Raw genomic sequence first — 576,716 nt, 5'->3', positions numbered from 1 at the left:
AGCTGCAAACAGGAACAGAGTAATCTTCCCAAATAATCCCCTTCCAAGAACGAGACGAGGCTACGTTTTGAAGGGTCAAGATGAACTGCGGACTGGAACATCCAGCCTGCTTTTTATTAGGAACAGATACATACAGGACACTCCCAGGGGGAGGATGAAAACAACCAATAATACATATGGTAACACCCCCACGTCTCCTCCCCTCAGATAACTACTTAACATAATTAAAATGTCCACATTTTGACACAAGTTCTGGATGTACCACAAAAACAGGGGGTACAGCTTTTAGCTCTCCTTCAGGGGAACAATATATCCAAAAATCAGCCCATTCGGATATATAGTTCGGGAGATACCGTGTTCCAAAGTTTTGACCGACCGCACAGACCAACTAGCCGAAATTAGTTCCATGAGTTTTGGCCTTGCGGTCGGTCTCCGTTCGCACGGTAAAAAGACCCGAAAACCTGGTCATCCATACGAATCTCGGTGGTCGCTGAAATCCCCATAGATGGTGAAGTAGAACTACCGAATGGTGGGACGTTCGGTAGTTCCCATACGAATTTATGGAGGTCTGGAGGACTCAGCGGTGTTCGCCTGTTTGTGTATCCATTTTCAGTTCCATGCGGTTACAGGCAAACACCGCTGTTCGTGCACAAGATGGCCGCGAACACGTGTAAAAGTCCCGAAATGGCGGCCACCTATATTTTACACACAGAATTCGTACGGAACCATGCAAACAGGAGACAATGGAATGAATGGAGGTTTAAACTGTAATTCCCTTGTTTGCTTCAAAGTTACTAGGGACTTGTAAGGATCCGTTACACCTCTGGTAAGAAATATATTCTTACCGTAGTAGACTATGCTACCCACTACCCGGAAGCTGTCGCTCTGACGAATATCCAGGCAGACACTGTTGCCAGTGCTCTCGTTGGGATATTCACCAGAGTGGGATTCCCTCAGGAAATCCTATCCGACAGAGGGACTCAGTTTACCGCAGACCTAACCCAACAGCTATGGAAGGTCTGCGGTATTAAGACCCTGTTTAGTTCACCGTACCACCCTCAGACTAACGGTCTCTGTGAACGCTTTAATGGTAGCCTAAAGCAATTGCTGCAGACTTTTACGGCGGAATACAGAGACTGGGAGCGATTCTTGCCGCACCTCTTGTTTGCCTATCTAGAGGTACCGCAGGAATCCACAGGGTTCTCTCCATTCGAGCTGCTCTATGGACAGAGAGTGCGAGGCCCTCTCGACCTCATCCGAGAGCACTGGGAGGGAGAGATAGAACATGAGGGTGTCCCCATTGTACCATATGTGCTGGAGATGCGTTACCGCATGGGGCACCTAGAACCTAGGCCCGAGAACACCTCCAGGCGGCCCAGAGTCGTCAGAAACATTGGTACGATCAGGGCGCCCGTCAGAGAACGTTTCAAGTGGGCCAGAAGGTTCTGGTGCTTAGACCTGTTAAAGGAAATAAGCTCCAGACCTCCTGGCAGGGCCCTTACAAAGTAGTAGCACAAGTCTGCGATACTACATATGTAATTGCCAGCAGCAAAGACGAGAGGATCCAGAAATCCTTTCATGTAAACTTATTAAAAGAGTACCAAGAAAGACCAGAGGATGTAGCAGCCATATGTATCCCAGCCACTGAAGACCCTGACAGCTTACCTATCCCAGATCTGTTAGACTGGGAGCGATTCTTGCCGCACCTCTTGTTTGCCTATCGAGAGGTACCGCAGGAATCCACAGGGTTCTCTCCATTCGAGCTGCTCTATGGACTGAGAGTGCGAGGCCCCCTCGACCTCATCCGAGAGCACTGGGAGGGAGAGATAGAACATGAGGGTGTCCCCATTGTACCATATGTACTGGAGATGCGGGACCGCATGGGGCACCTAGCCAGGATGGCCCGAGAACACCTCCAGGCGGCCCAGAGTCGTCAGAAACATTGGTACGATCAGGGCGCCCATCAGAGAACGTTTCAAGTGGGCCAGAAGGTTCTGGTGCTTAGACCTGTTAAAGGAAATAAGCTCCAGACCTCCTGGCAGGGCCCTTACAAAGTAGTAGCACAGGTCTGCGATACTACATATGTAATTGCCAGCAGCAAAGACGAGAGGATCCAGAAATCCTTTCATGTAAACTTATTAAAAGAGTACCAAGGGGGGGCGTGGCCAACAACCGCATGGAGTAGTCGCAAGCCGTGAGAGCTCCGTGTACCGCCGAGCCTACAGCAACAAATAATGAGCCCAACGAACACGAAACTTACCACAAACGGGGGCAACCACCACCTTCACCCTCATGGCACCCTCCAAGCAGCTTAAACTGGCGGAATCGATCCGCTCCGGCAAAAAAGACCGCCCGCGGCAAAAACAAGATGGCGACGATACAGCCGCGCAATCCCCAGACCCGAGCAGCCTCACGGACGAGGAGACTTTGCAAATCCCACAGGGAGATGCTTTAGTAACCAACCAAAGCCTGCATACCATGCTGCAAGTCCTAAAGGAATCTCTAAGATCGGATTTCAAACAAATAACTAAAGAACTCCGAAAATACATACAAGATCTAGGTGAGCGCACCAGTCGTTAGGAAACTAAAACAGACGACATCTGCTTGGCTCACAACGATATGGTAGACCAATTAGAAGAGGAACAGGCCGCCCTAAAACTAAAAATGGCGGATATGGAAGATAGGTCCTGCAGAAACAATCTGCGCTTCCGAGGCATCCTAGATTCAGTATCCGCGGAGGCCCTCCCACAGTACCTACAGGACGTATGCACCATTTTGGTACCACACCTCGAGGCTGCCTCTTGGACGATGGACAGAGTACACAGGCTGCCCAGACCAGCTAGACTCTCGGCCGACACGCCACGTGATGTGATCGTGCGCTTCCACTACTACAAAGCTAAGGAAGCATTATTGACCGCGACAAGGAAACTGGACCAACTGCCGGACCCATACCAAAATATCAGCGTATATGCTGACCTGTCTGCAGCGACCATGGCGAGAAGGAGGGAGTTTATCAATGTAACCAAGACCCTGCGCAACCATCAGATATCCTACAGATGGGGTTACCCGACCAAACTTTTGATCTGGCACAAAGGAAAATCAGTAACAATCCTAGAACCAGAAGTGGGGATGGCGAAACTCAAAGAATGGGGTTTGCATCACAACATGGGGCACAACTCCCCGCAGAAAGTACACCCTAAGAAAATGAGAGCAGACTGGACTATGGCGGGATCGCCTTCCAGAACGTTGGCGCAACATGAGGACTGATAATCGGACATTATTTTGCAGTACCAGAGTGGCTTTGAGCACTTAAGTATCAATAGGGCTGTAAATGTATTGTTGTAATGTACCCAGCTGGCTAACCGTGTAATATTGAGGCAAGGCACAACCGCCACCTCATTCCCTTGATTTAGATATCAACTGAACACTTAACTTAAGGTACAGGATGTGACAAGCTCTGGCAACAGAGCAATGATGGCTGCTAAGCCACCTTTGGGCAATCATTGTGATAACATGATACTCATTCAATTATCGAATTCACACGCATGTGACCTTACTTGTATCGGCAACACTAGCTAAACCTATCAACAATAAGTTTGGCCCACCAAGGTAAACTGATATTTGCTCAACGTTCATAAGGACGTACTGTGATACTATGTGAGAGTAACCAATTTAGCCGAACTATCACTCTATGCAGAGGTACATCCTCTTTCACTAAGCAGCTAGCACTGTCAGGGATACTGGCCTTACAATAATTGATTGTCTGCCACTGCTAATAGGCACCCAGATACCTGGGCATCCCTACAGGCACTGGGAAACCCTTCTTGGTCACCACATACAACGCACTAGCGCTCCGTTTCACTTGGAAGCTCGAAAGGCTACTCTGCCATTAGAGGCTAAATATCGGCGGGGAATCCCACCCCCCACTGCCCAATCCAGAGAGATGACAGTCTCCTACATGTGGCAGATTCTGTCCCTGCGCATTAGGCAGGTAAATTTTACCCCCTTCCCCCCAAGTTCAACTGTAATGTTGCAGTTTGCACTGATATGTTTTATATGTTATATGTTGTTGTTTGAAGGTATACACGCCCTCAGTCTGCAATCACATGAGGCTAACTTGTCCCGTGTTTCCCCTGACTTCTCGCCTATCCGACACTCGAGAGAACATGATCATCGCCAACTTGCACACCGATTGCCAAGACGGTACTATGTGTCAATCCCAGATAAGTACATACCCACCCACACTCTTATTACAAGACTCAACTACGACACCCCTACCTTGCCATGCGTGTCCATTGGACACAAACTACATGAGCAACATTCCTCACATATAACAATATGGCGGTAGCCACATTCAAAATGTATTCCCTCAACGTAAAAGGCCTCAACAGCCCGCACAAAAGGCGCCTGGTTGTCCAAGCTATGCATAAGTCCAAAGCCGCTATCATATGTCTCCAGGAGACGCACTTTTGCAGCCGCAATCCCCCACAAATACGCTCCAATCATTACCCCCAGGTATTCCATGCATACTCGCCCCACAAGTCTAAGGGAGTAGCCATCCTGTTTCACAAGGACTGGGTGTTTCAAGAAACAAAGAGACATACGGACACAACAGGTAGACTGCTAATTCTCACAGGCAATCTTAACGGTATGCTAGTCACAATCGCCTCGCTCTACGCCAGGGGAGGGCTGGCAGCCTTAGGCCTGGGGGGCAAAACCAGTCAAGTGGCCCATTGCGCCACCAAATCAGTTCACCATCCATGCCCACCTTTTTCTGGTTTTATAACGGATATTGATGTTATGCTAATCAGTAGCTCTTTGCCATACCCGCTCTTTCACGGCTCTGACTTTCAATGTTGTCAGAGCACAGGCTGAGAATCTCTGAGCCTGTGCTCTGACTCACTAACTGAGCGCCGGAACCACGAGGGAGAGGATATGATCTGACTGCACCTACTGCTGGTGAGCACCAGTGGACCACCAGCGAATCGTTTAAATTAAATATGCTGGTGTACCCAACTTGTGAGCTGTGTTGGCCGCCGGGCGCCTCTGTTGTCATGGCACCCTGCGTGACCGCACAGCTTGCCCACCCCAACGGCTGGCCCTGCTGACACATACTGATGTTACTACTTAGACATCCCTCAATATTAATACAGAGATGAGAGTAAACACCAATAAACTGTGGAAACAGAGCTGATCCCCCCCAAATTTATAAAGGTTTGCTTAGAGGATTTATTCAAGATTAAATCATGCCTCCTCCTCTCTCCCCCATGCGCTGCTCTGTAGGCTGGGAGGAAGTGAAGAGTAATCACAGTCCCCCAGCACAACGCCACCTGTGGCTGCATGGGGAACAGCTGTTTAATGTAATGCTTGCAGGACGGCCAGCTGCCGCAGAACCTCTTTGTTTCCGTCTCTGCAAAGGGCTCTAGGCACTGCTTGTTGTGAGTGTGAGCCACTGTAAATTAGGGGCAGAGGGCACTTGCACTGCGGTCAAGACGGGTCTGGGCAGGAGGAGAGTGCAGTGCAATCAGTGCACTCCCCTCATGTGGGTCACCAGTAGACTGGTGCACCTGCCCAGGATCAGAGCCGGTGCAAGGATTTTTGCCTCCCTAGACAAAATATAAATTTGCCGCCCCCCCCCATGTGACATCACAATGCCCCACCCATATGATCTGCCATATGAACTAACGCCAGTGCTGCACACAGTGTGTGTTTACATTAAAAAGCCTGCAGGGACCAGCTATAGACACCAGAACCACTTCATTAAGCTATAGTGTCCCTTTAATGTGAGGTAAATTATAGATTAGTGTCACTAATAATATACTAGATTGCCTACTTACAATTAGATGAGGATGATGATGGGCTGCAGTTTGGCTCCACTGGTCTGGTGTTGAACAGGACCTCTGGAGGCTGTTTGCAACTGTGGTCACAAAATTCAACGTTCTGGTAGAATTGGAAGCAGCTCCATTTTTTGGGGGCCTCTTACACAGCTCCAGGTCTGGGCCCCAGTGCCTGACGGTGAGTATGCCCATAAGGCCCACTCATAAGTCCACTTATATGTTCCACCCACCCATGAGCTCGCTCACACGGAGTGGAGTGTGTAGGGGATGTGTTATGTGTTATCTAATATGTGTGCTTATGGTATGTAGTGTATAGGGATACCAGTTTGTGCAGGTGATGCAGTGTGTTTGTGTGTAGTGGAAGCAGTGTGTATTTGTGTATAAGGGATGTATTATGTGTTTCTGGTTGTGTGTGAGGGATGCATTGTGTGAATCTGTGTTTGTATGCATAAGGGATGCAAGGTGTGTGTGTGTCTGTATGTGTGTGCATTGAGTGCAAGAAATGCATTGTGTTTCTGTGTGTATGTAAGAAAAAACAGTGTGTGTGTTTGCATGTGTGTGTAAGGGTTTGCATTGTATGTTTCTGTGTATGTGTGCAAATGATGCATTGTCTTTGTGTGTAAGGGTTGCATTGTGTGTGTGTAATGGATGCATTATGTGTGTGTGTAATGGATGCATTGTGTGTTTCTCTGTGTGTAAGGGAAGCATGTTCAGTTTCTGTGTATGTATAGGGATGCATTGTGTGTTTCTGTGTATGTATAGGGATGCATTGTGTGTTTCTGTGTATGTATAGGGGTGCATTGTGTGTTTCTGTGTATGTATAGGGATGCATTGTGTGTGTGTGTGTGTGTGCGCGTAGTGTCAAAGAGCTCCCTGTCTTGCCCCCTGTCCTATAGAGCTCTCCCCTGCCCCTTAGTGGTCTCTCCTCTCCCCACCCTCCCCTAGCGGTCTCTTCTCACACTCACCCACCCTCCCTGTGCTCTTCTCATCCCCCCTCCACCCTCCCTGTGTTCTTCTCACTCCTCCCTCTGTGTGTTCTCACCCCCCCTGTGTTCTTCTTACCCCCCTCCTCCCTGTGTTCTTCTTACTCCCCCCCCTTGTTCTTCTTACCCCTTCTTCTTATTACTCCCCCCTTCTTCTTCTTAACCCTCCTACTTCTTCTTACCCCCTCTTCTTCTTCTTACCCCCTCCTTCTTCTTCTTACCCCTTCCTTCTTCTTCTTACCCCTTCCTTCTTCTTCTTACCCCCCTTCTTCTTCTTACTCCCCCCTCTTCTTCTTACCCCCCTCTTATTCTTACCCCCTTCTTCTAATTACTCCCCACTCTTGTTCTTACTCCCCCCTTCTTCTTCTTACCCCCCTCTTTTTCTTATCTCCCCTCATTCTTACTCCCCCCTATTATTATCCCCCCTCCCCTCTTCTTACTCCCTCTCTTCCCTCTTCTTACTCCCCCTCCCCTCTTCTTACTCTCCACCCCCCCCTCTTCTTACTCTCCACCCCCCTCCCCTCTTCTTACTCTCCACCCCCCCTCTTCTTACTCTCCCCCCTCCCCTCTTCTTACTCTCCACCCCCCTCCCCTCTTCTTACTCTCCACCTCCCCCTCTTCTTACTCTCCACCCCCCTCCCCTCTTCTTACTCTCCACCCCCCCCTCCCCTCTTCTTACTCTCCCCCCTCCCCTCTTTTTACTCTCCCCCCTCCCCTCTTCTTACTCTCCCCCCTCCCCTCTTCTTACTCTCCCCCCTCCCCTCTTCTTACTCCCCCCTCCCCTCTTTTTACTCTCCCCCCCTCCCCTCTTCTTACTCTCCCCCCTCTTCTTACTCTCCACCCCCCCTCTTCTTACTCTCCACCCCCTCCCCTCTTCTTACTCTCCACCCCCCCCTCTTCTTACTCTCCCCCCCTCCCCTCTTCTTACTCTCCACCCCCCTCCCCTCTTCTTACTCTCCACCCCCCTCCCCTCTTCTTACTCTCCCCCCTCCCCTCTTCTTACTCTCCCCCCTCCCCTCTTCTTACTCCCCCCTCCCCTCTTCTTACTCCCCCCTCCCCTCTTTTTACTCTCCCCCCCTCCCCTCTTCTTACTCTCCCCCCCTCTTCTTACTCTCCACCCCCCCCTCTTCTTACTCTCCACCCCCTCCCCTCTTCTTACTCTCCACCCCCCCTCTTCTTACTCTCCCCCCCTCCCCTCTTCTTACTCTCCACCCCCCTCCCCTCTTCTTACTCTCCACCCCCCTCCCCTCTTCTTACTCTCCCCCCTCCCCTCTTCTTACTCTCCCCCCTCCCCTCTTTTTACTCTCCCCCCTCCCCTCTTTTTACTCTCCCCCCCTCCCCTCTTCTTACTCTCCCCCCCTCCCCTCTTCTTACTCTCCCCCCTCCCCTCTTCTTACTCTCCCCCCTCCCCTCTTCTTACTCTCCCCCTCCCCTCTTTTTACTCTCCCCCCCTCCCCTCTTCTTACTCTCCCCCCCTCCCCTGTTCTTACTCTCCCCCCTCCCCTCTTCTTACTCTCCCCCCCTCCCCTCTTCTTACTCTCCCCCCTCCCCTCTTTTTACTCTCCCCCCCTCCCCTCTTCTTACTCTCCCCCTCCCCTCTTTTTACTCTCCCCCCTCTTCTTACTCTCCCCCCTCCCCTCTTTTTTACTCCCCCCTCCCCTCTTTTTTACTCTCCCCCCTCCCTCTTTTTACTCTCCCCCTCCCCTCTTTTTACTCCCCCCCCTATTTTTACTCCCCCCCCCCCCTCCCCTCCCCTCTTCTTACCCCCTCCCCTGTAGGTGGCCGAGCTGGTCTCCGGTCCGCGGTCCCGGCCGGAGTGATAGGAAGGTGCTCAGTGTGCACCTTCCTGTCAGTCCGGCCGGGTACAGGAAACAGAAACTCCTGTTCCGCGCGGAACAGGAGTTTCTGTTTCCTGTACCCGGCCGGACTGACAGGAAGTGCACACTCAGTGTGCACCTTCCCATCACTCCGGCCGGGACCGCAGACCAGAGTGCAGCTCGGCCACCTACAGGGGAGGGGAGGGAGGGAAAAGCAGCTGCAGCCGCCGAGCGCTCTTTACAGAGCGCTCGGCGGCTGCAGCATTTAAAGGGCCGGCCCGCCGCGGCCGGTCCTAAAATAATTTCGGGCGGCCTGGGGGGCAATTGCCTCCCTGCCCCCCGGCCCAGCCCGCCCCTGCTCTACGCCCCAAACGAGGCCCAAATCGCATTCATACGCAAATCCTTAAAATTAATAGACAAAAAATCCGGACAGGCCACATAATCATCTGCGGTGACTTCAATAGCACCCTAGACCCGACCCTGGACATACAAAGGGAACAAAACAAACCCCCAACCTCACACGCAGTCTCCACCTGCAGCGAATTAAGCAAAACAATCCTCACTAACAACCTTTATGATGCTTGGAGATCTACATATCCGCGAGAGAGAGACTATACTTATTTCTCGCAGGTACATAGAACGTACTCCAGAATTGACCTATGTCTGGTAGACAAGGCCACACTAATGAACATCGAAGAAGCACACATAGGCCAGAGGACCTGGTCAGATCACGCCCCATTGACAATCACATTCCGCTCCCTACACCAAGCCAGAGGCAGAGGGATGTGGAGACTAAATGAGAGCCTCTTAGACGACCCACAAGTGCTTGCTAACGTAACCAAAGAGGCATCCGAATACTACACACATAACGTGACTGACTCCATCCCAATTCAAACAGTATGGGTCGCACACAAGGCAGTAATGAGAGGCATATTCATTAGGGAAGGCTCAAAACACAAAAAATACACAAATGATACCCATAGAGCCCTACACCAAGAACAAATCCAAACCTCGCAAATCTTTAACTGCGCGCATCACCGAGGTACAGAGAAAACTACACGCACTCGAACTTATCACCACCGAAAGGTGGATGAGATCACTCAAACTTAAATACTACACGCAGGGAAACAAAGCGGGTAAACTGCTAGCCAACAAACTAAAAAACAAATACAATCCAAAATTCCCTACATCGTATCTCCCACAAAAGGCAAGCTATACAACCCACTAGAAATAGTCAATGAGTTAGCGGGGTACTATGACCGACTATACAATTTACAAAACGGCCACCAGACACCACAACCGACCTCCAAAAATGTGTCTGACTACTTGGACAATATATCTCTACCACAATTGTCACCTCAAGCTAGGGCACTACTAGACGCCCCATTTACAACTGATGAAATTCGTAGGGCCATCCTTTCCCTTCCCAAACATAAAGCCCCAGGCCCAGACTGACTATCTAATTACTACTACCACAAACTGGAACCGATTCTCACACCACATCTCACCAGCCTGTTTAACGACATAAAAATGTCCAGCACCCTTCCTACGGAAATGCTGGAAGCGAACGTAGTCACCCTTCCCAAACCGGGCAAACCACCCACATACTGTGAAAACTTACGCCCTATATCGTTACTAAATGCAGACATCTAGCTATATGCAAAACTCTGGGCGGTGAGACTAAAAACCCATCTCAAATACTTAGTATCAATAGAACAAGCGGGATTCGTCCCCGGGAGGCAGGCAGGTGACAACACCAGACACTTTATAAACTTAATTAACTGGGCGAAAACAAGCCAACAAGCAGGGATCGTTCTGGCGCTCGATGCTGAGAAGGCTTTTGATCGCCTGAACTGGACGTACATGGAAGCTACACTGACCAAAATGGGTCTCTCAACACAAACCCTAAGGGGCATTATGGCCTTGTACCAGTCCCCATCAGCGAGAATCTTTAACTCAGGTTTCATTTCAAACAAATTCCACATCAGCAACGGCACACGCCAAGGCTGCCCGCTTTCCCCGCTCCTGTTTATACTCTGTCTGGAACCACTTATATTGCACATTAAAAAACATCAGGGCATAGCTGGCTTATCCACTCCTGCAGGCACCCACAAAATAGCTCTGTTCGCGGACGACATCCTTCTCTACCTCACTAAACCTGCCTCCTCAATCCCACACCTGATGACACTTCTCCTACAATACGGGCAAGCATCATACTATAAAAACAATCTAAAAAAAACTCAAGCACTTCCCATAAATATTACCTCAACAGAGCTACAATCACTCAAGATACACCACCCCTTTGATTGGAGGAAAACCTCCTTAAAATACTTGTAACGGCTACCCAGGTAGAGAGAGGGTATCTGCCGTTGGAGACGTCCTTTTCCCTGCAAGCTGCTGTGGAGAAGTAGAGCTGGTATAATCCCATCCACGATATCCAGAGAGAGAGTCAGGTTCAGCTGAAACAGAGCAATATTCCCAAATAATCCCCTTCCAAGAACGAGACGAGGCTACGTTTTGAAGGGTCAAGAAGAACTGAGGACTGGGACACCCAGCCTGCTTTTTATTAGGAAAAGGTACACACAGGACACTCCCAGGGGGAGGATGAAAATAACCAATCATATGCATGGTAACACCCCCACGTCTCCTCCCCTCAGATAAACACATAACATAATTATAACGTACAATATTTTACCCCAGTTCTGGATGTACCCCAAAAACAGGGGGTACACCTTTAAGTCCAGCACCGCTTGATAGGTCTTGGTTAGGGGAACAATATGTCCAAATTTCAGCTCATTCAGTTGCGGGGTTCGGGAGTTATGGATGTTTGAAGTTTTGACCGACCGCACGGATTTTCTAGCCGAAAAGAGTTCCACAAGTTTTGGCCCTGCGGTCGGTCTCCGTTCGCCAGTTAAAACTCCACGAAATCTCTGTCATCCACAACTATCTCGGCGTTCGCTGAACTCCCCATAGAAGATTGAGTGTAACTACCGAACGGCCAGTTGTTCGGTAGTTTCAGCACGAAGTTCTGGGCGCATGGAGGTCTCAGCGGTGTTCGCCTGTTTGTGTATCCGTTTTTAGTTCCATGCGTTCACAGACAAACACCACTGTTCGTGCGCAAGATGGCCGCGAACACGTGGAAGTCCCGAAATGGCGGCCACCTTTATTTTAACCACGGAGTTCGGGCGGAATGATGCGAACGGCTGGGAACAAGCTGGGAGGTAAAATATGCTTTTGTTATACTTCAAGGCAGTCCGGTGTTCGGTAGAAATATACTGATAAAACGAATCCAACTACCGAACGGATGCTTTATCATGCAATTCACTGTCTTATTCCACAGGGCTTAGGAGATGATGAAGTTCTGTTACACTGCTCCCCTTTTGTGGAACACCCCGGCAGACCCGGATTGATCCTTTTTGGGTCAACTTGGGGCTGTCCGGTCAATTGTTAGGGCAAAAGTTCCGTTTGTCTGGACAGACCATCGGCATTTCCATTAAACTTGCCAGGGCGGTATTGAATGGAGAAATTATATGGCTGCAGTGCTAGGCTCCATCTCAATAAACGTCCATTATCTCCAGCTACTCTGTTCAGCCATACCAGGGGATTATGGTCGGTGATTAGAGTAAATTCTTGTCCGTACAAATATGGGGTGAGTTTCTTTAGTGCCCAGACCAGGGCCAAACATTCCTTTTCCACTGCCGCGTAACTCACTTCTCTAGGTAACAGTTTTCTACTGAGATACGCGACAGGGTGTTCGCCCCCATCTTCTCCGACCTGGCTTAGAACTGCCCCCAGTCCATACATGGATGCATCTGTATGAACGACAAATCTTTTGTTAGGGACGGGGGCAGACAGGACAGGTGCATGAATTAGAGCATTCTTTAGAGCCTGAAAGGCGGTTTCACAGGCGGGAGACCACAGGACTATCCTAGGCAAGTTCTTTTTAGTTAAGTCTGCCAGGGGTTTTGCGATGGCGCTATAGTCAGGGACAAACTTCCTATAATATCCTGCCATCCCTAAAAATGCTAAGACCTGAGTCTTGGTGTGGGGTGTGGGCCAGTTAGCTACAGCTTCAACTTTAGCGGGTTCTGGGCGCTGCTTCCCACATCCCACCCGGTGTCCCAGGTACTGGACTTCGGCCATGCCGAAGTTACACTTCTCTGGTTTCAGAGTCAAGCCTGCGGCCCGAATCTGATCCAGTACAGCCTCTACATGCCTCAAGTGTTCTCCCCAAGTTTCGCTATAGATCGCAATGTCATCCAGGTACGCGCAAGCGAAATCCTGGAAGCCATCAAGGAGGCGGTCCACTAAGCGCTGAAATGTAGCTGGGGCTTTTTTCATCCCAAATGGCATGACCTTGAACTGGTATAGGCCAAATGGGGTGACAAAGGCCGACTTAGGGATAGCCTCCTTGGCCAGGGGAATCTGCCAATACCCTTTGCACAAATCGATGGTGGTCAGATAACGTCCCCTGGCAATACGATCTAATAGCTCATCTACTCGGGGCATGGGATATGCATCTGTCACGGTTCTGTCATTGAGACGTCGATAATCGTCACAGAACCGGGTGGTTCCGTCCTTTTTGGGAACTAGGACCACGGGTGAGGCCCACGGACTGTCAGATGGCTCTATCACCCCCAGTCTTAACATCTCTTGGATTTCCTTCCTCATTTCCTCTTTTACTGCCTCAGGGATCCTATAGGCAGTTTGTCGGAGAGGGGTCTGTCCTGGGGTTTCTACATAGTGAGTTGCTAAGGGGATGTACCCGGGCTCCTGGGAAAATGTCAGTCCTTTCTCCGTCAGTAACTGTCGAATCTGCCCCTTTTCTGCGGGAGTTAACCGCTCCCCTAGCTGTATGGTATTGAGCAGGGTTTTAGGCAGTCCGGTGTTCGGTAGAAATATACTGATAAAACGAATCCAACTACCGAACGGATGCTTTATCATGCAATTCACTGTCTTATTCCACAGGGCTTAGGAGATGATGAAGTTCTGTTACAATACTTAGGAATCAATCTCACCAAATCACACAATCAATTGCCCCAAGAAAACCATATCCCTTTAACCTACAAACTCCAAGCACAATTAGACGCATGGCAAAACCTTGAATTATCATGGTTAGGGAGAGTTAACACTGTTAAAATGATGGCACTACCCCATATCCTTTACTTATTTCGCACCATACCTATACCACTAGGCGACAAGATAATCCAAAGATTCCAGAACATGTTTAACGCATACATTTGGAAAAAGAAACCCCCAAGAATAGCCAGACGCCTCACGTGGTTATCCCCGAATAAGGGAGGCCTAGGTACTCCAAACGTGAAAGCTTATTACAGGGCGGCAGCTCTAGCACAAGGGTTAGACGCACTGTCACGCATCACCCCCCATATTTGGACCCCCCTAGAAAATGCATGCATAAGGCCGTACACGGTACATTCTATGTTAAGATCATACCATGCATGGGATCCACATGACCATAAGCCCCTGGCCAGTACGAAGTTCTTAATAGACAGTTGGAGAAAATGGGCTCCCTCGCTCACAGGTGCGGACAACATTCTGTACTTTGCCCCGATAAACACTATCTCAGAATTGACAGAAGATATCAATGTAGACCCGTGGAAGCAACAGGGAATTAATTTGATATCCCAACTACTTTCGAAAGACGGTATCAAGCCATTCCCAGTCCTTCAGAGGGAATTTGAACTCCCCCATAGGGACTTTTTCACATACCTTAGGACCAAACATCTTCTCCAATCCCTTCACACGCGCCACAGCGACGAGTCCCAACTAACAACTTTTGGGTTATATTGCATAGGGAAAAAACCTCAACTAAAACCGCTATCCTTATGCTACACAGCATTAAACGATGCAGACCCTTTCCATAAACACAAATACATGGAACAATGGGAATCAGAACTAAACACCATTATCCCTACTCCACTATGGTTGCAGGCGATTCAAACTACCAGAAAGGTGTCCCATAGTCTGACTCTTTGGGAAGCATACTATAAGATACTGATGAGGTGGTACTTCGTGCCTGCCAAATTAGCAAACATATACCCTTCTGTACCTGACATGTGTTGGAGATGCCATCTCCATAAGGGAAACATGAGACACGTATTCTGGGACTGCCCCTTATTAAGGGGACTATGGCAAGCGATAGCCCAAGCTGTTAAATTGTTAACATCTCGTAAAATACCGTTCACACCGGAATGTTATTTGCTCCATCTTTCACCTGAATTGCTTGTAGATAACAATAGGTGGGTGATTATACACCTACTGACAGCAACTAAGACCAGCATAGCCAGTCACTGGAAAAGTACACAGGTTCCTTCCCTTCTAGAAGTGTGGAACAGAATTGACGCTATCGCTGACTATGAAAGCATGGCATACAGGTTGAAAGGCCAAACAGAGTTACACGCTAAAAGGTGGGCAAACTGGCAGATGCACCGAACACAAGTGAAAAATCTCAAATACACAACGTTACATTAGATCCACCCACAGACCATAGGATAACTACGACACACCAAATTACTAGATGATATATTTACCTCAGTAAACACTCTCGAGCAACACCATTATTTATGCCGGGATACGACTGAGCTATTAGTATTCAGGGACGAAACCTAAGTATACCATTCCCCCTTCCTCCCGTATTCTTCACTCCCACCCCCTGTGTCACCCCCTTTCCTGTTACCGTGGTACATCTGCTTTCCATCTGAAATATAGAAATAAGCGTGAATAACGACTAAGGAAGGCGTCAATATTCTAGACATCACCAGCTACACCACTGTTAGCATTTCAGATGCTCACCCTATCATAAAATACGAATGTTAGATTTGACAACTGCATAAATTAAGCGTTTATACTGTTTATTATGTTTGTATAAATCTACTGCTCTGGTCGAACATGTATTGCTATTACACTGAACGGTACCTTTTACCCTCCCCATTTTCCTTTCTGTACCCCATGTTACTACTTTTTTTTCGTTGTGAAAACAATAAACACAAACATTGAAAAAAAAAAAAAAAAGAGTACCAAGAAAGACCAGAGGATGTAGCAGCCATATGTATCCCAGCCACTGAAGACCCTGACAGCTTACCTATCCCAGATCTGTTAGCCGACTCAGAACCTAAAATTCTGCTCAATGCAATACAGCTAGGGGAGCGGTTAACTCCCGCAGAAAAGGGGCAGATCCGACAATTACTAACTAAGAAAGGGTTGACGTTTTCCCAGGAGCCAGGGTACACTTCCTTAGCGACTCACTACGTAGAGACCCCAGGGCAAAACCCTCTCAGACAGACTCCCTACAGAATCCCTGAAGCAGTAAAAGAGGAGATGAGGAAGGAAATACAAGAGATGTTAAGACTGGGGGTTATAGAGCCGTCCGACAGTCCCTGGGCCTCGCCCGTTGTCCTAGTCCCCAAAAAGGACAGAACGACCCGATTCTGTGTCGATTATCGACGCCTCAATGACAGAACCGTGACAGATGCATACCCCATGCCCCGAGTGGACGAGCTATTAGATCGTATTGCCAGGGGACGCTATCTGACCACCATCGATCTGTGCAAAGGGTATTGGCAGATTCCCCTGGCCAAGGAGGCTATCCCTAAGTCGGCGTTTGTCACCCCATTTGGCTTATACCAGTTCAAGGTCATGCCATTTGGGATGAAAAATGCCCCAGCTACATTTCAGCGCTTAGTGGACCGCCTCCTTGATGGCTTCCAGGATTTCGCTTGCGCGTACCTGGATGACATTGCGAACTATAGTGAGACTTGGGGGGAACACCTGAGACATGTTGAGGCTGTACTGGATCAGATTAGGGCCGCAGGCCTAACCCTGAAACCAGAGAAATGTAATTTCGGGATGGCCGAAGTCCAGTACTTGGGACACAGAGTGGGGTGTGGGAAACAATGACCAGAACCCGCTAAGGTTGGCCAACACCCCACACTAAGACCCAGGTATTGGCATTCTTAGGGACAGCAGGATATTACAGGAAATTTGTCCCTGACTATAGTACCATCGCTAAACCTCTGACAGATTTGACAAAAAAGAATTTGCCTAGGGTAGTCCTGTGGTCTCCCGCCTGTGAAACAGCATTCCAAACCTTGAAACAAGCATTGATCAACGCACCTGTTCTATCTGCCCCCGTCCCTAACAAAAGATTTGTCGTTCATACAGATGCATCCATGTACGAACTGGGGGCAGTTCTAAGCCAGATCGTGGAGGATGGAGGGGAACACCCTGTTGCGTACCTGAGTAGAAAGTTATTACCCAGGGAAGTGAGTTACGCAGCAGTGGAAAAATAATGTTTAGCCCTGGTTTGGACTTTAAAGAAACTCACACCCTACCTGTATGGTCAGGAATTCACCCTGATCACGGACCATAACCCACTAGTATGGCTGAACCGAGTAGCTGGGGATAATGGGCGCTTGCTGAGATGGAGCTTGGCCCTGCAACCATACAATTTTTCCATCCAATACCGCCCTGGCAGATTTAATTGGAATGCAGACGGACTGTCCAGGCAAACAGAACTTTTACCCTAACAGCAGACCGGACAGCCCCAAGTTGACCCGAAAAAGATCAATCCGGGTCAGGAATTCACCCTGATCACGGACCATAACCCACTAGTATGGCTGAACCGAGTCGCTGGGGATAATGGGCGCTTGCTGAGATGGAGCTTGGCCCTGCAACCATACAATTTTTCCATCCAATACCGCCCTGGCAGATTTAATGGGAATGCAGACGGACTGTCCAGGCAAACAGAACTTTTACCCTAACAGCAGACCGGACAGCCCCAAGTTGACCCGAAAAACATCAATCCGGGTCAGGAATTCACCCTGATCACGGACCATAACCCACTAGTATGGCTGAACCGAGTAGCTGGGGATAATGGGCGCTTGCTGAGATGGAGCTTGGCCCTGCAACCATATAATTTTTCCATCCAATACCGCCCTGGCAGATTTAATGGGAATGCAGACGCACTGTCCAGGCAAACAGAACCTTTACCCTAACAGCAGACCGGACAGCCCCAAGTTGACCCGAAAAAGATCAATCCGGGTCTGCCGGAGTGTTCCACAAAAGGGGAGCAGTGTGACGGAACTATGTATTCTGCCTGGATACCCTTAATAATAATGCAGCTGGACATACAAAGGACCGAATTGCTTGTTACATGTGAATCCAAAATACCGAACACCGGACCACCTTGGTGTACAATTAAGTGATATTTTACCTCCCAGCTCTATTTCAGCCGTTCGTATGGTTCAGCACGAATCCTTTGTGTTAAGCACAGGTGGCCGCCATTTCGGGACTTTGCACGTGTTCGTGGCCATCTTACGCACGAACAGCGGTGTTTGCCAGCAATCGCCTGGAACTGAAAACGGATACGCAAACAGGCGAACACCGCTGAGACCTCCAGGATAACGTAGGTTCGTGCTGGAACTACCGACCGACCGGCCGTTCGGTAGGAAGACTACACCTTACATGGGGATTCCAGCGAACACCGAGATAACTGTGGACGGCAAGGATTTCGTGGGGTTTTTATGCAGAGACCGACCGCAAGGCCAAAACTTGTGGAACTATTTTCGGCCAGAAAGTCTGTGCGGTCGGTCAAAACTTCAAAGATCCATAACTCCCGAACCCTTTAACCGAATGAACTGGATTTTGGATATGTGGTTCCCCTGAACTAGGGCTATCTGGGGATACCGGAATTAAAGATGTACCCCCTGTTTTTGGGGTACATCCAGAACTTGGGTAAAATTATGTGTGTGTTAATTATGTTAAAGGTTTATCTAAGGGGAGGAGACGTGGGGGTTGTACCATGTATGTGATTGGTTATTTTATACCTTCCCGTGGGTGTGTTCTGTATGTACACAACTGTAATAAAAACCAGGCTGGGTGTACCAGCACTAAGTTCTTCTTGACCCTTCAAAACATAGCCTTGTCTCGTTCTTGAAAGGGGATTTTATTGGATTATTACCCTGCCTTTGTTACAGCTGAACCTGACTCTCCCCCTGGATCTTGTGGTAGGGATTAAGAGCTCCATTACTACACAGCAGCTTGCCAGGAAAAGGACAGCACCAACGGCTGATACCCTCTCACTACCTGGGTAGCCGTTACAGATATTCCAAGCTGTGTTAGTTGTATTAAGACTACAAAAACAGGTAACCAAATATCCCAAACTCTTATTTGGCACTCACAATATGAATGTGAGATATCTGTGCCTAGGTGTAGGTACTTAGATACTGATTATAGTGTGTGTCATCCGACATCAGGTGAGCCTAAGTGTTTCGATCCCCAATTCCAACCCTGTACAATTTGTTTGGTAGAAAACCTTAGAATGTATGCGGTAATCTTAAATGGGAACAGACTTATGGGTTTGACGATAAGTATTTATGCCCTAGCAAAAGATCTACTGATCCTGACTGCCCAAATAGAGACTTTAACTGCTGCCCATATTGGTCATGTGTAGGGTGGGCGACCTGGGGAAAGATAGTAGATCAAGACATGATTATCCAAAGGTTGCCCACTGTATTGTAAAACTATGGAATTTATCCCCGTTCACATGACCATTTCCATTTTTATTCGCAAGTTTGGGAATCTCTTTGGGTTTCAGATACATGGTACAGGAACAGATCCAGGAGCCATAATATATGTAGGTCTTGAAACCGAGACAACAGCTGCTTAAACTCATCAGGTTTTTCATTCCTTCTATGAGGAGATGAGTGTTGAGGATAAAATTCCCCATAATGTTAAGAACCTATTTATTGATTTGGCTGAGAGTATTGCAGGTAGTCTTAATATAACTAACTGCTTTGTATGTGGAGGTACTAATATGGGAGACCAATGGCCATGGAAGACAAAAGAGATTTGGTACCCTGGTTCTGAGACAGATGAACAACAGATGCCTTCCCAAACTGGCCATCAAGTAAATGTAAGGGAAAAATCAGAATGGCTTTTAAAGACATCTATAATAGGTCATGTATGTTTAGCCAGGAAAGGGCCACTGTATAATACACTAGTTGGCGAGTTAACATGTTTGGGACAGAAGGCCTATAATGCTGATACAAAAGATACTACTTGGTGGTCAGCTTCAAATGTCTTGGAACCTACTAATCCTTTTGCCAATTACACCAATTTGAAAGAGGTATGGTTTGACTTATCTGTTAGATCCAATTGGAAAGCCCAAGCAAATTTGTACTGGATCTGTGGTAAAAAAGCATACTCAGAGTTACCACATCCTTCTTGTTGCCAATTGAAACAGGAGAGACCTTGGGAGTTAAGGTTTATGATGTGAATCATAGAAAGAAGCAAGCATCATTAAATGTAGGTAGCTGGGAAGATGATGAGTGGCCTCCCCAACGTATCATTAATTATTATGGACCTGCTACTTGGGCAGAAGATGGTACATACGGATATAGAAACCCAATATATATGCTCAACTGCATTATAATATTACAGGCGGTGGATGAAATTATCACCAATGAGACAGCGCAAGCACTCAACCTCTTAGCAAAGCAGAATACCCGGATGCGATCAGCCATTTACCAGAATAGGCTAGCCCTTGATTACTTACTGGCAGTAGAGGGAGGTGTATGCGGAAAGTTTAACCTCAGTAATTGTTGTCTGCACATAGATGATGAGGGGCAGGCAGTGGTTGACCTTACCAGCCACATGGTTAAACTGACGCATGTACCAACTCAGATCTGGAACGGGTATAATCCGAGCGGTTGGTTTGGAAGCTGGTATAAGCAGCCTGGTGGGTTTAAAGCATTCGTAGGAGGAGTAGTGTTTATTATATTATTATGCCTCCTCCTGCCCTGCCTAGTCCCACTAGTGGTCAGGTCTATACGTAGTGTTATAGAGAGCACTATAGAAAGAAAGACAGCTGCCCATGTAATGGCTGTCTGAAAGTATGAACCCCTAGCCCAGAGAGAGAATAATCAGGATGAGAAATGTTGAGAGAGCACGAAGTTAAGAGCCCGCGCTCTTCTCTTCCGGCCCAACCGGAAGTGATGTCACAGCGTGCGCACGCCGGAGGAAAACGTCAGGACGCAAGGCGCGTACGTGACGGCATCGCGTAGGAGAGCGCGGCCGTCACAGGCCTTGTGTTCCACCGTGCGTTCCACGGGAATTACGCCGGTTTTGGAGCTGGCTAGCAGCAGTGGCAGTCTCCGAAGAGGGCGGTCGGGCCAGGAGGCTGACCGTGGGTCCCCCCATTCCTCGGCAGGTTCCAGTTCCGGATCGGAGGAGGAGGCATCCCAGCATCCTCAGGCAGCAATTGGTGAGTGTTGCGCCAGCGCTTGGGATGCGCTGGCGGTAGATAGGAATAGGGGGTTTGGGGGGGAAGAGGTGCTGGGGTTGCTAAGGGCAGTTTTAGATAGGCTCCCAGGCCCAGCTGCTAGCGCGCTCCCTTCCCAGTCAGGGGATACGAGTCGCCAAGTGGGTCGCTCTGGGGGAGTGCGGGGGTGCTTGCCGGGTTGCGAATTGTCCCCCCTAGGTATGCATGTGGCGTTAGAGGTTAAGGAGAAAATCATAAAAGGTGAGTACGTAGATGTCCTGTCCCTGGTCCCTCCGGACCGGGAGTCAGTGGATAGACCGCGACGGGGGGAGTCGGCAGACGGCGAGAAGGGTAAGCAGCTGCCGCGTACTTTTGGCAATTGGCTTCAAGGGTTCTCCATATTTGCGAGCGTGTTGACGCGGGCCTTCCCTGAGAAGGCACCGGCGTTGTTTGGGTACTTAGATTTGATATGGGGGGCATACAAGGTTTATGGGGGTCAATGTTGGTTCCGCTATGACCAACAATTTCGCCAGAAGTTGGCGGTGTGTCCGGGTATGGACTTTGGGGTACAGGACGGGAGCCTTTGGCTCTTGTTGATGACCCCCAGTCGTCCGTCCCCCTTTCCTGGTGCAGCCGGCGCACTGTCCAGTGCGCCGGCTGGGCAGCGCAAGGGCGTCTGTTGGCTCTACAATGAGAGCCAGTGCAAGTGGTTTGGATCGTGTCGATTCAGACACGAGTGTTCGCATTGTGGAGGGTCCCACCCGGCCCTGTGCTGCTTTATGAAGGGTAGGCAAGGAGGGAGGCCCACTAGGGAGGATCTCCCTAGAGGGGAGGACTCCGGTGAGCGCCCTAAGGATGCGCCCTTGGCTCGCCAAGTACCCCAAGCGTAAGGACGCAGAGGTCCTACTGGAGGGGTTTTCGGTGGGGTTTTGGATTCCGTTTGTTCATTCGGATTCCCCTTCATTAGCGGACAATCTGCGTCCGGTCGTGGGTAAATAAGAGATCTTAGAGGGGAAGTTGCTGAAAGAAATTCAGTTGGGCAGGATGGCCGGCCCATTTGAGGCGCCGCCATTTCCCAATTTGCGGGTCTCCCCGTTGGGATTAGTCCCTAAGAAGGAGCCTGGATCCTTTCGTCTCATTCACCACCTGTCCTACCCGTCAGGCGGATCGGTGAATGATGACATTGACAGGGAGGTGTCGCACATTCGCTATGCCTCCTTTGATCGGGCTCTGGAGTTGGTCCGGGAGGCAGGGAGAGGTGCTCAGTTGGCTAAGTCGGACATCGAGTCCGCTTTTCGACTGCTCCCGGTCCACCCGGACTGCTTTCACCTGTTGGGTTGCCGGTTTCAGGGTTCCTTCTTCATAGATATGTGTTTGCCAATGGGCTGTGCCATCTCCTGTTCTTATTTTGAGATGTTCGCGTCCTTTTTGGAATGGGTGGTTGCTCAGGTATCCGGGTTGGCGTCGCTGACGCACTATTTGGACGATTTTTGAACTTTGCCTTCGGGTGCTGCCGATGGGTACAGCTTTTAGCCGGCGCCTTTCCTTAGCGACGGTCGGAGTCAAACAGCCGTTTCACTTTATTCGGATCACCCACAGACATCGGGAGGATCTGCAAGTGTGGAGCTCATTCTTTGGTAGGTACAACGGTCAATCTTGCTGGTTGCGCCCGACGGCTTCCAACATGGATTTGGAGTTGTACACCGACGCGTCAGGGGCAGTAGGCTTTGGGGCCTACTTTCAAGGACGATGGTGCGCGGAGGCTTGGCCCCGCCACTGGTTGGAGACCGAATTGGCAGGCAACCTAACGTTCCTGGAGCTCTTTCCAATAGTCGTGGCAGTGGAACTATGGGGTTCAGAACTGGCAAATCGGAAGGTGGTGGTGCACACGGACAATATGAGTGTTGTCCATGTGATCAACCGGTCGTCATCTTCATCCCCTCCGGTCTTGTCGCTGCTTCGGCGCCTAGTCTTGCTTAGCTTAGAGTGTAATTTGTGGTTGGTTGCGCGGCACGTGCCTGGGGAGCGGAACGTTATAGCCGACTCTCTCTCTCGGTTTCAGTGGGACCGGTTTCGAGAGGCGGCTCCCGAGGCGGACCGGACTGGAAACTCGTGCCCGGCGGGCGTCTGGGACATGGTTTCCACAATCTGAGCCGGTTGGTGAGCGGGTTGTTGGCTGCGTCCACTTGGAGATCGTACTCGGCAGTGTGGCGGAGATGGTCGGATGTTTGCAAGGGTAGGGAAGTGTCCTCGGAGGAAGGTAGGTTGTCGGCTACGCTGGCTTTGTTGGAGTTGCTATGTGAGGAGGGTAAGTCGGCTGCGGCAGCCGAGAAGACGTTGTCGGCCTTGTCCTTCCTGTTCCATTGGTGTGGGTGGCAGGATGCTACTAAGGCGTTCTGCGTGGCGCGGGTCATGAAGGGATGGAAGAGAGATCGCAGGTCGGACGTGCGGCGTCCTATCTCTTATGAGATCCTGTGCAAACTATTGGAGCGGTTACCGCAGATCTGCGTGTTGCACTATGAGGTGCTCCTGTTTCGGGCCGCGTTTGCTATTTGTTTTTTTGCCGCCCTGCGGGTCGGTGATTTGGTGGCCCCAAGTACCAGGGCGCCAGCCGCCTTACAAATGGCGGATATTCAGGTTTCTACGGGGGACGTTGTGTTGTGCATCCGGAGGTTGGCGCTTCGGTTCGGATTCAGGCTACTGGTCAGCTGTTTTGCCCGGTCAGGTTGCTGCGGGAGTTCTTGGAGGTACGTGGGAGGACAGCAGGGTCGTTGTTTAGGCACCAGGATGGGTCCGCGCTCAGTCGATTTCAATTCGCCAGAGTGCTTCGGACGAGCGTGCTAAACATTAGCTTGTCTCCCGGATGTTACACTACGCACTCCTTCAGGATTGGGGCGGCTACTCAGGCTAGTATACTGGGTCTTCCATCAGATGCTCTCAAGCGGTTGGGCCGATGGCAATCGGGCCGGTTTCAGCTCTATGTGCGCCCTCACTTGCTTTAGGCCAGCGGCGCAGCGTAGTTATTGTTTTGTTGTTTCGTTGTAGGTTCTTCCCCGTGTTTCGTATGGATCATTGGACATTCTTTTGTGTATTGGGCAGCTAGACGGGCAGAGAATAGACCCTATGGCCGGAACCTTGGTTTTCCATACGAAATAGCGAGGGTACGTTGGAGGGGTATTCGGGGGCTGTCCTGGGACGGGTTATATGCTGAGCTGGTTCAGCTCAGGCGCTACGTGTCAGGGCCGATTACCCTGGTTGTTCACGTAGGCGGGAACGATGTCGGGCGGCGACGGTCGGTGGACCTGGTGCACGCGATGCGGCATGACGTGGGCCGCTGTGTCGCGTTGTTCAGGGACCTGACTCTCGTCTGGTCCGAGATTGTGCCCCGCCCGGACTGGCGAAGCGAGGGAAAGGGCAAGGCCTTGGAGCGCTATAGGCGGAAGGTCAATATGACCATGGCCCTGTTCGTACGCCGCCTGGGTGGGTTTGTAGTGAGGCACGTTGAATTGGAGGGGGACAATGATGCACTCATGAGGTTGGATGGGGTGCACCTGTCCCCCATTGGGCTGGACATTTTTAACACGGGCCTGCAAGCAGGAATTGAGGAGGCGCTGTCGGCGGGGGGGCCCGATGCCCGCGCAGTGTAGTGCGCGAGGAGGGGCATCGCGGTGGCGGTTTTCCTGGACAGCGCAGTGGAAGAAAGGACATTGGGGAGACGACAGCCGGCACGGAGCTGATGGCGAGGAGCTGGCTGTCGAGGCTCATGGTATCGAAGGTGTGAGAACTGCCTGTTGGGCAAACACCCAACAGCTGGCAGGTTTTGGACTGAGCAAATTGTTAAGTGAAATAAAGCTGTGGCCGTTGCCCTTATCCACAAGAACCAGGTGTCACGTGTGTTATTGGGGGGCAACGGGTTGATGGTTGGGTATGGTTGGGTCAGCAGTCAAGCAGTTAAGGCTGGCTTGGAGCACTGGGAGTGCAGAAGGAAAGCAGTCAAGGCTGGCTTGGAGCACTGGGAGTGCAGTAGGAAAGCAGTCAAGGCTGGCTTGGAGCACTGGGAGTGCAGAAGGAAAGCAGTTAAGGCTGGCTTGGAGCTCTGGGAGTGCAGAAGGAAAGCAGTCAAGGCTGTCTTGGAGCACTGGGAGTGCAGAAGGAAAGCAGTTAAGGCTGGCTTGGAGCACTGGGAGTGCAGTAGGAAAGCACTGAAGGCTGGCTTGGAGCACTGGGAGTGCAGAAGGAAGCAGTCAAGGCTGGCTTGGAGCACTGGGAGTGCAGAAGGAAAGGAGTTAAGGCTGGCTTGGAGCACTGGGAGTGCAGAAGGAAAGCAGTCAAGGCTGGCTTGGAGCACTGGGGGTGCAGAAGGAAAGCAGTTACGGCTGGCTTGGAGCACTGGGAGTGCAGTAGGAAAGCAGTGAAGGCTGGCTTGGAGCACTGGGAGTGCAGAAGGAAGCAGTCAAGGCTGGCTTGGAGCACTGGGAGTGCAGAAGGAAGCAGTCAAGGCTGGCTTGGAGCACTGGGAGTGCAGAAGGTAAGCAGTTATGTCTGGATTGGAGCACTGGGAGTGCAGAAAGGAAATCAGCAGGCTACCTCAGAGCACTGGGAGTGCAGAAAGGAAAGCAGCAGGCTATCTGAGAGCACTGGGAGTGCAGAAGGAAGCAATCAAGGCTGGCTTGAAGCACTGGGAGTGCAGAAAGGAGAGCAGAGTGTTGCTATCTAATAAGGTTGGTGCAACCCAACGATATGTTTTGCTAGTTTAACCCTGATAGAGAGGGATATTGAAAGTGAGTCAGTGCTCAGACGAGCTAGGTTTTTGTTTAACCCCTTATGGACACATGATATGTGTGACATGTCATGATTCCCTTTTATTCCAGAAGTTTGGTCCTTAAGGGGTTAAAGGGAAACCTGTTATATTATTGATTTTTTAGTTGTGTTGCTGTCTCCTGTGTGGACTTACCAATAAAGTGCCTGGATTATGTGAAAACCAAAGGACTGCATGTTTGTACCCTAGAGGACCGTGATAACTACGAACAAGGATCACCATATGGTGGAGAATGCGGGCACAGTAGCACATTGAGGGTTTGTGGGTGTGCCAGTCATCCTTTAGTGTGCTTATTGAGGACTTTTATTTTGGCAGACCTGTTAAACAGACAAGTAGCACTGTACCTTTATGACTGTTACCTGCTTGGTGCTATAATGGAGGACCTGCTGAAGGCTCTGGTGCAGGCAGCTGCTGTACAACAAGACACCAACCGTTTACTGGCTGCTCAGGTTAGGAACCTGAAGGACGCTCAGCAGGAGAATAGAGCTGCCCTTACTGAGGTTTTGCAGATTGCCCCCTGCAGGGAGCGTGGGAACAAGGGACCCTGTAACCAAGCTACTGACATCCTGCATAAGACAGAGGCAGTAGGAAAGCAGTCAAGGCTGGCTTGGAGCACTGGGAGTGCAGAAGGAAAGCAGTTAAGGCTGGCTTGGAGCTCTGGGAGTGCATCTGGTATTGCTACAAAGACTTTGAATGATTGTCCGGTAGCCGTAGAACTGGATCTGCTGGCAAAGACTACATCTACAATGCCTGGGCGCACTGACGACCTGGAACCGCTGCCAGATTCTGGGAAAATGGTAATGGAATTAAAGGTGGGACTCTGACTGCCTGACCGGCTGTTTGATACTGGGGATGTCATGACCCAGCGAGAGGCCATGACTGCGTCTCTGGACACCCCTGAGGGAGCAGGGAGACCGCCAGACAGCCCAGAGGAAAGCATTGCTGACAGTGAGAGGTGCAAGTGGAGGATACCTCTGGGAGGAAACCAGGCAAAGGAAAAGGCAAAGGAAAGATGAGCTAAGTCGGGAGTCTGGGCCTCCGGCAGAAGAACAGCGCTACATACAAGGCCAGGCTAAGCATGATGGGATGGAGCTGGGATCAAAGACTGCATTCATGCAGGAGGAGGGTTCTCTAGACAGGCTCCCTGGCCAACCCCCTGAGGATATAGAGATGAGACCTGTATCATTACCCGAAGGGAACAAGGAAGGTGACAGAACCAGGTCTTGAAGAAGTCGAGCACCCGGAAAATTCAGCTCATGAATGAATTCGACGTATAGGTGATATAAAAAGGCTAGTTACACGCAAAGCCTGTGACAAACTACCATTTGCCACTGGGCATTGGAGAGGACTGATTGCTAGCCTCCTGCCCTGCGACTATGGCCCTGGGATGGATTGCCCTTTAACCCCTTAAGGACCAAACTTCTGGAATAAAAGGGAATCATGACATGTCACACATGTCATGTGTCCTTAAGGGGTTAAGGAACTGAGTTGGGGCTAATGGATTTATATTATGCTGTTTCTGGCCCTTTAATTGTTTTGTACAAAGGATTGGTACTTCGATATGGCACTTCGGATACAGCCAAAGTGCCGAAGTAGTCGAAGTGGCCGCCATTAGACAGTCGAACACGTGGCGGCGGCCATTTTAATGCAGTCGAACGCGGTCAGCGGTGTGTGCCGTCAAATCCCTGGAACGGAAAACGGCCACACATTTGAACGAACACCGCTGACCTGTACCTTCCCCTGCACTTCGACACTGCGTCTGGAGACTAAATCCCGTTCGAAGATTCGAACACACGTTTGAACGGGACTTTGTCATTTAGGGTGTAAAATAGACCTCCAGTAGACAATTGAACACCACGGAAACTCAACCTCGTTTTACTTCGACACTTCGACAGAAGTCGAAGTGTGTTCGACTATTCGAACGCCGCCTTCGAATGGGGCTTTGGTATTTTTCAAGGCAGAACCAGACCGAGCTATTATCCCCATATACCCCGAATATAGCATGAAGCGGCTCAGTGAAGGTGGCAGTGAAGGTGTGTAAGTGTCTGATGGGGTCACACAGCTCATAAAAGGACAGCCTCCCGGCCTCGTAGTCCAGGAATATCCGCAATCTCCGGCTGGAAGGGGGGAGGGGTAACTGGATATCATTACTGTCATGTCTCACATAATACTGACTATCCCACCTCTCCAAACCCCAGGACTTGTTATTACATCCAATCTCTGACTGATCTCCTTCCCTGTCTATACTGCGATAGGCCATCCCTACCATCCATCCCCCTGATTCACTGCCCTCCACTTCCCAGCAATGTCGCCCTGAGGAGAAACTCCTGTAGCCCCATGTAGCTAGAGCGCAGCTAAGCGGAAAAAGGCCTTGACAGGGGTTAGGAGGCGGGCTTAGGAGGAAGTAAGCAAGGGTTGGATTATGGGTAAGTAGGATTGGCTATTTAAATGAGCAGCCATTTTAGGTGAGTCATTCTAACTTTCTACCTGGTTGAGTTTGTGTTCACCTCGGTGTGCGCGGACTTTGCTTGGTTGGATTTTCTTTGTCTCCTCTGCAGGACCCATGGACGACGTGGAGCGTTTGCTGGAGGGGATCAGGTCGGCTGCACGGCATCAGGGTGTGGACTGGCTACGGGCACAGCTCGGCCCTGCCCTGGCGGAGGCGGCGGATCGAGACGGCGATGGCGGGAGACCGGTCAGGGCCCGGAGGCCCCCGAGGAGGCTAAGCCCGGGCACGGGGCCCGGTGAAGTTGTCCCCGGAAGCAGTGGGGTTCCGGTTGCGACCGGCAGCAGGCCCGGGAGCCGCGTGGTCGAGGCCTTGCCTCCCCGCGTGCGGACGGAGCCTCGGACGAGCACTCGGAGGCAGAAGGATGTCGTGGACGGGGGCGCTGCTGCTGTCGGGTCGGAAGTGGCCGGGCGGCCCCCTGGCGTTGCAAGACCCACGGAGGGGAGGCCTGGGCGGGCTTCCCCCCCATCGGAGAGTACCGAGGATGACGAGGCCGGATCCGGGAGACCGCATGGCCGGCCTGGGAGGCAGCAGGCAAGTGCAGGGGGCTCCGGCCGGGGCCCTCTTGGCGGGAAGGTTGTTAGGGGGAGCTCTGCCACGGAGAGAGGCGGGAGTAGGCCAGTGGGGGGTGCCCAGGCCATAGTCCTAAGGGGGGAGGGTCCCGGGGCCCCTAAGCGTAAACGTAGATCGAAAGGTGTGAGTTCCAGGGGCGGGGGGGGGTCTCGAGAGGTGGCCAGGTCAGAAAGCGGGTCCCCCGTAGGGGTGGTGGGTAGGTCCGGGCTGTCGGGGTCTAGTCAGAAGGGGGGTAAGGGTAAAGGGGCGGTGGGGATAGGCGCAGGAAAAGGGGTTCCGGAGGCGATCAGTCGGAAGAATGCAGGGGGTCGGGGACCGGGATCCTCGGTAGTGGTCGGGCGGCGGGGGGGCCCGGATTCTGGGAGTGGTAGCGTCAGTCCATCGCCCGTTAGATCGCAGGGGTCCCGGGAGGCGCGGGGGAGGTCGGGTCGGCACTGCTCCCCCTCGGACAGCTCGGCAGGGGAATGTGCGGCAGCCCCTAGGTATGGTCGGCAGGGGCGGCCTACTAGTAGAGACGGGAGGAGTCGTAGCCCCAGGGGTTCCAGGGTGCCACGTGGTGGTAGAGGTCAGCGGGAGGCTTCGGTACAGAGCAGGCGCTCCCGGGGTCGTGACGGGAGGGGTATTGATGTCCGTTACACCCTACCCAGGACTTCTTCTCCTTGTCCTAGGTCTCGGAGCCGTTCCGCCTCCTCGCAGGCTGGTCACCGGGTGGGCTCCCCAGTCGGCGTGACAGCAGCGGAAGTTCCTCTTCCTGGATGTCGGGCGATCTGCACTGCAGCCCCCACCGTCCCGGTTTCGGGGGGCTTGGCCGGTGAGTCCAGTGGGTCACTACACTCTAACGCTTTAATTACCACACTTCAGGCACTACTCCACTCATTGGGGGCGGGGGGTGACACTAGCGGCATTGGTCAGGTGTGGGCTCCGGGCGGTGTGGCTACAGGCTCTCGGGTTGGGAACTCCACAGGGCCTAGTTCAGGCGGGGACATGGTGTTGCCGCAGGACGTAGGGGAGATTGGGAGCGAGAGGGCTGAGTTGACAGGGGGCATTCCCGACGCGGCTAGACAGCATGCGTATGTGTCGTTTGCGGGCCCGTTGGGGGTCCATTTGAAGCAGGAAGTGAAGGATAAGATATGGAAGGGGGAGTTTTGTGAGATCTTCTCTCTCCTCCCCTTGGAGGACTTTATAGACCTCAAGGAGGAGGATAAGAAGGACGAGAAGAAGGAGGAGGAGGAGAAGAGGAAGCGGTATCGCAAGATTCCAAAATCCTTTGGGAATTGGCTGAGGGCCTTTTGCGTGCTGGCTAGCGTGCTCAGCGAGAAATCGCCGGGGTTATGCTCCTCGCTGTTTTGTTATTTGGATGGCATTTGGGAAGCGTACCGGACTTACGGAGGGTTGGCGTGGTGGCGGTATGATGAGCAGTTTAGGCAGCGGCTGGCGGCTAACCCGGGTATGCGGTGGGACCAAATGGACCTGCCGCTCTGGATGAAGTTAATGATGGCGCAAAAGGCGCAGCCCTTTCAGAACTCGGCCGGCGCTAGGGGGCAGTCCGCCTCGTCGGCCGCCTTACCAAAGGGCTTATGTTGGCTCTATAATGAGGGCCAATGCAAATGGGGGACCACCTGTCGCTTCAAGCACGAGTGCTCCGGCTGCGGAGGCGCTCATGGGCTCAACCGCTGCTTCAAGAAAGGGAAGTCCGGTGGCGCCGGTGCTGCGGCCGCGGCAGGGGGAGGGGGAGCATCCGCTTCCCCTGGGCTTAACCCCAGTGAGGCTAAGCGCGATGGAGCCATGGCTAAGCCGCTACGATAACAGGGCGGATGCCGCTGGCAGGTTTTGCGAAGGGGTTTTTCATTCCGTTTCAGGAGCGGGAGGGGGGATCGGGAAGGCTGCGCAACCTGAAGTCTGTGGCTGACTTCCCGGACGTGGTTAGGGAGAAGCTGGGCAAGGAAGTCGGGCTAGGCCGCATGGCGGGCCCATTCGCAGTGCCTCCGCTGGAAGGCCTGCGGATTTCCCCACTCGGGGTGGTTCCCAAGAAGGAGCCGGGTAAATTTAGGCTCATTCACCATCTCTCGTACCCGAAAGGAGAGTCGGTGAATGACGGTATTCATAAGGACTTGTGCTCGGTGTCTTATGCGTCTTTCGACCGGGCGGTCGATTTGGTCCGGCGGGCCGGGCGTGGGGCTCTGATGGCGAAGGTGGATATTGAGGCCGCGTTTCGGCTGCTGCCGGTCCACCGGGACTGTCATCACCTGCTGGGGTGTTTCTTCGAAGGGGACTACTTCGTGGACTTGTGCCTGCCCATGGGTTGTTCCATTTCGTGCTCCTATTTTGAGAAATTTAGCACTTTTCTCGAATGGGTGGTACGGGGGGAAGCAGGGAATCGTTTTATTGTACATTATTTAGATGATTTTCTGTGCGTGGGGCCGGCTGATTCCTTGGACTGCCTGCGCCTGCTGCGGACGGTTGAGTGGGTGGCGGGCCACTTCGGGGTTCCGCTGGCGGCGGATAAAACTGAAGGCCCGACCACGTGTCTGAGTTTCCTGGGTCTGGAGATTGACTCTGGGTTGGGTGAATGCCGGCTGCCTCGGGATAAGCTGGACAGGCTTCGAGGGGCGGTGGCTGCTGTGGCGGGGGCGCGCAAGGTTACTCTGCGGCAGCTCCAGTCTTTGATTGGGCTGCTCAATTTTGCGTGTCGGGTAATCCCGATGGGAAGGGCCTTCAGTCGCAGCCTGTCGGCTGCTACTGCGGGGGTTCGGTTTCCGCACCATTTCATCCGGGTGTCGGCGGCCATGAAGGAGGATTTGGGCATTTGGGATGCCTTCTTGCGGGATTTTAATGGGACAGTGTTGTTCAGGCAGGAGGGCCAGTCATCGGCCGAGCTTGAGCTTTTCACGGATGCTTCGGGCAGCGTGGGTTTTGGGGCATACTTTGGTGGCTGCTGGTGTGCGGAGAGGTGGCCGGACTCTTGGGGTTCGAGCCCTCTTATGCGCAACTTGGCTTTCCTTGAGTTATTCCCGTTAGTGGTTGCGATGGCACTATGGGGCGACAGGCTGCGTGATCGGAAAGTGGTCTTTTTCTCGGATAACATGGCGGTGGTTCACGCGGTGAATCGTCAGTCTGCGGCATCAAGGCCGGTGGTTAGGCTGCTTAGGCGACTGGTATTGCTGTGTATGTCTCGGAATGTTGTTTTTCGCGCGCGGCATGTTCCCGGTTATTTGAATGAGGTGGCTGATGCTCTGTCTCGTTTTCAGTGGTCCCGATTCTGGCTGGTGGCGCCGGGGGCTTCGAAGGACGGGCAGGCTTGCCCGGACGAGATTTGGCAGCTGGGAACATCCTGCTTGGAGGACTTGTGAAGGCTTCCCTGGCACCGGCCACTTGGGCCTCGTACAGTAAGGTTTGGGGCCTGTGGGAGCGGTCGCTGGACGGGCTGGCCATGGACAGCGGGGAGGCCCTGCGGGATGCTTTCCTGTGGTACACTTGTCAGTTGCTGGCAAAAAGGGCGTCGCCTGCCATGGTGGACAGGTCCATGGCGGCGATGGCGTTTTGGTTCAGATGGCATGGGAAGGAGGACTTCATTATCAGGCAGGCCCTGAAGGGCTATCGCAAGGGACGCAGGTCGCCGGATACCAGGCGCCCGGTGTCGGTTCGACTACTGGGGGATTTGGTGGGTTTGTTGCCCAAAATCAGTTTCGATGGGTTCGAGGCTTCACTGTTCAAGGTGGCGTTTATTTTGGCGTTTTTTGGGGCATTCCGAATTGGGGAACTGGTGAGCGCTAATAAGAGGGTGCAGGGGGGCCTGCAATTTTCGGGGGTTCGTGTCTTGGATGGGAAGGTGGTGGTGCACCTTGGCAGATCCAAAACGGCCTTGCCGGGCTCGGCTTTGTGCCCGTTGGCTGCTACGGCAGAGTACCTGGCGCGGAGGCCAGTGATGGGGGGTTCCTTGTTGGTGCATGCCGACGGATCCTCCCTCTCTCGGTTTCAGTTCACGAAAGTTTTTCGGTTGGGCTTGGGCAAGTTAGGGCTTCATGCTGAACGATTTGGAACGCACTCTTTCCGTATTGGGGCTGCCACGGAGGCGGCTCGGTTGGGATTGGGGGACGAGGTGGTGAAGCGGATCGGGAGGTGGGAATCAGTAAGATTCCGTTCCTATGTCCGATTGGGTCTGTTGGAATAATGAGTTTGGGGACCGTTTTATGCAAAAAAAAAAAAAAAATGTATATATGTTGGGGATGAGAGACTTGTAACTGGCTGTACTGTAACGGTTCACTGTGTTATTTGGGCTGGGGTGGGGGTCTCTGTCGGACTTCCCTCATCATTTGTTTTTCCCCCCAGGGCGTGAGGCATGGATCGTGGGCCATTCGTTTGTCTTCTGGGCCGAGAGGAGGGCCGCAGCTCGAGCGCAAGGCCAGCAGCTGGGTTTTCCGAGGGGCCAGTTGGCAGTTCGCTGGTTTGGGTATCGGGGTTTCTGCTGGGGGGGATGTTTGTGGTAAACTGTTTGGGATGCTGGCGGCGGGATACACGCCAGACTTACTGGTCCTGCATATTGGGGGTAATGACCTGGGCCTTACGCCGCAACGACGGCTGGTGAAGTGGATGAAGCAGGACATCAATAAGTTGAGGGGCCTGCTTCCGGGGGTCATGTTGGTGTGGTCGGAGATTGTCCCGAGGCGCCGGTGGCGGCACGCTCGGGATCCGTTAGCTATGGATAGGTGCAGGAAGAAGGTGAATAGCTTGATGGCAAGCTTTGTGCGGAAGGTAGGGGGTGTGGTAGTAAGGCACCTTGAGCTGGAGGAAGGGTTGCCAGGATACTACCGCTCGGATGGTGTTCACCTCTCGGAGGTGGGTTTGGACCTGCTCAACTTGGGTTGGCAGGATGGTATCCGGATGGCTCTGTTTCTTCGGGGTGGCGGAGCTCAGACAGCTTAAGGGGTCAAGGTCTGAGCTTGTGGCGGGACGGGGAGCCGAAGGAGAGGAAATAGGCTCCCCTGGATGAACGTGAGGTGGAATAACAGATTGTGGTCATCGGTGGTTAAGAGGTTTCGAGTCCTGGAGGTGACTCAGAACCTGGTGGGGCAGGGGTATCCGGGTATACCCCTGCCGTGGTTAATGGTTGGTTGGCACTTTGGAATGTTGGTGTATGTTATAAATATGTTATAAATATGTATAGGTGTTATTATATGGGGGTCATTGCCTTTTGTATGGTAGCCGAAGGAACAGGATGCGAGGGGGCGGAGTATGGGGGGCAATGACCCATGTTAAAATATGTTAATTTATTATGGTTATTGTTATTATTATTATTATTATTATTATTGGTTAATAAAGCTGTGGACAAATTTCCCCATAATACTTAGTGTCCGTGTGTTATTGGGTTAGGTTATGGGGGTGGTTTGTCCTGGATTCCGACTGCCCAAATGGCGACTATACACCTGTCATGGAGCTTAAAACCTGATTATACTGAAATCTCTCTGGTGTTTCTGGGCGACTCTGCTTTATTCGTGACCAGGATACAGTTTTCATGTCACCCGATACAGTTACATCATTAGCAGCCGTATTTACATCCAGTAACATGTCTGAAGCCGTGTTTACACCCAGTAACATGTCTGAAGCCGTGTTTACACCCAGTAACATGTCTGAAGCCGTGTTTACCCCCAGTAACATGTCTGAAGCCGTGTTTACACCCAGTAACATGTCTGAAGCCGTGTTTACACCCAGTAACATGTCTGAAGCCGTGTTTACCCCCAGTAATATATTAGCCGGTACATGGCTCTGTCTCTTTACTCCGGTCACAATCCCAGCTAAGCCTGAGTGTAAGGTCACTGAGATCAGACCCACATCCAGATCCCCTACAGCACGGACCTTGTTATCATCTCTCTCTCTGTCCTCATTATCTCCCTCCTCAGGATAACAATAGTCAGCGCTGTCTGATTCCCGTCCTTGTAAGACAGTTAATGGGTCCGTCATGTTACACAGCTCCTCAATGTGACCCATCTTCCTGGACAGATCCTCCTTCTTTATTTCCAGCTGCCGGATTAGATCTGAGACTCGGAGTGAGACCTGCTCTTCCTGCCTGGAGATCTCACTCAGGACTCGCTGCTCTAGAGCTTCCAGCTGTTCCTTGATGCCCCTAATCAGGGCAGTAACTTCCTCTGTTACCCCAGCTGCTTTTTCTTGCACTTCTATCCTGAGCTTCTGTAGGTTCTGGACTCTTTTCTCAGTCTCCTCTCTCTTTAAGGTCAGTTTCTGCAGAATATTTCTCAGTTTGTCCTTCTTCTTCTCAGAGGCCTCATTCAGAGTCTCCACCGCGTGTCCCCTGTGCTCTCCGGTCAGACTGCAGGACACACAGATACAGGCAGCATCCTCAGAGCAGTAATATTTCAGGATTTCCTTGTGGACGGAGCATTTTCTGTCTCCCAGTGAAGTGGTGGGTTCAGTTAGGACATGTTCTGCTGACTGGCTGTGTTTCTTTAAGTGTTTATTACACAGAGAAGCTTCACAGTGCAGACATGTTTTAGCAGCAGGTACAGGAGAGTCACAGTAAGTACAGGCGATCCCAACCTCCTCCTGCTCTGGGTGAGTAGATAGGAAGCTCTCCACTATGTTACGCAGTGTTAGAGCTCTTTGCAGGTCTGGTCTTGTGTTAAATAATTGTCTGCATTCAGGACAGGAATATCCTCTCACCCCCTGCGTGTCCAGCACATTGTCAATGCAGACCCGGCAGTAGCTATGTCTGATACCGGAGAAACTGACGGAAGCGAAGCACAGAGAGATGGACACAGGTTTCTTCAGGAAGGAAGAGATTCTTTATTGGATCACCGATCGGGACTCAGAGGGACTAACGTCACCAAAATACAGCAAGTTCTGAGCCCCGGACAATAGTGCAGGCTCCTTATATAGGCACATAACTCCTCCCATATTAAGCTCCACCCGCACATTCTCTTAACCAATTAACTTCCTGTTTGACCGCATGGCCTGTCCAGCACAATGGAGGAGGGGAATACTATATCCTGTATTCTTGCACATGCTCCGTACACTACTGATCGTATCTTGCCTTGTGCAACCAACTGATCGATACGTCAGCATATGCACGTACACATGCCACGTGGTAATCTCGGCCTACTAAATTTATTTTTACCGAGATTCCACCACATTCCCCCCTTTGATGCCTCTTGATATTTCACAATTACTTGAGGCATCACTTAACCTTAGTTTGCATACACCGCAAGTTACCTTGAACCAGACCAGACTTATCTTATGATGTGAATCTTCAACACTCATCTTCCTGCATTAGTTCTCCCTGATCTAGAGCCTCATATTTATAAATTGCCATTATCTGTGCAGCAGCCTTCCTCTCTGCTATATTTTCTATCGGGCTTTGCACAGACCTAACTACTAAGGGTATAAGACACGGCAGGAGTAGACACAACATTAAAATCAGTAGGACTCCACCTACCACTGCCTTAAGCCCTCCAAACCACTCATACCAGCTACCAAACCAACTACTTGGATTGTACCCTTTCCATACCTGAGTAGGCACATGCGCTAGTTTAACCATATGGCTAGTAAGCTCAGCTATCGCTTGCCCTTCGTCATCTATTTGAAGACAGCAATTGCTCAGGTTAAACTTCCCACATACACCTCCCTCTACTGCCAAAAGGTAATCCAAGGCTAATCTATTCTGGTAGACTGCTGTCCTCATCCTGGTATTATGCTTCGCTAGAAGATTGAGCGCTTGTGATGTCTCGTTAGTAATGATCTCAACCACCGCCTGTAATCGTATAATACGGTTGAGCATATAAATAGGGGTTCTATAACCAAAGGTACCATCTTCTGCCCACGTGGCTGGCCCATAATAATCTATAATACGCTGGGGAGGCCATTCATTATCTTCCCAGGCGCCTATCTCTATGGGTCCCCTTTTCTTCCTATGATTCACATCATACACTTTAACACCTAAAGTCTCACCTGTTTCAATAGGTAACAAGAAGAAGGATGGTTTGAGCATATCCAACACACATGCCCCTTCCCAGTCCTGTGGCAACTCCGAATAGGCTTTCTTACCACAGATCCAGTACAAATTTGCTGGGGCTCTCCAGGTAGATGTGATGGATAGATCAAACCACACATCCTTTAAATTGGCGTATCTAGCAAACGGGTTAGATGGTTCTGAGACATTTGAAGCCGACCACCAAGTTGTATTCTTTGTATCATCATCATAAGCTTTTTGCCCTAGACAAGTTAATTCTCCTACAGAAGTATTATACATCATTCCTTTCCTTGCTATGCAAACATAACCTATGATGGAGGTCTTTAATCTCCACTCAGATTTACCTCTAACACTCATATGATAATCGGCTTGTGTAGATATTAATTGGTCAACTGCCTCAGAACCGGACATTACCTCCTTTGCTTCCCAAGGCCATTGGTCTCCCATGTTAGTACCTCCACACACATAGCAGTTGGTAACATTAAGACTACCGGCAATACTTTCAGCTAAATCAATGAACAGGTTTTTAGCATTATGGGGGATCTTATTATCTATACTCATCTCTTCATAAAAGGAATGGTATACTTGATGAGTTTGGAAGGATACCGTATCAGTCTCTATCCCTATAAACAATACTGTCCCAGGATCTAAACCCGTCCCATATATTTGAAACCCAAATAAATTACCATACTTGTCTAAGAACTTGTCGGGGTTATTTATAAGTATATGGACTGGGTTGCATTCCATAGACTTACAATATGGGCTGGTAGGCAACTTAGTCACTATCATGTCCTTGTCTACTGTCTGTCCCCAAGTTGCCCACCCCACACAAGACCAATATGGGCAAAAGTTATAATCTCTATTTGGGCATCTAGGACTCACATATTTATTTTTACTACTGGGACAAATATATTTATCATTAGACCCATACGTCCTCTCCCATCTAAGATCCCCACATACATTCCACGGCTTTCTACCACTTGATATCGCCTTACATGCATCAAATAGCAGAACACCCGAAGAATGTACGGATTCTAACACCGTCTTGTTAATTAGGGTCCCCTGAGGATCTCCATTCCTGAGAGTCAACCAAATTGTACGAGGTTGATACTCCGGACTGAAGCACTTAGGTTCTCCTACTCCTAAATGGCACACACTATATTCTATATTAAGGTATCTACATCTTGATACATCTCCTTTACACTCGTATTGTGAATGCCAAATTAGGGTTTGGGAAATATGATTACCTGTTCTCGTAGTCTTAATGCATAACTCACAGCTAGGAGTGTCGGTAACTCTACCTTCCTGAATATAAAAACACACATAAACATTATCAAAAACACATCTTTCGCCGTCATCCTCAGTCTTCGTCCGTGCGAAGGCACCTCAGCTTCCAGGATGTAAGGGCTGCAAGGAAGTTCTGCTCGTCTTCACAGGAGTCCCTTCGAGACTTTCCTGGCTTATACACTATATGTCGGTGAGCGGACAGGCTTTATTATGGCCGTCTAAACACTCACTTCACCAAATCTCTGTAACAATAAAATTTGTAATCCACAAAGTTCCTCGTTACTCCGACTGAGTCGTGCGTTTTAACCGGATCTTGCAGGGATTCTCTGGATCTGCTGTAACTTGCCAAGAATCGACTGCTGCTGGCTTAACCCTGGAGTGATGTATCCACGGAGTCACTTCGGCTACTTTTATCGCTGTAGGGGTAGACAAAAGAACAACATAAGGACCTCTCCACTTGGGCCCTAACGGTACATTATTCCACTCTTTAATCCACACTTGATCTCCTGGGTGATAACTATGAACTGGGGGATAAATATTCACAGGTAATCTATCTTGTACCCATTTCTGTACCTCCTCCATAGTCTTACCCAACTCTACAACCTGCTGCCGGGTAATTCCTTCTCCCAACTGACTCAAATCCCCCCTTAAGTTACCAAGTACGGGAGGTGGTCGCTGTAACGGACCGTTTCACTTACAAGAGGGTAAAACCCAGTTTAGGCGATAATCCCCTTTCTAGATGCACAGGCAGCTACTGCAAACACCATTCTCCCGACTGGAACCACACGAACACTGGGACAGCTGAACAAGAAAAGCAGACATCGGCTTACACTCCTGGCAGTCAGCAAACAATCCCATTCCCCCAAAGAACGAGACGACACATCGCTTTGAGGGTTAAGCAAGAACTCTAGACTGGGACACCCAGTCTGGCTTTTATTTCCAACTCACACATACAGGCCACACCCAGGGGGAGGCATAAAAGAACCAATGACATAGATGTTACCTCCCACACATCCCCTCCCCTTAGTGTGACACATAATCCCATTATGCATACAGTTTAAAATATACTTTTACACAACTTCCATAACTTTAAAACCATACATCACATTCACATAAAAATACATATCCACAATCAATCCATTCAGAAGGAACAACATATTAAAAAATGGGATGAATCCGACCAGGAGTTTAAAAGTTACTAAAAAGTATCTTTTGGGCCTGGGCTTGCAGCATGGCACAATCTGGCTCAAACAGAAGTAAAACATCCCCCACAATGCATCCCGGCTTCCTCCCTTCTGCCCTGGAGATAATTGGAGAAGTAATTCAATTATCTAGGACTAGAGTCAGACTCCATTAACCACATGGTTGCAAAAAGACAGTAAAAGACATAAAATTACATACTGATACATTTAACACATAAAACACACATTTCTACATATCCCCAGTTTAACTGAACACATAAATACCTACATAATATTTAAGACAGTATTACTGTGATATGTTACAAAGTCTTAAAGGGACATTAGTCCCAAAAGTCCCAATATGTCCATCGCTGCTTTTAAAGGGCCAGCAGCAGCAATACAAATTATTACCTGCCCAAATATAGTTTCTAAAGTGCAACACGTCCAGGGGCCATAGTCAGCGGGCAGGAGGCCAGCAGCCAGGCCTCTCCAGTTCACAGTGGCGAAGCTGGTTTCGCCACATTTCTCCCCTTTGCCAATTAGACTAACAGGGTACCTGACTTTCTGCCGGTCAGTGCCCTGGTTAGTCCAGCAACCCACCCACAAAATAGAAATAACAGAGCAGCCCACCCACACTAACCGGTTACTACATCTGGGTGAGGAAGAATTTTGTCCAGGTTCTGGTGTTTCACCACTGCTGGGTGGGAGACTGGTAGGCTGCCTTGGTGGGTTGCTGAGGGGCCAGAGACCAGCGGTACTCTGTCCGGTTGCCAGCACTACCACGGGAGTAGTCTGGTGGGCGTCTGGTTGCTGGAGACTGACTGTCTCCCCTTTAGGTGCACAGCTCGACTGCCGGAGGGGGAGACCGACTGTCTCCCCTTTGGATCCATCACCCTGAGGCTGGGGAACAGGACCGACCGTCCCTATCCCTTGTGCTGTAAGTGCAGAGACTACGGTCCCATCTGCACAGTTGTGGGGCTTAACATCTCCCCTTGGTGGGTTAGGCTGCCGCTGGAGAGAGGGTGTAACAAGCTCCTCTCTCTGGACGGTAAACTGCCGCTGGGGAGGGGGGTTAGCAGGCTCCTCTCCTTGCCACTCTCTCTGCTGGTGGAAAGGGGGACCAGCTGTCTCCCCTTTCATTCTCTTGTCCGGCTGCTGGGGTGCGAGACTGACTGTCTCTGCTCCCTGCAGGACACACTGCCGCTGGGGAGGATGGACGACACCATCAGCTCCCTGGGGTACACACTGCCGCTGGGGAGGAAGGACGCGGCTCTCCTCTCCCTTTGCTTCACACTGCCTTCTTGGCATATCACGTTGCTGCTGGGGGGCAGGAACAACAACCTCTGCCCCCTGTAACTCAGCCTGCCGCTGGGGAGGATGGACAACACCATCAGCTCCCGGAGACACACACTGCCGCTGGGGAGGGAGGACGCTGCTCTCCTCTCCCTTTACTTCACACTGCCTTCCTGGCATATCACTTTTCTGCTGGGGGGCAGGAACAACAACCTCTGCCCCCTGTAACTCAGCCTGCCGCTGGGGAGGAAGGACGACACCTTCATCTCCCTGGGACACACACTGCCGCTGGGGAGGAAGGACGGCACCTTCAGCTCCCTGAGATACAATCTGCCGCTGGGGAGGAAGGACGACACCTTTAGCTCCCTGGGACTTACTCTGCCGCTGGGGAGGATGGACGACACCATCAGCTCCCTGGGTTACACACTGCCGCTGGGGATCTGGGCCGACTGCCCAGCATCCCTGTAGGGCCGGTAGAGAGACCTCGGTCCCATCTCCACCTGCCTGTTGTGGTTCCTCACAGGACCAATCTATGAGGACCCCTACTTCGGGTTCTTCCTGCCGCCTCGGGGGGGGGCGGCTAACCTCCTCGGATGCAGCCTCTACTCTGCTGCTGTACCACTCTTCCTGCTCATCATACTCTTCGTCCATCTTTGAGTTTTGCTCAGCCATGACCTGGTTCCAGATCCCCTGGAATGTGTCCATGGATATATAACCCCCATACTGGGCCACTTGCTGCCTCACCTTGGCCATAAAATCATCTTCAGCGTCAGAGCCTTCCATACTTGTCTGCTCCAAGTCGCTGGATACCTCTGCTGCCAGGGGCGCTGCACGAATGCTAACGTTGCCCTCAATTTGTAACTCCAAGGAATTGGTGTTCTGTAGCTGTCCTTCTGGCTGTAGGAACGATCCCGCAGCTTGTTGGTTTCTCTGCGTCGTTCGCAGCATGAGGTACGCCTGTACATCGTTGTAGACCCGGTCTGCCATCTGCTCCGCTCGGGCTGGTGAGAATAGAGCCATCCTGCTCCTATATTCCCTGGCAAACTCGGATTCCTCCTCCTCCCTCGGAGGTGCTGCAGCAGCTGCGACTCTGTCTCCTTCCATTTTCCTGATTTCCTTTGTAGATAGGGTCGCTGTACGGATACTAGCGTTGCCCTCAATTTGTAATCCAGAAATGGTGTTGTCTGTAGCTGTCCCTCTGGTTGTAGGAACGATCCCGCCGCTTGCCACCAATTGTAACGGACCGTTTCACTTACAAGAGGGTAAAACCCAGTTTAGGCGATAATCCCCTTTCTAGATGCACAGGCAGCTACTGCAAACACCATTCTCCCGACTGGAACCACACGAACACTGGGACAGCTGAACAAGAAAAGCAGACATCGGCTTACACTCCTGGCAGTCAGCAAACAATCCCATTCCCCCAAAGAACGAGACGACACATCGCTTTGAGGGTTAAGCAAGAACTCTAGACTGGGACACCCAGTCTGGCTTTTATTTCCAACTCACACATACAGGCCACACCCAGGGGGAGGCATAAAAGAACCAATGACATAGATGTTACCTCCCACACATCCCCTCCCCTTAGTGTGACACATAATCCCATTATGCATACAGTTTAAAATATACTTTTACACAACTTCCATAACTTTAAAACCATACATCACATTCACATAAAAATACATATCCACAATCAATCCATTCAGAAGGAACAACATATTAAAAAATGGGATGAATCCGACCAGGAGTTTAAAAGTTACTAAAAAGTATCTTTTGGGCCTGGGCTTGCAGCATGGCACAATCTGGCTCAAACAGAAGTAAAACATCCCCCACAATGCATCCCGGCTTCCTCCCTTCTGCCCTGGAGATAATTGGAGAAGTAATTCAATTATCTAGGACTAGAGTCAGACTCCATTAACCACATGGTTGCAAAAAGACAGTAAAAGACATAAAATTACATACTGATACATTTAACACATAAAACACACATTTCTACATATCCCCAGTTTAACTGAACACATAAATACCTACATAATATTTAAGACAGTATTACTGTGATATGTTACAAAGTCTTAAAGGGACATTAGTCCCAAAAGTCCCAATATGTCCATCGCTGCTTTTGAAGGGCCAGCAGCAGCAATACAAATTATTACCTGCCCAAATATAGTTTCTAAAGTGCAACACGTCCAGGGGCCATAGTCAGCGGGCAGGAGGCCAGCAGCCAGGCCTCTCCAGTTCACAGTGGCGAAGCTGGTTTCGCCACAGTCGCCCATACATGATTTCAAAAGGAGAGAGGCCCATCCTTCTGGTAGGGGTACTGCGGATTCGCAATAGAGCTATGGGTAAGAGAACGTTCCACTTAAGTTGGGTTTCCTGACACATTTTAGCCAACTGATTCTTAATAGTTCTATTCATTCTCTCTACCTTACCAGAACTCTGGGGTCTATATGCAGTATGAAGCCTCCACTTTATACCAAGCATATGAGTCAGTTGTTGTAGGCACTGATGAACAAAAGCTGGACCATTGTCCGATCCTATAGAACAGGGTAGTCCATATCGGGGTATTATTTCTCGTAGCAGGAATCTCACAACTTCTCCTGCTTTCTCTGTACGAGTAGGACATGCTTCTACCCAGCCTGAATAGGTGCACACAATTACCAGCAGGTAACGATGTCCACCCGATTTAGGCATCACTGTATAGTCTATTTGTAGATCGGACATGGGGAGTCCCCCCATAAACTGGACTCCTGGTGGCTTTACTGGTCCTTGTCTTGCATTATTTTTAGCACACGTTACACATCTTCGTACAATGGCCTGAGTCAAGTTGGACAATCTTGGTATGTAGAAATGTTTTCTGAGAGATTCTTCTGTGCTGTCTCTCCCAGAATGTGTCCCGTTGTGATAATTTTGGACAATTTCTACCGCTAGTGATGCTGGAATGACTATTCTTCCATCTTCTAACTGATACCATTTGTTCTCCAAGTACTTTCCAGGTTCAGTCTTTAACCACTCCTCTTCTTGAGCTGTATAAACTGGAGTCCATTGAGACAGTGGAGTTGGTATTAGAGCAGCTATATGCCCCACATATTCCTGTCTTCCCGATTCAGCGGCACGCTTAGCTGTACTGTCTGCCATCCGATTTACCTTGGTTACATCACCATCTCCTCTCAGATGCGCTCGACAATGTATGATACCGACTTCTTTCGGCTCCCACACTGCTTCCAATAGTTGTAGGATTTCAGCTGCATACTTGATTTCTTTGCCTTCTGAATTCAATAGTCCTCTTTCTTTATACAAAGCTCCGTGGGCATGAGTGGTTAAAAACGCATACTTGGAGTCCATGTAGATGTTCACTCTTAAACCTTCAGCCAATTGTAACGCTCGTGTTAGTGCTATCAATTCTGCCTTTTGTGCTGATGTTCCTTTCGCCAGTGGCCGAGCTTCTATCACCTTGTCTATTGTTGTTACTGCATATCCTGCATAGCGGATCCCTTCTTTCACATAACTACTGCCGTCGGTGTAATATTGAACATCGGGGTTCTGGATGGGAAAATCACGAAGATCTGGTCTACTTGAGAACACTTCATCCATTACTTCCAAACAATCATGTTGACTTTCAGTAGGTTGTGGCAAAAGGGTAGCTGGATTTAAGGTGTTTACAGTCTCTAAATGCACTCTTGGGTTTTCACACAACATTGCTTGATACTTGGTCATACGGCTATTACTAAACCAATGATTTCCTTTGTAATCCAACAACGTCTGTACTGCATGTGGGACTCGTACATAAAGTTCTTGACCCAGAGTGAGTTTATCGGCTTCAGCTACTAGCAGGGCGGCTGCAGCTACGGCTCTTAGACAAGGTGGAAGTCCGCTGGCCACTGCATCCAGTTGCTTAGACATGTAGGCAACAGGTCTTTGCCATGATCCCAAGTACTGTGTCAATACTCCCACAGCCATTCTTCTTTGCTCATGTACATACAGGTAGAATGGTCGTGTGTGATCAGGTAGACCTAATGCTGGGGCACTCATCAAAGCCTTCTTCACATCTTCAAATGCCGTTTGCTGTTCTTGAGTCCATAAGAAGGGGTCGTGCTCTGTACCTTTGATAGCTGCATACAGAGGTTTTGCCAGTATCGCGTAGCTGGGAATCCATATCCTACAGAAGCCTGCTGCCCCCAAGAATTCTCGCACTTGTCTTCTATTCTTGGGTATCGGTATTTGGCACACAGCTTCTTTTCTCTCTGGCCCCATAATTCTTTGACCTTCAGAGATATGGAATCCCAGATATTTGACAGTTGGCAAACACAACTGAGCCTTCTTTCTAGACACCTTGTATCCTGCCTTCCAGAGAATGTGTAGTAGATCGTGCGTTGCTTGCTGACATATTTCCTTTGTAACTGCTGCTATCAACAAATCATCTACATATTGTAACAATACACACTCTCCTGGGATGGACTCGAAATCCAGTAGATCTTGACTTAGAGCTGAACCAAATAGGGTAGGTGAATTTTTAAACCCTTGGGGCAGTCTTGTCCAGGTCATTTGGCGTTTTGAGCCCGTTACAGCGTTTTCCCATTGAAAAGCGAAGATACATTGACTTTCTGCGGCAATTCGGAGGCAAAAGAAGGCATCTTTGAGATCTAAGACTGTAAAGTAAGTAGCCCCGCCCGGAATTAAAGCAAGCAGGTTATATGGATTGGGTACAACTGGATGTATACTAACAACCGCATCATTGACTGCTCTCAAGTCCTGTACGGGTCGATACTCATCTGTACCGGGCTTTTGAACAGGCAGCAATGGGGTGTTCCAGGGGGAAGTACAGAATTTTAGGATACCATACCGTATGAACTTATCTAGATAAGATTGGATGTTCTTCTTAGCCTTCTGCGGGATGTGGTATTGTCTTAGGCTCACTGGATAAACCCCAAGTTTTAGTTCGATTTTAATAGGTGGAATATTGCGGGCCAGTCCTGGTGGGCCTGTAACTTAGATAGCATATCACGTCCCAGCAATTGGACTGGACATTCAGGCATATAAAGGAATTGATGTTTTACTACGTGGCCTCCCAATGTACAGAGTCGACTTTTAAGAACCGTTTTTTCAGCACTTCTTCCAGTTGCTCCTATCACAGTAATAGTCCTTCCAGATGGAGGAGCAACTAGATTAGTCACCACTGAATGTTCAGCACCAGTGTCGATCATGAACGCACTCCTTTTTCCCTCTATTGATACATCGACCATAGGCTCCGCTCGACCAAGGGGGATGGAGCCCGGTCGGTATCAATAGTCCTCCATGACCGTGTCAGCCAATCCTACAAAGTCCCTACCTTCTCTATCGCGGGACCTTTGCGCTGCTGGGAAATACCTGTCTTCCCTAACACTTCCTCTATTCCCATTGCTCCCTCTATTACCATTACTCCCTCCGGGGCCTCCTCTACCTCTCGCTCTGCCTCTAAAGTTTCCGTAACCTGCCCTGGGTTGGTCTCTCTCGTACTGCTCTCTTTGCGGACACTCATTCCTCCAATGCCCTTCTTCCTTGCAATACGCGCACTGATTCCTACTCAAAGGCTCCCTATTCCATCTACTATCGCCTCTATCTGGGCCCCGTCTATCTACGCCTGCAATCGCTACCGCTAACATATCTGCCTTTTTACGCATCTTGCGCTCTTCCTCTTTCTTACTTTCTGTTTCCCTGTTCATATATACTTTATTCGCTACCTCCATTAGTTGGGTGATGGACATACCTGCAAACCCTTCTAACTTTTGTAGCTTGCGCTTAATATCTCCGTAAGCTTGGCTGACAAAGGCGGAGTTCACCATTCGGGAATTATCTGCGTCTTCCGGATTAAAGGGGGTATACAAGCGGTATGCCTCCAATAATCGGTCATAAAAGACACTGGGCGCTTCATCACTTTTCTGAATCACTTCAACTGTCTTCGACATATTAATGGCTTTCTTTCCTCCGGCTTTCATGCCAGCAATTATAGCGTCTCTATAGGCTCTGAGTTGAACCATATCAGCACCGTTTACATTCCAGTCGGGATCGGTGTTAGGATAATGTGTTGCGGCCCATGCTGATGGATTGGCTTGATTCAAAGCACGGGCTTTATCCTCTAGCGCTTTAATGGCCGCTTGATTAATTCTTGTCCTTTCCTCATTGTTAAACAAAGTCATTAATAACTGCTGGCAATCAGCCCATGTCGGGTTATGTGTCTGAACTATTGAGGTGAACAGATCGGTCATAGCTTGTGGTTTCTCAGTATACGAGGAATTGTGGGTCTTCCAGTTTAAGAGATCGGTTGTCGTGAATGGGACATATACGAAGACTGGGTCAGCATGTGCCATTTGACCTGCGGCATCGATATAGGCTGACCCGGGATTCAGACGAAGAGGCATCTGATAATGTTTTAATTGTTGGGTACCGGTCAGTTGTCGGGTTTGTATGGGGCTACGTGGAGGGGCGTCAGTCATGGGTTCCAGTCGGGGAGAAATAGGGCATGAGGATGTGGGAGCTTGGTTTTGGGAAAAGGTAGTGAATAAAACACTTCGAGCCGAGCTAGAAGAAGCTTGACCGGAAGTCTGAAGTGGCGCCAAATCAGGATATTCAGATCTAGTGGGGGTTGGCTCTGATTCCGGAAGGGGAGATTTAGTACGAGGGGGGGGTGGATTCTGTACTGGAGGAGGAAGCGGAAGTGGATGAGGGCAATGAGGGGAGGGGTGCAGGACTTCCTGCATTTGCGTCACTTCCTCTTAAAGGAAAGTAAGGGGGCGGCAAAGGAATCTCGGACTCAGGGGGCATGTCCAAAATGGGCCTAACACCAGTCCTAGTGGACAAACAAGTCCTAGCCACCATGAGGCGACACTGCTCCTCGTGGCACGTCTGGATCCATTTTGGCGAGTCATTTACGGCCTGTCTCCAACAATCAATATAAGGAAACTGCCCGTAAAGTTCTGGCCTACCCGATACAGCCACGTGTAAGCGCTGTACCAGAGTTGGATCCAAACTGCCACGTGGCGGCCATGCCGCAACCAAAGTAGGCCACTCCCTAGTACACAAAGTGACCAAACGTACAGGAGACATTTTAACCCTAAAATCACAAGTTTTGAATCCCTTTTTAAAATTCTTCACCATACAACCTAAGGGATCCGGAATCGTTGACTGCGACGCGCCCATACTTATCAATGGAACGTCGTTGACAACGAATACTATACACGCGTACTATTCAACAGTCACACCCGTTTCCTCTGGCAACAGCACCACGTGATACGGTTACCAAGTGAAACGTACACAATAATACAATAAACACTCAGGGAATTCCCGTACACACACAGCTGTTACACCAGTCACTATATAATCAATATTATGCCCTTTGGCGAAACTATACAGTCACCCACGCTATAATTCTCTATATATGAATTACCCGTCTATAACACACCCCAGTAACATCGTCTTTTACAAATAGCGGTTACAGTACGGTTAGCATAGGTCAAAGCACAATTTAAGGTCACAATACAATTATTAGTGGTTATGGTGTTAAACATGCAATGGACGACAGTGATTAGTACTTATATACAGTGTCAGTAAATATACAGGGTTATGGTACCGTGCACTATAATACAGCAACACACTATTAACACTCTCGCTAGACGGCTGAGCTCGCGCTATCTAACAAGATATACACTTTACTAAACAATCTTTAACACATTTACAATTCCCAACTAAACTATTGGCCAGTACCTTGAATGGACTACCTAAAACTATGTACACCCTTTTGGTTAGCCACACTGCCCAAGCACCACATATAGCGAGCTAGAGGACCGAATTTACACAGGCGCCTCTTAGTCGATAACTATCAAAAATCTAGTGGGTTCCAAATTTACACGCCTTCCCACTTAGCCAAGATAGGTTGAGAGCTAGCGAACCGAATTTACACAGGCGCCGCTTAGTCTCCCGGTCCCTCCGACCTAGCGAACGTAATATACACCCTAGAACGCTAGTCTAGACAAGACACCGGTGTCCGGCTAGGGCTATTTACACCAGGACCCCGCCTGACTAACCAAATCAAACGGTCTGACTAAAGAGCGTTCGATTGAGCGGTGCGCCTTCGCTCCTTCCCTCCGACAGAGGGGGCAGATTCCATACACAAATAACCCCTTATGGGCCTACCGCACAATCGGTATACCCCTAGTGGGTCTGCCGTCTAAAACAGCAGTTGTCTTACCTCCTCGTTCCTGAACCTGAGTTCACACTCATCGACGGGGACACCCCAGCACTTCTTACGTAGAGGCCGATGATCTCCTGGACAACAGACCAGTGGCGCCGAGACGAAGGGAGGTCCACGCAGAAGTTCAGGGGTGCAGCCGTAGAGAACGTGGGCAAAGATAGACCGTCTCACGCCTCTGCCTCTCAGCTACCGTTGAACGATGAGTTTCCCGGCCAATGCACCAAATGATACCGGAGAAACTGACGGAAGCGAAGCACAGAGAGATGGACACAGGTTTCTTCAGGAAGGAAGAGATTCTTTATTGGATCACCGATCGGGACTCAGAGGGACTAACGTCACCAAAATACAGCAAGTTCTGAGCCCCGGACAATAGTGCAGGCTCCTTATATAGGCACATAACTCCTCCCATATTAAGCTTCACCCGCACATTCTCATAGAGGGGAATACTATATCCTGTATTCTTGCACATGCTCCGTACACTACTGATCGTATCTTGCCTCGTGCAACCAACTGATCGATACGTCAGCATATGCACGTACACATGCCACGTGGTAATCTCGGCCTACTAAATTTATTTTTACAGAGATTCCACCACATGTCCACATGTCAGGGTTACAGGATCTGTATAAATGTTCAGACAGATGGAGCAGGTCAGCTCGTCTCTCAGATCAGCAGACGCCATCACTGGAAGCAGGAACAAGAACCGAAACTTAATGTTTGTCATTTCTCAGAAATCAGTGAGTCATTGCATACTATATTCCACACCCAGGGGGCGGACAGTTTGTATCAGAGGATTTAACTTCCTGGCTGTTAACCCTGAGAGTTCCTGATGGTCTGTCTTTTCTATAACACAATATTCAGAGCGTATAAACTGTAATGAATTGTTGTTCCTTATTGTAAGTTTTTCTATAGAAAGCTCTAAGTAACGTGTTACAGTGACAGTAACGGCTGCAGGTCATTTTAATGGATTCTAACCAGAGTCTGCAATGCTCTAACCGTCGTTAGTCTCCAAACAGTTCTGATTACGGTGGGACTCTCCCTATTTGGTTCATTGGTGTCCTGCATCTGGGGGCTCTAGGGAACTTTCCCCAGCCAGCACTGAGTGAGCCATTATTGGACACATTCACCCACTGTATTGAGGGCACCAGGACCATGGAGAGAAAGCTTCAGCTCTAATAATACAATGAGCTATAATAACTGTAATAATACAATAAGCTGTAATAATACAATGAGCTGTACTAAAACAATACGTTATAATAACTGTAATAATACAATAAGCTGTAATAATACAATGAGCTGTAATAATACAGTAAGCTGTAATAATACAATAAGTTATAATAACTGTAATAATACAATAAGCTGTAATAATACAATAAGTTATAATAACTGTACTAATACAATAAGTTATAATAATACAATGAGCTATAATAACTGTAATAATACAATAAGCTGTAACAATACAATGAGCTGTACTAAAACAATACGTTATAATAACTGTAATAATACAATAAGCTGTAATAATACAATGAGCTGTAATAATACAGTAAGCTGTAATAATACAATAAGTTATAATAACTGTAATAATACAATAAGCTGTAATAATACAATAAGTTATAATAACTGTAATAATACAATAAGTTATAATAATACAATGAGCTATAATAACTGTAATAATACAATAAGCTGTAATAATACAATGAGCTGTACTAAAACAATACGTTATAATAACTGTAATAATACAATAAGCTGTAATAATACAATGAGCTATAATAACTGTAATAATACAATAAGCTGTAATAACACAATGAGCTGTACTAAAACAATACGTTATAATAACTGTAATAATACAATAAGCTGTAATAATACAATGGGCTGTAATAATACAGTAAGCTGTAATAATACAATAAGTTATAACTAATACAACGAGCTGTAAGAACACACTGTGCTGTAATGAGAGAATAAGCTGCAATATTTTAATAAACTGTAATAAAAATATGAGTCGTAGTAATATAATATACTGTGATTCTACACTGAGAAGTAATAATATAATAAACTGTAATAATACAATAAGCTGTAATACACTGAGCCGTAATATTACAATTGTCCCTCTGTCACATGCTTTCACTGTCTGACTACACATGTATGTACGTAGTGGGGAATTACAATACCACATAACATAGATAACCCCAATAAAAAAAAAAACAGTACCGACAGACAACTTAGTATGGATGAACAGGCCACAGCATTTATTAAAACATAAATAAATTACTGCATAACACATCCATAACTTTATTTATTAAACTCTTCTTTCTGTTAGAAATAAATAATCATAAATTAACATATATACATATAATAACAAAAACGTGCTATGCAGAGACCCAACCGTCCTTGCCAATAAACATCCAGTGGTTCCTAATCACCACTTCCTCTCACCTCCCCCATCGTCATAAAAAATCTTTCCAATGCCCGCCATCAGCCGACCTTATCCACGCTCGATGGGCACGATACCTCAGGCAACCTAATGTTTAACATTTTAAGCAGGGGAGGTTGAGACCTGAAAAACATAAAAACTTAGTCCATCCTTAGACATAACCCCTCAAACTTGATTGGCAAGGACATACCCCCGCCTAGCTGTGACTGACTGAAACTAAAGAAAAAGGGGGTGGGTGGGCGGGAAGCTGTTTGCTGGCCCGTAACCCAAGTGGCACTGAGGTAAGACCTCCCCTTCACTAACTTACATTAAGCCTAACCCCTCCCATGCACACTTCCCAAGTCCCTCCCCTGTATCTATCCCCACACTCCTACATGTGCCCTTGTCCGCTTAGCTGCGCTCTCCCCAGGGCCTTGTATGTACGTAGTGGGGAATTACGATACCACATAACATCGATGTTACGGTTACCCTTAGTCTTGCTGAGAGCTGGACCGCTTAGTAGTCTGGATTCCTATTGCTGAAGAGGGGAGAAGCTGCTTTCCATAGTATTCCATACGAGTCCTGTAAATGTAGAATAATCCCACTAGCTATAGCACAGCTAGGATACCCTTCTGCCCACAAAACGAGTCAAGGCTGCGATTTGAGGGTCAAACAAGAACTGAGGACTGGGATGCCCAGCCTGCTTTTTATTGTGGTTACATGCAAACAGGACACTCCCAGGGGGAGGCATAAAATCACCAATCACACATTTGGTACCTCCCACACATCTCCTCCCCTCAGATAAACAGTTAAACCAATTATACAGTACATATTTTTAACCAAGTTCTGGATGTACCCCAAAACCAGGGGGTACCCCTTTAAATCCTACACCGCTGTACAGATCTTGTTCAGGGGAGCAACATATCCGAAAACCAACCCGTTCGGATGAACGGTTCGGGAGTTAGGGGTTTCCAAAGTTTTGACCGACCGCATAGACTTTCTAGCCGAAAATAGTTCCACACGTTTAGGCCTTGCGGTCGGTCTCTGTTCGTACGGTAAAACTCCACGAACCCATTGCCATCCATAGTTATCCTGGGGGTCGCTGTACTCCCCATGCGAAGAGTAATCGTCCTACCGAACGGTGGGCCGTTCGGTAGGTCCAGCACGAAGTTATGCTATCCTGGAGGTCTCAGCGGTGTTCGCCTGTTTGCGTCTACGTTTTTAGTTCCAGACGATTGCTGGCAAACACCGCTGTTCGTACGTAAGATGGCCGCGAACACGTGCAAAGTCCCGAAATGGCGGCCACCTATACGTTTACACAAAGGATTCGTGCTGAACCATACCAACGGCTGCAAATAAGTCAGAAAGGCGAAAATAGCATTTAAAGGCACACAGTGAAATAAGGTTTTTAGAACAGTGCTCCCTTTTTGTGGAACACTCTGGCAGACACCGTCTGACCCCTTTTCGGGGCAGACTAAGGCTGTCCAGACCGCTGGTTATGCTGGGCTGAGGTCTGTTTGTCTGGACAACCCGTCGGCGTTGCCATTCTGTTTTCCAGGTCTGTAGGTGATGGTGAAATTGAAGGGTTGCAACGATAAACTTCAACGTAATAGTCTGCTGTTATCGCCTGAGACCCGGTTTAGCCACACCAACGGGTTATGGTCGATGACCAGAGTGAACTCTTGTCCATATAAATAGGGGGTCAATTTCTTTAATGCCCACACCAAAGCCATGCACTCCTTTTCGACCGCTGCATAACTGACTTCGCGGGGCAGGAGCTTCCGGCTGATGTAGGCAACTGGATGCTCCCCTCCGTCTTCGCCTACTTGACTGAGGACGGCTCCCAGCCCGAACATGGAAGCGTCTGTATGGACGATAAAACGTTTGTTAAGGGCTGGGGCCGCCAAGACAGGAGCGTTAATAAGAGCATTTTTGAGCGCCTGGAAGGCCGTTTCACAGTGGGGAGACCACAGGACCTGTCGAGGTAAGTTTTTCTTTGTCAGGTCAGTCAGGGGTTTGGCGAGTGTGCTGTAGTCTGGTACAAACTGTCTGTAGTACCCTGCCGTGCCCAAGAAGGCTAGGACCTGAGTCTTAGTGATGGGGGTAGGCCAATTGGCGACGGCTTCTATCTTGGCCGGCTCTGGTCGCTGTTTCCCACACCCCACCCGGTGACCCAAGTACTGTACCTCAGCCATCCCAAAGTGGCATTTTTCTGGCTTCAGAGTCAGGCCAGCAGCCCTGATCTGATCCAGAACCATTCCTACGTGAGCTAAGTGGTCCTCCCAGGACTCACTGTGGATCGCTATGTCGTCCAGGTATGCGCAAGCAAAACTCTGGAAGCCATCCAGGAGTCTATCAACCAAGCGCTGGAATGTAGCTGGGGCATTCTTCATCCCAAACGGCATCACCTTAAACTGGTATAAGCCGAATGGGGTGACGAATGCCGACTTGGGGATAGCCTCCGGGGCCAGGGGAATCTGCCAGTAACCTTTGCAGAGGTCAATAGTGGTCAGGTAATTTCCCCTGGCTATACGATCGAGTACCTCGTCTACCCTAGGCATAGGGTAAGCGTCCGTCACTGTCTTTTCATTGAGCCTCCGATAGTCTACGCAGAACCGGGTTGTCCCGTCTTTCTTGGGTACCAGGACAACCGGGGAGGCCCAGGGACTATCGGAGGGCTCAATTACCCTGAGTTGGAGCATCTCATCGATCTCCTTCTTCATTCCTGTCCTAACTGCCTTGGGGATTCGGTACGGGGCCTGGCGTAAGGGAGCTTGTCCGGGGGTATCTACCTGGTGTGTGGTTAAGGTAGTGTACCCTGGCTTCTGGGAGAAAGTGAGGTTTTTAGACTGTAGGAGTTGGTTAAGCTGCTCCCTTTCAGTGGGGCTAAGTCGGTCTCCTATCTGAACCTGGGCTACTAGATCTGTGGGGGGGCTCTTTTCCAATAGGTCGGGAATGGGTAGACTGTCGGGGTCTTCCTGAGGGGGACAACATACGGCCATCACGTTCTCGGGTCACTCCAAATATTCTTTGAGCATGTTTACATGGAACGTCTTCCTAAGATTGTTGTCATGGCAGCTGGCTATTACATAAGTGGTGTCTCCCCGTTTCTCTACGATCTGGTAGGGGCCCTGCCAGGATGCCTGCAATTTGTCTGTCTTCACAGGCTTAAGTACTAACACCTTTTGTCCTATGGTGAAGATTCTCCTTTGGGCCCCCCGATCGTACCATACCCTCTGTCTTCTCTGGGCCGACTGGAGGTTAGCCTGCACTGATTTGGCCAATTGCTCCATACGGTCTCTGAGCTCCAGCACGTATGGCACAATGGGGACACCGTCAGCTTCTATCTCTCCCTCCCAGTGCTCCCGGATCAGGTTTAGGGGTCCCCGTACCTTTCTTCCGTAGAGCAACTCGAAGGGAGAGAACCCTGTCGTTTCCTGGGGCACCTCCCGATACGCAAATAGGAGGTGCGGCAGGAAGCGTTCCCAGTCTCGGTATTCCTGAGTGAACGTCTTGAGCATTTGTTTGAGGGTCCCATTGAACCTCTCACAAAGTCTGTTCGTCTGGGGGTGGTATGGGGAGCTCAGGAGGGACTTAATTTTGCACACCTGCCAGATTTATTGGGTCAATTCGGCCGGAAATTGGGTGCCTCGGTCGGACAGGATTTCTTTTGGGAATCCTACCCGAGAGAACACTTGTACTAGTGCATTTGCTACCGTATCCGCTTGGATGTTGGATAGGACGACAGCCTCTGGGTATCGGGTAGCGTAGTCCACTACGGTAAGGATGTAGCGCTTACCGGAGGGACTAGGGGTGGCCAGTGGTCCTACTAGGTCAATAGCAACCCTGCTGAAGGGTTCCTCTATATTGGGCATATTGACTAGATGGGCTTTAGGGTGATCGCCTCGCCTTCCTACTCGGTGACACACATCGCAAGTATTACAGTGAGTCCTAATGTCAGCGTGTACCCCTGGCCAGAAGAACGTGTGGGTAATGCGGTGTAGTGTACGGGTTACAGCTAGGTGGCCTGCCAAGGGGATGTCGTGTCCTATCTTGAGGATTTCTCAACGGTATTTGTGGGGCACTACCAGCTGTCGTCTACGTTGTCCCTTTTTCTCTGTCAAGCGGTATAGTTTCCCTTTTTCCCACAAAAATGTTTCGTTATCTGCCCCGCCCCCTCCGGTCTCTGCTCGTTCTCGGTACTTTTGTAAGGTCGGGTCAGTCTTAGACTCTGTCTCGAAAGCATCGGGGGTATCCCAGGGTATGGGGCCTAACATGTCAGGCAAGGTCGGGGTAGGTCTTACCTGTGTCTCCCGCACTGGTGAGAGTTCTCGCTCTGTCCGGGCTTGGGCTCGGGTAGTCACTGGGTTCGCCTCGTTGTTGCATACTGGAGCATAGGCAGAAGTCATGGGGCCCAAATCGTTGCCCAGTAAATCCTTCCAATGCCCGCCATCAGCCGACCTTATCCACGCTCGATGGGCACGATACCTCAGGCAACCTAATGTTTAACCTTTTAAGCAGGGGAGGTTGAAAAACATAAAAACTTAGTCCATCCTTAGACATAACCCTTCAAACTTGATTGGCAAGGACATACCCCCGCCACCAGACCCGCTGCTTTACCCCTAAATCAGCGGGGAACCCCACCAAAAACCCCCATGGCCTGTTCCACAGCTTCTTGAAGGGCGAGATTGAAAAGGTCGAGCCCGACCTCCGTTAGGTGCACCCCGTCCCCCCGAAAAAAATGAGCCGCCTCCCGCTCAAAAACCCTGTATGCGTGACGGGGATCCCCCGAAACCCCAAAACAAACTGAGAAACCCGCCTGTTGAGCTTGTGTCTGCAACACTCCATCGCACTCTGGCTCCTGGCGCCATGCCAGTAGTTACGGGCAATGACTTCAGACCACACCAAGCGCACCCCGGGGAACAAATTCAGAATGCGGGCTAGGTCCCGCTTCACCGACGAAATCAAGTCCCAAATGGGCACCACGCCCAGATCATTCCCCCCTAGGTGGATCACCAGGACACTCGGCACCCCCAGGAGATGGGCCAACTGCGCTAACTCGGGTAGGAGCCGGGACCATCTCATACCCCTTGCCCCGAGCCATCGTACCTCTGCTTCGGAAGGCGTGAAACCCAACCTTTCACCTCCAGGCCGCATCGCCGCACGCTGCCCAGCCCAGTAAACATAGGAGTGCCCGATGATCCAGATCCTGGGGGGGAAACGAAACTGCGGAGAGAAATCATGTCAATAAACCGGCCGGCCGAACATAGGAAACATAACGTCTCGAGTCCCACCTACCAATCCTTTGAACTACCTGCGCCGGCATGCCAAGCCTAGAGGCCTCAGTGGCCGCCCCAATACGGAACGAATGGCCCCCAAACTCCCTGCTATCCAAACCCACAGCCTCCAGCCCCAAATGAAAAACTCTAATAAACTGGAAATGGGAAAGGAAACTACCATCCCCGTGCACCAGTAGTGGCAACGCGGGGGAAGGGCGCAGAGCACAAAATTCCCCAAAGGACCAAACAGGACAGATGCCGGAACCCGGCACGGACCCCAACCGGACCCACTTACCCCTCCCCAAGACATCCGTCTTAGAGCGGCGAATCCTGAACGAGATCTGGTCGGCGGTACATGAAACGTCCCCGAACAGCACCGCCCCCACTTGCCGTCGGCTGGGGCACACCAGCTCCCCAATCCGCATAGCCCCAAAAAATGCCAAGGAAAAGGCTAGGCGAAAGAGCTGAACCTCAAAATCCGAATGGCACACCCTGTGCAACGCCTCACACAAAGTAGTTAGGAGCGTGCCCGAGACAGGACGCCTCGAGTCTCGCGTAGACACCCGCCTCAAACCTTTCAGCGCCTGGCGTATGAGGAACGCTTTGGTAGCATTGTCCCAACCCCGCAACTTAAACAGGAAGCTGAGTCCCACTAAGCGCGCTGAAACGGCCGAGGGAGACAACCCCGCAGACTCCCAATCCCTAAAGAGAAGAACCAAACCCTGCAGGCGAGCGGAGGAGTCCCCGAAACCCCCCTGGGACCTCTCCCACCCGTCCCATTCCCTCCAGACCTTGTTATAGTGGTCCCACGTGGCCGCAGCCACCGACCAACGGACCAGCTCCATTAGTCGGTCAGACCCAAGGACCACATCTCCGTCGGACACGGGACACCCACCAATTCGGCCTGCGGAGCCACTGCCCGAAACACGTCCCACTGTGAACGAGAGAGAGCATTGGCCATCACATTACGAACACCCGGGATATGCACCGCCCTACAACATACATTCAGCTCTAGACAGCACAGAACTAGGCGCCGCAGCAAGCGAACCACGGGGGGAAGGGCAGCAGACAGCTGGTTGATCGCCTGCACCACTCCTAAGTTATCACAATGGAAGACCACCCGTCTGTCCACCAGCACAGAACCCCACACTTCCAGAGCCACCACAATAGGAAAGAGCTCCAGAAACGCCAAGTTTTGAATGAGCCCCGTTCCTTGCCAGGCCTCCGGCCAAGAGTCAGCGTACCATTTTGCGCCCAGAATGGCCCCAAAGCCAACTGAGCCCGCCGCATCGGTGAACAAATGGAGGTCCGCGTTAGAGACCTCCGGGGCCTGCCAGTAGGACCTCCCATTATAGGATGCCAAAAAGGAATCCCAAACGGCTAAGTTAGCCCGCAAGGGCCGGGTAAGCCGGATAAAATGCCGCGGGTGAACGACCCCTGACGTTGCAGCCGCCAGGCGCCAATTAAAGACGCGCCCCATAGGCAGGATTCGACAGGCGAAATTGAACTTCCCCAGCAGAGACTGCAGGCAGCGCAGCTGTATCTTACGCCGCCCCAAGGCCCGGGACACCGCCAGTCGCAGGTCCACCACCTTATCCTGCGGCAGCCGACATTCCCCGGCCATCGAATCAATCTCGATGCCCAGGAAGCTCAGACACGTGTCCGGACCCACCGTCTTGTCGTGAGCCAATGGGACTCCAAAGCGCTGAAACACTTCCCCGAGAACCCGCAGCAGGAGGGCACAGATGTGTGATCCCGCTGGACCCACACACAGGAAATCGTCGAGGTAGTGCAGGAGGGAGGAGACCCCAGCTTCTCTCCGTACCACCCATTCCAGAAAAGTGCTAAAGCACTCAAAATAGAAACAGGACAGCGAGCAACCCATAGGGAGGCACATGTCCACAAAAAACTGACCCTCAAAGGCGCACCCCAAAAGATGATGGCACTCCGGATGCACCGGGAGCAGCCAGAAAGCGGATTCCACATCCGCCTTAGCCAGCAACGCCCCCGGGCCCGCCGCCCTAACCATGCGAACCGCCGCATCGAAGGAAGCATAGGAGACCCTACAAAGTTCAGCGGAAATGTTGTCATTCACCAAACCCCCTCGAGGGTACGACAAATGTTGAATCAAACGATACTTCCCCGGATCCTTCTTAGGCACCACACCCAAAGGAGAAACCCGCAGATTAGCCATCGGTGGGGAGGAGAAAGGGCCGGCCATCCACCCCAATGAAACCTCCTTATCCAATTTCTCCCGTACCACCTGAGGGAAAGCCTGCACCGATTTGAGGTTGCATACTGAGAGCAGCGGAGGGCGCTCAGAGAACGGGATCCAAAACCCTTGCTCAAAACCCTCCACCAGGATCCGCGCCGCAGCCCGATTCCTATAAAGGTCGAGCCATGGGCGCATCGCGTTTACGAGGACCGGAGTCATCGCCCTTAGCCCCCATGTCCCCTTTCTCACCCGCTTTTCCCCGCTTGAAACAGCGAGAGGCGGAATGGGCTCCGCCGCAGCCGGAGCACTCGTGCTTAAACCGGCAGGAAGACCCCCATTTACAGTGACTGTCGTTAAACCTCCAACAACAGCCAGACCTGGGACCTGAGGCCGATGAGGAGGAAGGCACGCCCCCACCGCCCCCCCCCAAGAAAGGACGAAAAGGCGCCTTGCTGAGGGGCTGGCCGAGTCATAATGGAAAGCCAGAGGCCGATATCCATCTGATCCCATGACAGCGAGGGACGCACTGCCAGCCGCTGTCGAAACTGCTCGTCGTATCTCCACCAACCCAGCCCCCCATAGGTGTGACAAGCGTTCCAGATCGTGTCCTGATAACAGAACAGTGCGGAGCACTTGTGGGGAAACTTTTCCCCAACCACGCTGGCTAAAATAGAGAACGCCCGAATCCAGTTCCCAAAGGTCTTGGGAATCTTGCGGAAACGGTACGTCTCCCTATCCTTTTCCGACTCCTTACTGTCCTTGTCCGCCACGGGAGGAGCTTCCTCCAGTGGCAGGAGAGAAAATATCTCCACAAATTCCCCTTTCCAAAGTTTCTCCTTCGTTTCCTGCTTCAAGTGCAAGCCCAGACCAGCACATGTAAGCCGCACCCCGCGCCACGTCCGGGACCCGCCCTTCGAGACCAGCATCAACCGAGGCAGCGCCCACACTGGCCACCGCGGGTGCCGGGGAACCCAGGGGCACCGTACCGCCCCCCATCCCGAGGAGAGGCCCAGGAGGGGGAGAAGCCTGAGCAGTAGGAGGGAGCAGGGCCGGGGACCAAGCCGACCGGAGTTGACTGTCCACCGAAGCGCCCACACTAACCACCATCCCCCCCTCCCACTGATCCAAAAAAAACCTAAGACCCGAGAGGAACCCCCCCCCCCCACCCAGGACTCGCAGCGCCAGAAGCAGAGGGAACAAAGTACTTACCGGTCACAGACTGGCGATCCAAGCCTGGCGCTGCGCTCACAGAAGGCAAAGAATCAGCATTTCCAGCAGCCGCAGAAGACATCAGCAGTGTTCCAGGCGCCACCTGCTGGACGGATACATGAACTGAAGCAGCACCCTGTGAAGAAAGCAGCAGAGCAGACGTGAGCCCATGCCCCTGAGGAGATGGCCGAGGTAAGTGACCTGCAGGGGGGGGAGGGGGCCCAGACAAGGCAGAGGGGGGGGCAATAGAGAGGAGGAAGCCAAAGGGGGAAGAAAGAGGATGGGGGGAAAGAAACAGAGGGAGGGGGGAAGGTAGGAATAGCAGGGGCAGACCCACCAGCAGGGGGGGGGGGGCAGAGGACACTGGGAAGGCGGACCAGGGGGCCCAGCCAAGGCTAAGCTGGGCCTCCTGGAGCGAGAAATAGAAGAAACAGGGGAAGGAGGGGGGACAGGAGAGACTGAGCCCTGGGAGCTCTCCTCGCTGTCAGAGGAGGCTCCCGATGGGCAAGGGGACACCCCCCTGACCCTCAACGGCGGTACCACGGTACCCCGCGAGGGCCCACTCACCGCCCTATCCCCCCGCCGGCCGCGGGGGGACCTGGACCGCTGCCGGGCGGCCGCCCGCCACCCAGAGGACTTGATCCGCCGCCCACCGCCCCCGGCCCGCGATCCTCCAACGGCGGCCGGGGCGGATGGTGAAGATGGGGGAGAAAAAGTAGGCCGCGCGGCAGCCACATCAGCACAATAGCAGCCGCGGTATATGAATAAGCAGCACCATAGCAGCCACGGAATTTGAATAAGCAGCACCATAGCAGCCACGGAATTTTAATAAGCAGCACCATAGCACAATAGCAGCCGCGGTATATGAATAAGCAGCACCATAGCAGCCGGGGAATTTGAATAAGCAGCACCATAGCAGCCGCGGTATTTGAATAAGCAGCACCATTGCAGCCGCAGTATTTGAATAAGCAGCACCATAGCAGCCGCGGTATTTGAATAAGCGGCACCATTGCAGCCGCGGTATTTGAATAAGCGGCACCATTGCAGCCGCGGTATTTGAATAAGCAGCACCATTGCAGCCGCGGTATTTGAATAAGCAGCACCATAGCAGCCGCGGTATTTGAATAAGCAGCACCATAGCAGCCGCGGTATTTGAATAAGCAGCACCATGTCAGCCGCGGTATTTGAATAAGCAGCCGCGGTATTTGAATAAGCAGCACCATGTCAGCCGCAGTATTTGAATAAGCAGCACCATAGCAGCCGCGGTATTTGAATAAGCAGCACCATAGCAGCCGTGGTATTTGAATAAGCAGAATCATAGCAGCCTCAGTATTTGAATAAGCAGCAGCATAGCAGCCGGGGAATTTGAATAAGCAGCACCATAGCAGCCGCGGTATTTGAATAAGCAGCACCATAGCAGCCGCGGTATTTGAATAAGCAGCGCCATAGCAGCCAAGGTATTTGAATAAGCAGCACCATAGCTGCCGAGGTATTTGAATAAGCAGCACCATAGCAGCCGCGGTATTAGAATAAGCAGCACCATAGCAGCCGCGGTATTTGAATAAGCAGCGCCATAGCAGCCAAGGTATTTGAATAAGCAGCACCATAGCAGCCGCGGTATTAGAATAAGCAGCACCCTAGCAGCCGCGGTATTAGAATAAGCAGCACCATAGCAGCCGCGGTATTTGAATAAGCAGCACCATAGCAGCCGCGGTATTTGAATAAGCAGCGCCATAGCTGCCGAGGTATTTGAATAAGCAGCACCATAGCAGCCGCGGTATTAGAATAAGCAGCACCCTAGCAGCCGCGGTATTAGAATAAGCAGCACCATAGCAGCCGCGGTATTTGAATAAGCAGCACCATAGCAGCCGCGGTATTTGAATAAGCAGCACCATAGCAGCCGCGGTATTTGAATAAGCAGCACCATAGCAGCCGCGGTATTTGAATAAGCAGCAGCGGTATTTAAATAAGTAGCACCCTAGCAGCCGGGGAATTTGAATAAGCAACACCATAGCAGCCGGGGAATTTGAAAAAGCAGCAGCATAGCAGCCTCAGCATTTGAATAAGCAGCACCATAGTAGCCGCGGTATTTGAATAAGCAGCACCATAACAGCCGCGGTATTTGAAGAAGCAGCACCATAGCAGCCGCGGAATTTGAATAAGCAGCACCATAGCAGCCGCTGTATTTGAATAAGCAGCACCATAGCAGCCACGGTATTTGAATAAGCAGCAGCGGTATTTAAATAAGTAGCACCCTAGCAGCCGGGGAATTTGAATAAGCAACACCATAGCAGCCGCGGTATTTGAATAAGCAGCACCATAGCAGCCGCGGTATTTGAATAAGCAGCACCATAGCAGCCGCGTTATTAGAATAAGCAGCACCCTAGCAGCCGCGGTATTAGAATAAGCAGCACCATAGCAGCCGCGGTATTTGAATAAGCAGCACCATAGCAGCCACGGTATTTGAATAAGCAGCACCATAGCAGCCGCGGTATTTGAATAAGCAGCACCATAGCAGCCGCGGTATTTGAATAAGCAGCACCATAGCAGCCGCGGTATTAGAATAAGCAGCACCCTAGCAGCCGCGGTATTTGAATAAGCAGCACCATAGCAGCCGCGGTATTTGAATAAGCAGCACCATAGCAGCCGCGGTATTTGAATAAGCAGCACCATAGCAGCCGCGGTATTTGAATAAGCAGCACCATAGCAGCCGCGGTATTTGAATAAGCAGCACCATAGCAGCCACGGTATTTGAATAAGCAGCAGCGGTATTTAAATAAGTAGCACCCTAGCAGCCGGGGAATTTGAATAAGCAACACCATAGCAGCCGGGGAATTTGAAAAAGCAGCAGCATAGCAGCCTCAGCATTTGAATAAGCAGCACCATAGCAGCCGCGGAATTTGAATAAGCAGCACCATAGCAGCCGCTGTATTTGAATAAGCAGCACCATAGCAGCCGAGGTATTTGAATAAGCAGCACCATAGCAGCCGCGGTATTAGAATAAGCAGCACCCTAGCAGCCGCGGTATTTGAATAAGCAGCACCATAGCAGCCGCGGTATTTGAATAAGCAGCGCCATAGCAGCCAAGGTATTTGAATAAGCAGCACCATAGCAGCCACGGTATTTGAATAAGCAGCAGCGGTATTTAAATAAGTAGCACCCTAGCAGCCGGGGAATTTGAAAAAGCAGCAGCATAGCAGCCTCAGCATTTGAATAAGCAGCACCATAGCAGCCGCGGTATTTGAATAAGCAGCACCATAGCTGCCGAGGTATTTGAATAAGCAGCACCATAGCAGCCACGGTATTTGAATAAGCAGCGCCATAGCAGCCAAGGTATTTGAATAAGCAGCACCATAGCTGCCGAGGTATTTGAATAAGCAGCACCATAGCAGCCACGGTATTTGAATAAGCAGCGCCATAGCAGCCGCGGTATTAGAATAAGCAGCACCCTAGCAGCCGCGGTATTAGAATAAGCAGCACCATAGCAGCCGCGGTATTTGAATAAGCAGCGCCATAGCAGCCAAGGTATTTGAATAAGCAGCACCATAGCAGCCAAGGTATTTGAATAAGCAGCACCATAGTAGCCGCGGTATTAGAATAAGCAGCACCCTAGCAGCCGCGGTATTAGAATAAGCAGCACCATAGCAGCCGCGGTATTTGAATAAGCAGCACCATAGCAGCCGCGGTATTAGAATAAGCAGCACCCTAGCAGCCGCGGTATTTGAATAAGCAGCACCATAGCAGCCGCGGTATTTGAATAAGCAGCGCCATAGCAGCCAAGGTATTTGAATAAGCAGCACCATAGCAGCCACGGTATTTGAATAAGCAGCAGCGGTATTTAAATAAGTAGCACCCTAGCAGCCGGGGAATTTGAAAAAGCAGCAGCATAGCAGCCTCAGCATTTGAATAAGCAGCACCATAGCAGCCGCGGTATTTGAATAAGCAGCGCCATAGCAGCCAAGGTATTTGAATAAGCAGCACCATAGCTGCCGAGGTATTTGAATAAGCAGCACCATAGCAGCCATGGTATTTGAATAAGCAGCGCCATAGCAGCCGCGGTATTAGAATAAGCAGCACCCTAGCAGCCGCGGTATTAGAATAAGCAGCACCATAGCAGCCGCGGTATTTGAATAAGCAGCGCCATAGCAGCCAAGGTATTTGAATAAGCAGCGCCATAGCAGCCAAGGTATTTGAATAAGCAGCACCATAGTAGCCGCGGTATTAGAATAAGCAGCACCCTAGCAGCCGCGGTATTAGAATAAGCAGCACCATAGCAGCCGCGGTATTTGAATAAGCAGCACCATAGCAGCCGCGGTATTAGAATAAGCAGCACCCTAGCAGCCGCGGTATTTGAATAAGCAGCACCATAGCAGCCGCGGTATTTGAATAAGCAGCGCCATAGCAGCCAAGGTATTTGAATAAGCAGCACCATAGCAGCCACGGTATTTGAATAAGCAGCAGCGGTATTTAAATAAGTAGCACCCTAGCAGCCGGGGAATTTGAAAAAGCAGCAGCATAGCAGCCTCAGCATTTGAATAAGCAGCACCATAGCAGCCGCGGTATTTGAATAAGCAGCACCATAGCAGCCAAGGTATTTGAATAAGCAGCACCATAGCTGCCGAGGTATTTGAATAAGCAGCACCATAGCAGCCACGGTATTTGAATAAGCAGCGCCATAGCAGCCGCGGTATTAGAATAAGCAGCACCCTAGCAGCCGCGGTATTAGAATAAGCAGCACCATAGCAGCCGCGGTATTTGAATAAGCAGCGCCATAGCAGCCAAGGTATTTGAATAAGCAGCACCATAGTAGCCGCGGTATTTGAATAAGCAGCACCATAGCAGCCGCGGTATTTGAATAAGCAGCACCATAGCAGCCGCGGTATTTAAATAAGTAGCACCCTAGCAGCCGGGGAATTTGAATAAGCAACACCATAGCAGCCGGGGAATTTGAAAAAGCAGCAGCATAGCAGCCTCAGCATTTGAATAAGCAGCACCATAGCAGCCGCGGTATTTGAAGAAGCAGCACCATAGCAGCCAAGGTATTTGAATAAGCAGCACCATAGCAGCCGCTGTATTTGAATAAGCAGCACCATAGCAGCCACGGTATTAGAATAAGCAGCACCATAGCAGCCGCGGAATTTGAATAAGCAGCACCATAGCAGCCGCTGTATTTGAATAAGCAGCACCATAGCAGCCGAGGTATTTGAATAAGCAGCACCATAGCAGCCCACGGTATTTGAATAAGCAGCAGCATTTAAATAAGTAGCACCCTAGCAGCCGCGGTTTTTAAATAAGCAGCACCATAGCAGCCGCGGTATTTGAATAAGCAGCACCAGAGCAGCCGCGGAATTTGAATAAGCAGCACCATAGAAGCCACGGTATTTGAATAAGCAGCACCATAGCAGCCGCGGAATTTGAATAAGCAGCACCAGAGTAGCCACGGTATTTGAATAAGGAACCCCATAGCAGCCGCGGTATTTGAATAAGCAGCACCATAGCAGCCGCGGAATTTGAATAAGCAGCACCATAGCAGCCACGGTATTTGAATAAGCAGCACCATAGCAGCCGCGGAATTTGAATAAGCAACACCATAGCAGCCGCTGTATTTGAATAAGCAGAACCATAGCAGCCGCGGAATTTGAATAAGCAGCACCACAGCAGCCGGAGAATTTGAATAAGCAGCACCATAGCAGCCCACGGTATTTGAATAAGCAGCAGCGGTATTTAAATTAGCAGCACCCGAGCAGGGCATAACCTGTCACCAAACCTAGTTTTTTTTTTTATTCTTTATTTTTGTTTTTCAGGTGGGTACAGAGCATAGTCATACGCCACAACAGCGTGCACTGATATTTAGACAAAGATAGGCAAAACAGTGGCATAGAGAATTTGCACATTTTTGTTTTGAAAAACATAATGAAAAGCTAGGAGGTATAGTCACGTGAGATTAGTTATAGCGTTTGCCTCAACATATCTAAGTGTCGCTTGTCTCAGAATATTAGTAATTGCGAGTTTTAGTAGCATGAATTGAGGTTACAAAATGTTGATTAAACATGTCTGGCTTAGAGTAGTATCATGTTAAATGGTACATCATTCCAACCGACCAGATAGTTGTGGGGGTCTATAGCTAGGCATGTAATTAGTACAAATATATGAAAAACAAGCACGTGTATAGATGTGTTTATAATGCAATTATCTTAGCTAGGGTGAGTTTCCACACGACTGCTTAGTTGACAGGGTAGCATATTTAAGAGGAAGCATTGATTTAGCATAAGCAGTCAACTAGACAATTATGCAGTATGTGTGGAATCAATAAGGCTCAGCTAATCTAATGTGGGATCAATAACATAACATTGTTAACTTGCAATCATATTCTTTGGCGTTGGGGGGGCTGTAGAAAAATAATCGTCAGAGTCCAGTAAGGTGCTGTACCGTGGCATACCAGGGGTGCATTCCAGACATACCCAGATCAGCGGTATTTTCATCAGACGCCATGGATGTGCTTCAGGAGATAGTCTGTTAGGTATCTCAGTTTGGTGTCTCCGTTCATCCTCTGGCTGTTCTGCACCCGGTGCCGGTCCTCATGATGGGCTCCCCCGCCTAGTGAGTGTGTGCGGGTCCGTGATGTGCGGTCGTTTGCTGCACTTGCCCGGTGGTGTCGTTGTGCTTCCTGTCGTTGGTAGTTGGCTGCCTCCGAGCTCCGTGTCAGGTGTCCGTCGCCTTGGCTCCCACACGTGTTTGCAGGTGAGTGAGGCCTCGTGGGCCGCCTGTCATGTGGCCGCTTTTTATGGTTACGGGTTCTCCGCCAACGAGGAGGTACTTTTTCGTTTGCTGCGGGCTTCTGACTTGTCGGGCCGGGCTTGAGGATCCCGGTAGCCTGTAAGGTTGGTCGGCTCCGAGGTGGTCTAGGCCTTCTGCGGGTCGCCGCATCGCTTTCGCTCGTTTGGTGTTGCGCCTGCAACGCCTGCATCCAACCCGACAGCCTTCGCCAAAACCGCCTGAACGCTCTGTCTATGCGGTGTTGCATGTGGTTTGGCGAGCTCAGGTGTGCCGGCTCCGGTCCGTGTAGTTCGCACCTCCGCATGGAGAAGTCGTCCGCCATCTTGGGCTCCTCTGCCGGGAGAGCCTCGTGGGTTGCCGGGTGAGTTTACCGGTTGGGTCTGGCGGGACCGGGATTTCCCCCACCGGTCCACAGGGGGGGGGGGTTGCAGGGCAACAGACTTTCCCACGATCACAGCAGGCCCTGCGCTAGGGGATCGGCCGTCTCCCCCAGGTGCTAGGCCGCCATGTCCGCTAGGCCGCATGTTTGGACGGTGGATTGCTGCGGTGCTGAGACTTGAAAGGGACACCTGCGGGTGCCCACACGCTGTGCTTTTCATCCACTATATGCTCTTCTCTGAGTTTTAGTCGTTTAGAGTGTGATATTCTGTAGTTTAGGCTCAGATGTGCAGGAGCTGTTAACAAACACGTCCAGCCATCTTGGCTGTCAGGCCCCGCCCCCCACCAAACCTAGTTTTAATTGTTTCGCCTTTTGGCTTTAGCTACTATGCCAGCACTCACACACACACACACACACACACACACACACTGGGTCTCGTGAGCCCCGTGGGCTTTACACCTACACGTACTCTACCTATTGCGGGGCATGCTCCTTTCGGCCTGACCGCCTGGACTCTGTGACGTGCTTACTCTGCTTTTTGGTTACGGGCGGCCCTGCTGTACTTCCTCGTTCACCCTAACGTTCTTTCGATACACGTTCATCAAATCCGTCCTCTTTCATGCTACCTTCCCTCCCCTCTTAGTTAGCTGTGGCTGGCTGTCAGGGTCCTAGGTGTCCACTAGTTGTAATTCCCCCTGGCTTCTTCGCCTTAGGTTAGTGGTCCCGCGAGGCCAACACCCATCCTCATACTCCGAGGTACTACGCCCCTCGGGCCAAATCATAGTTAGTCGCCTCGCATCATGGCATAGAGAGGGCCTCACCTGTCACTCCCATTCTATCTTATGTTTAACTGTCACCGAGAGGCCAACACCCTGCCACAACGTTCAGTGGCCACGTTATCCCCTCGCGCCAACTCATAGATAGAGCCTCTCATGCCGCTCGGCATCTAGCAGGGCCTCACCTGTCACCACACCTAGTTTTTAATTGTTTCGCCTTTTGGCATTAGCTAGTATGCCAGCATGCACACATACGCTCTTTCACGCTCACGCGCATGTTGGGTCGCTTATGCGCGGTTTCTTCGTCTCTTTTTCTAGCAGGTCTCTGCTGCTAGGCGTGGTGTTTTTTCCGGACCGGGCTCTCTGGCTGCGTCTGGTTCTCATCACTCTGTGGAGTTTCGGCTACGCCTACCTTCTTTTCAGGTCCTGGGCGCTTCCTCGCTTCGCTGCGGTTCTCACGAGTCGGCTTATTCCCCCCCCCCCACGGAAGCCTTCTGGTCAGCTGTTCTCTCAGTGTTTGTCCACCTTCTCGGGTAACGCTGCTGTCGGCTATGGGTCGGTTTGGGGTAACTGGCATCTGCTGCTTTGGCTAGTTCCGATCCAGACTTCCTGCACCTTTTTGTACGTTCTGTCCTGTGCCTCCTTTACGCCTTCCACATGGTTCTGCCTACGGCCTCTCCCGTAGACGCTGCCGTTCCCTGCGTTTTCATGGCCTGATCGCGGGCTGCCAGCCTTGTTAGCTCGTGGTCATCATCTTTCACATCTGCTCTTTTTCTAACACTTGCGGTACATGTGTTAGGGCCTTCTTCCCCTTTGAGGCTCGTTGTTACTGTCTCTGTTGCTATGTTGTCTGCGATTGGTTTTCGCTTCCTTTTGCCACCACCATCACTCTAACTATCTGGCTTACAATTCACATGTTGTACAGTTTTACCATTCATACGCAGTGTCATGTCCTCATACCAGATTATTACCACTCGAGTTGGTTCAGGTTCTGGAAATGTCAAATTTACAGTTCTCTCATCAACATCCAAGTATTCTATCACTATCAGACCTATTAAAGGCCGGTCATTACGAACCGGGCATCAACCTTAAATGTAGGGCAATTACTGCTTGATCCAAGGATAAAATCTGACTGCCATTCTGGGGTCAAGAAGGATTTTTTTCCCTAGCTTGTTGCAAATTGGAAGCGCATCAAACAGGGTTTTTCGCCTTCTTTTGGATCAACCATTTTAACACAAATGTGCGGAAGGCTAAACTAGGTGGCACTTAGCCTACCCTAGATGGCCAACACATTTAATATTCCTTACTTCCCCTTGCACAATTAAGAATGCCGGTTAAAGTACCGAGCAACGATTTACTCACTCGGCATTTACCATACAGCTTGGCAATTAAGGTCTTTGTTGATTGTTTTACATTTCTGGCAGGTATCTATTTTTGCCCACTTTACAGGCCTACCACGACGTCGGTTCCGGCACACCTCAACCGACTTATTTCCCCCTTTACTTCCTATATGGCCTTATTTGCCCCTCACACAAATGTAAAGGCTTGGCCTGCAGTTGTGGGAGGGGCATGTTACCCTACTATACCCCCCTACTCACCTTCCTCCATCCCGTACGTTTTTTAGCGATTTACATGTCCCCACCCTCCACTCCCTCTATCTATACCTTTCATTACACCTCATGGGTGGGCCCTCTTTTATTACAGGCCTACTACGACGTTGGTTCCGGCATACCTCAACCGACTTATTTCCCCCTTTACTTCCTATACGGCCTTATGTGCCCCTCACACAACCTGAGGATCTTTTTAGGGTGATCCAAATCCCTCTGTGGATGGTCTGGATATCCAGTCTGGATGCTTGATCTGGATACCTGTAGCATGGAAAGTTCATCCCAGTAGTAAACAGCAGAGAATCCAGATAGATGTAACATGAAAAATTTATTGAATACAGATTAAAAAAAAAAAAAAAATGTAGATATAATCTATTTAAATAAACAAAATACTGCCAAAACGCACTTCGCCTGACGTGGCTTCCTCATTTGGCTAGATTAATGTTTGTGAGTCCATACAGTTCTTTATATGCTGTGGATAATTGAAATTTGCGGTGTTTTTCAGTTTGCGTTCCATTCATCCGTCGGCGTTATACTTCGTGGTTCCGGGCATCGTGCGCACATCTCTTTCCATCATATGTGCACTCTGTATGTGTGGAACGCACTTTGCTTCCACCAAATGTAATATCATTTACATGAGTCTCTCAATGGGTGTAGCAGAAAGTAGTTGTGTATATTGCTTAGTCCCTCAGGGTGATACAGCCCCATTATATGGAAAGTGACAGAGCAAGCTTAGTGTATAATGATATAATATATGTATAGCGATATAATGGTGATATAATATATATGTATAGCGATATAATGGGGATATAATATATATGTATAGCGATATAATGGTGATATAATATATATGTATAGCGATATAATGGTGATATAATATATATGTATAGCGATATAATGGGGATATAATATATATGTATAGCGATATAATGGGGATATAATATATATGTATAGCGATATAATGGTGATATAATATATATGTATAGTGATATAATGGTGATATAATATATATGTATAGTGATATAATGGTGATATAATATATATGTATAGCGATATAATGGTGATATAATATATATGTATAGCGATATAATATATATGTATAGCGATATAATGGGGATATAATATATATGTATAGCGATATAATGGGGATATAATATATATGTATAGCGATATAATGGGGATATAATATATATGTATAGCGATATAATGGGGATATAATATATATGTATAGCGATATAATGGGGATATAATATATACGTATAGTGATATAATGGTGATATAATATATATGTATAGCGATATAATGGTGATATAATATATATGTATAGCGATATAATATATATGTATAGCGATATAATATATATGTATAGCGATATAATGGGGATATAATATATATGTATAGCGATATAATGGGGATATAATATATATGTATAGCGATATAATGGGGATATAATATATATGTATAGCGATATAATGGTGATATAATATATATGTATAGCGATATAATGGGGATATAATATATATGTAAAGCGATATAATGGTGATATAATATATATGTATAGCGATATAATGGGGATATAATATATATGTATAGCGATATAATGGGGATATAATATATATGTATAGCGATATAATGGGGATATAATATATATGTATAGCGATATAATGGTGATATAATATATATGTATAGCGATATAATGGTGATATAATATATATGTATAGTGATATAATATATATGTATAGCGATATAATGGGGATATAATATATATGTATAGCGATATAATGGGGATATAATATATATGTATAGCGATATAATGGGGATATAATATATATGTAAAGCGATATAATGGTGATATAATATATATGTATAGCGATATAATGGGGATATAATATATATGTATAGCGATATAATGGGGATATAATATATACGTATAGTGATATAATGGTGATATAATATATATGTATAGCGATATAATGGTGATATAATATATATGTATAGCGATATAATATATATGTATAGCGATATAATATATATGTATAGCGATATAATGGGGATATAATATATATGTATAGCGATATAATGGGGATATAATATATATGTATAGCGATATAATGGGGATATAATATATATGTATAGCGATATAATGGTGATATAATATATATGTATAGCGATATAATGGGGATATAATATATATGTAAAGCGATATAATGGTGATATAATATATATGTATAGCGATATAATGGGGATATAATATATATGTATAGCGATATAATGGGGATATAATATATATGTATAGCGATATAATGGGGATATAATATATATGTATAGCGATATAATGGTGATATAATATATATGTATAGCGATATAATGGTGATATAATATATATGTATAGTGATATAATATATATGTATAGCGATATAATGGGGATATAATATATATGTATAGCGATATAATGGGGATATAATATATATGTATAGCGATATAATGGGGATATAATATATATGTATAGCGATATAATGGTGATATAATATATATGTATAGCGATATAATGGTGATATAATATATATGTATAGTGATATAATGGTGATATAATATATGTATAGGGATATAATGGTGATATAATATATATGTATAGCGATATAATATATATGTATAGCGATATAATGGTGATATAATATATATGTATAGTGATATAATGGTGATATAATATATATGTATAGCGATATAATGGTGATATAATATATATGTATAGTGATATAATGGTGATATAATATATGTATAGGGATATAATGGTGATATAATATATATGTATAGCGATATAATATATATGTATAGCGATATAATGGTGATATAATATATATGTATAGCGATATAATGGTGATATAATATATATGTATAGCGATATAATGGGGATATAATATATATGTATAGCGATATAATGGGGATATAATATATATGTATAGCGATATAATGGTGATATAATATATATGTATAGCGATATAATGGTGATATAATATATATGTATAGGGATATAATGGGGATATAATATATATGTATAGGGATATAATGGGGATATAATATATATGTATAGCGATATAATGGGGATATAATATATATGTATAGCAATATAATGGGGATATAATATATACGTATAGCGATATAATGGGGATATAATATATATGTATAGGGATATAATGGTGATATAATATATATGTATAGCAATATAATGGGGATATAATATATACGTATAGCGATATAATGGGGATATAATATATATGTATAGCGATATAATGGTGATATAATATATATGTATAGCGATATAATGGTGATATAATATATATGTATAGCGATATAATGGTGATATAATATATATGTATAGCGATATAATATATATGTATAGTGATATAATGGTGATATAATATATGTATAGTGATATAATGGTGATATAATATATATGTATAGCGATATAATGGTGATATAATATATATGTATAGTGATATAATGGTGATATAATATATATGTATAGCGATATAATGGTGATATAATATATATGTATAGCGATATAATGGGGATATAATATATATGTATAGCGATATAATGATGATATAATATATATGTATAGCGATATAATGGGGATATAATATATATGTATAGTGATATAATATATATGTATAGTGATATAATGGTGATATAATATATATGTATAGCGATATAATGGGGATATAATATATATGTATAGCGATATAATATATATGTATAGCGATATAATGGGGATATAATATATATGTATAGCGATATAATGGGGATATAATATATATGTATAGTGATATAATGGTGATATAATATATATGTATAGCGATATAATGGTGATATAATATATATGTATAGCGATATAATGGTGATATAATATATATGTATAGCGATATAATGGGGATATAATATATGTATAGCGATATAATGGTGATATAATATATATGTATAGCGATATAATGGGGATATAATATATATGTATAGCGATATAATGGTGATATAATATATATGTATAGTGATATAATGGTGATATAATATATATGTATAGTGATATAATGGTGATATAATATATATGTATAGCGATATAATGGGGATATAATATATATGTATAGCGATATAATGATGATATAATATATATGTATAGCGATATAATGGGGATATAATATATATGTATAGTGATATAATATAGATGTATAGCGATATAATGGTGATATAATATATATGTATAGCGATATAATGGGGATATAATATATATGTATAGCGATATAATGGGGATATAATATATATGTATAGCGATATAATGGGGATATAATATATATGTATAGCGATATAATGGGGATATAATATATATGTATAGCGATATAATGGGGATATAATATATATGTATAGCGATATAATATATATGTATAGCGATATAATGGTGATATAATATATATGTATAGCGATATAATGGGGATATAATATATATGTATAGCGATATAATGGGGATATAATATATATGTATAGCGATATAATGGTGATATAATATATATATGTATAGCGATATAATGGGGATATAATATATATATGTATAGCGATATAATGGGGATATAATATATATGTATAGCGATATAATGGGGATATAATATATATGTATAGCGATATAATGGGGATATAATATATATGTATAGCGATATAATGGGGATATAATATATATGTATAGCGATATAATGGGGATATAATATATATGTATAGCGATATAATATATATGTATAGCGATATAATGGTGATATAATATATATGTATAGCGATATAATGGGGATATAATATATATGTATAGCGATATAATGGGGATATAATATATATGTATAGCGATATAATGTCGATATAATATATATGTATAGCGATATAATGGGGATATAATATATATATGTATAGCGATATAATGGTGATATAATATATATGTATAGCGATATAATGGTGATAAAATATATATGTATAGCGATATAATGGTGATATAATATATATGTATAGCGATATAATGGTGATATAATATATATGTATAGCGATATAATGGGGATATAATATATATGTATAGCGATATAATGGGGATATAATATATATGTATAGCGATATAATGGGGATATAATATATATGTATAGCGATATAATATATATGTATAGCGATATAATGGTGATATAATATATATGTATAGCGATATAATGGGGATATAATATATATGTATAGCGATATAATGGGGATATAATATATATGTATAGCGATATAATGGGGATATAATATATATGTATAGCGATATAATGTCGATATAATATATATGTATAGCGATATAATGGGGATATAATATATATATGTATAGCGATATAATGGTGATATAATATATATATGTATAGCGATATAATGGTGATAAAATATATATGTATAGCGATATAATGGTGATATAATATATATGTATAGCGATATAATGGTGATATAATATATATGTATAGCGATATAATGGGGATATAATATATATGTATAGCGATATAATGGGGATATAATATATATGTATAGCGATATAATATATATGTATAGCAATATAATGGGGATATAATATATATGTATAGCGATATAATGGGGATATAATATATATGTATAGTGATATAATGGTGATATAATATATATGTATAGCGATATAATGGTGATATAATATATATGTATAGCGATATAATGGTGATATAATATATATGTATAGCGATATAATGGGGATATAATATATATGTATAGCGATATAATGGTGATATAATATATATGTATAGCGATATAATGGTGATATAATATATATGTATAGCGATATAATGGGGATATAATATATATGTATAGCGATATAATGGGGATATAATATATATGTATAGCGATATAATGGTGATATAATATATATGTATAGCGATATAATGGGGATATAATATATATGTATAGCGATATAATGGGGATATAATATATATGTATAGCGATATAATGGGGATATAATATATATGTATAGCGATATAATGGGGATATAATATATATGTATAGCGATATAATATATATGTATAGCGATATAATGGTGATATAATATATATGTATAGCGATATAATGGGGATATAATATATATGTATAGCGATATAATGGGGATATAATATATATGTATAGCGATATAATGTCGATATAATATATATGTATAGCGATATAATGGGGATATAATATATATATGTATAGCGATATAATGGTGATATAATATATATGTATAGCGATATAATGGTGATAAAATATATATGTATAGCGATATAATGGTGATATAATATATATGTATAGCGATATAATGGTCATATAATATATATGTATAGCGATATAATGGGGATATAATATATATGTATAGCGATATAATGGGGATATAATATATATGTGATGTGGAATTATTAAAAATTACTATTGTACTTGTATTGAATTATTGTACTAACTCCATTTTAACCTTATACTGTGACTTCCTCCTCCATTTTGTCCCCCTAACCTGACTTCTTCAATCCTCCATTTTGTCCTCATGACTTAACTTGTTCATTTTAAAACTACATTACGTGACTGAACTTCTCAACCCAATTAGTACAGTAGACAAAGACTGTGTTTTCCTACAAGGACAAATACCAGGAGGTGCTGGTTACTCCTTAAGACTTGCCGGCTACTCCTTAGAATTTGTAAGATAGTATAGTTTGAAGGCCACAGAACACAGTAGTAATGAAATGTTCTATTCATAAGAGACCTTGCACCTGGACATGAAGCCTGATATCATTGACCGTGTAAAATGACGCTTAGGACCCCCTTATCCCCACCCGTGTCCAGAATAATCCCACCTCTGGTGGGTGGACACGGGACTAACCTCTTAATTTTTTTGAACCAATAGGTAAGACACTAACACCGACACTTAACTATTAATCCAATTGATGATGTTTATTTGCTGATATTCTAATAATCAATGATGACGCAAAATGCCTCTTAAAAGGGCCTGCGCGCCCGCTTTTTCTTCACTTGCCAATAAACTTTCTCGAAGTTATTTTAACCTGAACCTTGCGTGTCAGACTTAATTACTTCAGCGTATATACGCAATTTAATTTTATTGATTTGGACAGGAACAGATAGACTTTGAACATTTTGGTTTACTTTCAAAAAGTACCATAACAACTTGGCGCCCAACGTGGGGCATCGGGCTATGTCCGGCCGGTGAGCCGTCCTAAGGAAGACAAGGGTGGACGGAGGAATCCAGGGGGAAGGAAGGGAGATTGATCACCTCCAGATACACGGTAGAGACTTCTGCAGAGCCACCGGTACGTTCCGGCCCCTTTGATTGACCCGTCCACGTGTCTGTGACTGCTTCCCGGGAGGACATCAAAGACAGGTAATATCTTGCCCGGTGTCTCGTTACTCACTTGTTTACCTGCATTTTAGTCTATCTGTTGCCTGGGTGTGTTTGAATTGTGTTTGAATTGTTTGCCTGTTTCCCCATTTTGAGATAAAGGGGGGGTGGACCTGCAGGGGATTTGCCTGGGGTTCTGTCTTGCTTGTTTTCCCCTTTTTGGGATAAAGGGGGGTGGACCTGTGGGGATTTGCCTGGGTCTTCGGTTTGTCTGCTTATCTGTTTGTATTTTGCCCCTTTTTTGGGATAAAGGGGGGTGGACCTGTGGATGTGTTCCTGGGGGTCTTCTGTTGCCTGTTTTACAGTCTAGCTAGCGTTTTGGTAACCCACAGCTTCGGCTGAGGGGAGTCCGGTTTTGGTAACCCACAGCTTCGGCTGAGGGGAGTCCGGTTTTGGTAACCCACAGCTTCGGCTGAGGGGAGTCCGGTTTTGGTAACCCACAGCTTCGGCTGAGGGGAGTCCGGTTTTGGTAACCCACAGCTTCGGCTGAGGGGAGTCCGGTTTTGGTAACCCACAGCTTCGGCTGAGGGGAGTCCGGTTTTGGTAACCCACAGCTTCGGCTGGGGGGGAGTCCGGTTTTCTTTGGTAACCACAACCCTGAGCGCTGGGGCTTGTGGAATTCCAGTTTTCTGTTTTATTTGTGAGGGAGGCATATGGATTTCGGACCGGTGTTAGTTGTTATCCTTGGCCGTTGGTAGTAAGATACTACGGGATTGAGGGAGGTGACTTTGGAGTAAGCACACGAGTAAAGGAAAGGAATTACTGTTGATTTCATTTGAACTGTGATGCATGCACTGTATTTCAACTGTATTGTTGTCTTGTCTGTTTAATTAGGAGTCTCATGAACTCCTGTGTCTGTCTCTAAGGATTTTCCTTGTCTTTCACCTTTTCTATACTTCCTATATTATTATACTATCCACTCCCATTCCTCTTAAAAGAGAAGTGATTGGTCACACACTTCTCACCTCGCTCCAATCCGTGTCTACCACCCCGGGTAGGCGGATTCAGTGACTAGTCTACGTTTTGGGAAGACGCACCTGAGAAAGTCCCACGGTCCTCGGGTGGCAGTCGAGCATTGTAGACGTTCTTGTTCAGTCTCTCTCTCTCTCTCTCTACATCCAGGACGCTGGTATAGGGGTAAAGGGATTATGGGACAGGATTTAAGCAAGCCCAGTAAGGGCTGGTTAGCATGTGATTTGGTAGAAAACAGAGAGGGTGAGGAGATGGTTAAAGGTGTTGAAAAGATTGCAAAAGTATGTAAAATTACTGTACCAACGGGTGGAAGATTGCAACCAGAAAGTTGGCGCAAGTTACTGGCAGAAATGAAAGGCAAGCTTACAGATAATGGTTTATTAAAGACTGCTGAAGCATGGTACAGAGTAGCGAAGGCTATTCAGCTAGAAGGTTGGGTTGAGGAAGAGATAAATCACAAAGGTGTGAAATTGTTTGTGTATCATAATAACTGTGTTGCTGGGGTTTACCCTCAGCCAGCGCCCCAAAGTGGCGCCCAGGGGACGTCTATCCCCAAGGTTCAGTCAGCAGTAGGTGATAGCCAGCTGACTATGTTCCCCACTCCCAATCCTCCTAACACCCATCCCGTCACCTCCCCTGTCTGCCCGGTCCTGAATTCTGATGGATCTTTCTTTTCCCCCTCCCCGCCTCTAACATTCCCATCATCCTCATCCATCCCTACGCTACCTGCTGTACCTCCCCCTAAAATCTCACCTGCCATTCCTTCCCTACACTCTCTCTCCGTTAATGATCCCCTCCCCTCTTCCTCCGCCCAACTAACCGCCTCCTCCACCCTTGTCCCGGCTCCTCCCTCTACACCCACCCCTACCAATCCCTCTCCGTTCCCTCCCATCTCCACCCCAGCTCAATACCCCACCTCCTTCCCCTCCCCAGCCTGGCCCAACCCCTTCCCATATCCCATGGCCCTGCCCTATCCCGGATATCCACTCCCCACCCCCCAAGCCACTCCCCAGGTTCCGGTCATGCCCAGTCCGACACAGTCTGCCCCGGATGTGCCCTCTTCCAACATGGCCGCTGCTTCTTCCCTTAACCCTAATGTAGTACCTTCTCCGGCCACCAATATGGCGGCCCCCAGTTCGGCCCTGATGCCGGTAATCCCCGGTGACTACCTATCCCCAGGTTATGACTCACTAGCCACCCCTGCATCTGGGGCTCGTTCCCAACCACCGATCCTTTCACCTCATTCGGGCCCTGCACCACGCAAAAGAGCCAATATTATAGAATTCGATGATGACGAGATGGACAGGGTGTCCCATGTCTCATCGGAGCTTGCCGCGGGAGCCCCAACTCATCGTTCTATCGATGACCCCTTTGGCCACAAGGGTCGGGGAGAACAGGCCCCTCCTAAATATGTTGCTTTCAATCCCACTCAAGCTAGTGCTCTAATGAAATCACTCCCCGACCCAGAAAAACAGCCTATGCCCTTCTACCGAGGGGTAGTTCAAATTCAAAAGACTTATTCCGCCGCATGGCGTGATCTACTGAGTATTTGTGCTATTAAAGCAGGGGATGCATATTGGCCGAGCATGGCCCGACACCTCAGTACTGATCTACTCAGCAGTGATGTTGATTACCCCTCTGGAGTAACTTTTTGCACTCAACTAAGAGAATGGGCTAAGGACAAACTTGCGGATCAGGCTGCTGGCCTTACTGATGTCATTCAAGAAAAAGGAGAATCAGTGGAAAGGTTTCATGCAAGACTGTACCAAATGTTCACAGATTTGGGGTTTGATCTCACTGACAAGATTCATTCACAAATGTTGTCCGGTGCGTTTGTCCAAGGTGTTAAAGACCCAATACGAAAGGGAATCATTGCCGCACGCCCCGAATATAAGGTTGTTCCCCTAGATACTTTACTCCTAGTTGCTAGGGGCCTAGAGTCTGCCCAGACCCTTAGAAGGCCAAATTCTGCTCCCCTCATGGTGGCACGCACTACCCCTATTCCCAAGGGTACCAGACCAGAGGAAGGTGTTTGTTTTAATTGCAAGGTCAAAGGGCATTTTAAAAGTGATTGCCCGGAACCCAAGAGAGAGCCAAGAAAGCCACACAGGCCTGCCCCGGCCCCTAAGGCCGAGAAGGAGGTTCCAATAATTGAGGAACCAGATGACTAGGAAATTGGCAAGCCTGTGTCATTAACCCCTGTTATGGCAGTGTCTACAGGGGATAAGGGGGGGCCACTTGCTACAGTAACTTTGCCTATTGAAGGCCACCCTACCACATTTCTTGTTGACACAGGTGCAGCCCGTAGTGTTCTAAGAGAACAAGACCTGCCAGACCCATCTTTCCTGTCCAATATTGATGTCTCTTGTGTTGGAGTGGATGGCCAGCCAAGACACAGCCCTTTAACAACTCCACTACGAGTTGGCTCTAGCCTGCTTGCTCGTTTTGTGGTATCCTCCACTTGCCCAATTAACCTGTTAGGTGCTGATGTTCTCTCCCGCCTGCAGGCATCCATCACCTTCACCCCAGATGGGCAAATAGAAATGACTACACCCCTATCTGAACCAGACACCTCAGCCTTGTGCTCCTTGCCTCTGATGCTACATTTGGAAAAGCCCCGTGAGAAGGCAGCAGAATTAAAGTCCAATTTCCCAGAGGTATTAAAAACACAGGTGCCCGCCAAGTTATGGTCCTCAGGCCCAGAGGACATAGGTCACCTGAATGTTCCCCCTGTGGTGGTTAAGCTTATTTTAGGAGCTAAGTTACCGAGAAAACCACAATATCCATTGAAACCAGCACAGGCTGTTGCCATTTCTACCCACATCAAGGCACTCTTGGAGAAGGGTGCTCTAGTGAAATGTAAATCTGAATGTAACACCCCATTATTCCCTGTGAAAAAGAAAACTCCAAAAGGTGAGCCAGAGAAGTACAGGATGGTTCAGGATCTCCGTGCTGTCAATGAAGCTACCGTCCTGGACACCCCTCTTGTACCAAATCCCCATACTCTGCTCTCTGGAGTCCCACCATCTGCAAAATTTTTCACAGTCATTGACCTAGCAAATGCCTTTTTCAGTGTCCCACTGGACCCATCCTGCCAATACCTGTTTGCTTTCACTCATGAAATGCAACAGTATACCTGGACTGTTATGCCCCAAGGGGCACAAAATTCACCAAGTCAATTTGCAAAGGCCATGGCCACCATCCTTGACCCATGGCAAGCTGAGCACCCAGAAGTTGTTCTGCTTCAGTATGTGGATGATTTGCTGCTCTGTGGAGATGACATACCCACTACTGAAGAATGCTCAATTAGTCTGCTTTGTTATTTGGCAGAACAAGGATGCAAAGCTTCGCTCACCAAGCTACAGTTCTGCCAACCTTCAGTAATTTTCCTTGGACATTGCCTATCTCAAGGTACCAGACATCTTACTCGGGACCGGGTAAGAGCTGTGCTGGATATTCCGCCTCCAAGGACTTCTAAGTCTCTTCATGCCTTCCTAGGCCTCATTTCCTACTGCAGAGCATGGATCCCAGAGGCCTCCCTGCTCATGCAACCTCTCTATGACGCACTTAAGTCTGACCCTTTCTGCTTAACTAATGAAGCTCTGGACAATTTCAATGCTCTCAAACGTGCCATTGCTTCTGCTCCTGCCTTGGGCCTACCTGACTACTCCAAACCTTTCAAATTATTTGTCTCTGAAAGACAGGGCCATGCAACAGGAGTTCTCACCCAAACTAATGACTTAAGAGGCCGCCAGAGGCCTATTGGATATTTCTCATGTCAACTGGACATTGTGGCCAGAGGGACTCCCTCCTGTCTCAGGGCTGTTTTTGCTGCAAGAGAACTAATTGAAAGAACCTCAGACCTGGTCCTTGGCCACCCTTTGGTTGTTTTGGCCCCTCATGACATCTCTGCCATCATCAACCAAGTCCAGCTTAAGCACGTGTCTCCGGCCAGACACCTGCGCCTACAGTGTCATCTTCTCTTGCCTGACAACATTTCCATCCAAAGATGTCAAGTGCTTAATCCGTCCACTCTTCTTCCACTCCCTGAGGGGGGTATCTATTATGGATTTATCACAGATGAAACCTACATCTACCTGCTCTGTGGATGTATCAAGAAAGTCATGCATCCACATTTGTCATTTTATGAAGATGAGACACCTCTTTGTGAAGGCCCGGATTACGCCTTCTGCACCATGTGGTACAAGCCGAACATTACTCCTGAACCTTGCTATGAAGATGAGCTTTACCACTGGACCGATGTAAAGCTCACTGCACAAGACTTCTATTGTGACTCTGAAGGCAATAGCATGGTCTTGATCCAGCTACCTCAACAACTTAACTACCTTTACCGTCATTGGGATACTGCTATCCCACATATTCCTGTTACCAAGTTGAAGACAAGGTCATGGAATGATCTTGGGCCCATGGCAAAACTATGGGCCACCATGAATGAAGAACAGCTACAGGAAAATGGTATTGTCAAATACCCAACAACTGACCTTCTAGAAGCATGGCCGCGCCATTTCCTGGAAAAGGAATTTCAAGATCTGGTCATAAAGAATGATTATGACCCAGAAACACCTCATGACTGTTTTGAACAGATGAAAATGGAAACAGTGCACTTACCAACTGTGCATGAGAACCCATTACCAGATCCGGATTTTACCCTGTTTGTGGACGGATCAAGATATGCCGATGAAGGAGGAACATATCACACAGGATATGCCGTAACCACAACAGATGAAGTTATCAAATCATCATCCTTACCGCCAGCAATGTCTGCGCAAGAAGCTGAATTACAGGCTCTGACTTCAGCATGCAAAATTTCTAAAGGAAAACGTGCCAACATCTATACAGACTCAAGATACGCTCTGGGTGTGGCACATGACTTCGGCCTAATTTGGAAGACAAGAGGATTTCTTACCACCGCCGGTACACCAGTCAAACACAGCACTGCAATCAAGGAGCTAATGGATGCCCTCCTACTCCCCAAGGAAGTGGCCGTTTTGAAAGTCAAGGCCCATGGGAAATTGGATACAGAAGAAGCAAAGGGCAACCATTTGGCTGATCAGGCTGCTAAGTTAGCGGCCAGGGATCTACAGGAAGTGGATGAAGAAGTGTCCGGACAAGAAGAAGAAGAAGTCCCTATTTTTGCTCTGCAAACTCTTCCTACTGATTTGCGAATTTTACAAGAACAGCAAGCTGCAGTCACTCCTGAAGAAATCCAGAAATGGAAAAAGAAAGGAGCTGTCCAAAAGGACGGAATATATTACAACAACTTCAAATTTTGTCTTCCCAGAAATTTATACCCAGCAGTGGTCCAATGGGCACATGGGCCTGCACACCTGTCAAAAGAACTGATGGCCGCCCTCATACAGAAGTATTATGAAGCACCTGGAATCACAACATTGATCAATAGCTTTTGCAAGGCCTGTGTCATTTGTGCAAAATGCAATCCAGGAAGACCAATTAAGGTGCCTGCGAAACACCTGGCAAAGCCCATGTACCCCTTCCAGCGAATTTAAATTGACCACATCCAAATGCCCAAGAGTGGGCCCCATGAATATGCACTAGTAATAGTGGACATGTTCTCAGGCTGGCCAGAAGCCTACCCAGTGGCCAATATCACTGCAAAAACAACCGCAAAGCGCCTACTTACAGATATTGTATGTAGATTCGGACTCCCAGAAGTTATTGAGAGTGATCAAGGCCCAGCCTTTACAGCAACTGTGACTAAAGAAATTTGGACTGCTCTAGGGGTGACTCTAGCCTTCCATACCCCTTACCACCCACAAAGTAGTGGTAAAGTGGAGCGCATGAATGGCACTCTAAAAACTAGAATGTTAAAAATGTCACAAGAAACAAAGATGCCCTGGCCAGAAAGCCTACCAATAGCTCTATTTAGTGTTAGGCACACACCTAGAGGGAAGCATTCACTGTCCCCATATGAGGTTCTATTTGGGACAGCACCCAGACTAGGTTGTTATTATCCGCAGCAGTTGCAACTCCAATCAGATGTTTTAGTAGACTATGTAACTGAACTTGCAAATGTCCTAAACAAAATACATGCCCAAGTTTTCTCTTCAATTCCAGATCCCGAATTGGATACAGGTTCCCATAACCTACTTCCCGGAGATTGGATCCTGGTCAAGAAGTTTGTGCGGAAAAATACCCTGGAACCAAGATTTGACGGTCCATTCCAAGTTCTCCTGATTACCGCAACCTCCGTCAAATTGGCCGGTAGGCCAAATTGGACCCACGCTTCCCACTGCAAGAAATCTCCTGCCCCAGAGGAAGCAAATATCGCACAAACATGTATCTCTGGTACATCTTCTCCTTAATTAGCCTTATGAAGGCCCAGCAAGTAGCCATTACCAAAGACATTAGTGGGTACACCTTCTGGTATAATTCATCATGTACCCAGGTGGCTACTTATACCTTTGACTACTGTGATATTGTAGAATGCCCATTTCCCACACCACAAATCCAGAGCATCTATAGAGATATCCCTCATTCGAAAGACCCATATGTTTGTGTAGTTGACAAACAATGGGGGCACAATTGTGATCACTGGGGGGCGGCGGGATGGAATGCCGGGCCTGCCTGGGGTTACAAACCAAAAAGTGCCGTATCTAAAGTAGATGATCATGGTAGATCCCTCCTCCAGAGGATGACTTTGAGAAAGCCTGGGGGGAGTACACCAATGAAATTAATTCTTAATATTGAGCATCCAAGCCCAACAGATGCAGACCAGTATGTGATGGGGATGTATTGGAAAAAGGGTTCCTATAAAAAGGTTTCTACCTTAAAGATATGTGCAACTCTTCTGAGTGGCAAGGGGCCACCCATATGGTCCCTAACCCATTAAAACCTCATATCCAGACCTTTCAAGACATGATGGCCATTGCTAACCCCACTTTTGAAGATACCATGGCCGCTGAAACAGGTTTTAATGATGTAAATTTATGGTTAGAATGGATGAAATATAATGCCAATAAGCATAATAGAACCGCATGTTATGTGTGTGGCGGTGCCCGGCCTCACCTGGGTACCATGCCTTTAATCCTACCAGTAGATATAGAAGAATGTGTTTTAAGCCTTTTTGCTTATCACTATAATTTTAACAGGTCCATATGTATTGCATGGACAAAGGAGTATCCTCTCCTAACCCAGGATGTCAAACCCCCTGATGGTATTACCGTATATAAAGGTAATTACACTTGCTATGCCATGTACGATGGTATTGGTAAATTTGTAGGTAACTTTTCCAAAGGTTATTGTGCTACATACAGAACTGTCCCTGTACGTTTACTGCAGCATCACACTAGGTCATTAGGAGATATTTACTGGTTGTGTGGGGATTTACAGTTAAGATCCAGAATGGACACAGCGTGGTGGGGGGAGTGTACGTTGACTAAGGCCATTATGCCTATACACATTATCTCTGACACACACCTCAACACCCATGGGCCCAGCCACACTAAGATTAAACGTGAAGCCCCAGTAAAAGGAAGTTTTGACCCTCACATTTACATTGATGCCATTGGGGTGCCTAGGGGGGTACCCAATGAGTTTAAAGCAAGAGATGAGGTTGCTGCAGGATTTGAATCAATATTTACCATAGTTACTGCAAACAAGAATTTAAACTGGATAAATTATATTTATTACAACCAACAGCGTTTCGTTAATTACACCAGAGACGCCCTCCAGGGGTTGGCCGAACAGCTGCAGGCCACATCCCAAATGACTTTTCAGAATAGAATGGCCCTAGATATGATCTTAGCAGAGAAAGGAGGGGTTTGTAAAATTTTGCCCGACACTATGACATGTTGTACATATATCCCAGAAAATACAGGCCCTAATGGTAAAGTTACATTAGCCATAGAAAAATTAAATGATCTGTCTGAAGAGTTAAAAAGGAATTCTGGGATAAAAGATCCTTGGGAAAGATGGTTTGGTTGGATGACAGGATGGCAAAAGGCTTTAATGCAGATTGGTATGGCTATACTAATTTTTCTTTTTCTTTTTGCTCTTCTCTTTTGTTGTGTCCTCCCATGTCTGAGAAAATCCCTCATGAAGACTGTTGACCAAACGGCACCCACTTTCACCCATCTCGAAGTTGATGACCACGACTTCCAAGACATCAACTCACCCTGTCTACCGCTGCAAACAATCCCTTTCGTTGATAAAGTGCAGGAATTCTAGGAAGGGACTAGCTTAGGGACAGCATCTGTCAGTGAATGGTAAAGGCCCCGTGTTGGAGAAGTGGTGGATTAGCTGCCATGGGATACCCATGGGTGTGAAGTGTTCGAGAGCCATACTGATGGATGAGTTAGCCTATTAGGGTCAGCTCTAGGGACAGACTTGCACTTTGCATTAACATCTAGCCAGCGGCCACGGGGTTTCTGTGCCTTTGGGTTAACACGTCTTCTGATACTAACATAATAAAGTTTTTATCTCTTAGAATCTAACATTTCATAGGGGGGACTGATGTGGAATTATTAAAAATTACTATTGTACTTGTATTGAATTATTGTACTAACTCCATTTTAACCTTATACTGTGACTTCCTCCTCCATTTTGTCCCCCTAACCTGACTTCTTCAATCCTCCATTTTGTCCTCATGACTTACCTTGTTCATTTTAAAACTACATTACGTGACTGAACTTCTCAACCCAATTAGTACAGTAGACAAAGACTGTGTTTTCCTACAAGGACAAATACCAGGAGGTGCTGGTTACTCCTTAAGACTTGCCGGCTACTCCTTAGAATTTGTAAGATAGTATAGTTTGAAGGCCACAGAACACAGTAGTAATGAAATGTTCTATTCATAAGAGACCTTGCACCTGGACATGAAGCCTGATATCATTGACCGTGTAAAATGACGCTTAGGACCCCCTTATCCCCACCCGTGTCCAGAATAATCCCACCTCTGGTGGGTGGACACGGGACTAACCTCTTAATTTTTTTGAACCAATAGGTAAGACACTAACACCGACACTTAACTATTAATCCAATTGATGATGTTTATTTGCTGATATTCTAATAATCAATGATGACGCAAAATGCCTCTTAAAAGGGCCTGCGCGCCCGCTTTTTCTTCACTTGCCAATAAACTTTCTCGAAGTTATTTTAACCTGAACCTTGCGTGTCAGACTTAATTACTTCAGCGTATATACGCAATTTAATTTTATTGATTTGGACAGGAACAGATAGACTTTGAACATTTTGGTTTACTTTCAAAAAGTACCATAACATATGTATAGCGATATAATGGGGATATAATATATATGTATAGCGATATAATATATATGTATAGCGATATAATGGTGATATAATATATATGTATAGCGATATAATGGGGATATAATATATATGTATAGCGATATAATGGGGATATAATATATATGTATAGCGATATAATGGGGATATAATATATATGTATAGCGATATAATGTCGATATAATATATATGTATAGCGATATAATGGGGATATAATATATATATGTATAGCGATATAATGGTGATATAATATATATGTATAGCGATATAATGGTGATAAAATATATATGTATAGCGATATAATGGTGATATAATATATATGTATAGCGATATAATGGTGATATAATATATATGTATAGCGATATAATGGGGATATAATATATATGTATAGCGATATAATGGGGATATAATATATATGTATAGCGATATAATATATATGTATAGCGATATAATGGGGATATAATATATATGTATAGCGATATAATGGGGATATAATATATATGTATAGTGATATAATGGTGATATAATATATATGTATAGCGATATAATGGTGATATAATATATATGTATAGCGATATAATGGTGATATAATATATATGTATAGCGATATAATGGGGATATAATATATATGTATAGCGATATAATGGTGATATAATATATATGTATAGCGATATAATGGGGATATAATATATATGTATAGCGATATAATGGTGATATAATATATATGTATAGCGATATAATGGTGATATAATATATATGTATAGTGATATAATGGTGATATAATATATATGTATAGTGATATAATGGTGATATAATATATATGTATAGCGATATAATGGGGATATAATATATATGTATAGCGATATAATGATGATATAATATATATGTATAGCGATATAATGGGGATATAATATATATGTATAGTGATATAATATATATGTATAGCGATATAATGGTGATATAATATATATGTATAGCGATATAATGGGGATATAATATATATGTATAGCGATATAATGGTGATATAATATATATATGTATAGCGATATAATGGGGATATAATATATATATGTATAGCGATATAATGGGGATATAATATATATGTATAGCGATATAATGGGGATATAATATATATGTATAGTGATATAATATATATGTATAGTGATATAATATATATGTATAGCGATATAATATATATGTATAGCGATATAATATATATGTATAGCGATATAATGGGGATATAATATATATGTATAGCGATATAATATATATGTATAGCGATATAATGGGGATATAATATATATGTATAGTGATATAATGGTGATATAATATATATGTATAGCGATATAATGGTGATATAATATATATGTATAGCGATATAATGGTGATATAATATATATGTATAGCGATATAATGGGGATATAATATATATGTATAGCGATATAATGGGGATATAATATATATGTATAGCGATATAATGGGGATATAATATATATGTATAGCGATATAATGGGGATATAATATATATGTATAGCGATATAATGGGGATATAATATATATGTATAGCGATATAATATATATGTATAGCGATATAATGGTGATATAATATATATGTATAGCGATATAATGGGGATATAATATATATGTATAGCGATATAATGGGGATATAATATATATGTATAGCGATATAATGGGGATATAATATATATGTATAGCGATATAATGTTGATATAATATATATGTATAGCGATATAATGGGGATATAATATATATATGTATAGCGATATAATGGTGATATAATATATATGTATAGCGATATAATGGGGATATAATATATATATGTATAGCGATATAATGGTGATATAATATATATGTATTGCGATATAATGGTGATAAAATATATATGTATAGCGATATAATGGTGATATAATATATATGTATAGCGATATAATGGGGATATAATATATATGTATAGCGATATAATATATATATATGTATAGCGATATAATATATATATATGTATAGCGATATAATATATTTGTTTTAAGGGCTCATGACAGTACAGAAGATACAAACACTGATAAGTGTAGGATGGTATTAAAAGAGCAAGTCGGTTGTGGTGTGCCGGAACCGACGATGAGGTAGGCCTGTAAATAAAGAGGGCAAAAGTAGAAAATCAAATTTTTTACATACCAGCAATATACATACTTTAACCAGACATGTCTTGAAAGGCATTTCTTACTTCTTGTACCGGGTTAGGTATGTATCTAGAGTAAGCCGATGATTTCCAGCGCCCTAGTGACTTGATAACATGAACTGGAATGTTTGCACTGGATGCTGTGGAGGCCGCTCCTATGCGGAAGGAGTGGCCCGAATAGTTAGCTGATTTGAGGCCCAGCTGTGTAAGTAAAGACCTGACGTGTGTCATAAAGGTGGTGGTAGTGAGTACCGAACCTTGTAGACTGAAAGTGGTTGAGATGGTGGTTCGTTGTTATGCTGGGTATATGAGTCCAGTAGTTTGACGGGGCTCCACCTGTTGTGAGTAGGATAGTACTTAACCTCTACTGAAAGTGCATGTTGACTGGTTTTGGAGTGAGGCAGAGTCAAGATATAATAGTCCATGTGTTTTGTTAAGTGTGAATGAAGTAGGATGTGAGTGGACTGTGTTGTGCTGATGGCGGTAAATTCTCTTGGTCTCCAGAAACCATAAACAAGGCTACGTATATGGCGGTTTTAACGATGAGGTTTGTGTTGTTGGCAAAGGGTTTAAATCTAGTGAATTGTATAAGTCTTTAAAAATATGGAAATCTATGGGTAGCCTCTGGGCCGTACGTGGGGGTTCGGATCTCTGAATACCCCTAAGGATGTTCTTAATTGGTAGGAGGACACTTGATTTGTCTGGTTGTAAAGTTAGCATGTGATGTTGGATGCCTGTCAGATATGGTTTGATTGTGTTGTATGATAGTTTGAGTTTGAGGTGGCAAAAAGAAGCAAAGCCCAACCAGGATGTCACGATGAAAGGTTGTAAGATGTTGTGTTCAGAAAGGAATCTTTAAATCAAATGAAAGCTCTATCGTAAGTTTCCCGGGTATTAGTAGACAGTGCTAATTGGGACAATGTTCTGCTATGTTGCATAATAGCATCTAGTCCATTACTAGATGGTGGAATAGTGGGGTGTTCGTGGCTGTGAGTGCGGCTGACGGGAGTATTTGGCGAAAAGCCTGGAAAAAGCGAGACAAATTGTCAGCAGCAGTGTTACATACACCTGGAACATGAATACAAAACAAGAGAAAATTATGACATGCAGCCAGCCAAGTGAGTTTCCTCAAGAATCTCATAATAGTCAGTGATGTGGATCGGCCTTGTTTATAATGTGACAAGTTACTTGGTTGTCTGAGTAGCAACGTACAGACGAACCTGCCCATAAATGCACCCATGCCACGGCAACCGTCACGATGGGATATATCTCAAACAGAGCTGAGGTAGTGGAAAAACCCTCCAGGTCCTGAACTTCTGAAGGCCAGCTGCCCCAAAGCTATTCGTTCCTGAAAAATTGCTGCAAAACCTGTGGTAGACGCCGCGTCTGACCCAATGGTAGGTGAGGAGTCAGACAATTTTGGAAGGAACATGCTTTTACCATTCAAGGTGGTTAAAAATTTTCTCCACATAATTACGCCTGCCGTGGCTTGGGTATCCAGGGGTGACCTGTGTCCATCATGTCTAAAAGTGGGAAACATGTAAAGGAGTTGTGAGATGAAAGCCCGGCCTTGAGGTATGATGCGAATGGTAAAATTCAGTGACCCAAGCAGAGACTGTAATTCTTACGGTTGCAAGTACCGAGTTGTATGTAGAGATTATGTTGATCAGAATGTTTTCTACCTTGGGCGTGGCAGGCTAGCTTGCATGGTGGCTGAGTCTAGTATGATACCCAGGAATGTGATGAAGGTATCTGGTCCTTCAGTCTTGGTGGAGGAGACTGGGACACCCACCTGTTCGAATAGACTGATGGTTTCTTTTAGGCTACTGGGAGGGGAAATATTCTCCTCGACCAGTAAGAAATCATCCAGACAATGTATAACTGTAGGGCATCTGGCTATATTCAATAAAACCAGCATAGGGTTTCGGCGAATACGTCGAAAATGGCCGGACTACTTTGGAACCTAAATGTTAAACGTGAGCAAAATAGTAGTTCCCTGCCCACTTGATACCATGCAGGTGACACAGTGTAGGGTGGATAGGCAGTAACTTGAAAGCATTGTGATATCAGTCTTACTGAGCCATGCTCCGGCCCCTGCCTGCATGATAGCCGTAATGGCGTGATCTATGGTGGAATATTGCAGTGAAAATTCCTCAGAGGGTATGAGGGAGTTCAGACTAGGAGTGGCAGAGGTGTGAGGTGTTGATAGATCAATGATAAGTCTGTTTGTGAGAAGATTTCCCCGTGACAATACCGATGGGGTTTGTCTGCCATGTGGTGAACGGAGGGGACTGGAAAGGCCCCCATAGGAAGTCCTCTGCCACTTCCTGGCTATGAGTGTCTCCACCGCTGTAGGGTTTGTTGTGCGGATTGTAAATTAGGACATTCCAGGATTCCGGAAGGCATGTGTATGAGGCCTGTGTGAATCCTTCTGATAGACCAGAGATAATGAATTCCACCAAATGTCTAGATGGATGATGTGGCAGTAATGTCGTAAGTACAGAAATGTTTATTGATGTTAAGTATAGTTTTGGGATACATTTTATTTGGACACAGATTTAGCATGTGCCCTGAAACAGATGGCTGGAGAAAGTGATTGCAACTCAACCAGTGCTGGAGGGGTCGCAGTGGCCGACCCAGCCATGGTAAGGGGTGTAGTGACCGATTCCCCAGGGGTGATACTGGCAGGCTAACTAGGCCTGAAAGGCGAAAAATTAATCTTGTTTTGTGACAGGTGAGGCCCTGCTAGTTGCCAAGTGGCTATGAGAGGCTCTGTCTATGAGTTGGCGCGAGGGGTTATTGAGGCCACCCGTCGTAGTGGCAGGAATCGTAGGCCTCTCGGTGATAGTAAAAGAAAACAGGGGGAGGGAGTGACAGGTGAGGCCCTCTCTATAATATTGCGAGGCGGCTAACTCACGTGTGGCCCGATGGCGTTTGCCTCCGAAACGTTGAGGCGGGGTGTTGGCCTCGCGGACCACTAAACGATAGGCAGAAATGCCAAGAAGGGAGGTACCTATTTGGGCCTATACCCCTAACTTGCCAGTACTCTATGTCCTAGAAGAATGAAACGTAAGTGAACTACAACGTGAGCAGGCTTACATACCTGCTAGTATGTATGAAGTTTTGAGATTCGACAGGTATGAAAACCTGGATAAACCTAAAAAGGGATAGAGTGAGAATGGATCCTGTGAGACCTGTGTAATATAGGCTGGGATTAGGGCTTCTAGCAGTATGTGTGGGAGGTGTAAAATCTATGAGTATGATAGTGACATGACTGCCCATGCTTGGTGACAAGCGTTACGCTGAGTCCGATACCTGGCAGCAGGGGATTGGCCGTGTAATGTGTATATATGGAAGGTGATCAGATGATATGCATGTCACTAAACTGATCTGGGAATGAAAGGGACTTTTTAATGTGAAGTGACAATATGCAGAATCCTAAATGTTGCTGTAAAGTGACGTATGAATGTATGAACCAGAAACGTGTGATTCAAAAACCGAAAGTCTTGTGAGACGTATATGCCGTGTTCTTGAATACTCGTGTTACGTCGTCTGAGTGTGTCAAGAAAAGGCCTGAGTTTGTAAATGCCATGTGAAATGACAATCTATGCAGAAAATGTAACGTGACGTATGAGTGGTTGAACCAATGCGTGTGATTCAACCCGAAACCCTCTGTGGAAGGTAGGACCGTGTTCTTATATACTCGTGGTATATCGTATGATTATGATAAGAAATGGCCTGAATAGTTAGTGCCATGTAATCGTAATGTACATGGTTGTAATAACATCATATCTCCATTATACTCTTTGAAAATAGGACCATGTCCTTGAACTCGTGGTATGTCGTACGAGCATGACAGAAAAAGGAGCCGTAATGTAGGCTAACCATAACAGTAATATACATGTAATCTCTGCATTGTAAAATAAAATAACTATTATTATTAAAACCATATATATATATAATAAGCAAACTGAAACAAAATAGACAACCTAAGATCGTGTAAAATAAGTATTTGAAAGTTTAACCGATTACTGTGCAGGAAACGTATGATTGGTTGGATCAGTACGTGTGATTCAACCCGAGTATGCATGAAAAGGAATTAAATCCTTGTGTCATGGTTAACAACAAAGAAATGAGGCCTGTAACGTAGGCTGATTTAATTGTAATGAAATGGATAATTATAAAAAAAAAAAAACTGCAGTAAGCGTGGGAGTCTAATGTCTATACAGAAATGTTAGCTGGTTTTATACCCTTGATGTAATAAGTGATACCTTAAAAATAGCATGAAAATGGTCTGTCTATTTAACCAAGCAACTTTTTAACCAAATGTAAATACATGAAATGAAAATGTAACTCACGAAAAAGATCTATGTGAATACATAGCAGAATAACCGAATCTTAGTATGAAGGGAAACAGAAGTTAGCATGAATAGCTTAACCGTATGCATTTTAATGCGAACAGCAATCGTGCATAGAATATACTATGAATAAGTGCCGACCAGAAAACACAAACCGAAATGACAATCCTTTAAATGAAAGCAAGGTTGTTTTTTACATGAAATGCAATAATGTCTGAGAAGCTTGTAGTACACTGAATGACTGGTAGGGGTCAGTGTGTAGGCGAAAATGCAGTGGTTCGATGGTTTGTACATGAAATGCAATAATGTCTGAGAAGCCTGTAGTACACCGAATGACCGGTAGGGGTCAGTGTGTAGGCGAAAATGCAGTGGTTCGTTGGTTTGTACATGAAATGCGATAATGTCTAAGAAGCCTGTAGTACACCCAAAGACCGGTAGGGGGTTTAAACGAATGATATGCATGAACATGCAATGGTTTTAGAACAGACTTAGACAAAATGCAGCCGTAAAGTGAGGACCTGACCCGTGCATGGTGCCATGGGACTGATGCCTGGCATAACGGGTAGGTTGACTTACAGTTTGTGAGTCACTTGGACACCATCCATGGCGATGGATTGAAGAAAGAAGGTGGTAGGCCGGAAAAGCCTGACACAGCTCTGCTTAAAAAACCTCATGGAGTAATCAGGTAAAATGGCGTCTGGATGACCTGGAAGTGGAAATGATGCAGCGCTGACCTCGAACGATATGGAGCCAGGTAAGGGGTGTCCCTTAAGTAGGGAAGAGGTGTGTCATACGCCCCTCCCCAGGGGCGTATTAGCCGCGAGGCAAACAAGGCATTTGCCTTGGGCGGCATTTTTCAGGGGGCGGCAAAAAAAGCCGCCCCCAAATGCCCAGGGCAAATGCCTTGTTAGCCTTGCGGCTAACAAGGCATGCTGGGCGGCCGGCGGGCTGCTGGGCAGTGCGGGTAGGTAGGCGGCCGGCGAGGGAGCACTTCCTCTGAGCGGTCTGCTCAGCTCCCTCGCGTGCCGCAGAGTAAAGCTGGGAGCCGGAATATGACGTAATATTCCGGCTCCGCCTCCCAGCCTCACTCTGCGGCGCGCGAGGGAGCTGAGCAGACCGCTCAGAGGAAGTGCTCCCTCGCCGGCCGCCCACCTACCCGCACTGCCCAGCAGCCACTGGGCCACCAGGGAGACAGATACCCCCCCCAGCATTCCCAAAGGTAAGGAGGCTGGGGGGGTTAAATGTAAAAAAAATAATGTATTAAATATGTGAGTGAGTGAGTGTGTTTGTATGTCTGTTAGTGTGTGTGTATGTCTGTTAGTGTGTCTGTGTGTGTGTGTCTGTTAGTGTGTGTATGTCTGTAAGTGTGTGTCTGTTAGTGTGTGTGTGTATGTCTGTTATTGTGTGGGTATGTCTGTTATTGTGTGGGTCTGTGTGTGTCTGTTAGTGTGTGTGTGTTTGTGTGTGTGTGTGTATATGTCAGTGTGTGTGTGTGTGTATGTCTGTTAGTGTGTGTGTGTGTGTGTCAGTGTGTGTGTGTGTATGTCTGTTAGTGTGTGTGTATGTCTGTATGTGTGTGTCTGTTAGTGTGTGTGTGTGTGTGTTTGTAAGTGTGTGTCTGTTAGTGTGTGTTTTAGTGTGTGTGTATGTAAGTGTGTGTGTGTATGTTAGTGTGTGTGTATCTGCTAGTGAGTGTGTGTGTCTGTTAGTGAGTGTGTGCGTATTTGTCAGTGAATGTGTGTGTGAGGCGGGACGGGGGAAGGGTTGGGTGGGGGTGGCGCGGGTGGGGGGAGGGTTGGGTGGGGGTGGCGCGGGCGGGGGGGGAGGGTTGGGTGGGGGTGGCGCGGGCGGGGGGGGAGGGTTGGGTGGGGGTGGCGTGGGCGGGAGGGGGGCGCCTGAGTTTTGTCCTGCCTAGGGCAGCACAAAACCAGGATACACCACTGCCCCTCCCACAATTACAGGCCAAAAGGCCTTAATACATGTATAGCGATATAATGGTGATATAATATATATGTATAGTGATATAATGGTGATATAATATATATGTATAGCGATATAATGGTGATATAATATATATGTATAGCGATATAATGGTGATATAATATATATGTATAGCGATATAATGGTGATATAATATATATGTATAGCGATATAATGGTGATATAATATATATGTATAGCGATATAATGGGGATATACTATATATATGTATAGTGATATAATGGTGATATAATATATATGTATAGTGATATAATATATATGTATAGCGATATAATGGTGATATAATATATATGTATAGCGATATAATGGTGATATAATATATATATGTATAGCGATATAATGGTGATATAATATATATGTATAGCGATATAATGGGGATATAATATATATGTATAGCGATATAATGGTGATATAATATATATGTATAGCGATATAATGGGGATATAATATATATGTATAGCGATATATTGGTGATATAATATATATGTATAGCGATATAATGGTGATATAATATATATGTATAGCGATATAATGGGGATATAATATATATGTATAGCGATATAATGGTGATATAATATATATGTATAGCGATATAATGGTGATATAATATATATGTATAGCGATATAATGGGGATATAATATATATGTATAGCGATATAATGGTGATATAATATATATGTATAGCGATATAATGGTGATATAATATATATGTATAGTGATATAATGGTGATATAATATATATGTATAGCGATATAATGGTGATATAATATATATGTATAGCGATATAATGGTGATATAATATATATGTATAGCGATATAATGGGGATATAATATATATGTATAGCGATATAATGGGGATATAATATATATGTATAGCGATATAATGGTGATATAATATATATGTATAGCGATATAATGGGGATATAATATATATGTATAGCGATATATTGGTGATATAATATATATGTATAGCGATATAATGGTGATATAATATATATGTATAGCGATATAATGGGGATATAATATATATGTATAGCGATATAATGGTGATATAATATATATGTATAGCGATATAATGGTGATATAATATATATGTATAGCGATATAATGGGGATATAATATATATGTATAGCGATATAATGGTGATATAATATATATGTATAGCGATATAATGGTGATATAATATATATGCATAGTGATATAATGGTGATATAATATATATGTATAGCGATATAATGGTGATATAATATATATGTATAGCGATATAATGGTCATATAATATATATGTATAGCGATATAATGGTGATATAATATATATGTATAGTGATATAATGGTGATATAATATATATGTATAGCGATATAATGGTGATGTAATATATATGTATAGTTATATAATGGTGATATAATATATATGTATAGTGATATAATGGTGATATAATATATATATGTATAGCGATATAATGGGGATATAATATATATGTATAGCGATATAATGGTGATATAATATATATGTATAGCGATATAATGGTGATATAATATATATGTATAGTGATATAATGGGGATATAATATATATGTATAGCGATATAATGGTGATATAATATATATGTATAGCGATATAATGGTGATATAATATATATGTATAGCGATATAATGGTGATATAATATATATGTATAGCGATATAATGGTGATATAATATATATGTATAGCGATATAATGGGGATATACTATATATATGTATAGTGATATAATGGTGATATAATATATATGTATAGTGATATAATGGTGATATAATATATATGTATAGCGATATAATGGTGATATAATATATATGTATAGTGATATAATGGGGATATAATATATATGTATAGCGATATAATGGTGATATAATATATATGTATAGCGATATAATGGTGATATAATATATATGTATAGCGATATAATGGGGATATAATATATATGTATAGCGATATAATGGTCATATAATATATATGTATAGCGATATAATGGTGATATAATATATATGTATAGCGATATAATGGGGATATAATATATATGTATAGCGATATAATGGTGATATAATATATATGTATAGCAATATAATGGGGATATAATATATATGTATAGCGATATAATGGGGATATAATATATATGTATAGCGATATAATGGTGATATAATATATATGTATAGCGATATAATGGTCATATAATATATATGTATAGTGATATAATGGTGATATAATATATATGTATAGCGATATAATGGTGATATAATATATATGTATAGCGATATAATGGTGATATAATATATATGTATAGCGATATAATGGTGATATAATATATATGTATAGCGATATAATGGTGATAAAATATATATGTATAGCGATATAATGGTGATATAATATATATGTATAGCAATATAATGGGGATATAATATATATGTATAGCGATATAATGGGGATATAATATATATGTATAGCGATATAATGGTGATATAATATATATGTATAGCGATATAATGGGGATATAATATATATGTATAGCGATATAATGGGGATATAATATATATGTATAGCGATATAATGGGGATATAATATATATGTATAGCGATATAATGGTGATATAATATATATGTATAGCGATATAATGGGGATATAATATATATGTATAGCGATATAATGGTGATATAATATATATGTATAGCGATATAATGGGGATATAATATATATGTATAGCGATATAATGGTGATAAAATATATATGTATAGCGATATAATGGTGATATAATATATATGTATAGCGATATAATGGTGATATAATATATATGTATAGCGATATAATGGGGATATAATATATATGTATAGCGATATAATGGGGATATAATATATATGTATAGCGATATAATGGTGATATAATATATATGTATAGCGATATAATGGGGATATAATATATATGTATAGCGATATAATGGTCATATAATATATATGTATAGTGATATAATGGTGATAAAATATATATGTATAGCGATATAATGGTGATATAATATATATGTATAGCGATATAATGGTGATATAATATATATGTATAGCGATATAATGGTGATATAATATATATGTATAGCGATATTATTATTAGTCCTCCTCCCAGCTCCGCCCTCTCTCCAGCTCCGCAAGTGTTTTGTGCGTCCCGCGCGGAGCGTTGCCATGATAACCCGTGGCAACGCTCTGACGGCCGGGCGTCTCGCGAGATTTACACCGGAACCGGAAGCAGCTGCTGGGAAGGTAAATAACAGCTCGTACCCCCCCCCGCCCACCCCAGGAGCCTGCTTGTAATGCCCCCACCCGGTCCTGGAGGGGGAGGGGGAAGGGGGGTGCATGAACGTTTAGGTGCTATGGGAAGTAAGAGAACATTAGCAGCTGATAAAATCCTCCCTGTGCAGCCTGTAAGCCGGTCTCTCTGCCAGTAAAGCGCTGGGAGAAAGATTGGCCATTTCTGATAATGACCTGAATGTCAGGGTGGGGTTAATGTCGGACAGTGGTTATGGTGCTCTGATTCTGTGCTAGCCCACCTATAGTGTAGACCATTACAGGCTGAGAGCCAAGGTTCTAACAGGGTACCAGGGTTCCATTCCATAGCCCTTCACAGAGATAGTCTAGGACAGGGGTAGGCAACCTACGGCACTAGTGCCATACACGGCACTCGAGGTGTCTTTGCACGGCACTCAAGGCTGCTAGAGCCAAACAGGCTCTGGCCTATCAGGTAAAACTTCAGATATCGGCTAATCCAAAAAGGTGGTGAAGGACAATCCTCAATTTATGCATTGCAGCACGTAGAAGAAGTGATCTCAGATCACTTCGTCCCAGCACTAGTGAATGGGAAACCACACAGTAGTAGAGCAGCACGCAGTTGCAGCTCCTGTCTTTGACATGTACCTGGCCGGCCTGGTCCCCACTGGAACCCAAGGAAGTCACCCACACTGCTAGATATACACAGAAATGCAGAATAACCCTTCCCACCATACAAATAATACAGACAGCCCACACACAAACATACACACAAACGCAACACCACTAACAATCCACATACATGCACACAACCCCACATGCAATACCCCAAACAGCCCCCACACACTACCAAACACACAATGTGACATATCCATACACACACACACAATTCCACAAGCAGCCCCCATACACAGCTTACATTCATATGTATCATACACAATACCATAAATTACTCATGAACATATACAATATAATAGCTCATATACGAAAGGGCCGTCTTTAACACGGGGCAAACGGGGCAGCTGCACCGTGAGCCCTGCTGGCCTCAACTATTTCTCACCCCCCAGCCGCTAATCCGCACACTAAGGAGGCCCACCGGCTGGCCCATGCACAAAGGGCCACCCGGTGGGCTTCTGTCAGCAGAGGTCTGGTTGCGCGCTGAGGCGCTTTAACAGCGCGAGTGGGCCCCTTGCTTTTCGGCAGCAGGCTGGGAGGAAGGGACGGCCGTGCATCACTTCCTCCCACAAAGAGAGGAGCGCGCGGGAAAGAAGAGTAGGCAGAGTGGAGGGGGGCTGGCCGAGAGAGCCAGACCCCAACTCCCAACACCTTCAGCCACCAGCAGGAAAGGTAGGAAACTGGAGGGTGGGTTTAAAAGTGTAAATTCTGAGTGTGTTAGTATGCTTGTGTGTGTGTGTGTGTCATTCTGTGTGTGTCAGTATGCTTGTGTGTGTGTGTGTGTGTGTGTGTGTCATTCTGTTTGTGTCAGTATGTCTGTGTGTGTCAGTATGTCTGTCAGTGTGTGTGTCAGCATATCTGTGTGTGAGTGTCAGCATACCTGTGTGTGTGTCAGCATATCTGTGTGTGAGTGTCAGCATACCTGTGTGTGTGTCAGCGTATCTGTGTGTGAGTGTCAGCATACCTGTGTGTGTGAGTGTCAGCGTGTCTGTGTGTGTGAGTGTCAGCGTGTGTCAGCGTGTCTGTGTGTGTCAGCGTGTCTGTGTGTGTCAGCGTTGGGGTGGAGGACGTGATTGCACACCTGGGAGGGGGGACTGGGTCCAGGGGGCCTCAAGCAAATGCTTTTCCCAGGGTTCAGTCAATATTAAAGACGGCCCTGCATATATGCACATATACAACGATACAGAGCAATTACAGTAAAAATAACACAAGCTGAATACGGCAACATACACACCTCAATTTAAAAAAAAAAAAAGAAATAAGACCGCGCGCTACGGGACATCACAATCCTATATCGGCACAGTGCTGCTAAAAGGTTGCCTACCCCTGGTCTAGGACTCTAAAGGCTTTAGGGATTAGCTGGTAAACTGAGAGCCAAGGTTCTAACAGGGTACCAGGGTTCCATTCCATAGCCCTTCACAGAGATACTCTAGGACTCTAAAGGCTTTAGGGATTAGCTGCATGGCCTTCTCTGTTTATCTTATAATAGTCATTAAAAACTACCAGAGTGCATTTTTTTAATGCAAAAATGGGTGAGGGCTAAATTTTCAATAAACACTTTGACGTTGTTATGGTACTTTTTAGCAGTAAACCAAAATGTTTAAATGTCTATCTGTTCCTGTCCAAATTAATAAAATAAATTGCGTATATACGCTGAAGTAATTAAGTCTGACACACAAGGTTCAGGTTAAAATAACTTCGAGAAAATTTATTGGCAAGTGATTAAAAAGCGGACGCGCAGGTCCTTTTAAGAGACATTTTACGTCATCATTGATTATTAGAATATCAGCAAATAAACATCATTAATTGGATTAATTGTTAAGTGTCGGGATTAGTGTCCTCCTATCAATATTATTAATTGGTTCACACAACTAAGTGGTTAGTCCCGTGTCCACCCACCAAGAGGTGGGATTGTTCTGGACACGGGTGGGGGACAAGGGGTCTTGAGCGTCATTTTACACGGTCGGTGATCTCAGGCCTCGTGGCCAGGTGCAAGGTCTCTTATGAATAGAACATTTCATTACTACTGTGTTCTCATGGCCTTCAAACTATACTATGTTGCAAATCCAAGGAAAAGTCAGCAATTCCTGTGTTAATCATGTCTTTATAGAAAATACAGTCTTTGTTCTATTGTATTAGATGTGCTGGGAAATTCTGTCATGTAAGGTAGTTTTAAAATGAACAAGTCAGGTTATGAGGACAAAATGGAGGATTGAAGAAGTCAGGTTAGGAGGACAAAATGGAGGATTGTCACAGTATAAACTTAAAATGGAGTTAGTGCAATAATTGAATACAAGTGCAATAAGGTTTTTTAAATAATCCCACATCAGTCCCCCCTATGAAATGTTAGATTCTAAGAGATAAAACTTTATTAAGTTAGTACCAGGAAGACGTGTTAACCCAAAGGCACAGAAACCCCGTGGCCGCTAGCTAGGTGTTAATGCAAAGTGCAAGGCTGTCCCTAGTTCTGACCCTGATAGGCTAATTCATCCGTCAGTATGGCTCTCGAACACTTCACACCCATGGGTATCCCATGGCAGCTAACCCACCACTTCTCCAACACGGGGCCTTTACCATTCACTGACAGATGCTGTCCCTAAGTTAGTCCCTTCCTAGAATTCCTGCACTTTATCAACAAAAGGGATTGTTTGCAGCGGCAGACAGGGTGAGTTGATGTCTTGGAGCTCTTGGTCATCAACTTCGAGATGGGTGAAAGTGGGTGCCGCTTGGTCAACAGTCTTCAGGAGGGATTTTCTCAGACATGGGAGGATACAACAAAAGAGAAGAGCAAAGATAAAAAGAAAAATTAGTATAGCCATACCAATATGCATTAAAGCCTTTTGCCATCCTGTCATCCAACCAAACCATCTTTCTGTAGCGGTACTTACCTTATCCGGGGGCCGGACGCGGTCCTCTCTTCAAGCCGCGCGCGGTCCTGCGGCTGCACGAGCCGCGCGCGGCTCGTCCGACTGTTCAGACAGGAGGGCGGGCAGTGACCGCGAGAAGCGGTCACGTGTCCCGCCTGCAGCTAAGAGCGCGCCGCGAATCTCGGGCGCGCTCTTAAAGAGACAGTGGGAGCCTAAATTGCAAAAAGGCTCCCATTGGCTCCTGTCATGCCAATCACCCCATACACTTACCTGTTGGGGGAGTGGAAGTGACAGGAGCCAATCACATTAGTTTGAAGGCTACTTATACTTACCCTTTTCCCTTAGTTCCTTGCCCTATCGTGGTTTCTGCTACAGTTCCCTTTAGTGCTTGTTGTGTTCAGTTGTGTTTCTCCGTATTTGACCTTGGCTTTGTATTCTGACTTCGTTTTCGCTTTATCCTATTCTGTACTGTTTGCCGGCTTGCTGATTCCTGTGTACCAGTCCCCGGCTAGTTTTCGTTTACGCTGTCTCTTTGTGCCCTTGACCTCGGATCGTTCCTGACTCTGTCTTATCCTATTACGTCGAGTCCGGCCACTCTAAGGTCCGGTAGACGTATCTCTCCTCTGTACTGTCTTCTGTTAGGCTGGATCCTGCGTGTAGGGGTATATACTCGTTACATTACGATAGGGCCATGGACCCCGCAGATTTAGCTCAACAGATGGCGACCCATGAGGCTAGATTTGTAGAGCAGGATCACCGTATGGATCAAATAGCTCAGGCTCTCCAGACGCTCTTAGCTAGAACCATTCCAGCAACCGCACCTAACCCTCCTGCACCCCTGCTTCCTGAAGTATCGACTATGCCTAACGCTACAGCACATTTAACGCCTCCTCCTAGGTATGGAGGGGATTCTAAGACATGCAGAGGGTTCATTAACCAAATAGAGTTTCATTTTGAAATGTATCCATGTTCATTTCCCACAGAGAGGTCTAAAGTTGGGTTCTTTATGCACCAACTTACCGACAAAGCACTTGAATGGGCAAACCCTATTTGGGAGGCTAATGGACCTATGGTGCATAACTTTCACAGTTTCCTAACAGCTTTTCGCAGAACTTTTGATACTATGAAAAGGTCTAAGAATGCCGCTAGAGCATTAATGAGGGTTAAACAGGGTTCTAGGTCTGTGGCTGATTACGCTATACAGTTTCGTACCCTTGCCTCACAGGTCGATTGGACCAATAATGGGTTAACTACGGCCTTCATGGAAGGTTTATCAGACTCTATATTGGATGAGGTAGCAGCTAAGGAGCTTCCTATTGCCTTAGAGGACCTTATTGACTACCTCATCGATATAGATAATAGGATTCGTGACAGGCTCTATACTAAGAACAGGAATAGACGTTTTGTTACACCTATTCAACCCAGAGTTAATATACCGGAGAGTGTTAAAGTATCTGAAGAGGAACCTATGCAATTAGGGGTTGCCAAACTCTCAGATACTGAGAAATTACATAGGAGAAGGGAGGGACTCTGCCTATATTGTGGTAAGAGAGACCATATGGTAAAGGAGTGTCCTCTGCTCCCGGAAAACTCTCGCACCTAAGACCTTATAGGGGACTGGCCTTGGGTGTGATTTCTAAGTCTCCTACATTGCCTCCTAACCGACTGCTTCTCCCTGTTTCTTTACATATGGGAGAGAGTTGTATAGTTGAAAACATAGACGCCCTGGTTGATTCTGGGGCAGCCGAGAACTTTATAGACTCTGGTTTTGTAAAGAGAAACAATATTCCCATCAGAGAGAAGGAGATACCCTTGGCCGTTGAGGCCATAGATGGTAGACCATTGATATCTCCTGTTGTTACTCACGAGACTACACCGCTACACATGTACACAGGGGTTCTACACTATGAAACCATTCGGTTCCAGGTCATCACCTCTCCCTCTTCACAGTTGGTGTTAGGGTATCCATGGTTACGTGCCCACAATCCCATTTTTGACTGGGAGACAGGGCAGATAAAATCATGGAGTGAAGCCTGCCATGAGTCATGTACTATTGAAGTCACGCCTGTGAATTCTATTAACGTTCCTACTGTTCCTCCTTTATCTACGACAATACCCTCTCAGTATTTAACTTTAAAGACTGTCTTTGATAAAAGAGAGGCTGACAAATTACCGCCTCACAGACCCTACGATTGTGCTATTGATTTGTTGCCTGGTACTATACCTCCTAAGGGCAGGGTGTACCCCCTATCGGTTCAAGAAAACCGTGTCATGGAGGAGTACATTAAAGAGTCATTAGACAAGGGATTTATTAGAAGATCCTCTTCTCCGGCTGGAGCGGGGTTCTTCTTTGTATCAAAGAAAGAAGGTGATTTAAGACCTTGCATTGATTATAGAGGTCTTAACAAGATCACCATCAAAAATGCTTACCCTATACCTCTAATAACAGAATTGTTTGACAGGCTCAAACATGCTACGGTATTCACCAAATTAGATCTTAGAGGAGCATACAATTTGATACGTATTAAAAAGGACCACGAATGGAAGACAGCCTTTAACACTCGGTCAGGTCATTATGAGTATACCGTCATGCCATTTGGGCTTTGCAATGCCCCAGCAGTGTTCCAAGAATTTATTAATGATGTCTTAAGGGACTTTATTCACTCATTTGTTATTGTGTACTTGGATGACATTTTAATATATTCTACTGACATTCACGCTCATCACAGACATGTTACAACAGTTCTGAAGACCCTTCTTGCTAATGGTCTTTATTGCAAATTAGAAAAATGTCTATTCGACCAGTCCGAGGTCCAGTTTCTAGGGTATTTGATTTCCGCCGAGGGTTTTCGGATGGATCCCCAGAAGCTCGCTGCAGTCATAGAATGGCCTCTGCCGCAAGGTCTGAAAGCCATCCAGCGTTTTCTGGGTTTCTCTAATTATTATAGACGTTTTATCAAAGGTTTTTCGTCTATAGTAGCGCCTATTACTCGTATGACTAAAAAGGATGGCAATACACGTGTCTGGTCTACTGAGGCACTTCAGGCTTTTGACTTTCTTAAAACTACGTTCGCCTCTGCCCCTATTTTACAGCATCCTGTCCCCTCATTGCCATATATACTTGAGGTTGATGCTTCCGATATAGGGGTAGGTGCTGTCTTATCCCAAAGAGAGTCTCCTGACAAGCCATTGCATCCTTGTGGCTTCTTTTCTAAACAAATGTCCAAGGCAGAGAGGAATTATGATGTGGGTAATCGCGAACTCCTTGCTATCATTTTAGCACTCAAAGAATGGAGACATTTGCTAGAAGGAACTAAGGATCCTATTCTCATATTTACAGATCATAAGAACCTATCCTACCTTAGCGAAGCTAAAAGATTGTCTTCAAGGCAGGCTAGGTGGTCACTGTTCTTGTCTCATTTTAATTATATAATCACCTATAGGCCAGGTGACCGGAACACCAAAGCGGACGCTCTGTCCAGACAATTCGAGACTATTGACAAACAGGAGATTGATGTCACTCCTGTCATTCCCCCAGACAGGATAATAGCAACTACTATATTGTCTATTTCCTCGTCCCTCTTGCAGGCCATACAAGCGAAACAAGGCATGGCACCCAGCGAGAGGCCTAATGATAAATTGTTCGTTGACATTCCCGAGAGACGGGATATTCTGTCACTTTATCACGATACTAAGACTGCTGGACATCCTGGTATTTCCAAAACAGTGTCAGCCGTTTCTCGGTATTTCTGGTGGGATACCTTACGTAAGGATGTTACTGACTATATAAGTGCTTGTACTACTTGTGCATGTATGAAAACTTCTCGTAGAGTTCCTTGTGGGCTGTTGCATCCGTTGCCCGTTCCCGAGAGACCTTGGTCTAATCTATCAATGGATTTTATTGTTGAATTACCCCCTTCGAATGGTAACACAGTCATCCTAATGATAGTAGATCGGTTTTCCAAAATGGCTCACTTTGTGTCTCTTCGCAAGTTGCCCACTTCCAAGGAATTGGCTCTTATCTTCGCTAGAGAAGTGTTTCGATTACATGGTATTCCCTTATCTATTGTATCCGATAGGGGTAGCCAATTTGTTTCCAGGTTCTGGAAAGCCTTTTGTTCGGAGATGGGTATTTCCCTCTCATTTTCTTCCGCTTACCATCCCCAGTCTAATGGAGCTGCTGAACGTGCCAACCAGTCTCTTGAGCAGTACCTCCGTTGTTTTGTGTCTCACCATCAGGACAATTGGTCTGACCTGCTTCCTTGGGCTGAATTTGCTCGGAATAATGCCACTCATGATTCTTCCGGCAAAAGCCCTTTTTACGTTGTCTATGGCCAGCATCCCGTTGTTCTTCCGGCTGCATTCTCCTCACAGGGCATGCCAGTTCTGGATGAGCATTTGGCTGGTTTGCGTAATACTTGGGAACAGGTTCAGCGTTCTTTGGTGGACTCTGCTGCCCGCCAGAAGGCTCAGGCTGACAAGCATCGCAGAGCGGCTCCTTCCTATGTTGTGGGGGACAGGGTTTTGCTTTCCACACGGAATATTCGCCTCCGGGTGCCTTCTATGAAATTGGCTCCCCGCTTCATTGGTCCTTATCGCATTATACATAAGGTTAATCCAGTTTCTTATGCCTAGGGTCTGCCTAAGAATCTGCGTATACCCAATGTATTTCACACCTCTTTGTTGAAGCCTTACGTACGCAACCGCTATACCCGGCATACTCCCCCTCCCCCTCCTGTCTCTGTGGAGGGTCATGAGGAGTTCGAAGTATCTGCTGTTATTGACTCTCGTTTTCTTAGGGGTCGGCTTCAGTACTTGGTACATTGGAAGGGTTATGGGCCTGAGGAGCGCAGTTGGATTTCTGCGGATGCTGTTCATGCTCCCCGCCTTGTACGTTCTTTCCATTCGCGTTTTCCTGCCAGGCCTGGTCCTGCCCGCCCGGAGGGCGTGTCCTCAGGGGGGGGTACTGTAGCGGTACTTACCTTATCCGGGGGCCGGACGCGGTCCTCTCTTCAAGCCGCGCGCGGTCCTGCGGCTGCACGAGCCGCGCGCGGCTCGTCCGACTGTTCAGACAGGAGGGCGGGCAGTGACCGCGAGAAGCGGTCACGTGTCCCGCCTGCAGCTAAGAGCGCGCCGCGAATCTCGGGCGCGCTCTTAAAGAGACAGTGGGAGCCTAAATTGCAAAAAGGCTCCCATTGGCTCCTGTCATGCCAATCACCCCATACACTTACCTGTTGGGGGAGTGGAAGTGACAGGAGCCAATCACATTAGTTTGAAGGCTACTTATACTTACCCTTTTCCCTTAGTTCCTTGCCCTATCGTGGTTTCTGCTACAGTTCCCTTTAGTGCTTGTTGTGTTCAGTTGTGTTTCTCTGTATTTGACCTTGGCTTTGTATTCTGACTTCGTTTTCGCTTTATCCTATTCTGTACTGTTTGCCGGCTTGCTGATTCCTGTGTACCAGTCCCCGGCTAGTTTTCGTTTACGCTGTCTCTTTGTGCCCTTGACCTCGGATCGTTCCTGACTCTGTCTTATCCTATTACGTCGAGTCCGGCCACTCTAAGGTCCGGTAGACGTATCTCTCCTCTGTACTGTCTTCTGTTAGGCTGGATCCTGCGTGTAGGGGTATATACTCGTTACACTTTCCCAGGGATCTTGTATCCCAGAATTCCTTTTTAACTCTATAGACAGGTCATTTAATTTTTCTATGGCTAATGTAACTTTACCATTAGGGCCTGTGTTTTCTGGGATGTAGGTACAACAGGTCAAGGTGTCAGGTAAAATTTTACAAACCCCTCCTTTTTCGGCTAAGATCATGTCTAGGGCCATTCTATTCTGGAAAGCCATTTGGGATGTGGCCTGCAACTGTTCGGCCAACCCCTGGAGGGCGTCTCTGGTATAATTAACAAAACGCTGTTGATTATAATAAATGTAATTGATCCAATTTAAATTCTTGTTTGTGGTAACTATGGCAAAAAGTGATTCAAATCCTGCAGCAACTTCATCTCTTGCTTTAAATTCATTGGGCACCCCCCTAGGCACCCCAATAGCATCAATATAAACATGAGGATCAAAACTTCCTTTCACTGGGGCGTCACGCTTAACCTTAGTGTGCCTGGACTCATGGGTGACGAGGTGTGTGTCAGAGATGATATGTATAGGCATAATAGCTTTAGCCAAAGTACACTCCCCCCACCACTCCTTGTCCATTCTGGATCTCAGCTGTAAATCCCCACACAACCAGTAGATATCCCCTAATGACCTGGTGTGAAACTGCAACAAGTCCATAGAGACACTCCTGTAGGTAGCACAATACCCCTTAGAGAAGTTACCCAAGAATCTACCAATTCCATCATAATTAGCATAACAAGTGTAATTACCTTTATACACGGTAATACCGTCTGGGGGTTTGACATCCTTGGTTAGGAGAGGATACTCCTTTGTCCATGCACTACATATGGACCTGTTAAAATCATAGTGATAGGCAAAAAGGCTTAAAACACATTCCTCTATATCTACTGGCAGGATTAGAGGTACAGTACCCAGGTGAGGCCGGGCACCACCACACACATAGCATGCAGTCTTATTATGCTTATTAGCATTATATTTCATCCATTCTAACCATAAATTTACATCATTAAAACCTGTTTCAGCGGCCATGGTATCTTCAAAGGTGGGGTTAGCAATGGCCATCATGTCTTGAAAGGTCTGGATATGAGGTTTTAATGGGTTAGGGACCATATGGGTGGCCCCTTGCCACTCGGAAGAGTTGCACATATCTTTTAGGAAGAAATGCCCTAATTTACGGTAGGAACCCTTTTTCCAATACATTCCCATCACATACTGGTCTGCATCCGTTGGGCTTGGATGCTCAATGTTAAGGATTAATTTCATTGGTGTACCTCCCCCAGGCTTTCTCAAAGTCATTCTCTGGAGAAGGGATCTACCTTGTTCATCTACTTTAGATAAGGCACTTTTTGGTTTGTAACCCCAGGCAGGCCCGGCATTCCATCCCGCCGCCCCCCAATGATTACAATTGTGCCCCCATTGTTTGTCAACTACACAAACATATGGGTCTTTTGAATGAGGGATATCTCTGTAAATACTCTGGATTTGTGATGTGGGGAACGGGCATTCTACAATGTCACAATAGTCAAAGGTGTAAGTAGCCACATGGGTGCATGATGAATTGTACCAGAAGGTATACCCACTAATATCTTTGGTGATGGCTACTTGCTGGGCCTTTATAAGGCTGATTAAGGAGAAGGTGTACCAGAGGTACATGCTTGTGCGGTATCTGCTTCCTCAGGGGCTGGAGATTTCTTGCAGTGGGAAGCGTGGATCCAATTTGGCCTGCCGGCCAGTTTGACGGAGGTTGCGGTAATCAGGAGAACTTGGAATGGACCGTCAAATCTTGGTTCCAGGGTATTTTTCCGCACAAACTTCTTGACCAGAACCCAATCTCCGGGAAGCAGGTTATGGGTACCTGTGTCCAAATCGGGATCTGGAATTGAAGAGAAAACTTGGGCATGTATTTTGTTCAAGGCACTTGCAAGTTCAGTTACATAATCTACTAAAACATCTGATTGGAGCTGTAACTGCTGCGGATAATAACAACCTAGTCTGGGTGCTGTCCCAAATAGAATTTCATATGGGGACAGTGAATGCTTCCCTCTAGGTGTGTGCCTAACACTAAATAAAGCTATTGACAGGCTTTCTGGCCAGGGCATCTTTGTTTCTTATTTATTATTATTTATTTATTATTGCCATTTATATAGCGCCAACAGATTCCGTAGCGCTTTACAATATTATGAGAGGGGGATTTAACTATAAATAGGACAGTTACAAATAAACTTACAGGAACAATAGGTTGAAGAGGACCCTGCTCAAACGAGCTTACATTCTATAGGAGGTGGGGTGTAAAACACATTAGGACAGGAATTTACAATCAAATAAGGTGGGCTGCCCTTTTGGAGAGGGCAAGAGACAGGTATGTGAGGTAAGGGTTAGTCTTGGAGGCCATAAGCTTTCCTAAAGAGATGGGTTTTAAGGCACTTCTTAAAAGATGCAAGACTAGGGGAGAGTCTGATGGCGGTAGGCAGGCTATTCCATAGGAAGGGAGCCGCCCGCGAGAAGTCCTGCAAGCGCGAGTTGGCCGTACGAGTGCGGACAACGGACAGGAGGTGGTCACGGGCAGAACGGAGAGACCGAGAAGGGACATACCTATGGATCTGTGAGGAGATATAAGAGGGGCTAGAGTTGTTCAGTGCTTTATAGGTGTGAGTTAGTACCTTGAATTGACTCCTATAGCATACAGGAAGCCAATGTAAGGACTGGCAGAGGGGCGAGGTGTGAGAGAAACGACTAGAGAGGAAAATCAATCTAGCAGCAGCATTCATTACGGACTGTAAGGGTGCAGTACGGCTATTGGGGAGACCAATCAGGAGAGGGTTACAATAATCCATGCGGGAAATTACTAGAGCATGGACAAGCTCCTTGGTAGTATCTGGTGCAAGAAAGGGGCGGATGCGGGCTATGTTTTTAAGATGGAATCTACAGGATTTGGCAACATGCTGGATGTGAGGCTCAAAGGTGAGACCAGAGTCAAGTATGACGCCAAGACAGCGCGCTTGCAAGGATGGACTGATGTTGGTACCACAAACTTGGAGGGAGAGCGAAAGAGGAGGATCAGTATTAGGAGGAGGAAAGACAAGGAGCTCAGTTTTTGAGAGATTGAGTTTCAGAAAGCGGGAGGACATCCAGTCAGAGATGGAAGAAAGGCAAGCAGTGACACGTTGCAGGACGGCAGGGGAGAGGTCCGGGGAGGAGAGATATAGCTGGGTGTCATCAGCGTACAGGTGGTAGTGAAATCCAAAAGAGGTAATAAGTTTGCCAAGAGAGGCAGTATAAAGAGAAAATAGAAGGGGACCAAGGACGGAGCCTTGGGGAACTCCAACTGAGACAGGGCAAGGGGAGGAGGTATCATTAGAAAAGGAGACACTGAATGAGCGTTGGGAGAGATAAGAGGAAAACCATGAGAGGACAGAGTTACAGAGACCAAGCGATTGAAGAGTTTGAAGAAGGAGAGCATGATCAACGGTGTCAAAGGCCGCTGAGAGGTCAAGAAGAATTAGTATGGAGTAGTGGCCTTTGGATTTAGCTGCGATTAGGTCGTTAGTAACTTTGATAAGGGCAGTCTCTGTAGAGTGGAGAGGGCGGAAGCCAGATTGAAGAGGGTCAAGGAGAGAGTTGGAATTGAGGAAATGAGACACACGGGTGAAGACAAGTCTTTCCAGAAGCTTTGAGGAAAAAGGGAGCAGGGATATGGGACGGTAGTTAGAGGGGGTGGATGGGTCGAGGGATGGTTTTTTTAGTATAGGTACTACAGTGGCATGTTTAAGGTCAGCAGGGACGATGCCAGAGGAGAGCGAGCAGTTGAAGATGTGTGTTAGAGAAGGCACGAGACAAGTGGAGAGAGATCTAATAAGGTGAGATGGGACAGGATCGAGCGGGCAAGTGGTGGGGCGAGAGGAGCAAAGAAGAGCAGCCACCTCTTGGTCAGTAGCTGGGGAGAATGTCTGAAGGGTAGGAAAGGCATGATCTATGTGTGATTGAGAAACAGAAAGGCAAGGAGGGGAGAATTCTTTCCTTAGCTGTTCAATCTTGTCAGTGAAGTAACATGCGAAGTTATCAGCAGTAAGGTTAGTTTTGGGGGTGGCCACAGCAGGGCGAAGAAGAGAATTAAAGGTGTGAAAGAGACGCCTGGGGTTGCGGGAACATGAACTAATGAGAGTGGAAAAATAGGACTGTTTGGCAAGGGCAAGGGCTGCACTGTATGAACACAATATGAATCTATAATGGAGAAAGTCTGATTGTGTACGAGACTTCCTCCAGGAGCGTTCAGCACAACGGGAGCATCTTTGCAGGTAGCGCGTTGATTTAGTATGCCATGGTTGGGGGCGGGTCCTCCTCGAGGTGCTTGTTTGGAGTGGCGCTGCAGTGTTCAAGGCAGATGTAAGAGTAGAGTTATATATGGAGATGGCCTGTGAAGGACAGGAGAGGGAAGGGATGGACAGCAGTTGTGAATCAATGTCAGCTGACAACTGTTGGAGATCAAGAGAATTAAGGTCCCTCCTGAGTTGAGGGGGGTTAGGCTGAGGTTTTTGGGTGAGGGGGTATGTGAGAGCAAATGATAAGAGGTGGTGATCAGAGAGTGGATATGGAGTGTTGCAGATATTAGATACTGTACATGCATAAGTGAAGATTAGGTCAAGGGTATTGCCAGCTACATGGGTGGGAGAATCTGCCCACTGCGATAGCCCGAGGGAGGAAGTCATGGAAAGTAGTTTGGTGGCTGCAGAGGTCAAAGGTGGGTTTATAGGAATATTGAAGTCCCCGAGAATTAGGGATGGAATGTTAGAAGAGAGGAAATAGGGTAGCCAGGCAGCAAAGTGGTCAAGGAAGAGAAGAGGGGAACCAGGGGGGCGGTAAATAACAGCAATGTTAGCAGAGAAGGGTTTGAAAAGGCGAATTGAGTGTATTTCAAATGATGGGAAAGAGAGAGAAGGGGGGGTGGGAAGAGGTTTAAAAGAGCAGTGAGGGGAGAGGAGAAACCCAACACCACCACCTTTACATTCAGAGTTTCTTGGGTTGTGGGTAAGTTGGAGACCACCGAAGGACAAAGATGCAGGGGTGGCAGTGTCAGAGGGGGAGAGCCAGGTTTCTGTTATGGCTAGTAAATCTATAGAACGAGAGATGAAGAAGTCATGGACAGCAGTGGATTTAGTTATATTGCAAACAGAGCGTGCGTTCCAGAGGGCAGTATTGAAGGAGGATTTAGAGGAACATGAGATGGGTATGAGATTAGTGTGGATCCTTGCGACGATTCTTGCGACATTTTTAACATTCTGGCTTTTAGAGTGCCATTCATGCGCTCTACTTTACCACTACTTTGTGGGTGGTAAGGGGTGTGGAAGGCTAGGGTCACCCCTAGAGCAGTCCAAATTTCTTTAGTCACTGTTGCTGTGAAGGCTGGGCCTTGATCACTTTCAATGACTTCTGGGAGTCCAAACCTACATACTATCTCTGTAAGTAGGCGTCTTGCGGTTGTTTTTGCAGTGATATTGGCCACTGGGTAGGCCTCTGGCCATCCTGAGAACATGTCCACTATGACTAGTGCATATTCATGGGGCCCACTCTTGGGCATTTGGATGTGGTCAATTTGAATTCGCTGGAAGGGGTACATGGGCTTTGCCAGGTGTTTTGCAGGCACCTTGATTGGTCTTCCTGGATTGCATTTTGCACAAATAACACAGGCCTTACAGAAGCTGCTGATCAATGTTGTGATTCCGGGTGCTTCATAATACTTCTGTATGAGGGCGGCCATCAATTCCTTTGACAGGTGTGCAGGCCCATGTGCCCATTGGACAACTGCTGGATATAAATTTTTTGGAAGACAAAATTTGAAGTTGTTGTAATATACTCCGTCCTTTTGGACAGCTCCTTTATTTTTCCATTTTTGGGTTTCTTCAGGAGTGACTGCAGCTTGCTGTTCTCGCAAAATTCGCAAATCAGTAGGAAGAGTTTGCAGAGCAAAAATAGGGACTTCTTCTTCTTCTTCTTCTTGTCCGGACACTTCTTCATCCACTTCCTGCAGATCCCTGGCTGCTAGCTTAGCAGCCTGATCAGCCAAATGGTTGCCCTTTGCTTCATCTGTATCCAATTTCCCATGGGCCTTTACCTTCAAAACGGCCACTTCTTCAGGGAGTAGGAGGGCATCCATTAGCTCCTTGATTGCAGTACTATGTTTGACTGGTGTACCGGCGGTGGTAAGAAATCCTCTTGTCTTCCAAATTAGGCCGAAGTCATGTGCCACACCCAGAGCATATCTTGAATCTGTATAGATGTTGGCACGTTTTCCTTCGGAAATTTTGCATGCTGAAGTCAGAGCCTGTAATTCAGCTTCTTGCGCAGACATTGCTGGCGGTAAGGATGATGATTTGATAACTTCGTCTGTTGTGGTTACGGCATATCCTGTATGATATCTTCCTTCTTCATCAGCATATCTTGAGCCGTCCACAAACAGGGTAAAATCTGGATCTTGTAATGGATTCTCATGCACAGTTGGTAGGTGTACTGTCTCCATTTTCATCTGTTCAAAACAGTCATGAGGTGTTTCGGGGTCATAATCATTCACTATGACCAGATCTTGAAATTCCTTTTCTAGGAAGTGGCGTGGCCATGCTTCCAGAAGGTCAGTTGTTGGGTATTTGACAATACCATTTTCCTGTAGCTGTTCTTCATCCATGGTGGCCCATAGCTTTGCCATGGGCCCAAGGTCATTCCATGACCTTGTCTTCAATTTGGTAACAGGAATATGTGGGATAGCAGTATCCCAATGGCGGTAGAGGTAGTTAAGTTGTTGAGGTAGTTGGATCAAGACCATGCTATTGCCTTCAGAGTCACAATAGAAATCTTGAGCAGTGAGCTTCACATCAGTCCAGTGGTAAAGCTCATCTTCATAGCAAGGTTCGGGAGTAATGTCTGGTTTGTACCACATGGTACAGAAGGCGTAATCTGGGCCTTCACAGAGAGGCTTCTCATCTTCATAAAATGTCAAATGTGGATGCATGACTTTCTTGATACATCCACAAAGCAGGTAAATGTAGGTTTCATCTGTGATAAATCCATAATAGATACCCCCCTCAGGGAGTGGAAGAAGAGTGGATGGGTTAAGAACTTGACATCTTTGGATGGAAATATTGTCAGGTAGAAGAAGATGGCACTGGAGGCGTAGGTGTCTGGCTGGAGACACGTGCTTGAGCTGGACTTGGTTGATGATGGCAGAAATGTCATGAGGGGCCAAAACAACCAGAGGGTGGCCAAGGACCAGGTCTGAGGTTCTTTCTATGAGCTCTCTTGCAGCAAAGACAGCCCTGAGACAGGAAGGAGTCCCTCTGGCCACAATGTCCAGTTGACATGAGAAATATCCAATAGGCCTTTGGCGGCCTCTTAAGTCATTAGTTTGGGTGAGAACTCCTGTTGCGTGGCCTTGTCTTTCAGAGACAAATAATTTGAAAGGTTTTGAGTAGTCAGGTAGGCCCAAGGCAGGAGCAGAAGCAATGGCACGTTTGAGAGCATTGAAATTGTCCAGAGCTTCATTAGGCAAACAGAAAGGGTCAGACTTAAGTGCGTCATAGAGAGGCTGCATGAGCAGGGAGGCTTCTGGGATCCATGCTCTGCAGTAGGAAATGAGGCCTAGGAAGGCATGGAGGGATTTCGAAGTCCTTGGAGTTGGAATATCCAGTACAGCTCTCACCCGGTCCCGGGTAAGATGTCTGGTACCTTGAGATAGGCAATGTCCAAGGAAAATTACTGAGGGTTGGCAGAACTGTAGCTTGATGAGCGAAGCTTTGCATCCTTGTTCTGCCAAATAACAAAGCAGACTGATTGAGCACTTTTCAGTAGTGGGTATATCATCTCCACAGAGCAGTAAATCATCCACATACTGGAGCAGGACAACTTCTGGGTGCTCAGCTTGCCATGGGTCAAGGATGGTGGCCATGGCCTTTGCAAATTGACTTGGTGAATTTTGTGCCCCTTGGGGCATGACAGTCCAGGTATACTGTTGCATCTCATGGGTGAAAGCAAACAGGTATTGGCAGGATGGGTCCAGTGGGACACTGAAGAAAGCATTTGCTAGGTCAATGACTGTGAAAAATTTTGCAGATGGTGGGACTCCAGAGAGCAGAGTATGGGGGTTTGGTACAAGAGGGGTGTCCAGGACGGTAGCTTCATTGACAGCACGGAGATCCTGAACCATCCTGTACTTCTCTGGCTCACCTTTGGGAGTTTTCTTTTTCACAGGGAATAATGGGGTGTTGCATTCAGATTTACATTTCACCAGGGCACCCTTCTCCAAGAGTGCCTTGATGTGGGTAGAAATGGCAGCGGCCTGTGCTGGTTTTAATGGATATTGTGGTTTTCTTGGTAATTTAGCTCCTGGAATGAGCTTTACCACCACAGGGGGAACATTTAGGTGACCTATGTCCTCTGGGCCTGAGGACCATAACTTGGCGGGCACCTGTATTTTTAATGCCTCTGGGAAATTGGACCTTAATTCTGCTGCTTTCTCACGGGGCTTTTCTAAATGCAGCATTAGAGGCAAGGAGCACAAGGCTGAGGTGTCTGATTCAGATAGAGGTGTGGACATTTCCACCTGCCCATCCGGGGTAAAGGTGATGGATGCTTGCAGGCGTGAGAGAACATCAGCACCTAATAGGTTAATTGGACATGTGGAGGATACTACAAAGCGGGCAAGCAGGCTAGAGCCAACTCGCAATGGAGTTGTTAAAGGGCTATGTCTTGGTTGGCCATCTACTCCAACGCAAGAGACATCAATATTTGACAGAAAGGATGGGTCTGGCAGGTCTTGTTCTCGCAGAACACTACGGGCTGCACCTGTGTCAACTAGAAATGTGGTAGGGTGGCCTTCAATGGGCAAAGTCACTGTGGCAAGTGGCCCCCCCTTATCCCCTGTAGACACTGCCATTACAGGGGTTACAGACACAGGCTTGCCAATTTCCTAATCATCCGGTTCCTCAACTATCGGAACCTGTTTGGTGGCTTTGGGAGCCGGGGCAGGTTTGGAGGGCTTTCTGGGCTCCCTTGGCTCCTTTTTAGGTTCCGGACAGTCACTTCTAAAGTGCCCCTTGGCTCCACAATTAAAACAATGTCCCCCCTCCTCCGGTCTAGTACCTTTTGGGACTGGGGTGGAGCGAGATACCATAAGAGGAGCTGAAGTGGATCTTCTTGGGGTCTGAGCCAGTGGCGTACATACCAGGGTCGCAGGGGTCGCGGCTGCGATCGGGCCCGGCCCACCAGGGGGCCCGGCCGCCCTGCGACCCAGGTATGTACCCACAGGGCCAGCCTCTTCTGCTGGGGGGCCCAGGAGCCGGCCACCTCCGGGCCCCCGAGGCTGGCCCTGCTGTCACCCGGCTGCCTGGCGGGCGCGCGAGGGAGCACTGTCCCCTGGGTGCTCCCTCTTCAGCTCCCTCGCGCATCGCACTGAAACCGGAGCCGGAAGATGACGTCATCTTCCGGCTCCGGCATCAGTACGCGGCGCGCGAGGGAGCTGAAGAGGGAGCACCCAGGGGACAGTGCTCCCTCACGCGCCCGCCAGCCAGCCGGGTGACAGCAGGGCCAGCAACACCACTGGACCCCAGGGACTCCCCCCAGCTCTCCCACAGGTAAGGAGGCTGGGGGGATTAAATAAAAAAAAAAAGTTTGAATGTGTTAGTGTTAGTGAGTGTGTGTGTTAGTGTTAGTGAGTGTGTGTGTTAGTGAGTGCGTGTGTTAGTGAGTGTGTGTGTTAGTGTTAGTGAGTGTGTGTTAGTGAGTGCGTGTGTTAGTGAGTGCGTGTGTTAGTGAGTGTGTGTGTTAGTGTTAGTGAGTGTGTGTTAGTGTTAGTGAGTGCGTGTGTTAGTGAGTGTGTGTGTTAGTGAGTGTGTTAGTGTTAGTGAGTGTGTTAGTGAGTGTGTTAGTGAGTGTGTGTGTGTTAGTGAGTGTGTGTGTGTTAGTGTTAGTGAGTGTGTGTGTTAGTGTTAGTGAGTGTTAGTGAGTGTGTGTGTTAGTGTTAGTGAGTGTGTGTGTTAGTGTTAGTGAGTGTGTGTGTTAGTGTGTGTGTCTGTTACTGAGTATGTTTGTGTGCGTCTGTCATTGAGTGTGTGTCTGTCAGTAAATGTGTGCGTCTGTTCATGAGAGTGTGTGTGTGTGTCTTAAGCACTTACCTTTCTCCAGCGCCGGACTCCCTTAACGCTGGGGATCTCTCCGTCCCCATCCGCCTCTCAGCTCCGAATGCACATGCGTGGCAAGAGCCACGCGCGCATTCAAACCGCCCATAGGAAAGCATTACTCAATCCTTTCCTATGGACGTTCAGCGTCTTCTCACTGTGATTTTCACAGTGAGAATCGCAGAAAATCCTCTAGCGGCTGTCAATGAGACAGCCACTAGAGGCTGGATTAACCCTCAGTGAAACATAGCAGTTTTTCTGAAACTGCTATGTTTTCAGCTGCAGGGTTAAAACTAGAGAGACCTGGCACCCAGACCACTTCCTTGAGCTGATGTGATCTGGGTGTCTGTAGTGGTCCTTTAAGTGTATGTGTTTATGCATGCACTGGCATACATACCGCGGTCGCACGGGTCGCAGCCCTGCGACCAGGTGCCCGCCGCCATGTGTTGCGGCCCCAGCCTGCGCAGAGTAAGCGCTCGCGCAGGGGGAGGGGAGGGGCCCCGGATCAGTTTTCGCACCGGGGCCCCATGGGTTGTGTGTACGCCACTGGTCTGAGCGGATTCCAAACCTCTAGCAACTAAAAGTAGGGTGTCCAGGGGAACAACCTTATATTCAGGGCGTGCAGCAATGATTCCCTTGCGTATAGAGTCCTTAACACCTTGGACAAACGCACCTGACAGCATTTGTGAATGAATCTTGTCAGTAAGATCAAACCCCAAATCTGTAAACATTTGATACAGTCTTGCATGAAACCTTTCCACTGATTCTCCTTTGTCTTGAATAACATCAGTAAGGCCAGCAGCCTGATCTGCAAGTTTGTCCTTAGCCCATTCTCTTAATTGGGTGCAAAAAGTTACTCCAGAGGGGTAATCAACATCACTGTTGAGTTGATCTGTACTGAGGTGTCGGGCCATACTTGGCCAATATGCATCCCCTGCTTTAATAGCACAAATGCTCAATAGATCACGCCATGCGGCTGAATAAGTCTTTTGAATTTGAACTATCCCTCGGTAGAAGGGCATAGGCTGCTTTTCTGGGTCAGGGAGTGATTTCATTAGAGCGCTAGCTTGAGTGGGGTTAAAAGCAACATACTTAGGAGGGGCCTGTTCTCCCCGACCCTTGTGGCCGAAGGGATCATCGATAGAACGATGAGTTGGGGCTCCCGCAGCAAGTTCCGATGAGACATGGGACACCCTGTCCACCTCGTCATCATCGAATTCTATGATATTGACTCTTCTACGCGGTGCAGGTCCCGCGTGAGGTGAAAGGATCGGTGGTTGGGAATGAGCCCCAGATGCAGGGGTGGCTAGCGAGTCGTAACCTGGGGACAGGTAGTCACCGGGGATTACTGGCATCAGGGCTGAACTGGGGGCCGCCATATTGGAGGCGGGGAAAGGAGTTGCTTCAGGATTAAGGGAAGAAGCGGCGGCCATATTTGATATGGGCACTTCCGGGGCAGATTGGGCCGGACTGGGCATGACCGGAACCTGGGGAGTGGCTTGGGGAAAGGGAGGGTAACCGGGGTAGGGCAAGGCCATGGGATATGGGAAGGGGTAGGGCCAGGCAGGGGAGGGCAAAAGAGTAGGGTGGGCAGGTACGGTTAAGGAGGTAGGATATTGGACTGGGGCGGAGCTGGTTATCGGAGGAGACAGGACGGGATTAGTAGGGATGGATGCAGAAAGAGGAGTCGTAGCATGGGAGGGAGGGGTAGTTAGCTGGGCGGGTGCTGATGGAAGGGGATTAACCATAGAGAGGGATTGCAGGGAGGAGGCGGCAGATGAGATGTTAGGATTAGGCATGGAAGGGAGCGTGGGGATGGCTGAGGATGATGGGACCGTTAGAGAAAGGGAAGGGGTAAAGAAAGATCCATCAGAATTCAGGACCGGGCAGACAGGGGAGGTGATGGGATGGGATTCGGGAGGATCGGGAGTGGGGAACATAGTCAGCTGGCTATCACCTATGGCTGACTGAACCTTGGGGACGGACATCCCCTGGGCGCCATTTTGGGGCGCTGGCTGAGGGAAAACCCCAGCAACACAATTTTTATGATACACAAACAATTTCACACCTTTGTGATTTACTTCTTCCTCAACCCAACCTTCTAACTGAATAGCCTTCGCTACTCTGTACCATGCTTCAGCAGTCTTTAATAAACCATTGTCTGTAAGCTTGCCTTTCATTTCTGCTAGTAACTTGCGCCAACTTTCTGGTTGTAATCTCCCACATGTCGGTACAGCAATTTTACATACTTTTGCAATCTTTTCAACACCTTTAACCATCTCTTCACCCTCTCTGTTCTCCACCAAATCACATGCTAACCAGCCCTTGCTGGGCTTATCTAAATCCTGTCCCATAGTCTCTTTACCCCTATACCAGCGTCCTAGATATAGAGAGAGAGAAGGAAAATTTGAACAGGAACGTCTACAATGCTCGACTGCCACCCGAGAATCGTGGGACTTTCTCAGGTGCGTCTTCCCAAAACGTAGACTAGTCACTGAATCCGCCTACCCGGGGTGGTAGACACGGATTGGAGCGAGGTGAGAAGTGTGTGACCAATCACTTCTCTTTTAAGAGGAATGGGAGTGGATAGTATAATAATATAGAGAGTGTAGAAAAGATGAAAGGCAAGGAAAAATCCTTAGAGACAGACACAGGAGTACATGAGACTCCTCATTAAACAAACAAGACAACAATACAGTTGAAATACAGTGTATGCATCACAGTTCAAATGAAATCAACAGTAATTCCTTTCCTTTACTCATGTGCTTACTCCAAAGTCACCTCCCTCAACCCCGTAGTGCCCCTATAAAACCCACTTATAAGTCTCACTACCACAAATAAACAGAAAAACTGGAATTCCACCAGCCCCAGCGCTCAGGGCTGTGGTTACCAAAAGAAAACTGGAATCCCCCCAGCCGAAGCTGAGGTTTACCAAAACTGGAATCCCCCCAGCCTCGTTACTCGGGACAGTGGTTACCAAATTTGGAATTCCACTAGCCCCAGTACTCGAAACTGTGGGTTACCACGTGCACAATGAGGCTAGCTGAGCTCTCAGAGTGTCACCAGAAGGATCACAGGAAATTATGAGTCTACACAAAATCCACAGTTCCAACAATCCCCTTTTTCCCTACAGCCACAGCCACGAGGCTCCTAAAAGAGGTAAACAGGCAAAGAAGACCCCCAGGAACGCATCCACAGGTCAACCCCCCTTTTTCCCTACAACCACAGCACCGTGGTTCCTAAAAGGAGTAAAACAGGTAACAGAGGACCCCCAGGAACGCATCCACAGGTCCACCCCCCTTAATCCCAAAAGGGGCAAAATACAAACAGATAAACAGACAAACCGAAGACCCAGGCAAATCCCCTCAGGTCCACCCCCCTTTATCCCAAAAAGGGGAAAACAAGCAAGACAGAACCCCAGGCAAGTCCCCTGCAGGTCCACCCCCCCTTTATCTCAAAATGGGGAAACAGGCAAACAATTCAAACACAATTCAAACACACCCAGGCAACAGATAGACTAAAATGCAGGTAAACAAATGAGTAACGAGACACCGGGCAAGATATTACCTGTCTTTGATGTCCTCCCGGGAAGCAGTCACAGACACGTGGACGGGTCAATCAAAGGGGCCGGAACATACCGGTGGCTCTGCAGAAGTCTCTACCGTGTACCTGGAGGTGATCAATCTCCTTTCCTTCCCCCTGGATTCCTCCGTCCAACAGCGTCTTCCTTAGGACGGCTCACCGGCCAGACATAGCCCGGTGCCCCACGTTGGGCGCCAAGTTGTTATGGTACTTTTTAGCAGTAAACCAAAATGTTTAAATGTCTATCTGTTCCTGTCCAAATTAATAAAATAAATTGCGTATATACGCTGAAGTAATTAAGTCTGACACACAAGGTTCAGGTTAAAATAACTTCGAGAAAATTTATTTGGCAAGTGATTAAAAAGCGGACGCGCAGGTCCTTTTAAGAGACATTTTACGTCATCATTGATTATTAGAATATCAGCAAATAAACATCATTAATTGGATTAATTGTTAAGTGTCGGGATTAGTGTCCTCCTATCAATATTATTAATTGGTTCACACAACTAAGTGGTTAGTCCCGTGTCCACCCACCAAGAGGTGGGATTGTTCTGGACACGGGTGGGGGACAAGGGGTCTTGAGCGTCATTTTACACGGTCGGTGATCTCAGGCCTCGTGGCCAGGTGCAAGGTCTCTTATGAATAGAACATTTCATTACTACTGTGTTCTCATGGCCTTCAAATTATACTATGTTGCAAATCCAAGGAAAAGTCAGCAATTCCTGTGTTAATCATGTCTTTATAGAAAATACAGTCTTTGTTCTATTGTATTAGATGTGCTGGGAAATTCTGTCATGTAAGGTGATTTTAAAATGAACGAGTTAGGTTATGAGGACAAAATGGAGGATTGAAGAAGTCAGGTTAGGAGGACAAAATGGAGGATTGTCACAGTATAAACTTAAAATGGAGTTAGTGCAATAATTGAATACAAGTGCAATAAGGTTTTTTAAATAATCCCACATCAACGTTAGGGGTGTTCCTTTTGCAGTGCTGCACTATATTAATCTCAATGATGACTCCCAAGCCGTGTTATGTGTACCTCTGATCCCACAACCAACGAAAAACACATTTAAGGCGTTTCATTAAAAGTTAAAGAGACAGTTTAGACACCATAACAACTTAACCTAAATGAAGTTATGATGGTGCCTTAGTGTGACGATAGTCACCACCGCCTGGGGTTTTTATATGGACACTTTTTGTAGGACCCTGGACTAGGTCTATGTCACCCTGTGTCCATTAGAGGTGCACGGTGTGTATTGTTGTTTTATTGTTGGATGTTTTGTCTGCTCTCCTGTCCTGCTGAACTAGATGGATTTGGCTGTGGAGCCTGTACAGCGCCGCCTTTTGGGTGCATCGGCAATATACACTACCTGAATAGCAAGGCTTTTTAATTTAAAGGGACACTCCAGGCACACAGGCCACTTCTGCCCATTGGAGTGGTCTGGGTGCCAACTCCCACTACTCTTAACCCTGCAAGTGTAATTATTGCAGTTTTTCATAAAGGGCAATAATTACCTTGCAGGGTTAACTCCACCTCTGGTGACTGTCTACTAGACAGCCCCTAGAGGGCACTTCCTGGTTCCTAGCACAGGAAACCTGTGCTAGACCGTCGCTGGACGTCCTCACGCTGTGTGAGGACCTCCAGCGTCGCTCATTTCCCCATAAGAAAGCATTGAAATTAATTTTCAATGCTTTCCTATGGGGAGCACTAATGCGCATGCGCGGCATTGCTGCGCATGCGCATTAGGTCTCCTCGGCCGGTGGGCGGGATCAGTCTCACCCACCGGCCGACTGGGACAGTAGGAGGAGCAGCGCGGAGGAGGAAGCAGCGACAAGGGACATCGTCGCTGCCTCAGGTAAGTCACTGAAGGGGTTTTAACCCCTTCAGCAACTGGGGATTGGGGTGTGTGAGGGAGTGTTTTACGGATTGTTTTACTGGCACTGGAGTTTCCCTTTAACTAAAATAAAACTAAATAGTATAAAATCAATCAATGAAGTTAAATACTTTTCTGATTTCCTTTTTGAAAATTCATGGTCTAAGGGACAATTAAATCTGTTGTATTGAAAATATTGTTCATTGAGAGACTATGTCTGACTATTCCATTATTGTTCTTATTCTATTAGATTATTAAGCATTATATCACATTATATCACTTATAGTTAATAGTGACCTTCTAGTATTCACATAATACATGATTATGGTTCTCTGGTGCGTGACACACACTAGGGGACATTATATCACTAATAGTTAATAGTGACCTTCTAGTATTCACATGATACATGATTATGGTTCTCTGGTGCGTGACACACACTAGGGGACATTATATCACTAATAGTTAATAGTGACCTTCTAGTATTCACATGATACATGATTATGGTTCTCTGGTGCGTGACACACACTAGGGGACATTATATCACTAATAGTTAATAGTGACCTTCTAGTATTCACATGATACATGATTATGGTTCTCTGGTGCGTGACACACACTAGGGGACATTATATCACTAATAGTTAATAGTGACCTTCTAGTATTCACATGATACATGATTATGGTTCTCTGGTGCGTGACACACACTAGGGGACATTATATCACTAATAGTTAATAGTGACCTTCTAGTATTCACATGATACATGATTATGGTTCTCTGGTGCGTGACACACACTAGGGGACATTATATCACTAATAGTTAATAGTGACCTTCTAGTATTCACATGATACATGATTATGGTTCTCTGGTGCGTGACACACACTAGGGGACATTATATCACTAATAGTTAATAGTGACCTTCTAGTATTCACATGATACATGATTATGGTTCTCTGGTGCATGACACACACTAGGGGACATTATATCACTAATAGTTAATAGTGACCTTCTAGTATTCACATGATACATGATTATGGTTCTCTGGTGCGTGACACACACTAGGGGACATTATATCACTTATAGTTAATAGTGACCTTCTAGTATTCACATGATACATGATTATGGTTCTCTGGTGCGTGACACACACTAGGGGACATTATATCACTAATAGTTAATAGTGACCTTCTAGTATTCACATGATACATGATTATGGTTCTCTGGTGCGTGACACACACTAGGGGACATTATATCACTAATAGTTAATAGTGACCTTCTAGTATTCACATGATACATGATTATGGTTCTCTGGTGCGTGACACACACTAGGGGACATTATATCACTAATAGTTAATAGTGACCTTCTAGTATTCACATGATACATGATTATGGTTCTCTGGTGCGTGACACACACTAGGGGACATTATATCACTAATAGTTAATAGTGACCTTCTAGTATTCACATGATACATGATTATGGTTCTCTGGTGCATGACACACACTAGGGGACATTATATCACTAATAGTTAATAGTGACCTTCTAGTATTCACATGATACATGATTATGGTTCTCTGGTGCGTGACACACACTAGGGGACATTATATCACTTATAGTTAATAGTGACCTTCTAGTATTCACATGATACATGATTATGGTTCTCTGGTGCGTGACACACACTAGGGGACATTATATCACTAATAGTTAATAGTGACCTTCTAGTATTCACATGATACATGATTATGGTTCTCTGGTGCGTGACACACACTAGGGGACATTATATCACTAATAGTTAATAGTGACCTTCTAGTATTCACATGATACATGATTATGGTTCTCTGGTGCGTGACACACACTAGGGGACATTATATCACTAATAGTTAATAGTGACCTTCTAGTATTCACATGATACATGATTATGGTTCTCTGGTGCGTGACACACACTAGGGGACATTATATCACTAATAGTTAATAGTGACCTTCTAGTATTCACATGATACATGATTATGGTTCTCTGGTGCATGACACACACTAGGGAACATTATATCACTAATAGTTAATAGTGACCTTCTAGTATTCACATGATACATGATTATGGTTCTCTGGTGCGTGACACACACTAGGGGACATTATATCACTAATAGGGTTACATTAAATATCAAATATTAAATATAATTTTTGCATATATTTTTTGTATATATTTTTTATGATCAATTTATTTTTCACTGTATGTTTTATTGTATTATTCACTATATTATTTTCACTTAATTATGTTAAGAATATCAATAGGACAATTACCGGTACATTATGGAAGTATACTTATTATATAATCTATGGATTGACACTAATATGCCATTATATCTTAGCAATAAGTGTACTACTTACAACTATTTTTGATGAACTTCATATTTTATAAATTATTCACTATTGGGGTTGTCATTTGAAAACAGAAGTTAAATCAGCCACTTTGTAATGTGTTTAACATTTATATTAGTGTCTATTATATGACATTGAGTAATATATGGCTAATTAGGACTTAAACTGGCTTAGCATATAGTTTATTGTTACTATTACACATTTAACAGTAACTTACAAGTATTGTCTCTTTATGAGACGTTGGGTGTATATTTACATAACATCTTTCTTGTTTTAATCTATATGCCGTGACATATATGCATTATTTAAGTTTTTTTTGCGTTAGGATGTGCCGTATTGCGCGTGCGCGATATGGCGCGTGCGCACTATGGCTGTATCTTGTTGAATTTTCTTTCGATATTTTTTTTTAATGTGGGGTATTGCTCATGCGCGATTCGGCGCATGCACGGTACGGATACATCTTCTTGCACAAAAGCATTTGTGCGTTATCGTGATTCGGCTTTACCGGATCATGTGATCGTCATTAGTAGTTGCGTTTGGTTGGTTGGAGATGGTCACATGATTTAATCCATGTGACTGGACCCGGAAATGTAAGTACCTAGCGTCTCTCTGGTGCTCCTAATAGAGGCTAAATTATTTTATTTTATTAGAAGTCATTTGATACAACTTGTTCATTATTAAATAATTAAACTTAATGACTAATAAACTTAAGTTTTATTGACTGAGTTATTCTGTGTTTCTTGACACCCCTAATGTGAGATGACTATTGGAGAGACAATTTTTGTTTATGTGTTTATTATTACTGATTGATGATGGGAGTAATTAATTATTATATCACATGTTTGTTCACTTGTTAAATTGTTACATGCACCTATATATTGTGTACTGTGTATGTGCTTTAGTAGCTTGACAAAGGCCCTAAGGGGTCGAAACATTGCTTTGTAGTTCCTGGTTCTAATAAAATTGCCTTTACTTGGGAATTCGTTGGAGTGCCTGGATTATTTTCTACATTTAATAATTTTACATTTGGTCCATTTTGGTACTAGGACTTGTCCATTGGAGCACCCTGGATTCCATGACGAAGGGTTGAGTGCACTTCCATTATCCTTATATGTTAGACAGAATATGACAGACAGTGTGAGAGCGCCAGACCATGTGTGACAGACAGTGTGAGTGTGAGTATTAGAATATGACAGACAGTGTGAGAGTGGCAGACAATGTGTGACAGACAGTGTGAGTGTCAGACAGTGTGACAGCACCCCAGGTAAGAGAAGGGGTTAACGCCGCTGTGACAAAGTCCCCTTTGCCACTTGGGCCTGGAGAGGACTACTTGCCAGTCTCCTGCCATGTGACTATGGCCTTAGGGTGTATAGCCCTTTAAAAACAGTATTTGGGCATAATGGATTTTTATTGTGCTGCGGCTGGCCCTTTAAGAACCGTCTGGGGACAGATTGAGACTTTGTGTGACAATGCCCCTTTAGGACTATGTCCCCAGACCTTAAAAATCATGTTTTCCTGGGGGCGTGGCTAGCCGAGCAACAGAGCGGTCGAGGTTTTACTGAGCTCCCGCTTTACGAGTTTAAAACTGCCTATTTTGCCACAAACAGAGAAAATTACAACATCGTTAATACCTGAGAGACCCCCACAAGAGAGATGGGGCGCAAGCATCGAAGACTGGCCCAAGCTGAGAGCAACAGTCAAGCAGACATCCGACTGTCCTTCGCCAGACCACCGCCGCAGGCCCGACTAAACATGGCGCCTGTGGAAGCACGCAGCTCCAGCGACTCGGAGCGATCACTGGAGGAAGAGATACCCCAAACCAGCAGTGGGATCTACCAGAGATCTGAATCAGACTCAGACAAATCCCCCTCCACCAAGGGTGATATTAAAAACCTCTTGCGGGACCTGAGGGAGGTGTGGAAGGCCGACCTCGCTGGAGTACAGGTGGAGGTAGGAGGCCTGAACCGCCGCATGAGCGACGTAGAGTCCAGGGAAGCGGAGAGGGGCAGGATGCTGGACGATACCAGCACTCGCCTAAACACACTTACCCAACAAGTGCAGCGCCTCTCCCGTACAGTTACCTCCCTAGAGACACAGCATCGCCGGAAAAACATAAGGATCCGTGGGGCCCCAGAGTCCATAGGCCAAGAAGCCCTGATAAGCTTTACCCACGAGGTCCTGAGAGAACTCGGAGTGCAGACAGCAGGAGAGAGACCACCACTCGTGACGGCCTTCAGGGTCCGGAAGGCCCCCACGGCACCCGCGGACGCTCCCCGGGACATTATAGCCGTCACCAGATACGCCAACGTGAAGTCCGCTATAATGGCGCGGTCAAGACAAAGACCGAGTCTACTAATTGCCAACACGAAAATCACAATATACGACGACCTACCCTTTGCAGTCTTACTTGAACGGCGTAGGTTTGCGCCCACCACCCGGATTCTGCGAGACAAAGGTATTAAATACCGATGGGGACTGTCGGGTACATTAGTGGTGCCACGCGGGGACGCAGTTCATGTACTATCGGCCTCCGAGGATCATGCAGCGTTCCTGAGGGTCCTTGATCTGCCAGCACCGCTCCCAGAAGAACAACAGCCGGCAGTAACCCAGTCGACCGTGAACCCCACATGGAAGAAGAAACTCGGACCTAGACCAACCAGGGACGTGCAAACAATAGCCCGACAAGACCCTCCATAAGACACTCAAACCAGGAGGAACCCAGCAGGGAAGATAAGGAGGGACAGACAACTAACACTCACGATAGCACACCTGGGACTGGTTTTAGGGACTTACATAAGGAGAAATGTTACCCGCATTAACCCCTCAGAGTGCTCCCAATAGTTGATGTACTCTAAGCCTAATTGATATTTTACTTTTAATTGATGTCTTTTTTTATTTTATTTTATTTCCTCTTATCTTAACGTTACTCTGAACCTAAGGCCGTAACTACCGGTACGCATGTTTTTATTCAGTAGGCTTTTACCACACCGACCCTTAACATGGCTGAACCTTACGGACTAGCAGGGCACATGGGGACCAGATGGGCTCCACCAACCTACCTACGACAAGGGGGATCAGGGACTGATACAGACCACACCCTCTAGGTCACACACGTAGACCCACCCAGACTCTTATGGCACCGACACTTAACTCTCTAGGGCCTCTTTGAACCTAACGGTTCAAATCAACAACAGATCTTGTATACCAGGGAGGAGGAGGAGGTCAGATGAAGCAACTGTCCCACCCATGGCACCCACATAACCCCATACCTACAGGCCACTTAACATGATAACGAGCAAACTGGTACAGTACACCAAGAGAATAACTTACCAATCTGATTTTGTTGATTTGTTTATGTATTTTATGCCTGTTTATTTCTCACTGTACACCAATGTTCAGAGGAATATTGTTCCCTCATTATTATACCACAATGACTTGTATATATGACATCTATAGATGGCTATAAGTTATTGCATGTAAAGATCTGTCTTCGGACAGGACAAATGTAACTCAGTTGAATAACACCCCTAATGGCGCAACATAAAACTACATGACTATGTACCACACTACGCCCGAAATCGCTGTTGTGGCGAGGCGGGAATGTAAGAGTTCATTATATGCGCTATGAAAAGGAAAAATAAAGAATTAAAAAAAAATAAAAAATAAATAAATAAAAAAATACTGTGTTCCTGGCTCTCTCCTACTTGGTTCAGTAAATGGGGCTTACTGAACCAAGTACTGTACAGGCGGACCACCCAGAAGTGGAAGCGTACGGCTAATTTACCTCCCAGGCTGGGAGGTTGCTGTAGGTAAATGGGGCTTACTGAACCAAGTACTGTACAGGTAAATTGCTGACCGCTGGGTGCCCGCTGTTCGTACAAACAAACACGTGGTGGCGGCTATCTTTATTCAGCCAAACGCGGTCAGCGGTGTGGAACTGAAATCGGCTACACAGTTGCACGAACACTGCTACCCCTTACCTTCTCCTCCACTCAGTTTTCAGCCGCAGCGTCTAAGTTCCGTTCGGCGATTTGAACACACAGTGAGACTAAGCTTTTTGCACGAACGGTGCCCCATTCGTGCATGCGAATAGGATTTAGACATTTTTCAATGTAAAATAGACCGACTGCACAGCCCAAATCTATGGAACTCTTTTGGGCATGAAAATGTGCTTGTCGGTCAGAAAGGACTTCCACTTAACGTTTTAACTCCTGAACCGATTGCTCTGAATTTTGAGTATGTTTATATTTCAAATATGCTGATTCTGAAAAGTTTTATGCAAATGTGATGTATAATCTTAAAGTTTTTAATATTGTGTAAAAACTGTATATTTTCTGCCTGTGATAATTAAGTTAGTCTATTGTGTTGAGATAATTGTATCACAGGGGAGGATTTCTGCTGGAATGAATGGGAGTGTTTAGCTGTGTTGTAATGTTTTGATTGGTTGTTCTACAAAAACCTGCGGGCGGTACTGTGTGTAAAATGTGCATAAAAGCAGAGTGTTTCATTAAAACTTCAGTTCTACTTCACCCTCAATTTGGAGTGCTGTCTCTTATTGGGGGAATCTGCTACAAGGGATTGCTATGCATACTCTCTTGCTATATCACTCATAAGAGCTTGTTCCTGTTTTGTTCTTTGAAGAAGTCCATGGTGGTTATGGTGTCGGCTGGAGTGCTGGGAGTCCTCAGGAAGCGCTAGGAGCATCCTTCAACGGAGGTATCCAGTTGGGGTGCCAGGTGATCCGTTACAGCCGCCAAGGTTGTTCTTTTCCCCGAATGTGAAGTCAGCTACCGAACACTCCTAAGTGCCGAACAGGAATCATACGAAATATCCCCCCAAGCACGAGACAAGGCTCTGTATCGAAGGTCAAGCAGGATCTATTTAATGGTGGCCACATATCGGCCTTTTATGCAGGTCTTCCAGCAAGGGACACTCCCATAGGGACCTTGTGGAAGACTGAGACATTTTTACAGTATCCAATCATGTACATTTACAGTATGAAAACACTCCCACACAAAAAGTGCAACTCCTCCTCTCTATCCTGGAGATAATTGGGTTAAGTGCCGGAAGTAACTCAATTGCCTCCAGGTATAGAGAATATTCCCATTTTCCAATAACAGTAAAAACACATAAAAATACATAATTCCTGTTTCACCGAACGGAACCCCCATGTTTGACATAAACAGCGCTCAAATCCCATACATACAGTCAAATCGCCATGGAGCTAAAGTGTGTTCATTGTGCGTTCAGGAGAAAGAATGAGTTCCATGGGTTTAGCTATCTGGGACCGTTCCGTTCGTGGATTGTCAATATACCGAACGGCACGGCATTCATATGAACTGGGATGAAGAGATGGATGGTTGGTGATTTTATATGGCTATGTTATGCATAAAGTATGTTTCTAATAACTGTGAAAATTTTAACTTTTCTGGCCACTAGATAATTGAGTTTAAAAGTTGCTCAAACCCAATTATCTAGGCTGGCCCAGAGGAGGAGTTATGTACTGTGTAACGGAACCGCTGGCACCCCGACCGGGTACCCTCCGCTGACGGATGCTCCTAGTGCTTTCCGAGGTCTCCAGGCACTCCACCAGACACCATAACCACTGTAGACTCCCACGAACCGCCGCAGCTTGGTTGGGGTCTCGCCACGCTACCCACTCTGGACCCAAGACCAGGGACTAGCTTCCAGTAGATGGACCTCTCCGAATTCCAGAGAGCAGGAACAGGAACCAGCTCTTAGCAGAGCTCAGCGATAATACCCTGGGGAGTATAGTGATTATAGCAATCCCCAGAGTGTAGTTCTCCAATCCCCCAAACATGAGCCGAAACTTCATGAAGGTACAAGATGATCTGAGGTGCTAGCACACCCAGTCTGCTTTTATTTCCATCTTACACATAAAAGACCGCCCACAGGGGCGGGGTAAAACAGCCAATAGCATAACGGTTACAACCCACAAGTTCCCTCCCCTCAGATAAACATATAACATAATTATTACAGCCAGGGAAAATACAATTTTTATACATGTGCTATAACTTTAAATCCATACATCCAATCTTCCCAAAAACCACATATTTGGAATCAGCCCACTTTAAACATACACCCTTCCAAAAATCAGCCAAATCCCCCCAGTTGATCAAGAGTTAGGTGGAAGTCCTTTATGACCGACCGCAAGCACAATTTCCTGCCCAAAACAGTTCCATAGATTTGGGCTGTGCGGTCGGTCAATTTCATGCCGAAAAACATTTTGAACGGGACTTAGTCTCTGGAGCTGCAAGTTCCGTATGGGAGAAGGTAAGGGTCAGCGGTGTTCGGCAGAATGTGTAGCCGATTTTAGTTCCACAGAATCTTTAGCATACACCACTGACCGCATTCGAATGACCAAAATGGCCGCCGCCACGTGTTCGGCTGCCGAATGGCGGCCACCCAGCGCTCGGCAATTAACCTGCAGTAACCTCACAGCCTGGGAGGTAAATTGCCTGCACACTTTAACTTCTGGGTGGTCTGCCTGTGTGGTACTTGGTTCAGTAAGCCCTATTTACTGAACCAAGTGGGGGAAAGCCAGGAACAAGTTATTTTACAGGTCTGGGGACATAGTCTTAAAGGGGCATTGTTCACCAAAGTTACAAGATGTCCCCAGACGGTTCTTAAAGGGCCATACACACCGAATAAAAGTCCATTCGTTTTCAGGGGCCATAGTCTTAAAGGGTATTGTTACCCAAAGTCTCAATATGTCCCCAGACAGTTCTTAAAGGGCCAGCAGCAGTACAATAAAATACCATTCACTGTGCTTAAAGGGCCAGCAGTCGCACAATAAAATACAATTCACTGTGTTTAAAGGGCCAGCAGTCGCACAATAAAATACAATATGCCCAAATATAGCTCTCTAAACGTACCAATTTTCAAGGGGCCATAGTCAGCAGGTAGGAGGCGGGCAAACAGGCTTCTCCAATGCCCAGTGGCGAGGTTGGTTTCGTCACATACTGTATAAATTGTGTGCCCTGATCTCAGTAAATCAGTCTTGTTCCAGCATTAAGCTTTGGCTCGTGTGTGGATTATTCGGCGATACCAGCGATTTATTACTCTGTTGTAACGGAGCTCCCCGTACTCCGACCGAGTACCCTCCGTTGATGGACGCTTCCTAGCTTGCGCCGAGAACCACAAGCACCGCACCGGACACCACAGCCACCGCAGACTCCACAACCGCTGTAGCTTAACCGGAGCCTCGCCGTCTTCCGTCCACCCTGGATCGGCTTCTGTCCTCCAGGACAGTGTGGGGAAGACCTCTCCTCCAGGAGAGGTCCAGAACAAGCTCCTAAAAGAGCTGAGTGATTAAAGCCCAAGGGAGTATGTAGAACATAGCAATCCCCAGTGTGATATAGCAGTTACCTCCAATAACGAGACAAGGCTACGTATTGAGGGTCAAAAAAAACTGAACCTAGATTTATTCACACACTGTCTTATAAAGGATTCTCCCATGCAAGGGAGGGATTTACAATACACCAATCACACAATGGTTACATCCCACAGATTCCCTCCCCTTAGCCTGAGGGGTAATCCAATTATACATACAGTTTAAAACATACTTTTTAACTAACATTCATAACTCTAAAACCATACATCCAATATTAATAAAAGTTACATATTATTACTCAGCACATTCCACATACAAACATACTCAAAAATAGGTATAAGTCCTTTATGACCGTGCAGGCACATTTTCATGCCCAAAACAGTTCCATGGATTTGGGCTGTGCGGTCGGTCTATTTTACACCGAGAAAATGACTAAGTCCCATTCGAACGAGCATTCGAATCTTCGAACAGACTTAGTCTCCAGCCGCAGTGTTGAAGAAGGTACAGTGTTCGTGCAATTGGGTAGCCGCAAACAGTTCCATAGATTTGGCTGCACACACCGCTGACCGCGTTTGAATAAGTCGAAATGGCCGCCGCCACGTGTTCGTTTGTCAAATGGCGGCCACTTCGACTACTTCGGCACTTCGACTGTATCCGAAGTGCCAATTTAAAGTTGCAACACTGCTCCAAAGTAATTAAAGGGCCAGGAACATCATAATAAAAATCCATTATGCCCAATTACAGTTCTTAAAAGGGCAATACATCCCAGGGCCATAGTCGCAGGGCAGGAGGCTAGCAATCAGTCCTCTCCAATGCCCAGTGGCAAATGGCAGTTTGTCACATCTGTGTATTACTTGGCTATTTTAGTTTATGGGAAAAAGGGAATGCTTGACGGGTCACAGGATTATACCATCACAACCTCTTCACCTGAATTGGCTACTGTGTTCACTAAAGAAATATTTTGCATTCATGGTGTACCTAAAGAGATAACCTCTGACAGAGGTTCACAGTTCATATCACTTTTTTGGAGGGCCTTTTGTTCTCAAATGGGTATCACTCTTAACTTCTCATTGGCTTATTATCTACAATCCAATGGGGCAGCAGAGAGAACCAATCAGAGGATTGAACATACTTGAGATGTTTTGTTTCCACGCATCAGGATGATTGGGTTGGTCTAATCCTGTGGGCTGAGTTTACCTTGAACAATGTGGTTTCTGATGCTACTCAACAAAGTCCTTTCTTCATGAGTTATGTTTTCCATCCTGTTGTTCTCCCGTCTGAGGTTCCTTCACATGGACTTCCGATGGTTGACGAACACACTGAAAACCTGAAGAAGATATGTGAGGAGACTCAACATCTTCTGATCCATAAAACATCACTTGATAAAAAATTAGCAGATGCTCATAGGCTTGCTACTCCTGTCTAGCATCCGGGTGATAAAGTCTGGCTCACTACCAAACATATTCATCTTAAAATTCCGTCCATGAAGTTTGCACCCAGGTTTATTGGCCCTTAACCCGTGCTTTGACATGTAATAGGTTCTCCAGACGAATTGTTCCACCTTCGTCCATCCAGGTGGAGGGTCAGAAGGAGTTTGTTGTCCGTTCTATACTGGATTCCAGGTGTTCTAGGGGCAAGCTTCAGTATCTTGTGGATTGGAAGGGTTACGGCCCGGAGGACAGATCTTGGGTTGATGCTTCGGATGTTCATGCCCCTCGCCTTATTAACTCTTTTCATTCCAGGTTTCCCTCACGTCCGGGTTCCTTCCGCCCTATGGGTGGTCCTCAAGAAGGGGGGTACTGTCAGGGTACCTTGTGTGTGGACACAGGATGTGCCTCACACTGAAGTCCGCTTGTAAAGTCCTGGGGACCTGTCCAGGCATTCTCCCACTGTCTCCAGTCATTTTCGTGCCGGCTGTGAAGCTCCGCCCCTTTTATTACAAAAAAGGGCGTCGACAATGGCGCTGATGACGTCACGAATCACCAAAACGTCCGAAAAATTACGTTTTGGGGGCATGGCTTTCGTCCTAACCAGAGACAGCCACAGTTTAAAAAGGATTTCATGAGTTGGTTATTTGCCCTGTTGTGGTTCTTCTTGGTCCCAATAGCGCGTTGTATTTGTTTGTATTTTCTTGTTTTTGACTTCGGCTTGCTTGACTATTCTCCTTTCTGTTATCCTTTTGACTCGGCTTGTGTACCCTCGTCCTTCCTGACTTTTGGCTTCCCTTACTTTGGCTCGTCCTGTTTATTCTCTTTTTTCGTAACATCAGCCCGGCCATTCTAAGGTCTGGTAGCTTACTACTTTCGTTGCACTCTGTGTTTAGGATCCACACTATCCTGACAGCCTCTTCCCCTTCCCCCTTTTCCTGTCTATTGTTTCTCCAGCAGGGCATGATCCCAGGGACACTGCCAGACCAGTTTAAACTTGCTGCTTTGTCCCTCCTCAATCTCCCATCAGACCTTACTATTTTCAGACCTCACCCTTCCTTGTGCTATAGGGCACTTTTAAAATTGGACATATTGAGTGCTCAGATCCAAGCTATCTGGGGATATGTTGGACATATAGGTTAAACATTGTATTATAAGCCTTATGTATTTTTATGTGGTTTTTGTAACAGTTTTTGGACTTAGAGATATTTCCTGTACCTGGAGATAATTAAGTTACCATAGTCACTTAAGCCAATTATCTCCAGGATAAAGGAGAAGATAGACCGGCCGCAAAGCCTAAATCTGTGGAACTGTTTTGGGCAGGAAAGCCATGCTTGCAGTCGGTCAAATGTGACTTCCATAAAACCTTTGAACCTGTCAGGGCTCCGCGGGCGGCTGTGAGGGGAGGCTGCAATCCTCTCGCAGCACTCACCCTCTGTCCCTCTCCGCCCGCGGTCCCCTCTCCCCCTTGCCTATCAGCGAGCGGCGTCCTCTCTTCTTGACACACCGCTCGCGTCCTCCTCCCCTCCTCCCAGCGGCAGCATGTATAACGCTGCACGCTGGGAGCCGGCACAATTATCTGAATGCCGGGGTCACTCACGTGACCCGCCGTTAAAGCTACAGCACAATAATCACAGTGGGAGGTATAGATATCCCCCACGTGTGATTGTTAATTCTGATTGGAAGTTATCCAATCAGAATTAAGCACAGGATTTAAATACTTACCTTTCCTGTCTCTCAGTGCCCTGTTGTGGTCTTTGCTTGCTAGTATTGCTACTGAACTTGTGTTACTCTCTGGTTACGTACTCTGGCTTGTTTATCTGACTTTGTGACTTTCTCCTACCCTTTGACCTCGGCTTGTCTCTCGTTATCCTGTCTTCTGGTTCCCCTTACTCGGCTTGTCTCCTGACTATTCTTTGTGTGCTTAGCCCGGCCACTCTAAGGTCCAGTACTGCACCTTTTCTCTGTGTGGGTGTTAGTGTGTTTGGTTCCCGGAATCGTGACATTACAACAGGGCCATAATGGAACCTGCTGACATTCCACAGCTATTAGTTGAGGCTAGAATGGATGGTTTAGACCACCGTATGGATCAGTTTGCTCAAGCTTTACAAACCATACTGGCTTGTACTGCACACATGCAACCTGCCGTTCAGGAGGCTGCTGCTGCTGTGCCCGAACCCATTCCCACTCCGGTACCCGTTCCTGCTCACGTAGTTCATATGACGCCGCCACAGCGCTATAGCGGTGATCCAGCATTGTGTCGTGGTTTCCTCAACCAAATCGATATCCATTTGGTGATGAATCCACGTTCCTATCCCACTGACAGAACCAAAATTGCTTTTTTGAGAAACCACTTGTCCGCGAAAGCTTTAGCATGGGCCAACCCCATGTGGGAGAATACGTCTCCTATGTCCTTTGCAGATTTTTTGACAGCTTTCAAACGCACGTTTGATCAGCCCGGTAGTGTTGCCTCTGCTGGCAAAGCTCTGCTTAGGGTCCGACAGGGTAACAGATCTGTAGAGGATTATACTATCGAATTCCGCACTCTAGCAGCTGAAGTGGTTTGGAATAAGGACGCCCTCGTAACAGCCTTTCAGGAGGGTTTGGCTGCTTACATACTGGATGAAATAGCATCCAGGGAATTGCTTGTTCTTCTGGATGATGTTATAGACTATATGATTCTTATTGACAACCATATTAGAGAGAGGCGTAGTCAAAGACGGATGAATACACAGGTGTTGCCTGCTCTACCCCAGTACTGCATTACTAGCATTACCCGCTCCTAGTCAACCATCCCCCAAACTCATGCAATTGGGTGCTACGGGGTTAACTGAGGCTGAAAGAGCATATCGTAGAAGGGAGGGGTTATGCCTTTATTGTGGAAAGAGGGGGCACCACTGTACCTGCCCTAAATTACAGGGAAACTTCAGCAGCTAAGGCCTAGAGAGGGGTCGGCCTCGGGTGTTATGACTTTGTCCCCTCGTGTCCATCTCCAGTCCGTTTATTACGGTTTCTCTTTTGGTCAATAAAACCACTATAACAACCAAAGCCTTGATCGATTCAGGTGCGGCAGACAACCTTATGGATGAGAACTTTGCTAAAACCGCATCCTTGACTTTGATCCAAAAGGCCACACACACCCTTGACCGTTGAGGCCATAGATGGTAGACCACTTGAGAAACCTCTGGTGACCACTGAAACCCAAGAAATAGTTATGTCTGTGGGTGCTTTGCACAAGGAAAGGTTAACCTTCCAAATAATTGACTCCCCTACTGCTTCCATCGTTCTGGGTTTTCCCTGGTTAGTTAAACACAACCCGGTACTTGATTGGGGTTGTTTCGATATACTCTCCTGGGGGGAATCTTGTCAGCGAGACTGTATGGCTCATGTACATCCTGTTTGTTTACTCAACGTGCCCACGGCTAAACCACTTTCTGTTTCTGTCCCTTCTGTGTAAAAAACTGCCCCCACACCGTGACTGACTGTGCCATAAACCTGTTACCAGGTACTATGCCTCCTAGGGGTAAGGTCTACCCTCTTTCTGAGAAAGAAAACCAGGTCATGGAGTACATACAGGAATCCTTAAGTAAAGGTTTTATTAGAAGGTCCTCCTCTCCTGCTGGTGCTGTTTTCTTTTTTGTGGCTAAGAAGGAGGGCGATTTGGACACAGGTAAGAAGCAGGGAGGGGGGAGAAACATTTAATTAAATTTTATTTAATATAAAATTTAAAAAGTTAATGGTAAAATGCCCACCCCCCCAGATTGCACATTTACACAACACACACACTGCATACACTAACGCACACACTGCATACACTAACACAACACACACACTGCATACACTAACACACACACTGCATACACTAGCACAACACACACACTGCATACACTAGCACAACACACACACTGCATACACTAGCACAACACACACACTGCATACACTAGCACAACACACACACTGCATACATTTACACAACACACACACTGCATACATTTACACAACACACACACTGCATACATTTACACAAAACACACACTGCATACATTTACACAACACACACACTGCATACACTAACACAACACACACACTGCATACACTAACACAACACACTGCATACACTAACACTGTGACGGTACCATCTGTTACTCCGTCAAGCATTCCCTTCTTCCCATAAAATGATATCCCCAATAGTCCACAGGAATCGCTGGTATCGCCAAATAATTCACACATGAGCCAAAGCTTAATGCTGGAACAGAACTGAGTTTTACTGACAAGAACTTTCCTTTCATGAGATTCTGCCCATGCAAGGGAGACACCTACATAATTAGTACAATAACCAATAACAAACATGGCACAACCCACACATTCCCTCCCCTCAGATAAACAGTTAACATAATTAATACACACAGTAAAAATACCGTTTTTACTCATACACTGTAACTTTAAAACCATACATTCAATCTCCATAAATAAAATATTTAGAATCAGCAACCTTTGAATATACACATAACCAAAAATCACACAAATCCATCCAGTGGATCAAAAGTTACACGGAAGTCCTTTATGACCGACCGCAAGCACATTTTCCTGCCCAAAACAGTTCCATTGATTTGGGCTGTGCAGTCGGTCAACTTCATGCAGAAAAATGACTAAGTCCCATTCGAACATGCGTTCGAATCTTCGAACGGGACTTAGTCTCGGAAGCTGAAAGTTCAGTGTGGGAGAAGGTATGGGTCAGCAGTGTTCGCAGAAATGTGTAGCCAATTTTAGTTCCATGAATTTGGCTACACACACCGCTGACCGCGTTTAAAATGGCCGCCGTCACGTGTTCCTTTGTCGAATGGCGGCCACTTCGACGACTTCGGCAACTTCGACTGTGTCCGAAGTGCCACATAAAACGTACCAATCCTTCCCCACAGGATTTAAAGGGCCAGAAACAGCAGGGAGAAGATATAACTGAAGGAGCACAGGTAAGTACAATACAATCCTTCACAAACACAACACACACTGCATACACTAACACAACACACACTCTGCATACACTAACACAACACACACTCTGCATACACTAACACACACACTGCATACACTAACACAACACACACACACTGCATACACTAACACAACACAAACACACTGCATACACTAACACAACACACACACTGCATACACTAACACAACACATACACTAACACAACACACACTGCATACACTAACACAACACACACTGCATACACCAACACACACTGCATACACTAATACAACATACACTCTGCATACACTACACACTAACACACTCACTGCATCCACTATACGGACACACACTCTGCATTCGCTACACATTAACACACTCTGCATTCACTACAAATTTACACACACTGCATTCACTGCACTAACACACACACTACATTCATTACACTGACACTCTGCATTCACTACACACTAACACACACTTTGCATTCACTAAACTATGCACACACTCTGGATTCACTATACTGACACACACTCTGCATTAACTGTACACACAGCATCCACTACACAAACATCCTGTATTCACAGTACACACACTACATCCACCACAAATTGAAACACTCTGCATTCACTGTACACAGACACTGCGTCTAATTCACACACTACATCCACTACAGACACTGCATCCACTAAACACATTTTATCTAGTACATACAAACACTACATCCACTACACAAACACACTACATCACTGTACACACACTACATCCACTACTCAAACACACTCTGCGTTCACTATACACACTGCATCCGCTACACAAACACACACTCTGCATTCACTGCACAAACAGTATCTAATACACACAAACACTACATCCATTACACACATTCTAATTCACTTCCACCATACACACCATATTCAGTCCTGCATCATTGTCAGCAGACTAGGTAGGGCGTGGGCGGGCCTGGGAGGGAGGGCCCAGACCTTGTGCTTTGTCAGTGGCCCCAAAATTTCTGATTGCGGCCCTGCCCCCTCCCACCGGGCTGGATGGAGAGGAAGGGGTTAAACTTACCTCTTTTTCCAGCGCCGGGCGGGGAGCTCTCCTTCTGCTCTCTGCCTCCTCTCCTCCTCTTCGGCTGAATTTGCATGCGCGGCAAGAGCCGCGTGTGCATTCAGCCAGTCTCATAGGAAAGCATTTACAATGCTTTCCTATGGACGCTGGCGACTTCTCACTGTGATTTTCACAGTGAGAAGCGCGGAAGCGCCTCTAGCGGCTGTCAATGAGACACCCACTAGAGGCTGAATTAACCCTAATATAAACATAGCAGTTTCTCTGAAACTGCTATGTTTATAGAAAAAGGGTTAATCCTAGAGGGACCAGGCACCTAGACCACTTAATTAAGCTGAAGTGGTCTGGGTGCCTATAGTGGTCCTTAAAGTCAAGAAAAGTGTTAGATAGAACACTTGACAGAGTATCAGTGTTTAGTTGGAAAGACAGAGTTTAGCTTATTACCAAGTCACTTAGTCAGGTCTGTCTCGTGATGGTCAAGAAGCCACTCCTTTCTCCCTCTTGTCTTCATTCTTTTTATAGCCTATCAATCTTTTTCCTGTCAAACATGAAAGAATATCTCCAGCCAGCTCATCAAATTTTAGATCGTAACTTTTTGTTTAGACACCTTTGATATTCCGTTTCACCCTCACTCTTACAATAGTTATTGTTGGGAATTAGTACAAAAAACAAGAAGAATACTAGTAACCCTGGAGGATGCATACACACATGTAATCATACAACTGCAGGGTACTTAGTATAAAGGTCAGCAGTCTCGGGGTTAAAATATAGCTTATAATAGTCATTTTAAAAGTAAATGTATCAACAAAGAAGAAGAAAAAATGAAAATAAATAAGGACAGAACTCACAACGAGTGAGAGGAGAGGAGATCAAGTTACTAAATCGTAGAGGGAAAAATGCCACACATTAGCAGGTGGCAAAATAGTAAAGTACAGGAGGGAGAGGGTAAATAGAGAAAAAAATTCTGAACCTCAAAATCCCCAGCGTTCCCTCACTTTCCCAAGATAACTAGATCCCCACACAGTCAGAATAACTATTTTCCAGTAAGCTGCAAACGTCAGCCTTGCAGTGAAAATTGCTGCCTGTTCAAAGAGTTACTGTCCTAAACTAAAATCAAATCGATAAGGTAGGTCTCGAGGGGGGTGAGTAGGTATAATATAATTAATAACACAGGAGCGTCCTCCCTATCTCGAACTTCCACCCTCCTTTTACTTAGTCCCGACGCGCGTTTCGCCGACTAACGGCTCTTCAAGGGACTCCCTCTGATACATGAAATGGTGGCCACCCAGTAACTCCACAGTTTGTCTGGTAGTCTATCCAGCCGAACCAACAGATGAAACACATGGGGAACAGTGCAACAAACGAAGGGGATCATAAAAAATATCGACAATAGTCATATTCAGTGGTGTATCCTGGTTTTGTGCTGCCCTAGGCAGGACAAAACTCAGGCACCCCCCCCCCCATGCGCGCCACCCCCACCCAACCTTTACCCCGCCCCGCATTCTAAATACACACACACACATTCACTGACAGATACGCATACACTAGCTAACAGAAACACACACTCGCTAACAAACACACACACTCTAACAGAAACACTCACACTCAGTAATAGACAAACACACTCACTAACAGACACACACTAACAGAAACACACTAACAGACACAGACACACACACTAACAGACACACACACTCACTAACAGACACACACACACTCACAGACACTCACACTAACAGACACACACACTACCACACACACACACACACATTAACACTTTTTTTTTTTTTTTACTTTAACCCCCCCAGCCTCCTTACCTTTGGGAATGCTGGGGGGGGGGGGGAGTCCATCTTTCTCCCTGGTGGTCCAGTGGCTGCCGGGCGGCGCTGCTGAGCGGCTGGCGAGGGAGCACTTCCTCTGAGCTGTCTGCTCAGCTCCCTCGCGCGCCGCACAGTGAGGCTGGAAGGCGGAGCCGGAATATGACGTCATATTCCGGCTCCCAGCCTCACTCTGCGGCGCGCGAGGTAGCTGAGCAGACAGCTCAGAGGAAGTGCTCCCTCGCCAGCCGCCCAGCAGCGCCGCCCGACCGCCCAGCAACCCAGCATGTCTGTTAGCTGCAAGGCTAACAAGACATTTGCCTTGGGCATTTGGGGGCGGCGTTTTTTGCCGCCCCCTGGAAAATGGCGCCCAAGGCAAATGCCTTGTTTGCCTCGCGGCTAATATGCCCCTGGTCATATTTGTGCACAATCTCTTGTTTTGTCACAGGACACAAATAGTGTTTTCAAATGGCATATATCCCAGGGCCATAGTCAGAAGGTAGGAGGCGGGCAAGCAGCCCCCTCCAAGAACACGTGGCGAGGTCTGTTCTGCCACAATCATTAACATAGATACTAACTGCATATAATTAGATATAATAATAAAGTTAGTATATGTATATAGGTTTATATATTTTTGTCTCTGGGCTTTTGGTTTGTACACCCAGGCTGAGATATTGGGAGGGGGGGTGAGGGACATACTGTGAGGTATTGGGGGGGGGGGGGGGGGTGAGGGACAGACTGTGAGGTATGGGGGGGGGGTGAGGGACAGATTGTGAGGTATTGGGGGGGGGTGAGGGACAGACTGTGAGGTATTGGGGGTGAGGGACAGGCTGTGAGGTATTGGGGGTGAGGGACAGGCTGTGAGGTATTGGGGGGTGAGGGACAGGCTGTGAGGTATTGGGGGGTGAGGGACAGGCTGTGAGGTATTGGGGGGTGAGGGACAGACTGTGAGGTATTGGGGGGGGGTGAGGGACAGATTGTGAGGTATGGGGGTGGGGGGTGGGACAGACTGTAAGGTGTTGGGGGGTGAGGGGCAGACTGTGAGGTATTGGGGGGGTGAGGGACAGGCTGTGAGGTATTGGGGGTGAGGGACAGGCTGTGAGGTATTGGGGGGGTGAGGGACAGGCTGTGAGGTATTGGGGGGGGTGAGGGACAGGCTGTGAGGTATTGGGGGGTGAGGGACAGATTGTGAGGTATTGGGGGTGAGGGACAGATTGTGAGGTATTGGGGGTGAGGGACAGACTGTGAGGTATTGGGGGGTGAGGGACAGACTGTGAGGTATTGGGGGGGTGAGGGACAGAATGTGTGGTATTGGGGGGGTGAGGGACAGACTGTGAGGTATTGGGGGAGTGAGGGACAGGCTGTGAGGTATTGGGGGGGTGAGGGACAGGCTGTGAGGTATTGGGGGGTGAGGGACAGGCTGTGAGGTATTGGGGGGGTGAGGGACAGGCTGTGAGGTATTGGGGGGTGAGGGACAGGCTGTGAGGTATGGGGGGTGAGGGACAGGCTGTGAGGTATGGGGGGTGAGGGACAGACTGTAAGGTGTTGGTGGGGTGACGGACAGACTGTGAGGTATTGGGGGGTGAGGGACAGACTGAGGTATTGGGGGGTGAGGGACAGACTGTGAGGTATTGGGGGGTGAGGGACAGGCTGTGAGGTATTGGGGGTGAGGGACAGACTGTGAGGTATTGGGGGGTGAGGGACAGACTGTGAGGTATTGGGGAGGTGAGGGACAGACTGTGAGGTATTGGGGGGTGAGGGACAGACTGTGAGGTATTGGGGGGTGAGGGACAGACTGTGAGGTATTGGGGGGGTGAGGGACAGACTGTGAGGTATTGGGGGGTGAGGGACAGGCTGTGAGGTATTGGGGGGGGTGAGGGACAGGCTGTGAGGTATTGGGGGGTGAGGGACAGACTGTGAGGTATTGGGGGGTGAGGGACAGACTGTGAGGTATTGGGGGGGTGAGGGACAGACTGTGAGGTATTGGGGGGTGAGGGACAGGCTGTGAGGTATTGGGGGGGTGAGGGACAGGCTGTGAGGTATTGGGGGGTGAGGGACAGGCTGTGAGGTATTGGGGGGTGAGGGACAGGCTGTGAGATATTGGGGGGTGAGGGACAGACTGTGAGGTATTGGTGGGTGAGGGACAGACTGTGAGGTATTGGGGGGGTGAGGGACAGGCTGTGAGGTATTGGGGGGGTGAGGGACAGGCTGTGAGGTATTGGGGGGTGAGGGACAGGCTGTGAGGTATTGGGGGGGTGAGGGACAGGCTGTGAGGTATTGGGGGGTGAGGGACAGGCTGTGAGGTATTGGGGGGTGAGGGACAGGCTGTGAGGTATTGGGGGGTGAGGGACAGACTGTGAGGTATGGGGGGTGAGGGACAGGCTGTGAGGTATTGGGGGGTGAGGGACAGGCTGTGAGGTATTGGGGGGTGAGGGACAGACTGTGAGGTATTGGGGGGTGAGGGACAGGCTGTGAGGTATTGGGGGGTGAGGGACAGACTGTGAGGTATTGGGGGGTGAGGGACAGGCTGTGAGGTATTGGGAGGTTTGCCCTAATCCATCATGGCGCCGGGATGATCGCTCTCTGTGACGTCAGTCCTGGTCGCCATGTTGGAGTTTCCCCACCTGTATTCGGCGCGTTCTCCGTGACGTCACTCAGTGTGCGCCGTGCAGAGCTGGCTGAGTGAGCGGAGGGTGAGTCCGGGGTTCATTGTGTTTATTGGGTTATTCCTGGATCCAGAGCAACAATATCACTAATCAGTCAATTACACTAACATGGGGAGAGGGGGGACATGGGGGGGGGGGAGAGGGGGAACATGGAGAGAGAGAGAGAGAGGGGGGACATGGAGAGAGAGAGAGAGAGAGAGGGGACATGGAGAGAGAGAGAGAGAGAGAGAGGGGGGACATGGAGAGAGAGGGGGGGCATGGAGAGAGAGAGAGGGGGGGCATGGAGAGAGAGAGAGGGGGGGCATGGAGAGAGAGAGGGGGGCATGGAGAGAGAGAGGGGGGGACATGGAGAGAGAGAGGAGGGGGGGACATGGAGAGAGAGAGGGGGGGACATGGAGAGAGAGAGGGGGGACATGGAGAGAGAGAGGGGGGGACATGGAGAGAGAGAGGGGGGGGACATGGAGAGAGAGAGGGGGGGGACATGGAGAGAGAGAGGGGGGGGACATGGAGAGAGAGAGGGGGGGGACATGGAGAGAGAGAGGGGGGGAACATGGAGAGAGAGAGGGGGGGAACATGGAGAGAGAGAGGGGGGGAACATGGAGAGAGAGAGGGGGGGAACATGGAGAGAGAGAGGGGGGGAACATGGAGAGAGAGAGGGGGGGAACATGGAGAGAGAGAGTTTATCAGACAATGATTTCAATTGTATGTGTTGTTTGTAGATTTATTTGTAACAATCTAATGTATTTTTTTAGGAACAGTGTGAGGAAGTGAAACTGTTTTGATCAAGAAGTGGAGATGGAGTATTAGTAGACCCTCAGCTTTCTTGGTAAGACAACAGTGCATGGAAAACCTGCCCACACTCCTCACTCCCATGCAAGCCATCAGTCGCCAACTTGCACCTTATATTAAGTACAATCATTTTTTATTTATTTTTTTAAAGAAGGAAGGTAATTGTTCTACATACTGATTTTTTTTTTTTTTGATATTTGTTTTTTAACAAATGGAAAAAATACATACGTCTGGGCACACCCACTGTTTTTATTTTTAATGGGTAGTCTTTTATGTGGAGTACAAAGGAATGGACAACGTTTTTGGCACTATCCTGAATACAGGTCAAAAAAGCGCTTGTATCGGGAAAACACTACTAAGTACCATGCCCACTGAGTATTCAGATGTTTTGTTTTTGTTTGTTGTGTCCCCAATCTGCATTCTCATGATTTTCCCTTGTTGATTGTGTGTTTTCCCCTTGTATTCTGTGTTTCCCCATGTAATGCTTATCCATTTTGTGTGATTTCCCTGGTTTATTTTTAGGGTTCCTTTATGTTTGGGATGTATATTTAATAGTTTATGTTTTATGATCTGCAACTCTTGTGCCCGGGGGATAGTTGGGTTAAGCAAATGTCTCCTTTTGATATGGTATTGAGTCAGAAGGAGTTGTGTATGTGGTTTCATGTGTGTACCTGTATGTGCTGTTGGTATCTCCCAGAGTGGGAGATGACTATCTGTAACCCAGCCCCCTCCTGCCTGGTATTGTGTTGTACTGAGTGTAAGCAAGTTAAAATTTCAGCTTGTAGAATCTGGTAGATTATTTTTATTGGATGGTTCCAGGAAATGACTAATGAACTGGTTTAGATGTTGTGTTAATTAAAATTACATGAAATAGGATAATATATGCCTAGGACAATCTAACCAGCATTGGAAGGGTTACTTCATGATCTAACTGTTAGCTAAAGTTTTATGGCTGTTAGCTGGAAGCTTTCTCTGTGTGAAAGTTTCACTTTCTTTGTATGTGAAGTACCATCATAAATCTTGTCTTGACAGCTGATGCTGTAGATAGATTCTTACTGTGTTAACCATTGGAATGTACATTGCCATTGAATGCATACTGATGTTATACTAAATATTCATTGATTATTATCATCACGCATGTTACTTATTATTATTATTATTATTTAATTTGTCACAATAAATTGTATCTATTTTTATAACAAATTGTGGTTTTATTTATATGGAATACATTTCACTTATATGATAACGATCTTTGGGATCTGAGAATTGAAATAGTGGGCAATTCTCAACTGTTTACTATTATCATCCCATAAATATCCCCACAGGATAGGTTGAATGTGGGGGTTCTGTTCAGTATGATAGGAATTATGTCATTTTGTGTATTTTTGCTGTTGGGAATAGAGATATTTTCTGTACCTGGAGAAAGTTGGCTTACCACACACAGTTAAGCCAATTATCTCCAGAATAGAGGACTCTGTGGAACTGGTTTGGGCTGGAAAATCCATGCTTCAGTGGTCACAAAGGACTTTCGACCTATCTTTTAAACCACTGGAGGGAATTGTCTGATTTTTGAGTATTTGGAGTATGCTGATAGTGAAAATGTAAGTTTTATGTGATGTATACTTTTAAAGTTATGAATATTGTGTAAAACTGTGTATTTTCCTGCCTGTGATAATTAAAGGGACACTCCAGGCACCCAGACCACTTCTGCTCATTGGAGTGGTCTGGGTGCCAACTCCCACTACCCTTAACCCTGCAAGTGTAATTATTGCAGTTTTTCATAAACTGCAATATTTACATTGCAGGGTTAACTCCACCTCTAGTGGCTGTCTATTAGACAGCCACTAGAGGTCACTTCCTGGGTTCTAGCACAGGTTTCCTGTGCTAGAGCGTCGCTGGACGTCCTCACGCTGTGTGAGGACCTCCAGCGTCGCTCAAAACCCCATAGGAAAGCATTGAAATTATTTTTCAATGCTTTCCTATGGGGAGACGTAATGCGCATGCGCGGCATTTCCGCGCATGCGCATTAGGTCTCCTCGGCCGGTGAGCGAGATTAGTCTCGCCCACCGGCCGACGTAATCACTAGGAGGAGCGGCGCGGAGACAGCGGCGAGGGACATCGCCGCTGTCCCAGGTAAGTGACTGAAGGGGTTTTCACCCCTTCAGTAACCGGGGATTGGTGGGTGGGAGGGAGAGGGACCCTCCAGTGCCAGAAAAACGGATTGTTTTTCTGGCACTGGAGTTTCCCTTTAAGTTAGCCCATTGTGTTCAGTAATTATATCCCAGGCAGAGGGAGGATTTTGCTGGAATGAATGTGAGTGTTCATTGTATATTAAAACGTATATTACGTGTTTGATTGGATGTTCCACAAAACCCTGTGGGTGGTACTAATGTGTAAGAATGTGTATATAAGAACAATAAAAATACAGCTCTGTCTGCTTGACCCTGAAAACGGACTCTTGTCTCGTTCTTGGGGGGATTTATTGTATGCTGTTCCAGTTTGACTGCTACGGTGTAAACCTATTCGTATGGTTTTTCCTATTCGGCTGTTTACGGCATTTATATGGTTTCCTGTTCGGCGTATTGGTGTCTTTGTTTGCTGCCTGTATATCTTGAAGTGGAATATCTACTAAACGGCTTTATTTAATTTATTTTTTATTAAGTTTTATAGTAAAAAAGACAAAGATGACAAGGAAAATACAATACAACACCGAAAGAGGTATCCTTTATTTCTTCACCCCATAATATGGAGAAGGGCAATTTCTGCTTTATGCTCCAATCTAGGATCACCGATCCTATATATTAAGTTGAAAGAAATAATCCACAAAGGCTTAATTCTGGGACAAGCCCACCAGATATGGAGCATAGAGCCATCTTGTTGGAAACACCGCCAACAAATTGACGAATTGGAATTGGATATTTTTGCTAGTCTAATCGGTACCAGATACCATCTATACATAATTTTGGGAAAGGTCTTTTAAAATATTCAAACAGTGTATAGCTTTTTTGGTCATCATAAAAGATTTACACCAAATATTAAATGAAATAGAAATTGCCAAATCATTTTCCCATTTAGTTAAAGCGTTAGGGATATCTGGATTGCCCTTTAGTTTTATTAATTCTATCGCGATAGAGAACACCTTTTTTGCACTCGAGCTGGAAAAAATTTTCCCAAACAGTTTTCCCAATTGGCCATTTAAGACTAGTAAATTATCTTTAAGATACCGTATATACTCGAGTATAAGCTGACCCGAATTTAAGCCGAGGCCCCTAATTTTACCCCATAAAACTGGAAAAACTTATTGACTCGAGTATAAGACTAGGGTGGGAAATGCAGCAGCTACTGGTAAATTTCTAAATAAAATTAAATCCTATAAAAATTATATTAATTGAATATTTATTTACAGTGTGTGTATATAATGAGTGCAGTGTGTGTGTACGAGTGCAGTGTGTGTGTACGAGTGCAGTGTGTGTGTACGAGTGCAGTGTGTGTGTACGAGTGCAGTGTGTGTGTACGAGTGCAGTGTGTGTGTGTACGAGTGCAGTGTGTGTGTACGAGTGCAGTGTGTGTGTACGAGTGCAGTGTGTGTGTACGAGTGCAGTGTGTGTGTACGAGTGCAGTGTGTGTGTACGAGTGCAGTGTGTGTGTACGAGTGCAGTGTGTGTGTACGAGTGCAGTGTGTGTGTACGAGTGCAGTGTGTGTGTACGAGTGCAGTGTGTGTGTACGAGTGCAGTGTGTGTGTACGAGTGCAGTGTGTGTGTACGAGTGCAGCGCGTGTGTGTACGAGTCCAGCGCGTGTGTGTACGAGTCCAGCGCGTGTGTGTACGAGTCCAGCGCGTGTGTGTACGAGTCCAGCGCGTGTGTGTACGAGTCCAGCGCGTGTGTGTACGAGTCCAGCGCGTGTGTGTACGAGTCCAGCGCGTGTGTGTACGAGTCCAGCGCGTGTGTGTACGAGTCCAGCGCGTGTGTGTACGAGTCCAGCGCGTGTGTGTACGAGTCCAGCGCGTGTGTGTACGAGTCCAGCGCGTGTGTGTACGAGTCCAGCGCGTGTGTGTACGAGTCCAGCGCGTGTGTGTACGAGTCCAGCGCGTGTGTGTACGAGTCCAGCGCGTGTGTGTACGAGTCCAGCGCGTGTGTGTACGAGTCCAGCGCGTGTGTGTACGAGTCCAGCGCGTGTGTGTACGAGTCCAGCGCGTGTGTGTACGAGTCCAGCGCGTGTGTGTACGAGTCCAGCGCGTGTGTGTACGAGTCCAGCGCGTGTGTGTACGAGTCCAGCGCGTGTGTGTACGAGTCCAGCGCGTGTGTGTACGAGTCCAGCGCGTGTGTGTACGAGTCCAGCGCGTGTGTGTACGAGTCCAGCGCGTGTGTGTACGAGTCCAGCGCGTGTGTGTACGAGTCCAGCGCGTGTGTGTACGAGTCCAGCGCGTGTGTGTACGAGTCCAGCGCGTGTGTGTACGAGTCCAGCGCGTGTGTGTACGAGTCCAGCGCGTGTGTGTACGAGTCCAGCGCGTGTGTGTACGAGTCCAGCGCGTGTGTGTACGAGTCCAGCGCGTGTGTGTACGAGTCCAGCGCGTGTGTGTACGAGTCCAGCGCGTGTGTGTACGAGTCCAGCGCGTGTGTGTACGAGTCCAGCGCGTGTGTGTACGAGTCCAGCGCGTGTGTGTACGAGTCCAGCGCGTGTGTGTACGAGTCCAGCGCGTGTGTGTACGAGTCCAGCGCGTGTGTGTACGAGTCCAGCGCGTGTGTGTACGAGTCCAGCGCGTGTGTGTACGAGTCCAGCGCGTGTGTGTACGAGTCCAGCGCGTGTGTGTACGAGTCCAGCGCGTGTGTGTACGAGTCCAGCGCGTGTGTGTACGAGTCCAGCGCGTGTGTGTACGAGTCCAGCGCGTGTGTGTACGAGTCCAGCGCGTGTGTGTACGAGTGCAGCGCGTGTGTGTGTATGAGTGCAGCGCGTGTGTGTGTGAGTGCAGCGAGTGTGTGTGTGTGTGTATGTGTGCAGTGTGTGTGTGTTGCAGAGCCTTGGTGGGGGGTGGGCAATTTTATTATTATTATTTTTTTAATTATTTTAATATTTTTTTTATTATTATTTCTTATTATATTTAATTAATTTTTATTTTATTTTATTATTTTTCTTATTTATTTTATTATAAAAAAAATTTCGTCCCCCCCTCCCTGCTTGATACATGGCAGGGAGGGGGCTCTCCTTCCCTGGTGGTCCAGTGGCATTGGTAGTTCAGTGGGGGGGGGAGGGGGGCGCTGTCAGAGAGCACTTACCTCTCTTGCAGCTCCTGTCAGCTACCTTCTCCGCGCACTGTGACCCCGCGGCTCTCGCGAGACTTACACTGTCTCGCGTATATGTATATATATATATATATGTAAATAGCTTATATACATAGGATGAAATGAGTGTTACCATGATGAAATACCACTATCTTTATGAATTTATCTAAAATCATTATAATAAATATTATGAAATTGAATGCAAGACTAGCAATAAGTTTAATTGCAACTTTTTGAGTGCGGTATTCATATTTGTTTATGATTGAGATTAGGAGGTTGTTGTGGGGTTAAACCTTGAATACCTGCACCTTACATAATTGAGTGCCAGCACATATTGTGTTTTTTTTAATACTATATTGATCTTTTATGGACCAGAACAATAGGTATACCCAGAGAATAGGGGAATAGGGAAATAATGCAGAATTTGAAGGAAGAGAATATTACACCCTGTTCCAAATTATAATGCAAATTCTCTTTAAGTGTCACAAAGATTAAATATTTTGTTTTTCAGTTTAACTCATGGATGGCATTGTGCCGCAGGGCTCTTTTGATCACTGAAAACTCAATCTCGTACACCTGTGATAATTAGATTGCCAGGTGAGTCCAATTTAAGGAAAAACTACTAAAGGAGGGTGTTCCACATTATTAAGCAGAGCACCATTTTCATGCAATATGGGGAAGAAAAAGGAACTCTTTGCTGCCGAAAAGAGTAATATAGTTTAACCCCTTAAGGACCAAACTTCTGGAATAAAATGGAATTATGACGTGTCAGACATGTCATGTGTCCTTAAGGGGTTAATGCTTTGGACGAGGTATGAAAACATTTGATATTTTACGAAAACCTAAGCGTGATCATCTCACTATTAAGAGATTTGTGGCTGATTCAGAGCACAGACGGGTTTGTGCAGATAAAGGCACATTGAGGAAGATTTCTGTCAGATCCATGCATCGGATCAAGAGAGCAGCTGCTAAAATACCAATACATAGCAGCAAACAGATATGTGAAGCTGCTGGTGCCTCTGGAGTCCCATGGACATCAATGTGTAGAGTCCTTCAGAGTCTTGCAACTGTGCATAAACCTTCTATTTGGCCACCACTAACCAATGCTCACAAGCAGAAACGGCTGCATTGGGCAGAAAAATACATGAAGACTAATTTTCAAACAGTCCTGTTTACTGATGAGTGCCGTGCAACCATGGATGGTCCAGATGGATGGAGTAGTGGATGGTTGGTGGACGGCCACCCTGTTCCAACAAGGCTGCGACGTCAGCAAGGCGGTGGTGGAGTCATGTTTTGGGCCGGAATCATGGGAAGAGAGCTGGTCGGTCCCTTTAGGGTCCCCGAAGATGAGCTCTGCAAAGTATGTGGAGTATCTGATCACTTTCTACCCTGGTACAGAAGGAAGAACTATGCTTTCCGTAATAAAATCATCTTCATACATGACAATGCACAATTTCAGGCTGCAAAGAATACCTCTGCATGAATGGCTGCTATGGGGATAAAAGAAGAGAAAGTCATGCTGTGGCCTGCATCCTCCCCTGACCTCAATCCTTTTGAGAACCTTTGGAGCATCCTCAAGCAAAAGATCTATGAGGGTGGGAGGCAGTTTACATCCAAACAGCAGCTCTGGGAGGCTATTCTGACATCTTGCAAACAAATTCAAGCAGAAACTGTCCAAAAACTCACAAATTCAATGGATGCAAGACTTGTGAAGCTGCTATCAAATAAGGGGTCCTATGTTAAAATGTAACGTGACCTGTTAAAATGTTTAAAAAGTTAAAATGTTAAAAGTTTGATTGAAATAGCTTTTGATTTCAGTAAATATGCTGCAAACCCCAGAAATGACAATTTTCAGTTCTTTACAACCTATAAAGTGTTTTGATACTTACTGTGTGTAATAATTTGGAACAGTGCATTGTACGTTTTTTAGTTTAAAAAACAAACAAAACAAAAAAAACACTGTTATCATTAGGGGGTTTGTTCAATAAAATTTGATTTGTACTCTTAATAGTTGATAACATGAGAATTATGCTGACTGTTATTTACATCAATTATTTATCAGGTAAATGAGAAAATATAATTTGCATAATAATTTGGGACAGGGTGTAGATATTATTACAAAGACAATGTTCTCAAACCCTTTAACACTTTGTATCTTCCTTCGTTCATGGCGATCATAAAGCGGGATGAGCAATGGCAGCATCTACCTGGTCTGTGCGAGTGAAAACAATGATAATTGCTTCCTTTCATGACCTTTGTAGGGATCGACCGATATTTTTTTTTGTTTTTTTTTTTGAGCTGATACCAAATATCTATGAACTTTCAGGCCGATAGCCGATAACTTACCGATATTCTGTACATTTACCGTTTTGAAAAACAAACTGTTTCTACACATATCTACTATTAACTGAACATATTTTTATTTTTTTGCAAATCTCTTTTTATTAACTCCAAGCACTATATTTGACCCTGTGTAAAAACTGGTTTGGAATCGTCACAGTTAAATCTTCTTAATTACTTCTTGTCTTCAGTTGATTGATATATATATATACGTCTTTTGTATATATATAGTCTTGGGCCAAATGCTCGCCACAATAATATATGTCTATATTATTGAAAAGTAATAATACGCAATCTGACTTACGGTTTCTTCAGGTTTATTCTTAGTTACGGATACATAATAAAACAACAAAGGATGTTACAGGATAATGGATGTTCAACAGCAGATGGTAATTGCTGGACTTCTTTACACCCTTACATCTTTACATCGAGAGAGAGCCAGAGAGAGAGAGAGCGAAGAGCCAGAGAGAGACCAGAGCCAAGAGAGCGAGACCTCGTGTCCCTCTGTTACTATATAGAAGTGCCCATACTGACGTCAGAGCATACTCTTGCCATATAAGGACAAGACCCCCTAATCCACATTCCAGAGCTCACAGACAAAGAAACCCTTGTGACTTATTGATACCATCTGTTACTTATGTCAATCCACACATCCATATATATAATCAATAGAAACATAGAATATGCAATATTCTACATTCCCTCTGTTTATGGTTTGTCTTAAAACCATAACACAATGTCACTAACCTGTCCATTCATACATCACTCGTATCACAGTCATTGAGCATAGAACAAGATGTAGTCACAACTTTCTATTATGAGAGTTCTTAGAAGGTCGAGTTTCTATCCCTTATACTGCTTACTTTACTTCAAACTTCCTCTGTTTTAGCTATGTATTGATATCCATATCCATGTTACATCATAACTACTTGAACATAATATATACATATATATAACAATAATAAATGAATAGAATAAAATATTTACACATGTTGATCCAATAAACAATGTAAAGCAATGAGAAAGATCAACCCGCTCAGCTACAGTCATGTTTTTGTAGACAACAAAATCAAGATAACTTTCTAAATTATAACTGTGTATCACTATCATATTCCTACAGACACATATAGCATAGTATTTTCATTCTCAATACCTGATATTACTTATGTACTAAAACATGTATTGCTTGTATATCCCGTCCAGTTATATTTCCATGAATCATATGGTTTCTAGCAACCTTAAAATCTTTAGGTCATTTCTATTCATAAATTACATTCTTATACCATTAATACCAGTAGTGATAATTGTATCAGTACTTTACAATCATAGTATTTAATTTGTATATTCAGTAGGCTCTCACTAACTAAAATATACCAACACTACTTATAAGACTCATATACTTCTCATCCTATGTATAGGTAATAATGTAATAGTTCTCTTCATAATACTATCCTTTCATATACATTTATAAGTACTCTCTTTTGGTATTAATATTCATAACTGTTATATAACTTTTCATTGTCTGTTTTCTTTTCCGTTAATATTTAGGAATATATATGTATGTTAGTGTCAATCTTGTATTTCTTTGTAAGTCTGTTAATCTTCTGTATCAAATTAACTCTGTAGAATCTTCCATCACAGTTTGCAGATCAGATAAAAAGTCTCTTTCCAACAGTCGATGTCCAGTTGTCTGAAGGAATGCTTTCCTGATTTATTGCCACAAGGATCTGTCACGCTTTACCTACATTAAAACAAAAAACATGTGCAGCATCAATACAATGGCTTACAATGTTTATATCTCATTATTATTATACAGTTTAACATTGAATTATATTGACTACACAGCATTCTCATTTCTTCTCATGAGATCTACCATCTTGTGGTTATTACATTTATGCCATGTGATGTTTAATCTTTAAATTTCCTTTATATCAAGATCTTTCTGAACATTTTATTAATCATACCCCCCTTTTAAACTGTTTAATAATCTGGAGGTACAACCTAATCACATGTCAGATGTTGCAAAAAAAAAAAAAAATAGTTTTCCACTATACTGTAGCAATAGCAGCCATTTTGTCTTAACACTGGCACCATTTTGTCACATGAAACAAACTACAAAAAACATATTGTTTCCTACATCAAATGTATTTGCAAATTTAGGTTTTATTCTATCAAAACTTTTGTCTTCTATATAGTCAAAACATATGTATGTCGAGGCTTTGCAAAATATAGTAATCCATAATCAGTCATGATATTAAAATCTCATTCTCATGAATTAAATCAAAGATTTTAAATCAACCTCAGAAGCAACAAAGAATACATCTATTGGTTTTTCCTTCTGTATAATGATTGGAGTTACTGTATAATTGCATAAACCTAATATAACTAACTGCTACATTAGTGTATTTCATCCTGCCATACTTGTGAACTTGATGTAAATTTTTATTTTAATTAATTAACCTAATACTTTCTTATAACACACATAAAATCAATGAAAAACAGTTCAGACTAACAATTCATTAAAACAACAAACTAACATAGATCTCTATTCTTGTGTGCTGTTCTTAATTCTGAAATCAGTCTGTGTACATCTGTTGGCACACATATCCATGCTCATCCCCTAAACTGATCATGTCTCTTGAAGTTATCTGATTCTTATAACTTTCTGTGTTACACTGCATTGCTTGTCTGTCTCCTAATTTTGATTTAGCTAAAATTGCTCTTATTTGTCTGATTATCAGTTTACAAGGAAAGGCTTTTATTGATTTATCTCCACATGTATTTTGTCTGTCAAAATTTTCAATCAACAAATTTAATTTCTCATTTGCTTTTGATTTGATATCTCAGATAAAATATCTGCAAGATCTTAAATAATGTTGTTTATTGCACCAAAAACAAATAACTTTAGGAGTTATATTCTGCCTTTGATTGTTTTTAGTTGAGCAAATTGGGAGTGGCTCAGCTGTCTGTATTACTCTTTCACACTCTGTCCTAGAAAAAGGAGGAGGGGGACGAGGGGTGTCAGGTCTGAGTTTCTTTCTCTGCCTCATTCCACAAGTCATTTTAACCCCTTCATTATTGGTTACTCTGTTTAAGTTATCTAAGAATAAAGCAACGTCATTCAAAGTGCTTTTTTCTCTAGCAATTACAATTGCAGTTGGATCTAGATATTGAAATTTTTTCACAAATTCATTAATTAACTGATCTTCAGGAAAATTAGCAACAAGTCTATATGCATTTTCAAATTTTACAAGAAAACTAAAAATATCCTCATCCTTGTGTGGTTTAAGTTTTTCCAACATTTCAATGTCTGCAAAATCATTCCCTGTTGTTAATTTTATTAATTGTGTTAATCTGTCTTGCTTATTTCCATATATTATTTCATCATTGTCCTCACATTTTACAGGCGCGGTCAGTCTACATGCAATTTGAGTTGGCAGCCATATTTGATATAGTCTATTCCTTTGTTCATTATTAAGGCTGTATTTGTCCAAATTTGACTCAAATATTTCAGCATTAGTAAATGCATCCACTGACGTGTCATAAACTGGAATACATTTCACAATTTTCATTAATTGTTCATGGATTTTCAAATTACGTTTTGCAGCACTGTCTTGAAATTTACATTTCTGCAAATCACTCTGTGAGGATACATTTTCAGTATCTATTGGTTCTGGGATTAGATTCTGTGCCTGTATTTTTCTTGAATTAACACACACTAGCTTTACTTCATTTCTAAGCTGGCAAATAAGATCATTTCTTAGTTCAACTCTCTCCTCTAATTCACAGACTGTTTCTGACAATCTCTCACAGTTACAGCATGTACTCTCTGTTACATTGTTACACTGTTCATTTAAATCTGATTTGTCTTCTGTTAACATATTCAAATCTACTTATTTTTCTGCTGATTCTAAATTGTCTTGACCTGCATCTCGTTTACAAATCAATGCATTGTAAGTACAGACTAGTTTCATAACATTTCTGATCTTTTGTTTTTTCTTATTAACAAACAATTTCTTGTCAATTTCACTATTGGCAATTTCACATTGTGTGTATAAAGATTGCCACAAAACAGCATCTGAATAGCTGCTATTAAATGCAAACTGCAATTTACTTTTCTCTGCAATATCATTTATGAATTCCATGTTACTCACCAGATCAGTTATCTCTGTTTATTCCGTTGCTTCATCCACACAGCTGCGCAGTTTTAGGCTTAGATCTGGAATCTTGCCAATCTCTGCCACGTGCTTGCTTCTAGAATTCACGTTGTATCTTGTGCTTTTTGTCTCTATAACACATGCTTTTGTCTGTTGTAGAATATCATCTTGGAACAGTCTTTGTGATTTGAAAACTTTTTTCTTACAAACCACAGTTCTTCTGTGACAGTCTAGATTCTTTTTTTCTCTTCGTTTGTTTTCCCAGTTCCAAAATAGCTTTGTAACTCGATTCTTCTTCCTCCCCCCTTGAAGTGGGAACAAAACTTGAATAGAAGACTGGCTGGCTCGCCAATGTAAAAACTGGTTTGGAATTGTCACAGTTAAATCTTCTTAATTACTTCTTGTCTTCAGTTGATTGATATATATATATACGTCTTTTGTATATATAGTCTTGGGCCAAATGCTCGCCACAATAATATAGGTCTATATTATTGAAAAGTAATAATACGCAATCTGACTTACGGTTTCTTCAGGTTTATTCTTAGTTACGGATACATAATAAAACAACAAAGGATGTTACAGGATAATGGATGTTCAACAGCAGATGGTAATTGCTGGACTTCTTTACACCCTTACATCTTTACATCGAGAGAGCCAGAGAGAGAGCGAAGAGCCAGAGAGAGACCAGAGCCAAGAGAGAGAGACCTCGTGTCCCTCTGTTACTATATAGAAGTGCCCATACTGACGTCAGAGCATACTCTTGCCATATAAGGACAAGACCCCCTAATCCACATTCCAGAGCTCTCAGACAAAGAAACCCTTGTGACTTATTGATACCATCTGTTACTTATGTCAATCCACACATCCACATATATAATCAATAGAAACATAGAATATGCAATATTCTACACCCTGTAACTCTCCAAGACACCATAAAACCTGTACCTAGGGGGTACTGTTTTACTCGGGAGACATCGCTGAACTCAAATATTAGTGTTTCAAACTGGTAAATTGTATTACAACGATGATATTTTAAGTAAAAGTGACGTTTTTGAATTTTTTACAAACGAACGGCACTTTTATGGACTATATTATTGTTGTAATATGTTTTACTGTTTTAAAACACTGATATTTGTGTTTAGTGAAGTCTCCCGAGAATAACAGTACCCCCCATGTACAGGTTTTATGGTGTTTTGGGAAGTTACAGGGTCAAATATAGCACGTTACATTTGAAATTGAAATTCGCCAGATTGGTTACGTTGCCTTTGAGACTGTATAGTAGCCCAGGAATGAAATTTACACCCATAATGGCATACCATTTGCAATAATAGACAACCCAAGGTATTGCAAATGGGGTATGTCCAGTCTTTTTTAGTAGCCATTTGGTCACAAACACTGGCCAAAGTTAGCGTTAATATTTGTTTGTGTGTGAAAAATGAAAAAAACACCAATTTTGGCCAGTGTTTGTGCCTAAGTGGCTACTAAAAAAGACTGGACATACTCCATTTGCAATACCTTGGGTTTTCTACTATTGCAAATGGTATGCCATCATAGGGGTAATTTTCATTCTTGGGCTACCATAGGGTCTCAAAGGCAACATAACCAAAATGGCGAATTTTAAAGTGAAAAAAAAATTAAACACAAGCCTTATATTTGACGCTGTAATGTTTGAAAACACCATTAAACCTGTACATGAGGGGTACTTTTGTACTCAGGAGACTTCGCTGAACACAAATATTTGTGTTTCAAAACAGTAAAAAGTATCACAGCAATAATATCGTCCGTGTATGTGCTGTTTGTGTGTGAAAAATGCAAAAAACTTCACTTGTACTGGCGATATCATCATTGTAATACATTTTACTGTTTTTAAACACTTATATTTGTGTTCAGCGAAGTCTCCCGAGTAAAACAGTACCCCCTATGTACAGGTTTTATGGTGTCTTGGAAAGTTATAGGGTAAAATATAGTGCTAGCAAATTAAATTCCCTATACTTTCGGCATTGGGTTGTCAGGCAGGTCCCGCTAATTGTAATTAATTAAAATACCTAATTATGTAAAAATATTACATAAATATATATGTAGAATTAATATATATATATATATATATATATACATAATTTTTTTTTAAAATTTTATATAGGTATATATATATAGTGATATATACGTATATATTTATGTATATAGATATATACATTATTTCGTTCTACATGTATTTTGCTATAAATATATATATTATCACAACACAGTTTGAACGAAATAACACACATCTATATATTTTTTAATTACATTTTTTATTTTATTTTTTTAACGTATTTACATCTTTTTTTATATTATATATAAAAATATATATATATATATATATATATATATATATATATTTGTGGTCAGGGAAGAAGGCCGTATTACGAACCTATACCTATAATCATTAGTATAATATACTAAGTCGGTTGTGGTGTGCCGAAACTGACATACGGGTTGGCCTGTAAATAAAGAGGGCAAAAAGAGAATTATCAGTTCCACACTTTAATACGTATACTTATACATATACATTTTTCTCAATTGTTTCCTTATTTTGCCAACTGTTTAAAAGCTAGTCTCAACTCTTTCTCTGGTTGAGGTATGTAACGATGGTATGCCGAAGATTTCCACCGTCCTAGCCTTTTAATAATATGAACTGGTACTTTTTGGCTGAAGGCTGATTTCGCTGCTCCGATACGAAATGAGTGGCCTGTATAGGCTGCGGGATCGTACCCGATTCTTGTGAACAGTAATCTTACGTATTTGATGAATTTCGATGTGGTCAGGGGTTGACGGTGTATTGTGAGGAGAGGAGCTTGTTTGGGCTGATCAGCCATACCTGCCATGTATATATCGAATAAGTGCACGGGGCACCACTGATTGCCGGTTGGGTAGAACTGAATGTCGAGGGGCGGTCCCATTTGATTGTTTTTTGAATGTTTTAGCGATAATGTGTAGTGATCACCTGTTTTGTTTAAGTGTGACACACATAGCATATTTCCCTTATTATTGATGTTATTTAATGTGAGTTCGTTGGGACGCATAAACCCATACCCAAACCTCATGATGATTAGTGAAGACCTGCCTTTGTTCAGAATCTCGCAAGCCGCCATATTGTCGGTGTAGCACTTGACCGCTTTTCATCCCCATAAGTGGCCCTAGACTTTAGCTGTTGCCACTATGGGGTAGATTTCGAATAGTGCCGAAGTTTTTTGTGAACGCGGGTAATCCCAATGCTTCGCTAGGCCAAGCGTCCCTCAACCATCTGTTTCCGAAGATGGCTGAGAACCCTGTTTGACCTGCAGCATCCGTCCATAACACAGGGGAGTCTAATGTTAACGGTGGTATGAACAAGTTCCTCCCATTCCAGTCTGACAGAAAATGGTACCACATGGTCAGATCTGCCCTAGCCTGACTGTCCAGAGTAACCCTGCTGTCATCGTTGGGTAAGTCGGGTAACAACCTGAGTAGACCTGATATGAAAGCTCGTCCCTGTGGTATTACTCTCATGGCGAAGTTCAGAGAACCCAGGAGGGACTGAAGGTTCTTCCTTGACGTCATACCGTTATTGAGGAATGACCCAACCTCTACCCGGATTCTCTGAACCTTGTCTGCTGGCAGGCTAGCTTGCATGGCTGCTGAATCTAAATCAATACCTAGGAAGGTTAGTTTGGTAGTGGGGCCCACTGTCTTGTTCTCGGCCACGGGTACCCCTAATGTCTTGAATAAGGCAACCGTCTTGTTGATGCTGTGTGGTATTGCGTCTGTTTTTTCTACTGTTAGGAAGTCGTCCAGATAGTGTATAACTACAGGACAACAGCAGATATTTAACAGTAGCCAACACAGTGTCTCGGCAAAAATATCTAACAATTTGGGCCTACTTTTGGCCCCAAATGTCAGCCGGTTAACGAAGTAGTATAGCCCTTTCCACCATACTCCATGCAAATGCCATAGAGAGGGGTGCAAAGGGAGCAGCTTAAATGCATTTGAAATATCAGTTTTTCCAAGCCAAGCTGCCCTTCCTGCTTCCAGTATGGCCTGTATGGCATTATCGACTGTGGCGTACTGTAATGAAAACTCGGCCGATGGTATAAGTGAGTTTAGGCTTGGTGTGGTGCTGGAATGAGGGGCTGACAAATCGATAATTAATCATGCTTTATTGTTGTATTTCCCACGTGCCACCCCTATTGGGCTGGTTCTCCAACAACTGAATGGTGGCCTTGTGAATGGCCCTAACATGAAACCATTCCCTACTTCGGCTTGCAACAGTCTGTCTACTGTTGCTGGATCGGTAGTGGCAGATTGTAGGTTCCTGCATTCAATAGTGCCTGATGGCAGTGCTACCAACCCAGTGTGAAACCCCTCTGTGAAACCCGTGATCAGAAATTGTACTAGGTCCCTGGATGGATGCGAACTAAGGTAAAAGGCCAGTGTATCTACATTGACTTCCGTCAGTCATTTCTTAGGGAACAATCGGTTAGGACACATCGTTTTGGCATGGGCTCTGTGGCAGATGGTGCAGACATGTAACAATCTGCAAGCACTGAAGCTGCAACCGCCTGCATTAAAATTATTACATATCTGCGCTTTCCCTAGGAAAACTATTGGCCTACCTAATTTGTCCTTAAACGTCCTTTGGTCAGTACTACTGGTGCCCGGAGCTGCATAGCTGGTAGTTGGAAGACTTGTTTCGTTTGGGCACAAATTGGTGGCGTGGGAATTGGATGAACAGATTGCGCAATACGGTGGTATGAGCCCGGCAAAATGACGGCAGAAAAGTTCGGTATCTACCGTATATACTCGAGTATAAGACGAGTTTTTCAGCACATTTTTTGTCTTATACTCGAGTCAATTGTCTGTATTATGGCAATTTACATTGCCATAATACAGACCAGGACCGGGGGCTGGCAGGAAGCTGTTACTTACCTTCACAGCAGCTCCTGTCAGCTCCCTTCTCTCTCCTCCGGTCCGTGCAGCTCCCAGATCAGCTCCCGCTGCAAGTCTCACGGCCACGCGGAGCGTGGCAACGCTCCGTGTGGCCGTGAGACTTGCAGAGGGAGCTGATCTGGGAGCTGCACGGACCGGAGGAGAGAGAAGGGAGCTGACAGGAGCTGCTGTGAAGGTAAGTAACAGCTTCCTGCCAGCCCCCCTCTTACAGCCCATCCACTGGACCACCAGGGAGTGAGAGCCCCCCTCCCTGGCCAGCTAACAAGCAGGGAGGGGGGACGAAAAAAAAAAATATATTAATAATAAAAAATAGTAATATAAAAAAAAAATAATATAAAAAATATTAAAATAATAATTAAATAATAATAAAAAAATGCCCACCCCACACCAATGCTCTCCATCACACACACACACACACACACACACATACACACACGCTGCACTCATGCACACACGCTGCACTCATGCACACACGCTGCACTCATGCACACACGCTGCACTCATGCACACACGCTGCACTCATGCACACACGCTGCACTCATGCACACACGCTGCACTCATGCACACACGCTGCACACACGCTGCACTCATGCACACACGCTGCACTCATGCACACACGCTGCACTCATGCACACACGCTGCACTCATGCACACACGCTGCACTCATGCACACACGCTGCACTCATGCACACACGCTGCATTCATTATATACACACACTGTAAATAAATATTCAATTAATATAATTTTTTTAGGATCTAATTTTATTTCGAAATTTACCAGTAGCTGCTGCATTTCCCACCCTAGTCTTATACTCGAGTCAATAAGTTTTCCCAGTTTTTTGGGGTAAAATTAGGGGCCTCGGCTTATATTCGGGTCGGCTTATACTCGAGTATATACTGTATAGGCCTCCAATCTGGTCTTATGTTGAGTTGTATCAAAGCTGCTGCTGCTTTAGCCGAAAAAGACTTGTGGTACTCAAAAAAGGTATGGCCACCATACTTGTGTCCCAGATCCACCAATTTGTGCAAATACAAATCCAGTTCTTCTCTACGATGGGGAAAACTGGTGCATACTACGTCTCTATATATGCCAAAAGCTAGGACAAACTCCAGTATGGTTAATTTTTTACTTAGTCTGGGGTCTCTAGCTTTCATCACCACTGACCAATCCCCATAGTTATAGGTCTTATTCTCTACCACGTCTTGAGACGCTATGAGAAGGCAAATAAGGTTGACATCTTTTCCCTCTAAAATATCTTTCCTAATGTTAGGAGGTACCAAATGTGCTGGAGTGATGATATGAGTGGTAGGATTTTGTGCCATTTGTGCCCCTGCCACATTACCCTGTGCTGCTATGTGTTCAATATCTGGTGTGAGATGGCTGTCAGGTGCCACGATAATTGGTTTGGGTGCTTCCAGTCTGTCCATTCTCTGGCTGATGTTGCTAATGGACGCCAGTATCGATGTCAGGGTGACTTGTAGCCCAGCTAAGGTTTCGTTCATATTGTCTTGTGAGCTGGATCCTGGTTGAGGGGCCTCTGATGTTGTCTTCATAATTCTATAAAGTTCAGCTTTCCTGGCCGTGGCCGGATATGGTACACCCCTACGTCTGAGTTCCGCAGCAATTTTTGGAATTGTCCATGACCTCCATGAACAAGGGCTATCTAGGTTTCCGGCTGTTGATGGGGCCATCATAGGGGGGTGGGTGGCCTAACTGGCATGCTGGGAGGGGAGACGTCTTCTCCTATATCGGAGGCGCGAGACATCCTATATAAATGACCCAAGTGTTTGCTGTGACTTATTAGTAAGTTGTAGTAGCTAATGAGGCGGGTGTGGTACTGCTATTTGCCGCTGGAAAGATAGGGTCTGTAACTATGCATTTGTCGTATGTCTGTGCCACCGAAGCGTTGTGGCAGGAAGGTGGGCCTCGTTTAACGTATAAAAGTAATCTGGGCGTGACTGGTGAGGCCCTCTCTGTACTTTGGGTTGAGTACCGTGGAATCTATCTATGAGTTGGATCGAAGGTGAATACCTCTGTATTGAGGGAAACATTTGAAGTTTTATTGTCGTAATTAGTGCGGTTTTTTATTATGCCCAACTATCGTATTAGTGCCTATATCGTGTTGTAGGTATGATTCTTTGGCTAATACGTACCTGATGCGTCGGTCTTTAGGCTATGGTTGTACTTGTATATGCCTAGTTTGCTTGGCCTAAGATGAAAATAGTCAAAGTTAATCACCCGAAATAGGCTTACCCCTTCCCCTTACCATATATATATATGTATATTACCTGTAACACAACTAAGCGTTTGATCCTATTTATTAATCCTATTATGGACAAGATGTAAGGTGCGGTCTATGTCTGTCGACTTGTTATAACCAGCGTTGGTCTTGACGACAATGTAACCTATGAGGGTAAAATGTAACGAAACGCCATTTACCTGTTTGGACTATGTATCATGAAAATATGGTGTTTCTACCTCAGAACAGCTTTACACATCTAAATGTCACCTGAGTTATCCATAATGAACGTACCGTATTTACCAGCTTCCCTTTTGCTGGGCCGCTCCTGTGTTGTAACTGATAATAAAACCCACCTGTAAGGACATGATAATAAATTATCCCCCGAGACTATACCTGATTATATCTAGTTAAAGTACCTAAAGTTGTAATCAGACTGCAATGTATCCGCACATCTATTTAATTTAACTTTATATGCTCCGTATTTATATACTTCTCTTACCGATGTGCATTAAGAAATAATATTGTAGATAACCCCCTGACTTAATTTTACCACATGACAAGAGGCTTCATATTTGCATATCTTTCTTTACTGAAAACTCCAGCAGCATAGAAACAGTAACAACCAATCAGAGAAAAGATATGGTGCCCATAAAAGGCCCTGTCTATGACATCATTTCCTCTTTCTTTGCTGCTCCAGCCAACATCAGGTCAGAGTATTTTGCCTCTCTGGCAGTTTTCTTAATGTACTCTGTTCTTTGACTGTCAACCACTGTATATTGCTTTATTTTTTGTTGATTATTCCTACCTTGGCCCCCTTATCCCTGTCCCTTCTCTGCAGCCCTCTGTTTTTTCCCCTTTTAGTTTACACCTTTCTGCCTGGTACCCGCGAGCGCAACGGCTATCCGTGCCTCGCGGGCCAGTCCCTTCTAATTTCACGGTGGAGAAGGTTTTCTTGTTATGAGCTCTGCCCCAAACTGCTTGCTGGAGACCTCAGCAGCAAGGTAGCATGGCCGAGCGGTCTAAGGCGCTGGATTTAGGCTCCAGTCTCTCTGGAGGCGTGGGTTCGAATCCCAGCCTCACGAGCCTTCATGTAAAAACGGCAAGGGAAGGGCTCCAACCCCCCCACCCCCACTGCCAAGGTCTAAGGCAAGTCGCCCATCGGACAGACCAAGTAGGCGGAACACCGGGAATCCGCGACCCTGTCCACCACAATCTTCCGACAAAGAAGACTACTATCCACCACGCATGTTGGACATAATAGATCACTCACACAAATACAACTCGCCAGCTGAGGAAGTGGAACGTAAGAACGACTAGTATTCTGCCCAGAAGCACAAGACCTACTATTTGACGGCGGGTACTTACCCACCACACTAACTTTAGCCCAAACCTCGCTGAAGCAAATCCTCCACACCCTTCGGGGAAAGGTGTTTTTGGGAAGACTGGTTGGTAGCGGAACCGAACCACCAACCGCTTCATCTACTAGTGAGTCAACCTATCATCAAGGGAACTCCTACGTGGTATGCAAACGCTTCAGGATAGAGAAAATCAACCTTCTACTAGACCTCCTGAACGATTACGACTGGTTTACACATCTGGACCCCGAGGACACATACTTGTCAATATCCGCTACCCTAAACTACCTATTTTTCCTCCGATCCCAGTGATGAGGACTAACACGGCAGTTTACGACTCCGTGGTACCCACAAAGCTACTGAAGCCGGTGAGGGCTCACATCCGCGAATTTGGACGTGCGATTTCTCGTGTACCTGGAAGACTTGCTGACCCTTTGCGATTTCAGGCTACGTTTGCAGTCAAAATTGACGTTCACGTTCTGGACTCCACATGTTTTTTGGTAGTATGCAGACAAATCGCTCCCCCATCTGTGTCGGGTCAGTTCCTCGGTTTCGACATCGGCTTGGAGAACTACGTTCCGCGTCGGTCCCCGACAAAATCACCCCTATACGGATGGATGTCGGACACGCTCTAAGGTTGGATACGATTCCTCTCAGAATACTCATCGGATGGCGGGATTCCTCTCCTCCTCTATACAATCGATATTCCCTGGCCCACTACACTACGGGGCCATGCAACGACTGCTGGCTAGATACATACACGCCGGTCACTCATGCGACCACTGGATCCCACTGTCGGCAGAAGTGAGGACGGAATTTCGATGGTGACTACTTCACTTGCAAACTTGGATCGGCAATCGATCTTTGACCTCCAGATGCGTAGTGGTGGATGAACCCATACAAACGGACCCTACCGCTCTCCACAATGGCAAGGGTGCTTCGATACACACGCACACACTGGATATCGCTCCCGCTCATGACACCCCTCGGACAATGCCAACCGTGGTTCCCGGATCGCCTGGGGACGTCTCGCGAAGACCCTCTACCACTCCCTACCTTCCCTCTACTTTTGACGGGACCTCAAGGGGAAGCCCACTCCTTTATCATGGAAGGACGACTGGCACTAGTGGACTGGACGATTTCAGGGCCTCCTGAAATGTCCACGACCTATTGCATCAACTAAGACCTTTGATGGGACTCAGGCCCCCGGCACCAGGAAATGCTATATTTCTGCCTGACTGGCCTGGAGTGTTTGTTGGGTGGAAAGGGATTCCGATCCCTTTACCGCACCTGCCCCACCGATCCTTAACTATCTGTCACACCTGGTCTCGTTGGGGCGGTCATATCGATCCCTCAACGTGATTGGATCCGCCATATCGGTGGCGCACGTTCCGGTACAGGGCGGACCAGTAGGTCAAGATCCACTGGTTTGTCGACTACTACGGGGTGCCGAATTATCGAGACCCGGCACCCAAGTATTCACACCTCTGGCAGGTGGATGGGTGCTGTGATTCCTTGGGGGAATAGCAGGACAATCCTTGTTTGTCACGGAAACAACTTTCAGCCTAACTAGCCCTCTTGTTATGCCTCGTCTTATTTAGACGGGTGACGGACGTTAGGGCTTTCGATATGGATCGAAATCACACCAGACGGGTTACCTTTACCATATCGAGACGAACTAAGTCCACTTCATCTTCCGTGTCATACCCATACTTTGTGTCAGACACCAAACTAGGTGTGGTCGGAACGCTAATGGAGTATACCGAAATCATTCCCCCTTCGTATTCATATGACGGGTCTACTCCTGACTTCTTACGTGGAACCTCATGGAGAGGTGCCTACCGCTACACTGGCCAGATGGAGCCGCTGGCTATTGCATCTGGCGGGCGTCGAACCTTGTTTCGGAGCCCACTCGGTCAAGGGAGCGGTGGCCCCACAAGTCCTTTTTCGGCCGACGCTTCCCTAACCGACTGTAAGGAAACCAAGTTTAGCCAAACCGCGTTCGGTAGTTTCCTCCCGAAAGGTCAGAGCCTAAGGTAGTGAGAGTTCTGTTCGGTAGTTACAGGAAAACTAAATCCATACGAAATATAACAGCTGCATAAGATAATTCCCTTGTTACAGCATACGAATTCCAAATAACAGTCAGAGTCCAGGTTCAGGATACAAGTAGAACTAACTTTTATTCACATACATGGCTTTTTATGCAGGTCCCCATGCAAGGGGACATCCCACAGGGAGGAGTAACATTTATCCAATCCTGAACAGTAAAAATATAAAACACACCCAATACAAACAGGCAGTTCCCTCCCCTAGTCCTGGAGATAATCAGGTCTGATATAGTAACAACCTAATTATCTCCAGGCTGAAAATTCACTGTTTTTCCCCATTTCTGGAACACCCCTTTATACCTGGGGTATCCCCACAAATCTTATGTCCCCTGATAGCCCCGATCTGGGTGACCAACATATCCAAATTCCACCCAGATCGGTTCAGGGGTTCGCAAAAACTATGGAAGTCCTTTGTGACCGGTTCACTGTGGGTGGGCTGCCCAAAATAGTTCCAGAGATTCGTGGGGTTTTGCCGGTCACTTTAGAAAAAGGGAAAAAACGAATAAAAGTACCGAATGAATTCCCCTGGCTCCTAGCAGCGATTGTTCCCCTCATTCGTGTGCATATTTTTACCGAATAGCGCTCTTCTAGCTAATCGGTATCACTAGTTCCAGCGTTCGTATGATTGAGACCGGTGTTCGGGAAGTCGAGTGTCCGATTTTAGTTCCAGACACTCGACGACCAAGTCCCGCTGCCTTTGTTTGACGAAAAAAAGATGGCCGCGGTTTTCTCTGCCACGTGGCGTTCGGCAGTACGAACGCTGACCGCACACATAGAGGGTGAAAGTGATGCCGGCTTTGAAGTTAAGTGAGCCAGGGGTGGTCTTTGTTCGGCAGTCCCATCTGCCGAATGAAAATACACAGAAAAAGCAAGAACTATGCAAAAAATACCGAACAATATAGTCATTTCTTCACACCGACATTATACGATGCGCGGTTTGAGCGCGAGAGGGTACGTTTAGAATGCTTTATTTCGGCAAACATCTCATACTTCCTTCACACTGGTCAATTCTAAGCTTTAAAAATGCAAATATGAAGCCTCCTGTCGTGGTAAAATTGAAGATTATACTAGCTTTAGTGTACTGATAATCGTAATTTTAGTAATGACAGGAGGCGTATATTTCCCACCCTATAGGATCCCTCCCATGTTTTCTCGTGTTGAACAGAATATGCCCTTTATGTTCAGGAAGGTAAGTACGTTATGGCTGTATGTTTGCTACTTAGATATGTGACTTGAGAGACTTATATAGGTTGAATAATTAGACATGTACCTTGAATCATGTTGTGTTTATAGATTCTTAAATATCATTGCTTTAGAATTAATATATATTGATATGTTACTCATTCTAGTATCCATTGGTATATCAGATTCTTAATGTTTATTGTATACGGACAAGTTACCACGCCAGAGTCTTTTCACCTTTTTCTTACAGCGTGAACGTCTTCTCATCAAGACAAAGACTCACCTTCCATAACTCTACATCACGGAACTACTGGAGTTGATTATTCTAATATGTGATGGAACTGTTGAGACGTAATATGATTATGTTTATTGTTGCTATTTATTGTTTCGCTTCAAAGAAAGAGGAAGTGATGTCATAGACAGGGCCTTTTATGGGCACCATATCTTTTCTCTGATTGGTTGTTACTGTTTCTATGCTGCTGGAGTTTTCAGTAAAGAAAGATATGCAAATATTCGCCTCCTGTCATTACTAAAATTAAGATTATTAGTACACTTAAGCTAGTATAATCTTCAATTTCAGTGCCGTATCCTTTTAAGATGTAACAGTGACAGAGTTATCCAGTCTATATATTCATATAATACTCTCCTCATACATATTTATCTTAATTGCCAAACTAAAACACAGTTACATACATAGCATGTCATATATCAAAAGCGCCATTAGATGGCAGTATTGTAACCAGATTTATATATTGCTTTGTGAATGATTTAACCGTCCTGCGATTCGTGTTTTTTTTTTTTTTTTATTCCGTGTTCGTGCATTTGACTGGTTCAATCCGTGTGAGTTAGTACCAAAATGTGGCTTGAGACTGTCTGTAATTGCTCCCACCGTGTAGTGTTTGCCGTCGATACGTGTATTTAATTAGCGCGTATACCCATACTCACGATTACCGGTATGTTGACCCCGGAAGTGTGACCCGACTTTTTCGGCAGCTGTGGTGCCGTCGCCGCTCTGCGTTCTCGCCGCGAACGAAGGCTACCTGCTACCGCCGTCTATTTGGTTTAGTGAATCTCGCTGTCTGGACCGGAACCGGAAGTGACCAAGCGCTGTCAGCAAGGTATGGAGGTAAGTAGTGGGTTTAAATAGGCCGGTTGCAACCCCTCCCACAACTCCAGGCTCCGCCTTCCCATATATATATATATATATATATATATATATATATATATATATATTTAATTTGTATCAATCTACGTGTAATTTGATATTAATATATATAATTATATATATATATTAATAGTAAAATACACCTAGACAGTGTATGCATGTGTGTATATGTGTATGTATGTGTATATATATGATCTAAGTATATAATTTCTTTTTTATACTGACTTTAACTTTATTTGATTTTATTTCCAGCCAGCAGGGGGACTAACTGTCATTACAGGCAGTCCCCCTGCTGGCAATGCAGCAGCCAGCTAACCCGGCCATGTGATTGTGAGATCCTCGCAAGGACCTCACTCTCACATGGCCGGTGGGGGCCGGAGGAGGCAGGGACTCCCAGGTGAGTCTCCCCAACTGCGATCGCCGGCGTGGGATCGCCGGCGACCGGGTAAGCAAGAAAAACCAGAGGGCGTACTATTACGCCCTGCGGCGTTTAGCGCCGCTTAGAATAGGGCGTAATAGTACGCCCTCCGGTTTTAAGGGGTTAAAAAAAAAAACTGAAATAGAAAATCCACATTAGGCAATAGTTACTTACCCAGTACTACAGGGCATTTGTATTTCCTAGAATTGGGCTGTATTACATTTCAGCGCAAAACAGACTTTAGATCATTTGTATATTTTAAATCTACCAATGCCGTGTATAAATTGGGGTTATATAATAATACCAACCTGCATACAGATTATATGAATCACATACATTGTGGGTGTTTCTAACAGCACCTTATGCCCAGATATATCAGTTACATATACTGAGTCTGTTCAAACAGTAATCATACATAGCCTACCTCTGCTATATACAGTGACAATGTGCCTGCACACATATTAAGATTATATGAGGGAGATAAATTGAGGCTGTGTTTTAACAGAACTTCATGCACATAATATACCACTCACATATACTGAGGTTGTGACTAACAACCCACACATAGAACCTGTATTAGATTGGACTCATAGAGGATGTGTCTTATATCATTCACATATATTGTGCTTCCACTAATACATCAAGCATATAGTGAACAGATACACTGAAGCAATGTCTCCACACCACCTTACATATAGAGCATATAGTGGATACGTATACTGAGGCCGTGCCCTCATAATAACTCATACATAGAGCATATAGTGGGTACATATACTGAGGCTGTGTCCTCATAGTAACTCATAGAGCCTATAGTGGGTACATATACTGAGGTTGTGTCCTCATAGTAACTTATACATATACTGAGGCCGTGTCCTCATAGTAACTCATACATAGAGCATATAGTGGATTCATATACTGAGGCCGTGTCCTCACAGTAACTCATACATAGAGCCTATAGTGGTACATATACTGAGGATGTTTCCTCATAGTAACTCATACATAGAGCCTATAGTGGGTACATATACTGAGGTTGTGTCCTCATAATAGCTTATACATATACTGAAGCTGTGTCCTCATAGTAACTCCTTCATAGAACATATAGTGGGTACATATACTGAGGCTGTGTCCTCACAGTAACTCATACATATAGCATATAGTGGGTACATATACTGAGGCTGTGTCCTCACAGTAACTCAAACATAGAGCCTATAGTGGATACATATACTGAGGATGTGTCCTCACAGTAACTCATACATAGAGCCTATAGTGGGTACATATACTGAGGTTGTGTCCTCATAGTAGCTTATACATATACTGAGGCTGTGTCCTCATAGTAACTCCTGCATAGAGCATATAGTGGATACGTATACTGAGGCGGTTTCCTCATAGTAATCCATACATAGAGCATATAGGGGATATATATATATATATACTGAGGCCGAGTCCTCATAGTACATATACTGAGGCCGTGTCCTCACAGTAACTCTTACATAGAGCATATAGTGGGTGCAAATACTGAGGCTGTACCACCACCAGTTCATGTACAGATACTGAGGCCCAGTGGTCTCATATGCAGTATATTCTTCCACTGTCTGCAAACGCCTGCTTATTTGCGATAATGCACAGATAACAGCAATCAATGCCACATATCTTGATAGGAACAAGTGTGTGTGTGGACTTAGAGTTACGTTTTTCAAACCTATCATAGTGTGTACTTCAATCAGTTATCCAGGAAAGTTCTCTTACCTTGGATATTTCTTAAGGACTGTGAAATTCCAGTAGACTTTATACAGCCAGCATATCCATTATTAGCACTCTTTTTTTCACAATGCCTCATTGCATTATCAGCACTCTTTTGCACCAAGCATCCTTTCATGTATAAACTTACCTAAATGCTCACCACACAAACCTCCTAAATGTGACCTATTTGTTAGAAGGAAGCCTAATGTAAGCAGCTGGGGGAGGGACTGAAAGAACAGAGACCCAGGTGCCTATACTAGTTTTAATCTAAATTACTAATGCCCTTACCTGAACAGCTGCAGGCCTGTGTTTCAGCGGCAAAATGGGGATTTGAACAACTGACAGCCTAAACTGTTTAAACTATAGGCTTCCATCTGTACCCCATATGCCGTTCATCATCACCATACAAGGTGGAATACATAGAATAGGTATACCCCGGTAGTCACCTATGGAAGTGCTGTTTACTGGGTTTTCAAGGATAAAGGCTTAGACTCGGATGGGCCTCATGTATGCAGTGAACCGCTGTCATCCCCTCAGGGAGAGAGATGGGCTAGACTCCTGATTGTTGAAGGAGGTACCCAGGCTGGCAACTCTTACACATGTGCTATTTGCTGGGTCTTCAGGGATAAAGGCTTAGACTCAACTGGGCCTCAAGTATGCAGTGGACTACTGTCATCACTTCCGAGAGAGATAGGACAGACTCCTGTTTGCTGAAGTAGGAACCCAGGCTGGCAACTCTTACCAGTATGCTGTTTGCTGGGTCTTCAGGGATAAGAGGCTGAACCCTGGCCTGGCTTCATGTAGACAGTATATCACATACATCCCCTGAGTGGGTACCCAAGCTGGGTCTTCAGGGATAAGAGGCTGAACCCTGGCCTGGCGTTATGTAGGCAGTATATCACATACATCCCCTAAGTGGTACCCAAGCTGGCCTGTTGCTGGGTCTTCAGGGATAAGAGGCTGAACCCTGGCATGCAGTGGACCATTTTCATCCCTTTCAGGGAGAGGTTGGGTCCGACCCCGGTCACTAAAGGGGGACCCAGGCTAGCCACTTCATCTTAGTGCGTTTTGCTGGGTCTTCGGGGCTTAGAGGCTGAACCCTGGCAGGGCCTAAAAAATATTGCCTGGTGAGCATAAAAGAAAAAAATCTAGGCCTGCATTAGCAGACTCCTTCCAAACTGCTGTGAAGGACAGGAAAAAAGACTGCCTGATGGGAAGGGGGAGGATCCATTTATACCAGTTTCAGAGTTCTATTTCCTGTCCTTTCTGTTGCAAAGGGAGGAGCTAACCACAAGTAAATGCTGCCATGAATAATGTCAGGAAATATGTATATTGATATCAAAATATAGTTAAAACAAATTAAAACTGGTGTGTGTGTGTGTGTGTGTGTGTGTGTGTGTGTATATATATATATATATATATATATTTTTTTTTTAATGTATTGATTTTTATTTTATGTGTGTATACATACAGGCATATTCCGGTTTACAAACTCCCTCTTTACGTCTTCCCGCCTTTACGTACGCTTTTCCGGTCATGCCGCCATGTGATAGTTGTGATAAAATACAATTAACTAATTAAGCATGATTGATCACTAATGAGCAAATTAATCTATTATAGATAGTTAAGATGGCACTTGGCTTAAACTGTGTTGCACTAAGAAATTCAACTAAGATAACATTGCATAAAATATTCCATAGCATGTCTGGCCAATATCCAAAAAGGCCCACGTGCTGAAAAGAGGGATTTGGTGCCAACAATGTGTTGAAAGATAAGAGTAGGGACATAGATAGAATAAGATACTGCATGTGTTTGGCATGGGCCTTGTGTGGTCATGACTGACCTGACCAGCCATACTGATTACTTAATGCGCATGACAAGATACATGCTGGGCTGCACTGATAAGTAATCTTGGAAAAGTTACAAACTTGGTAAAAGGTATAAAAGACGGAGAAACTTGGCACTCACTTGAGGACCTACCCACCTGTAATGCGGACGCGTGTTGCTGGTCTCTGCTGTTCCCAGAGAGGGTCCCTCCAAGCCTGACTGCCTGAGTTCCCCTCAGTCGTGTGCAGTGAGGACACAACCAAGCCCCACTAATGGTGATGTATACTTTGTAGCGGATGGCATTGGGCTGTCCTCTACAATTCTGTGTGTTCATATGCTTTCAGTTACCGTATTTTTCGCTCCATAAGACGCACCTCACCATAAGACGCACCTAGTTTTTTGAGGAAGAAACCCAGAAAAAAAATATTGTGAACAAACTGTCCCATAGTGTTTCTTACTATGGGACAGTTTGTACAGAATATTTTTTTTCTCCCCTGTCCCATAGTGTCCCCCCCTCCCATAGTCTTCTCCTCTCTCCCATAGTCTTCACTCACCCCCTCCCCATAGTCTTCATCCACCCCCTCCCCATAGACTTCATCCACCCCCTCCCCATAGACTTCATCCACCCCCTCCCCATAGACTTCATCCCCCCCTCCCCATAGACTTCATCCCCCCTCCCCATAGACTTCATCCCCCCCTCCCCATAGACTTCATCCCCCCCTCCCCATAGACTTCATCCCCCCTCCCCATAGACTTCATCCCCCTCCCCATAGACTTCATCCCCCTCCCCATAGACTTCATCCCCCTCCCCATAGACTTCATCCCCCCTCCCCATAGACTTCATCCCCCCACCCCTCCCCATAGACTTCATCCCCCCCACCCCTCCCCATAGACTTCATCCCCCCCACCCCTCCCCATAGACTTCATCCCCCCACCCCTCCCCATAGACTTCATCCCCCCACCCCTCCCCATAGACTTCATCCCCCCACCCCTCCCCATAGACTTCATCCCCCCCCTCCCCATAGACTTCATCCCCCCCTCCCCATAGACTTCATCCCCCCCCCTCCCCATAGACTTCATCCCCCCCCCTCCCCATAGACTTCATCCCCCCACCCCTCCCCATAGACTTCATCCCCCCCTCCCCATAGACTTCATCCCCCCCACCCCTCCCCATAGACTTCATCCCCCCCCTCCCCATAGACTTCATCCCCCCCCTCCCCATAGACTTCATCCCCCCCCTCCCCATAGACTTCATCCCCCCCCTCCCCATAGACTTCATCCCCCCCTCCCCATAGACTTCATCCCCCCCCATAGACTTCATCCCCCCCCCTCCCCATAGACTTCATCCCCCTCCCCATAGACTTCATCCCCCCCCATAGACTTCATCCCCCTCCCCATAGACTTCATCCCCCCCCTCCCCATAGACTTCATCCCCCCCCTCCCCATAGACTTCATCCCCCCCTCCCCATAGACTTCATCCCCCCCCTCCCCATAGACTTCATCCCCCCCCTCCCCATAGACTTCATCCCCCCCCTCCCCATAGACTTCTTCATCCCCCTCCCCATAGACTTCTTCATCCCCCTCCCCATAGACTTCATCCCCCCCCCCATAGACTTCATCCCCCCCCCCATAGACTTCATCCCCCCCCTCCCCATAGACTTCATCCCCCTCCCCCTCCCCATAGACTTCATCCCCCTCCCCATAGACTTCATCCCCCCCCCATAGACTTCATCCCCCTCCCCCTCCCCATAGACTTCATCCCCCTCCCCATATTCTTCTCTCCCATACTGTCCCCCTCCCCTTGTCCCATAATTACTTACCTGTCTTGCAGCGTTGGCCGGCAGCACAGGGCGCACCGCGGTAGTGGAACTTGAATTTCATGTTCCGGTTTCCGGCGGGACTGAAAGGAAGTGCGCACTCAGCTTGTGCACACTTCCTTTCAGTCCCGCCGGAAACCGGAACATGAAATTCAAGTTCCACTACCGCGGTGCGCCCTGTGCTGCCGGCCAACGCTGCAAGACAGGTAAGTAAAGCTTCATATTCGCTCCATAAGACGCACAGACATTTCCCCTCACTTTTGAGGGGAAAAAAAGTGCGTCTTATGGAGCGAAAAATACGGTAAATTTTACCTTATGTATGTATGTTGTATGCAGCATTTGTCTGATTCTTCGGTAAAATCAATCCGTTCAATTTATTTTGTGAAACTACTGAACAACCAGACCATCCAGCAATAAGTGTGCCTCCAATTACCGTTCGCAACAATGTTGCAAATGGGTAATTGGCGATTCGTGCAGTATGTGCTTTGTCCTCTGGGTGGCCGCCATTCGGGAAACGAACACGTGGCGGCGGCTATTTTAATCTCCCGAACAGTGGTGTTTTGCCGTCGAGTGTCTGGAACCCAAATCGGACACTCGGCTAGGCAAACACTGCTGAGACCTCCACACTGCCCTTAAATTCGTATAGAAACTACCAAACGGCTACCGTTCAGTAGAAAGAACCCCACGGACAAGGGGATTTATTCGAATCCTCCCCAGTCTCCATAGTCCAAGTCATTTGTGCATTTTATTCCCTTTTTCTGTGACCGACCGCAGGTCCAAAATGCATGGAACCAATTTTGGCTGTTACCTCCAGTGCGTTCGGTCTTTTTACTACCTCCACAAATCTCCCGAACCCCTGGGCCGATCTGGGTGATTTTTGGACTCACCCAGATCAGGGCTATCAGGGGATGTAATATTTAAAGGGGTACCCCTATGTTTAGGGGTACATCCAGAAACCCAGGGAACTTGTGTCCTGCATAATAGGATTATGAGTCAGACTAAGGGGAGGGGATGTGTGGGCGGCAACTCATGTATGAGTGGCTACTGTACTAATTATTGTAAATCCCTCCCTTGCATGGGAGAATGATTTAAAAGAAGGTTGAGTAATTAAAAGTTAAGTTCTGCTCCTGATGCCGTGTGTCGTCCAGTCATTGGGATCTGTATTGGGATATTCGTGGATTACCTTGCCTTCTGTGATTATTAATCTATGGTATTTTATTACCGTATATACTCGAGTATAAGCAGAGTTTTTCAGCACATTTTTTGTGCTGAAAAACCCCAACTCGGCTTATACTCGAGTCACTGTCTGTATTATGCAATTTACATTGCCATAATACAGACAGGGGGCTGGCAGCGAGCGCTTACCTCTCCTGCAGCTCCTGTCAGCTCTCTCCTCCTCCACGGCGTTCCGTTCAGCACCTCGGTCAGCTCCCAGTGTAAGTCTCGCGAGAGCCGCAGGGTCATAGTGCGGCTCTCGTGAGACTGACAGAGGGAGCTGCACGGACCGGCGCAGAGGAGAAGGGAGCTGACAGGAGCTGCAAGACCGGTAAGAGCTCCCTGCCAGCCCCCCTTCTCCCCCCACTGAACTACCAATGCCACTGGACCACCAGGGAGTGAGAGCCCCCCTCCCTGGCCAGCTAGCAAGCAGGGAGGGGGGACGAAAATAAATGAATATAAATAATAAAATATTAATAATTAAAATAAATATAGTACAAATAAAATAAAATAATACAAAATAATAAAAAATATTAAAATAATTAAAAAAAATAATAATTAAATAAAATAATAAAAAATAATAATAAAAAAATATTAAAATTATTTTAAAAAAAATAAATAAAATTGCCCACCCCCCACCAAGGCTCTGCAACACACACACACACACACACAGACACACACACAGACACACACACTGCATTCATACACACACTGCACACATGCGCACACACACACACACACTGCATTCATACACACTGCACTCATACACACACACACTGCATTCATACATGCACACATACACACACACTGCACTCATATACACACTGCAATCATACACACACACACACACACTGCACTCATACACACACACTGCATTCATACACACACACACACTGCAAATACATATTAAATTAATATAATTTTTTTAGGATCTAATTTTATTTAGAAATGTACCAGTAGCTGTTGCATTTCCCACCCTAGTCTTATACTCGAGTCAATAAGTTTTCCCAGTCTTTTGGGGTAAAATTAGGGGCCTCGGCTTATATTCGGGTCGGAGTATATACGGTACTTGTTCCCGAGCCTCACTGGGATCTTTAGTGGAGTTAACCTGTGAAAGACCAGCTTTCCGCTACATACTGAAGCTGATATATCTAGATACTAAGCTGTTTTGAAGTGAATGCATGCAACTACTTAATGAGAGTTAAGCTTACTCTGTATCGGGTCCCCTTGTGGACAATAAAGTGTGGTGTGAATTCTTATCTGCAACTAGGTGTGGTTTCTTTTTCCTATAGCCCAAGATACTTATCCCGAACTGGGTTGTGTGCCCGCCAATATCGCTATAAACCTTATTAGGTAATTGATTATTACTTTTTTTTTTTATATTGGTGCTTCATGAATTTAATGATTAGGCACAAAACGCCTTTTTTTTATTTTTTGCCAATATTTTGTTTCAGCGCTCCGTGGAAGCAGACCGAAGAGCATGCTTGGGAGCATAGAAAAGAAGAATTGTGGCCAGGAGAAGACAAGAAGAGAGAAAGGTAAGTGTAAAAAACAGGTTTGTGTGTGTGTGTGGCTGAGATTGTAGTCTGTATGTGTGGGTAGGCAGGACATTCCCCTGAAAACGGGACTGGAATTATACAGTAATTTATAAGGACTTAAATTTCTTTCTATCAACAAAAAACACCAGGGCTATTAATGCAAACAATTGTCACTCAGAGCAAAGTTTGGTCATTTTTTACATGTCCTACTCATGTCTTCAAGCGACATGATTTTGTTTGAACAATCTTTCCCCGCCGTACTGTTGAATATTGATATCGGACTTTGCAGGGGGTTGTCATTATTTATTATAATAAAGATCATTATGGGCTCTTCAGGATTCTATTAAAGGGACACTATAGTCACCTGAACAACTTCAGCTTAATGAGGTTGTTCAGGTGAGTGCTACAGCTACCCGGAGCCTTTCTTGTAAGCACTGTATTTTCTGAGAAAATGCAGTGTTTACATTGGAAGCTTGGAACACCTCTTGTTGCAGTCAATCAGACGGCCACCAGAGGGACTTCCGCGTTCAGAGGCCCTAAAAAGGCCTCACGTCTGACGTATTCACGCATGGGTGAATACTTCAGACGGGCTATCAGCACGCAAAGCACTGTGAACGCGCTTTGTGTGCTGAGGCTGTCAGCTCTGCTGTGGGAGTGGCTAGAGCTGACAGCTGAAGCCCGAACCCACAAGGACTCTTTCTGGCCACAATAGTGGTTGAAGGGGGGGGGGGGGACACCTACTCTCCTTCCCGGCCCCCACCCCTGGGCGGTGGGTGGGGGCCCTAAAATTAAAAATAAGGGGGGGGACCTACTGTCCCCCCCGGCCCCCACCCCTGAGCGGCGGGTGGGGGCCCTACAATTATCAATAAGAGGGGGGACCTACAGCCCCCCCCTGGCCCCCACCCCTGAGCGGCGGGTGGGGGCCCTAAAATTATCAATAAGGGGGGGACCTACTGCCCCCCCCGGCCCCCACCCCTGTGCGGCGGATGGGGGCCCTAAAATTAAAAATAAGGGGGGGGACCTACTGCCCCCCCCGGCCCCCACCCCTGTGCGGCGGGTGGGGGCCCTAAAATTATCAATAAGGGGGGGACCTACTGTCCCCCCCCCGGCCCCCACCCCTGAGCGGCGGGTGGGGGCCCTACAATTATCAATAAGAGGGGGGACCTACAGCCCCCCCCTGGCCCCCACCCCTGAGCGGCGGGTGGGGGCCCTAAAATTATCAATAAGGGGGGGACCTACTGTCCCCCCCGGCCCCCACCCCTGAGCGGCGGGTGGGGGCCCTACAATTATCAATAAGGGGGGGACCTACTGTCCCACCCCGGCCCCCACCCCTGTGCGGCGGGTGGGGGCCCTAAAACTAGCCATAATAACCGACGCAATTTAAAAAAAAAAAAAACGAGCGCAAAAAAAACCAATCCATATTCACCCATGGAGGGCTCCGCGCAGACTGAGCTTTGCAGGGCGGGGGAAGGCTTATAAAGCCTTGCCACGCCCTGCAATTAGGCTAAGAACACTCTGATTGGCTGGTTTAAGCCAATCAGAGTGCTCTCTGTCATTTTACACAGCGTGGGAAAATTCAAAAGAACTTTCCCACGCTGTGTAAAATGACACAGAGCACTGTGATTGGATGGATTTCAAGCCATCCAATCACAGTGCTCTGTGTCATTTTACAAGCGTGGGAAAATTCCAAAGAACTTCCGAAGAGCACTGTGATTGGATGGATATCAAGCCATCCAATCACAGTGCTCTGTGTCACTTTACAAGCGTGGGAAAATTCCAAAAAACTTAGGAATCAAATACAAATTCCAACACAGAATATATCGATCTGGGGTGGTTACAAATAAAAATGAAAATAAGATAATATACTTATCTTAAAAAGACAGCTTCCCTTAAATTACTTTCCAGGTTGTAATCCTTTGGCAACCAATATGTATACACAGAAAATGGGATACAGCTGTCAATATCTAGATGTACATAGTGTAACACAATAAAATATATAATTATGCGCTATAATATAGTGCACTCAAAAGCATTTAGTAGATTAAGAGCTACAAAGGTGATGAAGGTGGGGGCCTCCAAGCCCTTCCTGAATCCGTGCACTCCAAGGCAAAATCAGGAGTCCAGGTGGCAGGTATGCTGTATGTTGTTAAGGTGGCTTTATTAATATATTGACAAATAAAATAAAGTTTAAAATAATGTAAAATAAGCTGTTTCATCCCTAGTATATGGGACTTCCTCATGGACCAAATATATCGGCAGTAATAACAAATAATCAAAACAAGTAAAAAGTAACAGCCTAACCCTCCCACCTGTCAGTCCCTCTAAATAGAGCTAATCTTCCAGTTCATTGGTCCAGCGGGCGTCTTCCTCCTTCCAGTATTCAATTAGTCCTTGCAACAGACCCTCTGTCAATTGATGCTCTTAGTGCTCACCAGACGCCAGACCAGACGTCATAAGAGAGAATCTCCAAGAGAGAATAGCAGGATCAGCTGTAGAGCTCTTACGAGAGCTAGTGATTAGAGGGAGTATAATGATTATGGCATTTCCTGTAGTGATTATAGCAGTTCCCTACAACATAAGACGAGGCTGCGAGTTGAGGGTTAGAAGGTCTGGCAGTTTAATGGTACAAGCTTGATTTTTTTTTATAAAACACCCCCTGGATCTGATGGAGCACCGAATTATAAGATGCACAAACCAATAAAAACAATGTACAGTGTCTGACACTCCTACATACAGCACACAATCTCTCCCCTCTGCTTGGGAGATAATTGAGCAAGATACTGTAATTAACTCAATTATCCCCAAGCAGAAAAAACTAATTTTTCAAAAGTACAGGAACACCCCAAAACATTACATATCTCCAAATGCCCAAAATATATCCCCTGAGAGCCCTGATCTGGGTGAGCAACATATCCAAAAATCACCCTGATCAGAGCACGGGTTCAGGAAATTCCTGGAAGTTTCTTTTGACAGACCGCACGCATGATTTCATGCCCAGAACAGTTCCAGAGAATTAGGCTGTGCGGCCGGTCTATTTCCAATGATAAAAAATCAGTTAGAATAGTCAGACGGGACTGTTTGTGCACAAAGTCAATGTTGAAGTGCCGTTGGAATTGTTGAATGCTGTTCGATTTGAGTTCCATGAACTTGTTGACAAAACACCGCTGTACTTGTTCGACTAAATAAAATGCCCACTGCCACGTGTTCGAATGTTGCATGGCGGCCACTTGGAGTACTTTGACACTTCGGCTGTATCCGAAGTGCCACTTCGAAAGTGTAAATCCGTTCCAATAGCAGTAAAAGAGGCAGAAGCAGTGCCTTAGAGCCAAATAAGTCACAGGGGCCATAATCACACAGTAAAAGGCTGGCCATTAATCCTCTCCAAAAAACAGTGGCGAAGTTGCTTTCGGCATAGTCATGTTGCATGTGTAATTACTTGTTCGGGTTTCCGACGAACAGATGATGCTGTTTTGCCGAAGATCAATGTGTGTTTCTGCATTCCACTGACGACTTAGGCTTCCGTCACCCTTTGGAAATGGCTGTGCCTTCCACTGTGGAACGCATTAAGATGATACTCGAAACAACCATATTTCGACCTGCAAAACATATATATAAAGTATATACTCAAGTATAAGCAGAGTTTTTCAGCACATTTTTTGTGCTGAAAACCCCCAACTCGGCTTATACTCGAGTCACTGTCTGTATTATGCAATTTACATTGCCATAATACAGACAGGGGGCTGGCAGCGAGCGCTTACCTCTCCTGCAGCTCCTGTCAGCTCTCTCCTCCTCCACGGCGTTCCGTTCAGCACCTCGGTCAGCTCCCAGTGTAAGTCTCGCGAGAGCCGCAGGGTCATAGTGCGGCTCTCGTGAGACTGACAGAGGGAGCTGCACGGACCGGCGCAGAGGAGAAGGGAGCTGACAGGAGCTGCAAGACCGGTAAGAGCTCCCTGCCAGCCCCCCTTCTCCCCCCACTGAACTACCAATGCCACTGGACCACCAGGGAGTGAGAGCCCCCCTCCCTGGCCAGCTAGCAAGCAGGGAGGGGGGACGAAAATAAATAAATATAAATAATAAAATATTAATAATTAAAATAAATATAGTACAAATAAAATAAAATAATACAAAATAATAAAAAATATTAAAATAATTAAAAAAATAATAATTAAATAAAATAATAAAAATAATAATAAAAAAAATATTAAAATTATTTAAAAAAAAATAAATAAAATTGCCCACCCCCCACCAAGGCTCTGCAACACACACACACACACACTGCATTCATACACACTGCACTCATACACACACACACTGCATTCATACATGCACACATACACACACACTGCACTCATATACACACTGCAATCATACACACACACACACACACACACACTGCACTCATACACACACACTGCATTCATACACACACACACACTGCAAATACATATTAAATTAATATAATTTTTTTAGGATCTAATTTTATTTAGAAATTTACCAGTAGCTGCTGCATTTCCCACCCTAGTCTTATACTCGAGTCAATAAGTTTTCCCAGTCTTTTGGGGTAAAATTAGGGGCCTCGGCTTATATTCGGGTCGGAGTATATACGGTACTTGTTCCCGAGCCTCACTGGGATCTTTAGTGGAGTTAACCTGTGAAAGACCAGCTTTCCGCTACATACTGAAGCTGATATATCTAGATACTAAGCTGTTTTGAAGTGAATGCATGCAACTACTTAATGAGAGTTAAGCTTACTCTGTATCGGGTCCCCTTGTGGACAATAAAGTGTGGTGTGAATTCTTATCTGCAACTAGGTGTGGTTTCTTTTTCCTATAGCCCAAGATACTTATCCCGAACTGGGTTGTGTGCCCGCCAATATCGCTATAAACCTTATTAGGTAATTGATTATTACTTTTTTTTTTTATATTGGTGCTTCATGAATTTAATGATTAGGCACAAAACGCCTTTTTTTTATTTTTTGCCAATATTTTGTTTCAGCGCTCCGTGGAAGCAGACCGAAGAGCATGCTTGGGAGCATAGAAAAGAAGAATTGTGGCCAGGAGAAGACAAGAAGAGAGAAAGGTAAGTGTAAAAAACAGGTTTGTGTGTGTGTGTGGCTGAGATTGTAGTCTGTATGTGTGGGTAGGCAGGACATTCCCCTGAAAACGGGACTGGAATTATACAGTAATTTATAAGGACTTAAATTTCTTTCTATCAACAAAAAACACCAGGGCTATTAATGCAAACAATTGTCACTCAGAGCAAAGTTTGGTCATTTTTTACATGTCCTACTCATGTCTTCAAGCGACATGATTTTGTTTGAACAATCTTTCCCCGCCGTACTGTTGAATATTGATATCGGACTTTGCAGGGGGTTGTCATTATTTATTATAATAAAGATCATTATGGGCTCTTCAGGATTCTATTAAAGGGACACTATAGTCACCTGAACAACTTCAGCTTAATGAGGTTGTTCAGGTGAGTGCTACAGCTACCCGGAGCCTTTCTTGTGAGCACTGTATTTTCTGAGAAAATGCAGTGTTTACATTGGAAGCTTGGAACACCTCTTGTTGCAGTCAATCAGACGGCCACCAGAGGGACTTCCGAGTTCAGAGGCCCTAAAAAGGCCTCACGTCTGACGTATTCACGCATGGGTGAATACTTCAGACGGGCTATCAGCACGCAAAGCACTGTGAACGCGCTTTGTGTGCTGAGGCTGTCAGCTCTGCTGTGGGAGTGGCTAGAGCTGACAGCTGAAGCCCGAACCCACAAGGACTCTTTCTGGCCACAATAGTGGTTGAAGGGGGGGGGGGGACACCTACTCTCCTTCCCGGCCCCCACCCCTGGGTGGTGGGTGGGGGCCCTAAAATTAAAAATAAGGGGGGGGACCTACTGTCCCCCCCGGCCCCCACCCCTGAGCGGCGGATGGGGGCCCTAAAATTAAAAATAAGGGGGGGGACCTACTGCCCCCCCCGGCCCCCACCCCTGTGCGGCGGGTGGGGGCCCTAAAATTATCAATAAGGGGGGGACCTACTGTCCCCCCCGGCCCCCACCCCTGAGCGGCGGGTGGGGGCCCTACAATTATCAATAAGGGGGGGACCTACTGTCCCACCCCGGCCCCCACCCCTGTGCGGCGGGTGGGGGCCCTAAAACTAGCCATAATAACCGACGCAATTTTAAAAAAAAAAAAACGAGCGCAAAAAAACCCAATCCATATTCACCCATGGAGGGCTCCGCGCAGACTGAGCTTTGCAGGGCGGGGGAAGGCTTATAAAGCCTTGCCACGCCCTGCAATTAGGCTAAGAACACTCTGATTGGCTGGTTTAAGCCAATCAGAGTGCTCTCTGTCATTTTACACAGCGTGGGAAAATTCAAAAGAACTTTCCCACGCTGTGTAAAATGACACAGAGCACTGTGATTGGATGGATTTCAAGCCATCCAATCACAGTGCTCTGTGTCATTTTACAAGCGTGGGAAAATTCCAAAGAACTTCCGAAGAGCACTGTGATTGGATGGATATCAAGCCATCCAATCACAGTGCTCTGTGTCACTTTACAAGCGTGGGAAAATTCCAAAAAACTTAGGAATCAAATACAAATTCCAACACAGAATATATCGATCTGGGGTGGTTACAAATAAAAATGAAAATAAGATAATATACTTATCTTAAAAAGACAGCTTCCCTTAAATTACTTTCCAGGTTGTAATCCTTTGGCAACCAATATGTATACACAGAAAATGGGATACAGCTGTCAATATCTAGATGTACATAGTGTAACACAATAAAATATATAATTATGCGCTATAATATAGTGCACTCAAAAGCATTTAGTAGATTAAGAGCTACAAAGGTGATGAAGGTGGGGGCCTCCAAGCCCTTCCTGAATCCGTGCACTCCAAGGCAAAATCAGGAGTCCAGGTGGCAGGTATGCTGTATGTTGTTAAGGTGGCTTTATTAATATATTGACAAATAAAATAAAGTTTAAAATAATGTAAAATAAGCTGTTTCATCCCTAGTATATGGGACTTCCTCATGGACCAAATATATCGGCAGTAATAACAAATAATCAAAACAAGTAAAAAGTAACAGCCTAACCCTCCCACCTGTCAGTCCCTCTAAATAGAGCTAATCTTCCAGTTCATTGGTCCAGCGGGCGTCTTCCTCCTTCCAGTATTCAATTAGTCCTTGCAACAGACCCCCTGTCAATTGATGCTCTTAGTGCTCACCAGACGCCAGACCAGACGTCATAAGAGAGAATCTCCAAGAGAGAATAGCAGGATCAGCTGTAGAGCTCTTACGAGAGCTAGTGATTAGAGGGAGTATAATGATTATGGCATTTCCTGTAGTGATTATAGCAGTTCCCTACAACATAAGACGAGGCTGCGAGTTGAGGGTTAGAAGGTCTGGCAGTTTAATGGTACAAGCTTGATTTTTTTTATAAAACACCCCCTGGATCTGATGGAGCACCGAATTATAAGATGCACAAACCAATAAAAACAATGTACAGTGTCTGACACTCCTACATACAGCACACAATCTCTCCCCTCTGCTTGGGAGATAATTGAGCAAGATACTGTAATTAACTCAATTATCCCCAAGCAGAAAAAACTAATTTTTCAAAAGTACAGGAACACCCCAAAACATTACATATCTCCAAATGCCCAAAATATATCCCCTGAGAGCCCTGATCTGGGTGAGCAACATATCCAAAAATCACCCTGATCAGAGCACGGGTTCAGGAAATTCCTGGAAGTTTCTTTTGACAGACCGCACGCATGATTTCATGCCCAGAACAGTTCCAGAGAATTAGGCTGTGCGGCCGGTCTATTTCCAATGATAAAAAATCAGTTAGAATAGTCAGACGGGACTGTTTGTGCACAAAGTCAATGTTGAAGTGCCGTTGGAATTGTTGAATGCTGTTCGATTTGAGTTCCATGAACTTGTTGACAAAACACCGCTGTACTTGTTCGACTAAATAAAATGCCCACTGCCACATGTTCGAATGTTGCATGGCGGCCACTTGGAGTACTTTGACACTTCGGCTGTATCCGAAGTGCCACTTCGAAAGTGTAAATCCGTTCCAATAGCAGTAAAAGAGGCAGAAGCAGTGCCTTAGAGCCAAATAAGTCACAGGGGCCATAATCACACAGTAAAAGGCTGGCCATTAATCCTCTCCAAAAAACAGTGGCGAAGTTGCTTTCGGCATAGTCATGTTGCATGTGTAATTACTTGTTCGGGTTTCCGACGAACAGATGATGCTGTTTTGCCGAAGATCAATGTGTGTTTCTGCATTCCACTGACGACTTACGCTTCCGTCACCCTTTGGAAATGGCTGTGCCTTCCACTGTGGAACGCATTAAGATGATACTCGAAACAACCATATTTCGACCTGCAAAACAAAAATCACCCACACGTTCGGGGACGCCCACACCTTCCCATCTACTAAAAAGAGAACTTAAATTAATATTTTATAATGATCAAGAATCAATACACAATTCCCTACATATCTCTCAGGAGATGCTTTCCCTCTGTTGTGTGGACGTGCAGATATTAATGCAATCATGTCCACAAAACAAGGGAGAAATAACCAGAATTTTCCCCAGATACCAATATTTAACAATAGACAAATTGATATAATGCGTGTGCAGTTCATCATTCGTAAATACATCTTTTTTTTTTAATCAATTTGTAGACTGTAAGGACATCCAAAAGAAGCGAAGTTCAGCAGTACAATCCCAATTTCCCCATAACCGGACGATACACAGTGCTGGGAGACAACTGATTTTTATTCTGCCACAGCTGGCTTTTATGCAACTCCCCATGCAAGGGGTTTCTTTAATGAGATTCTAGGTTTTTTTTCACTGGTGGACCTTGTTGGGGACAGGGGACAAAGTTACATAGCTGAAAAGAGACTTGCGTCCATCAAGTTCAGCCTTTGTCACATTTGTTTTTTGCTGTTGATCCAAAAGAAGGAAAAAAAAAAACAGTTTCAAGCACTTCCAATTTTGCAACAAGCTAGGAAAAAAAAATCCTTCTTGACCCCAGAATGGCAGTCAGATTTATCCTTGGATCAAGCAGTTGTTACCATACATTGAAAGATTATATCCTTGAATATTCTATTTTTGCAAGTATGCATCAAGTAGCTTTTTGAACATCTGTATGGACTCTGATAAAACCACTTCTTCAGGCAGAGAATTCCACATACTTATTGTTCTTTCAGTGAAAAAAAACCTTTCCTTTGCCTTAGACAAAATCTTCTTTCTTCCAGTCTAAACGCATGGCCTTGTGTCCTATGTAAAGTCCGGTTTGTGAATAGATTTCCACACAATGGTTTGTATTGGCCCCGAATATATTTGTATAATGTTATCATATCCCCTCTCAGGCAACGTTTTTCTAAACTAAATAGGTTTAAATGTGTTAACTTTTCTTCATAGCTGATATGTTCCATTCCTTTTATTAATTTTGTAGCCCGCTGTTATGGAAGCTTTGCAGACTATTACGGAATTACCGCTGTTTGTTTCACCGTATACCCTGTTTCGGTATTTAGACTGTGTAAACCCATTCCACGAACCATCGGGACTATGCATTCATACATAAGAAACACGGACCACCCGGCTCTTGGCGTGTGCCGCCACTTAACCTTTGTCACCCCTGAAATAACCGAAAGACCAACCACCCTAAGAGCGGAGTGTGCCTCTAATTGACCACCGGGAAGCTGCGGTTAACCGCAGCCTAATTGACTGTCTCAGGGCGGCCTCGTTCATGTGACAATTAACCGAACTGGAACTCACGAAAGACTCCCAAACGAGGGCCACCCGCATCCTGGCGTGTCACCCCATTTAGAACGTTGGGTCTGCGGTTAACGAACTGACTTCGTAATGAAGAAACTGGCTATACTGTTTGTGAGATCTGAGCGCTATTCGCCTATCTGTTGTGCTCAGATCTGGGCTATCTAACGAATGGTTGAAGGGAAGATGTGGCTGTAACGGACACCTTCCGTTAATGGACGCTTCCTAGCTTCCACCGAGGACCACAAGCACCGCACTGGACACCACAACCACCATAGCTTGACTGGAATCTCGCCGTCTTCCTTCCACCCTGGATCAATGTAACGGACATCTTCCGTTGACGGATGCTCCTAGCGCTTCCTGAGGACTCCCAGCACTGCAGACGACACCACAACCACCGCAGACTCCACAACCGCCGTAGCTTAACTGGAGCCGCGACGTCTTCCATCCACCCTGGAATCTACCTCTGTTCTCCAGGACCGTGTGGGGAAGACCTCTCCTCCAGGAGAGCGTATTAGGAACAAGAACTAAGTGAGTAAAGCTCAAGGGAGTATGCAAAGCATAGCAATCCCCAGTGTGATATAGCAGTTCCCTCCAATAACGAGACAAGGCTATGTATTGAGGGTCAAGAAGATCTCTGAAGTTTAATGACAGGGACTCTGCTTTTATGCAGTGCTTCCCTGCAAGGGAGACGCCCACAGGCAATTAGGCATTAACCAATCAGATATCGGTTACATCCCACAAATTCCCTCCCCTCTGCTTGGGAGATAATTGAGTTTCTTACTGTATCTACTCAATTATCTTCAAGCTAAAACTTATACATTTTTATAACTCCAAAACTATACATTCAATCTTCATAAAAACCACGGCGGCGTTCGAATCGTCGAACTTTTGTCGAAGTGGAACTGGGGTTGCGTTTTAGCAGCGTTCAATAGTATTATGGAGGTCTATTTTACACCAAAATGACACTTAGCCTCCAGCCGCAGTGTCGAAGGGTAGGGGAAGGTACAGGTCACAGCGTTCGACTGGATTAAAATGGCCACCGCCACGTGTTCGACTGTCTAATGGCGGCCACTTCGACTGCTTCGACGTCTTCTGCACTTCGACTGCACCCTTTAAGGACCAAACCTCTGGAATAAAAGAGAGTCATGACATGTCACACATGTCATGTGTCCTTAAGGGGTTAAAAGTACAAACCCTTTCTTTGTACAACACAGTTAAAGGGCCAGAAGCAGTATACCAAGATCCATTAGGCCCAAATGCAGTTCTTAAAGGGCAATACATTCCAGGGCCATAGTCGCAGGGCAGGAGGCTAGCTATGAGTCCTCTCCAATGCCCAGTGGCAAATGGCAGTTTGTCACAGTGGCTATTAAAATATTAAAGTTATATATTTTTATACTGTTACCTGTTAAAATAAAACATGGGATTTTGGGCGCTTGGAGATAATTAAATTGTCATAACCGGTGGATTCATTATCTCCAAGCTGGGCGGTAACAATTTCAAATGATACATTGTAATGCTATTGGTCAACTGGTTGTATTGTCCCTGTATCCCATCAGGTCCAAAGGGGGCTGTCCCTGGACCTGGGGTCTTTCGTAAATTGCCATGCCTGTGTGCCATTAAACTCAGTTCGTTTTGACCCTCAAATCGCAGCTTCGGGTGTCCTAGCTGTACCATAGCTAGTGGGATTGCTTTATATTCACAGGATTCTTGTGGTATGCTGATCGGAACGGCTCTTCTCTCTCTACGCACTTGGGAACCAGGACATCTAAGCGTTCCAGCCTTCAGCTAGCTTGGAGGTAACCGTAGCACCCGCCTCTGCACTTTTTCTTGTGCCATAATATCCTTCTTTAGAACAGGTGCCCAAAATTGCACAGCATATTCAATATGTGGTCTTACCAGTGATTTATAAAGAGGCAAAATTATATTCTCGTCCCGAGAATGAATGCCCTTTTTCATGCATGACAATACCTTACTGGCCTTGGGCACTGCTGATTGACATTGCACATTGTTGCATAGTTTGTTGTCTATAACAATTCCCAAGTCCTTTTCGTGTGTTGTTATCCCTAATTCGCTTCTATTAAGGGTGTACGTTGCCTTGTGTATTTTTTACGCTGAAGTGCATAACTTTGCATTTTTCAACATTAAATTTCGTTTGCCATTTGAGTGCCCAGTCCCCCAGTTTATCCAAACCCCTCTGCAGCAAAGTAATATCTTGCTCACATTGTATTATTTTGTAGAGTTTTGTGTCATCTGCCAAAAACTGAAACATGACTTTCAATCCTTTCTTCAAGATAATTTATAAACATGTTAAATAGAAGGGGTCCCAGAAAAGACCCCTAACATTTCCCAGACTCCTACTCTGTACTTGGTAGATAATTTATTATGAATAACATTTTAAAATATGTGAGAAAATAAGATTTTTTTTTTTTTTTTAATTAGTATTTCCGTCTGACATTTTAGCTGTGAATGTCATAATACTGTTAGGTTTTACTGCAAGTAAATGCACATATTTGTAATCCGAGATGTCTCACGAGTACAACCGTACCCCCATTAACAGGTTTTATGGTATTTTGGAAAGTTACAGGGTCAAATATAGAACGTTCCATTTTCGAATTGAAATTTGCCAGATTAGTAATGTTACCTTTGAGACGATGTGGTAGCCCAGGAATGAGAATTACCCCCATAATGGCATACCATTTGAAAAAGTAGAGAACCCAAGGTATTGAAAGTGGGGGGTAAGTTTTGTCTTTTTTAGTAGCCACTTAGTCACAAACACTGGCCAAAGTTAGCGTTCATATTTGTTTTTGTGTGAAAAAAGCAAAAAACAAATATTTGGCCAGTGTTTGTGACTAAGTGGCTACTAAGAAAGACTGGATATACCCCTCTTGCAATACCTCGGGTTGTCTACTTTTGCAAATGGTATGCCATCATGGGGGTAATTCTCATTCCTGGGGTACTATATGGTCAACAGAACCAATCTGGCAAATTTAAATGTCAAAAAAATGAAATGCAAGCCTTATATGTGACCCTCTAACTTTCCAAAACACCGTAAAACCTGTACATGGGGGGTACTGTTATTCTCGGGAGACTTCACTAAACACAAATATTAGTGTTTTAAAACAGTAAAACATATTGCAACAATAATATAGTCCATAAAAGTGCCGTTTGTTTGTAAAAAATTAAAAAAAAATCACTTTTACTTAAAATATCATCGTTGTAATACAATTTAACAGTTTGAAACACTAATATTTGAGTTCAGCGAAGTCTCCCGAGTAGAACAGTACCCCCTATGTACAGGTTTTATGGTGTCTTGGAGAGTTACAGGGTCAAATATAGTGCTTGCGAATTAAATTCTCTGCACTTTCTCCCTGTGTTGTCAGGCATGTCAATCAAATTTTAATTAATCAAATCACATCATTATGTTAAAAGATTATTTAAATATACACGTAGAATTTTAATATATCTGCATTTATAGGTATTTAATTTCTACGGGTATACTAATGTAATCTTTTATGTAATTATATATATATATATTTGCGGTTATTTGTATTTTATATATAGAATGTCATTCTAAGTGTATTTTGTTACCAATATATATATACTAATAACAAAATACAGTTAGAATGAAATTACATATGTATATATAATTTATTTTAATTTAAAAAAAAGTTTTATTTATTTTATTTATTATTGTAATTATACATATATATATATATATATATATATATATATATATATATATGCGCATATATCTATTATATATATAATATATATACATTATATATGTAACGTCATTCTAAGTGTATTTTAATACTAATATATGTACTTATATTAATATTAAAATACACGTTGTATGACGTTACATATATAATATGTATATATTATATATATATATATATATATATATATATATATATATATATATATATATATATATATATATACTTTTAATTTATTTTAAATATTTTTTTTTTTTTACACTACCCACCAGCAGGGGGACTGTCTGACATTTCAGACAGTCCCCCTGCTGGCAGATCCACAGCCAGCTATAGGGGGCCATGTGATCGCTCTTTGAGAGCGATCACATGGCCCCCGGGGGTCTCATTTGCCATGGGAGGGCTTCCTGGGCTGTCAGGCAGCCCTCCAGAAGAGGATTGCGGCAGAGGTAAGTCCACTGGACCTCCAGGGTCCCAAAGCCGTTACGGCATTCTATGCCGCCGCAACGGCTTTAAAGTCCTTTTAATGCGGACAGCATAGAACGGCGTTAAGGGGTTAATTACATTATCTCCCAAGTACAGAAAATATACAATATTTTAAACAATCATAACATACATTATTATTAGTCAGAACTCATCGAAGCAGGGATCTGAGCGCCCCCTCTGTTGAAATACTGCTCAGATCCGTTCGGTAGAATAGGAACTTCATTTGAGTGAAGTTTATACTGGTCAACCACGAGGTGAATCCCCAAAATAGTTCCAGATGGTCTTATGCTTTTACCAGTCTCCTTTCGTTAGTGTTCACCATTGAAATAACAAATGGAACTGTTCGTGTAACAGGGGGATCGTGTGCCCTGTATTCGATAGTTTATTTCATTCGACTGCCACTCTGTATGCGTAAACATATAAACATAGAATGTGACGACAGATAAGAACCATTCGGCCAATCTAGTCTGCCCAATATGTCAAAATACTTTAAATTAGTCCCTGGCCTTATCTTAAGTCTAGGATAGCGTTATGCCTATCCCACGCATGCTTAAACTCTCTCTCACTGTGTTAACCTCTACCACTTCAACTGGAAGGCTATTCCATGCATACACTACCCTCTCTGTAAAGTAATACTTCCTGAAATTATTTTTAAACCTTTGTCCCTCTAATTTAATACTGTCCTCTTGTTGTGGTAGTTTTCCTTCTTTTAAATATAGTCTCCTCCTTTACTGTGTTGATTCCCTTTATGTATTTAAATGTTTCTATTATACCCCCCCTGTCTTGTCTTCCCTCCAAGCTATACATGTTAAGATCCTTTAACCTTTCCTGGGGGCAAAGAGGAAAGAACATACGAAGGGATGGAAGTTCAGCAGTGTTCGCGCCGTCGAGTGTCCGATTATAGTTCCATGCACTCTGACCAAACACCGCTGTCTGTTTGTGAACAAAGATGGCCGCCGCCACGTGTTCGTCATACGCACGACGGCCACCCATCCGACCACTTAGAACCTTGCGGTTTTCTAAGTGTGAACACTGTCAATTGGATGCACATGACTCCCCTGGGTCGTCTCACTGTTCGGTAGTTGGTTCGACTGGCAAACAATATGCCTTTAGTCTGTTTGGGAACCCCAAATTGTCAAACCAACTCAGTCTTGCCTATAAATAGGTGGCTATTTTTTGCCACGTAGGCAGACAGTGTAATAGAGCAGCAGGAAATGCTAGCAGAATCCTTGGTTGTATAGGGAGAGGTATTAGCAGTATAATGAGGTAAGTGCTCATGCTATTGTACAGAACACTGGTGAGACCGTATCTCCAGAAGGATATTGATACTTTAGCGAGAGTTCAGAGAAGGGCTTCTAAACTGGTTCATGGATCACAGGATAAAACTTACCAGGAAAGGTTAAAGGATCTTAACATGTATAGCTTGGAGGAAAGATGAGATGGGGGGGGGGGGGGGGAGGGGAATCAACACAGTAAAGGAGGAGACTATATTTAAAAGAAGAAAAACTTCCACAACAACAGGACATGGTCTTAACTTAGAGGGGCAAAGGTTTAAAAATAATATCTGGAAGTATTACTTTACTGAGAGGGTAGTGGATGCATGGGATAGCCTTCCAGCTGAAGCAGTAGAGGTTAACACAGTGAACGAGTTTAAGTATGCGTGGGATAGGCATAAGGCTATCCTAGCTATAAGATAAGGCCAGAGCCTAATGCGTATTAGGGCAGACTAGATGGACTGAATGGTTCTTATCTGCCGTCCCATGCTATGTTTCTATGTGATCTTTGAAAAGAGTGTGTGTGCGCACAGGAGATTTCACAACCATATTTGCAGGCTTAAACGTAAAAAAATAACTTCTTCTAAAAGCCATGAGCCATTCCTGAAGTATAAATGTTTTGCATTTCTGATGTTTCATGAAAATAAAGTCAGTTTTTCGAAGTATGGTAAACAATAAATCCTTTATAGACAGATTTTCTTTAACTCCCAGTACATTTTCTTTCAGGTATTTGCATCAGCAGAAGTTTTTCTTAAGGACAGGATAACAGAAATACACTAAGCAAGAATATGAAGAAATATCTTAATAACAAGACCAAGGATTTCAACTCTTCACACTCAAGGAATCTCTCAGAATCAAATATGTCTACAAAGGAATTAGTATACATAACCCCAAAACCTTTCTCATATACTGCATGTGAAAAATATTTAATCAGTAAATCAGCTCTTGTTAGACAAAAGAAAATTCACACAGAAACAAAACCTTTCTCATGTACTGAATGTGGGAAGGGTTTTGTCAGTACAACGGACCTTGTCAGACATCACAGAACTCATACAGGAGAGAAACCTTTCTCATGTTCTGAATGTGGGAAATGTTACAGCCGGCAGTCCCAACTTGCAATACATCAGAGAACTCACACAGGAGAGAAACCTTTCTCATGTTTTGAATGTGGGAAGTGTTTTGTCAGTAAATCAGACCTTGTAAAACATACGAGAACTCACACAGGAGAGAAACCTTTCTCATGTTCTGAATGTGGGAAGTGTTTTGTCAATAAATCAAACCTTGTAATACATCAGAGAAGTCACACAGGAGAGAAGCCTTTTGCGTGTTTTGAATGTGGGAAATGTTTCAGCCAGCAGTCGCATCTTGTTAGACATCAGAGAAGTCACACAGGAGAGAAACCTTTTTCATGTTCTGAATGTGGGAAATTTTTCAGCCGGCAGTCACAACTTGAAATACATCAGAGAACTCACACAGGAGAGAAACCTTTCTCATGTTCTGAATGTGAGATGCGTTTTTTTGGTAAATCACACCTTGTAAAACATCAGAGAACGCATACAGGAGAGAAACCTTTCTCATGTTTTGAATGTGGGAAGTGTTTTGTCAATAAATCGGACCTTGTAAAACATCAGAGAACTCACACAGGAGAGAAACCTTTCTCGTGTTCTGAATGTGGGAAGTGTTTTGTCAACAAATTAAACCTTGTAAAACATCAGAGAACTCACACAGGAGAGAAACCTTTCTCTTGTTCTGAATGTGAGAAATGTTTCAGCCAGCAGTCACATCTTGTTAGACATAAGAGATGTCACACAGGAGAGAAACCTTTCTCATGTTCTGAATGTGGGAAATGTTTCAGCTGGCAGTCTCGACTTGCAATACATCAGAAAACTCACACAGGACATAAATTGTGTGATGTTTTGATTTATCAAAATGTTATTGTCAACTCTAATAATATATGAGGCATTAATTTACTGTGAATGTGAGCTATTCTAAAATCATAATTCAAAGTTGCTTACCTTCTAGCACCTCATATTATAGCAAAGCCTGTCTCATGCTAACACTATAAATAATAACTGTAACAGTATCAGTTAATGTACAAATTATGCATTGGTATTGTGATAACTTGGAAGCATCCCCTATTGACTGGATGAAAACATGCAAATTGACATATTGCTGACATGTAATTTAGTGCGACTCGATCTATGCACTTTAATGTGTTTCAAATAATTACTTGTAATATATATTTGATGTATTATTAGAATTGCTTGTTCCCCATTTTTATGTATGTAGCGAAAGCCACTTCGCCACTGTGGTTTGGAGGGGGCTGCTTGCCCGCCTCTTACCCTGTGACTACGGTCCCTGGGCGATTTGGCCCTTTATGCACGGTATTTGGGCATACTGTGGGTTATTGGGCTGCCCCAGGATTATGGGCCCTCTCATCAGCCCATACGAAACTTAAACCCCATGGCGTTTGAACTGTGTTTGTGGCATCTAAACGCTGTTTGGATATGTTGAGCGCTCAGATCCAAGCCATCTGGGGATGGGTTGAATGTGGGGGTTCTGTTTAGTATAACAGGAGTTATGTATTTTTATGTCTTTTGGTGGTTGCTGGTAACATGTGCTTAATGGAGGCTGTGTTTGTCCCTGGATATAATTAAATCAGCTTCTCCATTGTCTCCAGGATAGAGGATTCTGGGGAACTAGTTTGAGCTTCTAAAAACCATGCTTCCAGAAGGTCAAATGCACATTTGTACTAACTTTTGAACCCCTGGTCCAATTCGTATGATTTTTGAGTATGTTGTTCCCCCGAACGGATTGATTGTGTATATGTATTTTTATGCGAATGTGATGTATATTTTGGGAGTTATGAATGTTGTGTAAAAACTGTATTTTCCCTACCTAGGATAATTGTATTTCCTGTGTGTACAGATAATTAGTTTACAGGTAGAGGGGAGGGCTATGTGTGGGATGTAACTATTGTGTGATTGGTTAATGTACGTTACTGTGTGTCCCTCCCCTTCATGGGAGCACCTAATAAAAAGGGCTGCAAGCTAGCAGCCAGAGAGTTCTATTTTTACCCTCAACTTGAGTCCTGTCTCTTATTGGGGGAATCTGCTACAAGGGATTGCTATGCTAGGCATATTCCCTTGCTATAATCACTGAGCTCTTGTAAGAGCTTGTTCCTGCTTCGTTCTGAAGGGAGATAGCTGCAGCCTGCAGTGCTTATGGTGTCTGGTGGAGTGCTTGGAGTCCTCTGGAAGCGCTAGGAGCATCTTTCAACGGAGGTACCCAGTCGGGGTGCCAGTTGATCCGTTACAATGTATATTTGTATTTTAAATGATTTCCCTTCACAAGCTTATGGACAATTCACCAAATTACTAGTCCTTTTTCAAAATAAAGTATTGTGTGTTACTTCTTTGGAACTCTATCTCACTTGTTCGATATTCCAATAGCAGTCTTCAGACCTGCTTCCTGACTGCACTATTTCCTGGTTGAGCCACTTCAAAGCAGATGCTCTATCTAGGCATCTATACCGGCCAGTTATGGTCACAGTCCTGTTTCTGAAAAGTCACAATATCTCAGTTCTGCCATTAATCACAACCCTCACCCTGTCATGCCAAGAACACACACTGCGATGCAGATGCTCTATCTAGGCATATATAGGGTTTATACCGGCATGGGAGAAGTACAGAAAGAGGGGACAATACATATCCTGGAAGACACGTCCTTCTGGAGCCCAGCCCAGCTGGGGTAGATATAGCCACTGGCTTCACCTCCCGTCTCAGTTACAGTCTCTATTGTACATCCCTGGTGGCGGTTCATCATGATAACAACCATCCTTTAAAGGATCACTATAGGGTCAGGAACACAAACATGTATTCCTGACCCTATAGTGTTAAAACCACAGTCTAGCCCCCCTGGGCCCCTCATGCCTCCATAAATATAGCACAATCTTACTGTATTCAAGCCTGAAGCTGTAGATCTGCATACTGTTTGCATCAGAAAAACAAGCTGTCTGCTGACATCAGCAGAAGTGATAGCCTGATCCAATCACAGTGCTTCCCCATAGGATTGGCTGAGACTGACAGAGGCAGATCGGGGCAGAGCCAGCATGATTCAAACACAGCCCTAGCCAATCAGCATATCTTCATAGAGATGAATTGAATCAATGAATCTCTATGAGGAAAGTTCAGTGTCTGCATGCAGAGGGAGGAGGTACTGAATGTTTGGATGCATTTTAGGCAGCCATGACCCAGGAAGGATCTCTAACAGCTATCTGAGGAGTGGCCAGTGAAGTTATCACTAGGCTGTAATGTAAACATTGCATTTTTTCTGAAAAGACAGTGTTTACAGCAAAAGGCCTGAAGGTAATGATTCTACTCACCAGAACAAATTCAATAAGCTGTAGTTGTTCTGGTGACTAGAGTGTCCATTTAAATACATGCCAGTTATTTACAGTTAGAATGTATTTTAAATTAATTGTTATTGCGTAAATTGTATCCTTGTTTCCATATGTTTGCTGTAAAAAATAAAAAACTTGGTAAATAAAGAGTGTTTAGCAATGTCAGTTTAAGACTCTTTTCCTTATTATTTTATTATTTCTTCTATAGATTAGGTGCAACATCATTTTCGTTGGCATGCTTATAGTTAATCTTCTAATTATTAATTCCTTTAAATAACAGTTTTCATGATATGTTAATTAATTGGAAGGAGGTAACTTGACAAGTGGCACAGAATAAGCCATCTTGGAGAATCTATCAACTATCATAAGGATGACCGTTTTGCTATTGGAAGGGGGAAGGTCAACAATAAATCCATAGACAAATTAGACTAAGGTCTATTGGGCATAGGCAATGGCAGCAATAACTCACAAGGAACCCTATGGGAGGACTTCATGCCGACACAAGTGACACAAGCTTGAACGTATTTGTTATAGAGGGCCATCAGATGTTCCGAGAAACTGCAAGAAAAGTTTAGATATACCAGAATGCCCAGCTGTCTTAGTGTCATGATAAAGTGAAATAACATCTTTCCTTTCAGTAAGAACGACATATACCTTGTCAGGGGATATATAGTTTGTAGCTTCGTTTTGTTTGGATTGTATCATCTGTATGACGAAAGATGAAATAGAGAGAAGGGTAGTAGTGGTTATCCTGTCAGGCAGTATGGCAGGAGAGAGGTCTACTTCATGTTTATTAGTAGTCCCAAACTGCCTAGATAGAGCATCTGCTTTGAAGTGGCGGTTACCAGGTCTGTAGGTGATGAAGCGTGATAAGAACAGAGACCACCTAGCCTTAAATAAAAAATATTCTTATAATCTGTTTAAAAAAAAAATGACAGGATCCCTAGAATCCTCCAGGAGATGTCTACATTATTCATGTGCTACGATGATGTTCCCTGTTGCCAATATCATAGTTCCTTTCAGCCTTAGACATTTGTTTGGAATAAAATCCACAAGGGTACAATGGTTTGTCAGAGGACTGCTTCCACTTCGCATCAACCTTGTGATGAAAGTAACCTCGTCACGGGTTCTTGGAGGGGCCTGCTGGCCAGCCTCTTGCCTCAGGACTATGGGCCCTGCAATATGCTTTGCCCAATGCACTTGGAAAGGCTCTGTTCATGTGAGTTATGTACTTTTGTACTCCAGACAGAGAGACCGACCGTTAGCCCTGGTTCCCTGGAACTGCTTTGGGCATAGGACTTTGTTCCTAAACCAAGCAACAGCCTATAGGTTGAAAGGGTGCGAACCAAATCGTGCCAAATAGCACTTGGAGGAGGAAGGCTTTTTCCACACAATCAGAAGAAATTGTGTGAAACCCGATTGCACCAATCCGCTGAAAGGCTCGAAACCAATTCGCACCAATTAGCACCCGGGGCCGAGAGGGGCTTCGCTGCCCAATCAGATGAAAGGGCGCGAAACCCTGTTTGAACAGGTGCTCCTGCTGCGGGGTGCCGGCGACCAATCAGTGTCTGCTCGTGCTGACCAACCAGGAAAAGGGCGCGAACCCAGTTTGAATGGGTGCTCCCTCTCCTATTGGTCAGCACGGACTTCCATGCGGCCAGCGGGATCCTGCAGCCGTGAGACCGACTCACTGTTCCAGAGATTACCCGCTGGCTCGCATCCCTCTCTCCGGTGGATACCCCCTCCAGGTATTGGCCGGAGAGAGCGTTCTCCTGGGCAGCTACAAACCTAGCCTTGTAGCGGCTAGGTAGGGGGTTTCACAGTGATTATAGCTCCATTTGGGAGCAGGTAGGACGACCCCCGACACGGGGATTGAAGACAGTGTGCGTAGGCCAGTTCGGGAGACGAATGCTCCCCTAGTGGGCGTTTGGTGATACGAACCGGCGGCCAACCAGGGGAAGCTCGCGCTGCTTGTTCCCTTGCGGTCTGTGGTTTTCACATCTCACTAGTGAGGTGTGAACATTCTAACTAAATGGAGTATCGGGGTGGTAGCAACGGAGAAAATTACCAAGGGAACACACATTCCAGGAGGGCACATCCACACAAGAAAAGGGCAATTTACAATTAGGGAGCGGTCCCGCCACACCTACAAACACAAGGCGAGGCTCTGTTGAGAGTTGTGGCGAAAGTGACCTCGCCACAGGTTTTTGGAGGGGCCTACTTGCCAGCCTTTTACCCTGTGACTATGGCCCCTGCAATAGAACTGGCGAATATACTTCAAACTTGGCGAAGATACCCACCTGGGGTACAGGATGCTCCGTTACAAAGCTGAAGTAAGACTGAATTTTAATGGTGCCTCACTGGCCTTTAATGACAATCTCCCTGCAAGGGGTATGCCCACATGGACCTTGTTGGGGACCCCAGCACAAAGACCAGTAAGAACACTGATTAAATGCACAACACTCGCACACATTTCATACAATCCCTCCCCTCTGCCTGGGAGATAATTGAGTCAGATACTGTATTAAGCCAAGTATCTCCAGGGAGAAAAATCACGTTTTACTAAACCCCAAAAGTACCTCAAAAACACACGATATCCCCACAAACGTTGCATCCCCTGATAGCCCTGATCTGGGTGGCCAACATATCCCAAAATCACCCAGATTAGTGCAGGGGTTCAGAAATTTCCTGGAAGTCACATTTTGACCGACTGCACACATGGCTTCATGATTAAAACAGTTCCAGAGAATCAGGCTGTGCGGCTGGTCTACTTCGAGGATTCTAAATAACGTTCAAAATACAGAACGTAGGCGTTCTTGAATAAAGTCAGTGTATGTCTCTTGTGTTGGGAGTTCATTCTTACCAAACGCCGTTCGACTCCCGTTCGAATAGCCGAACCTCCATGAAAGGTAAGAGTTGAGCAGTGTTCGCGCCGTCGCGTGTCTGATTTGAGTTGCATGAACTCAACGACCAAACACCGCTCATTGTACTTGCGGCTTAAAATGGCTGCAGCCATGTGATCTAATGGCAGTTCGAATGGCTTCGGGAGTTCTGGAATTCGAAGTGCCGCTTTGAAAGTTTGAATTGTTCCTGTTACAAGTCCCAACAGGCACAAATAGTGTTTTCAATCAGAGTTTAGTACAGGGGCCATAGTTACAGGGTAAGAGGTTGGCAAGTATGCCCCTTCAAGGACCCATGATGAAGTCAATTTGATCACAGGGTGCTTAAGAATAAGAGCAGAAGCAAATGTGTTTTTTGGAAAATGAAATTCAGCAAGAGCTTTTGGAGTCCAGGCATGTGTATAAACATCCTTTTTAGTTAATATGGTGATAAGTGAAATAATAGTAGAAATATCCTTATAAAACATCTGTAATAATTAGCAAAGTCAAAACATCGCTGCATGGCTTTCAAACCATGTGGTAAGGGTCAGTCTATAACCACAGAAACCTTTTTGGGATCCATACTAAACCATTAGCATCAACTAGATAGCCCAGGAATTGCACCTCAGTTTGATCAGTTTGATACTTCTCGAGTTTGCAGTTAAGGGCATTGACATGGAGTGTTTATTGTCAGGATTACTAGTTGATCCAGCACGCAGAACTGTATCAACCCTAGGACTAATGGTAACATCTTACCGGGCCTTAGAATGGCCGGACTTAACGTACCAAAGAATAGTCAGAATACTTGCCGAGGTCGGGGACACAGCATGAGACACAACAATGAGGGAAAGCGGGAGGGACGACCGGTATACCACCGCTTCAACTAGCCACCTCGAAAACTACGGGCCCCTGTTCCCCCCCTCCCCCCCCCCCCCCATGGACCAGCGGGGGTTATCCTGGTCCGGACTTCACAGGGCTACAGAACCCCACAAACCTCCAAAAGTGCAAGCAGCATGTACCCAGAAGCCAAGATGGCGGCTGCCGACATCTAGGACCCCACCGGCCCAACCTCTATCAACACAGCTGGCAAGCGGGCACCCTCAAGAGGACCGCATAGCGGCAGCCTTCCACCTTTTCTGGACACGGTGGCAAACCATACTGGCACAAAATCAAGCAACCACAGTGGTCACCCAACTGTCCGCCACCTCCCCTGCAAGGGTACCAGCGCTGAAACGCATAACTATGCCACCAACCAACATGAAGCAGCAGAAGACAACAAGAGCCTCACTTAACCCTAACGACCGCAGACCAAGCACCGATACCGCAAGCCCGGGTACCGACGTGCTCGGAGAGCCACTACACACAGCCCGCCACCCCACAAAAATAAATGGCGCACTCAAGGGGCCTATGCCCGGCCTACACCAGACGAAGCCATGAAAACCTGCCGACGCTCAACTCAGACAACTCAGACAGCGAGACACTGCTGCAAACAGCAGCCCGGGGAGCTGTGCCGATACCTCGAGGGGACATACAGAGACTCACTCTCACCAAAAGACACAGAGAGCAGAGAAACTCCCTCACCACCGAGCACACACCCTCACCACCCAAGGCACTCACGCAGGACCGGGTGGCAGCGGCGGAGCCCCTCCAACTTCCGCGACGCAGAGGCCCCATGGGATTTTCTGGTATGTGCCCTGCCAGTGCCGATAACAGGAATAGGCTGATTTCCATGACTCTCACTGCCGCACGGCGGCCCGGACTGCTGCCATGCTACCACGTCCATGCAGCCATGGAGGACTTTGTCCCGCAATGCTTTCAAGCAATGCATCCCTGAGATAGACGAAACTTAGCACACTTAGATAACGTTTTCACAAATGTCTATTACCCTGGTCAATCGTTTTGTCAATGTAATACTCGTTCTGATTGCACTTGTTAGCAATGTTATTATATGTTTTTATAGTGTGAATTAGCCTGTCTAGTGACCACATGCCTTAGCCTCTCATGTTGCACTAGGTCACCCACTTAAAACGGCCTTAACTTGTATTGAGCACTTTATTCGCGCTATGCTTATCTGTACAGCCGACCTAGCTGGGTACCTGCAACACAGCGAAATAGACTTCAGTGGCCTATATCATAACCTTGCACACTTAGCAGCGCTCACACATCTTGTTACATACAGTTCACTTGCAAGCACTGTACTAATTCAGCATGCACACCCTTCACAAAAAGCGCAGATTAAGCCAGTAAGTATCATTGCAATGAGTAACCAATATTAATCCAAGATCTGTTTATGCATCTATACATAAAAATGTGCACTGTTTAAATGCCATAATTGTAATATCAACGTGATCTGTTTATGCTTACGAACGCTATTGTGGCAAGGTAAGCTGTCTTGTTGCATTCATGCACTCAAAAATAAAGAATTAAAAAAAAAAACAATGAGAGAAAGCCGAAAGTCAAGGATACCAGAATACAATGAAGTCAAAACGAAGCCAAAGTCAAACCAGAAAATAAACGCTCAGGAACACACTCTCAGACACCCATTAAGGGAAACCACAACAGGGCAATGAGCTGAAGGAATAGGTGAGTTTAAATAACCCTCTTGTGGATCCAATTGGCAGTAACCGGCCTTTGAACCCAGAACGTGCATGTGCGTCCTTTGCGTGCCATCATGCGCACATCGATGTAGTCATTACCGTGGATGGATGTGGGGTTATAAATTGGAATAGATCCGCAGCGGCCGGCATCCTTCAACATGCCTCAGGAGTCAGATATAACGACTCAGGGCTGCTGAGTAGTACCTCCATTAATGTCAGGAGGGAATTCGTCATTACGGGCACTACAAGGTGAGGATGAACATGTGACATTTATAAAACCTGTTGTCACGAGCGTGGGCTATAGGCCTAGCCGAGACAGTGGGGAGAGTGTGGAAGTGACAGGGTTAATGACACCAGACCCCTGGTTACCTGTTGCAAGTTCCAGCAACCACTCAATTAACCCCTGCAATCCCTTCTACACTAACCCCCTAGTACACACTTTACTGCCACCACCAAGACTTTTAAACCCGGGCGTCTTAAGTTACCCCACACACAGGAGAATTATAGAATCACAGTTCTACTTTTACTGATCAAACACATATAATTAACCCTTTTTGGTAACATGTTTACCTGAGCTTTCTTCTGGAGAATGAAGCTCATAGAGAACAGAGACACAAGCTGATTAAGTAAACATTTAATCTGACAAAAAAGATTCAAAGTGCTGAGTACAAAATGCAGAAATAAATGACATACAGATAACAAATTGCAAAACAGTACATAAAATAAAATAGGAGAAAACACAAGAAATTCCTTACATATATTTACCCCATATAGAATTCTTGTGGGAGTCTTAGATAGTATTGAACTCCTAGAAGTTACTGACAAAAGAAAAGTGAAACTGAACTCCCTGGATAGTCCAGCACCCATCATTATATATCTAAACTAGTTATTTCTCAGTGGGCAGACCCCTGGCAGGGAGAAGAGGGAGGGGGGGGGATCAGAGGGGGTTGGTCTGGCAGTCTATTGCCCACTCTCTGAAATTCCTTGTGTCCAGCTCTGGTGATGGCTATCTAGATGTTTTATGGTCTAGGCCTGGTGCAAGATCAAAGACCACAATAAATGTCATCCCAAGGTTTACAAAAAAACAACTCTTAACATATATAAACACACATCAAACACCAACTCATGCTTTTGGCATGACACCTGTCTGTGACGATTTGCCCTTCTCCACAAGCTTTTGGAGGGGCCTGATTGCCAGCCTCTTGCCCCAGGACTATGGCCCATGTCTAAAACCGTATTTCCAGACTGTGAAAAGTCTTTTTTGTGGAAAAAAGCGGAAAACGAGCAAAATACCGAATAGATCCTCCTGGCTCATAGGAGCGATTGTTCCCCTTGTCTGCACAAATATAACTACCGAATGCCGTTCTTCTGGCTGTTCGGTAAGTGGGAGAAGCCAGCATTCGGTAGTTTCAGCGGTGGTTCGTAAGGTCGATATCCCCTGAGACCTCGGTTGAGCCAAACTAGGGGATTGTGATCCGTGATGAGGGTGAAGGCCCGGCCATAGAGATAGGGTGTGAGCTTTTTGAGTGCCCATACCAAGGCCAAACACTCCTTTTCAATGGTGGCATAACTGACCTCCCTTGGCAACAGCTTCCGACTCAGGTATACCACCGGGTGCTCCCTCCATCCTCTCCGATCTGGCTTAGTACTGCCCCCAGTCCAAACATTGAAGCGTCTGTGTGGACAATAAACATTTTGTTAGGATCTGGGGTAACCAACACTGGAGCATTAACGAGAGCATTCTTTAGTGCTTGGAAAGCCACCTCGCATTCCGGGGACCACAGGACTTGTCGGGGTAACTTCTTTTTGGTCAGGTTGGTCAGGGGTTTGGCTAGGGCGCTATAGTCGGGTACAAAGCATCTGTAATAGCCGGCTGTGCCCAAGAAAGCCATGACTTGTGTCTTGGTGTGGGGAGTGGGCCAATTGGCAACGGCCTCGATCTTAGCCGGCTCCGGCCGTTGCTTACCGCATCCTACTCGGTGGCCCAAATATTGTACCTCCGCCATACCCAAATGACACTTGTCTGGTTTCAGGGTCAGCCCGGCCCCCTTTATCCTATCTAATACTACCCCTACGTGTTCAAGGTGTGCTTCCCAGGTATCGCTATGGATGGCGTTGTCATCCAGGTAGGCGCATGCGTAGTCCTGGAGACCTCCCAGTAATTGGTCCACCATCCGTTGGAAGGTGGCCGGGGCGTTCTTCATCCCGAATGACATAACCCGGAATTGGTATAGGCCGAACGGGGTGATGAAGGCAGACTTGGGTATGGCATCTTCCGCTAGGGGAATCTGCTAATATCCCTTACATAGGTCAATTGTGGTCAGATACTTCCCTGCAGAGATACGGTCAAGCAGTTCGTCCATCCGTGGCATTGGATAGGCGTCCAAAACTGTTTTGTCGTTGAGTCGCCGTTAATCCACACAGAAGCGGGTTGTCCCGTCCTTCTTTGGTACTAGGACTACCGGCGAGGCCCAAGGACTCTCTGAGTGTTCTATTACCCCTAGCCGAAGCATCTCATCGATTTCCTTCCGCATCCCTTCTCGGACTGCTTCCGGAATACGGTAAGGGGGCTGCCTCAGGGGTGCTTGCCCTGGAGTCTCCACCTTGTGGACGGCTAGGAGTGTGTACCCAGGCTCCTAAGAGAATGTGGCCTGTTTGGTTTCTAGCAAGCGGACAGCTTGAGCCCTCTCTTGGGGTCCCAGTTGTTCGCCTAGCTGGACTTTCTCTATCTGGGTCCTCCCTTCGTTGCTGCCCAATAGGTCGGGAAGAGGTAGTGTCTCTGTGTCTTCCCCTGCTGGTGCACAGATAGCGGTCACTTCCTCTGCCCATTTCTGATAGGCCTCAAGAATGTTGATGTGAAAGGTTCGCTTCACATCCTCATCCTCGCAGCTAGCTATGGTGTATGTGGTGTCGCATACCTGCCCTATCACTTTAGAGGGGCCCTGCCAGGCGGCCTGGAGCTTGTCAGTTCGGACCGGTCTTAGCACCATGACTTTTTGGCCGATCTGAAAGCTCCGGTGCCTAGCCCGTCGGTCATACCATACCTTCTGGCGCTGCTGGGCCGCCTGGAGGTTTCCCTTCACCGCCTGGGCTAGTTCCTCCATGCGGTCCCACAGCTCCAGCACATAAGGTACAACCGGGTCCCCTCTATCTCGGTCTGCCCCTCCCAGTGGTCCTTGATAAGATCTAAAGGCCCCCTCACCCGCCTCCCATATAGGAGTTCGAAGGGTGAGAATCCGGTTGATTCCTGCGGCACCTCTCGGTAGGCAAAGAGAAGGTGTGGCAGGAATCGATCCCAATCCTTGTACGCCCCCGTGAACGACTTCAACATTTGCTTTAGCGTCCCGTTGAAGTGCTCACACAGGCCATTAGTTTGGGGGTGGTATGGGGAACTAGTCAGGGATTTAACTCCACAGACTTTCCATATCTGCTGGGTTACCTCGGCCGTGAACTGTGTACCTTGGTCGGACAGTACCTCCTTGGGAAAGCCCACTCGGGAGAATACCTTGACTAGCGCATCTGCCACCGTCTCAGCCTGTATGTTAGAAAGGGCCACTGCTTCGGGGTAACGGGTGGCGTAATCTACTACTGTGAGGATATAACGTTTGCCGGAACGGCTAGGTTGGGCCAAAGGTCCTATGATGTCCACGGCTACCCTCGTGAACGGTTCTTCAATTATGGGCATGGAGACCAGTTTATCCTTTGGGTGGTCTCCCTTCTTACCTATGCGTTGACATATCTTGCACGTCTGGCAGTACGCCCGGACGTCATCGGATACCCCAGGCCAGAAAAAGTTCTGGGTTACCCAATATCCCATCCTGCGTATTCCCAAGTGTCCTGCCAGAGGAACGTCGTGCCCAATTCGCAATAACTCCCGCCGGTATTTCCGTGGAACTACCAGCTGGCATTTTTGCCTAGGCCCAGGTGCGTTAACCCGTGTCTTGGTGAGCCTGTATAAGCGGCCTTTTTCCCAGATAAACTGCTCCTTCTCTACCCCCCCCCCCCCCCGTTCCCCTCCTGGCCTTTTCTCGATACTTTCTGAGGGAAGGGTCTCCGGTCACCTCCCGCCCAAAGTCTTCTGGGGTGTCCCAGGGAAGGGGTTCTATAGTCAGTGGTAGGTTGGGTTGGCTTACCTGGGTCTCAGTAGGAAGCGGATGGCTCTCGGCAGCGCGACTTTGTGCTCTGGTGGTTACTGCGTGGGCCTCCTGAGCGGTGGTTGAGGTGAACGCCGAAGTCAGGGGCCCAATTTCATTGCCCAACACGACTTCCGAGGGTAAATCTTTCATTACGCCCACTTGAACATTACCAGCTCCCGCACCCCAGTCCAGGTGTACTTGTGCGGTAGGAATGCGATATACTGCCCCCCCCTGCCACTCTCACAGCAATTGATTTCCCCAGCATCTCCGATGCGTTAATGAGATGTCGTTGTACTAGCGTGATGGTCGCACCACTGTCTCTTAATCCCCGTGCTGTCTTGCCGTTAACCATAACCAGTTGGCAATGGTGTTTCCAATTGTCTGTGACGGTGGATTGCACCAGGAGGGCTTCGAAAAGGGTGCCCAATGGTTCTTCCTGACCCAGCTCCTTGGGATCCCAAGTTGAATCTACACAATGGGCTGCTGCTGGTGGCTGCTGGTACCCAGGTCGAGACCAATTTGACCTGGTGTGGTTGTCCATGGGGCAATTCTGTCGGATGTGACCCAGTTGTTGGCACCGGAAGCAACGGAGCTCACTGACATCCTGTCGTGGGTAGCGAGAGTTAGAATTCCCTGGTCTGGCACTGAAAGTTTTGGAGGCTGTACCCGTGGTGCGACTGGGTTATTTTTGCGAGTATCCGCATACTCATCCGCCAACTTGGCGGCCTCTGGTAGAGACAGGGGCCTGCGGTCTCTCACCCAATCTTTGACATCCGCCTGGATATGGTTGTAAAACTGTTCCAGGAGCATCAGTTGCAAAATCTCCTCCGCGGTGGTGGCCTGGCTACTGTTAATCCAGTTTGAGGCCGACAGGGATAACTGGCATGCCCATTCCACGTAGGAATCTTTAGCGGTTTTGCGTGAGTCCCTGAACTTCTGTCGGTAGGACTCTGGGGTTACTGCATAACGGGCCAGGAGCGCTTCCTTAACCCTGGCGTAGCTATGGATCTCCTGTTCTGGGACAGCCCGGAAAGCATCAGAGGCTTTGCCTGACAGCTTCCCTGACAATATTGAAACCCATTCCTCCTTAGCTACCCGATGTAGGTTACATTGCCGCTCAAAATTTGCTAAATAGTTATCAATCTCACAGTCTTTTTCGTCAAAAGCTTTAAAAGCGCTGAACGGAATTTTCTTTGTATCCGCTGTGTTGTACTCACTGTTTGAGGGAAGGTGCTGCTGCCTGCTGGACCGCTGCCAGCTTTAATTGTAGCTCTGCGTCTCTTTTTTGTTTAGCCTCCTCTGCTAAAAGGCTCATAACTTTCAGGATAACGTCAGCCGTTGGGTTCGGACCGAACCATGCTAGTTTCTCCCTCATTTCTTTGTTGGCTGGTGATTCCTCCTCCTGAATCACTGGTGTCTCCATCTCTTGTACAGCTGGCATTGCTGCAACCAAGTTCTCTTGGTCTAGCTCCATTAACTCTGCTATAATGACCCGCTTCGTTTTGTTGCTAGCAATCCTTCCACGAGCTTCCAGTAGCTCTTTCAGTGTATTTCTTTTAAACAGTGTGTACCAGCCTTCCATTCATTGTTCCCAGTGTCTGCTTGGAATCCTGGTGTACAGAAGTAGAAGGGAAAATCCCGCCGCTGCCAACCAGTTGTGACGGTACAATCCGTTATTCCGTCAAGTATTCCCTTCTTCCCATAAAAGAAAATCACCCAATACTCCACGAGTAGAAATATCCCTGGAATCGACGAATAATCCACACATGAGCCAAAGCTTAATGCTGGAACAAGACTGATTTACTGGCACACAGAACTCACAATGTATGCAACATAAAACTCCTCCTCTGGGCCAGGCTAGATAATTGAGTTTTAACAATACACACAGCTCAATTATCTGCTGGCCAGAACATTTACAGTTTTTAACAATTTCGGAAAAGTACTTTTTATACAACATACAAACATAATTTCAACATCCCTGGGTAGCTGAGGATACTGGTGGTCATATATCCAAATTTCACGAATTTCCGTTCGGTAGTCATCGTGTGGAAGTTTGACCGGCTTGCCATGTGGAGATATCCAATCTAGGGTTCCATAGAATCAGTAGCAAGAGCCGGTCTCCGTTCGCATCTAACTACACGAAAACCACAGTTCATATGGTGCAGCTGGTTACATTGTTCCCCTCATTCGGTAGATTCTATCTACCGAACGCCAGTTTGATTCGTGGAGGGGAACGTATTCATCCATGACTTCCATGGGGACCGGGCGTTCGCATGGTTGCCGTGCCGAAATTAGTTCCAGGCAATCCCTGCATAAGTCCCGCTGACCGCGTTCGTGAGTTCTAAGATGGCCGCCATCCTTTGTTCTCGCCACGTGTTCGTATGTCGAATGGCGGCCACCTAGTAGCAGTTAAGTTGCGGTTTCTCTGTGTTCTAATGCTGATTGCTACCCAGGGTGTGTGGTCTCTGTTCGGTAAACAGGTACATTTCTTTCATACATATTGAACCGAACGGATACAGGCATTAAAGCAGCAGGGAGAGGGTTTAACTGAGGGCCCTTTAGGTAAGTACATGGAAAATCCTTCACAGCATTCATCTCTACTATTCCTCTACTCCCTGCTGTAGCTATAATCACTTATGCTCAGCTGTTGGGAAAGGAATAGAAGACCACAGTACCATAACAACTGCAGGTCTTAACAACTGGTGACAGCGGTGGGATTGAATGGAACACAGAAAGACAACTGGTGAATGGCCCAGCAGTATGAGAAACTAAAAAGGACTACGCTAAAGGATCTACTGGAAGCCCGAGGTCAGGTGGCAAGCAACAAAAAGAGAGCTACCCTCATAGCAGAACTGATGGAGGGCCACCAAACCAGCAGCATGGCGAATGTCAGCCGGGAGGAAGCAGAATTCAAACAGAAGGTGATGTGGAGGCTAAATCTATATGGGCCAAATCCCACACCTGAGATGGTGACACAAGTCCTGGCACAAGTGAACGCAGAACGCAGAGCACAACAGGCGAGCTTAAACCGCTTCCTGAGCTGGATCTATAAATGGAGGACAGCGGAGAAAAATTAATTATGCTGCGTTTAAAAGTTTTTCAGACGGAGAGATGGAAATTGACGCATATTTGCAAGATTTTGAGCGTCAATGCGCTTTGGAGGGTCTGGAATCGGAGCAATGGGTAGCGATTTTTTAATCAGCAAGCTCACAGGCCGAGCAGCAGAGGCATACTGATCAGTTCCTGATACAGCCATCCATGACTACGCCACGGTAAAGGACATTCTGCTAGCCAGGTATGTCGTGACCCCAGAGACTTACAGGAAACAGTTTCGGGCATTACGGAAAGGGGGCCGAGACTCCTACACCGAATGGGCCTTTAGGATGTATCGGGCAGCCCAAAACTGGATACAGGGCTGCCAGGCCACAACGCTGGAGGAGGTGCTGCAACTCCTCTTGCTCGAACTATTTTTTGATCACACACCTGCAGACACCAGGGACTGGGTCAGAGACAGGAAGCCGGCCACAATCGAGGAAGCGGCCAAGCTGGCAGATGAGCATCATGAGGGAAGAAAAGGAGAGGCTAGTGGAAACCGTCCTCTGGTAAGGTCCAGCGCTCCAACGCCAGGTCCTGTGGCCAACCCCAGACCAAACACGGTACCACCCACGACATAGCCTAGTTTTACCCGGAGACCACCATTGGTATGTCACCAGTGCAATCAGCCAGGGCACTACAAAATACATTGCCCTCAGCGGAGCAGAAACAGCTGGGAGCGGCCACCACAACCACCGAGGGCTGCCGTTCACCACTATCAGCATGCACTTCTGTAAGAGCACACTCCAGATTCAGAACAATGGGCCGTGCTACATGAGGTGGATCACCTCGCCAATACCTCACAGTCTGTCCCTCACCCCCAATACCTCAGTCTGTCCCTCACCCCCCCAATAACTCACAGCCTGTCCCTCACCCCCCCCAGTACCTCACAGTCTGTCGCTCACCCCCAATACCTCACAGCCTGTCCCTCACCCCCTCAATACCTCACAGCCTGTCTCTCACCCCCCAATACCTCACAGTCTGTCCCTCACCCCCCCAATACCTCAGTCTGTCCCTCACCCTCCCAATACCTCACAGTTTGTCCCTCACAGTCTGTCCCTCAACCCTCAATACCACACAGCCTGTCCCTCACCCCCCCAATACCTCACAGTCTGTCTCTCAGCCACCAATAACTCACAGCCTGTCTCTCACCCCCCCAATACCTCACAGGCTGTCCCTCACCCCCCCAATACCTCACAGTCTGTCCCTCACCCCCAATACCTCACAGTCTGTCCCTCACCTCCCCAATACCTCACAGTCTGTCCCTCACCCCCCAATACCTCAGTCTGTCCCTCACCCTCCCAATACCTCACGGTTTGTCCCTCACAGTCTGTCCCTCAACCCTCAATACCTCACAGCCTGTCCCTCACCCCCCCAATACCTCACAGTCTGTCTCTCACCCCCCCCAATATCTCACAGCCTGTCTCTCACCCCCAATACCTCACAGCCTGTCCCTCACCCCCCCAATACCTCACAGTCTGTCCCTCACCCCCCAATACCTCACAGTCTGTCCCTCACCTCGCCAATACCTCACAGTCTGTCCCTCACCCCCAATACCTCAGTCTGTCCCTCACCCTCCCAATACCTCACAGTTTGTCCCTCACAGTCTGTCCCTCAACCCTCAATACCTCACAGCCTGTCCCTCACCCCCCCAATACCTCACAGTCTGTCTCTCACCCCCCCAATAACTCACAGCCTGTCTCTCACCCCCCAATACCTCACAGTCTGTCCCTCACCCCCCAATAACTCACAGCCTGTCCCTCACCCCCCCAATACCTCACAGCCTCTCCCTCACCCCCCAGTACCACACAGTCTGTCCCTCACCCCCCAATACCTCACAGCCTGTCCCTCACCCCCTCAAAACCTCACAGCCTGTCCTCACCCCCCAATACCTCACAGTCTGTCCCTCACCCCCCCAATACCTCAGTCTGTCCCTCACCCTCCCAATACCTCACAGTTTGTCCCTCACAGTCTGTCCCTCAACCCTCAATACCTCACAGACTGTCCCTCACCCCCCCCAATACCTCACAGTCTGTCTTTCACCCCCCAATAACTCACAGCCTGTCTCTCACCCCCAATACCTCACAGGCTGTCCCTCACCCCCAATACCTCACAGTCTGTCCCTCACCCCCCAATACCTCACAGTCTGTCCCTCACCTCCCCAATACCTCACAGTCTGTCCCTCACCCCCCAATACCACAGTCTGTCACTCACCCCCAATACCTCACAGCCTGTCCCTCACCCCCAATACCTCACAGTCTGTCCCTCACCCCCCCAATACCTTACAGCCTGTCCCTCGCCCCTGAATACCTCACAGTCTGTCCCTTACCCCCAATACCTCACAGCCTGTCCCTCACCCCCCAATACCTCACAGTCTGTCCCTCACCCCCAATACCTCACAGTCTGTCCCTCACCCCCTCGATACCTCACAGTTTGTCCCTCACCCCCCCCAATAACTCACAGCCTGTCCCTCACCCCCCCAATACCTCACAGCCTCTCCTTCACCCCCCCAGTACCTCACAGTCTGTCCCTCACCCCCCAATACCTCACAGCCTGTCCCTCACCCCCCAATACCTCAGTCTGTCCCTCACCCTTCCAATACCTCACAGTCTGTCTCTCACCCCCCAATAACTCACAGCCTGTCTCTCACCCCCCAATACCTCAGTCTGTCCCTCACCCTCCCAATACCTCACAGTTTGTCCCTCACAGTCTGTCCCTCAACCCTCAATACCTCACAGCCTGTCCCTCACCCCCCAATACCTCACAGTCTGTCTCTCACACCCCCAATAACTCACAGCCTGTCTCTCACCCCCAATACCTCACAGCCTGTCCCTCACCCCCAATACCTCACAGCCTGTCCCTCACCCCCAATACCTCACAGTCTGTCCCTCACCCCCCCAATACCTTACAGCCTGTCCCTCGCCCCTGAATACCTCACAGTCTGTCCCTTACCCCAATACCTCACAGTCTGTCTCTCACCCCCCCAATAACTCACAGCCTGTCTCTCACCCCCCAATACCTCACAGCCTGTCCCTCACCCCCAATACCTCACAGCCTGTCCCTCACCCCCAATACCTCACAGTCTGTCCCTCACCCCCCCAATACCTTACAGCCTGTCCCTCGCCCCTGAATACCTCACAGTCTGTCCCTTACCCCCAATACCTCACAGTCTGTCTCTCACCCCCCAATAACTCACAGCCTGTCTCTCACCCCCCAATACCTCACAGCCTGTCCCTCACCCCTCAATACCTCACAGCCTGTCCCTCACCCCCAATACCTCACAGCCTGTCCCTCACCCCCAATACCTCACAGTCTGTCCCTCACCCCCCCAATACCTTACAGCCTGTCCCTCGCCCCTGAATACCTCACAGTCTGTCCCTTACCCCCAATACCTCACAGTCTGTCTCTCACCCCCCAATAAATCACAGCCTGTCTCTCACCCCCAATACCTCACAGCCTGTCCCTCACCTCCCAATACCTCACAGTTTGTCCCTCACCCCCCCAATACCTCACAGCCCCTCCCTCACCCCCCCAGTACCTCACAGTCTGTCCCTCACCCCCCAATACCTCACAGCCTTTCCCTCACCCCCCAATACCTCACAGCCTGTCCCTCACCCCCCAATACCTCACAGCCTGTCTCTCACCCCCAATACCTCACAGCCTGTCCCTCACCCCCAATACCTCACAGCCTGTCCCTCACCCCCCAATACCTCACAGCCTGTCCCTCACCCCCCAATACCTCACAGCCTGTCTCTCACCCCCCAATACCTCACAGTCTGTCCCTCACCCTTCCAATACCTCACAGTCTGTCCCTCACCCTTCCAATACCTCACAGTCTGTCTCTCACCCTTCCAATACCTCACAGTCTGTCTCTCACCCTTCCAATACCTCACAGTCTGTCTCTCACCCCCCCAATAACTCACAGCCTGTCTCTCACCCCCCAATACCTCACAGGCTGTCCCTCACCCCCCCCCCCCCCCCCAATACCTCACAGTCTATCTTGAAGAATTGAACAATTTATGGAGTAACTCTGAATTAGTCAGAAAGACAGTGTATGGTGCAATTTGACAATTCATCAATTCTTTAATAAAACCACAAGGTTCCGTTTCATTAAATCTTTATGAGTGGCACAGAAGTAAAACAATGCTAATAATTAATTGGTTAGTAAGTTAACATCCAGACTTATACCACATGTTGTTTATTAAAATAAAATCAATGCACTCCATTAAAAATTCAATTTGTTCCACTACAGGTCACTACTGTCTCTCAGATCTGCCAAGAATGATTCAGTGAATTGAATGGAAAGGAAATATATGGCTAATGAATTGCGATGTAACATCACTATATACTATCATCCAGCATTAATGAGACAAACATTATATGATCACCAAGGGATCCATGTATAATAAGGAAAATTGTTTCATACTTACCGTAATTTTATTTTCCTGACATTATTCATGGCAGCATTTACTCATGGGGTAGCTCCTCCCCTCACGGCAGAAAGGACAGGAAATAGAACTCTGGAACTGGTATTAATAGATCCTCCACCTTCCCATCAGGCAGTCTTTGTAACTAGCTTCACAACTCTCACAGTATATGGGTGGGAACGTAATGCTGCCATGAATAATGATCAGGAAATGAAAATTACGCTAAGTATGAAGCAAATTTTCCTGATCATTATTCATGGCAGCATTTACTCATGGGTAATACCCAAGCAGAATATATAGAGGGAGGGACAGAGTTCAAAAACAGCTAATAGCTATAAAACCATTATTGAGCTGTATAAATCGTAGAAGACTTTAAAAAGCCAAACAAGAATCAATAGGATATTGTCATAAAATCTGTTCAGACAAGATAATTTACCCTAGAGGCTGCAAGGTCAGCAACCCCCTGGCATTCAATATCTGAAATATCCTGAATAATGATAGAGCCAGATAGGAATTGTGACAGTAGTAAACTGCATCACCGTCCAGTATTCCCTTCTTTCCCAATTGTAGAATAATCCCAATAATCCACAGGAATAAATATCGCTGGTATCGCCAGATAATCCACACATGAGCCAAAGCTTAATGCTGGAACAAGACTTTACTGGAAGTAACAACAACAGGTATTCAAGCTACAGTTTATTTTATGCCCTGCTCCCATGCAGGGGAGGGACACACACGTTACTACAGTAGACAATAAAACAGAGGTTGCAGCCCACACAAAATCCTCCCCTCTGCCTGTGATTCAATTATCTTATACAATAGAAAATTGTATAATAGATAACACAAGTAATTAATTTTACTTTCTAAAAAAAAAATAACGAAATCTTACAAAGTCCCATTGTAAGAAAAAGAGTGAAATTAAGGTTAGGAGGTGTCAATTCTAAAATTACGATCGAAATTGACGACACTAAGTTTGGGATAAGACTGGAAAAAACAAAGAAAATGCTTTGGAGTGAAATGTCCTGTTATTGATAGCAGCCATAAAGATAGCTGAAAATGACGTCAAACGCATCACCAATTTCAGCTAACCCATTATGCAAAAAGGCAAATGGACCCCCTGACAAGAAATTTTGGTGATGTAATTGCGCCATTATATATTCAAATGGCCATTGGAATAAAACTAAAGAGCCTCCATTTTGTTTAAATTTACAAAGGGATTTAGGCCAGAGCGCAGGTAACGTTCTCTTTGTTTTTTTAATGTATTTTGAGTTGTTGGATAATAAGCTACTGCTGCTGTAAGCACGGTGCTTTATCTTTGTTTGTAATTGCGCCATCTACTGACTAACATCTAGATGATAGCCTGTAGGGAAGACACACCAAGAGCTCCCTATTGGTCCTATCAATTAGTGACGTGCAGAGAGTTTGGCCCTTTAAAAAGTAAGAACAAAGGGAAGAGAGTGACATTCAAAGATTCAGACATTCAAACATTCACACTCTTTTAACCACATTCAAACTCACTTTGAAACATTTGGACTGTACTCAAGAAACTATCAACTCTCTCTTAAACACACCTAATTCTTAATATTTTCTATTTCCATACAATTCTCTATACATCATACTTGCATTCAAATTCCTGGGACATATCTACACATCTGAGAGAAAATCTACAGCATAAGTGGTAATTATGCTGGTTTTATTTAATTAAATTAATTAATTACATTTACTAATAGCAGGAATATATATCTGGATAAATCTTGGTCAGATTTCAATCATTAGAAATCATAATTAGCTAAGGAATATATGGTTATAAAAATTCCATTCATGCAGGTGGATACAGATAACGATATATTAACGGTAACATTTACCAAAAGGTTAGCATGCCACACTTATCCAGAAATATTGACTTGTTCTGATATAAGAGAGTGCATCTTATTTAGGAAAGTAAAAATTTGGCAAATGTAAAATCTGGTAGAATTATTCTTATTGGGTGGTCCTAGGAATGGTCAAATGATCTGGTATGAACATTACTTTGATTGTAAAGGTGCAACATAATAGGATATCTTGACTATGAGGATTGTAGCCAGCAGTGGAAGAGATAATCAGTGTGATCTGACTGAAAACCGAAGTTTTATTGCAATACACTGCTAAACAGTACCCTATCATAAATCTTGTTAAATTGTTGACAACTGGTTGCTTTTAGCTGTCTGTATTGTGTTTAAACCATCGCCATATTGTATGCCTATGTTATACCTAAATATTCACTGATTGTCATGCATGTTACCTATTATTATTATTATTTTTTATTATTGTCACAATACATTATATTTTTATAATTAAATTGTGATCACTGTGTGAAGTAAAAATCCTCTAATGAACTTCCTCTAGGATCTAAGAGAATTCAAATTTGTGAGTAATTCTCAGCTTTATTATTCGAGGACAGTGCCAAGATATCAATTTTGATATAATAAAAATTATTAAATGTATTTAATAATTTTTCTTAAAATATTATTTTAATATTTATCACCCCATAAATATCCTCACACACTCGGCATATGGCGTGTGCCGTCTATTAACCTACCAGAAACTGTGGTTTTACCCTTGTTAACCTCGTTCACCTCTGAATTACCAAACAAACTACCGAATAAAATACCAAACGACGGACCCCCCTGCATGATGAGTGTGCCCCTTATTAACCGCCCAGAAGCTGAGGTTTGTGGTTAACCACAACCTAATTGACAATCGGCTGGGTGGTCGTTGTTCGTATGCACGAATACGTGGTGGCGGCCATCTTTAACTGCCGAACACCCACCAGGACTTGGTCGTCGACCTCCTGGTACTATTTTCGGACGCTATTGCTCATGAACCTTGCTGGGATTGGCAAAACCCTGTCCGTTTGTGTCTAAACCAACGAACACCGTGCCGTTCAGTATTCTGAGACTATGGAGGTTAGACTGACCCTATGCCTGAACATTGTGGAGCTGAGTTTAAAAAAAAAGAGAAAAGTTTTTTTTTTTTTTTTTCCTGGTGTTCTGGTTTTTCCCCCTCTTTTGTGCTGCTGCTGCTTGATTGATTGGGGGGAGTGTTTATTAATTGCACCTGTGTGGGATTTGTATCCCTATAAAGGCACACCCCTAACTCACTGAGCTTGCTCACATTATTTGGAAGCAGACTCTATTAAGTAGACTCTTTCAACTAGGAGTTGAAACTAACTAGGGGTTTAAACTATCAAGGTAATTTTATTTTTATTTTATTTTATTTTTTATATATTTTTTTTATTTATTTTATTTGTTATCTGTATCTGGGGAAATGAGTGTTAGCAAGATTGTTAGTTTAACTCAATGCACATCTTGTTGCATGTATGGATGCCTGGATGTACCCGTCCATGGTCCATACCTCTGTGATGGTTGTGTGCGAGTGGCTTCTCTGGAAGCTCAGATTGGAGATCTTGAGAAGCAAATCGCAACTTTGAGGGAGATCGACAATCTTGAGAGGAGTCTGCTGCTGACTGAGCAGAGTTTAGTGGGGACAGGTAGTGGAGAGGGAGGAGATATGACAGATGGGGAACAGGCATGTAGCTGGGTGACAGTGGGGCGAGGAAGCAGGGGGGGAGGGAAGAGGAAAGGGCTAGTGTAGCGGAGAGCTGATTTCTCGCAGCTATTCTCCACTTTAGATCCAAGGAAGGCTCAGGAACAAGTCATTAGTAAATCCACAGCAGAGTTTCCAGCAGGTAAAACGGTACAGCAATATCCCCACAGCACTCCCAATAACTGGACGACACACAGTTTCAGGAGTAGAACTGACAATCGTTTATTCCAAGGTTTCTTATAAAGCCTGCTCCCATGCAAGGGAGGGGACTACAGCAATTATGACAGTAACCAATACCATTTTTGCTACCTCCCACACATCTCCTCCCCTCAGAGTGAGTCATAATCCCCTTAAGTTGTACAGTAGTTTACCCCAAACTTGGATGTACCCCTAAACCATCATATATCTTTAATATCAGGGTACCGCTGGGTAGCCCTGATCTGGGTGAATATAATATCCAAAATTCACCCAGATCGGACCAGGGGTTCGGTAGTTACAGGCGAGTGAAGTTTGACCGACCGCACACGAGTTGGTATCCGAAAAGGGTTCCATGAGAATGGGCCCTGCGGTCGGTCTCCGTTCGGTAGTTAAAATAGACATTTACAATTGCCATCCACATTTACATTCACCTAGTTAGTGATTCCCTCATTCGGTACTTTATTACTACCGAATGGGGATTCGTTATGTCTCTCCGTTCGGCAGTTACGGAGCTCTGGAGGTCTCAGCGGTGTTTGGTTGTCTGAGTGTCCGATTTGAGTTCCAGGCACTCGACGACCAAACACCGCTGGGATTTTCATGCGTAAGATGGCCGCCGCCACGTGTACGCATGCCGAATGGCGGCCACCCAGATACAATGTTAATGAGCCGGTTAACTTGCGGTTTGGAAAGAATGTGAACCTTAATTGCTGGCACACTTCTCTCCGGGGTGGCCCCTCCGTTCGGTAGTTTCCATACGTATATAGTACGGATGGAAACTACCGAATAACATATAATTCACATAATAAACAGACGAACAGCAATTTCAACATAGGGAAAAATTATACGAACACAGTCACACAGGCATTTTGCAGGACAGGCTTACTGCATTCCGCTACACTGCTCCCCCTTGCCCACAAGCCGGCATACACAGTCTGATCCCACACGGATCGGCTTGGGGATGACCGGGGTGCTCACGGATCATTTCTCCAGATCAGTTTGTCGCGACAACCCGTCGGCGTTTCCGTTTTGCTTACCCGGGCGGTATTGAATGTTAAAGTCAAAAGGCTGTAGCGCCAAACTCCAGCGCAGCAGCCTGGCATTGTCCCCAGCCACCCGGTTCAGCCAGACTAACGGGTTGTGATCCGTGAGCAGCGAAAAAGCCTGTCCATACAAATAGGGTTGCAATTTCTTCAAGGCCCACACCACAGCCAGGCATTCCTTCTCGATGGCGGCGTAGCTTACTTCCCGGGGTAAAAGTTTGCGACTGATGTAAGCCACGGGATGTTCTCCGCCATCGGCCCCGACTTGGCTTAATACTGCCCCCAATCCAAACATAGAAGCGTCTGTGTGAACAAGAAAACGTTTAGTTGGATTGGGAGCGGCCAAGACAGGGGCATTAACAAGTGCATCTTTCAAGTTTTGGAATGCCTGCTCACACTCCGGGGTCCAGGTTACTTGGCGGGGAAGGTTTTTACGGGTCAGGTCAGTGAGGGGTTTGGCCAGGGCACTATAATTGGGGACAAACTTCCGGTAATACCCTGCTGTCCCTAAGAAGGCTAACACCTGGGTTTTAGTTGTCGGGGTAGGCCACTGGGATACCGCCTCTACTTTGGCGGGTTCCGGCTTCTGCTTACCACAGCCCACTCGGTGGCCCAGGTACTGTACCTCGGCCATCCCGATACTACATTTAGCTGGTTTTAGGGTCAAACCAGCCTCCCTGATCCTGTCTAGGACCGCTCCTATATGGGCCAAGTGTTCCTGCCAGGTATCGCTAAATATGGCAATATCATCGAGATATGCGCAGGTATAGTCTTGGAACCCATCTAGGAGACGGTCCACCATCCGCTGGAAGGTAGCCGGCGCGTTTTTCATCCCAAACGGCATGACCTTAAATTGGTACAGGCCGAATGGGGTGACAAAGGCGGACTTGGGGATGGCGTCCGGGGCCAGGGGAATCTGCCAGTACCCTTTGCACAGATCAATCGTGGTAAGGTATTGCCCCCTGGCCATCCGGTCTAGTAACTCATCGATCCTAGGCATCGGGTATGCGTCGGATACGGTCTTCTCATTCAGTCTCCTGTAGTCCACGCAAAAGCGGGTCGTGCCGTCCCGCTTTGGTACGAGGACCACTGGAGATGCCCAGGGACTATCTGAGGGCTCAATCACTCCTAACTGTATCATCTCCTCAATTTCTTTGCGCATATTCTCCCGGACCGCTTCAGGGATGCGGTACGGGGTCTGGCGCATGGGGAGTTGACCTGGGGTGTCTACTCGGTGGGTAGCCAGAGGGGTGTATCCAGGTACATTAGAAAAGGTTTCCTGCTTTTCCTGCAGTAGCTGTTGTACCTCGATACGCTCCTGTGGGCTCAACCGATCCCCCAATACAACTGCTCCTAAATCCCCAGCCAGCTGTCCGTCTTCTAACAGATCGGGGAGGGGTAGGCTGTCGCTCTTTTCAGAGGTGGGGGCGCAGATCGCTGTCACCTCCTCTGAACGTTCCTGGTAAGGTTTCAGCATGTTCACATGGATCATGCGTCGCCCCCCATTCCCTGCGCAGTGGCCAATTATATACGTGGTGTCACATCGTTGTTCTACCACTCTATAAGGGCCTTGCCAGGCGGCCTGTAGCTTATCGTGTCGAACAGGTTTTAAAATTAAAACTTTCTGTCCGACCTGAAAGCTGCGGTCCCTGGCGCCTCTATCGTACCAGGTGCGCTGCCGCGTCTGAGCTGCCTGTAGGTTTTCCTTTACCGTCTTGGTGAGTGCTTCCAGGCGATCTCGGAGGGCCAACACATATGGTACAATAGGGGTACCGTCCACGCTACGGTCTCCCTCCCAGTGTTCTCTAATCAAGTCTAGGGGTCCCCTTACTCTCCTCCCGAATAGCAGCTCAAAAGGGGAAAATCCTGTAGATTCCTGCGGCACTTCCCTGTAAGCAAACAGTAAGTGCGGCAGGAATTTTTCCCAGTCTCGGTGAGTCTCTGCGAAGGTTCGGAGCATCTGCTTTAAGGTGCCATTGAACCGTTCGCAGAGCCCATTAGTCTGGGGGTGGTACGGAGCACTAATTATAGGCTTAATTTTACAGAACTTCCAGAGTTGTTGGGTAACCTCTGCCGTGAACTGAGTGCCCTGATCCGAGATGATCTCCCTGGGTAGCCCCATCCGGGAGAAAACCTGCATCAGCGCCTCAGCCACCGTCTCTGCATGTATATTAGTTAAAGCTACCGCCTCGGGGTAGCGCGTGGCATAGTCCACTACAGTCAGGATGTATCGTTTGCCCGAGGGGCTGGGTTTCCGGAAGGGACCTACAATATCTACGGCAACCCTATGAAAGGGTTCCTCAATTATGGGTAGGGGGTGCAGCTTCGCCTTATGCTTATCCCCCCTCTTTCCCACCCTCTGGCACGTGTCGCAGGTATTACAGTACCTGCGTACCTCCTGGCTAATCCCTGGCCAAAAGAAACTCTGGGTCAATCGATATCTGGTACGGCTGACCCCCAAATGTCCGGATAGCGGAATATCGTGCGCTATCCGGAGTAATTCGGTTCGGTACCTCTGAGGTACCACCAGCTGTCTTGTGGTAATGGGGTCTGACCCATCTATCTGTTTACTTGATTCCCGGTATAATAACTGTCGGTCCCATACAAATCTTTCCCCCTCCGCCCCCGGTTGGATAGAGGTGACCTTGTCTCGGTATACCTGTAAGGTGGGGTCAGTGACTACCTCGGCTACAAACTCGTCAGGAGGGGCCCAAGGGATACAGTCTAGGGAAGGGGAGGAATCTCTTACCTGGACCTCCGGCAGTGCGTTGTTTTGTTGGGTGCGGGCCTGTTGCCTGGTGACTACTGGGTGTGCTTCTTCAGTAGGTTGTGGTTCAAATGCGGAGGTGAGTTTGCCCAGGTCATTCCCCAGGACCACCTCAGCAGGTAATTGCGGCATTAGTCCCACTTCCACATTCCCGTACCCCGCACCCCAATGCAAATGTACCCTGGCTGTGTCTAGCCGATACACGGCTCCCCCTGCAACCCTGACAGCCACAGTCTTATTCAGTTTGGCCTTATCTGGAACCAAATGGCTTTGCACCAGGGTGATGGTGGCTCCTGAGTCTCTGAGCCCCTGCATAGGCTTCCCTTCCAGATATACGGTTTGCCTATGGTGCTGGCGGTTATCCGCCTGTGCCTGTAAGGGGTTGGCCTCATGCAGCACTTCCCACTGTTCCACAGTCGTGACTGGAACGGCAGAGCTGTAGGGAAGTGGTACCTCATCCTGGTAATGATGTGCTGCTGCTCTCGGTGGTGGTGGTGGGGGCCCTGGTCGGATCCAGGTGTTGCGTTCCCTGGACTGCGGACAATCTCGTTGGTAATGTCCCCACCTCTGGCATCGGTGGCATTGCACAGAAGCAGGTGTGCGGTATCTCGGCTGCGCTGCTGCTGGTGCTGGTGGAGGAAGGGATCTTGGTGGGGGTTGAGGGTTAGGAGAAAAGGAATTTACCCCCAGTGGCCGCATGGCCGGTTTGTTACCCACTGTCTTGGTTTGTCTGCGAGCATCCATAAAGTCATCTGCCTTTTTGGCAGCCTCGGTGAGGGTGGTGGGGTTACGGTCCCTCACCCATTCCTGCAGTTCTGAGGATATCCCCTCATAAAACTGCTCCAACAGCAGCATTTGTAATAAGTCCTCCATGGACCTCGCTTTACTCGACTGCATCCACCCAAGGGCTGCCCTTTCTAGTCGGCAAGCCCACTCCGCATGTGAATCTTTGTCCACCTTTTTCAATTCCCTGAAACGTCTCCGGTATGCCTCTGGTGTTATTGCATACCGGGCCAAGATAATCTCTTTCACCCGGCTATAGTTCCTAATTTCCACATCTGGTACAGTGCGGTAGGCTTCCGCTGCCCTTCCTGACAGCCGTCCCGCTAATATGGGTACCCACTCTTCCCTTGGTATGTTATGCAGTGTACATAGTCTCTCAAAGTCCTGTAGGAAGGCATCTATATCCTCCTCTGCTTCCACATACGTTTTAAAAGCTTGGTAGGGAATTTTGGGCTTACCCTCTTGTGCTATAGCTCCTGCGGTACCTCTTTCTGGTGTTTGTGGTCTCCTGTTTCTCTTTACAAATTCCTGCACCTCTGTCATGGTTTTAGAGATGATCTCTGTGGGTGGGTTTTCCCCATAGAAGGCCAGTCTGTATTGTAATTGCCTTTGGAACTCCTCCTGTTCTGTTTCAGGTCTTTGTTCCGTGGCCTGGACCTCCTCTGCTCTGTATTCTGCCATTACTTCGGTGATAAGCGTTGCTTTGGATTTGCTGCTGGCAGAAACACCTTTTGCTTCCAGAAGGTCTTTCAAGGTGGTTCTTTTTAGCGTAGAAAGGTCAATCTCCATTAATCCTTGTTCCTCTGTGAGTCTGGATCCCAGCGCTGCCAACCAATGTAGCGGAGAGCTGATTTCTCGCAGCTATTCTCCACTTTAGATCCAAGGAAGGCTCAGGAACAAGTCATTAGTAAATCCACAGCAGAGTTTCCAGCAGGTAAAACGGTACAGCAATATCCCCACAGCACTCCCAATAACTGGACGACACACAGTTTCAGGAGTAGAACTGACAATCGTTTATTCCAAGGTTTCTTATAAAGCCTGCTCCCATGCAAGGGAGGGGACTACAGCAATTATGACAGTAACCAATACCATTCTTGCTACCTCCCACACATCTCCTCCCCTCAGAGTGAGTCATAATCCCCTTAAGTTGTACAGTAGTTTACCCCAAACTTGGATGTACCCCTAAACCATCATATATCTTTAATATCAGGGTACCGCTGGGTAGCCCTGATCTGGGTGAATATAATATCCAAAATTCACCCAGATCGGACCAGGGGTTCGGTAGTTACAGGCGAGTGAAGTTTGACCGACCGCACACGAGTTGGTATCCGAAAAGGGTTCCATGAGAATGGGCCCTGCGGTCGGTCTCCGTTCGGTAGTTAAAATAGACATTTACAATTGCCATCCACATTTACATTCACCTAGTTAGTGATTCCCTCATTCGGTACTTTATTACTACCGAATGGGGATTCGTTATGTCTCTCCGTTCGGCAGTTACGGAGCTCTGGAGGTCTCAGCGGTGTTTGGTTGTCTGAGTGTCCGATTTGAGTTCCAGGCACTCGACGACCAAACACCGCTGGGATTTTCATGCGTAAGATGGCCGCCGCCACGTGTACGCATGCCGAATGGCGGCCACCCAGATACAATGTTAATGAGCCGGTTAACTTGCGGTTTAGAAAGAATGTGAACCTTAATTGCTGGCACACTTCTCTCCGGGGTGGCCCCTCCGTTCGGTAGTTTCCATACGTATATAGTACGGATGGAAACTACCGAATAACATATAATTCACATAATAAACAGACGAACAGCAATTTCAACATAGGGAAAAATTATACGAACACAGTCACACAGGCATTTTGCAGGACAGGCTTACTGCATTCCGCTACAGCTAGCTAGTCCTGATTTGGTGCAACCTAGCAGATTTGCCCGTTTGAGGGAAGATGTTGGGAGCATCAGCTCAGGAGTAGCTGTATTAGAGGAAGCTGTTACTTCTAACAGCCGAGGTGACAGCCCCTCTAGTACGGGTGGGGATCAAAATGTAAGGAAGGCAAGACAGGTTGTGGTGGTAGGGGACTCTATCATTAGGAGAGCAGATAGGGCAATCTGCCACTCTGATCGGCTCAACCGGACAGTTTGCTGTCTCCCGGGTGCTCGGGTCCGGCATGTTGCTGACAGAGTGGATGGATTATTGGGAGGGGCTGGGGAAGACCCAGCGGTCATGGTCCATGTTGGTACCAATGACAAAGTAAGAGGAAGATGGAAGGTCCTAAAGAATGATTTCAGGGAATTAGGTAGCAAACTCAAGAAAAGGACCTCCAAGGTGGTATTCTCTGAGATATTACCTGTGCCACGTGCTACAGTGGAAAGGCAGCGGGAGATTAGAGAGGTTAATGCGTGGCTGAAGTCTTGGTGCAGGAAGGAGGGTTTTGGGTTTTTAGAGCACTGGGCCGACTTTGCGATTGGGTACAACCTATATAGTAGTGATGGATTGCACCTAAACGGAAGGGGGTCTGCAGTGCTGGGGGATAAGATGGCTAGAAGGTTGGAGGAGATTTTAAACTAGTAGTTGGGGGGGAGGGTCATAGCAATCTACAAAATGGAGATAGGACAGAAAGGAGATGGGCTTTAGAACAGTATAAGGAGGGTGGAGACGGGGGGAGGGGCAAGCTCAGAACAGAGAAGCTATGTAATGTTGGTAATTCACAAAATAAACAAGAGACGCATGATATTAAATGTATGCTTACTAATGCAAGGAGCCTAAATAACAAAATGGGGGAACTAGAGGCATTAGCATACACTAAACAATATGATATAATAGGCATAACTGAAACATGGTGGGATGAGACACATGACTGGGCAGTTAACTTAAATGGGTACACATTATTTAGGAAGGATAGGAAAAACAAGAAGGGTGGTGGGGTATGTTTGTATGTCAACCATGATTTAAAGCCAAATCTTAAGCAAATTGAATGCGATGAGGAAAATGTGGAAGCTTTATGGGTAAATATCTGCTTGGGGGAAAAGAAGGGAAACCAACTATTGGTTGGGATATGTTATAAACCACCTAATGTTAATATTGACGAGGAACAACAGCTGTTTGAGCAAATTGAGAAAGCTGCAAATCTTGGTAACACTTTAATTATTGGAGATTTTAATTACCCAGACATAAATTGGGACATAGGGACTAGTAGCTCAGCAAAGGGAATTAGGTTTTCAAACTTGTTAAATGACAACTTCATGTCACAACTTGTACAAGCACCAACTAGAATGGATGCTTGTCTGGACCTGGTTTTAACAAACAACGTTGATCTTTTGACCAACATTCAAGTAGGTGAGCACTTGGGAAATAGTGATCACAATATAGTGTCCTTTGAAATAAACTCAAAAAAACAAAAGCACATGGGGTATACTAAAACATATAATTTTAAAAAGGCCAATTTCAATAAGATAAGGGAAGCTTTACAATATATTGACTGGCATAAACTCTTTAGTGAAAAGAACACTGAGGATAAATGGATCATCTTCCAACAAATATTAGAAAGGTACATTTCTCAGTATGTACCATTGGGAAATAAGTATAAAAGAAACAAATTAAAACCAATGTGGCTTAGTAGAGAAGTAAAACAAGAGATTAAAAATAAGAAAAGGGCATTTAAAGCATTTAAATCAGACAAATCAGATGCATCTTATAAAAGATATAAGAAAGCAAATAATGCGTGCAAAAAGGCAATTAAACTTGCTAAACTTCAAAATGAAAAAATGATAGCTAAAGAGAGCAAAACAAACCCCAAAGCATTTTTTAAGTACATAAATTCCAAAAAACCCAAAAATGAAAGTATAGGTACACTTAAAACTGAAACGGGGGTGTTAGTTAATGAAGACCAAGAAAAGGCAGGAATTCTAAATAACTATTTCTCCTCCGTATATATTAAAGAAGAACCCATGGCAATAGATGTGCAAATGATTGCTACTAAAAACTTGCAGAATAATTGTAATTGGTTAACTCAAGACAATGTGCTGCAGCAACTAAAGAAAGTTAATATAAACAAAGCTCCAGGGCCTGACGGTATCCATCCACGTGTACTTAAGGAACTAAGTGTAGAAATAAGTGAACCTCTGTTTTTAATCTTTCAAGATTCTTTTCTTTCAGGAAGTGTTCCGGAGGATTGGAGGAAGGCAGATGTGGTTCCTATATTCAAAAAGGGTTCAAAATCCTTGCCTGGAAATTATAGACCTGTGAGCTTAACTTCTGTGGCTGGTAAAATATTTGAAAGGTTATTAAGGGATAATATTCAAGAATTCCTTGAGAAGAATATGGTTATCAGCAAAAATCAGCACGGTTTTATGAAGCACAGGTCATGTCAAACTAACTTGATTGCGTTCTACGAAGAAGTAAGTAGAAGTATAGATCAGGGTGTTGCAGTGGATGTGATCTATTTGGATTTTGCCAAGGCATTTGATACAGTTCCACACAAAAGATTAGTGTTCAAACTCAAGGAAATCGGTCTCGATGAAAATGCTTGTTCTTGGGTAGAACATTGGCTTAAAAACAGAATACAAAGAGTTGTCGTTAATGGTAAATTTTCAAGCTGGACAGAGGTGGCAAGTGGTGTCCCTCAGGGGTCTGTTCTGGGACCCCTTCTACTTAACATTTTTATAAATGATCTTGAAGACCGCATTGAAAGTCATGTTTCAGTGTTTGCAGATGACACAAAACTTTGTAAAATAATACAATGTGAGCAAGATATTACTTTGCTGCAGAAGGATTTAGATAGACTGGAGGACTGGGCACTCAAATGGCAGATGAAATTTAATGTTGAAAAATGCAAAGTTATGCACTTCGGCGTAAAGAATACACAAGCAACGTATACCCTTAATGGAAGTGAATTAGGGATAACAACACACGAAAAGGACTTGGGAATTGTTATAGACAACAAACTATGCAACAATGTGCAATGTCAATCAGCAGTGGCCAAGGCCAGTAAGGTATTGTCATGCATGAAAAAGGGCATTCATTCTCGGGACGAGAATATAATTTTGCCTCTCTATAAATCACTGGTAAGACCACATATTGAATATGCTGTGCAATTTTGGTCACCTGTTCTAAAGAAGGATATCATGGCACTAGAAAAAGTGCAGAGGCGGGCTACAAAATTAATAAAAGGAATGGAACATATCAGCTATGAAGAAAGGTTAACAAATTTAAACCTATTTAGTTTAGAAAAACGTCGCCTGAGAGGAGATATGATAACATTATACAAATATATTCGGGGCCAATACAAACCATTGTGTGGAAATCTATTCACAAACCGGACTTTACATAGGACACGAGGCCATGCGTTTAGACTGGAAGAAAGAAGATTTCGTCTAAGGCAAAGGAAAGGTTTTTTTACTGTAAGAACAATCAGGATGTGGAATTCTCTGCCTGAAGAAGTGGTTTTATCAGAGTCCATACAGATGTTCAAACAGCTACTAGATGCATACTTGCAAAGACAGAATATTCAAGGATATAATCTTTCAATGTAGGGTAATAACTGCTTGATTCAAGGATAAATCTGACTGCCATTCTGGGGTCAAGAAGGAATTTTTTGTCCTAGCTTGTTGCAAAATTGTGCTTCAAACTGGGTTTTTTTTTTGTTTTTTTGTTTTTTTTGCCTTTTGGATCAACAGCAAAAAACAGGTGTGAGGAAGGCTGAACTTGATGGACGCAAGTCTCTTTTCAGCTATCTAACTATGTAACTATGTAACTATGATTGCTGGGTTGACCTTTTGCCGAACAGCCCTAGAGATAAACTTTATCCTTATGGCATACCCATCATATTCGTGAGATCTGAGCGCTTTTCGGATATCTTGTGCGCTCAGATCCAAGCTGTCCGGGGATATGTTGAATGCATAAGTCAAAGAATATATTGTATGAGTTATGTATTTTTATGTGTTTTTTAGTGCAATTGCAAATCCAGAATATTGCCTGTACCTGGAGTTAATTAAGTTACTGTAACCATTTAAGCTAATTATCTCCAGGATAGAGGGGAGGGTTTGAAAGGATGCACTTTGTCCCTATTGATTATTGTCCCTTGTAACACTGTGTACCATCAGGTCCAGAGAAGTGTGCCTCTGGCCTGAAAATGTGAATATAAGCAATGCCTTTCCGTTCAATAAACAAGACGTCTTACCCTCAACTCGCAGCCTCGACTTGTGATGTAGGGAAATGCTGATCACTAGCTCTGCTTAGAGCTCCAGAAATACTCTACACTCACTAGAAGATCGCTAGTTGCAGAATTGGAACTTTCTACCGCTCTTCAGGATCGGGGACAAGGACATCCAAGCGGTCCAACCCTCAGCTAGCCTGAGGCAATTGTAACAATACCCATAGTGGCCTTTACACAACCCTACTATTAACTGGGAATCATGGAGTGCCAAGTGTCATGATTTTGGTATCACCAAAGTTACCCCTTTGAATTCTATTAATGTGCCTACAGCGTATCCGTTATCTACCATTTTACCTCAGTACGTGTCTTTAAAAGCAGTGTTTGACAAAAGAGAAGCAGATAGGTTGCCACCCTATTGACAGTATGATTGTACAATACATTTGCTACCTGGCACCATACCCATAAGGGCAGAGTGTATCCTTTGTCTCCTCAAGAAAACCTTGTCATCAAGGAGTACATCAAGCAATAGCTTTGGAAAGGGCTTATCAATAGATTCTCTTCTCTGGTTGGGGCAGGCTTCTTTTAGGTGTCTAAAAAAAAGAGGGTGATTTAAAGCCCTTGTATCAATTACTAAGATCACTATCAAAAATGCCTGTTCCATTCCATTAATAATGGAATTGCTCGATAGTTTAAAACAAACTACTGTATTTACTAAATTGGATCTCAAGGATGCCTACAGTCTAGTGCGTATTAAAGAAGGGCATAAGTGAAAGAATGCCTTTAAAATTAGGAGAGGCCACTATGAGTGCACAGTCATGCCTTTTGGCCTCTGTGATGCCCAAGCAGTATTTCAGGATTTTACCAATGATGTTTTGAGGGAATTCATACACAAGTTTGTACTTAGATGACATCTTGATATATTCACCTGACCTGCGTATTCATCATATACATGTGAGACAGTGTGACGGAGCTCCCTGTACCCTGACTGGGTACCTCCGCCGATGGATGCTCCTAGTGCTTACCAAGGACCATCAGCACCTCACCAGACACCATAAGCACCGCAGACTCCAGAAACCGCCGTAGCTTGGCCATCTCCTTCCCACCCTGGTCCAACCTCTGGATCCAGGACTGTGTGGGAAGGACCTCTCCTCCAGGAGAGTATAGCTGTATAGCTGAAGAGAGCTCTTACAAGAGCTAGCAGTGATATAGCAGTTATAGCTGTTCCCTACAACAGGAGACGAGGCTGTGAGTTGAGGGTAAGAAGGACTGGTTTATTGAGCACTAAGGCATTTCTTTTATACACATTTTCAGGCTAGAGACACACCTGATGGACCTGATGGAACACAGGGACAAAAGGGACCCAAACCAATGGGAACAATAATTGACACAGTAACACTCCAACATACAGTCAGCAATCCCTCCCCTCTGCCTGTGATATATATGGCAATGGTAGTTTGTTGAAAAATAGAGCAGCTTATGATTGTGATATAACATGTAAAGGAACTTTGACGGACTTTCGTATATGGTTCTGATAGGGATGAAGTCCAGGTAATTGAGAGTAAATATTGGCCGTATAGGCAGTAGAAATCAGTATGGAAATAAAAGTTGACCTAGTTACAAGGAAATAAATGACTTTAGCATACGTATGGTTAGTGATGTCGCGAACCCGAAATTTTCGGTTCGCGAATGGCGAACGCGAACTTCCTCAAATGTTCGCGAACCGGCGAACCGGGCGAACCGCCATTGACTTCAATGGGCAGGCGAATTTTAAAACCAACAGCGACTCTTTCTGGCCACAAAAGTGATGGAAAAGTTGTTTCAAGGGGACTAACACCTGGACTGTGGCATGCCGGAGGGGGATCCATGGCAAAACTCCCATGGAAAATTACACAGTTGATGTAGAGTCTGGTTTTAATCCATAAAGGGCAGAAATCACCTAACATTCCTAAATCACAATGGATATGGATTGACACCTGACATATGACATATTGACACCTTGACATATGGATTGACACCTGTCCTCAGAGCCCCTGATGCACACGGACACAGAGCAGAATAGGGACTGTTCCCCCTACATAGGGTCACTTGGGAGATATGGATTGACACCTGTCCTCAGAGACCATGATAAACACTGACACAGAGCAGAATAGAGACTGTTCCCCCTACATAGAGTCACTTGGCAGATATGGCGTGGTCGTGGGAGGAGGAGGAGGATGACTTTCACCTCTTCCCCTGTTAGATTCCCGTTGTGCTGTGACATCACCCTTATACGCTGTGTAAAGCATACTTTTTAATTTATTTAGCAAATGCTGCATCCTTTCCGACTTGTAATTCGGTAACATTTCCGCCACTGTCTGCTTATACCGGGGGTCTAGTAGCGTGGACACCCAGAACAGGTCGTTCTCCTTCAGCCTTTTTATACGAGGGTCCCTCAACAGGCATGACAGCATGAAAGACCCCATTTGCACAAGGTTGGATGCCGAGCTACTCATTTCCCGTTCCTCCTCCTCACACAGAGCAGAATAGGGACTGTTCCCCCTACATAGGGTCACTTGGCAGATATGGATTGACACCTGTCCTAAGGATCCCTGTATTGGGGAACATTGTCGCCCAAACTAATTTATATGCCCATCAATTCCGAGCTACAAATCCGGACTCTTTTTTGGCAAAGATACACACTGTGCCAGAATTTAAAAGATTCTGGGCATTGACTATGCTGATGGGGATCATAAAGAAGCCCTCCATCTTCTGGAGCCTACTGATGGGGATCATAAAGAAGCCCTCCATCTTCTGGAGCCTACTGGAGCAGTAGTAGTCCCATCTGCTCTACCCCCATTTACTCCCAATGTATGTCGAGGAAGAGGTATGAAATGATTCTGCATTTCATGCACTTCAGCGACAACAGCCTGTGTCCCCCTAGGGAGCATCCCCAGTTTGACAGGCTGTATAAAATCCGCCCCCTGATTACCCACTTTGCTGCCAGGTTTGCAGAGGCTTATACACCTGGAAGGAATATATGCGTGGATGAATCCCTGATGAAGTATAAGGGAAGGCTGGGATTCAAGCAGTATGTTCCTTCCAAGCGCTCTAGGTATGGTGTAAAGATGTATAAGCTCTGTGATAGCGAGACTGGGTATACTCAGGCCTTCCGGGTGTACGAGGGAAAGGATAGCCACCATGACCCTCCAGGTTGCCCAGAACATATGGGAACCAGTGGCAAGATTGTCTGGGACCTGACATTCCCCCTGATGAACAAAGGGTACCACTTGTATACTGACAATTTTTATACAAGTGTCCCTTTGTTCAAGCTACTGTACTGTTTTGATACAGTAGCTTGCGGCACAATTAAAAAGAACAGCACAGGTTTCCCAGGACAACTTGCACGCACCCGGCTACGAAGGGGGGAGACCTCAGCTCTGCGCCAAGAGGAGCTGTCGGTAGTTAAGTACAGAGACAAGAAGGACGTCCTGTAAGCCTGTGTACTTATGCACAAAGCGTTGTACGATCAGATTACACACATGGGCCATGCACGGCACATGTGTCAACTTGCCCAACTTCAATGCCGCTAACAAATTTGTTCCGTTGTCACAAACCACTTTGCCGATATCCAGTTGCTGTGGAGTCAGCCACTTTTCCACCTGTGCGTTCAGGGCAGACAGGAGTGCTTGTCCGGTGTGACTCTCTGCTTTCAAGCAAGTCAAACACAAGACGGCGTGACACTGCCGTATCCAGGATGTGGAATAGTACCTGGGGAGCTGGGGGGGTGCCGTTGATGTGGAGCAAGACGCAGCAGCAGAAGAGGACTCAGCCGAGGAGGTTAAGGAAGAGGATGGAGTAGGAGGAGTAGAGGAGGTGGCAGCAAGCCTGCCTGCAAGTCGTGGCGGTGTCACCAACTCCTCTGCAGAGCCACGCATTCCATGCTTGGCAGCCGTCAGCAGGTTTACCATGCTTTGCAGACCAGGTATCAGTGGTCAGATGGACCCTTGCCCCAACACTGTGTGCCAGACATGCCATTACTTCCTTTTGCACAATCGAGTACAGGTTGGGGATTGCCTTTTGTGAAAAGAAATTTCGGCCGGGCACCTTCCACTGCGGTGTCCCAATAGCTACAAATTTTTTGAACGCCTTAGACTCCACCAGCTTGTATGGTAAAAGCTGGCGGGCTAATAGTACAGACAAGCCAGCTGTCAGACGCCGGGCAAGGGGGTGACTTTGTGACATTGGCTTCTTACGCTCAAACATGTCCTTGACAGACACATGACTGTGGGGAGATGAGCGGGAACTGCTCAAGGCGGGAGACGGAGTGGCGGATGGTTGAGAGGGGGCAAGGAGGACAGCAGTGGTTGACGTGGCTGAAGATGCTGGACCAGGAGGAGGATGGCGGCTTAGAGTAGGCGTGCTGCTTGTACTCATGTGTTGACCTACGCAAAGCAGCTGTACCTGCTCAGTTTCCTTTGGCACAGGTTGCAAATGGCATCGCTGTTGTCAGAGGCAGACACACAAAAAAAATTCCACACTGGTGAGCTCTGCAATGATGGCATTCTGGTGGTGGACACAGCATGCGTTGATTGGCGTGCTGTCGGGCAGACCCCGGGTGCCGATGCATGCTGTCTGATTGTGCCACTAGCTCCTTGCGACGACTGCCCCCTGCTTCCAACTCGTATCCTCCTCCTCTCTGTCTCCCCATCTGAACTTTCGCCCTGTTCTTCTTCTTGCCGAGCGGGCACCCACGTGATATCCATGGACGCATCGTCATCATCAACTGCTTCACTTGTATCTGACAACTCAGAAAAGGAAGAAGCAGCGGGTACAACATCATCATCACGCCGTACCTCCATGTGTTTAATGCTGCCTGCCTGAGACATATCCCTGTTATCTACATCCTCTGGCAATAATGGTTGTGCATGTGGCGGAAACCACCTCGCCACTGGGCATTGGAGAGGCCTGGCTGCCCGCCTCCTACCTGCTGACTATGGCCCCTGGAAAATTGGTACGTTTGAACTATATTTGGGCATGTTTTAGTTTATATTGCTGCTGCTGGCCCTTTTAGAATCATCCGTGGACATATTGGGACGTTTGGGAATAATGTCCCTTTAAGACTTTGTAACATATCACAGTAATACTGTCTTAAATATTATGTAGGTATTTATGTGTTCGGTTAAACTGGGGATATGTAGAAATGTGTGTTTTATGCGTTAAATGTATCAGTATGTAATTTTATGTCTTTTACTGTCTTTTTGTCTGCCATGTGGGTAATGGAGTTTTGCCTCAGTCCTTGGAGATAATTAGATTCCTTCCCCAATTATCTCCAGGCCAGAGGGGAGGGATTGTGAGGCATTGTGGGAGGTAACCGGTCTGAGCTGGAAAGTCATATATAATGTCAGATATGAGTGGCAAACTGGCAATGTGCACTGGCACAGGTCTGCAGAGCCCAGGCTGTAGGCCTGACACACCCGCTTGAAGACAAGTAACTGCTATTCAATCTATAACAGTCAAACATTTTTTTTGGTTTTAAATGCACGCTATAGAGACACCAGATATGAGTGGCAATGTGCACTGGCACCGGTCTGCAGAGCACACGCTGAAGGAAGGCCTGACACAGCCGCTTGAAGGACACTGACTGGCTGCTATTAGCTTACACTGGAAACCTTTTTTCTTTGTAAAAGCACGCTACAGAGACACCAGATAACTGCCAATGTGCACTGGAACAGTTCTGCAGAGCACACACTGTAGGCCTGACAGAGCCACTTGAAGGACACTGACTGGCTGCTATTAGCTTACACTGGAAACCTTTTTTCTTTGTAAATGCACGCTATAGAGACACCAGATATGAGTGGCAATGTGCACTGGAACAGTTTTGCAGAGCACACACTGTAGGCCTGACAGAGCCACTTGAAGGACACTGACTGGCTGCTATTAACTTACACTGGAAACCTTTTTTCTTTGTAAATGCACGCTATAGAGACACCAGATATGAGTGGCAATGTGCACTGGAACAGTTCTGCAGAGCACACACTGTAGGCCTGACAGAGCCGCTTGAAGGACACTGACTGGCTGCTATTAGCTTACACTGGAAACCTTTTTTCTTTGTAAAAGCACGCTACAGAGACACCAGATAACTGCCAATGTGCACTGGAACAGTTCTGCAGAGCACACACTGTAGGCCTGACAGAGCCGCTTGAAGGACACTGACTGGCTGCTATTAGCTTACACTGGAAACCTTTTTTCTTTGTAAATGCACACTATAGAGACACCAGATATGAGTGGCAATGTGCACTGGCACCGGTCTGCAGAGCACACGCTGAAGGAAGGCCTGACACAGCCGCTTGAAGGACACTGACTGGCTGCTATTAGCTTACACTGGAAACCTTTTTTCTTTGTAAAAGCACGCTACAGAGACACCAGATATGAGTGGCAACTGTCAAAGTACGCTGGCACAGGTCTGCAGAGCACACGCTGACGGAGGCCTGACACCCAGACGCTTGCAGACAACTAACTGCTCTTCTATTACAGTGAAAAATTTTTTAATTTTTTTAAATGTAAAGCTTAAGCTATTGTGACAACAGATATGAGTGGTGGCACTGACTGTGCAAATGGGCACAGCATCCAGCCTGACACAGAAGATGGCAGGCAGGCAACTGCTCTTCTAGTACAGTGAAAAATGTTTTAATTTTTTTAAATATAAAGCTTAAGCTATTGCAAAAACAGATTTGAGTGGTGGCACTGACTGTGCAAATGGGCACAGCATCCAGCCTGACACAGAAGCTGGCAGGCAGGCAACTAAGCTTAAGCTATTGTAAAAACAGATATGAGTGGTGGCACTGACTGTGCAAATGGGCACAGCATCCAGCCTGATACAGAAGCTGGCAGGCAGGCAACTGCAATTACATTACACAGAAATAAAAAAAAAAAAGCAGACTGATGTTCTAGCCCTAAAAATGGCTTTTTGGGGTGCTGTCCTTACAGCAGAGATCAGATGAGTCCTTCAGGATTGTAGTGGACACTGAATACCCTAGCCTAGCTATCAATTTCCCTATCTAATCAGCAGCAGCTAAACTTTCCCTCCTCTCACTAAGCATGCAGCTTCAGAATGAATCGAAAATGGATGCTGGGAGGGAGGTGGGAGGGTGTGGAAGGGAGGGTGTGCTTCTGATTGGCTGGAATGTGTCTGCTGACCGAGAGGCACAGGGTCAAAGTTTGCTCAATGATGACGAATAGGGGGCGGATCGAACCGCGCATGTGTCCGCCCGCCGTGGTGAATGCGAACACGCGATGTTCGCCGGGAACTATTCGCCGGCGAACAGTTCGGTACATCACTACGTATGGTGAGTTAGTGTCAAAGGTACAGAGACGTAACGATTATGGCAGCTCTGCAAGGCTGCGTGACATTTATCCATTATCTGTACGTGCATAAATCATTTAAACAGTAATCTGAGTGAGATGGGAGTAGCGGTTTATAATGAGTGACAGGACCGAATTTTGTTATATGCATAGGGAATTATACAGAGCGTTGTAGTACCCATAAGTGCAGAAAATATTTGACCTGAGCGTTTGACTAATTGGTCGGTTGCCGAAAAGATAAATTAATTTAGACTAAGTGGAAAGCGTGGGAACGAACTGTTCGTGCGGTAAGTGTTTTGCGAACGGTAATGGACTGGTGTATGCTTGCCCGTTCGCGCAGACTCACTGTTCGGTGAACTGGATGCCGGAAGGAGCGACCCGGAAGTGCACGATAGGTAGTATGTCGACCGTGTGACCTGCGGGGCTGGTGCCGGTTGAGCGGAGTCTGGGTGAGCTGATGCCCGGCTGGAGCGGATTACCAGGAAAGTGGCTGCTGGATGCCGGAGGGACCCTGGAGATGCTGACAAATCCTGTGAACAGGCGGGAGCGGTAAAAAATATCGGCGGGACCGATCGTCTGGAGTTGCAGGTGTTTGACAATGAGGGATCAGGTAATCAGGTGAGGGTACAACAGGAAGTACTAAGTCCACAATGAACCCGGAGGCATCAGCCCTGTGGTGTAGGGGGCCTGTGCTTATATAGCCGAGTAACCCCTCCCACAACTTTAGGCTCCGCCTTCCAATATATATAAAAGGACAGATTCCACAAAGGTAGAGAGGTTGGATGGGCCTTAAAAAATTATATAAAACCACAAAATGTTAAATTCATTTGTGAGTGTGTGTGCAAGAATGTTTAAATGTGTGTGTCTGTCAGTGAGTGTCTGACAGTGTTTAAAATCAGTGCGTGTTTATGTCATTGAGAGTATGTGTGAGATTTTGTGTCTGTCAGTGAGTCTTTGACCCTAGGATCATCCCTGTGTATACTAGTATATTATGTGTTATTACAGGTTATTTTTTTATTTTATAATTCTTTATTTTTCTTGTGCATGTATAGACAGTTAACATTTTCCTTGTGATGCCACAACAGCATTGGCAGGCAAATTAGAGACAATTGGTTAGTCATGGCATGCGATTTGACAGCACATTTTTATAATGATTTCAGGCTAAAGCTTGAAAGGTTGTGTCACAAGATGAGGTACAATTTTAAACGAGAAAGAGCTGCAACATTAATAGAAAGTTCTCAGTGTAAAACAGGCTTAGTCGTTTTTGTCACTAAAACATCAGCATGCTTATTTATGTCATTAAAGCGTTAACATTACTATTGAGTATGAGTTAGACAGGCTATTCAACTGGTATCTGACACGAAGTTATGTCACACATAGGTTTTATTATAAGCACTTGCATCGCTATCTGTTAGTCTTAACTGCTCTGTTAGTCTTAATTGTGCATAGGTGAGATATCTGCATTGTATATACTAACAGCAGGCCAAAATTAAAATAACACACAGAGTAGGTTTGGCTTTAAGGCTCATCACCTACATGGATAGACTCGTTGCTGGGTTTGCATTTGAGTTATGGCAGTGCATGGTATGGGAGACCTAATGCACAGCTGGGTTAGTGTGTGAGGAATGTGAGAGTAAGTAGTGAGAAGAGAGAAAAAGCTAGAACTAGCAAAAAAAAACAACACATTTAAACTTCAACCGGAGGCATAGATAAGTGGATAACACAGCCATGCATCACTAGTAATAAAGAATAAAAAATAAAAAAATAACTGGCCGAAACAGTTCTGGGAGTAAACTGACGATTTTATTCACAGCTCCAGTATTTTTGTGATTCCCCATGCAAGGGGTTTCCTTAGTCACTTTACAGGGGTGATACAGTAGAGGACTACATGGGGAACTGAATATACAGGACATTTCTCCCACCATGCACTGCTTTACGAGAGGGATACTCCCACTAGAATATCCTGTTAAGTGGATTATCCCTCCGTACAGCAGAACCGGATTTTAACACAAAAATACACAACTTTAATATTATTCGTGAGATTGTAATGAATGACCGTTCGGTAGATAGCTGGGGTCTGAGCGCACACTTCGTGAAAGTACCACTCAGATCCCAGCATAAATAACCGAACGCCGCATGAAATACATGTTATTTTACATTCACCTTAAAAATACCGAATACATACAGGGGAATAAACTACCGAAGGACCGGTACTCCTGAACGGCCTGGAAGTCCAGCGGTGTTCGTGCCATTGAGTAGCCGATTATAGTTCCAGGCGCTCGACGACCAAACACTGCTGGGCTAACAAAGGATCCAAGATGGCCGACCGCCGCGTGGTCGGTAGCCGAACGACGGCCACCCAGGAAAGCAATTAACCGCCAATTGCTACACTGTTGCAATCGGTTAATGGGAGCCACACGACCCTCTGTGTGTGGGCTCCCATTCGGTACTTTATTCGTTTCACGAACAGTGTGTAAAGTCACTGTTCGTGAAACTACCATATGAATGCTAGCGGCTTTCGGCAGTTAGCATACAAATGCCCTCCATTACAGAAATACACGAATACATACATACACAGAATTAAAGCAGCTTTTTACAGACAACCTTCAGATGTTAAACAGTATGACCTAAAGTGGCTAGGTTTGCCAAACAGGATACAGACACAGTCTATTTTCCAGTAAGCAGAAGATCACCCACGCCGAGAACCTCCCACGAGTGGGCCGCAGTGCTCGTCTCTCAGAGTGAGGTCTGAGATGCATGCGTCCTCACCGGCAGCCAGAAGGAGAATTTACTATACACTATCTGCATCAATCCTAGCAGGTCCCTAAGGCTAATTCTAACTACAGATCTCTACTGTGCTGGTAATATTCTTGTATACCGTTTCTGGCTTGCATTTTTAATATATCTCCGACAGCCTCCCTACCGTATCCCTGAAGGAGTCCGAGGAGGAATGTGGAAGGAGATACAGGAGATGACTAAATTAGGAGTCATTGAGCCCTCTGACAGACCCTGGGCCTCGCCTGTAGTCCTTGTACCTAAAAAGGATGGTTTTGCGTTGACTACAGGCGACTCAATGAGAAGACTACCACTGACACCTACCCGATGCCCAGGGTAGACGAACTGCTGGATCGCATAGCCAGGGGACGTTATTTAACTACAATAGACCTGTGTAAAGGCTATTTGGCAGATTCTCCTGACCGAGGATGCTATCCCCAAGTCGGCATTTGTCACCCCGTTTGGCCTGTACCAGTTTAGGGTCAGGCCATTCGGGATAAAAAATGCCCCGGCTACCTTCCAACGTATGGTGGATAGGCTCCTCAATGGCTTCCAGGATTTTGCATGTGCATACCTGGACGGCATTGTGATCCACAGTGGGTCTTGGGAAGAACACCTGGTTCATGTAGGGGTAGTTCTGGACAAGATTTGGGCCACAGGCCTGACCTTGAAACCAGATAAGTGCCATGTAGGTATGGCTGAAGTGCAGTACTTGGGGCAAACAGTAGGGTGTGGGAACCAGAGACCAGAACCGGCCAAGAAAGAGGCAGTGGCTAACTGGCCCACACCCCGAACTAAGACTCAGGTACTAGCCTTCTTGGGGATGGCAGGGTATTATAGACATTTAGTCCCTGACTATAGTACTATAGCCAAGCTCTTGACTGACCTGACCAAGAAGAATTTGCCTAGACAGGTCCTGTGGTCTCCAGCTTGTGAAGCTGCGTTCCAATCCCTCAAACAAGCACTTGTGAATGCCCCTGTCTTGACTGCCCCAGTACCTAACAAACGTTTCCTTGTCCACACAGACGCTTCATGTTTGGACTGGGGGCTGTGCTGAGCCAAGTCGGGGAGGATGGAGGAGAGCACCCTGTTGCATATCTCAGCAGGAAATTACTACCCAGGGAAGTGAGTTATGCAGCAGTGGAGAAGGAGTGTTTGGCCCTGGTTTGGGCACTTAAAAAGTTAACCCCCTACCTGTACGGACAGGAATTTTCACTAGTCACCGACCACAACCCATTGGTCTGGCTTAACCGGGTCGCAGGAGACAATGGCAAGTTGCTGCGGTGGAGCTTAGCCCTTCAACCCTATAAGCAGAATGGCAATGCTGATGGGTTGTCCCGGCAAACAGACGTCACTCTGGCCTCCTAGTTCCGGACATCCCCAAGTTGACCCGAGAAGGATCAAGCCGGGTCTGCTGGAGTGTCCCACAAAAAGGGAGCCATGTGACAGACCTCTCTGTCTTTGGATTACTTTTATTTCACCTTGGCTCGTCTGTTTGTTCGGTTATTGCCCTGTCCGTACGGCCCCTATGTTTAATTCCCTTCTTCTACACGAAAGAACTACCGAATGGCAGGCCACCCAGCAAGGAGGTGTGCTGCTTGTTAACCTCTTGGCCTCATTAGAACGTTGTGGTTAACTGCAGACACTTTATATTTTCGAATGGTCGGCTGGGTGGTCGTGGTTTGTATGAACGAACATGTGGCGGCGGCCATCTTGGACATCCGAACACCCATTGGTGTTCACCGACAAATCTATGGAACTAAAGACGGACACTATTTTCATACGAACACTGCTAAATTTGCCGACCATCCTTCGTCCTGTTCATCAGTTCATACGAATGCCGTGCCGTTCGGTACATTGACTATCCGAACAGAGCCACCCCAGATAGCCATCCCATGGAGCCCATTCGTATGACGAATATACTATGTGAAAGACTTCATGGCGATTGAACTGTGTGTATGGGATCTGAGCGCTATTCTGTGATATTGTGCGCTCAGATCTAAGCTATCTGGGGATACGTTGAATGTGGGGATTCTGTTCCGTAGTTTGGGAATTGTATATTTTTATGTGTTTTTATTGTCATTATAAAATGGAGGTTATGCTCTATCCTTGGAGGTAATTGAGTTACTTCTTAACCCAATTATCTCCAGGATAGAGAGAAGGGTTCTGTAATGTTCATGTGGGAGTGTTTATGCATGTATGTACTTTGATTGGTTACTGTAAGAACTTGTCCCAGTCTTCCACCAGGTCCTTATGGGAGTGTCCCGGGGTGGAAGACCTGCATAAAAGCTGGGCATGTAGCCCCATTAAACAGATTCCTGATTGACCCTCAATACAGAGCCTCGTCTCGTACTTGGGGGGGGGATTATTTGTATGTTTTCCTGTTCGGCGCTTTCGCCGAAGTTTTCGGTAGCTGACTTTGGATTCGGGAAGGGAACATCTTTGGCGGCGTTATCGCCTTCGATACCCGGGGTGCCGTTACAGTTATCGTAGCGCCTGTGTCCCTTAGCCCCTGAGTAGTGCGGCCCTCGAGTGGTACCCCTTGTCGGTGGTGCTGGCGGTTGTCAGAGGCTGCACATAAAGGGATCTGCTTCATGAAGTGGTCCCAGATGTTCCTCCATGGGTGTCTCTCTGTCCACGAAGAGAGCCGGGGCTGGTTGAAAGGGCCCGGACGAGGAGGAGTTGTAATTCCGGGAGGTATGACTAGCATTGAGCAGGCAGTTGTTCATGAAGTGGCCGAGTTGCCTGCACAGGTGGCAAGTAGGTTGTTGATGATCCTGGTTGTTGTTGGTGGGTGGTCCCGGGTACCTGGTGGGCCCCACTGGCACAGGGGCTCAAAAATCGGTTCGAGCCATCGTTCGTGTATTTTCCCTGAACTCCGTTCGAGTCGCCGTTCGGGAGTGTGTGGATTCTTGCAGTCGACAGTCCATCATAAAAATGTTCTAATAAAAACAGCTGTAGTATTTCCTCAGTGTTTACTACAAATAACAAACACACGGACACCCGTGAGAAAAATAGTAACAAAAAACTTAGCTGATAGGTACACTGCTTCCCAGGGTTATCTCCCAGCTGATAACCGTATAACAGAACTGTGTAATTGATGGGCTATTTTGGGTATCTGCTAGTATACCTATAATAGAGGACAAAACATAGTGCAAATATTGCTACAAAACTATTGTAAAACTTTCAGTGGTTGATATGCACTCACATATTCCAGAAAGGTTTAGCGTATTATGGGTGCCTCCCCTCGATGGAAATGTTTTTTTTTTCTTTTGATTTTCCCTCCTCAAGTGATAGCCAATAGGGGATCCAGGTGTAGCAGACAGAGGGGACTTCTGTAACAGAGGGTAAGAAGGTCTTGTTTATTGAGCAACTTGCATTTAATTTATACACATTTTCAGGCCTGATGGAACACAGGGACAAAACCCAATGGGAACAATAATTAACACAGTAACACTCCCACATACAGTCAGCAACCCCTGCCCTCTGCCTGTGATATTATTAAGATAGCTAATGGAACAAAATTATCCACAGGCAGAAAATACCAATTTTTACCTAAACACCCGAAAACTCCAACATATTCCCACAAATCCTACATCCCTGGGTAGCCCTGATATGGGTTAACAACATATCCAAAAATGACCCAGATCAGAGCAGGGTTTAAAAAGTTTTATGGAAGTATCTTTTGACCGACTCCATTGGATGCGTCTCGTTCAGTACATTGTTCTCACTGAATAGCGCTCTGTTCGTGTGGATTTAGCCAAAAACACGGGAAGGTGGAACTCCCAGCGGTGTTCATGCCTGAGTGTCCGATTTTAGTACCAGCCATTCTACAGCAAAACCCTGCTGGCTGCGTTTGACTAAACAAAATGGCCAGCGCCACGTGTTCGTGCATACGAACGCTGACCACCCAGCCGTTCATCAGTTAAGCTGTGGTTAACAACAGCTTCTGGGGGGTAAACAAGCAGCACACTCCACTTGCGGGTGGTCCGGCTGTTCGACAGTTTGTTTGGTAAACCCCATTTACTGAGCCACATAGGGAAAAAACAAGCCTTTTCACAGTCTTGGGACAAAGTTTTAGACATGGACCACAGTCCTGGGGCAAGAGGCTGGCAATCAGGCCCCTCCAAAAGAGAGTGGCAAAGCGTAGTTCGTCACAGGCGTGGGTGACATATTGTTTATTTTACAAAAGGCTAAGTAAAGTGAAAGAAATCATACATGACCACATGAATGAACAAACGAAACGTAAGTATAACTAGCAGCAGTTGACTGATTAACCGCACGAACAGCAGTAATGCACGAACAGGAAAGTATGCACGAATGGATAATGGAATGAAAAAGGGAGCCTACCCCCACGTTTTTAGGCCCGAACATGGGAAATAGCCAAACAGTAATTCCCACGTGATGCTTACGTGTAAGTGTCGGTCTCGTGATCGGGAGCCCGGTACCGTGACTGGGGAGAAGTCTGATGGAAGGACCGGAGGTCAGAGGCAGAGGATACTGCTGGCGACGGGAACTGTTTGGCGGGAAACTCAGACTGGAAGTGCTGGTTGCTAAGGTGAGTCAGCTTGAATGGTAGAGGTGAGTAGGGACTGGGAGTTTAAGTAGGGGCCATAACTCCTCCCAAAAATTCAGGCCTAATGGCCTTTTTACGTAATATATATATATATATACAATTTTATAACATGACAGGAGGCTTCGTATTTGCTTAAGTCTCTCTTTACTAGAACTCCACAGCAGCACAGAAAAACAACCAATCAGAAAAAATGCATCATTTCCTCTTTCTTTGCTGCTCCGCAGACAGTACAGGTCAGAGTACCACTGCCTCCTGCTTATAGTGGGTGGCTTTGGGATTTTATTGCTTATATTCAGTATTTTTTATTCTATATTGTAGATTGCCCTTGTGGGATTTAGTTATAGTTATATTTATCTTCAGTAATTTATTTATTTATTTTACATTTGTGAGATTTTCTTAGCTCCCTGTAACTTCAGGCTATCACTGTATTTTCCTATATTTGTGTGGATTTGTGGGGGGTCTTTGGGGTCCTTGCTGTTTTGCCTTGGACTTGTTCCCACCGCCTGTCCGTTTCCCTTTTCTTGTTATACCCGTTTTTTTCCTCCTATGTGTTTCCGCCTTTGCCTGGCAGTGTGTGTGCCGCTCGGGGGCTTCAGGAAGCTGACTACATCTGCCTCCTTCGACCCTCGAGCTCCGGGACCGCGGAGTTCATCTCCGGCGGTCCCATGTTCTTTGCCGGTCGCAGGGGTACTCGCGTGCGCGCCGAAGTGCCCAGCGGCCGGATCTTCTTCCCCACGTGGCCGCTTCTCCACGGCCGCCTCCACCCGCGGACCGCGTGTGTCCGACCGGGCGGGGGAGAGTCCGACTGGGAGAGAGTGCGACCACTCGCGGCCCCTCCCCCGTCGGTACATTACTCATTGGAGGTCTGCCTCCACCCAGCTCAGTTTTTCCCTGCTGCATGTCAGTTTGTTTTCACTAGGTGATTGAATACAGCTATGAGCTGGCACCTTCTATAAAGGGACATTATAGTGACAATTTTCCTATGAGATTCTATATCCAGGCATATGTATGTGTGGGTGTATGTATTTGTGTATATATGTATGTAGATATGTGTGTGTGCGTGTGTGTGTATAGATGTTGAGATGTGTATATATAGATATACTTTTACTGGGCTGGAGAACAGCCTATAGACAGTATACCATGTACTGCTCTGTCTGTGACACAGACCTTATTTTACCACTGGCACCATACTTCATACGCTTACTTCCAGTGGGAGCCTGTACCCTGCATACACCATATATACTGTATCAGAGGCCTATGTCTGACCCATTATCGCATGGTACACCAGGACCTATTATGACACAAAGATTGCTGTGAGTTTTGCTGACCGTGTATATCAGGTTGCTGTGAGTTTGCGGACAGTGTATATCACAGATCTGTGAGTTCTACTGACCGGGTATATCACAGATTACTGTGAGTTACAGGTATATATGAAACTCAGTTATCAGGCTCTGTACAGGGTGTATACAGTGCCAGTTAACTCTAGGATTCAGGTGTTTCTCAGTATATATTTTTTCTGGTCCAGCTATGAGGTCTCAGATGAGACTACGCTGGTATGAATTCACTGTCCATGGCATATATATAAGTTTACAGACCTGGCTCAAACTGGTATGGGAGACCAGTCTACGCTGATACTATACAATTTTATCAGGTTCTTGGGGAGATTCATTGAGTTGGCTATTGTTTAGCCCTACTCCTGGAAGAGTCCATGGTTACAATACCCTTCAGGTGGTATGATGATGGTAATCTATAATAATGTTAAGAAATTTCTATCAGATCTGTGTGAGCAGGTTCATACCAATTCATATAAACTTCCGCTTATACCCAATACAGCTGGAATACCATTATTTGCCTGCTGGGCATTTAGGGACTGCTAGTCCCGGCGCAGGTTATTCACCCAGCATTACGCTGTCTAAAAGGGTTGATGTCTAGAGGTCCTATGTCACAGGATGCTCTGAGGTTCTACAATTTAGGGACCTCTACCCAAACTCAGAGGTCCCCATTACTCATTCGATACCCATTGTAAAGCGCTGTGGACTTGGATGGTGCTATATAAATAACATAATAATCATAATAATATATAATAATACACAACCCAGGATTGGCCTGCTATGTCTGTGCCCCATTAGAATGGCCTGCTATGTCTGTGCCCCATTAGAACGGCCTGCTATGTCTGTGCCCATTAGAACGGCCTGCTATGTCTGTGCCCATTGAAACGGCCTGCTATGTCTGTGCCCATTAAAACGGCCTGCTATGTCTGTGACCATTGAAACGGCCTGCTATGTCTGTGTCCATTGAAACGGCCTGCTATGTCTATGCCCATTAAAACGGCCTGCTATGTCTGTGCCCATTGAAACGGCCTGCTATGTCTGTGCCCTATTTATTGGCCTACTATGTCGGTGCCTATTTGAATAGCCTGCTATGTCTGTGCCTATTTAGCTTGGCCAACTATTCTGTGTCCATTCGTTTGGCCTGCTGGGCCTGCTCTATTGGTGCCGAACCCCTTTTGGCCGCAGGCCTGGGGAAATATCACTGAGGAAAACTCAGTGCCCACCAGTGACATGGAGATAGGCAGGTGTCCAGACAAGCACCATTGCCATACTATCCAAGAGGACACCAGTATACGGCCATCTGAATATGGGGGGAAGGGTGAAGGCCCTAAACCTCATGCCTGAAGGGCAAGGTTTCTTATGAAGACCCCGGGCACACATCCAGGATTACGCCTGACCGGCGACGGCACATCTCCAAGGAGTACTTCGCACAGGCAAGGACCGGTACTCAGACACCTACAGGAGAACGCAGTGTTTTCCTTGTCTTTTAACATCTAACTCCGTATCTGCTTCCCGGTATCCTTGGAGGTATCAGTAGTTATTCCTGTGTAAGGTTAGCTCCTGGCTCTGTTCAGTGGGGCTTACCTGTCTTACCTTCGGGCCTGCTATTTGCCTTCTATCTGAGATAGAATTTACGTATTTTCTCTTAGCTACGTTATTTTTTGTTTTCGTGACTTCCTTTTCCTTTCGCTCGAGAGGCCTGACTTGACCTCCTCCGACCTCCTAGGCGTTCGTGGATTGCGGAGAACGTCTCCAGCTTTCCACAGGCTACCAACGGTCATTCTGGACCCCGCGCGCGTGCACGGGATCCGGGCGGTCAGTTGGTAGTTTTTTCATTGTTGTTTCCGTAGATTGCCATCAGCCTTATGCTGATATTAGTAATTGGTGTACCCTGCAATTGGTCACCCTGAGTCTCTAGGGACTCTAGTTTGGATCACAGGAGGGTGCGGCCCTCCATCACCTCGATCCGAGAATATTTTATTTTCAGGAACAGAGAGCGAACCCCTCTCAGATACAGGACCGGACACTGATTTGTTATTAGAGGGCACAGCCCTCCTTTAACCTCAGCCAGATACTGAGCTGGATACAGAGGACATGTTTGGAGGACACATTCTCATAGAGAGAACCGGTCACGGATGTAGACTCTACTGTTTGGTTATAAACGGGTGCGGCCCGCTCAGGCTATCACATTAGTAGAGGGCGCAGCTCTCTCATACACTCGACGCTCTACAGTGCCGGCCATTTGTTCATCACACAGGCTTGTACCTGTGCAAGACATTGATGACTACATAGAAGGGCGTTCCTCCTGCATTCAATTAGATCTGACGTCCGTGCTACTGATTTCGTTATAGAGGACTGCCTAGTCATGCAAGATATGCATATTTAGACTGGATCCCTCTATTCTATCTCCTGTAATGGATCTACGGGATCCGGACCGCTGTAACACATGCGAGAAATACTCACAGAGGTATAACGGGGGAGACTCCCACTTATGTACACACACTCCTGGAGATGGTACGGATAACGGACGGTCCTCATGTATTACGAGAGTGCAGGTTTTGGTATATTCTGCACCATATAAATCGGAGAACTGCTTTCTGTTTTGGATATCCAGACTATTGCGGACCAACCGCGCGACAGTTTCTCCCATATCAAGATGATAGGAGTTACGGAAACCTTCATGGAGCTAGCACCGGGTTCTACATTTTTGTAAGTAGGAGTGCAAGGCTTTTGTTTTTTTCTATATATAAAATAAACAAAATACAGAATCCAGCGCACTCGCTTATTCACTAAACAATGATTTCAAATCTTAGAGATTGTAATAGTTTTCTTTAAAAACACCTCACCTAGGCAAAAAATAATGGGGGTTTAGTTACATTATATGATCATATATTGCATAAGCCTGCCACACCGTCAATGTACCCTATTCTTGGCAGGTCCTATCCTACACTAGCAGCCTAATGCTTGCTCTTATGAGATTAATCCACTTACTTGGGAAATACCTCCTTATAAAATACAGAACGAAATTACACATATATATTTTAATTTTTTTTTTATCATTTTTTACGTATTTACATATTTATTTATTTTATATTATATATATTTAATCAATATTCTATAATAACAGAAGAGAACAGAAGTGTGGCTCTCATTTACCTCCCTGGCTCCGGTAACACCTTGAAAACTGCAAACACTCCATCAGTTTAATTGCTATACAGGGTGATCGGCGTTCGTCTGCACAAACACGTGGCGGCGGCCATTTTGTTTAGTCGAACGCACTCAGCGGTGTTTGGTCGTCGAACACGTGGAACTATTTTTGGCAACACTTTTCCACGAACACCGCTGAAACTTCCATCCTCCGTGCGTTCGGCTAAATTCATTCGAACAGATCACTCTTTCGCCAGAATAAACTCACGAACAAGCCGCATCTAAAGAGAGTAAGCACAAACCTATCCGTTCATGCAATTTGAGCTTTATTCAACTGAAAGAATAGACCGACCGCACAGCCTAAATCTGTGGAACTGTTTTGGGCATGCAAACAGGCGTGCGGTCGGTCCAAAGAGACTTTTGACTATATCCTGAACTCCTGAACGGATTTTCGCAAATTTTGGATATGTTTGTCCCCGCGTTATGCTGTTTATAAAAATATAAGTTGTATTCATATTGGCTGTAAAATCGTAAATTTATGAAAATGTATGAAAAGTATGATTTTTGCAGCTTGGAGATTATTGAGTAGATACAGTAAGTACCTAAATTATCTCCCAAGCAGAGGGGAGGGAATATGTGGGTTGTAACCATTGTTTGATTGGCTAATGCATAATTGTCTGTGGGTGTCTCCCTTGCATGGGAGCACTGCATAAAAGGAGAGTATCTGCCATTAAACCTTCAGTTCTTCTTCACCCTCAATCTAGAGTCTAGTCTCTGATTGGGGGTAACAGCTATCTACTGGATGCTGAGAATCCTCCTCACTGATCGGGAAAAGGACACCCTCCAGCTGTGGAAACCGCTACAGTGTATATATATATATATATATATATATAAAAAATATATGATATAAGTATATAAAATTTGATTTAAAACTGTTTACAGGCACTCCCCCTGCTGGCACTGCTGTGGACGCTATGCCGTCCATGTGATCGTGAGGTCCTTGCAATGACCTCATGATCACATGGCCCAGGAGGGCCACAACTGCAGCAGGGATGCCAGGTGAGTCCCCCCCCCCGCGATTGCTGGTGTGGGATCGCGGCGAGTACATAGGACGGTGGGGATGTGGGTTAACACTCTTTATTTACCAAGATTATTATTATTTTTTTTACAGCAAACATATGAAAGCAGATACAATTTAAGTTCCAAATACATTCTAACTGTAAATAACAGGCACCTATTGAAAGGATGGTTGTTATCATGAAGAAACGCCACTAGGGATGTACAGTAGAGACTGGAGGTGAAGCCAGTGGCTATATCTACCCCAACTGGGCTGGCCTCCAGAAGGACTTGTTTTCCCAGATATGTATTGTCCCCTCTGTCTGTCCTCCTTCTCCCAGGCTGGTATAGACCCTGCGCTGCCACCAACTACTGCCTTTACAAAAGCACTTGTGGCTCACAGGCCTAGCTTTAAACAGTATCTTTACAATTAAGTTTTAAGTTGTCAGGTTAACTCATGAAATCCATGCAACCAGGAAATAGTGCAGGCCTGAAGTCTGCTACTGGAATAATCGAACAAGTGAGATAGGACACACAGTTCCAAAAGAAGTAACACACAATACTTTATTTTGAAAAAGGATTAGTAATTTGGGGAATTGTTAATAAACATGTGAGGGAGAAATCATTTAAAATACAAATATACAGAAAAATGGAGAACAAGCAATTCTAATAATACATCAAATATATATTACAAGTAATTATTTGAAACACATTAAAGTGCATAGATAGATTTGCACTAAATTCCATATCAGCAATATGTAAATTTGCATGTTTTCATCCAGTCAATAGGGGATGCTTACAAGTTATCACAATACCAATGCATAATTTGTACATTGACTGATACTGTTACAGTAATTATTTATAGTGTCAGCATGAGAAAGGCTTTGCTATAATATGAGGTGCTGGAAGGTAAGCAAACTTTGAATTATGATTTTAGAATATCTCACACTCACAGTAAATTAATACATTGATGCCTCATATATTATTAGAGTTGACAATAACATTTGGAACTATCAAAACATCACATAATTTATCTCCTGCGTGAGTTTTCTTATGTATTGCAAGTTGTGACTGCCAGCTGAAACATTTCCCACATTCAGAACATGAAAAAGGTTTCCCTCCTGTGTGAGTTCTCTGATGACCAACAAGATGTGACTGCCGGCTGAACCATTTCCCACATTTGGAACACGAGAAAGGTTTCTCTCCTGTGTGAGTTCTCTGATGTCTGACAAGGTCTGGTTTACTAACAAAACACGTCTCACATTCAGAACATGAAAAAGGTTTCTCTCCTGTGTGAGTTCTCTGATGTGTAACAAGATGAGATTGCTGGCTAAAACATTTCCCACATTCAGAACATGAGAAAGGTTTCTCTCCTGTGTGAGTTCTCTGATGTTTTACAAGGACTGCTTTACTGACAAAACACTTGCCACATTCAGAACATGAAAAAGGTTTCTCTCCTGTGTGAGTTCTCTGATGTCCAACAAGATGTGACTGCCGGCTGAAACATTTCCCACATTCAGAACATGAGAAAGGTTTCTCTCCTGTGTGAGTTCTCTGATGTATTGAAAGTTGACACTGCCGACTGAAACATTTCCCACATTCAGAGCATGAGAAAGGTTTCTCTCCTGTGTGAGTTATCCAATGTATTGAAAGTTGACACTGCCGGCTGAAACATTTCCCACATTCAGAGCATGAGAAAGGTTTCTCTCCTGTGTGAGTTCTCTGATGTCTGACAAGGTCTGTTTTATTGACAAAACACTTCCCACATTCAGAACACGAGAAAGGTTTCTCTCCTGTGTGAGTACTCTGATGTTTATGTAGAGCTGAGGTATAGCTAAAGCATTTCCCACATTCAGAGCACGAGAAAGGTTTCTCTCCTGTGTGAGTTCTCTGATGTATTGGAACTTGTGACTGTTGGCTGAAACATTTCCCACATTCGGAACACGAGAAAGGTTTCTCTCCTGTGTGAATTCTCTGATGGGCAACTAGAGCTGAGGTATAGTTAAAACATTTCCCACATACAGAACATGAGAAAGATTTCCTTCCTGTGTGCGTTGTCTGCTGTCTATCAAGAGATGATTTACTGATAAAATATTTTTCACATGCAGTATATGAGAAAGGTTTTGGGGTTATGTATACTATCTCCTTTGTAGACATATTTGATTCTGAGAGATTCCTTGAGTTTGGAGAGTTGAAATCCTTGGGCTTTTTATTAAGAGATTTCTTCATATTCTTGCTTAGTGTATTTCTGTTGTCCTGTCCTTTAGAAAAACATCTGCTGATGGAAATACCTGAAAGAAAATGTACTGTGAGTTATAGAAAATCTGTCTATAAAGGATTTATTTTTACCATACTTCGAAAAACTGACTTTATTTTCATGAAACATCAGAAATGCGAAACATTTATATTTCAGGAAAGGCTCACGGCTTTTAGAGAAGTTATTTTTTACGTTTATTTTTAACTGCAAATATAGTTGTGAAATCTCCTGTAAACATGCCCACACATCACGTAGAAACATAAAATGTGACGGCAGATAAGAACCATTTGGTCCATCTAGTTTGCCCTAATACTCATTAGTCCCTGACCTTATCTTATATCTAGGATAGCCTTATGCCTATCCCATGTATGCTTAAACTCCTTTACTGTGTTAACCTCTACCACTTTAGCTGGAAGGCAATTCCATGCATCCACTACCCTCTCAGTAAAGTAATACTTCCTGATATTTTTAAACCTTTGCCCCTCTAATTTATAGAGACTGAATACATCTGTTTTTTGTTCATTCCTAAATAGGCTGGCCTGTGATGTCACTGCCAGAAGCACATAGCTTAAGGATTTCTACACACTGCCCCTAGTGGTGCATATAAGACAGGAAACTCATTATGCTTTATTTTATTACTTAAATCATTATTAATATCACTACACTATGTCCTCTTGTTGTGGTAAAAAATCCTATCCTTTAACATGGTTTCCATTACTTCCTTACTACTGAAGTAAGGTTTATTGGTCTATAGTTGCCCGACTCCTCCCTACTACCTTTCTTGTGACTAGGCACAACATTAGCTAATTTCCAATTTTCTGGGACCACTAACAAGGATTGGTTAATGTCAGGGTATTTATATTGGCAGACATTTTGTGCTATGATAGAAATACAAAGTATATATTCTGAAGTCATTATGAACAGACCAGACTCCATTTTGTTATATTCAAGTTAACAAAGAGACACGGAATTTCTATCCTTTCTCTAAAACTTGCCAGAGCTAATGGAATGTATAGTATAAACAAACCAAGTGATAAGAGACTAAAATGCTAATGGAATAGAATAAATTCTTTATTTTACTTTCTATATGTACAAAGTACCATTGTAAGTTTTGAGGTCATTTTTAGTTTAAGAACTGTCATATTAGAAATTACTACAGAATTTGGAGACACATAGTCTGAAGAAAGCCCAAAGAAAGGCTTTGAAATGACAAGTGAATATAAAATATAGCCACATATAGATAAGACCAAATTGCGTCAAAATAGCCACCAGGAAAAGTTAACTCTTTCCGGGATAGGTATGTTTAGTGGGATGAGACTGCCATCTACAATCCAAATACTAAATTTATTATCTAGAAAGGAACCACACCTACAGTGTTGTTATTGGTTATTAGCCAGTGACGAACAGAGAATCTGTCCCTTTAAAAGTTAAGACAAAGGGAAGAGAGAGGCATTCAGAGATTCAGACATTCAAAGAATCAGGGCAATCAAGGCAGATGCAAGGAGAAAGCAGTCGGGGGCAAAAGAGTCGGAAGCAGGCTAAGAAAAAAAAAGACAGATAAACATTCCTGGACCCTTAGCTACCTGAGAACATCTGGTGAGAATATCTATTAACTGGTAAATATACTGGCTTCAATTAATTAATTTAAATTAATTAATATTTTCTAGTAGCATGATATATGTCTGGATAAAATCACGATCAGTTTTCGATACTCCGAAATCTTAGTTAACTAAGAAATATATATATTTATAACCATTTCATGCTGCAGATGAAATTGGGATAAGTGTGTATTTCTGTGATATATCACATGTTAGCATATCGTGACATTTATCCAGCTGTATTGATTTGCTATAAATAAGATTAAATATCTGTTTAGACAAATTAATAAAATATCAGCTTATAGAACATATAGATTTCTTCTCATTGGATGAATTCAAGGAAATGACTAATGACTGGTTACATGTTATTTAATTTAAAATTACATCAGAGTAGATCTTAATTACTTAGGAGGTCTAGCCAGCATTGAAAGGGTTACTCTGTCAGCTAAGTTTTTATGGCTTTACGCTGCAGCTCTGTCTCTATGTGAAACTTTCTTTGTCTCTGTGAAGCCCATCATAAATCTTCTTGACGGCTAATGTGTAGATTCTAAACTGCGTTAACCATTAGGAGATGTTTTTTTTTTTTATATTACCATATTGTATTGCATATTCATATTATACTGAATATTAATTTATTATTGTCACGTATGTTACTCATTATTATTATTATTTAAATTGTTAAAAATAAAAATTATCTATTTTTATAAAAAATTTGTGATTTTAATTATATGATATACATTTCACTTATAATGATAACGATCTTTGGATCTGAGAATTAAAATAATGGGTAATTCTCAACTGTTTACTATTATTATCCCATAAATATCCCCACATTAAATAAATCGACTAATGGTTTTTCTAGTACACCACTAAGCTCTTTTAATAACTGTGGTGAAACCAACCTCGCCACTGGGCACTGGAGAAGCCTGGTTGCCAGCCTCCTGCCTCATGACTATGGACCCCTCTCATCAGCTAAACTTAAACCCCATGTCGATTTGACTGTGTTTGTGGGATCTGAGCGCTGTTTGGATATATTGAGCGCTCAGATCTAAGCCATCTGGGGATAGGTTGAATGTGGGGATTCTCTTCAGTATGATAGGCGTTATGTATTTTTGCGGTTGTTGTGAATAGAGATATTTTCTGTACCTGGAGATGGTTGGCTTACCACACCCAGTTAAGCCAATTATCTCCAGGATAGAGGATTCTGTGGAACTGGTTTTGGGCAGAAAAACCATGCTTTAGTTGGTCACAAAGGACTTCGACCTAACTTTTAAACCAATGGAAGGAATTGCCTTTTTGAGTATGTTTGTATTTGGAGTATGCGGAGTCTGAAAATTTAAGTTTTATGTGATGTATACTTTTAAAAGTTATGAATATTGTGCAAAACTGTGTATATATCACAGGCAGAGGGGAGGATTTTGCTGGAATGAATGGGAGTGTTTATCTGTGTTGTATGTTCCACAATACCCATATAAGGCCAATAAAAACACAGCTCAGTCTGTTCCTGCTTGACCCTCAAAACCCTTGTCTCATTCTTGGGGGGATTTATTGTATGCTGTTCCAGTTCGACTGCTAGGAGTGTAAACCTATTCGTATGTTTTTTCCTATTCGGCTGTTTACGGTATTCATATGGTTTCCTGTTCGGCGGATTGGTGTCTTTGGTAGCTGCCTGTATATCTGGAAGGGGAATATCTACTAAACGGCTTTAACCCCTTTTATGCCCGGGGTGCCGTTACAATAACCTTGAGTGTATTCCATCAGGCCCCATCAACTTATTTATCTTTACTTTTGAAAGTAGAAATAGAACCTCTTCCTCTGTAAATACAAAAAGAGAAGTCCTGCGCTTACTCCCATCACTGCTGGGCAAGGACTATAGTACACATCAGCCCCAATATATAGTAAAAACCAAAGAAAAGAAAAAGTTACCTGCGCTCTCTCCTTAATCCCTATGTATATTTAGACAAATGGAGGTCATTTAGTTGCTCCAATGGCCATTGGAGGGAATGCCCGCCTGCCAACGTCAAGGCAGACCCCCCTAAGCGGGTCCTATCACTGACTGTGACGAGACCAATCTCGCTACATTGCATTGGAGGAGCCTGGTTGCCCGCCTGCTGCCTTTGGATTATGGACCGGCAGCTAAAGGGTTAATTTTACTGCGCAGAAAGATTTATTTTTCCCTTTTGGCACAGCCGTTTGGTAAATGCTATCTACCGAACAAACAGCCATTTTTCAGACTCCCCAGAGCCGTGGGAAGCCGTCCGGCACCGTTAATTGGCCACCCAGAAGCTGGAGTGTGCCCTCCATTTATCTCCCTGAAGCTGCGGTTAACCGCAGCTTAATTAATTGTTACTGGGTGGCCGCGGTTACACTCAGCGGCCGCTAGATGGCGGTGTTCTGGAGCTCCCCGGGCAGCCAGCGCTTTTCTGCCCGGCTTTCATGCACCAAACCCGGACACTTTTACGTGCAGGCACCGCTGAACCTCCAGCCCCTGGTTCTAATTCGTATATATTTAACCGAATGCATGTAAATTCGGTAGTTTATTTTATGTGAATGTTGTAATCCAGATAGCCATGCCATGGAGCATATTAGTGTAATTAAAGACTTTGGCTCCATGGCAATTAAACTGTATTCGTGTGGTCTGAGTGCCATTCACCTAATAATGTGCACTCAGACCTGAGCTATCTGGGGATATGTTACATGTCTGTGTTTTATGTATAAAATGTGTCTATGTATTTTAAAGTGATCGTCTGTTTTTGTGTCCCCACGTGTGTAATGGAGTTTTGCCCTTGTCCTGGGAGATAATTGAATTACTTCTCCAGGGCAGAGAGGAGGAAGCCAGGATGCATTGTGGGGATGTTTTACTGCTGTATGTCTGTAATTGGTACTTGTCTGTCCGTTGTTACAGTCTTCCATCTGGTCCCCTAGGGGAGTGTCCACCAGGTGGGAGACCTGCATAAATACAGGTAGCCCTCAATAAACAGACCACTGCTTGACCCTCAACACAGAGCCTTGTCTCGTTCTTGGGGGGATTCACTGTATGCTGATAGGGACTGACTGCCAGGAGTGTAAGCCGCTTGGGAGCTTTTCCTGTTTGTCTGCTAACAGCTATTCGTGAGGTTCCGGTTCGGGAGTTTGGAGTGCTACCTTATTCCCTTGTATGCAGTTCGGGAGTTTGGTGCATTCACTTATATCCAATTCGTGAGTTTTGGTGATTTTACAGTAGCTGTGCCTGTCTGTGAAAACGGGATTATCGCCTAAACGGATTTTAACCACTTGTCTGCTGAAACTGTCCGTTACACTGACCCTTCAGCCTGCTTCCTTGAGCTTCTGGCAAAGATATCTCTAATGAGACAGAGAGGGGTATTTTTTATATACACCCCTATTTACTTATTAACCCTTAATAGGGAACACATGGGATGGGCGGCACGATTGTAACCAGGCTGCGTGATATAAAGTAAATACAAATACAAAAAGAGAAGTCCTGCGCTCACTCCCATCACTGCTGGGCCGGCAGCAAGGACTACAGTACACATCAGCCCCAATATATAGTAAAAACCAAAGAAAATAAAAAGTTACCTGAGGGGGCACCCTCAGGGCACTAAAGTGGCAGGAAAATGAGTATGTTTTCCTGGCACTATAGTGGTCCTTTAAATTGGCACTTCGGATGCAGCCGAAGTGCCGAAGTAGTCGAAGTGGCCGCCATTCGACAAACGAACACGTGGCAGCGGCCATCTTTGTTCATTCTAACGAGGTCAGCGGTATGTGTAGCCAAATCCATGGAACTGAAATCGACTACACATTTCAACGAACACCGCTGACCCTTACCTTCTCCTACACTCCGTTTCAGCTGCAGAGACTAAGTCCGTTTGGCAGTTTGAACTCACTGCTATACTAAGCTAAATGCACGAACAGCCCCGTTCGTGCATTCGAATGGGACTTAGTCATTTTTCTGTGTAAAATAGACCGACTGCACAGCCCAAATCTATGGAACTGTTTAGGGCAGGAAAATGTGCTTGCGGTCGGTCATAAAGGACTCCCAGCTAACTTTATCTACTGGATGGATTTCTCTGATTTTTGAGAGTGTTTGTGTTTAAAGTGTGCCGATTCTGAATATGTAATCTTTAAAGTTATAGTACATGTATAATTATGTTAACCCATTGTGTACCATAATTATATCACAGGCAGACGGTAGGATTTTGTGTATAATTGCTGGGAGCGTTTTCTGTAATGTACGTGTGTTATTGGTTGTTCTGTAAAACCCTGTGGGTGGTACTATGTAGGGAAAACCTGCATAAAAGGGTGCCAAGTAAAACAGATCTTCTTGACCCTCAACACGTAGTCTTGTCTCGTGATTGGAGGGAACTGCTATATCACACTGGGGATTGCTATGCTCTGCATACTCCCCTGAGCTTGAATCACTTAGCTCTTTTAAGAGCTTGTTCCTGATACAGTCTCCTGGAGGAGAGGTCTTCCCCACACAGACCTGGATGCTGGAGGTTCATACAGGGTGGAAGGAAGAGGTTTTTCCCACACGGTCCTGGAGGACAGAAGCTGATCCAGGGTGGAAGAAAGACGTCGAGACTCCAGTCAAGCTACGGCGGGTTGCGGAATCTGCGGTGGTTGTGGTCCTCGGCGCAAGCTAGGAAGCGTCCATCAACGGAGGGTACTCGGTCGGAGTACGGGGAGCTCAGTTACAGTGGTGGCAGCGGTGGGATGGCTTCCCTAGTGCGAGGAGCAGCATCCTGGGAACACCAAGCAAGCCAGGAGTATTGGTATAGTGACGTACGGTTTGCCGCTATACCGAAGGGGCGGTTGGCTCTCTACGGGCCCAACCCAACGGAGGAACGTGTACAGAGAATGAGGAGAGAACTGGCCGAGGGTCTGCAGGAGGAAGCAGAATATTGGGCAGAGATGGCGAAGTATTCTGTCCCTGCGCCCCAACAACAACATATCCTCCAGGGAGCCGAAGGTGTCGTCCTTCCACCCCAGCGGCAGTGTGAGTTCCAGGGAGCCGAAAGTGCCGTCCTTCCTCCCCAGCGGCAGTGTGAGTTCCAGGGAGCCGAAGGTGCCGTCCTTCCTCCCCAGCGGCAGTGTGAGTTCCAGGGAGCCAAAGGTGTCGTCCTTCCTCCCCAGCGGCAGTGTGAGTTCCAGGGAGCCGAAGAGGTCGTCCTTCCTCCCCAGCGGCAGTGTGAGTTTCAGGGAGCCGAAGGTGTCGTCCTCCCCCCCAGCAGCAGTGTGTCCTACAGGGAGAAGAGACAGTTGGTCTCTCTCCCCAGCAGCAGGACAATGTTATGGGAGTGGAGACAGTCGGTCTCCCTCTCCAGCGGCAGCCTGTGTTTCAGGGAGAGGAGCACAGCACCGTCTCTCCCCAGCGGCAGCTTACGCTACCAAGGGGAGGCACCAATCTTCCAGATGGCGCAGATGGGACCGTGGTCTCTGTGCCTGACCCACAGGGATGCTGGACAGCCTGTCCAGATCCCCAGCTACCATCGCCAGAGTACCAGGAGGAGGGGGTAAGTGATGTCTTCCCTCCCCAACCAAGTCCCCAACAGTCTACCCCAGCAGAAGCGCTGGCAGCAGGGCAGAGCGCTGCCCCATCACCCCAGAGGAATACCCAGGTGCAGTACCTGTTTGTTGTGGGTGAGCTACCCTGGCACTTGTTTATTGTGGGTGGGCGGATCAACTAACTTAGGCACTGACCGACAGAAGGTCAGGTGCCTGGTTAGTCTTCCCCTCAAAGGGGAGATGTGTGACGAAGTGCCCTTCGCCACTTTGTCCTAGAGAGGCCTGCTTGCCTGCCTCCTCCCCTGCGACTATGGCCCCTGAGAGATTGTACTCTCTTAAACCAGCATTTGGGCTTATGGACTTTTATTGGACTGTGTATGGCCCTTTAGGAACCGTCTGTGGGCACATTGTGACTTTGGTGAACAATGCCCCTTGAAGAGTATGGCCCCTGGAAGATATTGCCTGTTAAAGACTATTTTAGCAGATTGGATTTTAAAAGACTCTTGCCGGGGGCGGAGCCAGCCTTTGAGCCGCATGGACGTGCAGTAGCTGAGCTCCCTAATCTAGAGACCGCAATCCTTCGCCATCGGGCACTTTCATAAGAAAAAATGGGACATCCTAAACGTTCCAATGCAGGACACCAATCACCCAACAAGACCCCTGGTGTAAAAAACGGGGTTTTAACCACATACTTCAGGGACTCGGCCGAGTCCCAGAACGACTCTGAAGGCCCAAATATGGCGCCGGACCCGCCACCATCCGGCCCCGCACCAGCCAGCCCTTCGGGATCGGACCAATCGAGCCAGACGACACGCGCTCAAGACGCCGACATCAAAAGGCTAATCAGAGCCCTACCATCAAAAACAGACCTGGCCGCAATGTTAAATAAACTCGAAAACGCATTTCAAACAAAGCTAGACGCTATTGTCGCAGACTTCCAAGAAACAAAAAACAGAGTCTCAGCATTGGAAGAGGAAAAGGACGACACACAGGCCCAGCTAGGCACACTCCAGGAGGCCATAGAAGCCCAAAAGACCCAGTTCGCCTTCCTCCAACGCTCCTTAGACGACCTGGACAACAGGGGCCGTCGTAACAACCTGAGGCTCAAAGGCCTCCCCGAAAGGGAAAAAGAAAACTTACCAGACACCGTCACGGAACTGATAAACTTAATATTAAACAGACCAGTGGACACACCCGTGATCATAGATAGAGTGCACAGGGCCCTCCGCCCACGCAATACCACATCCGATGCCCCCCGCGACGTGATCTGTAAACTCCACTACTACACAGAAAAGAACGCGGTCCTGGAGGCCTTGCGCTCTTCACAGCAGCCGCTCCTATATAGGGGTGCACCAGTAGCTATCTACCCGGACTTATCCTGGCTGACTCTGCAGGCTCGCAGGGCCCTGAAGCCTATCACAGATCAGCTACGCAGCAGGAACCTCCGCTATCACTGGGGTTTTCCCTTCGCCCTCACCACGACATTCCAGGGCGTCACCCACACGATATCATCCCCGCTCAATGTACTGGCGTTCCTGAGAGCATTGGAACTGCCTGATGTCCGCATAACGGACTGGTACGGCCCAATCCCGCCGCCAAACCCCCCACGGAGACTCCCTCAACGCAACCCTGGATGGCAAACACCACGGAACACAAGATCGGGCCCAGTGGAACGTACGCCCGAAGATGCAGCCCAGTTCCACTAACCTCATCCTAAACCAAGACAGCCCGCGGCCGGACTGCAGTATACCACCGTGCCGCCAACCACACACTACACACAGCCGGTCAACGATATCCTACTTAGCCAACTGACCTACCTGGCTCCTCTAATAACCTGCTTGGGAGCGAAGACCACGAACCTCATGGCCTCTCACCGAAACCAAGGAAATCCGACAGCTGGTACCAGAGACACGCAAGTACCCCAACCCCTGGGAGCCCAAACCTAGGCATCCCCAAGGCCACCCCACAACCCCCTTCCCCATTCTTTCTACCCCTAAGAATATCCCCCCACTAAACAAACATTTAAATAAAAAAAATAAAAAAAATATATCATACCGAAAAAAATACAAAAAACACTGAAAAATTAATAAAATATTAAATAAAAATATATATAATCCAAACCCACCAAACATCCTCCTACCACCCTCCCTTGCCCATGACGCTATAAAGATCGAACTGCAGATGCCACAACCCCCCATGAACCAGATAGCAAGCAAAGCTCCACATAAGTGCTCCAACTAGCAACGATACATGGCATAATGTACTGTAAATTGCGACAACTACGCTCACTATGATCAGTGGCGGAGTCACCTTTAACATAGGGCATAGAACCCCCAAAACAGAAGGGAAAACGTATGTATTTAAATGTAACTGCCTATATATGTGATGAACAAATGATTGCTGATCCCAGACACAAAAAAAATAAATAAATAATGGCTAAATAATAACCTAAACCCACCCAACATCCTCCTGACACCCCCACCTTGCCCATAACGCTATAAAGTTTGAGCCACAGACGTCCCAACCCCCCACGGTAACAAGCAATGCTCCACATATGTGCTACAAATAGTAAATGTATATAGCATAATGTACTGTAACCTGCTGAAGAAGACTGCCTGCTGTGTAAATGTAAATGACAACTATGCCCACTATGGGGAGTAACGGAGACACCTTTAACACAGAGCATAGAACCCCCAAAACAGGAAGGTAAATGTACTTGTTTATTTATTTATTTATTCCCTCATAACTCGAACTAAGCACCCAGGAGTGACCTAGATTCCATATCCATAGAGGAGTACACAGACGAAGATTTAAACCCCTCAAAATCAACCTATCTCCCTTCCCAGGGAGCACCCACACAGTGCTGGGTCCAACTCACAGGTAACACCATTACATAACACACGCTCTGGCGCCACCCTAGCGCCTTCTGCAGAGGTGTCTCTGTTGCTTTCCGTGGGCACGACTCAAAGTTCCCTGTCTCATCATAACAGGGTTGAAAAGTTGCCTATCTATATGTATTGTACAAATGATTGCTGAACTCCGAAAAATGCATGCCTGTGACCAGCTTACCATCCTCTGGGGGGCCGCGGAGCTCCGGGGAGTCTGGGGAACCACCTCGGGCAGACCTCAGACACGCCTATCCCCCACCCTTAATCCAGCTAGACCACCCAGAGCCGCTCTCGTAAGCTGCGCTAACTACCTTTCCCCATGTACCTTTTCCCAGCGGGTGGGCACCGAACGGGCTACAACCACTGCCACATAACACACCAAACCGGCAGATCCCCGATAGACACAGCCCTAAGCGTCTTCTCCCCCGCCCCCCCCCCCCCCTCCTGGTACACCCACTATCTGATATACCTCACTCCTAAGAAGCCATGAATAAACCTCACAAATCCAACCAATAGAGACAAAAAGGACTCACTCCCAATGCCCCAACCGCACACAAGCAGAGTACCGACATGCACTACAGAATGAGACCACCCTACACAGAGAAGCCCACCCACTCACTCACAACCAAAACACGTAACCGGGCACACAACAACCGGCATACACCTACAGGCCGTAGACCACAGTCCACACGAAGACAAGACTTTTTTCCCATATTGATAACGCCGTATTGGCGAAACGCGTTTATGGTTATAATATTATGTATTTTAAATATTAAAGTATATTTTGTTACTTTTAATTGTATTTTTTATACATATTTATCTACTTTTTACCTGGCATTTTAATCATCACTCCGGACTCCAAGTAATCCTAGGTGGGGATAATACCACCAGCGCTATCAATAGAGAGCAGTTGTTCTGCTCCCCCCTTGTGAGTACCCATTTTATTTCTTTATTTTACTAATTAGCTTTTTATCCAGTGTGCACTATTGGTTGTTTCTCTCTACCCGAGTGCCTATCGTATCAAGAACGGAGAAAATTTTCCACAGACGAAGGATACCTACTGTATATCCCATAAGCGGGGATTATACCGCTGAACGCCCTTCCCACCTGAGCAGGTTTTAGCTCTCTCAAATGTGAGTTTGCATTCACAAGTTTTATATATTTTATTTACTTATATTTTAACTTACTACACTATCTGGCTTCCTGTATATACCCTTTTGTCTCCTACATATGAGTGGATTTACAAGGAAGAATCAAATGAGGACAATCGTTGCAGACTGAATATTGCCGTACTAGACGACTGCACGAGACACTCTTAGATAAGACTTTCTCCTTTTTATCCATTTATTTTATTTGGACTATTTATTTTACTATTACTAGGCGCAGCTTTTATTGTTTTTTCCTAGGTTTTACAGGGGCCTCTATCCTGGAGACAAAGGGGAAAGTAATCCAATTATCCGGGGCTAGAGGCAGACTCCATTGAGCACATGGTTGCAACAAGACATAAAACACTTTAAAATACATACAATCACCTTTTACACATAACACACAGACATTTCACATATCCCCAGATAGCTGGGATCTGAACGCACACAACTACCGAATAGCGCTCAGATCCACACAGTTCAATTGCCATGGAGCTAAAGTCTTTCATTATATGAATGGGCTCCATGGCATAGCTATCTGGGGTATCACCGCTCACACAGGGCAAGTACCGAATGGCCCCACTGTGTTTAAAGGGCCAGAATGAGTGACATGCACTCTGTTAGGGGCGAATACATTTTTTAAAAGGGCCCAATCTCCCAGGGCCATAGTCCAAAGGCAGCAGGCGGGCCACCAGGCTCCTCCAATGCAATGTGGCGAGATTGGTCTCGTCACAGAAACCACCAACGGCAAACCACAAGAGATGGGAACAACAAGGGAACCCCCTAACCCATGCAGCACCTATCCACGACCCCTAGACGCAACCACTACAAAGCGAAAAACAGAGGACAGGTAATGGGAACAAAAAACACAGCCCAGAACACAACCACCAACATCAACGCATCCTAAAAAACACCACACCGAAGCCACAGCAACAATCACCACTCCCCGCCCATACCTGTGCCCACGCTACCACAGCAGAAACACAATAGTCCCCCATACAACATCCCCCTCCCCTCACAACAGAACAGATCAGTGACCACACGGAAAGACCACTCGCACGGAATGAAACACACCCATGGTGACGAAGCACACAACCCACAGAGATGGGGGACCACAATCCCAGACCCCCGCCACAACCACAACCCCACATTCACGCACTAACCCACCCAAACCCACCTATCAAAGAGACGAAAAACTAACAAACATCTGACCGCAACCGCGGAGGAGGATGACTCCCAACCACAAGAACCAGCAGACTCCGGGACACACAGGGACCACAGATCAGACTATGAACCTCTGATTAGGGATCGACCGATTATTGGTTTTACCGATATAATCGGCCGATATTCGGTATTTTCGGCAATATCGGTATCGGCCAATATAGATAGCGATATTGCCGATAATACCTCCTAGAACCGCCAGGCTTATTACAAGCCCGGCGGTCCTGGGGGGGCGGGCAGCATGCGCTTACTCACCTCCCAGCAGCTCCTCCAGCTCCCCAGTGTAAGTCTTGCGAGACCTGCGGCCGTCAGAGCGTTGCCATGGGTTACCATGGCAACGCTCCGCGCGGCACGCTGGCCGCGAGACTTACACTGGGGAGCTGGAGGAGCTGCTGGGAGTTGAGTAAGCGCTTGCTGCCCGCCCCCCCCACAGCTCAGCCAATGCCACTGGACCACCAGGGACTGCTATATCTCCCCTCCCTGGCCAAGTATGAAACAGGGAGGGGGCACAACAAAAATAATAATAATTAAATATAAAAAAATAATAATTTAATAAAAAAATGCCCCCTCACACACACACACACTCCATTATATACACATACACTACACAAACACACTGTGTATATAATGCAGTGTGTTTGTTTGTATAGTGTGTTTGTATAGTGTGTGTATATAATGCAGTGTGTTTATAAAATGCACACTATATACACACACACACTATACAAATACACTGAATTATATAAACACACTATACAAACACACTGCATTATATAAACACACTACACAAACACACTGCATTATATACACAGTGTGTTTGTGTAGTGTGTTTATATAATTCAGTGTGTGTTTGTGTAGTGTGTTTATATAATGCACACTGCATTATATACTCACACTATACAAACACACACACTCTGCATTATATAAACACACTACATTCACTATACACACACACTACACAAATACACACTCTGCATTCCCTATATACACACACACTACACAAACACACACACTTTGCATTTAGTATATACAGCATTCACTTTACACACACACTGCATTCACTTTACGCACACTACACAAACACTCTGCTTTCATTATATACACACTACACTAATACACACTGCATCCACTACACACACAAGACATACACACTGCATCCACTACACACACAAGACAAACACACTGCATCCACTACACACACTAGACAAATACACACTGCATACACTACACAAACACACACACACTGCATACACTGCATCCACAACACACACACTACACAAACACACACACTGCATCCACAACACACACACTACATCCACAAACACACACTGCATCCACTACACACACTGCATCCACTACACACACTGCATCCACTACACACACTGCATCCACTACACACACTGCATCCACTACACACACTGCATCCACTACACAAATACACACAGCTCCCCTGTCTAAACACACTGCATACACTACACATGGCATGTATATTTTGTGCATTTACCTTTAGAAATAGTTTTTATTTTCCAAAATGGTAAATGTACAGAATATCGGCAATTATATCGGCTATCGCCTGAAAGTTCACAGAATATCGGTATCGGCTCTAAAAAATCAATATCGGTCAATCCCTACCTCTGATCCTCGTCCCTCCCCCCTCCCCCACAGACCCATAGAAACACCCGCTCCACCTACCACAAAAACACAATCCCTTACTACTACCACATAGATGCTATTTGGTTCAAATGTACAATTTACCCTGAATTTTTTTTTTTTTTTTCGTTCTTTGTTCGCTTATAACATGACAAGGTTACAATTATCACATGTCCAAACAATGGAGAAAAACCTGACCGATGGAAGCAGGGAGGCATCACCCATACGGGGACCCTTTTACCTACCAACACGTCCTCACCCTGATACTTAACCATGAAAACCCTTGCACCCCGACAATGGGCTTCTGCGCAAGCCCCTGCATTAACATTAATATGTAACTCTGGCTCGATGCCACACTGGTTGTAATTTGTTACTATTACGATGGTTTAACTCTCGTTGCAACATTATCCTATAACATAAAATGTGCATTTATTGGTATATGTTGATTGATATACTGGCAATAGCTGTTGTGGCTTTGCCAGCCTTCCTGTATTTTTCATGCACTATTAAATAAAGAATTATAAAAAAAAAGACTCTTGCTGCCCCTTTAAATTGTTCTGCAGCTCTAAATTGGCACTTCGGATGCAGCCGAAGTGGCCGTCATTCGATAAACGAACACGTGGTGGCGGCGGCCATCTTTGTTCATTCGAACGAGGTCAGCGGTATGTGTAGCCAAATCCATGGAACTGAAATCGGCTACACATTTCAACGAACACCTCTGACCCTTACCTTCTCCTACACTCCGTTTTCAGCTGCAGAGACTAAGTCCTGTTCGGCAGTTTGAACTCACTGCTATACTAAGCTAAATGCACGAACTGCCCCGTTTTCTGTGTAAAATAGACCGACCGCACAGCCCAAATCTATGGAACTGTTTTGGGCAGGAAAATGTGCTTGCAATCGGTCATAAAGGACTCCCAGCTAACTTTTTATCTACTGGATGGATTTATCTGATTTTTGAGAGTGTTTATGTTAAAGTGTGCTGTGTCAGGACTTACAATTAAAATCCTCTCCGGCTACGTTCTGACACTTCCGGTATGCGGAACAAGTCTCCGCCCCCTTCTCTGATGCGGCTCATTCTGTGGTGACCAAGTTGGTAGCTCCTCCTTCTGAGAAGACTATAACTGTGATAGGAGCTACTGGGAAAAGCACTGCTAGACCGATTCTCAGGAGTTGTACATGCATTTTAGGAGGCCATTTTGTTAAGCACCAGTTCCTATACATGCTGGAGTGTCCAGTTCAGCTTCTAGGACGAGATCTATTGGCAAAGCTTCAAGCTCAGATGACATTTCTGCCCCCCTCTCTCTCTCTCTCCATGTTCCCCCCTCTCTCTCTCTCTGTTCCCCCTCTCTCCATGTTCCCCCCTCTCTCTCTCTTCCCCCCTCTCTCCATGTCCACCCCTCTCTCTCTCCATGTTCCCCCCCCTCTCTCTCTCTCTCTCTCTCTCTGTTCCCCACTCTCTCCATGTCCACCCCTCTCTCTCTCTGTTCCCCCCTCTCTCCATGTCCACCCCCCTCTCTCTCTCTCTGTTCCCCCCCCTCCTTCTCTCTCTCCCTCCATGTTCCCCCCTATCTCTCTCTCCATGTTCCCCCTCTCCCCCCCTCTCTCTCTCTCTCCATGTCCCCCCTCTCTCTCTCCATGCCCCCCCTCTCTCTCTCCATGTCCCCCCTCTCTCTCTCCATGTCCCCCCTCTCTCTCTCCATGTCCCCCCTCTCTCTCTCCATGTCCCCCCTCTCTCTCTCCATGTCCCCCCTCTCTCTCCATGTCCCCCCTCTCTCTCTCTCTCTCTCTCTCTACATGTTCCCCCCTCTCTCTCTCTCTCCATGTCCCCCCTCTCTCTCTCCATGTCCCCCCCTCTCTCTCCATGTCCCCCCCTCTCTCTCCATGTCCCCCCCTCTCTCTCCATGTCCCTCCTCTCTCTCTCTCCATGTCCCCCCTCTCTCTCTCTCTCTCCATGTCCCTCCCTCTCTCTCTCCATGTCCCTCCCTCCATGTTCCTCTCTCTCTCCATGTTCCTCTCTCTCTCTCCATGTTCCTCTCTCTCTCTCCATGTTCCTCTCTCTCTCTCCATGTTCCTCTCTCTCTCTCTCTCTCCATGTCCCCCCCTCTCTCTCCATGTCCCCCCCTCTCTCTCTCTCCATGTCCCCCCCTCTCTCTCTCTCTCTCCATGTCCCCCCCTCTCTCTCTCTCTCTCCATGTCCCCCCTCTCTCTCTCTCTCTCCATGTCCCCCCTCTCTCTCTCCATGTCCCCCCTCTCTCTCTCTCCATGTCCCCCCTCTCTCTCTCTCTCTCCATGTCCCCCCTCTCTCTCTCTCCATGTCCCCCCTCTCTCTCTCTCCATGTCCCCCCTCTCTCTCTCTCTCCATGTCCCCCCTCTCTCTCTCTCTCCATGTCCCCCCTCTCTCTCTCTCTCCATGTCCCCCCTCTCTCTCTCTCTCCATGTCCCCCCTCTCTCTCTCTCTCCATGTCCCCCCTCTCTCTCTCTCTCCATGCCCCCCTCTCTCTCTCTCCATGTCCCCCCCTCTCTCTCTCCATGCCCCCCCTCTCTCTCTCCATGTCCCCCCTCTCTCTCTCTCCATGTCCCCCCTCTCTCTCTCTCCATGTCCCCCCTCTCTCTCTCTCCATGCCCCCCTCTCTCTCTCTCCATGCCCCCCTCTCTCTCTCTTCATGTCCCCCTCTCTCTCTCCATGTCCCCCCTCTCTCTCCATGTCCCCCCTCTCTCTCCATGTCCCCCCTCTCTCTCCATGTCCCCCCTCTCTCTCTCTCTCTCCATGTCCCCCTCTCTCTCTCTCTCTCTCTCCATGTCCCCCCTCTCTCTCTCTCTCTCCATGTCCCCCCTCTCTCTCTCTCTCCATGTCCCCCCTCTCTCTCTCTCTCCATGTCCCCCTCTCTCTCTCCATGTCCCCCTCTCTCTCTCTCCATGTCCCCCCTCTCTCTCTCTCTCCATGTCCCCCCTCTCTCTCTCTCCATGTCCCCCCTCTCTCTCTCTCTCCATGTCCCCCTCTCTCTCTCTCCATGTCCCCCTCTCTCTCTCTCCATGTCCCCCTCTCTCTCTCTCCATGTCCCCCTCTCTCTCTCTCCATGTCCCCCCCCTCTCTCTCTCTCCATGTCCCCCCTCTCTCTCTCTCTCCATGTCCCCCCTCTCTCTCTCTCTCTCTCTCTCCATGTCCCCCCTCCCTCTCTCTCTCTCCATGTCCCCCCTCCCTCTCTCTCTCCATGTCCCCCCTCCCTCTCTCTCTCTCCATGTCCCCCCTCCCTCTCTCTCTCCATGTCCCCCCTCCCTCTCTCTCTCCATGTCCCCCCTCCCTCTCTCTCCATGTCCCCCCTCCCTCTCTCTCTCTCCATGTCCCCCTCCCTCTCTCTCTCTCCATGTCCCCCCTCCCTCTCTCTCTCTCCATGTCCCCCCTCTCTCTCCATGTCCCCCCTCTCTCTCTCCATGTCCCCCCTCTCTCTCTCCATGTCCCCCCTCTCTCTCTCCATGTCCCCCCCCTCTCTCTCTCTCCATGTCCCCCCCCTCTCTCTCTCTCCATGTCCCCCCCCTCTCTCTCTCTCTCCATGTCCCCTCTCTCTCTCTCCATGTCCCCCTCTCTCTCTCTCCATGTCCCCCTCTCTCTCTCCATGTCCCCCCTCTCTCTCTCCATGTCCCCCCCCTCTCTCTCTCTCCATGTCCCCCCTCTCTCTCTCCATGTCCCCCCTCTCTCTCCCTCTCCATGTTCCCCTTTCTCTCTCTCTCTATGTTCCCCCCCTCTCTCTCTCTCCATGTTCCCCCTCTCTCTCTCCATGTTCCCCCTCTCTCTCTCTCTCCATGTTCCCCCCTCTCTCTCTCTCTCCATGTTCCCCCCTCTCTCCATGTTCCCCCCCTCTCTCTCTCTCTATGTTCCCCCTCTCTCTCTCCATGTTCCCCCCTCTCTCTCTCTCTCTCCATGTTCCCCCTCTCTCTCTCTCTCTCTCTCTATGTTCCCCCCCTCTCTCTCTCTCCATGTCCCCCCTCTCTCTCTCCATGTCCCCCCTCTCTCTCTCCATGCCCCCCCTCTCTCTCTCCATGTCCCCCCCTCTCTCTCTCCATGCCCCCCCCTCTCTCTCTCCATGTCTCCCCCCCTCTCTCTCTCTCTCTCTCCATGTCCCCCCTCCTCTCTCTCCATGTCCCCCCTCTCTCTCTCCATGCCCCCCCTCTCTCTCTCCATGTCCCCCCCATCTCTCTCTCCCCATGTCCCCCCTCTCTCTCTCCATGTCCCCCCCTCTCTCTCTCTCCATGTTTCCCCCCTCTCTCTCTCTATGTTCCCCCCCTCTCTCTCTCTCCATGTTCCCCCCTCTCTCTCTCTCTCTCCATGTTCCCCCTTGTCTCTCTCTCCATGTTCCCCCTTGTCTCTCTCTCTCCATGTTCCCCCTTGTCTCTCTCTCTCTATGTTCCCCCTCTCCTTCTCTCTCTCTCCATGTTTCCCCCCCTCTCTCTCTCTCTCCATGTTCCCCCCCTCTCTCTCTCTCTCTCTCCATGTTTCCCCCTCTCTCTCTCTCTCTCTCCATGTTTCCCCCTCTCTCTCTCTCTCTCCATGTTTCCCCCCCTCTCTCTCTCTCCATGTTTCCCCCCCTCTCTCTCTCTCCATGTTTCCCCCCCCTCTCTCTCTCCATGTTCCCCCTTCTCTCTCTCTCTCCATGTTCCCCCTTCTCTCTCTCTCCATGTTCCCCCTCTCCTTCTCTCTCTCTCCATGTTTCCCCCCCTCTCTCTCTCTCTCTCTCCATGTTTCCCCCCCCTCTCTCTCTCTCTCTCTCTCTCCATGTTCCCCCTCTCCTCCTCTCTCTCTCTCCATGTTCCCCCTCTCCTCCTCTCTCTCTCTCCATGTTCCCCCTCTCCTCTCTCTCTCTCTCTCTCCATGTTCCCCCCTCTCTCTCTCTCTCTCTCCATGTTCCCCCCTCTCTCTCCTTCTCTCTCCATGTTCCCCCCTCTCCATGTTCCCCCCTCTCTCTCTCTCTCCATGTTCCCCCCTCTCTCTCCATGTTCCCCCCTCTCCTTCTCTCTCTCTCTCCATGTTCCCCCCTCTCCTTCTCTCTCTCTCTCCATGTTCCCCCCTCTCCTTCTCTCTCTCTCTCCATGTTCCCCCTCTCTCTCTCTCTCTCCATGTTCCCCCCTCTCCTTCTCTCTCTCTCCATGTTCCCCCTCTCCTTCTCTCTCTCTCCATGTTCCCCCCTCTCCTTCTCTCTCTCTCCATGGTCCCCCCTCTCTCTCTCCATGTTCCCCCCCTCTCTCTCCCCATGTTTCCCCCCCCCCCCTCTCTCTCTCTCTCTCTCCATGTCCCCCCTCTCTCTCCCCCCCCATGTTCCCCCCTCTCCCCCCCCATGTTCCCCCCTCTCCCCCCATGTTAGTGTAATTGACTGATTAGTGATATTATTGCTCTGGATCCAGGAATAACCCAATAAACACAATGAACCCCGGACTCACTCAGCCAGCTCTGCACGGCGCACACTGAGTGACGTCACGCACTAGGAAAGCGGAAGTGACGTCAGTCATTGCGGCGTCATGATGGATGAGGGCAAGGATCCTGTTAATCCCGTGGAGTATTATGGGTAATGGACACTGACATTAAGGCTTGGAATTCTCACACAGCACAATGTGCCCGAACTGAGTGAAATCAATCCGCTAATGGCTTCCTGTTGCCCATACTGCCCTCATCCATCATGGCGCCGGCCGCCTCCGTGACGTCACTTCCTCTCCCCATCTCCAGCTGGGAGTGACAGTGACATGATGAGAGAGCAGGAGAACCTTTTCATTGCTCAGCTACATGGGAGCAGTGTAGTTGCTGTGATTATATATGAATGCACACTGAGTGACGTCACGGAGAACGCGCCGAATACAGGGGGGAAACTCCAACATGGCGACCGGAACTGACGTCACAGAGAGCGATCATCCCGGCGCCATGGTGGATTAGGGCAAAAAACCCCAGTACCTCACAGTCTGTCCCTCACCCCCCAATACCTCACAGCCTGTCCCTCACCCCCCCCCCCCAATACCTCACAGCCTGTCCCTCACCCCCCCCCCCCAATACCTCACAGCCTGTCCCTCACCCCCCCAATACCTCACAGCCTGTCCCTCACCCCCCAATACCTCACAGCCTGTCCCTCACCCCCCCAATACCTCACAGCCTGTCCCTCACCCCCCAATACCTCACAGCCTGTCCCTCACCCCCCCAATACCTCACAGCCTGTCCCTCACCCCCCAATACCTCACAGCCTGTCCCTCACCCCCCAATACCTCACAGCCTGTCCCTCACCCCCCCAATACCTCACAGCCTGTCCCTCACCCCCCCAATACCACACAGCCTGTCCCTCACCCCCCAATACATCACAGCCTGTCCCTCACCCCCCCAATACCTCACAGTCTGTCCCTCACCCCCCAATACCTCACAGTCTGTCCCTCACCCCCCCAATACCTCACAGTCTGTCCCTCACCCCCCCAATACCTCACAGCCTGTCCCTCACCCCCAATACCTCACAGTCTGTCCCTCACCCCCCAATACCTCACAGTCTGTCCCTCACACCCCAATACCTCACAGCCTGTCCCTCACCCCCCCAATACCTCACAGCCTGTCCCTCACCCCCCAATACCTCACAGCCTGTACCTCACCCCCCAATACCTCAGTCTGTCCCGCACCCCCAATACCTCACAGCCTGTCCCTCACAGCTTGTCCCTCACCCCAATACCTCACAGTCTGTCCCTCACCCCCCCAATACCACAGCCTGTCCCTCACCCCCCAATACCTCAGTCTGTCCCTCACCCCCAATACCTCACAGCCTGTCCCTCACCCCCCAATACCTCACAGCCTGTCCCTCACCCCCCAATACCTCAGTCTGTCCCTCACCCCCAATACCTCACAGCCTGTCCCTCACAGCTTGTCCCTCACCCCAATACCTCACAGTCTGTCCCTCACCCCCCCAATACCACAGCCTGTCCCTCACCCCCCAATACCTCACAGCCTGTCCCTCACCCCCCAATACCTCACAGCCTGTCCCTCACCCCCCAATACCTCAGTCTGTCCCTCACCCCCCAATACCTCACAGCCTGTCCCTCACCCCCCAATACCTCACAGCCTGTCCCTCACCCCCCCAATACCTCAGTCTGTCCCTCACCCCCCCAATACCTCAGTCTGTCCCTCACCCCCCAATACCTCACAGTCTGTCCCTCACCCCCCAATACCTCACAGCCTGTCCCTCGCCCCCCAATACCTCACAGCCTGTCCCTCACCCCCAATACCTCACATCCTGTCGCTCACCCCCCCAATACCTCACAGCCTGTCCCTCACCTCCAATACCTCACAGTCTGTCCCTCACCCCCCAATACCTCACAGTCTGTCCCTCACACCCCAATACCTCACAGCCTGTCCCTCACCCCCCCAATACCTCAAAGTCTGTCCCTCGCCCCCCAATACCTCACAGCCTGTCCCTCACCCCCCCCCCAATACCTCACAGCCTGTCCCTCACCCCCCAATACCTCACAGCCTGTCCCTCACCCCCCAATACCTCAGTCTGTCCCTCACCCCCAATACCTCACAGCCTGTCCCTCACAGCTTGTCCTTCACCCCAATACCTCATAGTCTGTCCCTCACCCCCCCAATACCACAGCCTGTCCCTCACCCCCCAATACCTCACAGCCTGTCCCTCACCCCCCAATACCTCACAGCCTGTCCCTCACCCCCCAATACCTCAGTCTGTCCCTCACCCCCCAATACCTCACAGCCTGTCCCTTACCCCCCAATACCTCACAGCCTGTCCCTCACCCCCCAATACCTCAGTCTGTCCCTCACCCCCCAATACCTCAGTCTGTCCCTCACCCCCCAATACCTCAGTCTGTCCCTCACCCCCCAATACCTCACAGTCTGTCCCTCACCCCCAATACCTCACAGCCTGTCCCTCACCCCCCAATACCTCACAGCCTGTCCCTCACCCCCAATACCTCACATCCTGTCCCTCACCCCCCCAATACCTCACAGCCTGTCCCTCACCCCCCAATACCTCACAGCCTGTCCCTCACCCCCCCAATACCTCACAGCCTGTCCCTCACCCCCCAATACCTCACAGCCTGTCCCTCACCCCCCAATACCTCACAGCCTGTCCCTCACCCCCCAATACCTCACAGCCTGTCCCTCACCCCCCCAATACCTCACAGTCTGTCCCTCACCCCCCAATACCTCACAGCCTGTCCCTCACCCCCAATACCTCACAGCCTGTCCCTCACCCCCCCAATACCTCACAGCCTGTCCCTCACCCCCCAATACCTCACAGCCTGTCCCTCACCCCCCCAATACCTCACAGCCTGTCCCTCACCCCCCAATACCTCACAGCCTGTCCCTCACCCCCCCCAATACCTCACAGCCTGTCCCTCACCCCCCAATACCTCACAGCCTGTCCCTCACCCCCCCAATACCTCACAGCCTGTCCCTCACCCCCCAATACCTCACAGCCTGTCCCTCACCCCCCAATACCTCACAGCCTGTCCCTCACCCCCCAATACCTCACAGCCTGTCCCTCACCCCCCAATACCTCACAGCCTGTCCCTCATCCCCCAATACCTCACAGCCTGTCCCTCACCCCCCCAATACCACAGCCTGTCCCTCACCCCCCAATACCTCACAGTCTGTCCCTCACCCCCCAATACCTCACAGCCTGTCCCTCACCCCCCCAATACCTCACAGCCTGTCCCTCACCCCCCAATACCTCACAGCCTGTCCCTCACCCCCCAATACCTCACAGCCTGTCCCTCACCCCCCAATACCTCACAGCCTGTCCCTCACCCCCCAATACCTCAGTCTGTCCCTCACCCCCCAATACCTCAGTCTGTCCCTCACCCCCAATACCTCACAGCCTGTCCCTCACCCCCCAATACCTCACAGCCTGTCCCTCACCCCAATACCTCACAGCCTGTCCCTCACCCCAATACCTCACAGTCTGTCCCTCACCCCCCAATACCACAGCCTGTCCCTCACCCCCAATACCTCACAGCCTGTCCCTCACCCCCCAATACCTCACAGTCTGTCCCTCACCCCCCAATACCTCACAGCCTGTCCCTCACCCCCCAATACCTCAGTCTGTCCCTCACCCCCCCAATACCTCACAGTCTGTCCCTCACCCCCCAATACCTCACAGCCTGTCCCTCAACCCCCAATACCTCAGTCTGTCCCTCACCCCCCCAATACCTCAGTCTGTCCCTCACCCCCAATACCTCACAGTCTGTCCCTCACCCCCAATACCTCACAGCCTGTCCCTCACCCTCCAATACCTCACAGCCTGTCCCTCACCCCAATACCTCACAGTCTGTCCCTCACCCCAATACCTTACAGCCTGTCCCTCACCCCCCAATACCTCACAGCCTGTCCCTCACCCCCCCAATACCTCACAGCCTGTCCCTCATCCCCCAATACCTCACAGCCTGTCCCTCACCCCTACAATACCTCACAGCCTGTCCCTCACCCCCCAATAACTCACAACCTGTCCCTCACCCCCTCAATACCTCACAGCCTGTCCCTCACCTCCCAATACCTCACAGCCTGTCTATTTTATTCACAGTACCTTAAGGCGGCTAAAAAATAGGTTGAAAAATAGGAGCAACACGTCTATGCATATTCCCATATTTCTTGTCCAATTTGAACTTAGTAGAAAGGAGAAGTTGCGCTTGCTCCCAAGTCCTCCTTAGGTTCTATAGGTGTTCTTCAACCATCCATCGGCATTCCCTTTGATGAAAATGCCGATGGGAGAACAACCGGATAAAAACCATAGTTCAAAAAGAAGGGACTTTGTTGAGTAGCATCAGACACTAGGCTGATGTGTGCAAACTCAGCTCAAGGAAGCAAACCAACCCAGTCATCATGATGGGCAGATTGTAGCAGATTGTGTTTGGCTACTATCCACAGTCCTTAAAGGACCACTCTAGTGCCAGGAAAACATACTCGTTTTCCTGGCACTATAGTGCCCTGAGGGTGCCCCCACCCTCAGGGTTCCCCTCCCGCCCGGCTATGGAAAAGGGGTAAAACTTACCTTTTTCCAGCGCTGGGCGGGGAGCTCTCCTCCTCCTCTCCGCCCCGTCGGCTGAATGCGCACGTGCGGCAAGAGCTGCGCGTGCATTCAGCCGGTCGCATAGGAAAGCATTTACAATGCTTTCCTATGGACGCTTGCGTGCTCTCACTGTGATTTTCACAGTGAGAATCACGCAAGCGCCTCTAGTGGCTGTCAATGAGACAGCCACTAGAGGATTAGGGGGAAGGCTTAACCAATTTATAAACATAGCAGTTTCTCTGAAACTGCTATGTTTATTAAAAATGGGTTAACCCTAGCTGGACCTGGCACCCAGACCACTTCATTAAGCTGAAGCGGTCTGGGTGCCTAGAGTGGTCCTTTAATTCTGGCTGTCCATAACGTTTATTGTTGCAACATTATGTCCAATTCCTATGGTTTGTGACTTTTTTAAGACAAAAAGTAATCTGTGAACTACTAAAGCATTCGTTTGGTTGTTCGGTAGGAACACAATGGCTACAATGTTAAATATCTCCATTCGACAGACGAACAAACTACCGAACAACCAGACTACCCCGCAGAGGAACATGGCTCTAATTTGCCTCCTCATCGTTCTTCACACTAGCCTGATTGAGAATCATACGAACGTACAGTGTATTCCCTGTGGGAGGGCGCCGTTCAACATGCGAACACGTGGCGGTGGCCATCTTGCCATATGAACTCACCAGCGGGTTTGGTCGTCAAGTGTCTGGAACCCAAATCAGACACGCGAACACCGCAGAGACCTCCATACCTTCGCCTGTTCGTGGGAAAACACACAAACGGCCTGGCGTTCGGTAAAAAGATACCCTCGAACAAATGGATCCATACCCATGGATTCGAAATATCTCCCTGGCAAAGATCTTTGCCAATTCACGGGATGTTGGCAGCCTAACCAGAGGTATGAAATGCGCCATTTTTGTGAACCTGTCGATAAAAGTCAACATAACGGTATTCTTTTCAGAATTAGGTAAAACAACAATGAAGTTCATGGCTTAACTATTCCAGGGTTGGTTAGGAACGTCTAAGGGTTGATGCAAACCACAAGGAAGGGTAGTAGACAGTTTGGTAGTAGATGCCTTGACATAATTCCGGCTATCTTTTCTCAAGGAAGGCCACCAGAATTCCTTAGCAATTGGAGAATATGTCTTACGGAAACCTGGATGACCTGCAATTTTACTGTCATGATAGTGGATGAATATCTCACTCTGATTTTCAGCAGGAACATCTAGACGTCCCTCCGGTACATTCCCAGGTGCCTGAGCCTGTTTATTAACAATTTCCATCACTAAAGGAGACTGTATCTTGATACTAGTGTTAGCAACTGTGACGAACTACACTTCGCCACTGGCTTTTGGAGGGGCCTGATTGCCAGCCTCTTGCCCCAGGACTAAGGCCCATGTCTGAAGTTTTGTCCCAACACTGTGAAAAGGCTTGTTTGTGCTTTTTCCCTATGTGGTTCAGTAAATGGGGTTTACCGAACAAACTGTCAAAACAGCCAGAACACCAGCAAGTGGAGTGTGCTGCTTGTTTACCCCCAGAAGCTGTGATTAACTGCAGCCAATTGACGAATGGCTGGGTGGTCGCGGTTCATATAGTTGAACACGTGGCGGTGGCCATCTTGTTTAGTCGAACGCTTTCAGCGGTGTTTGGTCGTCGAGTTCATGGAACTCAAATCGGACACGCGACTGCACGAAAACTGCTGAACTTTACCTTCTCCGGAACTTCGATGGGAGACTAACAGCGTTCAACAATTCGAACTCCACTTTAACATTGTCTATTTGCACGAACGGCCCCTGTTTGTGCATTCAAACGGAACTTAGCATTGGACATAGACCGGCCGCACAGCCTAAATCTGTGGAACTATTTTGGCATGAAAGCCATGCTTGCGGACGGTCAAAATAGACAATCATAATACTTTTGAACCCCTACCCTGATCTGGGTGATTTTTGGATATGTTGTTCACCCAGACCAGGGATATCCAGGGATGTAGGTGTGACAAACTGCCCTTTGCCACTGGCTTTTTATGTGACAAACTGCCCTTTGCCCCTGGCTTTTGGAGGAGCCTGAGTACCAGCCTCCTGCCTTACGACCCTGGGATTTATTGCCCTTTAAGAACATTATTGGGGCAGATTGAGACTTGGAACAATACCCCTTTCAAACTGTGTCCCCAGACTGTAAAAATACTTGTTAGTGTCCTTTTGCTTTATGGTTCGGTAAATGGGGCTTACCGAACAAACTACCGAACAGGCGGACCACACACAAGTGTAGTGTGCAGCCAATTTACCTCCTAGGCTGGTGGTTAACCGCAAGCTAATTGTCGAACAGCTGGGTGGCTGCTATTCGAATTGTTGAACGTGGCTGCGGCCATCTTGTTTAGTCGAACGCGGTCAGCAGTGTTCATGCATTCGAATGGAACTTAGCATTTTTACTATGTGAAATAGTCCGACCGCACAGCCTAAATCTATGGAACTCTTTTGGGCAGGAAAGCCATGCTTGCGGTCGGTCAAATAAGACTTCCATGGTCTTCAGGAACCCCTGCTCTGATCTGGGTTATGTTTGGATATGTTGTTCAGCCAGATCAGGGCTATCCTGGGATGTATCATTTGTGGGGATTGTAATGGACCGTTTCAGCATAAAAGGGAATAAAATCCGTTTAGGCGATAATCCCCTTTTTGAGAGACAGGCACAGCTACTGCAGAACACCAAACTCCCGAACTGGATACAAGATAACACTCCGAACTGGAACAGCTGAACAAGAAAAGCATACAATCCGCTTACACTCCTGGCAGTCAGCTTACAATCCAATTCCCCCCAAGAACGAGACGACACTTCGTTTTGAGGGTTAAACAGGAACTCAGGACTGGCTCATCCAGCCTGGCTTTTATTTCCAACTCACACATACAGGCCACACCCAGGGGGAGGCATAAAAGAACCAATGACATAGATGTTACCTCCCACACATCCCCTCCCCTTAGTGTGACACATAATCCCATTATGCATACAGTTTAAAATATACTTTTACACAACTTTCCTAACTCTAAAACCATACATCACATTCACATAAAAATACATATCCACAATCAATCCATTCAGGGAAACAACATATTAAAAAATGGCATGGATCAGACCAGGGGTTCAAAAGTTAGTAAAGTATCTTTTAAAACCCCTAGCTTCCCAGCTCAGACTGTTTTTTACAGAGCCTTCTCTGTGCTGGAGAAGTAATCTAATTATCTCCAGCACAGAGACAGACTCCATTAACCACATGGTTACAGAAAGACATAAAACACTTTAAAATACAGAAAGTTACTTTTTAACCATAACACACAGACATTTCACATATCCCCAGAATAGCGCGCAGATCCTATTCACACAGTACAATTGCCATGGAGCTAAAGTCTTTCCCATAGTCTTTCATTATATGAATAGGCTCCATGGTATAGCTATCTGGGGTATCACATTCCCATAAAGTCTGGTCCATAGTCCAAAGGCAGCAGGCGGGCAACCAGGCTTCTCCAGTTCACAGTGGCGAAGTTGGTTTCGCCACAGGGATACATTTATGTTTTGGGTAAAAACTGTATATTTTCTGCCTGTGATAATTAGGTTAACCTATTGTGTTCAGTAATTGTATCACAGGCAGAGAGGAGGGTTTGTGTGCCTTTGTCTGACTGTACTGTAATGTGTTGATTGGCTGTTGTAACTCTGTGTCCTGTATTCCACAAGGTCCACGTGGGTGGTAACCTTGATGGAAAACCTGTATAAAAGAAAGTCCTTTTGAGCTCATTAAACAGTTCTACTTGACCCTCAATTCGCAGCCTTGACTGGTGTTTGGAGGGGACAGCTATAATCACTACAGGGATTGCTATGCTCTTCGTACTCCCTTAGCTTCACTAAGCTCTTGTAAGAGCTTGTTCTTGTTCCTGCTTCGCTCTCTGGGAAAAGAGAGGTTCACCCACTGGAACCTGGAGCCTTGTCATAGGTCCAGGGTGGGTAGGAGCCCACGAGACCCCAACCAAGCTGCGGCGGTTCGTGGAGTCCGCAGTGCTTATGGTGTCTGGTGCGGTGCTGATGGTCCTTGGTGAGTGCTAGGAGCATCCTTTCTACGGTCCGACCCTCAGGTAGCCTGGGGCAACCGTAACAGTAGGATTTATGGGGATATGTTGAAGTTTTGGGGTGTTTCAGCACTTTGGGTAAAAATGGGTATTTTCTGCCTGTGAATAATTGAGTTAGTACATTATCCACCTTAATTATATCACAGGCAGAGGGGAGGGATTGCTTGACTGTTTGTGGGAGTGTTACAGTGATAATTATTGTTCCCATTGGTTTATGTTCCTTTGTCCCCGTGTTCCATCAGGTCCAGGGGGTGTGTCTCTGGTATGAAAATCTGTATAAAAGAAATGCAAGCTGCTCAATAAATGAGATCTTCTTACCCTCAACTCGCAGCCTCAACTCGTGTTGTAGGGTACTGCTATATCACACTGGGGATGGCTATACTCTGTTTACTCCCCTGGATGCTAATCACTAGACTTGGGCATTCGTATTCGTATGAATGGATTTTCGTACAAAAATATGCATTTTCTTCCATTCTTATGAATAACGAATGGCTATCCAAACTAAAGAACGAACAAACGAATTGGTGTTTACAAAAATCTTTCGTTTGTTCGTTCATTCGGCTTTTTAAATTACACTCTGTGTGAATTACACTTAGCACTCTGTAATTCAAAAAGCCGAACTACTAAGAGAATGAAGGAATAGAAAGCAATATAATTCTTTTATTCGTTAGTTCTGTTCAATCCCTTCAAATTTAATGGGATTGAGCCAAACTAACGAATGCGTACTAATAAATGTGCCTTTCGTTCATTCATATCACTAGCTTGGCTTTTTTAATTACAGGCAGTCAGTATTGTAATGTATTGCAATGCAAACTGCCGAACGAACAGCATTCAGTAACCGAACGCACAAATCATTCGTGTTTTTTCAATGCATTGCTTTACATGGAGATGGTAGAAACTAATGAACTAATGAATTGATTTGCCTCAATTCTTGTATTAGTTCATTCGGATGCTTTGTATGAATCAAACAGGAGGGGTATATGAGTGAGCTGATTTTCATTTATCCTATAAGCTCACTCCTGTGACATGATGCTGTAGGGACTTATCCAATGCTACGTGCTGTATCGTAGATGGGTTTGGGAGTCAGCTGATTTCAATTTATCTAATCAGCTCACTCCTTTGACATGATGCTGTAGGGGCTTATCCAATGGTGAGTGCTTTAGTTGGAATTTAAAAAATAACTAAACAGCAGTATAAAAGCAGGCAGTGGATCGTTCTACGCCCTTCTTTGACTGAGTTTTGTTGGTGACACACTGTGCTTCTGTGCTGCGTTAGCCTCATTGCTTGTCTTAGAGATTTTCTGTGAGTCTTGGTGTGCCTGCCATTTCTCACTTGTTGAATTTGAGACTATTCCTGAGACTTTTTTAAAATTGTAGTGCTTTCTAAGAGCTGTACACTGCTGTGCTGCTGACTGAGTCAGTGTGCCAGACGGTGCCTGGCTGGCACTGCCAGTGCCTGCTTTCCTTGCTTGCTAACTGCTTACAGCAACCAGGTATTACTTTTTTTTAAATCTGCTTTTTTATTTAATCAAAATTAATTAGCTTAAATTGATTTAGATTTAGAGTAAAGGTAGAATCAGTCAAGTACTTTAGCTTAGTGGTCCTGAGGGCTTCTGCCCTAGGGGTAGACTAGCTTGTTAGCTTGCTAGCCTAGAAGAAAATAAATTTAGTTTAGCTGTTAAGTCTTTTTAGCAGCAAACTAGCAAAGCCACGTTAGTTGATTTTTGTTAAATAGATTTTACAGAGGAGCTGCTGTTACAACTACTAGCACCAGGGGCGGACTGAGAACCCTCAGGGCCCCCGGGCAAAATAAATCAAGGGCCCCCTTACAGGCCCCACCCATACTCCGCAGCAAGCGCCACCCATGTCCCGCCTCCATGCACCGCCTCCAGCCACACCCTACACAATCTTTAGACACAAGGAACAAAAGTGCAATAATCCCTTCAAGGCCCCAGTAGAGACTACAATTGAGGGCTAATGGGCCATGGAGGGGGGTCTTTCTAGCAGAGGCTATCTCAGTGTCCTTTAGAGAGTGTGTTAGAAAGAATCCCCTCCAGGCCCTATTAGAGACTACAATGGAGTCTAACAGGCTTGGAAGGGGGTCTTTCTAACAGAGGCCATCTCAGTGTCCCTGTTGGAAACAGTCGCCTCCAGGCCCCAGTAGAGACTACAATTGAGGGCTAATGGGCCATGGAGGGGGGGAGCATTCTAGCAGAGGCTATCTCAGTGTCCTTTAGAGAGTGTGTTAGAAAGAATTTCCTCCAGGTCCCATTAGAGACTACAATGGAGTCTAATGGGGCCTGGAGGGGGGTCTCTCCAACACTCTGGTTCCTATTCACAATATAGCAACACAACATAGCTCGCTGATACCTGGGCCAAGTTGGCTCCTCTTACCTTAATTACTGTTGCTGGCTGGCAGTCTGTGGGCTTGCTGGAAGGCTGTGGGCTTACTGGCTGTGGCTGGCAGGCTGTGGGCTTGCTGGCAGGCTGTGGGCTTGCTGGCTACTGCCGGCAGGCTGTGGGCTTGCTGGCTGCGGCTGGCAGGCTGTGGGCTTGCTGGAAGGCTGTGGGCTTACTGGCTGCGGCTGGCAGGCTGTGGGCTTGCTGGCTGCGGCTGGCAGGCTGTGGGCTTGCTGGCTGCGGCTGGCAGGCTGTGGGCTTGCTGGCTGCGGCTGGCAGGCTGTGGGCTTGCTGGCTGCGGCTGGCAGGCTGTGGCTTGCTGGCTGGCAGGCTGTGGCTTGCTGGCTGGCAGGCTGTGGCTTGCTGGCTGCAGTTGGCAGGCTGTGGGTTTGCTGGCTTTAAGCCTAACTGGTGGCCTGTAGGCTGGCTGGCTTGCTGGCTACTGGGGCACTCGTAGATTATTTAAAGAAATAATCCATGCACAATAACCACTACTACTCTGTGTAGTCGTTATGGTGCCAGGAGGGCCGGGCCCCCCTCCCAGAGTAAGTAGTCAAACCGTTTAAGAACAGTTTGACAACTTACCTGGGGTCTGCTGGGATATGAGGCTGTAGTAGGGTATAGGAGCAGTGGTGCAATGTGTAAGGGGTGCAGTGTGTGTGAAAGGTTCAGTGTGTGTGAGGGGGTGTAGTGTGTGAATGTGTAGGGTGTGTGGGGCAATGTGTGTACGAGGGGGCTGTGTATGTGTGTGGCAATGTTAGTATGGGGGCTGTGTGTGTATGGGTGGGCAGTGTATGTGTGTGTGTGTGAGGCAATGTGTGTAAATGTGTATGGTGTGTGTGTATGGGGGGCAGTGTGTGAATGTGTATGGTGTGTGGGGGCAGTGTGTTTATGGGGCTAAAGTTCACTCTCACCACTGCGACCACCAGGAATACCTGGTGGTCACAGTGTTGAGAGTGAACTCTAGCCCGTAGCTCCAGGGCTAGAGTTTACTCTTGCAAGAGCCGTAACGTTGCCGTGGTAACCGCGGCAACGATCTGTGCTCGCGCAAGAAGGACCCAGAGGAGCTGCAGGCTGAGCTCCCGGGTCCTCTCTTCCTCCCTCCCCTGCCGGCTGCCCGCACGGTGCCTGCGGACAGGGGAGGGGGCAATTGCGCTCCTCTTACTCCCCCCTCCCCCTCTTCTTACCCCCCTCCCCCTCTTCTTACCCCCTTCTTACTCCCACTCTCTTCTTACCCCCCTTCTTACTCTCCCCCTCTTCTTACTCCCCCCTCCCCCTCTTCTTACTCTCCCCATCGTCTTACTCCCCCTCCCCCTCTTCTTACTCCCACCTCTTCTTACTCCTCCCTCTTCTTACTCCCCCCTCTTCTTACCCCCTCCCCCCTCTTCTTACCCCCTCCCCGCTCTTCTTACCCCCCTCCCCCCTCTTCTTACTCCCCCTTCCTCTTTTTACTCCCCCCTCCCCTCTTCTTACCCCCTTTACTCCCCCCTCTTCTTACTCTCCCCTCTTCTTACCCCCTCCCCCTCTTCTTACTCCCCCTTCCTCTTTTACTCCCCCCTCCCCCTCTTCTTACCCCTTCTTACTCCCCCCTCCCTTCTTACCCCCCTCCCTCTTCTTACCCCCTCCCTCTCTCTTCTTACCCCCCTCCCTCTCTCTTTTTACCCCCCTACTCCCCTCTCTCTTTTTACCCCCCTCCCTCTCTCTTTTAACCCCCCTCTCTCTTTTAACCTCCCCTCTCTCTTTTAACCTCCCCTCCCTCTCTCTTTTAACAACCCCCCTCTCTCTTTTAACCCCCCCTCCCTCCCTCTTTTAACCCCCCCTCCCTCTCTCTTTTAAACCCCCCTCCCTCTCTCTTTTAACCCATCTCTTTTAACAACCCCCCTCTCTCTTTTAACCCCCCCTCCCTTTTAACCCCCACTCCCTCTCTCTTTTAATCCCCCCCTCTCTCTTTTACCCCCCTCCTCCCTCTCTCTTTTAACTCCCCCTCTCCCCTCCCTCCCTCCCTCTCTCCCTCTCTCCCTCTCTCTTTTTACCCCCTCCCCGTAGCGTGGCCGAGCTGCTCTGCGTCCGCGGTGCCGGCCGGAGTGATAGGAAGGTGCACACACACTGAGTGTGCACCTTCCTGTCAGTCCGGCCGGGTACAGGAAACAGAAACTCCTGTTCCGCGCGGAACAGGAGTTTCTGTTTCCTGTACCCGGCCGGACTGACAGGAAGGTGCACACTCAGTGTGTGTGCACCTTCCTATCACTCCGGCCGGCACCGCGGACGCAGAGCAGCTCGGCCACGCTACGGGGAGGGGAGGTGAGAAGCTGCAGCCGCCTGAGCGCTCTTAAGAGAGCGCTAAGGCGGCTGCAGCATTTAAAGGGGCGGCCGGGCCCCCTGATGGCGGGCCCCCCTCCCGGCCGGGCCCTCGGACCATGTCCGAAGTGCCCGACCGGTCAGTCCGCCCCTGACTAGCACAGAGTCACAGTGACTGACCGACTGAGTTTTTTTTTGTGTCACTCACTCTCTCACTGTGTTTGCTTGCTTTGCAGGCAGTCAATGTGAAAGTTAAGTAATATTTTTTTATTCAGTTAATAGAATTATCTTCAGTTTTAATTAAACATTTTATTACGTTGATAGCATTATCTTCAGTTTAGAGTATATATTTGTTGAAGTACAGTCTCTTTGTGCTTTGTTAGAACAGAACACACTAGTCAGTCAAAGTCTATTTTTTGTTTTACATTTTTCACACTTTGTGCAGGGCCGGATTAACATAGGGGCTGATGGAGATGCAGCTCCAGGCCCAGGCCCATGGAATAGGCCCATTTAAAAACAAAACAACAAAAAAAACATTTAAAAAAAAAAAACATTTTTTACACACTACTCTTAGGTTTGCCACCTGACTGGTATTTTACTGGCACAGCCAGTATTTGAGGCTGCCTGGCCGTGCTGGTATTGCAGTAATACCGGCAATACAAATGCAGGTATTTTTCTCAGAATAAATGGAGATTACTCTGCAATACCAGCACCAGCCAGTAGGGGTCACTGTCTGTGGAGAGAGGCAGGGATAGGAAGTTACAGCATATCCCTGCCTCTCTCTACTACTCACTGATCCGTGGGGGGAGCAGCAACACAGCACAGAGTCCAGACAGCAGCTCTACAGCTCAGGTAAGTGAGGGATGGGGGGGGGGGAGGCAGCAGGGACACATGGGGACACTGAGACACTAGGTGACACTGAGACACTAGGACACATGGGGACACAGACACTGGGAGACCTGGGAACACAGAGACACTTGGGGACACTGGAAAACATGGGGACACTAAGACACTGGGACACATGGGGATGCTGAGACACATGGGGATGCTGTGAGACATAGGGACATTGGGAGACACTGCGACATTGGGACACGGAGACACTATGTCCCCATGTCTCCCAGTGTCCCCATGTCCCCCAGCCAGTGTCCCTAGTGTCCCCAAGTCTCCCAGTGTCTGTGTCCCATGTCTCTCAGTGTGCCTAGTGTCCCCATGTGTCCCAGTGTCCCTATATGTCCCAGTGTCCCCATGTCTATGTCCATAACTGTCCCCATGTTTTCCAGTGTCCCCAAGTGTTGGTCTCCCAGCCAGTGTCCCCTAGTCTCCCAGTGTCTCTGTGTTCCCATATCTCTGTGTCCCCAGTGTCTTAGTGTCCCCAAATGTTTCAGTGTCCCCATGCCTCCCAGTGTCTGTGTTCCTAGTGTCTCAATGTGCATATTGTCCCCATGTCTCCCAGTGTCCCTATATGTCCCAGTGTCCCCATGTCTATGTCCACAACTTTCCCCATGTCTCCCAGTGTCTGTGTTCCCATGTCTCTGTGTCCCTAGTGTCTTAGTGTCCTCAAATGTTTCTGTGTCCCTAGTGTGTCAGTGTCCCCATTTCTACCAGTTTCATTAAATGTCTCTGTGTCCCCATGTCTCACTGTGTCCCCAGTATCCTAGTGACATGGGGACACACTGAGACATTGGGACACTGGGAGAAATGGGGAAACTGAGACACTGGGAGACTAGGGGACTGGGCGATATGGGGACACTGACACTGTGATACATAGGGACACTGAGACACTGGGTGACTTGTGAGACTGAGACACTGGGAGACAGGGAGACACTGGGAGAAATCCATCTATACAGCAGAATCAAACTGTGAGTAGTTTGTTGGTGATTTTACAGAATTTTCTCTGATGTCCCTCCTTGTGATTTACATCATGTGATATCACACATAACTAATTAATTATACAAATGATTAAGGCTGGTATTTTTTTCCAAGAAAGGTGGAAACCTTAACTACTCTTTACATACTCTTGCTTAAAGGAGCACTATAGGGTCAGGAACACAATCATGTATTTCTGACCCTATTATGTTAAAACCACCACCCTGGCCCCTTCTTGCCTCCCTAAATATAGTAAAATCTTACTTGTATTCAAGTCTGCAGCTGTTGGCTCTGCCTCTGAACTGACTGTCTGCTGACATCATCAGAAGTGGTGGTCTGAGCAAATTACAATACTTCCCCATAGGATTGGCTGAGACTGTAAACTAGGCAGATCAGGGCAGAGCCAGCACAAGTCCAACATAGCCCTGGCCAATCAGCATCTCCTCATAAAGATAAATTGATTCAATGCATCTCTATGAGGAAAGTTCAGTGTCTGCATGCAGAGGGAGGAGATACTGAATGGCAGTGCTGCACACAAGGCCATACTGCCCCAGGAAGAACCTCTAGCAGCCATCTAAGAAGCGGCCAAAGGAGTTATTGTCTCTGAAAAGACAGTGTTTACTGCAAAAAGCCTGAATGGAATGATTCTACTTAGTGTCCCTTTAAGTTTGGAAGCTTAAGAGGGATGTATGGGAACAAACTTGTGTGGACTGGCTGACAATAAAATTAGTTTAGGTAATGCAGACGTTGGTCTCTCTAACACTGTGGCATGTTCCCTTTCTTCTATACTCACTACATACACCTTTTCTCTGTCTCAGACTATATACCAGGAACTTCTGCCTGCTAGTAAGAAGGTAAGGAGACAAGTAGAACAGCGAGTGCTAGGGTAAAGTCCTTAGAAAGCATGGAGTGAGTGCATCATTAGACACATTTATGTCAAGCTCAGGGTGCTGCCTGCATAGTATGCCCTTAGTTGGACAGCCTGCAGGATTGGCAGGCAGCCTGACATGCATTCATGCCAGGCTGACCTTCCAATTCTTTGGACAAACATGCCCCCCTTTTGGGCATGTTCACTCCCTTTTGGTCACGTGATTCGCACCAGTGGCACACCCTTTTACCCCACCCTTTGACTTCCTGCTTCACTGGACACTGCTGTTAGGTGTTATGGATTTACTTGAAAGATGAAAGCATTAGAGACAGATTAGCATAGAGTATGTGTTTTCTTATAGCTGCATCCTATGAGTTTTCCTCCAGCACCATCTCCATCAGATACATGACGCTTGGGAGGTATGACTGTTTTAGTGTTTTTGGTCGATAAGATTCAGTAATTAGGACCATCATAATTGTCAGCACCAGGCCCACTGTGCTCTTAATCCGGCCCTGCTGCTGACTATGGTCCCTGGTAAATTTGTACGTTTGAATGCAATATTTGGGCATGTTTTATTGTATTATGCTGCTACTGGCCCTTTAAGAACCATCTGGGGACATACTGTGGAGTTACTGGGTGGCCACCATTTCATGTATCAGAGGCACATGGTGAGAACAATGGATGAAGCACATGGTGAGAACAATGGATGGCGGCCATTTTAACTCACAGACACTGTTGTGACTTTTCTATACGGTGCCATCTCGCCGGTATTTGGTGCACAAAGACATTGTGCAGTAGTTTTAAACTATACAACATGGGACACATTATACAGTAATTATTTTTTAATCTGCATTAAACTGTATCTTCCAAACTACTGAACGGATCTGGGTGAATTTTGGATATGTGGTTCACCCAGATCCCCCGGTTTATATGAGGTTATTGCATGTTTTGGGGTCCCTGTGATATGTTTTATAAAACTGTATTCCTCTGCCTGTGATAACGATATTACCCATTGTGTTCAGTAATCATATCACAGGCAGAGGGGATGATTTTGTGTGGGAGTGTCTGTGTGTATTGTACCGATTGATTGGTTGTTCTGTAAAACCCTGTGGGCTGTACTATGTTTGTGGATTGTGAATAAAAGAGACTGTATGTGCCAGTACAGTCAGTTCCTGCTTAACCCTCAAAGTGAAGTGTCGTCTCATTATTGGGGGAGGATTTATTGTATGCTGTTCCAGTTTGACTGCTAGGAGTGTAAACCTATTTGCAGGGTTTTTCCTATTCGGCTGTGTACAGTATTCATATGCTGGAACGTACTCATATGCAATCCGGTTCGGTGATTGTGGTGTCTACCAGAGTGCTTGGAGTCCTCAGGAAACGCTAGGAGCATCCTTTAACGGAGGTACTCAGTCGGGGTGCCCGTCGATCTGTTACACACGTATAACATAAAACACCAGGTTTTTTTAGTAGTTATATACAACACACAATGTCAGTAATTATAATACATGTTAATGGTCATGGTACTGTGCACTATTTTACATCTATACACACAATTTACACTCCCACTAGACGGCAGAGCTCAAGCTTTCTAGCAGGACATACAATTTAACCAATTCACCAGTTTACCAACTACAGTATATCTAACAATATTTACAATAATCCCAACTATTCTAATTGGCCAGCATCTCGAAAACTATCAAACTATTTACACCAGGATTCGGTTAGTCTACGCTGCCCAAGCACCACATATAGCGAACTATACAACAGGACTCATTTAGTCTATTTACTCTATCAATAGTCTAGTGGTTAAATTTACACGCCTCCCAATTAGCCAAGATAGGTTGAGATCTAGCAAACGTATTCAAGTACCGATCGGGTCTCAGATTAACTCCTGTTCCAAAATATCTGAGAGGCAAATACATGGAGTACATGCTTTTTATAGAACTATAACTCCTCCCAACTCCTCCCGCACATATCCTTAACCAATCAGCACACAGGATATTCAGGATCACCTTATATGGGCAGACCACATGGCTTGTTGAAGACAAAGGAATTTACTATCCACTTCCACACATGCTCAGTATACTGATGACTCATCCAACTGTTTGTAATCAGATACTAATTAGCATATGCCATGTGGAGATTTCGGCCTACTAAATTTTGACCATGCTGGAATCCCATCACAGTAAGAATGATGAACCTGGTGCTCAAGGAAACAAAGGGGAACCCGGTGATAAGGGAGAACCTGGCCCAGCTGGCGTTCAAGGACCCACCCTGGGAGGTTCCTCAATACCAACCACATCTTCCAACCTATACCCACACCCAACAACCCCAGCCTAATACACAGATGGTTCAAGTTTTTAATACTTTATATATAGTTTTGAGTGATAAAACAGTATTAATGCTGGCTCTTAGAGGACGTACAAGCTGAAGTTGGGACCTAGACATTGTATTATTTTGTCACAGTTTCCCACCAGGTCCCTATGGGAGTGTCCACCTGGTGGGAGACCTGCATAAAAGCCGGGCAGGTAGTCCCATTTGTAACGGATCACCTGGCACCCCGACTGGGTACCTCCGTTGAAGGGTGCTCCTAGCGCTTACAGAGGGTTCCAAGTGCTCCGCCAGACACCACAACCACCGTAGATCCCACGAACAGCCGCAGCTTGGTTGGGGTCTCGCCGTCTCCTACCCACCCTGGACCTACGACAAGGCTCCAGGTTCCAGCGGGTGAACCTCTCCTCCAAGAGAGTGAACAAGGAACAAGCTCTTAAAAGAGCTTAGTAGTGGTAGCGGAGCGGCAATATTAAATCCCATATCTCCGCTGGTACAACAAGTAATCCAAAGTAAAGTGCTGGAAAAGCAGGCAATGTCCCAAATCCCCCAGTAACCGGGCAAAACACAGTTCTGGGAATCAACTGATCTTTTATTCCACAGGTTACAATATTTATGCAGTTCCCCATGCAAGGGGTTTCCTTAGTTACATTTCAGGGGTATTACAGGAGGGGACGACATGGGGGACTGAACCTACATAGCATTTCTCCCATCATACTGCTGTACGAGAGGGATACTCCCACTGGAATATCCTGTTAAGTGGATTATCCCTCCGTACAGCAGAACCGGCTTTTAACATAAAAATCTGTAACTTTTCTTTTATTCATGCGTTTTTAACGAATGACCTTCAGTAGATAGCTGGGGTCTGAGCGCATACTTCGTGCAAGTACCGCTCATATCCCAGCCTAAATAACCGAACGGCACACGAAAGCACATTATGTATTACATTCGCCTAAAAGTACCGAACACCGATTGGGGAACCCATTACCGAAAGGCCGGAGCTCCCAAACGACCTGGAAGTCCAGCGGTGTTCGTGCCGTTGAGTGGTCAGTATCCGAACGACGGCCACCCAGGATATCAATTAACTGCCGATTGCTACAATGTTGCAATCGGCTAATGGGGGCCACACGACCCTCTGTGTGTGGGCTCCCATTTGGTACTTTATTCGTTTCACGAACAGGAGATAAAGTCTCTGTTCGGGAAACAAACAGGTGAATGCTAACGGCTTTCGGCTGTTAGCATACGAATGCTCCATAGCACAACATACAAGCATACAATTAGACATAGAATTCCAGCGGCTTTTCACAGGGAACTTTTAAAGGTACAGCCATTGAATCTAAAGTGGCTAGGTTTGGCACAGTAGTGATATAGCAAGGGAGTATGACAAGCATAGCAATCCCTTGTAGCAGATTCCCCCAATAAGAGACGGCACTCCAAATTGAGGGTGAAGTAGAACTGACTGTACTGGCACATACAGCCTCTTTTATTCACATTCTACAAACATAGTACTGCCCACAGGGTTTTGAAGAACAACCAATCAACACTTTACAACACAGCTAACACTCCCATTCATTACATCAGAAATTCTCCCCTCTGCCTGTGATACAATTATCTCAACACAATAGACTAACTTAATTATCACAGGCAGGAAAATACAGTATTATAAAACATATCACAGGGACCCCACAACATGCAATAAAATATATCCTCAGAACCGGGGGATCTGTGTGAACCACATATCCAAAATTCACCCAGATCCGTTCAGTAGTTTGGAAGATACGGTTTAATGAAGATTCCGCAGAACATATACAGGCTATATGAAAAATAATTACTCTTAAATGTATCCCCTGTTCTGTAGTTTAAAACTACTGAATGATGTCTTTGTGCACCAAATACCGTCGAGATGGCACCGTGTAGAAAAGTCAAAACAGTGTCTGTGAGTTAAAATGGCCGCCATCCATTGTTCTCACCATGTGCCTCTGATACATGAAATGGTGTCCACCCAGTAACTCCACAGTATGTCCCCAGATTGTTCTTAAAGGGCCAGCAGCAGCATAATAAAATACAATATGCCCAAATGCTGGTTTAAAAGGGTACAATCTCCCAAGGGGCCATGGTGCAGGGGAGGAGGCTGGCAATCAGTCTTCTCCAATGCCCAGTGGCGAGGTTGGTTTCGCCACACCATTAAACCAGATTCCTGCTTAACCCCTCAATACAGAGTCTCATCTTGTACTTGGGGGGATTTATTTGTGTATTTACCTGTTCGGCTGGTTGGAGTGTTCGGTAGCTGATCGTTCTCCTGCAATTTCACTGCTCAATTCACTGTCATTTAGGAGTTAATTCACTTTGTTTCTGTTTATGCAGTCCTAGCCACACCTCCCCTGGCTATGATTGACAGAGCCTGCATGAAAAAAAACTGGTTTCACTTTCAAACAGATGTAATTTACCTTCAATAATTGTATCTCAATCTCTAAATTGAACTTTAATCACATACAGGAGGCTCTTGCAGGGTCTAGCAAGCTATTAACATAGCAGGGGATACGAAAATCTTAATTAAACAGAACTTGCAATAAAGAAAGCCTAAATAGGGCTCTCTTTACAGGAAGTGTTTATGGAAGGCTGTGCAAGTCACATGCAGGGAGGTGTGACTAGGGTTCATAAACAAAGGGATTTAACTCCTAAATGGCAGAGGATTGAGCAGTGAGGCTGCAGGGGCATGTTCTATACACCAAAACTGCTTCATTAAGCTAAAGTTGTTCAGGTGACTATAGTGTCCCTTTAATGCTGGAACAAGACTGGTTTAATGGGAACAAGGGTGCTCAATTTATGCAACCCTCATCTGGGCCAGGCTAGATAATTGAGTTTAGGCAGCATATCAAACACAATTATCTACTGGCCAGAAAAGTTAAATTTTTTCACAATTCTTAAAAATATACTTTATACATAACATATTAATATAAAAATATCCCTGGGTAGCTGAGGGTGATGTGAGCAACATATTCAAAATTCGTGAAAATCCGTTCAGTAGTTTTGGAGTTATACCGTGTGGAAGTTTGACCGACTCGCCACGAGATTATAACCGACTGAGAGTTCCATAGAATCAGTGGAAAGAGACGGTCTCCGTTCGGATGAAATTTGCACGAAAACTGCTGTAGATATCTTCAATATGGTTCTTGGAGAATGCTTCCCTCATTCATCTGTTTCAAACTTGTGAGCGCCGTTCTTCTGCTGTATTTAGAAGTGGTTCGTATGGGACTACCAGATGGGGACCGGGTGTTCGTGCGAGTACCATGCCGAATACAGTTCTAGGCACTCGACGACCAAGTCCCGCTGGCCGACCGTTCGGGAGTTAAGATGGTTCGTATGCCGAAATGGCGGCCATCTTGGAACAGTCAATTAACTTGCGGTTTTTGTGCAGTTACTCAGAGTTCCAAGTTCTAATTGCTACACAGGGTGGTCCTCATTCGGTAAACTGACTATTTTACCAAACAAGGGAAATTAATTAAATGAAAGTAACGAATGAACCAGCAATAAAGGTTGTGGCGAAACCAGCTTCGCCACTGTGAACTGGAGAGGCCTGGCTGCTGGCCTCCTGCCCGCTGACTATGGCCCCTGGACGTGTTGCACTTTAGAAACTATATTTGGGCAGGTAATAATTTGTATTGCTGCTGCTGGCCCTTTAAAAGCAGCAATGGACCTATTGGAACTTTTGGGACTACTGTACCTTTAAGACTGTGGAGCGTAGTACAGTAATCCTGCCTTTAATACTTTCATGTCATGTATGTAGTTTTGTATGCAGTTAACCTGGGTTATATATATGTACAGCATTCATCTGATTGTTCGGTAGAATCACTCCATTCATTGTATGGAGGAAACTACCGAACAACCAGACCACCCAGGACTAAGTGTGCCTCCAATTACCGTTTGCAACAATGTTGCAAACAGGTAATTGGCAATCCATGTAATGTATTATGTGTCCTCTGGGTGGCCGCCATTCGGGAAACAACCACGTGGCGGCGGCCATCTTTAACTGCCGAACAGCGGTGTTTTGCCGTCGAGTGTCTGGAACTGAAATCGGACACTCGACTAGGCAAACACCGCTGAGACCTCCATACTTCCAGAAATTCGTATGGAAACTACCGAATGACCCGCCGTTCGGTAGAAAGAACCCCACAAACAAGGGAATTCATTCAAACCCTCTCCAGGCTCTATAACACAGGCAATTCGTCTGTTTCATTCACTTGTTTGTGACCGACCGCAGGGCCAAAATGCATGGAACTGTTTTCGGATACTTTACCCATGCGGTCGGTCAATACTTTAAAGTCCCATAACTCCCGAACCGTTTATCCAAATGGGCTGATTCTTGCATATGTTGTCCCCCTGAATAAGGGCTATCAGGGGATACCTGTTTTAGAGGTGTAGCCTATGTATTTGGGGTACATCCAGGAATTGGGGAAAAAGGTGTACGGTATAATTGTGTTAAGTGTTAATCTAAGGGGAGGAAATGTGTGGGAGGTACATCCATGTGATTGGTTAAATTCATCCTCCCCCTGGGAGTGTCCTGTATGTACTTGTTTGTAATAAAAGCCAGACTGGGTGTCCCAGTCCTGAGTTCTTGCTTAACCCTCAAAGCGATGTGTCGTCTCGGTCTTTGGGGGAATGGGATTGTATGCTGACTGCCAAGAGTGTAAGCCGATGTCTGCTTTTCTTGTTCAGCTGTTCCAGTGTTCGTGTGGTTCCAGTCGGGAGAATGGTGTTTGCAGTAGCTGTCTGTGCATCTGGAAAGGGGATTATCGCCTAAACTGGGTTTTATCCTCTTGTAAGTGAAACGGTCCGTTACAATTGGTGGCAAGCGGCGGGATCGTTCCTACAACCAGAGGGACAGCTACAGACAACACCATTTCTGGATTACAAATTGAGGGCAACGCTAGTATCCGTACAGCGACCCTATCTACAAAGGAACTCAGAAAATGGAGGAGAAGTTGCAGGATAGATTGTACGGTTCCGTATTCCGGAGGTCTAGAGCAGTGTCAGAAGAGGACATGTTGATGTACAGAGAGACTGCCAGAGCCGGATTGTGGGACGAAGCCCTAGAGGAAGTACAGTATTCACGAGGGGATCAGCGCCGCAGCAGAAGGCAGCGAATTCTGGCTAGAATGGCAGAGCGGATGCCCCTCCTGAGAAAACAGACCACAGAAAAGTGGGTGACTAGACTCGAGATTCTAGTATACGCAGAACTGGTGCTTGACGACGCATACCAGGCGCTACAGTGGTACGCGGCTCAGTGTGTCCCCAGGATGGCAGAGTATGAGTTCCCAGAAGGCGGAGAATACACTGGCCCCGGTCTATTTTGGGATAATAGTGGTGACGAGGACTTTGGGGAAGATGCCGACTATCGTTTTTGGGACCTGTACGGCATCCGGGAGAACATGCTGGGTCTCTTTGGCGCTGTGGACCTCGAGGCAGACCTACGATATTTGGTCACCAAGGAATGGAACCTGGAAGGGGATTACCTGCGACTCATCAATGAGGCCTGGGAAGAGACAACCGGTCCTCCCGCCCAACAGCAACCAGCAGTACCCGAGGTAGCAGAGTTCTTAGACTGGTCCTGTGAGCAACCCCAGGGAGATGAAGGTGTCGTCCTTCCTCCCCAGCGGCAGGCTGAGTTACAGGGGGCAGAGGTTGTTGTTCCTGCCCCCCAGCAGCAAAGTGATGTGCCGGGAGGGCAGTGTGAAGTGAAGGGAGAGGAGAGCAGCGTCCTCCCTCCCCAGCGGCAGTGTGTACCCCAGGGAGATGAAGGTGTCGTCCTTCCTCCCCAGTGGCAGCGTACACCCCAGGGAGATGAAGGTGTCGTCCTTCCTCCCCAGCGGCAGGCTGAGTTACAGGGGGCAGAGGTTGTTGTTCCTGCCCCCCAGCAGCAAAGTGATGTGCCGGGAGGGCAGTGTGAAGTGAAGGGAGAGGAGAGCAGCGTCCTCCCTCCCCAGCGGCAGTGTGTACCCCAGGGAGATGAAGGTGTCGTCCTTCCTCCCCAGTGGCAGCGTACACCCCAGGGAGATGAAGGTGTCGTCCTTCCTCCCCAGCGGCAGGCTGAGTTACAGGGGGCAGAGGTTGTTGTTCCTGCCCCCCAGCAGCAAAGTGATGTGCCAGGAAGGCAGTGTGAAGTAAAGGGAGAGGAGAGCCGTGTCCTCCCTCCCCAGCGGCAGGGTGTGTCTCAGGGAGCAGAAGGTGCAATCCTTCCTCCCCAGCGGCAGTGTGTACCCCAGGGAGCAGAAGGTGCCATCCTTTCTCACCAGCGGCAGTTTGCCATCCAGAGAGAGGAACTTGTTACACCCTCTCTCCCACGGCAACCTAACCCACCAAGGGGAGATGTTAAGCCCCACAACTGTACAGATGGGACCGTAGTCTCTGCACTTACAGCACAAGGGATAGGGACGGCCGGTCCTGTTCCCCAGCCTCAGTGTGATGGATCCAAAGGGGAGACAGTCGGTCTCCCCCTCCAGCAGTCGAGCTGTGCACCTAAAGGGGAGACAGCCAGTCTCCAGCAACCAGACGCCCACCAGACTACTCCCGTGGTAGTGCTGGCAACAGGACAGAGTACCGCTGGTCTCTGCCCCCTCAGCAACCCACCAAGGCAGCCTACCCGTCTCCCACCCAGCAGGGGTGAAACACCAGAACTTGGACAAAATCCTTCCTCACCCAGATGTAGTAACCGGTTAGTGTGGGTGGGCTGCTCTGTTATTTCTGTTTTGTGGGTGGGTTGCTGGACTAACCAGGGCACTGACCGGCAGAAAGTCAGGTACCCTGTTAGTCTAATTGGCAAAGGGGAGAAATGTGGCGAAACCAGCTTCGCCACTGTGAACTGGAGAGGCCTGGCTGCTGGCCTCCTGCCCGCTGACTATGGCCCCTGGACGTGTTGCACTTTAGAAACTATATTTGGGCAGGTAATAATTTGTATTGCTGCTGCTGGCCCTTTAAAAGCAGCAATGGACATATTGGAACTTTTGGGACTACTGTACCTTTAAGACTGTGGAGCGTAGTACAGTAATCCTGCCTTTAATACTTTCATGTCATGTATGTAGTTTTGTATGCAGTTAACCTGGGTTATATATATGTACAGCATTCATCTGATTGTTCGGTAGAATCACTCCATTCATTGTATGGAGGAAACTACCGAACAACCAGACCACCCAGGACTAAGTGTGCCTCCAATTACCGTTTGCAACAATGTTGCAAACAGGTAATTGGCAATCCATGTAATGTATTATGTGTCCTCTGGGTGGCCGCCATTCGGGAAACAACCACGTGGCGGCGGCCATCTTTAACTGCCGAACAGCGGTGTTTTGCCGTCGAGTGTCTGGAACTGAAATCGGACACTCGACTAGGCAAACACCGCTGAGACCTCCATACTTCCAGAAATTCGTATGGAAACTACCGAATGACCCGCCGTTCGGTAGAAAGAACCCCACAAACAAGGGAATTCATTCAAACCCTCTCCAGGCTCTATAACACAGGCAATTCGTCTGTTTCATTCACTTGTTTGTGACCGACCGCAGGGCCAAAATGCATGGAACTGTTTTCGGATACTTTACCCATGCGGTCGGTCAATACTTTAAAGTCCCATAACTCCCGAACCGTTTATCCAAATGGTGTAGAGGTGTAGCCTATGTATTTGGGGTACATCCAGGAATTGGGGAAAAAGGTGTACGGTATAATTGTGTTAAGTGTTAATCTAAGGGGAGGAAATGTGTGGGAGGTACATCCATGTGATTGGTTAAATTCATCCTCCCCCTGGGAGTGTCCTGTATGTACTTGTTTGTAATAAAAGCCAGACTGGGTGTCCCAGTCCTGAGTTCTTGCTTAACCCTCAAAGCGATGTGTCGTCTCGGTCTTTGGGGGAATGGGATTGTATGCTGACTGCCAAGAGTGTAAGCCGATGTCTGCTTTTCTTGTTCAGCTGTTCCAGTGTTCGTGTGGTTCCAGTCGGGAGAATGGTGTTTGCAGTAGCTGTCTGTGCATCTGGAAAGGGGATTATCGCCTAAACTGGGTTTTATCCTCTTGTAAGTGAAACGGTCCGTTACAAAGGTAATAAATACAATGAATAAAGTAGCAGGGAGGGAAAGAACCGAATGAGTGGAGGGTGATTCTTCACACACTCCAAAACTGTGTGTCGTCCTGTTATTGGAGGGAAGATTTGCCCCTCTGTCTGCTGTTCCAGCTTGCAGGAGATTCAACTGGGAAAGTCCCATTCGGCTCAAGGAAGGAGCGGTTCCAGGGCCCCAGTCCAGCCACGGCGACTGTGGGCAGAAGTGCAGCGGTTTGTCCCCTGTTCCAGCTGGGGTACAGGGAGCTCCTCTACACTTCTTATTTTATGCGAACTAAAAACGGACACTATTTTAATGCCAACACCGCTGAAACTGCCGACCTTCCTTCATCTGTTCATCCGTTCATACGAACACCATGCCGTTCGGTACATTTCAATACAAACAGAGCCACCCCAGATAGCTGTCCCATGGAGGCCATTCGTATAATGAAAAGACTATGTGAAAGACTTTGGCTCCATGGTGATTGGACTGTGTGTATGGGTGTGTGCACTATTCGGTAATATTGTGCGCTCAGATCCAAGCTATCTGGGGATACGTTGAATTCTATTCGATAGTTTTGGAATTATGTATTTTCATGTGTTTTATTATCCCTTGTAAAATGGAGGTTGTTCTCTATACTCGGAGACATTTGAGTTACTTCTAGCACTTAACCCAATTATCTCCAGAATAGAGAGGAGGGTCATATGTTATGCAGAGGGGAGTGTTTAACCCTGTACTCTTGTGATTGGTCACTGTATTATTTTGTCACAGTTTCCTTCCCACCAGGTCCCTATGGGAGTGTCCACCTGGTGGGAGACATGCATAAAAGCCGGGCAGGTAGTCCCATTAAACCAGATTCCTGCTTGACCCTCAATACAGAGTCTCATCTTGTACTTGGGGAGATTTATTTGTGTATTTTCCTGTTCTGCTGGTTGGAGTGTTCCTGCATTTGGGAAGGGAACATCTTTGATGGCTTTAACCCCTTCTATACCTGGGGTGCCGTTACAACTGGTGGCAAGCAGCGGGATGGTTCTCACAGCCCAGAAGGACAGCTACAAGGTGGCACAAGCCAATGGAAGCACAGTATGAGCAACTGAAGTGCTCTACCCTCAAGGACTTACTGGAGAACCGGGGTTGACCGTCTAGTAACCGTAAGAAGAGGGACATTATTGCCGAACTGGTGGAGATGGATAAGGCCGAAAGACCCAGAATAGCAGACAGGACACCCAAGAGGCAAGCTTTGATCGGGCGTTTTCAATCAGACTGGCACGTTATGGACCTAATCCTACAGCATAAATTATAGGGCAAGTTATAGCAGCCGTGGATGCTAACCGGGCGCACCTTCAGCAAAGAGGTGCCGCAGCAGCAGAAGTAACAACAGCACCAATCGAGAAAAAGAAAGTACGTTTTGCTGCATTTCAAAATTTCTTTGAAGCAGATGGAGAGATCGATGGGTACCTTGCCGATTTTGAATAGCAATGTGCCCTACACCGGGTACCCACGGACGAGTGGGTTACCATTTTGTCTGGGAAACTGTCCTGTCAGGCCAGTAAAGCTTTCCGGGCCATCCCAGACGAGAACATTACAGACAATGGGCTAGTGAAAGAAGCCCTGCTGGCCAGATATGCCATCACACCGGAGGCATACCGTAGGCGATTCCGGGACACTACAAAGCAGAGTGGAGACTCCTATAGGAAGTGGGCATGCCGCCTCCATCGCACGGCAGCCCACTGGGTTGCTGGATGCCTATCAGTATCCGGAGAAGAGGTGCTGCAGCTGTTCCTGCTGGAGCACTTCTATGACAAGCTGACCACGGGGGTCAGAGAGTGTGTCCGTGACCAGAGACCCCTCACCCTGCCTGAAGCAGCTCGTCTGGAGGACGAGTATACTGACGCCCGCAAACTAGACACCCAGGTGGTCCAGAAGGCAGCCTGTGTGGACTACCGACCGACAGCACCCCCTCCAGCTGCCGCACACCAACCGCAGTCCTACCGTCCCACAGCACCACCTCCGGCTGCCACTTACCCACAGCAGCCCAGGTTCAACGCACAGAACTACTCTCAACCCATGAGGTGTTTCAGGTGTGAACAGATCGGACACCGAAAGCAGGACTACCCTTTGAATCCAGCCTGGCAGTCCTAGTCCCGGAAAAAAACAGCAATGGGGAACCCCGTACGCCAACGCCGGCTGCCCACTGCATTGAGGAGGAGGAACACTGGGGCACCCTGCATGAAGCTGACCCAGTCCAAGCACCTAACCGAGACAACAGACAACACAGACAGACTGTCCAGGTTAATGGAAAGGTAGCCAGTGACCTGCGAGATAGCGGCACCACCTTGACCCTGCTACAAAAGCACCTCATCCCAGAGAGCCTACACAGCAGGGAAACTGTAGCCGTAAGGGTAGCTGGAGGCACCATTTACCGGCTACCCACTGGCCTCGTTCACATGGATTGGGGAGTTGGTTTGGGACATGTGAGCCTGGGCATTATTAAAGATTTAACAAAAAACAAGGAGTAGAGTCAGCGCTAATCAGGAAGGCAGCAGTCCCAAAGCAGTTTTTGCTATCCATTGATAAAGCCTTATATTGGTGAAACGCGTTTGGATATTTTTACTGTTTTTTTATATACAGTTAATAAAAGATTTTGGTAATTTTTACGTTGGAACCATCATCTTTTACTATTACCTGGTTTTTATATATATTTTATATTGTATACTTCTTTTATTATTTTTACTCCTTGGATAACATACTCCAAAGAATCCTAGGTGGGGATTATACCACCTACGCTGTTACATAGAGCAGTTAGTCTGCCCTATATATTGTCAGTATATTTTATTATCTTATCCTATCACTTAAGATTTTATTGAGAGCACTATCGCTGTTTTGTCTTCTCTCCGAGCTACTGATATTCGTGTCAAGATCACTCATCCCATATCCTACAAGCGGGGATTATACCGCTGCACGCCTAACAAACTAGAGCTAGCTGAAGCTCTATCGAATGTGAGTGTATCTATTATATTTTAAATCTTTTATCGCATGTGTGGAACATACCGCACCATTATTGTTTCCATTTTTATTTCCAACTTGGTTACCTGTCACCACATAGAAGAGGACACTTGCCGTATATCCTGTAAGCGGGGATAATACTGCAAGCCATTCACACCAGATCTGGATTAAGCTCTGTCAACTGTAAGTAAGAACTCTTCTATTTTTACACAATTGGATTATCCTCTATGCCACTGACATCTTCTGGATATCGTATAAAGTAGAACTTTGGACACAACGACATAGATCGTATTGGACTTAATATCATTATCTGTCGTACACAGAGGCGCAGACCCATCCCCCATTCTTTTACATTATTAAAGATTTGCCAGCGGATCTACTCTTTGGGAACGATTTGGCCCCCCTTGTTTCAGCATACGCCCCATTGGGCCCCACAGAGGCCAATCCTGTTACCACCCGTGCCCAGACCCGAACACGTGTCAATGGCCATCTTGGACGCCCAGCGGTGTTCGTCGACGATTCCATGGAACGAAAAACAGACACTATTTTCATGCCAACACCGCTGAAGCCGCCGACCTTCCTTCATCTGTTCATCCGTTCATGCGAACACCGTGTCATTAGGTACATTTCTATACAAACAGAGCCACCCCAGATAGCTGTCCCATGGAGGCTATTCGTATAACGAAAAAAGACTATGTGAAAGACTTTGGCTCCATGGCGATTGGACTGTGTGTATGGGATCTGAGCACTATCCGGTAATATTGTGCACTCAGATCCAAGCTATCTGGGGATTTGTTGTATGTGGGGATTCTGTTTGGTAATTTTGGAATTATATATTTTCATGTGTTTTATTATCCCTTGTAAAATGGAGGTTGTAGCGGGACCTGGGTAACCTGGCTGGTTATCCCATTTGTCTAGAGTAGGTTAGACCCATTTTCCCAGTAAAAGGACGGAACACAGTCCAGAGGGGGTCTCCATCCAGCACAGCACACACACACATACAGGAGGGTGCTGTGATAACAATCTCCCACTCTTGGAGATACTAACAGGACACAGGGACATGCATGAATACACTTCACTTATAGGGGGGTGAACTTTGGGGCTTGGGGGAGTAGCCCCGGGTCCCATCTGGGATCCCTGCAAAAAGTTGGGTGATTGGATGTACAGAGCCGGAGATATCAGCATCGGAAGTCTGGGGCTCAAGGCTCTGTACATCCTGTGACCTTTATGGGCAAAGCAACACAGTCCTCTAGGGTAACAGGTATAGAACAACAGTCTCTTATGCATAAAAGGTGTGTTTTTTTTTACATTGTGCACAAAAATCCATGCAGTAATCAGTTTGTTCAAAACTGCAGCAAAACAGAAACGAAAGTTCTACAAACAAAATCCTAGCTCAAATTCGAGCACTTACTAAACATAAAGTAATGTCCCTTACTAAACCAGGGTAATAATCTAAACAAATCAACAAAATAAACATTGGTTTCACGAACCTTTAGCACTTTTCTGGTGCTGCTCTGCACAGACCTGCTCTCTCTGCAGGTCAGATTGTATCTCCTCCCTTTCTGCTCTAAGACCTGCTAATTAAAGCCTCAGCAGTTGCTAATTGGGCAGGTGAATGAGTACAGGCTATGGAGGATTCTGGGTCCTAAATACCTTCTGTAACGGATCGCCTGGCACCCCGACTGGGTACCTCCGTTAATGGATGCTCCTAGTGCTTCCTGAGGACTCCAAGCACTCTGGCAGACACCACAATCACCGAATCCGGGAAACCTTTTAAATTCTCCCAAGCATATGAATGCCGTAGACCATTGAATAGGAACCATACGAATAGGCTTGTACTCCTAGCAGTCAACTGGAACAGCATGCCATAAATCCTTCCCCCCAATAATGAGACGACACATCACTTTGAGGGTAAAACAGGAACTGAGGACTGGGACACCCAGTCTGGCTTTTATTACAAACAAGTACATACAGGACACTCCCAGGGGGAGGATGAAATTAACCAATCACAGGGATGTACCTCCCACACATTTCCTCCCCTTAGATTAACAGTTAAACCAATTATTACATACAATAAAAATACAGTTTTTACACACACACTGTAACTTTAAAACCATACATTCAATTTCAATAAAAGTTGCATATTCAGACTCAGCATACATCAAACATAAACACTTCCAAAAATCAGCCAAATCCCTCCAGTGGATCAAAAGTTAGCTGGAAGTCCTTTATGACCGACCGCAAGCACAATTTCCTGCCCAAAACAGTTCCATAGATTTGGGCTGTGCGGTCGGTCAATTTCATGCCGAAAAAACGACTAAGTCCCATTTCGAACGGGACTTAGTCTCTGGAGCTGCAAGTTCCGTATGGGAGAAGGTAAGGGTCAGCGGTGTTCGGCAGAATGTGTAGCCGATTTTAGTTCCACAGAATCTTTAGCATACACCGCTGACCGCATTCGAGGAAACCAAGATGGCCGCCGCCACGTGCAATTAACCTGCAGTAACCTCACAGCCTGGGAGGTAAATTGCCTGCACACTTTAGCTTCTGGGTGGTCCGCCTGTGTGGTACTTGGTTCAGTAGGCCCTATTTACTGAACCAAGTGGGAGAAAGCCAGGAACAAGTTATTTTCCCGTCTGGGGACATAGTCTTAAAGGGACATTGTTCACCAAAGTCACAATATGTCCCCAGACGGTTCTTAAAGGGCCATACACACCAATAAAAGTCCATACGTTTTCAGGGGCCATAGTCTTAAAGGGTATTGTTACCCAAAGTCTCAATATGTCCCCAGACAGTTCTTAAAGGGCCAGCAGCAGTACAATAAAATACCATTCACTGTGCTTAAAGGGCCAGTAGCCGCCATATAAAGTACGATATGCCCCAAATAACCCAGGGGCCATAGTCAGTAGGTAGGAGGCTAGCAAACAGGCTTCTCCAGGGCCCAGTGGCGAGGTTGGTTTCGCCACATTTCTCCCCTTTTCCAAACAGACTAACAGGGTACCTGACCTCTTGCCGGTCAGTGCCCTTGTTAGTCCAGCAGCCCACCCACAAAACAGAAACAGCAGTACAGCCCACCCACAATAAATGGTTACTACACCTGAGTAAGGGAATAACTTGTCCAGGTCCAGGTGCCTCACCACGGCTTTGTGGGGGACTGGTAGGCCGTTTTGGTGGGTTGCTGAGTGGGCAGAGACCAGCGGTACTCTGCCCTGATGCCAGCACTACCACGGGAGTAGTCTGGTTGGAGCCTGGTTGCTGGAGACCGACTGTCTCCCCTTTAGCTGCGCAGCTCTGCTGTTGGTGGGGGAGACCGACTGTCTCCCCTTTGGCTAAGCAGCCTTGTTGCTGGGGGACAGGACTGACTGTCCTTACACCCTGTGCTGTAGGTGCAGAGACCACAGTCCCATCTGCACAGTTGTGGGGCTTACAGTCTCCCCCTGGTACATTAAGCTGCCACTGGGGAGAGGTGGTAGCCAGCTCCTCTCCCATTAGAACACTCTGCCGCTGGGGAGAGGAGGTAACAATCTCCTCTCCCAGGCATACTTTCAGTCTTTGTGGAGGGAGACCGACTGTCTCTCCTCCCAATGCAGTGTCCTGCTGCCGGGGAACGGAGACTGGGCTCTCTATTCCCAAAAAATCACGCTGCTGCTGGGGGGTAGGACCAACTACCTCTGCCCCCTGTAACTCAGCCTGCCGCTGGGGAATGGAGACTGGGCTCCCAATTCCCTGCAATTCACACTGCCGCTGGGGAATGGAGACTGGGCTCCCAATTCCCAACAAATCACACTGCCGCTGGGGAGGGAGGACGGCCCCCTCAGCTCCCTGTAGCTTGGGCGCAGAGACCACGGTCCCATCTGCGCTGGTGTGGGGCTTACTGTCTCCCCTTGGTGTGCTAAGCTGCCGCTGGGGAGAGGGGGTAACAAACTCCTCTCCCTTACACACTTTCAGCCGCTGGGGAGCAGGGCTGACCCTCTGTACTCCCTGTAGGCAGGGCGCAGAGACCACGGTCCCATCTGCCCTGGTGAGGGGCTTACTGTCTCCCCTTGGTGAGCTGTGCTGCCGCTGGGGAGAGGGAATAACAAACTCCTCTCCCTTACACACCTTCAACCGCTGGGGAGAGGGGATAACAGGCTCCTCTCCCTGCACCGTAGACTGCCGCTGGGGAGCAAGAACGGCACCTTCAGCTCCCTGTAACGCACACTGCCGCTGGGGATCTGGGCCGACTGCCCAGCATCCCTGTAGGGCCGGTAGAGAGACCGCAGTCCCATCTCCACCTGCCATCTGTGGGTCTTCCCAGGACCAATCCGTGAGGCCCCTCAACATTTGTGAGTAAGGGCCACCTGCTTCCCCACCTGGCAACTCTGGCTGCTGCTGGGGATCTGGGCCGGCTGCCCAGCATCCCGGTGGAGTGACCTTGGTCCCATCTCTACCTGCCTGTTGTGGTTCCTCACAGGACCAGTCTATGAGGACCCCCACTTCGGGTTCCTCCCGCCGCCTCAGGGAAAGACGGCTAACCTCCTCGGATGCAGCCTCTACCCGGCTGCTGTAACGCTCCTGCTGCTGAGCATACTTCCTCTCTTTTGCCAACCGGAATTCTCGGTCCAGCCTTGTGTTTCGCTCGGCCATGACCTGGTTCCAGATCACCCGGCGTGTCTCCATGGGTATATCATCCCCATACTCGGCCACTCGCTGCCTCACCTCGGCCAGCCAATCATCTCCAGAGCCAGAACCTTCCATACTTGTCTGCTCCCAGGGGCGCTGCACGACTGCTAGCGTTGCCCTCAATTTGTAAATCCAAACGAACTGTGTCTCCGAGCTGCTTTACCTCACACTAGGACGCCATCCCACCACTTGCCACCAATGTAACGGATCGCCTGGCACCCCGACTGGGTACCTCCGTTAATGGATGCTCCTAGTGCTTCCTGAGGACTCCAAGCACTCTGGCAGACACCACAATCACCGAATCCGGGAAACCTTTTAAATTCTCCCAAGCATATGAATGCCGTAGACCATTGAATAGGAACCATACGAATAGGCTTGTACTCCTAGCAGTCAACTGGAACAGCATGCCATAAATCCTTCCCCCCAATAATGAGACGACACATCACTTTGAGGGTAAAACAGGAACTGAGGACTGGGACACCCAGTCTGGCTTTTATTACAAACAAGTACATACAGGACACTCCCAGGGGGAGGATGAAATTAACCAATCACAGGGATGTACCTCCCACACATTTCCTCCCCTTAGATTAACAGTTAAACCAATTATTACATACAATAAAAATACAGTTTTTACACACACACTGTAACTTTAAAACCATACATTCAATTTCAATAAAAGTTGCATATTCAGACTCAGCATACATCAAACATAAACACTTCCAAAAATCAGCCAAATCCCTCCAGTGGATCAAAAGTTAGCTGGAAGTCCTTTATGACCGACCGCAAGCACAATTTCCTGCCCAAAACAGTTCCATAGATTTGGGCTGTGCGGTCGGTCAATTTCATGCCGAAAAAACGACTAAGTCCCATTTCGGACGGGACTTCGTCTCTGGAGCTGCAAGTTCAGTATGGGAGAAGGTAAGGGTCAGCGGTGTTCGGCAGAATGTGTAGCCGATTTTAGTTCCACAGAATCTTTAGCATACACCGCTGACCGCATTCGAGGAAACCAAGATGGCCGCCGCCACGTGCAATTAACCGGCAGTAACCTCACAGCCTGGGAGGTAAATTGCCTGCACACTTTAGCTTCTGGGTGGTCTGCCTGTGTGGTACTTGGTTCAGTAAGCCCTATTTACTGAACCAAGTGGGGGAAAGCCAGGAACAAGTTATTTTCCCGTCTGGGGACATAGTCTTAAAGGGGCATTGTTCACCAAAGTCACAATATGTCCCCAGACGGTTCTTAAAGGGCCATACACACCAATAAAAGTCCATACGTTTTCAGGGGCCATAGTCTTAAAGGGTATTGTTACCCAAAGTCTCAATATGTCCCCAGACAGTTCTTAAAGGGCCAGCAGCAGTACAATAAAATACCATTCACTGTGCTTAAAGGGCCAGTAGCCGCCATATAAAGTACGATATGCCCCAAATAACCCAGGGGCCATAGTCAGTAGGTAGGAGGCTAGCAAACAGGCTTCTCCAGGGCCCAGTGGCGAGGTTGGTTTCGCCACACCTTCCTTCTATTACCCTCCCATAGACTGTCACATATCCTCCCCGCCAGCTTAGACCCATCGGTCGTAGCTGTCAGGATCCCGCGGGCGGCTGCGAGGGGAGGTTGCAGTCCACTCGCGGCACTCACCCTCCAGCCGTCCGCGGGTCCTTTCCCGGCATACGCTCGCTGGGCGGCATCCTCCCAGCCTCGGATGCCACCCGCGTCCTCCTCTCCGTCCCCCAGCGGCAGCATGCATGACGCTGAACGCTGGGGGACCGCCCACTCTTGTACACGCCGCGGTCAGCCACCTGACCCGGCGTTAAAGGCACAGTGCCTCAATCACAGTGGGAGGTATACATATCTCCCACGTGTGATTACTAATTCTGATTGGAAATTATCCAATCAGAATTAATCTAATGGTTTAAATACTTACCTTTCCTGTTCCTCCCTGCCCTGTTGTGGTCTTTGCTTACTACTATTGCTACTGAACTTGTGTTTCTGGTTACGTACTCTCTGGCTTGTTAAACTGACTTTGTGACTTTCTCCTACCCTTTGACCTCGGCTTGTTTCTCATTATTCTGTCTTCTGGTTCCCCTTACTCGGCTTGTCTCCTGACTATTCTCTGTGTGCTTAGCCCGGCCACTCTAAGGTCCGGTACTGCACCTTTTCTGTGTGTGTGTGTGTTAGCGTGTTGGGTACCCCGAATCGTGACAGTAGCGACCTTTGACCACAAACAATGGACTCTGGATAAACCATCTGCATTCCCCTGGTCTTTACTAGCTCGATGCTCCATAGAGAAGTTATTTGGCTGAAGACTAAGGAACCACCTAATTACTCTGGCATTTGTTTCCTTGTTTTGTCTCATCCACGTCAAGGGCGCATGATCTGTGACAAGTTTGAAACTTCTCCCCAATAGATAATACTTAAGTGTTTCTAGTGCCCATTTTATGGCCAAGCATTCTTTCTCAACCACTGAGTATCTCTGTTCATGGGGGTTCAGCTTTTTGCTCAGGTACATAATGGGATGTTCTTCTCCTCTGTGTACTTGAGAAAGAACCGCTCCTAGGCCCACATCAGATGCATCTGTCTGTACCAAAAATTATTTTGTAAAATCTGGGGCAACCAAATTGGGTCAGCACACAAAACCTCCTTCAGGGCACTAAATGCCTTCTCTACCTCTGGAGTCCATTTTATCATAACTGGGCCTTTTTCCTTAGTTAGTTCTGTCAATGGGTTTGTGATCGTAGCAAAGTTAGGTATGAATCTACGGTAGTAGCCCACTAAGCCTAGAAATGCCCTCACTTGTTTCTTTGTCACAGGACGTGGCCAATCCCAAATAGGATCTACCTTACTTTTCTGTGGTTTCAGGAGACCCCTCCCAATAGTGTAGCCCAAATACTTAGCCTCTTGCAAACCTATCGTACATTTGGATGGATTGGCAGTTAGACCTGCATCTCTTATAGACTTTATTACTGCCTGAACTCAGGGAAGGTGTGTTTCCCAATCTGTGCTGTGTATAACCACATCCTCAAGGTAGGCAGCCGCATATTCACAATATTCATCATTCTTTGGAAGGTGGCAGGTGCACCATGCAACCCAAAAGGTAAGACTTTATAGTGAAATAAACCTTCTGGTGTGGAAAAAGCTGTTTGTTTCTTTGGCCCGCTCTGTTAAGAGAACTTGCCAATAACCTTTAGTCAGATCTAATGTAGTCAGATATCTGGATCGTCCTAATCTCTCTATTAGGTCATCAACCCTAGGCATGGGATAAGCATCACATTTTTATATCTCATGTAATCTTCTGAAATCATTACAGAATCTGATTTCTCAGTTTGGCTTGGGTACCAACACTAGATGATTACTCCATTCACTTTGTGATTCCTCGTGAACCCCTTGCTCAAGCATCTTTTGAACCTCTGCTTAAATGGCTTCTTTTCTGGCCTCTGGGATTCGGTAAGGTTTCAAGTTAACCCTTTCCAGGTTCCGTAATTATGTCATGTTCAATAAAATGAGTCTTTCCTGGTACTGTAGCAAACACATCCCGATTTCTAGCAACAAACTCTCGGACCTCATTTTTCTGATGAGGTGCTAGAGTGTCAGCAATGTTAACCTCCGGTACTTTGTCTACTTTGGTCTGAGGAACTTTGTCTGTCATGGCCATCAAGACTTCTCTGTCTGTCCAGGGTTTAAGTAAATTTATATGGTATATTTGTTCGGGCTTTCTTCTACCAGGTTATCTCACCTTATAATCCACCTCATTGAATCGTTCAATGATCTCGTATGGGCCATGCCAGTTTGCAAGGAATTTACTTTCTACTGTGGGGATTAGTACCATAACCCTGTCTCTGGGTTGAAAGACCCTAAGTCTAGCATTCCTGTTATAACTAACTTTCTACAGTGACCGGTAAAACCACCTAAACTTATGGAACTAATTTGGGCAGCCCACCCAGGGTGAACCGGTCACACAAGCCTTCCATAGTTTTTGAGAACCCCTGAACCGATCTGGGTGAAATTTGAATATGTTGGTCACCCAGATCGGGGCTATCAGGGGACATGTATAAAGGGGTGTTCCAGATATTGGGAAAAATTGGATTTTTCTGCCTGGAGATAATCAAGTTATTACTTTATCAGACTTGATTATCTCCAGGGCTAGGGGAGGGAATTGTATGTTTGCATTGGGAGTGTTTTATGTTTTCACTGTATCCGATTGGTTATACTGTGTCCCTCCCTGTGGGATGTCCCCTTGCATGAGGACTTGCATAAAAGCCGATGTGTGGTAATTAAGCCGAGTTCTTTTGTACCCTTCTTCTTGACTTCGGCTGATGTTTTTCGTACGCTTTACTAAGGGAATCATCTTGTAAAGCTGTTGGTATTTCGTATGGGATTCGTCTATTACAACTACCGAACGGAAAGCTATATTCACTAGGCTCTGGCGATTCGGGAGAAAACTACCGAATGAGGTTTCCTTACATACACGAATGCACTTTTACACAAATTCTATAGGACAGGCTTAATACAATCTGCTACAGACATGTTACAAATCAACCGAATACATAGAACTCAATGCAATTTTTAGGGGACAGCCCAATGCCATCCACTACATACTTCCTCCAGGGTGTGAAGTCATCAGCATCCTGGGTGTAGCTCTGGATGGAGACGCCATCTTGTTACATGGAGGTTTCTTGATTGATGGGATGGGATGGGGGTGCCCTGGCGGCCATTTTGATTAGTGAATGAACACAGGTGCACATAGTAAATAGGCATTTTACTAATATTCATTTCTATCCATCACAGCTTTGGCTGAAGGACTTCTTAGCAGAGTCCTGAGTGAAACTTATGATTGCTGTTACTTGGGGCTTAGGCTTTAGGAGAGAGAGTCTGGGGCAGATAAACACCAGTTATGGCTGCAGGCAGGCAGATATTGAGGTGAACAAAATAAATTAATGGGAGAGATAAGATAGATAAAATTCATAAATGGAGAACATCAATTATCCAGACAATGTGTGGAATAACTCCAACACTAACAAAAATAAACACTAAACAAAGCAAGAGTTGAGCATGAAATGTATAGTAGTTTTCAAATTAAACAGTAAAATTATAGGGGAGGAGTGTAAAGAGGGGCTCGGTAGAGTTATCACAACACCAATGCATCATTTGTAAATTGACTGGCACTGTCAGTTATTTATTGTGTCTGGATGAGAAAGGCTATGCTTTAAAGTGAAACACTGGATGGTAAACAAAATTTGTATTACGATTTTAGAATGGTTCACCTTCACAATACAGGATGTTTTATTCCCATTTTAATCCATAAATGAATTAGAACATCTACGATATTTCTCTGACATTAAAAACAAGAAAAATGTTTCTCCCTGCCCTGTTTTAGTTCTCTGGTGTGCATCAAGATTAGGTTTACTGGCAAAACATTTTCCACTTTCTGAACATTAGAACATTTTCTCTCCTGTGTGAGTTTTCTGATGTGCAACAAGAAGTGATTTACAGACAAAGCATTTTCCACATTCAGAACATGAGAACGACTTTGCTCCTGTATGAGTCCTCTGATGTTTAAGAAGGTGTGTGTGCCAACTAAAACATTTTCCACATTCAGAACATGAGAATGGCTTCTCTCCTCTGTGATATTTCTGATGCCTAGTAAGACCTGTTTTACGGCCAAAACATTTTCCACATTCAGAACATGAAAAAGGTTTATTTTCGTTGTGAGTTCTCTGATGTCTAATATGATCTAGTTTAAAATGAAAACATTTCCCACATTCAGTACACGAGTAAGGCTTTTCACCTGTGTAAGGCCTTTGGTGTATAACAAGATCTTTCTGATTGCAAAAACTTTTCCTACATTTTAAACTAGAGAAATTTTTCTCTCCTGTGTGAGTTTTCTGATGTGAAATTAGACTTGCTTTACTGCCAAAACATTTTCCACATTCAGAACATGAGAAAGGTTTCTCTCCTGTGTGAGTTCTCTCGTGTGTCTCAAGGGACTGTTTAGTGATGAAACATTTCCCACATTCAGAACATGAGAAAGGTTTCTCTCCTGTGTGAATTCTCTGGTGTGTAACAAGATTTGTGAACTGGCTAAAACATTTTCCACATTCAGAACATGAGAACGGTTTCTCTCCTGTGTGAATTCTCAGATGTGTAACAAGACAAGTTTTGCTGGCAAAACATTTTCCACATTCAGAACATGGGTAACGTTTTGCTTTTCCGTTTACTATCTCCTTTGTAGTTTTATAGGATTCTGACAGATTCCTTGATTTGTCAGAATTGGTATCATTGGTCCTTCTATTAAAAGATTTCTTCATATTCCTGTTCAGGTTCTTCAGAATAACCTTGGCTGACGGGAAAACCTGAAAAATGTATTGGGAGTTAAAAATTAAAATCTGTCTCTAAATGATTTGTTTACCAAATTAGAAACATTACATGAAACATCAGAAATATGACTATTAAACCTCACGGTGATTGATCAGCACCTTAATAATATATTGTGTGTTTTAATTCTCTTTATTATAAAAAATGTGTACACACATTTATTATTTGCTTTGCACAATGCATTTTAGTTCATAAAGCCTAATTTACCTACATTCCCTCTCGCAGGTAAGCTTGTTGAGCAGGGCCCTCAACCCCCTCCTGTTCCTGTACGACCACTTCTCTGGTTACATTTTCATGTTTGTTAGTCCACTCATTGTAAAGCGCTGCAAAATTTGATGGTGCTATATAAATAATAATTCATACTTCAGGAATGGTTCACGGGATCACAGCTTGTATAACGTATTCCACCATTTTAAGGTCTGCAAACAGTACCGCCCCCTCCCCCCCCCCACACACACACACACACACACACACACACACAGTAAATAAAACATCAAAGATGATCATATTCCTACAGTCAGGAAAGGAGAGGCAAATCGGTTTCTCTCATATGCTTTCTTGGATTACCGTATTTAATCGGCGTATAACACGCACCTCATTTTCAGAAGGAAATTCCAGGAAATTTCCACCTCTCCCATAGTATCCCCCCCTCATCCCATAGTATTCTTCCCCCCTCCCATAGTGTCCCCCCTGTAGCGGAGTAGAGGTATTATCCAAGGTATCTCCGCTGGTAGACAGGAAAGGTAATCCAAGACAGGTACAAGACAGGTAGCGTAGTTACAATCCCTTCCCTCCAAGAACTAGACGACACATAGCTTGGAGGTCAACTGAGGTTTTATTCACACACTTGCAGTATTTATGGGATTTCCCATGCAAGGGGTTTCCCTACAGACAATTCAGGGGTGAAGGAACAGGGGACTACGTGGGGGACTGAACCAGAGAGACATTTCCCCCATAATACACTGCTACACGAGAGGGATCCTCCCACTAGAGTATACCGTTAAGTGCATTATCCCCTCGTGTAGCAGAAACATACTTTTACATTAAAATACATATTTGTAATATTGTTCGTCAGATTTGGGCGAACAGGTGTTCGGCAGATAGCTGGGGTCGGGGCGCACATTCCCTGAAAGTGCCGCTCCGATCCCAGCTTAAATAACCGAACACCGCATATACTACATTTATTTTCTAAGTTCCCCCCAAACTACCGAAGGATCCCATAGAACCCGATACCGAAAGACCGGGGCTCCCGAACGGCTAGAAAAGTCCAGCGGTATTCGTGCCGCCGAGTGTCCGATTTTAGTTCCAGGCACTCGACGACCGAACACCGCTGGGCTAACAAAGGATCCAAGATGGCCGACCGCCACGTGGTCGGTAGCCGAACGACGGCCACCCGGAATCCTCTTAATTTACCGTTTGCAATAATGTTGCAGCCTTTAACGAGAGCCACCCGATCTCCTGAGGGTGGTCTCCATTCAGCAGTTTGGTTGTTTCACGAACAGGGATGGAAATCTCTGTTCGTGGAACGATTACATGAGTGCCGACGGGTTTTATACCGCCAGCATGCGAACTCGTTATGCATACAGTACATTACATTTGCGTACCCTTGGTTCTTAAAGAGATACGTACAGGTTTTAATAGAAATACAGGTTACTAATGGCTGCTGCCGCCACACCCCCCACCTTTCCATAGTGTCCCCTAGTGCACTTTCCCTCTTGTCCCATAATTACTTACTAGTCTTGAAGCATGGGCCGGCTTCACAGCGGTACTGGAACTTAAATTTCAGGTTCCGGTTTCCGGCGGGACTGAAAGGAAGTCCCGCCGGAAACTGAAATTGAAGTTCCAGTACCGCGATGCGGGCTGAACACCGGCCCACGCTTCAAGACAGGTAAGTAAATATGGGATATCGGCGTATAACACTCACCCGTGATTTTCCCCCTATTTTCAGGGAGAAAAAGTGCGTGTTATACGCCGATAAATACGGTACTTTAGCAAGTGTACTTGCCATATATGGGAATTGTTCTTAAAATGCAGGATTTTCACTCATTTGCTATTTTATTAAACTATACGGCTAGAAATGCATTCAGGGTAATTGACAATTTTAGTAAGAGAAGGGATACTGTATATTGTCTAAAGCATGGGTGTCCAACCTTTTGGCTTTTCTGGGCCACATTGAGTGTTGAGAAGAAGTTCTCAGGCCGCATATAAAATATATACTATAGTTAAGGTATATAAGTAATAAAAAGTATTTTTTTTTTTTTTTTTTACACCCGTTCCCTCCTCAAACATGAAACATGACTATGTCATTGCTATGTCTTGTCTAACCTGTTATTGTAATATAATTACTCGCAATTCTGACCTTGCATGTTGAGCCATAAAGCGACATCTATTAGCTTGATATCTTTACGTGATATGTATAAAAAAAAGTGCATTGCCTGTCTAACCCCCACTGTAACCAATGTCTTGAAACCTGCATATGGAATGCCTTTGGGGTACCATATGTATGCCTGTGACCAATATACGCACTGCAAAAATAAAGAATTATTAAAAAAAAAAAAAAAAAAAAAAAAAACACACACCACACCTTACATGGCTAATAATAATAAACACCTCTAATCACAGAACACGTTTAGGTATGTTCAAATATTATATATTGTGGCAAATGTGCAGCAGGTTGCGGCGTTAGCACTGCACTGTCCCCTCCCGACGCACTACCCCCTTCCCTACACAGTATTTCATGGTTTCTACCTATCCTATGCAGTCCGCGCTCGAGCACCGCACAATTGAGTCACACATGCAAAATAATAATTATTGATGGGATCCAGTGGCAGAACGAATGAAGAGAGGGCCTTCGTTCAAGAATTTTCCTTGGGTCCCTTAGCGCAAGCATGGCCAAAAGGCAGATAGATCCCCATTTCTTATACAAATCCCACAATGCTTTTCCTGGTGGGGATCTACCATGTAGCCATCCTTCCAGAACTGCATTTGTGAGCAGAGTTTGTGTGTAAACATGTTTTGTGTGTTTTAATGTATGTATGAATTTGTGTGAAGTGTTGGCATTTGAATACAGTTGTAAGTTTAAATGTACTGTTGCCATTTAAAAGTAGTGGTGTACTTTTATATAGTGTTTGTGTTGTAGATATGATTAGTGTTTTTACTATGTTTGTACGTAGAGCTGGCATTTGCGGTGATTTACACACATACACTGTCCCGCACATGCACACCGAAACACGCACTGACACATTATATATATATATATACAGTGGGACCTCGGTTTACAAACGCTTCGGTTAACATAATTTTCGGTTTACAAATGAAAATCCATTGAAAATAATGCCTCGGTTTACAAATTTGTTTCGCAATACACAATTGCACCTGGGAGGTTTATAGCACCGCCCCCTGCATGCTGGAGCCTGTGGGTAGCATGTGGCGTCGAGTGTGGAGGTGTTGGAGCGGCTTTTGCATCAAGGTTTGGTGCCATTCTGGAAATTGTTTGCAGTGGTTTTGGGACTTTTTGGAACTTTTTTGGTGCATTTCTCAAGCACTGGAAAGGTAGGGAGCTGAGCTTCATCGTTTGCATGCCTTTTATTGTGTGTTCTGCATTGTGGGTTGGTTTCCAAGCCAACTCATTTTGACTTATTTCTGACCTCCAGAACGGATTAATTGGTTTTCAATGCATTCCTATGGGATACCGCGTTTCGGTTTACAAATGTTTCGCAATAAGAAACGTCCCGGAGAACGCATTAAATTCGTAAACCGAGGTCCCTATATATATATATATATATATATATATATACACACACACACACACACACACACACACACACTAATAACACACGCTGGAAACGCACACACTGATGTAATGGACACTGATAACACACCCTGATGTAACACAGGCACATAAAACACTTCTGTAATGCACACTGTAACGGACAGTTTCAGCAGACAAGGGGTTAAAATCCGTTTAGGCGATAATCCCCTTTTCAAAGACAGGCACAGCTACTGTAAAATCACCAAAACTCACGAATTGGATATAAGTGAATGCACCAAACTCCCGAACTGCATACAAGGGAATAAGGTAGCACTCCAAACTCACGAATAGCTGCTAGCAGACAAACAAGAAAAGCTCCCAAACGGCTTACACTCCTGGAAATCAGTCTCTATCAGCATACAGTGAATCCCCCCAAAGACGAGACAAGGCTCCGTGTTGAGGGTCAAGCAGTGGTCTAATTTATTCAGGGCTACCTGCCCCTGTATTTATGCAGGTCTCCCACCTGGTGGACACTCCCCTAGGGGACCAGATGGAAGACTGTAACAACGGACAGACAAGTACCAATTACAGACATACAGCAGTAAAACATCCCCACAATGCATCCTGGCTTCTTCTCCTCTGCCCTGGAGATAATTGAGAAGTAATTCAATTATCTCCTAGGACAAAGGCAAAACTCCATTGCACACGTGGGGACACAAAAACAGCAAACACTTTAGAATACATAAAGTCACCTTTTACACATAAAACACAGACATGTAACATATCCCCAGATAGCTCAGGTCTGAGTGTACATTAATAGGTGAATGGCACTCAGACCACACAAATACAGTTTAATTGCCATGGAGCTAAAGTCTTTAATTCCACGAACAGGCTCCATGGCATGGCTATCTGGGTTACAACATTCCCATAAAATAAACTCCCGAAGTTCCAGGTGTTTGTTAAATTGTCCCGAATAGGAACCAGGGGGCTGGAGGCTCAGCGGTGCCTGCACGTAAATGTGTCCGCTTCTAGTGCATGAAAGCCGGGCAGAAAAGCCCTGGCTGCCCGGGGAGCTCCAGAACACCGCCATCGTGTGGCGGCTAGGTGTAATCGCGACCACCCAGTAACAATCAATTAAGCTGTGGTTAACCGCAGCTACTGGGTGGTCAATTGCCGGCACACGCTCGTTAAGCCGCGGTTAACTGTGGCTTCAGGGAGGTCGATAGGAGGCACACGCCAGCTTCTGGGTGGCCAATTAACGGCGCCGGCGGGCTTCCCACGGCTCTAGGGAGGCTGATAGAATCTACCGAACGGCTGTGCAGAAAGGAAGAAATAAATCTTCCTGCACAGTAAAATTAACCCTTTAACTGCCGGTCCATAATCCAAAGGCAGCAGGCGGGAAACCAGGCTCCTCCAATGCAATGTGGCGAGATTGGTCTCGTGTCACACACACACACACACACACACACAGATGAAACAACAAACAAACAAAAAAAAAAAAAAACACAGTTATAACATACTCAAATCTACACAAAAGATCCCAATTTACAATATCTGCTACATACCTTTTTGGTGCAGGGAGGTGGATTCCCTGTGTTTTCTGTAGCGTCTGGCTGATTGTGATAGGAGTCTCAGTTGGCTCCTATCTAGTATCTCCCGCGCGGCTTCTTCATACGCCAGGAGGAAGTGACTTGCAATCACTTCCTCCTGGCACTGCGGCAAAGCAATAGCGCCACCGGGTCCCTGAATCAACTTTGTTTAGTTCCGTGGCCGGCGGGCCGCATTGCCTGCAGTTCCGGGCCGCATGCTGCCTTTGAAATGTCGGTCTTCAGGAGTTATTTCTGCAACTCCATTATCCCACGCAGCTCTCCGTACCTCACAAGGAGGATACTACCGTCTATCACTATTTTGTGCTCGACTTGGCAAAAGACAATATTTACTTTTATTTGGCCTTTATTTTAATTTAAATACCAGGTAATTGCATGACAGCTGATACTTTATTATCTTATACTTACAATTTTCCATGTTTACTATAATTATTTTGGTTATAATTATAAACTTTAAGATTGGATATATTTACGCTCTATTCTCCAATGTGGCGATCTTTTTTTCAGCTGAGGCTCAGTACTGGTGGATCCAAAAGGCAGGTACTTGATTATCAAAGGCCATATTAATGGAGTACAGTAACGGTGTCAATCTATACCTAGCAAATAAGAGATAGTCCTTTCTGACTTCCGCTATTCACAAGTTAGAAACGTTGTCTTCTGGGCCATCTCCTCCATGGGGTCTGCTTCCTAACACACGGTTTTCAGCTGATGGATTGCTACAGTCAACATATAAAAGCAAGAAAGACAGTTCCCCTAGCCTTCTTTCTTGTTTTTATATGAACTCCCCCCGAACAAAAAAATATATAATTTGAGCCCTTTTTATTATTAAAATTTGCCTCCTACAGAAAATACAGTGTTTACATGAGGAAGGCTGCAGGGAACTTGAAGTTGAATAACCTCATTAAGCTGAAGTTGTTCAGGTGACTATAGTGTCCCTTTACCCACACCAAAAATGTTTTTATGCTTTGTTCCTCACCCCACCTATTTTAATGTTGTGGTCTACTGTGGCCTTTGAAAAAAAAAAAATCAAGGAAAATGGCACCAGTTAGGTCTCCTTGTTCCATGCCAGTTTGGATGTCATTGCAAACTTTTAAGAGGGCAGTTGTAGTGGATCTTTCCAGCCTTGTGTTTAAGATCTCTTCTGGGAAGCTCACACCCTACCTGAGCAGAATGCTCTCCTCGGCTGTTCAAAGATTCAGAGAGCTCAATCAGCTGTTCCACGGCCATTTGCAACAGTCTGATTTTTAAACATACCCAGTCCAGCAAAGAACTCCGCTCAATCAGCTGTTCCACCTCCATTTGGAAGCGGTAGCCTTCTGGAAGACTGATTCCCCTCCCACCCACCCCATGCTCATTTCCTCATTTAGATATAGTCTACCACACAACTTTCGTTCTCCTGAAATGACAGGTGCAAACACTGATCAGCACATCCTTCCAATCTCTTAACCCTACAGAATACATGCCCTCGCTCCCTACAAATAGCTATAAATCACACATATTATATACTTTTATTTAATTTTTCACTATTTGTTTCATTTTCATTCTACATACCTCATACCACTAACATGAATCCAAATATTACCATACTGTTTTTTTCTCTCAATCCAATTTTGTTCACATCACTACCGGCATAAGCACACACCTCAAACTGGTAAACAAGTTATCATACACCATGGCCTGCTCTGTTCCTGTAACTTATCTGCTGAGTGCTGGTGGAGAGTTATAAAAAATAGCACTCCTACCCCCACCTCACAAAATTATAAAGTATCCCATTCACTACATGGCCAAACAAAAATGATGTCCAAATTCCTATTCCTTTTGTTACTTGCCCTTGCAAATGATGGAGTCTAACCCTGGTCCCCCAGCTAATTCTAGTCCTAATTTCCCCACTAAAACAAGGCCTCTCTTTTGTGCACTGCAACATTCATATCTTATTCCCTCAACTGGATGCACTGCAAGCCTGGTGTTCCCATTACAAACCAAAAATCATTGTGCTCTGAATCATGGTTAACGTAACGGACCGTTTTGAAACAGCCGAACAGGAAAAGCATACAATCCAATTCCTCCCTAAGAACGAGATGACACTTCGTTTTGAGGGTCAAGCAGAACTGATTTACTGGGGCTACCTGCCCGGCTTTTATGCAGGTCTCCCACCTGGTGGACACTCCCCTAGGGGACCAGATGGAAGACTGGGAAACATATTGGACATTGACCAATCACAAGCTTACAATCCCACAATACATCACAATCCCTCCTCTCTGTCCTGAAGATAATTGGGAACTAATCCAATTATCTCCAAGGACAGAGGCAAAACTCCTTTAACCACATGGCAGACAAAGGACAATAAAAGTCATAAAAATACATACTGATACATTTATCACATAGAACATACACATTCTTCCTACCCCAGATAGTAATGTGCGCTCAGATCTAAGCTACCAGATGGCGCTCAGATCACATACATACAGTTCAATTGCCATGGAGTCAAAGTCTTTCGGTATACAAATGGGCTCCATAGCTTAGCTATCTGGGGTAGCATGGTTTAAACAGTAAAGTACCAAATGGACCGGTGTTCGAATAATTGACTGCAGGTAGGAGAAGGGAGGTTGGCTGGTTCAGCGGTGTTCGTGACTTTAACGGTCCGCAGAAAGGCACGAACCAGCCTTTCTGCAGGGAAAAAGAACAGTGTTAAACATGGGGCCATAGTCCAGCGGCAGGAGGCGGGCGACCAGGCTCCTCCAGTGGCCAGGTTGGTTCCGCCACAGCCAGCAATTGCTAAACTGGTCGCAACCCTAATTAATGAATCCTTGGTGTCTGGATACATACCCAAACTTTGGAAGACTGCAATAGTAGTCTCCATCTATAAAAGTGGTGACACTACTTTGGTTTCTAACTATCGCCAAATATCATTGCTCCCAGTATTGTCAAAAATCTTAGCAAAATAAATAAATAAATAAATAAATAAATAAAAGTGTCCATATGCAACTATGTGAATATTACCAACAATTAAACTCTTACCTCTGATCAATCGGGCTTTCGCCAGAATCACTCAACTACAACTACCCTCTTAAAAAAGTTTGCAATGACATCCAAACTGGCATGTAACAGGGAGACCTCACTGGAGCCATTTTCCTCGATTTTGCAGAGGCCTTTTACGCAGTAGACCACGACATTCAACTGCACAAACTCAAAAACTCAGATTTTGTGGATTGTTTGCCAACTTGGTTTCGATCATATGTATTGCATCGCTCGCAATAGGTGTCCATTTCTGACAGCGACTCCCTCCCTCTCCCAGTGACGTGTGGTGTTTCCCCAAGGTTCCATTCTCGGCCCCCTACTATTTACATTATTTATAAATGATCTGCCTAATGTCTGCAAATCCTCAAAATGTACACATGTACACAGACGACACAGTAATCTATGTGTAACGGAGCTCCTTGTACTCCGACCGAGTACCTCTGTTGATGGATGCTCCTAGTGCTTCCCGAGGGCTCCAAGCACTTCTCCAGACACCATAAGCACTGCATACTGAGCCTCTATTCCTGCAGAGAAGGAAGCTGGAACAAGCTCTTAAAAAAGAAGAGCTTAGTGATTATAGCCAGGGGAGTATACAGAGTATAGCAATCCCCGAGTGTAGATGCAGCAGTATCTCCCAATCATGAGTCAAGGCTCTATGTTGAGGGTCAAAACAGGAACAGCCAGAGCTGTATTTTTACTGTTCTTACACATTAGTACCACCCACAGGGTTTTGTGGAACATCCAACCAAAAACGTAATGTCCAGTAAAACACTCCTATTAATTCCAGCAAAATCCTCCCCTCTGCCTATGATATAATTACTGAACACAATGGGCTAACAGAATTATCACAGGCAGGAAAATACAGTTTTACACAATATTCATAACTTTAAAAGTATACATCACCAGGCTATGCATGTTAGGCTCTACTTATGGTATAAAACTAATTTATGTTCCTAGTTTTTTTGTTTTAGTTAATCTTGTTTTGGCTTAATTGTTTTATATTCTCTTGTAAGCTCTCACATGCTAATACTCATGGGTGTAATGCCCTTAATCTAATTCAGTTTATTCAACCAATGCTTTTACCTCACATTTATCCTATTAATCCTGTCAACCCTGTAAAATCAAGCACTAGCATTGTGTCTTCCAAGCTTGAATAATTAGGTCTCGTTGGACCTGCGCAGATAAACCAGGACCACATGTATACATGTATATTCAGCGTAGAGCTTAAACGTGGACATTCTCGATATAAATAACAAAATGTGCACGGATTTATGAATAACCCCACTGTTAAAATGTTGATATTCAGCGTGAGGAATGCTATTGGGGCACCACACGCCTGCTGTTATGATTTTTGTTGCACTACAAAATAAAGAATTCAAAAAAAAAAAAAAGTATACATCACATTCACTTTTAGAACCAATATACTTCAAATACAAACATACTCAAAAATCAGACAATTCCCTCCAGTGGTTTAAAAGTTATGACAAAGTCCTTTGTGACCAACTGAAGCATGGCTTTCCAGCCCAAACCAGTTCCACAGAGTTAGGCTGTGCGAGATAATTGGCTTAACTGGGTGTGGTAAGCCAACTATCTCCAGGTACAGAAAATCTCGATTCACAACGGCAAAAATACATAACGCCTATCATACTGAACAGAACCCCCACATTCAACCTATCCCCAGATGCCTTGGATCGGAGCACTAAGTATATCCAAACAGCGCTCAGATCCCACAAACACAGTCAAATCACCATGGGGTTTAAGTTTAGCATGGGCTGATGAGAGGGGGCCATAGTCATGAGGCTGGCAATCAGGCTTCTCCATAACCCAGGGAAGCAGGGCAATTTGTCATAAGAGAAAACAGGGACAAAAGGCTTTTGTAACACAGGCTTCTCCAGGACCCAGTGGTGAGGCTAGTGTCGCCACACTATGCTACCAAATCTGATCTACCGCAGCTTGAGGCTGTGCTCCAAGACCCGTTTACAGAGGTAAAAAAGTGGATTGCAAAAAACAAACTCTTCCTAAACACTGACAAAACTGTCACAATAATCTTTGTAACAGTACCAAAATTACACAATTACCACCTATCCATCAAAAATTAAAACAGCAAACAGTGCACTCTTTCAAATACTTGGGTAGGTTGTTAGACCCCAATCTTTTGACCTCCACATAGAAAAACTTGCATCTAAACTTTATCCAAAACTAGGTGCCCTGTACAGAGACAAATCCTGCCTAAGCCCACAGTAAAGGAAAAGATTGTACAGCAAATGCTGATGCCAAATCATTGATTATGGGAATGTAATATTTGCACCTGCACCGCAATCCCACCTTAATAAACTCAATACATTGTATAACTCGTTCTGCCGCTTTGTGCTACAATGTAATTACAGGACCCACCATTGTGACATGCTAAAAGAACTAAACTGGCTGTCGCCGGAATGCAGAAGCACCCTTCATCTTTCTAGTCTTGTGTTTAAAAGCTTTTCTGGGAAGCTCCCACCCTACCTGAGCAAAATGCTCTCCCCAGCTGTTTCCACTAACTATAACCTCCGATCCAGTACCAGCACTTTAGTCTACCTCAATACAAAAAGAAAGCGTATCAAACCTCCATCAGAGAACCACAATTGTGGAACGACCTCCCGCACACTTTAAAATCTTCCCAAAGCCAGTCCTTTAAGAGATCCCTCTCTACATACCTAAAAACAGAATGCATGTGTCACGGTTGATTATATATTTCCTACCGGTTTTATGGTAAATTTTGTATATATTGTGTATTTATTTTGTATTTTATTGTAATGTATCAATGCAATGCTTTGTGGACCCAGGACATACTTGAAAACAAGAGAAATTCTCAATGTATCTTTCCTGGTAAAAAATATTTTATAAATAAATATTGTGGTATATATTATCTTTACATGCCACACATTTCTTAAAAGCCTATGTACAGCAAAAGGTGGTCTGGCCCCTTGCACTACATTATGGCCATGATCTCATTTAAACCTCTATCTTCTACTACAACTTTCTCTTGCCCATGATGTAGACCATCAGCTCTCTGACTCTGTAGTCCCAGCCAAGGGCTGGGGCCATTTCTAAGTTGTTATAGTTGATTGATTTTCTGTATTGCACTGTACTGTTATTCATAGCAACCACTATTGTGTGTTACAGTTGTGCTCAAAAGTTTGTATACCCTTGGAGAATTGATAATATATGTACCATTTTTAAAGAAAACATGAGTGAGGCCACTGTGACGAAGTGCCCTTCGCCAATTGGTCCTGGAGAGCCCTTTCTTGAAGCCTTGGCTCATGCTTGGGGGATGGGATAGCTATAATCACACTATACTCCCCAGAGTAAGCTCTTGTAAGAGCTGTTCTTGTTCCTTCTACACTCTCTGGAAGAAGAGAGGCCTGCCCACTGGAAGTTCGATCCTGGTCTTGGATCCAGTGTGGGTGAGAGACGGCGAGACCCCGGCACAGCTGCATTGCTGGAAGTGGGGTCTGCAGAGCTGATGGAGTCAGTTGGAGTGCTTGAAGTCCTCGACAAGCACTAGGAGCATCGATTGGCAGAGGTACTCGGTCGGAGTGCCAGCGTTCTGTCACAGCCACTAATTCTTGCAGGTGGTATAGGAGCCCATGCGTCTTGGCAAAATGACTCCAGATCATGCAAAGTCTTTGGTCGTCTTTCCTGAACCGCATCTTTGAGCTCTCCCCAGAATGGCTCGATGATATTAAGGTCAGAAGTCTTTGATGGCCACTTCAGAACCTTTTGCTTTTTCTGCTGTAACCACTGGATGGTCAATGGCCTTGTGCTTAGGGTCATTGCCAAGAGCATCCCATATGCATCCTTCGTGCAGAAGAATGCAAATTGTCTGCCAGTATTTTCTGATAACATCCGGATTCATCTTGCCATCAATTTTCACAAGATTCCCCATGCCTTTGGAGCTCACACCCCTGCATAAACAGCAGTGAGCCACCACAATGCTTCACAGTGGGTATGGTATTCCTTTTCAATATAGGCTTTAAATGACTCCACTCCAAACATAGCACTTATGGTTGTGACAAAGCTTTAGTTTTACTTTAGCTTTACTTTACTTCATAAAACACATGCTCAAAATAATGAAAAAAAGGCCAAAGCATTGGGCCTTGAACCTAAGGATTATCAGCTTACCCTAATGCTTGCAGAGCTGCTAGAAGAAGGTGACCCCCTCGAAAGGGAACAATGCCCCCTTACAGACCTCAGCCGCAGGAGCGAATATTGCCCAAGAATGGGAGATTCGAAGTATGTAGAGACATTTCTGGAAATGGTCTCTCCCCTGAAGTTCACTCTTAAACCTAATTCTAACTTATCACATGTCGAATTAAAAGCGTTAAAAAAAAACCTTCAAGCAAGAGAGCAGATCACTATTAAACCCTCGGATAAAAGGGTACATTGTAATTTTAGACACTTTTCAATATGAAAATTTTCTGATGTCACAACATATAAAGTATTGAAAACAGACCCGACAAAAGCATTTTTAGGAAAATTTAAACAAATCTTACAAAGGGTGTACTCTATGATAATTTGATATCCAAAAAAAAATATGATTTTATGCTCAACATAAATCCACGTATATCCACATTCTACAGTCTACCCAAAATCCATAAAAAAAAAAAATACCAAGATCTAACGGGTAGACCTATAGTGTCAGGAAACAACAACTTGACACAGAATGTTAGTATAGATTTGGATCATATTTTATGACCCCTAGTGTCTAAGCTTCCCTCTTACTTAAGGGACACCAAACACACCTCAATACCCTAAATATGCCTTCTATCTCTATGCTTTGTAGCCTAGATGTGGAGGCGCTTTACAGCTCAATCCCCCACTCTATGGGGCTCAAACATATACAGTATTTTTTACAACAGAGGGGTTTGCATCTGTATGAACATAGTGAATTTGTCATCGAACTACTACACTTTGTATTAACCTACAATTTATTTTTGTTCGATGGCATATACTACCATTAGGTGCAGGGTACGGCTTTGGGGATGTCTTGTGCGCCCTCATATGCTAACCTGCACCTGGGGTGGTGGGAAGAAAAAGTAGTGTTTACAGCTCACTCCAATAAATTCATCCAATATATATCCTCTCTTGGAAGAGGTATATTGATCATATTATGATCGTTTGGACCGGCACTACAGAAGATTTTATCTTTGTACAGCTACTCAATGACAATCTTAAATTAAGATTTACATCGGAAATGGGCAAACCCAGTCTAAACTTTCTGGACCTTACCCTAATCCCTGAGACAAATGGCATCCTCAAAACTGACCTCTTTAGAAAAAGTACAGCCACTAATAGCCTACGTAATTGGGGAAGCTACCACCCGACTCCCCTAAAAAGAGGTATACCAACTGGACAGTATCTGCGCCTGTGGCGCATTTGTTCCAATGTTCAAGATTTCAAAATGAGAGCAAGAGAATTACGTGCAATGTTTAGAGCAAAAGGATACCCACATAAATGTTTAAAACTGGCCTATCACCAAGCCCTTTTGACCGATTGAGATGGTCTTATAAAGAATGTGTCGCCCTTCTCTAGTCACAATAACCTTGACTCCAAACAGTTGAGAGTCATCGCCACCTATGACGCTGGGTGGGACCAGGTTAAAGTCTATTCTAAATAGATATTGGCCCCTGCTCAAACAAGATTAACATCTCAAAGAGGTTATTCCTCCAAATGCAGTCCTTGTAGCACGAAGGGGCAAGAACATTAAGAAAAAAGAAAAAAAAAACTATTTCTACTCATTGGTTATCAAACAAACAAACTCCTAGGACCTTACAAATGCGGCCGATGCAAAGCGTGTAACTTCATTTGTAAAGATTCCAAAAGTTTTCAAAACAGTGCTCAGTCTGATAATTTTCATCCGAACTCCTTTTTCAACTGTAACACCAAGGGTCTAGTTTATCTGATAAGATGCCAATGTAACAAACTATATGTAGGCAAGACTTTCAGGCCATTTAAAAGACGGATTCTGGAGCATATTAACTCTATTAAAACTAGCAGACACATTGTGTGGCGAAACCAGCTTCGCCACTGTGAACTGGAGAGGCCTGGTTGCTAGCCTCTTACCTGCTGACTATGGCCCCTGGGTTATTTGGGGCATATTGTATTTAATTGTGCGACTGCTGGCCCTTTAAGCACAGGGAATGGTATTTTATTGTACTGCTGCTGGCCCTTTAAGAACTGTCTGGGGACATATTGAGACTTTGGGTAACAATACCCTTTAAGACTATGGCCCCTGAAAAGTATGAACTTTTATTGTGTGTATATGGCCCTTTAAGAACCGGCTGGGGACATATTGTGACTTTGCTGAACAAAGCCCCTTTAAGACTATGTCCCCAGACCTGTAAAATAACTTGCCCCTGGCTCTCTCCCACTTGGTTCAGTACATAGGGCTTACTGAACCAAGTACCACACAGGCGGACCACCCAGAAGTTAAAGTGTGCAGGCAATTTACCTCCCAGGCTGTGAGGTTACTGCAGGTTAATTGCCGAGCGCTGGGTGGCCGCCATTCGACAGCTGAACACGTGGCGGCGGCCATTTTAGTCATTCGAATGCGGTCAGCGGTGTATGCTAAAGATTCTGTGGAACTGAAATCGGCTACACATTTTGCCGAACACCGCTGACCCTTACCTTCTCCATCATTTCGTTTTTCAGCTCCAGAGACTAAGTCCCGTTCGAAATGGGACTTAGTCGTTTTTCCGTTTTTCCGCATGAAATTGACCGGCCGCACAGCCCAAATCTATGGAACTGTTTTGGGCAGGAAATTGTGCTTGCGGTCGGTCATAAAGGACTTCCAGCTAACTTTTGATCCACTGGAGGGATTTGTATGATTTTTGGAAGGGTGTATGTTTAAAGTGTGCGGATTCTAAATATGCAGTTTTTAGGAAGATTGGATGTATGGATTTAAAGTTATAGCACATGTATAAAAACTGTAGTTTTCCGGGCTGTTTAATTATGTTAACTGGTTATCTGAGGGGAGGGGATGTGTGGGTTGTACCATGTATGTGATTGGTTATTTTATGCCTCCCCCTGGGTGTGGCCTGTATGTGTGAGTTGGAAATAAAAGCCAGGCTGGATGAGCCAGTCCAGAGTTCTTGCTTAACCCTCAAAGCGATGTGTCGTCTCGTTCTTTGGGGGAATGGGATTGTTTGCTGACTGCCAGGAGTGTAAGCCGATGTCTGCTTTTCTTGTTCAGCTGTCCCAGTGTTCGTGTGGTTCCAGTCGGGAGAATGGTGTTTGCCGTAGCTGCCTGTGCATCTAGAAAGGGGATTATCGCCTAAACTGGGTTTTATCCTCTTGTAAGTGAAACGGTCCGTTACACATTGAAACTACAGTATCCAGACATGTTAAGAATTTCCATCAAGGTGACCACTCTGTACTCCAATTTTTGGATATAGAATTGGTCAAACTTGATCTAAGGAAAGGGAACCCTGATAAACTTCTGAGGACAAGAGAGTGTTTTTCCTCTGTCTCCTATAGGGTTGAATGAGGATTTTTCCTATTCCCCTTTATAAGTGATCTCGAACAGTATAACACCATCTACATAGTTTTAGGAATTTTATTACATTTCACGACTTGGAAAATTATTTATTTACATACACCCATTTTTCTGTTTATTTGATTATTATAAATTTATTTTATGAGATACCTCTAATATCCAAGATCGATATGATCGCTAAGTGACTGATTTTATTTAAGCCTCTTCCTCCCAGATCTTTAAGCCAAGTGACAGTACAATATACCCTTTGGTTGACATTTATAGTAGCAATGAATTTATTTAACTTGTGTTATAGCCAGTCTGACACATACCTTGATTAACTTGGCTAATATTTACATTTCTATTGAAATACCCTTTACGTCAAGTGGTAACTTTTGTGTCACTTTCCTTATACCTATAAGTTCTCAGGGTATCAATTGTACAATCAAGGTCCTAGTTTTCTTGATATATATCTGACATGGGAGGATCTATCAAGAGATTATGTGGTGGTCAAGTTTATTTTTTGATCCCACCCTCTCCCGGTTCTCCCCTATGTTCAGTACGATAACGGACTTGATAGGGTCTCTTTAAAGGGAGGAGTCACTAGCCGCAGGACGCGGCAGTCTCATCCATCCACATCCCGCCTACCATTGATACGTATGTAGGATTAAGGGAGTTTTCATTCCCACAAGATGGGTGTAGTGAATAGCCGTATGACGCGGCATCCTGTATCCTTCCCTACCTTTTGCCTTCCTACATTCACGTAGGGCATGACGCATACGCGGGCGCGCCGCCTACATTTACGTAGGGCATGACGTATACGCGGGCGTCCTGCCTATACCACGCCCCTTTGCACACCCGTCGATGGATGCCGGGCGATTTATTATGGTTTATTGAATGTTTAAAAGTCACTTCAGATACCGAGGTACTCTTAGCCCCTGACGAAGGTGCAACGAAACGAGCGTCTGGTTCTTTGTTAGTTCCTGTCTTTTACACGTGGTAGCACTAGGTGTTTGATTAAACTTTCTTTATTTTGATTTTTTCCTTCAGCACTGAGTTATGTAGTCTAGGGGATAACTGGGAGAGAGTTTCTCATTTCCATTTCTCTTTAGGGACAGTATAGAACACCCTTGAAGGTGTTTGGCGTAGGAGCATTAGGGATTTTACTCTGGATCTGCACTGTCCTTTTTACTGCTGTTTTCTAAGCATTCTCCGATGACTTTTGAGTTCCCTTTATATACTACTAGGGACAGCATAGAACACCCTCGAAAGTGTGTCACCTAGGAGCAATAGGGCGGATTCAGAGATATATATCTCCCTACTGGTAGCCTCCTTTGATTTACTTGTATTATAGCTACTAACCCGGTCCCATTTTTTTGGTGCCAGTACCTTATTAAGTCTTTCTATCTCCCCTATTGACCTTGGTATATTTATCCATACAATTTTGAGTCACAATTTGGATTGTTCCATACATTATAATAATTTTTTTTTTCCTGCATTTTTTTGGAACCATTATGTGATTATATTGGCAAGTTTTACTACCAATACTCAGTGCTGATTTCCTGAGTCCCAATATGTATTATGAGAGTTCCCTTTACTCGGTTTAAAACCAGTTTCGAGTCTCATTTTCATCTTTCTAAAGCTTTCGTTTTGTCTTGTCACTCCAAATTACAGTGTGCCAAGGTGTTGGCCATATTGTAACTGGGCTTTTTTTGTGGCAACTCGTCGATGCAGCTCATTTTTGTACAAGTATTGTCGTATTTTGCTCCTTGAAACAACCACACCTTCTTCCAGAGCAGCCTGTATTTCTCCCTAGGTTAACTGTGGGTTTCTTTGTACCCCAAACTATTCTTCTGCCAGTTGTGGCTGAAATCTTTCTTGGACTACCTGACCTTGGCTAGATATCCCCAAGTTTTCCACTTCCTAATGAGTGATTGAACAGTACTTACTGCCATTTTCATGGCTTTTGATCTCTTTTTCCATCTTTATAAAGTAAATTTTTTGTTACGCAGGTCTCAGTATCAAGCCTGCTCAGTGCATCCATGTGAGAGCTAACAAACTCCTTGACTATTGTAGTGGAGCGCTAGTCTAGTAGGGACCTTTCTCTGCTGGTTTTCTCCAAGATGACTCAGGGACAAGGAAGGTAATCCACAGGAAAAGATAAATACAGCAAAGCAATACAAGGTTCTCCCAACACCTCCCCAGTAACTGGATGACACAAGTTTTTCACATTTTTCACATTTTCTAGAAGTACCTCAAAAACATTACATATCCCCATAAAAGGCACATCCCTGGATAGCTCTGATAACCATATCCAAAAATCACCCAGATCAGAGCAGGTGTTCACAAATTCTGTGGAAGTCACATTTGACTGACCGCACACTTTATTTCATGCCCAAAAGAGTTCTAGAGAATTAGGCTGTGGGGCCGGTCCATCTTCTTAGTCACATAATGTGTAAATTGCACAAACTGATCCGTTCGTGCATACCTTTATTATATGAATCTCGATCGGTAGATTGTCTTTTTTAACCCAATAGCGCTCTGTTCGTGCACTTTTAGGTGAACTTCGATGGAGCTGAAAGTCCCAGCCGTGTTCGCACTGTCTAGTGTCCAATTTTTGGTTCCATGCACTCGACGACCAAACCGAGCTGTCTCTGTTCGTGTCCCAAGATGGCCGCCGCCACGTGTTAGTCTATACGAATGACGGCCACTCAGCCGACCGCTTAGAACGTTCGTGTGGTTGTGGTTTGGGAGGTGTGAACTGAGTTAATGAGCGGCACACTCCATAGTTGGGTGGTCTGCTGTTCGGTAGTTGTACAAAACCCATGGGACTGGATTTTGACGAATGGCCAGGCGAAACAGGGGAAAAAAAAAAAAACACAGGTCTCAAAGTTACTTTCTCACACAGGGGGTCAAGAAGAGGAGAAAACAAAGGGGGTACGGACAGCCCAGAGCTGGTATAAATAGATTAGAAGCCCCCCATATTACCTCTTTTTTAAAATTTATTTTCTGCCCCGATCTATATTCAGGGCGCCGCCATCTTTTTGTGGGTAGATGAAGTCCCTGCCCACACTAGACACATGCGAACGGGAATTTCATCTATTCATTCATTAGCCAGAAAGATGAATGAATGAATAGAAAAATCAGACGAACAAATCTCGCCACATTGCATTGGAGAAGCCTGGTTGCCCGCCTGCTGCCTTTGGACTATGGCCCTGGGAGATTGGGCCCTTTAAAAACAGTATTCGGCCATACCAGAGTGTATGTCACTCATTCTGGCCCTTTAAATACAGTGGGGTCATTCGGTACTTGCCCTGTTTGAGCAGTGATACCCCAGATAGCTATGCCAAGGAGCCCATTCATATAATGAAAGACTATAGGAAAGACTTTGAACTGTATGTGTGTCATCTGAGTGCCATTCAGTACTAATGTGCGCTCAGATCTGAGCTATCTGGGGATATGTTGCATGTCTGTATTTTATGTAATAAATGTAACCTTGTGTATTTTACTGTCTTTACTGCCATGTGCTTAATGGAGTTTTGCCTCTGTCCTTGGAGATAATTGCATTACTTCCCAATTATCTCCAGGATAGAAGACTCTGTGGAACTGGTTTGGGCCGTAAAGCCATGCTGGCAGTGGGTTTTAAAAATACTTTTACTAACTTTTGAACCCCTGGTCTGATGCGTGGCATTTTTTTTTTTTATATGTTGTTCCCCTGAATGGATTGATTGTGAATAGTGATGTACCGAACTGTCCGCCGGCAGACAGTTCCCGGCGAAATTAGCTTGTTCACGTTCGCCGCGGCGGGCGGACACATGCGCAGTTCGATCCGCCCCCTATTCGTCATCATTGGGCAAACTTTGACCCTGTGCCTCTCGGTCAGCAGACACATTCCAGCCAATCAGCAGCACTCCCTCCCTTCCACACCCTCCAACCTCCCTCCCAGCATCCATTTTCGATTCATTCGGAAGATGCATGCTTAGTGAGAGGAGGGAAAGTTTAGCTGCTGCTGATTAGATAGGGAAATTGATAGCTAGGCTAGGGTATTCAGTGTCCACTACAATCCTGAAGGACTCATCTGATCTCTGCTGTAAGGACTGCACCCCAAAAAGCCCTTTTTAGGGCTATAACATCAGGCTGCTTTTTTTTTTTTTTTTCCCTGTGTAATGTAATTGCAGGTGCCTGCCTGCCTGCCAGCCTGTGTGTCAGGCTCACAGCATATACTGTGCCCACTTGCCCAGTGCCACCACTCATATCTATTTTAACAATAGGTTAAGCTTTCGATTTAAAATAAATACATTTTTTTCACTGTAATAGAAGAGCAGTTAGTTGTCTGCAAGCGTCTGGGTGTCAGGCCTACTTCAGCGTGTGCTCTGCAGACCTGTGCCAGCGTGCTTTGACAGTTTCCACTCATATCTTGTGTCTCTATAGCGTGCTTTTAAAACCAAAATTTGTTTTTCACGGTTATAGATTGAATAGCAGTTACTTGTCTTCAAGCGGGTGTCTCAGGCCTACTTCAGCGTGTGCTCTGCAGCACTGTTCCAGTGCACATTGCCAATCATATCTGGTGTCTCTATAGCGTGCTTTTAAAAACAAAATTTGTTTTTCACTGTTATAGATTGAATAGCAGTTACTTGTCTTCAAGCGGGTGTCTCAGGCCTACAGTGTGTGCTGTAGGTATAGATAGGCAGTCTGCAGCTTCTCTTTTTCACCTGTTCTCTTCTTTCTCTTATGCGTATTCTTGTCTATATGCAGGTGGTCTCTTGCCTTTCTTTTAACCAATTCGTTCCTTCCATATGGTTTCAAAAGATCTCTGGCATCATTACTTTCAACGCAAATAACGTCATCATAGTTAGTCTCCTCATTATTCACAGGGAAGAGAGTGTTTGCACTGACTACCCACAGCATGCTCTTGCCATTGCTTACTCCACCTTCAACGACAGGGTGCAAGTCCCAAGGAGAAGGATCATTCACTTTATTATCTGTCTTTATTTCACAAGTAGTGCCTGGAACATCCTCATGGGTCACAAGATGTAAATCTGGACTAATGTCAACCCCAGGGTCTGGAAAATCTAAAGAGTCCTGTATTGTTATTTGTCGTCACTACCTTCCCGCGTCGGGAAGATTTCTTGCACAGGGCGCCCAAAGGCCTAAGGCTGGCCCTGCGCATGGGTCAGTGGCTCTGCACCAGACTTCCCTCCAATTGATCAAAGTTAAAGGATTTCAAGTGGACTGATTACAATTACAGGGCCTCTAAAGAGTCCTGTATTGTTATTTGTCGTCACTACCTTCCCGCGTCTGGAGTGGGTCATTTGCGCCCCTGCTGCCTTCCTTGCATGTGGTAGCTGTTTGTCAGGGATTTGTCAATCCATATCTGCCAAGTGACCCTATGTAGGGGGAACAGTCCCTATTCTGCTCTGTGTCAGTGTGTATCAGGGATCATTAGGATAGGTGGCAATCCATATCTGCCAAGTGACCCTATGTAGGGGGAACAGTCTCTATTCTGCTCTGTGTCAGTGTGTATCAGGGATCATTAGGATAGGTGTCAATCCATATCTGCCAAGTGACCCTATGTAGGGGGAACAGTCTCTATTCTGCTCTGTGTCAGTGTGTATCAGGGGTTTTGAGGACAGGTGTCAATCCATATCTGCCAAGTGACCCTATGTAGGGGGAACAGTCTCTATTCTGCTCTGTGTCAGTGTGTATCAGGGGTTTTGAGGACAGGTGTCAATCCATATCTGCCAAGTGACCCTATGTAGGGGGAACAGTCTCTATTCTGCTCTGTGTCAGTGTAGATCAGGGCTGGGCTTTGAGGACAGGTGTCAATGTTAGGTGATTTCTGCCCTTTATGGATTAAAAGCAGACTCTGCATCAACTGTGTAATTTTCCATGGGAGTTTTGCCATGGCTCCCCCTCCGGCATGCCACAGTCCAGGTGTTAGTCCCCTTGAAACAACTTTTCCATCACTTTTGTGGCCAGAAAGAGTCCCTGTTGGTTTTAAAATTCGCCTGCCCATTGAAGTCAATGGCGGTTCGCGAACATTTGCGGAAGTTCGCGTTCGCCGTTCGCGAACCGAAAATTCCGGGTTCGCGACAACACTAATTGTGAATATGTAATGGTTTTAGAGTTATGAAAGTTGGGTAAAAAGTATATTTTAACTGTATGTATAATTGGGTTACCTCTCAGGAGAAGGGGAGGGAATCTGTGGGATGTAACTGATGTTATTGGTTGTTTTATACCTCCCTGTGGGCGGTCCTGTATTTGCAAAGATTGTAATAAAAACCAGGCTGGGTGTGCCAGCACCTCAGACCACTGCTTGACCCTCAACATGGAGCCTTGTCTAGTTATTGGGGGGGATTCACTGTATGCTGATAGGGACTGACTGCCAGGAGTGTAAGCCGCTTCGGAGCTTTTCCTGTTCGTCTGTTAGCAGCTATTCGTGAGGTTCCAGTTCGGGAGTTTGGAGTGCTACCTTATTCCCTTGTATGCAGTTCGGGAGTTTGGTGCATTCACTTGTATTCAATTCGTGAGTTTTGGTGTTCTGCAGTAGCTGTGTCTGTCTCAGAAAGGGGCATATCGCCTAAACGGATTTTAACCCCTTGCCTGCTGAAACGGTCCATAACACTGTATCAGTGTTCGTTCAGTTTATTACAAGGAGGGAGCGTTTATTACAAGGAGGGAGCTACCGGCGCTCAGCTCACTCCTTGTAATATGTAAAGATAGAAGCGGCAGAGAGCAATGCTCCCCGCCACTTCATAAGCCCCCAAGGTCCCCCCTCACTCTATGGGGGTCAATATGATCCCCATAATAGCATAAGGGAGATTAAAATCTCCCCAATGCCCCTACACGCTATACGGCGAGTAGGGGCATGTCCACTAAACAGTGAGCAGCCTCTGGGGGCCCTATATAAGAATGGTGGGGGGGGGAAAACTACTGTCCTCCCCCCTGAGCGGTGGGTGGGGGCTCTAAAAAACAAACAATAAGGGGGGGACCTACTGTCCTCCCCCCTAGCCCCCACTCCTGAGCGGGGGCCCTAAATAAAAATTTAACCCCCCAATCAAGGTGACTTGGCCCCTAGTCACCCCCCCACCCAAATAAAACTAGCCCCTAAAAATAGGGAGGGGGAATAAAATAACGAACCTGTTAATACAAATTAAACTTACCATTTGACGTCTTTTCTAAAATCTTCATTTTTCAGCCCCAAAAAAGGCCAAATAAAAAGCCATCATACCCGAACTTAAAAGAAAAAACCCAGAGCGCAAAAAAAAAAAATCAAAAAAAAAAAATCAATCCTTCTTCACCCATGGAGGGCTCCGCGCAGACTGAGATCTGCAGGGCAGGGGAAGGCTTATATAGCCTTGCCCTGCAATTAGGCTAAGAACACTCTTATTGGTTGGTTTAAAACAATCAGATTGCTCTTTGTCATTTTACACAGCGTGGGAAAATTCCAAAGAACTTTCCCACGCTGTGTAAAATGACAGCACTCTGATTGGTGGGCTTGGAATCTAACCAATCACAGTGCTCGGTGTCATTTTACACAGCGTGGGGAAGTTCTTTGGAATTTCGACGGGTATGATGGCTTTTTATTTGGCCTTTTTTGGGGCTGAAAAATTAAGATTTTAGAAAAAAGAAGACGACGTCAAATGGTAAGTGTGAAGGATTTTTCATGTAATTGCCTGTGGGCCCTCAGTTAAACCTTCTCCCTGCTGTTTAAATGCCTGTATCCGTTCGGTTCAATATGTATAAAAGAAATGTATTCGTTTACCGAACAGAGACCACACACCCTCAGGGCCGGCGCTACCATTAAGGCGGACTAGGCAGCCGCCTAGGGCGCCCCTTGTGAAGGGGCGCCGCCAGGCGCGCCGGCCCCCCTAATGCTGCAGCCGCCCGAGCGCTCTGTAGAGCGCCTCAGGCGGCTGCAGCTTTGCCCGGGCTGGTGCGTCCATGAGGGTGCACCGCCCGGGCACAGCATGAGGAGAGGGGCTGACAGGAGGGAAGCGCTCAGCGCTCCCTCCTGTCACTCCTTCACTGTAGCGTGGCCGAGCTCTGTATGATCCGCCGGTACAGGGAGCATTTGTCTCCTGTACCCGGACGGACTAACAGGAAGTGAACACTGAGTGTTCACTTCCTTTTAGTCCGGCCGGGTACAGGAAACAAAAGCTCCCTGTACCCGCGGACCATGCCGCGCTCGGCCACGCTACATCATAGGTAGGGGAGGGTGGGGGGAATAAAGGGAGGGGGGGGGAGAAATAAATGGAGAGGGAGGGAGGGGGGGAGAAATAAATGGAGAGGGAGGGAGGGGGAGAAATAAATGGAGGGGGGGAAATAAATGGAGAGGGAGGGAGGGGGGGCAGGAGAAATAAATGGAGAGGGAGGGGGGAAATAAATGGAGAGGGGGGGAGGAGAAATAAATGGAGAGGGGGGGGAGGAGAAATAAATGGAGAGGGGGGGGGAGGAGAAATAAATGGAGAGGGAGGGGGGGAGAAATAAATGGAGAGGGAGGGGGGAGAAATAAATGGAGAGGGAGGGGGGGGAGAAATAAATGGACAGGGAGAATAAATGGACAGGGAGGGGGGGGGAATAAATGGACAGGGAGGAGGGGGGAATAAATGGACAGGGAGGAGGGGGAATAAATGGACGGGGGGCTAATAAGTGGACAGGGAGGGGGGATAAATGGACAGGGAGGGTGGGGGAATAAATGGACAGGCAGGGTGGGGGGAATAAATTGAAAGGGGGGAAAATAAATTGACAAGGTGGGGGGAAGTAATTGACAGGGAGTGGAATTGACGGGGTTAGGAGGGGGAATGAGAGTGACAAGGGAGGGGGGACAAGAGGGGGACAAGAGGGGGGAGAAGAGAGGGACGAGAAGAGAGGGACAAGGGGGGGGAGAGAAGAGAGGGACAAGGGGGGGAGAGAAGAGAGGGACAAGGGGGGGAGAGAAGAGAGGGACAAGGGGGGGAGAGAAGAGAGGGACAAGGGGGGGGAGAGAAGAGAGGGACAAGGGGGGGGAGAGAAGAGAGGGACAAGGGGGGGGGGAGAGAAGAGAGGGACAAGGGGGGGAGAAGAGAGGGACAAGGGGGGGGGAGAGAAGAGAGGGACAAGGGGGGGGGGAGAGAAGAGAGGGACAAGGGGGGGGGGAGAGAAGAGAGGGACAAGGGGGGGGGAGAGAAGAGAGGGACAAGGGGGGGGAGAGAAGAGAGGGACAAGGGGGGGGGAGAGAAGAGAGGGACAAGGGGGGAGAGAAGAGAGGGACAAGGGGGGGAGAGAAGAGAGGGACAAGGGGGGGAGAGAAGAGAGGGACAAGGGGGGGAGAGAAGAGAGGGACAAGGGGGGGAGAGAAGAGAGGGACAAGGGGGGGAGAGAAGAGAGGGACAAGGGGGGGAGAGAAGAGAGGGACAAGGGGGGGAGAGGGGGAGAAGAGAGTGGAGGAGGGAGAGATTGACATCCATCACACACACAATGCACCCCTTGCACACAGAAAAACACACAATGCATTACACACACAGACACACACACACACACACACACGCAATTCAACCCTTACACACACAGAAACATACAATGCATTCCTTAATCACACTCAATGCACCACTTACAGACGCACACACTGCATCCCGTACATACACAGAAACACACATTGCAGCCCTTACACATACAAACACAGATTCACACAATGCATTCCTTACACACATATCAGGACATCCCCTACTCCTGTGAACAAACTATTTGGTGGAACATGAAGGTGGACCCTGGGGCCCAGACCATGAGCTGTGTAAAGGGCCTTTAAAAAAATGGAGCTGCTTTCCGTTCTCCCAGAACACAAACAGCCTCCAGAGAGCCTGTTCTACACCAGACGAGTGGAGCCAGACTGCAGCTAGAGCCCATCACCATCCTCATCTGATTGTAAGTAGGCAATCTAGTATATTATTCATGGCACTAATCTCTAATTTACCTCACATTAAAGGGACACTTTAGTCCCCAGAACCACTGCAGCTTAATGTAGTGGTTCTGGTGTCTATAGCCTGTCCCTGCAGGCCTTTTAATGTAAACACGGCGGCACTGCAGCACTTGCGTTAGTTAACATGGGGCATTGTGATGTCATATGGGGGGGGGGGGCGGCAAGCTTTACTTTTGCCTAGGGCGGCAAAAATCCTTGCACCGGCCCTGCACACCCTGGGTAGCAATCAGCATTAGAACACAGAGAAACCGCAACTTATCTGCTACTAGGTGGCCGCCATTCGACATACGGACACGTGGCGAGAACAAAGGATGGCGGCCATCTTAGAACTCACGAAAGCGGTCAGCGGGACTTATGCAGGGATTGCCTGGAACTAATTTCGGCACGGCAACCATGCGAACGCCCGGTCCCCATGGAAGTCATGGATGAATACGTTCCCCTCCACGAATCAAACTGGCGTTCTGTAGATAGAATCTACCGAATGAGGGGAACATTCACATGTAACCAGCTGCACCATATGAACAACAGTGGTTTTCGTGTAGTTAGATGCGAATGGAGACCGGCTCTTGCTACTGATTCTATGGAACTCTAGATCGGATACCTCCACATGGCAAGCCGGTCAAACTTCCACACGATGCGACACGGAAACTACCGAACGGAAATTTGTGAAATTTGGATATATGACCACCAGTATCCTCAGCTACCCAGGGATGTTGAAATTATGTTTGTATGTTGTATAAAAAGTACTTTTCTGAAATTGTTAAAAACTGTAAATGTTCTGGTCAGCAGATAATTGAGCTGTGTGTATTGTTAAAACGCAATTATCTAGCCTGGCCCAGAGGAGGAGTTTTATGTTGCATAAATTGTGAGTTCTGTGTGCCAGTAAATCAGTCTTGTCCCAGCATTAAGCTTTGGCTCATGTATGGATTATTGGACGATTCCAGGGATATTTCTACTCGTGGAGTATTGGGTGATTTTCTTTTATGGGAAGAAGGGAATACTTGACGGAGTAACGGATTGTACCGTCACAGTAAGTTTAATTTTTTGATTGGGGGTGAATTTTTATTTAGGGCCCCCCACCCGCCGCGCAGAGATGGGGGTGGACAATAGGTTCCCCCCCATTGTGATTTATGGCCCCCACCCACCGTGCAAGGGTGGGGTCCGGGGGAGGGGAGGACAGTAGCGATATAGCGAGTAGGGGCATAATTTACCAATATCAAGTAATCTTTACTTTGTATTAGTAAAGTTGGCTGAAAGACCAATTTAGGTCTTTCAGCCTTTTAGTAGATAACTCCCTAATACCGTGGGTATTAGGGAGTTATCTACTAAGCGGCTGCAAGATGCAGCCACAGCACGAATAGGATCGGAGTTTTTCATTCGAATGAAATTGCGATCCGAACAAAGTCCCGAATTGCACGTAACATGAATGGAGAAACGGTTTTCATTCTGTTAGGACGCAATTTGGCAGTTTTGCCGGCGTTCTGTCTAAGTGATAGGACGTTCCGCAATACTGACATGCATTGTGGGAACAGGGAGGAAAGGTGAGAATTGTGGAAAAATTGCTCTTACCAGCGAAAATGAAGCACACTTTGCTCCTCCGCTGGTGAAAGCTAGTCAAGCGGAGGAAACCTCCATAACGCAAAGAGTCCCTACTTTGTCTTAAAGGGACACTGTAGGCACCCAGACCACTTATGCCCATTGGAGTGGTCTGGGTGCCAACTCCCACTACCCTTAACCCTGCAAGTGTAATTATTGCAGTTTTTTTATAAGCTGCAATAATTACCTTGAAGGGTTAAGTCCTCCCCTAGTGGCTGTATATTAGACAGCCACTAGAGGGAACTTCCTGCTCTATAGCACAGGTTTTCTGTGCTAGAGCATCGCTGGACATCCTCACGCTGTGTGAGGACCTCCAGCGTTGCTCAATTCCCCATAGGAAAACATTGAAAATCGTTTTCAATGCTTTCCTATGGGCTGTGCTAATGCGCATTAGGTCTCCTTGGCCGGTGGGAGGGATCAGTCTCACGGCGGGGGAGGAGCAGGCCGCGACGTGGGACATGTCGCTGCCTCAGGTAAGTCACTGAAGGGGTTTTCACCCCTTCAGCAACTGGGGATTGGGGGGTGGGAGGGAGAGGGATCCTGCAGTGCCAGGAAAACGGATTGTTTTCCTGGCATTGGAGATTCCCTTTAAGATTTTAAAGAAAACTAAAGAAGACAGGAAGAAAAGAAGAACAGATCCCGAGAGAGGGGGAGAAGAGGAAGAGATTGAAGAAAGGTAAGTTCGGCATTACAGTGCCGCTTTAGTTGCCATTTTAACATGTGTGTGTGTGTGACCTAGTGTGTCTGTAACAAGACCAAACATTCAAGGGTATGTAAACTTTTGATCTGGGTTATTTGGGTGATTTAAAAAGGAGCCAAACAACTATGTCATAATAAATGGCTTCATATGATCAATATCCTTTAATAAAATTATATTTTTTGCGTGGTCATATTTTCAAAATCAGTGCCAAAATTAAACATTTTTGCCAGGGTATGCCAACTTTTGAGCACAACTGTATAGCCGGTTACTTTAGTGAGATGCTGTAAAGCTCATTCCATTTGGCCGGAAGTACATTTGTGAAACATTACGATCTTGATGTCATATCAGCTAAGGATCCACAATTTGGATCCGTTACCAGATACATTTTATATTGCGAATACTATATATTATATTGTTGGTATCCAAACCTGGTTACAATCAATTAGACTGGTTTCTCCTTGCTTTTTATCTTTTACTGTCTGTCCATCTATTCAACCTAGGGTGTGGGCTGTTTTACCAGTTGTTTAGTGTATACACCCTTTCTTTAGACCTAAACTCTATTTATCCAAGAGGAAGTATTTCCCCTTGGTTTTTCTATACATTTTATATTGCATTTGGACTTGGATGTACATGTGGTTTTTCTCCCCTGCCCATTTGATTATTAGTTGGGTATTACCAATTTGTGATGCTGCCATTGAATTAACAGGAATAAGGAAAATGTATTCACATTCTTACTGTAATTTTTTTCTGGATAAATTCATGGCAGCATCAATAATACACTGCCCCATCCCCCCCCCCCCCCCCCCCTTTTTGTTATTTCTGAGTACTTGCTACTAGACCGGGGAGAGGAGGTTGTTTTTATAACCTGTACTTTGTGGCGAAAGTAACCTTGCCACGTTTTCTTGGATGGGCCTTTTTGCCAGCCTCCTGCCTCAGAACTATGGGCCATGCACAGAGGCTCATAAAAGACATTGTTTGTGCCTTCTTGGCTATTCTGTTCGGTAGTGTGCATTCCCCTCCTATTTTAACATTGTCCCGTACGACTACTGAACAACTGCACGAACCAGGGACCACCCAGGAGCTTGTCAACACCTATTAACAACTTGGAATGTTTTTCACCAGTGTTCTAATTGTTCGTCTGGGTGGCCGCAATTCCTATGGACAACCACAAGGTGGCGGCCGCCATCTTGTTCGCATTAAGGCAGGCAGCGGTGTTTGGGCATTAATCTCATAGAACTAAAAATCAGACACAGAAACTCGGACACCACTGGACTTCCATCATCACCTGCGTTTGGTTCTATACAAGTTAGAAGGGCACTGTACGGTGGAATCGTTCATCTGGATGAGGGGGAACAAGCTCCAGGGTAAGATCATTGACTAAACATTTGTTTTTAAACTACCGAACTAGACCGACTGCAAGCCCGGATTCTCTGGAACTATTTTGGGCATGGGACCATGTGTGCGGTCAAATAAATTACTTCCAGGAAATTCCTGAACTGATCGGGGTGATTTTTGGATATGTTGGTCTCCCAGATCAGGGCTATCAAGGGGTGTAACTTGTGGGGTTGTGTTTACTGTACTTGGAGATAATTGGATTAGATTAGCACAATTTCTGATCCAATTATCTCCCAGGATATCTCCGTTTATGTATGGGAGTGTCATGTATTGCAACACTGTTGTCGTTAGGAGTACCCCTACCAAGTGTGGTCCTATTAAAGGAGTTCTTGCTTACCCTCAACATAGAGTCTTGTCTCATGTGTGGGGGAAACGGCTGTATCTATCCAGGGGATTGCTATATCACTATACTCCCCTGGGAGTATAATCACCATCTCTTATAAGATCCGTTCTTGCTATACTCCCTGGAATAGGAGAGGTTCACCCACTGAAAGCTGGATCCTGGTCTTTGGTCCAGAGTGGGTGGAGGACGGAGAGTTCCCAGCCAAGCTGTAATGCTGGACATGGGGACTACGTTGCTGATGGTGTGCTCAGTGAGCACTAGGAGCATAGATTGGCAGAGGCACCTGGTCGGGGGGGCAGGTGGTCCGTCACATACTTCCTGTCCGACAAGATGGAGGAACAACCCCATTTGTGATGCAGTTATGGATTTACCCAGGAAACAAAAATAATTACAGGAAATATGAATAGTTTCCTTAATATAGAGAAAAAGGAGGATTTGGTATATATTAGAATAATGAGCCAAAGTAAAAATTATGGAAGTCAGATTGTACCCTAATCTAATAAGAATGTGCGAATATAAAACTCAACTTTTACTAAATGAAAGGGTAGTATTTACCCATACAGAGGAGTCAAAAATGGGCAAGAAAAGGACACAAAATGCCTGTGAAGGGATAACCCCATCACCATTTGGTTAATTGTACTCCCTTCTATCAGCCTTCCCCACAGTCATTCGTTCCTTTTGTTGTTCCATTCGTTAATTTGTTCGGTTCCCGAACCGAGACCACCTCAGAGACTAATTAGAACTAAGAACACCATGTATCTATAGGAAAACCGCAGACCAATTGAATGCTCCTAGGTGGCCGCTATTTCGTGCATACGAATACACGTGGTGAGAACAATGGGTGGCGGCCATCTGGTCTCCCAAATGCTGCCTGCAGGACTTGGTCGTCGAGTGCCTGGAACGGTTTTTGGCACTCGCACGAACCCTGGTCTCTATGGAACTCTGCCACAATCTCTTTCCCAGCAACACAGACGAACTGCGTTCAGGAGTTTCAAACTACCGAACACAAGGAGCATTCTTCACGAACCAGATATATTTTACCCATTGCGGTTTTCGTATAAAACCTTACGAACAGAGACCGGCTCTTGCTACCTTTCTTCTGGAGCGTTTTTTGGCTTCAACCTCGTGGCAGACCGGTCAACTCTCTTTGTGCCATTTGGTAATGTCACGGTTCACTCCTTAGAAGATATGTCTTTGTGCAGTACCTATATTCACCACTATCCCTGTATGGCACTATTCCTCATTTCTTTTCATTTAGCACTTCAGCTGGCCATTAGTTAAGCACCTTTATAGTTTCGTTTCACCCTTCCCTCTTTGTCAGATCATGGTTTCTGGTATCCTGTGACTCTGTACTCTTTGGTGTTGTATCCTGCGTTCCTTGGTCCTGTGTTCTCCTGTCCTCTGGTCGAACCTCCAGTGACACTGACCCTGCATCCTTTGATCGGGTTTCCCGATCCTGGTCTTGATTCCTTGTGTTACTGTAGTCTACCTTGTGGCTCTGGAACTGTGTCCGGTCTGTTTCTCGTGGTGGCTACCCGGTCCTGCCCAAGAGTAATTCATATACCTAAAGACTGTACTATAAACTCTGCCGTCACCTTTCGTGCTAATCCAGTTTACTGTACATATTTGTTTTTTGCATTGTATATTGTTTGGTTATCCTTTATCTTTTGGTTTTCTTTATAATATTACTTATGATTACTCATTCCTTGTGTCTTGTCATTCATCTCTGCAAAGAAGGTTCCTGCATTTAAAGGGATATTGCTGTGTCAAGGCAGCACCCCTTCCTACCGTGACAGGTAACTGCGGAACGGATTTGGCTGAATTTTGAATAGGTTTCTCCCACAGAAACAAGCTACCCAGGGATGTGATTTTTGCGGGGCGCTTATGTGATTTGGGGGAATTTCCAGAAATTGTGAGAAATATAACTTTTTTCTGACCAGAAGATATATTGCGTTTAGTAGGTTCTTTAAACTCAATTATCTCGCTGGCTCAGAGGAGGAGTTATGCCCTGTATAAATTGAAGGCCTGTGTTCCCATTTAACCAGTCTTGTCCCAGCATTAAGCTTTGGCACATGTGTGGGTTATTATGCGACACCAGCGATATTGTGGATTATTGGCGTATTATTTTATGGGAAATGGGTATGCAAGACGATGATAGATATACATACCGTCACAATGCCAACCTTCATCCTCCGTCATCTAAGAAGTTACCCCACATACAGGAGGATTTGGTCATATCGGCTCACTTAACCCACCACACTCTATTTTAGTAGTGTTTCCTTAAAATATACACACACATATAAACAAAATGAAAACGTTATGCAACTTACCAAATAGAGATTGAAAGCGGCTTCTCAGAGTCTGATTTTAAGGGAAAAGGTTTTCTAAAAAACAAAAACAAAAAAAATAAAATAAATAAAGATATTTGATTTACTTTTCAGTTTGATTATATCCTCACTATTCTGCGATAGATTGTGGTATGGGAGGACCAGGTCACCCTATTACTTTACTTGGGGGGTACAGGATGCTCCCAGTTTTGAAGATATGCCCCATCGGCAGCATAGGTGGGGGCACAAGAGAGGTTTTACACGTTATCAGGTCTTAATATTATTGGAAAGAGCGGTCCAGCAATAACATGGCCTTGCTCTCCGGAGGTTTTTTAATTTATTTTTTTTAGTATTTTCTCGCTGGTACTGCCAACACAAAGTACTACTTGAAATAATCACTGGCAAAAAACAAACAATGAATGATATTGTGGGAACGAACATCCTGCTGAACTCGTTCGGCCCAAGTTTGCGTTAAAACGGTTACATATTCTCTTCTACTTTGTATAAAGCCAAGATATGAAAGAAACAGATTTAAAAGCAGTATCTATACGCTGATAATAAACATGTCGCTCTGTATAATAATACTGAGTATCTATACGCTGATAATAAACATGTCGCTCTGTATAATAATACTGAGTATCTATACACTGATAATAAACAGGTCGCTCTGTATAATAATACCGAGTATCTATACTCTGATAATAAACATGTCGCTCTGTATAATAATACTGAGTATCTATACGCTGATAATAAACATGTCACTCTGTATAATAATACTGAGTATCTATACTCTGATAATAAACATGTCGCTCTGTATAATAATACTGAGTATCTATACACTGATAATAAACATGTCGCTCTGTATAATAATACTGAGTATCTATACACTGATAATAAACATGTCGCTCTGTATAATAATACTGAGTATCTATACGCTGATAATAAACATGTCGCTCTGTATAATAATACTGAGTATCTATACACTGATAATAAACATGTCGCTCTGTATAATAATACTGAGTATCTATACGCTGATAATAAACATGTCGCTCTGTGTAATAATACTGAGTATCTATACGCTGATAATAAACATGTCGCTCTGTATAATAATACTGAGTATCTATACACTGATAATAAACATGTCGCTCTGTATAATGATACCGAGTATCTATACGCTGATAATAAACATGTCGCTCTGTATAATAATACTGAGTATCTATACACTGATAATAAACATGTCGCTCTGTATAATAATACTGAGTATCTATACGCTGATAATAAACATGTCGCTCTGTATAATGATACCGAGTATCTATACGCTGATAATAAACATGTCGCTCTGTATAATAATACTGAGTATCTATACGCTGATAATAAACATGTCGCTCTGTATAATAATACTGAGTATCTATACGCTGATAATAAACATGTCGCTCTGTGTAATAATACTGAGTATCTATACGCTGATAATAAACATGTCACTCTGTATAATAATACTGAGTATCTATACACTGATAATAAACATGTCGCTCTGTATAATAATACTGAGTATCTATACGCTGATAATAAACATGTCGCTCTGTGTAATAATACTGAGTATCTATACGCTGATAATAAACATGTCGCTCTGTATAATAATACTGAGTATCTATACACTGATAATAAACATGTCGCTCTGTATAATGATACAGAGTATCTATACGCTGATAATAAACATGTCGCTCTGTATAATAATACTGAGTATCTATACACTGATAATAAACATGTCGCTCTGTATAATAATACTGAGTATCTATACACTGATAATAAACATGTCGCTCTGTATAATAATACTGAGTATCTATACGCTGATAATAAACATGTCGCTCTGTATAATAATACTGAGTATCTATACGCTGATAATAAACATGTCGCTCTGTATAATAATACAGAGTATCTATACACTGATAATAAACATGTTGCTCTGTATAATAATACTGAGTATCTATACACTGATAATAAACATGTCACTCTGTATAATAATACTGAGTATCTAAACGCTGATAATAAACATGTCGCTCTGTATAATAATACTGAGTATCTATACACTGATAATAAACATGTCCCTCTGTATAATAATACTGAGTATCTATACGCTGATAATAAACATGTCGCTCTGTATAATAATACTGAGTATCTATACGCTGATAATAAACATGTCGCTCTGTATAATAATACTGAGTATCTATACGCTGATAATAAACATGTCGCTCTGTATAATAATACGAGTATCTATACACTGATAATAAACATGTTGCTCTGTATAATAATACCGAGTATCTATACGCTGATAATAAATATGTCGCTCTGTATAATAATACTGAGTATCTATACGCTGATAATAAACATGTTGCTCTGTATAATAATGCTGAGTATCTATACGCTGATAATAAACATGTCGCTCTGTATAATAATACCGAGTATCTATACACTGATAATAAACATGTCGCTCTGTATAATAATACTGAGTATCTATACGCTGATAATAAACATGTCGCTCTGTATAATAATTCTGAGTATCTATACGCTGATAATAAACATGTCGCTCTGTATAATAATACTGAGTATCTATACGCTGATAATAAACATGTCGCTCTGTATAATAATTCTGAGTATCTATACACTGATAATAAACATGTCGCTCTGTATAATAATACCGAGTATCTATACACTGATAATAAACATGTCGCTCTGTATAATAATACTGAGTATCTATACGCGGATAATAAACATGTCGCTCTGTATAATAATACCGAGTATCTATACACTGATAATAAACATGTCGCTCTGTATAATAATACTGAGTATCTATACGCGGATAATAAACATGTCGCTCTGTATAATAATTCTGAGTATCTATACGCTGATAATAAACATGTCGCTCTGTATAATAATACTGAGTATCTATACGCTGATAACAAACATGTCGCTCTGTATAATAATACCGAGTATCTATACACTGATAATAAACATGTCGCTCTGTATAATAATACTGAGTATCTATACACTGATAATAAACATGTTGCTCTGTATAATAATACTGAGTATTTATACCCTGATAATAAACATGTCGCTCTGTATAATAATACCGAGTATCTATACACTGATAATAAACATGTCGCTCTGTATAATAATACTGAGTATCTATACGCTGATAATAAACATGTCGCTCTGTATAATAATACGGAGTATCTATACGCTGATAATAAACATGTCGCTCTGTATAATAATACTGAGTATCTATACGCTGATAACAAACATGTCGCTCTGTATAATAATACTGAGTATTTATACCCTGATAATAAACATGTCGCTGCAGGCCCGGACTGGCCATCGGGCACATCGGGCAAATGCCCGGTGGGCCGCGGTGGCCATGGGGCAAGGCCGGCAGGGGAGTACCAAGATCTCCCCTGCCGGTCTATGCAGAGCCGGTACTATCCGAGCGCCGGCCCCGCTGTTTTCAATGAAGGGCCGGTGAGGAGATCAGAGATCTCCCTCACCGGCCCCCTTGGAGAGACCTGCGGCTGGGGATGGAGGGAGAGGACCCGGCAGAGCTCTAACTTGCAGCTCCGCCGGGTTCCTCTCGCAAGATCCGGCGCGTTGCCATGGCTACGCAGGCTAGAGTTCACTCACCCACTGGACCACCAGGGATGGTGTCAGAGTGCCGGTCCCCCCCTCCCAATTCTCCAGGTACCAGTGTGCCGGTCCCCCCTCCAACTCTCTCCAGGTACCAGCGTGCCGGTCCCCCCTCCAACTCTCTCCAGGTACCAGCGTGCCGGTCCCCCCCTCCAACTCTCTCCAGGTACCAGCGTGCCGGTCCCCCCCTCCAACTCTCTCCAGGTACCAGCGTGCCGGTCCCCGATAGAGATAGAGATATATACACACACACACACACACTGCACTCCTAAACATTTTACGTTCCAGACACACACTAGATCCCTTACCCAACTCTGGATCATATACGCACACTAGATCCCTTTATACACTCTGAATCCATTATATACACACACTCAGTAGATCTCACACACATTTTGGGTCCTTCAAACACACACTAGACTCCTGTATACAAACACACTGCACCACCTACACACACACACACACACACACACACACACACACACACACACTACATTCCTAAAATACACACTAGATTCATTGTAAACAAACACATATTACACTCCTAAACACACACTCTCTACAACCCCTACAAACACTACATCCCCAATACACAGACACACACACACACACTCTCTACAGCCCCTAGCCACATATGCATTACATTACACCAAAAACACAACACGACCAAGACCGACCTTATTACACAATACTACACCACAATCAGCTCACTCTATACACACACACACGCGCAATACCACAAGCAGGCTCCAAACACACGCACAATACTCTTTCCTGGCCCTTTTGTCTCCTGGTATCCATTTATAGAGACACCAGAGACAAGTTGCAAGGAAACACAGTGCAAGCATGTTATTAAACTTGCTTGCACTGTGCAGAACAAATACAGGGCATTTTTTCTCATGCTAGAGCTCTTTAGCAGAGCTCTGCCCTGGAAGAGCATTGACCCAACGCTCACTTTGAGACGGGGAGTGTTCGTCATTGGTGATGACGAAACACACCCTCTCTGCCCCGCCCCCTTCTTAGTGGGCCGCTGTGATAAAAAAATGCCCGGGCCGAATTTTTCTCCCAGTCCGGCCCTGTGTCGCTGTATAATAATACTGAGTATCTATACACTGATAATAAACATGTCGCTCTGTATAATAATAATACTGAGTATCTATACGCTGATAATAAACATGCCGCTCTGTATAATAATAATACTGAGTATCTATACACTGATAATAAACATGTCGCTCTGTATAATAATACCGAGTATCTATACGCTGATAATAAACATGTCGCTCTGTATAATAATAATACTGAGTATCTATACGCTGATAATAAACATGTCGCTCTGTATAATAATACTGAGTATCTATACGCTGATAATAAACATGTCACTCTGTATAATAATACTGAGTATCTATACACTGATAATAAACATGTCGCTCTGTATAATAATACTGAGTATCTATACACTGATAATAAACATGTCGCTCTGTATAATAATACGGAGTATCTATACACTGATAATAAACATGTCGCTCTGTATAATAATACCGAGTATCTATACACTGATAATAAACATGTAGCTCCGTATAATGATAACGAGTACCTGTTATGTTTGATGATATCTGGCTGAGATCCCCCCACCGCACACCGTATACAGATACTCGGCACTCTCCTATAGACCCACAGCTGGAGGAGTATTAGATTAGGGAAGAGACACACACAGTCCAGGTATCTACAAACTACTTGTATTGTGTTCAGGGTGTAACTTATATAGGAAGAAAGCAAATGGGGAGGGGAAACTAGAAAAAGGAGGGGAGGGGGAGGGGGTCTTGAAACTGCAGGAGGGAAGTTCACAAAAAGAGCTGGATGGAGGGGGCGGAGGGGGTTGAGGCAGGAAGTGAAGATCAGTAGAATACTGTGTATCTATAAAATGATCTCTTATAATACAGTGACTGACAATAACATGCACTCTATTAACCCCTTCATTAAATTACATTCTCCATTATGGAAGACCTACCCTTAAAGACACATAACAGCTATCATGGGGTTAATGACGTACCTGGCTGACTCTATGACCATGTGATCGCTGTCACAGCCAATCACCACTATCACAGAGCTGGGTACAATACAGAGACTGCCATACAATACACAGAGCTGGGTACAATACAGAGACTGCCATACAATACACAGAGCTGGGTACAATACAGAGACTGTCATACAATACACAGAGCTGGGTACAATACAGAGACTGCCGTACAATACACAGAGCTGGGTACAATACAGAGACTGTCATACAATACACAGAGCTGGATACAATACAGAGCCTGCCATACAATACACAGAGCTGGGTACAATACAGAGACTGCCATACAATACACAGAGCTGGGTACAATACAGAGACTGCCATACAATACACAGAGCTGGGTACAATACAGAGCCTGCCATACAATACACAGAGCTGGGTACAATACAGAGACTGCCATACAATACACAGAGCTGGGTACAATACAGAGACTGCCATACAATACACAGAACTGGGTACAATACAGAGACTGTCATACAATACACAGAGCTGGGTACAATACAGAGACTGCCATACAATACACAGAGCTGGGTACAATACAGAGACTGCCATGCAATACACAGAGCTGGGTACAATACAGAGACTGCCGTACAATACACAGAGCTGGATACAATACAGAGACTGCCATACAATACACAGAGCTGGGTACAATACAGAGACTGCCATACAATACACAGAGCTGGGTACAATACAGAGACTGCCATACAATACACAGAACTGGGTACAATACAGAGACTGCCATACAATACACAGAACTGGGTACAATACAGAGACTGTCATACAATACACAGAGCTGGATACAATACAGAGACTGCCATACAATACACAGAGCTGGGTACAATACAGAGACTGCCATACAATACACAGAGCTGGGTACAATACAGAGACTGCCATACAATACACAGAGCTGGGTACAATACAGAGACTGCCATACAATACACAGAGCTGGGTACAATACAGAGACTGCCATACAATACACAGAGCTGGGTACAATACAGAGACTGCCATACAATACACAGAGCTGGATACAATACAGAGACTGTCATACAATACACAGAGCTGGATACAATACAGAGACTGCCATACAATACACAGAGCTGGGTACAATACAGAGACTGCCATACAATACACAGAGCTGGGTACAATACAGAGACTGCCATACAATACACAGAGCTGGGTACAATACAGAGACTGCCATACAATACACAGAGCTGGGTACAATACAGAGACTGCCATACAATACACAGAGCTGGGTACAATACAGAGACTGCCATACAATACACAGAGCTGGATACAATACAGAGACTGCCATACAATACACAGAGCTGGGTACAATACAGAGACTGCCATACAATACACAGAGCTGGGTACAATACAGAGACTGCCATACAATACACAGAACTGGGTACAATACAGAGACTGCCATACAATACACAGAGCTGGATACAATACAGAGACTGCCATACAATACGCAGAGCTGGGTACAATACAGAGACTGTCATACAATACACAGAGCTGGTACAATACAGAGACTGCCATACAATACACAGAGCTGGATACAATACAGAGACTGCCATACAATACGCAGAGCTGGGTACAATACAGAGACTGCCATACAATACACAGAGCTGGGTACAATACAGAGACTGCCATACAATACACAGAGCTGGTACAATACAGAGACTGCCATACAATACACAGAGCTGGTACAATACAGAGACTGCCATACAATACACAGAGCTGGGTACAATACAGAGACTGCCATACAATACACAGAGCTGGGTACAATACAGAGACTGCCATACAATACACAGAGCTGGATACAATACAGAGACTGCGATACAATACACAGAGCTGGGTACAATACAGAGACTGCCATACAATACACAGAGCTGGGTACAATACAGAGACTGCCGTACAATACACAGAGCTGGGTACAATACAGAGACTGCCATACAATACACAGAGCTGGGTACAATACAGAGACTGCCATACAATACAGAGAGCTGGGTACAATACAGAGACTGCCGTACAATACACAGAGCTGGATACAATACAGAGACTGCCATACAATACACAGAGCTGGGTACAATACAGAGACTGCCATACAATACACAGAGCTGGGTACAATACAGAGACTGCCATACAATACATAGAGATGGGTACAATACAGAGACTGCCATACAATACACAGAGCTGGGTACAATACAGAGACTGCCGTACAATACACAGAGCTGGGTACAATACAGAGACTGCCGTACAATACACAGAGCTGGATACAATACAGAGACTGCCATACAATACACAGAGCTGGGTACAATACAGAGACTGCCATACAATACACAGAGCTGGGTACAATACAGAGACTGCCATACAATACACAGAGCTGGGTACAATACAGAGACTGCCGTACAATACACAGAGCTGGATACAATACAGAGACTGCCATACAATACACAGAGCTGGGTACAATACAGAGACTGCCATACAATACACAGAGCTGGATACAACACAGAGACTGCCATACAATACGCAGAGCTGGGTACAATACAGAGACTGCCATACAATACATAGAGATGGGTACAATACAGAGACTGCCATACAATACACAGAGCTGGGTACAATACAGAGACTGCCGTACAATACACAGAGCTGGATACAATACAGAGACTGCCATACAATACACAGAGCTGGGTACAATACAGAGACTGCCATACAATACACAGAGCTGGATACGATACAGAGACTGCCATACAATACAGAGACTGCCATACAATACACAGAGCTGGATACAATACAAAGACTGCCATACAATACACAGAGCTGGGTACAATACAGAGACTGCCATACAATACACAGAGCTGGGTACAATACAGAGACTGCCATACAATACACAGAGCTGGATACAATACAGAGACTGCCGTACAATACACAGAGCTGGATACAATACAGAGACTGCCATACAATACACAGAGCTGGGTACAATACAGAGACTGCCATACAATACACAGAGCTGGATACAACACAGAGACTGCCATACAATACGCAGAGCTGGGTACAATACAGAGACTGCCATACAATACATAGAGATGGTGTAACGGACCGTTTCACTTACAAGAGGATAAAACCCAGTTTAGGCGATAATCCCCTTTCCAGATGCACAGGCAGCTACTGCAAACACCATTCTCCAGGGGATCTGGAACCAGGTCATGGCTGAGCAAAACTCAAAGATGGACGAAGAGTATGATGAGCAGGAAGAGTGGTACAGCAGCAGAGTAGAGGCTGCATCCGAGGAGGTTAGCCGCCCCCCCCCCCCCGAGGCGGCAGGAAGAACCCGAAGTAGGGGTCCTCATAGATTGGTCCTGTGAGGAACCACAACAGGCAGGTGGAGATGGGAACGAGGTCTCTCTACCGGCCCTACAGGGATGCTGGGCAGTCGGCCCAGATCCCCAGCGGCAGTGTGTAACCCAGGGAGCTGATGGTGTCGTCCATCCTCCCCAGCGGCAGAGTAAGTCCCAGGGAGCTAAAGGTGTCGTCCTTCCTCCCCAGCGGCAGATTGTATCTCAGGGAGCTGAAGGTGCCGTCCTTCCTCCCCAGCGGCAGTGTGTGTCCCAGGGAGATGAAGGTGTTGTAACGGAATGCAGTGTAATAGCATACGATATCCGTTGGTACACCCAGGAAATCCACAGTCAGAATAGAAAGCAAGGCAATGTTCCCAATCCTCCCAATAACCGGACGAAACACAGTTTGGGAGTCAACTAACTCGGTTTATTCACAAGCAGCATATTTATACAGTTCCCCATGCAAGGGGTTTCCAGACAGTAATTCCAGGGGATTTCTCCCAACATGCACTGTGACTTTCCCAACAGGCATTGCTGCACGAGAAGGATACTCCCACTAAAATGGACGATTAAGTGGATTATCCCCTCGTGCAGCAAAACCGACAATTGACATTAAAATACATAATTCACACAATATTCGGTACTTTGGAATAACTGAACGTTCGGTAGATAGCTGGGGTCGGAGCGCACACTTTGTGAGAATACCGCTCTGATCCCAGCTGAATTGACCGAACGCCGCACATAATACAGTTAAACATTAAAGTGGGTTTAAAAGTACCAAATAAGTACGGGACATATAATGTACCGAACGCGGAACTCCCGAACGCTCTGGAAGTCCAGCGGTGTTCGGATCATTGAGTAGCCGTTTTCAGTTCCAGGCTCTCGACGACCGAACACCGCTGCAGAGACAAAGGATCCAAGATGGCCGACCGCCGCATGGTCGGTAGTCGAACGACGGCCACCTAGGAGAGCCCTTAATTACCGATTGCAACAATGTTGCAACCGGTTAATTGGTGCCACACGACCTGTGAATGTGTGGTCTACCTGGGGAGTCCACATTCGTACGGCGAACGGCCAGGATAGCCGTGTTTCGTCGTATGAATGCTTTGTATGCTGGCAGCATACGGCTGCCAGCATGCGAACGGCCATAGGACAATACATATACATTTAACGTTACACATTATATCTTCAGCCTACGGACAACCTGTACTGAATGTAGTTCAGAAGTGGCTAGGTTTGCCACAGGTGTCGTCCTTCCTCCCCAGCGGCAGGCTGAGTTACAGGGGGCAGAGGTTGTTGTTCCTGCCCCCCAGCAACAAAGTGATGTGCCAGGAAGGCAGTGTGAGGTGAAGGGAGAGGAGAGCAGCGTCCTCCCTCCCCAGCGGCAGTGTGTACCTCAGGGAGCAGAAGGTGCAATCCTTCCTCCCCAGCGGCAGTGTGTACCCCAGGGAGCTGATGGTGTCGTCCTTCCTCCCCAGCGGCAGTGTGTACCCCAGGGAGCAGAAGGTGCCATCCTTTCTCCCCAGCGGCAGTTTGCCATCCAGAGAGAGGAACTTGTTACACCCTCTCTCCCACGGCAACCTAACCCACCAAGGGGAGATGTTAAGCCCCACAACTGTGCAGATGGGACCGTAGTCTCTGCACTTACAGCACAAGGGATAGGGACGGTGTGGCGAAACCAGCTTCGCCACTGTGAACTGGAGAGGCCTGGCTGCTAGCCTCCTGCCCGCTTACTATGGCCCCTGGACATATTGCACTTTAAAGACTATATTTGGGCATGTACTAATTTATATTGCTGCTACTGGCCCTTTAAAATCAGCGATGGACATATTGGGACTTTTGGGACTACTGTCCCTTTAAGACTGTGTAACATATCACAGTAATACTGTCTTAAATATTATGTAGGTATTTATGTGTTCAGTTAAACTGGGGATATGTAGAAATGTGTGTTTTATGTGTTAAATGTATCAGTAGGTAATTTTATGTCTTTTACTGTCTTTTTGCAACCATGTGGTTAATGGAGTCTGACTCTAGTCCTAGATAATTGAATTACTTCTCCAATTATCTCCAGGGCAGAAGGGAGGAAGCCGGGATGCATTGTGGGGGATGTTTTACTTCTGTTTGAGCCAGATTGTGCCATGCTGCAAGCCCAGGCCCAAAAGATACTTTTAGTAACTTTTTAACCCCTGGTCGGATTCATGCCATTTTTTAATATGTTGTTCCCCTGAATGGATTGATTGTGGATATGTATTTTTATGTGAATGTGATGTATGGTTTTAAAGTTATGGAAGTTGTGTAAAAGTATATTTTAAACTGTATGCATAATGGGATTATGTGTCACACTAAGGGGAGGGGATGTGTGGGAGGTAACATCTATGTCATTGGTTATTTTATGCCTCCCCCTGGGTGTGGCCTGTATGTGTGAGTTGGAAATAAAAGCCAGACTGGATGTCCCAGTCTAGAGTTCTTGCTTAACCCTCAAAGCGATGTGTCGTCTCGGTCTTTGGGGGAATGGGATTGTATGCTGACTGCCAAGAGTGTAAGCCGATGTCTGCTTTTCTTGTTCAGCTGTTCCAGTGTTCGTGTGGTTCCAGTCGGGAGAATGGTGTTTGCAGTAGCTGCCTGTGCATCTGGAAAGGGGATTATCGCCTAAACTGGGTTTTATCCTCTTGTAAGTGAAACGGTCCGTTACAATTGGTGGCAAGCGGCGGGATCGTTCCTACAACCAGAGGGACAGCTACAGACAACACCATTTTTTGGATTACAAATTGAGGGCAACGCTAGTATCCGTACAGCGACCCTATCTACAAAGGAACTCAGAAAATGGAGGAGAAGTTTCAAGTTAGATTGGACGATTACGTCCTGGAGTCTGGAGCAGTCTCAGAGGAGAACATGTTGATGTACAGAGAGACTGTCAGAGCCAGATTGTGGGACGAAGCCCTAGAGGAAGTACAGTATTCACGAGGGGATCAGCGCCGCAGCAGAAGGCAGCGAATTCTGGCTAGAATGGCAGAGCGGATGCCCCTCCTGAGAAAACAGACCACAGAAAAGTGGGTGACTAGACTCGAGATTCTAGTATACGCAGAACTGGTGCTCGACGACGCATACCAGGCGCTACAGTGGTACGCGGCTCAGTGTGTCCCCAGGATGGCAGAGTATGAGTTCCCAGAAGGCGGAGATTACACTGGCCCCGGTCGATTTTGGAATAATAGTGGTGACGAGGACTTTGGGGAAGATACCGACTATCGTTTTTGGGACCTGTACGGCATCCGAGAGAACATGCTGGGTCTCTTTGGCGCTATTGACCTCGAGGCAGACCTACGATATTTGGTTAACCAGGAATGGAACCTGGAGGGGGATTACCTGCGACTCATCAATGAGGCCTGGGAAGAGACAACCGGTCCTCCCGCCCAACAGCAACCAGCAGTACCCGAGGTAGCAGAGGTATCCAGCGACTTGGAGCAGACAAGTATGGAAGGCTCTGACGCTGAAGATGATTTTATGGCCAAGGTGAGGCAGCAAGTGGCCCAGTATGGGGGTTATATATCCATGGACACATTCCAGGGGATCTGGAACCAGGTCATGGCTGAGCAAAACTCAAAGATGGACGAAGAGTATGATGAGCAGGAAGAGTGGTACAGCAGCAGAGTAGAGGCTGCATCCGAGGAGGTTAGCCGCCCCCCCCTGAGGCGGCAGGAAGAACCCGAAGTAGGGGTCCTCATAGACTGGTCCTGTGAGCAACCCCAGGGAGGTGAAGGTGTCGTCCTTCCTCCCCAGCGGCAGTGTGTACCCCAGGGAGGTGAAGGTGTCGTCCTTCCTCCCCAGCGGCAGATTGTACCTCAGGGAGCTGAAGGTGCCGTCCTTCCTCCCCAGCGGCAGTGTGTGTCCCAGGGAGATGAAGGTGTCGTCCTTCCTCCCCAGCAGCAGGCTGAGTTACAGGGGGCAGAGGTTGTTGTTCCTGCCCCCCAGCAGAAGAGTGATATGCCAGGAAGGCAGTGTGAAGTAAAGGGAGAGGAGAGCAGCGTCCTCCCTCCCCAGCGGCAGTGTGTGTCTCCGGGAGCTGATGGTGTCGTCCATCCTCCCCAGCGGCAGGCTGAGTTACAGGGGGCAGAGGTTGTTGTTCCTGCCCCCCAGCAACAAAGTGATGTGCCAAGAAGGCAGTGTGAGGTGAAGGGAGAGGAGAGCAGCGTCCTTCCTCCCCAGCGGCAGTGTGTACCTCAGGGAGCAGAAGGTGCCATCCTTTCTCCCCAGCGGCAGTTTGCCATCCAGAGAGAGGAACTTGTTACACCCTCTCTCCCACGGCAACCTAATCCACCAAGGGGAGATGTTAAGCCCCACAACTGTGCAGATGGGACCGTAGTCTCTGCACTTACAGCACAAGGGATAGGGACGGTCGGTCCTGTTCCCCAGCCTCAGTGTGATGGATCCAAAGGGGAGACAGTCGGTCTCCCCCTCCGGCAGTCGAGCTGTGCACCTAAAGGGGAGACAGCCAGTCTCCAGCAACCAGGCGCCCACCAGACTACTCCCGTGGTAGGGCTGGCAACAGGACAGAGTACCGCTGGTCTCTGCCCCCTCAGCAACCCACCAAGGCAGCCTACCCGTCTCCCACCCAGCAGTGGTGAAACACCAGAACTTGGACAAAATCCTTCCTCACCCAGATGTAGTAACCGGTTAGTGTGGGTGGGCTGCTCTGTTATTTCTGTTTCGTGGGTGGGTTGCTGGACTAACCAGGGCACTGACCGGCAGAAAGTCAGGTACCCTGTTAGTCTAATTGACAAAGGGGAGAAATGTGGCGAAACCAGCTTCGCCACTGTGAACTGGAGAGGCCTGGCTGCTAGCCTCCTGCCCGCTGACTATGGCCCCTGGACATATTGCACTTTAAAGACTATATTTGGGCATGTACTAATTTATATTGCTGCTACTGGCCCTTTAAAATCAGCGATGGACATATTGGGACTTTTGGGACTACTGTCCCTTTAAGACTGTGTAACATATCACAGTAATACTGTCTTAAATATTATGTAGGTATTTATGTGTTCAGTTAAACTGGGGATATGTAGAAATGTGTGTTTTATGTGTTAAATGTATCAGTAGGTAATTTTATGTCTTTTACTGTCTTTTTGCAACCATGTGGTTAATGGAGTCTGACTCTAGTCCTAGATAATTGAATTACTTCTCCAATTATCTCCAGGGCAGAAGGGAGGAAGCCGGGATGCATTGTGGGGGATGTTTTACTTCTGTTTGAGCCAGATTGTGCCATGCTGCAAGCCCAGGCCCAAAAGATACTTTTAGTAACTTTTTAACCCCTGGTCGGATTCATGCCATTTTTTAATATGTTGTTCCCCTGAATGGATTGATTGTGGATATGTATTTTTATGTGAATGTGATGTATGGTTTTAAAGTTATGGAAGTTGTGTAAAAGTATATTTTAAACTGTATGCATAATGGGATTATGTGTCACACTAAGGGGAGGGGATGTGTGGGAGGTAACATCTATGTCATTGGTTATTTTATGCCTCCCCCTGGGTGTGGCCTGTATGTGTGAGTTGGAAATAAAAGCCAGACTGGATGTCCCAGTCTAGAGTTCTTGCTTAACCCTCAAAGCGATGTGTCGTCTCGGTCTTTGGGGGAATGGGATTGTATGCTGACTGCCAAGAGTGTAAGCCGATGTCTGCTTTTCTTGTTCAGCTGTTCCAGTGTTCGTGTGGTTCCAGTCGGGAGAATGGTGTTTGCAGTAGCTGCCTGTGCATCTGGAAAGGGGATTATCGCCTAAACTGGGTTTTATCCTCTTGTAAGTGAAACGGTCCGTTACAGACGGTCGGTCCTGTTCCCCAGCCTCAGTGTGATGGATCCAAAGGGGAGACAGTCGGTCTCCCCCTCCGGCAGTCGAGCTGTGCACCTAAAGGGGAGACAGCCAGTCTCCAGCAACCAGGCGCCCACCAGACTACTCCCGTGGTAGTGCTGGCAACAGGACAGAGTACCGCTGGTCTCTGCCCCCTCAGCAACCCACCAAGGCAGCCTACCCGTCTCCCACCCAGCAGTGGTGAAACACCAGAACTTGGACAAAATCCTTCCTCACCCAGATGTAGTAACCGGTTAGTGTGGGTGGGCTGCTCTGTTATTTCTGTTTCGTGGGTGGGTTGCTGGACTAACCAGGGCACTGACCGGCAGAAAGTCAGGTACCCTGTTAGTCTAATTGGCAAAGGGGAGAAATGTGGCGAAACCAGCTTCGCCACTGTGAACTGGAGAGGCCTGGCTGCTAGCCTCCTGCCCTGCGACTACGGCCCATGGACATATTGCTCTATAAACACTATATTTAGGCATGTAATAATTTATATTGCTGCTACTGGCCCTTTAAAATCAGCGATGGACATATTGGGACTTTTGGGACTAATGTCCCTTTAAGACTTTGTAACATATCACAGTAATACTGTCTTAAATATTATGTAGGTATTTATGTGTTCAGTTAAACTGGGGATATGTAGAAATGTGTGTTTTATGTGTTAAATGTATCAGTATGTAATTTTATGTCTTTTACTGTCTTTTTGCAACCATGTGGTTAATGGAGTCTGACTCTAGTCCTAGATAATTGGATTACTTCTCCAATTATCTCCAGGGCAGAAGGGAGGAAGCCGGGATGCATTGTGGGGGATGTTTTACTTCTGTTTGGGCCAGATTGTGCCATGCTGCAAGCCAGGGCCCAAAAGATACTTTTAGTAACTCTTGAACCCCTGGTCGGATTCATGCCATTGTTTAATATGTTGTTCCCCTGAATGGATTGATTGTGGATATGTATTTTTATGTGAATGTGATGTATGGTTTTAAAGTTATGAAAGTTGTGTAAAAGTATATTTTGAACTGTACACATAATGGGATTAAGTGTCACACTAAGGGGAGGGGATGTGTGGGAGGTAACATCTATGTCATTGGTTCTTTTATGCCTCCCCCTGGGTGTGGCCTGTATGTGTACTCATGTAATAAAAACCAGGCTGGGTGCCCAGCACCTCAGACCACTGCTTGACCTTCAACACGGAGCCTTGTCTCGTTCTTGGGGGGATTCACTGTATGCTGTTGGAGATTTGACTGCTAGGAGTGTAAGCTGATGTCTGCTTTTCCTATTCATCTGCTAGCAGCTATTTGTGAGGTTCCAGCTGGAGTGCTACCTTATTCCCCTATATCCAGTTCGTGAGTTCTGATGTTCTGCAGTAGCTGTGCCTTTCTGAGAAAAGGGGATTATCGCCTAAACGGATTTTAACCCCTCATATGCTGAAACGGTCCGTTACAGATGGGTACAATACAGAGACTGCCATACAATACACAGAGCTGGGTACAATACAGAGACTGCCGTACAATACACAGAGCTGGATACAATACAGAGACTGCCATACAATACACAGAGCTGGGTACAATACAGAGACTGCCATACAATACACAGAGCTGGATACGATACAGAGACTGCCATACAATACAGAGACTGCCATACAATACACAGAGCTGGATACAATACAAAGACTGCCATACAATACACAGAGCTGGGTACAATACAGAGACTGCCATACAATACACAGGGCTGGGTACGATACAGAGACTGTCATACAATACACAGAGCTGGGTACAATACAGAGACTGCCGTACAATACACAGAGCTGGATACAATACAGAGACTGCCATACAATACACAGAGCTGGGTACAATACAGAGACTGCCATACAATACACAGAGCTGGGTACAATACAGAGACTGCCGTACAATACACAGAGCTGGATACAATACAGAGACTGCCATACAATACACAGAGCTGGGTACAATACAGAGACTGCCATACAATACACAGAGCTGGATACAACACAGAGACTGCCATACAATACGCAGAGCTGGGTACAATACAGAGACTGCCATACAATACACAGAGCTGGATACAACACAGAGACTGCCATACAATACGCAGAGCTGGGTACAATACAGAGACTGCCATACAATACATAGAGATGGGTACAATACAGAGACTGCCATACAATACACAGAGCTGGGTACAATACAGAGACTGCCGTACAATACACAGAGCTGGATACAATACAGAGACTGCCATACAATACACAGAGCTGGGTACAATACAGAGACTGCCATACAATACACAGAGCTGGATACGATACAGAGACTGCCATACAATACAGAGACTGCCATACAATACACAGAGCTGGATACAATACTGTAGCGGAGTAGAGGTATGATCCAAGGTAGCTCCGCTGGTAGACAGGAACAGCAATCCAAGACAGGTATAAAACGGGTAGCGTAGTTACAATCCCTTCCCTCCAAGAACTAGACGACACATAGCTTGGAGGTCAACTGTCAGCTTTATTCACACAATTTCTTTTATGTCTTTTTCCCATGCAAGGGAGGTAACTTAAAACAACCAATCACCTCACAATCACCTCCCCTCCCTCTCCTCCCCTTAGATTAGCAGGTAAATTCATTAGTGGGAACAGAGTTTTCCCCAGTTTCTGAATGTCCCCTAAATACGGGGGGTACGGTGACAAATGAGGGGTCCCCTGGTAGGTCTGCTCTGGGTGAGCAACATATTCAAATTTCACCCAGGTCAGACCAGGGGTTCGGGAGTTGCAGACATTTAAAGATTTGACCGACTGCAGGGACACAGTAGCCGAAAACAGCTCCATAGATTCTGGCCCTGTAGTCGGTCTATTTCACTGAATAGAAAGTGCCGAACATCTCAGCCATCCGACCCTAATCTTTTGTTCGGATGAATCCCCTAGTCTGGGGAATCCAAACTACCGAACGGCGGGCCGTTCGGCAGTTTGAGTCATACGGTTTGGCGATCCTGGAGGTCTGAGCGGTGTCTGGTTAGTCGAGCGTCCGATTTTAGTTCCAGACGCTCGACGACCAAACACCGCTGTTCGGCAGGTAAGATGGCCGCCGCCACGTGGAGATTAGGCGAACGGCGGCCACCCACGAACCCAATTACGGTATGTGTAACATTGTTTCCTTCTTAATGGGAGACACACGACCACAGCAGGGTGGTCTGGCATTCGGTACTTTTAATCGGTTCCCGAACCGGGTAAGTATATCTGGCTCGGGAACCGATTACATTAACATGCTGGTACAATATACATTATATGCATTGACATATAGTGCTAAGGACAAATAACATTGTAAGTAATAGTCTCTTGTGGCTGCTTCTGCCACAAATACAAAGACTGCCATACAATACACAGAGCTGGGTACAATACAGAGACTGCCATACAATACACAGAGCTGGGTACAATACAGAGACTGCAGTACAATACACAGATCTGGATACAATACAGAGACTGCCATACAATACACAGAGCTGGGTACAATACAGAGACTGCCATACAATACACAGAGCTGGGTACAATACAGAGACTGCCGTACAATACACAGAGCTGGATACAATACAGAGACTGCCATACAATACACAGAGCTGGGTACAATACAGAGACTGCCATACAATACACAGAGCTGGGTACAATACAGAGACTGCCATGCAATACACAGAGCTGGGTACAATACAGAGACTGCCGTACAATACACAGAGCTGGATACAATACAGAGACTGCCATACAATACACAGAGCTGGGTACAATACAGAGACTGCCATACAATACACAGAGCTGGATACAACACAGAGACTGCCATACAATACGCAGAGCTGGGTACAATACAGAGACTGCCATACAATACACAGAGCTGGGTACAATACAGAGACTGCCATACAATACACAGAGCTGGATACAATACAGAGACTGCCATACAATACACAGAGCTGGATACGATACAGAGACTGCCATACAATACAGAGACTGCCATACAATACACAGAGCTGGATACAATACAAAGACTGCCATACAATACACAGAGCTGGGTACAATACAGAGACTGCCATACAATACACAGAGCTGGGTACAATACAGAGACTGCCGTACAATACACAGAGCTGGGTACAATACAGAGACTGCCATACAATACACAGAGCTGGGTACAATACAGAGACTGCCATACAATACACAGAGCTGGGTACAATACAGAGACTGCCATACAATACACAGAGCTGGGTACAATACAGAGACTGCCGTACAATACACAGAGCTGGGTACAATACAGAGACTGCCATACAATACACAGAGCTGGGTACAATACAGAGACTGCCATACAATACACAGAGCTGGGTACATTACAGAGACTGACATACAATACACAGAGCTGGGTACAATACAGAGACTGCCATACAATACACAGAGCTGGGTACAATACAGAGACTGCCATACAATACAAAGAGCTGGATACAATACAGAGACTGCCATACAATACACAGAGCTGGGTACATTACAGAGACTGCCATACAATACACAGAGCTGGGTACAATCCAGAGACTGCCATACAATACACAGAGCTGGGTACAATCCAGAGACTGCCATACAATACACAGAGCTGGGTGCAATACAGACACTGCCATACAATACACAGAGCTGGATGCAATACAGAGACTGCCATACAATACACAGAGCTGGATACAATACAGAGACTGCCATACAACACACAGGGCTGGGTACAATACAGAGACTGCCATACAATACACAGAGCTTGATACAATACAGAGACTGCCATACAATACACAGAGCTGGGTACAATACAGAGACTGCCATACAATACACAGAGCTGGGTGCAATACAGACACTGCCATACAATACACAGAGCTGGATACAATACAGAGACTGCAATACAATACACAGCGCTGGATACAATACAGAGACTGTAATACAATACACAGCGCTGGGTACAATACAGAGACTGTCATACAATACACAGAGCTGGGTACAATACAGAGACTGTCATACAATACACAGAGCTGGGTACAATACAGAGACTGTCATAAAATACACAGAGCTGGGTACAATCCAGAGACTGCCATACAATACACAGAGCTGGGTACAATACAGGGACTGTCATCCAATACACAGAGCTGGATACAATACAGAGACTGCCATACAATACACAGAGCTGGGTACAATCCAGAGACTGTCATACAATACACAGAGCTGGGTACAATCCAGAGACTGTCATACAATACACAGAGCTGGGTACAATCCAGAGACTGCCATACAATACACAGAGCTGGGTACAATCCAGAGACTGCCATACAATACACAGAGCTGGATACAATACAGAGACTGCCATACAATACACAGAGCTGGATACAATACAGAGACTGCCATACAATACACAGAGCTGGGTACAATACAGAGACTGCCATACAATACACAGAGCTGGGTACAATACAGAGACTGCCTGTAACGGACCGTTTCACTTACAAGAGGATAAAACCCAGTTTAGGTGATAATCCCCTTTCCAGATGCACAGGCAGCTACTGCAAACACCATTCTCCCGACTGGAACCACACGAACACTGGAACAGCTGAACAAGAAAAGCAGACTTCGGCTTACACTCTTGGCAGTCAGCATACAATCCCATTCCCCCAAAGACCGAGACGACACGTCGCTTTGAGGGTTAAGCAAGACTCTGGACTGGGACACCCAGTCTGGCTTTTATTACAACCAAGTACATACAGGACACTCCCAGGGGGAGGATGAATTTAACCAATCACATGGATGTACCTCCCACACATTTCCTCCCCTTAGATTAGCACTTAACATAATTATACCGTACACCTTTTTCCCCAATTCCTGGATGTACCCCAAATACATATGCTACACCTCCAAAACAGGTATCCCCTGATAGCCCTTATTCAGGGGGACAACATATCCAAGAATCAGGTCATTCGGATGAATGGTTCGGGAGATATGAAGTTCCAAAGATTTGACCGACCGCATGGGTAAAGTATCCGAAAACAGTTCCATGCATTTTGGCCCTGCGGTCGGTCACAAACAAGTGAATGAAACAGACGAATTGCCTGTGTTATAGAGCCTGGAGAGGGTTTGAATGAATTCCCTTGTTTGTGGGGTTCTTTCTACCGAACGGCGGGTCATTCGGTAGTTTCCATACGAATTTCTGGAAGTATGGAGGTCTCAGCGGTGTTTGCCTAGTCAAGTGTCCGATTTTAGTTCCAGACACTCGACGGCAAAACACCGCTGTTCGGTAGTTTAAGATGGCCGCCGCCACGTGGTTGTTTCCTGAATGGCGGCCACCCAGAGGACACAGAACACATTACATGATTGCCAATTACCCGTTTGCAACATTGTTGCAAACGGTAATTGGAGGCACACTTAATCCTGGGTGGTCTGGTTGTTCGGTAGTTTCCTCAATACAATGAATGGAGTGATTCTACCGAACAATCAGATGAAGGCTGCATATATATATATATATAACCCAGGTTAACTGCATACAAAAATACCTACATGACATGAAAGTATTAAAGGCAGGATTACTGTACTACGCTCCACAGTCTTAAAGGTACAGTAGTCCCAAAAGTTCCAATATGTCCATCGCTGCTTTTAAAAGGGCCAGCAGCAGCAATACAAATTATTACATGCCCAAATATAGTTTTTAAAGTGCAGCATGTCCAGGGGCCATAGTCAGCGGGCAGGAGGCTAGCAACCAGGCCTCTCCAGTTCACAGTGGCGAAGCTGGTTTCGCCACATTTCTCCCCTTTGCCAATTAGACTAACAGGGTACCTGACTTTCTGCCGGTCAGTGCCCTGGTTAGTCCAGCAACCCACCCACAAAACAGAAAAAACAGAGCAGCCCACCCACACTAACCGGTTACTACATCTGGGTGAGGAAGAATTTTGTCCAAGTTCTGGTGTTTCACCACTGCTGGGTGGGAGACGGGTAGGCTGCCTTGGTGGGTTGCTGAGGGGGCAGAGACCAGCGGTACTCTGTCCTGTTGCCAGCACTACCACGGGAGTAGTCTGGTGGGCGTCTGGTTGCTGGAGACTGGCTGTCTCCCCTTTAGGTGCGCAGCTCGACTGCCGGAGGGGGAGACCGACTGTCTCCCCTTTGGATCCATCACACTGAGGCTGGGGAACAGGACCGACCGTCCCTATCCCTTGTGCTGTAAGTGCAGAGACTACGGTCCCATCTGCACAGTTGTGGGGCTTAACATCTCCCCTTGGTGAGTTAGGCTGCCGCTGGAGAGAGGGTGTAACAAGCTCCTCTCTCTGGACGGTAAACTGCCGCTGGGGAGGGGGGTTAGCAGGCTCCTCTCCCTGCCACTCTCTCTGCTGGTGGAAAGGGGGACCAGCTGTCTCCCCTTTCATTCTCTTGTCCGGCTGCTGGGGTGCGAGACCGACTGTCTCTGCTCCCTGCAGGACACACTGCCGCTGGGGAGGATGGACGACACCATCAGCTCCCTGGGGCACACACTGCCGCTGGGGAGGGAGGACGCTGCTCTCCTCTCCCTTCGCTTCACACTGCCGTCTTGGCATCTCACTTTGCTGCTGGGGGGCAGGAACAACAACCTCTGCCCCCTGTAACTCAGCCTGCCGCTGGGGAGGAAGGACTGCACCTTCGGCTCCTTTGGACCCACACGGCTGCTGGGGAGGATGGATGACACCATCAGCTCCCTGGGGCACACATTGCCGCTGGGGAGGGAGGACGCTGCTCTCCTCTCCCTTCACTCCACACTGCCTTCTTGGCATCTCACTTTGCTGCTGGGGGGCAGGAACAACAACCTCTGCCCCCTGTAACTCAGCCTGCCGCTGGGGAGGAAGGACGACACCTTCATCTCCCTGGGGTTGCTCACAGGACCAGTCTAGGAACTCTGCCACCTCGGGTACTGCTGGTTGCTGTTGGGCGGGAGGGCCGGTTGTCTCTTCCCAGGCCTCATTGATGAGTCGCAGGTAATCCCCCTCCAGGTTCCATTCCTGGGTAACTAAATATCGTAGGTCTGCCTCGAGGTCAATAGCGCCAAAGAGACCCAGCATGTTCTCTCGGATGCCGTACAGGTCCCAAAAACGATAGTCGGTATCTTCCCCAAAGTCCTCGTCACCACTATTATCCCAAAATAGACCGGGGCCAGTGTAATCTCCGCCTTCTGGGAACTCATACTCTGCCATCCTGGGGACACACTGAGCCGCGTACCACTGTAGCGCCTGGTATGCGTCGTCGAGCACCAGTTCTGCGTATACTAGAATCTCGAGTCTAGTCACCCACTTTTCTGTGGTCTGTTTTCTCAGGAGGGGCATCCGCTCTGCCATTCTAGCCAGAATTCGCTGCCTTCTGCTGCGGCGCTGATCCCCTCGTGAATACTGTACTTCCTCTAGGGCTTCGTCCCACAATTCGGCTCTGACAGTCTCTCTGTACATCAACATGTCCTCTTCTGACATTGCTCTAGGCCTCCGGAGTACGGAACCGTACAATCTATCCTGCAACTTCTCCTCCATTTTCTGAGTTCCTTTGTAGATAGGGTCGCTGTACGGATACTAGCGTTGCCCTCAATTTGTAATCCAGAAATGGTGTTGTCTGTAGCTGTCCCTCTGGTTGTAGGAACGATCCCGCCGCTTGCCACCAATTGTAACGGACCGTTTCACTTACAAGAGGATAAAACCCAGTTTAGGTGATAATCCCCTTTCCAGATGCACAGGCAGCTACTGCAAACACCATTCTCCCGACTGGAACCACACGAACACTGGAACAGCTGAACAAGAAAAGCAGACATCGGCTTACACTCTTGGCAGTCAGCATACAATCCCATTCCCCCAAAGACCGAGACGACACGTCGCTTTGAGGGTTAAGCAAGACTCTGGACTGGGACACCCAGTCTGGCTTTTATTACAACCAAGTACATACAGGACACTCCCAGGGGGAGGATGAATTTAACCAATCACATGGATGTACCTCCCACACATTTCCTCCCCTTAGATTAGCACTTAACATAATTATACCGTACACCTTTTTCCCCAATTCCTGGATGTACCCCAAATACATATGCTACACCTCCAAAACAGGTATCCCCTGATAGCCCTTATTCAGGGGGACAACATATCCAAGAATCAGGTCATTCGGATGAATGGTTCGGGAGATATGAAGTTCCAAAGATTTGACCGACCGCATGGGTAAAGTATCCGAAAACAGTTCCATGCATTTTGGCCCTGCGGTCGGTCACAAACAAGGGAATGAAAACAGGCGAATTGCCTGTGTTATAGAGCCTGGAGAGGGTTTGAATGAATTCCCTTGTTTGTGGGGTTCTTTCTACCGAACGGCGGGTCATTCGGTAGTTTCCATACGAATTTCTGGAAGTATGGGGGTCTCAGCGGTGTTTGCCTAGTCAAGTGTCCGATTTTAGTTCCAGACACTCGACGGCAAAACACCGCTGTTCGGTAGTTTAAGATGGCCGCCGCCACGTGGTTGTTTCCTGAATGGCGGCCACCCAGAGGACACAGAACACATTACATGATTGCCAATTACCCGTTTGCAACATTGTTGCAAACGGTAATTGGAGGCACACTTAATCCTGGGTGGTCTGGTTGTTCGGTAGTTTCCTCAATACAATGAATGGAGTGATTCTACCGAACAATCAGATGAAGGCTGCATATATATATATAACCCAGGTTAACTGCATACAAAAATACCTACATGACATGAAAGTATTAAAGGCAGGATTACTGTACTACGCTCCACAGTCTTAAAGGTACAGTAGTCCCAAAAGTTCCAGTATGTCCATCGCTGCTTTTAAAAGGGCCAGCAGCAGCAATACAAATTATTACATGCCCAAATATAGTTTTTAAAGTGCAGCATGTCCAGGGGCCATAGTCAGCGGGCAGGAGGCTAGCAACCAGGCCTCTCCAGTTCACAGTGGCGAAGCTGGTTTCGCCACACTGCCATTGTAGCGGAGTAGAGGTATGATCCAAGGTAGCTCCGCTGGTAGACAGGAACAGCAATCCAAGACGGGTATAAAACGGGTAGCGTAGTTACAATCCCTTCCCTCCAAGAACTAGACGACACATAGCTTGGAGGTCAACTGTCAGCTTTATTCACACAATTTCTTTTATGTCTTTTTCCCATGCAAGGGAGGTAACTTAAAACAACCAATCACCTCACAATCACCTCCCCTCCCTCTCCTCCCCTTAGATTAGCAGGTAAATTCATTAGTGGGAACAGAGTTTTCCCCAGTTTCTGAATGTCCCCTAAATACGGGGGGTACGATGACAAATGAGGGGTCCCCTGGTAGGTCTGCTCTGGGTGAGCAACATATTCAAATTTCACCCAGATCAGACCAGGGGTTCGGGAGTTGCAGACATTTAAAGATTTGACCGACTGCAGGGACACAGTAGCCGAAAACAGCTCCATAGATTCTGGCCCTGTAGTCGGTCTATTTCACTGAATAGAAAGTGCCGAACATCTCAGCCATCCGACCCTAATCTTTTGTTCGGATGAATCCCCTAGTCTGGGGAATCCAAACTACCGAACGGCGGGCCGTTCGGCAGTTTGAATCATACGGTTTGGCGATCCTGGAGGTCTGAGCGGTGTCTGGTTAGTCGAGCGTCCGATTTTAGTTCCAGACGCTCAACGACCAAACACCGCTGTTCGGCAGGTAAGATGGCCACCGCCACGTGGAGATTAGGCGAACGGCGGCCACCCACGAACCCAATTACGGTATGTGTAACATTGTTTCCTTCTTAATGGGAGACACACGACCACAGCAGGGTGGTCTGGCATTCGGTACTTTTAATCGGTTCCCGAACCGGGTAAGTATATCTGGCTCGGGAACCGATTACATTAACATGCTGGTACAATATACATTATATGCATTGACATATAGAGCTAAGGACAAATAACATTGTAAATAATAGTCTCTTGTGGCTGCTTCTGCCACAATGCTCCCCCAGAACCAAGCCAGCATACACAGTCTGATCCCAACGGATCGGCTTGGGGATGTCTGGAGGAGTACCCACAGATCACTTGTCTAGTTCCGTTTGTCGGGATAACCCGTCAGCATTTCCATTGAGCTTCCCCGGGCGATATTGGATGTTGAAATCAAAGGGCTGAAGCGCTAAGCTCCAGCGCAGCAGCCTGGCATTGTCTCCTGACACCCGGTTCAGCCAGACCAACGGGTTGTGATCTGTGAGCAGGGAGAAGGTTTGTCCATACAAATAGGGCTGTAGTTTCTTGAGGGCCCACACCACGGCAAGGCATTCCTTTTCGATGGCGGCGTAGCTTACTTCTCTGGGTAAAAGTTTTCGGCTGAGGTAAGCTACTGGGTGTTCACCGCCATCGGCTCCGATCTGGCTCAGTACTGCTCCCAATCCGAACATTGAAGCGTCTGTATGGACGAGAAAGCGTTTAGTCGGATCGGGAGCAGCCAACACAGGGGCATTAACAAGGGCATTTTTTAGGAGTTGGAAGGCCTGTTCACACTCTGGGGCCCATACTACTAATTTGGGAAGGTTCTTGCGGGTTAAGTCGGTAAGGGGCTTGGCTAGGGCGCTGTAGTTAGGTACAAACTTTCGGTAATACCCTGCCGTCCCCAAAAAGGCTAGTACCTGGGTTTTAGTGCGGGGGGTTGGCCATTTAGCTACGGCCTCTATTTTGGCTGGTTCGGGTTTTTGGTGGCCGCTGCCTACTCGGTGTCCGAGGTATTGGACCTCGGCCATCCCTATATGACATTTACTGGGCTTGAGGGTCAGTCCGGCTTCCCGGATGCGGTCTAGTACTGCTCCGATATGGTCTAGATGATCGGCCCAGGAGTAACTAAAGATGGCTATGTCGTCTAGATAGGCGCAAGCGTACTCCTGAAACCCGTCCAATAGTCGGTCCACCATCCTCTGGAAGGTGGCCGGGGCGTTCTTCATCCCAAATGGCATGACCCGGAATTGGTACAGGCCAAATGGGGTGACGAAGGCCAACTTGGGAATAGCGTCCTCGGCTAGAGGAATTTGCCAATATCCTTTACAAAGATCAATTGTGGTTAAGTATTTCCCCCTAGCCATTTTGTCTAATAGCTCGTCTATCCGGGGCATGGGATAGGCATCGGATATGGTTTTATCATTGAGCCTTCGGTAATCTACACAGAAGCGGGTAGTTCCATCCCGCTTCGGCACCGGTACTACGGGGGATGCCCAGGGGCTATCCGAATGCTCAATTACCCCTAACTGCAACATTTCCTTCAGCTCCTTGTACATGTTCCCCCTCACTGCTTCGGGAATGCGGTAGGGCGGTTGACGGAGTGGGATCGGATCTAGGGTTTCTACCCGATGGGTAGCTAACGGGGTATATCCCGGGAGGTTGGAAAAAGTGGCTCCTTTTTCCCTAATTAGACTTTGGGCCTGAGCTTTTTCCTGGGGATTCAAGCGGTCTCCTAATTGTACGGCTGCGAGATCCTCTTGTAGCGTTCCTCGGGCTAGCATGTCAGGGAGGGGTAGGTTATCGGTGTCCTCCGCAGCCGAGGCGCAGATGGCGGATACTTCCGCTGTGCGCTCGTGGTAGGGTTTCAGCATGTTCACATGGAACATGCGTCTGTCCCCGGTCCCGGCGCAGGGGCCGATTATATAGGTGGTATCGCAGACCTGCTCTACCACCTTGAATGGGCCCCGCCAGGAAGCCTGTAGCTTGTCAGTAGGGACGGGGCGTAGGACTAGTACTTTCTGGCCGACCTGAAAGCTGCGGTCCCTGGCTCCCTTATCATACCATTGGCGCTGGCGTGTCTGGGCCGCCTGGAAGTTGTTGCGCACAGCCCGGGTCAATTCCTCCAGGCGGTTCCGAAACTCCAACACATAGGGTACGATAGGGGTGCCGTCAATGGTCGTTCCCCCCTCCCAGTGTTCCCTTATTAGGTCTAGGGGTCCCCTTACCCTCCTTCCGAACAACAGTTCGAAGGGAGAGAACCCAGTGGACTCTTGGGGCACCCCTCGGTAGGCGAACAGGAGATGGGGTAAGAACCGCTCCCAGTTCTTCTGGGTGGCTACGAACGTGCGGATCATTTGTTTTAAGGTCCCATTAAACCGTTCGCAGAGGCCATTGGACTGGGGGTGGTATGGGGAATTAAGGATAGCTCGGACCCCGCATACTTTCCAAAGCTGTTGCGTGACCTCGGCCGTGAATTGGGTACCCTGATCCGAAATGATCTCCCGGGGGATCCCCATACGGGTAAATATACGCATGAGGGCGTCTACTATGGTCTCCGCATGTACATTCGTCAGGGCTACTGCTTCGGGGTATCTAGTGGCATAGTCTACTACGGTCAATATGTATTTCTTGCCAGACGGGCTTTTTTGTCTCAGTGGTCCGATAATGTCTACCGCTACCCGGCTAAAGGGTTCTTCGATTATGGGCAGGGTGTGTAGTTTGGCCTTGTATCGGTCCCCCCGTTTTCCCACTCTCTGACAGGTATCACAGGTATTACAGTACTGCTTAATATCCTGTGATATCCCTGGCCAGAAGAAGTTCTGCAGCAGCCGATGTTTGGTTCGGCTGATCCCTAGGTGTCCGGACATGGGAATGTCGTGGGCGATCCGCATTAACTCTCGTCTATACCTTCGAGGCACAATTAACTGTTTAATGGGTACAGGAATTGACCCGGCTACTACCTTTTCTGCATACCGGTATAATAACCCCTTATCCCAAGCATATCTCTCCCCCTCTCTGCCAGTCTGGTTTTTATCTATCCTGTCCTTGTAAACTTGTAGGGACGGGTCCAGGGCGACCTCGCTACCAAATTCTAATGGGGCAGCCCAGGGTAATACAGTGTGATCAGGGGGGTTTGTGCTTACCTGAGCCTCAGAGTCAAGGTGGGGTGCCGTGGTGCGAGCCTGTTGACGGGTGACGACCGGGTAAGCTTCCTGTGGAGGAGGCCGGGTAACAAAAGCGGAGGTTAGCTCCCCCAAATCGTTCCCCAAAATCACATCGGCAGGTAGATCCTGCATCATCCCCACTTCAATTTGTCCTGCCCCCGCTCCCCAGTCCAAATGTAGTTTAGCAGTGGGTACCTTGTAGATAGCTCCCCCTGCCACTCGAACTGCAATACAGTCTCCAGTGAGATGGTTCGGGGCCACTAAATGGTTCCGTACCAGAGTGATGGTGGCCCCAGAATCTCTTAGCCCCTCCAGCCGCTTGCCCTCCACATGGACCACTTGCCGGTGGCCTTGGCGGTTGTCTGATGCCGCCTGGACCGGGTTTACCTCATGGAGGGTGCCCAAGGGTTCCTCCATTTGGGTAGAGGTGAAAGGTTGAGCCCAGGTCCTGCCCTGATAGCAGTGTACTGCGGCTCGAGGAGTGGTTGGTGGTCGTTGAGGGGTCCAGGCCGGTCTGGCCCGGTTTTGGGGACAGTCTCGTTGCATGTGACCCATCTGGTTACATGCATGGCACCGGATAGATGCCCGGTTGTTGTACCGGGGAGGTTGGGACTGGTAGGTCCCCCCTGGTCGGGGCGAATTTACTGGGGTAAGCCGGGGAACAGCTGGCGTGGATTGCACTCTACTGGATAAAGACTGTTCCCGCCGGGAGTCCTGATGCTCATCTGCTAGTTGAGCGGCCTCGTGCAGAGTACGGGGCTTACGGTCTCTTACCCAGATCTGTAGCTCTGTGGACAAACGTTCGTAGAACTGTTCCAGCATCATCAACTGCTTGATCTCTTGGGCCGTGACGGCTTTGGCTGCCTCAAGCCACCCGTTAGCTGCCCGTTGTAGGCGGTGTGCAAATTCTGCATGTGAGTCTTTTCCTGATTTGGGTAAGTTCCGGAACTGTGTTCGGTATGCTTCAGGTGTAATGGCATACCGTGCGAGCAAGGTTTGTTTTACCTTCTGATAGTCTCGGATATCCTCTGCCGGCATAGCTCGGTAGGCATCTGCTGCGCGGCCGGATAGGTTACCCGCTAGCACTCGTACTTGTTCTTCAGTGCTAATGGCATGCAGCTGGCACAAAAGTTCAAAGTTCTGTAAATAGCCATCAATGTCCCCCTCGGTATCATTAAATGCTTTAAATACCTGGTACGGTATTTTAGCTTTCGCTGGCGGGGTGGGGGCAGATGTTGCGCTTCCCTGCGTTGATCGCTGCATAAAGAGGGCCTGTACATCGTTGTACACCTGGTCTGCTTTCTGCTCTGCCATGGCTGGTGAGAATAGAGCCATCCTGGCCCTATATTCCCTGGTAAACTCAGTTTCTTCCCCCTCCCTTGGAGGTGCTGCAGCAGCTGCGACTCTGTCTCCTTCCATGAGTTCTGCGATTAGGATAGCCTTTGTTTTGTTGCTTGCTATCCTCCCTCTCGCTTCTAGTAACTCTTTTAGCGTGTCCCGTTTCAAGAGGGTATAATCCGTTTCCATTCAGTCCTTTTTAATTCCTGCTGAATGCCTCTTGCTGTGTAGTACGATCCCGTCGCTTGCCACCAATTGTAGCGGAGTAGAGGTATGATCCAAGGTAGCTCCGCTGGTAGACAGGAACAGCAATCCAAGACGGGTATAAAACGGGTAGCGTAGTTACAATCCCTTCCCTCCAAGAACTAGACAACACATAGCTTGGAGGTCAACTGTCAGCTTTATTCACACAATTTCTTTTATGTCTTTTTCCCATGCAAGGGAGGTAACTTAAAACAACCAATCACCTCACAATCACCTCCCCTCCCTCTCCTCCCCTTAGATTAGCAGGTAAATTCATTAGTGGGAACAGAGTTTTCCCCAGTTTCTGAATGTCCCCTAAATACGGGGGGTACGATGACAAATGTCCCCTGGTAGGTCTGCTCTGGGTGAGCAACATATTCAAATTTCACCCAGATCAGACCAGGGGTTCGGGAGTTGCAGACATTTAAAGATTTGACCGACTGCAGGGACACAGTAGCCGAAAACAGCTCCATAGATTCTGGCCCTGTAGTCGGTCTATTTCACTGAATAGAAAGTGCCGAACATCTCAGCCATCCGACCCTAATCTTTTGTTCGGATGAATCCCCTAGTCTGGGGAATCCAAACTACCGAACGGCGGGCCGTTCGGCAGTTTGAATCATACGGTTTGGCGATCCTGGAGGTCTGAGCGGTGTCTGGTTAGTCGAGCGTCCGATTTTAGTTCCAGACGCTCGACGACCAAACACCGCTGTTCGGCAGGTAAGATGGCCGCCGCCACGTGGAGATTAGGCGAACGGCGGCCACCCACGAACCCAATTACGGTATGTGTAACATTGTTTCCTCCTTAATGGGAGACACACGACCACAGCAGGGTGGTCTGGCATTCGGTACTTTTAATCGGTTCCCGAACCGGGTAAGTATATCTGGCTCGGGAACCGATTACATTAACATGCTGGTACAATATACATTATATGCATTGACATATAGAGCTAAGGACAAATAACATTGTAAATAATAGTCTCTTGTGGCTGCTTCTGCCACAGCCATATAATACACAGAGCTGGGTACAACACAGAGACTGCCATACAATACACAGAGATGGGTACTATACAGAGACTGCCATACAATACAATGAGCTGGGTACAATACAGAGACAGTCATACAATATGTTGTTTTTAACAACTCCAAATCATTATCCCCTCCTAATTACACCCCATACCCATTATACCCCAGCCTGTCCCCTAAAGATAATGATGATGTAGTGTGGCGTAACCCGCCTCGCCACTGTGCATTGGAGAGGCCTGGCTGCCCACCTCCTACCTCCTGACTATGGCCCCTGGTAAAGTTGTATTTTATATTGCTGCTGCTGGCCCTTTAAGAATCATCTGTGGAGATATTTGGACTTTTGGGACAATGCCCCTTTAAATCTGTGTACCCAGGCCTATTTGGGACAAGGCCCCTTTAAGACTGTGTCCCGAGTGTCCCCAGACTTGTTTTGACTATGGGAAAGACTTTGGCTCCATGGCAATTTAACTGTATGTATGTGATCTGAGCGCCATCTGGTAGTAATGGGCGCTCAGATCTAAGCTATCTGGGGATAGGTAGAATGTGTATGTTCTATGTGATAAATGTAACAGTATGTAATTTTATGTCTTTTATTGTCCTTTGTCTGCATTGTGGTTAATGGAGTTTTGCCTCTGTCCTTGGAGATAATTGCATTACTTCCCAATTATCTCCAGGACAGAGAGGAGGGATTGTGATGCATTGTGGGATTGTAAGCTTGTGATTGGTCAATGTCTAATATGTTTCCCAGTTTCCCATCTGGTCCCCTAGGGGAGTGTCCACCAGGTGGGAGACCTGCATAAAAGCCGGGCAGCTAGCCCCAGTAAATCAGTTCTGCTTGATCCTCAAACGAAGTGTCGTCTCATTCTTTGGGGGAATTGGATTGTATGCTGTTACCGTGTGACTGCCAGGATTTACAAATTGAGGGTAACTCTAGTATCCGTACAGCGCCCCTATCTACAAAGAAAATGGAGGAGAAGTTTCAAGATAGATTGTACGGTTACTTATCCCTGGGGTCTGGAGCAGTCTCTGAGGAGGACATTTTGAGTTGCAGAGAGATTGCCAGAGCTGGGCTGTGGGACGAAGCCCTAGAGAAAGTACAGTATTGGCGAGGGGATCAGCGCCGCAGCAGAAGGCAGCGAATCCTGGCTCAAATGGCAGAGCTGATGCCTCTCCTGAGAAAACAGACCGAAGAAGCGTGCGTGACTAGACTCGAGATTCTAGTATATGCAGAACTGGCGCTCGACGATGCATACCAGGCGATACAGTGGTACGCAGCTCAGTGTGTCCCCGAGATGGCAGAGTATGAGTTCCCAGAGGGCGGAGATTACGCTGGCCCTGGCCTATTTTGGGATAATATTGACGATAAGGACTTTGTAAAAGCTACCTAAATGAGAGAATAAATAGTTGCGGCGCACTCAGACTCCAAAAAATATAAAAAAACAAAGAAGGCTTCTAAAATGCCTATCTCAGAATAAATATGGGGATTTGGTTCCACCATATGGCCATATGTTGTTAAGCCCACCACTACTTTCAAAGTACCTCAATATTGGTGGGTCCTACACTAAAATGCGGGGGGCAAATTAAATAGTACTAGTTGTGACGAGAGCAATCTCGCCACATTGCATTGGAGGAGCCTGGTTGCCCGCCTGCTGCCTTTGGACTATGGACCAGACTTTTAAATAACTTTATTTTACCTGCAGAAAGGCTGATTCGTGCCTTTCTGCCAGGGTGTTCGGTAGATTTTATCTACCGAACAAACTGTCGAATGCGCGACCACCTGGTAGCTGGAGTGTGCCAATTTACCTCCCTGAAGCTGCGGTTAACCGCAGCTTAATTGACTGTTACTGGGTGGCCGCAGTTACACTTAGCGGCCGCTAGGTGGCGGTGTTATGGAGCTCACCGGACGGCCAGCGGTGCTCAGCCCAGAATCAGTGCACTAAAAGCGGACACTTTTACGTTCAGGCACCGCTGAGCCTCCAGCCCCCTGGTTCTTATTCGTGCAGATTTAACCGAATACATGTTAATTCGGTAGTTTGTATCTGTGAATGTTAACCCAGATAGCACAGCCATGGAGCCAATTCGTGTAATTAAAGACTTTGGCTCCATGGCAATTGAACTGTGTGAATAGGATCTGAGCGCTATTCGGTAGTTTTGTGCGCTCAGATCCCAGCTATCTGGGGATATGTGATGTAACGGACCGTTTCACTTACAAGAGGATAAAACCCAGTTTAGGCGATAATCCCCTTTCCAGATGCACAGACAGCTACTGCAAACACCATTCTCACATCGCTTTGAGGGTTAAGCAAGAACTCTGGACTGGGACACCCAGTCTGGCTTTTATTAAAAACAAGTACATACAGGACACTCCCAGGGGGAGGATGAATTTAACCAATCACATGGATGTACCTCCCACACATTTCCTCCCCTTAGATTAGCACTTAACATAATTATACCGTACACCCTTTTCCCCAATTCCTGGATGTACCCCAAATACATATGCTACACCTCCAAAACAGGTATCCCCTGATAGCCCTTATTCAGGGGGACAACATATCCAAGAATCAGGTCATTCGGATGAATGGTTCGGGAGATATGAGGTTCCAAAGATTTGACCGACCGCATGGGTAAAGTATCCGAAAACAGTTCCATGCATTTTGGCCCTGCGGTCGGTCACAAACAAGTGAATGAAACAGACGAATTACTGGTGTTATAGAGACTAAGGGGGATTCGCATGAATCCCCTAGTTCGTACGTTTCTTTCTACCGAACGGCGGGCCGTTCGGTAGTTTCCCCACGAAATCCTGGAAGTCTGGAGGTCTCAGCGGTGTTTGCCTAGTCGAGTGTCCGATTTCAGTTCCAGACACTCGACGGCAAAACACCGCTGTTCGGTAGTTTAAGATGGCCGCCGCCACGTGTTTGTTTCCCGAATGGCGGCCACCCAGAGGACAAAGAAGATATTACATGGATTGCCAATTACCTGTTTGCAACATTGTTGTAAACGGTAATTGGAGGCACACTTATTCCTGGGTGGTCTGGTTGTTCGGTAGTTTCACTCAATATACTGAATGGAGTGATTCTACCGAACAGTCAGATGAATACTGCATATCTATATCCCAGGTTAGCTCAACACATAAATACATACAGGATATTAAGCAGGGTTAAAGTACCATGTTCTACAGTCTTAAAGGTACAGTATCACAAAAGTCCCAATAAGTTCACGGATGGCCCTTAAAGGCCCAGTAGCAGTAATATAAATCATTACATGCCCAAATATAGTTTTTATAGAGCAATATGTCCAGGGGCCGTAGTCGCAGGGCAGGAGGCTAGCAACCAGGCCTCTCCAGTTCACAGTGGCGAAGCTGGTTTCGCCACATGTGACATGTCTGTGTTTTATGTATAAAATGTGTGTATTTTATGGTGTTTTACTGTCTTTGTGTCCCCACATGTATAATGGTGATTTGCCTTTGTCCTGGGAGATAATTTAATTACTTCCCAATTATCTCCAGGATAGAGGGAGGAGATCAGGATGCATTGTGGGGATGTTTTACTGCTGTATGTCTGTCTTTTGTCACGGTCTTCCATCTGGTCCCCTAGGGGAGTGTCCACCAGGTGGGAGACCTGCATAAATACTGGGCAGGTAGCCCTCATTAAACAGACCACTGCTTGACCCTCAACACGGAGCCTTGTCTCGTTCTTGGGGGGATTCACTGTATGCTGATAGAGACTGATTGCCAGGAGTGTAAGCCGCTTGGGAGCTTTTCCTGTTCGTCTGCTAGCAGCTATTCGTGAGGTTCCAGTTCGGGAGTTTGGAGTGCTACCTTATTCCCTTGTATGCAGTTCGAGAGTTTGGTGTATTCCCTTGTATGCAGTTCGGGAATTTGGTGCATTCCCTTGTATTCAATTCGTGAGTTTTGGTGATTCTACAGTAGATGTGCCTGTCTCTGCAAAGGAAATTATTGTGTAAGCGGTTTTAACCCATTGTGTGTGAAACAGTCCGTTACACTAGTGTTAAAAATAAAAATGTTCAATTAAATCCTTTTAAGAGCATAGTGAGTATACAAAAAATAAGTGATGAAAGCAATTATTAAAAACAGTGTTAAAACTAAACAATTAACGTGTTGGTGCTAAAATTAGTATACTCACAATTGCAGATGATGTATGTGCTGACTGGAGAAAATAATAAAAGTGACCTGACTATTGAAAAACTCCTCCTATATATACACACCTGTGGCCACCTCTAAAGGAGCCTCTGAAGTTGGGGGGGCCTGGGCGGGGTGCTTAACCCCAAAGGAATCTGGTCTGGATTCCAAATATAATGTGTACAGAGAAAGGATTGGGGCCACACCCGAGACCTGGATTTTGTATGAAAGGTGCTGCCGCTGTGACCAAAACTTCATAAATGAGAGAATAAATAGTTGCGGCACACTCAGACTACAAAAAATATAAAAAACAAAGAAGGCTACTAAAATGCCTATCTCAGAATAAATATGGGGATTTGGTTCCACCATATATGTAAAAGCTACCGACTCTCGTTTTTGGGACCTGTGTTACGACCGAGAAGACATGCTGGGTTTCCCTAGCGCTGTTGATCTCGAGGCAGACCTATGTTATCTGGTCGCCAAGGAATGTGACCTGGAGTGGGATTACCTGTAACTCATCAATGAGGCCCGGGAAGAGACAACCGGTCCTCTTCCCCCAACAGCAACCAGCGGTACCCGAGGTAGCGGACCTCCTAGACTGGTCCTGCGAGGATCCCCAGTAACAGCATGTATCCCAGGGAGATGAAGGTGCCATCCTTCCTCCCCAGCGGCAGTGTGTGTCCTTAGGAGATTAGACAGTCGGTCAAGTGAGTCCCAGGGAGCCGAAGGTGCCGTTCTTCCTCCCCAGCGGCAGTATGTATCCCTGGGAGCTGAAGGTATCGTCCTTCCTCCCCAGCGGCAGTGTGTGTTCTTAAGAGAGGAGACAGGTGGTCCTTCTCCCCAGCAGTCAAGTGAGTCCTAGGGAGCTGAAGGTGCCGTCCTTCCCCCCCAGCGGCAGTGTGCATCCTTAGGAGAGGAGTCAGTTGGTCGCCCTCCCCAGCGGTCAAGTGAGTCCCAGGTAGCCGAAGGTGCCGTCCTTCCTCCCCAGAGGCAGTATGTATCCCAGGGAGCTGAAGGTGCCGTCCTTCCTCCCCGGCGGCAGTGTGAGTCCCAGGGAGCAGAAGGTGCAGTCCTTCCTCCCCAGCGGCAGTGTGTGTTCCAGGGAGCCGAAGGTGCCGTCCTTCCTCCCCAGCAGCAGTGTGTCTGGCAGGGAGCAGAGACACTCGGTCTCGCTCCCCAGCAGTGGGACAATATATTGTGTGGCGAAACCAACTTCGCCACTGTGAACTGGAGAAGCCTGGTTGCTAGCCTCCTGTCCTGCGACTATGGCCCCTGGACATATTGCACTGTAAAAACTATATTTGGGCATGTAATAGTTTATATTACTGCTACTGGGCCTTTAAGGGCCATCCGTGGACCTATTGGGACTTTTTGGGATATGTGAAATGTCTGTGTGTTATGTGTAAAATGTGACTTTATGTATTTTAAAGTGTTTTATGTCGTTTTGCAACCATGTGGTTAATGGAGTCTGCCTCTAGTCCTGGATAATTGGATTACTTCTCCAATTAACTCCAGGGCAGAAGGGAGGAAACCAGGGTGCATTGTGGGGATGTTTTTCTGCCAGCCAGGAGGGACACAAGATACTTTTAGTAACTTTTGAACCCCTGGTCGGATTCATGCCATTTTTTTAATATGTTGTTCCCCTGAATGGATTGATTGTGGATATGTATTTTTATGTGAATGTGATGTATGGTTTTAAAGTTATGAAAGTTGTGTAAAAGTATATTTTACACTGTATGCATAATGGGATTATGTGTCACACTAAGGGGAGGGGATGTGTGGGAGGTAACATCTATGTCATTGGTTATTTTATGCCTCCCCCTGGGTGTGGCCTGTATGTGTGAGATGGAAATAAAAGCCGGGCTGGATGAGCCAGTCCAGAGTTCCTGCTTAACCCTGAAGCTGAAGTGTTGTCTCTTTCTTGGGGGAAGGGGACTGTATGCCGATTGCCAGGAGTGTAAGCTGTTCGTATTGCTTTTCCTGTTCGGCTGCTTCCAGGGTTCGTGTGTCTGCTGTTCGAGAGGTGGTGAATCCGTGCAGTTTGGGAGTTCGGGAAATTGGTGCTTATAGTAGCTGCTGGTCTATGGAAAAGGGGATTATCGACTAAACTGATTTTTCCCCTTTTATGCTGAAACGGTCCGTTACAATTGGTGGCAAGCGGCGGGATCGTTCCTACAACCAGAGGGACAGCTACAGACAACACCATTCCTGGATTACAAATTGAGGGCAACGCTAGTACCCGTACAGCGACCCTATCTACAAGGAACCAACTGCAGCAGAGCAAGCATGGCACCCAGCTACACGCAGGAGGAGTTTGACAAAGAGCTAAGATCACGGCTGATTTTCCTCGGACCCAACCCCCCGGAGAAATACGTGCAGCTTGTGAGTAGACAGGTAGAAGAGTACCTGCAGGTCGGAGCAGGGCGGGCACGGAAGTTGCCAGGTTGGGAGAGACCCCAGTGGCCAAGCAAGTTGCAGGGAGAGAAGCGTGTTGTCCTTCCTCCCCAGCGGCAGTGTGTACCCCAGGGAGCTGATGGGGTCGTCCGTCCTCCCCAGCGGCAGTGTGTGTCCCAGGGAGCAGAAGGTGCAGTCCTTCCTCCCCAGCGGCAGTGTGTACCCCAGGGAGCTGATGGTATCGTCCGTCCTCCCCAGCGGCAGTGTGTGTCCAAGGGAGCAGATGGTGCCGTCCTTCCTCCCCAGCGGCAGTGTGTACCCCAGGGAGCAGAAGGTGCCGTCCTTCCTCCCCAGCGGCAGTGTGTACCCCAGGGAGCAGAAGGTGCCGTCCTTCCTCCCCAGCGGCAGTGTGTACCCCAGGGAGCAGAGGGTGCCGTCCTTCCTCCCCAGCGGCAGTGTGTACCCCAGGGAGCAGAAGGTGCCGTCCTTCCTCCCCAGCGGCAGTGTGTGTGCCAGGGAGCAGAAGGTGCAGTCCTTCCTCCCCAGCGGCAGTGTGTACCCCAGGGAGCTGATGGTGTCGTCCGTCCTCCCCAGTGGCAGGCTGAGTTACAGGGGGCAGAGGTAGTTGTTCCTGCCCCCCAGCAGCAAAGTGATATGCCAAGAAGGCAGTGTGAAGTGAAGGGAGAGGAGAGCAGCGTCCTCCCTCCCCAGCGGCAGTGTGTTTCCCAGGGAGCAGAAGGTGCAGTCCTTCCTCCCCAGCGGCAGTGTGTGTCCCAGGGAGCAGAAGGTGCAGTCCTTCCTCCCCAGCGGCAGTGTGTACCCCAGGGAGCTGATGGTGTCGTCCGTCCTCCCCAGTGGCAGGCTGAGTTACAGGGGGCAGAGGTAGTTGTTCCTGCCCCCCAGCAGCAAAGTGATATGCCAAGAAGGCAGTGTGAAGTGAAGGGAGAGGAGAGCAGCGTCCTCCCTCCCCAGCGGCAGTGTGTGTCCCAGGTAGCAGAAGGTGCAGTCCTTCCTCCCCAGCGGCAGCGTGTACCCCAGGGAGCAGAGACAGTCAGTCTCGCACCCCAGCAGCGGGACAAGAGAATGAAAGGGGAGACAGCTGGTCTCCCTTTCCACCAGCAGAGAGAGTGGCAGGGAGAGGAGCCTGCTAACCCCTCTCCCCAGCGGCAGTTCACCGTCCAGAGAGAGGAGCTTGTTACACCCTCTCTCCAGCGGCAGCCTAACCCACCGAGGGGAGATGTTAAGCCCCACAACTGTGCAGATGGGACCGTAGTCTCTGCACTTACAGCACAAGGGGTAGGGATGGTCGGTCCTGTTCTCCAGCCACAGAGCGGTGTATCCAAAGGGGAGACAGTCGGTCTCCCCCTCCGGCAGCCGAGCTATGCACCTACAGGGGAGACAGTCAGTCTCCAGCAACCAGGCTCCAACCAGCCTACTCCCGTGGTAGTGCTGGCACCAGGACAGAGTACCGCTGGTCTCTGCCCACTCAGCAACCTACCAGTCCCCCACACAGCCGTGGTAAGGCACCTGGACATGGACAAAATTCTCCCTTACCCAGGTGGAGTAACCATTTATTGTGGGTGGGCTGTACTGCTGGTTTTGTCTTGTGGGTGGGTTGCTGGACTAACCAGGGCACTGACCGGCAGGAGGTCAGGTACCCTGTTAGTCTAATTGGTAAAGGGGAGAATTGTGGCGAAACCCACTTCGCCACTGTGAACTGGAGAAGCCTGGTTGCTAACCTCCTGTCTTGCGACTATGGCCCCTGGACATATTGCACTGTAAAAACTATATTTGGGCATGTAATAGTTTATATTACTGCTACTGGGCCTTTAAGGGCCATTCGTGGACCTATTGGGACTTTTTGGGATATGTGAAATGTCTGTGTGTTATGTGTAAAATGTGACTTTATGTATTTTAAAGTGTTTTATGTCGTTTTGCAACCATGTGGTTAATGGAGTCTGCCTCTAGTCCTGGATAATTGGATTACTTCTCCAATTAACTCCAGGGCAGAAGGGAGGAAACCAGGGTGCATTGTGGGGATGTTTTTCTGCCAGCCAGGAGGGACAAAAGATACTTTTAGTAACTTTTGAACCCCTGGTCGGATTCATGCCATTTTTAAATATGTTGTTCCCCTGAATGGATTGATTGTGGATATGTATTTTTATGTGAATGTGATGTATGGTTTTAAAGTTATGAAAGTTGTGTAAAAGTATATTTTACACTGTATGCATAATGGGATTATGTGTCACACTAAGGGGAGGGGATGTGTGGGAGGTAACATCTATGTCATTGGTTATTTTATGCCTCCCCCTGGGTGTGGCCTGTATGTGTGAGATGGAAATAAAAGCCGGGCTGGATGAGCCAGTCCAGAGTTCCTGCTTAACCCTGAAGCTGAAGTGTTGTCTCTTTCTTGGGGGAAGGGGACTGTATGCCGATTGCCAGGAGTGTAAGCTGTTCGTATTGCTTTTCCTGTTCGGCTGCTTCCAGGGTTCGTGTGTCTGCTGTTCGAGAGTTGGTGAATCCGTGCAGTTTGGGAGTTCGGGAAATTGGTGCTTATAGTAGCTGCTGGTCTATGGAAAAGGGGATTATCGCCTAAACGGATTTTTCCCCTTTTATGCTGAAATGGTCCATTACATATTGAAAGGGTAGACAGTCGATCCCCCTCTCCACCAGCAGAGAGAGTGTAAGGGAGAGGAGCTTGTTACCCCCTCTCCCCAGCGGCAGCGTAGCCCACCAAGGGGAGACACTAAGCTCCCCACCAGCGCAGATGGGACCGTGGTCTCTGCGCCCAAGCTACAAGGAGTACAGACAGACGGTCCTGCTCCCCAGCGGCAGAGTATAAGCCCCACACCGGTGCAGATGGGACCAGGGTCTCTGTGCCCAAACCACAGGGGGTAGGGACAGTAGGTCCTGTCCCCCAGCAGCAGGGCTGTTAATCCAAAGGGCAGCCTGTCTTCCCCTCCAGCAGCAACACCAAGTCCAGAGGGAGGAGCCTACTACCCCTTCTCCTCAGCTTGGCTCCAACCAGGCTACTCCCGTGGTAGCGCTGGCACCAGGGCATAGTACCGGTGGTCTCTGCCCACTCAGCAACCCACCGATCCAGAAGGCTAGTAAACTCCAGAGCCGTGGTGGAGCCCCTGGACATGGACAAGCTACAGATTGGGATGCTATAACCATATATATTCTTTAGTAACTAAGATTTCTGAATATCGAAATCTGATCGTGATTTATCCAGTCATATATCATGCTATTAGAAAAATTTTAATTAATTTAAATTAATTAAATGAAGCCAGTATATTTACCAGTTAAATAGATATTCTCAGGTAGCTAAGTGTCAAGGAATGTTTCATGGGTCTCTTTCTCTGTCTCCTGACTTAGCCTGCTTCCATTTCTTTATCTGACTCCTGCCTCCTTCTGCATACCTCTCTCTTCTCTTTGTCTTAACTTTTTAAAGGAAAAGATTCTCTGTTCGTCACTTGGTAATAGACCAATAGAAACACTAGATGTGTGGTTACCTCCTAAATAACAATTTAGTATTTGGTCTATAGAGGGCAGTCTTGTCCCACTAAACATACTGTGACCTTTATGGGCAAAGCAACACAGTCCTCTAGGGTAACAGGCATAGAACAACAGTCTCTGGTGCAAAAATGGTGTGGTTTATTTATAGCGTGCACAAAAATCCATACAGCAATCAGTTTTGTTCAAAAACTGCAGCACAACAGAAAGGAAAATCTACAAAATAAATCCTAGCTTTGAGCACTAACTAAACATAAAGAAATGTCCCTTACTCACCAGGGTAATAAACTACACAAATCAAAAATAAGCATTGGTTTCACCAACCTTTAGCACATTGTTTAGATGCTGCTCTGCACAGACCTGCTCTCTCTCTACAGGTCAGATTGTATCTCATTCTTTCTGCTCTGAGACCTGCTAATTAAAGCCTCAGCAGTTGCTAATTGGGCAGGTGAATGAGTATAGACTATGGAGGATTCTGGGTCCTAGATACCTTCCTTCTATTACCCTCCCATAGACTCTGTCACATATCCCCCCCGCCAGCTTAGACCCGTCGGTCGTAGCGACCTTTGACAATGAACAATGGACTCTGGATAAACCGTCTGCATTCCCCTGGTCTTTACCAGCTCTATGCTCCATAGAGAAGTTATATGGCTGAAGACTAAGGAACCACCTAGTTACTCTGGCATTTGTTTCCTTGTTATGTCTCATCCACGTCAATGGCGCATGATCTGTGACAAGTTTGAACCTTCTCCCCAACAGATAAAACTTAAGTGTTTCCAGTGCCCATTTTATGGCCAAGCATTCTTTCTCAACCACTGAGTATCTCTGTTCATGGGGATTCAGCTTCTTGCTCAGGTACATAATGGGATGTTCTTCTCCCCTGTGTACCTGAGAAAGAACTGCTCCTAGGCCCACATCAGACGCATCTGTCTGTACCACAAATTCTTTTGTAAAGTCAGGGGCAACCAAAATTGGATCAGCACACAAAACCTCCTTCAGGGTATTAAATGCCTTCTCTACCTCGGAGTCCATTTGGATGGATTGGCAGTTAGACCTGCATCTCGTATAGACTTTATTACTACCTGAACTCGCGGAAGGTGTGTTTCCCAATCTGTACTGTGTATAACCACATCGTCAAGGTAGGCAGCCGCGTATTCACTATGGGGCCTAAGGATTCTATCCATCATTCTTTGGAAGGTGGCAGGTGCACCATGCAACCCAAAAGGTAAGACTCTATAGTGAAATAAACCATCTGGTGTGGAAAAAGCAGTTTTTTCTTTGGCCCGCTCCGTTAAGGGAACTTGCCAGTAACCTTTAGTCAGATCTAAGGTAGTCAGATATCTGGACCGTCTTAATCTCTCTATTAGGTCATCAACCCTAGGCATGGGATAAGCGTCAAATTTTGATATCTCATTTAATTTTCTGAAATCATTACAGAATCTGATTTCTCCATTTGGCTTGGGTACCAACACTATAGGATTACTCCATTCACTTTGTGATTCCTCGATAACCCCTAGCTCAAGCATCTTTTGGACCTCTGCTTTGATGGCTTCTTTTCTGGCCTCTGGGATTCGGTAGGGTTTTAAGTTAACCCTTTTTCCAGGTTCCGTAATTATGTCATGTTTAATAACATGAGTTTTTCCGGGTACTGGAGCAAACACATCCCGATTTCTAAGAACAAACTCTCGGACCTCATTTCTTTGATGAGGTGCTAGAGTGTCAGCAATGTTAACCTCTGGTACTTTGTCTACTTTGGTCAGAGGAACTTTATCTGTCATGGCCATCAAGGCCTCTCTGTCTGTCCAGGGTTTAAGTAAATTTATGTGGTATATTTGTTCAGGCTTTCTTCTACCAGGTTGTCTCACCTTATAATTAACCTCATTGACTCGTTCAATGATCTCGTATGGGCCATGCCAGTTTGCCAGGAATTTACTTTCTACTGTGGGGATTAGTACCATAACCCTGTCTCCAGGTTGAAAGACCCTAAGTCTAGCATTCCTGTTATAACTAGCTTTCTGGGCTTCCTGAGCTCTCTCCATATTTTCACTGACAATTGGCATTATGGCCTCAATGCGATCCTGCATTTGTGCCACATGTTCAATAACACTCCTATGAGGCGTGTGTTCCTGTTCCCATGTTTCCTTCGCAACATCAAGGAGACCTCTAGGATGATATAATAATTCAAAAGGTGAGAACCCTGTGGAAGTTTGGGGAACTTCTCTGATAGCAAACATTAGATATGGGAGCAAACGATCCCAATTCTTACCATCTTTATCAATTACCTTACGGAGCATTGCTTTTAATGTCTTATTAAATCTTTCCACTAACTGTGAAGAAAAGAGACCTCAACTAACCTTTTCTTCTATGTTTGTGTATTTAATTTCCCTTTTCTGCCTGTAGCAGTTTATCCGTTCGGCAGTTTGCATCTACCGAACCACGACCTCCCTCCTTGCTTGTTGTGATCTGAAGCACCGACAATTAAGTGTCCCCTGGATGGCCGTTGTTTGTATAGCCGCACGCCACGAGGAAAAGAAAACGGCGGCCATCTTGTTCGCACGAGGCGAGTCAGCGGGACTTGGTCGTCGAGTGTCTGGAACTAAAATCGGACACTCGACCGTGCGAAGTACCGCTGAAAACTACCGGACGGCCGGTTCTCCCACTTGCCGAACACCCAGAAGAGCGGCATTCGGTAGTTATATCCGTATGAACCAGGGGAACAATCGCTCCTATGAGCCAGGAGGGTATTTTCGGTACTTTTGACCGCTTTCGCCTTTTTCCCCAATTGACCGACCCCACACACGGAATTCGTGGAACTGTTTTGGGCAGGAGCCTCGTGTGTGGTCGGTAAACTAAGACTTCCACACTTTTTAAGAACCCCTGAACCGATCTGGGTGAAATTTGGATATGTTTGCCTCCCAGATGTGTTCCAAGGGGTGTTCCAATGTTTGGGTAAAATGTGTGCCCTCTGCCTGGAGATAATTGATTTAACCTTTAACTTATCTCACTATCTTCCAGGCAGAGGAAGGGGCGTGTAGTAGGAAAATACTGTACAGTGATTGGTGATATGTTTGTTTATTTTGGGAGGTCCTCTTGCATGAGAATCCCCATAAAAGCCAGCCTGTTTCAATAAAGCTTTAGTTCTGTTACACCCTTCATGAAGTCTTGGCTCATGTTTGGGGAAAGGATACTCTAACTACTGGGAAGGATTGTCGTGAAACTGTATTCATCTCTACCCCCTGCTGGAGCTATGATCACTTGTACTCAGCAGTTGGAAAAGGAACAAGGGACCGCAGCAACATCTCCCCTGCAGGTCTTAACAACTGGTGGCAAGCGACGGGATTGAATGGAACGCAGAAAGACAACTGATGAATGGCCCAGCAGTACGAGAAACTAAAAAAGACAACGCTACAAGATCTACTGGAAGCCCGAGGCCAGGTGGCAAGCAACAAGAGAAAAGCTACCCTCATAGCAGAACTAATGGAGGGCGACCAAACCAGCAGCGTGACGGACGTCAGCCGAGAGGAAGCAGAGTTCCAGCGGAAGGTGATGTGGAGGCTAAATTTATATGGGCCGAACCCACCACCGGAGGCGATAACGCAAATCCTGGCACAAGTGAATGCAGAACGCAGTGCCCTACAGGTCAGCTTGAACCAAGCAGACAATGCATCACTAACAGGATCTATAAATGGAGGACAGCGGAGAAAAATTAACTATGCTGCATTTAAAAGCTTTGCGGACGGAGAAACAGAGATTGACGCATATCTACAGGATTTCGAACGTCAATGCACTTTGGAGGGTCTGGAATCAGAGCAATGGGCATCGATCTTAAGCAGCAAGCTCACGGGCCGTGCAGCCGAGGCCTACAGAGCAGTTCATGACACAGCCATACATGACTATGCCAAGGTAAAGGAAATTCTGCTAGCTAGATATGCCGTGACCCCAGAGACTTACAGAAAGAAATTTCGGGCCTTACGGAAAGGGGGCCGAGACTCCTACACTGAGTGGGCTTTTAGGCTGTATCGAGCAGCCCAAAACTGGATACAAGGCTGCCTAGCCACCACGTTGGAAGAGGTACTACAGCTCTTCTTACTTGAACATTTTTTTGAGCACACCCCGACCGACACCAGAGATTGGGTCAGAGACCGAAAGCCGGCTACCATCGAAGCCGCAGCCAAGCTGGCGGACGAGCATCATGAAGGCCGAAAGGGGGAAGCTGGTGGGAACCGTCCTCTGGTAAGGTCCAGTGCTCCACCACCAGGACCTGTGACCAACCCCAGACCACCCACGCCCCAACCTGGTTTTGTCCGGAAACCTCCACCGGTATGTCACCAGTGCAATCAGCCCGGGCACTTCAAGATCCATTGCCCTCAGCGAAGCCGAACCAGCTGGGAACGGCCCCCACAAACCCCCAGGGCGACCGCTCACCACTATCAGCACACCCAGGTGGGCGAGCCAACACCCGACTCCGAACAGTGGGCTGTCCTACATGAGGTAGACCTAGCCCAAGCTGAAATAGACAATCGAGTCCACCACTGACAGTTGGTCACCGTGGACGGTCAAGAAGCAGAGGGGCTCCGAGACACGGGCGCCACCCTTACACTGGTACAACCACATACCGTAGCTGCCAAGGCCCGCACCAACAAGACTGTAGCAGTACGAGTGGCCGGGGGTGCCATCCACAAGATACCCACTGCTCGGGTACAGCTGAATTGGGGCCATGGTGACAGGCCGATGGAAGTAGGCATTATGGCGGGACTACCAGCAGACGTTTTGTTGGGGAATGATTTAGGGTGCCTAACTTCAAAGCTGGTACAATCCGAACCTGCTGGAGCCTGCGCAGTGACCACTAGGGCGCAAGCCCGCCGAGCTGGACCAACACACTCCGAGGAACCACAGGTAGGAACTGAAAACCCCGTAGTCGCCCCTAACCCTATCCCATTCTGGGGTACCCCCCAAGATTTTGGCCAAACCCAACAAACAGACCCCACCTTAGCCGGTTACAGGAAGGCAGTAGGGACACCCAGAGAAGGGAATAACCACGAGGGATTCCAATGGGATAAGGGGTTGCTGTATAGGGTTACCGGGGGAGTGGGGAGGGGGGCAGCACAAGTGATAAAAAGGCAGCTGGTAGTACCCCGGAAATACAGGGCGGAGCTTCTAAGGCTCAGCCATGATATCCCGCTAGCCGGACATCTGGGTATCAAGAAAACTAAGGACCGCCTTACCCAGACGTTCTTCTGGCCAGGAATATCCACCGATGTGCAGTCTTACTGTAGAACCTGTGATACCTGTCAACGAATAGGGAAAAGGGGGGATCACCCTAGGGCCAAATTAAGACCCCTACCTATAATTGACGAGCCATTCTACCGGGTAGCAGTAGACCTGGTGGGGCCTCTCAGCAAACCCAGCTCCTCCGGAAAGCGCTACATACTCACGGTGGTGGACTATGCCACCAGATACCCTGAGGCGGTGGCGCTCTCCAACATTGAGGCAGAGACGGTGGCAGAGGCCCTAGTTAAGATCTTTTCCCGAGTAGGGTTCCCCCGGGAAATACTTTCCGACCAAGGGACCCAGTTCACGGCAACTGTAACGCAACAGTTGTGGCAGAGCTGCGGGGTTAAACCCTTATTCAGCTCCCCCTATCACCCACAGACCAATGGTCTCTGTGAACGATTTAACGACACGCTTAAGCAAATGCTCACAGCGTTCACGGAGTCCTACGGTCAATGGGAGAAGTTTCTACCTCACCTCCTGTTTGCCTACCGGGAAGTGCCTCAGGCGTCCACTGGGTTCTCCCCCTTCGAACTCCTCTACGGGAGAAAAGTTCGGGGACCCCTGGACCTCATACGAGAGCACTGGGAGGGCAACACAGGAGAGGAGGGAGTCCCAGTCCTGCCATACGTGCTGGAATTTCGGGACCGCCTGCAAGCTCTCACCGAGTCCGTTCGGGAGAACTTGCGGGCGGCCCAGAAGCGCCAGAAACAATGGTATGACCACGGGGCAAGAGATAGGAACCTGGAAATAGGGCAAAGGGTGTTAGCCCTCAGACCATCCAAAAAGAACAAGCTCCAGGCAGCCTGGCAGGGGCTATTTAAAATAGTAGAGAAAATTAGTGACACCACGTATATCGTGGCCAAATGTTCGGATGAAAGAGTAAGACGGGCCTTTCATGTCAACATGTTGAAGCCCTATCACGGACGCTCGGAAGATGTGGCTGCCATATGCGCCCCATCCACGGACGACAGTGAGGGACTCCCCTTACCAGACCTACTAGCGGCTAACCCCGGGACGGTAGAACAAGTTGGGTTAGGAGACAAGCTAGACCCCCCTCAGCAGGCAGACGCTAAGCACCTGCTCCAGGAGTACGGTGGGCTGTTCTCCTCTCTACCCGGATACACGTCCGCCGCAGTACACCGGGTAGAGACCCAGGGGGAAAACCTCTTGAGACAACAACCCTATCGTATACCAGCAGCAGTACGCACGAGCATGTGGAAGGAACTCCAGGAAATGCTCGAACTAGGGGTTATTGAGGCTTCCCAAAGTCCCTGGGCGTCTCCGGTAGTGTTAGTACCAAAGCGAGACGGCACCACTCGGTTCTGTATTGACTACCGGAAACTAAATGACAGGACAATCACGGATGCCTACCCTATGCCGCGGATCGACGAATTGCTCGATCGCATGGCTAGTGGACACTTCCTGACTACCCTAGATCTGTGTAAAGGCTATTGGCAAATTCCACTAGACCCGGCTGCCATCCCTAAGTCAGCCTTCGTCACCCCATTCGGGCTATACCAATTTAAGGTTATGCCGTTTGGGATGAAGAATGCCCCGGCTACATTTCAACGGATGGCGGACCGACTTCTGGAAGGAATGCAGGACTTCGCATGTGCTTACTTGGATGACATCGCCATCTACAGCGGCACATGGGAAGCTCACCTGGGCCACTTGGCTTTGGTATTTCACAAATTACAGGAAACCGGCCTTACCCTGAAACCCGAGAAGTGCCACGTGGGCATGGCAGAAGTCCAGTATTTGGGGCATCGGGTAGGTTCGGGTAAACAGCGGGCCGAGCCCGCCAAAATAGAGGCCATAGCAAATTGGCCCCAACCCCGCACTAAGACTCAGGTCCTAGCTTTCTTAGGCACAGCAGGGTACTATCGCAAGTTTGTCCCCGAGTATAGCACTCTAGCCAAGCCCCTCACCGATCTAACCAAAAAAGCCCTACCCAAGCAGGTACTGTGGTCCCCGGAGTGTGCAGCAGCGTTTCAAAGTCTTAAAACAGCTCTGAGCAAAGCTCCAGTATTGGCGGCCCCAGACCCTAATAAGACATTTCTCGTTCACACAGATGCCTCTATGTTTGGGCTGGGAGCCGTGCTGAGCCAGGTGGGGGAAGATGGCATGGAACACCCGGTGGCATACCTCAGTCGGAAGTTACTACCTCGGGAGGTCAGCTATGCCACCGTAGAAAAGGAATGCTTGGCGTTGGTATGGGCCTTAAAGAAGCTTCAACCCTACCTCTACGGCCGAGCTTTTACGTTACTAACTGATCACAACCCTCTCATTTGGCTCAACCGAGTCTCTGGAGACAATCCCCGGTTGTTACGCTGGAGTTTAGCGTTACAACCATACAATTTTACACTGCAGTACCGTCCGGGCAAACAGAACGGTAATGCGGATGGACTTTCCCGTCAGACGGACTTGGACTCTTAATGCTACCACCCGGACATCCCCTAGCCAACCCGGCAGGGTCTAGGCGGGTATGCCGACCCATGGAACTAAGGGGGAGTAATGTGAAGAAAAGAGACCTCAACTAACCTTTTCTTCTATGTTTGTGTATTTAATTTCCCTTTTCTGCCTGTAGCAGTTTATCCGTTCGGCAGTTTGCATCTACCGAACCACGACCTCCCTCCTTGCTTGTTGTGATCTGAAGCACCAACAATTAAGTGTCCCCTGGATGGCCGTTGTTTGTATAGCCGCGCGCCACGAGGAAAAGAAAACGGCGGCCATCTTGTTCGCACGAGGCGAGTCAGCGGGACTTGGTCGTCGAGTGTCTGGAACTAAAATCGGACACTCGACCGTGCGAAGTACCGCTGAAAACTACCGGACGGCCGGTTCTCCCACTTGCCGAACACCCAGAAGAGCGGCATTCGGTAGTTATATCCGTATGAACCAGGGGAACAATCGCTCCTATGAGTCAGGAGGGTATTTTCGGTACTTTTGACCGCTTTCGCCTTCTTCCCCAATTGACCGACCCCACACACGGAATTCGTGGAACTGTTTTGGGCAGGAGCCTCGTGTGTGGTCGGTAAACTAAGACTTCCACACTTTTTAAGAACCCCTGAACCGATCTGGGTGAAATTTGGATATGTTTGCCTCCCAGATCGGGGCTATCGGGGGATATGTATTTTGTGGGGATACCTTGTGGGGAAAGGGGTGTTCCAATGTTTGGGTAAAATGTGTGCCCTCTGCCTGGAGATAATTGATTTAACCTTTAACTTATCTCACTATCTTCCAGGCAGAGGAAGGGGCGTGTAGTAAGAAAATACTGTACAGTGATTGGTGATATGTTTGTTTGTTTTGGGAGGTCCTCTTGCATGAGAATCCCCATAAAAGCCAGCCTGTTTCAATAAAGCTTTAGTTCTGTTACACCCTTCATGAAGTCTTGGCTCATGTTTGGGGAAAGGATACTCTAACTACTGGGAAGGATTGTCGTGAAGCTGTATTCATCTCTACCCCCTGCTGGAGCTATGATCACTTATACTCAGCAGCTGAAAAAGGAACAAGGGACCGCAGCAACATCTCCCCTGCAGGTCTTAACACTAACCCATCAGTTTGTGGGTGATACACTGAAGTTTTCAATTGTTTAATCTTCAATAAGTTACATAGCTCTTTCATCACTCGTGACATGAAAGGAGTACCTTGGTCTGTAAGTACTTCTCTAGGTAGTCCAACCCGGCTGAACATAAACATTAACTCTCTGGAAATGGTTTTAGCTGAGGTATTTCTTAAAGAAATAGCTTCGGGATACCGGGTAGCATAATCTAGTACTACCAATATATATTGGTGCCCCCTAGCGGATTTAAGTAAAGGACCAACCAGGTCCATAGCAATTCTTTCAAATGGGACTTCTATAATGGGAAGAGGAATGAGGGGATTATGGAAAGTTTGGAATGGAGCCTTTCTTTGGCATTCTGGGCATGACTTGCAAAATCGCTCTATAGCAGAGTAAATTCCTGGCCAGTAAAATCTTCTTAGTACTCTCTCCCTGTTTTTTTCAATCCCAAGATGCCCCCCCAATGCATGGCTGTGAGCTAGTTTTAAGACTAGGTTTCTGTGGGATTGAGGTACCAGTAATTGCTCAACCTCTTCAACCACCCTCCTCTCTACTCGGTAAAGTAAATTATTTTTTTCCGGGTTAACAGGAGTACCTTCCACTACCTGAACATTGTTACGGGCAGCTACCAATGTTTGATCCTCCCATTGGGCAGCCCTAAAATTTCCTGAGCTAATACCTAGATGATGGAACTCCACCTCTTCCCTTAGATTGTCTACTTGGGAGGAATCACTTTCATTGTGTTCCCCTTCCTCACCCAAACATACGACAGTGGGTTCATTTTCACTATATTGCTCCAAATCAATCGTAGAAAAAGGGAAACCATTCTCTAACCCCACTGTTTCTGCCTCTACCTCTGTACGTTTATCCTGTTTTATTACAGTATCTTCCCAAATTTTCCGAAAGAGGGGAAAATCACGCCCCAATACAGCATCATAAGGCAATGACGGTACCACCCCAACTCTATGTTTTATCACCCCTACCGTGGTAGCAAATTCCACCTCGGCCGTGGGATACGTGTGGGTGTCACCATGTATGCATATTATATCCAATACGTGAATGTTATCAACTTGCTCACTCTGAAGTAAAGATCTCATTACCAATGAAACCTCACTCCCAGAATCTAAGAGTGCTTGCACACTCCTCCCCTCCATATTTACAGATTTGACATGATTAATACCACCAGTACTTGTTAAAGCAGACATTTTTGTGTATACCAACTGTAACGGGGTTTTGGGGATGCCCCCTAGTGTCTTTGGGGTCCTTAAACCTAGTTAATTCACTATGCCTGACAGGCGTATCCTGAGCCTCCGCTATCTGGGAGCTGGGGTACATGTCTGCGGCAGCGCCTCCACCCAGTGGAACATCCGGGGTAGGGATGTGGGGTCCCACTGGGAACATACTTGGTGCAATAAGACTGACACAGCCTAACTGGAACTAACTTTATATGGTAAATAGCAATTGAACCGACACACATAGGAAAATACAATGGCGTAACAGATAACAATGCAAATGTGGATTTTCCCCACTCACCCACCAGCACACCTGTGTCCCACCCCCTGATCTTCGCCCTAGCGGCCGTTGGTGCACATAGGAGAGTTGGGGCCCTAATAAGTCCTGCTCCACAGAGTCACTGACACAGCCTCAGATGTGTAATGTCTGTACGGGACCTCAGAGTCTTTACTGTGAGTGAGAAGACAGGTGCCCTGTGGTGATACAGGGAGAGGTTTGGCTTACCCTCACAACACAATTAACCAGGTAGTCAGTAGCAGTCTCCTCTCACTGGATTCACCAAACGTCTGGGCTCAATGCTTGTCTTTGCCAGCTTGTCCCTCTCTCATCTGGTGTGATCTTGGGTGAAACAAGTTCTCTCTGCCAGGTTGCATCTCTTTTTACAGTCTCTCACATGTCCTCCATTTCAGCTCAGCATGTCATCCTTCTAGAATCCTTTTAGGCCCTCCTTCCCCAGAGCTGTGCAGGAAAACCTCCCAGGAACTGATGATGCCACACTCCTCCCACTGATTTCAGCAAGTCATGTGATCAATGCTCAATGTTTTATTAACAACATACTGGGGCCATGTGCCATCTACTGGGCATTTCAGATAATGCAGTCTGTGTAACTTCACAGGGTTACATGCTCCCCCTTGAAAATACTTGCCTTCCACTGGCAAGTCCTAGCCAGGGAGCTTAACAAAAATTCAACAGAGAAAGGTTTAGCATACCTACAGTACAGTTAGCACAGTAACATCCTAGCTAGCTAGTTATTTAGGGTAAAGAGTCACTAACATTTACCATTTCAGCTAGTGCATGTAGGAAAATGGCCATTTTAGATGTGGCTTGTGTCAGCGGGGCATAACTGGGCTCTCCTATATTGTCATAAACTAGGGTCCTAGGGGGTTGCCGCACTCTGGTGCTGTGTCTCAGTTCTCGCTGGGGGAGAGGATCTTGGGACATCAACTGTGGAACTTCGACTCCTGCCCTCGAAGTAGAGTCTCTAAGGGAAGTTCCAGGCACAAAACATGGACTTTCTGGATTCAACCTTGGAGAACTTAGTGACCCAGGAGAGGTTCCGGGACTTTGTGAAACCACAGGAGTTAAAGGAGGCAATTGCTCTGTTTCTTCAGCGGGTGATGACCACCACTGATCCTCTGCACTGGGAGTCCCCCGGGGCTCCTCTGCCCCATTTCTAGGACTCTCTGTTGGGTTTTCCTCCAGTTCTTCACTACTCTCTTCCTCTTCATCAGCATACACAACTGGAATGGTATCTTCTTTTGTTCCGTTCTTCCATTTTTGCTGCTGCTTGGGTGGCCAACTCATAGGCCCGATGAAGGTTTTGTTTGAGGTTCCTCACATATTGAAAGTGTGAAGTTGAATCTGTTCCATCAGGAGACACTCCCAAACGGACATCTATCGGCAATCGAGCTTCTCTTCCGAACATTAGGAAATAGGGTGAGAACCCTGTAGATTCATGCCTTGTACAGTTGTATGCGTGGACCATGGCTTCCACATGTTTACTCCAAGACCGCTTCTCGACTTGCTTGAGAGTCCCTAGCATATCTAGGAGGGTCCTATTGAACCGTTCTGGCTGCGCATCACCCTCCGGATGATAAGGTGTGGTTCTGGACTTCTGCACCTGCAACATGCCCAACAGCTCCTTGATCAACTTACTCTCAAAGTCTCTACCTTGATCAGAGTGTATCCGATTGGGTAATCCATAGTGAATAAAATACTTCTGCCAAAGGACTTTGGCTACAGTCACAGCCTTTTGATCTTTAGTGGGGAAGGCTTGAGCATATCTGGTGAAATGGTCCGTTACCACCAGCACATTTCCAATTCCCGCTGTATCGTTCTCAATGCAGAGATAGTCCATGCACACAAGATCCATGGGTCCCGCACTTTTCAGATGACCCATAGGGGCAGCTCTCACAGGCAGGGTCTTCCTCTGGATACACCTCCTGCATGTCTTTACATGTTGCTCGACATGTTCCCTCATGCGAGGCCAATAGAACCGATCTTGTACTAGGCCATAGGTCTTGTCCACCCCGAGATGCCCATGTTGATCGTGGAGAGCTCTCAGGACCATGCCACGGTATCTGTGCGGTAGTACCAATTGTTTTCTATCGGGGTGATCATGATACTTCACGACCCTATAGAGTACTCCATCTTCGAGATGTAGTCGGCTCCATTCTCTTCGGTATAATTCTCTTTGACTCACAGGTAGAGAAGTCAGCAATTTCGGATTCTCAGTCTTTATTGCTCTGATAACTATCCCAATATACCAGTCCTGCGCTTGAGCCTTCCTCTTGTCTTCTGTGGTTATACTGGGCCACTGTTGAAGCATGACTGGAGCATGGAACACCTCAGGCACAGCTTCTGGAGAGTGGCTAATGGAGTCTATCCCCCTTAGCTCGGCAAATTCTTCTTGACTCTCGGCCACCACATACATCTGACAAAAGGCTCCTACCCCCGGCACAGGGATCTCTTCCCACTCCTCTTCTTCTTGGTGAGGAGGGAGTCTAGGTCTGCGGGACAGGGCATCTGCGCTGATATTCTTGGGCCCAGGCTTGTACTTCAGGCGGAAACTGTAGCTTGACAAGGCAGCCAACCACCTATGTCCTGTGGCATCCAGCTTAGCTGTAGTCTGGATGTAGGTAAGTGGATTGTTGTCAGTCCTTACTTCGAATGTTGCTCCATACAAATAGTCATGCAGCTTATCCACGATGGCCCACTTGAGTGCCAGAAATTCCAATTTATGGACTGGATAGTTTTTCTCAGCACCTGTAAGACTTCTACTTATGTAAGCCACCGGCCTCAATCCTTCTGGATAACTTTGGTGCAGTACACCCCCTAGGCCTTCCATGCTGGCATCCACATGGAGGATATATGGTTTCTCAGGGTCTGCATAGGCTAAGACAGGAGCTTCTGTAAGTCTCTTCTTCAGTGTCAGAAAGGCATCTTCACATCCTGAAGTCCATTTCTCTCCAAAGGGGTCTTTAGGATATGGTGCCTTAACACCCTTTACGTCAGAGGTAATCTTCAGCAGGTCATGTAACTCTCAAGCAATCTTTGAGTAGTCTTTCACGAACCTTCGGTAATAACCACAGAATCCGAGAAAGGACCGCAACTCACTGATGTTATTTGGTCTTGGCCAATTCAACACTGCTTCAATTTTAGCTGGATCTGTGGCTACTCCTTCAGCGGAGACTATGTGCCCCACATAAGTGACAGAGTTCTGGGCAAATCGGCATTTGTCCACTGATAGCTTCAGGCCTTCAGCTTGCAGTCGATCCAACACCTTTAGCAATCTTTGTTCATGCTCCTCTGGTGTCTTCCCGAAAACAATGTCAGGGTATTTATATCGGCAGACATTTTGTGCTATGATAGAAATACAAAGTGTATGTTCTGAAGTCATTGCTAAACAGACCAGACTCCATTTTGTATCTTCAAGTTAACAAAGAGACACAAAATTCTATCCTTTCTCTTTGACTGACTGCTTTGCCCAAGCTGAATGGAATGTGTATATAAGCAACAAAGAGATAAGACATTGAGAACGGGGGATGGACAGACTGTATAAATTCTATTCCCAGACTTAGGTGACAGGAGATTAAACAATTAAATTTTACTTTCGATATTGTACAACGTCCCATTATAGTTTAAGGTGAAACTTAGTTCACAAACTATCAATTTTAGGAATTATAGCAGAAAATGGAGACGCATAGTCTGGATAAATCCGAAGAAATTCTCTTGATCTGACAGATAAAATAAGTAATAGCCATCATAAAGATAACGTAAATGACGTCAAAAATAGCCACCAGGAAAAGTTAACTCTTTCCTGGATAGGTATGTCTAGTGGAACAAGGCTGCCCTCTTGAGTTCGAATATTAAAATGATTACCTAGAAGGCAACCACACCCCTCATTTGTGATTGGCTATCACCTAAGGAATTTTTCCCTTTAAAAAGTTAAGACAAGGGAAGAGAGGAGATTCAGAAATTCGGAGATTCAAAGATTGAAGAGAGACACATTACGACACTCTGGGGATTCAGAGAGATCCAGGCAGAATCGGGTGACCAGAGTAACCAAGAAACTCTCACACTCCATGCAGAGAACCATTTAGCTACCTGAGGATATCTGATGAGAAAATATCTACATAACTGGTAAATATACAGGCATTTAATTAATTAATTTAAATTAATTAAAATTAATAGCATGATATATGACTGGATAAATCATGTTTGATTTCATATTTAGAAATCTTAATTATTAAAGAATATATATATGGTTATAGCATCCTATCTGCAGCTGGGATTAATATAGCCATTAATGTATTTGTGTGATTAATATCACGTTAGCATATCATGACCATTTATCCAGCTGTATTGATTGGCTCTAAAATAAGATAAAATATCTATTTAGACAAATTAATTAAAATATCAGCTAATATAACATAGTAGGTTTCTCTCATTTGATAAAATCAAGGAAATGGTTGATGACTGGTTAAATGTTATTTATTAATATTACATAGGAGTAGATCTTAACCACTTAGGAGGTCTAGCCAGCACTGCAAGGGTTATTTCTAACTGCTAGCTAAGTTCTATTGCCCTACCCTGTAGCTCTGTGTGTGAAACTCACATTCTTTCTCCCTGTAAAGCCTATCATAAATTGTCCTGACAGCTAAGTGCTGTAGAGGCGTTTATATTAACCAGGAAGTAAATGACCTATTGTATTGCATATATTGTTTTATATTGAATATTCATTGATTATTGCCATATTGTATTGCATATTGTTATACTCGAATTCCATTGATTATTATCATGCATGTTACTCATCATTATTATTTAAATTGTTAAGAAATAAATATCTATTTTTATAACAATTTGTGATTCTTAATTACCGGTATATGGTTATACATTTAATTTAACACGATAACGATTAGGGATCTGAGAATTGAAAATCGTGGGCAATTTCTCATCTGTTTACATTATTATCCCATAAATATCCCCACAAATTGGAGGCACGCTGCTGAGATCGTTTAAGTTGAAATTATATTCCATATACAATAATAATATTTGTGTAATTCATGCAATTAATCTTAATATAGAAAAGAGTTTTGTATTGAGATTAAATCACTGTATAAAATATGGGCAGCGATACATCTGTAACAGATAATACTGAAATAATTGAAGACTTAAGAAAACATGCTTTAATCAATATTCATACACATATGAAAAATGATTTAAGCTATGACGTTTGGTTAAAGAGCGTAGAATGGGATGCTAAACGGACGCTTATGACTGATGAACACATACTGAAACAACTTAAAGTAATTGCTGAACAAAAGAACATAGAGAAAAAGATGGGGCACATAATACACTCCTGGCCTTTCTTTATGACAGCACTTCTTAAGGCGTTAGATGAAAACAAGGTATTGAATACCAAACTGGACACGTACAGTGAACAATTTGGCATTCAAGATGGGAAATACCAAGATTTACTTGCTGAGCATAAAACTCGTCAGGCTGATCATGAAAAAGAAATGACAGCTTTGATGGATAAATATGCACAGGAAATAAATCAGCTCAATATGCAATTGGATAAATATGAAGAGGAGAGTCTGAAATCAGGCAGTGAGGTTAGTAGTCATCATTCTGTGCCAAAAAGTTGCACAAAAATGAAAGAAAAGACGATCTATAAATCCCCTCCTTGTCATGATTTTCCCACACCAGACCAGGTTTTCATAAAACAGTCTGTAAGGAATGAGGTGAGTAATTCAGGAATATCACCTGTGAAACAGAATTCTCCATCTCCTGGCATTGCCAAACAACCTTGGCAATCTTGGGCAGAACAGTTTGAAAAAGCTGTCTTGGCCAAACTTGAGAGGGAGAGTCCAGTTCAAGGTGATAGGAATGAAAACAGACATGGTTCTGTACACTGGCAGGATTCTGATGCTGATCAGAATTGTGACAGTGAACAAGAAGCTCAGAGTGATGGGAATGAAAGTGATTGCACTGTCCACTCTGAAGGCCATGTGACTGATATGCCATCTGCACTGTTGTACGGGTCTAATTCCTCTTCAGCAGACAGATCGCATAGACGTTTAAAAAGAAACAGAAGTCGCAAATTAACGACGCCTGTTTATGAATCGCCAAAGGTTGTTAAGTTCCTTAGAGAGACTGTCCCACAATTTTCTAGAGGTTCAGGAAACATTTCTGAACATCTGGAAAATTATGATAGAGCAATGAATTCATTGGGCATGTATGATGACATTCAAAAGAAATGGTTCATTACATGGACCTTTGATTCAATGTGCCGTGTTCATCTTGAAAGTCTTCAAGCTATGCAATTAATGTCCTGGTCCAAGATGAAATATGAAATAATCATGGAATATGGTAAGTATAAAACCGTTGCTTCTGCAAAGAAGGCGCTTTATAACTTAAAGTGCCGTCCAGATCAAAGCCCCAGAGAATTTTTAGTAATTCTCAAGAATGCATACTCCGTGGCCCAAAGAAAACCCAGGTATGAAAGCACAGATTTCAAAGATCTGTATTTTCATGCCATGCCGGTAAGTATACAAATGAATCTAGCAAGAGATTATGATTGTAAGCTACCATTAGAATGGCTAGTCAGTCAGTGCATGAAATTGTATACCATACACCATGCACATGACGAAAATCAGCCAAAGGTTAAGAAACCTGGTGATAAAATGGTATCAGAGACTAAAATTCAGTTAGGTTTAGAAACCCAACAGAAAAAGAGGACCTATTCTGAGGTTTTGAAAACACCAAAGCCTCAGAAACAGGAAAACCCCAGAAGCAATTCTGCAAACTCCTCTGACAATAACTCTGAAAAATCCAATTCCAATGGGTATAAACGCTCCTGGGTTAATAAAAACCAAGGCAATTACCAATGGAGAAGGAATCCTCAGGGAAATAGGAGATATGGAAACAGAAACAACCAATCTGATTCCAATAACTCCCAACAGTCGCAGCCATCCCAGCCAAATTCTAATGGACAAAGACAAAACGGCAATGGGGGAAATAATTTGCGGCGTCAGGTTGGTCAATTGACAGATCAGATGGGCAAATTAATGGAGCAAATGACAAAAATCAACCAAGTCTTTGCTATCAATCCTTTTTTAGGAACAGCTCAAATTGCAGACACCTGTGCAATTGCAACAGCAACAACAAGTGCCGCAGCAAATATAGCTACAGTGACTAAACAGGATAGGTTGTCAGTAGATGTAATGCCTAACCCTGTTTCCTTTCCAGTTACTAACAGTCAAATAGACGATAGTTGTGTTAGGAAACCTATTGCCAATCCCGTCACTTCACTTCCGGGTGAAGGAGGCGCAACGTGTTCCTCTGTTTTTTCATTTCAGCCAAAGGCTAAAATAGCCCCAGCAGCCACTAGTTTCCAGGATCCAGCCCTGAAAGGGTTAACTGATGAGATGCCGACCACTAGTTCCCGCTTGACAGTTCAAGATAATCCTACAAAGGATGGGCCTGTGGGTAAGACTGAGCATTCCTCAGTACAGGTAGAAACTACTGCTGTGACCGGTAATGTATGGAAAACAAGTAATATGTTGACACATTCTAAATTCTTATGTGAATTAGAAGAACATGAAGGAAGGTACTACATGTCTGTAGAAATACAGGATTCGCTACCCCAGCCTTTCAAAGGGTTAATAGATACTGGCTCACAAGCCACTATCTTATCCAATACCTACTTCCAGCAGGTAATGGACTTAGCAACGGATAAGCCGAAGCTAAGAGATTTCCCCAATGCTCTGTTGAGTGTTGGAGGAAATGCACTTCATGTTATTGGCAATACCTGGTTAAAGTTTAAAATAGGTAACAAAACCTTTAGACACCCGGTGATAGTGGTAGATCTCCCCTATAACCGACTAATTCTGGGTATAGATATACTCAGAAGACTTAACACAATTATTGACTGTGTGAATGGAATTGTATGGTCGCAAGCTAAGGTTCCTATAACCTATGAGAAATCACATGTACAATCTGATCGTAACTGCCATGTGATAGAAGAAAGACCTGACTCGATAGAGGTACATTTTAGGAATAGTCAGTCACCTGACGTGACTATCCTGCAGGTGAATGATGCAATCGCACCTGTAGATGAGCATTCCGTAAGAATTGCTCCAGAGAGGATCCAGAATGTCTCTCTGGAAGGTGATGTTTTAACCATTTCTCTCCACAGGGACTATGTTGAATCTGTAGATCTGGCGGGTCATGCTCAATTTCTTGCCAGAATTGAAAGGGTTGATAACAACTTATTCTTTCCTATTCAGATAAATGACTTAGGAAGAAATAGGAATGCAAAGCTGGTCTTACAGAGTGAGAACAGCTATATTAGCAGAGGTCTGTTAAAGCAGATCGCTAATCCTAAAATGATCAGGTACGCTTCCCCACATGACAGGTGGATCCAGAACCTGGATGGCGAATCAGAGAGTCACAATGTGATAGCAAAATGTTTACTATCTATTTCCATTGGAAATAAGACAGTTAAACATGTATTCCTAGTGATAGACGAACCTCGCTATCAGGTTTACATTGGCAATGATGTCATACATCGCTTTGCCATACACCTTGATCTGATTAATTCCAACTTGTGGACAAGGTTAAAAGGTAATCCTTGTGGATACCTACATGAGGAAAACGCCCTGAAATCAGGACAAATACTACCATATGCGGTAAGTATCCAAGTACCTGATGACATAACCATTCCACAAGGGACAAGTAATTTTCTTTTACCCCTACAGGTCAAGGAGGGTCAGAGATTAGAAAACTCTGATGCCCTAATCTGTTTATCCAACAGGATACAACGATTAGGGATGGTGGTAACACATACACCAATGGTAAGTATTGGTAAGAATCCCACCTGTATAATGGTCAACAATGTTACACCCAATAGTGTTACTTTCCCAAAAGGAACTTTATTAGGTCTAGCATTGGATGCTGAGTACTATACATTTGGTTTCCAAAACCAAATTATCGGCCTCATCCCTGAAGAATACTTAACTGAGGACGAAATTGTCGATCAAATATTCCATTCCTCCCCAGAAGGATTATTCACTATCCTATCTGTATATCCCTTCAACGTCGAAGACGGCTTGTGTAAAATCGAAGAAGCGTCAATCACCTTCGATCATCCGCTCAATGAGCAGGAATCACAAGAGTATCACGACCAAAGAGAAAAGGTAAGTCAACACCAAACTGACCTAACTTCTAGGCTTGAAGAAGCTTATGAGATAGGCCAGCCTGAAATCTTTCCAGGATTTCAGGAAAGGCTAGAAGAGCAAATATCTTTAGCTGACGGTTGCTCCAACGATGCTGAGCGACAACAGCTAAAGGAAATCCTTTTGGAATTCCAAGATATTTTTGCCAAAGATTCCTACGACTGTGGGTTAACTAACCTCCACGTAGCCAGAATACAAACTGATCCAAATTTACCACCTGTATTTATCAAACAATATAGACTCCCATTAGCATCATACGATGGTCTACAAGACATCATTCAGAATTTAAAGGAAAGGGGCATTATACGTCCAGTGCACAGTTCGTATAATAATCCGATCTTGGGAATTCTGAAACCTAATGGACAATGGCGTTTATGCGCTGACTTACGACAGCTAAATAAACGCGTCTATATGTCTGGTTGGCCAGTACCATACATAGACCAATGTTTGGTACAAATGCAAGGATCCAAAATATTCACTACCATTGACTGTGCGCAGGGATATTGGACTGTACCAGTCCATAATGAAGACCAATACAAATTGGCCTTCACATTTGGAAAGCAGCAGTATACCTGGACCCGTATGCCTTTCGGTTACATAAACTCTGGTCATGAATTCGCTGTGTTCATGCATAAAGCTATGCCTGACGCACTCGAGAGAGGAACGTTATCATATGTCGACGATGTCTTGCTAAAAAGCACTTCCTTTGATAAGCATATCATAGAGATTAGACATGTTCTCGCTCAGTTAAGAGAGGCAGGGATTAAACTGTCTTTACAAAAGGCACAATGGTGCCGCACCCATGTCAATTTCCTCGGACATGAGGTAACTTCTGAAGGATTAAATCCCCAGAGGAAGAAGGTTGAAGCCGTACTAAAGGCTAAAACACCTTCAAACATCAGGGAATTAAGATCATTCCTTGGTATGACTAACTACTCCCGTAAGTTTATAGATAACTATGCAGAAATAACGAAACCACTCTTACACCTGCTTAAAAAGGAAACTACCTGGAACTGGGGGCAGCCTCAGGACCTAGCGGTAAGTGAACTGAGGAGGAAGCTCACTCAGGCACCCTGTTTAGCATATCCAGAGGGGGGTAAATCCTTCTATCTGGAGACAGGTTATATCGATTTAAGCATCAGTTCTGTTCTGTATCAGAAGCAGGACAGCTTAAACAAAGTTATTGCATATGCTAGCAAGACTTTGTCACCTGTTGAAGTTAAATTCAACGCGTGTGAGAAGGCGTTATTGTCGACTGTCTGGGCACTACAAAATTTTCGTAGCTATATCCAAGGTGAGAAAATAATTGTAGAAACAGCTCACCAACCTCTACAGTATCTGCAGAGTGAAAGAATTAGAGACGGTAATCTCTCTAACAGTCGGATTACTGCATGGACTCTATCCTTACAGGGATGGCCGTTAGAAGTCCGTTATAAACATAATAAGAGAAGCCCAGTTGCCCAAGGTTTAGCAGAATTACATGACTGTACTGCTCCATCTCTGGATGATATTGACACCGGAGATGACTTCCTAGAAGAGCAATTGCTATCCCCTTATAAAGTTTATGACGAGGAATACTGTCGACCACTACCGTGGGTATACATTGATGGTTGTTCATATCACCACATCGCTGGTGCTGAACGGAAGTTAGTTGCAGGTATCGGAATCGCCTGGATAGGTGATTATCCCAATGTATCTATAGGATACAGTATTGGTCCCAAAAGCAGTCAGATAGCCGAACTCTGTGCAGTATATAAGACCATTCAAATGGCAATAGAATATAGTATCACAGAATTTGTTATCATAACTGATTCCAACTATGTTCGCAACAGTTTCGTCGAATATCTGCCTAGCTGGAAACGTAACCAAATGCTGAAAAGCAATAACAAACCTGTTAAACATGGGAAATTGTTTTGTAAAATCGATGAGTTGGTTAAGGAACATGGTTTGACCATATATTGGAAGAAAACCAAAGGCCATTCTAAGATAGAAGGTATTGATAAGGATGGTAATGACTTAGCCGATTCACTGGCAAAACAAGCAGCCATCAATGGTGAAACCCTAAACATTGATGATCTTATGGGTTCAATTCACGTTGAAGCCGTAACTAGACAACAGGCTAGAGATAATGCCGACTTAAATGTCGTGCAATGGAGTCAAGAAGCTCCTAGTGAGGATCTGATTACCAGTCAGAAGAATGATCCTGTCATAGGCATATTCTATAGACATATAGAAGACCCTACTGCCAATCCCATCACAGATGAGGATTGCAAAGATAATGAAGATTTACGAATCTTGATGAGATATAAAGTCCAATTTAGTATCATGGATGGGTTGCTGGTCAGAACTTCTAAACATGGTATTCAACAATGGGTAGTCCCAACTGTATACCGAGGGTTAATGCTCCAACACGCACATGATGCACCTACATCTGGGCATCGTGGTGATAAGATCACATATGAGATATTGCGTGATTATGCATATTGGCCACACATGTTAAGAGATGTTAAGACATACTGTCAGGGATGCTTGATTTGTCCGCAATATCAACCCCATGGTCCAACCCATCGTGCACCACTTCAGAAGAGGGGGGTGTCATTACCCTGGTCTGATATCCAAATTGACTTTATAGGTCCTGTAACAAGATCTTCAAGAGGTAACAAATACATGTTAACCGTTACATGTATGTACACAAAGTGGATAGAATGTTTGCCTTGTAAAGAGAACACGAGTACCGTGTGCGCCACTTTGTTGATTAACCATGTCTTTTCCAGGTTCGGTCTGCCTCAAAGAATTGAGTCAGACAGAGGTAGTCATTTTACCAGCGAAGTAATGGCTAAGATGTGGAATATTCTAGGTGTTAAACGAAAGCTACATATTGCATACCGCGCTGCGTCTAGCGGGGGGGTAGAGCGATATAACCAGTCCATCGTTAATATTCTGAAGAAGTATGTAAAGGAGTCTGGTAAAGACTGGGACATTAAATTGCCCCTAGTTTTAATGGCGATTAGAGCTACACCTAGCACTGCTACCAAATTGTCACCTTTTGAATTGATGACAGGAAGAAAGATGGTTTTACCACAGCATTTACTATATCGTACTTCGGATCATAATTTGATCAATGCTGCCACTACGCATCAGTATATCGAAGATTTGCGCAAGCATTTACAACATGCGTTTGCTTTTGCCCAAAAGAATCTAGAGAAAGCAGCAACAGGGGTTAAGACCTATTATGATTTAAAAACCACGAAAAAGGAATATGAGATAACAGATCAAGTCTATCTGTATAATTTTGCGCGAAATCAAGTCAAGGAAAAGAAATTTTTACCTTCTTGGAAAAGGCCATATGTCATTATTGACAAAATTTCCCCAGTAGCGTACAAAATAAAAATTCCTAAGGATGGTAATTTTATTGAAAAGTGGGTTCACATTAACCAGTTGCGTGCTTGTCATCCTAAATCTCAATTAAGGATTATAGGTGTGGATTCGGATGCAGAAGGGTGAACGACTAACCTGGATGAATGCTTGATTCACGTGGTATCGTATGATGTGAAATGTTGTGATGTGTCATGATCTCATGTACGTTCATGTCATTAACCATTTCCTTGCCATCCAATAACTACATTTTCTAAGCAGGTTACTAGCTTGTTTAACTGCTATAGGCATATTGCTGAGGAGTCAGTAATAAATGTAGTGAGGGATGAAGTTATAAAAATTGAATTAGAGAGAATACATATGTTGATGTATCGTAATAATGTGTTGTCCTAGGCCAAGTGATGTCACACTGTTATAAGTTTGTATACTTAACAAACCTTGAATCATTAGTAGATAAGTCTGAAACGAGTTCCTGATCCGTGACTGTTGAAAGATGTCCAAGAAGGATGTGGCGTGTTTCTGGATCGTACTGCTCCTGTGCCAAGAGCTACGGACCGACCCGATCGCAGAGATGGGACCATCCTCCGGCATCCTGATTCAAGAGACACCAGGATTCATCTTGACAGAGAAGAGGATCCTTACCCGACGTGTGTTCGTCAGCTTGGACCCCAAGATTTCCATCGAGAAGGCGTACAACATTTCATCGATGCAGCTTCCTGAGTTACAGACTTGGTACCAGATGCACCTCCAAAGAGCACAGGACCGTGTGCGAAACATCTTGGAGCAAGCCCGGAAACCATTTGTATCCAGTTCTGTTTCGATGAGCAACCGACCCAAAAGGTTCCTCACCGCTATAATTGTTGCATTAGTTTGTGCCACTGTCGGTGCAGTTGTCGCAACTGGAATGTCTGCAGCCAACTCTATTACTGTCCAAAAGCTGGATATGGAAATCTATGCGCTAAAGCAACACATTAACGATATTCATCAGGTGATAAAAGAGCAAAGAACACTTCTCCAAGACGTGTTAACTATTGTGGAAGACACAGTTGTTACAACAAATTTGCATTCGGAGTTAATTGCCAAATCCACTGAATTGCACCAAAGTCATGACTTATTTAAGCGTGAACTTCTATTTCTGCATGACCCAATATTGTTTCACACACTTGCTTTTCTTGACGAAGTGCAAACTGGAATGATTGAATTGACAGGGGGACGCATACCTCTGTATTTTGTATCCAAGGATATTGTTCATGCGATGCTTGCTAATGTGGATGGAGAAACAATTGAGCCTATGCAATTAAATCTGGCCTTTGAGATGGGGAGCGCTATACCTCTCTTAATTGATCCAGAACGTATGGAGATTTGCTTTTTATTGGCCATACCATATGTAACCCCCAAAAACATTTTTCAAATGAAAACAATTTACAATGTTGGTACATGGAAGGACAATATCCATGTAAAAGTCCAAACCCCAGACGTTTTGGCTTTTCAACCGTGGATACCAGATTGGTATTCAATACCCATTTTGAATGACTGTGAAAAATTCAAAGACAATAATTTCCAATGTGATGGAAAACCTTTTGTGTACGATTCTACCAATGCTTTGTGTGGAATCGAGTACCTTAAACATGGCTCTGAAACATGTCAAGTGACTATGTCAAAAACCGACAGTAATGCGTTAGTACATGCTATCTTAGTAAAAGATAAATGGTTGGTAAGCACATGTCTTAAAAACATGAGTGTTTTTCGCAGGGACCAGGTGACTAATAAAGTAATTGCCTTACCAGCACCTGTATCACTGATCAAGGTACCCCACAACTCTCGTATCACCATCGGTGACGTTACGCTATACCCAGTGTACACTGACGTCCTCGAAAGTGCTATTGAGATGGTGGATCCCTTCCAGAATCTAGATATCCCTCTAGATCCTAATCTTAAGTTCTTGCTGGACCATAAGCCCAACCACACTATCCAAATGTCAATCAAGAAAGACAACATTTCTGTGGACACATTTAAATACTCTGAGTTAGATACTGACCTTATTGATCGTGTTGACTGGTTCATCCATGTTAAGATTGTTATTGGGTGTGTTATGATAATGATGTTACTATGGTTGATTGTACTAAGCATAAAGTTCAAAACACTTACAGGTACAAAAATATACAAACATGTTCATCCCACGCATGAGCCTATGTTAGAAATGATGTGATTGCACAATATGTCTTGTGACTTCCATAGTGCATACTCATAAGCTAAATTACTTGGCTATGATATCCACTAAAGGGGGGTTATGTCAGGGTATTTATATCGGCAGACATTTTGTGCTATGATAGAAATACAAAGTGTATGTTCTGAAGTCATTGCTAAACAGACCAGACTCCATTTTGTATCTTCAAGTTAACAAAGAGACACAAAATTCTATCCTTTCTCTTTGACTGACTGCTTTGCCCAAGCTGAATGGAATGTGTATATAAGCAACAAAGAGATAAGACATTGAGAACGGGGGATGGACAGACTGTATAAATTCTATTCCCAGACTTAGGTGACAGGAGATTAAACAATTAAATTTTACTTTCGATATTGTACAACGTCCCATTATAGTTTAAGGTGAAACTTAGTTCACAAACTATCAATTTTAGGAATTATAGCAGAAAATGGAGACGCATAGTCTGGATAAATCCGAAGAAATTCTCTTGATCTGACAGATAAAATAAGTAATAGCCATCATAAAGATAACGTAAATGACGTCAAAAATAGCCACCAGGAAAAGTTAACTCTTTCCTGGATAGGTATGTCTAGTGGAACAAGGCTGCCCTCTTGAGTTCGAATATTAAAATGATTACCTAGAAGGCAACCACACCCCTCATTTGTGATTGGCTATCACCTAAGGAATTTTTCCCTTTAAAAAGTTAAGACAAGGGAAGAGAGGAGATTCAGAAATTCGGAGATTCAAAGATTGAAGAGAGACACATTACGACACTCTGGGGATTCAGAGAGATCCAGGCAGAATCGGGTGACCAGAGTAACCAAGAAACTCTCACACTCCATGCAGAGAACCATTTAGCTACCTGAGGATATCTGATGAGAAAATATCTACATAACTGGTAAATATACAGGCATTTAATTAATTAATTTAAATTAATTAAAATTAATAGCATGATATATGACTGGATAAATCATGTTTGATTTCATATTTAGAAATCTTAATTATTAAAGAATATATATATGGTTATAGCATCCTATCTGCAGCTGGGATTAATATAGCCATTAATGTATTTGTGTGATTAATATCACGTTAGCATATCATGACCATTTATCCAGCTGTATTGATTGGCTCTAAAATAAGATAAAATATCTATTTAGACAAATTAATTAAAATATCAGCTAATATAACATAGTAGGTTTCTCTCATTTGATAAAATCAAGGAAATGGTTGATGACTGGTTAAATGTTATTTATTAATATTACATAGGAGTAGATCTTAACCACTTAGGAGGTCTAGCCAGCACTGCAAGGGTTATTTCTAACTGCTAGCTAAGTTCTATTGCCCTACCCTGTAGCTCTGTGTGTGAAACTCACATTCTTTCTCCCTGTAAAGCCTATCATAAATTGTCCTGACAGCTAAGTGCTGTAGAGGCGTTTATATTAACCAGGAAGTAAATGACCTATTGTATTGCATATATTGTTTTATATTGAATATTCATTGATTATTGCCATATTGTATTGCATATTGTTATACTCGAATTCCATTGATTATTATCATGCATGTTACTCATCATTATTATTTAAATTGTTAAGAAATAAATATCTATTTTTATAACAATTTGTGATTCTTAATTACCGGTATATGGTTATACATTTAATTTAACACGATAACGATTAGGGATCTGAGAATTGAAAATCGTGGGCAATTTCTCATCTGTTTACATTATTATCCCATAAATATCCCCACAACAATTAGGTCATCTAGATACACTAAACACTCTTTGGGATTCATATCCCCCACAGTTTTCTCCATCAGCCTCTGAAAAGTAGCAGGAGCTCCTGTGATTCCCTGTGGCATTCTGGTAAACTGGAAGAACCCCAAGGGGCAGATGAAAGCTGTCTTTTCCTGATCCTCCTTCTTCATAGGTACCTGATAATATCCAGACCTCAAGTCAAGCACACTGAACCACTGGCTGCCAGATAGGGCGTTCAGAAGATCCTCTATCCGGGGCAAAGTGTACTGATCTGGCACAGTTCTCTTGTTCAGAGTACGGTAGTCCACACATAGCCGAACTGAACTATTCTTTTTCCTCACTACCACAATAGGTGAGGCATAGGGGCTCCGGGACTCTGTGATGATGCCTGCTCCTTCCATCTGTTGGAGTATGTCCCGGACATCTTCCACATCTCGAGGGGGTATTCTTCTTGACCTTTCTCTGAAGGGAGTAGGATCAGCAAGTCTTATAGCATGGGTGGCACTCTTAGAACACCCCACGTCCATCTCTGCTCTGGAGAACACTCCCTCTCGGGTGGCCAGTTTTGAACGAAGGCTGTCTTTCCACTGCTGTGGTAGGGGAGAATCTTCTAGATCAAAATCTAAAGGTGCTTTCACATAATCCTTCTGTTCTGCACTCACAGACATGATGGACGAAACTTGATCTAAAAGGTGTATTACACCAATCGTTTGATGACGATCAATCTGGATTTCCGTGGGGGTTAAATTCTGTACCATCACAGGAAAGCTCCGACACCACCTTTTTCGCCAATCTTTTATCTCAGGTATGAGAGTCCACCCCTTCTTCTGATCCTCTTCAGGCAGAGACTCAATAAGGTATTGTCCAGTTCCCCCCAACATTTCATGGTGCATTGAGGCTATGGCTCGTAAGGTTTTAGTCTCACCAGGCTTCACAAATGCAGGTTCTGTTCCTGAATAGTGGCACAACCCTGGTTTTGTTTCAAGGGCTAGTCGTCGACACTCTTTTCCTAGGACAGGGCTGACCTCCATCAGTCGGTCTAGGGAGACATCTCCCACTTCTGTCAGATAGGCCCTGAATACATCCTGTACCATCTTTGCATTAGTACCCAATATTATTGGGGCACACACTTTCTTGGCTGCAGGGCATATCAAAGCTTCCAGCTCCATAGGACATATCATCCCGGTATTTAACTGGGGAATAGTTATGGTCACTTTTATGCATCCCTCCACAGGTTGAGCTTGCGACCCAACGCCCCATAGCTGAAACTCTCCTGCAGGTTCCATAGGAATGTGTTTCAAATGACGTTCATAGAAGTCTCTGTAGATAATGGTGACTTGAGAACCTGTATCTAGCAATGCTGAAGCATGAATTCCTTCCACTTGTATGTGTATCAAAGATTTAGGCCCAATCTTGGCCCCTACAGATAGACTATGTGTAGTCCGGGTCTTCCTTCGCTTGTAAGACCTGGTCATTTGAGTCTCCTCGAGCTCGGTTGCCAGCACCTCCACATCCACCTCCATGGAATTCGCAGGGCACTCCCACTGAAAATGCCCTGACTTTCCACATTTAAAGCAGTCCCCTCGGCGGGGTGAATCCTCAGGAAACAGCTTTTTCTGAGTCTTCCTGTGTTGCCCCCCACTTCCAGGGGGTAAAACTGCTCTCTCTGGTGGTGATTTGCATAAGAGCTCCAATTCAGCCACCTTCTTCCTAAGAGCTGACAGTTCTGTATCCTCTTTCTCCTTCTGTAGGGGTGGACACGTCTGGTCTTCCATTCTCCTAGCTGTATTTATTAATGTGGAATAAGGCAGAACTTTATCATCCAATTTGGCTCTCAGCAGAATCATAACTGGATTATTGGTCAAACCACCTCTCTGAATTTGCTTAGATAGCCGAGCATCCAACTCAGGGGCAGTGACTGCTCCTTTATGGAATAACTTTCCAAGCGATAGTTGTAACCGGTTGATATAGTCAGTGGCTTTTTCATGCTCCTTCTGCTTAGTGGCTAGGAACTTAACCAACAGATCATCCAAATCTTCTGATTTCCCATAAGCATCCTGTAAAACTTGTAGATAGTCGTGCACAGTAGCTTGCCCATTTACTCCCTTGTACAGTCTTATCATGTCTGTAGCGGGAAAACGAAGACTCTCCACCAACCGCTGTTTCTTTATGGTATCCGTACAAGACCATTCCTCCAACAACTGCATAGCATTATCCTTCCAGACCTCAAAAGGTTCTTCTCCTGCAGGAACAGGCTGATTCCCAGAAAACACCTTTAGTTTGCGGTAACTATGGGTGTGGTTTGCCGTCACTATGGCTTCTGAGAGTTTCTGTAGTATGTCCGATACATCACTACCTCCTGTAGGCAGGGTGTGTACTTCAGGGTTGTCTGGTTTCAGTAATGCTGTAGGTGGATGAGATTCTACTTTAGGAGTAATCATCCCCTGCCCTCTAGGAGGATGGGCAGCTTGTTTAGGAATGGCTCCGGCCTTTCCGGAGATGGGGGTCAGGAGCTTAGAATAATTTTCTGTGACATAATCTTTCCGTTCTAATTTAAAGGGTTGTTGCAGTGAGGCCTTTTCTTTCTTATCAAGGAGAGCGTACACTAAGGAGCATCCTTCATCCGGGGCTCCATATAAATGAATGTTGGTAGGCATCTCGTGGTCTCCCAAGTCCGTATGACAATATATTAACATGTAAGTTTGGCCTTCAGAATCCTGCAGGATATCCCTGACGGTCGCCATTTCTATTCCCAGTCGAATTTCTATACACAAGATGACGTGATTCATCTCACAGCAGGATGGGACTTTGCATAACATCACAGCTTGCTGTAATGGTACATTTCTTTTCTGGGCCCACTCTTTTGCAAAGGAGGGAGTGGCCTGAGGACTTAGCCTATTCTCACTGGTTGTACCCCAATTCATCTCAGCAGTGCCTCCATATGTAACTGGGTTTTGGGGATGCCCCCTAGTGTCTTTGGGGTCCTTAAACCTAGTTAATTCACTATGCCTGACAGGCGGATCCTGAGCCTCCGCTATCTGGGAGCTGGGGTACATGTCTGCGGCAGCGCCTCCACCCAGTGGAACATCCGGGGTAGGGATGTGGGGTCCCACTGGGAACATACTTGGTGCAATAAGACTGACACAGCCTAACTGGAACTAACTTTATATGGTAAATAGCAATTGAACCGACACACATAGGAAAATACAATGGCGTAACAGATAACAATGCAAATGTGGATTTTCCCCACTCACCCACCAGCACACCTGTGTCCCACCCCCTGATCTTCGCCCTAGCGGCCGTTGGTGCACATAGGAGAGTTGGGGCCCTAATAAGTCCTGCTCCACAGAGTCACTGACACAGCCTCAGATGTGTAATGTCTGTACGGGACCTCAGAGTCTTTACTGTGAGTGAGAAGACAGGTGCCCTGTGGTGATACAGGGAGAGGTTTGGCTTACCCTCACAACACAATTAACCAGGTAGTCAGTAGCAGTCTCCTCTCACTGGATTCACCAAACGTCTGGGCTCAATGCTTGTCTTTGCCAGCAGGTCCCTCTCTCATCTGGTGTGATCTTGGGTGAAACAAGTTCTCTCTGCCAGGTTGCATCTCTTTTTACAGTCTCTCACATGTCCTCCATTTCAGCTCAGCATGTCATCCTTCTAGAATCCTTTTAGGCCCTACTTCCCCAGAGCTGTGCAGGAAAACCTCCCAGGAACTGATGATGCCACACTCCTCCCACTGATTTCAGCAAGTCATGTGATCAATGCTCAATGTTTTATTAACAACATACTGGGGCCATGTGCCATCTACTGGGCATTTCAGATAATGCAGTCTGTGTAACTTCACAGGGTTACACAACATTGCACCATGTTTCTCCCCCCTCCCCAAATTACATTCCATAGGTTCATCAGTCTGTGGACAGTTACGTGCAATATGTCCAATCTCCTGACATCTATAACACTTCATCTCTTTCTCAGTCTGGTCTTGTGGCCGGGTTGGGAATCTGGGTACCCAATTTTCCAGGTAGTCAGTCGTTCTATGGGTCTGTACAGAATCTTTTTTCCCATCGGTTTCTTTAAACCCACCAGACTTCTTTGAAGGTATCCTGTTACCTTGCAATTTGGCGTTGAGGTAAGGTTCTTTACTCTGAGTTTCATTAGCAAACCGGAATCTCTCTGTCAAGTTCATCATTTCTTCAGGGTCCTTTGGATCCGCTTGACTGACCCATTTCCGTAGCGCTATCGGAAGACTCCTGAGGAAGCGATCCATAACCACCTTTTCAATGATTACTGCAGCAGAGTTGATTTCTGGCTGTAGCCACTTCTGGGCAAGTCTCAAGAGGTCATACATTTGTGACCTAGTAGGTTTCTCGGTATCATAAACCCAAACATTATATCTTTGGGCTCGCACTGCAGGCGTAATTCCAAGCCGTGTTAGTATTTCCGCTTTCAATCGGTCATAGTCTTGTGCTTGGCTGAGAGGCAAATCATCATACGCTTTTTTGTGATTCTCCACTGAGGCTAATAATCCTGCCCACTGACCTGGAGGCCATCCTTCTCGGGTAGCAATCCTTTCAAAGGTTGTCAGGTAAGCCTCCATGTCATCAACCTCACTCACTTTATGTAAAAAGTCAGTAACTCTAATCCGGCGCCCCCTATCCATAGTAGGGGTAGTTACACTTGACAGCATGGTTTGTTGCAAAGCACTTGTTAGTTTGTCTCTGTCTTCCCGCTGAGTTTCCATAATGCAGTCTATTTGTGTGGCCAATAAGCGGTTTGTCTCCTGTTGGACCGCAACAGCCTGTCGCTGTGTCTCCATGAGGCTACTGATCTGCGCCGCTGTTACACGGTTTGTGTCTTGCTGGGTAGTAGTGGCCTGTACCAAGGCTTTTACTTACTCTTCCATCTTGCTTGTTGTTGTTTTTTTCAGCCACTTGGTAAATACCACACACACCACACCTGCAGGCCTCTGTTTCAAACAACCAGTCTCAGTTTGCAGAGTCACAGTACCTTAGGCCTCTATACCCACAGACCGTATAAATGTGCTTTAAATGCCCACATTCTCCACCATCTTGTGACCTTTATGGGCAAAGCAACACAGTCCTCTAGGGTAACAGGCATAGAACAACAGTCTCTGGTGCAAAAATGGTGTGGTTTATTTATAGCGTGCACAAAAATCCATACAGCAATCAGTTTGTTCAAAAACTGCAGCACAACAGAAAGGAAAATCTACTAAATAAATCCTAGCTCAAATTTGAGCACTAACTAAACATAAAGAAATGTCCCTTACTCACCAGGGTAATACACTACACAAATCAAAAATAAGCATTGGTTTCACCAACCTTTAGCACATTGTTTAGATGCTGCTCTGCACAGACCTGCTCTCTCTCTGCAGGTCAGATTGTATCTGACTCTTTCTGCTCTGAGACCTGCTAATTAAAGCCTCAGCAGTTGCTAATTGGGCAGGTGAATGAGTATAGACTATGGAGGATTCTGGGTCCTAGATACCTTCCTTCTATTACCCTCCCATAGACTCTGTCACAATACCTAACTTTTCCTGGTGGCTATTTTGACGTCATTTTGGCTTATCTATATGGTTGCCATAACTCAAGTTTTCTGTCAATTCAAAGCCTTTCCTTGAATTTTCTTCAGACTATGTGTCTCCAATTCCTACTGTAATTTCTAATATGACAGTTCGTAAACTAATTTTGACCCCTTCAATACAATGGGATCTTTTACATATAGAAAGTAAAATTAAATCATTTAATCTTCTCTGTCACAAATGTCTGGGTTTAGAATGTATTCTATTCCATTAGCAATTAGACAGTCTCTTATCACTTGGTTTGTTTATACTATGCATTCCTTTAGCTCTGGCAAAGTGGTTAGTTTTACAGAAAGGATAGAAATTTCGTGTCTCTTTGTTAACTTGTAAATAACAAAATGGAGTCTGGTCTGTTCAGAGTGACTCAGAATATACACTTTTAATTTCTATCATAGCACAAAATGTCTGCTGATATAAATACCCTGACAATGTTCTATGTGATAAATGTAACAGTATGTATTTTTATGACTTTTATTGTCCTTTGTCTGCCATGTGGTTAATGGAGTTTTGCCTCTGTCCTTGGAGATAATTGGATTACTTCCCAATTATCTCCAGGACAGAGAGCAGGGATTGGGATGCATTGTGGGATTGTAAGCTTGTGATTGGTCAATGTCCTATACATAGGCGTGCGCAGCCTATTGCATTAGGGTGTGCACCCTAAAGCACAAACACACGCCGCATGTGTATGTGTGTATATATATATATATATATATATATATATATATACACAGAGCAGACACGGTGTGTCAGGCGCAGACACATTACAAGACGTGGTCAGCAAGGGCGGACCTTTTGGGGGAAGAGGTAGACCCCACCGTCAGCAGAGATAGCTCCTATCTTTAATCTATCATCAAGAATTTTATCAACAGATGAAGTGAGCTTATTAAGCAAGGGACTATCCTTCGTTCCCACCTCTAAACCAAGTCCGTTAAACTGGGAGGTGGAATTGTACAAGTTTGGCCGCTCATTAAGACTCAAGGATTTCTTCAAATCTAAATCCACTGACTGCTCTACCATGTCTGCTCAATTTAAGAAAAAGAGTACATTTGATCCCATGCCCAATCAGGCTTCTATTAAAACATTTCTACGTTCGGTGCACAAAGAGTCATCGGACCATCTGAAAGAAAATCCTCCACACCACTCCAATTGCACACAAAAAGACCGAGCAATAATCAAGTCACTGGCTAGTGACAAGACCATCGTCATTAGACCAGCTGACAAGGGTGGCGGGATTGTTATTCAAAATTATTCTGATTACCGCTCCGAAATTTTGGGACAACTCTCTGATCAATCGACCTATCTTAAGTTGACGAATGACCCTACAGAACAAGTGATCCGTCTGATTGAAACCTGCTTACTACGAGGCTTGCACTCCAACTACATTTCTATGGAACTATTTACATACCTGCAGTCAACAGCACCCAGAACCCCAGTGTTATATACACTGCCCAAAGTGCACAAGAACAAAGAGATACCTCCTGGACGCCCCATTGTATCCGCAATAGGGGGCGTATTGGAACCGTTGGCAAAATGGTTGGACCATTTATTCAAGGAAACCATAGAACATCTTCCTACGTGCATCAAAGATACTCCGAGCTTCATTAAGCGATTGTCTGCTATGCTGTTACCCTCTGAACCTGTAGTCCTAGTGACTTGTGACGTAAAAAGCTTGTATACAGTAATACCGCACCAAGAAGGGATTGAGGCAAAGAGATCAATTCTAGCTATGTCCACATTCTACGCTGGCCCTCCAATAGAATTCACGTTGGAGATATTGGACATTGTTCTGTCTCAAAACTATTTCAGATTCGAATCTGAGTGGTACAGACAGATTGCAGGAACATCCATGGGTGCTGCTATGGCACCCATGTACGCAAATGGTTACATGTTTAACTTTGAGACCAACCACATCTTGGAACCTTATAAAGACCGTATTCTGCTGTACGTCCGCTATATCGACGACATTTTTATGTTAGTCAGGGGGGATGCAATGGAGGTGGAACGGATGATTGTACAGATTAACTCATGTACGCCCAATATAGAACTCACAGCAGTGGTGGATGCATCTTCAGTGGACTTTTTGGATGTCAGAATAACACGTATGGACTCCAGCCTGGCCTATACACTGTACTCCAAACCCACGGATCGCAATACGCTATTACAGGCGAGCAGTTTCCATCCGACAGCATTAAAAAATTCATTGCCTTATTCACAACTTTAACAATGCCCAAGAACAACTTAAGAGTATGTGGAACAAATTTCGCGAGCGGGGATACAGTAGCTACGTGCTACATAAAGCTCTCAACAGGTGCCTTACAACTATAGATACTTCATCGTCCACGGCACAGCCCAAGAGATTGGTCTTCCCCACTACATATACTACATCATCATTGAAATTCAGGGACATCATCCACGACAACTGGAGAATACTAAAAAACGATGTCACTCTACCGGCCATTTTCCAACAACCACCAATGATCTGTTATAAAAGGAATAAAAACCTGAAGGATCTACTAGTAAAGACAGACCCTACACACTGTTACTTGAAGGCAAAAACGACGCAGAACCTGGGGTGCTATCGTTGCCTGGGGTGTGTAACCTGTGGGCACATGATCCCAGGCAAAACATTCACCCATCCACACACAGGCACTAGCTATCGAATACAGCACCGTCTAACGTGCACGAGTGACTTTGTGGTCTATAAACTAATGTGTCCGTGTGGGTTAACTAGACCGATCTACCCTTGAGAGAAAGAATACGCAATCATAGATCAAGCATTAGGACGGCATATATGGATAATAAATCCGAACTACCGGTTGCCAAACACTTCCTTGAATTAGGACATACTCTCCCATCCATGAAATTGATGGCTATCGATCATGTTCCCATGCCTAGAAGGGGAGGTGACCGTAAAAAGATGCTCCTGCAGAGGGAGCTATATTGGATCAGGACATTACAAACTGTCCACCCTAATGGACTGAATGAGAAGTATTCACTGTCTGCTTTTCTATGATATGCTCTTCTATGATATGCTTACCCTGCCACTAGCTGTTGTGGGAGTTTGGTACCCATCCAATGGGTTTAGGTACCATCTCTATGGCTCAGCGTGTTGTGGTGCAGTGGTCACTTGTATGGCCCGCTATATCGTATAGTATTGTCTGAGGACATTATGATACCTTAGATTTTATGCTGCTGATGGCTTTGTCATGTATGTTTAGGAGCCCTGTGTAGTCCGGGTACTCCGCTTTGGCGCCTAGTTGGTTTCATTATTGGTTCCTATTTCTCTTTGTTCTTTTGTGCACCTATTTACCCTGCAGAGGTAGAGTGGGGTTAGTGATGCCCACCCTGGGGGATAGGCATACACCCCAACTCCCCTGCAAATTAGGGTATTGTTCGTTTCCCTGGCAGCTTTGTACATATCACTGTGTTGTATATAGTATTAATCTTTAACTAGGGGATTGACATCTTCCCTGTTCCTCAATAGGGTCCTGTTTGCAAGCATACACACTTTGGGTGCACTCGGAATAGTTCCGTTCATTTCTTGAGGTGTTTAATTCCAGGAGCTATTTTATTTTGTTTAGATTAAGTTCATTCAGTTCAACGGCGAGTTAATAACATGGGTAGTATTGCCCACCCAGGGGGATAGGCACTCACCCATTATACTTTACTCGCTTTACTTAATTCTTGGGATATATCCCTGGCTTTGACAGTGGCTCTTTCTCTTATTATTGTGTTGCAGTATATGTTGATATAGACACAGAGGTGTTTGTTTGATGATAGCTGGCGTTATTAATTACTCTGCAAGGCTTAAAATCAGTGCTCATGATATATTCTTCCTGTGCCTTTACATATTAATTAATTATTTAATTATATTCTTCCTGAGTCTTTATTTTTTGGCTTCTAGTTCCTCTCTGTTTTGATTTATATGCCTGTTCTGCTTTTCTGTCAGATTGATTGATATGTCTGTTCTGCCTGCATAATTTGCATTTCATGTATATATTTGTCAGGATCATCATTGTGTTTTACACAATATTGTGTATTTGGCTCTGGCTGGGATCGAACCTGAGTTGCCTGCATCCCAGTCAGGATCCTTACATTGGTCTCCACACATCTTTGACTGTTTCTAGATGTTCTTGGTATCCTGTAGCCTGAGCCTGTTTGCCTGGGATTTGCACACCTGTTCCTGGTTCCATGATCATTGCTTGAGACTCCCTATTTAAACCTCGCAAGTCTGGTCCTCGTTGTCAGATCGTGTTTCCTGTTCCGTTTGGTTTCACTGCTGTTTTTCTGACTCCTGGTTTTGATCTCCTGCTCGTCTACTGTTTTCGCCTGATTGCCGCCAGCCCTGACTTCTGATTCTGTTACCGACTACTCTTCTGGATTTCCCTTGTCTGTACTGCGTTCCAGGAAGCACTGGTTATTTCAGCCCCAGTGCACTGTGTCACACCCTTGGGGATTTCTGTCCTGAGTCCCCTCGGTCTGTGCCGAATTGCAAAGGGTGCCTTAACTCTGCCTGCCGGACTCCCACTCCAGGTAAGATCCCTGACAGTACGATCTGACCAAATGGAGTCTGCAGAGTTGAGGATTACCGTTGCAGTCTTGACCCAGCAAGTTTCCCAGCTCACCCAGGCTTTGCAGGGCTTACAGCAGGAGCTGGCTTCCCTTAAAGGGAGAGTAACCTATGACTCTGGACTATCTGAACCGCTGGTTGCTCTACCTGAGAAATTTTCTGGGATCCAGTCTAAGTTTGACACCTTCAAGGTTGACTGCGAGATCCTGTTCTCCTTGAGACCACTTACCTATGCCACAGATGCCATTAAAGTGAGGACAGCAATTACCTTATTGTCGGGGCACCTTAAGATTTGGGCCCACCAATTGTTACTCACCAAAAGCCCAATCTTGGATTCCTGGGAGTCCTTTATTCGGTCCTTGGGGCTACAATGCAACAAGACACAAAAGTCCTATGTACAGAGAACACCTACTGTTGCTTCCCATATATTGCAACCCGGACTGGAAATGGTTTACACTACTCCTTTCACTCGGACTGATGTTACTACTAACCCTACCACTCCCAAGTCTCCTGAAATGCCTGAAACATCCTATACATCTGGCAGCGAGGCGGAAGAACCCATGGAGATTGGACTGGTTAGGTGTCATCAATCATCTCAAGAAAGGGCAAGAAGGGTGGCGCATGGACTGTGTTTTTACTGTGGGGAGAGAGGGCATTTAATCTCCTTTTGTCCCATTCGTCCTTCTAGGCCTCGGGTTCTCCGTCTGGGTACTACTCCGGCATATCCTATGAGACCTGTCTGCCAACATGCTGCCTGTCCTTGCTTGACCACTTTGAACAATCCTCTGTCTTCTACAGTTGTTGCTCCTGAGGATGTGCTGGAATCAGTTACGAAAGAACCTGAGATCGCTATTTCCACTAAAGAGTCTGCTTCTAGGAAGGCAAGCACCACAACCACTACAAGTCCTATCAAGGAAGTCCCTCCTGCTGGTTGTACCTATGCCTCTAATGGGACTCTAGTCCGGAAGGAGCACTTGGAAGTTTTTGAAAAGGCCCTAAGAGCTATGACCTCCACTCCTACAGGTACTACTAAAACCAAGAAAACTAAAAAGTAACCTCCTGGGTCATACTTGCCTTCCTCATCTCGCCTACGGCGTCTTTGAAGGGGGGGTAATGTCAGGATCATCATTGTGTTTTACACAATATTGTGTATTTGGCTCTGGCTGGGATCGAACCTGAGTTGCCTGCATCCCAGTCAGGATCCTTACATTGGTCTCCACACATCTTTGACTGTTTCTAGATGTTCTTGGTATCCTGTAGCCTGAGCCTGTTTGCCTGGGATTTGCACACCTGTTCCTGGTTCCATGATCATTGCTTGAGACTCCCTATTTAAACCTCGCAAGTCTGGTCCTTGTTGTCAGATCGTGTTTCCTGTTCCGTTTGGTTTCACTGCTGTTTTTCTGACTCCTGGTTTTGATCTCCTGCTCGTCTACTGTTTTCGCCTGATTGCCGCCAGCCCTGACTTCTGATTCTGTTACCGACTACTCTTCTGGATTTCCCTTGTCTGTACTGCGTTCCAGGAAGCACTGGTTATTTCAGCCCCAGTGCACTGTGTCACACCCTTGGGGATTTCTGTCCTGAGTCCCCTCGGTCTGTGCCGAATTGCAAAGGGTGCCTTAACTCTGCCTGCCGGACTCCCACTCCAGGTAAGATCCCTGACAATATTCTACCAATGACTAGATGTGTATCACACATTTGATAGTGCATTGGATTGGGCAGATTGTTTGGGTTATACCCAATATACACATTATGTAAAGGTCCCTCGAGCTGTGTTTACATTTGTTTTTAGTTGCTATGGGTCCTCTCCTGCCTCCCTCCATGCTGCTGTGGACCGGTGAGGTAGATCTTTGATCTCCCCGCCGGCCCATGGAGGCTTAGAGCAGAGCCGGCACTCAGATAGCGCCGGTTCTGTGTGAGCCGACAGGGGAGAATAAAGACCTGGGGAATAAAGTGTGGGAACTCTCCCAAGATTCCCCCCCACCCCCCAAAAAAAATAATATACACTCCAATGTGTGTGTGTGTGTGTGTGTGTGTATATCTATATATATGCACACATACACACTGGCATGCATACTCAGAAACACACACATTAAGACACACACACTCATACATTCACAGACACACATACACACACACACATTCACATACACTGACACACACTCATACATTCACAGATACACATACACACATTCATATACACACACACATTCACAGACACATACACACTCATACATTCACAGACACCCATACATACATTCACACACACATACAGACACATACACTGACACATATACACACACATTCACAGACACACACACACATACACTGACACATATACACACACATTCACAGACACACAAATTATTTTTTTTTTATAAAAAAATGTCCACCCAGCCTCCCTACCTGGAGTGCTGGCGTGGACTTGTCCCTGGGGTCCAGTAGGTCAGGCGCCTGTCTTCATCTCAGCCGCGGCGAGGGAGCTGTGTGCTCTCTGCTCCCTCTCACCGCGCGGGCTGTCTGCTGTAGCTGGGAACCGGAATATGACGTCATATTCCGGCTCCGGCATCAGCAAACGGCGCGCGGCGAGAGGAAGCAGAGAGCACACAGCTCCCTCGCCGCGGCTGAGATGAAGACAGGCGCCCGACCGGGGGAGGAGGGGGGTTTGGGGTCCATCACCTCTTGCCCCCCCATGACAGGGGGAGGAAGGGGGGCATTTGGGGGCGCTGAGTGCCTGCAGGAATGGTGTTCCTGCTCATAAAAGTGCAGGAACTCCGTTCCTGCAGGACTTAATCCATAGGCGTGCCACGGGGATTAGGGTGTGCCCAGGCACACCCGGCACACCCTGTGCGCACGCCTATGGTCCTATATGTTTCCCAGTTTCCTAATCGGTCCCCTAGGGGAGTGTCCACCAGGTGGGAGACCTGCATAAAAGCCGGGCAGGTATCCCCAGTAAATCAGTTCTGCTTGATCCTCAAACTAAGTGTCGTCTCGTTCTTGGGGGGGAATTGGATTGTATGCTATTACAGTGCGACTGCCAGGAGTGTAAACTGTTCGTATGGTTTTTCCTGTTCAGCTGTTTACAGCATTCGTGTGTTTCCTGTTCGGGAGTTTGGAGCATTCCCCTGGTTCCAGTTCGGGAGATTGGTGAATTCATGGGTTTGCAGTTCGGGAGATTGGTGATTGCAGTAGCTGCCTGTGCATCTGAAAAGGGGAATATCGCCTTAACGGTTTTTAACCTCTTGTGTTGAAAACGGTCCGTTACAGGAACTCAAATTGACTGGTCAAAATTTTGCCATGACTTTTAACATGGAATAGTATAAAAATGTTGAGTCTTTGAGAGTTCTGACAAATGCAGGTGATACCATGTCTGTGTAATCTGGTCCAAATGTTCTATAAGATTACAAGAGAAAAATGCTATTGACCGGGTACATATGTTGCAATTAGTTAATACAAGTGTCATACAAATATTTAAGTCAAGCGTGCTAAATAAAGGGATCCCTTCTTTAAACCATACTATAGTAGATTAAGTAATAAGGTAATTAAGGAAATATATGTATATATAAAAAAAAAACCATGGAAAGTTAGCCGGCATGACCTTAAACTGATACAGGCCAAACGGGGTGACAAATGCCGACTTGGGGATGGCGTCCTCAGCTAATGGAATTTGCCAGTACCCCCTGCACAGATCTATTGTGGTGAGGTACTGGACTCTGGCCATTTTGTCTAGGAGCTCGTCTATCCGGGGCATAGGGTAGGCGTCTGAGGTTGTTTTATCATTTAGCCTCCGGTAGTCCACACAGAAACGGGTCGTGCTGTCCCGTTTCGGTACTACTACTACCGGGGAGGCCCAGGGGCTGTCAGAGTGTTCTATCACCCCTAACTGCATCATTTCCTCAATTTCTTTCTGCATATTTTCTTTAACTGCTTCGGGTATGCGATAGGCGGTTTGGCGAAGGGGGGTCTGGTCTAGGGTTTCAACTTTGTGAGTGGTTAACGGAGTGTACCCAGGTAGGTTGGAAAACGTGGCCCCCTTGTCCTGGATTAGTCTTTGGACCTGAGTTCGCTCCTGGGGGTCTAACCGTTCTCCTAACTGTACTTCTCCCAGGTCTCCGCTCTGGCCCTCTTGGTCTAGGAGATCTGGGAGTGGCAAATTATCATAATCTTCAGTGGCAGGTGCACAGATCGCGGTTACCTCTTCCGTGCGCTCGTGGTATGGCTTGAGCATGTTCACATGGAGCATGCGCTTGCCTCCCGTGCCTGTGACCGGACCGATCACAAAGGTGGTATCACAAACCTGCTCTACCACCTTGTATGGGCCCTGCCAGGAAGCCTGCAGCTTGTCCTTGTGGACGGGTCGCAAAATTAGCACCTTTTGCCCCACCTTAAAGCTGCGGTCCCTGGCTCCCTTATCATACCATCTGCGCTTCCTGTGTTGGGCCACCTGGAGGTTGTCACGTACGTTCTGGGTCAGCATCTACAGGCGGTCCCTAAACTCTAGCACATAGGGTACGATGGGGGTGCCGCTAACAGTCTCGTCTCCCTCCCAGTGTTCCCTAATTAAATCTAGGGGGCCCCTCACTCTCCTCCCAAATAATAGTTCGAAAGGAGAGAACCCGTGGATTCCTGAGGTACTTCCCTATAGGCAAACATCAAGTGGGGTAGGAACCTTTCCAAGTCTGAGTGTCTATGAATGTAGGATCATCTGTTTAAGTGTTCCATTAAACCATTCACAGAGCCCATTGGACTGGGGGTGATAAGCGGAGTTCAGTATTTGCTGAACCCCACATATCTTCAAGAGTTGTTGTGCAACTGTGGCGGTAAACTGGGTGCCCCTATCCGAAATAATTTCCTTGGGAAATCCCACCCGGGAAAATATTCGCATCAGGGCATCCGCTACCGTCTCTGCGTGCACATTAGTCAAAGCTATTGCTTCTGGGTACCTGGTGGCATAGTCCACCACGGTCAGTACATATTTCTTGCCGGAGGGGCTGGGCTTGGATAGGGGTCCTATAATATCTACCGCTACCCTACTGAACGGTTCCTCAATTATGGGAAGAGAACGGAGCCGGGCTTTGTATCGGTCTCCCCTCTTCCCTACCCTCTGGCAGGTATCACAGGTCTGGCAGTATCGCCTGACGTCCTGTGAGATACCTAGCAAGAAGAAGTTCTGGGTCAGCCTGTGCTTAGTACGGCTGATCCTTAAGTGCCCAGACAGGGAAATGTCGTGGGCGATGCGTAATAACTCCAGTCTATATTCTCTCGGCACTATCAATTGCTTTATGGGTAAGGGAATGGATCCGGACACTATTTTTTCTGCGTGCCGTTACAGCAGCCCCTTGTCCCAGGTGTAATTTTCCTCTTCTAATCCTGCCTGGTCTTTATTAATACGATCTTTGTAGATCTGCAGGTAGGGATCTAGGGCCACTTCAGTACCAAATTCTATGGGGGATGTCCAGGGCGTGATATTGGGCATGGGGGGTACATTGCTTACCTGAGCCTCAGAGTGGTTAGGCGGAGCTGTGGTGCGGGCCTGCTGCCAGGTCACAACCGGATACGTCTCTTGTACTGCGGTTTGAGGAACAAAAGCTGAAGTCAGCTCCCCTAGGTCGGTGCCCAAAATAACGTCAGCGGGTAGGTCCTGCCTGCATCCGTTTCTGTGCCCCACTCCACAATTCAAATGTACTTTGGCAGTGGGTACTTTATAAATGTCTCTCCCTGCCTCTCTCTGCATTGCCTCTCTATGCGTTATTATAAGGTGTGTTAAGTAGTACTATTCTTATCAGTTTAATCCCTGTTGCGTCCCCTATCAGGGGACGTGTATATGGCATCGATTTTAGGAATCGATTCTCCAGTTAGAAGGACCGAAAATCGATTCCTAAAATCGATGCCATATACACGTCCCCTGATAGGGGACGCAACAGGGATTAAACTGATAAGAATAGTACTACTTAACACACCTTATAATAACGCATAGAGAGGCAATGCAGAGAGAGGAGTCTGAAGAAGAGGAGTCAGAGGAGGAAGGTGGCTTTGAGGAGGTGGAAGACCAAACACAGCAGGCATCCCAGGGGGCTTGTTGTCACCTTTCGGGGACCCTTGGTGTTGTACGTGGCTAGGTGGAGGAAGAGACATTCAATGACATCAGTGAGGACAAGGAACGGGACATGGCTAGCTTGGTATCCAACCTTGTGCAAATGGGGAGTTTGCGGTTGTGGAAATTGACTGTTTTCGGTTGTTTGTGGTGCGTTAAACGGGGAGTTTGGTCTGTCACCGTGAAGTGGGCATAACCCTTACACTACCTGATCGATACAACATCATACAGTAGGTCCCCCCCCTCATTATTTTTATGGCCCCCACCCGCCACTCACGGTTGGGGGTGGGGGGGAGGACAGTAGGTCCTCCCATTGTGATTTATGGCCCCCACCCACCGCGCAGGGGTGGGGGCCGGGGGGAGGACAGTAGGTCCCCCCCCCTTATCCTTATTTACTGAATATTCCCCTGTATAACAATGTTTGGCATTTAGTGAATATTCCCTATTCTGCTCTTTGTCAGTGTGTATCAGGGTCTCTGAGGACAGGTGTCAATCCAAATCTGCCAAGTGACCCTATGTAGGGGGAACAATCCCTATTCTGCACTGTGTCATTGTATATCAGGGATCCTTAGGATAGGTGTGTAGCGGACTGGACCCTGCACCAAAGTCTGCCCCATTTTCCTGGAGGGGACTGCTTGCTCGCCTCCTGCCCAGTGATTATGGCCCCTGGGAGATATTGCCCTTTAAGGGACTGAGTTGGGGCTTATGGACTGCTATTATACTGTGCTGACCCTTTAAGATCTGTATTTGGGCATAATGTATTGTATAATACTGTTCCTAGCCCTTTAAAGGAACACTATAGTCACCTAAATTACTTTAGCTAAATAAAGCAGTTTTAGTGTATAGATCATTCCACTGAAATTTTACTGCTCAGTTCACTGTCATTTAGGACTTAAATCACTTTGTTTCTGTTTATGCTGCCCTAGCCACACCTCCCCTGGCTATGATTGACAGAGCCTGCATGAAAAAAAACTGGTTTCACTTTCAAACAGATGTAATTTACCTTAAATAATTGTATCTCAATCTCTAAACTGAACTTTAATCACATACAGGAGGCTCTTGCATGGTCTAGCAAGCTATTAACATAGCAGGGGATAAGAAAATCTTAATTAAACAGAACTTGCAATAAGGAAAGCCTTAATAGGGCTCTCTTTACAGGAAGTGTTTATGGAAGGCTGAGCAAGTCACATGCAGGGAGGTGTGACTAGGGAGCATAAACAAAGGGATTTAACTCCTAAATGGCAGAGAATTGAGCAGTGAGGCTGCAGGGGCATGTTCTATACACCAAGACTGCTTTATTAAGCTCAAGTTGTTTAGGTGACTATAGTGTCTCTTTAAATACTTTGGGGAAAGATTGGTACTTTTTATATGGCACTTCGGACACAGTCGAAGCTGTCGAAGCTGTTGAAGCAGTCGAAGCTGTCGAAGTTGCCGAAGTTGTTGAAGTCGTCGAAGTGGCCGCCATTTCGGGACTTCGACACGTGTTCGTGGCCATCTTGGTTCATTCCATGCGGTCAGCGGTATGTGTAGCCGAATTCATGGAACTGAAATCGGCTACACAGTTCTGCCAACACCGCTGAGCCTTACCTTCTCCCACAATGGTTTTGCAGCCGCAGAGACTAAGTCCCGTTCGAAGATTCGAACGCTCGTTCGAATGGGACTTGTAACGGACCGTTTCAGCAGACAAGGGGTTAAAATCGTTTAGGCGATAATCCCCTTTTCACAGACAGGCACAGCTACTGTAAAATCACCAAAACGAATTGGATATAAGTGAATGCACCAAACTCCCGAACTGCATACAAGGGAATAAGGTAGCACTCCAATCTCCTGAACTGGAACCTCAAAAATAGCTGCTAGCAGGTGAACAGGAAAAGCTCCCAAGCGGCTTACACTCCTGGCAGTCAGTCCCTATCAGCATACAGTGAATCCCCCCTAATAACGAGACAAGGCTCCGTGTTGTGGGTCAAGCAGTGGTCTGTTTATTGAGGGCTACCTGCCCCTGTATTTATGCAGGTCTCCCACCTGGTGGACACTCCCCTAGGGGACCAGATGGAAGACTGTAACAACGGACAGACAAGTACCAATTACCGACATACAGCAGTAAAACATCCCCACAATGCATCCTGGCTTCCTCCCCTCTGCCCTGGAGAAGTAATTCAATTATCTCCCAGAACAATTGCAAAACTCCATTATACACGTGGAGACACAAAACAGACTATCGCTTTAAAATACATAGAGACACATTTTAAACATAAAACACAGACATGTAATATATCCCCAGCTATCTCAGGTCTGAGTGCACATTATTAGGTGAATGGCACTCAGACCACACGAATACAGTTTAATTGCCATGGAGCCAGAGTCTTTAATTACACGAATTAGCTCCATGGCATAGCTATCTGGGTTAACATTCACATAAAATAAACTACCGAATTTACATGCATTCGGTTAAATATATACAAATTAGAACCAGGGGCTGGAGGTTCAGCGGTGCCTGCACGTAAAAGTGTCCGGGTTTGGTGCATGAAAGCCGGGCAGAAAAGCGCTGGCTGCCCGGGGAGCTCCAGAACACCGCCATCTAGCGGCCGCTAAGTGTAACCGCGGCCACCCAGTAACAATCAATTAAGCTGCGGTTAACCGCAGCTTCAGGGAGGTAAATGGAGGGCACACTCCAGCTTCTGGGTGGCCAATTAACGGCGCCGGCCGGCTTCCCACGGCTCTGGGGAGGCTGATAGAAGGCTGTTTGTTCGGTAGATAGCATCTACCGAACGGCTGTGCAGAAAGGGAAAAATAAATCCTTCTGCACAGTAAAATTAACCCTTTAGCTGTCAGTCCATAATCCAAAGGCAGCAGGCGGGCAACCAGGCTCCTCCAATGCAATGTGGCGAGATTGGTCTCGTCACATCTCTCCCCCTTTCCAAAAAGACTAACAGGGTACCTGACCTCCTGCCGTTCAGTGCCCTTGTTAGTCCAGCAGCCCACCTACAAAGCAGAAAAAACAGTACAGCCCACCCACAATAAATGGTTACTACACCTGGGTAGAGGAGAAACTTGTCCATGTCCAGGTGCCTCACCACGGCTGTGTGGGGGACTGGTAGGCTGCCTTGGTGGGTTGTTGAGTGGGCAGAGACCAGCGGTACTCTGTCCTGGTGCCAGTACTACCACCGGAGTAGTCTGGTTGGAGCCTGGTTGCTGGAGACTGACTGTCTCCCCTTTAGGTGTACGGTTCTGCTGCCGGAGGGGGAGACTAACTGTCTCCCCTTTGGATACACAGCTCTGCTGCCGGAGGGGAAGACCGCCTGTCTCTCCTTTGGCTAAACAGCCCTGTCGTGGGGGGGTAAGTGCAGAGACCACGGTCCAATCTGCAAAGCTGTGGGGACTACAGTCTCCCCCTGGTACATTAAGCTGCCGCTGGGGAGAGGTGGTAACAAGCTCCTCTCCCATACATACTTCCAGTCTCTGCGGAGGGAGACCAACTGTCTCTCCTCCCAACACAGAGTCCTGCTGTTGGGGAAAGGAGACTGGGCTCTCTATTCCCTGCTGGATACTCTGCCGCTGGGGAATGGAGACTGGGCTCCCAATTCCCGAAAAATCACGCTGCCGCTGGGGAGGGAGGACACTGCTCTCCTCTCCCTGGACTTCACACTGCCTTCCCGGCATCTCACTCTGCTGCTGGGGGGCAGGAACAACTACCTCTGCCCCCTGTAACTCAGCCTGCCGCTGGGGAGGGAAGACACTGATCTCCTCTCCGTGCACTTCACACTGCCACTGGGGAACGGAGACTGGGCTCCCAATTCCCTGCAGGACCGGTGGAGAGACCTCGGTCCCATCTCCACCCCCCACCTGGGGTTCTTCCCAGTAAAACTTTACCATCTCGTCCTCTCTGAATGGGTCTGGCTCTGGGTCTGTCCTGCTGAGCCTTCCCACTGTATTGGAACAGCTGCTGGTAGCCCTGTTCTAGCTCCATCTCCCGGGTCACCAGGTGGACCAGGTCTTGCTCAATTTCGTGAGTGTCGTCCCAGTCATACCTGCTCTCTCTCCACTCCAAGAGATAACTGAACCGGGCTTGTGTAGGGCTCCCAAATTCGAGCTCTGAAAAAGACTCCCATAACAAGCCAGGGCCATCAGAATCCTCTCCCTCTGGCTTGTCATGCTCGGCTGTCCAGGGCAGGTACTGTGCCCCATACCACCAGAGCGCCTGGTAGGCATCCTCCAGCCACATCTCCTGCCATACCCGGAGCTCCAATTCCTTTACCCATTCCTCCAGGGGCTGCTCTCCCAGGAAGGGAATCCGCAGGGCTACTCGCTTCTGCAATCGCTGGTCTTCCTTGAGGAGTCTCTCGCCCCGCTGGTACTCCACAATACCCAGTGCCTGGTACCAGATGCCTTTGCGGACTGCATCTCGGTCATCCCTGACACCCTCCTCATGCTCTACTGCTGGTTCCATCCTGGTGCTGTCAGGGTCGCTGTACTCAGACATGTGTTGCCCTAAAATTGTACAATCCAAAGCAATGGTGTCTCCTGTAGCTGTCCTTCTGGCTGTAAGAACGATCCCGCCGCTTGCCACCAATTGTAACGGACCGTTTCAGCACACAAGGGGTTAAAATCGTTTAGGCGATAATCCCCTTTTCACAGACAGGCACAGCTACTGTAAAATCACCAAAACTCACGAATTGGATATAAGTGAATGCACCAAACTCCCGAACTGCATACAAGGGAATAAGGTAGCACTCCAAACTTCCGAACTGGAACCTCACGAATAGCTGCTAGCAGACAAACAGGAAAAGCTCCCAAGCGGCTTACACTCCTGGCAGTCAGTCCCTATCAGCATACAGTGAATCCCCCCAAGAACGAGACAAGGCTCCGTGTTGATGGTCAAGCAGTGGTCTGTTTATTGAGGGCTACCTGCCCCTGTATTTATGCAGGTCTCCCACCTGGTGGACACTTCCCTAGGGGACCAGATGGAAGACTGTAACAACGGACAGACAAGTACCAATTACCGACATACAGCACATCCCCACAATGCATCCTGGCTTCCTCCCCTCTGCCCTGGAGAAGTAATTCCATTATCTCCCAGGACAAAGGCAAAACTCCATTACACACGTGGGGACACAAAGCAGACTATCACTTTAAAATACATAAAGACACATTTTATACATAAAACACAGACATGTAATATATCCCCAGATAGCTCAGGTCTGAGTGCACATTATTAGGTGAATGGCACTCAGACCACACGAATACAGTTTAATTGCCATGGAGCCAGAGTCTTTAATTACACGAATTGGCTCCATGGCATAGCTATCTGGGTTAACATTCACATAAAATAAACTACCGAATTTACATGCATTCGGTTAAATATATACGAATTAGAACCAGGGGCTGGAGGTTCAGCGGTGCCTGCACGTAAAAGTGTCCGGGTTTGGTGCATGAAAGCCGGGCAGAAAAGCGCTGGCTGCCCGGGGAGCTCCAGAACACCGCCATCTAGCGGCCGCTAAGTGTAACCGCGGCCACCCAGTAACAATCAATTAAGCTACGGTTAACCGCAGCTTCAGGGAGGTAAATGGAGGGCACACTCCAGCTTCTGGGTGGCCAATTAACAGCGCCGGCCGGCTTCCTACGGCTCTGGGGAGGCTGATAGAAGGCTGTTTGTTCGGTAGATAGCATCTACCGAACGGCTGTGCAGAAAGGGAAAAATAAATCTTTCTGCGCAGTAAAATTAACCGTTTAGCTGCCGGTCCATAATCCAAAGGCAGCAGGGGGGCAACCAGGCTCCTCCAATGCAATGTGGCGAGATTGGTCTCGTCACAGGACTTAGTCATTTTTTCAGCCTGAAATAGACCGACCGCACAGCCCAAATCTATGGAACTGTTTTGGGCATGAAAATGTGCCTGCGGTCGGTCATAAAGGACTTATATCTATCTCCCGAACGGCTGAACGGATTCGTATGATTTTAGGGTATGTTTGTATTTGGAATGTGCTGATTAATAATATGTAACTTTTATTAATATTGGATGTATGGTTTTAGAGTTATGAATGTTGGTTAAAAAGTATGTTTTAAACTGAATGTATAATTGGATTACCTCTCAGGCTAAGGGGAGGGAATCTGTGGGATGTAACCATTGTGTGATTGGTGTATTGTAAATCCCTCCCTTGCATGGGAGAATCCTTTATAAGACAGTGTGTGAATACATCTTGAGTTCCTGTTTTAACCCTCAAAGTGAAGTGTCGTCTCATTCTTGGGGGAGGATTTATTGCATGCTGTTTCAGTTTGACTGCTAGGAGTGCAAACCTATTCGTATGGGACCTATTCAACTATCTACAGCATTCAGAGGCTTGAGAGGATTTATATGCTTCTCAGATTCGGTGATCGTGGTGTCTGCCAGAGTGCTTGGAGTCCTCAGGAAACGCTAGGAGCATCCTTTAACGGAGGTACCCAGTCGGGGTGCCAGGCGTTCCGTTACATTGGTGGCAAGCGGTGGGATGGAGTCTTAGTGCGAGGTAAAGCAGCTCAGAGACACAGTTTGTGGAGTTACAAATTGAGGGCAATGCTAGCACTCGTGCAGCACCCCTGGGAGCAGAGGTACCCAGCGACTTGGAGCAGACAAGTATGGAAGGCTCTAGCTCTGGAGATAATTTGCTGGCCAAAGTAAGGCAGCGAGTAGCCCAGTATGGGGATGATGTACCCATGGAGACACGCCGGGTGATCTGGAACCAGGCTATGGCTGAGAGAAACACAAGGCTGGACCGAGAATTCCGGCGGGCGAAAGAGAGGGAGTATGCTCAGCAGCAGGAGCGTTACAGCAGCCGAGTAGAGGCTGCATCCGAGGAGGTTAGCCGTCTCCACCTGAGGCGGCGGGAGGAACCTGAAGTGGGGGTCCTCATAGACTGGTCCTGTGAGGAACCACAACAGGCAGGTGGAGATGGGACCGAGGTCTCTCCACCGGGATGCTGGGCAGCCGGCCAAGATCCCCAGCAGCAGTTGGAGTTGCCAGGTACAGAAGCAGGTGGCCCTTACTCACAAATGTTGAGGGACCTCACAGACTGGTCCTGGGAAGACCCACAGATGGCAGGTGGAGATGGGACTGCGGTCTCTCTACCGGCCCTACAGGGAGGCTGGGCAGTCGACCCAGCTCCCCAGCGGCAGTGTGTGTCCCAGGGAGCTGAAGGTGTCGTCCTTCCTTCCCAGCGGCAGTGTGTGTTATAAGGAGAGGAGACAGGTGGTCCCTCTCCCCTGCAGTCCAGTGAGTCCCAGGAAGACAAAGGTGCCATCCTTCCTCCACAGCAGCAGGACCATATATTGAAAGGGGAGACAGCTGGTCCCCCTCTCCACCAGCAGAGAGAGTGTCAGGGAGAGGAGCTTGTTACCGTCAGGGACCAGGAACCAGACAGAGACAGAAGTAGATGCAAACACACCTTTATTAATAAATAACAAATAAATAACAAAAGCAAAGTCCAGGAATCAAGCAGGGGTCAGTCACCAGAGCGGGTAGTCAGACAAGCCAGGATCAGGAGCACGGAGAGCAGCGGAGTCAGGAACAAGGCCGGAGTCAGGAACCAGGAGCAAACAGGAAACCACGCAAGGGCAAGGAGGTTCTGGACTTAGCTGCTTAAATAGGCAGAACTGATTAGCAGCAGGGTTGATTACTACTCACAGGTGAGTAACCGTGGCAACGAGCAGAAGGAGCTCATAGTGATTGCAGCTGAAACTCAATCACTGAAACAGAAAAGGGTTGCTGTTTAAAACAGCAAAGAAACCCTGACAGTACCTCCCCCTCAACGACTCCCCCCATCTCTGTTGGTGGGTCCGGGCTTCATGGGGAAGCGGGCGTGATAGGAACAAAGGAGGGATGGTGCATGGACATCAGAGGCTGGAACGCAGGAGTGTTCCTCTGGACCGTATCCTTTCCAGTGCACCAAGTATTGGATCTGTCCTCTGAAGACCCGTGAGTCAATGATGCTGCGTATTTCATATTCCTCATGATTGTCAATCAGAACAGGACGTGGACGTGGCACTGAGGTGGTGTAGCGATTACAAACCAACGGTTTCAAGAGGGAAACATGGAAAACATTTGAGATGTGCATGTTAGCAGGAAGGTCAAGTGCGTAAGCTACAGGGTTGACCCTTCGAAGTATACGAAATGGCCCAACGTATCGGGGTGCCAGTTTTTGTGAGGGAACACGGAGGCGTAGGTTGCGGGAAGACAGCCAGACCCTCTCTCCGACCTGATAGGTAGGTGCAGGAAGGCGTCTGCGGTCGGCCTGGAGTTTGTAGTTCTGCATTGCGCGTTGCAAAGAATTCTGAACCTGCACCCAAGTGGAACGGAGTTCCCTGAGATGTTCCTCCAATGCCGGTATCCCCTGTGGCAAGAACGTATCAGGTAACATGGAAGCTTGAAACCCATAGTTTGCCAGGAATGGGGATAGCCGGGAGGAGGCATTAATCGCACTATTGTGGGCAAACTCCGCCCAGGGTAGCAGATCAGACCAGTTGTTCTGGTGGTCAGAAATGTAGCAACGCAGAAACTGTTCCAGTGTTTGGTTAGCTCGTTCCGCTGCACCATTGGATTGCGGGTGGTAGGCCGAGGAGAAGGAAAGCTGAATTCCCATTTGCGTACAAAAAGCTCTCCAAAATCTGGACACGAACTGGCTACCCCTATCTGAGACTATCACTTTGGGTAACCCATGCAAACGAAAGATCTCCCGAGCAAAAATTGTTGCAAGTTCCTGGGAAGTTGGTAGTTTTTTCAAGGGAATGCAATGCGACATCTTCGAGAATCGGTCAACAACCATGAGAACGACTGTATTGCCACGGGAGACCGGAAGATCTACGATAAAATCCATGGACAAGTGGGTCCAGGGTCGTTCACCATTAGGTATGGTTTGCAGGAGACCCACTGGAGGGCGTCGTGGGGTTTTATTTTGAGCGCACACAGGACAGGCAGCTACAAAAGCGGTGACATCCGAACGGAGACTAGGCCACCAAAATTGCCGGGAGACGGACCAGATTAACTGGTTTTTGCCTGGATGTCCAGCTGCTTTGGGGTCGTGGTATGTACTCAATAGTTTAGTACGGAGGTTAATAGGTACAAAACAACGGCCATTAGGTTTCTCTGGAGGAGCATTACTTTGTGCAGCCAGAATCTCCTCGCCTAGGGGTGAGGTGAGGTTAGTACGGATGGTTGCCAGTATATGGTCCGGAGGAATCACAGGAGTAGGGGTTATCTCCTCTCTAGATGGAGGGGAGAACTGTCGAGACAAGGCATCAGCCTGAATGTTTTTAGTACCGGGCAAGTAAGAAACCATGTTACAAAAACCTTATTGAACTATGTGCCCTTAAATGTTATTTTCACTTGTCTGACTTATTTGCAGTCGTTGGTATGGTTCAGCACGAATCCTTTGTGTAAACGTATAGGTGGCCGCCATTTCAGGACTTTGCACGTGTTCGCGGCCATCTTACGTACGACCAGCGGTGTTTTCCAGCAATCGTCTGCAACTAAAAACGGAGACGCACCCAGGCGAACACCGCTGAGACCTCCAGGATAGTATAACTTCGTGCTGGACCTACCGAGCGGCTCACCGTTCGGTAGGACGATTACCCTTCGCAGGGGGAGTACAGCGACCCCCAGGATACCTATGGATGGCAATGGGTTCGTGGAGTTGCACCGTACGAACGGAGACCGACCGCAAGGCCTAAACGTGTGGAACCATTTTCGGCCAGGAAGTCTGTGCGGTCGGTCAAAACTTTGAAAACCCATAACTCTCGAACCATTCATCCGAACGGGTTGGTTTTCGGATATGTTGCTCCCCTGAACAAGATCTGTACAGCGGTGTAGGATTTAAAGGGGTACCCCCTGGTTTTGGGGTACATCCAGAACTTGGTTAAAAATATGTACTGCATAATTATGTTAACTGTTTATCTGAGGGGAGGAGATGTGTGGGAGGTATCCAATATGTGATTGGTGATTTTATGCCTCCCCCTGGGAGTATCCTTTTTGTATGTAACCACAATAAAAAGCAGGCTGGTCAGCCCAGTCCTCAGTTCTTACTTGACCCTCAAATCGCAGCCTCGACTCGTTTTGTTGGGCAGAAAGGTATCCTAGCTATGCTATAGCTAGTGGGATTGTTCTACACTTACAGGACTCTTATGGAATATTAAGGAAAGCCGCTCTCTCCTCTTCAGCAACTAGGAATCCGGACGACTAAGCGGTCCAGCTCTCAGCAAGCCTAAGGGTAACCGTAACATTTGGTGGCAGCGGTGGGATTATCCTGGATTTCCTAGGAGAGGTACGGAACGGATGGAGAGCACCTACACAAAATTGAAGCGTACCACCCTAAAAGATTTACTGGAAAGCAGAGGAGGGTACGCCAGCAACCGGCCAAGGAGAGAACTGATCGCAGAACTGACCGAACTGGATCAAAGCTTCACAATGGCGGAAGCACCAACCACGAATGGTGATGAAAAGGCAAGGATTGTTCGGGAGAGGCTCTCCCTATACGGGCCAAACCCACCTATAGAACTAGTACAGCAGTTGATGGCGGAGGCAGACGAGGATATACGAAAGGCCCGAGCCCACGCACTTGACCTAGTAAACGCACAACGCAATGCTGAAGCCCCGCAGGTAATCGTTCCTGTCGAAAACGCTGGGAAGCCCAAGATACCCTTTGCGGCATTTAGATCCTTTCTAGAGAGCGAGACAGGAATTGATGAATACTTGGCGGACTTCGAAAGGCAATGCGCCCTGCACCAGATTCCCATCAGAGAGTGGCCCACGATCCTGTCTGGGAAACTATCCGGGCGAGCCCTGGAAGCTTTTCGTACCTTGGGTACTGAGGAAGTGACACAGTATGAGCGAGTTAAAGAGACACTGCTAAGACGGTACGCTGTAACTCCAGACACGTATCGCCGGCAGTTTCGAGGCACGAAAAAGAAGCCTAACGATACCCATATGGAATGGGCGCACCGAATGCGGAGAGCGGCAAATCACTGGATGAGCGGGAGTAAAGCTGTGACTGGTGAGGAAATTTTACAATTGTTTCTATTAGAACATTTTTATAATGGCATGGAACAGCAGGGGAAGGAGTGGCTGCGAGACAGGCGACCTTCCACCCTAGAAGAAGCAGCCAAATTAGCGGATGAACATTATGACTCACGTCTTCACGAGCCAACGAGCTACCGGGCTCCAGCACGGGTTGAGCCCAGAGAGGTTTACCGTGCACCTCCTCGTACGGAGTTCCGAGCCCCGGTACCCGCAGGGCCCACCCGACACTCAGGGCCACCCAATAACAACTCTGATCGTCCCAGACCAACTTGCCACCGATGCAAGCAACCAGGACATTTCATGGCTAACTGCCCTCTTAACACGCACCAGACACCCAGGAATTACAATTACCCCTCGGGGCCATACCGTTCTGCCCGCGCCCTCTGTGTTAACCAAGAGGCCTCGATGGAGGAATATTTGGGGCCGCTTCACGAGGCAGACCCTGTATATGCTGCTTCAGATAACCGCCAGCACCATCGGCAGAAGGTATGGCTCGAAGGGCGATCTACCGAGGGGTTGAGGGACACAGGGGCTACCATCACACTGGTGCAGAGTCATCTGGTGCCAGAACACAAGCGGTCAGGGCAGACCGTGGCCGTTAGAGTGGCGGGGGGGGATGTGTACAAAATTCCGACCGCTAAAGTACACCTTGATTGGGGAGCGGGAAAGGGGGCTGTGAACGTGGGCATAATGGATAATTTACCTGCGGAAGTACTACTGGGCAACGATTTGGGCCCCATGACTTCTGCCTATGCTCCAGCGTACAACAACGAGGCGAACCCAGTGACTACCCGAGCACAAGCCCGGACGGACCGAGAACCCTCACCAGTGCGGGAGACCCAGGTAAGACCGACCCCGACTGTTCCTGACATGTTAGGCCCCATACCCTGGGACACCCCAGATACTTTCGAGACCGAGTCTAGGAATGATCCGACTTTACAAAAATACCGGGAACGAGCAGAGACCGGGGGGAGCGGGGCAGATAACGAAACTTTTCTATGGGAAAAAGGCAAACTATACCGCTTGATGGAGAAAAAGGGACAACGTAGGCGACAGCTGGTAGTGCCCCACAAATACCGTCGAGAAATCCTCAAGATAGGACACGACATCCCCTTGGCAGGTCATCTAGCTGTGACCCGTACGCTACACCGCATTACCCACACATTCTTTTGGCCAGGAGTACACGCTGATGTTAGGACTTATTGTAATACTTGCGATGTGTGTCAACGAGTAGGAAGGCGAGGCGATCACCCTAAAGCCCATCTAGTCAATATGCCCATCGTAGAGGAACCCTTTAGCAGGGTTGCTATTGACCTAGTAGGACCACTGGCCACCCCTAGTCCCTCCGGTAAGCGCTACATCCTTACCGTAGTGGACTACGCTACCAGGTACCCCGAGGCTGTCGCCCTGTCCAACATCCAAGCGGATACGGTAGCGAATGCACTGGTACAAGTGTTCTCCCGGGTAGGATTTCCAAAGGAAATCCTGTCTGACCGAGGCACCCAATTCACAGCCGAATTGACCCAACAACTCTGGCAGGTCTGCAAAATTAAATCCCTTCTGAGCTCCCCCTACCATCCCCAGACGAACGGACTTTGTGAGAGGTTCAACGGAACCCTCAAACAAATGCTCAAAACGTTCACTCAAGAATACCGAGATTGGGAACGCTTCCTGCCGCACCTCCTGTTTGCCTATCGAGAGGTGCCCCAGGAAACGACAGGGTTCTCTCCCTTTGAGTTGCTCTACGGAAGAAAGGTACGGGGCCCCCTAAACCTGATCCGGGAGCACTGGGAGGGAGAGACAGAAACTGACGGTGTCCCCATTGTGCCATACGTGCTGGAACTCAGAGACCGAATGGAGCAGCTAGCCAGATCCGTGCAGGCTAACCTCCAGTCGGCCCAGAGAAGACAGAAGGTATGGTACGATCGGGGGGCCCGAAGGAGAATCTTTACCATAGGACAAAAGGTGTTGGTACTTAAGCCGGTAAAGACAGACAAATTGCAAGCATCATGGCAGGGCCCCTACCAGATTGTAGAGAAACGGGGCGACACAACTTATGTCATAGCCAGTTGCCACGACAACAACCTTAGGAGGACGTTCCATGTAAACATGCTCAAAGAATACTTGGAGCGACCCGAGAACGTGACAGCCGTATGTTGTCCTCCCCAGGAAGACCCCGACAGTCTACCCATCCCCGACCTATTAGAAAAAAGTCCCCCCACAGGGATAGTATCCCAGGTTCAGATAGGAGACCGACTTAACCCCACTGAAAGGGAGCAGCTCAATACACTCCTCCAGGCCAAACACCTCACCTTCTCCCAGAAGCCAGGGTACACTACCCTAACTACCCACCAGGTCGACACCCCCGGGCAAACACCCTTACGCCAGCCCCCGTATCGCATCCCCGAGGCAGTTAGAACAGGAATGAAGCAGGAGATAGATGAGATGCTCCAACTCGGGGTGATTGAGCCCTCCGATAGTCCCTGGGCCTCCCCGGTTGTCCTGGTACCCAAGAAAGATGGGACGACCCGGTTCTGTGTAGATTACCGGAGGCTCAATGAAAAAACAGTGACGGACGCGTACCCGATGCCCAGGGTAGACGAGCTACTCGATCGTATAGCCAGGGGAAATTACCTGACCACTATCGACCTCTGCAAGGGTTACTGGCAGATTCCCCTGGCACCGGAGGCTATCCCCAAGTCGGCATTCGTCACCCCATTTGGCTTATACCAGTTTAAGGTAATGCCGTTTGGGATGAAGAATGCCCCAGCTACATTCCAGCGCTTGGTGGATAGGCTCCTGGATGGCTTCCAGAGTTTTGCCTGTGCATACCTGGACGACATAGCGATTCACAGTGAGTCCTGGGAGGACCACTTAGCTCATGTAAGAATGGTTCTGGATCAGATCCGGGCTGCTGGCCTGACTCTGAAACCAGAAAAATGTCACTTTGGGATGGCCGAAGTACAGTACCTGGGTCACCGGGTGGGGTGCGGAAAACAGCGACCAGAGCCAGCCAAGATAGAAGCTGTTGCCAATTGGCCCACCCCCATCACTAAAACCCAGGTTCTGGCCTTTCTGGGCACGGCAGGGTACTACAGACGATTTGTACCCGACTACAGCACACTTGCCAAACCCCTGACTGACTTGACCAAGAAAAACTTACCTCGACAGGTCCTGTGGTCTCCCCACTGTGAAAAGGCTTTCCAGGCCCTCAAAAACGCTTTGGTTAATGCTCCTGTCTTGGCGGCTCCAGCTCTTAATAAACGTTTTATCGTCCATACAGACGCTTCCATGTTCGGGCTGGGAGCCGTCCTCAGCCAAGTAGGTGAAGATGGAGGGGAGCATCCAGTTGCCTACATCAGCCGGAAGCTCCTACCCCGCGAAGTCAGCTATGCAGCGGTCGAAAAGGAGTGTTTGGCCTTGGTGTGGGCATTAAAGAAATTGACTCCCTATTTATATGGACAAGAGTTCACTCTGGTCACCGACCATAACCCGTTGGTGTGGCTAAACCGGGTCTCTGGAGATAACGGCAGGTTATTACGTTGGAGTTTATCATTGCAACCCTTCAATTTTACCATTACCTACCGACCCGGGAAACAGAATGGCAACGCGGACGGGTTGTCCAGACAAACGGACCTCAGCCCAGCATAACCAGCGGTCTGGACAGCCTTAGTCTGCCCCGAAAAGGGGTCAGACGGTGTCTGCCAGAGTGTTCCACAAAAAGGGAGCACTGTTACAAAAACCTTATTGAACTATGTGCCCTTAAATGTTATTTTCACTTGTCTGACTTATTTGCAGTCGTTGGTATGGTTCAGCACGAATCCTTTGTGTAAACGTATAGGTGGCCGCCATTTCAGGACTTTGCACGTGTTCGCGGCCATCTTACGTACGACCAGCGGTGTTTTCCAGCAATCGTCTGCAACTAAAAACGGAGACGCACCCAGGCGAACACCGCTGAGACCTCCAGGATAGTATAACTTCGTGCTGGACCTACCGAGCGGCTCACCGTTCGGTAGGACGATTACCCTTCGCAGGGGGAGTACAGCGACCCCCAGGATACCTATGGATGGCAATGGGTTCGTGGAGTTGCACCGTACGAACGGAGACCGACCGCAAGGCCTAAACGTGTGGAACCATTTTCGGCCAGGAAGTCTGTGCGGTCGGTCAAAACTTTGAAAACCCATAACTCTCGAACCATTCATCCGAACGGGTTGGTTTTCGGATATGTTGCTCCCCTGAACAAGATCTGTACAGCGGTGTAGGATTTAAAGGGGTACCCCCTGGTTTTGGGGTACATCCAGAACTTGGTTAAAAATATGTACTGCATAATTATGTTAACTGTTTATCTGAGGGGAGGAGATGTGTGGGAGGTATCCAATATGTGATTGGTGATTTTATGCCTCCCCCTGGGAGTATCCTTTTTGTATGTAACCACAATAAAAAGCAGGCTGGTCAGCCCAGTCCTCAGTTCTTACTTGACCCTCAAATCGCAGCCTCGACTCGTTTTGTTGGGCAGAAAGGTATCCTAGCTATGCTATAGCTAGTGGGATTGTTCTACACTTACAGGACTCTTATGGAATATTAAGGAAAGCCGCTCTCTCCTCTTCAGCAACTAGGAATCCGGACGACTAAGCGGTCCAGCTCTCAGCAAGCCTAAGGGTAACCGTAACAAACCACATAATTGAATCTTGATAGGAAGAGAGCCCATCTAGCTTGCCGGGGGGGAAAGTCGCTTAGCTTCAGAAAGATATGTTAGATTCTTGTGGTCTGTGAGTATGAGGATTGGCACTGAAGTACCCTCAAGAAGGTGCCTCCATTCTTTGAGAGCTAAAATTATGGCTAGAAGTTCTCTATCACCAATCTGGTAATTGCATTCCGCCGGGTTCAATTTCCTCGAGAAATACCCGCACGGATGCCTGGAGCTCTCTGGGTTAGGACGTTGAGACAGGAGGGCGCCCACTCCTGTCTCAGACGCATCGACCTCAAGAATGAATGGTAAGGCAGGGTTAGGGTGTGCCAGTATAGGAGCAGCAGCAAAGGCGACTTTGAGAGACTCAAAGGCAGTAATGGCTTCCTGTGACCAATGCTGTGGATCAGCATCTCTCCTGGTCATGTCCGTGAGAGGTTTAACCAAGGAAGAAAAATTGCGTATGAACTTCCGATAATAATTGGCGAAGCCCAGAAAACGTTGTATAGAGCGAAGACCCGTAGGTCGAGGCCATTTTAGTACAGCCGAAAGTTTCTCCGGATCCATAGAGAATCCAGCATCTGAGATAACATATCCCAAGAATGTGACCTGTTTGCAGTGAAACTCACATTTCTCCAATTTGCAGAACAGATTATTTTCTCTAAGTCTCTGTAGAACACGAGAAACGTCTGCGTGATGGTTCTCGAGAGATGTGGAATGGATCAGAATATCATCAAGATAAACCACCAAACATTGCTGCAGCATATCTCGCAGGACGTCATTTATAAATTCTTGGAAAACCGCCGGAGCATTGCAAAGACCAAAGGGCATTACTAGGTATTCGTAATGGCCGCTCCTGGTGTTAAATGCGGTTTTCCATTCGTGGTCCTCTTTTATCCGGACGAGATTATATGCCCCTCTCAGATCAAGTTTGGTGAAGACCGTTGCTCCCTTGAGGCGGTCAAATAACTCCGTGATTAATGGAATGGGGTAGGCATTCTTAATAGTAATGCGATTGAGACCCCTATAGTCGATACAGGGTCTCAACTCGCCATCTTTTTTCTTTACAAAGAAAAAGCCGGCCCCCGGCAGGAGAAGATGACTTCCGAATAAAACCCTTAGACAGTGCATCGGTAACATACTCCTCCATGGCTCGATTCTCTGCTACAGACAGTGGGTAAATCCGGCCCCGGGGAGGATTGGTACCCGGTTGGAGTTCGATACCACAGTCATACGGACGGTGTGGTGGCAGAACGCTGGCTTGACCTTTGTCAAATACATCTTGGAATTCTTGGTACTCAGCGGGTAAGGAAGAGGCAGAACATGTTCCCAAAACTTTGACCGGTTTCTGGAGACAGGACAATGTGCATTGCTGGGTCCATGATAATATCTCAGCTTTGCGCCAATCAATTGTGGGGTTATGCTTCTGTAACCAAGGGTATCCCAAAACAACCTGGTAATATGGAGAGGAAATGACCTGGAATTGGATCGTCTCATGATGTAGAGCCCCTACAGCCAGAGATATGGGCACGGTTTCTTGGGTCACGTGGGTTGGCTGTATTGGTCTGCCATCGATGGCTTCGAAGGCTAGTGGGAAGTTGCGAGACTGTAAGGGTATAGAGTGCTTTGCTGCAAATGCACAATCTATAAACAAGCCTGCGGCCCCAGAATCAAGAAATGCCCGGGTTTCAATGGATGAATCAGGCCAGGAGAAGATAATAGGCACCAAGGGTTTGCCCACACATATCTCTGGGTCTGCAGAAAGACCACCCAAGATCTGCCCCTGACAGTATCTTGGGTGCGGACCCTTTGCCGGACGGATCGGGCAAAACTTTAACATGTGACCGTGGTGTCCGCAGTATAGGCACAGGCCCTCCCTCCTCCTAAAGGCTCTCTCCTCGACCGAGAGGCGTGAGAAGCCTAACCGCTTGGCTCCACACAGACAGAGGACTCAGGACCAGGAGGCATGGGAGGTGAGGGAGGTGAGGGTGGGCAAGAAAAGCTCGGTGCCAAATTTACAAGAGGCCTCCGCAGGCGCTCCTTGGATGAGGATCTCTCTCGGAGTCTGATGTCAATGAGGGTGACAAATGATATCAGTTCCTCAAGATCTTTAGGTAATTCTCTGGCTGCAATCTCATTTTTAAACACATCTGAGAGACCCTGTGCAAAGGCAGCCACGAGAGTCTCGTTGTTCCAGCCACCTTCTGCTGCCATGGTACGGAATTCACTGGCATACTCGACAATAGTTTTTGTGCTCTGAGCATTAGACATGAGTAGTTCGGCAGTAGGGGTGGAGCGAGCTGGAATATCAAAAACCCTTTTGAAGGATGCAACAAATTCAGGGTAATTGTAAATAATAGGCTTCTCTGCCTCCCAGAGAGGTTTTGCCCAAGCTAGGGCCTTTTCAGACAGCAAAGAAATCATGAAGTGAACTTTGTCACTGTCTGTAGGAAATGCCTGGGGCAGGGTTTCAAGGTATCCTTTAACCTGATTTATAAATTCTCTGCACTGTGCTGGGTTGCCCCCAAAATACTGAGGGAGCGGGACAGACCCAGTCATTTCTCTAGCCGCTACAGGTTTGGAGGCTACAACCGGTGCTAGAACAGGAAGTGAGGCAGAGGCGGCCGCAATCGCAGGCTGGCCGGGTACTGGATCCAGATGGGCATACTGGTCCAAATGGTGGTTCTGCTGGTCCCACCGGGTAAATAGGTTAGGTATAGGTGTCTTGCCTGTACCATCTGTATTCATGGCCCTTGCGTAATGTCAGGGACCAGGAACCAGACAGAGACAGAAGTAGATGCAAACACACCTTTATTAATAAATAGCAAATAAATAACAAAAGCAAAGTCCAGGAATCAAGCAGGGGTCAGTCACCAGAGCGGGTAGTCAGACAAGCCAGGATCAGGAGCACGGAGAGCAGCGGAGTCAGGAACAAGGCCGGAGTCAGGAACCAGGAGCAAACAGGAAACACAGGAACAAGGAGACTTCTGGGGAACAGGAAACCACGCAAGGGCAAGGAGGTTCTGGGCTTAGCTGCTTAAATAGGCAGAACTGATTAGCAGCAGGGTTGATTACTACTCACAGGTGAGTAACCGTGGCAACGAGCAGAAGGAGCTCATAGTGATTGCAGCTGAAACTCAATCACTGAAACAGAAAAGGGTTGCTGTTTAAAACAGCAAAGAAACCCTGACAGTTACCCCCTCTTCCCAGCAGCAGTCTACGGTTCAGGGAGAGGAGTTGGTTACCCCCTTTCCCCAGCAGAAACCTAGCCCACCAAGGGGAGACAGTAAGCCCCACAACAGTGCAGATGGGACCGTAGTCTCTGCACCTACACCACTGGGGATAAGGACAGTCTGTCCTGATCCCCCACAGCAAGATAAGGTATTGGAAGGGGAGGCAGTCGGTTTCCCCCTCCAGCAGAGAGAGCGTCAGGGAGAGGAGCCTGTTACCCCCTCTCCCCAGTGGCAGATTACAGTGCAGAGAGAGGAGTTTGTTACCCCCTCTCTCCAGCGGCAGCATAACCCACCAAGGGGAGATGTTAAGCCCCACAAAAGTGTAGATGGGACCGTAGTCTCTGCATCTGCACCACCGGGGATAGGGACAGTCGGTCCTGTTTCCCAACAGCAAGCCAAGGTATTGGAAGGGGAGGCAGTCGGTTTTCCCCTCCAGCAGAGAGAGCGTCAGTGAGAGGAGCCTGTTACCCCCTCTCCCCAGCGGCAGTTTACAGTGCAGAGAGAGGAACTTGTTACACCCTCTCTCCAGCGGCAGCCTAACCCACCAAGGGGAGATGTTAAGCCCCACAACAATGTAGATGAGACCGGAGTCTCTGCATCTGCACCACCAGGGATAGGGACAGTCTGCCCTGTTTCCCAACAGCAAGCCAAGGTATTGGAAGGGGAGGCAGTCGGTTTTCGTGGTAGTGCTGGCACCAGGGCAGAGTACCGCTGGTCTCTGCCCACTCAGCAACCCACCAAGGCAGTCTACCAGCCCCCCGCACAGCCGTGGCGAGGCACCTGGACATGGACAAAGTTCTCCTCTAATCAGGTGTAGTAACCAGTTATTGTGGGTGGGCTGTACTACTGTTTCTGTTTTGTGGGTGGGTTGCTGGACTAACCAGGGCACTGACCGGCAGGAGGTCAGATACCCTGTTAGTCTAGATGGTAAAGGGGAGAAATGTGGCGAAACCGACCTCACCACGTGTCCTTGGAGGGGGCTGCTTGCCCGCCTCTTGCCTTTGGACTATGGACCCGACTTTATGTGAATGTGTTAACCCAGATAGCTATGCCATTGAGCCCATTCGTGTAGTTAAAGACTTCGGCTACATGGCAATTGAACTGTGTGAATAGGATCTGAGCGCTATTCGGTAGTTTTGTGCGCTCAGATCCCAGCTATCTGGGGATATGTGACATGTCTGTGTTTTATAAATAAAATGTGACTTTGTGTATTTTATAGTATTTTAATGCTTTGTGCTCACCATGTGCATAATGGAGTCTTGTCTCTGTCCTGGGAGATAATTGAATTACTTCTCAATTATCTCCAGGATAGAAGACTCTGAAACTGGTCTGGGCCGGAATGTGAATGTGATGTATGGTTTTAGAGTTATGAAAGTTGGGTAAAAAGTATGTTTTAAACTGTATGTATAATTGGATTACCTCTCAGGCTAAGGGGAGGGAATCTGTGGGATGTAACCATTGTGTGATTGGTGTATTGTAAATCCCTCCCTTGCATGGGAGAATCCTTTATAAGACAGTGTGTGAATACATCTTGAGTTCCTGTTTTAACCCTCAAAGTGAAGTGTCGTCTCATTCTTGGGGGAGGATTTATTGCATGCTGTTTCAGTTTGACTGCTAGGAGTGCAATCCCATTCGTATGGGACCTATTCAACTGTCTACAGCATTCAGAGGCTTGAGAGGATTTATATGCTTCTCAGATTTGGTGATTGTGGTGTCTGCCAGAGTGCTTGGAGTCCTCAGGAAACGCTAGGAGCATCCTTTAACAGAGGTACCCAGTCGGGGTGCCAGGCGATCCGTTACAGAGCATATAGTGGATACATATACTGAGGCCGTGTCCTCACTGTAACTCATTCATAGAGCATATAGTGGATACATATACTGAGGCTGTGTCCTCATAGTAACTCATACCTAGAGCATATACCGGACACACACTGAGACTTTATACCAATTCAAATATTAGAGCATATAGTGGAAACATAGCGATGCTGTATCACCACCAGTTCATGAACAGATACTGAGACCCGGTGGTCTCCTGTGCAGTATATTCTTCCACTGTCTGCAAAAGCCCGCTTATTTGTGATAATGCACCGAAAACAGCAATCAATGCCACATATCTTGATAGAAACCAGTGTGTGTGTGGACTTGGAGTTAGGTTTTTAAAACCTGTCATATACATATGTGTACTTCAAACAGACACCCAAGAAGGTTCTCTTACCTTGGATATTCCTCTGTCACCAGGCTGTGGAATTCCAGCAGACTTTATACAGCCAGGATATCCATTATTAGCACTCTTTTTCACAGGGTCTCATTGCATTATCTGCACTCCTTTGCACAATGCCTCCCTGCATTATCAGCACTCTTTTTGCATTATCAGCACTACTTTGCCCAATGCATATTTGTATTATCAGCCCTCTTTTACACCAAACATCCTTATATAAACTTACCTAAATGCTCACTACACAAATCTCCTAAATGTGACCTATTTGTTAGAAGGAAGCCTAATGTAAGCAGCTGGGAGGGACTGAAAGAACAGAGACCCAGGTGCCTATACTAGCTTTGAACTAAATTACTAATGCACTTACCTGAACTGTTGCAGGCCTGTGTTTTAGCGGCAAAATGGGGATTTGAACAACTGACAGCCTAAACTGTTTAAACTATAGGCTTCCATCTGTACCCCATATGCCGTACAAGGTGGAACACAAAGAATAGGTATACCCCGGTAGTCACAACTCTGTTGGGCCTCATGTATGCAGAGTACCGCTGTCATCCCCTCAGGGAGAGTGATAGGTTAGGCTCCTGATTGCTGAAGGAGGTACCCAGTGTGACGAAACCAATCTCGCCACATTGTATTGGAGGAGCCTGGTTGCCCGCCTGCTGCCTTTGGATTATGGACCGGCAGCTAAAGGGTTAATTTTACTGTGCAGAAGGATTTATTTCTCCCTTTCTGCACAGCAGTTCGGTAGATTCCATGAGATTTCATCTACCGAACAAACAGCCGTTCACCAACCTCCCCAGAGCCGTGGGAAGCCGGCCGGCGTTGTTAATTGGCCACCCAGAAGCTGGAGTGTGCTGCCAATTTACCTCCCTAAAGCTGCGGTTAATTGCCTGTTAACTGTGTGGCCGCTGTTACACTTAGCGGCCGCTAGGTGGCGCTGTTCTGGAGCTCCCCGGGCAGCCAACACTTTTCTGCCCGGCTTTCATGCACCAAAATCGGACACTTTTACGTGCAGGCACCGCTGAACCTCCAGCCCCTGGTTCTAATTCGTATGGATTTGGTGAATGCAGGGAAATTCGGTAGTTTGTTTTATGTGAACTGTAGTAACCCAGATAGCCTGCCATGGAGCCTGTTCGTGGAATTAAAGACTTTGGCTCCATGGCAATTAAAATGTATTTGTGTGATCTGGGTACCATTCACCTAATAATGTGCACCCAGACCTGAGCTATCTGGGAATATGTTACATGTCTGTGTTTTATGTATAAAATGTGTCTGTATGTATTTTAAAGTGATAGTCTGTTTCTGTGTCACCATGTGCATAATGGAGTCTGGCCTTTGTCTTAGGAGATAATTGAATTACTTCATTAATTATCTCCAGGGCAGGGAGGAGGAAACCAAGATGCATGGTGGGAAAGTATTGTGGCTGTGTGTACGAAAGTGATACATGTCTGTCTGCTGTTTCAGTCTTCCATCTGGTCCCCTAGGGGAGTGTCCACCAGGTGGGAGACCTGCATAAATACAGGGGCAGGTAGCCCTGAATAAACAGACCACTGCTTGACCTTCAACACGGAGCCTTGTCTCGTTCTTGGGGGATTCACTGTATGCTGTTGGAGATTTGACTGCTAGGAGTGTAAGCTGATGTCTGCTTTTCCTATTCATCTGCTAGCAGCTATTCGTGAGGTTCCAGCTTGGAGTGCTATCTTATTCCCTGGTATGCAGTTCGGGAGTTTGATGTATTCACCTATATCCAGTTCGTGAGTTTTGGTGCTTTTACAGTAGCTGTGCCTTTTTGTGAAAAGGGGATTATCGCCTAAACGGATTTTTCCCCTTTTATGCTGAAACGGTCCGTTACAATTGGTGGCAAGCGGCGGGATCGTTCCTACAGCCAGAAGGACAGCTACAGAACACCATTTCTTTGGATTTACAATTTGAGAGCAACGCATGTCTGAGTACAGCGACCCTGACAGCACCAGGATGGAACCAGCAGTGGAGTACAATAAGGGTGACATGGATGACCGGGATGCAATAAGGAAAGGCATCTGGTACCAGGCCCTGGATAATGTACAATACCAGCGGGGTGAGAGTCTCCCCAGTGAAGAGCAGCGGTTGCAGAAGCAAGTGGCCCTGCGGATGCCCTTCCTGGGAGAGCAGCCCCTGGAGGAATGGGTGAAGGAACTAGAGCACCGGGTATGGCAGGAGCTATGGCTGGAGGATGCCTACCAGGCGCTCTGGTGGTATATGGCACAGTACATACCCTGGACAGCCGAACATGACAAGCCAGAGGGAGAGGAGTTTGATGGTCCTGGCTTGTTATGGGAGTCCTTTGCAGAGCCTGGCTTCGGGAGCCCTGCGCAAACCAGACTGCAGGACATTTTCTATGAGAGGGAGGCTAGGCATGAGTGGGATGACCCCCATGAGGTAGAGCAAGACCTGGCTCACCTAGCAGCCCTGGAGTGGGAACTGGAGCAAAACTACCAAGATCTCTTCCGCTTCATTGGGAAGGCTCAGCAGGACAGTAAGGTGACAGACCCAGATCCAGACCCCTTCCGCTGGGAAGATATTGTAGAGATTTACTGGGAAGAACCCCAGGTGGCCTGTAGAGATGGGACCGAGGTCTCTCCACCGGTCCTGCAGGGAATTGGGAGCCCAGTCTCCATTCCCCAGCGGCAGGCTGAGTTACAGGGGGCAGAGGTAGTTGGTCCCACCCCCCAGCAGCAGAGTGATATGCCAGGAGGGCAATGTGAAGTGCAAGGAGAGGAGAGCAGCCTCCTCCCTCCCCAGCGGCAGGCTGAGTTACAGGGGGCAGAGGTAGTTGTTCCTGACCCCCAGCAGCAGAGTGATATGCCAGGAGGGCAATGTGAAGTGCAGGGAGAGGAGAGCAGCCTCCTCCCTCCCCAGCAGCAGGCTGAGTTACAGGGGGCAGAGGTAGTTGTTCCTGCCCCCCAGCAGCAGAGTGATATGCCAGGAGGGCAATGTGAAGTACAGGGAGAGGAGAGCAGCGTCCTCCCTCCCCAGCGGCAGCGTGATTTTTCGGGAATTGGGAGCCCAGTCTCCATTCCCCAGCGGCAGTGTGATGTGCCGGGAATTGGGAGCCCAGTCTCCATTCTCCAGCGGCAGAGTATCCAGCAGGGAATAGAGAGCCCTGTCTCCTTTCCCCAGCAGCAGGACTCTGTATTGGGAGGAGAGACAGTCGGTCTCCCTAAGCAAAAACTAAACGTATGTATGGGAGAGGAGCTTGTTACCACCTCTCCCCAGCGGCGGATCATTAATGGGCAGAGTGTTCTATCGGGAGAGGAGCTTGTTACCCCCTCTCCCCAGCGGCAGCTTAATGTACCAGGGGGAGACTGTAAACCCCCCACCGGTGCAGATGGGACCGTGGTCTCTGCACTCACCACACAGGGGGTAGGGACGGTCGGTCCTACCCCCCCACGACAGAGCTGTGTATCCAAGGGGGAGACAGTCCGTCTCCAGCAACCAGGCTCCAACCAGACTACTCCGGTGGTAGTACTGGCACCAGGACAGAGTACCGCTGGTCTCTGCCCACTCAGCAACCCACCAAGGCAGCCTACCGGTCCCCCACACAGCTGTGGTGAGGCACCTGGACATGGACAAGATTCTCCTCTACCCAGGTGTAGTAACCATTTATTGTGGGTGGGCTGTACTGTTTTTTCTGCTTTGTGGGTGGGCTGCTGGACTAACAAGGGCACTGACCGGCAGGAGGTCAGGTACCCTGTTAGTCTTTTTGGAAAGGGGGAGAGATGTGACGAAACCAATCTCGCCACATTGTATTGGAGGAGCCTGGTTGCCCGCCTGCTGCCTTTGGATTATGGACCGGCAGCTAAAGGGTTAATTTTACTGTGCAGAAGGATTTATTTCTCCCTTTCTGCACAGCAGTTCGGTAGATTTCATCTACCGAACAAACAGCCGTTCACCAACCTCCCCAGAGCCGTGGGAAGCCGGCCGGCGTTGTTAATTGGCCACCCAGAAGCTGGAGTGTGCTGCCAATTTACCTCCCTGAAGCTGCGGTTAATTGCCTGTTAACTGTGTGGCCGCTGTTACACTTAGCGGCCGCTAGGTGGCGCTGTTCTGGAGCTCCCCGGGCAGCCAACACTTTTCTGCCCGGCTTTCATGCACCAAAATCGGACACTTTTACGTGCAGGCACCGCTGAACCTCCAGCCCCTGGTTCTCATTCGTATGAATTTGGTGAATGCAGGGAAATTCGGTAGTTTGTTTTATGTGAACTGTAGTAACCCAGATAGCCTGCCATGGAGCCTGTTCGTGGAATTAAAGACTTTGGCTCCATGGCAATTAAAATGTATTTGTGTGATCTGGGTACCATTCACCTAATAATGTGCACCCAGACCTGAGCTATCTGGGGATATGTTACATGTCTGTGTTTTATGTATAAAATGTGTCTGTATGTATTTTAAAGTGATAGTCTGTTTCTGTGTCACCATGTGCATAATGGAGTCTGGCCTTTGTCTTAGGAGATAATTGAATTACTTCATTAATTATCTCCAGGGCAGGGAGGAGGAAACCAAGATGCATGGTGGGAAAGTATTGTGGCTGTGTGTACGAAAGTGATACATGTCTGTCTGCTGTTTCAGTCTTCCATCTGGTCCCCTAGGGGAGTGTCCACCAGGTGGGAGACCTGCATAAATACAGGGGCAGGTAGCCCTGAATAAACAGACCACTGCTTGACCTTCAACACGGAGCCTTGTCTCGTTCTTGGGGGGATTCACTGTATGCTGTTGGAGATTTGACTGCTAGGAGTGTAAGCTGATGTCTGCTTTTCCTATTCATCTGCTAGCAGCTATTCGTGAGGTTCCAGCTTGGAGTGCTATCTTATTCCCTGGTATGCAGTTCGGGAGTTTGATGTATTCACCTATATCCAGTTCGTGAGTTTTGGTGCTTTTACAGTAGCTGTGCCTTTTTGTGAAAAGGGGATTATCGCCTAAACGGATTTTTCCCCTTTTATGCTGAAACGGTCCGTTACACCCAGGATGGCAACTCTTACCGGTATGCTGTTTGCTGGGTCTTCAGGGATAAGAGGCTGAACCCTGGCCTGGTTTCCTGTAGGCAGTATATCACATTCATCCCCTGAGGGGGTACCCAAGCTGGCCTGTTGCTGGGTCTTCAGGGATAAGAGGCTGAACCCTGGCATGTAGTGGACCATTTTCATCCCTTTCAGGTTGGATCATAGAAATACTTGTTAGAAGGATTATTAGGCGCATAAACGTTGACTACAGTATACATTTCTGTTTAAATTTTAATTATCAGTATTATAACTCTAGCTTCCTCGTCTATTTCTTGGTAGATAATTTAAGCATCTATATCATCACTTATGATAGCTACCCCTCTTTTTCTCTGCTTCTCTAATGAGGCGGATACCACTATTGAGAACCTTTGTGGGATAAATCTTAGATTATCATCTCTTTTCCAATGCGTCTCCTGTAAAAAAATTATTTGAGCTTTTTCTCTCTTAATATAGTCAAACAGAATCGCTCTCTTACTAGGGGAATTTAGGCCCTGAGAATTTAACGATATAATTTTAACCATTACACTTTTTTAACCTCTTATAGAATTTCTCCAAGATCCAATATCCGTATTTGTATTCTTTTTTTTTTGTTTATTTGAAAAATTTTATTCTTTTATAAGCATAAAGTGTACAATAAGTCAACAGTTGTATAGGTCAAAGTTTTACAATAGTGAAGGAAATACATAGTACATGGTAATACAATAATGCATTGATGGTATACAAATACATTGAGAGGTATAATGTTAAGCAAAGATAGGTTATAAACAATATAAATTCAACAATACATTTTTACTTAGTTTACCACGTTATAGGCTGTGTGGTAGAGTAATTGGAAATATTTTAATCGTTCTACGTGGTGTTGAAGTGTCATAAAAGGTGAGTGAATTGGGCTCAAGGGTTGGTGGGTTCCCTATGGGGCGTGATTGTTGAGAGAAGAGAGGGAGGGGGTGGATGGACGGTATGAAAATGGTGTTCTAGTTTTGTCCATGAATCGTGTCCATGGATCCCAGATGGCAGTAAATTTTTTAAATTCTTTTGATATTGCAAATGTTATCAATTCCATTTGTTTGACACTTTCTACTCTCCTGATCCATTCCCTTATTGTGGGGGCTTGGGGCTGATTCCAGTGTTTAGGGATCAGTTGAGCCGTTGTCATGGTCAAGAGTTTGAATAGTGTGCGCTGTGGTTTATGTAGAATGATGTTCGGGGGGGGGGGGTTCTTGGAAGAGGAACTGTAGTGGAGCCAGCGGGAATGTTATGTCCATTAAGGATTGGATAAGAGTGTGTATTCTACTCCAATATTTGTTTATAATTGGGCAATGCCACCAGACGTGGGTGTGGTGTGCTGTATTGTTGTTACATCTCCAGCATTTAACGTTATCGGTGCCGTGTATTTGGTGAATTTTCTCTGGGGTGTAGTGCCATCTAGAGATACGCTTGTAGTTACTTTCCTGCGCTATTAGAGAGGTAGAGGTTCTATGTGAAGATATGAAAATAGCTTGCCATTGTTTTGGGGAGATTTTGATTTGTAGTTCCTGTGACCATTTTTGTGTGCATTTTGGGAGTTCTAGTGGTTGTAGTTCTCTAATTGTTTGGTAAAAAGTGGATAATAACTTTTTTGTGAGTTTATGGTTCACACAGGTGTTTTCAAACTCTGTCAAAGAGCGATTACCTTCTGGTAGATGATTGTTGGAGTTAATAAATTGTTTTAGTTGGGTGTAGTGTAGTAGTTGGTTACCGGTTGGAGGAGTGGAGGGGAAGATTTGTTGCATTGATTTCAGTGCATTGTTGGTGATCATATCTCGGAGCCTCAGCGTGGATCCACTATGATAGTTAGCATAGGCCCTCCCTGATTGGCCTCCCTGGAAACTCGGGTTATTGGTGAGTGGGTATAAAGGTGAAGGATACGGGGATATCTTGGTAGTGCGTGTCAGTTTATACCATAGTTGTAGTGTGGGTGTGATGGTTGGGTGGGAACCTGTCATGCCTTAACTATGGTATCCTCTTACTTCCTGGTTCCACGGAGCCTAGCCACACCCCTTTATGACACGGTCTCCTTATTTAATCCGACCGCACCAGCTGATCGACGCTGGATTATTGAACTACGTTCCGTACTCACGAACCGGCTACAACATCGTTGTGAAAGCCCTCTGTTACCGGACCGGACTGGAAGACTTCAAGTTCCCTTCACCTCTCCTCATCCACGACTAAAGCTGAACTCTCTCCATTCAGGATAACCGCCTCTGAGGAGATCTCGGGAACCAGTGTTCTATGTGCCGGAAGCTAAGTAAAACCTCTGTGATAAGCGTTGCATCTCAAAGCTGTTATTTCCTGTCTCCAAAGTCCTTCGATAAAACAAACCAGTTACAGCTAACTTCAACTCATACTTTATATCAGTTAAGCTGCATCTGTCTTGCTTCAGTTAAAGCCTATGGAACAGCTATTGTAACTTCTTATCACCTAATTCATTAACACTACTAAGAGACTCTTTCTGATTCAGTGTCTGCTAATTACTACCGTTTACTACTTAAAGCTACAGTGCCTGTAATTGTGGACTTCAGTTATCGTTTACTAATTAAAGCTACAGTACCTGTAAATTGGAATTAAAGTCAATACCTTTTACTTTTTATAATAAATAATCAAACTATAAGAAATCTGCAGTTGTGTTCCTTCATAACAAATGTTTAGACGTGACAGAACCATTGAGGGATGAGAAGCGGGTTGGTGGGTTAGGTAGCCATGGACGGTCTTTCAAAGGTATGTCAGAGAATTCATTCTCTATTTGAACCCAGTGATGAGCTGGCACCGGTCTTGTCCATTCATAGATCCTGCTTAAGTGGATTGCTTTGTGGTATGAGTTAATATCTGGAAAGTTCAACCCTCCATTATCTTTGCTTTTTATGAGTGTTTCATATGCAATTCTTGGTTGTGAGTTTGACCATATGAAGCTAGTGAGAGTCTTCCTAATTTTGGAGAAGAAACTGGCATTTAGTTGGATTGGGAGGGCTTGAAGAGTATAAAGTAGGCATGGGAGAATATTCATTTTGATGATGTTGATCCTACAAAACCATCCGAAGCATGGTTTATGCCAATTATGGAGGTCATTTATGATGTTGTCTAGTAGTTTGTGGAAATTGAGATCGTAGATAAGTTTACGTGTTTGTGGTATGTGTACTCCCAAATATTTGATGGAGATGGGTTGCCAAGTGAAATGGAACCTATTTTTGAGTTGGACGTGCAGGTATTGGGTGGAGTGGATAGGCATCAGGTCACATTTGGTTAAATTAGCCTGAAAGTTGGAAATTGTGCCGTACAGTTCCATTTCCGAAATGATGGCTGGTATGGTGGTTAAAGGGTTTGCTATCGTGAAAAGGAGGTCATCGGCAAATGCCATGACTTTGTATTCATGGTTGTTTACTTGGAGGCCTCTGATGTTTGGGTTATCTCTTATCCCTTGGAGAAAAGGCTCCAGGACTAGTATAAACAAGAGGGGTGAGAGGGGGCACCTTTGCCTCGTCCCATTAGTGATTGGGACCTGTTGTGATAGTTGACCGTTTATACGTATGCGTGCCGTTGGTTTGGAGTAGATTGCAGCCAACCATTCCATCCATCGTGGGCCAAAGCCCAAGGCTTGCATCGTGTATGTAAGTAAGGACCAGTTGACCCTATCAAATGCCTTTTCGGCGTCTATTGCAAGAAGTGTGCTGTGGATTTTATGAGTTTGGGCCCAATGAATCAGGTTAAGGATTTTCGTTGTGTTATTTTTCGCTTCCCTACCGGGCACAAAGCCCGCCTGATCTGTATGAATTAGGTTTGGGAGGAAAGCTTTTAGTCTATTCGCCATTATCTTTGTTAGAATCTTAAGGTCTATATTTATCAAAAATATTGTCTATAGTTTCCACATCCGGTTGGGTCTTTACCCGGTTTCGGGATGAGTGTGATGGTTGCCTCCAGGGAAGATCTAGGAATATGTTCTGATAATTTTGGGGAGTTATATGCCTCGGTGAATGGTCGTGCTAGAATCGAGGAAAAGGTTTTATAATATTTCCATGTATATCCATCTGGCCCCGGGCTTTTGCCTGAAGGTAGAGACCTGACTACACTATAGAATTCTTCTAGTGAGATGGGTTCATCTAGAAATGCTACTTCATTGGGTGGGATTGTTTTCTTAATTCTTGGTTGTAAGTATGTGAGAATCTCCTCTTTAGATGGTTGAACTTTTGAGATGTTATAAAGATTGGTGAAGAATTTATGGAATTCATTACTGATATCTGGCATGTTTTTAGTCAGTTTCCCAGAATCTGTTTTAATTTCTGGGATGAAAGTGGTTTGTTTATCTGGTTTCAGCGATTGCGCAAGTAGTCTCCCAGCCTTACCCCCTTTTGTGTAGTAGAGGTGTTTTGTCATGGTTACCTTGCGTCTAGCATGGAGATGTAGAGTAGTCGTGAGTTCGGATCTTTTGGATAAGATTAATTTGTATGTGTCAAGAGTTGAGTCATGTTCATGATGTGTAGATTCTAGTGTTTTTAGTTCTCTCGTTAATTGGGCAACTCTTTGTTCTCTATTTCTTTTAACGGAGGAGGCAGTTCTAATGAATTCCCCTCTCATGACTGCTTTGTGAGCTTCCCATAAGAGGTGATGTTGTTTCAGGTTTTGTGTTCTCCTCAAAGTAGGTATTAATTGCTTTTTCTATATGTGATATGATGTCTGCATCGTTTAGTAGTAGGTCATTTAGTTTCCACTGAGTGGAAGGGTGGGGCAGATGTGGGATGTTTAATGTCAACTTCATCGAGGCATGATCCGACCAGGTAATCGGACTGTATGCAGCCGAAGTCACTAGAGACAGATACCTGTGTTGGAGAAACACTGAATCGATACGGGAATATGTGCCTGTTGGTGGAGAGAAAAAAGAGAAGTCTCTTCGTGAAGGGTGTAATAGCCTCCAGCAATCAAATAATTGAGCTTCGTAAAGTGTAGAGTTTATAATTTTTCTGGTTTGTGTCAAGTGTGGTTGTAATTTGGCTGTGGTGTCTAATTTACCATCCAGGGAAATGTTCATGTCTCCCCCTAGTATTAGGATACCTTCCTGGAAGTCTGAAAGCTTCTGCAAAACTTTTTTCAGGAACTGGTTTTGTTTTTTGTTAGGTACGTATAGGTTGACCAACGTTACCATAGTTGTGCCCAGAGTCCCTTTCACAAACAAAAATCTACCTGAATCGTCGGTAAGATGTTCTCGAATGGTGAATGGGGTATGTCTCCCTATCAATATCGCTACCCCTCTCGATTTGGATTCTGAGAAATGGCCGTAATAGCCCTGTGGGTAGTCCTTATTACGTAGTTTTATGTTTGTACCTTTGCGTAGATGCGTCTCTTGAACGAAAACTATGTCCGCTTTCTGTCTACGGAAGTCAGATAGAGCTAGTGATCTTTTTTCAGGGGTGTTTAAACCTTTGGCGTTTTGTGTTAGTAACGTTAACGAAGTCATTGTTAGGTGTGTAAGCTGAGGTAAGGAGATGAGTAGTGATTCAGATAATCGGTATATGAAAAAAGGGGGGGGGAACTTGAGGGTGTCTGATGCTTTAACTGAGGGTATCTGATAAGAAAGTAGTAGCTTGAGCTTTCCTTGTCTATAGTTATAAGCATGCACTTCAACAATTGTCTATGTCAGATGTATGTCTTCATGTAAATGTAACAATCAGATTTGCAAGGGTTATGTATCAACTCGTATACGAAAATGAAAAAAAAAAATTGAACAAGTTAAAAGATAAACAGTGATAATACAGGTAAGAACGGCTACCTTGTTGTACAACAGTTGAAAAGGATGTTTGATCGGATAGTTAGTTTACAAGGCTTCGGTGATAGCGCTGGTGATCCGTGTAATCGTAACAGGGTCGGTATCACCAAAGCTCAGAACCCACACGCCAGCAACTAGGTGGTATTAGTGCCTGAACGGGGGCTCTGTATTAACTAAAAGTACCTTACCCCTTACAGGAGGGGTATTCTCTCAATTAGTGAGAGTGTGAGTAATCTATCTAGGCGCAACCGATAGATACCCTTTTGTAAATGGGGAGATCCTCGTGGCGTTACTAAGGATCCCGGGTAGAGCAATCCTTTGATATATAGAAATATTTATATTGAGAGACATGAAAAAAGGGTCAAATACCAGAGACCGTAATGAGGCGGATGAGTAGGGGTCTGAGTGGTACAGCTGGAGGAGGAAAGGAAGGGGGGAGGAATAGAGGAGTGAGGGACGGGGGAAGAAGGAAAGAAAAGAAATGGGGGGGGGGGCAGGATGGGAGAAGGGTTCGGTTAGTTGGTTAGAGTGGGGGGTTGAGAGGAGAGGAGAAGGACATTGTTATTCAAACAAATACATGCATATCATGTGGGGTGTGAGGACTATACAGGTAATTATATCTTAATTTGTGAGAATGGCCTTGAATTAACAGGTCTCACTTGTAATATGGCTTGACATATCCTGCATTATACACATAATACACAATACATAGTATATTGGGTACGACCTGTACTCTGAGCGGACAGACAAAGTTGACCTGTTGAGAAGAGGTGTAGGGCTCTTTGTTGGAGTCGGTATTACCCGCTAATAGTCCAGGCTTGTTTCTTATATGTCCTGCTTAGCCCTCTTTATTCCCGGTAGTCCATAATTGTCATCTGTAGAAGAGCTAAAAACTGTTAATTAGGAGAATTTGATTCCGCATTAGAAAAGTAAGGGATTAGGGATTATAGGATGGAGTGGAGTATTCATCATCCGCTTCTAGATGAGGTTTGGATAGAGTGAGGTAATTGTCATCTGGTTGACCGTTATATATTATGGGTCGTGAGATATAGAATATTGAATTATGTTAAGGGTGAAAAAGATCTCTTATTCTGGAGATTGCAGGTTCCTGCGGGTTATAGTGTCCGTTGGTAATCTTGATCTTTGTGGTGGCGAAATAAATCGTTGGTCATTCCTTCTCTTTTTAGCTGGCGTAATCCAGCGTTGTCTCTGGGGAAGGCTTGCTGTATCTTGCTGTGTCTGCAGCCCATTTCAGTCCAAGACTGTGGTATTCGGTAAGTCTAGTGCCTGGATGAATGGAGGAACGTCTAAGATGGAGGATATCGTTATTAACGTGCCTTTGTGATGAACAATTAGGGCGAATGGGAATCCCCAGCGATATCTGATATTTCTGTTCCTTAAGTGTTCGGTAATTGGTTTCAAGGCCCTGCGTGCCTGAAGAGTGTAACGGGAAAGATCAGGGTAAATCTGTATGGGGTGACCGTGAAAGAGGAGGGGTTGGGAAGTTTCCCTGAGTGATTTGAGGATATTCTCCTTGATTGAGAAATAATGGATTCTGCAAATTATGTCTCTAGGGGTATCAGGAGTTAGGCCTTTGGGGCGTAATGAGCGGTGAGCTCTGTCTAGTAAAATTATGTTATCGCTTAGTTCCCCCAGAATGAGATTAAAAAGCTCAGATAAGATGGAATCTAAGCTCTCACCTTGGGATTCTGGCAGGCCTCTAATCCGCAGATTGTTCCTCCTCCCGCGGTTATCCAAGTCGTCGATATGTCTTTGTGTGGCTGCCATGTTAAAAGCATAGGAGTTTAATGTTGTCGATATATTTGTTAATTGGGCTTGTGTTATATCCCTCTCCTCTTCTAGGTCTACCACTCTGAGGTTTAGTTGGCGGACCTCCGTGCCTATCACCTCCATTTTCGTATGGAATGTGGCTTCCAGCTTACCCATCGAGCTTTGTAGGTCACTTTTCATGCTGTGTAGATCATTTTTGGAAGGTAAGTTCTTTAGTATTGTTTTTAAATCCGCATCGATTGTTATATCCGTCGAGGTGTGTGAAAGTTCTGAGGCAGATGGACTAGTTGGTTGCGGATCTGTATCCACCATTACGCTAGCAGTGGTCGTGGCCTCTTCCTCGCGGTTCGAGTTTTCTTTGAAATAACGGGTCAGGGCTCCCGATTTGGTGGAGGGAGTTTTCCCAGAGTGTCCTTGTGTTGGACCCTGCTTCTTGTGATTGCCCATATCTTATGTAAGTCTCCGATTAATATGGATTGGGGCCCGGTTCCTCAGGAGCTAAATCAGTGTGCATCCATGTAGCTCCGTGGTCGGCCATGCCCCCCCGTATCTGTATTCTTGTTGAACTATTTTTATAAATTTCTTCCTAGTCTGAAAATGAGCCCCCGCTCCTATACCAGTCATACACCATCCCCTCATATAAGAGAGGCATTCATACAAATAACCCTGAGTCATGAACTCTAGGTATAGATCCATAAGGGAAAAAAAACATAATTGGAATCGTGTCCTCATCAGGATTACTCTTAGATAAGGAGAAAATAAGAGCTGATAATTATTAAATTATTACTTCGCCTTCTAAAGTGCCGTAGAAATATCCAAAACCTGCCCCCAACAACAATGTTAACCAGACCTTTTACTCTTCAAAATTTGAAATCACCTACTATAAGACAACCTGTCCCACTCTTTGGTCTCACAATTATTCGAAGTTCCCTCCCTTCTTTATCCCCGACTTTCCCCTTAGAACCAGTGATGGGAATACTTCTATCTAATACTAAGTCTTTCTTTCAAGGATATAATCTTTCAATGTAGGGTAATAACTGCTTGATTCAAGGATAAATCTGACTGCCATTCTGGGGTCAATAAGGAATTTTTTGTCCTAGCTTGTTGCAAAATTGTGCTTCAAACTGGGGTTTTTTTTTTTTTTTCTTTTGGATCAACAGCAAAAAACAGGTGTGAGGAAGGCTGAACTTGATGGACGCAAGTCTCTTTTCAGCTAACTATGTAACTATGTAACTATGTAACTATGTACACATGTGGTTCAAATTTATCATCTTGTGCAAGTGTTATATTTATCTATTTTCCTTATATCATTCCAAATGCTACAAAATTTAAAAAAAGGAGACCCTATTCTAATAAAAATTAACCCAGTGATGCATAAATGTCACATCCATTAATTCTATTACATGTTCATCTTAATACTTTATCTAACATCGAAATTTTAATCAGCTTGTGTAAGTGCTAATTGTATCTGTTATCCTTTGAATTTGTTTAAAGTTCTACCCTATCATAGAAGGATACCCGATCCTAATAGATTTAAAATTAACCCAGTGATAAATAAATATCATTACCATTGATTCTGTTGCCTTATATTCCTCTTAATACCTTTCCTAACAGCAAGCCTGTATCAACAAACCAACATGCAATTATATATCGTGATTTTCTCCTAAATCGTGAAAAGTGATTCAAATTCAGTTATTAACATACTAAACCTTTTTCGTTTAAATAAAATATTGGTTCAATCTAAATACAAATCAGGAGATTTCATCTTATTTTAATTCTCTCCATAATTAAACCATATTTTCCAACCAATTTATAACCTTTTCAGGTGAGTCAAATGTGTGCATAATCCCATCTTTAGTAACTAAAAGTTTGGTTGGCAAACCCCATCGATATTTTAAATTATTTTCCCTTAAACGCAAGGTAGCTGGTAAGAATTGTGTCCTCGCTTTCCTTGCCTGGAAAGACAAATCCAGGAAGACCTTTATATCATTACATTTGCCTTGATCTCTTTCCCTTTGTCTTGCCGCTTTAAAAAAAATTTCTCTAAAGGAATAAGAGTGACAGGCGATGATTATATCTCTTGGAAGATCAGCTGGTTTATATAGTCGGTGTGTTCTTCCAAGAAAGTCCATTTTATCATCAATATTTATTTTGAGAGCCTTAAAAAACTCTGCAAGATAAATTGCCAAATTTTCTTGTGAGATGGATTCAGGAATGTTTCTTATTCTGAGGTTATTTCTTCTACCTCTATCTTCTATGTTTATAGATCTCTCTTCCAAATCATTTATCTTCATTTGTTGTTTCTCAATAATCTCACTTTGCTTCTGTAGGAGAAATTCTAAATTTTCTATTTTTTGTTCGTTAACTTTGACTTTTTGACCGATAGACATTATATCTTGCTTTAGACTTGCAAAGCTCTCCGGCATTTCTATTTTTTATTTGTTCCAGTTGTATATCTAGACATGCTTTTTTTTTTTTTTTTTTTATAAATTCTTTATTTTTTGTGTGCTGCTTAACAGAAGGTATAGTTACCACATGTAATAGTGAACATTATTATATATATCATCTGATTATCAACGCATATGTAGTAATTTGGCACAGTTTTTTATATTTTTGAAAACATTCTGAGACCTAGGAAGTAGGTTGGTGTAATATTGGGTATGGTTACGCCAGTTGGTACATGAGTGTCGTTCCCTAGGTCATGGGGTGGTAAAGGAGGCGTGATCCATAGTGGGTGGTTTTGTATTAATGCGAATAAACAAAAATGGGATACAGCTGAATAACGAAAAAACAGAAGAATACATAGCACATAGTGAAGTGCAATAATAGCAATTGGATTTAACGCACAATGATTGCACTCACGAAATAGTGTAGAGTAATGTGCCTTTAAGCCCACAATGGGGCTGAAGTAGCGTTCACCTTCCACGGATGGGTGACTCTGTCTTCCAAGAAATGGGAGTATGCCAATTTGAATGTAAAAAGTTTGTTATTATTATTAAGGCAATACAAAGCCTTAGTAAAAGATAAATGAATAAAATTAACTGCAATCTAACGCGTTTCGTCCATATATACTGGACTTCCTCAGAGATAATTGCACGGTATAAGCAGTAATATAAAAAACAAAGCATGCATAATTCCCACCCCCAAAAGAATTCCTTTAAATAAAACCAGTCCGTGTGTTGATTGGAGAAATCTCTCATAGAAACACCTTTCCAATAAGGGAGTATTACTTCCAGCTGATCTTCACATGAAAATTCAAATAAACGCGGCAAAGTTCAGTAGTTATCAGTCCGTATGCGTATCATTGCTTTGCGTTCCAAATGTCTATTTCCGGTTGCGTTCCACATACGTATTTCCGGTTGCAGGTGTCAACAGAGGTCATGGACGCTGACGTAGCGTTCCAAGACTTAAATATATGCATTCCAAGTAGCGAAACACTCTTATAACTTGATGAACTAAAAATAATCTTAGAATAATAACAAAATCAGCATACTTTCATATTTCAAACTGAGACACATATAACACAATAGAGACCATCAACCAATATTATAGTTAGATTTCCATCCTCTGCCAAGTGTAATGGAAGATCCTATCAAAAAGATTGAGAAAAAATAATAAAGAATAAATGAAATAAAAATTAAAAAAATTAATGAAAATGAAAATAAAAATAAATTTAAAATTAAAAAATATAATAATAAAAATACAAATAAAAATAATAATGAATAAATAAAAATAGAAATAAAAATAAATAAATATAAAAATATAAATAAAATATAAAAAAATATATATAATTTATGAATAATAAATGAAATTAATAAATGGAAAAAATAAATAAAATATATACCACCATGGCAGAAGTTGGAAATCCCCCTTAGAAAAAAACATCTATACACATGTAGTTGGAAAACATATGTTATACCATGAAGCTGGCCAAATCTACATCTATATTTAATCCCTTTGGTTCTAAAGTATCTAATTGATAAATCCAATAGGTCTCTCGTTGTGCTAATTTTAATTCACTATTAACTCCTCTCCAATGAGAGGACACATGTTCTATACCACAACCCTTGAAGTCTCTCCAATTGAAGGCCGGGCATGTATTGCAGTGAACTGGCACTGAATGAGTCGTTATACCTTTCCTTATATTATTACTATGCTCCATAAGACGTACTTTCAGGGGTCTTTTTGTCTTTCCCACGTATTGTTTGCCACACGGACACTGTAGCAGATAAATCACAAAGTCCGTGTGGCATCCAATATTGGACTTCACCGGGAAGGTAACTCCAGTAGTGTGGCTTATAAACTGAAGAGTTAAACCTAAGTTCATCCTTGAGCACGCCCGGCACATTTGGCATCCTTTGGATCCCTTTATATTGGTAATAGCCTTCTTTTTGGGGATATCTTTTCTCGGATAATTCGGAGCCACTAAGTCTTTCAGATTTTGACCTTTCCTATAGATAATAGATGGTCAATCAGGAAGAATACTTCCAAGAACTGGATCCTGGAGTAATATGGGCCAGTGTTTCTTAAGGCACTTGTTAATTTTCCAAAGGTCCGTATCATATTTTGTTATAAATGAATGTTTAAAGTGTTCATTTAATTCATTTTTTGGATGATTAGTCAATAGGACCCTTCTATCTTTTTTCTTAAGTGTTCTAATTTCCTTTTCGATCATGTTCTTATCATAGCCTTTATTTACCAATTTATTTTTTATATATTTTGCCTGGATTTCAAAATCTTGAGTATTAGAACAATTTCTACAAACCCTTGTTATTTGACTTTTGGCAATGCCTCTCAACCATGGTTGGTGATGACAACTTGACCTATGGACATAACTATTTCCATCGGTTTTCTTGAAGAAACATCTGGATCTGATTTTATCCCTTTCCCAAAACAAATTTAAATCTAAAAAATGTATGGTATCTTTATGCCATTCAGGTGTAAATTTTAAATTGAAAGGGTTGAAGTTTAAATACTGTACAAATAACAAAAAAGCCTCTTGGGTGCCTTTCCAGATGACTATCACGTCATCAATAAATCTCCGCCATAGATTTTGATCATGGTTTTGTATTAAGTCAGCTTTGTATTAAGCTGGGAGCTGAGGTATCGCATGGAGGGATTGTCTCCTTCATGGATCTGTAGTAATGTCAAGTGGTCTGTGTTGTCGGTCGGTTAGTCTTGAGAGTAGACTGTCAGGAGGCCTTTTCCTTGGTCCGTTTGAGCTACTCTTGAGAGGTAGTAACCCTAGGGGCTGTCGGGGTGGGGAAGTTGTATTCTGTGTTGCAATACACATTCCTCTAGTGCACTAGCGTGCCAGCGCCATCCCTGGCATGCTCTTAGAGCGTAATTTGGGTCAGGTTTTTAACTAGTGAGTCATCAACAAAACTTAAGTAATAGAAGGTAAAAAGTAATAGGAGAAAAACCTTAAGTCTCTGGGTCCCAGGCGGGAGAGGCGTTCTGGGTGTTCTTGGTTGGCAGACCCAGTTTTGGTAGTAGCGCGGTAGCCTCGGATCCTGTAGCGATTTTGTACGTGTTTCCTTGGTGTGTAACTAGGAGGTGGCGTGGGTTTCCCCACCGATATGGTATTCCCATTGAGCGTAGCTGGCTGGTGAAGTCACTGAGGGTTTTTCTCCATTGGAGAGTGGCTCTAGTTAAGTCCTGATAAAAAGTCAATTGGAACTCCTCGAAGTTGAGTGGCGTCTTGCCCTTGAGTGCCGACATTATGTGCCCCCTATCTTGGGGAAGGATGCAGCGGACTATGACGTCTCCTGCGAGGGGTGTAGATGCCCTTGTTGGAGTGGGTAGTCGGTATATTTTGGCAAAGGTGAGTTTCCTTGCCACCGCGGGGGGAAGTATTGATTGCATGAGACGTCTCACGTAGTGAGGTAGATCCTCCCTGGAGACTGAGACAGGAATACCTCGGATTTTAATGTGGTTGCATCTGTGTTTGTCTTCTTGAGCGGCTATTTGAACCTCTAAGTTTTGTTGATTGTGTTGTAGTTGGAGGAGGGATTGTTACAGCAAGGGGATTTCCCTTTGGATCTCTTTCACTTCTCCCTCAGTGTGTACTACCTTTTCAGTGATTTGTTGCATGCTGGTTTTAAGGGTAGGTAGTTCTGCAGCTAGTAGGCTTTGTATTTCTTGCAGCATGTTTTGTATATGCTGTAGGTCCTGTTTGGTGGCCGGTTCAGTGATACCCTGCTGGGGTGTGGGTTTTAGTAGTGTAGCCCCCTGAGTGCTTTGCTCCACTGAGTTAGACTCTTGTGGGGAATCAGGGCCTTGTGCGGCCGCCATTTTGGCGGGTGTTTGCTTCAGGAGCATTATGCCTATATCAGGCTGTGAAGTACCTTGTTGGGGTTTCTGGGATCTGAGCCCCATCTCTAAGGTTCCGTGGTTGGAGCTGTGCTGGGATGTGTCCCACGTGTCCTCGAGGAAGTCCCCGCCTAGCAGATAATCCAGGCCGTAGTGGGCTGATGGGAGGTAGGCCCGGGCTCTGTGTTTTGGTTTTGCCTGCTTCGGGGTGTACCGAAAGGGCATCGGTTGATTCCGGGGGATCTCCCCTGTGCTATGCCGGTATTTGTGTTGCTGGACGTCAAGGTTGTTGGCAGATTTTCGTTAGATTGGGCCCGTGAGTATCGGAGCTTGCAGAAATGGCGTCTGGCCTGTCTCGCTACCAGGCTCCGCCCCCCATCTAGACATTCTTTTAAGTACGCTAGGGTGATCATTTGTCTTTCATCTAAGCGTTCCTGTGATTCTATCTCGTTGAGATCTCCTGTGTGCTTACTTAAAGCCGTTTTATTTGGCGTTGATGTCGAATAAATTTCCAAGGTGCTTTTATCTGCTGGGGCATTAAAAAAAATTTGAGAGTCTCTTTTCCTGTTTTTCTTTTTTTTTTCTCGATCTTTTTTTGGGAGAGGTTTTGTATCTTGTCTTTGATCAGCTGTTTTCCTTGTTGCCATTATTCTAGTCTGTTTTGCCTCTATTTTCTCATATATTTTTTTCCCTTAGGGAGCTTTATTTAGCAGAAAAGCCCTGCAAGACGTTTCTGGTATTTATCACTTTAAAAGAGGTATTAAGTTCTTTTCTTTTTCTTTATATATACACAACGTCTCCCCTTCTCTACCTTCTTTGTCTTCAGGCAGATTAATGAGCAGAGATTTCTATTATACTTTCTATTCCCCTTTTCTGGTTTTTTTTTCATTATCCTTTACTTATTTTTTTTTTCTTCTTCTATTCACCCCCTTTTTTTCCTTTAGAAACTGCTTCTCCTTCTGCTTCCTTCCTTTCTTTCCTTGTTTTTTTAACTTTACAGCTAGATCAATTTTACCTCATATGAGTGTCTTTTCCAGGTATTTAAATTCAGTCCGCACTCTTTATTTCCATTCACGTTGCATAACACCTTTCTAGGTGTAAGCCTTCATACACGGCAACACCGAGCATCGTGCTCGTTTTCAGCCGAAGTAACTCAGTTGCAGCCTAAAGACATGAAGCGACATGAAGCGAAACTACCTCTCTTGGCACATAAATCCAGTCGGGATACTCGCAGAGACAAGCACTTGAATATTCTAGCAGATAGCTGGTAGCGACTCCTTCTCTCCCGCGTGGGACTCCAGCTCAGCTCAGTCCGGCGGCGTGCACGCCACGCTATGTGCCCTGCGTGACGTCACATCGTCATCCCGCCCCGGTTTGTGTATATATATGTGTATATATATATATATATATACACACACACACACAATTATTTTAAATTTATTTAATTATTTTTACTTTTTAAAATTATTTATTTTTTATAATATTATACACACAATATATGCAGGCCAGGACCACCGGGCTCATTACAAGCCCAGCATTCCTGTTGGGGACCGGGAGCAAGGGGTTACCTTTGCAGCAGCTCCGTTCAGCTTCCCCAGTCTAAATCTTGTGAGACCCACGGCTGTCAGAGCCAAATCTAACAGTAATATCAAAGGGGAGAAAAGTAGAGAGGGGCTCTGTAGAGTTATCACAATCGCAACACCAATGCATCATTTATACATTGCTACTGTCAAAGGTATTATATATTGTGTCAGGGTGAGAACAATTCACAGTATTAGAGGTTTTATTCCCATGTTAATTTATAAACACATTATAAAAACTCTACTGTGTCAGTTATCTGATGTTTAACAAAATCTGGTTTACTGACAAAACTATTTTTCTATTCTGCACATGAGAAAGGTTTCTCACCTGTGTGGATTCTCTGATGTGAAACAAGATTTGAGTGCCACCTATAAGATTTCTCACATTCAGAACATGAGAAAGGTTTCTCTCCTGTGTGAGTTCTCTGATGTTTAACAAGATTTGAGTGCCACCTAAAAGATTTCTCACACTCAGAACATGAGAAAGGTTTCTCTCCTGAGTGGGTTCTCTGATGTGAAACAAGATTTGTGTGTCCGCTAAAACTTTTCCCACATTCAGAACATGATAAAGGTTTCTCTCCTGTGTGAGTTCTCTGATGTGTAACTAGAGTTGTGTAATGTCTAAACCATCTCCCACATTCGGAACATGAGAAAGGTTTCTCTCCTGTGTGGGTTCTCTGATGTATAACAAGATGTGAGTGCCCTCTAAAACATTTTCCACATTCAGAACATGAGAAAGGTTTCTCTCCTGAGTGGGTTCTCCGATGTGTAATAAGATTTGAGTGCCCGCTAAAACATTTCCCACATTCAGAACATGAGAAAGGTTTCTCTCCTGAGTGGGTTCTCTGATGTGAAACAAGATGTGAGTGCACGCTAAAACATTTTCCACATTCAGAACATGAGAAAGGTTTCTCTCCTGTGTGAACTCTCTGATGATAAACTAGAGATGTGTTATGTCTAAACCATCTCCCACATTCAGAACATGAGAAAGGTTTCTCTCCTGTGTGGGTTCTCTGATGTGAAACAAGATGTGAGTGCCCTCTAAAACTTTTCCCGCATTCAGAACATGAGAAAGGTTTTGTGTTTATGATCTCCTTTGTAGACATATAGGGTTCTGAGAGATTGCTTGAGTTTGGAGAGCTGGAATCCTTGGTTGTCTTATTAAAAGATTTCTTCATAATCTTGCTTAGTATATTTCTGTTGTTGTCCTGTCCTTTAGAAAAACTTCTGCTGCTGGAAATATCTGAAACAAAATGTACTGGGAGTTATGAAAAGAAAAAAATCTATCTATAACTGATGTATTGTTCACCATACTTAAAAAATGACTATTTTCATGAAACATCAGAAATATGACTATGAAACATTATGGTGATTAAGTAATACCTTAAAAAAAATATTTGTGTGCTCTAATTCCCATTATAATATAACAATTGCAAATACAAACTTACTTTTATTCACTTGGAAAAATGTAAAATGACTATGCTTCACGAACAACGTAAAAATCATAATGTCGCCTGCTCGGTTACCAGACAAGCCAAGAGAGCACTTTTCAGAGAAAAGATTTTCCCAAACAAGGGGAACATTCACTACATATGAGACAGAGGGAGACTTAATTTATGTTGATACAGGAACTCCACACAGTGGACCGGCCACTCTCCTTTCCTCGCTGTCAATTCGGCTATACTATACGGATTCGAGCGATATTTGCACAACTTGGGCGCTCAAATCCAGGCTATCCAGGGATATAATACTTGTGGGGGTTCTTATCAAACTTGTATACTGTAACAACCTCCTACCATGTTGCCTGGGAACCTCTATCTTTTGTTTTCCTGCCATTATCCACATTGCCCTGTACCTAAGAACAAAGACTTTCTGGCCCTTCAACTGTTTTGTGCAAAGGATTGGTACGTTTGATATGGCACTTCGGATACAGTCGAAGTGCCGAAGTAGACGAAGTGGCCGCCATTAGACAATCGAACACGTGGCGGCGGCCATTTTAATTCAGTCGAACCTGTACCTTCCCATTCGAAGATTCGAACGCACGTTCGAATGGGACTTTGTCATCTTTTTAATGTCAAACTTAACCCTGTTTTCACTTCGACAGAAGTCGAAGTGCGTTCGACTATTCGAATGCCGCCTTCGGATGGGACTTTGTTATTTTGCAGGGCAGAAATAGATCGACCGCACAGCCTGAATCTGTGGAACTGTTTTGGGCATACAAACAGACATCCAAAGACACTTTTTAATATTTCTGGAACCCCTGAACGGATTTGCACGAATTTTGAATATGTTTGTCCCCAAGTTGTGCTGTTCATAAAAATATAAGGAATATATTTATTCCTGTATGATGAAAAATCTGAAAGTTATAAAAATGCATAAAAAGTATAAGTTTTAGCGTGGAGATAATTGAGGATACAGTAAGAAACTCAATTATCTCCCAAGCAGAGGGGAGGGAATCTGTGGGTTGTAACCATTGTCTGATTGGTTAATGTCTAATTGTCTGCGGGTGTCTCCCTTGCATGAGAGCACCGCATAAAAGGAGAGTACCTGTCATTAAAACATCAGTTCTATTTTACCCTTCAAAACGTAGCTTTGTCTCGTTATTGAAAGGGAACCTGCTCAGCTAATCACTAGCTCTTTTAAGAGCTCTACCTCTCCCTCTCTACTTGGATCCAGCTGATAGAAAGAAGGCTACTCCATTACTACACAGCATTTTGCCGGGAAGAAGGACGTCTCCAACGGCTGATACCCCCTCTCCACTGATGTAGCTGTTACATATACATTTTGGGGTGTTTTGTGGTTTTGTATTGTACTTCGAATGCCTGGGAGATAATTAATTTAAGCAAAAGCAAGCTCACAGACATGTATTAAATCACATGTATCTAAAACAAAGTGTACTTGCCATATGTGTGCAGACCTTCTTTCTACATTTTGAATCCCTTTACACTTTTTAACCCTTACTAGTACACATGTTTGGTGGCAGCATTGTAACATGACAAAAAAAAACCTCAACCCCAATATGTAGAATAAAAACAAGGCAGTGGAGCCAACCTCAAAGCTAGATGGACACGTCTAAATCTGCTCTGAGCGTGCCTACAGCTAATCCCTATTCATCGGGCTCCTGACTAGCCATGGGACATTCAAAACATTCTCTATTGACCTAACAACCGCCTGGCAAAAAATGTACCTGGAAATCTGGGGCCTTAAAATTTTTTCACGATAATGCAGACCTACAACATGGTGCCGCAGGCCCCAATATGATGCCAGAATCCTCCCAAGGCCGATCAGCCTCCTCAAGCCATGAGAGCTTGGACCACCTGATATCCAAATCCAACCTGGAAATAAGCAAACCCTTGAGAACTCTGCTGTAACAGAACCCCTGTTATTGTCTGGCCCACAGACTTGAAACATTGTAACCCCCTGGATTTGTTACCATTGCTATATTTAACATACAAATGGCAAAACTAATAATACTGCTAACCCATTCGTATGAACAAACCAACTGCCAAACCAGAGATTACCCAGCCTAGGCGTGTCGCCATTTAACTCCTTGACTCTGTGCCAGACCGCAAACCGCAAATGTTCTAAATGGTTCACTGGGTGGCCGTCGATTCGTATTTACGAACACGTGGCAGCGGTCATCTTTTTTTGTTGAACGGCGTTTGTCCAGCGGTGTTTGGTCGTCGAGTGTCTGGAACTATTTTCAGACACTCAAACTCCTGAACACCGCTGAGACTTCCAGGACCACTTAGCTTTGCACACATTCATACGAACGAGGCGGTGTTCGGTAAAAGTATTGCACGAACGAGGCGGCACACGACCAGCAAAGGCACGAACAATAATAAGCATGACTGTTCAGTATTTTAATTGTACGAAAAGGGACCGGCCGCACCAGCTGAATGCATAGAACTATTTTGGGCAAGAGCCTCGTGTGTGGCTGGGCAGGGATGGGACTTCCAGTTATCGCCCAAACCCCTGAACTGATTCATATGATTTTTGAGTATGTTTGTCCCCTAATTATGCTTGTTCAGAAAATGTAAGTTTTATTGAATGTATAGTTTTGGTGTTATAAAAATTGGGTAAAAAGTATATTTTCCGCTTGGAGATAATTGAGCTGATACAGCAGTTAACTCAATTATCTCCCGGCAGAGGGGAGGAATGTACAGTAATGACTGGGACTGTTTAACTGTGTAACTGTAAATGATTGGTCATTAAGTTTGTGTCTTCGGTGCCCAACAAGGTCCACATGGGTGGTAACCTTGTGGGAAAAGTTGTATAAAAGAAATGATTGTGTGCCCATTCAATCAGTTCTGCTTAACCCTCAATACGTAGCCTTGTCTCTTTATTGAAGGGAACCTGCATCCAGCTAAATCACTAGTTCTTGTAAGAGCTCTGCCTCTCTCTACACTCATCCAGCTGATGGGATATCGGGAATACTCTGCAGCACAGCCTCTTGCCGGGAAAAGGATGTCTCCATTGGCATATACCCCTCTAACAACCTGGGTGGCCATTACACCTAACTTCTAAGAGAGACATTGCCAACATGATAGAGAAACTCGAGGTCTCCTTTCAAACCTATCTGGAGGCCTTAGGCACCGACATCCACCACATCAGTGAAAGAGTGCACTGAAAGACGCAATGATTTACTTCACACCTACGTACAGCTACTACAAGCCACTGTATACTCCCATTCCTCTTACCCGTCAGCCATGCATAGATCCTTTGATGATATCAACAACCGCGGAAGACACCACAACCTCCATATGAAAGGCTTACCGGAACAAGACAGGGAAGACCTCGTAAGTGTAAAAAAAGGAAATATAAGGGATATCGGGCGCTCCAAATGAATGATAGTACAGGTGCAGCCTAAAAACACTCCAAGTGTATTGTCACCAAGTACACTTATGTAAAGACAGAAGTACCAAAGAGAAAAAAGTGTCAAAGTGCACACAGTGAGAATTATTCTTTACCTTTAAAATAAAAGCAAAATGTGTGGGTCTTTCTATTGATATAACCCTAAATCATAAAAATACAAAGCAGAGGAACCATAGTGTAACCTGTATACATAAATATAACAGTGATAAAATAAAAATGGAACACTCACACTTTACAAAGCCTTTAGAGAATGGCTCTGAACTGTAAAGGCAGGTCATCCACAATAGGGATAGTTGCAGTGGTGTATCACTGGAACCTTGGAGTTTCAGAGTAAAAACTGGAACAAGGAACCAAATCAACGATGTAAAAAGGTATTTATTCCAAGTTGTAGTTAAAACATAAAATAAAATAGCACAACGCATTTCGACCTTAAGAGAGATCTTCCTCAGGTGCAGTCTACCTAGCAACTGACATAACAGGCTTTACATACCCTAATATGAACTAAACATAAACAACAGGTGTAATAATGAACACACACAAACTTTCATATATGGTCCGGACCGGATGTAATCCGCCTTACCCAACATGGTGGCTCATCCGGTTTCGGCCACATACGGAAAAGAAAATGCTGCTAACTAAGATGTCTGTGTGTCATATCATATGAGGCGGCAGACTTCAATTGGAGGTTTCCAGCATCTGTATTGTACATGGGCGGTCTTTGTGTTGGCTCTGGTGGCACTGACTTGAATCATATTATCCATATGTTTATAAAGCATGCGTGTTGCAAATGGGAGGTCTTGTCCAATAGTGAAGGGTTAAACCCAACACATTGTCTGTATCCAAGCTGACTATTTTTGTCATGGACATATACTAAAACTCTTAAATTACCTAATTTCCTTTAAACATTGTTATTTCTGCATTTGGCTCAAACGCCTATAACAGTTTTGCGTTTTTCCATTAAGCAAACAATAACTCAGTGCTAAAATTTTATGTTAAAGGGGACACATCTGTTTGTTTCTTTCCTTCTCAGGCTTTTTGATTTGAATGGACATTGTCTCTTCACACGTAATTTGTACTATATAAGAAATGTAAAGGCTGTCATTAAACGAGTAACTTTGAATAAGCTGACTTGATGTGTGTCATCACCGTGCTTTCTAAGTTCTCCCTCAATATTGAAGAAAGAGCAGTGAATATTCCAAGTGGCGGACAGCGGATGCTGAGATATAGGAGAAAAACACTTCCAAGGGAGAAGGATCGATTAACCCTTTCAGCTGGTGTCAGAAGTGGGATAGAACCAGGAGCACTAAGGGGTAAGTGTCTTGTGTCTATTTGACGCTGGTCCCTATGCCCCTGGTCTCCACATTGTTGCATCCTTAGGTAGAAAGGGTTGTGAAGTGTTTTTCTCTAGGGGTCTGCGGTAGACTCATGAATAGAAATATATATATATATATGTAGCGGAGAGCCGATCTTGCACAGCTATTCTCCACTAGAGATCCCAGTGAGGCTCAGGAACAAGGTGATGTTAAGTCCATAGGCAAGGTTTCCAGCAGGTAAAGTAATACAGCAGTATCCCCATCGCAATCCCAATAACTGGACGACACACAGTTTCAGGAGTAGACTGACTAGCTTTATTCCACAGTTCCTTATAAAGCCCTCTCCCATGCAAGGGAGGAGGTTCTATCACTTAAGACATTATCCAATCTCTAAGTAGTAACCTCCCACAGATCTCCTCCCCTCCTCTAGCATCATAATCCCCTTATTGTGTACACAGTTTTCCCCGAGTTTTGGATGTACCCTAAATACTTGGGGTACATCCACAAATCCAACATCCCCAGATAGCTCTATTCTGGGGGACCAACATACTTAAAAATTAGCCCATTCGGATGAAGCATTCGTGAGATATGGGGTTCCAAAGATTTGACCGACCGCATGGGTAAAGTATCCGAAAACAGTTCCATGCATTTTGGCCCTGCGGTCGGTCACAAACAAGGAAATGAAAACAGGCGAATTGCCTGTGTTATAGAGCCTGGAGAGGGTTTGAATGAATTCCCTTGTTTATGGGGTTCTTTCTACCGAACGGCGGGTCATTCGGTAGTTTCCATACGAATTTCTGGAAGTATGGAGGTCTCAGCGGTGTTTGCCTAGTCAAGTGTCCGATTTTAGTTCCAGACACTCGACGGCAAAACACCGCTGTTCGGTAGTTTAAGATGGCCGCCGCCACATGTTTGTTTCCCGAATGGCGGCCACCCAGAGGACAAAGAATACATTACACTGATTGCCAATTACCCGTTTGCAACATTGTTGCAAACTGTAATTGGAGGCACACTTATTCCTGGGTGGTCTGGTTGTTCGGTAGTTTCACTCAATATAATAAATGGAGTGATTCTACCGAACAACTAGAGGAATACAATTCTTTACATACATTTAACTGTCATTATACCCGGATACCATGCTTTCTATACATGTACATACACATTAAACCAGCCATATGACCAAATACACTTATTCTCATACATGTCGTGGGACAGCCCGGTACCAATCCGCTACAAACGCGGTTTGGACTATCTACTTGAACTTGAGACTATTGAGTCTACCCAGTATTACCTGGGATAAGTATTTTTTATTATATATATCTTGTTTTTATATTTCTTTGGAATAAATCGTTTTTTAAATCCTGACACACTGGGTACTTACTCCTATTTTGGAAACCAGTCAGAAAGACACCAAAGGAATTACTCAACATCCAGCACGCTGCCAAAGAAGGGTCCGGACAACCCCCAAATGGTCCAGAGGCTTATACCACCAGAGTCATATGAGGGTATGACTCCAGGCTTGTGAGTTTGACAAATATTTTAACCCTTTTCTATATACTGTGTTATAGACATATTGCACTATTTTCTGTATGTATTTTACTTTTACAGAACGCCTGCTGAAATCTAAAAGCTCCACTTGTTTTATGTATGTATTATTCTATGTTTTAAGTGGTGTAGGGGATACCACTTTACAGGTGTTTTTGAGCTAGTACACTATACCTACTTCCACGTTGTGCATATTTTCTGTTGTATAAGACTGCCCCAAGGGTTTAAAAACTCACCTACCCTATTTGGTTCAGCTCTAAGTCAAGATCTACTGGATTTCGAGTCCATCCCAGGAGAGTGTGTATTATTACAATATGTAGATGACTTGTTGATAGCCGCAGTCACAAGGGAAATCTGTCAGCAAGCAACACACGATCTACTACACATTCTCTGGAAGGCAGGATACAAGGTGTCTAGGAAGAAGGCTCAGTTGTGTCTGCCAACTGTCAAATATCTGGGATTCCATATCTCTGAAGGTCAAAGAATAATGGGGCCAGAGAGAAAAGAAGCTGTGTGCCAAATACCAACACCCAAGAATAGAAGACAAGTGCGAGAGTTCTTGGGGGCAGCAGGCTTCTGTAGGATATGGATTCCCAGTTACGCGATATTGGCAAAACCTCTGTATGCAGCTATCAAGGGTACAGAACACGACCCCTTCCTATGGACTCAAGAACAGCAAACGGCATTTGAAGATGTGAAGAAGGCTTTGATGAGTGCCCCAGCATTAGGTCTGCCTGATCACACACGGCCATTCTACCTGTATGTACACGAGCAAAGAAGAATGGCTGTGGGAGTATTGACACAGTACTTGGGATCATGGCAAAGACTATATGTCTAAGACTATATGTCTAAGCAACTGGATGCAGTGGCCAGCGGACTTCCACCTTGTCTAAGAGCCGTAGCTGCAGCTGCCCTGCTGGTAGCTGAAGCCGATAAACTCACTCTGGGTCAAGAACTTTATGTACGAGTCCCACATGCAGTACAGACGTTGTTGGATTACAAAGGCAATCATTGGATTAGCAACAGCCGTATGACCAAGTATCAAGCAATGTTGTGTGAAAACCCAAGAGTGCATTTAGAGACTGTCAACACCTTAAATCCAGCTACCCTTTTGCCGCAACCTACTGAAAGTCAACACGATTGTTTGGAAGTGATGGATGAAGTAATTTCAAGTAGACCAGATCTTCGTGATTTTCCCATCCAGAACCCCGATGTTCAATATTATACAGACGGCAGTAGTTATGTGAAAGAAGGGATTCGCTATGCAGGATACGCAGTAACAACGATAGACAGGGTGATAGAAGCTCGGCCACTGTCAAAAGGAACATCAGCACAAAAGGCAGAATTAATAGCACTGACACGAGCATTACAATTGGCTGAAGGTTTAAGAGTAAACATCTATACGGACTCCAAGTATGCGTTTTTAACCACTCATGCCCACGGAGCTTTGTATAAAGAAAGAGGACTATTGAATTCAGAGGGCAAAGAAATCAAGTACGCAGCCGAAATACTACAACTATTGGAAGCAGTATGGGAACCGAAGGAAGTCGGTATTATACATTGTCGAGCGCATCTGAGAGGAGATGGTGATGTAACTAAAGGAAACCGGATGGCAGATAATGTAGCTAAGCGTGCCGCTGAATCAGGAAGACAGGAATATGTGGAACATATAGCTGCTCTTATACCAACTCCACTGTCTCAATGGACTCCAGTTTATACAGCTCAAGAAGAAGAGTGGTTAAAGACTGAACCTGGAAAGTATTTGGAGAACAAATGGTATCAGTTAGAAGATGGAAGAATAGTTATTCCAGCATCACTAGCGGTAGAAATTGTCCAAAATTATCACAACGGGACACATTCTGGGAGAGACAGCACAGAAGAATCTCTCAGAAAACATTTCTACATACAAAAAATGGATAAGCAAAGCACTCCTCCTGAATTTCTCTAAGCAAAAATCAAAACCGCCTAGGTGCAATCCCGCGTACCAATATATATAATCATAAATAAAGGGAGCACACTAGGACTTTTCAATAGTGGAAAAATGGTCTTTACTGTATTAAATCATAATACCAAATCTGTGTACAAAAAAATCGACGTTTCGACCCTCCTGGGGTCTTTATCTTAAAACGTCGATTTTTTTGTACACAGATTTGGTATTATGATTTAATACAGTAAAGACCATTTTTCCACTATTGAAAAGTCCTAGTGTGCTCCCTTTATTTATGATTATATATATATATATGACTGCGGTAGGCTAGGTCTGTAGACCATATGGGAAAATTTATTTAAACCTAGGTTGTTTATCAGGTCCTCCTCTGCCTTTTGCATTTTTGCTCTCTGTATGTCTTGCATGTCTTATTGTATGTAAATAAATATTTGTTTTGCAACAGGCAAGGAACTGTCTTGGTAAGTGACAGGTTTCTTGTCCTTGAGTCACGGTGTGGACATGGGAAATTCACAATCTGTTTCCTACCCTCAACCACACCCTGGGGAGTCATGTTTAAATTATGTTACCAGAGTAGAGCCTTGGGAGGATTTTTAACCATCCCATTTGTCACTAGTTTAGCAGGATGGACGGAGGCTATGAGATCCTCCGACCCATTCCCCCATTGAGGGGCAAACAATGACTTTCACATAAATATGGTTAAGGAATAATGTTTAGAGGATAAAAGGGCATGGCCCTTGTATGGTCCGGACTCCGATTGGGACAAGGAGTATATGAAATTGCAAGGAGAAAACTGGTTGCAAGTGGCTCCCCACTGGTACCCAACAACCAATCAAGGCAGGAAGCTTAGGGGTAAGGAGAAGAAAGTAGCTACTTCTACAGGATAACCTTGATTTAGGGAACTCTGATTCAGTACAACATAAGAGCAATTAAGGATAAAGATTTACAAGTAAAAACTGTTCCCCGAGAGACACCCTTGCCGCCCCCGTATTCCCCCACATATACCTCTTTGCCTATAGCCCCTGAAGATGAGGAGGATGAGGAAGTTTTGTTAGTAGCTATTAATACTGGCATAAGGCATCGTATAACAGCAGAAGAAGAAGATAGTTCTGAAGAAGGAAATGAAGAACAGGCATCAGGGCAAGTCTCAGGAACCAGCCGTAGTACTCATTCTTTGCTTAACGCTCCCCCTATTAAAATTACTGTCACTAACACATCAGGCATGATATTAAAAAGTGGTAAACAAATCAAAACTACCTCTATAAAGACTGGTAACACAGATGAGACAATAGGTCCTTCTGCCTTCCCATTTTTAACAGTAGGAGACCAACTAATAATGAAACCCTTGAATCCTATTGTTCTAAAGGACGTCATTCAAGGTGCACCCAACCCACGTTCCAACCCTGCTGCATGTTTACTGTATTTAAAAAAAATTTGTCAACGTCCACGATAACATTGGCGCAGGAACTCCCCCCCCCCCCCCCCCTCCCCAAGATAGTTCAGGTAAACTACTCCGGTGGAACACCTCAACCCATGGACCATCTTTTAAGTAAACCACATATAGGTGCCAAGGGGTCATACTGATGTTTAAATGCATTGTTGACTCCGTTAAAAAACAAAAACCCACTTAGCGGGACACCATGTCTCAGCCAGTGACAATGCACAAATTGTATTGTTTTCTCTTTATCGCCTGCTGAGTGAACAAAATAAAGAATAAAAAAAAAAAAGAATGTGTCAAAGGCAAAACATGACGCAGATAGATATAAAATTAATTATTGATGGTATATTGGGTTATGATCCAGATTCAGGATGGGATTGGTCTAAGGTTCCCTCAGTGTCTACATTGAACTCTAGCACTACCATAGGTGGTGAGGATCCCTATGTATTGTCCACGTACAGGGCCGTTTGAAGGAATTTGGGGGCCCCAAGCAAAATAGACATGGAGGCCCCCCCCCAACTCTCCCCCCTCCCACACGCACACAAAGCCTTCAGGATCCACAACATAGCCATACAGTTCAAGTTCACCCACACTTTATATAAATAAAAAATGTTTACAGTGCAAATACTGCTGTTGCATATAATGTGCAAAAAATGTGAAAATTTTCAACAATTGAACATTTGCAAAAAACACCACTGTACCATAAAATCAAATATACATTAAAAAAGTGCACAATAACTAAATCCAACATACTTAAAGGGACTCTCCAGTGCCAGGAAAACAATCAGTTTTTCTGGCACTGCAGGTCCCCTCTCGCTCCCACCACCCATCCCCGGTTGCTGAAGGGGTGAAAACCCCTTCAGTGACTTACCTGAGAACCCCGCTGATGTCCCTCGGTGTTGGTTTTGGGTCGTCGCCGCTCCTCCCCTTAATTACGTCAGCCGGCGGGGGAGACTGATCCCGCCCGCCGGCTGAGGAGACCTAATGCGCATGCAGAGAGCTCTCCATAGGAAAGCATTGAAAATGCTTTTCAATGCTTTCCTATGGGGAATTGAGTGACGCTGGAGGTCCTCACACAGCGTGAGGACGTCCAGCGACGCTCTAGCACAGAAAACCTGTGCTATAAAGGAGGAAGTTCCCTCTAGTGGCTGTCTAATAGACAGCCACTAGGGGAGGAGTTAACCCTGCAAGGTAATTATAGCAGTTTATGAAAACTGCAATAATTACAGTTGCAGGGTTAAGGGTAGTGGGAGTTGGCACCCAGACCACTCCAATGGGCAGAAGTGGTCTGGGTGCCTGGAGTGTCCCTTTAAATCACACACAAACACATTTTTCAGTTCTCACAAACAAACATGTGCAAATTATCTAAAACTGTCCTTTTTACTCCCCCTCCCCATGTTTTTTTTAACTCCCCCCCTCCCCATGTTTTTTTTTTTACTCCCTCTCCCCGTGTTTTTTTATTTACTCCCCCTCCCCCTCCTATGTTCTTCTCACCTCCCCTTCCCTGTATCTTGGCCGAGCTCCTCTTCCTCCTGTCAGTCCGGCCGGGTACCGCGCGGTACAGGAGATTCAGTTTCCTGTTCCCAGCCGGACTGAAAGGAAGTGAGCACTCAGTACACAGCCAGGAGGAAGAGGCACTCGGCCACGCTACATGGAAGGGGAGGACGGAGGTAACGAGAGAGGAGTGCTGCAGCCGCCTGAGGCTCTCTATAGAGCGCTCAGGCGGCTGCAGCCTTATAGGAAGCACCGGCTCTGCTTGGGGCCCCGGGCCAGCTCCAGGATGGTGGGTAACCGCAAGCTAATAGACGAACAGCTGGGTGGTCACCGTTCGCATAGTCGAACACGTAGCGGCGGCCATCTTGTTTAGTGGAATGCGGTCAGCGGAGTTTTGCTGTCGAGCTCATGGAACTAAAATCGCCCTCCCTCCTCAGCGGCAGTGTACCTTGCAGGGACCCCTAACCCCAATGGTGCAGATGGGACCGCGGTCTCTGCACCGGACTTACAGGGATGCTGGCCGGCCGGTCCAGATTCCCAACCAACCCTGCAGGAATACCAGGAGGAGGAGGTAAGCGATCCCTTTTCTCCACAGCAGATTCACAACCAGGGCCTGGGGGTAGGATTCCCTGACTCCATCCAGCGAATGAGTTGGCATCTGGGCAGAGCGCAGTTGGCCTCTGCCCTCCCATATCCTCTGGTCCAGAGCCTGATTCCCTACAGGCTACCCCAGCGGAAGTGCTGGCATCCGGGCAGATTGCCGCTGACCTCTGTCCTACCTGTCCCTTTGTTACAGGGCAGGACTGCACACCAGTTAACCCCCCGGCTGAAGAGCTGGCACCAGGGCAGAGTATCACTGATCTCTGCCCACAAAGTAACCTCCACTCCAAGCCAGGGAACAACACAGAGACCGAGAGTGCCAGATATCAACCCAACCTTGGTAGACACACTGGACAGAGAGAGGCTACCAACTTCACCAGGTCCAGTATTTGGTTGTGGGTGGGCTGCAAGACTAACTCAGGAACCGACCGGCGTGAGGCAAGGCAAACGTCTCCATGGGGTGTTCCACCGGCAGATAGTGGATGTGGCTCACATGGCAAAATCCTACCAGTGGTTGGAAAAGGCAGGACTGAAAGACAGCACTAAGGCACTAATCCTATCAGCACAGGAACTAGCACTCAGCACCAAATCAATAGAAGCTGGAGTCTACCACAGCAGGCAAGACCCAAAGTGCAGAATGTGCCAAGAGGCTTTTAAGACAGTCCAACACCTAGTAGCCAGATGCAAGATGTTAGCAGGAACAGCATACACTGAGAGACAGAACCAAGTTGATGGGATTGTGCACCAAAACATCTGCACAGAATATGGATTGGACCAGCCTAAGTGCAGATGGGAGATACGAAAAAGAGTAGTTGAGAATGACTGGGCTACAATCCTGTGGGACTTCAAGATCCAGACAGACGAGCAAGTGCTGACCAACCAAACTGACTTTGTGGTCGTAAACAAGGAACGTAAGACTGCAGTCATGGTGGATGTTGCAATATCCAGTGACTATTACATCAGGAAGAAGGAACATGAGGTGGTAGAGAAATACCAGGGACTGAAAGACGAGCTAGAAAGGATGTGGAAGGTGAAGACAGTAGTAGTCCCAGTTGTGATAGCTGTGACTCCCAAGTTGGGGGAGTGGCTTCAACAAATTCCATGTGAGACATCTAAAATTATTGTCCAGAAGAGTGCAATTCTAGAAACAGCTAAGATACTGTGCAGAACCCTCAAACTCTCAGGCCTCTTGTAGAGGACCTGAGAAAATATATTTTTTTCTATTATATATATTTATATATTATAAAACCAAGAGGATTGCACTCACCTAAACCTGCATATATAAGCATCCTGCTGGGGCCAATTCATACAACATACACAATTCATCACATAGGTCTGCATACATATACTGTAACTAAGCCCCCATTGTTTTTCCCTAGATTAGGAGTGTATTACTATTGCATTATGTAAGCCTTGAAGTTGTTGTTTAGTGAATGAGTGCGTGTGCTGGATCTTTTATGTTTATATATATATAATATGTTTATAGATTATAATAAACATAAACTAAAAAAAAAAGGCACTGAACTTACCAAATAGAGATTGACAGCTGCTGTTTCTGTTTTAGGGAAAGTATTTTCCAATGAGCTCAGTTCTAAAAAAGAAAAAGAAATTGTAATGTTATTTTATGTACCTTGCATTCAGTTATCAAAACTATTCAGTGACACAACACAACACAAACTAATGCAAGCCCTCCTCACACATAATACCTCTACTGGCCGTTTGATGGATCTCAGCTTACCTTCTATGGGGACTTCTCTATGTTCCCCACGTACATCAATGAGCCCTGTGCACCCATGACCATGATGCCAGTTCACTTGCTGTCCTTCCATGCAATACTTTTGCATTCCGAGAACACCCATCAGACTTGCTCTGGTCCAGTCGTCTAGCCATCACTATTTGACCCTTGTCAAAGTCACTCAGATCTTTTTGCTTGGCCCTTTTTACGCTTCTAACACAAATTCAGGAACTGACTGCTCCCTTGCTGCCTAATTTATCTCACCCCATGACAGGTGCCATTGTAACGATACAATCAGTGATATTAATTTCACTTATTATATAAACCTCGTTCAGCCATGCTATCCATCATTAGGCATTCACATATCATTTGTTATATAATCAGTTAGTATCCAGCTAGTTTTACCCATTTATTATACTGTGCTGCATCCCTATGTGTCATTTATACTAAGTGGTCGTTGATTGTTGCTGACTTTACAAGTTTGGATTACTACAGCATACGTCAAACTAAACCTCTCTCACCCAATAGTAAATAATGTTATCCAACTTACTTATCGTCTGCTATGCACTTTACATCTAACCGCGCTCACTTGAACATGCATACATGAACATGCCCCAACAGCACTCTATAATGTATGCATGTTCAGGTGAGCGCAGCCCTCTTGGTTTTGTTTGTATATTTGGGAGTCCAGGCCAACTCCTTGGTTTTGCACCCCTCCCTGTCACCAGTGCCTCGTTCCAGGACCCTATTTAGCCTGGACTTTAGCCTTGAGTCTCCCTGGGAAGCTGAAGTGCTGCAGGGAAATCCAATGGAGCTCTGCAGGTCTTTTTGCTACTTCCCTGCTCTGAACTCAGTATGTCTCAATGACTTACCGGGGGGGGGGGGGGGGGTCTCCCAGGGGGTTAATACAGTTGAATAATCAATGTAGTCTAGCAATTTAAGTGTTAAAAACGTGAAGTATTAAAATGAACATACTACCGCGCATCCTGTTCCTGTTTCAGGCCCTGCCGATACAGGTCGCTAAATCACAGCTGGCTCCGCTACAAAAGGCAATAGGAGATTTCGTTTGGCACAACAAGAGGCACAGGATAGCCAGACAGGTGCTTTACAGACGCAAAGATAGAGGCGGGCTTGGCCTCCCAAACCTATACTTCTATTACCTGGCTGCTCAACTGACGCAGATTGCGATGTGGCACTCACCACCCGCCGAGAGGAGATGGGTGGACATAGAGTCCATGATGGTTGGATCCGACGTCCCCCAATTCGCCATGTGGGCCTCTAAAGACAGCAGACCTATCATACGGACGACGTGCCCGGCGGTCCTTAACTCTATTCACATTTGGGACCGTAGCAGATCCAAATACTCTCTCGCATCCACACCGTCCCCTCTCACTCCAATACTGCGGAACCGCGATTTTCCTCCAGGAATGGCACCTCGGGAATTTAAACGAATAGAAAAAACTGGACTACAGAGGATTCAACAGCTATACCGGAACGGAACCATAATTCAATTCACAGACCTCCAACAGGACTCCCACATGACCCCCGCAGATTTCTTTGGGTATCTTCAAATCCGGGACTATGCAAGACAAGCACACATAAAAGCGGCAGCTATGAAACAGATGACATTTTATGAATCAATGTGCCTACAAGGGGTAACTCCCAAGGGATCGATTACGCTCTTATACGCCCACCTAAGCGAGAAGAACAAGGAATGGGGAAACTTACCGTACACAGATAAATGGGAATCTGAATTGGGAGAAGTGCTCGAAGGCATTGAATGGCAAGAAATCTGGGAGGCAAACTCTACGGCCTCCATATGCACCACTTTTCAGGAACAATCCTGGAAGACCATGCTACGATGGTATACCACCCCTATACAACTTTACCATATGCACAAAACGGAAACTGACAATTGTTGGAGAGGATGTGGCATGCACTGGCACTTATCTACATATGTGGTGGGAGTGCCCAAAAGTTCAGGCCTTTTGGACAGCAGTCAAAGATATACTGATACGGGTGTTTGGCAGGCCACTGCCCCTGAATCCGTGGACCTATCTGCTTAACAGATCTGTTGAGGGCTGGTCCAAACGAGAACAGCCATTAATACACAAAGTGACCCTAAGTGCTCGCAGGGCAATAGCCACGGCGTGGCTGTCGCCGGAAGGCCCTGATATTCAAACCATAGTACCCAAAATAAAGGACTGCAGGCTTATGGATGACCTGACAGCCAGGGTGAAGGGATCTGTGGAGAGATTCCTGAAACTATGGGAACCTTGGGACAATTGCGCTCTGGCCTGATCGGGGAGGCTAGTAAATAGGCCCGTGGCTATTTGACTGGGTGCGGACGGGAGTGGGGACCGTGTTTTTTCATTTCTGATCATTGTTCAGTGGTGTCCCCCTTCTCCCTCCTCCTCCTCCTCCTCCTCCTCCCCTCCATTCTTCTTTAAGCATCCTTTAAGGGACATTCTCCGACGGAAGTAGGTTCGTCCTTGTCTCGTACCTCTCAATTTCCTCATCTTTCTCTGAGGGGGACTGTTACAAAACGGTTACAGACAAGGATTATGTTGGTTCTTTTGTGCTGCTATTGCTTCGGTACTTGAATTCTACACTCATCTCCCGAATGGATTATATACACCGGTTCGTGAAACGAATAACAGACCACCCGGTCCCTGGCGTGTGCCGCCACTTAACCCCGGTCACCTCTCCAACTACCAAACGGCCGACCAACCGGCTGGGAGAATGTGTCACCAATTGATCACCCAGGGAGCTCCGGTTTGCGGTTAACCGCAGGCTAATTGACGGCCCCAGGATATATCCGTTCGTGCCTTATCTCCCGATGGTTAAACTACCGAAAGGGTCACGAACTGGGACCACCTACAACCTGGCGTGTGGCCTCAATTAGAATGTGGAATGTTGCGGTTAACTACAGGTTAACCACAGAAGCGTGTCCGCTAAAGAAACTTCTATATTCACCATGAAGATCCTATCTACAGATCTCAAGCTCCTAAAGGAATAACAAGCAGCTGCTGACCCTGAAGAAATACAAAGCTGGAAAACAGAAAGGGGCAACCCTTAAAGACGGGCTGTACTCCAACACTCAAGTTCTGTTTACCCAAAAACATGTACTGGGCAGTGGTCCAGTGGGCCCATAGAGCTTTGTACCTATCCAAGACCCTCATGAACTCTTTGATCAATAAATACTCTGAAGCACCTAGAATTACCCCTCTGATCAACAGTTACTGTCGATCCTGTGCCGTTTGTGCCAAGGACAACTCAGGCAGAAAAAGGAGGAAAGTCCTAAGCATCTAGCTAAACTTCACTATCCCTTTCAAGAATCCAAGTGACTATATCCAGGTGCCAAAGAGTTGCCGGTTCAAATATGCAATAGTTATAATAGACATTTTGTCAGGATGGCCAGAGGCCTAGCCGGTCATCAATGTGACGACCAAGACCATATACCCAGTAATGCATCGTGAAAGTTGCAGAGATCACTCAGTGGATTCACCATTCCAGATTCAAGACTCTCTCTGCAACATGGGAAGTAACATTTGTTGATCTTGACAAACCTTTGACTCTAAAGGAAAAGTTACTTGTTAGAAGAAAGAAAAAAAAATGATATCAACAAGTAGGTGTTTTGAAGGCCATAATAACGCCTGACCACCTGCCATCGATGGAAAGCAGAGGACCCCAAAAGGAGACCTCGTGAAGCTAAAGAGATTCAGACGCCAAGCTTCTTTAGGATTATCTGCCCATCTTGAGTTTGTGGTGATATTAATATTGACTAAATGATCTGAGTCCACCTACACTGACGTAACATGGGACAGGTTTCATACTACGATGAATAAGTAAATGTGCCCTAGCCAAGGTTATTATGTCCACACACATAATACATGACGAGGTACTCTTGACACACCACATTCATGCTTCAGAACAAAAAGGAGCACCCCTGTAAAGGAAAGGTTGACCTGCACACACACACATATATATATATATATATATATATATATATATATATATATATATATTTATGCCATAGGTGTGCCAAGGGGGGTACCAGATGATTTCACAGTTAAAGAGAAGTTTGAGTCCATTTTCCCAACCGTCACTGCTAATGATATTTTGATTTGCATTTATTATATCTATTATAAGAAAATGTTACTTGCGCTTTCTCCTTAATCCCTATGTATATTTAGACAAATGGAGGTCATTTAGTTGCTCCAATGGCCATTGGAGGGATGCCCGCCTGCCAACGTCAAGGCAGACCCCCCTAAGCGGGTCCTAACACTGACCCTTCAGCCTGCTTCCTTGAGCTTCTGGCAAAGATATCTCTAATGAGACAGAAAGGGGTATTTTTTATATACACCCCTTTACTTATTAACCCTTAATAGGGAACACATGGGATGGGTAGCAGCATTGTAACCAGGCTGTGTGATACAAAGTAAATACAAATACAAAAAGAGAAGTCCTGCGCTTAAGCAGCAAGGACTACAACACACATCAGCCCCAATATATAGTAAAAACCAAAGAAAAGAAAATGTTACTTGCGCTTTCTCCTTAATCCCTATGTATATTTAGACAAATGGAGGTCATTTAGTTGCTCCAATGGCCATTGGAGGGATGCCCGCCTGCCAACGTCAAGGCAGACCCCCCTAAGCGGGTCCTAACACTGACCCTTCAGCCTGCTTCCTTGAGCTTCTGGCAAAGATATCTCTAATGAGACAGAAAGGGGTATTTTTTATATACACCCCTTTACTTATTAACCCTTAATAGGGAACACATGGGATGGGTAGCAGCATTGTAACCAGGCTGTGTGATACAAAGTAAATACAAATACAAAAAGAGAAGTCCTGCGCTTAAGCAGCAAGGACTACAACACACATCAGCCCCAATATATAGTAAAAACCAAAGAAAAGAAAATGTTACTTGCGCTTTCTCCTTAATCCCTATGTATATTTAGACAAATGGAGGTCATTTAGTTGCTCCAATGGCCATTGGAGGGATGCCCGCCTGCCAACGTCAAGGCAGACCCCCCTAAGCGGGTCCTAACACTGACCCTTCAGCCTGCTTCCTTGAGCTTCTGGCAAAGATATCTCTAATGAGACAGAAAGGGGTATTTTTTATATACACCCCTTTACTTATTAACCCTTAATAGGGAACACATGGGATGGGTAGCAGCATTGTAACCAGGCTGTGTGATACAAAGTAAATACAAATACAAAAAGAGAAGTCCTGCGCTTAAGCAGCAAGGACTACAACACACATCAGCCCCAATATATAGTAAAAACCAAAGAAAAGAAAATGTTACTTGCGCTTTCTCCTTAATCCCTATGTATATTTAGACAAATGGAGGTCATTTAGTTGCTCCAATGGCCATTGGAGGGATGCCCGCCTGCCAACGTCAAGGCAGACCCCCCTAAGCGGGTCCTAACACTGACCCTTCAGCCTGCTTCCTTGAGCTTCTGGCAAAGATATCTCTAATGAGACAGAAAGGGGTATTTTTTATATACACCCCTTTACTTATTAACCCTTAATAGGGAACACATGGGATGGGTAGCAGCATTGTAACCAGGCTGTGTGATACAAAGTAAATACAAATACAAAAAGAGAAGTCCTGCGCTTAAGCAGCAAGGACTACAACACACATCAGCCCCAATATATAGTAAAAACCAAAGAAAAGAAAATGTTACTTGCGCTTTCTCCTTAATCCCTATGTATATTTAGACAAATGGAGGTCATTTAGTTGCTCCAATGGCCATTGGAGGGATGCCCGCCTGCCAACGTCAAGGCAGACCCCCCTAAGCGGGTCCTAACACTGACCCTTCAGCCTGCTTCCTTGAGCTTCTGGCAAAGATATCTCTAATGAGACAGAAAGGGGTATTTTTTATATACACCCCTTTACTTATTAACCCTTAATAGGGAACACATGGGATGGGTAGCAGCATTGTAACCAGGCTGTGTGATACAAAGTAAATACAAATACAAAAAGAGAAGTCCTGCGCTTAAGCAGCAAGGACTACAACACACATCAGCCCCAATATATAGTAAAAACCAAAGAAAAGAAAATGTTACTTGCGCTTTCTCCTTAATCCCTATGTATATTTAGACAAATGGAGGTCATTTAGTTGCTCCAATGGCCATTGGAGGGATGCCCGCCTGCCAACGTCAAGGCAGACCCCCCTAAGCGGGTCCTAACACTGACCCTTCAGCCTGCTTCCTTGAGCTTCTGGCAAAGATATCTCTAATGAGACAGAAAGGGGTATTTTTTATATACACCCCTTTACTTATTAACCCTTAATAGGGAACACATGGGATGGGTAGCAGCATTGTAACCAGGCTGTGTGATACAAAGTAAATACAAATACAAAAAGAGAAGTCCTGCGCTTAAGCAGCAAGGACTACAACACACATCAGCCCCAATATATAGTAAAAACCAAAGAAAAGAAAATGTTACTTGCGCTTTCTCCTTAATCCCTATGTATATTTAGACAAATGGAGGTCATTTAGTTGCTCCAATGGCCATTGGAGGGATGCCCGCCTGCCAACGTCAAGGCAGACCCCCCTAAGCGGGTCCTAACACTGACCCTTCAGCCTGCTTCCTTGAGCTTCTGGCAAAGATATCTCTAATGAGACAGAAAGGGGTATTTTTTATATACACCCCTTTACTTATTAACCCTTAATAGGGAACACATGGGATGGGTAGCAGCATTGTAACCAGGCTGTGTGATACAAAGTAAATACAAATACAAAAAGAGAAGTCCTGCGCTTAAGCAGCAAGGACTACAACACACATCAGCCCCAATATATAGTAAAAACCAAAGAAAAGAAAATGTTACTTGCGCTTTCTCCTTAATCCCTATGTATATTTAGACAAATGGAGGTCATTTAGTTGCTCCAATGGCCATTGGAGGGATGCCCGCCTGCCAACGTCAAGGCAGACCCCCCTAAGCGGGTCCTAACACTGACCCTTCAGCCTGCTTCCTTGAGCTTCTGGCAAAGATATCTCTAATGAGACAGAAAGGGGTATTTTTTATATACACCCCTTTACTTATTAACCCTTAATAGGGAACACATGGGATGGGTAGCAGCATTGTAACCAGGCTGTGTGATACAAAGTAAATACAAATACAAAAAGAGAAGTCCTGCGCTTAAGCAGCAAGGACTACAACACACATCAGCCCCAATATATAGTAAAAACCAAAGAAAAGAAAATGTTACTTGCGCTTTCTCCTTAATCCCTATGTATATTTAGACAAATGGAGGTCATTTAGTTGCTCCAATGGCCATTGGAGGGATGCCCGCCTGCCAACGTCAAGGCAGACCCCCCTAAGCGGGTCCTAACACTGACCCTTCAGCCTGCTTCCTTGAGCTTCTGGCAAAGATATCTCTAATGAGACAGAAAGGGGTATTCTTCTCTTTTTGTATTTGTATTTACTTTGTATCACACAGCCTGGTTACAATGCTGCTACCCATCCCATGTGTTCCCTATTAAGGGTTAATAAGTAAAGGGGTGTATATAAAAAATACCCCTTTCTGTCTCATTAGAGATATCTTTGCCAGAAGCTCAAGGAAGCAGGCTGAAGGGTCAGTGTTAGGACCCGCTTAGGGGGGTCTGCCTTGACGTTGGCAGGCGGGCATCCCTCCAATGGCCATTGGAGCAACTAAATGACCTCCATTTGTCTAAATATACATAGGGATTAAGGAGAAAGCGCAAGTAACATTTTCTTTTCTTTGGTTTTTACTATATATTGGGGCTGATGTGTGTTGTAGTCCTTGCTGCTTAAGCGCAGGACTTCTCTTTTTGTATTTGTATTTACTTTGTATCACACAGCCTGGTTACAATGCTGCTACCCATCCCATGTGTTCCCTATTAAGGGTTAATAAGTAAAGGGGTGTATATAAAAAATACCCCTTTCTGTCTCATTAGAGATATCTTTGCCAGAAGCTCAAGGAAGCAGGCTGAAGGGTCAGTGTTAGGACCCGCTTAGGGGGGTCTGCCTTGACGTTGGCAGGCGGGCATCCCTCCAATGGCCATTGGAGCAACTAAATGACCTCCATTTGTCTAAATATACATAGGGATTAAGGAGAAAGCGCAAGTAACATTTTCTTTTCTTTGGTTTTTACTATATATTGGGGCTGATGTGTGTTGTAGTCCTTGCTGCTTAAGCGCAGGACTTCTCTTTTTGTATTTATATCTATTATAGCCAACAGCGCTTTGTTAATTATACTAGAGATGCCTTACAAGAGCTGGCTTAACTCTTACAAGACCAGCCGGGATAACAGTGAGTGAAACACCTACATTATAGAGGACTGTGCTTTATCCAGAGGAGCAAAATTGATGCGTTCCTGTAGCTCCCTAATGACAGGTGCTCTGAACAGTAGGTCTTACTGCCAGAGGGCCCAATTCTTTAGATTCTAGCTCCGATAGTTTGGCGTCCATACGGAACGGAGCCTTTACCTGCGTACGGTGCAGAACCGCATTAGCATCGTCTAGAAGGCACATGGGGCATAGTGCCCAATCTCGCATGATGGCTAGGTCCAGGTTCGTACCCACCATGTAGACCTCGTCCGCCAGGACCAACATCCTGCGCAAGGGACCCAGCATATCCCGTTGTCTATCCTGCGCTTAGCGGAGGCTTTCCTGGGGTCCCGACCCATAGAAGTAAAGTACGAGGCCACCAGGGGCCAAAATCCGTGGCTGCTGCCACCTCGTCCGGCAGGATGGGCCTGGGGTAGTCCGCCCCCAGCTTCTCGCGGGCCTCCCCTTAAGGGATCTGCGGATCCAGTAGTGCACGAAATGTGCCGAGTGGCCGGGCAGTGACCATTCCGAGGTCCTGTGGCGTCTGATAGACCGAGGGTTAAACAGATGAACTCCTGTAGCGTCCAATAGACATCGTCCCCCAGCATCGCCGTGGAGGCCTCTGTCGCCGGCGCGTCTTCATCCACCCAGCGCCAACCGGGACCCTCCCCACGGTCCTCATCCCAATCATCTCCCTCATCCGAGGGAGACTGGTCTGCCCGCCACTCCTCCAGCAGGCCAATGTAGGGGGGGGGGTGTAACGGACCGTTTCACTTACAAGAGGATAAAACCCAGTTTAGGCGATAATCCCCTTTGCAGATGCACAGGCAGCTACTGCAAACACCATTCTCCCGACTGGAACCACACGAACCCTGGAACAGCTGAACAAGAAAAGCAGACATCGGCTTACACTCTTGGCAGTCAGCATACAATCCCATTCCCCCAAAGACCGAGACGACACATCGCTTTGAGGGTTAAGCAAGACTCAAGACTGGGACACCCAGTCTGGCTTTTATTCCCAACTCACACATACAGGCCACACCCAGGGGGAGGCATAAAAGAACCAATGACATAGATGTTACCTCCCACACATCCCCTCCCCTTAGTGTGACACATAATCCCATTATGCATACAGAGTAAAATATACTTTTACACAACTTTCATAACTTTAAAACCATACATCACATTCACATAAAAATACATATCCACAATCAATCCATTCAGGGGAACAACATATTAAAAAATGGCATGAATCAGACCAGGGGTTCAACAGTTAGTAAAACTATCTTTTATTCCCCCTGGCTCAAACAGTAAAAGTAAAACATCCCCACAATGCATCCTGGCTTCCTCCCTTCTGCCCTGGAGATAATTGGAGAAGAAATCTAATTATCCAGGACTAGAGGCAGACTCCATTAACCACATGGTTGCAAAACAACATAAAACTCTTTAAAATACATAAAGTCACATTCTATACATTAAACACAGACATTTAACATATCCCCAGATAGCTCAGGTCTGCGTGCACATTATTAGGTGAATGGCACACAGACCACACAAATACAGTTTAATTGCCATGGAGCCAAAGTCTTTCCCATAGTCTTTCATTATATGAATAGGCTCCATGGCATAGCTATCTGGGGGGTATCACTGCTCACACAGGGCAAGCACCGAATGGCCCCACTGCATTCAAAGGGCCAGAATGAGTGACATGCACTCTGCCAGGGCCGAACACTGTTTGCAAAGGGCCCAATCTCCCAGGGCCATAGTCCAAAGGCAGGAGGCTAGCAACCAGGCCTCTCCAGTTCACAGTGGCGAAGCTGGTTTCGCCACATTTCTCCCCTTTGTCAAGTAGACTAACAGGGTACCTGACTTTCTGCCGGTCAGTGCCCTGGTTAGTCCAGCAACCCACCCACGAAACAGAAATAACAGAGCAGCCCACCCCCACTAACCGGTTACTACATCTGGGTGAGGAAGAATTTTGTCCAAGTTCTGGTGTTTCACCACTGCTGGGTGGGAGACGGGTAGGCTGCCTAGGTGGGTTGCTGAGGGGGCAGAGACCAGCGGTACTCTGTCCTGTTGCCAGCACTACCACGGGAGTAGTCTGGTGGGCGCCTGGTTGCTGGAGACTGGCTGTCTCCCCTTTAGGTGCACAGCTCGACTGCCGGAGGGAGAGACTGACTGTCTCCCCTTTGGATCCATCACACTGAGGCTGGGGAACAGGACCGACCGTCCCTATCCCTTGTGCTGTAAGTGCAGAGACTACGGTCCCATCTGCACAGTTGTGGGGCTTAACATCTCCCCTTGGTGGGTTAGGTTGCCGTGGGAGAGAGGGTGTAACAAGCTCCTCTCTCTGGATGGCAAACTGCCGCTGGGGAGGAAGGACTGCACCTTCTGCTCCCTGAAACACACACTGCCGCTGGGGAGGGAGGACACTGCTCTCCTCTCCCTTCATTTCACACTGCCTTCCTGGCATATCACTTTGCTGCTGGGGGGCAGGAACAACAACCTCTGCCCCCTGTAACTCAGCCTGCCGCTGGGGAGGAAGGACGACACCTTCATCTCCCTGGGGTACACACTGCCGCTGGGGAGGGAGGACGCTGCTCTCCTCTCCCTTCATTTCACACTGCCTTCCTGGCACATCACTTTGCTGCTGGGGGGCAGGAACAACAACCTCTGCCCCCTGTAACTCAGCCTGCCGCTGGGGAGGAAGGACGACACCTTCATCTCCCTGGGGTACACACTGCCGCTGGGGAGGAAGGACGACACCTTCATCTCCCTGGGTTACCCACTGCCGCTGGGGAGGAAGGGCGACACCTTCATCTCCCTGGGGTTGCTCACAGGACCAGTCTAGGAGCTCTGCTACCTCGGGTACTGCTGGTTGCTGTTGGGCGGGAGGACCGGTTGTCCCTTCCCAGGCCTCATTGATGAGTCGCAGGTAATCCCCCTCCAGGTTCCATTCCTGGGTAACCAAATATCGTAGGTCTGCCTCGAGGTCAATAGCGCCAAAGAGACCCAGCATGTTCTCTCGGATGCCGTACAGGTCCCAAAAACGATAGTCGGTATCTTCCCCAAAGTCCTCGTCACCACTATTATTCCAAAATCGACCGGGGCCAGTGTAATCTCCGCCTTCTGGGAACTCATACTCTGCCATCCTGGGGATACACTGAGCCGCGTACCACTGTAGCGCCTGGTATGCGTCGTCGAGCACCAGTTCTGCGTATACTAGAATCTCGAGTCTAGTCACCCACTTTTCTGTGGTCTGTTTTCTCAGGAGGGGCATCCGCTCTGCCATTCTAGCCAGAATTCGCTGCCTTCTGCTGCGGCGCTGATCCCCTCGTGAATACTGTACTTCCTCTAGGGCTTCGTCCCACAATTCGGCTCTGGCCATATCTCTGTACCTCATCATGTCCTCCTCTGGGACTCCTCCACCCCACAGGCTTACGTAACTGGACATTACATCCTGAAGCTTCTTCTCCATTTTCTGAGTTCCTTTGTAGATAGGGTCGCTGTACGGATACTAGCGTTGCCCTCAATTTGTAATCCAGAAATGGTGTTGTCTGTAGCTGTCCCTCTGGTTGTAGGAACGATCCCACCGCTGCCACCAATTGTAACGGACCGTTTCACTTACAAGAGGATAAAACCCAGTTTAGGCGATAATCCCCTTTGCAGATGCACAGGCAGCTACTGCAAACACCATTCTCCCGACTGGAACCACACGAACCCTGGAACAGCTGAACAAGAAAAGCAGACATCGGCTTACACTCTTGGCAGTCAGCATACAATCCCATTCCCCCAAAGACCGAGACGACACATCGCTTTGAGGGTTAAGCAAGACTCAAGACTGGGACACCCAGTCTGGCTTTTATTCCCAACTCACACATACAGGCCACACCCAGGGGGAGGCATAAAAGAACCAATGACATAGATGTTACCTCCCACACATCCCCTCCCCTTAGTGTGACACATAATCCCATTATGCATACAGAGTAAAATATACTTTTACACAACTTTCATAACTTTAAAACCATACATCACATTCACATAAAAATACATATCCACAATCAATCCATTCAGGGGAACAACATATTAAAAAATGGCATGAATCAGACCAGGGGTTCAACAGTTAGTAAAACTATCTTTTATTCCCCCTGGCTCAAACAGTAAAAGTAAAACATCCCCACAATGCATCCTGGCTTCCTCCCTTCTGCCCTGGAGATAATTGGAGAAGAAATCTAATTATCCAGGACTAGAGGCAGACTCCATTAACCACATGGTTGCAAAACAACATAAAACTCTTTAAAATACATAAAGTCACATTCTATACATTAAACACAGACATTTAACATATCCCCAGATAGCTCAGGTCTGCGTGCACATTATTAGGTGAATGGCACACAGACCACACAAATACAGTTTAATTGCCATGGAGCCAAAGTCTTTCCCATAGTCTTTCATTATATGAATAGGCTCCATGGCATAGCTATCTGGGGGGTATCACTGCTCACACAGGGCAAGCACCGAATGGCCCCACTGCATTCAAAGGGCCAGAATGAGTGACATGCACTCTGCCAGGGCCGAACACTGTTTGCAAAGGGCCCAATCTCCCAGGGCCATAGTCCAAAGGCAGGAGGCTAGCAACCAGGCCTCTCCAGTTCACAGTGGCGAAGCTGGTTTCGCCACAGGGGGTAAGGAGGCCACCTCCCCTGCGCCAGAAAGGCGGGGGCGCCTGGCTGGTGAGGTTCGACAACCTCGAACCATGTCGCTTCGCCGGAGCCTTGTCCTTCAAGGAGCGTGGTTCAGGGCCTTCACCCAATAATAATACTGAGTATCTATACGCTGATAATAAACATGTGGCTCTGTATAATAATACTGAGTATCTATACACTGATAATAAATATGTCGCTCTGTATAATAATACTGAGTATCTAAACGCTGATAATAAACATGTCGCTCTGTATAATAATACTGAGTATCTATACACTGATAATAAACATGTCGCTCTGTATAATAATACTGGGTATCTATACACTGATAATAAACATGTCGCTCTGTATAATAATACTGAGTATCTAAACGCTGATAATAAACATGTCGCTCTGTATAATAATACTGAGTATCTAAACGCTGATAATAAACATGTCGCTCTGTATAATAATACTGAGTATCTATACGCTGATAATAAACATGTCGCTCTGTATAATAATACTGAGTATCTAAACGCTGATAATAAACATGTCGCTCTGTATAATAATACTGAGTATCTAAACGCTGATAATAAACATGTCACTCTGTATAAAAATACTGAGTATCTATACACTGATAATAAACATGTCGCTCTGTATAATAATACTGAGTATCTAAACGCTGATAATAAACATGTCGCTCTGTATAATAATACGGAGTATCTATACGCTGATAATAAACATGTCGCTCTGTATAATAATACAGAGTATCTATACGCTGATAATAAATATGTCGCTCTGTATAATAATACTGAGTATCTATACACTGATAATAAACATGTCCCTCTGTATAATAATGCTGAGTATCTATACGCTGATAATAAACATGTCACTCTGTATAATAATACTGAGTATCTATACGCTGATAAGAAACATGTCGCTATGTATAATAATACTGAGTATATATACGCTGATAATAAACATGTCGCTCTGTATAATGATACCGAGTACCTGTTATGTTTGAGGATAGCTGACTTACAATAACATACCGTCTATTAATCAGCCAGGATTTATTGATCACAAGTCACATATTATGTTCGATCCCTTTGTTGATATACACATTCCTGCTGTAACATACACCCAACATGGCCGAACTCCATACACACACTGGGAAGAGAGCAAATCTAGGGGGTGTATCCATCCCAGCATGCCTTGCACACTTACTACAGGAGCTGGTTAGGGACAAACTGTGCATTGTGCAAAGCTCCCCTAGAGGGGACTGCTGGTATACACCACAGTATCCACATAATAATGTAGTCACTAGTCTGTATAATAATACTGAGTATCTATACGCTGATAATAAACACGTCGCTCTGTATAATAATATTGAGTATCTATACGCTGATAATAAACATGTTGCTCTGTATAATAATACTGAGTATCTATACACTGATAATAAACATGTCGCTCTGTATAATAATACTGAGTATCTATACACTGATAATAAACATGTCACTCTGTATAATAATACTGAGTATCTATACACTGATAATAAACATGTCGCTCTGTATAATATTACTGAGTATCTATACAGTGATAATAAACATGTCGCTCTGTATAATGATACTGAGTATCTATACACTGATAATAAACATGTCGCTCTGTATAATAATACTGAGTATCTATACACTGATAATAAACATGTCGCTCTGTATAATATTACTGAGTATCTATACAGTGATAATAAACATGTCGCTCTGTATAATGATACTGAGTATCTATACACTGATAATAAACATGTCGCTCTGTATAATGATACTGAGTATCTATACACTGATAATAAACATGTCGCTCTGTATAATGATACTGAGTATCTATACACTGATAATAAACATGTCGCTCTGTATAATAATACTGAGTATCTATACGCTGATAATAAACATGTCGCTCTGTATAATAATACTGAGTATCTAAACGCTGATAATAAACATGTCGCTCTGTATAATAATACTGAGTATCTATACGATGATAATAAACATGTCGCTCTGTATAATAATACTGAGTATCTATACACTGATAATAAACATGTCGCTCTGTATAATAATACTGAGTATCTATACACTGATAATAAATATGTCGCTCTGTATAATAATACTGAGTATCTATACACTGATAATAAACATGTCGCTCTGTATAATAATACTGAGTATCTATACGCTGATAATAAACATGTCGCTATGTATAATAATACTGAGTATCTATACACTGATAATAAACATGTCGCTCTGTATAATAATACTGAGTATCTATACGCTGATAATAAACATGTCGCTATGTATAATAATACTGGGTATCTATACACTGATAATAAACATGTCGCTCTGTATAATAATACTGAGTATCTATACGCTGATAATAAACATGTCGCTCTGTATAATAATACTGAGTATCTATAAGCTGATAATAAACATGTCGCTCTGTATAATAATACTGAGTATCTATACGCTGATAATAAACATGTGGCTCTGTATAATAATACTGAGTATCTATACGCTGATAATAAACATGTCGCTCTGTATAATAATCCTGAGTATCTATACGCTGATAATAAACATGTCGCTCTGTATAATAATACTGAGTATCTATACGCTGATAATAAACATGTCACTCTGTATAATAATACTGAGTATCTATACGCTGATAATAAACATGTGGCTCTGTATAATGATACTGAGTATCTATACGCTGATAATAAACATGTCGCTCTGTATAATTATACTGAGTATCTATACCCTGATAATAAACATGTTGCTCTGTATAATAATACTGAGTATCTATACGCTGATAATAAACATGTCACTCTGTATAATAATACTGAGTATCTATACGCTGATAATAAACATGTCGCTCTGTATAATGATAAAGAGTATCTATACGCTGATAATAAACATGTCGCTCTGTATAATAATACTGAGTATCTATACGCTGATAATAAACATGTCGCTATGTATAATAATACTGAGTATCTATACACTGATAATAAACATGTCGCTCTGTATAATGATACCGAGTACCTGTTATGTTTGATGATAGCTGACTTACAATAACATACCGTCTATTAATCAGCCAGGATTTATTGATCACAAGTCACATATTATGTTCGATCCCTTTGTTGATATACACATTCCTGCTGTAACATACACCCAACATGGCCGAACTCCATACACACACTGGGAAGAGAGCAAATCTAGGGGGTGTATCCATCCCAGCATGCCTTGCACACTTACTACAGGAGCTGGTTAGGGAAAAACTGTGCATTGTGCAAAGCTCCCCTAGAGGGGACTGCTGGTATACACCACAGTATCCACATAATAATGTAGTCACTAGTCTGTATAATAATACTGAGTATCTATACGCTGATAATAAACATGTCGCTCTGTATAATAATACTGAGTATCTATACACTGATAATAAACATGTCACTCTGTATAATAATACTGAGTATCTATACACAGATAATAAACATGTCGCTCTGTATAATAATACTGAGTATCTATACGCTGATAATAAACATGTCGCTCTGTATAATAATACTGAGTATCTATACACTGATAATAAACATGTCGCTCTGTATAATAATACTGAGTATCTATACACTGATAATAAACATGTCGCTCTGTATAATAATACTGAGTATCTATACCATGGGTCGTCAACCTGGTCCCTACCGCCCACTAGTTGGCGTTTTACGATTTCAGGTGGGCGGTAGGGATTTCCAGGTTTTGACGACCTGACGACCGGGCGGGCGGGTTCGAGCCGGCGGTACCTCTGCGACTGGGTACCGCCGTGACAATTTGCGGCCCCGGCCCACGCGGCAAACCGCCGGGGCTGCATATGGAGGGGTCCATCGGGTGGCCCATGCTGTCAGGGCCACCCGATGGATGTGGATTGTGAGGGGGCCCGGTCAGCGCTGGGCGCTTTAACAGCGCAACCGGGCCCCCTGTGATGACATCGCAGAGCTGGGAGGAAGTGACTGCACGTCACTCCTCCCAGCTAACAGTGAGAGCCGCGCGGGAGGAAGACCAGGGAGTCAGAGTGGGAACTCTGACTCCCATCCACCTGAGCCACCACTGGACCCCAGGGAAAGTCACCCTCCTGAATCTAAAAGGTAGGAAACAGGAGGGTGACTTAAATATAATGTGTGTGTCTTTGTATGTATGTCTTGTGTGTGTGTCTGTATATATTTGTGTCTTGTGTGTGTGTCTGTATATATTTGTGTCTTGTGTGTGTGTCTGTATATATTTGTGTCTTGTGTGTGTGTATGTATGTGTGACTGTCTGTTGGTATGTGTGTCTTGTGTGTATGTGTGTCAGTTTTCCTGTATGTGTGTGTGTATGTATGTATGTGTGTGTGTATGTATGTATGTCTGTATGTGTTGTGTGTGTGTCTGTATGTGTCGTGCGTCGTGTGTGTATGTATGTATGTCTGTATGTGTTGTGTGTGTGTCTGTATGTGTCGTGCGTCGTGTGTCGTGTGTGTCTGTATGTGTCGTGTGTGTGTATCTGTATGTGTGTCTGTGTGTGTGTCTGTATGTGTATCTGTGTATCTGTATGTGTGTCTGTGTATGTGTCTGTGTATGTGTCTGTGTACTGTATTTGTCTGTGTATGTGTCTGTGTGTGTGTGTGTGTGTGTGAATCATGTGTGTCTGTATTTGTGTATGTGTGTCTGTATTTGTGTATGTGTGTCTGTATTTGTGTGTGTGTCTGTATTTGTGTGTGTGTCTGTATTTGTGTGTGTGTCTGTATTTGTGTGTGTGTCTGTGTGTGTGTGTCTGTGTGTGTGTGTCTGTGTGTGTGTCTGTATGTGTGTCTGTATGTGTGTCTGTATGTGTGTCTGTATGTGTGTCTGTATGTGTGTCTGTATGTGTGTCTGTATGTGTGTCTGTATGTGTGGACATTTTTTCAACCAAAAAGATGCATTAGTGGGCGGTAGGTAAAAAAAGGTTGACTACCACTGATCTATACGCTAATAAACATGTCGCTCTGTATAATAATACTGAGTATCTATACGCTGATAATAAACATGTCGCTCTGTATAATAATACTGAGCATCTATACACTGATAATAAACATGTCGCTCTGTATAATAATACTGAGTATCTATACGCTGATAATAAACATATCGCTCTGTATAATAATACTGAGTATCTATACAATGATAATAAACATGTCGCTCTGTATAATAATATTGAGTATCTATACACTGATAATTAACATGTCGCTCTGTATAATAATACTGAGTATCTATACACTGATAATAAACATGTCGCTCTGTATAGTAATACTGAGTATCTATACCAGTGATGGCGAACCTATGGCACGCGTGCCACAGGTGGCACGCCGAGCCCTCTCTGTGGGCACGCGGCCACAGGTCCGCCATCACTGCAGAATAGGCGCCTGCCTGCCCGAAACGGCAGGCGCCTATTCTGCTTCCGGGTCGGGAGGCAGGGGGAGGGATCTGTGTAGCAGCTCCCCCTGTCCTCCCGCGCGATGCTGTGTGGAGCGTTGCCGAGCGTTACCATGGCAACGCTCCACACAGCATCGCGCGGGAGGACAGGGGGAGCTGCTACACAGATCCCTCCCCCTGCAGTACTTACCACCACCGGACCACCAGGGATGGCTGTGCCCCCCCCCCCCCACTTCATTGAAGGTAAGAAGGAGGGGGTGGGATACTAACACACCACCCCTACCCCCCCAGAAGTACCCTTACTCCCCCAGCACCACCCCTACCCACCACAGCACCCTACCCACCACAGCACCACCCCTACCCCCCCAGAAGTACCCTTACCCCCCTGCAGCACCCCACCCCCCAGCACCACTCCTACCCACCACAGCACCCTACCCACCACAGCACCACCCCTACCCCCCACAGCACCACCCTACCCCCCCCAGCAGCACCCTACCCCCCAGCACTACCCCTACCCACCACAGCACCCTACCCACCACAGCACCACCCCTACAGCACCACCCCTACCCCCCAGCAGCACCACCCCACCCCCCAGCAGCACCCTACCCCCCCAGCAGCACCCCTACCCACCACAGCCTCACCCCTACCCCCCACAGCACCACCCCTACCCACCACAGCACCCTACCCACCCCCCAGCAGCACCCTACCCCCCCAGCACCCTACCCACCACAGCACCACCCTTACCCCCCACAGCACCACCCTACCCCCCAAGCACCACCCCTACCCCCCCCAGCACCACCCACCCCCCAGCAGCACCCTACTCCCCCAGCACCACCCTACCCCCCAGCACCACCCCACCCCCCCAGCAGCACCGTACCCCCCCAGCACCACCCCACCCCCCCAGCAGCACCCTACCCCCCCAGCACCACCCCACCCCCCCAGCACCACCCCACCCCCCCAGCACCACCCCTACCCCCGCAGCACCACCCCTACCCCCGCAGCACCACCCCTACCCACCACAGCACCACCCCTACCCACCACAGCACCACCCCTACCCACCACAGCAACACCCCTACCCACCACAGCACCACCCCACCCCACCAGCAGCACCCCTACCCCCCCAGAAGTACCCCTACCCCCCAGAAGTACCCCTGCCCCCCAGAAGTACCCCTACCCCCCAGCAGTACCCCTACTCCTCCACAACATTACCCCTACTCCCCCACACACAGTACCCCTACTCCCCCACACACAGTACCCCTACCCCCCCACACAGTACCCCTTACCCCCCACAGCACAGCACCCCTCTCACACACATACAGCACCCCTCTCACACACATACAGCACCCCCCACACACACACACACACACAGCACCCCCCCAAACACACACCCAGCACCCCCCCAACACACACACAGCACCCCCCCAAACACACAGCACCCCCCAAACACCCAGCACCCCCCCAAACACCCAGCACCCCCCCAAACACCCAGCACTCCCCCCACACACACCCAGCACTCCCCCCACACACACCCAGCACTCCCCCCACACACACACCCAGCACTCCCCCCACACACACACCCAGCACTCCCCCCACACACACCCAGCACTCCCCCCACACACACACCCAGCACTCCCCCCACACACACCCAGCACTCCCCCCACACACACCCAGCACTCCCCCCACACACACCCAGCACCCCCCCACACACACCCAGCACCCCCCCCCACACACAGCACCCCCCCACACACACAGCACCCCCCACACACACACAGCACCCCCCCACACACACACAGCACCCCCCCCCCACACACACAGCACCCCTCATACACACACACAGCACCCCTCATTTACACATACAACACGCACCCTCCCCCCCCACACGCACCCCCCCCCCCCACACACACCCCCCCCCCCCCCCACACACGCAATTGCCGTGTTGGCACTTTAAGGAAAAAAAAGTTGGCATGTATTGCGGTTTCGGCACTCGGGCTCAAAAAGGTTCGCCATCACTGATCTATACACTGATAATAAACATGCGGCTCTATAGAATAATACTGAGTATCTATACACTGATAATAAACATGTCGCTCTGTATAATAATACTGAGTATCTATACGCTGATAATAAACATGTCGCTCTGTATAATAATACTGAGTATCTATACACTAATAATAAACATGTCGCTCTGTATAATGATACCGAGTACCTGTTATGTTTGATGATAGCTGACTTACAATAACATACCGTCTATTAATCAGCCAGGATTTATTGATCACAAGTCACATATTATGTTCGATCCCTTTGTTGATATACACATTCCTGCTGTAACATACACCCAACATGGCCGAACTCCATACACACACTGGGAAGAGAGCAAATCTAGGGGGTGTATCCATCCCAGCATGCCTTGCACACTTACTACAGGAGCTGGTTAGGGACAAATTGTGCATTGTGCAAAGCTCCCCTACTGCTGGTATACACCACAGTATCCACATAATAATATAGTCACTAGTGTGTATAATAATACTGAGTATCTATACGCTGATAATAAACATGTCGCTCTGTATAATAATACTGAGTATCTATACGCTGATAATAAACATGTCGCTCTGTATAATAATACTGAGTATCTATACACTGATAATAAACATGTCGCTCTGTATAATACTGAGAATCTATACACTGATAATAAACATGTCACTCTGTATAATAATACTGAGTATCTATACACTGATAATAAACATGTTGCTCTGTATAATAATACTGAGTATCTATACACTGATAATAAACATGTCGCTCTGTATAATAATACCGAGTATCTATACACTGATAATAAACATGTCGCTCTGTATAATGATACTGAGTATCTATACGCTGATAATAAACATGTTGCTCTGTATAATAATACTGAGTATCTATACGCTGATAATAAACATGTCGCTCTGTATAAGAATACGGAGTATCTTTACACTGATAATAAACATGTCGCTCTGTATAATAATACTGAGTATCTATACCAGTGAAGGCGAACCTTTTTGAGCCTGAGTGCCCAAACCGCAATACATGCCAACTTTTTTTTCCCTAAAGTGCCAACACGGCAATTGCGTGTGTGTGTGGGGGTGCATGTGTGTAAGGGGTGCTGTGCGTGTGTGTGTGGGGGGGGAGCTGTGTGTGTGTGTGGGGGGAGCTGTGTGTGTGTGGGGGGGTGCTGTGTGTGTGTGGGGGGGGTGCTGTGTGTGTGTGGGGGGGTGCTGTGTGTGTGTGGGGGGGGGTGCTCTGTGTGTGTGGGGGGGTGCTGTGTGTGTGTGGGTGGGTGCTGTGTGTGTGGGGAGGTGCTGGGTGTGGGGGGGTGCTGTGTGTGTGGGGGGGGTGCTGTGTGTGTGGGGGTGCTGTGTGTGTGGGGGGTGCTGTGTGTGTGTGTGTGGGGGTGCTGTGTGTGTGTGGGGGGGGTGCTGTGTGTGTGTGGGGGGGGTGCTCTGTGTGTGTGGGGGGGTGCTGTGTGTGTGTGGGGGGGGTGCTCTGTGTGTGTGTGGGGGTGCTGTGTGTGTGGGGAGGTGCTGGGTGTGGGGGGTGCTGTGTGTGTGGGGGGGGTGCTGTGTGTGTGGGGGTGCTGTGTGTGTGGGGGGTGCTGTGTGTGTGTGTGTGGGGGTGCTGTGTGTGTGTGGGGGGGTGCTGTGTGTGTGTGGGGGGGGTGCTCTGTGTGTGTGGGGGGGTGCTGTGTGTGTGTGGGGGGGTGCTGTGTGTGTGGGGAGGTGCTGGGTGTGGGGGGGTGCTGTGTGTGTGGGGGGGGTGCTGTGTGTGTGGGGGTGCTGTGTGTGTGGGGGGTGCTGTGTGTGTGTGTGGGGGTGCTGTGTGTGTGGGGGGGGGGTGCTGTGTGTGTTTGTGGGGGGTGCTGTGTGTGTTTGTGGGGGGTGCTGTGTGTGTTTGTGGGGGGTGCTGTGTGTGTGTGTGTAAACAGTAAATAGTATTGCAGCAATAATATCGTCCGTGTAAGTGCTGTTTGTGCGTGAAAAATGCAAAAAACTTCACTTTTACTGGCGATATCATCGTTGTAATACATTTTACTGTTTTGAAACACTAATATTTGTGTTCAGCGAAGTCTCCCGAGTAAAACAGTACCCCCCATGTACAGGTTTTATGGTGTCTTGGAAAGTTATAGGGTTAAATATAGTGCTAGCAAAATAAATTCCCTATACTTTCGGCATGGGTTGTCAGGCAGGCCCCGCTAATTGTAATTAATTAGGATACCTAATTATGTAAAATTATGACATAAATATATGTGTAGAATTAATATATATATATATATATATATATATATATATATTTTTTTTTTTAAATATTTTTATTTATATATAGGTATATATATATATATATAGTGATATATACGTATATATTTATGTATATAGATATATATATTTTGTTCTACGTGTATTTTGATATATATATATATATATATATATATATATATATATATATTAATATCACAATACAGTTGGAACTAAATAAAACATTATATATTTAATAATTTTTTTTTTACGTATTTACATATTTTTTTATATTATATATAAATATATAACAATAATTATATATATATATTTAATCAGTATCAGTCTACGTGTAATTTGATATTAATATACATAATTATATATATATATTTTTTTTTACACTTATTTTAACTGTTGTTTATTTGAATTTAGCCAGCAGGGGGACTAACTGTCATTACAGGCAGTCCCCCTGCTGGCATTGCTGCAGCCAGCTATCCCGGCCATGTGATTGTGAGGTCCTCGCAAGGACCTCACTCTCAAATGGCCCGGGGAGGGGCTGAAGAGGACGGAGGTGCCGCGGGGGGCTCCCTGGGAGTCCCCCCAACCGCGATCGCCGGCGTGGGATCGTCGGCGACCGGGTAAGTGAAAAAAAAACGGAGGGCGTACAATTATGTCCGGCGGCGTTTAGAGCCGCTTTAAAAAGGACGTAATTGTACGCCTCCGGTCTTAAGGGGTTAAAAAACTGAAATAGAAAATCCACAGTAGGCAATCATTACTTACCCAGTATAACAGTGCATATGTATTTGCTAGAATTGGGCAGTGCTACATTTCAGCGCAAAACAGACCTTAGATCATTCGTATATATTAAATCTACCAATGCTGTGCTTTGTCGGTAAGTTGGTGCATAAAGAACCCAACTTTAGACCTCTCTGTGGGAAATGAACGTGGATACATCTCAAAGTGAAACTCTATTTGGTTAATGAACCCTCTGCATGTCTTAGAATCCCCTCCATACCTAGGAGGAGGTGTAAAATGGGCCGAAGTATTAGGCAAAGTAGATACTTCAGGAAGCAGGGGTGTAGGAGGGTTAGGTGTGGTTGCTGGAATGGTTCTAGCTAAGAGCGTCTGGAGAGCCTGAGCTATCTGATCCATACGGTGATCCTGCTCTATAAATCTAGCCTCATGGGACGCCATCTGTTGAGCTAAATCTGCGGGGTCCATGGCCCTATCGTAATGTAACGAGAATATACCCCTACACGCAGGATCCAACTAAACAGAATACAGCACAGAGGAGAGATACGTCTACCGGACCTTAGAGTGGCCGGACTCGACGTATATAGGAGAAGTACTGAGTCAGGAACGATCCGAGGTCAAGGGCACAAAGAGACAGCGTAAACGAGAACTAGCCGGGGTCTGGTACACAGGAATCAGCAAGCCGGCAAACAGAACAGACAAGGATAAAGCGAAAACGAAGTCAGAATACAAAGCCAAGGTCAAATACGGAGGAACACAACTGAACACAACAAGCGCTAAAGGGAACTGTAGCAGAAACCACGATAGGGCAAGGAACTAAGGGAAAAGGGTAAGTATAAGTAGCCTCCAAACTAATGTGATTGGCTCCTGTCACTTCCACACCCCCAAAAGGTAAGTGTATGGGGTGATTGGCATGACAGGAGCCAATAAGAGCCTTTTTGCAATTTAGGCTCCCACTGTCTCTTTAAGAGCGCGCCCGAGACTTGCGGCGCGCTCTTAGCTTCAGGCGGGACACGTGACCGCGTCTCGCGGTCACTGCCCGTCTTCCTGTTAGGAGAGTCGGATGAGCCGCGTGCGGCTCATGGAGCCGCAGGACCGCGCGCGGCTTGAAGAGAGGACCGCGGCCGGCCCCCGGATAAGGTAAGTAACGCTACACACAGAGCCTATAGTGGGTACATATACCGAGGCTGTGCTCTCACAGCAACTAACACATAGAGCATATAGTGGATACATACACTGAGGCCGTGTCCTCATAGTAACTCACACACAGAGCATATAGTGGACATACACACTGAGGCGATGTCCCCACAGCAACTCCTACATAGAGCATATAGTGGATACATACACACACACACATATATATATATATATATATACACACATACTGAGGCCGTGTACTCATTGTAACTTATACCAAGAGCACATAGTGGATACATATACTGAGGCTGTGACCTCATAGTAACTCATACAAAGAACATATAGCGGACACATACACTGAGGCCGTGTCCCCACAGAAACCCATACATATAGCATATAGTGGATACATATACTGAGGCTGTGTCCTCACAGTAACTCATACAAAGAGCATATAGTGGATACATATACTGAGGCTGTGTCCTCACAGTAACTCATACAAAGAGCATATAGTGGATACATATACTGAGGCTGTGTCCTCACTGTAACTCATACATAGAGCATATAGTGGATACATATACTGAGGCTGTGACCTCATAGTAACTCATACAAAGAGCATATAGCGGACACATACAATGAGGCCGTGTCCCCACAGAAACCCATACAAGGAGCATATAGTGGATACATATACTGAGGCTGTGTCCTCACAGTAACTCATACATATAGCATATAGTGGATACATATACTGAGGCTGTGACCTCATAGTAACTCATACAAAGAGCATATAGCAGACACATACACTGAGGCCGTGTCCCCACAGAAACCCATACAAGGACCATATAGTGGATACATATACTGAGGCTGTGTCCTCACTGTAACTCATACATAGAGCATATAGTGGATACATATACTGAGGCCGTGTCCTCACTGTAACTCATACATAGAGCATATAGTGGGTACATATACTGAGGCCGTTTCTGTCATGGCAAGGGTGCATAATTTAGTATTGCACTATGAAATATTATCCTTTAATGTAATTTGTGTAGTGAAGATGCTATTGCTGAGGTCAACAGGGGTTACATCTTTTGAAGCTGGGACCACCCACAGAGGTCAGATGACAGAAGGGGTAGTATGAATGGCATAGGAATGTGAAAAGGATTTTACTACATGGACGGGAAGTAATTAAGACTCTGCAAGGTGTGAGGTTCTACACTTGGAAAAAGTCTGAATGTCTCTTCATCCATTTGGCCTGTACCTTGTAAGTGATGAGTACATCTCTTTGATATGTAAATGCCATTAGCTTTGTTCCAGTATCATACCCAAAGGAAGGACAAAAACATTCATATTTACCCCACAGAATAATAATAAAGCCTCATTTTTATTATATTTGGAATGGGACAAGCCCAATTTTTTATTTAAGCCTAAACATGAGTTGCCCAACTTAAACCGTGTGGCAGTAGTTGTGATGTCTGTCCTATTGGATCGTGGGCGGGGCGTGCAACATGTCTATGGAATGGGAAAACAATAACAAATTCATAGAGGCAATTATTATTTCTGTGGCAAGTACAGTAGAGGAGATAAAACCAAAAGTTTATATTTGGCTTGTTGTTTCTGGAACAAAGGAGGTGGTCACTTAGTATCTCCATAGGTACGCCCCTGGGTGAGGTGTGATAATTCCACAGGGTATATCTCCTGTGATCCTGAAGGGTGGTAGTGTACTTGCTTGGGGCCAAGATCTAATTTTGAGTGAGTCACCATCATCCTTCCTTGCCAGAGACCCCCTGGACAGAAGTTGTACTTTGAAAAACCTAAGTGAGTGAGTAATTAGGACTTCTGTATTTTATCCTTTTTGTTTTTATCTGTTGTTGGTGTAAATAATTTGTTTATTATATATTGTTATATGCACTGTGACTATTTTTGCTCATAATAAACATTCATTTATTAAGTTCTACCTTTGTCTGGTTAAGAATCACGTTACCTGAAGAGACTAGTTAGTATTTTTGTAATTCCTTAAATATTGTACTAAGTAATATTTGATTGGTTTTATTGTTGATTTACCTGGGGTACCAAGGCACCCCATTTATAAATTGTCTCGGTGGTGGCAGCGTTAAAATAGTAATAGTTATATTATTATGTTTAAGTGTGGGTGGTGTTAAAAAGGGGGATTTTGTCATTATTTCCGGTCTAGTGCAGACAAATAGTGTACTTTAACCCTTTCACCGCCACAACTACGTCACGCACACTCTTGGAGTAGGGTGCGTTCGTGACAGTGTCCTCATAGTAACTCATACCTAGAGCATATACCGGACACACACTGAGACTTTATACCAATTCATATATTAGAGCATATAGTGGAAAGATACCGATGCTGTATCACCACCAGTTCATGAACAGATACTGAGGCCCGGTGGTCTCCTGTGCAGTATATTCTTCCTCTGTCTGCAAAAGCCCGCTTATTTGTGATAATGCACAGGAAAACAGCAATCAATGCCACATATCTTGATAGAAACCAGTGTGTGTGTGGACTTGGAGTTAGGTTTTTAAAACCTGTCATATACATGTGTGTACTTCAAACAGTATAGCCCTTTGCCCAGACGAAATCATAAGATATTTTAATAAAATACTTATCTTCTCTAGATAAATTTGTTGTCATCATAGGCGTGCGCAGCCTGTTGCATTAGGGTGTGCACCCTAAAGTACAAACACACGCCGCGTGTATATGTATTTTTATATACACATACACACACATACATATATTTACATACATGCATACACACAAATATACATAGATGCAGTGTGTGTGATTGTGAGCAGTGCAGCGTGTAAGGGGTGCAGTGTGTTTGATTGCGAGGGGTACAGTGTGTGTGTAATTGTGAAAGGTACAGTGTGTTGTAATTGTGAAGGGTGCAGTGTGTATGATTGTGAAGGGTACAGTGTGGTTAATTGTAAGGGGTACAGTGTGTGTAATTGTGAGGGGTACAGTGTGTGTAATTGTGAGGGGTACAGTGTGTGTGATTGTGAGGGATGCAATGTGTGTGGGGTACAGTGTGTATGATTGTGAGGGGTGCACTCTGTGGGCGACAGGGGTTAGGTGGTTGGAGGGGCAGTGACAGGGGGTAGCGGGTGGAGGAGCAGCGACAGGGGCTAAGGGGGGTAGAGGGACAGGTGGTGGGGGCGGTCGAGGGGCAGTGACAGGAGGTAGCAGGGGTAGATGGATAGTGACAGGGGTTGGGGTAGAGGGGCAGAGTAAGGGGTTAGGGGTAGTGACAGGGGTTAGGGGTAGAGGGGCAGTAACAGGGGGTGTGGGTGAGTGGAGGGGCAGTGACAGGGGGTAAGGGGGTAGTAACAGGTGTTGGGGGTACTGACAGGGGTTGGGGGTACTGACAGGGGTAAGGGGGGTAGAGGGGCAGTAACAGGGGGTGTGGGGGAGTGGCAGGGGGTAGGGGAAGTGACAGGGGTTAAGGGGGTAGAGGAGCAGTAACAGGGGGTGTGGGGGAGTGGAGGGGCAGTGACAGGGGGTAGGGGGGTAGTGACATGGGTTAGGGGGGTTGAGGGGCAATGGCAGGGGGTAGGGGGTAGTGGCAGGGGTAAGGGGGGTAGAGGGGCAGTGACAGGGGTTAGGGGGGTAGAGGGGCAGTAACAGGGGGTGTGGGGGAGTGGAGGGGTAGTGACAGGGGTTAGGGGGGTAGAGGGGCAGTAACAGGGGGTGTGGGGGAGTGGAGGGGCAGTGACAGGGGGTAGGGGGGTAGTGACATGGGTTAGGGGGGTTGAGGGGCAATGGCAGGGGGTAGGGGGGTAGTGACAGGGGTAAGGGGGGTAGAGGGGCAGTGACAGGGGTAAGGGGGGTAGAGGGGCAGTGACAGGGGTTGGGGGGTAGAGGGGCAGTAACAGGGGGTGTGGGGGAGTGGAGGGGTAGTGACAGGGGTTGGGGGGTAGAGGGGCAGTGACAGGGGGTTGGATGGGGGGCAGTGAGTGACAGGGGGTAGAAGGGGGTGAGTGAATGGGGTGGGGGGCAGTGAGTAGATGGGGGTGGGGGAGCAGTTAGTGACAGGGGGTAGAAGGGGGTTTATAAATACCTTCCCTGGTGGACCAGTGGGCGCCCTCTCTCTTCAGTCTGCAGCTCCGCTGGGAGTGAGCTGCAGACCACATGGTGAGTCTCGCGATCTCCAGTCAGAGCGTTGCCGCGGCAACGCTCTGACAGGCTGGAGATCGCGAGACACCTCAGTCTGCAGCTCACTCCCGACGGAGCTGCAGACTGAGGCCGGATCTCTGTCAGGGCAGACTGACAGGAGGGGCCTCGCACCCGGCGGCATTGTGGGCACGCCGCCGGGCCCCCTCCTGTGTCGGTTCGAGGACCCGACATGTCAGTCTGCCCAGAGGCAGTGCCGCACGGAGGTGTGATTAGGGTGTGCCCAGGCACACCCGGCACACCCCGTGCGCACGCCTATGGTTGTCATTATTGTAGTCTTATTAGTATTTAATTTATAGTTTGAATATTCAATATACTGGCCCAATATTCTTATCAATTCCGGCAGCGAGGATCTAGGATTCTGCAACATAAGCATAACGTCATCAGCATATAGATTGATCTTATGTTCTAAATTATTACACCTAAGTCCCTTTATCTTCTCATTTTGCCTTATATCTTCTGCCAAAGGCTCGATGGTTAAAACATAAAGTAACGGGGACAGGGGACAACCCTGCCTAGTGCCATTCTTAATATTAAACCAGTCTGCCTCTAGTCCTGGGCCTATTGTCCTAGCGGAGGTAGCAGTGTATAATGCCATAATGGCATCATAGACTGCTCCAACTATGCCATACGATTTAAATGCATTTCCCAAAAAATCCCATCTGACCCTGTCAAACGGTTTCTCAGCGTCCAATGACAGGGTCAGAAGGGAAACATTCTTCCTGATCCCAACATCATGGACATCTAGTATTCCTCTGAGGCAACCTGAGGCTGCTCTGCCATGAACAAATCCGGCCTGGTCTTGATGTATCAAAGCAGGAATGCAGATTTTTAAGCAATCTGCTATAATCGAGGCATAGATCTTTACATTTCCATTAAGAAGAGATATTGGACGATAATTCGCCAATTTAGTTGGATCTTTATCCGGCTTCAAGATTAGAATAATATTCGCTTGGAGCATCTCTTTAGGGAATATACGATTTTTCACTATCTCGTTAAATATCCTAGCGAGACATACCGAGAGAGTATCTCTAAATATCTTATAAAATTATTTGAATAGCCATCTGGGCCAGGAGCTTTATTTATCTGTAACTTATTTATTCCTACTTTAATATCATCTGAAGTTATTGGTTTATTTATCTCATTAAGTTGTTCTCTAGTTATTTTTGGCATTTTTTATTTTTAAAGTATTCTGATGAGGGAGGGTGTTGTCCTGCAGATTCTAAATTATATAATCAAATTTTTTTGGGGAACAAAAACGTTTCCTTTTCAGTCTCAATTTTATGAATCCTCCTCAGTTGTTTTTTTATTTTTCAATTTATTTGTAAGCAACCTATCTACTCTGTTACTCTTATAATACCAGTTAATCTTTAAGGATTGTAAATTTCTCTTTTTCTCCTCAAATAATAATTCATTTATACTATTTTGCATTAATGGCATTTTTATACTTATCTCCTGGGTTGGTGAGGTTTTATTTTCATTAGATAAATTATAATAATCTACATAAAGATCCTTCAGGGATTTTCCCTTTTTTTTTATCAATAGTGCCCAATTTAATTAGATAGCCTCTTGTATCACATTTATATGCATTCCATACTACTGGAAGTGAAACTTCTCCACCCTCATTTTCCTGGAAAAATCTGTCATCTCCTCAATATATTCTCTATTTTCTTTGCTAGAAAGGATATTATCATTTAATCTCCAGTTTGTTCTTCTTGCACTATTATTCAGTATAACTAAATCCAGAATTATGGCATTGTGGTCGGACCATGTAACTTCATCTATAAGAACTTTTTTAGTACAATTGGCCAGGCCATCATTGCCCAAGAATAAATCAATTCTTGAGTATGTGTTGCGGTTACCGGCCCGCCGAGCCTCACGGCCGTGCCCGACCGGCACGGCCACGCCGACAACACGAGCTTACCTGCTCGTCGGCGAGCCGGGAACCGCTCCTTCCGTTCTTCCGGGCATCACGCCCGAATCAAACATGGCGCTGACCACGTGGTCGCGCCTAAGAGTAGCTCCGCCCCCGAAAATTATACTAACGTGTGCGTGACGTCACGACGTCAACGCACACGCACGTTTTGGGGTCAGAGGTCGCCCTCTGACCAATCATAGCCTAGAGAGGGGTATTTAAACCCCTAGCTTTCCCCATTACTTTGCCATGTCGTGGTTTCAGTTTCCTGGTTCCCTGAAAGTGCTATTCTCGTGTTTCTGATTTCCTGGTATCCTGATCCTTGGCGTTTCCCTGGTTATTCTGATTTCTGGTTTCCCTGACTTGGCTTGTCTTATCGGTATTGAGTATTTTCTGGCTTCCTTGACCTCGGCTTTCCCTTTGACCATTCTCTGTCTCTAGCGTATTAGTCCGGCCATTCTAAGGTCCGGTTTACGCTCTATCCTGTTATTTTCCTTTTCTTTCTTATGTATATATTTACATAGTTTCTGCGTGCTGGACCACATTACTAGTCGTGACATTACGACATGGCCATGGATCCTGCAGAACTATGCAAACATATGATCGCCTGTGAAAATAGGGTGGAGGATATGGACCACAGGTTAGACCAATTTGCCCAGGCATTTCAGACCTTGCTCCAGAGGACTGCCTATTTAGAGGTCCCTCCGGTACCACCTGTGGTTCCGCCACCTGTAGTGGTTCCCGTACCACATAAACCACCGTCCATAACCTTGTCACCGCCCCCTCGTTATGGAGGTGATTCTAAGGAATTCAGAGGTTTTTTAAACCAAATAGAATACCACTTTGAGGCCTCCCCAGGTTCATTCCCAACAGATAGATCTAAAATAGGCTATCTGATGAACCAATTAACTGGAAAAGCCTTGACTTGGGCTAACCCCTTATGGGAAAGTGGTGACGCAGTAGCCCGTGATTACAGTACCTTTCTTACGGCCTTTAAGGCTACATTTGAACCTAAAGGCAGGGAGAGGAACGCTGACCTTCCGGTTAATCTTAATGAGTTTATTGCCTACATGATAGACATTGATAACCGGCTCAGAGAGAGAGAGAAAAACAAACAACATAACAGACGTTCTAATTTGTCCATAGCTCCTCGTTTCTCTAACCCAGTGGTGAGTAGCCAAACACCTCTTCCAGAACCTGAACCCATGCAATTGGGTAGTGCTAAACTCACTGAGGCAGAGAGACAACACAGACGTAACGAGGGGTTATGTATGTTGTGGCGAAACCGACTTTGCCACGTGTCCTTGGAGGGGGCTGATTGCCCGCCTCTTGCCTTTGGACTATGGACCAGACTTTATGGGAATGTGATACCCCAGATAGCCATACCATGGAGCCTATTCATATAATGAAAGACTATGGGAAAGACCTTAGCTCCATGGCAATTGTACTGTGTGAGTAGGATCTGCGCGCTATTCGGTAGTTTTGGTGCGTGCAGATCCCAGCTATCTGGGGATAGGTGAAATGTCTGTGTGTTATGTGTAAATGTGACTTTATGTATTTTAAAGTGTTTTATGTTGTTTTGCAACCATGTGGTTAATGGAGTCTGCCTTTAGTCCTGGGTAATTGGATTACTTCTCCAATTAACTCCAGGGCAGAAGGGAGGAAACCAGGGTGCATTGTGGGGATGTTTTTCTGCCAGCTAGAAAGGAACAAAAGATACTTTTAGTAACTTTTGAACCCCTGGTCGGATTCATGCCATTTTTTAATATGTTGTTCCCCTGAATGGATTGATTGTGGATATGTATTTTTATGTGAATGTGATGTATGGTTTTAAAGTTATGAAAGTTGTGTAAAAGTATATTTTACACTGTATGCATAATGGGATGATGTGTCACAATAAGGGGAGGGGATGTGTGGGAGGTAACATCTATGTCATTGGTTCTTTTATGCCTCCCCCTGGGTGTGGCCTGTATGTGTGAGTTGGAAATAAAAGCCAGGCTGGATGAGCCAGTCCAGAGTTCCTGTTTTACCCTCAAAGTGAAGTGTCGTCTCATTATTGGGGGAAGGATTTATTGCATGCTGTTCCAGTTGATTGCTAGGAGTGTAAGCCTATTCGTATGGTTCCTATTCAACGGTCTACAGCATTCATATGCTAGAGAGGATTCCTATGCTTCTCTGATTCGGTGATTGTGGTGTCTGCCAGAGTGCTTGGAGTCCTCAGGAAGCACTAGGAGCATCCATTAACGGAGGTACCAAGTCGGGGTGCCAGGCGATCCGTTACATTGGTGGCAAGCGGTGGGATGGCGTCCTAGTGCGAGGAGAAGCAGCTCAGAGACACTGGTAACGTTTGGAATTACAAATTGAGGGCAACGCTAGTATCCGTACAGCGCCCCTGGCTACAGCAGGATGGAATCAGCTAGTTTTTGGACAGCGTTCCATGATGAGGAGGAGGAGGCGGCCGCGGACTACAGGGATGCAGACAGAAAGGAAGTCTGGTATGATGCCCTGGAAGACGCCCAGTGGCGGCGAGGTGAGAGTCTCCCCAGTGATGAGCAGCGACTACAGAAGCGTGTGGCGATGCGCATGTATCTATTGGGAGAGCAGCCCCTGGATGAGTGGGTGACAAGACTAGAGACCCTGGTATGGCGAGAGATCTGGCTAGACAACGCATACCAGGCCCTCTGGTGGCATACCATTCGACTTACCCCCTGGACGGCCGAGCACGACTTACCGGAGGGGGATGATTATGATGGCCCGGGTTTATTATGGGATGCCTTGGAGGACGACATTGATCTTGGCAGCACGGAGGGGTCTAGGTTTTGGGACATCTACGACTACCGGAGGGGCATGTATGTCTGGGCTGACGAATGCGAGGTGAGCAAAGACATGACCCACCTGGTAACAAGGGAGTGGGAGCTGGAGCAGGACTACCAACACCTGCTCAGCTTCGTGCAGCTCCAACCTACCCGACAAGCAGAACCAGACCTCATAGACTGGTCCTGGAGAGACCCACAGATGGCAGGTGGAGATGGGATCGAGGTCTCTCTACTGGCCCTACAGGGATGCTGGGCAGTCGGCCCAGATCCCCAGCGGCAGGTTACAGTTCAGAGAGAGGAGCTTGTTACACCCTCTCTCCAGCGGCAGCCTAACCCACCAAGGGGAGACCGTAAGCCCCACACCAGCGCAGATGGGACCGTGGTCTCTGCGCCCAAGTTACAGGGAGCTGAAGGAGCCGTCCTCCCTCCCCAGCGGCAGTGTGATTTGTTGGGAATTGGGAGCCCGGTCTCCATTCCCCAGCGGCAGAGTATCCAGCAGGGAATAGAGAGCCCATCCCCCTTTCCCCCACAGCAGGACTCTGTGCTGGGAGGAGAGACAGTCGGTCTCCCTCCGCAGAGACGGGAAGTATGCATGGGAGAGGAGATTGTTACCACCTCTCCCCAGCGGCGGATCATTAATGTACAGGGAATAGAGAGCCCAGTCTCCATTCCCCAGCGGCAGAGTGTTCTAATGGGAGAGGAGCTGGTTACCACCTCTCCCCAGCGGCAGCTTAATGTACCAGGGGGAGACTGTAAGCCCCACACCTGTGCAGATGGGACCGTGGTCTCTGCACTTCCAGCACAGGGGGTAGGGACGGTCGGTCCTGCCCCCCCACAACAGGGCTGTTTAGCCAAAGGGGAGACAGTCTGTCTCCAGCAGCAGAGCTGTGTAACTAAAGGGGAGACAGTCGGTCTCCAGCAGCAGAGTTGTGTAACTCAAGGGGAGACAGTCGGTCTCCAGCAGCAGAGCGGTGTAACTCAAGGGGAGACAGTCGGTCTCCAGCAGCAGAGCGGTGTATTTAAAGGGGAGACAGTCTGTCTCCAGCAGCAGAGCTGTGTAACTAAAGGGGAGACAGTCGGTCTCCAGCAGCAGAGCTGTGTAACTCAAGGGGAGACAGTCGGTCTCCAGCAGCAGAGCGGTGTAACTCAAGGGGAGACAGTCGGTCTCCAGCAGCAGAGCGGTGTATTTAAAGGGGAGACAGTCGGTCTCCAGCAACCAGGCTCCAACCAGACTACTCCCGTGGTAGTGCTGGCAACAGGACAGAGTACCGCTGGTCTCTGCCCCCTCAGCAACCTACCAAGGCAGCCTACCAGTCCCCCACACAGCCGTGGTGAGGCACCGGAACCTGGACAAGATTCTCCCTCACCCAGGTGTAGTAACTGTTTATTGTGGGTGGGCTGCTCTGCTGTTTCTGTCTTGTGGGTGGGCTGCTGGACTAACAAGGGCACTGACCGGCAGGAGGTCAAGTACCCTGTTAGTCTGGGGGGTAAAGGGGAGAAGTGTGGCGAAACCGACCTCGCCACGTGTCCTTGGAGGGGGCTGATTGCCCGCCTCTTGCCTTTGGACTATGGACCAGACTTTATGGGAATGTGATACCCCAGATAGCCATACCATGGAGCCTATTCATATAATGAAAGACTATGGGAAAGACCTTAGCTCCATGGCAATTGTACTGTGTGAGTAGGATCTGCGCGCTATTCGGTAGTTTTGGTGCGTGCAGATCCCAGCTATCTGGGGATAGGTGAAATGTCTGTGTGTTATGTGTAAATGTGACTTTATGTATTTTAAAGTGTTTTATGTTGTTTTGCAACCATGTGGTTAATGGAGTCTGCCTTTAGTCCTGGGTAATTGGATTTCTTCTCCAATTAACTCCAGGGCAGAAGGGAGGAAACCAGGGTGCATTGTGGGGATGTTTTTCTGCCAGCTAGAAAGGAACAAAAGATACTTTTAGTAACTTTTGAACCCCTGGTCGGATTCATGCCATTTTTTAATATGTTGTTCCCCTGAATGGATTGATTGTGGATATGTATTTTTATGTGAATGTGATGTATGGTTTTAAAGTTATGAAAGTTGTGTAAAAGTATATTTTACACTGTATGCATAATGGGATTATGTGTCACACTAAGGGGAGGGGATGTGTGGGAGGTAACATCTATGTCATTGGTTCTTTTATGCCTCCCCCTGGGTGTGGCCTGTATGTGTGAGTTGGAAATAAAAGCCAGGCTGGATGAGCCAGTCCAGAGTTCCTGTTTTACCCTCAAAGTGAAGTGTCGTCTCATTATTGGGGGAAGGATTTATTGCATGCTGTTCCAGTTGATTGCTAGGAGTGTAAGCCTATTCGTATGGTTCCTATTCAACGGTCTACAGCATTCATATGCTAGAGAGGATTCCTATGCTTCTCTGATTCGGTGATTGTGGTGTCTGCCAGAGTGCTTGGAGTCCTCAGGAAGCACTAGGAGCATCCATTAACGGAGGTACCAAGTCGGGGTGCCAGGCGATCCGTTACATATGTATTGTGGCAAGAAGGGACATCTAAGATCGTCATGCCCGGTTCGGCCGGAAAACTTGCACACCTAAGGCACGTACGGGGACCGACCTTAGGTGTGATGTATATGTCCCCTAAATTGACTAAGAACCGTTTCCTTATCAAAGTAACCTTATCCTTCGAGAACACTGCTGTTCAGTGTGAGGCTATGATTGACTCTGGGGCAGCGGAGAATTTCCTAGACAAAGAATTCTCTGCAAAACATCTCCTGCCCTTAAGACATAAAGAGAAACCTATAGCAATCGAGGCCATTGATGGAAGGCCTCTTACCCAGCCTTTCATCACACACGAAACTCTGCCAATCACTGTTTCAGTGGGTATTCTCCACTCTGAAGAAATGACCTTTCAAATCATATCTTCACCTACAGTTCCGATAATACTCGGTTTCCCTTGGCTCCTGAAACACAATCCACGTTTGGATTGGATTGAAGGAGAGATTGTGAGTTGGGGTGAGAGATGCAAAGGTGTTTGCTTTAAGCAAATCCCACAACCTATTGGCACCATTAATGTTCCTGTTACACCTCCCTTGACCACACAAATTCCACAGCAGTATATGGATTTGAAAGAGGTATTTAACAAGGTCCAGTCAGAAGGGTTACCTCCTCATAGACCTTATGACTGTACTATAAACTTATTACCAGGGACTATGCCTCCCAAGGGAGGAGTCTATGCCTTGTCCCCCCAGGAAAATCTTTGTTTGGAGGAATATATTAAGGATGCTCTCAGAAAGGGTCATATCGATAGGTCCTCCTCACCAGCCGGGGCTGGATTCTTCTTTGTCTCTAAAAAAGAAGGAGACCTACGCCCTTGTATTGATTATAGGGGCTTGAATAGGATTACCATAAAAAATGCCTACCCTATTCCCCTTATATCAGAGCTATTTGACAGATTGAAGGGAGCTCGAGTCTTTACCAAGCTCGATCTCCGAAGTGCATACAATCTAGTCAGGATTAAGGACGGTCACGAATGGAAGACCGCATTTAACACCAGAATGGGACATTACGAATACCTGGTTATGCCGTTTGGATTATGTAACGCTCCAGCGGTATTCCAGGATTTTATTAACGATGTCCTAAGAGAGTACCTTCACATGTTCGTTCTAGTGTATTTGGACGACATTCTCATCTATTCCCCAGACCTAGAGACACATCACGAACATGTGAGAATTGTACTGAAAACCCTGTTACAGAACGGCCTTTACTGTAAACTGGAGAAATGCCAGTTTGACCAAACGGAGATACAATTCCTTGGATACGTTATATCTCCGTCTGGTTTCCAGATGGATCCTCGCAAACTGGAGGCAGTCTTACAGTGGCCATTACCCAAGGGCCTTAAAGCTACTCAACGCTTTATAGGTTTTGCGAATTACTACCGCAAATTCATAAGGGGATTTTCCTCCGTGATCTCCCCTATAACCAATTTAACAAAAAAAGGAGCAAATTGTATATCTTGGCCCAAAGAAGCAAGAGAGGCATTTGAACGATTAAAATCTTTATTTTCCTCAGCACCTGTCCTGACCCATCCTGATCCATCCAAACCATTTATCCTAGAGGTGGATGCATCAGAGACAGGAGTTGGAGCCATTCTGTCTCAAAGAGAAAGTCCTGATACGCCTTTACATCCCTGTGGATTTTACTCTCGCAAACTCACACCTGCAGAGAGGAATTACGACATAGGGAATAGGGAACTTTTGGCCATTGTACTTGCCCTTAAGGAATGGAGGCATCTCTTGGAAGGTTCCAAAGAGCCACTTTTGATCTTTACTGATCATAAGAATTTGGCTTATATTGGGGACGCTAAGAGACTGTCCTCTCGTCAGGCTAGGTGGTCATTGTTCCTCTCCCGATTCAATTTCGTAATTACATACAGACCTGGTACTAAAAATACCAAGGCAGATGCACTTTCTCGGCAGTTTGAGACAGATGAAGTTCCGGAACAGGTGATATATCCTATTGTACCTCCTGAATGCCTCATTGCCACTACAGTTTCCGAAGTGTCTTCTCCACTCTTCTGTGCCATAATAGCAGATCAAACTCAGGCACCTGTGGGAAAACCTCCGGACAAACTGTATGTGTCACCTCAGTTTAGAAAGAAGGTACTAGATTTGTTTCATGACAACCTCACAGCAGGCCATCCTGGAGTTCACAAAACCCTCTCTGCCATCTCCCGGAGGTTTTGGTGGCCTGCTCTTAGAAATGATATCAAAGAATATGTTGGGGCATGTCAAATATGTGCCGTTTCTAAAGTTCCTCCTAGATCGCCTCCTGGACTCTTACAACCACTGCCCATACCCAGTGCTCCTTGGACCCACTTAGCCATGGATTTCATTGTGGATCTACCCAGTTCAAACGGGTTTAATACAGTCCTTATGGTTATCGATAGGTTCACAAAGATGGCACATTTTGTCCCCCTTAAAAAATTACCATCTGCTCAAGATCTAGTTCAAATATTCTTGAGAGAGATCTTTCGGTTGCACGGTGTACCTAAAAGCATAGTATCTGACAGAGGTACCCAGTTTGTTTCTAGGTTTTGGCGTTCCTTTTGTAAGCAATTAGGCATTGAACTCTCCTTTTCGTCGGCATATCACCCTCAAACTAATGGAGCAGCAGAGAGGGCGAATCAGTCTCTAGAAGCCTATTTGCGTTGCTTCATAAATGCCAATCAGTCCAACTGGTGTGAGCTCTTACCCATGGCTGAGTTCGCCAGGAACAACGCCACTCATGAATCTTCTAATCACAGTCCATTCTTTGTAAATCAGGGTTATCACCCCGCTGTTTTTCCTTCTGAATTCTCAGACACGGAAATTCCTGCCTTGAACACCCGTTTGGAATCAATTCATGATACCTGGGATTCCGTCCATTCAGCTCTGCAGAAAGCTTCATTACGAGCAAAGGCCCAAGCTGACAAAAAACGGGGCGCTAATCCTGTATATCTTCCAGGTGACAGGGTGTGGCTCTCCACAAAACATATCAAGCTTAAGGTCCCGTCCATGAAATTTGCCCCTCGGTACATAGGTCCCTTTTGAGTTACCCAACGTATTAATCCAGTGACCTATTCTTTGGCACTTCCGGCTCATATGAGAATTGCAAATACTTTCCATGTGTCTCTGCTCAAGCCCCTTACTTGCAATCGCTACACCAGCTTGTCCACTCCTCCTCCGCCCTTGGTGGTGGGTGACCAAGAAGAATACGAAGTCCATTCTATCATGGACTCCAAATTATCCAGAGGTGTCTTGTCCTATCTCGTTGACTGGAAGGGTTATGGTCCCGAGGAACGTTGTTGGGTTCCTGCTGACCGGGTCCATGCGCCCCGTCTTATCCGGTCATTTCACAACCGCTTTCCTCTTAAGCCGGGTCCTTCCCGCCCGGTGCGCGGTCTTCGAGTGGGGGGTACTGTTGCGGTTACCGGCCCGCCGAGCCTCACGGCCGTGCCCGACCGGCACGGCCACGCCGACAACACGAGCTTACCTGCTCGTCGGCGAGCCGGGAACCGCTCCTTCCGTTCTTCCGGGCATCACGCCCCAATCAAACATGGCGCTGACCACGTGGTCGCGCCTAAGAGTAGCTCCGCCCCCGAAAATTATACTAACGTGTGCGTGACGTCACGACGTCAACGCACACGCACGTTTTGGGGTCAGAGGTCGCCCTCTGACCAATCATAGCCTAGAGAGGGGTATTTAAACCCCTAGCTTTCCCCATTACTTTGCCATGTCGTGGTTTCAGTTTCCTGGTTCCCTGAAAGTGCTATTCTCGTGTTTCTGATTTCCTGGTATCCTGATCCTTGGCGTTTCCCTGGTTATTCTGATTTCTGGTTTCCCTGACTTGGCTTGTCTTATCGGTATTGAGTATTTTCTGGCTTCCTTGACCTCGGCTTTCCCTTTGACCATTCTCTGTCTCTAGCGTATGATTCCGGCCATTCTAAGGTCCGGTTTACGCTCTATCCTGTTATTTTCCTTTTCTTTCTTATGTATATATTTACATAGTTTCTGCGTGCTGGACCACATTACTAGTCGTGACAGTATGAGAAATAGGATCTGGAGAAGCATTTGAAATCCCTCTCCACTGGATGGAACACACGCCATATGTCCATTAATCCGTATTTCCTAAGTATCTTTTGAAACTGAACAGCCTGTGAAGTTACTGCTTTATTTGGCCCAGAGAGGATTAATGTTTTCCTATCCAAATTAACATCCAATATATGATTAAAGTCCCCCGATAGAAGTAATTTTATATTTTTCAACTTTGTCTAAAAGATCATAGAAATACTTGTTAGAAGGATTATTAGGCGCATAAACGTTGACTAGAGTATAAATTTCTGTTTGAATTTTAATTATTAGTATTATAACTCTAGCTTCCTCATCTATTTCTTGGTAGATAATTTAAGCATCTATATCATCACTTATGATAGCTACCCCTCTTTCTCTGCTTCTCTAATGAGGCGGATACCACTATTGAGAACCTTTGTGGGATAAATCTTAGATTATCATCTCTTTTCCAATGCGTCTCCTGTAAAAAAATGATTTGAGCTTTTTCTCTCTTAATATAGTCAAACAGAATCGCTCTCTTATTAGGGGAATTAAGGCCCTGAGAATTTAACAATATCATTTTAACCATTACACTTTTTTAACCTCTTATAGAATTTCTCCAAGATCCAATATCCGTATCTGTATTCTTGTTGAACTATTTTTATAAATTTCTTCCGTCTGAAAATGCGCCCCCGCTCCTATACCAGTCATACACCACCCCCTCATATAAGAGAGGCATTCATACAAATAACCCTGAGTCATGAACTCTAGGTATAGATCCATAAGGGAAAAAAAACATAATTGGAATCGTGTCCTCATCAGGATAACTCTTAGATAAGGAGAAAATAAGAGCTGATAATTATTAAATTATTACTTCGCCTTCTAAAGTGCCGTAGAAATATCCAAAACCTCCCCCCAACAACAATGTTAACCAGACCTTTTACTCTTCAAAATTTGAAATCACCTACTATAAGACAACCTGTCCCACTCTTTGGTCTCACAATTATTCGAAGTTCCCTCCCTTCTTTATCCCCGACTTTCACCTTAGAACCAGTGATGGGAATACTTCTATCTAATACTAAGTCTTTCTACACATGTGGTTCAAATTTATCATCTTGTGCAAGTGTTATATTTATCTATTTTCCTTATATCATTCCAAATGCTACAAAATTTAAAAAAAGGATACCCTATTCTAATGAAAATTAACCCAGTGATGCATAAATGTCACATCCATTAATTCTATTACATGTTCATCTTAATACTTTATCTAACATCGAAATTTTAATCAGCTTGTGTAAGTGTTAATTGTATCTGTTATCCTTTGTATTTGTTTAAAGTTCTACCCTATCATAGAAGGATACCCGATCCTAATAGATTTAAAATTAACCCAGTGATAAATAAATATCATTACCATTGATTCTGTTGCCTTATATTCCTCTTAATACTTTTCCTAACAGCAAGCATTTATCAACAAACCAACGTGCTATTATATATCATGATTTTCTCCTAAATCGTGAAAAGTGATTCAAATTCAGTTATTAACATACTAAACCTTTTTCGTTTAAATAAAATATTGGTTCAATCTAAATACAAATCAGGAGACTTCATGTTACTTATTTTAATTCTCTCCATAATTAAACCATATTTTCCAACCAATTTATAACCTTTTCAGGTGAGTCAAATGTGTGCATAATCCCATCTTTAGTAACTAAAAGTTTGGTTGGCAAACCCCATCGATATTTTAAATTATTTTCCCTTAAACGCAAGGGAGCTGGTAAGAATTGTTTCCTCGCTTTCCTTGTCTGGAAAGACAAATCCGGGAAGACCTTTATATCATTACATTTGCCTTGATCTCTTTTCCATTGTCTTGCCGCTTTAAAAAAATTTCTCTAAAGGAATAAGAGTGACCGGCGATGATTATATCTCTTGGAAGATCAGCTGGTTTATATAGTCGGTGTGTTCTTTCAAGAAAGTCCATTTTATCATCAATATTTATTTTGAGAGCCTTAAAAAACTCTGCAAGATAAATTGCCAAATTTTCTTGTGAGATGGATTCAGGAATGTTTCTTATTCTGAGGTTATTTCTTCTACCTCTATCTTCTTTGCTTATAGATCTCTCTTCCAAATCATTTATCTTCGTTTGTTGTTTCTCAATAATCTCACTTTGCTTCTGTAGGAGAAATTCTAAATTTTCTATTTTTTGTTTGTTGGTTTCGACTTTTTGACCGATCGACATTAATCTTGCTTTAGACTTGCAAAGCTCTCCTGCATTTCTATTTTTATTTGTTCCAGTTGTATATCTAGACATTCTTTTTTTTTTCTTTTATAATTCAGTATTTTTTGTGTGCTGCTTAACAGAAGGTATAGTTACTGTGACGAAACCAACCTCGCCACTGGGCATTGGAGAAGCCTGCTTGCTAGCCTCCTGCCCTGCGACTATGGCCTTGGGGTGTATTAACACTGTAAAAAGGGTATTTGGGCACAATGGATGTTTATATGCTGTTCCTGGCCCTTTAAATACTGTGGAGCAGTATTGCAACTTTAAATTGGCACTTCGGATACAGTCGAAGTGCCGAAGTGGCCGCCTTTCGACAAACGAACACGTGGCGGCGGCCATTTTAACTTATTCGAACGCGGTCAGCGGTGTGTGCAGCCAAATCTATGAAACTGTTTGCGGCTACCCAATTGCACGAACACCGCTGACCCGTACCTTCTTCGACACTGCGGCTGGAGACTAAGTCCCGTTCGAAGATTCGAACACTCGTTTGAATGGGACTTAGTCGTTTTTTCAGCCTGAAATAGACCGACCGCACAGCCCAGATCTATGGAACTGTTTTGGGCATGAAAATGTGCCTGGGGTCGGTCATAAAGGACTTCCGACCAACTTTTTATCCACTGGAGGGATTTGTCTGATTTTTGAGAGTGTTTATGTTTAAAGTGTGCGGATTCTAAATATGTAATTTTTATGAAGATTGGATGTATGGTTTTAAAGCACATGTATAAAAACTGTATTTTTCCTGGCTGTAATAATTATGTTAACTGGTTATCTAAGGGAGGGAATCTGTGGGTTGCAACCATTATGCTATTGGCTATTTTACACCTCCCCTGTGGGCGGTCTTATATGTGTAAAATGGAAATAAAAGCCAGACTGGGTGTGCTAGCACCTCAGATCATCTTGTACCTTCATGAAGTTTCGGCTCATGTTTGGGGGATTGGAGAACTACACTCTGGGGATTGCTATAATCACTATACTCCCCAGGGTATAATCGCTGAGCTCTGCTAAGAGCTTGTTCCTGTTCCTGCTCTCTGGAATTCGGAGAGGTCCACCTACTGGAAGCTGGACCCTGGTCTTGGGTCCAGAGTGGGTGGAGTCGGCAAGACCCCAACCAAGCTGCGGCGGTTCGTGGGGTCAGCAGTGGTTATGGTGTCAGGCAGAGTGCTTGGAGACCTCGGAAAGCACTAGGAGCATCCGTCAGCGGAGGGTACCCAGTCGGGGTGCCAGCAGTTCCGTTACAGTTACCACATGCAATAGTGAACATTATTTTATATATCAGCATCTGATTATCAACGCATATGTAGTAATTTGGCACAATTTTTTATATTTTTGAAAACGTTATGAGACCTAGGAAGTAGGTTGGTGTAATATTGGGTATGGTTACATCAGTTGGTACATGAGTGTCGTTCCCTAGGTCATAGGGTGGTAAAGGAGGCGTGATCCATAGTGGGTGGTTTTGTATTAAGTCAGCTTTAAGCTGGGAGCTGAGGTATCGCATGGAGGGATTGTCTCCTTCATGGATCTGTAGTAATGTCAAGTGGTTTGTGTTGTCGGTCGGTCTTGAGAGTAGCTTGTCAGGAGGCCTTTTCCTTGGTCCGTTTGAGAGGTAGTAACCCTAACCTAGGGGCTGTCGGGGGGAAGTTGTGTTCTGTGTTGCAATACACATTCCTCTAGTGCACTAGCGTGTCAGCGACATCCCTGGCATGCTCTTAGAGCGTCATTTGGGTCAGGTTTTTAACTAATGAGTCATCAACAAAACTTAAGTAATAGAAGGTAAAAAGTAATAGGAGAAAAACCTTAAGTCTCTGGGTCCCAGGCGGGAGAGGCGTTCTGGGTGTTCTTGGTTGGCAGACCCAGTTTTGGTAGTAGCGCGGTAGTCTCGGATCCTGTAGCGATTTTGTACGTGTTTCCTTGGTGTGTAACCAAGAGGTGGCGTGGGTTTCCCCACCGATATGGTTTTCCCATTGAGCCTAGCTGGCTGGTGCAGTCACTGAGGGTTTTTCTCCATTGGAGAGTGGCTCTAGTTATGTCCTGATAAAAAGTCAATTGGGACTCCTCGAAGTTGAGTGGCATCTTGCCCTTGAGTGCAGAGATTATGTGCCCCCTATCTTGGGGAAGGATGCAGCGGACTATGACTTCTCCTGCGAGGGGTGTAGATGCCCTTGTTGGAGTGGGTAGTCGGTATATTCCGGCAAAGGTGAGTTTCCTTGCCACCGCGGGGGGAAGTATTGATTGCATGAGACGTCTCACGTAGTGAGGTAGATCCTCCCTGGAGACTGAGACAGGGATACCTCGGATATTAATGTGGTTGCGTCTGTGTTTGTCTTCTTGAGCGGCTATTTGAACCTCAAAGTTTTGTTGATTGTGTAGTAGTTGGAGGAGGGATTGTTGCAGCGAGGTGATTTCCCTTTGGATCCCTTTCACTTCTCCCTCAGTGTGTACTACCTTTTCAGTGATTTGTTGCATGCTGGTTTTAAGGGTAGGTAGATCTGCAGCTAGTAGGCTTTGTATTTCTTGCAGCATGTTTTGCATATGCTGTAGGTCCTGATTGGTGGCCGGTTCAGTGATACCCTGCTGGGGTGTGGGTTTTAGTAGTGTAGCCCCCTGAGTGCTTTGTTCCACTGAGTTAGACTCTTGTGGGGAATCAGGGCCTTGTGCGGCCGCCATTTTGGCGAGTGTTTGCTTCTGGAGCATTATACCTATATCAGGCTGTGAAGTACCTTGTTGGGGTTTCTGGGATCTGTGTCCCATCTCTAAGGTTCCGTGGTCGGAGCTGTGCTGGGATGTGTCCCACGCATCCTCCAGGAAGTCCCCGCCTAGCAGATAATCCAGGCCGTAGTGGGCTGATGGGAGGTAGGCCCGGGCTCTGTGTTTTGGCTTTGCCTGCTTCGGGGTGTACTGAAAGGGCATTGGTCGATTCTGGGGGATCTCCCCTGTGCTATGCCGGTATTTGTGTTGCTGGATGTCAAGGTTGTTGGCAGATTTTCGTTAGATTGGGCCCGTGAGTATCGGAGCTTGCAGAAATGGCATCTGGCCTGTCTCGCTACCAGGCTCCACCCCCATCTAGACATTCTTTTAAGTACGCTGGGGTGATCATTTGTCTTTCATCTAAGCGTTCCTGTGATTCTCTCTCGTTGAGATCTCCTGTGTGCTTACTTAAAGCCGTTTTATTTGGCGTTGATGTTGAAGAAATTTCCAAGGTACTTTTATCTGCTGGGGCATTAAAACAATTTGAGAGTCTCTTTTCCTGTTTTTCTTTTTTTTCCCGATCTTTTTTTGGGAGAGGTTTCGTATCTTGTCTTTGATCAGCTGTTTTCCTTGTTGCCATAATTCTAGTCTGTTTTGCCTCTATTTTCTCATTTTTATTTCCCTTAGGGAGCATTATTTAGCAGAAAAGCCCTGCCAGACGTTTCCGGTATTTATCACTTTAAAGGAGGTATTAAGTTATTTTCTTTTTCTTTATATATACACAACGTCTCTCCCTTCTCTACCTTCTTTGTCTTCAGGCAGATTAATGAGCAGAGATTTCTTTTATACTTTCTATTCCCCTTTTCTGTTTTTTGTTTCATTATCCTTTACCATTTTTTTTTTCTTCACCCCCTTTTTTTCTCTTTTCCTCTTTTTTTTTAATCTGCTTCTCCTTCTGCTTCCTTTCCTTTTTTTTTTTTAACTTTACAGCTAGATCAATTTTACCTCATATGAGTGTCTTTTCCAGGTATTTAAATTCAGTCCGCACTCTTTATTTCCATTCACGTTGCATAACACCGTTCTAGGTGTAAGCCTTCATATACGGCAACACCGAGCATCGTGCTCGTTTTCAGCCGAAGTAACTCAGTTGCAGCCTAAAGACATGAAGCAACATGAAGCGAAACTACCTCTCTTGGCACATGAATCCAGTCAGCATACTCGTCCAGTCGGGATACTCGCAGAGACAAGCACTTGAATATTCTGGCAGATAGCTGGTAGCGACTCCTTCTCTCCCGCGTGGGACTCCAGCTCAGCTCAGTCCGGCGGCGTGCACGCCACGCTATGTGCCCTGCATGACGTCACGTCATCATCCCCGCCCCGGATTGTATATATATATATATACACACACACACACACATAATTATTTTACATTTATTTAATTATTTTTACTTTTTCAAATTATTTATTTTTATAATATTATACACACAATATATGCAGGCCAGGACCACCGGGCTCATTACAAGCCCAGCATTCCTGTTGGGGACCGGGAGCAAGCGGTTACCTTTGCAGCAGCTCCGTTCAGCTTCCCCAGTCTAAATCTTGTGAGACCCACGGCTGTCAGAGCCAAATCTAACAGTAATATCAAAGGGGAGAAAAGTAGAGAGGGGCTCTGTAGAGTTAACACAATCGCAACACCAATGCATCATTTATACATTGCTACTGTCAAAGGTATTATATATTGTGTCAGGATGAGAACAATTCACAGTATTAGAGGTTTTATTCCCATGTTAATTTATAAACGCATTATAAAAACTCTACTGTGTCAGTTATCTGATGTTTAACAAAATCTGGTTTACTGACAAAACTATTTTTCTATTCTGCACATGAGAAAGGTTTCTCTCCTGTGTGAGTTCTCTGATGTGAAACAAGATTTGAGTGTCCGCTAAAACTTTCCCCACATTCAGAACTTGATAAAGGTTTCTCTCCTGTGTGAGTTCTATGATGTTTAACAAGAGTTGTGTAATGTCTAAACCATCTCCCACATTCAGAACATGAGAAAGGTTTCTCTCCTGTGTGGGTTCTCTGATGTCTAACAAGATGTGTGTGCCCGCTAAAACATTTTCCACATTCAGAACATGAGAAAGGTTTCTCTCCTGTGTGAGTTCTCTGATGTATTGAAAGTTGACACTGCCGACTGAAACATTTCCCACATTCAGAGCATGAGAAAGGTTTCTCTCCTGTGTGAGTTCTATGATGTTTAACAAGAGTTGTGTAATGTCTAAACCATCTCCCACATTCAGAACATGAGAAAGGTTTCTCTCCTGAGTGGGTTCTCTGATGTGAAACAAGATTTGAGTGCCCGCTAAAACATTTCCCACATTCAGAACATGAGAAAGGTTTCTCTCCTGTGTGAGTTCTCTGATGACTAACTAGAGATGTGTTATGTCTAAACCATCTCCCACATTCAGAACATGAGAAAGTTTTCTCTCCTGTGTGAGTTCTCTGATGACTAACTAGAGATGTGTTATGTCTAAACCATCTCCCACATTCAGAACATGAGAAAGGTTTCTCTCCTGTGTGGGTTCTCTGATGTCTAACAAGATGTGTGTGCCCGCTAAAACATTTTCCACATTCAGAACATGAGAAAGGTTTCTCTCCTGTGTGAGTTCTCTGATGTGAAACAAGATGTGAGTGCCCGCTAAAACATTTTCCACATTCAGAACATGAGAAAGGTTTCTCTCCTGTGTGAGTTCTCTGATGTGAAACAAGATTTGAGTACAAGCTAAAACATTTCCCACATTCAGCACATGAGAAAGGTTTCTCTCCTGTATGAGTTCTCTGATGTGAAACTAGAGCCGGGTTACGGCTAAAACATTTCCCACATTCGGAACATGAGAAAGGTTTCTCTCCTGTGTGAGTTCTCTGATGTGAAACTAGAGCCGGGTTATGGCTAAAACATTTCCCACATTCCGCACATGAGAAAGGTTTCTCACCTGTGTGAGTTCTCTGATGTTTAACAATGTGTGACTGCCAGCGAAAACATTTTCCGCATTCAGAACATGAGAAAGGTTTTGTGTTTATGATCTCCTTTGTAGACATAAAGGGTTCTGAGAGATTGCTTGAGTTTGGAGAGCTGGAATCCTTGGTTGTCTTATTAAAAGATTTCTTCATAATCTTGCTTAGTATATTTCTGTTGTTGTCCTGTCCTTTAGAAAGACTTCTGCTGCTGGAAATATCTGAAAAAAAAATGTACTGGGAGTTATGAAAAAAATAATCTATAACTGATGTATTGTTTACCATACTTAAACACTGACTTTATTTTCATGAAACATCAGAAATATGACTATGAAACACTATGGTGATTAAGTAATACAATAAAAAAATATTTGTGTGCTCTAATTCCCATTATAATATAACAATTGCAAATACAAACTTACTTGTATTCACTTGGCAAAATGTAAAATGACTATGCTTCACGATCAACGTAAAAATCATAATGTCGCCTGCTCGGTTACCAGACAAGCCAAAAGAGCACTTTTCAGAGAAAAGATTCTCCCAAACAAGGGGAACATTCACTACATATGAGCCAGAGGGAGACTTAGTTTATTTTGATACAGGAACTCCACACACTGGACCGGCCACTATCTCCTTTCCTCGTGGTCAATTCGGCTATATTACACGGATTCGATATTTGCACAACTTGGGCGCTCAAATCCGGGCTATCCAGGGATATAATACTTGTGGGTGTTCTTATCAAACTTGTATACTGTAACAACCTCCTACCATGTTGCCTGGGAATCTCTATCTTTTGTTTTCCTGCCATCATCCACATTGCCCTGTACCTAAGAACAAAGACTTTCTGGCCCTTCAACTGTTTTGTGCGAAGGATTGGTATGTTTGATATGGCACTTCGTAAAACAGTCGAAGTGCCGAAGTAGACGAAGTGGCCGACGTTAGACAATCGAACACGTGGCGGCGGCCATTTTAATTCAGTCTTACCTGTACCTTCCCATTCGAACGCACGTTCAAATGGGACTTTGTCATCTTTTTAATGTAAAATAGACCTCCACTTAACTAACGAACACCGCTGAAACTTAACCCCGTTTTCACTTCGACACTTCGACAGAAGTCGAAGTGCGTTCGACTATTCGAATGCCGCCTTCGGATGGGTCTTTGTTATTTTGCAGGGCAGAAATAGACCCACCGCACAGCCTGAATCTGTGTAACTGTTTTGGGCATACAAACAGACATCCAAAGACACTTTTTAATATTTCTGGAACCCCTGAACGGATTTGCACGAATTTTGAATATGTTTGTCCCCAAGTTGTGTTGTTCATAAAAATATAAGTTTTATTCCTGTATGATGAAAAATCTGAAAGTTATAAAAATGCATAAAAAGTTTTAGCTCGGAGATAATTGAGGATACAGTAAGAAACTCAATTATCTACCAAGCAGAGGGGAGGGAATCTGTGGGTTGTAACCATTGTCTGATTGGTTAATGTCTAATTGTCTGCGGGTGTCTCCCTTGCATGAGAGCACCGCATAAAAGGAGAGTACCTGTCATTAAAACCTCAGTTCTATTTTACCCTTAAAAACGTAGCTTTGTCTCGTTATTGAAAGGGAACCTGCTCAGCTAATCACTAGCTCTTTTAAGAGCTCTACCTCTCCCTCTCTACTTAGATCCAGCTGATAGAAAGAAGGCTACTCCATTACTACACAGCATCTTGCCGGGAAGAAGGATGTCTCCAACGGCTGATACCCCTCTCCACTGGGGTAGCCGTTACATATACATTTTGGGGTGTTTTGTGGTTTCGTATTGTACTTCGAATGCCTGAGAGATAATTAATTTAAGCAAAAGCAAGCTCACAGACAGAGGCGTCTGGGCACGCTTACTGTAAAACTGAATGGAAACCCCATTTCGGGGCTCTTTGTATATAACCAGGCAACTTGCCCTAATAAAACAAACATTCTGATTTACCCTTCATCAAGTCTTGGCTGATGTTTGGGAACACAAGAGCTATATCACACTATCACATTGCGGGACTAGGGAGACTCTTCTGCAGATATACTCAGTCAGAGTATAGGGGTTACGGAGTTACAATTAAATCACATGTATCTAAAACAAAGTGTACTTGCCATATGTGTGCAGACCTTCTTTCTACATTTTGAATCCCTTTACACTTTTTAACCCTTAATAGTACACATGTTTGGTGGCAGCATTGTAACATGACAAAAAAACCTCAACCCCAATATGTAGAATAAAAACAAGGCAGTGGAGCCAACCTCAAAGCTAGATGGACACGTCTAAATCTGCTCTGAGCGTGCCTACAGCTAATCCCTATTCATCGGGCTCCTGACTAGCCATGGGACATCCAAAACATTCTCTATTGACCTAACAACCGCCTGGCAAAAAATGTACCTGGAAATCTGGGGCCTTAAAATTTTTCACGATAATGCAGACCTACAACATGGTGCCGCAGGCCCCAATATGAATCCTCCCAAGGCCGTTCAGCCTCCTCAAGCCATGAGAGCTTGGACCACCTGATATCCAAATCCAACCTGGAAATAAGCAAACCCTTGAGAAATCTGCTGTAACAGAACCCCTGTTATTGTCTGGCCCACAGACTTGAAACATTGTAACCCCCTGGATGTGTTACCATTGCTATATTTAACATATGAATGGGAAAACTAATGATACTGCTAACCCATTCGTATGAACAAACAAACTGCCGAACCAGAGATTACCCAGCCTAGGCGTGTGTCACCATTTAACTCCTTGACTCTGTGCCAGACCGCAAACGTTCTAAGTGGTTCACTGGGTGGCCGTCTATTCGTATTTACAAACACGTGGCAGTGGCCATCTTTTTTTGTTGAACGGTGTTTGTCCAGCGGTGTTTGGTCGTCGAGTGTCTGGAACTATTTTCAGACACTCAAACTCCTGAACACCGCGGAGAATTCCAGGACCACTTAGCTTTGCACACATTCATACGAACGAGGCGGCGTTCGGTAAAAGTATTGCACGAACGAGGCGGCACACGACCAGCAAAGGCACAAACAATAATAAGCATGACTGTTCAGTATTTTAATTGTACAAAAAGGGACCGGCCGCACCAGCTGAATGCATGGAACTATTCTGGGCAGGAGCCACGTGTGTGGCTGGGCAGGGATGGGACTTCCAGTTATCGCCCAAACCCCTGAACCGATTCATATGATTTTTGAGTATGTTTGTCCCCTAATTATGCTTGTTCAGAAAATTTAAGTTTTATTGAATGTATAGTTTTGGTGTTAGCTCAATTATCTCCAAGCGAAAAATATACTTTTTAACCAATTTTTATGATACAGCAGTTAACTCTATTATCTCCCGGCAGAGGGGAGGAATGTACAGTAATGACTGGGACTGTTTAACTGTGTAACTGTAAATGATTGGTCATCAAGTTTGTGTCTTCGGTGCCCAACAAGGTCCACATGGGTGGTAACCTAGTGGGAAAAGTTGTATAAAAGAAATGATTGTGTGCCCATTAAATCAGTTCTGCTTAACCCTCAATACGTAGCCTTGTCTCATTATTGAAGGGAACCTGCATCCAGCTAAATCACTAGCTCTTGTAAGAGCTCTGCCTCTCTCTCTACGCTGATCCAGCTGATGGGATATCGGGAATACTCTGCAGCACAGCCTCTTGCCGGGAAAAGGATGTCTCTATTGGCATACACCCCTCTAACAACCTGAGACATTGCCAACATGATAAAGAAACTCGAGGTCTCCTTTCAAACCTATCTGGAGGCCTTAGGCACCGACATCCACCACATCAGTGAAAGAGTACACTGAAAGACGCAATGATTTACTTCACACCTACGTACAGCAACTACAAGCCACTGTATACTCCCATTCCTCTTACCCGTCAGCCATGCATAGATCCTTTGATGATATCAACAACCGCGGAAGACACAACAACCTCCATATGAAAGGCTTACCGGAACAAGACAGGGAAGACCTCGTAAGAGTGAAAAAAGGAAATATAAGGGATATCGGGTGCTCCAAATGAATGAGCGTACAGGTGCAGCCTAAAAACACTCCAAGTGTATTGTCACCAAGTACACTTATGTAAAGACAGAAGTACCAAAGAGAAAAAAGTGTCAAAGTGCACACAGTGAGAATTATTCTTTACCTTTAAAATAAAAGCGAAATGTGTGGGTATTTCTATTGATATAACCCTAAATCATAAAAATACAAAGCAGAGGAACCATAGTGTAACCTGTATACATAAATATAACAGTGATAAAATAAAAATGGAACACTCACACTGTACAGAGCCTTTAGAGAATGGCTCTGAACTGTAAAGGCAGGTCATCCACAATAGGGATAGTTGCAGTGGTGTATCACTGGAACCTTGGAGTTTCAGAGTAAAAACTGGAACCAGGAACCAAATCAACTATGTAAAAAGGTATTTATTCCAAGTTGTAGTTAAAACATAAAAGAAAATAGCACAACGCATTTCAACCTTAAGAGAGATCTTCCTCAGGTGCAGTCTACCTAGCAACTGACATAACAGGCTTTATATACCCTAATTAACTAAACATAACAAACAAAAGGGGTAATAATGAACACACATGTGAAAAAAAACTTTCATATATGGTTCGGACCGGTTGTAATCCGCCTTACCCAACATGGTGGCTCATCCGGTTTCGGTCACATACGGAAAAGAAAATGCTGCTAACTAAGATGTCTGTGTGTCATATCATATGAGGCGGCAGACTTCAATTGGAGGTTTCCTGCATCTGTATTGTCCATGGGCGGTCTTTGTGTCGGCTCTGGTGGTACTTACTTGAATCAGATTATCCATATGTTTATAAAGCATGCGTGTTGCAAATGGGAGGTCTTGTCCAATAGTGAAGGGTTAAACCCAAAACATTGTCTATATCCAAGCTGACTATTTTTGTCACGGACATATACTAATAAACTCTTAAATTACCTAATTTCCTTTAAACATTGTTATTTCAGCATTTGTCTCAAACGCCTAGAACTGTTTTGCGTTTTTCCCACAATGCAATATGGTTCCCTCCCCTCTGCCCTGGAGATAATTGGGAAGTAATACAATTATCTCCAGGACAAAGACACTTCGCCATTTTAAATTCAAAACCAGAAAGTACATAAAAAGTACATAAAAATACATAACTTTATAATAACTGTACATTTCACATTCACATCACATATCCCAAGATAGCCGGGATCTGAGGGCATATTATTGGCGAATAGCGCTCAGATCCCATACGCATAGTTCAATCGCCATGGAGTCAAAGTTCTTACAGTCTTTTGGTATGCGATTGACACCATGGGAAGGCTATCTGGGTTAAGTCCTTTCGTCGATGGTAAAACTCCCGAACAGCCGGTGTTCGTACGCGTTTGTCGAGACAGCCAGGCGACCCGTTGTTTCAGCGGTGTTCGGCAGAAAGAGTGTCCATTTTTAGCTCCATGAAATCAGAGCCGAGCTTTCGTGCGTTTTAAAATGGCCGCTGCCTCGTGGTCGACATACGAACGACGGCCACAATGAATTCGGTTTAATTGAGAAGTGTCTGCGGTTAACCACAACGTTCTAATTGGGATCAAGAGGTTAACCAGCAGCACACTTCTATCCTGGGTGGCCATCCGTTCGGTAGCTTTATTCAGTAAAAACAGTCATTCGTATGGCTGGGCTATTGGAAACAGCCATTTACACGGACGTGCAGGAAATAGACGAATCCACCACAATAGACAGACGGATGGTTCTGTCACAGCACCCAACCCACGTTCTAACCCTGCTGCATGTTTACTGTATTTAAAAAGAATTTGTCAACGTCCACGATAACATTGGCGCAGGAACTCCCCCCCCCCCAAGATAGTTCAGGTAAACTACTCCTGTGGAACACCTCAACCCATGGACCGTCTTTTAAGTAAACCACATGTAGGTGCCAAGGGGTCATACTGATGTTTAAATGCTTTGTTGACTAACATGCTTCCGTTAAAAAACAAAAACCCACTCAGCGGGACACCATGTCTCAGCCAGTGACAATGCTTTTGTTATTATATGTGACCGTTATGGGCAACAGCCCACATATTGTATTGTTTTCTCTTTATCGCCTGCTGAGTGAACAAAATAAAGAATAAAAAAAATAAAAAAATAAAGAATGTGTCAAGGGCAAAACATGACGCAGATAGATATAAAATTAATTATTGATGGTATATTGGGTTATGATCCAGATTCAGAATGGGATTGGTCTAAGGTTCCCTCGGTGTCTACATTGGACTCTAGCACTACCATAGGTGGTGAGGATCCCTATGTATTGTCCACGTACAGGGCCGTTTGAAGTAATTTGGGGGCCCCAAGCAAAATAGACATGGAGGCCCCCCCAACTCCCCCCCTCCCACACGCACACAAAGCCTACAGGATCCACAGCATAGCCATACAGTTTAAGTTCACCCACACTTTATTTAAATAAAAAATGTTTACAGTGCAACTACTGCTGTTGCATATAATGTGCATAAAATTTGAACATTTTCAACAATTGAACATTTGCAAAAAACACCACTGTACCATAAAATAAAATATACATAAAAAAAAGTGCACAATAACTAAATCCAACATACTTAAAGGGACTCTCCAGTGCCAGGAAAACAATTAGCTTTTCTGGCACTGCAGGTCCCCTCTCCCTCCCACCACCCATCCCCGGTTGCTGAAGGGGTGAAAACCCCTTCAGTGACTTACCTGAGAATCCCACTGATGTCCATCGGCGTTGGTTTTGGGTCGTCGCCGCTCCTCCCCTTAATTGCGTCAGCCGGCGGGGGAGACTGATCCCGCCCGCCGGCTGAGAAGACCTAATGCGCATGCAGAGAGCTCTCCATAGGAAAGCATTGAAAATGCTTTTCAATGCTTTCCTATGGGGAATTGAGTGATGCTGGAGGTCCTCACACAGCGTGAGGACGTCCAGCGACACTCTAGTACAGAAAACCTGTGCTATGAAGCAGGAAGTGCCCTCTAGTGGCTGTCTAGTAGACAGCCACTAAAGGAGGCGTTAACCCTTTATGAAAACTGCAATAATTACAGTTGCAGGGTTAAGGGTAGTGGGAGTTGGCACCCAGACCCCTCCAATGGGCAGATGTTGTCTGGGTGCCTGGAGTGTCCCTTTAAAACACACACATACACACACTAACAGACAAACACACACACACATTAACATTTTTCAGTTCTCACAAACGTGCAAATTATCTAAAACTGTCCTTTTTACTCCCCCCTCCCCCTATTCATGTTTTTTAACTCCCCCCCCCCCCCTGTTTTTCTTTACTCCTACCCCTCCCCATGTTTTTTTACTCCCCCCATGTATTTTTTTACTCTACCCCCATGTTTTTTTTTTTACTCTACCCCCATGTTTTTTTTTACTCCCCATCCCGTGTTTTTTTACTCACCCCCTCCTTATGTTTTTTTCACTCCCCCTCCCCCCTCCTATGTTCTTCTCACCTCCCCTTCCCTGTATCTTGGCCGAGCTCCTCTTCCTCCTGTCAGTCCGGCCGGGTCCGCGCGGTACAGGAGATTCAGTTTCCTGTTCCCGGCCGGACTGAAAGGAAGTGAGCACTCAGTACACAGCCAGGAGGAAGAGGAGCTCGGCCACGCTACATGGAAGGGGAGGATGGAGGTGACGAGAGAGGAGTGCTACAGCCGCCTGAGGCTCTCTATAGAGCGCTCAGGTGGCTGCAGCCTTATAGGAAGCACCGGCTCTGCTTGGGGCCCCGGGCAAGCTCCAGGATGGTGGGTAACCGCAAGCTAATAGACGAACAGCTGGGTGGTCGCCGTTCGCAGAGTCGAACACGTAGCGGCGGCCATCTTGTTTAGTGGAATGCGGTCAGCGGAGTTTTGCCGTCGAGCTCATGGAACTAAAATCGACCTCCCTCCTCAGCGACAGTGTACCTTGTAGGGACCCCTAACCCCGATGGTGCAGATGGGACCGCGGTCTCTGCACCGGACTTATAGGGATGCTGGATGGCCGGTTCAGATTCCTGCAGGAATACCAGGAGGAGGAGGTAAGCGATCCCTTTTTTCCACAGCAGATTCACAATCAGGGCCTGGGGGTAGGATTCCCTGACTCCATCCCAGCGGATGAGCTGGCATCTGGGCAGAGCACAGTTGGCCTCTGCCCTCCCATATCCTCTGGTCCAGAGCCTGATTCCTACAGGCTACCCCAGCGGAAGTGCTGGCATCCGGGCAGAGTGCCGCTGACCTCTGCCCTACCTGTCCCTTTGTTACAATGCAGGACTGCACACCAGTTAACCCCCCGGCTGAAGAGCTGGCACCAGGGCAGAGTATCGCTGATCTCTGCCCACAAAGTAACCTCCACTCCAAGCCAGGGAACAACACAGAGACCGAGAGTGCCAGATATCAACCCAACCTTGGTAGACACACTGGACAGAGAGAGGCTACCAACTTCACCAGGTCCAGTAATGGTTGTGGGTGGGCTGCCAGACTAACTCAGGTACCGATCGGCGTGAGGTCAGGCAAGGCAAACCTCTCCATGGGGTGTGTTACAAATCGCTATTTGTAACTGGCCCTTTAAATGGAAAATTGCCCTGCTTCCTTGGATTGTGGAGAAGCCTATTTGCCAGCCTCCTTCCTCATGACTATGGCCCCTGGAAGATTGTGCCCCTGATAATGTATTAACTTTTATTGGGTGTGTATGGCCCTTTAAGAACCGTCTGGGGACATATTGTGACTTTGCTGAACAATACCCCTTTAAAACTGTGTCCCTAGACCTGTAAAATAACTTGCCCCTGGCTCTCTCCCACTTGGTTCAGTAAATAGGGCTTACTGAACCAAGTACCACACAGGCGGACCACCCAGAAGTTAAAGTGTGCAGGCAATTTACCTCCCAGGCTGTGAGGTTACTGCAGGTTAATTGCCGAGCGCTGGGTGGCCGCCATTCGGCAGCCGAACACGTGGCGGCGGCCATTTTAGTCATTCGAATGCGGTCAGCGGTGTATGCTAAAGATTCTGTGGAACTAAAATCGGCTACACATTTTGCCGAACACCGCTGACCCTTCCCTTCTCCCATACTGAACTTGCAGCTCCAGAGACTAAGTCCCGTTCGAAATGGGACTTAGTCGTTTTTTCGCATGAAATTGACCGACCGCACAGCCCAAATCTATGGAACTGTTTTGGGCAGGAAATTGTGCTTGCGGTCGGTCATAAAGGGACTTCCAGCTAACTTTTGATCCACTGGAGGGATTTGGCTGATTTTTGGAAGTGTTTATGTTTGATGTATGCTGAGTCTGAATATGCAACTTTTATTGAAATTGAATGTATGGTTTTAAAGTTACAGTGTGTGTGTAAAAACTGTATTTTTATTGTATGTAATAATTGGTTTAACTGTTTATCTGAGGGGAGGGAACCTGTGGGCTGTACTATGCTGTTATTGGTTAATTTCATCCTCCCCCTGGGAGTGTCCTGTGTGTACCTTATCCTAATAAAAAGCAGGCTGGGTGCTCCAGTCCTCAGACCTCTTCTGACCCTCAATACGTAGCCTTGTCTCGTTATTGGAGGGAACTGCTATATCACACTGGGGATTGCTATGCGCTGCATATTCCCCTGAGCTCTTAATCACTTAGCTCTTTTAAGAGCTTGTTCCGGATACGCTCTCCAGGAGGAGAGATCTTCCCCACACGTTCCTGAATGCTGAAGGTTCATTCCAGGGTGGACGGAAGACGGCGCGGCTCCAGTTAAGCTACGGCGGTTGTGGAGCCTTCGGTGGTTGTGGTGTCGTCTGCAGTGCTTGGAGTCCTCTGAGAGCGCTAGGAGCATCCATCAACGGAGGGTACTCGGTCGGAGTACACGGAGCTCCGTTACAGGGTGTACCACCGGCAGATAGTGGATGTGGCTCACATGGCAATATCCTACCAGTGGTTGGAAAAGGCAGGACTGAAAGAGAGCACTAAGGCACTAATCCTAGCAGCACAGGAACTAGCACTCAGCACCAAATCAATAGAAGCTGGAGTCCACCACAGCAAGCAAGACCCAAAGTGCAGACTGTGCAAAGAGGCTTTTAAGACAGTCCAACACCTAGTAGCCGGATGCAAGATGTTAGCAGGAACAGCATACACTGAGAGACAGAACCAAGTTGATGGGATTGCGCACCGAAACATCTGCACAGAATATGGATTGGACCAGCCTAAGTCCAGATGGGAGATACGAAAAAGAGTAGTTGAGAATGACTGGGTTACAATCCTGTGGGACATCAAGATCCAGACAGACGAGCAAGTGCTGACCAACCAAACTGACATTGTGGTCGTAGACAAGGAACGTAAGACTGCAGTCATGGTGGATGTTGCAATACCCAGTGACTATTACATTAGAAAGAAGGAACATGAGATGGTAGAGAAATACCAAGGACTGAAAGACGAGCTAGAAAGGATGTGGAAGGTGAAGACAGTAGTAGTCCCAGTTGTGATAGCTGTGACTCCCAAGTTGGGGGAGTGGCTTCAACAGATTCCATGTGGAACATCTAAAATTATTGTCCAGAAGAGTGCAATTCTAGAAACAGCTAAGATACTGTGCAGAACCCTCAAACTCTCAGGCCTCTTGTAGAGGACCTGAGAAAATATATTTTTTTCTATTATATATATTTATATATTATAAAACCAAGAGGGTTGCACTCACCTAAACCTGCATATATAAGCATCCTGCTGGGGCCAATTCATACAACATACACAATTCATCACATAGGATTGCTTACATATACTGTAACTAAGCCCCCATTGTTTTTGCCTAGATTAGGAGTGTATTACTATTGCATTATGTAAGCCTTGAAGTTGTTGTTTAGTGAATGAGTGCGTGTGCTGGATCTTTTATGTTTATATATATATATAATATGTTTATAGATTATAATAAACATAAACTAAAAAAAAAAGGCACTGAACTTACCAAATAGAGATTGACAGCTGCTGTTTCTGTTTTAGGGAAAGTATTTTCCAATGAGCTCAGTTCTAAAAAAGAAAAAGAAATTGTAATGTTATTTTATGTACCTTGCATTCAGTTATCAAAACTATTAAGTGACACAATACAACACACCACAAACAAATGCAAGCCCTCCTCACACATAATACCTCTACTGGCCGTTTGATGGATCTCAGCTTACCTTCTACGGGGACTTCTCTATGTTCCCCACATACATCAATGAGCCCTGTGCACCCATGACCATGATGCCAGTTCACTTGCTGTCCTTCCTTGAAATACTTTTGCATTCCGAGAACACCCATCAGACTTGCTCTGGCCCAGTCGTCTAGCCATCACTATTTGACCCTTGTCAAAGTCACTCAGATCTTTTTGCTTGGCCCTTTTTACGCTTCTAACACAAATTCAGGAACTGACTGCTCCCTTGCTGCCTAATTTATCTCACCCCATGACAGGTGCCATTGTAACGATACAATCAGTGATATTAATTTCACTTATTATATAAACCTCGTTCAGCCATGCTATCCATCATTAGGCATTTACATATCATTTATATAATCAGTTAGTATCCAGCTAGTTTTACCCATTTATTATACTGTGCTGCATCCCTATGTGTCATTTATACTAAGTGGTCGTTGATTGTTGCTGACTTTACAAGTTTGGATTACTACAGCATACGTCAAACTAAACCTCTCTCACCCAATAGTAAATAATGTTATCCAACTTACTTATCGTCTGCTATGCACTTTACATCTAACCGCGCTCACTTGAACATGCATACATGAACATGCCCCAACAGCACTCTATAATGTATGCATGTTCAGGTGAGCGCAGCCCTCTTGGTTTTGTTTGTATATTTGGGAGTCCAGGCCAACTCCTTGGTTTTGCACCCCTCCCTGTCACCAGTGCCTCGTTCCAGGACCCTATTTAGCCTGGACTTTAGCCTTGAGTCTCCCTGGGAAGCTGAAGTGCTGCAGGGAAATCCAATGGAGCTCTGCAGGTCTTTTTGCTACTTCCCTGCTCTGAACTCAGTATGTCTCAATGACTTACCGGGGGGGGGGGGGTCTCCCAGGGGGTTAATACAGTTGAATAATCAATGTAGTCTAGCAATTTAAGTGTTAAAAACGTGAAGTATTAAAATGAACATACTACCGCGCATCCTGTTCCTGTTTCAGGCCCTGCCGATACAGGTCGCTAAATCACAGCTGGCTCCGCTACAAAAGGCAATAGGAGATTTCGTTTGGCACAACAAGAGGCACAGGATAGCCAGACAGGTGCTTTACAGACGCAAAGATAGAGGCGGGCTTGGCCTCCCAAACCTATACTTCTATTACCTGGCTGCTCAACTGACGCAGATTGCGATGTGGCACTCACCACCCGCCGAGAGGAGATGGGTGGACATAGAGTCCATGATGGTTGGATCCGACGTCCCCCAATTCGCCATGTGGGCCTCTAAAGACAGCAGACCTATCATACGGACGACGTGCCCGGCGGTCCTTAACTCTATTCACATTTGGGACCGTAGCAGATCCAAATACTCTCTCGCATCCACACCGTCCCCTCTCACTCCAATACTGCGGAACCGCGATTTTCCTCCAGGAATGGCACCTCGGGAATTTAAACGAATAGAAAAAACTGGACTACAGAGGATTCAACAGCTATACCGGAACGGAACCATAATTCAATTCACAGACCTCCAACAGGACTCCCACATGACCCCCGCAGATTTCTTTGGGTATCTTCAAATCCGGGACTATGCAAGACAAGCACACATAAAAGCGGCAGCTATGAAACAGATGACATTTTATGAATCAATGTGCCTACAAGGGGTAACTCCCAAGGGATCGATTACGCTCTTATACGCCCACCTAAGCGAGAAGAACAAGGAATGGGGAAACTTACCGTACACAGATAAATGGGAATCTGAATTGGGAGAAGTGCTCGAAGGCATTGAATGGCAAGAAATCTGGGAGGCAAACTCTAAGGCCTCCATATGCACCACTTTTCAGGAACAATCCTGGAAGACCATGCTACGATGGTATACCACCCCTATACAACTTTACCATATGCACAAAACGGAAACTGACAATTGTTTGAGAGGATGTGGCATGCACTGGCACTTATCTACATATGTGGTGGGAGTGCCCAAAAGTTCAGGCCTTTTGGACAGCAGTCAAAGATATACTGATACGGGTGTTTGGCAGGCCACTGCCCCTGAATCCGTGGACCTATCTGCTTAACAGATCTGTTGAGGGCTGGTCCAAACGAGAACAGCCATTAATACACAAAGTGACCCTAAGTGCTCGCAGGGCAATAGCCACGGCGTGGCTGTCGCCGGAAGGCCCTGATATTCAAACCATAGTACCCAAAATAAAGGACTGCAGGCTTATGGATGACCTGACAGCCAGGGTGAAGGGATCTGTGGAGAGATTCCTGAAACTATGGGAACCTTGGGACAATTGCGCTCTGGCCTGATCGGGGAGGCTAGTAAATAGGCCCGTGGCTATTTGACTGGGTGCGGACGGGAGTGGGGACCGTGTTTTTTCATTTCTGATCATTGTTCAGTGGTGTCCCCCTTCTCCCTCCTCCTCCTCCTCCTCCTCCTCCCCTCCATTCTTCTTTAAGCATCCTTTAAGGGACATTCTCCGACGGAAGTAGGTTCGTCCTTGTCTCGTACCTCTCAATTTCCTCATCTTTCTCTGAGGGGGACTGTTACAAAACGGTTACAGACAAGGATTATGTTGGTTCTTTTGTGCTGCTATTGCTTCGGTACTTGAATTCTACACTCATCTCCCGAATGGATTATATACACCGGTTCGTGAAACGAATAACAGACCACCCGGTCCCTGGCGTGTGCCGCCACTTAACCCCGGTCACCTCTCCAACTACCAAACGGCCGACCAACCGGCTGGGAGAATGTGTCACCAATTGATCACCCAGGGAGCTCCGGTTTGCGGTTAACCGCAGGCTAATTGACGGCCCCAGGATATATCCGTTCGTGCCTTATCTCCCGATGGTTAAACTACCGAAAGGGTCACGAACTGGGACCACCTACAACCTGGCGTGTGGCCTCAATTAGAATGTGGAATGTTGCGGTTAACTACAGGTTAACCACAGAAGCGTGTCCGCTAAAGAAACTTCTATATTCACCATGAAGATCCTATCTACAGATCTCAAGCTCCTAAAGGAATAACAAGCAGCTGCTGACCCTGAAGAAATACAAAGCTGGAAAACAGAAAGGGGCAACCCTTAAAGACGGGCTGTACTCCAACACTCAAGTTCTGTTTACCCAAAAACATGTACTGGGCAGTGGTCCAGTGGGCCCATAGAGCTTTGTACCTATCCAAGACCCTCATGAACTCTTTGATCAATAAATACTCTGAAGCACCTAGAATTACCCCTCTGATCAACAGTTACTGTCGATCCTGTGCCGTTTGTGCCAAGGACAACTCAGGCAGAAAAAGGAGGAAAGTCCTAAGCATCTAGCTAAACTTCACTATCCCTTTCAAGAATCCAAGTGACTATATCCAGGTGCCAAAGAGTTGCCGGTTCAAATATGCAATAGTTATAATAGACATTTTGTCAGGATGGCCAGAGGCCTAGCCGGTCATCAATGTGACGACCAAGACCATATACCCAGTAATGCATCGTGAAAGTTGCAGAGATCACTCAGTGGATTCACCATTCCAGATTCAAGACTCTCTCTGCAACATGGGAAGTAACATTTGTTGATCTTGACAAACCTTTGACTCTAAAGGAAAAGTTACTTGTTAGAAGAAAGAAAAAAAAATGATATCAACAAGTAGGTGTTTTGAAGGCCATAATAACGCCTGACCACCTGCCATCGATGGAAAGCAGAGGACCCCAAAAGGAGACCTCGTGAAGCTAAAGAGATTCAGACGCCAAGCTTCTTTAGGATTATCTGCCCATCTTGAGTTTGTGGTGATATTAATATTGACTAAATGATCTGAGTCCACCTACACTGACGTAACATGGGACAGGTTTCATACTACGATGAATAAGTAAATGTGCCCTAGCCAAGGTTATTATGTCCACACACATAATACATGACGAGGTACTCTTGACACACCACATTCATGCTTCAGAACAAAAAGGAGCACCCCTGTAAAGGAAAGGTTGACCTGCACACACACACACATATATATATATATATATATATATATATATATATATATATATATATATATATATATATATATATATATATATATATATATTTATGCCATAGGTGTGCCAAGGGGGGTACCAGATGATTTCACAGTTAAAGAGAAGTTTGAGTCCATTTTCCCAACCGTCACTGCTAATGATATTTTGATTTGCATTTATTATATCTATTATAGCCAACAGCGCTTTGTTAATTATACTAGAGATGCCTTACAAGAGCTGGCTTAACTCTTACAAGACCAGCCGGGATAACAGTGAGTGAAACACCTACATTATAGAGGACTGTGCTTTATCCAGAGGAGCAAAATTGATGCGTTCCTGTAGCTCCCTAATGACAGGTGCTCTGAACAGTAGGTCTTACTGCCAGAGGGCCCAATTCTTTAGATTCTAGCTCCGATAGTTTGGCGTCCATACGGAACGGAGCCTTTACCTGCGTACGGTGCAGAACCGCATTAGCATCGTCTAGAAGGCACATGGGGCATAGTGCCCAATCTCGCATGATGGCTAGGTCCAGGTTCGTACCCACCATGTAGACCTCGTCCGCCAGGACCAACATCCTGCGCAAGGGACCCAGCATATCCCGTTGTCTATCCTGCGCTTAGCGGAGGCTTTCCTGGGGTCCCGACCCATAGAAGTAAAGTACGAGGCCACCAGGGGCCAAAATCCGTGGCCGCTGCCACCTCGTCCGGCAGGATGGGCCTGGGGTAGTCCGCCCCCAGCTTCTCGCGGGCCTCCCCTTAAGGGATCTGCGGATCCAGTAGTGCACGAAATGTGCCGAGTGGCCGGGCAGTGACCATTCCGAGGTCCTGTGGCGTCTGATAGACCGAGGGTTAAACAGATGAACTCCTGTAGCGTCCAATAGACATCGTCCCCCAGCATCGCCGTGGAGGCCTCTGTCGCCGGCGCGTCTTCATCCACCCAGCGCCAACCGGGACCCTCCCCACGGTCCTCATCCCAATCATCTCCCTCATCCGAGGGAGACTGGTCTGCCCGCCACTCCTCCAGCAGGCCAATGTAGGGGGGGTAAGGAGGCCACCTCCCCTGCGCCCGAAAGGCGGGGGCGCCTGGCCGGTGAGGTTCGACAACCTCGAACCATGTCGCTTCGCCGGAGCCTTGTCCTTCAAGGAGCGTGGTTCAGGGCCTTCACCCTTCAAATAGCGCATGTGCGCACTTGCCTGTTCTCTTTCATGAGAGTCTGACTCAGCCGAGTCGTCTGCCAAGCAGGGGGATCCTCTCGCACCCCTGTCCGGTTGTGATTGCGGGAGGGCCCTAGCCAGGGCTGTCTCCACAGTGGCGGACAGCGCCGCATTAATCAATGCCTGCAACTTCTGCTCCTGCGCAGAAGGCCTCCATAATGTCCGAGATGATTGTAGGTGATACCTAAGGATATAGATAACAGGTATCCCCAGCAGGCAGTAGGGGCCGCACCTCTATAATTGTCAGAGGCAAGTCTTAACGCATGCCGGCTCAATAACAGGGGTCCAGGAATGGAGCCGCCAGGCCAGTAGCATGCGTAATATGGCACAGACAACGCAGGCCAAATCATGGGGCACAGACAAGGCTGGCCAATCAAGGGGCACTGACAGAGCAGGCCAATCATAGGGGCACAGACAAAGCCGGCCAATATATGGGCACGGGAGGCACCGGCCCAGTGGTACATGGAGGCAGGAAATCCTTCTAGTAGGCATGCAGAAATAACCTGGCCACTAGGTCGTGTAGGGTACAGCTGAAACAGGGTCCCCAGATAAGTCCCAGGTCGGTGTGGTGTAGGGTAATTACAACGGGGCCCATGAAGGGTGCATGCAAAGTCACTGCAGCAAGCAGTCCTAGAGCCATCAAGGCAGAATGTAGTAGGGCATGGATAATTTATAGTACAGTGCAACATGCGCTGGAAAAGGAGAAACCTGCACAAAACCAGAAATGGTACCAGTAGAGGGCACCCTGATCTGAAACCAGGGACCCCATGGGAAACCACCATGTGGGGTAACCTGATACCATCACCACTGAGCTATCCCCCCACTGAGCGAAAGAAAACTGAGATATATACCCCCACCAGGGGGATGGGGCAAAGGAATGGGCAGCCCAAACCATGGGAAAAACAGGGGGATATGCGCCTTTAAGCGCTGAGAAAAACCTTGTGGAAAAGAAAAAACTGAAATATATACCCCCAACAGGGGGATGGGGCAAAGGATTGGGCAGACCAAAACAAGGGGCAAACAGGGGGTTAAGCGCCTTTAAGCATTTCCATAAACTACATATTCAACCTGCAAGCCATTAGAATATATTGCTCTATGTCAGCACAACAGGGACCACAGAAGGGGATAAGCGCCTTTAAGCGCTGAGAAACCCCGCGGCATGCCCAGCCCAGAGCCGTGCGCCCCGGCTCCGACCACGTGGTCGCGGGGAAATGCGCTTGCGAGCAGAAGCTCTCTGGGAACATGAGGCTCCCTGTACCCGCTCCACGCCGACCGCTGGAGAGCACAATGCGAGCGGCGACGCGAGCAGGACAGGCAGCAGGACAGATGAGTCCCGCTCGGCGCCAAAAAACAGCGGGCGGGAATCCACACGTGGGGCCGCTGGAGTCTTTCTCCGCGGCCCCGGCGGTCGGCACGGGAGGCAGTCAGACGACCGCTTCCCGGCGACCAGCCACAAAAACCAAATCAAAGAAGGGAAAATAAACATACAGAAAAGAAAGGGAAAAGGAGAAAAACATATAGTGAGGAAACATAAAACACGGGCACACACGAAGTAAAGGGGGTGGAAAAAAACAGTAGAAAGAAGGGAACTGTGAAATAGAAAAACTGTATAAATAATGGAAGAAAATAGAAGAATTGCAAAAAATACACAGCAATAAGTAGCCCAAATAAATATGTAATAAACACACAGCCACCCAAGTAAAAACAGGAGGCAGTGGTACTCTGACCTGTACTGTTCTGCGGAGCAGCAAAGAAAGAGGAAATGGTGGCTTAGGAGGAGCCTTATATAGATACCTTATGTTTTTGTCTTTGGTGTTTATCTCTCTATGTTAAGGTGCTGCTGTGGAGTTCTAGTAAAGAGAGACTTAAGCAAATATTCGCCTCCTGTCATGCTATAAAATTCTATGTTATCTCTGACAATGCTTATGATGTAATTGTGCTTTATAAGGGGTCGCCTGCCCCTCTGAAAAAACATTCTAGAGTATTTCATTAACCTGAAACATGTGTCTGGTGTGAATTACTTCAGGGAGCATGCACGCATTGTTTCTTAATTTGGCCAGGGGCAAATACACAAAATAATCAATTTATTGATTGATTTCCACTTCATCTATACCCTACTTGTTTCTACTTCTACTTCTTCATAATAATACTGAGTATCTAAACGCTGATAATAAACATGTCGCTCTTTATAATAATACTGAGTATCTATACACTGATAATAAACATGTCGCTCTGTATAATAATACTGAGTATCTATACACTGATAATAAACATGTCACTCTGTATAATAATACTGAGTATCTATACACTGATAATAAACATGTCGCTCTGTATAATAATACGGAGTATCTATACGCTGATAATAAACATGTCGCTCTGTATAATAATACTGAGTATCTATACGCTGATAATAAACATGACGCTCTGTATAATAATACTGAGTATCTATACGCTGATAATAAGCCTGTCGCTCTATATAATAATACTGAGTATCTAAACGCTGATAATAAACATGTCGCTCTGTATAATAATACTGAGTATCTATACGCTGATAATAAACATGTCGCTCTGTATAATAATACCGAGTATCTATACACTGATAATAAACATGTCGCTCTGTATAATAATACTGAGTATCTATACGCTGATAATAAACATGTCGCTCTGTATAATAATACTGAGTATCTATACGCTGATAATAAACATGTCGCTCTTTATAATAATACTGAGTATTTATACACTGATAATAAACATGTCGCTCTGTATAATAATCCTGAGTATCTATATACTGATAATAAACATGTCGCTCTGTATAATAATACTGAGTATCGATACGCTGATAATAAACATGTCGCTCTTTATAATAATACTGAGTATCTATACGCTGATAATAAACATGTCGCTCTGTATAATAATACTGAGTATCTATACGCTGATAATAAACATGTCGCTCTGTATAATAATACTGAGTATCTATACACTGATAATAAACATGTCGCTCTGTATAATAATACTGAGTATCTATACACTGATAATAAACATGTCGCTCTGTATAATAATACTGAGTATCTATACACTGATAATAAACATGTCGCTGTATAATAATACCGAATATCTATACGCTGATAATAAACATGTCGCTCTGTATAATAATACTGAGTATTTATACGCTGATAATAAACATGTCGCTCTGTATAATAATACTGAGTATCTATACACTGATAATAAACATGTCGCTCTGTATAATAATACTGAGTATCTATACACTGATAATAAACATGTCGCTCTGTATAATAATACTGAGTATCTATACGCTGATAATAAACATGTCGCTCTGTATAATAATACTGAGTATCGAAACGCTGATAATAAACATGTCGCTCTGTATAATAATACTGAGTATCTAAACGCTGATAATAAACATGTCGCTCTGTATAATAATACTGAGTATCTATACACTGATAATAAACATGTCGCTCTGTATAATAATGCTGAGTATCTATACGCTGATAATAAACATGTCGCTCTGTATAATAATACTGAGTATCTATACGCTGATAATAAACATATCGCTCTGTATAATAATACTGAGTATCTATACACTGATAATAAACATGTGGCTCTGTATAATAATACGGAGTATCTATACACTGATAATAAACATGTCGCTCTGTATAATAATACGGAGTATCTATACGCTGATAATAAATATGTCGCTCTGTATAATAATACTGAGTATCTATACGCTGATAATAAATGTCGCTCTGTATAATAATACTGAGTATCTATACGCTGATAATAAACATGTCACTCTGTATAATAATACTGAGTATCTATACGCTGATAAGAAACATGTCGCTCTGTATAATAATACTGAGTATCTATACACTGATAATAAACATGTCGCTCTGTATAATAATACTGAGTATCTATACACTGATAATAAACATGTCACTCTGTATAATAATACTGAGTATCTATACACTCATAATAAACATGTCACTCTGTATAATAATATGGAGTATCTATACACTGATAATAAACATGTCGCTCTGTATAATAATACTGAGTATCTATACACTGATAATAAACATGTTGCTCTGTATAATAATACTGAGTATCTATACGCTGATAATAAACATGTCGCTCTGTATAATAATACCGAGTATCTATACACTGATAATAAACATGTCGCTCTGTATAATAATACTGAGTATCTATACGCTGATAATAAACATGTTGCTCTGTATAATGATACCGAGTACCTGTTATGTTTGATGATAGCTGACTTACAATAACATACCGTCTATTAATCAGCCAGGATTTATTGATCACAAGTCACATATTATGTTCGATCCCTTTGTTGATATACACATTCCTGCTGTAACATACACCCAACATGGCCGAACTCCATACACACACTGGGAAGAGAGCAAATCTAGGGGGTGTATCCATCCCAGCATGCCTTGCACACTTACTACAGGAGCTGGTTAGGGAAAAACTGTGCATTGTGCAAAGCTCCCCTAGAGGGGACTGCTGGTATACACCACAGTATCCACATAATAATGTAATCACTAGTGTGTATAATAATACAGAGTATCTATACGCTGATAATAAACATGTCGCTCTGTATAATAATACTGAGTATCTATACACTGATAATAAACATGTCACTCTGTATAATAATACTGAGTATCTATACACTGATAATAAACATGTCGCTCTGTATAATAATACTGAGTATCTATACACTGATAATAAACATGTCGCTCTGTATAATAATACTGAGTATCTATACGCTGATAATAAACATGTCGCTCTGTATAATAATACTGAGTATCTATACACTAATGATAAATGTATCGCTCTGTAATATAATCCTGAGCATCTATACGCTGATAATAAACATTTCGCTCTGTATAGTAATAATACGGAGTATCTATTTGCTGATAATAAACATGTCGCTCTGTATAATAATACTGAGTATCTATACGCTGATAATAAACATGTCGCTCTGTATAATAATACCGAGTATCTATACACTGATAATAAACATGTCGCTCTGTATAATAATACTGAGTATCTATACACTGATAATAAACATGTCGCTCTGTATAATAATACTGAGTATCTATACGCTGATAATAAACATGTCGCTCTGTATAATAATACTGAGTATCTATACGCTGATAATAAACATGTCGCTCTGTATAATGATACCGAGTACCTGTTATGTTTGATGATAGCTGACTTACAATAACATACCGTCTATTAATCAGCCAGGATTTATTGATCACAAGTCACATATTATGTTCGATCCCTTTGTTGATATACACATTCCTGCTGTAACATACACCCAACATGGCCGAACTCCATACACACACTGGGAAGAGAGCAAATCTAGGGGGTGTATCCAACCCAGCATGCCTTGCACACTTACTACAGGAGCTGGTTAGGGACAAACTGTGCATTGTGCAAAGCTCCCCTAGAGGGAACTGCTGGTATACACCACAGTATCTACATAATAATACTGAGTATCTATACACTAATAATAAACGTATCGCTCTGTATAATAATACTGAGTATCTATACGCTGATAATAAACATGTCGCTCTGTATAATAATCCTGAGTATCTATATACTGATAATAAACATGTCGCTCTGTATAATAATACTGAGTATCTATACGCTGATAATAAACATGTCGCTCTGTATAATAATACAGAGTATCTATACGCTGATAATAAACATGTCGCTCTGTATAATAATACTGAGTATCTATACGCTGATAATAAACATGTCGCTCTGTATAATAATCCTGAGTATCTATATACTGATAATAAACATGTCGCTCTGTATAATAATACTGAGTATCTATACACTGATAATAAACATGTCGCTCTGTATAATAATACTGAGTATCTATACGCTGATAATAAACATGTCGCTCTGTATAATAATACTGAGTATCTATACACTGATAATAAACATGTCGCTCTGTATAATAATACTGAGTATCTATACACTGATAATAAACATGTCGCTCTGTATAATAATACTGAGTATCTATACACTGATAATAAACATGTCGCTCTGTATAATAATACTGAGTATCTATACCATGGGTCGTCAACCTGGTCCCTACCGCCCACTAGTTGGCGTTTTACGATTTCAGGTGGGCGGTAGGGATTTCCAGGTTTTGACGACCTGACGACCGGGCGGGCGGGTGCGAGCCGGCGGTACCTCTGCGACTGGGTACCGCCGTGACAATTTGCGGCCCCGGCCCGCGCGGCAAACCGCCGGGGCTGCATATGGAGGGGTCCATCGGGTGGCCCATGCTGTCAGGGCCACCCGATGGATGTGGATTGTGAGGGGGCCCGGTCAGCGCTGGGCGCTTTAACAGCGCAACCGGGCCCCCTGTGATGACATCGCAGAGCTGGGAGGAAGTGACTGCACGTCACTCCTCCCAACTAACAGTGAGAGCCGCGCGGGAGGAAGACCAGGGAGTCAGAGTGGGAACTCTGACTCCCATCCACCTGAGCCACCACTGGACCCCAGGGAAAGTCACCCTCCTGAATCTAAAAGGTAGGAAACAGGAGGGTGACTTAAATATAATGTGTGTGTCTTTGTATGTATGTCTTGTGTGTGTGTCTGTATATATTTGTGTCTTGTGTGTGTGTCTGTATATATTTGTGTCTTGTGTGTGTGTCTGTATATATTTGTGTCTTGTGTGTGTGTGTATGTATGTGTGACTGTCTGTTGGTATGTGTGTCTTGTGTGTATGTGTGTCAGTTTTCCTGTATGTGTGTGTGTATGTATGTATGTGTGTGTGTATGTATGTATGTCTGTATGTGTTGTGTGTGTGTCTGTATGTGTCGTGCGTCGTGTGTGTATGTATGTATGTCTGTATGTGTTGTGTGTGTGTCTGTATGTGTCGTGCGTCGTGTGTCGTGTGTGTGTATCTGTGTATCTGTATGTGTGTCTGTGTGTGTGTCTGTATGTGTCGTGTGTGTGTATCTGTGTATCTGTATGTGTGTCTGTGTGTGTGTCTGTGTATGTGTCTGTGTGTGTGTGTGTATGTGTCGTGTGTGTGTGTGTATGTGTCGTGTGTGTGTGTGTGAATCATGTGTGTGTGTATGTATGTGTCGTGTGTGTGTATGTGTGTCTGTATTTGTGTATGTGTGTCTGTATTTGTGTATGTGTGTCTGTATTTGTGTATGTGTGTCTGTATTTGTGTGTCTGTATTTGTGTGTGTGTCTGTGTGTGTGTGTCTGTATGTGTGTCTGTATGTGTGTCTGTATGTGTGTCTGTATGTGTGGACATTTTTTCAACCAAAAAGATGCATTAGTGGGCGGTAGGTAAAAAAAGGTTGACTACCACTGATCTATACGCTAATAAACATGTCGCTCTGTATAATAATACTGAGTATCTATACGCTGCTAATAAACATGTCGCTCTGTATAATAATACTGAGCATCTATACACTGATAATAAACATGTCGCTCTGTATAATAATACTGAGTATCTATACGCTGATAATAAACATATCGCTCTGTATAATAATACTGAGTATCTATACAATGATAATAAACATGTCGCTCTGTATAATAATATTGAGTATCTATACACTGATAATTAACATGTCGCTCTGTATAATAATACTGAGTATCTATACACTGATAATAAACATGTCGCTCTGTATAGTAATACTGAGTATCTATACACTGATAATAAACATGCGGCTCTATAGAATAATACTGAGTATCTATACACTGATAATAAACATGTCGCTCTGTATAATAATACTGAGTATCTATACGCTGATAATAAACATGTCGTATAATAATACTGAGTATCTATACGCTGATAATAAACATGTCGTTCTGTATAATAATACTGAGTATCTATACACTAATAATAAACATGTCGCTCTGTATAATGATACCGAGTACCTGTTATGTTTGATGATAGCTGACTTACAATAACATACCGTCTATTAATCAGCCAGGATTTATTGATCACAAGTCACATATTATGTTCGATTCCTTTGTTGATATACACATTCCTGCTGTAACATACACCCAACATGGCCGAACTCCATACACACACTGGGAAGAGAGCAAATCTAGGGGGTGTATCCAACCCAGCATGCCTTGCACACTTACTACAGGAGCTGGTTAGGGACAAATTGTGCATTGTGCAAAGCTCCCCTACTGCTGGTATACACCACAGTATCCACATAATAATATAGTCACTAGTGTGTATAATAATACTGAGTATCTATACGCTGATAATAAACATGTCGCTCTGTATAATAATACTGAGTATCTATACGCTGATAATAAACATGTTGCTCTGTATAATAATACTGAGTATCTATACGCTGATAATAAACATGTCGCTCTGTATAAGAATACGGAGTATCTTTACACTGATAATAAACATGTCGCTCTGTATAATAATACTGAGTATCTATACCAGTGAAGGCGAACCTTTTTGAGCCTGAGTGCCCAAACCGCAATACATGCCAACTTTTTTTTCCCTAAAGTGCCAACACGGCAATTGCGTGTGTGTGTGGGGGTGCATGTGTGTAAGGGGTGCTGTGCGTGTGTGTGTGGGGGGGGAGCTGTGTGTGTGTGTGGGGGGAGCTGTGTGTGTGTGGGGGGGTGCTGTGTGTGTGTGGGGGGGGTGCTGTGTGTGTGTGGGGGGGTGCTGTGTGTGTGTGGGGGGGGGTGCTCTGTGTGTGTGGGGGGGTGCTGTGTGTGTGTGGGGGTTGCTGTGTGTGTGGGGAGGTGCTGGGTGTGGGGGGGTGCTGTGTGTGTGGGGGGGTGCTGTGTGTGTGGGGGTGCTGTGTGTGTGGGGGGTGCTGTGTGTGTGTGTGTGGGGGTGCTGTGTGTGTGTGGGGGGGTGCTGTGTGGGGGGGGTGCTGTGTGTGTTTGTGGGGGGTGCTGTGTGTGTTTGTGGGGGGTGCTGTGTGTGTTTGTGGGGGGTGCTGTGTGTGTGTGTGTAAACAGTAAATAGTATTGCAGCAATAATATCGTCCGTGTAAGTGCTGTTTGTGCGTGAAAAATGCAAAAAACTTAACTTTTACTGGCGATATCATCGTTGTAATACATTTTACTGTTTTGAAACACTAATATTTGTGTTCAGCGAAGTCTCCCGAGTAAAACAGTACCCCCCATGTACAGGTTTTATGGTGTCTTGGAAAGTTATAGGGTTAAATATAGTGCTAGCAAAATAAATTCCCTATACTTTCGGCATGGGTTGTCAGGCAGGCCCCGCTAATTGTAATTAATTAGGATACCTAATTATGTAAAATTATGACATAAATATATGTGTAGAATTAATATATATATATATATATATTTTTTTTTTTAAAATATTTTTATTTATATATAGGTATATATATATATATAGTGATATATACGTATATATTTATGTATATAGATATATATATATATTTTGTTCTACGTGTATTTTTATATATATATATATATATATATATATATATATATATTAATATCACAATACAGTTGGAACTAAATAAAACATTATATATTTAATATTTTTTTTTTTACGTATTTACATATTTTTTTATATTATATATAAATATATAACAATAATTATATATATATATTTAATCAGTATCAGTCTACGTGTAATTTGATATTAATATACATAATTATATATATATTTTTTTTTTTACACTTATTTTAACTGTTGTTTATTTGAATTTAGCCAGCAGGGGGACTAACTGTCATTACAGGCAGTCCCCCTGCTGGCATTGCTGCAGCCAGCTATCCCGGCCATGTGATTGTGAGGTCCTCGCAAGGACCTCACTCTCAAATGGCCCGGGGAGGGGCTGAAGAGGACGGAGGTGCCGCGGGGGGCTCCCTGGGAGTCCCCCCAACCGCGATCGCCGGCGTGGGATCGTCGGCGACCGGGTAAGTGAAAAAAAAACGGAGGGCGTACAATTATGTCCGGCGGCGTTTAGAGCCGCTTTAAAAAGGACGTAATTGTACGCCTCCGGTCTTAAGGGGTTAAAAAACTGAAATAGAAAATCCACAGTAGGCAATCATTACTTACCCAGTATAACAGTGCATATGTATTTGCTAGAATTGGGCAGTGCTACATTTCAGCGCAAAACAGACCTTAGATCATTCGTATATATTAAATCTACCAATGCTGTGCTTTGTCGTAAGTTGGTGCATAAAGAACCCAACTTTAGACCTCTCTGTGGGAAATGAACGTGGATACATCTCAAAGTGAAACTCTATTTGGTTAATGAACCCTCTGCATGTCTTAGAATCCCCTCCATACCTAGGAGGAGGTGTAAAATGGGCCGAAGTATTAGGCAAAGTAGATACTTCAGGAAGCAGGGGTGTAGGAGGGTTAGGTGTGGTTGCTGGAATGGTTCTAGCTAAGAGCGTCTGGAGAGCCTGAGCTATCTGATCCATACGGTGATCCTGCTCTATAAATCTAGCCTCATGGGACGCCATCTGTTGAGCTAAATCTGCGGGGTCCATGGCCCTATCGTAATGTAACGAGAATATACCCCTACACGCAGGATCCAACTAAACAGAAGACAGCACAGAGGAGAGATACGTCTACCGGATCTTAGAGTGGCCGGACTCGACGTATATAGGAGAAGTACTGAGTCAGGAACGATCCGAGGTCAAGGGCACAAAGAGACAGCGTAAACGAGAACTAGCCGGGGTCTGGTACACAGGAATCAGCAAGCCGGCAAACAGAACAGACAAGGATAAAGCGAAAACGAAGTCAGAATACAAAGCCAAGGTCAAATACGGAGGAACACAACTGAACACAACAAGCGCTAAAGGGAACTGTAGCAGAAACCACGATAGGGCAAGGAACTAAGGGAAAAGGGTAAGTATAAGTAGCCTCCAAACTAATGTGATTGGCTCCTGTCACTTCCACACCCCCAAAAGGTAAGTGTATGGGGTGATTGGCATGACAGGAGCCAATAAGAGCCTTTTTGCAATTTAGGCTCCCACTGTCTCTTTAAGAGCGCGCCCGAGACTTGCGGCGCGCTCTTAGCTTCAGGCGGGACACGTGACCGCGTCGCGCGGTCACTGCCCGTCTTCCTGTTAGGAGAGTCGGATGAGCCGCGTGCGGCTCATGGAGCCGCAGGACCGCGCGCGGCTTGAAGAGAGGACCGCGGCCGGCCCCCGGATAAGGTAAGTAACGCTACACACAGAGCCTATAGTGGGTACATATACCGAGGCTGTGCTCTCACAGCAACTAACACATAGAGCATATAGTGGATACATACACTGAGGCCGTGTCCTCATAGTAACTCACACACAGAGCATATAGTGGACATACACACTGAGGCGATGTCCCCACAGCAACTCCTACATAGAGCATATAGTGGATACATACACACACACACATATATATATATATATATATACACACATACTGAGGCCGTGTACTCATTGTAACTTATACCAAGAGCACATAGTGGATACATATACTGAGGCTGTGACCTCATAGTAACTCATACAAAGAACATATAGCGGACACATACACTGAGGCCGTGTCCCCACAGAAACCCATACATATAGCATATAGTGGATACATATACTGAGGCTGTGTCCTCACAGTAACTCATACAAAGAGCATATAGTGGATACATATACTGAGGCTGTGTCCTCACAGTAACTCATACAAAGAGCATATAGTGGATACATATACTGAGGCTGTGTCCTCACTGTAACTCATACATAGAGCATATAGTGGATACATATACTGAGGCTGTGACCTCATAGTAACTCATACAAAGAGCATATAGCGGACACATACAATGAGGCCGTGTCCCCACAGAAACCCATACAAGGAGCATATAGTGGATACATATACTGAGGCTGTGTCCTCACAGTAACTCATACATATAGCATATAGTGGATACATATACTGAGGCTGTGACCTCATAGTAACTCATACAAAGAGCATATAGCAGACACATACACTGAGGCCGTGTCCCCACAGAAACCCATACAAGGACCATATAGTGGATACATATACTGAGGCTGTGTCCTCACTGTAACTCATACATAGAGCATATAGTGGATACATATACTGAGGCCGTGTCCTCACTGTAACTCATACATAGAGCATATAGTGGGTACATATACTGAGGCCGTTTCTGTCATGGCAAGGGTGCATAATTTAGTATTGCACTATGAAATATTATCCTTTAATGTAATTTGTGTAGTGAAGATGCTATTGCTGAGGTCAACAGGGGTTACATCTTTTGAAGCTGGGACCACCCACAGAGGTCAGATGACAGAAGGGGTAGTATGAATGGCATAGGAATGTGAAAAGGATTTTACTACATGGACGGGAAGTAATTAAGACTCTGCAAGGTGTGAGGTTCTACACTTGGAAAAAGTCTGAATGTCTCTTCATCCATTTGGCCTGTACCTTGTAAGTGATGAGTACATCTCTTTGATATGTAAATGCCATTAGCTTTGTTCCAGTATCATACCCAAAGGAAGGACAAAAACATTCATATTTACCCCACAGAATAATAATAAAGCCTCATTTTTATTATATTTGGAATGGGACAAGCCCAATTTTTTATTTAAGCCTAAACATGAGTTGCCCAACTTAAACCGTGTGGCAGTAGTTGTGATGTCTGTCCTATTGGATCGTGGGCGGGGCGTGCAACATGTCTATGGAATGGGAAAACAATAACAAATTCATAGAGGCAATTATTATTTCTGTGGCAAGTACAGTAGAGGAGATAAAACCAAAAGTTTATATTTGGCTTGTTGTTTCTGGAACAAAGGAGGTGGTCACTTAGTATCTCCATAGGTACGCCCCTGGGTGAGGTGTGATAATTCCACAGGGTATATCTCCTGTGATCCTGAAGGGTGGTAGTGTACTTGCTTGGGGCCAAGATCTAATTTTGAGTGAGTCACCATCATCCTTCCTTGCCAGAGACCCCCTGGACAGAAGTTGTACTTTGAAAAACCTAAGTGAGTGAGTAATTAGGACTTCTGTATTTTATCCTTTTTGTTTTTATCTGTTGTTGGTGTAAATAATTTGTTTATTATATATTGTTATATGCACTGTGACTATTTTTGCTCATAATAAACATTCATTTATTAAGTTCTACCTTTGTCTGGTTAAGAATCACGTTACCTCAAGAGACTAGTTAGTATTTTTGTAATTCCTTAAATATTGTACTAAGTAATATTTGATTGGTTTTATTGTTGATTTACCTGGGGGACCAAGGCACCCCATTTATAAATTGTCTCGGTGGTGGCAGCGTTAAAATAGTAATAGTTATATTATTATGTTTAAGTGTGGGTGGTGTTAAAAAGGGGGATTTTGTCATTATTTCCGGTCTAGTGCAGACAAATAGTGTACTTTAACCCTTTCACCGCCACAACTACGTCACGCACACTCTTGGAGTAGGGTGCGTTCGTGACAGTGTCCTCATAGTAACTCATACCTAGAGCATATACCGGACACACACTGAGACTTTATACCAATTCATATATTAGAGCATATAGTGGAAAGATACCGATGCTGTATCACCACCAGTTCATGAACAGATACTGAGGCCCGGTGGTCTCCTGTGCAGTATATTCTTCCTCTGTCTGCAAAAGCCCGCTTATTTGTGATAATGCACATGAAAACAGCAATCAATGCCACATATCTTGATAGAAACCAGTGTGTGTGTGGACTTGGAGTTAGGTTTTTAAAACCTGTCATATACATGTGTGTACTTCAAACAGTATAGCCCTTTGCCCAGACGAAATCATAAGATATTTTAATAAAATACTTATCTTCTCTAGATAAATTTGTTGTCATCATAGGCGTGCGCAGCCTGTTGCATTAGGGTGTGCACCCTAAAGTACAAACACACGCCGCGTGTATATGTATTTTTATATACACATACACACACATACATATATTTACATACATGCATACACACAAATATACATAGATGCAGTGTGTGTGATTGTGAGCAGTGCAGCGTGTAAGGGGTGCAGTGTGTTTGATTGCGAGGGGTACAGTGTGTGTGTAATTGTGAAAGGTACAGTGTGTTGTAATTGTGAAGGGTGCAGTGTGTATGATTGTGAAGGGTACAGTGTGGTTAATTGTAAGGGGTACAGTGTGTGTAATTGTGAGGGGTACAGTGTGTGTAATTGTGAGGGGTACAGTGTGTGTGATTGTGAGGGATGCAATGTGTGTGGGGTACAGTGTGTATGATTGTGAGGGGTGCACTCTGTGGGCGACAGGGGTTAGGTGGTTGGAGGGGCAGTGACAGGGGGTAGCGGGTGGAGGAGCAGCGACAGGGGCTAAGGGGGGTAGAGGGACAGGTGGTGGGGGGGGTCGAGGGGCAGTGACAGGAGGTAGCAGGGGTAGATGGATAGTGACAGGGGTTGGGGTAGAGGGGCAGAGTAAGGGGTTAGGGGTAGTGACAGGGGTTAGGGGTAGAGGGGCAGTAACAGGGGGTGTGGGTGAGTGGAGGGGCAGTGACAGGGGGTAAGGGGGTAGTAACAGGTGTTGGGGTTGGGGGTACTGACAGGGGTTGGGGGTACTGACAGGGGTAAGGGGGGTAGAGGGGCAGTAACAGGGGGTGTGGGGGAGTGGCAGGGGGTAGGGGAAGTGACAGGGGTTAAGGGGGTAGAGGGGCAGTAACAGGGGGTGTGGGGGAGTGGAGGGGCAGTGACAGGGGGTAGGGGGGTAGTGACATGGGTTAGGGGGGTTGAGGGGCAATGGCAGGGGGTAGGGGGGTAGTGACAGGGGTAAGGGGGGTAGAGGGGCAGTGACAGGGGTAAGGGGGGTAGAGGGGCAGTGACAGGGGTTAGGGGGGTAGAGGGGCAGTAACAGGGGGTGTGGGGGAGTGGAGGGGTAGTGACAGGGGTTGGGGGGTAGAGGGGCAGTGACAGGGGGTTGGATGGGGGGCAGTGAGTGACAGGGGGTAGAAGGGGGTGAGTGAATGGGGTGGGGGGCAGTGAGTAGATGGGGTGGGGGAGCAGTTAGTGACAGGGGGTAGAAGGGGGTTTATAAATACCTTCCCTGGTGGACCAGTGGGCGCCCTCTCTCTTCAGTCTGCAGCTCCGCTGGGAGTGAGCTGCAGACCACATGGTGAGTCTCGCGATCTCCAGTCAGAGCGTTGCCGCGGCAACGCTCTGACAGGCTGGAGATCGCGAGACACCTCAGTCTGCAGCTCACTCCCGACGGAGCTGCAGACTGAGGCCGGATCTCTGTCAGGGCAGACTGACAGGAGGGGCCTCGCACCCGGCGGCATTGTGGGCACGCCGCCGGGCCCCCTCCTGTGTCGGTTCGAGGACCCGACATGTCAGTCTGCCCAGAGGCAGTGCCGCACGGAGGTGTGATTAGGGTGTGCCCAGGCACACCCGGCACACCCCGTGCGCACGCCTATGGTTGTCATTATTGTAGTCTTATTAGTATTTAATTTATAGTTTGAATATTCAATATACTGGCCCAATATTCTTATCAATTCCGGCAGCGAGGATCTAGGATTCTGCAACATAAGCATAACGTCATCAGCATATTGATCTTATGTTCTAAATTATTACACCTAAGTCCCTTTATCTTCTCATTTTGCCTTATATCTTCTGCCAAAGGCTCGATGGTTAAAACATAAAGTAACGGGGACAGGGGACAACCCTGCCTAGTGCCATTCTTAATATTAAACCAGTCTGCCTCTAGTCCTGGGCCTATTGTCCTAGCGGAGGTAGCAGTGTATAATGCCATAATGGCATCATAGACTGCTCCAACTATGCCATACGATTTAAATGCATTTCCCAAAAAATCCCATCTGACCCTGTCAAACGGTTTCTCAGCGTCCAATGACAGGGTCAGAAGGGAAACATTCTTCCTGATCCCAACATCATGGACATCTAGTATTCCTCTGAGGCAACCTGAGGCTGCTCTGCCATGAACAAATCCGGCCTGGTCTTGATGTATCAAAGCAGGAATGCAGATTTTTAAGCAATCTGCTATAATCGAGGCATAGATCTTTACATTTCCATTAAGAAGAGATATTGGACGATAATTCGCCAATTTAGTTGGATCTTTATCCGGCTTCAAGATTAGAATAATATTCGCTTGGAGCATCTCTTTAGGGAATATACGATTTTTCACTATCTCGTTAAATATCCTAGCGAGACATACCGAGAGAGTATCTCTAAATATCTTATAAAATTATTTGAATAGCCATCTGGGCCAGGAGCTTTATTTATCTGTAACTTATTTATTCCTACTTTAATATCATCTGAAGTTATTGGTTTATTTATCTCATTAAGTTGTTCTCTAGTTATTTTTGGCATTTTTTATTTTTAAAGTATTCTGATGAGGGAGGTTGTTGTCCTGCAGATTCTAAATTATATAATCAAATTTTTTGGGGGAACAAAAACGTTTCCTTTTCAGTCTCAATTTTATGAATCCTCCTCAGTTGTTTTTTTATTTTTCAATTTATTTGTAAGCAACCTATCTACTCTGTTACTCTTATAATACTAGTTAATCTTTAAGTATTGTAAATTTCTCTTTTTCTCCTCAAATAATAATTCATTTATACTATTTTGCGTTAATGGCATTTTTATACTTATCTCCTGGGTTGGTGAGGTTTTATTTTCATTAGATAAATTATAATAATCTACATAAAGATGCTTCAGGGATTTTCCCTTTTTTTTTTATCAATAGTGTCCAATTTAATTAGATAGCCTCTTGTATCACATTTATATGCATTCCATACTACTGGAAGTGAAACTTCTCCACCCTCATTTTCCTGGAAAAATCTGTCATCTCCTCAATATATTCTCTATTTTCTTTGCTAGAAAGGATATTATCATTTAATCTCCAGTTTGTTCTTCTTGCACTATTATTCAGTATATCTAACTCCAGAATTATGGCATTGTGGTCGGACCATGTAACTTCATCTATAAGAACTTTTTTAGTACAATTGGCCAGGCCATCATTGCCCAAGAATAAATCAATTCTTGAGTATGAGAAATAGGATCTGGAGAAGCATTTGAAATCCCTCTCCACTGGATGGAACACACGCCATATGTCCATTAATCCGTATTTCCTAAGTATCTTTTGAAACTGAACAGCCTGTGAAGTTACTGCTTTATTTGGCCCAGAGAGGATTAATGTTTTCCTATCCAAATTAACATCCAATATATGATTAAAGTCCCCCGATAGAAGTAATTTTATATTTTTCAACTTTGTCTAAAAGATCATAGAAATACTTGTTAGAAGGATTATTAGGCGCATAAACGTTGACTAGAGTATAAATTTCTGTTTGAATTTTAATTATCAGTATTATAACTCTAGCTTCCTCATCTATTTCTTGGTAGATAATTTTAGCATTTATATCATCACTTATCATGATAGCTACCCCTCTTTTTCTCTGCTTCTCTAATGAGGCGGATACCACTATTGAGAACCTTTGTGGGATAAATGTTAGATTATCATCTCTTTTCCAATGCGTCTCCTGTAAAAAAATGATTTGAGCTTTTTCTCTCTTAATATAGTCAAACAGAATCGCTCTCTTATTAGGGGAATTTAGGCCCTGAGAATTTAACGATATCATTTTAACCATTACACTTTTTTAACCTCTTATAGAATTTCTCCAAGATCCAATATCCATATCTGTATTCTTGTTGAACTATTTTTATAAATTTCTTCCTAGTCTGAAAATGAGCCCCCGCTCCTATACCAGTCATACACCATCCCCTCATATAAGAGAGGCATTCATACAAATAACCCTGAGTCATGAACTCTAGGTATAGATCCATAAGGGAAAAAACCCTAATTGGAGTCTTGTCCTCATCAGGATAACTCTTAGATAAGGAGAAAATACGAGCTGAGCTATGACCATCCCTTATTAAATTATTACTTCGCCTTCTAAAGTGCCGTAGAAATATCCCAAACCTCCCCCCAACAACAATGTTAACCTGACCTTTTACTCTTCAAAATTTGAAATCACCTACTATAAGACAACCTGTCCCACTCTTTGGTCTCACAATTATTCGAAGTTCCCTCCCTTCTTTATCCCCGACTTTCACCTTAGAACCAGTGATGGGAATACTTCTATCTAATACTAAGTCTTTCTACACATGTGGTTCAAATTTATCATCTTGTGCAAGTGTTATATTTATCTATTTTCCTTATATCATTCCAAATGCTACAAAATTTGAAAAGGAGACCCTATTCTAATAAAAATTAACCCAGTGATGCATAAATGTCACATCCATTAATTCTATTACATGTTCATCTTAATACTTTATCTAACATCGAAATTTGAATAATCTTGTGTAAGTGTTAATTTTATCTGTTATCCTTTGTATTTGTTTAAAGTTCTACCCTATCATAGAAGGATACCCGATCCTAATAGATTTAAAATTAACCCAGTGATAAATAAATATCATTACCATTGATTCTCTTGCCTTATATTCCTCTTAATACTTTTCCTAACAGCAAGCCTTTATCAACAAACCAATGTGCTATTATATATCGTGATTTTCTCCTAAATCGTGAAAAGTGATTCAAATTCAGTTATTAACATACTAAACCTTTTTCGTTTAAATAAAATATTGGTTCAATCTAAATACAAATCAGGAGACTTCATGTTACTTATTTTAATTCTCTCCATAATTAAACCATATTTTCCAACCAATTTATAACCTTTTCAGGTGAGTCAAATGTGTGCATAATCCCATCTTTAGTAACTAAAAGTTTGGTTGGGAAACCCCATCGATATTTTAATTTATTTTCCCTTAAACGCAAGGTAGCTGGTAAGAATTGTTTCCTCGCTTTCCTTGTCTGGAAAGACAAATCCGGGAAGACCTTTATATCATTAAGTTTGCCTTGATCTCTTTTCCATTGTCTTGCCGCTTTTAAAAAAATTTCTCTAAAGGAATAAGAGTGACAGGCGATGATTATATCTCTTGGAAGATCAGCTGGTTTATATAGTCGGTGTGTTCTTTCAAGAAAGTCCATTTTATCATCAATATTTATTTTGAGAGCCTTAAAAAACTCTGCAAGATAAATTGCCAAATTTTCTTGTGAGATGGATTCAGGAATGTTTCTTATTCTGAGGTTATTTCTTCTACCTCTATCTTCTTTGCTTATAGAGCTCTCTTCCAAATCATTTATCTTCGTTTGTTGTTTCTCAATAATCTCACTTTGCTTCTGTAGGAGAAATTCTAAATTTTCTATTTTTTGTTTGTTGGTTTCGACTTTTTGACCGATCGACATTAATCTTGCTTTAGACTTGCAAAGCTCTCCTGCATTTCTATTTTTATTTGTTCCAGTTGTATATCTAGACATTCTTTTTTTTTTCTTTTATAATTCAGTATTTTTTGTGTGCTGCTTAACAGAAGGTATAGTTACTGTGACGAAACCAACCTCGCCACTGGGCATTGGAGAAGCCTGCTTGCTAGCCTCCTGCCCTGCGACTATGGCCCTGGGGTGTATTAACACTGTAAAAAGGGTATTTGGGCACAATGGATGTTTATATGCTGTTCCTGGCCCTTTAAATACTGTGGAGCAGTATTGCAACTTTAAATTGGCACTTCGGATACAGTCGAAGTGCCGAAGTGGCCGCCTTTCGACAAACGAACACGTGGCGGCGGCCATTTTAACTTATTCGAACGCGGTCAGCGGTGTGTGCAGCCAAATCTATGAAACTGTTTGCGGCTACCCAATTGCACGAACACCGCTGACCCGTACCTTCTTCGACACTGCGGCTGGAGACTAAGTCCCGTTCGAAGATTCGAACACTCGTTTGAATGGGACTTAGTCGTTTTTTCAGCCTGAAATAGACCGACCGCACAGCCCAAATCTATGGAACTGTTTTGGCCATGAAAATGTGCCTGGGGTCGGTCTTAAAGGACTTCCGACCAACTTTTTATCCACTGGAGGGATTTGTCTGATTTTTGAGAGTGTTTATGTTTAAAGTGTGCGGATTCTAAATATGTAATTTTTATGAAGATTGGATGTATGGTTTTAAAGCACATGTATAAAAACTGTATTTTTCCTGGCTGTAATAATTATGTTAACTGGTTATCTAAGGGGAGGGAATCTGTGGGTTGCAACCATTATGCTATTGGCTATTTTACACCTCCCCTGTGGGCGGTCTTATATGTGTAAAATGGAAATAAAAGCCAGACTGGGTGTGCTAGCACCTCAGATCATCTTGTACCTTCATGAACTTTCGGCTCATGTTTGGGGGATTGGAGAACTACACTCTGGGGATTGCTATAATCACTATACTCCCCAGGGTATAATCGCTGAGCTCTGCTAAGAGCTTGTTCCTGTTCCTGCTCTCTGGAATTCGGAGAGGTCCACCTACTGGAAGCTGGACCCTGGTCTTGGGTCCAGAGTGGGTGGAGTCGGCAAGACCCCAACCAAGCTGCGGCGGTTCGTGGGGTCAGCAGTGGTTATGGTGTCAGGCAGAGTGCTTGGAGACCTCGGAAAGCACTAGGAGCATCCGTCAGCGGAGGGTACCCAGTCGGGGTACCAGCAGTTCCGTTACAGTTACCACATGCAATAGTGAACATTATTTTATATATCAGCATCTGATTATCAACGCATATGTAGTAATTTGGCACAATTTTTTATATTTTTGAAAACGTTATGAGACCTAGGAAGTAGGTTGGTGTAATATTGGGTATGGTTACATCAGTTGGTACATGAGTGTCATTCCCTAGGTCATAGGGTGGTAAAGGAGGCGTGATCCATAGTGGGTGGTTTTGTATTAAGTCAGCTTTAAGCTGGGAGCTGAGGTATCGCATGGAGGGATTGTCTCCTTCATGGATCTGTAGTAATGTCAAGTGGTTTGTGTTGTCGGTCGGTCTTGAGAGTAGCTTGTCAGGAGGCCTTTTCCTTGGTCCGTTTGAGAGGTAGTAACCCTAACCTAGGGGCTGTCGGGGGGAAGTTGTGTTCTGTGTTGCAATACACATTCCTCTAGTGCACTAGCGTGTCAGCGACATCCCTGGCATGCTCTTAGAGCGTCATTTGGGTCAGGTTTTTAACTAATGAGTCATCAACAAAACTTAAGTAATAGAAGGTAAAAAGTAATAGGAGAAAAACCTTAAGTCTCTGGGTCCCAGGCGGGAGAGGCGTTCTGGGTGTTCTTGGTTGGCAGACCCAGTTTTGGTAGTAGCGCGGTAGTCTCGGATCCTGTAGCGATTTTGTACGTGTTTCCTTGGTGTGTAACCAAGAGGTGGCGTGGGTTTCCCCACCGATATGGTTTTCCCATTGAGCCTAGCTGGCTGGTGCAGTCACTGAGGGTTTTTCTCCATTGGAGAGTGGCTCTAGTTATGTCCTGATAAAAAGTCAATTGGGACTCCTCGAAGTTGAGTGGCATCTTGCCCTTGAGTGCAGAGATTATGTGCCCCCTATCTTGGGGAAGGATGCAGCGGACTATGACTTCTCCTGCGAGGGGTGTAGATGCCCTTGTTGGAGTGGGTAGTCGGTATATTCCGGCAAAGGTGAGTTTCCTTGCCACCGCGGGGGGAAGTATTGATTGCATGAGACGTCTCACGTAGTGAGGTAGATCCTCCCTGGAGACTGAGACAGGGATACCTCGGATATTAATGTGGTTGCGTCTGTGTTTGTCTTCTTGAGCGGCTATTTGAACCTCAAAGTTTTGTTGATTGTGTAGTAGTTGGAGGAGGGATTGTTGCAGCGAGGTGATTTCCCTTTGGATCCCTTTCACTTCTCCCTCAGTGTGTACTACCTTTTCAGTGATTTGTTGCATGCTGGTTTTAAGGGTAGGTAGATCTGCAGCTAGTAGGCTTTGTATTTCTTGCAGCATGTTTTGCATATGCTGTAGGTCCTGATTGGTGGCCGGTTCAGTGATACCCTGCTGGGGTGTGGGTTTTAGTAGTGTAGCCCCCTGAGTGCTTTGTTCCACTGAGTTAGACTCTTGTGGGGAATCAGGGCCTTGTGCGGCCGCCATTTTGGCGAGTGTTTGCTTCTGGAGCATTATACCTATATCAGGCTGTAAAGTACCTTGTTGGGGTTTCTGGGATCTGTGTCCCATCTCTAAGGTTCCGTGGTCGGAGCTGTGCTGGGATGTGTCCCACGCATCCTCCAGGAAGTCCCCGCCTAGCAGATAATCCAGGCCGTAGTGGGCTGATGGGAGGTAGGCCCGGGCTCTGTGTTTTGGCTTTGCCTGCTTCGGGGTGTACTGAAAGGGCATTGGTCGATTCTGGGGGATCTCCCCTGTGCTATGCCGGTATTTGTGTTGCTGGATGTCAAGGTTGTTGGCAGATTTTTCGTTAGATTGGGCCCGTGAGTATCGGAGCTTGCAGAAATGGCGTCTGGCCTGTCTCGCTACCAGGCTCCGCCCCCCATCTAGACATTCTTTTAAGTACGCTGGGGTGATCATTTGTCTTTCATCTAAGCGTTCCTGTGATTCTATCTCGTTGAGATCTCCTGTGTGCTTACTTAAAGCCGTTTTATTTGGCGTTGATGTTGAAGAAATTTCCAAGGTACTTTTATCTGCTGGGGCATTAAAACAATTTGAGAGTCTCTTTTCCTGTTTTTCTTTTTTTTCCCGATCTTTTTTTGGGAGAGGTTTCGTATCTTGTCTTTGATCAGCTGTTTTCCTTGTTGCCATAATTCTAGTCTGTTTTGCCTCTATTTTCTCATTTTTATTTCCCTTAGGGAGCATTATTTAGCAGAAAAGCCCTGCCAGACGTTTCCGGTATTTATCACTTTAAAGGAGGTATTAAGTTATTTTCTTTTTCTTTATATATACAAACACACAACGTCTCTCCCTTCTCTACCTTCTTTGTCTTCAGGCAGATTAATGAGCAGAGATTTATTTTATACTTTCTATTCCCCTTTTCTGTTTTTTGTTTCATTATCCTTTACCATTTTTTTTTCTTCACCCCCTTTTTTTCTCTTTTCCTCTTTTTTTTTAATCTGCTTCTCCTTCTGCTTCCTTTCCTTTTTTTTTTTTTAACTTTACAGCTAGATCAATTTTACCTCATATGAGTGTCTTTTCCAGGTATTTAAATTCAGTCCGCACTCTTTATTTCCATTCACGTTGCATAACACCGTTCTAGGTGTAAGCCTTCATATACGGCAACACCGAGCATCGTGCTCGTTTTCAGCCGAAGTAACTCAGTTGCAGCCTAAAGACATGAAGCGACATGAAGCGAAACTACCTCTCTTGGCACATGAATCCAGTCAGCATACTCGTCCAGTCGGGATACTCGCAGAGACAAGCACTTGAATATTCTAGCAGATAGCTGGTAGCGACTCCTTCTCTCCCGCGTGGGACTCCAGCTCAGCTCAGTCCGGCGGCGTGCACGCCACGCTATGTGCCCTGCATGACGTCACGTCATCATCCCTGCCCCGGATTGTATATATACACACACACACACACACACATAATTATTTTACATTTATTTAATTATTTTTACTTTTTCAAATTATTTATTTTTATAATATTATACACACAATATATGCAGGCCAGGACCACCGGGCTCATTACAAGCCCAGCATTCCTGTTGGGGACCGGGAGCAAGCGGTTACCTTTGCAGCAGCTCCGTTCAGCTTCCCCAGTCTAAATCTTGTGAGACCCACGGCTGTCAGAGCCAAATCTAACAGTAATATCAAAGGGGAGAAAAGTAGAGAGGGGCTCTGTAGAGTTAACACAATCGCAACACCAATGCATCATTTATACATTGCTACTGTCAAAGGTATTATATATTGTGTCAGGATGAGAACAATTCACAGTATTAGAGGTTTTATTCCCATGTTAATTTATAAACGCATTATAAAAACTCTACTGTGTCAGTTATCTGATGTTTAACAAAATCTGGTTTACTGACAAAACTATTTTTCTATTCTGCACATGAGAAAGGTTTCTCTCCTGTGTGAGTTCTCTGATGTGAAACAAGATTTGAGTGTCCGCTAAAACTTTCCCCACATTCAGAACTTGATAAAGGTTTCTCTCCTGTGTGAGTTCTATGATGTTTAACAAGAGTTGTGTAATGTCTAAACCATCTCCCACATTCAGAACATGAGAAAGGTTTCTCTCCTGTGTGGGTTCTCTGATGTCTAACAAGATGTGTGTGCCCGCTAAAACATTTTCCACATTCAGAACATGAGAAAGGTTTCTCTCCTGTGTGAGTTCTCTGATGTATTGAAAGTTGACACTGCCGACTGAAACATTTCCCACATTCAGAGCATGAGAAAGGTTTCTCTCCTGTGTGAGTTCTATGATGTTTAACAAGAGTTGTGTAATGTCTAAACCATCTCCCACATTCAGAACATGAGAAAGGTTTCTCTCCTGAGTGGGTTCTCTGATGTGAAACAAGATTTGAGTGCCCGCTAAAACATTTCCCACATTCAGAACATGAGAAAGGTTTCTCTCCTGTGTGAGTTCTCTGATGACTAACTAGAGATGTGTTATGTCTAAACCATCTCCCACATTCAGAACATGAGAAAGTTTTCTCTCCTGTGTGAGTTCTCTGATGACTAACTAGAGATGTGTTATGTCTAAACCATCTCCCACATTCTGAACATGAGAAAGGTTTCTCTCCTGTGTGGGTTCTCTGATGTCTAACAAGATGTGTGTGCCCGCTAAAACATTTTCCACATTCAGAACATGAGAAAGGTTTCTCTCCTGTGTGAGTTCTCTGATGTGAAACAAGATGTGAGTGCCCGCTAAAACATTTTCCACATTCAGAACATGAGAAAGGTTTCTCTCCTGTGTGAGTTCTCTGATGTGAAACAAGATTTGAGTACAAGCTAAAACATTTCCCACATTCAGCACATGAGAAAGGTTTCTCTCCTGTATGAGTTCTCTGATGTGAAACTAGAGCCGGGTTACGGCTAAAACATTTCCCACATTCGGAACATGAGAAAGGTTTCTCTCCTGTGTGAGTTCTCTGATGTGAAACTAGAGCCGGGTTATGGCTAAAACATTTCCCACATTCCGCACATGAGAAAGGTTTCTCACCTGTGTGAGTTCTCTGATGTTTAACAATGTGTGACTGCCAGCGAAAACATTTTCCGCATTCAGAACATGAGAAAGGTTTTGTGTTTATGATCTCCTTTGTAGACATAAAGGGTTCTGAGAGATTGCTTGAGTTTGGAGAGCTGGAATCCTTGGTTGTCTTATTAAAAGATTTCTTCATAATCTTGCTTAGTATATTTCTGTTGTTGTCCTGTCCTTTAGAAAGACTTCTGCTGCTGGAAATATCTGAAAAAAAAATGTACTGGGAGTTATGAAAAAAATAATCTATAACTGATGTATTGTTTACCATACTTAAACACTGACTTTATTTTCATGAAACATCAGAAATATGACTATGAAACACTATGGTGATTAAGTAATACAATAAAAAAATATTTGTGTGCTCTAATTCCCATTATAATAT

The 576,716-nt window shown here is 45.8% G+C and overlaps 6 protein-coding genes across 8 annotated transcripts; 1 reads left to right on the top strand and 5 right to left on the bottom strand.

Annotated features, from left to right (window-relative positions):
- Window positions 1-26,170: 26,170 nt before the first annotated feature.
- Window positions 26,171-49,468, bottom strand: LOC134569307 (E3 ubiquitin-protein ligase TRIM7-like). The gene is made up of 5 exons (XM_063428223.1): window positions 49,376-49,468; window positions 34,569-35,537; window positions 34,246-34,394; window positions 27,706-28,065; window positions 26,171-26,302 (listed from the first exon to the last, which is right to left on the bottom strand). The coding sequence occupies exons 1-5, from the start codon at window positions 49,458-49,460 to the stop codon at window positions 26,171-26,173; spliced, it is 1,695 nt and encodes a 564-aa protein (XP_063284293.1). The 5' UTR covers window positions 49,461-49,468.
- A 95,969-nt stretch (window positions 49,469-145,437) lies between these two features.
- On the top strand, window positions 145,438-197,105 carry LOC134568479 (gastrula zinc finger protein XlCGF17.1-like). 2 transcript variants are annotated; one of them, XM_063427095.1, is made up of 3 exons: window positions 145,438-145,463; window positions 146,189-146,262; window positions 195,568-197,105. In XM_063427095.1, exon 3 carries the CDS (start codon window positions 195,630-195,632, stop codon window positions 196,797-196,799), a length of 1,170 nt encoding a protein of 389 aa, XP_063283165.1. In that variant the 5' UTR covers window positions 145,438-145,463; window positions 146,189-146,262; window positions 195,568-195,629; the 3' UTR covers window positions 196,800-197,105. The 2 variants fall into 2 exon arrangements, with proteins under 2 accessions (XP_063283165.1, XP_063283166.1); XM_063427096.1 differs by lacking the exon at window positions 146,189-146,262 and having other exon boundaries at window positions 145,450-145,463.
- A 54,610-nt stretch (window positions 197,106-251,715) lies between these two features.
- Window positions 251,716-486,711, bottom strand: LOC134568477 (oocyte zinc finger protein XlCOF6.1-like). 2 transcript variants are annotated; one of them, XM_063427093.1, is made up of 2 exons: window positions 486,695-486,711; window positions 251,716-253,414 (listed from the first exon to the last, which is right to left on the bottom strand). In XM_063427093.1, exon 2 carries the CDS (start codon window positions 253,350-253,352, stop codon window positions 252,099-252,101), a length of 1,254 nt encoding a protein of 417 aa, XP_063283163.1. In that variant the 5' UTR covers window positions 253,353-253,414; window positions 486,695-486,711; the 3' UTR covers window positions 251,716-252,098. The 2 variants fall into 2 exon arrangements, with proteins under 2 accessions (XP_063283163.1, XP_063283162.1); XM_063427092.1 differs by lacking the exon at window positions 486,695-486,711 and adding an exon at window positions 272,807-272,836.
- LOC134568485 (gastrula zinc finger protein XlCGF17.1-like) lies at window positions 312,399-351,085 on the bottom strand. The gene is made up of 2 exons (XM_063427104.1): window positions 350,883-351,085; window positions 312,399-313,383 (listed from the first exon to the last, which is right to left on the bottom strand). The coding sequence occupies exon 2, from the start codon at window positions 313,336-313,338 to the stop codon at window positions 312,466-312,468; it is 873 nt and encodes a 290-aa protein (XP_063283174.1). The 5' UTR covers window positions 313,339-313,383; window positions 350,883-351,085; the 3' UTR covers window positions 312,399-312,465.
- On the bottom strand, window positions 472,037-500,944 carry LOC134568484 (gastrula zinc finger protein XlCGF17.1-like). Its single transcript, XM_063427103.1, has 3 exons — window positions 500,931-500,944; window positions 486,695-486,756; window positions 472,037-473,198 (listed from the first exon to the last, which is right to left on the bottom strand). Exon 3 carries the CDS (start codon window positions 473,131-473,133, stop codon window positions 472,255-472,257), a length of 879 nt encoding a protein of 292 aa, XP_063283173.1. The 5' UTR covers window positions 473,134-473,198; window positions 486,695-486,756; window positions 500,931-500,944; the 3' UTR covers window positions 472,037-472,254.
- A 32,559-nt stretch (window positions 500,945-533,503) lies between these two features.
- On the bottom strand, window positions 533,504-576,495 carry LOC134568487 (oocyte zinc finger protein XlCOF6-like). Its single transcript, XM_063427107.1, has 2 exons — window positions 575,200-576,495; window positions 533,504-535,026 (listed from the first exon to the last, which is right to left on the bottom strand). Exons 1-2 carry the CDS (start codon window positions 576,471-576,473, stop codon window positions 533,826-533,828), a joined length of 2,475 nt encoding a protein of 824 aa, XP_063283177.1. The 5' UTR covers window positions 576,474-576,495; the 3' UTR covers window positions 533,504-533,825.
- Window positions 576,496-576,716: the final 221 nt, after the last annotated feature.

This window comes from Pelobates fuscus, chromosome 7 (genome assembly GCF_036172605.1).
Source record: "Pelobates fuscus isolate aPelFus1 chromosome 7, aPelFus1.pri, whole genome shotgun sequence".
Lineage (NCBI taxonomy): Eukaryota > Metazoa > Chordata > Amphibia > Anura > Pelobatidae > Pelobates > Pelobates fuscus.
This window is presented reverse-complemented; position numbering and strand designations above follow the sequence as displayed.

What these genes read in the sequence shown, in the direction of transcription:
- LOC134569307 (XM_063428223.1), bottom strand. Translation starts at nt 49,460, where the DNA reads ATGGCGTCTGCTGATCTGAGAGACGAGCTGACCTGCTCCATCTGTCTG. An exon ending in AAAGAGACAGAGCCATGTAC is followed by an intron (nt 34,395 to 34,568) that starts CGGCTAATATAT and finishes TACTGGGTGTAA; the next exon opens with ACACGGCTTCAGACATGTTA. An exon ending in ATAATCAGGTTTTAAGCTCC is followed by an intron (nt 28,066 to 34,245) that starts ATGACAGGTGTA and finishes ACATGGGGCTAC; the next exon opens with AGGAGTTTCTCCTCAGGGCG.
- LOC134568479 (XM_063427095.1), top strand. Translation starts at nt 195,630, where the DNA reads ATGAAGAAATATCTTAATAACAAGACCAAGGATTTCAACTCTTCACAC.
- LOC134568477 (XM_063427093.1), bottom strand. Translation starts at nt 253,352, where the DNA reads ATGAAGAAATCTCTTAATAAAAAGCCCAAGGATTTCAACTCTCCAAAC.
- LOC134568485 (XM_063427104.1), bottom strand. Translation starts at nt 313,338, where the DNA reads ATGAAGAAATCTTTTAATAGAAGGACCAATGATACCAATTCTGACAAA.
- LOC134568484 (XM_063427103.1), bottom strand. Translation starts at nt 473,133, where the DNA reads ATGAAGAAATCTTTTAATAAGACAACCAAGGATTCCAGCTCTCCAAAC.
- LOC134568487 (XM_063427107.1), bottom strand. Translation starts at nt 576,473, where the DNA reads ATGAAGAAATCTTTTAATAAGACAACCAAGGATTCCAGCTCTCCAAAC. An exon ending in CAGAGAACTCACACAGGAGA is followed by an intron (nt 535,027 to 575,199) that starts GAAACCTTTCTC and finishes GATCATAAACAC; the next exon opens with AAAACCTTTCTCATGTTCTG.